The following is a 533,442-nucleotide window of genomic DNA, read 5'->3' as shown; positions in this document are numbered from 1 at the left end:
CTACCATTGCGAGAAGAAAAATACATGTTTTCTAAAGCTAATCAAACAATCTACTCAGATTCCACGATAGCCTCCTAGCCCAAGACATTGCCAGCTGCTGTTGTGGGGCTTGATATAGTGAGATACTAAATTCTCACCATTCTCTCTGGAGAAACATCACCATGTTAAAGTCAAACTACAGTGATTACAGTTTAGAGGCCTGTTGCACTCTTGCTGGCATAGCCATAGGGAAATGTGAATGACACGTTCCTGAGCCAGCCTGGTCTACACAGTACAGGGGGATACATTGAAAGGCTGGCATGGGTTGGGTTGACCACTTGCCTCCATTGGGGTTTCTGCTTTAATTTCCAACAGAACTCTTCCAGTATGCATACAAAACAAGAGCAATGAATCAGCACACACCCTTGCTGCCCTATTTATGCCCTCTGCCTAGCAGCATCACACTTTCTTGGGCAGCAACGCTTTACACTGACAACTGCTGACTAATATCAACACAGCAATTAGCAAGAATTAATAAGCTGATGCTACAAGCTCCAAATGCATTTGCAGCATGAAGCTGAAGGACAAGTGACTTCACTCATAAGGGACACACCTGAACAACTGTCTAATGAACTCCCCGGTGTGACTTTTTGCTTGTAGAGAATGACTCACCAGTTTTGTTTGGGGAACCAGAGATAGAACATTCTTAAGACAATGAAAATCACTTATACAAAGGCGCAGATGAGTCCATGGTCAGGGCACAATGCAAAAATCACATGATGCCAATCTTTTCACAATTACAGAGCAGAAGAAGCTAGTACTCCACATGAACAGAGTAAAAAAACTGTTGGACAGAAGGGAGAAAATTGCAGCTGCCTTCCAGGAAAATGGGTTTGTGTTTGGGTTTTTTTAAACCAGAACTTACTGTTATGTGTTAGAATCCACCTCAAAAGCATGAAATTTCCAGTTGGACTAATGGGAATTTAAGGCTTAAAGGCCAGGTCTATACTAGATCTGGAAGGTCGGCTGAAGGTACGCAACTCCAGCTACATAGAATACATAACTGGAGTTGGCATACCTTAAGTCAGCGTGGTGCTGTCCCCACTACAGGAGGCCGATGAGAGCAAATGTTCCCATCGACTTACCTTACTCCTTATGACTCCTGCAAGGAGTACAAATGCCAGCCAAAACTGCCCTCAGTGTTTGATTTACGGGTCTATGGTAGACCTGCTAACTTGAATACCAGAACGTCGATCTCCGGCTCAGTGTGTGAGGATGTGTCCAAAGAGAGTAGATGGCAGATTCCATTCCAGGAAGGGAAGTTCTTGTCATTATTAACTATGAATTTCATGGCTACTCACTACATCAGGAAGTGCTTGACAAGTTAGAGTACATGCTGGCCTTCATTTTCCCTGCAGACACTCTAGAAAGTGAAAATTGGAGAGAAGAGGGAAGGAAGAGAGTATAATTTTGCACTGCATTTGCAGTGAAGCCTTTTTCTGGGGATTCTAATCGAGAGGGCAACTTTAACTTGCAGCTAGAGGTCTATAGGAACCATGTCAGCAGAAGCTGTTTCAAGGAAACAATGAAGCAGCACATTCCCTAGCCAGCCTAGTCATGGGCTTTACTCAACACTTCTTTCTATAGGTTGTACTTGACAGTTGCAGGCCCTCCCTCACTTCCGCTGCTATGCAGAGCAATGGATGTTAGTATCATGGTTAGACAGCAGGTATAAGAGGCCACAGAAGGATATACCTCCCCACATGCAGACACTACCACCAACTGCCAGATGCCTGGATGATGACAGTCCTGCCAACACTTCCTGTCCCTGCTCCACCCCTTTCCTGTGGCCCCACTCCTCATCACTGCCTGGTGAGTCCCTCCTCTCCTTCACTTCACCTCCCCACACAAGAGGTCCCCATTGTTTCCTGCACCCTTCTTCTGCCACCCTCCCTGCTACTCGTCACATCCTTGTGGGCGGTGGGGACCTTGTAGAGGAAAGGGTTGTGTGGAGGGGAGGAGGGAAATGGAGAACATGAGTGATGGGGCCGCATGGGGAAAGGAGAGGTGGAACGCATCCAGTGGTGGTGGGAAAGCCAAGTAGGTAGGGGGCCGGGTGGAGTGTGGGTGCGGCTGTGGGCGGAATGGATGAGGTGGGAGCTAGCCTTCTCCAGTAGAGGCTTCACCTGACGCCTATGATATCACATATTGCTATCATCCTACTAGAGGTACATTTCTACCATTAGAATCTCCCAGCTCTGAAATGCCTGGAAAAAGCCATTGTTTCCCAAGAGTGAATTTAGTCCATGTTCTCTGTTTTGTTAAAACCAAAGAATAAAAGATTACAAAGTATGGTTAGTGTCACATATTAGTGAGGACAGTGATTGTTTTGAGTTTTATGTTTTATTTTAGAAGATGCCAAGGCCTAGAATGTAAGTTACACTGGAGTCTCTCAAATATTCAGCTGATAGGTTGGGATAATAGTTGTGTTGTGAATCAGACCTGACTTTTCAGAGCAAAAGCCCAACATTTAGTTGTTCTTCTTTGTTCATTTAGTATTAAGCATCTTAAAAGTGGGATTCATCTTCAGTTATTCTTGTCTATGCCTATACAGATGCATACAAAAATCATCCTAAATTTGGTTTGAACAATGAATTTGTGGAATCCCAGAGCAAAAAAAAAAGTTCAGTGGGTTTTGACCATATGGAGAACCTAGCTGAAGCCCATGAAGGAATTTTTGTTTTAAATGAGAACACAAAAAAACAAAAAATAAACCAAATATAATATTTTTAAAAAGCTAATAAGATTCAGGGATATATTAGTAGAAGTGTTATATGTAAGACTCAGGGGGTAATTGCCCTTCCACTTGGCATTGGTGGGGCCCTGGCTGGAGTACTGTGTCCTATTCCAGGTAATACAGTTTAGGAAAAATGTGGACCAATTGTAAAGAGTCCAACAGAGAGCAACAAAAATGATAAGTTTAGAAAACCTGACATGACAAAAGATTGAGTGGTTTTTTTTAAACTGGGCAAGTTTAGTCTTGAGAAAAGAAGGCTGAGGGAGAACCTGATAGTCTTCCAGTGTGTTAAAGATCAGGTGTTCTCCATGGCCAGTGAAGATAGTTGTCATATACACCACTATTTTTCTTGATCTCATTGTGATGGGTTTAGTCACAGAGACCTGAGGACTGTCACTTGAGGTGCTGAAATACCCCTGAGCCTGCCTTCCGGGGTGCCCCTCAACTCCCTCTTGCTGAGCCAGGCCCTCTGGCCTTCTCCAGCACAGACACAGAGATGAGGTCACAGCCCCTTGCAGTATAATATAGACCCATGGTGTCCAACATGCTAGTCACTACCCACATGTGACTATTTGGTCAGTTGAGTGAGGCTACTTGGCTTGAACAATGTGGCTGGTTGAGTGTGGCCAGTTTGCAATAGCAGTAGACAGTATAGAACTGGCTGGACACCATGGCTGCGTCTACACTGGCCCCAAATTCCAGAAAAGTCATGCAAAGCAGGTAAGTCAGAATAGGGAAATCCGCGGGGGATTTAAATATCCCCCGCGGATTTAAATAAACATGTCCGCCGCTTTTTTCAGGTAGGAATAAGAGATCCTCCGGAAAAGGGCTTTATTCCGGAGGATCGCGCCAGTCTAGATGCTTTTTTCCGGCTTTTCCCCAAGCCGGGAAAAAAGCGGCGGACATGTTTATTTAAATCCGCGGGGGATATTTAAATATCCCCCGTGGATTTCCCTATTCTGATTTACCTGCTTTGCATGACTTTTCCGGAATTTGGGGCCAGTGTAGACGTAGCCCATGAATACAGACACTGAGATCAGCTCAGCTCTGGGTAGTCTCAACCAAAGGGACTTTCCTCAGCTGCCAAATGTACAGCCTCAATGGGACTAAAGCCCAGAAAAATCCATCTTATTCTGTATAAAGTTTTATAAAAGGTAAATTCATGTTTGCCCCTTTTCTCAGGGTAAAGAGAGAGATGCACGGACTCCTTGTTCATCCACAAGTAACAATTAATTACACTGGGTTTATTAATAAACAAAAGCAATTTTATTAAGTATAAAAGGTAGGATTTATAAGAGATAGCAGAACAATGTAGGTTACTAAACAAAATAAAACAACACGCAAGCTAAGCTTAATACAATAAGAGACTGGTTACATGTAATATCTTAGGGTACAGCTAGACTTCAAGTTTTTGTCAGGAAAAAGGTACACAAAACCTTTGAACTTTCTGCAATTTTAACATATAAGAAACCAAGGTCATCTGTTCTTTATGAGAATAGTCTGGAGTTGCATCAATAATAATTGATAAGTATTTCTCATGTTGTATCTCTTCAAAAAAATTTTGCACAAATTCCCCACACAGCTCAATAAATTCATATTTTATTCTGGTAGACAGATAATGGACTTACATGCAATTTCCACCCTCTTGTCATTCTTGAACATGCTTAATATGGCCTGATAAAAGTGTCATACTTGCTAAGAAGCTCAAGTATACCAAGAAAGTTTTCGTTTGTAGGGTCACCGATCCAGTTTGTTTGACTGGAACCAAACAAAGCAAATCCCCATTAAGAAAGAAAAAGAATGACATTCAATATACACTCAAGGAGTTTTTTCCAGTTATCAGTTTCTGTGTTTATCTCACTCAAGAGCAAGTTTTCAATTGAACTGTCAGCTAGTGCTGCTCTACTAGCTGATTTCCATGTAACATAGTTCTCTTTATGTGATACTGAAGTTTTATGTGCAGGTATTGGTCTTTCAACTTCCTCCAACTTCTACTGATGCGCCAACCGGATGGATCAGACAATACTGATGCATTTGAAGTATTACTGTTAAAAATGAAACAGGATACACAGTACAGAGCCTGCTTTTCCATACTCCAGCAGAGCCAGTCTCTTGTATAGATCTCTCCATTTGAAGAGTTTTTGTCAGCAGAGGAATGGGAAAAGCATGATTTTCAGCATCTTTTAGTATATTACTTGGAATCTGAAAACAACTAACTTTGAGAAATGACTGCATTTGAGCAACATTGTTCTTATCAAGAAGTCCAATATCATTGTGTCCTATGCTAATCATAAGTTCTTGCTCTTGCTGTCCTCATTTTCTGCCTGCACAGTCTCTAAATCAAGTATAGACTCTGCATCTATTCCTACTGTTGGCATTTCTGTGTCTTGATTTATGATCCCATTTTGAGGCAGTGGCATTGAAATGTCATATGTGGGTACAAAGCCTTCATCATCAGAACTGGGGGTATGGTCACTGTCTAATGGCTAAGGCGTCTTTTCTTTGAGAAATTATGTTTTTGGCTTTAAACTCTTAACTGCTGTTTCACTCTGTTGCTTTTGCTGTCTCTTACTTGCACCACTTTCAAATCTTTGCTTCATTTCTATAAGGGGTTCTTTTAAAACACAGTAACACACAATACATTAATTTGTTAAAGGCTATTGGTTATACAAAATATTAATTTATATATTTTGCAATGATTATTATTTAACAACAGTTTGGGGGTGTTATTTATTACAGCTCTTATAGCCTTAGTCTTGACATTTCATCTGCTAACATGTTCCTATTATTAATTTTCTCTAATAACTGGCGCAGTATTATGGATGTGAACATGGGGCAATTTCCAGATTAGATATAAAGTTTATTAAACAACTAAAATTAAAAGTTTATTGTCACAAAAAAAGCCTTCAAAGGTGAATCTAAAACTGGACAAAGAGCTGGCTTACAGTTGAGCCTGATATGGTTATTGTATATTGTCAGGGCTTGACAAGCAGCGGCGAGCCCCGCCCGCCAGCCGCGCGGTTTGGCACGCTGCACATGCGCAGACCGCACTGTGCATGTGCTGATCGCACTGCGGCACCATTGCAGGCTAAAATCTACCTCGGGCGAGTAGATTGCCCTAATTGTCAAGCCCTGTATATTGTTACCCAGGAACTCAGTAACAAGATTAAATTAAAACTAGGGTCTGGTTGAAGCTTGTTCCTGACACCAGAAGAGCAGGTCTCCCGACACTGTGTCTATCACCAGTGGATAATTGCCCAGTGAAAACTCAACTCAGGTATAAATTTAACAAATCTATTAAAAGAATTTGGAACAGTACACAGCATATAACTATATAAAACCACAATAAATCCCAGCATACCAATCAGAAATCCAGCCCCATGCCCTTAAAAATAGAAATAAAGAAGATAGACTAGTTCCCCTAACAATCAGGTGAGTAAAATACTTTACAGTCTCTGGCCAAGATGTTGACGCAGCAGGTAAGCCGGAGGAGGAGAGGAAGAAGATGATGACAACTTAGGACCTTCTACCCAGGGATTGCAAGCAGCCAAGGGGAGGAACTCTAGGTGATCCAATCCCATAGCAGGTGTTCCTTGATGTTAAAGGTAAGTGAGGATTGATGGTATTGTCCAGAATCAAACTGGGTCTTCACCACGGGTCTGGAACACGTCTAGGTATCTCTTCAAATAGTGGAGGAAATCGATGAACCCCAATGTAGTGTATTCCCAATACCACAATTAAGCCTTTGCTATAAGTGGCATGGAAAAAGCACTCTTGGTACTTCAAATACTCCACAGCACAACTACAGTACAGCTGTTACTGGTCCAGTATACTAGGCTTTAACCTTTGAGCTTCGCTACAAGGCGTGCGAGGGAACCACCAGCAGCTGCAGCAGAACAGATGTCTCTAGGACATGACGAGTCACGGAGACTGGGCCCGCACTCTTGAGTGGGTGATGTTTTTATGTTCTTTGTGGCGGGAAAATGAATGATTAACAGGAACATATGTGCAGGGTTCTGAGGTAAAGCTAACATGATAATTAGTCCAAGGCAGGAAAATCTGGCTGGAATCAGTTCTTGTTTACCTCCACAGCTTCAGAAGACAAGATGGAGTTAGTGATTTCAAAATGGAGTCCTGACAGCACATATTATTAAGTTCTTTTACAGATCACTGCCAACAATATGAAGATACATAAGAAAAAATACATAAGAAAAAGAAGGGAGAAGAAGGAATGAATATTCCCTGCATATTGATAGGAGAATAGACTCCAGTGGAGAATATTAACCTCTAACATGAAGATTTACCATAATTGATTTTGATTTATCTGAAAATGTTAAAAAGGTCTCTAAATATTTTGTTCGGTAATATGGAATTTCCCCATTATTAGTAGACTGAAAGGGGGAAAATGCTTAAAGAAAACTGAAACATCAAGATAAATCAATAAGGTTTCATGTACACTGCACCCATAGTTTGATTTAATTGTGTAGCTTATAGAATCATAGAACACTAGAACTGGAAGGGACCTTGAGAGGTCATCGAGTCCAGTCTTGTGCCCTCATGGCAGAACCAAGCACCATCTAGATGATCCCTGATAGATGTCTATCTAAGCTGCTCTTAAATATCTCCAGAGATGGACATTCCACAACCTCCCTAGGCAACTTATTCCAGTGTTTAACCACCCTGACACTTAGGAAGCTTTTCCTAATTTCCAACCTAAACTGCCCTTGCTGCAGTTTAAGCCCATTGCTGCTTGTCCTATCCTCAGAGGCCAAGGAGAACAATTTGTTTCCATCCTCCTTGTAACACCCTTTTAGGTACTTGAAAACTGCTATCATGTCCACTCTCAGTCTTCTCTTTTTTAACCTCCACCTGGCTCTGCTGCTGGCCCAGCCACCAGTCCAGCTCCCCTCCTGGCCACTGGCTGTTCTCTGCTGCTGGTCTACGGCCACAGCAGATGGATTCCTGCCCCTGGGCAACCGGCCCCAGTTGGGCTCTGTGACCCTGGCCTGGAGCCACTGCCAGTCTGGCTCCACCCCTGGCCACCGAGCTCCACGCTCCCAGCTGGGCATCGCTGCCAGTCTGGTCCTACCCCCAGCCACTAGGCTGGGCATCAATACTGGTCCAGACCCAGCCCCGGTCACTGTGCTCCATATCCCTGGTGCTGGGTGCCACTGCCAGTCCATCCCTAGCCTCAGCTACCAGGCTTTATGCTCCGGCCAGGCTCTGCTGCCAATTATGTAGCTTATTTCAAGTCAATTTCCAAATAGCTTTTTTTGAAATTTGGCACTGTCTACACAGCGTATATTTTGAAATAAATTGCTATTCCAAAATGTCCCTTACGCCTAGTGGAATAATTTCACCATGGAAGACTCTGGAAGAATTTCACCATGATTTCAACAGCTTCCACCCCACCATCAACCTCAGCATGGACCAATCTACACGGGAGGTCCATTTCCTGGACACCACGATACAAATAAGTGACGGTCATATCAATACCACCCTATACAGAAAACCTACCGACCGCTATACTTACCTGCATGCCTCCAGTTTCCATCCCGGACACACCACACGATCCATTGTTTACAGCCAAGCACTGAGGTACAACCGCATATGCTCCAACCCCTCAGACAGAGACCTACACCTACAAGACCTTCAACAAGCATTCTGTAAACTGCGATACCCACACGAGGAAGTGAGGAGACAGATTGACAGAGCCAGACGTGTACCCAGAAGCCTCCTGCTACGGGACAAGCCCAAGAAAGAAACCAACAGAACACCACTGGCCATCACCTATAGTCCCCAGCTAAAACCTCTCCAACGCATCATTAGTGATCTTCAGCCCATCCTGGACAATGATCCCTCGCTCTCACAGGCCTTGGGAGGTAGGCCGGTCCTTGCCCACAGACAACCCGCCAACCTGAAGCATATTCTCACCAGCAACTACACACCGCACCATAATAACTCGAACTCAGGAACCAATCCTTGCAACAAACCTCGGTGCCAACTCTGCCCACATATATACACCAGCAACACCATCACAGGACCTAACCAGATCAGCCATACTGTCACTGGTACATTCTCCTGCACATCCACCAACGTAATATATGCCATCATGTGCCAACAATGCCCCACTGCTATATACATCGGCCAAACAGGACAGTCCCTACGTAAAAGAATCAATGGACACAAATCTGATATTAGGAATGGCAACATACAAAAACCTGTAGGGGAACACTTCAATCTTCCTGGACACACAATTGCAGATCTAAAAGTAGCCATCCTGCAGCAAAAAAACTTCAGGACCAGACTTCAAAGAGAAACTGCTGAGCTACAGTTCATCTTTAAGTTTGACACAATCAACTCTGGATTAAACAAAGACTGTGAATGGCTTGCTAACTACAAAAGCAGCTTCTATTCTCTTGGAATTCACACCTCCAGATCAGCTGCTAGAAGTGGGCCTCATCCTCCTTGATTGGATCCACCTGGTCATCTCCAGCCTGATCCTGGCCTGCATATTTATTCCTGCCTCTGGAAATTTCCACTACATGCATCTGACGAAGTGGGTCTTTGCCCACGAAAGCTTATGCTCCTACACTTCAGTTAGTCTATAAGGTGCCACAGGACTCTTCTTCGCTTTTGCAGATTCAGACTAACACGGCTACCCCTCTGATGCCTAGTGGAATGAGGTTCACAGGGATGTTGGAATAGTGATCCCATTATATTTTGAAATAGTGGGTGCGCTCAAAAGACACAGAATAGCTATTTCAGGATACCTCTGGCAGCAGTGTAGATGTAGCCTAAGAGTTCCACTTCCAGCATCTGAAAGGGTAAATCAGATAAAAATCCCTAGAGCTACTATGCATCTCCAGCACTTAAAATAAAATCTCTGCCTAGGATACGATAAATAAAAAAAGAGTGAAGCAAGCAAGTCATAATTCTGTTGAAGTGCTCTGTTTTGTAGTTTGAAGCCATAGGGTGTAAAAAAGGACAGATGAGGTGACATTGCCAAGAAAATACTTATATCCAGTAAACATGCACCAATTTAACAGCTGGAGAAACAAGAGCAGGTTTTTGTTGATTTTTAAGAAAATATTCTGACCTCCACAACATATTTTACAGACCTGGGCTTACTTCATCAAATAAATCTTGCAGATATCTTGGAGGAATGCATAAAATAGTAAAAATGTTGAGAGCACTTTGTAGGGGAGAGAAGGGAGGAAATGTTATAAGAGGAACCATATGCCAAGACATTATTCACCTTTTATCCCTGAAAGCTTTTTTTTTTTTTTTTTTTTATGATGGAGTCATTCAGAAGGCCTTTTTTCAATAAGAAAAGCCCTTGCAGCTGCTGACCCAAATAAACCTTTTGGGCTCTGCAGTCATGAATGCTTACTTGTGATTTCCAGTGGTGATTTTAAAATGTCCCAGCTTTTCAGTAGTCCTAAAGAATCACATTAAGTATTGACCACCTCCCACCTCTCCAGCATGGAATGTTTGGGCCATATTCTGATCTCAGTTGTAAGTGCCAAGCAACCTCCTTAAAATCAGGAGAATTCCACTGGATTTACACAAGGGTGACAGATATCATAATCTGTATCCTTTATTGTATCCATTTGCCATATATGGTGCTTCATGACATGGAGTTAAAAAGTGAAATTCTGCCTGAAAATGTTACTCAGGAAGGGATAACTTGAAGCATAGAAGGTTGCATTTTCCATTGCTGACTTCAATTTTCTATGTGTATTTTTTTGGAGATACGGAAAAATAGGTAAAATATATAGAGAAATAGCTGGTGTTATGGGAAAAATTTGCAAAGGTTTATATAGAATCATCATTAGATACAGTTAGCCAGCTCTTAATGGCTCAGTAAAGGAACAAAACGTGGACTACCCAACATTTGTACGACATGTTGTCAATCTAGCTACATCTTTTCCACCTTAACAAAGGCAAGATTAAGATAAGATGGCGATCAGCATGCTATGCTAGTGCTTTAAGAGAGACAAGGTGAGATTCACACATAGAGGATATCCTCTATTTGCAGATCAACCTCTTCTTGCTGTGAAAGGTAGAGGGGGTCAGTTTCCTCTCTGGTACCATCACCCTTTCCTGAGGCCCTGGGGGCAGAAAAAGGTAAGGACTAGGTGAGATAGGGGCAGTATGTAAGCTCCATTGCATTGAGTAAAGGAATGGTAACAGCCTAGGCAACACTACCTATTATTATGACTTCTAACCCTGAGAAAGATTCACTCTGATTTCATTTTTAATTAACAGGCTAAATGTTAATATGAGAATGGAACTGTTCCTTAGGAACACAGCCCTGAATATCTGGTAAATGCATAGCTGCCAAATGCATATAAAATACCTACTACAGGTTGGACCTCCCTGGTCCAGCACCCTCGGGATCTGTGCTGTCCCAGACCAGGGGGTTTGCTGGACCACAGGAGGTCAGTGCTCCCCTGCTGGCTGCCCTGCTCCCTTGGGGCTCCCTGCCCTGCCATTGGCACCCCTAACTCTGGCCCAGCATGGCTCTCCACCCTGCTGCCCACCCGCTGCCCCAGGGTCTCCCGGGGTTGTAGGTGGGGACTGCTTGGCCAGATGGGGCCACTCAGCACCACAGGCCCTGGTGCTGCTAGGGGTTCACCAGCTGGGGCGCCCAGCCATCCTGCTCCACTGCTATGGCTGGTCCCGCTGCTGCTGGGGATTCTGGCAAAGGCTGTTCAATCACCCCAACCCCACTGCCACCAGGGGTTTGCCAGGATTGCTAACCAGGGCCTCCGGGCCACAGGCAGCCCTGCTGCAGCCAGGAGTTCCCCAGTGGGGGCTGGGACTCCCTGGTCGCCTGGCCCCACTAACGTGGGAGGTTCTCAGCTGGGTCAGGGGCTCCCCAGATGTCGCCTGGCCCAGCCAGGGCTCTCCAGCCCCTGCATTGTCCACCTCCTCTGGGGCTCTTTGGTCCAACAACATATGTGGCCCTGCTGGACCACAGATGTTGCCAAACCAGAGAATCCCAGATTTGGGAGGTTCAACCTGTATATATATTTGAGGGTATGTCTACACTACCCTCCTAGTTCGAACTAGGAGGGTAATGTATGCATACCGCACTTGCTAATGAAGCCCGGGATTTGAATTTCCCGGGCTTCATTAGCATAAGCGGGGAGCCTCCATTTTTAAATCCCCGCTGCTTCGAACCCCGTGTAGCGCAGCTACACGGGGTTCGAACTAGGTAGTTCGGACTAGGGTGCCTATTCCAACTTCCGGTACACCTCGTTTCACGAGGAGTAACGGTAGTTCGGAATAGGACCCTAGTCCGAACTACCTAGTTCGAGCCCCGTGTAGCCGCGCTACACGGGGTTCGAAGCAGCGGGGATTTAAAAATGGCGGCTCCCCGCTTATGCTAATGAAGCCCGGGAAATTCAAATCCCGGGCTTCATTAGAAAGTGCGGTATGCATACATTACCCCGCTAGTTCGAACTAGTGGGGTAGTGTAGACATACCCTGAGAGAGTTTGTGAGCAAGCAAGCCTGTCTGTCAGTACGGTATGCAGATTCCTCTTACTATAACTTAAAGCAAGGTAAGGGTTTGGTTGTGTGTGGGGGGGGGGGCTGAAGTTTCCCACAATTCATATAGACATAAAAGGAACTCCTCCTAAACAGTAGGAGCTAGGACCACACTTCCCTTTCCTCCCCCATGCATTCAGGGATGCATAAACTATACAGAAAAGAGACAGTCACCAAGTAGGTTAAAGGAGCTGGCTAGTGGCATGCCCCCTTCCATCCATGACTGCTTCTGCCTTGAGCCTCCCACCCCAGTGCCATTTAAGGAGGGGTGGCTGCAACTCTCTCTCCCCCTATTTGTATAGGAACATTGTTGTCACCAGGAAGTGAGGGAAAAGTGCACAGTTTGATGCATTCCCCACTCTGGCTGGGGCACACAGGGGAAAGATGAACCTGGACCTGTCCCAGCCAGGGGACATGCACCCCTTATCTGGTTGTACCTGCTGGAGTTGCTGTGGTGAGAAAGGGCTGGGGTTGTCCTCTCTCCCTGGGGCAGCCTGAATACTGAACCCCTCATCTGCAGCTCCTACCCAGAGCATTGATTTAAATGAAGAAAAACAAACATTAATTGAGTTAACGACCTGAGCAATGACGGGTAAATTTTCTAGTACATTTATGATGATGAAAGATTAAATACTATGCCCCTCCTTTGTACACATGCAGGACCATTGATTATAATGGCACTAGTCAGAGAGAAAGATGATACTCAAGATGAATCACAGACTATAATTTGGTTCCAATGGACACATTTCTTAATTTATATTAATATACAGAGATTTATATGGTGCCCATTAGGACCTGGGTCCTGCAATGAGCTCATTCAGGTGCAATGCAGAGCCTGTGTAGTAAAGGGGACTCTGCACAGAGTTCATTGAAGGACAGGGACCTTAAGTAGTTTCTATGGTTTTCTCTTCTCCTTAGCATGCAGCCAGCAGGCCTTTCATCACAAGATAGAATGCAAATCAAGTTTGCTTAATAGCTGCCCTTTATGACCCTCTGGGTAAGGTAGGCAGAGCTTGTATCTGCATATGAAAAAAAAGAACACTTTGACCTTAAACTTGACATATTTTGTTTATGAATTGAATTAATTGAATTACAATACGGCTTTGTAAAATCAATTCTTTTTTTTTAATACCCCATCTATAATGAAGCCTATACAGGGGAGATATTGCTTATACATTTTCTGAGTCTGTCACTACTACCCCTGCAGCCACTAATCTGCCCATCCTGCTATGACTGCTACTGCTGGATCTGTACTGACAGAAAATGTGCCTTGTGTCAGTCACTGAAAGGAAGAGCTGCTCCCAGCATGAGGCAGTTCATTACATGAAATAAGACAAACAATGGGCACAGCTATAAAATGTAAAATGAAAATTAGACCACACACTATAGCATATCTACACCCCTTGAACTAGAATATGTTCTTTATCAATGACTCCATAATCTGAAGAGGTTAAGAAAACAATAGCACAACTGAAAGCTTCATCTGCACTAAAATGTTTTACCCATCTCCAGTTGCTTTCTGCAGAATTCAAGCTTTCTTTTCAAATAAACTGCCTAACATTTCCTGCAAAAACAAAACAAAAGCCTCCCACAAGTCACTTTTTGCAATGTTGTCTTCCTGAATCTTCACACATGCAATCTTCACACAGTCAGACCTTTCAAAAGTCTTTTTTGAGAGAGAGTAATTAAGTTCTAGCACAGGTAGACTGCTTATATTACAGGTGATTAAGTATGATCTAAAAATGGCTAAGATACATTTACTTAAAACAAGCAGACCATTATTAGATGCTAACAGAGTGCAAATAGACTGCTTTTTGTACAGAGGTCACAGCAACTGGAAAACCTTCCTTTTTTTTGGCTTCATATCTTAGAAAGTCAGTAGGCTGCATTTTGAAATCTTTAGTATGTTCAAAGAATTTACAATAATATTTAGGTGAAATTCACCTCTGTGCAGAGGGACAGCAAAAGGCTTGTGTGCCATTGAAGCCGTGAAAACTGGGTGTTGTGTAGACTTGTGCTGTGCCTCTGAACAAAGATAAATATTACCCCACAGAGCAGTGGACCTATTCAAGGACCTAAGAATCAGTGATGTCCTCATGATACCAGTCATTCCACAGCAAAGGGTAACTTTTTTTTACCTTAGGTTTATAGAGATTTCCTACTCTGCACCCATATAAAATGAAGATGGGACCAGTCCTGAGTTTTCCAATACACTTTCTCTAAGTGCTCAGCAGAGAAGCCAAGTGCATCCTGTAGTTCTGAAAGCAAGGAGTTGGTAATAAATATATAGTAGACAATACAAATTATAATGTGACACAGTAGCTGCAAATATCAAGGTCATTCATGACTAAATGCTCCCAAACTTGGCTTTTCTATTTTGAGCAAAATGGAGCATGCTGTTTCCATGGTTTCACCCAAAATATGTGCTGGGCTTTTATTGTTTAAGAGTCTTGAAATCCAATCTTTTCAATAGAAGACAAAGACAGCAGATTACTATGGGTCATTAATTTGAATCTGAACACTCCTAGGGTATGTCTACACTACCCTCCTAGTTCGAACTAGGAGGGTAATGTATGCATACCGCACTTGCTAATGAAGCCCGGGATTTGAATTTCCCGGGCTTCATTAGCATAAGCGGGGAGCCGCCATTTTTAAATCCCCGCTGCTTCGAACCCCGTGTAGCGCGGCTACACGGGGCTCGAACTAGGTAGTTCGGACTAGGGTGCCTATTCCGAACTACCGGTACTCCTCGTTTCACGAGGAGTAACGGTAGTTCGGAATAGGACCCTAGTCCGAACTACCTAGTTCGAGCCCCGTGTAGCCGCGCTACACGGGGTTCGAAGCAGCGGGGATTTAAAAATGGCGGCTCCCCGCTTATGCTAATGAAGCCCGGGAAATTCAAATCCCGGGCTTCATTAGCAAGTGCAGTATGCATACATTACCCCGCTAGTTCGAACTAGCGGGGTAGTGTAGACATACCCCTACAGACTACATCTTCTCTGAATAGGATTATGAATCTCTACTTTGTGATCCTGACAAAGACAGCTGTTAGGATTATCCATTTGAAGTTTATTTCTGGGCATATAGTTTAGTTGCACCTTTAATTTGTTGTACAGAGTAGACTCCATTTAGTAGAAATATCAAGCTTTTTAGGGTAAAATAACTTTATTGGGAAGACATGGTAGCATTCAGTGACAATGGCAGAGCAACAAAGATCAATAATCTGGAGGGGCAGACTTTCAAGGGCTAACATCTTTCTCAAATTGTGTTTTGATTTAAAATATGGTGGCATTCAACTTTAGACTTAAGAACTTTGGGTCCAAGCAGAATGGAAAAGTCATATATCAAAGCCCTCAATGTTATTGAGGGGAGTTGCCAATTTTATAATAATCTCCTCAGCAGTACTAACAATACAGTACTGCTGTCATGTTATTGGATTGTGAGGGGAGCAGCTGGGTCACTGCTGCAAGAGAGGGTGTTTGCCCCAAAAGTGGTACAATGGGGGCCATGTGAGGGGTCAAACAAAAGCTTATTTCTTCTGATTCTGTATCTGCTCTTCATATATCTGTATGTCTGTGTATGTAGTTAGGAATCTGTATCTGTATGGAGACTGGAAGTCTCTCTGAATGGGGTTGAGCATTGGGCAGAGCCCGGCCTATAGACATGCTAATTATCGAGGCCCTGTGGGACAATAGCACTCCATGGGCCAAGGACACACCTCGGGAATGGTGTCCGACACCTAAGGGCTACCAGTAGGGAACACAATGATAGGTCACTGGCCAGGTGACCTGCTGCAGCCAAGAAGAGACCAGGAAGGATGTATAAAGATGCCATGTGGCTGACTCCATCTTGGTACTCAGCTCAGCACTTCATCCCAGAGGCAGCAGTTCAGGGATCGAAGAGCCAGAAAGAACTGTAGACCCATCCTAACCTAGGATATGCAACAAGAACGTCTAAGCCAGCAGCTATAACATCTCTGCTAGAGCCTGCATCGAGAACTGGGAGATTCGATGCATGTAATGTATTATCCTTTAACAACCTCACTCTCATGCTTTTCTTTCTTGTAGCAATAAACCTTTAGATGTTAAATTCTAAAGGATTGGCTCGCCGTGATTTGTGGGTAAGGTCCAGAGGGTAAATTGACCAGGGATATGTGGCTGGTTTCTTGGAACCAGACAGAACTTGTTCGGGGAAGGTGAGATTGGGTTCTAAGAACCCTAACCTGTGTATGAGGCCCGGGGCCATCTGGGGCATGGATATTGTTGGAGTGTCGGAGGGGTTTTGCTCATGAGGCTTCAGGCTGAAGCGCTCTGTGGGACTGGTTTGTGGCCTGCTTGGAAAGGTCACCAGTCTTGGGGCTGTAAGGAGCCCTGAATTTGAGCAATTCACCCTGAGTGGATGCCCTCAGCTGTGCCCAGACCCGGCCCGGTCCATCACAACAGCATCAAAGAAAATATCTCGGGCTATGCCTACACTACCAGATTATTTCAAAATAAGTTATTTCAAAATAATAACTCTCAAAATAGCTATTTCAAAATAGCACATCCACATTATAAATCCCCATCGAAATAGTGACCGGGAGCGGACACTGCCCTGGGAGTGCAGGTATGAGCCTGTGCCATGTGCAGCACTGCTGTGTTTGTCCATGACCTCATCACCCTTACTGGTGGCTTGTGGTGTCCTGTGTCCCACTAGAGAGTTGGGAGTAAGGCAAGCCTGTGCAGGAACCTTGTGAGCCAGAGTGAAAGGTTCCTTTGTGGCAGACTCATGCAGTTGTCTGCTCTGGACTGTCACACAGGGCCAGCCCAAGGCATTCTGGCGCCCAAGGCACGGGCGTGCGGCGCCGCCCCCGGGTGCAAGGCGCATGCATGGCCCGGCCACGGCCGCTGGCGCGCAGCCCGGGGCCTGCCCCCGGGGCACATGGCGCAAGCGCTGCCCAGTCCGGCCCAGCCGTAGCTGCTCGTGCACACTGGGCCATGTAGGGCCCCGCGGCCATGGAGGAAAGGGCGTTGCTGGCTGGTGCCACTGGGATGCAGGCGGTCCAGCACTGCGTGGCTGGCGCTGCGGGAGCCGGGCACGCGGCGTCTAATGGCAGCTGTAAGGGACACTGCGCATCCCTTGCAGCTGCCATCAGGAGCCCCCCATCGGTTGGTGCCCTGGGCAACTGCCCATGCCTCCATCTGGCCCCGCTGTCAAGCGATGTGCATTCATGTGCACAGACTGTTGTACGATCCCCAGGCTGAGAAGGCTGAGTGAGGAACAAGCAGCTGCCCACCGCCTCTGCCCATGTGTGTTTAGGGAAAGTAATGGAACTCACCTGATGGGCCTTCCCCAGCTTCGTCCAGACCCTGGCTGATATTCTGGGAGGGAGGGTAGCGGCTCCAGGAACAAGATGAGCTCCTGGCTGGCAGGCATGGTGTCCTGGCTGGCCTTGTCTTCCTTCTCCTTGTCCTTCTTGACCACGGGCCCGCCCTCCGGGAGTCTGACAACACACGTCTCCAGGCTGGAGTCAACAATGAGAGTGGGGAAAGGGACTGACCCCCCCCCCCCCAATGCCAGGAAAGCAGTGCAGCTGTTCATAATAGCGGCATGACTGGGGTGCCACCCTTGAGCAGGAACTCTACTTCCTGGCCTTCATGTATGCCTGGCGACGTTCTTTAATCTTCATGCACACCTGCTCCTGGGTGTGCACATGGCCCTTCTGGCTCAGGCTTGTGGCCATCTGGCCATACACATCAGAAGTCCTGCATCTGGTGTGGAGATCCTGGAGGTTAGCCTCCTCTCCCCAGACCACAGTGAGATCAGCGATCGCCACACCAGACCAGGAAGGGGCCCTCTTCTTCTGCCTTTGGTCAGGGGCTTGGGAGCTGCCTGCCAGCTCGCTTGCAGCCATGGGGGACTCAGTGGGAGTGCAGGGGTTGCTCATGACAGCAGGGAAGGCTGTGAAGGCTGCTGGTGTGTGGCACAGGGCTGGCAGGGACTGCTTTGTGCCACAAGCCCTTTCCCTTGTGGCTGCACCTTTAAAGGTTGTAGAGGAAGGGAAATTATAGAGTTCTGAGGGGTGTAAACAGAGTGGCCACCAGGGCAGCTGTAAGAATGCCTGGAGGACAGTTATTTCGAGCTGCCTCGTCCATTCCCAACCTATTTTGAAATAACTATTTCAATATAGGTATTATTTCTCATGAAAAGAGGCTGAAATGAGGGATTATTATTCCTGAATAAGAAGCCTGTTATTTCAAAATTATTTTGAAATAATGGGCTTGCTGTGTAGACACTCACCTTGTAATTTTGAAATAACGTGAGTTTTGAAATAATGCTGCAGTGAAGGCATGTCCTCATAGTCTTCCTCTCTGTTTGTATAGTGCCAAGAACACTGGGGCCCTGACTTGAACATTTGAATACTACTTCAATAGAATGATAAATACATAAAAGACTAATCATATTTTACCCTCTTAAGTCAAGCGTGGCTATTGATACACTCTAGTTAATTGATGCCGTCACAATTCAGCATGAGGTGTTTTTGGTATTTTGGCATTTTCTAAGAATTACAGCTTTTTTAGCAGCTGTAAAAGACACAGGAGCACAAGAAACAATTTAAGTAATATGTAGGCAAGACTGTATTTATCCGAGAGTGAGGGGGAAAAAAGATGTGGGGAGTATTTTCGAATATGTGAGGTCAAATACTTTAAAACCAACACTCCCAAAGTAATTTTAGGACAATGTTTTTGTTATCTTAATTCTGGCCAAGGAGAACAAAGGCAGTTGCTGCCATCTTGATATCATTTTCATGAACTTACATTTTGAACAATGTTATTAGAAATCACTTTTTTCCTCCTGCAGTGGCAAATAGCTTTCTCAGCTCTTTCTTGCTATGTGCATACAGGTACATCATTAGGGAAACGAGTTTTCGCTGGATCTGCAAAAAAAAAACAAAAAAAACATACGTTTGGCATTTTCAGTAGGAACTGTTGGCTACAGCAAAAACTGATTTTTGCTTCACTAATCCTGTCCCACAAGAAAAAGAAATGCTACATGGGTCAGAATTTATATACATAATAGTCCAAAGAAGAAATAAAATACAATATAGTATACACACACACACACAGGAGAAAGATAAGAACATCAAGTACTGTTCAGCCATTCCCTACTTCATATTTCAATATATTGTTTCCTGTGTTCCATGGCACCATTTCAGCAAGTGGTCTCATGAGAACAGATTTATAATCAATGGTACTAAAATTCCCAGCAGCTACTGTTATTGCTTTTATCCTCTAATTTTAAATAAGTCTTTAAGGGTATGTCTACACTTGCCCCCTAGATCAGACTAGGGAGGCAAATGAAGCATACCAAAGTTGCTAATGAAGCACGGGATCTAAATATCCCGCAGGAACGTCCAGGAAGTGGCCACGGTGGTCCACGAGGGCCTGGAGTACGATCGAGCAGTACCCTTTCCTGTTCATAAAATGGGCCGCTTGATGCTCCGGGGCCCAGACAGGGATATGGGTTGCATCCAGGGCTCCCCCGCAGTTGGGGAACCTGAGGGCAGCGAAGCCGGCCACCGTAGCGTCCACGTCGCGCAGGCAGATGACTCTTGGGAGCAGGACGTCGTTGATGGCATGGACGACCTGCAGAAGGGTGCAAAGAAACATAAGGGAACACATCACATAAGGCAGGGTGAGTGTGCACTCCCTTGGGGGCCCCCCCGTGATGCCCTCTGTGCTCACGCACATAAATACACCAGGGCCCCCTCGCCCAACCACCCACCAGCAGGCCTGTGCAAGGGAGGGACGGCCCAAACCCCTGGGTGACCCAGTCTAGAGTCTTGGCTGCCCCTGGGCATGGAGTGCAGCACCCTCCCCCCACACCACTCCCCCTGGGACTTACCTCAATCACGATGACACCGACAGTGGATCTGCCCACCCCGAACTGGTGTGCCCCCAATCGGCAGCTGTCTGGGGTGGCCAGTTTCCAGACTGTTATGGCGACCCTCTTGTCGATGGGGATGGGTGCCCGCAGCCGGGTGGTGGTTCTCTAGAGCACAGGGGTGAGCCAGGCACTCAGCTCCAGGAACATCTGCTTTCACATGAGAAAGTTCCACAGCCATTGCTGGTTGTCCCATTGCCCCAGGACCAGCCGGTCCCACCAGTCCATACTGGTGTCCAGTCTCCACAGTAGCCTCTCCACCCTGTGGTGGGGATGCCACAGGGGATGCCACATGGCCTCCCTCGTGAGGGAGTCCAAAGCGATCTGTGCCTCCAGGTCCTGGAACAGGAGGGCAGCAGCCTGGAGCGCCAGCTGCAGGCACTCCAAAATGGCCGGAAGGGGCCAGAGCAGGCAAATGGCCACCCCTGGCTCCATGGCAGAAAAAACAACGGAGATGAAAAAAAAAAAAAACAGGCAAAGGCACTAAAAGGCAAAAGGCAGTGTCGACCACCAAAACTGCTACAGCTGTCAGTTCCTGTAAGAGGTCCTATAGCATGCAGCAGGAGAGAAACATATGTCCAGGGAGATCCCTTTAAGCAGGTGTCTCAAAGGAGCTCCAGCCCCCACCCCCGGAAAGGGCTGGTGCCCTTTTTCCCTCTTCTAAATGGTTCCGGGTTTCTGCTTTTGCGCAAAAGCGTCCCGCCAATGTAGATGCACTTTTGCGCATAAGCGCATCATTATAATGATAACTCCGGGACCAATCTAGATGTGCTTTTGTGGAAATACTTTTAACGGAAAAACTTTTCCGTTAAAAATATTTCCGGAAAATCATGCCAGTTTAGACGCAGCCTATGACACTTAAATATGTGCTTAAAAGTTAAGTACGTTTACATACTTTGCTGAATCAGAGCCTAAACTTGGCTCCGTATAGATAAAGTCTTGTATTAAAGCTAATGCTTCTGGTCAAGGCATCTGACCCTACAATTTCTTTGCTATGCATCACCTCCATGACAAATAGAACTAAGTTCTACAGAAAAAATAACTAAGCATGCTATGACATTCTGTATCCCATTCGGTATTCTAGCTCCCCCATATTCATCATAGTGATATAGAATCGTAGAACACTAGAACTGGAAGGCACCTTGAGAGGTCATCGAGTTCAGTCTCGTGCCCTCATGGCAGAACCAAGCACCATCTAGATCAGTGGTCCCCCAACCACTGGAGGTTGCTGGGCACCAGGGGGCGTGGCTGTTCACCTGCCGGGCACCAGAGGGCGGGGACACTTGCACGCCCGGGGCCGCCCCCCCCCCAAGTGCCGTGCGCCCAGGGCTGGCATCCCCTCCAAGCGCGGCGCGCCCAGAGCGCAGGCGGCCAATCCGCGGCGCTCCTGGGGCCGGCGCTCACCGTACGCTATGCGCCCGGGGCCGGCTCCGGCACCATGCATGCGACACGTGCCCAGGGCCAGGCCAGCCCCGAGCACTTGGCGGGTGCACATAAATGCCCCCGCGGGCGCCATGGCCCCCACGGGCACCGTGTTGGGGACCACTGATCTAGATGATCCCTGATAGATGTCTATCTAAGCTGCTCTTAAATATCTCCAGAGATGGACATTCCACAACCTCCCTAGGCAACTTATTCCAGTGTTTAACCACCCTGACACTTAGGAAGCTTTTTCTAATGTCCAACCTAAACTGCCCTTGCTGCAGTTTAAGCCCATTTCTGCTTGTCCTATCCTCAGAGGCCAAGGAGAATAATTTGTTTCCCTCCTCCTTGTAACACTCTTTTAGGTACATGAAAACTGCTATCATGTCCACTCTCAGTCTTCTCTTTTATAACCCCCCACCTGGCTCTGCTGCTGGCCCAGCCACCAGTCCAGCTCCCCTCTGGCCACTGGCTGTTCTCTGCTGCTGGCCTACGGCCACAGCAGACGGCTTCCTGCCCCTGGGCAACCGGCCCCAGTTGGGTTCTGTGACCCTGGCCTCGAGCCACTGCCAGTCTGGCTCCACCCCTGGCAACCAGGCTCCACGCTCCCAGCTGGGCATCGCTGCCAGTCTGGTTCTACCCCCAGCTATTAGGCTGGGCATCAATACTGGTCCAGACCCAGCCCTGGTCACTCCATATCACTGGTTGCCGGCTCCATATCACTGGTTGCCGGTGCTGGTTGCCACTGCCAGTCCATCCCTAGCCTCAGCTACCAGGCTTTATGCTCCGGCCAGGCTCTGCTGCCAATCCAGCCCAGTTGCCAGGCTCTGTGCCCCCAGCCAGGCTCTGCTGCTGGTCCAACCCACCCCTGGGCTCCCTGCTCCTAGAGCCAGTCTCCCAGCTCTTCTTCTGGCTGCCAGCCTCCGATCTCTCTTACAGCCACTGAACTCCCAGCACTCTCTAGTCCAGGGGCTCTCCAGTCTGGCAACATGCATGGTCCTTCCAGACCATGGATGTTGCCAGACCAGAGTCCCAAACCAGAGAGGTTCAACCTGTAAGTTGCCTTTCTTATGTGAACAAGGCACATTCAAGCACAATTTCAGATACTGCAGCTGCGCTCTGAAACCTTATGGCCAGATCCTCTACTGGCATAAAATTGTTGCTCTGCCCATGTACACCAGCTGGTGATCTGGGCCAAACTGTATCTAATTATATTCACAAGACAATTAACAAGTCCAAGAAACAAAAGCTCTATGGGAATACTTGGTTCCCTCTGCTGTGGAAGGTTGGTAGCTGAACTAGGCAAGGAAAGAAGGACTGAGAGTGGTTAAAAATAAACTCTAAAGCTTGTTTTCAGGCTGGTGAAAAGACCATTCTGCTTTCTTTCACAGTTCTCCAATGTGCTCTCCTCAGGAAAACCTCTCTGACTGAAGAGAATATCAGCCTGGGACTCATACACCTGCATTTCAAAGCAGCTTGGCAAAGAATTGAAAAGAGAACTTTTTACGAAGAATTTCCTCTCATAAATGAACTTATGACTCTTCTTAATTACTCACACATACAATAGCTGTACTATGGAACTATCCAGCTAGCTTGCCTGCAGCCTCTCGTGTACTGAGTTATAATATGAAAGGCTCAGATAACCAGAGGGCCAAATCCTAAAGTGGTCCTCAACACTCAAGTCAGTAGTAAGAGCAGGCTTGCCATAGTCCTGAGCACTTACATGGGCTCATTTACCCTCACTGCTGTAGCACAGTGACATTTTCCCAAACTGCACTCAAGAAGGAATCTAATTTTTGTTGCCGCTAGACAGTGTGCTGCATAAACAAGAAAGCTATTTTAACTGCTATGGCTTTTTAAAATATATACATTTGAATTTGTATCTGATTTTTTTAAAGCCTGCATGTTTAACAAAAAGGTAAAGCCCCAGCACCTCCTTACTTGAAGTGGATTTATCTTAAGTCCTGGCAGGTTTGCCTGACACATTTTTGCAGAACACATAGGACATTTGGGATTAAAGTTACTATTGTGACTGTCTCATTAGCATCGCCTCAGCATGTAGGAACCGATTATATTCTCTTTGCCCAGCTTCCACACCTCTAATCTCAGAGCTGACCTGATTTATACCACTAGATTTACATGGGCCAATGTAAATTGAAATCCAGAGAAGAGGGAGAGTTGGAGATTCCCTGAAAATAAACTCAGCTGGCAAAGAGATTAACCCATTTAGAAATGCACTTTGCCTGTCACTGAGTGCACAGAGTTTTATCTGTTTAACAAGCACAGGGCTAAATCAGATACAGCCCTCAAAGCAAATACAAGGTAACATTCTAAATCATAAGCACAACAGTTTACATGGATTTTTTAGAGAAACATTTTTGCCATTATTCAAATCAAGGCAATGTTAGACTATCCTTTTCTCTAAGTGGTAAATTACTTTAGGTGAGTCTGAAAAATCCTATGCACTCTTAATGCAATGCAATCCCAAAATAGATTCAGTCAGAGCTGATCTTTTATATTTATCAAAGGCTGAGGCTTATGTAATTTCTCATTTACAGAGAGGGAAACAACTTATGGAAGAACATAAACACCAGACGTGTTGGCCCTAAGGCCTTTGTTAAAAGATTCCCAGAAAATAACTCAGCTGACAATGTGATTAACCCATTTATAAATGTGCTTTGTTGTCACTGGGTATGAAGAGCTTCATCCATTTAATGAACATAGGTCTAAATCCATATTCTTATAAAGTGGAAAACAAAGAAACCCATTTAATCCTATCTAGGGCATTTTCTGCATCTTGGTAAAGGGCTTCTGCTGAAACATCAATAGTTTTTACACACAGGACTAGATTCAAAAGTGGTGCATAGGGAGTTATACAAACACACAGATTCCACTGGCAATAACAAGATTTGTGCGCAAAACTCCCTCTTCAGTATATGTTAATCACAAGGATCTATTCATGCAGTCTCTTTGCACATGGACATCCAAGTGTACAGTGTGCATGCAGATCAGGCAGATGTAGTATCCATATGGAGCTGAGCAAGTCAGTCAAAGCTCAGGTCCAATGCCCACGTCTGGCTCAGCACCTTCCTAAATGAAGGTGAATCAAGGACAAATCCAGTAATGTTTTGTGCCTCATGATGCCAATCACAGGCCAGGCACATCACAGTTACAATAAGCTTTTTAAATGTCAACCTTAGTATGTACTGTGTGATCATTTTACCGTAACAACAATTTCACCAAATCAAAACAAAGTTAGAATTTATATGGGATAAGAAAAGGTTAAAACTGGGCACAACTACATTGTAGAGATCTATTTAATAGGGTGGGCAAGCTGCTCCCAAATGCTACTGCAAAGATCATCCTGAAATTTAGGATCCTGTAATTTTCTAGCTGACATCTAGGAAAACTTGATGACTGGATTATTGCATAATGTTTCTATAAATAAGAGTTCCAAGTTTATTTTTGTATTTGTTACTATCACGTTTCTGCTATATACGTGCTAAGGATGCATTACAATTGTTCATTCTATGGGCATTGGGCATGGGCAGTCAGGTCTAATAGTTAAACCTCTGTAGCTAGGCTCAGAGATAGAGGCCAAGCAAAATGTCAGAGCTGGAGACAAAATCAGGTGCCAACCCAGGGGTCAAAGCTGGAGTCAGCATCAACAGTATGTTGTAGGAGTAGGGACCTGATGAAACATAGGAAAGCAGGAACTGGAAACAGATGGGGTCTGTGATAAGGAGGACAGAAACCAAGAACAGGTTAAGAGGCAGGAACCAGAACTGAGACAGGTAGGCAGGGTCTATAGTAGCACCCCACCAAGGATTCCCCAAGTTTCACTCAGACAACTTCCTGTGCCTCTTTCTGGTTTAAGTAGAGCTTCCCAGCCAATAAGTGGGGCTTGACATTTTCCCCCAATCAGAAGCTCATGGGAAGAGCCCTGTGCAAACAAGAGGTCCATTGGCCTCTTAGATGCAGGTGACCTGCTGGGGGTGGCCGTGGTCTGAGCAGAGCATGGGGATGCCTGTATTTGTGGCCTGTGATCCCTCACACATACTCCCCAAAGAAAAACAGCTGTACCAAAGCACTTGCAATTTTAGATATGACATGGCAAATGGGAATTTCAAACAACAAGGAAGCTGTTGTGGGGAGAAAAAGGTAATGTGGCAGAGTGTGGTCACAGAAGACCCCTTGGGGGTGTTTCCCAGAGTGCTGACAAAGCCACTGACACTTGACTCATTGCTCTCTGGGGCTTCTCACTACCCTGTCCTGCTGGACCAGATCTCCTGGTCTCCCCCAGCCAAGGCAAAGAGCTGAGATCTCACACATCCCTCCCCCCTCCCTTCCACCCCCGAGGAACAATACAAGACACTGAAACTCTTCAGGTCCAAGGAAAATTCAGTTTGGGGCCCAGCTTCCCAGAAAACCATTCCCCAAATAGGATTAGAACCCCAAATGAATCACTCAGGTAAGCCCCCTTTAACCATGAAAGGAGGGTACATGCACTGATTGGTCCCCCAGGTAACAATTATACACACTGGGCTTGATAATAAATAGAAGTAATTTATTAAGTACAAACAATTGGATTTAAGTGGTTGCAAATGAAAACAGGCAGCTCAAAGTAGATTACAAATTGAAAATAACATGCATAGCTAGTTCTCATGATGATTAATAATAGCATACATGAAATATTGTACTCACAGACTTTAATGGGACTTCTGCTGCTGCAGGGGTGCAATATGTGGATGTGGGGTGCAGGAGTCAGGGTTGGTGTGTTTGAGGGGTTCAGGGCAGAGGTCTGGGGTGTGTGAGAAGTGCAGGAGGCAGGGCACTTGGGGTGGAAAATAGGGTATGTACCTGGGCCCTGGGGCTGGATTACTTTACCTGGCTAGAGCTGGGCTGCTGCTCCCAGGCAACAGTGGCTGACTGAGGGATCAGGCTAGGATCACCTCAGCTGCATCGTGGCTTCATTTCCTACCCGTGCTGCAGTAGGAGGGACACCACCATCAGCTTTTCCTGCGGACAGATGGGGGCTGGACCCCTGGGCCTACCCAAGGATCAGGGCTGGGCATTTTTTTTCCTGCAGTGGAAGATGACTCATCAGGAAGCTTCATATGTGGAATGTAAGTGTGAAGTCAAAGAACTGTATTTAGAAGCTTTATTTAAAAGAAAACATATATCCCCCTATTGTCAGGGCTGTTCCTCACTCTGGCACTCCAGCTGCAAAAGGTGTGGGCCTGCAAAAACTTTAAACATTTTGCCTCTTCAGGCTCTGCTAATATACTCCCCCCACACACACAAGCACCCCCCTCCCCCCAGTCACAGTTACACTGGCTTTGAGAAATAAACAAAAAAAGCTGTCATCACCAAGTGAAACAAACACCTTTCTTCTTGAACTCATGAAGAAAGCACTTGGGCTTCCTTCCCCAGGGGTACCCCAAGCTCCTCTGCCACAAGAGAGCTTGAAAGAATAAAGAGAAAAATAAGATGCAGCCTCTGGTAGCCGACCTCATAGTCTGAGGCATGTAGACACAGACAGACAGACCTCCTATATTTTCCAGGACACAAGAATCAAATCACCACCTTAAAAAAGTGATTTGTATTACAAAACAAAAGATATACTTGATAAAGCATACTTGGTTGCTAGATGTTACAGAGCAACTAAGGAAAACAAATTAAAACACAGAGGAAATCTCTGGGAACCATTCTTAGATGGTAAATGGCGAAGGGAGGCATAGAGTCACACGGAGCAGTTCCAACCAAACCACAAAATAAAGAAAAACACCCTGATCATGACCAGATTCGCTTCCCCCCCCTTTATTTACTCACAATCTTCTCTTTGTTCAGTCCACTTCCATGCCCTGAATTCCTTATTATAATAATATAATATATGGAGATATACCTATCTCATAGAACTGGAAGGGATCTTGAGAGGTCATCAAGTCCAGTCCCCTGCTCTCACAGCAGGACCAAGTACCGTCCCTGACAGATTTGCCCCAGATCCCTAAATAGCCCCCTCAAGGATTGAGGCCAATGCTCAAACCACTGAGCTATCCCTCCCCCTTTGGAAGCCTGGTAGTCCTGCCTGGGTTTAAATCATTCTGTGTCTCTCAACTCCTGGTATCACTCTCCCGCACAAAGAAAGCAGGCAAGAAATCTATATCTCATTCAAATGTCAGCCCTGTATCTTGACTGGTTCTCCAGCCTCCCCCCCCGCCCCCAACTCCCTTGCTGAGTTTAACCCCTTAGTCACTGGATGCTAGTCAGCACTCCTCCTATCCATTACACCTATCTTTTGGCACACTTTTCTAGCTGCATCTACACGAAGTGCAAAGACCTACCAGGAAGGAGGTAAGAAGAGATTGCTCGTCCTCTCAGGTGATGACAAGGATGTCGCCAATGCCCAGCCTAAGAATTTCAAGCTGCAGGAGAACAAATGAGGTTATTGTTTCTCCCTCCGTGCAAAGATAAACAGCACAGTTTAGTGAAATATAGCAACAGATATCAAATTAAAAGGAAACCATGGCCCTTGATAACTGTGTCTCTGTTTCAGCACAAAGCTCAGAGCATTATGTTATATAGTCTAGAATCAAGACTAGAGGAAACTGACCATTGTGAAATATATTGTGTATTTTTTTCTAACTTAATTCTATGCCTGTTCACATCTTGTGGTTTCTTACCAGTTCTTTGCAAAGAGATTAGCACATTCAAAGACAAATACTACATTCTAGTTTGATGTGTCTGTCATTGTATCATGCTGTTAAACCTTCCTGATTATGACTGTACATGAAATGAGAATATTCATAGATAACAAATGCTAATTTGGGCAAACTTATTCCTCAAAACTAAAAATTTAAGAGCCCGACAGCATAGGTTTTATTTCGTTAGTTTATGTTGAAAATTAGGACAATGTGAACAAAAGACATAAAACTTATGAACATTAGAATTAGTCACCAATTATGCACGTGCCCATCCTGGCATATAAGTGTACAAAATAACACAAAATGCTTCAGGCAACTTTTGCATTAGAAAAGAATTAAGATTCCCTTTTCGACTCACTCTTGTGGCAGCGCTGCTGATGGCTGGGCAAAATGGCTCCCAAGCCCTTAAACAAATCTAAATGTGTACAAAAAATGTGAGAAACAGAATACAACACACTTCCACCACATACATCCAACACAGAAAATGTGGCCAATTAATTCTTATCATTCTGATAAGCCCTCTGTATAATGGTGAGCTAGAGAAAAAGCAAAAAAAAAAATCCATCCTGAAATGCAGCATCATTTCAACTGACACTGATAATTGCCGACAAAAACTTCCCCGACAGCTGTGTACTATATGAAGAGTGTACAGCTAATGGCAGAACTGGAGGAGTGACCAGTGAATGGGGATAAAAGATAAAAACATCAAATTTTTTTGCTTAATGCTGTATAGTCACAAGATTTTTTAAAAAAATCTCATTTCCTTGACCCCCTTCTGGACTTCCTTAAGAGTGCCCCAAAAAAGGCATTCAGCTTCTCTTATAAGGTCACATATAAGGGCATAGTGATTCATGGCATGAAGATGGTTTTCCCTGCAAATGTACATAAATTGTATTAAGACGAGGGGAAACTAAGTGATCTGGGAGCCATAGAGATGAATCATCTCCAATGTCTACATCCAAACAGATTATTTTTTGTGGTTCTTTAGAGGACATACTGCCTGGGTGAAATCCTGGCCCCATTAAAATGTGTGAGTTTTCTGACGACCACTGTGGGGGCAGGATTTCACCCTACATGTGCTATACTTTACCCATAGCCACTGATGAATGGAAACATAATAGCTTGAATGGCAAGAAAATGAGACTCAGGAATTTTGAAATATTCCTACTCTGGCTTTCATACATCCAAAGACACAACAGATTTCAAACTAGTGAAATAGTTCCCCATTCCACTAACATGCTAAATACTCCCAAGTACTTTATGTAAAACTTATTTGGGTGTTTGGTTTTTAAAAAGAGATTAATTTTCCCAACAAATACTCCATCCCCTTTAAAAAAAAAAAAAAAAAAAAAGGGTGGAGAAACAATTGAACTGGACTGCAGCTATTCTCTCTTGCAGAGGAAGTTGGCTTCCAAAGACCCATTACAACCTATTGAGTTGTGCTATTCTAGGAGCAGAACATTGTTCCTAACTGTTGCCAAGTCTTGTAGCTGATACCTTATTGATCAAATTAAGTCATGATCTCACAGAAGCAGAGAGAATGGCAAACAATTTACCACCAATATGTGGACAAACAGCCAAAAACTAATTGCTGCTGACTAATAATGATATAAATAATGTAAATAGTACATCTTACATTTATAGTAGACTAAAAGTCTTGAATGCCTTCTCTACACTGCAGTGAATTTTCATTCCTCTCTTAGTAAAGCCTCATCCAACCTACCAGAGGCACTTCAGAGTGAGGATTGAGGAGGTATCTGTTGGGACTCCACAGTTGAAGCTAAGTGCTATTTTGCACTTTAGAAAGGGATTCAACCTCTTTCTTTTATATTGATAAGATAGTAGCTGCTCCCTATACTTACCACACTTACTCTGCAAGAACAGAGTGGCTTTCCAGAAAATTGTCAAATCAACTCATTAGTTTATGAATTAAAAATAAATTAAAAACAGGGCCCTTTAGGAAACTTAGTGCATATTTCATCCCAAATGATCTGAGCAAAAAAACAAAGCGGGCACTTCAAACTTTACATAGAGTTAAAATTAATTGAAATCTTATACATGGGCCATAGATGAAGAAATTTGATTGTAATTAAGCTTACTTATTATCTATTGTTGTATCTAATTGCATCTCAGCCTCCACAGTCGGATAGGCAACCCCAGTTCTGGCTTATCCTAGTTGATTAGTGCTTGTTTTGTGACCTTAAGTTTCTTTTAATGCATCTTTTATGTAATTTTCTATATTTTTTTTAAAGCAAAGTGAAAAAGAAATTATATCAGCCTCCCATCAGGGTCATTAGCAGATTTAGGTCCATAGCCCAGTTCTGATCAATGGCACAGTTCTGAGGGAACATTTGAACAAATGAAGTAACTGATTCCACTAGTAGACTGCCATCCTCTTTGTAAACCTTCCATTAGAGATGACTATGCCATATACTTGGTCGGTACATTTCACTCCTATTTCCTGGCTGCAGAGGGATGTTGAGACACAGGAAACACACAGAGTTCAATTCCAGGTTCTGTACAAGAGTGTGCTCTCTGGTTTTAAATCATTCTGATCCCATCCTCTCCTCTGCTCCTTGCCCCACTTCATTTAAGTCAGGTTGCTTCTTCCTTTTTCTCTGTGCTACCTGGACTTGAGCACTGAGAGCACAGGAGAGATTTTCTACTCTCAGTTCTTGTATCTGGAGTCATGAGAGCAGCCGGCAGCCAGGAGGAGCAAAAAGGAAAAGTCCTCATGAGCTCTGGTAGCCCTGCACTCCACCATTCTTTAAATATGGACCATGATCAATCCAGCCAGCCACAAGAGTTGCATGAAGAATCTTCAGATAAAAAAACAAAAACATAACCATAACAATGATTTTAAGAGACCTAAACTGAGCATGTGCAAACTGCAATGTTCACAGGCTTAGAATTTCACAGGCCACATTTCAGTGGAGTGGGGGAATTTACTGGGGAAGCAAAAGCCATATCCCTGACAATATAGCAACTGCTCTGCCACCTGTAAAGTCCCAATTGCAAGCATGGACGTTCTCAACTAAATGATTATAAGAGCATGATCATAAATAAAACATCACATTTTTCTCTAACTTCACTCTGAGAAAAGACTGAATTGTTTTACTTTAAAAAAAAGCAGCCTGGGAAAGAATCTCAGCATATTTCAGTTAAATGGTTAGAAGTCTGACAAAGTTATAAGCAACTAAAACAGGGTCTTAAAATGGAAAGTATAGACAACCTTCTATAGTGTAGCCACCAATGCTGTATATAATTTTATTATATGGAGAAACACACCCAGACAGTCTTACAATTTTCTGGCACAAAAATTAAACAGTCAGGGTATGTCTACACTACCCTCCTAGTTCGAACTAGGAGGGTAATGTATGCATACCGCACTTGCTAATGAAGCCCGGGATTTGAATTTCCCGGGCTTCATTAGCATAAGCGGGGAGCCGCCATTTTTAAATCCCCGCTGCTTCGAACCCCGTGTAGCGCGGCTACACGGGGCTCGAACTAGGTAGTTCGGACTAGGGTGCCTATTCCGAACTACCGGTACACCTCGTTTCACGAGGAGTAACGGTAGTTCGGAATAGGACCCTAATCCGAACTACCTAGTTCGAGCCCCGTGTAGCCGCGCTACACGGGGTTCGAAGCAGCGGGGATTTAAAAATGGTGGCTCCCCGCTTATGCTAATGAAGCCCGGGAAATTCAAATCCCGGGCTTCATTAGCAAGTGCGGTATGCATACATTACCCCGCTAGTTCGAACTAGCGGGGTAGTGTAGACATACCCCCAGATATTTGCAGTGTGATCAGCAATAGAACTTTCTGATACAACAGCACAGGCAATTATGTGTTTGAGAATATAGGGTTAAATTCAGGCCCAAGTTGCATCAAGGATGATTTGGACTACTGTGCTCAAATCCTGGTTCATTTGATTTTAAGAGTGATATTGATGTACTGGAGGATATCCAGAGCAAGATACCTACTAATGAAGAGAGTTTATGCTCCCAGAGCATAATTCAAGTTTACAAAACATGAAGGGCCAAAGTGTCACTTACCCAATGTGTGTGAGTAAGGAGAAAGGGGGCATAAAGCCCCTCCTACTTTCCTGAGCACTCCTGTGATTCCTCAGGGTCACAGTGCAGGAGAGAAGACTTAATTGGCTTGCAGATGGGTAGAGGGATGGACTGGAAGGGCTGAGGAGTCTGGCTGTGTCCCCATATGCACCAGCCAAAACAGCTGTGCCAGCACAGAAGGGAAGCAAACTGGGGCAAATGAGGTAACAAAAATTTGTTGTCTAGACTACACTGATCTACCGGAAAAAGGTACACAATTTGTGCTCCACAATTTGCATACCTTTTTCCAATAGTTTTTTTTTTTTTTTTTTTTTTTTTTGAAGAGCCTTTCTTCCTTGTGGAAGGAGGAAGACAGGGCTTCTAAAAGAGCATGGCTGCTCTTCCACACAAAAAAGCAGAAGAGCAGGTCTCTGGATGTAGCAGAGTTTTTCCAGGATACCTCTGGTATCCCAGAAAAACCCTGTAGTCTAGACATAGCCTGAGTCACCAACTGCCCCTTCCTCACAATATTTCATATGACAACCTACTCCCAAATTTGCTGGATGCAGTATCTATTCCAACTGAAAGAACATAAATATATACAAACACACACACCGATACTCACATACTCCCTCCTCACGCCAGATCTTTCACTTCTGTAATCTGAGATATCTCCAGTGAGCTCTCTGATGCTATGTCACCTTTCACTAGCTGAGGAGCTTGTCCTGGCCTAATTTTTCCAAAACCAATGACAAGAAACCTCTCTGTGTTTGGCAGCTGAACTCTGTATTTATCCCAAAAGAGCCCTACAGCCTTTAATTACTACAGCTGCTGATTTTCACCATTTGATTCAGATTGTTCTGAGTTTTAAAACCATTTATAAGACAGTGAAAATGTTTGCCCACATACACAGGGAATTAAGAACATCCCAGGCATTATTTGTATGAGTGCAGGAGAGTGTGCTAATGCATATTTTCTTGAGGGGGTAAAGTGTTTTTGAGTATTTTTACAGAGGGCAGATTGAGACTAGAAACCCTTTTTTCCCCTAGATAAATATAACAGGCATGACTATGAACCCAAAAGCTTCATATAGTATATTATAGATGAACCACACTTTCTAGGGGAAGGTAATTTAGGTGCAAGAATTCATTAGTCTCAAGTGCTCACTAAACTTGGAGTGACAATCATGGACACGCATGGTTTTATTCTAGACTACCTATTATCTACTAACCTTTGCTTCACCTCCCATTTCCACTACTACCCAGGGAATAGTACAGTAAGTGGTGCTTTCTCAGCCATTATGGTTCTTCAGCCCTTATAGCTGAAGAATTAGATATAATAAAATAAAGTAAAATGCTTCATTTCCTTCCAGCCATAGTATAAAGAAAATAATCCATCATGGCAACTTACTTTATTGAAACCAAATCATGGCAATGCTATATAATCCATCTTTTTAAATTCTAGCATTAAAAAAAATCACCTTTTTCACTGTAATAGGATTGCCACTTACTACTCAGCAATCCTCATGCCTAGTGGTCATTTTACAGGTTCTCTGCACGTTAGCTCCCTCTAGCAGACCCCTTAAGCATGCTACACAGTCTATCTTGTGTTTAGCACTACCCCAATGCTGAACTGATAATATATAAGACTCAGAAAGTCTTCAGAGTCCTTAAAATGGTTCAAACAGTCCTCAGAGAGTCCCCAAATAAAGTCCAAAACCATACCATGAAAGTTCATACTTAGCCCTGCTTCTTCTGCCATGCACAAAATTCTTCCTCTGGCCCCATCTGTAACCAGAGCCAGCCCTTTCTGGCTAGAGCGCAACCCTCTGCCTCCAGCTTCCTTCTCCTTCTGTGTCTCCCATTTTTTTCTTTTCTTTTTTATAGCAAAGCAGATATTACTGAATAGTCTATAGCTGCCACCAACTACTATAATCCCTCAATACTTAGTGGTTTATTTTCTCGCTCTGCCCTGTGTCTTCCAGGTAATGTAACATCACTTTTACATAATTCTCCAGTTCCAAATGTTTCTATTAAATAATATGAAATTTTTGTTACCTTAAGACATTTGAATTCCTCAGAAAGCTTTTCCCTTTCTTTATCAAAGCCCTTACATACACATAGGCTGTGTCTACATTGGCAAGATTTAGTGCAAAGCAGGTGCTTTTGGGCAAAAACTTGCCACCTGTCTACACTGGCGGGGAGTTCTTGCGCAAGAACACTGACGTTCCAATATAAGAAATCAGTGCTTCTTGCGCAAGAACTATGACGCTCCCGCTCAGGAAAAAGCCCTCTTGCGCAAGTGTTCGTTTCACTTTTCATCTGTATACTGGCACGCTTCATTTTTATAGTTTGCCTATCACATTCCCAGCACTCTGCATATAGTCGTTGTATCATATTTTCATCACTGCAGTTCCCATTAACTTTTGCCTTAACTTTTGCCCAGAATATTCAGTCCAGCAATTTCAGTCATAGTGAAACTGGCATTACACTGGAAGCTATATGTAGTTCATATAGGGGTTTAATAAATGCAACACACTCAATTTGTCGTCCCTGGGCTTGCATTAAAGCAATTTTTTAAAGTTCTGATTTTGATGCTGACCCAAAAGCTTGGTAGCCATAATCAATAACTGGTATAATTAAGGCTCTGTATACCATAAGCAGTACTTTCTTTTCCACGCTCCAATTAGTCCTGGCAACATTTTAAAGCAGATTAATCCTTCCTGTACATGTACTTTATCATACTGTAGTGTATATGATCTTTCCGAAGTAATTTAGTACCAAATATTATCCCTGATAATTTTATGTTTAACTATGTCTATTTATTTCCCATACACAAACAATTTACATTTCTTTGTAGCTTTCTTTTTTTTTTAAGATCAATCCTTTGCTTCTAGAAAGGAAGAACCTGAAACCCCATGCATTTTCCCAGTCAGAAGTCTTTCTGCTTTGTTGAGTCTCTGTTCTGCCATCTCAATATTCCTGCTCCTACCTCAATGAGAGCAATCATCTGTGAATAGAGTGACATCTACTTCAGCACTTACTTGTTTGAGAGATCATTTATCATAAATTCCACCAAAAGATTGAGATCCTCTTATTAGTCATAGTTCACCATTAACTTCATTGAAAATGAAAATGAAATTGGGGCCTTTTTTTAAATGGCCCGCCGGTCCAGACGCAACCCGGAGGTCCCGCCCCTCCGGCGACATGGTGGCCTCCCCAGCCACGTCCTGGCTGTCACACCCCACAACGGCCCCTCCCTGAGCCCTCCCGTGGGAGGGGCCGGCAGCCTCCCATTGGCGCAGGCACGGCGGCAGGTTCTAGCCCCACTACCATTCTCTGGCAGCCCCATGGCGCGGGGGGGTTCTGCCCATGGCCCCGCTCGTCTCCCGGCCGCTCTGGCCGTCCAGCATGCGGGCCGTTGGCAGCCCGTCATACTCACCCTTTGCCTCAGCCCCATTCCAGAACCCACACACCCAGGCAGAATCCTTGCCCCCTCCCCAGCCTTCTACCCCAGCTAGCTTTGCCAACTCTCCCAGACCAGACACCATTTGCAGTAAAGGCATCAGGTCCATCTGGTCTGACTGAACTGGCAACCTCTATTCTCACCCCTGAGCCCCTCATCCTCAGCCCTATCCCAGAGCCTGCAGCCTCAACCAGTCCCCTTCTATTCCAAACCTCTGTCCCAGCCCTGAGCTCCTCAACCCCAGCCCCACCTCAGAGCATGTAAACCCAGCCAGAGCCCTCGCACTCCTGTACCCCAGCCCCCTGTCCCAAGCCCCCTCCCACACTCAGAATCCTTTGGCCCCATCCCATGCCACATGAATTTTATGTGCACCAAAGTGTCACATATCACCTCCATATTGGTGCACACAATAAAATTCACCATGCTCAGGGGTGGTAAAAATTAGAGGGAACACCGGTAAAGAAAAACTAAGATTATGCCCATTTCCTGACCCTGTAAACATACTACCTAGCCATCTTCTTGGGAGGGAGAACAGCGGTCCTATAAAGGCTGCTTTCTGCACCACATTGAAACCAACATTGCGGCTGGTTTACACAAAGGAGTAAGGGGATGCCTTAAGGTGCCTCTGTCTACTGCAGGAAAAGGAGAAGCTTTTCCTAAATCACTCTTGTATCCAATAAAGTCCATAGAGCTGCACTGATTTATACCAGCTAAGACTCTGGCCCAAAGTTTGCAATTATATAAAAATCTATATATTATTAATGCTGTGGCACACAGAATGCATTTTTGCTTGATCTGGGGCCTGTATATGATGGCAACTTTGCAGCAGGTCTTGGTCTTCTTTGCAGCTGATAAACAAAAGAAAGATTCATTCATTAGCCAGATCTCTGGGGGAAAAAAGAAACTGAGCCTATTCCTATAGCCTCTAATGGAAGCAGGCTCAAGCCTAAAATGAGCTAAAAGCTCCTAATTTTAGCTGCCAGTCTGCATCATGATGTCTGAGGAGCAGAGGAAACGATCACAAAACACATGCAAATATATTTTAAATTCTACTTTACTTTCTATAGGCCTTAAAGTAAAACAAACAAATAGGAAACATTTACACTTTATATTTTATTTTAAAAAATGTTTTGTGTTTTAATATATAATTGGCAAAAATAGCTTGAAAAGTGGTTTGACATATCATCGCTACAATCTAGCCTGTAAAGTTTTATCTGTCATATTGCAGGACTGATGGAGCTGGACATCATGCACTATAGCCATAAAGAATTAGCCTGAAGTTTTAAATGACCCAATTAAAAAAAAAGAGAGAGAGAAAGAAAGCACACAAATACACATTTGCTCATACAAAATAAATGCAGCTTAAAAGTCTTTGCATTATAAAATGATTGTATTGAGGAAAGTAAAAGACATTTACAATGTTTGGTTTTTGTTTTTGTTTTTTTAATCCTGCAATTTTCAAAAGCCTTCAGTTCAGCAGACAGAACTTTGTTCAATAATTGGGATGTCAAAACATGTCAATTTTGTGTATGTGTACATGTGTGTATAAACTGACATTATAATGAGTAAAATAGCACCAAAATTGTTGTCTCTGGCAACTTTTATGAGGACAAAATCTAAAAGCAGTTTTACAGTGATCAATTAAATTAGAAGTTCAGTTTTTCTTCTGATAAAGGCAATGGAATTCCATAGGCTTGTCTATACTAGAGTTCTGGACATTCCAAGCACCCTTCACACTTGGGACACAGTGTGTGTTTACAAAGAACTTGCTGGAATAGTGCACAAAAGTCAGCAGCACATGCACCTGTACTTGGTTGGAGAAATTATGCTCCAGAAATATAATAGACCATAGTATCATGCATAGAATCACTGTATCCTTGAAGCACTATTGGGGCCATGGTTTACAGCAGCACTTTTCCATATTGCCCAGGCCTTCTTTCTTGTGACTTCTTTCTCTGGTCAAAGATACGATTTTTGTATCCAGTGGATTCCTGCAGACAACTATTGTGGATGTTCCTTACCCCTCGTGCACCACAATCCATATTATCATGCCAGTATCCACTTCTGTATGATGACCATATTCCTGGGCAAGTTATCCAATACACTTGGATCAGTGACCACATCTTCTTTTCAGAAGCTGTCCACAACTTTGTAAACACACAGCTGTGCTAACATGTGGCCACTATCAGATACCAGGGGAAGAGCTGAGGCAATGAGGAGATTCAACACTTAGGTTGACATAGCTGCAGTAGGGATGTAATAGTATAGTTGATTAATCGATTAACCAATAAGCAAATCTTATAGGTTAATGCTATAGATTACACGCATTTCCCTCTCCCCCTTCTCTGCCAGGAAATTTTTTAGCAGGCTGGCCAGCAGCCTGCCTCGGTCTTGGTTTACGATGGATCCAAGACCTGCAGCTCTGCATTTAAAGTGTATTAGGAGCTGGGTGGGCAGGCAGCCCAGCTCAGTTCTGGCTCGTGCCAGGTCCAGGAGTTCAAATCCTCACTTGACAGGGATTGTTGCCACCCTGCACTACTACCTCTTTCTCAGAAGCAGCAGCACAGGGCAACAGGCAGCTGGTTCATGAGGGGAGCTGGTTTTTAAACTGGTTCCCCTCACGGACTAGCTTCCACCTGGCCAGCTTCCACCTGGCCTCTGATACAGTGGCTGCTGGCCCCTCCCCCGGGGACTATAGACTAGTCGACTAACCGATAACATTTCATGAGGTTACGCGACTATTCAATTAACTGACATTTAACATCCTTAAGCTGAAGTGAAAAATACATATTCCTGTCTTCCACCGCTATGCCAACCTTCAGTATAGCTGCAGCTTGACTGACAGAAAAATGCTTCCAGTGACCTAGCTACTATCACCAGAAGAGGCAGAGTTCCTACAGATGGAAAAATCCCGTCCATTGCTCTAATGTGTGTCTACATTACGGGTTTGTGGTGGCACAGCTATTGCACCATGGCTATACTACTAGGCTATGTCTACACTCGCGGCTTCTTGTGCCAGAAATATGCAAATGAGGCTAAGCGTGGAATATTGCCGAGCCTCATTTGCATACTGAATGAGCCACCATTTTTGCAGAAGAGGCTCTTGTTCTAGAAGGAGCTGTCTACACTGCCCCTTCTTGCACAAGAAAACCCCTCTTGCACAATGCCGTTATTCCTGAAAATAATCAACATAACAGCATTGCGCAAGAGGGGTTTTCTTGCACAAGAAGGGGCAGTGTAGCCAGCTCCTTCTGGCACAAGAGCCTCTTCTGCAAAAACAGCGGTATGTAAATGAGGCTCGGCGATATTCCACGCTTAGCCTCATTTGCATATTTCTGGCGCAAGAAGCACTGAGTGTAGACATAGCCCCTGAGTTGCTACTGAATGATGGCATCCAGAAGAGCCTTATGTAGGACTTACATAAGCAAGTCTGGGACTCAAACCACCATTTTGGATCATGAAGAAATAGTTGCCCTTTCTCTGAGGGTTTTGAGAGGCTCCTTGGATTCAGAGAGTCTACTGACCCCAAAATAACTGTGACCATCACCGATGCCATGTTGCTGAGCTGCCAAATGGAGGAAGCTATCCTAAATTAGCACAATGGACAGCAGGATTGAAGCAACTACCAGAGTCTAAGAACAGGCCCTTATAGGTTATCTTTCCTTTGACTTGTTGCTGGATAATGTTTTTGCCATTTGAGGTGTCTCCCATAGTTATTGTAGCAACACTTAAATAGTTTCCTTTTTTCACTACATATAGGCTATCTAGATACATTGTGCAATTCTGGAATTAATAAATACACCCTTACACATGTCTATTTCTATCTCATGTGAAATTTACAGAGGCAATTCCAATGCTTACACCACCACTAAAAGTTATGGCATTTCTCCATTTCCCAAAAGCACACAGTTGCGCACTAGACAACATTATGTGGCTCATGGCAGCTGTTAGGACTCTGGCCACAACACCAGTGCATTGTATTTTCTTTCCCCTACCTGTGGTCTGTTTAGGCTCTGATCCTGCAAAGATATTTGAGCTTAACTTCACACACATGAATAGCTTCACTGAAGTCAGAGGACAGGGATGAACAGAAGTCAATAGGACTATTCAGGTGAAACATACACATTCACCCAGGCAAGTACAGTGTGTTCCTACACATTTGCACATCAAGTGCCCTCTCCAGGCCAATAACAGTAACATCAAAACAGTTTGATTCAATATTGTTGACAATGTTGAAGCCATAACTGTCAAGGCCGAGATAATATTTCTAATAAACATTATATCACAGTAGTATGACACCAAGACCAAAGATGTATTTTCAGGCTAAAACATTGCACACTTCATCTGCGCTTAAGATGGGGATTTTTATTTTAAATTTTTGGCAAGTTTGGGGGGAAATAGATTGGCCTGGAGGAGTTAATATTATAATTTTGTTTACATCTTGTTATAAAATAGGTTGGAATTATTTGCTCCTTGCCAATATTATGTATGAGTGGACCAATTACTTTATATTGTTCATGATAAGTAAAGTTTAAAGTAAGATTAGACTAATGTTTCCCTTCTAAGCATGTAAAAGTTTCCTCCTGTACTGTTTGTCCTCAGTGAGATTTATCAATTATGATTTTAATTTATAACCAATCTGATTGTTATATTTGGCTAATTATTTTAAAGAATAGTTTACACTGCTGATTCATTTGCTGTGGATCCTACTGCACTGAGTTTCAGAAACATGAATGTTTCATCTTTTACATTTCTGTTTTGGGGGGGAAACAAACACACTTATCTACTCTGTTTCAAAAAGCTCTCGTTGCATTTCTCCCCTCTTTTTACAGTGACAAGAAATAGAGATAACCCTCTTTAAATAGATCTTTAAAATGATGCTACTACATTAAAAATATTCTTCCTATCCCAGTCAGCTTCTGTATCTGCATTATATGACAAATAGTTGAATAGTCTGTTACAGAGCAAATGAAAATTAAAGAAATTTAAAAATATATTTGCAAATCAACTTGCTGACTTCATTCTACTGACATTTGTTAGGTCACATTTGTTATTTTCAAATGTTTGGATTACCGCTGGGTACATATAATAGCACTCACAAATCTCAGAAGTTTAACCTAAATACAGCACAAATGATTAGCCATCTCAACATTTGTAACAGAAATATCTCATCCACCATACCTAATTCACTGTCATTATTTTTCTGTTTTAAATGTTGTAATTATCCAATCACAGAGAAAAACCAGTAACATGAATGCTTTTAGAGTGTATTGACATATATAATTAGCTCATGTTGAGCTGAGTTGTGGATCTACACTGCATTAACCTGCCATGGACTAGCTATCTGACTGGAACTTGCTGCCTCACTTTAACAGTTTGTTAATGTGCTTTGATTAGTCCCATTTCAAAGAGGACTAGATCAAAGTTCACTAACAAACTGTTAATACACTTCTTCAGGCTAGGACAGGGTAGCTTCACACTCCAGCTTGCCACAAATTCAATAGTTAAGTAAATAAGCCTAACCAATCAGAAACATGCATAACAAATAAATAACTGTTCCATTTGACTATTACTCTTATTTGTAATATTGTGATATTATTACAAGCCCCAAATGAGATCGTGGCCCCATTGTGATAGTCTATGTACAAACACATAGCAAGAAACAGTCCCTGCACCAGAAATATGCGGTTGGACACTTGTGTCAACATGGAGCCCTCCTCACTTCAGCTGGGCTTGGTGCAGGGGTCTCTCTCTCTCTCTTTCTCTCTCTCTCTCTCTGCAGAGTTCCTTGCAAAACTGAAGCCTTGGGGTTTGATTCTGCAAGCACGCTGCATGCAGAACTCTACCATCATTGATGGGATCGCCATACACGGTGATCTTGCAGGAGCAGGCCTACTAATGTATGAAGCAGTTGAGGGCAAATAACTGAATAGAAGCAATAAACACCCTATCTATAGAAAGGTATAGAAAGGGATGAGATGCAGAGTCCACTCTGATGCTAAAAGCATTTTTTTCTGTTCAGTAGATAAAACTGAACTAAATTTAACAATCAGCTGGATGCAGAGTAGAACCCCAGAGGAGATGAGAGATGGTTGAAAGAATTATGCAATCATGGAAGCCAGGGCCCTAGAAATATTGCAGTGATGTAGTCATACTCTAAGGGTGTGTCTAGACTACAGAGTTTTGTCGACAAAAGTGGACTTTTGTCGACAAAACTATACCTGCGTCCACACTACCACTGAGTTCTGTCGACATAACGTCGACAGAACTCAGCAGTTTTGTCGACGCTGGTAAACCTAATTTTACGAGGCATAACGCCTTCTGTCGACAGAGTTTCTGTCGACAGAAGGTGTTATTGCATGTAAACTGTCCTTTGCGTCTACACTACCATGTCGACAAAGCAGCTTGCTTTGTCGACAGAACTCAATGTAGTCTAGACGCTCTTTGTCAACAGAAGTTTTGTCGACAGTATCTGTCGACAAAACTTCTGTCGACAGAAGCCTGTAGTCTAGACGTACCCTAATATTTGCCAATGGATAGCCAGAAAGGTTTTAAGAAGGCTTGGCTCTACTTCCTGACTACACCTGAAAACTCTGTATGCAGTGTTGTAGCTATGCTGGTCCCAGAATATTGGAGAGACAAGGCAGATGGTGACACAAGAAGAAAAAGTGGGTGCTCAGAACCTGCCAGTAGTCCCACAAATCAGCTCCTCCTTCTCCTCCGTAGGCTCCTAGCCAGATCCTCCCACTGGCAGCCCCACAGATCAGCTCCTCTATCTCCTTCTCACCTGTTACGGATCAGCTGTTCTATAGCATTCAGGAGGCGCTGGTGGAAGGAGGCAAAGCAAGGGTGAGAAGAGACTGGAGGGGGGATGGGACAAGTCAGGGCAGAGGTGGAACTTTGGAGGCATGGAGCTGGGAGTTGGGGCTGAGCAGGATTTGAGCACCGCTGGGGAAATAAGGAATCTAATGTCTCTTTGAGCTCTCGCCCCACAAACCTCCCCATTCCCTGATCAATTATTGGCTCTGAACAGAAACCATTTGCAAGGAAGCAGCCTTGAATAACCTTGATTCAATCCACCTCTGCAGATGAGTGGAGCAAGAAGCACTTGCCTTTTGCCTTGTGCCTCTTGCTCCACTCATCTGAAGAAGTGGGTTGTGCCCACAAAATCTCATGATGCTATCTGTCTTCTTTTGTTAGTTTTTCAGGTGCTACAGGACCACTTGTTTTTTTTAAGTTACAGACTAACACAGGTACCCCTCTGAGACTTGATTCAACCCCCATTCGCTCCTGTGACACACACACACCACTAGCCACTGTCATCAAGTTTTTAATTTGTGAGACTTGCTGTCTATATATAGATTAATATGGGTTTTTATTACACAAACTCCAAAAGTGATCCCCCATTGACAGCTGCAATGAACCCTGCATGTCCATTTGCAGGCTGTTATTAGCAGGGCTGGACAAATAATGCAATCTACTCGCCCGTAGCAAGTAGATTGCAACCCAGAAGAGCCAGGTTCAGGTGATCTGCGCATGCGCAGATCGCCGGACAGCATGGCTGGCAAGCAGGGCTCGCCGCGGTTCGGCGAGCCCTGGTTATTAGTGATATGCAACCAGGACAAAATTACAGCACTCTGGGACCTTAGACTCAACACAACACAGGGGTCGCCTTGGCTCTCCTTCTGCACCCACCTCACTTCTTCGTCTACACTACAAAGAAAAGTCAAAATGGCCGTTTTTCCAACAAAACTTGAGAAATGTCCACACTGCAATTGCATTCTTCTGCAAGAAAATCGAAAGAACAGAGGGTATTTTCTGGCATTGGTAATCCTCTTTCTACAAGGAAAAAGGCTTTTTCTGAAAGCGCTCTTTCACAAAAAGGCATGCGTGGACAGGGAAGAGAGGGCTCTTTTGGAAGCAGAGGAAAGAGGGAAAAGCACAGGTGCCCTGGTGGCCACTCTGTCCACAGCAATCACAGCTTACATGCGAGAGAGCGTTCATTCAGTCTGGATGCTCTCCTTCAAAAAAGCAGTTCACTTTTTCGATGCATCTTTGCAGTGTGGACACTCTCTTTCGGAAGAAGTTTTTTCAGAACATCTCTTCAGAAAAAAGCTTCTTCCAAAAGAAACCTATAGTCTAGACACAGCCTGAGTGACTGGGTTTTTTTAATAAAGCGGACATGGCTGCCAGCTGTGGTGATACTGATATCATTGCGAGACTCATGCCATTTCACTTCATGCACAAAGCCCCAGATCCCAGAAGTGATCAACCTCAGCTTTCCTTTTTAAAAGACTAAGAACTGTCTAGCCCTCAAGCGTGTGAAGAAAAGCCCTAACAACACAGCTTGAGGGAACCCTAAAGGCTCAAAAAACAGAAGGCAAAGAAAAACGACCCACTTTTTTAAATCTCATTTTTAAGCCAGTCTTATGTTTTGAGGGGAAGAGGGTTGACTTGGGATTTTCCTACACTTGGGATAGGTGACTGCACAGATTTGTGTGAGTGATTGCAGGCACACAGGAAAAGAAGCCATGTATTTTCTCTTCTCAGCACTAAAGCCATTCCAGTATTTAGCCAGAAGAGGGCATTAGTACATAACCTAAAATACACAACTTATGGCAGGGGTGGGCAATAATTTTCACAGGTGAGCCACTAAATGTATTTTGGTAGGTGGTCATAGACCTGCTCCACCCCGGAAGGAACAGGGCCTGGGACAGAAGGGGCAGGCCTGGGGACTAGCCTTCCCTCAGAGTTGTCTGAGGCCAGAGGCTTTAAATTAAAAACACAGCAAACAGCTCCAGACTTCCAGCCCTGCTACTACCGGTTTGCCTGGAAACCACCTGGGGTTGCTGCAGCTATTTAAAAGACTCATGTCTCCAGTCCCTGCCAGGGTAGTGCCACAACCTGCAGCCATGAGCCATTTAAATAGGATCCTGCTGCCTGAGCCACGGCCTGGAAATATAGTGGCATGGGCATCAGGGTATATATAGATAGAGAACAAGCAGATGCAGTTTGAGGGCTGAATCAAAGTGTTAGGTGGACCAGATCAGGCCCTCAGGCCACCTCTTTCCCAGCCCTGACTTATGGTCTCTGAAGGGTAGCTGTGTTAGTCTGTAACTTTAAAAACGAGTAGTCCTGTAGCATCTTGGGCTATGTCTACACTACGAGCTTATTTCAAAATAATAACTCCCAAAATAACTATTTCAAAATAAGCTTATTCTTCCTCACAAGAAGGAGTTGTTCTTTCAAAATAACAAACCCATTATTTCAAAACAGGCTTGGTAGCGTGGACACTTTCCTTGTTATTTCGAAATAAGGGGAGTTATTTCAAAATAACTCCCTAGTGTAGACATGCCCTCAGTTACTAACAAATATATATATAGTATCATGAGCTTTCCCTGCTCATCTGGGAAAATGGGTTTTGCCCACAAAATCTCATGAAGCTATGTATATAACTTATGGCATGAATGAAAGAATTAAATCTACAAAGAAAAAGTACAAACGAAATGTAACTATTCTAAATATATTTTTGTCTGTATGTGAGAGTATCCACTTTCAATAACTTCCCTGTCAGTTAGTTGCTCACTGTTCTGTACAAATCTGTGTACTCACCTTGTTAGGGCCCTGCCGACACAGATGATGTAAAGGTTCTAAACCAGCTATACCTAAATAAATCTAAATCCTGTGAGTCATCACCAGTTTTGTATGCTAAGTAAAAGCACAGAGAGATGTAGCTGCATGCAAAGGAAGAGAGGAAGGAGAAAGTCATTTTATGTTAGCCCAAAGTTGGACCAGGACAAGAACCTGGCTGCACAGACAAGCACAGTTCCTTCTTCTCTTAAATTTATATCATAAGTGTGTGCATACACGCACAGAACTGTGCCCATGCACATGTGTATGTCTATTGCTATCCTTATCCCTGCAGTGTGTTCCCACTTTCTGCCTCCCAAGTACTATGAAATTGTGGCCTCTGGTATTCTTGCTGTGCCTCTCTGTGTTTCCCCAGTGCTCTGGATCTCCCTCCCCACCCCATCTCTGACACTCTCCACTTTGGGTCCTGGCTCCCTAGTAGGTTTGTAATCCTCCTTCAAGCAACTGTCTAGGAAGGAGTTCTGCGGAAAGGGCTCTAGGGGTCATAGTGGACCACAAGCTAAATATGAGTCAACAGTGTGATGCTGTGGCAAAAAAAGGAAACATGATTCTAGGATGAATTAACAGGAGTGTTGTAACCAAGACACGAGAAGTCATTCTTCCACTCTACTCTGTGCTGATTAGGCCTCAGTTGGAGTATTGTGTTGAGTTCTGGGCACCACATTTCAAGAAAGATGTGGAGAAATTGGAGATGGTCCAGAGAAGAGCAACAAGAATGATTAAACATCTAGAGAACATGAGCTATGAGGGAAGACTGAAAGAATTGGGCTTATTTAATTTGGAAAGGAGAAGACTGAGAGGGGACATGATAGCAGTTTTCAAGTATCTAAAAGGGTGTCACAAATAGGAGAGAAACAAATTGTTCTTGGCCTCTGAGGATAGGACAAGAAGAAATAGGCTTAAACTGCAGCAAGGGAGGTTTAGGTTGGACATTAGGAAAAACTTCCTAACTGTCAGGGTGGTTAAACACTGGAATAAATTGCATAGGGAGGTTGTGGAATCTCCATTTCTGGAGATATTTAAGAGCAGGTTAGATAGACATCTGTCAGGGATGGTCTACACGGTGCTTGATCCTGCCATGAGGGAAGGGGACTGGACTTGAAGACCTCTCGAGGTCCCTTCCAGTTCTAGTGTTCTATGATATGATTATACGATTCTATGATTAAATCCCAGCTCTTGCAAAAAGTTTCATAGGATCTCCAATTCCCATAAGTGGAGAAAGTCTAAATTTTATTCATCATTTTTAAAAGCAATGTTTGCAGAATCCCAGTGGTCTGTAGCACAAACTAGTTCAATTAATAAAAATAATAAAAATTACAGTTTACATCTTCCAACAATCTCAAAGAGTTTTCCGAATACAGGTTGAAGCTCTCTTAACTGGGACTCTCTGGTTGACAATATCTGTGCTCCATCAGGTCAACAGATGTTCCAGGACCAGAGAGTCTCGGTGGAGGGCTGGTGGCTGGAAGCCCTCCAGTGAGGCTGGGGCCCAGTGGTGACACTGCCCCGCAGGACTGGGAGCCCAGCGCACAGAGGGGCTGGCAGTATGGGTGGAGCCAGCTGGGAGGCTGGCAGCCAGGCTATGGCTGGGGGTGAAGGGGCAATGGCCAAGGGATGAGATAGAAATGACCTCCTCTGGTTCAGAAAATCCCTCATCCAGGACCGATCAGCTCCCAAGAGTGCCGGACCAGGGAGGTCCAACCTGCATTAAGTAAGCACATCAAACCGTTGGTTAATGGGGCTAAGAAATAGTGAGGTGTCACTTCACACAACACTAAAATCCATCTGTGAAATATGCAGCATGAAGCAATGCTACAAAATAGTCTGAGACAGAAAGTGAAGAAGACCATAACCAATTAAAACTGAAAGGAGACTTCACATAGCAAGTATGTAATTACCTGAATTGGAAGTTGGCCAGGAGAGTCTTATAAGAACCTTGGGGAGTTTTAATAATCATAAGTGATTAGGTCCTTGGTTTTACATTTCAGACTGTAATTAGTTGATCAGTAGTGACCTACTAAATCAGCCGCCTTACATCCTACAACAGGGCTGGGCAAGAAGTGGCCCGGGACCCAGATCCAACCCATCTAACAGGCTGTGGACTGCATCTGGCCATTTTCTATTTATAGCCACTGAATTTCCATGCAGAAGCTCAGGCAGCAGGATCCTATTTAAATGGCTCATGGCTCACAGTCGTGGTGGTACCCTGGCAGGTGCCAAAGCTGCAAGCCCTTTGCCGTGGTTTTAATTCAAAGCCTCTGGCCCCAGACAACTCTGAGGTGAGGCTAGTCTCCAGCCCCACCCCTTCCATTCTAAGCTCCACCCTTTCTGGGGGTGGAGCAGGACTATGACCAAGTATCCAAATTCATTAGGTGGCCCCCCTGCAAAAATTATTGCCTACCTGTGACGGGGTATCTGGACCCCGCACTATTGGTGGCAGCAGCATAGTGCTTTGGGGAGGGTTCATGCTGCTGCAACAGTGCTGCAATGCCTGCTCCTGGGCAGCGGAGCCAAATCCGGCGGGTGTCAGGACCCAGGGGGAACACCTCCCACCAGGGAGTCCGGCACAAGATGCTGGCTGGCAAAGACGTATAAAGAGGCCCGGGCCGGAGATGGCAAAGGGGGAGGCGAGAGGGTCAGGTGGGGAGAGCAGAGGATGGGCAGGAGGAGAGGGCTGGCACCATTTGTCTGGCCCGAACCCAGGCACCGGTGGGAGGAGAGGGACAAGGATTCCCCACCCCCAGTCCCAACCCCCTGGTTGATTTGTGGACAGAGCTTCCCCAGCAGGTAGCGCCCGGTGTTGAGCTACAGGAGAGCCCCACCAGGTGCAGCATCTACTCTGAGAGGGAGGCAATGCCGGTACGGAGAGGGCAGAGCCAGAACGAAGATTGGAAAATCTGGTGACACATAGTGCAACTGGGCGACTGGAGCTGCACGACGAAACAGGGGAGCACCTGACAGACTCACACACCCCCTAAGAACCAGGGAAAGATAGGAAGCAACCCAGGACAGGGTCGCTGATGACCTGGAAGGGGTTGGTGTGTTTTGGCTGGGGACCCCACCAATTCCTGGCAGCAAGGGATACTGTTGCCCATAGGGTCCTGGGTCAGGGCCCAGAAGTGAGGGAGGGCCCAGGCCCCCCTACCTCCCTTGTGGACAAGCCTACATGGCGACGGGAACTGGTATAGAGACTTTGGTGATATAAGAGACTGGCCTGTGAACTGTGGGGATAAAGGGAACTGAGCTGGGTGCCCTGGGGCCAGGGGCGGGACTCCCAAAATGGACCCCGTTCTGGGTACCAGACCCTTTCACACTACCCTTGTCCTACAGAGTCCAAACAATCATTCAAGAGCTCAATAGGCCTTATGCTATGAACTTATGAGATTTAAAAAATAGGACAACACAAATAGCAAAGACTGAATCAAGACTGAATATGGATGCAAGCAATAAGGCCTATGTACTATACTTTGTAGAATTTGTTCAATCTTTCATTGTATCAAAAAATAAAACCATACACTATTTTCCCTCCACCCCCTTTTTGCACTGGTGGAGCTACACAAATGTAGCCACACTAGTTCAAACCCTTAGCATATATGCATTGCACCATAAACCAGTACCCCTGCTCCACCCTTTGCCAATGACTCACCCTGCTCACTCTGTGAAGATGGAGTATAGGAGAGGGGGACAGAGTGGCATCAACACCCCCCTGCCTCTGTCTCCCCCACTCTGCACAACAAGCAGGAGGCTCCCTGGGGGCAGCTCTGGGCAGGAGCAGCAGGGCAGTGCAGGAACTTGATAGCCTCCCAGCCAAACCAGTCAGGATCACCTGTCAAAGGGTACGTCTAGACTACAGGCTTTTGTCAACAGAAGTTTTGTCGACAGATACTGTCGACAAAGCTTCTGTCGTCAAAGAGCATCTAGACTACATTCAGTTCTGTCGACAAAGCAAGTTGCTTTGTCGACAAAACCCTGTAGTCTAGACACAACCCTACATGCAATAACACCTTCTGTCAACAGAACTCTGTCGACAGAAGGCGTTATGCCTTGTAAAATGAGGTTTACCAGCATCAACAAAACTGCTGAGTTCTGTCGACATTACGGCGACAGAACTCAGCGGTAGTGTAGACGCAGGTATAGTTTTGTCGACAAAACTCCACTTTTGTCGACAAAACTCTATAGTCTAGACACACCCAAAGGCTCCAAGATCTACTTGTAGATCCCAGTCTACTGACTTGTGACAACTGGTCTAAGAGGCCTAGCCTAGTAGCTTGTGGGAGCCACAAAGGTGCGGATTTTAATCCTATAGCCACTGACCAATGTCTGAATGCAGATCATTTGACCTTCTTGTTCTTCAATCATGCCATCTAGAAACTGTGTAAAATGCAGCACCCCAGCAAAAACAGATTGTATGTGCGAGTGCATGCATTAATGTGTTTTAGCCTACACAGGATACTGCACTTTTCCTTCCCTTTTAGTTTCTGATTTCCTAAAGTGTTATCCAGAATCCTGTGCAAGTGATGTTTTACATTTCCTAAACCTTTTATAGCCTTGAAGTTTGGGAAATTAGGTAGTATTAGCTTTCTCCTCTTGGATTTCTAAAGGCGTTGTAGACTTGTCTTTTACCTAAATCATTTTATGGTCCATTAATTGAATAGATAATGTTTCTCAGTAAAGGCTGAAAAGTCATTTGACATTTTCAATGTGACTACTACATGAACATAATCATATTTTTCAGCCAGAGAGTTGAGAAATATTTGACAGAGATTTAATGAACAAGTGAACCACATTTTGATAACCATCGTACTTAATGAACTAAAAACATTGAGCTAAATTTTAAGCAGAAAAAAAGCTGAAGACAAATTTAGTTCAATATTTTCTCCATGGTCACTTGGAACAGCATTGTCTATGATAAGTGAGTATTCCAAAAACAAGAGCACAAATCTTGGGCTCAATCCAACAAAGACTCAGGCACATATTTAACTTTATGCAATGTGAATAGGCCCATTGAAGTAAGTGGAATTACTCACAATGCATAATGATAAACTCATAATAAGCAAGTCTTTGGAGCCCATACTGTGAGGGTGTTACAATGTTTATAATGTTTCTGTGGTTTATGTTTAAGGTGCTTATGTTTTCAAAATAGCGGTTGTCACCAAAGACTCTGTGGAAAGATCTAGGACTCTGTTTTTCCCACCTAAAGTCCTTTGCACTTGTCACCGAATTGTGCATGTGGCACTCAGAAGTTGTGCACGCAGAAGCTTGCACAAGGCATGGAATGTGCACACCACCCTACGAAGGTTTTCCCGCCAAAGACAATACAAAAGTACTGCACCCTATGAAAGGGTATGGTCAGTCTGTGTAGTCTGTGTGGACAGCGTCTGTCAGGCATCGGAGCGTCTATGTCATTGAGGGTCTGCTGTCCTGTACTTAAGGGCTAGGAACCAGTGTCGTCCACCCATCAGCAGCAACTGCTCCAGCCTGTCATCGCTGAAGCAGGAAAGGCATAGGAGCCTCGCACAACTGTGGTGGGTTCTTACACTGTGCTGTAGCAAGAGCTCAGCTTCAGTGGTTCTGAAATACACCAAACAGGGGTGATTGGTTTCTATCCGCCTTTGGACAACTACATCAATCCCGAATTACTCCTCTGTGGCGAAGGTCCAGTGAGGACTGAGAACTGTGCCATCACCCAACATCTACCTTGACACCTGTGGTGAATGCCTGGGATTCCACCAAGGGCAATCAATTCCATCTGGAAGGGATTACTTGCTGTTCCTCCCTAAGGGCTAATCAAAGCCTAAACATAGTAGATTGCAAGCACCATCACCGTCACCACCATTGGCAGTGTAGAGACTCTGTGAAGTATATGTACCTTGCCTGAATTGGGGATCTTTCTGTCTGTCTTTTCTTCTATTTTGGAGGGGGGGTCGGATTTTATTGGTTGGTTATTCTTGGTATTGTTTCATGCACTTGTCAATTTAAATTCTATAATATATTAGTAAGCTTAATCTGGACTCTGAGTGTTTCTTTGGAATATCCAACTGGTGATTAGATACCTTCTGACAATCAGAGCACATAACATCACTGATCAGATTCTTATTCCAAATTCTAAATGTTCATTCTAAATTTGCTTGTTACTGAGCCTCTGGGGTAACAATATGATGCTTGTCTAACTTAGCAAGCACGTGCAACCTTTTTTTTTACAATTGCCTATTGTGCAAAATTCATTTCAGATAAGCTAGTCTGGAAAAAAAAATTCACCTGTGAATAATTACTTGCATACATTGCTCACCTTGACTCCTTCACAGTGCCGCTAAATAACAACTACCTATACGTATAAAAATTACATAATTGGCTATAATCTAAAAACAATGCAAATTTCAGTGCATTACTTATTAAATTAATTGCACTCACACTCTATTTGCAGGTAACAAGAAATCATGTTAATATTTTAGAATGATTCTTTATACTTTTGATACAAGTAAAATACACAATCAGACTGTGTTCATCAGATACAATTGTTTCTGCTTCTACATACTGTTGTTCCAGTCACTACTTCCAAATACACATCATCAACTTATTAAATAAATTATTATGGGCACGAAACACCTTGCTCAATGCCTGTATCACGTTAAAGAGATACCTGGGTATCTCAGAGACAAAAACATAATGACACCTGTAATGTTATTTTCGCACTTGTGAGCTGCAGGTACTAACATGGGCTTGAAATTTTCTATGAAATTAGAGCAGTAACCAGGGAATTATGCTCTGAAAGAAAATTTCCACAAACTTTTAATGATCTTTTAGGGAACATGGGGGAGTTCAGAGGAGCTTAATGAGCTTCTTAAACCACCTGTGAAACATCCCCAAGCAATTGCTGAAACCTGAACTGAAGAAAGGAGGAGAAGCAATGGGTGAGTGTGATTCCTGTCTCTGCCACAGACTTCCTGTGTGTCTTTGGTCAAGTTACTTATTCTCTGCATTCCCCCCCCTTCTTTTCTTAGCTGTAAAATGATGCTAATTATATTTCTTTTATCTGTGCATTGAGACTATAAGCTCTTTAGATCCTGGACTATCTTTCATGTATACTTGTAGAGCTCCGAGTACAGTGGGTCCCTAACCTTATTAGGGTGCCTAGGTGATGTTGCAATACAAACAATAAATAATAGCTAGAAAAGGCAGTAACACCAAACACTTCTGCTACTTGCCCTGCTTCCCACCCCAGCACACACATTCATAGGGGAACACACAGAGATTCAGTGATTTTGTTTGTGCATGCGCTTCCCTGTATATCAGCCTCCAGAGGGAGAACTCATAAAATAAAGTGATGGGTGGAACCATAGGTGCTGGCTTCCTCCAAGGCTGGAGTAGGAGGGTGCTCAACCCTCCATCCCCCCGATCCACCTCTGGTCCTGTCTTGACCATTCCTCCAAGAGCCACATGCTGTGCAATCTCTTCCTGCCCTCACTCTGTCCAAAGCCCCACATGAACCCCCCCTCTTCCTCCACATCCCTCCCCTCTCCCTACACTATCTTCTCCTCTCCCTGAGAGAGCCACAACCCTGCTCCTTCCCCCTCCCACTTAGCATCTCCTGCACACCATGAAACATGTGACTGCAGTGGGCAGTAGGGGTACATCTACACTGCAGTGTTATTTTGGAATTACTGGTGTTATTCCGAACTAACATAGTGCACATCTACACAGCAAGCCTTTATTCTGAAATAATGTCGAGCTGGAGGACTTTTTACTCTGACTCCTGTAACCCTCATTTCACAAGGAGTAAGGGAAGTCAGAGGAAGAGTGTTCTTCCTTCAACTTTCTGCTGTGTAGACAACGCCAAAAGTCAAGTTAAGCTATTTCGACTTAAGCTACACAATTGACATAGCTGAAGTTGCGTAGCTTAATTTGACTTTAGCCCTACTGCGTAGACGTACCCTAGATGTCCTGAGGGAAGGGGAGGAGTTGATCAGCAGGCCTGCTGGCAGGCAGGAAGTACTACAGGTAGAGGGTGAGGGGAGCTGGCTACCAATGGGTGCTGAGCAGCTGCTAAATGTTTTCCAAGGGTGCTCTAGGGCTGGAGCACCCACGGAGTCAGCTCCTGTTGTTGTTGCTTTCTATGAAAAGAATGACTATGTGTTTTTCAAATGTAGATGTAGAGCTGGATGTGCTTCCCTGGGGAAAATATGCTTTCAGGTTATCTACTCCCTCACTGGTATTTGGATATGGTCTAGGCAAAGAAATCTGCAAGGGCGGGGCACTTGCTTACCATCCAAGATTAGTTTTCACTTTGATAAATAAAACAGGCCTTAATGCACACAACAATTCACCACTGGGTTAGACTTCTGAGTGTTAGGGAAAGGGTTTCAACTACAACCACCTTTGCCACCACCTCCAAATTTCACTAACACCCTTTTCCACATCAGCAGCCACATCCTGGCACCGAAGGGTGCATCTACGCTGCACCGTTATTTCAAGATAACTAGCATTATTTCAAAATAACAATGTGAGCATCTACACAGCCATTCCGTTATTTCAAAACAATGGACAGCTTATTATGAAATCTGTAAACCTCATTCTACGAGGAAAAATGCCTATTCCAAAATAGCTATTTTGAAATAAGCCGTGTGTAGACGCTCACTCCACTGCCGCTATTTTGAAATAGCCCCTCCCCAGGGCCATTTTAAGTTATTCCTCCCCAGTGCCTCCTGGGGCTCTAAATCGAGATAGCACATCCACCTTAGGGAAGCCTGCGTCAGACTAATTATGAGGCTTCCCTGCAGTATAGACATGCTATATCAAAATAAGCTATTTTGGAATAGCTATTCCGGAATAGCTTATTCCGAAATAACTGTGCAGTGTAGACATAGCCCAAAAGAGCAGCTGGTAAGACACAGACACTGTTGAAAGAAGGGTCCACTATTCTCCCCCATGTCATCTTCACTTGAACACTGTGATATCTTCATGTCCTTCCAATAGCGCTGATAAACTGTCAAAACAGAATACAGAAATAGATCATTTGTCTTGCCTGTGAAAGATGTGTCTCTAAGGGTACGTCTACAGTGCAACACTATTTTGAAATAACTAGCGTTATTCCTAAATAATTTCATTCTCGTCTACACAGCAGGCAGTTATTTCGAAATAGCATTGACATACTGTCAGGCTGGAGCACTTCTTACTCCAGCTCCTGTAACCCTCATTGTATGAGGAATAAGGGAAGTCGGAGGAAGAGTGATCTATTTCAAAATAAGTGCTGTGTAGACACACCCAATTTTGAAATAAGATATGCAATTGACGTAGCTCAATTTCTGTATCTTATTTTGAGTTAAGCCTTGCAGTGTAGATGCACCCTAATAGGCAATCTCATTCTGTGATTAGATGGGTGTTAATTTGCATCATGCTAGAAGATGAATGAACAACCAATAGAATCAGAGATTTCAAGTTCTAATCCAGGTTTTGATACAATTCAGTTGTGACCATGGCAGCCCTATGGTCCAAATATACTTGCAAGCTAGGGGAGATGAAGGATGCACCTGATTTGAATAAAAACAGGTCAACAAAAGAGAGACTGACTCAAGTTAAATGGGGGGGGGGGGGAGGAATCTACAAAACAAAACTGAAGCTGCAAACCAGGAAAATAATACTGAACAAATGAAAGATGTGGTTGAGTAATAATGAAAAAGCAATATGCAAAAATATAAGCAACTACCACCTAAACCATAGGACCAAAAAGTCTGCCATCAGAGTAATATTTACAGGGAAGAACACAGTAGTGCAAATACAGCCTTTTTGAATATTGGGAAGCTGTTCAAGTAAGAAAATCTTCTGAGAAGAGATGGGCTCCACCTGACCAAGAAGAAGAAGAGCATCTTTGTGCACCAAGTCACCAACCTAGTGTAGAAACTAGATTCAAAGGAGCAGGTGACACAAACCCACAGGTAAGCATAAAAAGGGCACTTTAACACAGGGCAGGGGAGGGACATGGAATATTATAATAGGGCCATAGCATCAAGAAGAAGGAAATCAGCAAAGGAATCTGCTCATTGGCTTAGCTGTCTATACTAAGGGGCTACGTCTAGACTGGCATGATTTTACGCAAATGCTTTTAACGGAACATTTTTCCGTTAAAAGCATTTGCAGAAAAGAGCATCTAGATTGGCACGGATGCTTTTCTGCAAAAGCACTTTTTGTGGAAAAGCGTCCGTGCCAATCTAGACGCGGTTTTGCGCAAGAAAGCCCCGATCGCCATTTTCGCAATCGGGGTTTTTTTGCACAAAACAATACCGCGTTGTCTACACTGGCCCTCTTGCGCAAATGCTTTTGCGCAAGAGGGCTTTTGCCCAAATGGGAATAGCATAGTATTTCCGCAAGAACACTGACAATCTTACATGAGATCGTCAGTGTTCTTGCGGAAATTCAAGCGGCCAGTGTAGATAGCTGGCAAGTTTTTCCGCAAAAGCAGCTGCTTTTGCAGAAAAACTTGCCAGTCTAGATGCATCCAGGATGTTAAGGACTAGTCGACTAGTCGATTCCTCCACACATACACACATTGCTGCCTCTATCAGATAGAGGCAGCAAAGGAAGGGGAAGAAGAGAGGGTATTTAAAGCATCATCACTGCACAGCTGATCCCGGGATCAGCTGTGTGGCGCTGCCCCTTTGAAATACCACCTCAGCCATAAAAGTAATGATTTGAAGGAGCATCCATTATCCAGGTGTGCAATGTTTTACAAATATCAGTGAATTAGCATATACTGCGATTTGCTTGTTCAGCAAAAGGTGGGATGGAGGAAAATAAATAAAAAGGTTCCTCCATTTTTTCAGTTATACCAACATTTTATTGCCTGTTAGGTGACGCAGTTTGATTGGTGCAAAAATATAAAGCACCAGACCCTGAGATTCTTAGTCCATTTATGCTTCTTCCTTACTTGAGCCCCAGTGAGGGAATGGGTGTAAACTGGACACGGATCTCATGATTTGGCCAGAAAATAATAAAGTTTCAATGTTTAGTCTTATTGGGTTAAGAATGTATATTTCTCATTGTTTGCATGTGTATCGACAGAAAGAGCTGTGTCCTTTTCCTAGCTTAGCTAAAAGCCATTTGACTCATTTCATCTGTACACGCATGCAAAAACACTTCTATACATAGATTCAAAGTATAGGAACTCTGATTTTTTTAAAGTTACATAATACATATATTTTGTGATTGTGTGGCTGGACTACAGCACACAAGCTTTAAAAATGTAAAGAAGCTGCTTTTACTGTCTGTGTGCCTATTTAGATGTCTATATTTACTTAACAAAAGGTTTGGTCAAGGCTTTTCAATCCATATTTACATAGATCCATCAGAGATGGCATAGGGAGATCCAGGATGTACTTGAAACTAGACAATAGCTCAGCAGGGTTAAGGCATTGGGCTGAGGCTACAGTGTTTTGTTAGGAAGATCTGATAAGTGCTTAGGCTCTTTGCCAAAATAAAGACCCCAACAACAGTGGGAACTAAACAGGGTAATCACAGTTAATGCAGGTTGTTTGGAGCAATTAGAGGTGATTGGTGATTTCTTAAAGCCCTTAACCAGAAACAACATATAAAAAGAACTAATGTCAATTGGATTTGAGCTTCATTGCCAACTTCAGACTAACTCATTAGATAACGATCTTTTTAATGTACATAAAATTTAAAGTATTTTTGCTCTTTGGGCAGAGGCTTCCTCTTGCAGAAAAGAATAAAAGTAATAATCTGATAAGTACTTTTATTAACACATTGTGTATATAAAATAATAGATCATACATGCCAGGAAGTACAAATCTATTCTCTAGGATGCCCATAAGATGTTTATCAATGAATGGATCAGCATCACTGGAGGGAAAGGAAAGAGGCAAACCATTCATTAGCAGCATGATTAATTGTATTATACTTTTACGACAAGACCAAGGTTTGGAATGAAATCTCAGTTTTAAATGACTAATGAATAAGAGATGTGTGATAAAAAGCACACCTATTTAAATGTCAAGAATTAGTAATGTGGCAGATCCCTAGCTGGTGGACACTGGTGTAGAGCCACTGAAGTGAATGAAACAATGATGATTTACATCAGCCAAGAATTGTCTGTTTTAAATGTCAAACTTCCTGATTAGTTTAATTCTGCTATACTATGCTTTGTTCACTATGTACAAGGTACACCGCAAGGACTCTGAAATATTTTTGAGGACAGACATGAGAGCTTCACAGGCCCAACTTTAAAATGCAAAACACTCACTGAAGTTAAGACTTTGGCTTTGTCTACACACAGATTTATGTCCTTCAGATGGGAATACAATCCATTAGTATAAGCACCTTTCTACCAAAATAACCGTGCCCACAGTGTGAGGGAGGGGAGAAGCGGAGGAGGGGGGCATGTATAGCTTTAAGATGCTTCTATAGTTAATGTGGTACAACTTTTGTGTTTTGACAAGCCCTAAGAAAAGGCTGCAGGGTCTAGCCATTTACTTGGGCTAATTTAATGTATCATTATTTATTTGTATTGTGATGGTTCCCGGGAAACCCAGTCAGGGTCATCATGCAAGCAGGCTGCTATTGGAAACAATCTATCAGGTCTGCATGTTTGTATCAAGTTTTGCTCCCTAGAATACCCTCAGGACTGAGGCAGACGTCATTAGGATTTCTTCTGCTGCGTGAAGTAGGGAAGCTGCCGTTTGAGCTCATGTACCAGAAGCCAGTCTTTTTATCAGTAAACATTCTACCTAGGGAGTTTTTTACTTTTGTTGGACAAATAATCCCCGTAGCGCAGCCAGAGGTGCCACTGCATGGGGGAGCTCCAATGTAGACAGGCCTCTGGCAGCTTTGGGCATTTTCATCAGGTGTCAAAACAAAAAAGAAAATTAATGCAAAATCTAAGGAACAGGATGTGTGGGAGCGTGGAAAGAATGAAAGTTAAAATTGGATCCTTCGTCTGGCTATTGCTTTGGCATTGCAAAGCTGATCTTGCCTCTCACATCTACTGCCATATAATATTAGACACATCAAAGTGTGTTAAGAAAGGAATTTCAGCTTTTTATTTCAATTTTTGCCTTCATTTTTCTTTGTCACTCCTCCAATCACTATGTGGAATTGCCTAGTAAGAGCAACCACGTTACTATATTACTCCCCCTGTGCTGGGGCTGGCACTTGTGCTCTCCCTATCCAGGCTATCACTTGCCCAGTGCACAGGGCTAACTGAGCCCTGCCTCTCCCCCCCACAAGCTTTCATCTGAGCCCATTCTGCTCAGGGCTGTGGGGCTGGCATTGCTCATTACCCAAGCTCTGCTACCTCCCCTCCCCCATGCAGGGCTGGCAACACCACTTCCTGGATGCCTGCCTGCATGACTGGCATCACTGTTTGCCTGAATCCTTCCTGTCCCCCAAGTGGCTAGTTGTTCCTTGCCTGAACCCTGCCTCCCCGCTGTGTAGGCTTGTAGGAACTTGTAGTAGTTCCTCATTACTTGTAGGAACCCTGGCCCACACAGCCCACGGGGCTAACATTTCCTCTCCTCACACTTGTTCTTTTGCATCCCATTATGAGTGCTGCATGTACCTCTTTTTGGCAGAAATTGGCTCAGCTGGGAAGAATAAATGGGACAAATTCCTGCTTTTACGAAAAACTCAGGAAAGGTCCCCTTTTTATTAAAAGGGGCAGTCCAACTAAAACAGGACACACAATCACTCTCATTATAGTGTAGCTTAGGGTACATCTACACAGCAGGGCTAAACTTGAAATAAGCTACCCAACTTGAGTTGAAATAGCTTATTTTGAATTCAGGCACTTCTACACAGCACTTATTTTGAAATAGAGCACTCTTCCTCTGACTTCCCTTACTCCTCATACAATGAGACTACGTCTACATTGCGCATTCTTGCGCAAGAACATATGTAAATGAGGCGCAGCAATGAATATCGCCACACCTCATTTGCGTACTTAATGAGCTGCCATTTTGCACAACGGGCTTTTGCGCAAAAGCTGTTCTGCTGCCGATCTTCAAGCAGAACGGCTCTTATGCAAGAGGGAGTTTTGCGCAAGAAGGAGCAGTGTAGACTGCAAAAACCCCTTGAGCTAAATGGCAGCTCATTAAGTATGCAAATCAGGTTTGGTGATATTCATTGCCGCACCTCATTTGCATATGTTCTACTGCAAAATTTGCCAGTGTAGGCATAGCCTGAGAATTAAAAAAGTTGGAATAAGAACCCCGAAATTTCAAATTTATTTTGAAATAATGGATTTGCTGTGAAGATACACCCCTAGACAAAATAATGTTTTTTCCCTAATCACATTCTAGGAAATTTCTGAAAATTTTTTTTTCTGAAGCTTTCTAGAAATATTCAGCCTGAGACAGACATGAGGCATGGAAATTTCAGCCCAACACTTGGGCTACGTCTAGACTGTAATGATTTTCTGCAAATGCTTTTAACAGAAAAGTTTTTCCGTTAAAAGCATTTGTGGAAAACAGCGTCCATGCCAATCTAGACGCGGTTTTGCGCAAGAAAGCCCCGATCGCCATTTTCGCCATCGGGGCTTTTTTGCACAAAACAGTTCTCAGCTGTTTACATTGGCCCTCTTGCACAAAAGCATTGTATTTGCATCTTACATTAGCATCTTACATTAGATCATCAGTGTTCTTGCGCAAATTCAAATGGCCAGTGTAGACAGCTGGCAAGTTTTTCCGCAAAAGCAAACGGCGGAAAAACTTGCCAGTCTAGATGCAGCCAACAAGTTTAGCAAAGTTATAATGAAAGAAAACAGGGTCTTTTAATGGGAAGTGTCAGGTAACCTTGGCTATAAATGACATTACCTGTTCTGCCTATAATAACCTTTGAAAAATCTATGCAACATAATAAAACCCACTATTTATTAAATTATATATACACATACATTATAATTACTTTGATATGAGACACAATCAGGAAAAGGTACCCAGGTTTTTTATATATATCCTCGAAGACCAGAAAAAGATTTAAGGCTAGAGCTAACTCTTAAACTGGGGATTTAAAGACATGTTGTAATAGGAGGAAATAATATAATTTTGAGGCTTTATTAGGCTCACTTGTTTTTCCCAGCATTTTGTTTTTACTTCTGTGATTAGCATAAGTTAGTACCAAAAATAACAATGGTAAGTTAACGCACTTTGCTTGCCAGAAGATATCTCAAAAGCAGGAGGTTAATGAGTTTTATTAACTCTCATCATGTCAACAAGGCAATGTTGCATCAAAGTATTGGATCTGTTATTTAGTCACTCCCCAAAGAGCCAGCTCTAGAAGTAAGTGGGTCAATGGCTAATTGGCCATTGCAACAGGGGTCTCTTCCTCGTCACCGGCCTAGCTATTGTACCATTAATACAAACAGGAAAAAGTATTACTACTAGCAATGATCTGGGTGTTTAAGCAGCATGTAGCATAATGAGTTCCTAATCCTGGATGGATCTGTGGGGTACTTCTGTAGTACAGATCACAGCTAAATTATTCAGCTATTCTACGGTCTTCATATTATCTAGTGTTATAGCAAACATGGCGCACAAACTACATTAGTCAAAAGCCATGGAGAGCAGCAAAACGTGCTTGACAAGCGCTGAACTTTTGATTGGGATAAACAGTAACTCTCCTCCCTACTCCTAGACACACCCACACCACAGAGCTCCAAGTGGAGAAGCATGTCTCTTTCCAGCATGCTTCTCTTACTCTGGGTGAATTTCTTATAGAACTGCTAATATCTGCCCCTCAACTTCTGTAAAACCCAACCAAGGGGGATCTCTGCAAAGCTGCCATGGGAGTGAACAGTGCTACTATGGAGGGGAAGAATTCCTGGGAAAAGTGCAGAATGTTTCCAACTTCCTGTAAGTATCCTGAGATCCACAGGAGTCAAAACTGGTAGCAACAAAACCAACCCCTTCCCTCTTGGCATAATGAAACTCAGTAGAAATTCAGATTCCCACACAGCCTCAGAGTAACAAAGATGGATCCGGAGTTTCAAGCAAGAATCTAGACTAACGATAACCATCTTTTGAGATTCAATTAAAATTGGAACAACCATATAAAAAGGAATTCCTGAGACACCTGCATTCTTAACACTGAAGGCATAATTGGAAAGTTAGAACAGGGGTTTTCAAACTCTGGGACGCAGCTTGTAAAGGCAAGCCGCTAGCTGACTGCGAATACTTTGTTTACCTGCACCTCTGCAGGCATGGGCGATAATAGCTCCCATTGGCCACAGATTGCCATTCCCAGCTAATGGGAGCTGCGGGAAGCAGTGTCTGATTGAGATGTTAGCTTGTCTTGATTTCTTGAGTCATTATCCTGATTTTGGCAACATGAACAGAAACATAGTCTGGAAGCTTTGAAACTGAATTCATCTGGCTCGAGCGTTCTCTCCTCTCTCAAGTAATGCCCAATATAGTGGTCAGCCAGGCACACAAACACACACCCCGCCACCCCCACCCCACTCCAATGCTGCTCAGATCAACAGTTCACGCAGTCACTTCTCTCCTTAGCACCTGAGGCTGGCAGAGCCTGTACCATATAGCTCAAGATGTAGGAGGATTTTGTTCTTTAGTTTATTAATCAAGAATGCATCCAGGCAGGGAACACCCTCTCCATCCCAACCCCCTCGCCATCCACACATCAGGGCTTATGTCAGCCCCATCAGCAGGAAACTACATATCAGGCAGGCTGTGTACATTTCAAGAGACGAAGTAAATCCCCCAGAGAAGTTCTATAAGAATATTTTAGGCTAGATAGAGCTGTGGGGATGGCCTTGTTCTGTTAAAATGGATAGAGAAGCAGGTTAGAGGGCATGACAATAAATAATAAATGAGTGACCACTCAGGACCGCAATTAGGCCAAGGTTAGTAAGTATCAATTCCAGAGGGTGAGTGATTTCTTTTTAAAAGTAACCACCATAGAATAAATGTGTCTTACTACAGACTTAACTGATATGTTGCTCAGTGTTGAAGTCAATCATGAAACAAAAATTGATGTTGCATACTGGAAAAACAAAAGCAAAATTACGTCCACAAATTAGCCCTTGATATAATTATGCAGTAAGATTTGTTTACCATCACTTCAGTTTATTAGTAGTACATTCAGTGTGCAACATGTACAGATAGAAAACATCTGGAATCATTACTGCTCTCTCTCTCCCCATTAACACCGGAACAGCATCAGCCCTGCAGTCATATGGATGGCCAAGAGTTCTGAACTGTTTCTCTGCCGGATTCTTTGAATGGAGTGGAGCATGTCACGCAGTTAGGTCGGGCTACATCCCAAAGTATCTTACCCCCAAAGATACCCCCTGATGCTCCAGTTATCCACAGGTGGGTCAACTTTTATTAGCAACACTGCCCCTCAAATACGCAGGGGCTCACCCTCTCAACGGAGGCCTCTATTTACGGTCCTTGCTCAACCAGCCATAGTTCTCCCTCACCAGCCAAGCGCCCCCAGTTCGGTAGTATACTGCCTTCTCGACTCGTGCCCAATACCAGGATCCCCTTTCAAAGGGAAATCTTTCCCCCAGGTTGACTCTGTGCTGGAGGAAGGGGGACCCAGGCCCATCCTCTCTCCAGGTCCCGACCCAGGGCCCTAAAGGCGGGGAAAACCGTCCCCGACCTGGTTGATGGGGTACTCGCCCAAAACTCGTAAACCCGCAGGCTTCCACACAGTCCTGTCCTAGGTCATCTCCTTCCGCCCTGTCCCCCAGGCCGGGGAGCCTCTGACTTCCCGGCTCCTGTCAGGCTAGGAGTTCCCGCAGTGCTCTCCAGCCTCCTGGCCTTGCTGTCCCCCCCCTTTGCACAGCGCACCCTTTCTATGGGCCACCCTGCATCATGTCGGCAGCATCCCCAGCTGTCTGGCATGGAGGCGTCCACCCCGTGCCATGTGGCTCCTCCATGGTGCCTGCCTCACGTTCTGCGCATGCGCAGCTGGCGGAACGCCGTGCCTCCCCCTTTCCTAGCACGTCTCGGGCTGTCCTGAGAGCCCCATCAACAGGGATGCGGGGCTCGGAGGCCCAGTCACAAGCATATATACCTTCTGTACATTAAAGTAACCATAAACTGCACCCTGGTCCTTGGCAGGAAGAGACAGGCTGCAGTTCCATCAGACAGGCTAAAGACAGATTTCCCACTAGAGAGGTCAATAGGAACTTTGCTAAGCTCTCCTCAGTGGGAAGTCACATATATTCAGTACATAGAACCAACTAGATATACTAGTTAGGTCCTCTCTGTGCAATATGAAGCAACCTAGCAAATAATTCCAGAGTGAAAATTGTGAATGACATAGGGACTTTTTTCCCCCTTTACTATTCTCAATATTGTTTTATCATCTTTGCCAGACAAACAGGTTAATGTGGAATCTGTTTCTTTTTAAGTTTATATAGCACAGCCTTTCTTAAGGTTTTCCCACATGGCAGCAGTAGAATGGATGAGAGAGGAAGAAACAGGCATGAAACTAAAAAGGTACCAGAAAACTACCAAAAACATCAATGGAAACTATATCTCTGTACATAATCAATGCAGATTAACCCAGTCCTATGAGAGGTTGCTCTAGTGTTCGGTCAGCTCTAATGGACTGATGCCCTGAAGATTTCTTTGAACTCCCATATGTTATGGTGCTGTATTTGTATGGCTGTGTGACTGAACAGGGTAACTTATAAGGCTCTGAATGATAACTCCAAAAAGTCACACTATTCACTCAACAACTTTAGAACTTCTTAGAGACAAATGAATCTTTTCAAAAGCAGAAATAGCCTTTGTTTAAGACCCTGGCATCATACATATTTCCTATATAATGTGAATGAAGAACAATACTGTCAATGAGGATTGACAAGAAAGACAATTCACATGAATGAGTACAGAGCAATGGCAACACAATTTCCAGAAGATGGAAAAGACCATTCAGTAATATCTAAGGCCTGATCCTGAAACTCCTATGCACATGCATGTGATCAGTAAGTTATTTACTAGGGACAGCTTGAGTCTGTAGAGGTTACAGTATTGGGCACATAGTGTGTTAAATTAAAGAAGCACTCTGTTGAGGAAAATATCATCATTTTGATGCTGTAGCAATCTGGAGTTCAGTGCTTGGTTTTGGCTATGTCTACCCGTGCCCCAGAGAAGCCATCGCCAGGCTACAAACTGTGCTTCCCTAATTGTGCCAAAGTAATGGCTTCCCCTAAACGAGCAGAATCTATTGCATACTGAGCTATGGAAGAGAAAGTTTCTGAGTTAGGTCTTAGTGGTCAATGGACATGGTTCACATAGATTCACGCATGGCCAATTTGCACATTCCCATGACTCTCACTGGCATGAGTAATCAGTGCAGCTGGAGTCACATAGGAGCCAGAATACAAAACAAAGCTGATTTTGTATTATATGTTTCTGCCTAATTAGTGTCCCAAAGGAAAGAGCCAGAATTTGGTCACCGATGCATGAAGACATGTTACAATCAGGTTGAATTGCAGTAATACTTCCTAAGAAGTACACATACATGTGATCAGGAGCCTCACCGTGTTTTTATACTCCTTATTCCCCACTATATCAAGGAGTGAAAAAAACACATGAACATTGCTTTTACTACAAATAATCACCTTCAGAAAACTGCACGTCCTACTTCACCCTAAAAACACAATCATAATTACCTTCCTGAAGTTCACTCCGGCAACAATCAACCTTCATTACACTTACTTCTTCAAATTTTGAAACAATAAATGAGACAGTGACTCAGTTAATAAGCCTCCTTGGGCATTATCTATGGATGTATCCTGATCAGAAAAGTAGTCAGAAGGCTATTCTACTGATGACACACCCAGAGCATGATTGGATGTTATTAAATCATGTAACAATTTGTCACTTGCATGAGTAACTGAATCCCTGCATCTTATTAATAAGAATTTGGTCAGTACTGAATGTACTGAAGACTTAACATTTTAACATTTGAAGTGTGTAAAGTGTGATGTCTTGTTAGGCTTCTAGGTTTTGGTCCTTCTGCACTCCCTGTTCTTCTGAATTATTTTAATAAATATACCACGGCTGGTTGAGAAAGAGAACTGTAGAATTATTGGTGATCTCTACGATTAACTCATTATTGATGATGAGAGGTGTCAGTTTTTACACAATGCTCATGCATCACTTGGATGAAGATACTGCACATTTCAAACACGGATGATTACATTCATGATTTATATATTTTGGTTTATGTCTCCTTTGATTAGCCCATAAAACAATCAACCATTGCTCAGCTTGATTATAAAATTTTGCACATACCTGACTAATGAAAGCACTTGGACAAAATACCAATAATAGTCATATTCATAATGTTTAAGGCTGCCTTAATGCTATATTAATTCTCTTCAGATCCGGGAGGCATGATTTTGCAATATATTGTCTACTCTACTCAATAGATTGGTAAGAATAAATGCAGGCAGCAGCACTCATTTTTATATATTTATAATTAATAACAAGGGCCAATTTCTGAAGTCCTATGCTCAATTTTTAATCAGTCCTTACTCCTGAAAGATTTTCATGGAAGAAAAGGAGATTTTTGCCTCAGTGAGGACCAAGTAAAATCAGGGTGATATTTACTTTAAAAGAGGAATTGATGGGACTATTTAATAGATACCTCCTTTCCCCAAGAGGTATTAGCAAGATACAAATAAATAAAAAGGTAACAGTCTATTTAAAATCTCTTTACTTTTCAGTCTTAGCTTGCAGTCTCTTGACTCTTGTAAAGTCACTTGTTTTTCAGTCACCTGTTTCACTAGCTCTCTATTCACTATAGTCTTCTAGGGCGTATAATGCTATAAAAAAATCACACACAAAAAATCTACAGAAAACAACTTTTTTCAGACCCTGTTTATACATCACAGACAGACAAGAAAAGGCATAAATCCATTTTCCCTCTTTTAATGCTACCTTTATGTGTGCGCAGAAATGATTCTATTCCATTTTATCAAAAGTCTGCATGTAATCTGATTGTTTTTAATTAGGCAACATATGAGGCAATATTTTAAGTGTTAGCATGCAGTATTTTTTCTTTAACAAACCCCATTTGGTCCAGGCTCACAAGTCCAGGCATGAAGCACTGAACAGCTCTTAGCTGGGACTTTTGCTAGCAACTTGTAGTCTTGATTAATGAGTGATATACTATAGGGTAAAACCAAGCAAAACATAAAGTATCTTTGTCCAGCTCAGATACCCAAATATATGGATCTTATTTATTAAGACAATAGGTTTCTCTTCTTCAGTGATCAATCAATCCTATGAATCCAACAAATGTGTTAAGCAGTTTCACAGAGCTCAATGCTTAATGTGATACAAATATTGCCCATCTATTATTTTTTCCTTTCCATTTTAAAAAAATATTGTCCTGTAGACATTCTTAGCTAACTGCCTTTCCTTAATTCACAGAGGACTCACCATGGGATATTTCCATCAATTAAAATACTTGGGGGAGTGGAACAGCTTCTATAAAAGGAAAGATTAAAAAACCTAAGACTGTTCAGTTTTAGAAAAGAGATGACTAAGAAAGGACATGATAGAGATCTATAAAATCACAAAAGGCATGGAGATAGTGAATAAGGAAGCATTATTCAAATCGTCACATAACATAGTAACAACAGGTCCTCCAATAAAAAGACAGCAGGTTTAAAACAAATAAAAGGAAGTGCCTCTTCACATAATGCACATTCAACCTGTGGAACGCATTGCCATGGGATGTTGTGAAAGCTAAAAATATAGCAAGGTTAAAAAAAATAGGTAAGTTCACAGAGGAGGGGTCCATCAATGGTTATTAGCCCAGATGGTCAGGGATACAACCTCATGCTCAGGGTGTCACTAAAACACAGACTTCTAGATAAATTGCCCTATTCTTTTAGTTTCCTCTGATGCACCTGGCAGTGGGCACTGTCAGAGACAGGATACGGGGCTAGATGAACTATTGCTTTGACCCGTTCTTTTCTTCTTCTGAAAAATTGTCATTACAAAACATAGAATTTAACTCCTCCTATGCAGTAATTCTAGCCCTACATCCTGCCTCTTAATGTCTCACCATGAACGTTGCAAGCCATCAGCCAAGTGGTTGTGTGACTTCCTCTCTCAGGAGACTCAGACACCATACTAACTCTGTGAAACTGGGGTTGGCCTTTCCAGCACTGCACTGGAACTCAGTCAGCAGAGCGGCAAATCCCAGGCAAAGTGACACTATACACCACAGTTCTATCTTTGAGAGATTTATCTATTAACTATAATTAAGTTGGGGGGGGGAGCAGAGTTTATAGAACTCTCCTAAGCCTATTAAGTCATAGGCTGCATTGACCGTAGTAACTCCCTCACCAATGCCCCATTTTCTTACTTGGCCTCTAATTGGAGATGGATCATGGCCCTTGTTTCTGAACTCTATGAAACCTTCTCCTACGCACTTCACAAGTCAGTTTAAACTTTGTCAGTTTAAAGTTTGTTCATAATAACCTACCCATAAGGGTGAAAAGGGTGAAGGTATTTGTCCTTGACAGAAGTGTTGAGCTATCTTTCTCTGCATAACTCTAGCAGCTCACCTTTCTTCAGCAGATCATAATTCATTTTCCTGGGTCTCTGTTTTCACTATGCCTTTTGTGAAAAGACTATTTTCTCTGTACTTTTTCTCCTCCATAGTATGGTTCTTGCTTTCACTATTTTTAGCACTTAGATCCCACTACTACCACCATATATGTCACAAAACAGGGCAACTGCACCTTTATTCCCCCTTCATGGCCCATCAAAAACACCCACTTTCAGGCTTCCAGCTCTCAACAATCACCTCTCTTGGGCACAGACCCACATCTCACCTTGGAGGTTCTTTAAGTATGCACAGTTCCCTGCCTTTCCCTGTTATATTCCCAGCAAGCCAGACTGCCTAAATAGCTAACCTTGGTACTTTGCTTTCTTTCTGGATAATACAGCCAATGTAATGCCCACAGTAATACATTATCACAGAATTTTTATAAGCAAGCAAGTTTATTCTTAAAGTGAAATAATTACAGAGGGAAAAAAACTAAAAAAAAAACAACCCTCAGTAGGCATGCTAGCAAACTTACCAGAGGTCCCCCAACTCTAGTCTTGGGCTCTGGTTCTTCAAAAGCCACAGCTGGGTTTTCCCTGTGGTTACAAGTTAACAACGGTCTCATATTCAGAACAGAATCTAGTCTGAGCAGTTCCACCATTTCTTTGTACAGCTCAGGCCTTTAATTGTCCATCTATAAGAACAGACAAGCAGTAGACAGCCACCCTCTCTTCCCAGCATAGCTTGAAAAGTCTGAGGTTTTGCACAACCAGAGAGGGGGCATTTGCATTAATCTCTCCCTAGGTGATCCCAAGGAAATCCATTCTTGTCTGGCACATTTTCAATATAGACCTTTGAACTCCCAGGTCTCACATTTGTCACAGCTTCACCTCCCCTCCTCCACTGAGATTATACACAATCCCATCACATAGTAATACATAAGATGCTCATTCACTACAGTAGACCCACAACTCTGTAAGGTCTCCCAAGACTGTGGCAGGACCTTGCCATATCTGTCACAGCCCCTAGTAGTTATTTCTTCCAGGTGCTTGCCAAGCAGCCAGCCTGCATTACTGCTAATATCACAGCAGTGTGGTCTAACAACCAGAGCATCTATATACTTGTCTATTAATGAAACTAGCAAGTACTTTTTGCAGTACTTATATTTACTTTCAATGTAGTGATTGGGGGAAAAGCAAATGCAATATTTCATCTCCTTCAGTAGACCCACAGTCAAAGTTATGCCTACATATTAACCAATGTATTGTCTTAACAAATAACTTTCTAGATTAGGTTTGTAAGCCACATCCGTCTAGGCTAATCAAACCACCTTGGAGTCACAGCCATAGGGAGCAGTAGTTTGTACTGAAGGTCCTGATTCTGCAAATGTAAATCTATTGCAAACAAACATAGTTTAGTTGACAATTAGTCTGGCTTGACTGAATTCCTTCTGTGAGGTGATTTATAAATTCATCCAACTTAATTTACTGATAGGAAGCTGAGCACTGTACCTTGGCCATTTGGGCTGATTTATCTCAGCAAGGTGCACAAAAGAAAATGGAGGTTCTCTATCTTGTTCTTGTCCTTTTCTAGATGCCTGCTATATAACAGGCATCCTTTCCCTTTAATTACCTTCTTCATGGTTTGAGAGCTTTGATGACTTGATTAAGCCTTGCAATGCAGTTCCAGTCCCTACCCATCTGATTAATTAGCCCAAACCTTATTAACTTCCTAATTCCAATCAATAAAGCACTGATGCTGAACAGTGCAAGGGCAAACTAAGGATAGCAATTTTATTTCAAGACACGGAGATTCTAAGGTTGCTTGCTTTCTTACTTTTACTCACTTTTCCATTAGCAGCAAAGTTAAGAACAAAACCCAAACATTTAGGCTATGTCTACACTTCAGGCTTCTTGCTCAAGAACAGCCATTCTTGCTCAAAAACTTGCGGAGTGTCTATACTGCACGCATGTTCTTGCGCACGTAAATTTACAGTAAAGCATCGGAACAAAGGGCTTCTTGTGCAAGAGTTATTCCTCTCCCCACGAGGAACAAGCCCTCTTGTGCAAGAGCTCTTGCGCCAGAAGGCAGTGTGGACGGGCAACAGGGGTCTCTTGCACAAGAAACCCCTATGGCTAAAATGGCCATCAGAGCTTTCTTGCACAAGAGAGCATCCACACTGCCATGGACTCTCTTGTGCAAAAGCACATGGCCGTGTGGCCACACTCTTGCGCGAGACCTTTTGTGCAAGAACTCTTGCGCAAAACAGTTCTTGTGCAAGAAGCCTGCTGTGTAGACATAGCCTTAATGATATGTTAATCAATCCAGCCCAACACCTGTCACCCTTTAATTGCCACCATTAGAAACCTGCAGCATAGAGACACTCACATGTCATCCGTGCTGCTGTTTCTAGTACCCAAAAGTGTGTTGAGGCTGACCAGTACAGTTTTGCCTTTGTTGATGAAGCATGGTTCTAAAGAGGTCAATGGTTTGTGCAGTGTTCTGGGCAATCCACTGATGAAAGTTTGGAGATTGAGAGGTGGATTAACCCCTCCTTCTCTTCTGTGGTAGTTACCAACATTGTGGGAAGGGGGCTGATCCACAGTCAGTTGAAATCTCGCCATTTAACTGAAGGAGTTGTGGTTTAAACCTAAAGCCATTTGCAAAGGCACCTTGCGTCAGCATAGCTCTGCTCACATTGATGTCAACAGGAGTTTTGCTACTGATTTCAGTACAGTCAGAGATAGGACAATGCTGTGCACTTCCGAAAATCCTACCTGTGGTCCTTGCCTCTGCTGCTCAGGATTCAGTCACTGTACTTGCCCGGGAGGCCTAGATTCTGTTTGAGGCTATGTCTACACTGGCAATTGAACAGCAAAACTTTTGTCTTTCAAAGGTGCAGGGCTGCCAACAGAATTGCTGGGCCCCTGGTGTAAGGGGCAGGGGTTGGGGGCTAGCCTCCCCCTCCAGTCCTTCAGCACTGGCTGGCCTGTGGCTCATGGGGCTGAGGCAGGGGTTGGCGGGTGGAAGAGGGTTTGGGTTGTGGGGTCTCCATGGTTCTTAACGTAGCTTCGAGGAAGCAGCCGCCAGGTTGCTGCAGCCCATAGGTGCAAGGACAGCCAGGGAGGCTCCACGTGCTGTCCTCGCACCACCACCTCTGCAGCTCCCATTGGTCATACTCTGGCCCTGATTGCCCATGCACATAGGGGCTATGTGGCCCTGGCAGCTGCTTCTGGGAGCCATGCAGAGCCAAGGCAGGTAGGGAGCCAGCCTCAGTCCCAGACTCCCACTGCACTGTCAACTGGACTTTTAACTGACAAACAAAGCCACTAAGACCATGTCTTCACTAAGCATAAGAGTAATGCTGCCACGATCGATCTTCCAGAGTTTGATTTAGCGGGTCTAGTTACGACCCACTAAATCAAACTCAGAGGGCGCCCCCGTCAGTGGGCAGTACTCCTGTTCCTGTGATGAATAATGGAAGCTGACAGGAGCCTCCTGCTGTGGGGACAGCAGAGAAACTTGAATTGAGGTAAGTTGACTCCAGATACACAACTCCAGCTATGTTAATTATGTATCTTGATTCGACCTTCCCCTTTAGTGGAGACCTGGCCTAAGGTCTCTTTTCAACCAAGTATTCCAGCAAAAAAACAGACTGCTGGCAACCCTAACTGATGCTGGGAGGTTTGCTCACAGCTGAAGTATCTAGCTATCGATAGTTCACTAGGCTTTCTGTTATTAAAGTTCTCGGTTTTCTAGAAAGATATTTTGAATGCTCTCTGGCTTTCCAGATGATCAGGAGGCCCACATTTACCTCTTCCTTCCTGTTTTCTCAGTTGTTTGATGGCAAGTCACAATTCCCTTAATAATACAATGGCGTGGAGGCTGTGAATAACAGAGATTCTTAATGGTATTGTGGCAGGGATCAATTACTCATCTCTTTGGTGCAACCTTATCCCCCTGGTCTCCTCAGTGATGATGCTTGTTGGCTTGACAGTACAGTATCACTGATGGATAGTGACATTTCTTTTTAGGGACCATTCAACCAGAGCTGCTGCTGCAATAAAATAGGAGTGTGTTTGTACAAAATAAGGCCTGCAAGTGGGACAGATCTTTCCAACATTTTAGCCTGTCAAGCCACTGGTAAAGAATCAGTCATGTTTTCCAAAGAGGGGCATGCACAAAAGGGTGAAGGGGAGCAGGGGGCACACCCACCCATAATCAGTGGGGGCACAGAACTCCTCCATGGGGTCACAGCTGGAGCTGAGAGCTCGTCCAGCCTGAAGGCTTTGGTGGGAGCACAGAATGGACCCCCCCCCAAAAGAATCCAGTTTAAATTTCTGTGCATGCGACTGCGCACAACAAGGCGCTTCATTAGAATTAAAATACTATTATCTCTACAGTTCCTCTGTTCTGTCTCTATGCATTTCTCTATATACCTCCTCCAAGCCCGGCCAAGCTCCTCACACCAGGTTTCCTGCTCCAGATTTAAAAACCAGTCTCAAAACGCCTTATTAAACACTAGCTTTGTTTTGTCTAAAGATTTACCTTAGCAACTGATTGTGACTCAATAGCTTCAAATGCATCTTACTAAAAATGTGCACTGTTTGCAAAGCACATCTTTTTCTCCAGTTTTCTATGGTAGGTGGGTTGTCTTCTCCCTCTTTTGCCTTCTCCATCAAGTGATATAATCTTATAGGCAGAGGTGTGCCAGCTCAAAACTTGTATAGGGGTATGTCTACACTGCCTGCTTATTTTGAAATAAGCTAGTCCAGAACAGGCGTTATTCCTTGTAGAATGATGTTTACAGATTTCAGAATAATGGAATGGCTGTGTAGATGCTTGCAATGTTATTTCGAAATAATACTAGTTATCTCAAAATAACGGTGCAGTGTGGACGCACCTGGGAGAACTCAGGAGTAAAACACAGGTGCTGCAGGCCGCAGTATTCTGAAGCACCACCTGTCCTTCTGAGTCAGGGTTTGACCAGCATCTCAGCATGCTACTAGATAGGGGCACAAAGCGACAAATGGTATATGAAACACAAAACTAGCCAGTTGTCATTTAAGAGGACTTCAGCTGTAAGGAAGCAGGATATTAACTTCAGTGCTCTAGCCACATGCTAACCTCAATAATTATATTCTGTCCATCTGCATTCCCTTAAAGGTTCAGTGCCTATATTCTTCTTAATCACATCCTGTCCTAATGGTTATGTCGTGAGCCTGGGTACTGCACAACTGCTACAAAGGCACCACCTCAGGGTTAGCTGCATTCCAGCGGTGGTTAAAGTGCTCTAGCTTGTCGAGTGCTTTGGATCCTTTTAGATGAAAAACACTGTCTACATATTCAGGGGCGACAACAGGATTGCCAGGCTCCTGAACAATGGGAGGCTCCCAATTGTGCTCCCAGAGGTGGCGGGACCTCGGCCAGAAGGGGCAAGGCTGGAACTGCCAGCCCCCTGTGCTGCCTATATGGCAGGCCTCTCCCCTCCACTGGCCCTCAGAGCTGGTCAGAATATGCTGTGTGGGGTTCTGCAACAGGCCACGCCGCACTCCCATGGCAATTCTGAAAGGCCTGCAGCTCTGGCGACTGCCACAGTAGCAGCTAATCTCCAGGCCCCAGCACCACTGTCCTCTTCCTCTCCCCACCCCCCCGTGGGCCTGTCATTGTGTCATTTCCTGAATGCTGTCATTTTTAATGTACTTTTCATATGCCACAGAAGTTTATGAAGAAGTCACTTAGAATCGGAAAGTAGCTCCTGGATTATCAGTCCCAGCTTTCTTGCCATTTTAGGCAATCATGAAATGCAGTTCTTAAACGTCTCCTGTTCATACATGTATCAAACTCCTTTTTAAAGGAAGTTAGGGTGATGGCCTCATTACTGCTAGAGGTTAGCTGCGCCAGAATCTCACTGGTGAGGAACCTTTGCAAAGCTCCATTATTCACATGGAATGAATAATGAGGGAAGAGTTGGGCAGTGTGGTCCAGTGGCTAAGGCACTAGGAGTGAGGTGGTAAGCAGGCTACTTTTGGTTCTGCCAGTGACTCATAATGTTACAGCTCCCAGTGTCTCAGTCACGTTGTGCCTCAGTTTCCCCCTTTGTGACCAGGAGATGAATGCTAATGCTAACACATCTTGGTAAAGTACTCGGAGTCTACAGAGAGAAAAAAATGTTACATAAGGCTTAGGTATTTATTTCTCTTAACAGTACAACATACACCTATTTATCCATGTAGCCTGGGGGACGGATTTTATTTGGCTATATTAGGAGTCTGGCTAATCAAGAGAGAAGCCTCTTGCACAATCCCCCCCAGTGCTTGCTGTCAGAAAAATCATTAGAAAATCTAGACAAGACTTTGCTATTATCACTAGGCATGAGCAGTAATAGGAGGGCTACAGACTCCAGAGCCCCCCAAGCTTCTCCTGCAGCTGTTCAGTTTGGCGGGCACATGCCCAGTACTGACTCCAGTGGTCACCTGGGGTGCAGTCTGGAATGCACAATGACGAGGGAGTTGGGCACCCAGTGCTGCATCAGAGCTGTGTCACCAAGTCAATGAAGAGAAAGTCTCCAGTAAAGTTGGGAGGCCAGGCGAGAGCAGGAGGGAGCTACATAGGTGGCTAACTCTAATAACTGACATGCATTTCTAATCAGTCTTGTGGCAATTACTGTTTTCTTTAAAGCCCCAGCTCCTGGAGTCAGGTGGATATGTGATTATTTCAGCCTTCATTCTTAAAGAAAAAGTAAGCGTCTAGCCCTCGCGTCTGTGGAGAAAACTTCAACATATGGCCCCCGTTCATCCTAAAGGCTCAAAAAGCAGAAGGCAAATAAAAAGACCAAAGTTATTATGTTGGCATAAACTGATGGTTTTCAAGCTAATCTCATAATTTGTGGTGAATCTGATTTATGATTTTTGAACATGTGGGGTTGGCAGTATGATCCTTAAAAAAAGCATATAGTTTATGTACCTAACAAAGCTGGGTCAATGCTTCACAAGACTCATTTGCTTTACACTGTGTCCCTACCCTTGCCCTCCTTTTATTTTTCATTTGTGTGACTGCCTTTAAATTGTAAGCGCTTTTGGAGCAGAGATTGTCTCTTGTCCGTGTTTGTATAATGCCCAATAGCATGGGGCACTGTCATGATATAAATATTTGCTACCACAAATAATGATAAACAGGAGTGGTTTTTTGAATGAGGTTCCACCAGAGCATCACATTTGGCCAATAGATAATTAAAATGGTTTCACTCCTTATATCAGAAACTTTATGCTACCTAAATAGTTTCCACTGAAAGCCTTTTTTTATGTTCTATGAAACTACCATGAAATGCTGAAACATACCCATATGAATCTCTAGCATTAAAAATCTAAATGAGGCTGCTTACTTAAATAGGAAAACATGTGCATCTTAAAAAGGATAATACATAAAACTCATGCTACATAGTAGCTTGTACATACTCAGATGGTTTTCTTTTTAGAAGCACCTAAAGAAGGAAAATTGAATAATAAATAAGACTGCTTTTTATATGAATGAGAGATTGTCTGCAGATGTTAATGTACAGTAAAGAAGCAAAATATAATAATCTGCATGGCAAACTGATATTTCCTTGCTTGCCTTCTAGATAGCAGTTTCATTCTTTCATCTATTTTTTATTTTGTTTGGTTTTGCTTTACTGTTGGCTTTAATTATTTCATTTTTCCCTGTATTCATTTTGTCAAGAATACAAAAATGTCTTCCTAACTTTTTTTTTTAAATATCCATATAACTGGAAAAGTGAAGAGATATGAAAAACATACATCAAGATAGACAGATCTGATTTACCATAATATCATCCCAAAAAAGAAATTAGCCAACTTCATGTTCTGATCCATCACACTCAGCATATATTTTAACAAATGGATTTCAGTGTCCTTATCATGATCTCCTGAGGGGAATAGGCTGTAGCATTAATTCTGGGACATTAATGGAAGCTTCCTAACCAGACTCAGTTTAGTAAAGCAATGACAACTCAAGGTCACACAGTTCTTAAACTGAGATATGTTCAATAGAATCAGAATCCCCGAAAAGAGCGTATGAACAGCACAGGGACATACTTGTAGATGTCAATCATGTATGTTGTAACAATTTTTTGAAATCTGAAATGTAAAGGGGGGCATTTATGCTAAAAGGCATTAAAAAATCAAGAAATCAATTTCTAGTAAGCTTCCTTTGGTATGGGGAAGAGCACATCTCCCCCCACCACACAGACACTTATAGACATTGCAGGAAAGTGCAGTAGGAGACTTGTACCAGGTTATTGATGAAAAGTAACCAAGGACATTTATACAGTATTAAAACCTTACAAATGAGACAAAATCTGAAGTGAATAAGGCTCACAGAAGGTTCCCGTTGGATTCCCTATAGCATTATTCAAAGGCTGCACTTTCATTCTATTGGGACTTCTTTTACCAGAAAGAAATCATTCAAATGATCCCCTGAAGAAGAAAGTTGGACATGTTAATGAAAACAATATTCCAGGGCAGGAAGAGGGAAAGATATGATTGGCTTCTGCATTTGGAAGCAATAGAACAAATACAATCTATCATGAAAAGCAGGGTAAATGGTTTTGTAGGTACTAAGGCCCTGATCCTACAGTTCATGGTGAAGTCAGTGGAGCTCTGGAAAGGGTCCATCCACCAGTGTTCCCTGTAATCTCTGTGCTTACATAGCTGCCCAGGAGAGATTCAAATGCTTCCCAGCTGATTAGCAGTGCTCTCACAGCTAAGTTTTGTGTTTCTATTGGTGGTGCATGTTCATACATGTTTCAGTGGAGATAACAGAATTTATTCTGCACGTGGATGAAAAAAGTCCGCACCTGAAGGAAAGATTAAAGGGATCATCACCACCAATCCAGATCCAGGTGCAAGATCTGCCCCTAAATATGTCTATTTGTGATCAAGGATTGGGAGTAAACAGTATTGTGGAATCCTCTGGGAAATAAGTTAGATAATCTGATATTTGTACAAGAACTACAACACTTGAAATGGACTTGTTCCAGACTTTTTCAACAATATAATAGGTAGACAAGTGTCCACATCATAAAACCCACCCAAATTTGATCCTTGGTTGTGGAGAAGCCAAAATCTTAATGATTATGGAGACTGACTGCCCTCTTCTCTCTGAATATGGTACTTCTGCGTCAGAGTGCAGATACATTGGTTGGGGCAGTTCAGAGAAGACTGCACTCCCCCAGACAATGCTATTCATATATATGAGCCAAAAATTTGTCATCTTGCTCACATGAATAATTATAGGAGCAGGAATATTCAATCAAAGGTGATCAGGATTGGCAGGATTGGTCAGAGAAGCAGTCTGGCCTTTGACTAAAATATGCAGGGGAATTTTACGCTCCACGATTGGCGCTCTGCAGTTTTCAAAAGCAATACAGTCGCACTAAACCAGCCCCCTAGCTAACTGATCAATATGTACAATCGTGTCATTTAACAAGGACCAATCATGGTGTTTTAATGAGCACTCCTTCATTTTAATGGAGTTTTTAACTGGCAGTAAAAAAATGTGTTGTGCTAAAATTTGCATAAATTGACATGTAACGTTGTCATGTGTGGTTTTGTGCATGTGAATATATACACAAACAAACATGTTCATTTATCAAAACATATCAGGCAGCTAGGCATGTTATAAAATTAACTTAAAAATCTTCAATTAACTTAAAAAGTTTGATGAGTTTATGTAGAGGGTCCACTTTGGCTACCTGATTATCTGCACATAATTCTATTCTTCCATATTAGGGTTCATAAATCAAAAGAAATTTCAAACACAAAGTATTGCAAATGTCACAAAGAAGCTATATGAAACCAACAACAGTCAAATTATCAATAAATTGATAAACAGATCAATTTATGCAAACAATCATGAATAGTGGCACCCATTTTTAATTTAGCGTACTGTTTTCAGTCTCCTCACTTTTGCTTCCAGATGCACACAAATTGGTAGAATGGTGTCATTTTATATAAGGATTGTCCTTTCAGAGACATCCAAGTTTCACTGTAATGGACAGGTTGCAAGAACCATTACAGATTAAATAAAATAATGAGACAAATAGTTTATATACCATTTTTAAGCAAAATTATTTTACGTGTCCTCTGTCCATCTCTGGAGGGGTTTTCCAGTCATCACCTTTGGGGGGTCAACATCTCAAACCATCCACTGGGGTAGACAAGACTAAAGGTTTATTGGAAGCATCTTGTTTATCAGGGAGCAGGCTCTGGGCAAAAAAAGCCCTCGCCTTCTCAGTTTCACTGTGTCCTACCATTTTTTCTACTCTTGTACATCAGAAATACACAAGACAGCAGAGCCCAGGTAGTGACATTGCTTGCTGCAAGTAGACATGGGGTAAGAAAGGTCAAAGGGAAGAGCTCCCTGAGTTTTGTTAACAAAACTTATGTTGACACTCATAGGTCAACCAAACAAAAATTGCCAGTTAACACTCTGTTGACGGATCATGTTCACATTGGGGACACCATCATTGACAGTGTGAGCAATGCACTGTATGCCTGCAGGGCAGCAGAGATCAAAACACTGAGCAGAGTGATCAGGGCAGGCATTGTGGGATACTGGTGGAAGCCCGTTCTATCAACAAAACATAGTCTATACTGGCTTTTTGTCGACAATAAAGGGAAGGGAAAAGACAAAAGGCTCTTGTAGGGGTGGAAGTTTTTTGTTGCCAAAACTGGGTGTTTTTCTTGACAAAAGTCCCATTGCAGTGTGAACACGCTTACTCTTTTGTTGCCAAAAATCAATTTTTGGTGGCAAAACTTGGTAGCATAGACAGATATATAGATCACTCTCTCCTTAATGGCCCACTATACATGAAGACAGTAAACATTTCTAACTGCTGAAAACTGCTTTGGCATGGTATTAACATGCTCTTCTACTTGATACTTTAGTGCAGGGTTGTGGAACCAAAGGCCCGTGGCTGGATGTGCCCCCCGGCTTGCCTGGATCCCACCCCCGAGGCGCAGGGCTTCCCCCAACATTAGGGAGTCATGCTGGCGCTCCAGCTCCCTGCCACTTGTCTCTGATGTGTGAGGGGAATGTGAAGAGTGTCTTTCGGGGCCACGTCAGTGAGGCTTTGGTTTGTTTGTTTGTTTGTTTTGGGGGGCGGTGTTTTGTTTTGGGTTTTTTTGCTGCTCACCTGTGTGTGGCCCCCAACTGATTTTTTCTGTGGGTCAGTGGCCCATAGCCCAAAAAGGGTTCCCTACCCCTGCTTTAGTGCAAGAAGTGGAAGATCAACTGTTAGCACAAGTGCCAGCTTTAATTTTTGGGTGGTGCCCAGAATTATTTTCCTTGGCTGAGTTCACATTCACCTGCAAAGATTAAACAACTCGATGCTCTAGAATATGAAGCAATGGAACATAAATATCACTAGGCAGGCTGCCTGGAGCAAGAATTTTCGTATGTATTGTTGATATGCTCTGGTAAGCAAGCATGAGTTCTCTTCATAAGATAGTATGAAACCCAATATATCCATTGGCAATGCTGTGTGATGCAGACAATGAGCCGATTCCTGCAGGCCCAGCCAAAGCGTTTGTGGGGCCCAAGGCAGCATGCTGACAGCATGGCCCAGATGGTGGATGATCTGGTTTAAGTCAAACCCAGTTGAGGGGTGACAGAGTCCAGCCTGGACAGCACAAATCACTCACTTGATATATTCCACAACACCTCTAGATTTAAGAAAAATTTCAGCTGGCATCTATTTCAATGACATCTGCCATGCTTTTACTGTTTATCACGATATCATTATACAGTACCATAAAACTTCTAATAGAAGCCCCCAGCATGTACAAATCATCTGAGACCCCAGCTTGTATTAGAGACCCAGCCTTTATTTGACAGACCCGGCATCTATTAAAACATCTGGTCAGTACTCCTGGCTTCTAACAGAGCAAAAGACTCGTATTTAAGGTAAATGTTTTCGTTCTGGAGGTTATTGTACAATTTTCTGCAACTTGAGACCATTTTCAATACGGTAGAAGACGATTGCATCAACTCCGTGTTTCAGTAAGCTGGTGTAAGTTTACCCCATGTTGAGACCCAGGGGTCCCTTTTCCCTATTCCTGCCCCTTTAATGGGAGACACCCTCCGCCCCCAACACTTTACAGGATATGGAGAAGCGGGGATTCTTTCAATGGAGCAGGGTTTCTCTTTCCCTCACTCTGACCATGGCATCCCCCTAGGCAGGGATGATCCCAGACTGGGAATCTCTTCTGCCTGGCTAGGGCCTCCCTCCATAGGGTAGACTATGGGTGTCGGCAGGGGTCTGTTGCGAATAGTTTCAGGATGGGCCAGTAGCCGTCTCTGTCTCCTCCCCTTTATGAGGCAGGGGCCAGAGCCCAGTACCTCCTGGAGTACGTGCAGGAGAAAAAGCAGGAGAGGAAAGGGGGGCGAGGGTGGCAAAATTTGTCTCTGTGGTTGGCTGTGCCACATAGCTGGGCGGCTCCCAGCCAGGAAAGCGAGTGAGTGGCCAGGGGCACTGGGCAGCATGGGACCCTAACGGCATGGGGCCCAAGGCAACCACCTAGTCCTAAGGCCGGGCCTGTATTCTTGTTCTCATGGAAACCTAAATAACAAAGACAGAGAAATGGGGTTAGTCGTATCCTGACACACACTAAGATGCCAAACCTCCAAAAGGTTCAAGTATTTTATCCCTCAGTCTGAGTTGAAGCCCATCTCTCAACAAAGAGGAAATGATGTGCAATTATTGACAATCACTTGGCACTGAACTGTATACGGTACTTATTCCACCTTGGCATAGTACCAGCTACTTTAATTCAGTGGTTCTCAACTCACCGGCTGCTTACGGCCCAATCACCACACAGGTGCCACCCACATGATGTCCTCAAGGCTGCACAGGCAGTATATTTAGTGAGTGGATGTGGTCCACATAACAGAGGAAGCGGTGTATGTGTCCCACAATGGTAAATAGGTTGAGAACAGATCTAATTCATAATATGGTGACATTTCTAGCCTTTTAGTTGCCTCCTTTTTGTCATCAGGCAGAGGGAGAGACAGTGAATATGGCATCAGACAGATATTCAGAAGACCTGGATTTTATTCCTGGCTTTGTCTTTGTTTCAGTGTGGCTGTGGGAAAACCATTTAACTAAAGTAATATAGCTCTTTATATAGCCCAGTCCCCTGGTACTCTCTGGCAGTCAGGTGGTACTTACTGCCAGAGTCCCTTTTAAGTAACCTTGAGGGGCCTCTCCCCAGGCAGAAGAAACATTCAATGTAAGGTCACCACGGTATCTCCCACACCACCCTTCTCCAGACGCTAGCATAGGAAGTGTATGGCCGGAGTGCCCCTGCATCCAGCTAAGTCTGGCTCCGGGAGCAGCCCCCTTGGAGGTCATTGGCAGCTAACATGAAAGCCAGCAGGCCTCAGATTGAGAGATCCCTCATCAGGGGCTAGGCCTGCTCCTGCTGCTGCATGACTGGGGAGACACAAATGTGGCTTGAGCACAGTTCAGCCACTCTAGAAGAGTTAGGGCCATTGCGTTTTAAGGAGCCCACTGCACTGAAGCCAGCAGAGATCTTTTAAAAAATATCTTTACATGTCAACTATTTTGCCAGAATGGAGCAGGTCAAGCAGTCTTGACCCTCACAAGAAGTTAAACTCCTGAGGGTGGAGATAATCTCCCAGCAGGAAGGGAGGAAAGTGCTGAGCCTGGGCCAGCCTGCTTTCACACAGCCCCATCATCAGCTTTAGGCTAAGGGGCAAGCCATTATCACAGTCATTGTCATGATTATCTTTAAATCTACTGCCTCTCATTCCAGGCATCTATCAGGAAAAGACCCAAGGCCTTATTAGTGGAGGCAATAATAAGCTCGCAGAAGATGGGGAGGAAACTAGCTCATAGATAAATTAATCTTCCTTCTGGTTACATTCCTATCAGCTAAGTGTCTGAAGGACATTTTTTGATAAGCCAGATTTTACCACTCTCTCTCATCAATCAAGTGGACAAGTCTTCTACCAGAGTTTTGCTCTTGCTTCTCTGGCAATACTTTGCTCTACACAAGCTCTATTAGTCTATAGATCCCATGGGCAGTTGATTAGCCTTCTGTTCCTGTATGAATACAATCCCTACCAACCCAGATGTCAGTGCACCCTGATTCCTTCAGCTATAGCTATTTACCTGCCCTCAAACAACAGCAGATAAAGCCAGAGGGTTTTTATTTTAACAGATATTATATTTGAGGTTGCTAACGTCTATGCAGTAACAATTTGCCCTCTAGAAACTTTGACAATAGCCTAAGGGTGACAGGATGCCTAGACAACAAAATAGTCCATTGTAATCAGCACTTCCAGTTGCAAAAAGGTATGCTACAGACCTGAAAACAGCGGTCAGAAAAATGCACTAATTTGATGCATATGGAAAACAGGCTAGCAAAGCAAAACCAGTTTCTCTCTCATGTTAGCAATTCACAATTCCTGCTCTGTAGAAAAATATTTCCCAAGATCCCCTTTCAAAATCTCCAGTGCTCTTCTAGATTTGTTTTTTAAAAGACAATATTCTTCTAATTGCTTTTATTCTGCTTCAGAGGGTAGCCAAGTTAGTCTGAGACTAGAAAAACTTAAAACATCTGAATATCATCTGAGGACATGGGTTGTACCCACAAAAGCTCCTGATACCATCTACATGTTCTGTTAGTGTTTACGATACTGCTAGACTATTCATTGTTTTTTAAGCTTTTGCTTTTATTCTAACATTGATGACCAATGTAATCTGTTTCCAGGAGTTGTGGAAATACAGAAAGAGAAATCTGTTTTAAACTATCGATTTGGTAAAAATATTTTAATCATGCTGTACTATCTAGGAACCCCAAGAAAAGTATTACTAATGGATTGATACACAGAGAACAAAATCAGTTTGAAACCTACAAAAATTCCATCAGCTCTTTGGAAAACATGCAGTTTATGAATTCTATGCAGAATGAAGTAAAGTAGCCCCTTATGGAACAAAGGATTGTGAGCAGCCCTGTCCTTCAGGTGGCACATATTACTAAAATTCATGTTTAAGCCTAGTTAATTGAGCCAACTCCATTTTTTCAAATTTCAAAATTTTCTCACATGGGGAAAAAATTGAAAATATTTTGACCATTTTTTCCTATTTTTCAACCAACTCCGTTTGTTAATGTAGCTAATGTAGCTATGAATTTTCAGTGCTATGTAATTTCACACACTGGCAGTGGTAGCAGAAAAGAAACTGGGAGCTGGGATGGGAGTGAAGGATCTGGCGTCACTGATAAAGTACATGACTGCAGGAAATTTGACTCATTTCACAGACCTACAGAGCAAGTCAAAAAGTGGGCTGCAGTAGGATTACAGGATAGCACATTCAAATTGTTACAATAGCAGTTTAAGAGCTTTTTTTAAAGGCCTCTGGGAATTGATATGTATATAGGCAACATACAGTGCTTATGGATCCGGCTGAATTGCTAGCTGGGGAAGAGACCTGACTGAATGCAAGAGAAGGGAAACAACGCTCCCCTCCCCCACCAGACCCCTTTTCCAACTTTACATATATAAAGTTTGAAGAGCATCAGGGGATGTTTGTCTGTCCTTGTTAATGGCTTTTTTGTGCTGCCAATTGTGCCTTAACTCCTTCAGGGAAGCCAAACCCTGTTAAAGGTGAATGGTTTTGAAATTACTCCACCAATGAGATACCTGCAGATTAAAGTTCTGATTAGTTCTTAATGACTGTAAACACTCACCTTTGACCTTCAGTTTTATAACAAGTGATACCCCCACCTCCCCACGGCATAAATCTCTGAAAATACAAGACTGTGAGTAGTCAATACTAATCTGGTAAAATTACGCAGATGATGCCGTTAATGAGGCTTTAGTGTGAGAAAAATAGATGGTCAAACCGTCCTTGAGATCTGCTGCCAGGAGAACTTCCTCAGAGACCTTTACTTTCACTTAAACAGACACTGCCACATATTTAGAAACACAGCCAAGATCAAGAAAGGCACAATACAGTTTATGCCAATTCAAAACTGAGGTTAGGAAGTGTGAGTCGGTGGCTGGTGACTGAGCCACTACTCCACAGGGACCAAGAGGGAATGTAATGGTAATGAGCAGCCCCACAAGAAGAGTGCCAACCATCTGCCATTGTTGTAAAGTCATCTGCTCAGCTTCCTTTCAAGTTGTGCTTGGAAAGAAACTGAAGGCTCTGAGTATCTGATTTTAAAGATACAGTATCTCTTGCAAAGACACCACAATGGTGGTGAACTCTATTGCATTCATTAATTTTTTACCACATTAAGCCATCCAAGGCAGAAATAACACCAGTAGGGAAGCAATTATTAGTTCTAGTGTCTTGTTTTCTGTAATAGTCAATATCACCTGGTTTACCACAGGACCAAAAAATATGACTAAAAATGTAACATGTAATAAAGGATTATGAATACAAGTTATAGTACATTGTGGATTAAAACAAGCAAATAGGAGGGTCGTACTTTGAATTATTTCACTTTGATTTTAACACTCCGGTTATAACTTTGTGGCTGCCTATTAGTATCTTGTCTAATCTTAGTATTACATAGCTGAATAGTGGTGTGCTTGGTTTTTTTGTAGAAAAATCATTATGCATCTACAAATCAAAATTTTGTCTTAAATCCAGCATGTTTTGATGCTACTTCAGAACTGGAAATTTATAATTTGTACTAAATGAACAAAATGTCTTGCTTCCAAATGACTGGGCCCAAAATCACAGAGAGAAAATGGGTAAAAAAATCCAGAAGAGAGAAAACAGGAAAAATGTAAAAGACCTTTATAACATTTTTTATTTTCTTGTTGTTGTATTTAGTGAGAAAACACGGGTGGAGTCCATCCACTGAACAGACATAATTAAACTGAAGTGCCATTGATCAACTGCACAGATGGTTTGAGGCAATTTAAAACATTTTAACAGTTATTTTGATTATCCTTACATTCTGAATCTGCTTCAAAAATTAAACAATGCTTCTGCATTAATGAAAAAAACTTTCTGTTCCTTAAGACTCCCATAGAACCCTTTTATCATACTTACATTCCAGCCAAAACTATTCCCTCTAGACTGAGTCAATCAACACAATAAAATCTGTACAGTTGTCATTGAAAGACCACTGCTTGATTCTTACAGTCACAAAAATAAAAAAGGATCAGCTAGACCTCTTAAATAAATATCCATTGTGAAGCTCTCGCTTTAACCAGCACTAAGATACTTGGTAATGGGAATGTCAGCTGTGTAATAAAAAATTAACCCCGTGTGTGCCATACATAGGAAATAAGATACTGAATGTGATAGATGTACAAAAGGAATTTACAAATGTGATGTTTGGAATCTTTCTAGCCTGAGTTTAATCTCACAATCCCGCTTTCTGAGGCTGACAATTTAGGCAGCTTTTTGATAGTGTGAAGCTCAATTTTACTTTGAAAAAATCTTCATTCATGTGCCAGACTCCTTTCTCTTCAATGCCTGACACTCCCCAAAGCATCCTTAAAAGGGTCCTACTGAGCTTTCCCTGGCTGGCACCTGCACTTTGCAAGGACTCCTTCCTTCTTCTGCTGCAAGAAAACTGGGTGCAGTGAGAGAAGTAATATCTTTGATTGGATCAACTTCTGTTGGTGAAAGAATCACACTCCCAAAGAAGAGCTCTATGTAGCTCAAAAGCTTGTGTCTCTCACCAACAGATGTTGGTCCAATAAAAGATACTACTTTGCCCATCTCGCCTGGCTAATATCCCCCATAAAGCAAATGAAACAATGAGAATCTATTTCCTTGGATGTGAAACCCACCCAAGCCTTTTTTAAAAAAAAATATTTAAACCTCCTGCATCAATTGCAGAAGCACCTCTGAGATGTGGGAGTGCAAGTCAATGAGTAAAAATTTCAAAAGTGTATTTCACCCTTCGAGGAAATTTCCCCTTTGAATTCTACCATGTGGGAGGTGCTTTTTCATACCTACATTTCTCTGTGTCCATTTCCCCTAGCTACGTCTACACTGGCATGATCTTCCCGAAATGCTTTTAACAGAAAAGTTTTCCGTTAAAAGCATTTTCGGAAAAGCGCATCTAGATTGGCAGGATGCTTTTCTGCAAGAGCACTTTTTGCGGAAAAACGTCCGTGGTCAATCTAAATGCACTTTTCCACAAAAAAGCCCCGATCGCCATTTTTGCGATCGGGGCTTTTTTGCGGAAAACAAATCTCTGCTGTCTACACTGGCCCTTTTGCGCAAAAGTTTTTCGGAAAAAGACTTCTGCCCAAACGGGAGCAGCATAGTTTTTCTGCAAAAGAACTGACAATCTTACATGAGATCATCAGTGCTTTTGCGGAAATTCAAGCGGCCAGTGTAGACAGCTGGCAAGTTTTTCCGCAAAAGCAGATGATTTTGCAGAAAAACTTGTCAGTCTAGACACAGCCCCTGTGTGTTCTTCAGACAGGTAAGTGAGACACAGTTTTGTTCAGAGGATTCGTACATGTTTTTGAAACTTCCAAGGAAAGGAAAGCTGTTAATGCTTACAGGCACAGAAGGGGACTAAAGGGAAATTCTAGCCCAGACTCCTAGTCTACAGTAGCACAGCTGTTCTCACGCAGTAAGATCAGCACTAGTGTGGCTGCTCTGCAGAAGTGTACTAGCAATTAAAATAGGCCCAGGAAATGGGTTGAGAATGACCCTCCCTATGACGTCACCCTTGTCTTGTCTGGCACGCGGATGCAGAGCCACTCGGAGTGAGGGGCAACAGTGTGCGGACATGATGGCCCACCAGGAAATTCCGGGTATCCCGCCGGGCCAGTCCACCCCTGCTGCTCTGTGCTGACAGGAGAGCTCTCCCATCGGCATAATAAAACCACCTCAATGAGCTGCAATAGCTATGTCAGCAAGAGATGTTCTCCTGCCACCAACATAGTGCTGTGCACACTACACCTTAAGCCAGCAAAACTTATGTCGCTCGGGGGGAGGGATGTTTTTTCCACATCCCAGAACAAGTTATATTTTCACAGTGGGGCTGAGCAAAAGCTCATTGCAGTCAGTGGAAACAGCCCTTGACCTCACTGGGTTTTGGTTCAGGTTCAACATGCACTAGGATCAAAAGCACCCAGCATTGCTCGAAGGGTATGTCTACACTACCCTCCTAGTTCAAACTAGCGCGGTAATGTAGGCATACCGCACTTGCAAATGAAGCCCGGGATATGAATTTCCCGGGCTTCATTTGCATAAGCGGGGAGCCGCCATTTTTAAAACCCCGCTGGTTCGAACCCCGTGCAGCGCGGCTACACGGGGCACGAACTAGGTAGTTCGAACTAGGCTTCCTAGTTCGAACTACCTTTACTCCTCATTTCCTAGTTTGAACTAGGAGGGTAGTGTAGACATACCCTAACTGCTTCAATGACTTCAAAGGGCACAGAATTTGGCCCGCACTGAGCATGTATCTATATTTTTAATGTGGATGCATATTAGAGAAGGATGCAAACCCTTCAGGGTAGAGAGTGTCTTTTTCCTGTATTTGTGCAGTGCCTGGCACAAAGGGGCACTAATCCTGTTGGAGCTTTGGGTGTAACTACAGTAAAAATATTTATTACTACAGCCAATGCTGTTACCTGGCTTTCTTGCCCAGTGCTACTTTTCTAAACTGTAATTATATGTTGACAGAAGTAGCTGCTGAAATCAGCCACAAATCAGCACTAGAAGAAGAATGGATGAGATGCTTTGCTTATTTCCTTGGTGGTTCATGGCCCTGGGGGAAAAAAATCAGCTTTTCATTAAAGGAATCGGTGGAAAATGTTGTTGAAACTGATACTGAAGAAATAAGACTGCTTCGATGCTGTCTTCCCATTTTATAATGGCCCTTGCATTAGGGGGCTTGAAGGGGAGGCTACTGATGTCCATTTACTTTAGCAAAGATTGTTATTGAATGAAACCTTTAATGGGGCGTTTATGATCCCACTCAGCTAAGAGCTCAGTGCTTATCTTAACATAGTCTCTCTCTTTTCACCTTGACAGCTATTAGAGATCAATACAGGTAATATGTCAGATAGTGGTCAGCACTCCTGTAAACAGGAGGGTGGGGCTGAAATGGAAACTGACAGGTAGCCACTTAGAGAGAGTCTATAAGGGTCAAACATGTTGAAAAGCAAAGCGTCTCCAGGGAGAGCCATCCTACCCCAATCAGCATTGGAGGCGGTAAGCCAGACTAAAACCCCACTGTGGAAAGCCCCCTTACCACCATCCCACCAAAAGGCCTGGTGTCTTGTATTCAAATGGGAACAGTGTCTGCTGCTCTGTTCAACAAATCACAGAGCTATACTGGGTCAGTATCACGCTCCGGGCAAGTCCTTTGACTTTACTGGGGTTCCACCCAGGATAAGTTGAGCCCAGCCTCTCATGGAGTTGCTATCTTGAAGTCACCTTAGAGATTACATCTTTCAATTGGATCCATTGCTTGACTAGACTTTGTGGCCATTTCCTGTGTGGCTTACTATTGATTTTAATATTTACAGTGACCCTACTTCTAGATGAGAGATGCTTCCAAGTAGGCTCAGAGTTAGACACAGTTGTGACAGTAACTCTGCTAAGCTGGGGTAGACAGAAGAAAATGTCTCTACTACTGAAAGGCTAATTTAGAAATTAATTTTTTGACCAATGAAATGTGTTTTTCCAGTTCCAGAGTTTCTACTGACTAGTCTGCAAATCTCAAGTCAGTTGAAGGCTAGAGAACAGCTTTCACTCCCAGGCACTTTGCAATGTGATAATGTATTGTGTGTCTCTCTAGCAGCCTTCCCTCCAGAATTCCCAAGTCTTCACGTGCACTAATAATGGTGTCCTACTACTCACTTGCAGAGGAAACAGGATCAGCATGAATATTCAATATTACAGCAATATCCAATGTTGCCATGCATACTAGAGGACCTACTGTACTAAGTGCTGCACAAACCTAAGCAGATACAGTCTCAGTCCCAAGGCTCTGATACCTTAGGTCCTGTCCAGACTGAAGATTTTTTTTCCCCGTGTATGTAGGGGCTGCTGTTCCGACTCCCTCATTAAAGATGGTCTCAGAGGTGTAACCCTGTTAGTTTGTATCTGCAAAAACAACAAGGCGTCCTGTGGCACCTGAGAGGCTAACAGATTTATTAGGGCATAAGATGATGAAGTGGGTTTTACCTACAAAAACGTATACCCTAATAAATCTGTTAGTCTCAGGTATCACAGGACTCCTCATTGACATTGTAGATGGGTTGATCTGGTGCAAGGGATGGGGCTAGCACTTGTGTGATTTGCTCTGGCAAATTACAGAGGTAAACTAGGTGAGTCTGAGGAATGCAGGCCTGTTTCCCACCCAGCTACATTCAGGGCTGGCAGCAGTAATACTAAATTGATGTCACTACCCTAGTGTAAAGCCACTCAGTACAGACAGTGTCTATGTATTATTACTTCACAGTCCTGAGGAACACAAAGGTTAAGGCCAAGAATTTCAAATGATTCTACAGACCTCAAATTGTGAGTGCCCAACCTGACTCACCTCAAGGGAACCCACTTTCCACACAGAGTGTTGGGCACCTACCCTTTGAAGATCAGCTCCTCTGAGATGTCTTACATTGGACATCCAACTTCACCTTTTAAAATCTTGTCCTACGTGGCTTCACTCAAGGTCACACAGCTCAGACTGTGACAGCGCCTCCCTCACCTGAGTTCCTGTCCTGGGTTCTCACTGTTACCAGCTGCTGCCTGGGGCTCCACAGTGGAATGGCTGGTACTGATCCTGCCAGGAGCAGGAAAGGACTGGATCAACAACATTTTCCCTAAGCCAGTGTTTGGGGACCACTAGCAGTGCAGGGAGGGAGGACTGAATGTGTTCTGAATGTGTTTGAAGGATGTTGCCAGTTGAACTAACTCCCAGAGAAAAGCTGGAGATTGCTTTCCTGCAGCCTTATAGCTAATCTAATCCATGTTTCTATCTTGCATCTCTCACAGTGCAATCAGCTACCATGGAATCAGGGGTAGAAGGAATAGAGTAGGTACCTATTTGTTACTGTGGGATTTGGTTGTTTTAAAAGTAATAATTAGGTTTTGAATCAGGCATCAAAATAACACCTAGGATGTGTCCTAGTGGATCTGTATCCTGATTTCTCTTCCTTGGAGAGGGAGGTGTCTACATGAATATGTGCCAGTGAGCTCCTGTCCTACTTCAGTGAGACAAGGTAAGATAATCAAAGGAAAGATATCACCTCACCCAGCCTGTCTCTCTACTTTTCCATGGCCACGGATGAGAGAATTGGGAAAATATCTCCAAAGAAATTGCTTTGTTTTGGTACATGGAAGACAGCTGAATGGAGGACTTGGATAGTTTTTTCAAGTCCCTATGGAAATGCAGATTTGAACTGTCAGCCCTGCCCTGAGGCTGCTCTATTAGCAGAGCAATAGGAAACCAGTTGTGTGTCTCCCACTGTCCCTGTATTTGCTGCTGGGCAGGGTGGGTGAAAGTGTGTGTGAAATTGCATGTATGTGTGTGAGCATGTTTGTGGGAAAGAAAGTGTTCTGAGGGCTAAACAGGAGATGTAGGAATTGCAGAGAGACCTATTTCAGGTGAAGTGAGCACCTCACACTCGGACTCCATTAGCAAAATGGTTTCTCTCATTTAAGGGCGAGTATAGGTTAATTAATATTTGTTTGCTGCATTATCTGTAATTCACTAAGCTGTTTTCCACGGTACTTAACTGCCTACCTCTTTCACTTATTCTCCCCACAAAATACAACAGGACAGAGATGCGAAGAAGAAAAAAGCTTTTGAACATTTGGTAACATGCTGGACACAGCTAAAGGGCAGCAGATGTCACTGGAGTGGCTTTTGTTTTGTTGCACTGATCAGGCAGCGCTTTAAGACCATCCTATTGTTGCAGTTTATTGTCATTCACGTTGGGCCTTTTCAGAGGTTATATACTCCTCTGCCCCTGAAGCCCAAGGAAAGGCCAGAGATTGCCATCACCCTCTGGTTTCTATTTAGAACACCTCCAGTTTCACATTTAAAACACCTTTATGCAGATCAAGCAAAGCACTTACTTCTCAAAGATTAGATTTATCCTGAGGACTTGACTTACCATTCCCATTGTCCCAAGCCCCTCTCTTCTGATCCATGGCCAAAAAAATGGCATAGCATCACAAGCTGTGTGAGATAAGGCATGTCCCATGGTCGGTTTGCCTGAGCTAAACACAGTATTTGAGCCAAATCCTGGAGCCAGAGAATTCCATGCAAACCTTTAGGGGCTGTGTGAATATGTAACACCTCACTTTGGAGGGCTGATAGTTAACCAAAGATTCCTCCTTGTGTCTGGTAAGGCAGATGGATAGAATTGCTGTGTTTTACGTATTACCTCAGATATGGTTTTCATTATTTGGAGCACAGCTGGGATAAGCCCAAGAGAAAGGATCCTGATGCTCTACAGTTAGCTTGGTCATGAATATTCTCCCTTAAATTGGACAGTCTGGCTGCTTTTATGGAAGTGCCTTGGTACATTTACAGCAAGCAATCCTTCTAAGAACATGCCAGATGCATAATGCAGCACCCCCTTTCACAAGCACCCTCCCCCTCCCACCACTCCCATAAGGGGACATGAAATCCCATGCACAGCTGAGCCGTCTGGGGCTATTCATTTGCCAGGTTCTTTGGCAGCATTTCAACAGAAGGGCCAAACATTCTTTTACAATTTAAATCCGAATAGAAGGAAACATTTTGCACATTGGCCAAACAGGACATACATAGTATACAGGGTGGGGGAGAGGAGCATCCTTTAATATAAGGCATCTTTCTCCTGCCGTTCACGGACCCCCCGTGCATGGGCATATGCTTACCATCACAACTGTTGCATTTCCTCTGGCAGACCCCCTAAGAACTGACAGCACTATGCCACCACTGTCTCCACTGTCGTGTAGTGTGCTGGTCAGTTACCACCCTCCATCCCAGAGACAGTAGCATTTCAGGGGAGATGTGGAGGGAGTTGCGGGCAGAACTGTGGTTCTACACACATCTGTTCAGAACACATAATGGTGTGATGTGGCATCAGCACTTTCCTGGCATTAAATCTGAGATCATCACATTCCCAAGTAGGAGTGAGCTGGATCCATGATTCAGTGGCCCAGAACTCCTGCACCTCTATTTAAGTGCTGAGCAGACTCCCCTCCCAGTTAAATCAACTTCCATGGAGCCAGCCATTCCCAGCAGGGAGGAGTTGCTCCAGCTGTATGCAGGGATGTGATTTACACTCAAGATTCATTTCGCTGAGTTTGCCATGATGTCAATTGCTTCATTTTGTGTCGGTACCACGTAGAATGTAAATACAAAAACTCTCCAGCCCTCTGCTGAGTGTCAGACCCTCATATCGTTTATTTACTTTGAGTGCCTGCTGCATTAGTCTCACAGTAGCATTCTTAATAATTAACAGAAAAAAAGACAGATTTACAGGCTCAGATGGCAATATGAGAGGATGAGTACAATCAGAAGCACGCGAGAAACCCCTTGCAGTTTTATAAATACAACTAAAGGAATCCAAACAAAGAGACGCCACATAAATAATCCTCACATATGTGGGATGATGAGTGCTACCTACCCAGAAAGCTTCTGCACGCCTCTTTCACAGCACTTCTAGGTAATTCTTAGTAAGTCAGACATATTTGGTTCATTGTTGAGGTAGCTGATGATTTCATAGAATCCTGAGTTAATTAAGGGCCTGAATCAAGTTTTTTATAAACCAAACTCCCATTTTTGGGAACGGGAGTTCTCTACAAGGGTGTCAATCACCTCTGTGCAGATGGCCAAAAAGTGAGGTCCCACATAGCCCCCTGCCTATACTGCAATATGACCTAACTCATGCATGAGCTCTGTGCTGGCTGGCTGCATGAGAGAGAATTTCATCAATTCAGCACTCAGAAGCTCAAGCCTTTAATGTGTCCTTTCTACGCTACAAGAATCTTTGGTACCAAAATATGTGCAAAAAATTCCAGAACAAACAAAATCTTCATCCACTTTCCCCTACATACTTATACAATATTTATTGCTACCTCTCCAACATACTAGCTAATGCTGAACCTAAATATTTCCTTTACAATTAAATCATTTTATAAATAGTCCTTCCAAGTTCTTTATCCTTGACAATCATGAGTGTGCAATAAACAGAAAAAATAGTGCAAATCAATACGTATTCATTATTTGGCTAGTGAAAGGAAACATGCAAGCAATGTTTTTCTAGTTCTGTGACATATTTCAAGAGACACTGTCAAGGTTTGTAGGCACAAAATGCTATCCTTCTTTCTCCATTATTTGTGTGCAAAGTCCATGTAAATCCTTATAGGGTTGGGAAGAGACCTTTAAACAAATGTTTCAATTCTCTTTTTCTTTAAAAAGAAAAAGATTCTCAACTCCCCAGTAACAGCCAGTCTGTGCCTGAAATTTACAACATGGGTACTATATCAATTAGCAGTCCTGCTTCCCAGCTTTAGCAAAAACATATGCCTTTTACTGAACCTCTATGCCAGACTGGATTTTGTCCTGTGTGTTTAAGGGAGAAACAGAATTCTGCCAGGACTTTGGATGTCACTTTATGTGGCTGCATCATCTGGATTTTGGACTCTCCAAAGTTAGTATCTTTTTGATCAAGGGCGACTGACACACTCACAGAAGGCCAAGATTTTCAAAAATTAGAGCCTGAAGTAAAATATCTTAAATCCATACTTAGCTGCCTAACTACGTGGGCTTTTTAACAGCACCCAACAGCTCCCCTGAAGGTCATTGAGAGTTAGAGAAACAAAGACCTCAATTTTGCTTGAGAAAAAAAATCAATGATGGATTGAAGAAACATCTATTTGCAACATCGATAGGAAATGGCGGATCAAGTCTTCAGGATGGGTAGCTCACTGACTCCAGTGGGAGTTTTGCAAGCAGAGAGTGTGTGGGATTTGACCCTCAGTGCACATATCTCAAGGAAAAATATCAAAACATCAAGGACTCCTGGGCCCATCCTGTTCGTCAGCACTTATATATGCCCATTGTCGTAATTGAGAGAGGGACTCTGCTAACATGTAGCAGAACTGAATTTTTAAAATTCCATTTTATCTGAATTACACTAAAAAAAAAACAAGCATCCAAGAGTGGGCAGCACCACAATAGTAAAGCAGCAGGCACATAAAATGAGAAAGTATAAAAGGACACAGCATTCAGTGCCGGGGTTTAAGTGATGCCTATGCAGAACAGCACAAAAGCAAAAGGATTTCATAGATGTCATCTGACATGACATGCTCCCCTGCAACAGAACATTTCTATGCCATGCAGACAAACAAGGACTAGAAGGAATGTACTGAGGTAAAAGAACTGCAGCCAGAGTGTGCCTGGCCCTTACCTATATATCTCCACAGCAATGAAAAAGTCACAGCTGGCCCAGGAAAGCTGACAGAATTGCCGGCCTCCTGCACAAGGCATGGGGAAAGAGGCTCCCTGCTTCTGGAAGGGGCGTGGCCTGAGGTAGAAGGGGCAGCCAACCTCAGCACTGCCCAAACTGTGTCACAGCCTCCCTCAGCATGCCCTTAGAGCTGCCCAGGGCTCTGGTACCAATTTAAAATAGCAGTGGGCAGGAGCCCCAAGTCCTTTTAAATCACCAAGCCTGGAGGAAATTGCCCTCTTTGCCCTGGTGGGCCTGGCTGGTCCTTGACTCAAGCGTGCAGGGCTCAGGGCACAGGGCTGTCCCATTACTGTTTAGACTTCAAGGCTTGGGCTGGCGTCCAGCTTCAGCACCTTGTGGAGCAGGAGGGTCCCAGAATTCAGGCTCCAACCTGGGCCCAAAAGTACTCAGCAATGAAACAGGCTCAGAGCCTGAGCGAGAATCGTCAGACCCACTGACCAACCACGGCTGTGTAGACATGCCCTGCATGGGTGCACAGAGCAGAGGCTGTATGCAGCCTTCTCCCAGTTATGTGGCTGACTCATGTGAGAGCCTGCAGAACTGCACAGGGCCTGCTTCCACGCTGCTCTCCCGAAGGGATGGAAAGGAGGCAGAACCATCGCTCAATCCCCAACCCACACTGGCCAGCAGCACTGGGTGGCCACAGCGTCATGTTAGTAGCAAATGTGCACATGCCTGGGAGTGGATCTGCAGATACAGCTGCTCACATTTCCCATTGGCCATGGTTCGTCTTCCTGGCCCACTATGAACCATGGCCAACGGGACCTTCAAGCAGCCGTGTGGGTATGCAGGTAAACAAAGCATCTGGCAGCCACTGAGGCTATGTCTGCACAGCAGTGTTGTGTCAGAATAACTGACGTTATTCCGAAATAACATAGTCCGTGCCCACTTTACAAGCAATTGTTTCAAAATAATGTCAAAATAATCTCGAGCTGGAGGACTTCTTACTCTGACTCCTTTATCCCTCATTTTATGAGGAGAAAGGGAAGTCACAGGAAGAGCGCTCTTCCTTTGACTTCCTGTTATGTAGACAGCCCAAAAGCCAAAATAAGCTATTTTGACTCAATCTATGCAATTGACATTGCTCAAGTTGCATAGCTTATTTCGACTTCAGCCCGGGTGTGTAGACGTGTCCTTATTGCCCACCATGACCAAGAGAATGTCCTTAATGTTTTTCTCACCTAATACACCACCAAATGCCTAGAAACACGCGTCCCACTTGCACAGGCAACACACACGAGGGCCAACTCGCTTTCAGTCACAATAAGAGACTTGTGCCTTAAACATGCGTCCGAATGGCCTGAACTACGCATTTCATAAAATAATAACCAGCTAATGAGCTTCACACCTGGGGATGAGCCCCAGAGACAAACATGGGCTACCCAGGTTTTAGCAAACATACTTGGTGACAACACAGCCAGAGGGGTTTCTGTACATGATTCTGGACAGTCCACAGAGACATCTGGGTTCTTCTCTGGCAGCAGGATGAACTTCATTTTCTGAAACACGCCCACATGTCTACAGCCCAACTAATGGCTGCTGGCTAAAGAGCAGCGTGGAACTTCATGTGGAATCGGAATTCCTCCTGCTGCAGGAAGCTCTTGCCACACACGGTGCAAGTGCAGCCTTTGTCCTTCCTGTGGGTGCGCTGCACATGGCTGTCGTGGGCCGCGTGGGAGGCAAAGGCTTTGCCGCAGTGTCTGCACTTGAAGGGCTTCTCTCCCGAGTGCTGGCGAATGTGAGTGCGCAGGATGCTGGAAGCTGTGAATGCCTGAGGAGGTGGCCAAGTTGGAAGCGGGGAGAAAAGAGGTTAAAAGCAGTTATAGAGCTATACAATCTAGAAAATAATCTCCTAAAGGCCCCACCTCTGCCCTGCTCAGAAGACTCACGTAGGACAGTTAGTATAATACTGACACATTGACCAGTCTGTTTCCCATCAGAAAGGCAACGGAATCTCCCTTGATGGGACAGCCCTTAGATTATTCTGCTCATTCAGAAATGAAGCCATTCCGAAGCAGGACAGTCTACGCAGTAGTAGGTACCTCAAAATAAACTACATAATTTGAGCTACACAAATTGCCTGGCTTATTTTGAAATGTGGTGCTGTCTACACAGTGCTAAATTTCAAAATAAATCACTATTCCAGTCTCTTGCTTAATCCTTGTGCAACGAGGTTTACAGGAAGCCAGAATAAGAAGCCCATTATTTTGAATGTATTTCAAAGTAACAGGCTTCCTGTATAGAGAGCGCAGATAACGATTTTGGAATAACAGATGTTATCCCGAAATAGTGCCGCAGTGTAGACGCACCCTTAGGAACTGATTCCCGTATCCGCTACACCAGTGAGCACAGGTTAGCGCTAACACCACCAAAAGTCAATGAACTCCTTACACTTGTATGAGAGAAGAATTAGGTCCACTGGTTATAATGAAGACATTTCTGACCAGATGACACCAGCATATATTTTCCACGTGTCAAAGGAGGCTGGATCAAGTCAATAGTGTATTTCATTAGCTGTGTATTGATTAGCCACTGGGTTTTTTTGACACAAGTTCCCTTGTTCAGTGTTTGTTTTCAGAAACTTCACCCACAAAAGGAATTTGTTTTTATTTCTGTTACAAGTCTCATAAAAGCAAAACAATTATTTTGTTATCGCTGCTAGTGCTGCCTTTTTGGTTCTCAGATATACAGGGTTGAAATTCAGAGGCCAGAACTAAACGGGCTCATATTTCTCCATCCGCATTACCCACAAAACCCTTCTTCATCTAACCACCAATAGCTGTTGCTTTCCAAGCAGAACTACACCTCTAGATCATTTGACTTGAGTGTGAGTGCAAGGGAAACAGTGCAAAGGAACTTGGGGGTACAGATCAATCAGCAAGGGAAAGGAGGAAGAATCTTGTTATTAAGGAACAAGACCTCAATTTTGCATCTGTCTCTGACAGTGTTCCCCTGTTATCCTGAGCTAGTTAGGGTAACAAGAGCAAGAATTTGTCCATGCCCCATGTTCCTCATCTGAAGGCTGCAGCTGCATTGACTGAGCCAGTACAAGCCAGGTTACTTTGGAGCGGTAAGAGAACTTAGTAAATTAGAGGAGGCAAGAGAACTTATGAGCGTTTAGGAAGAGTACTAATGTTCCAAAATGAGAGAATTAAGAATGGAAATTTGCCCAGCCTCAGAGATCTACTGCCAGCTCCCTGGAAGAATAGCATCCTACAGAATGAGGATTAGTTATCTGTAGGCTTTCCCTACAGACCTTCCATGGGCACAGTTGTACCAGTGCAGCTGTAAGATCACCCGTGTAATCATTCTATGCTGACTGCAGAGAGCTCTACCATTGATATAATTAAGCCACCTCCAATGATCAGCAGTAGCTGTCACACCAGCACTCCTCTCGGTATAATTTATGTCCCTGGAGGGTATGTTTTCCATATCCCCAAGAGACGGAAGTTATACTAACAAAAGGGCTAGTGTAGACATCATGAGAGACTCGTTGGGACTCCCTTTGGGACTGCCAGAGCTCAGTGCTGAAAGACATCCAACAGCACCCGGAAGGCTCTGTTCTCTCACTCCGGTTCAAGAGGCAGGGTGCCAATGACTGGGAAAGGAGAACAAGGACAAAGCCCGTTCTAGAGAGCTTCCTCTGAGTTGTGTTGCAGCAGTGGAGGACAGTCAAACCACTGCAGCTGTTTGCAACAATCTGTATACAAAAGTAACTTCTCATTAAAAGTACATCAGGTATTTCAGCTGATGCTTCTGCATCAACTGTAAACCACTGGCAGGACAAACTGTCCCGGCACACCTCAAGTCCTAACCAGTGACATACAACAGCCACCTTTCAACCCAGACCCAATTCTGTACAGAGCAGATCCTTTGTCTGCAGGTGTCCCCACTCTGTGTGGAAGGAGAGATCAGCTGCCTTCACAGCATCATCCTCCTACCCAAAGCCAGTGGGAGACATGTCCTGGGTCCAGGGTGTGTGCTAGAGTAAGGGTAAAAGGAACCATGCAAACTGGGAGGAGGGCAGGGATGAGGAAAGGAGAAGGAGAGGATGTATAATGGCTCCTCTCTCCAGTCCCACAGTTTAGTCAGAAAAGCAATGCAGCCAGGCCATAGCTTTTCTACACAGCTACCCAGAGGTTCTCACTAGGGATGTTAAGGACTAGTCGACTATCCAATAAGCAATTGCTAATCGGACAGTCGATAGACTAGTCGACTAGTTGCTTCCCCCCACTCTTGCTCTCTCTATCAGACAGAGGCAGCAAGGGGGGGGAGGGGAAGGGGAGTACTTCGAAGTGGCAGCACTGCATGGAGCTTTGGGGAGTGCCGGTGCTTCAAAGGGGCAGTGCCACCTTATCGACTTATCGAATAGTCGATGCAACAATGCATCAACTATTAAATTAGTGAATTACACGATACTAAGCTTCCTTAGTTCTCAAGGTTGGCATTGCCAGAACAGAATAAGGGAAGTGGGGCGGGGGAAGGAGGGAAGTTATCATGGGCAGACAAGCTGCAGATGGATGGGCCTGATTTCACATTGATCCCTGAAGACCACTGAATTTGAGTACCACCCTCGTTGCCTATTCCATAGGACACAAACCTCACCCTCGATAGAAAATTAAAGAGAGGAACAGAAATTTCCTCTCTCAAAGCTTCCTTCCAAGGGTTTCTCCACAAAAATGTATTAGCTAAATTCTGATCAGGAAAATCCTGCCTTCTAGCTGCCTCTTTGGGCTTGTCTCCACTTTGGGGTGATCAATTCATCAGAGTCAATTTAGCAGGTCTAGTGAAGACCCGCTAAATCTACAGCCAATCACTTTCCCGTGGACTCCATTATACCACCAGAATGATGAGTAAGGAGTGGATGGGAGAGTTTCTTCTATCGATCCAGCATGGTGTGGATCCGCGTATAGGCAGAGCTAAGAACAGAACTTTAACTGTGTAGCTTAAATCCACCTGTCCCTATAGTATAGACCTTCCCTAAATCATCAAGACATGGACTGAAGAGAGTATTAGCAGTAGCACTATTCGAAGCTGAGCTTTTTAAACAAACCACATAATATGTTTTTCAACCTGCTCTTTCAAAGATGAGCCTGTGGTCAAACAGCACACACAATACTTAAGCACGTGGGTAACTCACATGTAGCCCCACTGACTTCAATGTTGTCATTATTCACATGTATAAGAGTTATAGGGTCAGACCTGTGGGCCAGATTCTGCTCATCTTACTCATCAAGTAGTGTTAATCAGCAAGGCTGCAAGTCTTTCACAGAGGTCACGGATTCCAGGACTTATGCAACAGCCAATACGGCTGACCCCTGGGCCTGTGTTACTGGTTGCTGCTCAGGTGGCCTGGGGCAGCTGGTCCCAGGCTCTGCCCCAGAGCAGCAGTCAGGGCCCTGCAGCAGTGGAGCCCTGTTCCCTGCCCAGAGCAGTAATGGCAGGGCCTGAGGCAACCACCATCCACCCAGAGAAGCAGCAGAAGCAGCAGTGGGGGCCCGGGGTCACCCCCTACCCAGTAGCTCATAGCCTTCCCCCCTCCAGGAGCAACAGCTTCCACCAGAAGCACCCCATACACACGCACTGAGCATCTGTAGACGTGCCCTCCCTCAAGCATCTAGGGTTTAGTTAGGGACACTTTTAGCGAAAGCTGGACAGGTCCTCAAACTTTTTTTCATCCACAAGTGGAATAAATGTTGTTATGTGCACCAAGACACATGCAGATGTGCACCACCAATAGAAACACGTGCTGCCAGCTGTGCTCTGCTAATCAGCTCAGCAGCATTTAAAACTCTCCTGGGTTGCAACCCAAGTGTGCAGCTTACAAGGGACATTGGTCATGGGCTGTGACTTTTTGGTTATTGACTGTGATCTGTCCATGACTTACACTAAAAATACCCCTAATATATCATAGCCTTACAAACAAGAGCAGGGACTACTTGGTTTTGAAAGGGAGCCAATATGGACCCGCAAAGTTTTTCAAACCATGTCCATTTGTTTCTATCTAGGGTATTCACCAAAGTATCTGAGTCCCTCAAAATCATTGATAGATTTCATTCTCCCTCCAGTAAACAACATGACAGCCTCAGCCAATTTGTAGGTGAATTTCTTTGGGTTGTTTGAAAAACCTATAAAAAGAGGCTTCTAGTGCCTGAACTAGGAAAAGCAATGAAAAAGAACTACAAAGAAAAGTGCCTGTTCATACTGTGGAATACTGAAAATCAACAGGTGTGCTAGGGGGAAAAGTGAGCTTAAGAGGATTTAATTTTCCTTTACCTTGTTACAGTACACGCATTTGTAAGGCCGCTCTCCGGAGTGCACCCTCATGTGTTTATTCAGGCTGGAGGACTGAGAAAAGCTCTTCCCACATACTGAACACTGGAAGGAAAACATAAAGTTAAGACAACAACTAAGAATTTCCTATCAGAGTGCAAGCCAAAAACTGGTCAAAAATGTTAGAGAGAAGAGAGGTGTTTGTGTGTGTGTAGCTGCATACAGGCATGTACACACACACACACACAGACACACAGAATACATCTAACTAATACAATCAGTTTACTTAATAAGTGACAAAATGTTTTAATGCATTTTTATAAGAGCTAATAAAAAATGTACTTTTTTTTATTTCCCTTTTTATTTTCCAATTGTGGGGTTCGAGATGGATCCATTTTTCATTTGCCCCAAAATGTGCATGGTATTTTGAAATCAAATTTTAATCAGAAACATTATTGAAAATCATTGGTAATCAAAACGTTTGTTTTGGTTAAGTGAACATTCTTCTGCAGCCCTTTCAGTAGTGGGACAACAGCTATTTTGATTTTTTAAAAGTTAAAAAAATTCCAAATACATTTTTAATTTTTATTAAAAAAAAAACCACTGAATTTATATTTAGAAAATACTGTTTAGATGTTTTGACCACCTCCAATCTTCATAATTAAACTATCCCATGCTTCAATCCTGAGAGCATTCAGTCTTCAGAATTTGTTCCCCCTCCCTCCCAACAATTAAACTGAAAATCACTACCTTCCTTTTAACAAAACAAGCAATAGTGTGATACATATTCTGTAGCCTGAGACTTCAGTGGAATCTGGCCCAAACCAAGAGTTTTTCTGTTACATTTTCCTGGAGCAAAATTCAGCCAGGACTGGGGAATGACAGGAGTAATGTTTCAAAACAAATTGGAAATTTAAACAATATTTGGTCTCAGAATATGGCTCTTTGCGAGAAAAACATGGTCTGACTTAACTGAAGGTAAAGTCTATGCACAATGGATTTTTCTCGTTGCTGTTTTGTCTTAAAATATTTTTTGAAAGAAAGAAAGAAAGAAAGAAAGAAAGAAAGAAAGAAAGAAAGAAAGAAAGAAAGAAAGAAAGAAAGAAAGAAAGAAAGAAAGAAAGAAAGAAAGAAAGAAAGAAAGAAAGAAAGAAAGAAAGAGAAATCCCAAAACTCTTATTTAATAAATTCATGTCAATCTAAATCTCTAATCCCTGTTGCTAAATCAATAGGCTGCTACTATTGTTATTAAATTAAACGTTGCTGAATTAGCTATAACAAGTTTCACTGGGAAGTTATCTTTATTTCAGGAAGAAATTAAATAAAAGATGGCATTTGCTCATATGAAAGTGAGATATCACTCTGTTGTGTGACAAACTTGATCCTGAGTGAGTAGTTATGAATATTTCTTACCACATTTCCAGTGCATCAAACAGAAGCCTCTGGGGGTTCTGGGAGGATATTGATTGGTAGAGACTAGTCAAGTATCACAACATAAATTTGCTCCCATAAAATAATTTTCTAGACATTTAGATTTCCACCTTTGCCACCTTCCTGCTTAAAAGTATCCAGCTGAACGCTGTGGCCGTAGTTTCATTGGATACACATAGAAGAAATTATGGGAGGAGTCAGGAAGAGTAACTGTTGCGAGCTGGGATTTGATACAGATCGGAGCTAGTGTTCCTGCCATCCTGGTAATCCCTGTAATCCTGCGCGCTGCCAGCCTCCAAACAGAACACGTTACAGCCCGGGACAGCAGCGCACACAGCCACGACGGGGGTTTAGGTAGTGGAGGTGAGCTGGCAGACCCTCTGGCTAACCTGAGCCCCCAGCCTCTGGGACAAATATTACCAGCCAGGGGGAAACGCTCAGCCCTTGAGAAACCTGAAGTCCCGCTAACAGCTCCCGATGGGAAACCCAGCTGGGAACTCAGGAAACCAGTATGCAGAGCCCTTCAAGAGAAACCTGGCTGTAAATTAAATACGAGACTCCCCACCCCAGCCCGTCTTCCCCGCACAGAGGCTAGATCAAGTCAGCCTTGCCCTGCCTGTCCTCATCCTCCGCCCATCGGGAGCTTTACACGCTAACGAGTGGGAGATGCATTTACTTACAATACATAGCCATGCCTGAACTCCGGTTTAAACTCGGCTAGCCCTCTCCTAATGCACCTCTCACTTGTGCTCCGGGAAGGCGCGGAGTTGGCTTTCAGATCTTGCCTTTCAAACTACCCCGATTCACGCAAACCTGCCTTGTGCAGCATACAACAGCCGGCTACCGCGGAAAAACAGCGGGTGTTCCCGCAGTGCGCCCACGTGTCCTGGCTTTAAAGGTGGACCTGTTCTTTAAACGCGGACGCTTAAGCATCCTAGCGGGGCTGCAATTTACAACTGTCGTTTGGGATTGAGGGAGTCCACGACAATTAATTGGTTTCGCTACTAGATTTCTGACAGGAACCAGCACCCAGAGCTTGAGAGGAAATCTTGGAGAGGGGTAAAAGAAGGCAGCCGCAACCCCTACCTTGTGAGGTCTGTGTTTCTCATGCACGTGAAGAATGTGGATCCGCAGTCTATCTCGCTTTTCAAACGACCGGTTGCAAAGATGACAGGGGAATTTTCTGTCTCCTTGATCTACACAGCGAGTGTATTTCAGATGTTTGTCTCTGTAGTATTTGTAGGCAAATACCTTGCCGCATCTCTCGCATTTGTAACTCTCGCCAGACTCTGTGCAACACAAGGGGAAGGTGCCTTCACTTAAATACTCCGCGGAACATAGCTGTGCAGTTTCAAATGTCAGGGCTGGAATCCAGCCAAAGAGCATTTTAGCTTTTTATAATTACAATCATTTTAAGCAAGAATCACAATATCACTTAAAAATACAACTGAGAGAACTAGACTGAAGTCTCCTAAGCACGTTACTGAATTTTCTTTTTCTGTTCTTAAATTCTACCTATTTTCTCTCTTACAAGAGAGTGGCTCAGACAAATATTTGTTGAGTGAAATCTTGGCTTCACTGAAATCTCTGGGCGTTTGCCATTAATATTAATGGGGCCAGGATTTCGCCCCTTCTGTCTCTTACCTTCCAACGGAGATCTCCATTTCTTGTCTGAACGCAGACTCCGAAGTATAAAGTAAACATTTCACTTCATATCTGGCAAAGCAAACCTGACTTGCAATATAAAACAGCCCCCTGCTCCTGATAAATACTCGGTATGATCACAGATTTACTAATATTGTAAGTTTCATTTCTCACTTAAAATCAATGTATAGAAGTTGTTTGAAGTATAGAAATAATGTCAGTTATGTGCTATGCAAGTGTGGTGGTGGGGTTGATTGTGTTTGGACTCTCGAAATTCTACTGTATTTTAAACAAATCTTAACATTTTCCTTCGGTTCCCCCCCCCCCCCCCCCCCACCGCCAAAAGTATAGAAATATCAATTCTTCCCTTGCTTACAAATCGAGAAAGGTTCCTTAAAACGGAACCGCCGGTCAGTGTTAATCTTAAAATGACACTTCCTAAATCTCTACTCAGAGGTCCACAGAATCATTTGTTTTGTCATTGCAGCAGTCAGCTGAACCATTCCTCAGTAATTCTGTCTCCCCAACACATTCATATAGAATCATTCTAGCATATGTATGTGTATGGATGCAACGTTTGTTCTACAGAAGACAATGTTGCTGCCTACAACTGATCTCTTATTTATTCGTTTTGGAATCCCGTCTTCCCTACAAAATTACTTCTAACCCCTCCTCTTTCCTGGCACCATCTGGTTACTGTGAAGGACTCCGGACTCCGAACTTCCTTCCCCCTTTATTAAAAGTACGTGAATGTGAAATTACAAGATTAAAAATTATTATGAAAATGTGTAGGGAGAAGTGAGCAAGAATGTTTAAAGCAGGGAAATACAAATCTGACTCAGCCCTCTTTTGCTCCAATTATACCCAGTGGGAGAATTTTGCCATTGATTTAAAAGAGATCAGGATCGGGGCCATATTCATCATTCATGAGTTTCTTGGTTTTCCAAGACTCTTGCATCTTACTGCTAATGCTATATTGCATCTTGTGTTCACAATGCAAATTTCCAGAGTAAATTAAAACCGGGACTTCAACCCCGCCCTTCATGTCATGAAGTCTGGGGAGCAGCTGGTTTATGTCGTATCCTTGTTTTGCAATCTGAGTCGTTCGCAAATCCCTTCATACAGAGAAGTTTTGCACGGAGCTGGTAGCTACCCTGATCATAAATCCCCAGCCTTCTCCACCCCTCCGGGGCCCTTCTGCCTCGGGATTTGAAGATCTCAACGAATAAAGTGAAGGGTTGGAGGGATCGTTGTTCTGGATGTTTAGTTGTTTTAGCAATCGAAAAGCGATGACTAAACTAAATCGTGCAGAAAGTTCCTGCCCTGCAGAGAATGGGAAGCAGAATTACATCCCCTGGAAAGGGCTTGATCTATTTCCTGGAGATAGGAACAGAGATTCTGACACAAATGGCATCTGCCAGTAGTTTGCATTTCGCTTTAAACAGACTTGCTCCAAAGCAAAACGGAACGTTCTGAACACATCAGCTGGGAGATTATAAGCAACGAAATCCCCACCGGGAGCGGCCAGGAATGCCCAGGCAAAGGACAGCCGGGCTTTCCACATGGCACTGACCTTCCGGTTGCTGCTGGGATGACTTTCCCTCAGTCACCCCTTTCAAACTGATGGGGATGCCCAGGAACTGCAGGTAACAGTCTCCGTACCACACCAGCAGCTCCTGGTTGGGCAAGATTTCTTTGCAGCTTTCGTAAAATATCTGGCCTTGGCACTGAATAGCTGTCAAGTTCTGCTCCTCTGGGAACCTGGCGCAGTTCACTAAGGACATCCAGTTTCCCGAGGCTCCTTTCCCGTCTATAAAATGGCTCAGGCGACCATCTTCGAAAATCTGGATAAAACATGGGAAAGAAACCAGTCAGGTTTCCTAGTTAGACACCTTTCCCCGTGTGCACGCCACTGCCTCGGATCCCTGCAGGGATAAAGCCTGGATCTCGGCAGTCAAACACCTCCCTGCTCTTTGGGGCTCCTCTTTCAAGTCAAGGGAAAGTTACAGTGGGGCTGGATCGAAGCTTTGGTTATTGGCTTTCCGCACGCTCCTGCGGGGGTGAGGATACAACCGCCACCCCGTGTAGTTCGGACCAAGGAACCTCCCTCCGTTCCGTGCGATGCCCGGACAAGGGAGATGGGGGGGGGGAGGCATCTACCTCCCACATCAAGGAGTTGTCATCGTAAATCTTGATCTCGCTGGTGTTGACCACTTTGCCTTGGAAGGGGCCGAAGCGGACGCCTCTGGGGATGGGGTCGGTGCAGAAAACCCCCAGCTGCAGAGCCTCCCCGCGCAGCGTCTGCAAGACCGACAGCCCTGCAGGGGAGAGGAACCAGGCATCAGGCAGACCAGCCTGCCAGGGGAGCCGCGGGCGGATGCACCCGAGCCCCGGGCTCCACCTACCTGGGGGTAACTCTCTGTCCAGCGGCGGGCCGTGAGCCTCTGCAGCTCCTGCGAAGAGAACCGGAGCCCTGGTGAGCCCGGGGCTGGGAACAGCCGGGGCCCGCCCAGGATCGGAGCCCGGCAGCCGAGAGGCAACTGGGCAGCGGGGTGGGGCGGGGCCCGGGACGCTCCCCCCCGCCGGGAGCCAATCACAAGGCTCCCGCAGTGAAACTGACCCGGGCCGGGGCTGCCTTACCCGGGCTCACGGCGGGGAGCCGGGGGCCCGCGGCGGCCCCGTATAGCACAGCGCGCAGATCCTCCTGGGTGAAGCGGTACGGGCGGCCCGGCTCGGGCTCGGCGCTGGCCCGGCTGGCGGCCGCTGCTCTGCCCTTCCTGGCGGGGCCGGGGGGCAGCTCCCCCGCCTGGCTGGCAAGTCCCGGGGGGCCCGGGCCCGGCCGCTTGCTGTAGAGGGGCAGGGGGCTGTAGAGAGGCTCCCCCGACGGGCCCAGGAAGGCCGGGAGCCTGGCGAAGCTGCAGGGGGCCAGGGGCGGGGAGCGGGGCACCAGCCCATCCAGGGGGGCAAAAGGGGGGAAGAGCTCGGGAGGGCGCCCCGGGGCCTCCAGGTACGGGGCCGGGGGCAGGAGAGGCGGGTAATAGGCGATGGTCCCCGGGCTGGTCCGGAGGGTCTCTCCCGCGTACGCCTGGTCTTTGGAGGCGGGATCCCCGGCTAGGAACAGGGCCATGGCCGGGCCCCTCAGGAGGGCACCTGCGGGAACGGGAGACACGAGGTTAGAAGGGGCGGCCTGGCCCGTCTCCACCTCCCCGTGGGACCCGGCTCCCTCCTGTGCTGCGCAGAGGGGATCGCGGGTCACGGGCGGCCAAGGAGAGACCCGCCCGTCCCGGCTGATCTACGTGCTTCTTCTCCTGCCCCCGGAGCCTGCTGGGCGCCTCTTCCCGCGGGCGCCGGGCGGCTGCTGTCTGCCCTCCTCCCCCCGGGAGACAGGTGGGGCAGAGAAGGGAAGGGGGTGGGAAAGGAGAGAGGGCAGGGCCCTGCTCTGGGGCGGCCCCAATCTCCCTGATCTCTGCCCTGCGAACTGCCCCGTTGCCCGTGTCAGCCCTCCAGCGGCCCGGGAACCAGCACTGGCCAGGGTCCCCCCCGCTCCCCGGCAGCTCTACAGCCATATCTGGGACAGGAAACTGAAAGGGGGGGGTCTGTGGGGAAGAGCGGCCGGACTGGCAAGTGAGTCTGGTCAGGTCGCGAACGCCATCGCGAGCCGTGCCAGGCAGGGATCCCTCCATACGCAGCCCTCGGGGAGCGGGCATCTCACCCTGGCTGGGAAGCGCCCCAGAGAGCCCGGGGGGCAGAGCCGTCCTGGGGGGGGGGCCCTGCCTTTCCCCAGCAAACTGCCCGGCCAGCCCCCCACTGCCTTCAGTGGCACGTCCCGCTGCCGCCTGCGCGCATGGGCTGCTGGCTTGGAACCGGGCTACTACTCACACCCAAAACCAGCAGGGAGAGCGGCCGGGCCGGCGAGGCCGGACCTGGGGGGCAGGGTGAATGGGGAGCCGTCCCCCCCGGGCTTGGTGTTTAACACACACACGCCAGCGGGGGCGGAGGGCCCGGCAGCGCCGATGGGTCTGACCCAATGGGGCCAAAAAGGGGACCAAGCCAGGGTCGCGCCCCACGATGTCAGGGACACGGGGCCAGGGGGAGAGGCCACCGGCAATGGATGGAGCCCTCCGCCTGTGATCTAAGCCTGCCTAGCGCCGCAGCGCTCCGGGCTAGAAGGCAACCTTGGGACCAGCCCCAGCAGCGCCCAGCTGCAGCGAACATCTGGGGCAGGCCGGGGATTGGCCGGAGGGAGCCAGTGGCTGCGCCTGCAAAACAGCAGCGACTCACCCAGCTGGGTCCCCTCCGCTCTGTCTCTAGCCCAAGGGTCCAGGATGGTCCTGCTTCGCCCCGGTTGGCCGGCCCGCGGGGCGCTCTCCGGCGCGGTGGGAGCAGTGTCGGGAGGGCACGAGAGGCTGGGTCTGCGAGTGGGCAGTTGGAGGCAGATGGTGTTAAAGGACACGGTGGGGGACCCATCTCCCCCCCCCCCCCGGCCCAGCCCAGCCTCTATTGGACAACGCTCAGCGCATCTCATCAGTGCCATCGGGGAGCAGCTCCCTGAGCACATCCCTGCTCCCAGCTACCTGCCTGCCCGAGAAACCCACAGCCCGGCAAGGGGGGGAGCAGTCGGGGGGGGGGACCTCAGTCATCTCCCCGAAAGAGCAGCGCTCCCCACCGCCGAGCCCCCCACCGCTGGGCGCAGATGGGCTGGGGGGTTATTTACAAACCCTGCGGAGGGGGGAGCTGATTGTAGGGGCGCGTTGCCAAGCGCAGGAATAATACAGGCGGGCGGGAATAAAGGCTCGCTTGGGCCGAGCCGTTTCCAGGCGGATTTCGTTGGGTTTGATTATTGGTTTTCCCCACGAAGAGCCGAGCGGACCCCCAGTCCCCGATGCTAAGAATAGTCCAAAGCCACTTTTCTCCGGAGGACTGGAGCGCACAGAAGCCTCGAGCGGTTGGGTTTGGCTCCCAGCAGGTGTTTGTGGCCGGGGAAGTTAGTTACTTGCTTAGCACGAGGTGCTCATTGACTAAATAACGAACAGGAAACGGCCCTTGATGGGGAAACGGGACGAGAGGCCCTGCCGCGAACGGCCGTCTGGCGAGCCGTCTGCCAAGCTAGGAAAGGGCCCTGCCGTCGGGGGCAGGAGCCGAACCCAGCGAAGAGGGAGCAGGGAGAAGCCCGGAGCCCAGCCGGGGACAGCCCCGCCCAGGGCGTTGACGCTGAGCCCAGCACGAAGCGAGCCTAGAAAGGCCTCGCCTGGATCTAAACCTAAGCGGTTGACAAGGAATCGAGCCAACGCCAGAAAAAAGGATCCGGCCCAACCCACGCGGGGATCGAACCCGCGCCGGGACGGGTGGCCCGCGGGGGCCCTGGCGCAGGCTAATAGCGCGGAATCCCAGCTCCTCCCCAGCTGTCCTGCATGCAGAGCGATCGCGGCCAGGGGAAAGCGGTTGGGTTTGTTCTCTCTCACCTGGGCTGGGGCTAGGGGCGGGTGTCGTGTTGGCCACACTAGGCTGCAGGCCAGGAGCTGCTGAGCCCCGGCAGCGGGCAAGGCGGCTGCAGGAACCACTCTGCCCCCGCGCGCTGTGCTGGGTCTTGCAGCTGCCCCGTGCTGGACGCCCGAGCGGGCATTGACAGGCTCCAGCCAGCGCTATCCCACTTGGCCCATTGTCGTTGAGCGCTGCTGTAAATGGCGAGGATGCGGCTGTGGGAGTGGGGGAGGCTGGGATTCAAGGGGGGAGGGGTTGTCTGCAAGGAGTTATCTGTTCTCTTAGTCTCCCTCTGTACAAAAAGCAGGAAAGCGATCGCACTCAGGAAGCTGCCTGGCTGGGGAGAGGTTTCCCTCTGGCATCCCCAGCCCTAGTCCTGGTGCTCCAGAGAGAGCCAGGCAAGGATTTGCCCCAGACACTTCTTCAGGCAACTTTAACTACAACCTGGCTCCCTTCTGACATAAGGGATGCACTGGTAACATTGACATAGAACATTAAAAGACCTATCCCCGCCAATGTTGAAGAAAAAAAATCAGAAACCCCCTCTTACCTTGGGGGGAAGGCAGAGAAAAATCAGTAATTTATACAAACATTGAATCCTGATTGGAAGATCCAGTATCCTCTTTAGAAATCAAGGCCTGTTTCATCAAGGACATTTCCATCACAGCCTAGGAAATCAAAAGCCACAGAACAAGCTAACTCTGACTCCAAGACATGAAAATTCAGTTTTCCAGCCCCTCATTCTTTCTGAAGGTTTCTACCTGTTCAACAGTTACCCTCTTTCAACCTTTGGTATTGGTAAATATACACATGTATTCACTATGCAAGGTAGAATTTTACCACAGGAGTAAGGGATTTATCAGAAGCACAATATGTGTCTGTAAGGAGTTCCTTGCGGCTTCAGTAATTGTGTTTTTAGAATGATCTCCCTACTACATCCATACCTGAACCAGCATAGGTATATACCCCTGACTGAGAACCACTGATCTAGACCATCAGAAAGATCTGGACAAGCCTAATTAGGGTCAAGTTTTGCCCCATGGTAGGACTTGTCTACAGATGGTTTTTGTTCCCCACTCTCTGCATTGCTTTATGTATCAGAGTGGTAGCCATGTTAATCTGAATCTGCATAAACGAGAAATCCTGTGGCACCTTATAGACTAACAGTCTCCCTTTAGAAACAGGAAGTACTCAAGCAGTTACAACCCACTAGAGCAGTGTTTCTTAAACTTAAGACTGAGGAACACCAAACAATTTTTTTCATGGGAACACCAAGGATTTTTTTTTTTGTAGAGCAAAAACAAAAAGCCCCAAGGGAAAATTTGTGGAGCAAAAAACTCCCAAACAAACAAACAAACAAAAAAACCCCCACCACCACCTGTCCTAGGAGACCTCCTGGGGGTCAAAATGTGCCACCCTCCCTCCCCCCCCCAGAAGGATGCCCTTGTACATGGAGTTGAAAATGTAAACCACAAAAAAGTAAGGATAATAACAAACAAATGCTAAATAAGGTCATGTGTCTGGCCAGGAGGGAAGGTGCAGGAGAAGACTTGGGTCAGGGTGTCAGAGCAAGCTGGGAATGCAGGGTCTTGGCAGGGGGAGAGGAGTGAGGGGTTTGGGTGCAGGGTCTGAGCATGAGGGGGTACGCTTACCTGGCTTGGCACCCTGATGCAGCAGGAAAAGCCTCCAGGGAGCATGCTCTTGTTCTTGGCGGGTGGGTGGGGGGTGGAAAGACCTCAGTCCCCCCCCCCCCCTTTGCCCATGAAGGGGAACCTAGTGCAGCTGCAGCACCAGGCCAGGCTTCACACTGGCAGGGCCGGGGGGGGGAGGGGGCGAAGGGAGAGTAGAAACTCTGACCATCCCTGACAGATTAAACTCTGCCACTTCCCCAGCAGGCTGGGGAGGGGTGCAAGGGAGAGAGAGCAGCAGCGCATGGGGAGCAGCAGAGCCCAAGCGTGCCCCGAAGGGGAGCAGCAGGGCTCGAGCGTGCCCCAGGTGGAGGCAGCAGAGTCTGAACCGGGTTCCCTGCAGGCAGCAGTTTTAAAACACCGAGGTCCGGGAGCAGCTCCTTAGCTCCAGCCACCCGTCCCCCTCCCAGCAGCAGCGGTCGCTGTAAAAAGGGCCACCTGCGCACGTGGAGGAGGAGGCTGCGCAGCACTGGAGGTCCTGTGGTACAGGGGCTGTCCTGCAGGCTGGGAGAGAGGGGGGACAGCCACAGCGGGAGCTGTCTACGGGCTCTGCACGGGGTGGGGGAGCAGAATTTGCAGAGCCCACTTTAAGAAACGCTGCCCTCGAGTAGGGTTACCATATTTCCCAAAGGAAAAATGGGACCCCCCCAGGCTTCTCTCCCACCCCTCTCAGGCCTCACCCCCCTTCTGGCCCAACCTACACACCACTTCCCACATGAGGTTGGAGTCACCGGAACACTTCACACACACACACACCCCGCCCACACACACATCCATAGGAGGTTATTACTGGCACCCTGCCTGCCTCCTGCATGAGCCCTGCCTCCTCCATAAGGGGTTGGCATCACAGCTCACTTCCCCCCACGTTCCTCCATACTCTGCTTTTTTTGACAAAATTGAGCAGGTGATCAATTGGCACGAGCATATGGGACAAATACCCAATTTTGCCAAAAAACTTGGAACGGCCAGGACAGGGCTTAAAAAATGGGAATGTCCCAGCCAAAATGGGCTGTAAGGTCACCCCACCTTTGTGTAAATGCAGTTACATCAGGAAAAAAAAGTGCTTTACTTTTATACTGATGTAACTATTCACACAGAATTATTCCTGTCAATGTAATAGGTTTAAAGTGATAAGCATTTCAAATACCAGGGTATTCGCAACTAGGGGAGGGAAAGTTAATGCCTCATTTAGCAGGAGACCTGACCAGTGCTATGCCAAAACAATGCATTGTTATGGGGGCAAGAAAACAAGGAGCTGCCCACATGGGGATGTCTAGACTGGCCTTGGAAAGAATTTAGCCCCCAGCAAGAGCCACTTTCACTGTCTCTCTTATGAAGAGACCAGAGTGGATAGGGATCAGATGCTTGATTTAGTCAGCAACTGATCAGTGATTGGGTCTGTCCGAGATTCCAGTGACCCAAAGTTGTTCTTGAGCATAAGAGCAGCTACCCATACGAAGACAGTTACAGGTAGACACTGAACTTAAGATCTGTCAGTAGGTACCCATATTGGAGCAGAAAGCAATTCATTTCCAGTTTACATTATGGGCAGGATAGAGCATAGCTACAGCAATGTAGCTGTGCTACTGTAGCACCATGGTACAATCATGGAGAGGGTTTTTTTTTACATCTCTGTAGGCAATTCATCTCTCCATGCTGTGGCAGCCAGATAAATGAAGAATTTTTCTGCTGACCTCACCACATCTACACCAGAGGTGAGGTTGGCTTAACTTTGGCCCTCAGAGGTGTGAATTTTTCACACCCCCAAGTGCCATAATGTCATTGGCACTAATTTTTAAGCATAGAACAGGCCTCGCGAGTGTCAAGCTGCATTTACCAGAGGTGTGAACGTAGAGTGCCTGTAGTTAAAATGCATCAAACCCTTGTGTGGACCCTAGCATTCAGAAATTAAGAGGCCTCAGTTCATTTTATCATAATTCATGTGAGCTAGACTGTCCACCCAGAAGTTTATTGCACTTTATTATTTATTTATAGCAGCAGTTAGGAGCCTCAGCCATGGACCAGACCCCATTTTGTTAGGTGCAGTACAAAACAGAATAAGAAACAGCCCATGGCTTGACATTTAAGATTTAATTAATACACTTTAAATTCACTCCTTTAGTTAATTTGGGTTCCTTAAATTTTCCAGGAAGAACTAATTACATGTATTGTTCAGAGAGCCTGGCCATACAGCACTTTTCCTCTAAAAGGGCTTGCAGAAATATCATGTTCCTTCAATATAATAGTTTGGAATCATTATTCGGAATTTTCATTATTCACAACATAAAAAATTCTTAACTTCCTATAGAAACCAAGAGTGCAGAACTGACTAATGATCTCCTTCCAGCCACCTAAAGGCATTCCCAGAAGGCAGATGTTTCCAGGGTATTGAGGACTTTACATAGGCAGAGGTCTGTGTCCACAGCAAACGTACTCAGACAGTTAAAAATAAAGGTGATCTCTGCAGAAACTAGAATAGCCTATTCTATAAGAGTGTTTTAGGCCATTGCTTTAAAGCATGCCCTATGCACAGTAACATTCCTTCTGGCATTATTCATTCAATGCCTCCTTTTACCAGTTGCCACTGGCTTCCTCACAAATAAGTAGGATTTGAAAGCAATCATCACCTTCCACAGGTCAGTCCCTTTCCACTGAAGTCATTGGGAATTTTCCCATTGAATTAAATGGAAAAAGAATAGAGGCAGAGTAGGGCCCTTAGACCGGGCTCCTGATAACACTGAAGAACATGAGTAGATGTTATTTGCACTATGTTCAGTTAAGCTACTTTGAGAGTAAAATGGGCACACTGGGAAGCTAGACTATGTACTGTTTGGGACAATAATTAATCTTTTCTTAGAGCCCAGTCTTATAGCATTTGCTCATCAGAGCTGCTACAGACTTAAGCTTTCATTGTACAGTGTACTGTTGCTGTATTACAAACTAGCTTGAATTCAAAATATGGCCAGTAATAGTACATACACATTATCCAGTTATAAAAGTTCAATATCTAAATTAGAAATGTTAAATTTAGATTAGTTGGCTAATCGAATAGTCAATGCAGTTTGCATCAACTATTCGATTAGTCAATAAGAGCGAGAGACTCCACTTTTGAAGTGTAGCAACTTCAAAGGTGAAAGTGATGTGTGGAGCGCGGGGCCAGCAGGGACCCAAGCATTCCCCCGCTGGTCCCATGCTCCCTACAGCATTTTAAAGGAGCAGCACTGCTTGGAGCCTGAGGTCAGTGGTGGAGTCCTTAGCTGGCCCCAGGCTGCACATGGCATTTCAAAGCAGCAGTGCTGGGTGGAGCCCAGCTTCTGGCCCCGAGATCAACGTGGCGCTGCCGCTTTGAAGCCCTCCCTCCGCTTCCCCCACTTTCTGCCCTTTTCTGATAGAGGCAGCGAGGGGGGGGGGGGGGACTAGTTGACTAGTGGGTCGATTAGTTTTTCACATCCCTAATCTAAATAATTTGATTTTAAAATATTTGCCAATTTAGGTATTTTTAAAAAATTAAGCCAGGTTTTTATATGCAAGTTCAAATACGCATCTCGGATTTGTATTTTATAACAGCTAAATTAATCTGTAAATATTTCCATATAAGCAATTAGAAAGCTTTAAAAAAAAAAAAAACTTTTGAGAGTGTCTCATGGGACCCAATCATACAAATTTTACTTACATGATTCGTTTCTTTTTGTTTGAGTCATCTCATTGATTTCAGAGGGACGAAAGCTGGTCAAAACATTTCTAATTATTTTTTTAGGCAATTATTAGGAAAAATGTTCCATAAATTACTACTCATCTTAAAAAATGAATTTTTATTAAATTGTTCAAAAAAAATGTTATCAGCACTATTACTGAAATACTTCCTTTACCAAAAAAGTTACAGGTGAAGGAGAGTCAAGACACAGGTTGTAGCTAATGTAGAACATTTTAGTCAGAATGTTGTTCAGAGAATACACACCCGGCTTGGCGACACACCCCTTTTCTTTGGCTTTTCTCTTCTTTTTGGGTGCAATGGGTTCACAAGGATGATCACCCAGCCACACCAGACACCCAACTCCTGCATTGTGGACTCCCTTCTTCTTGGGCTGCTCCCCTCTCTGTCTAGCAAGGGGACTATTTCCTCTCTGTCAGAAATAGTGCTACTTCACACTTCTATACTCCCTGCCTTCTGGGAATCTGAGGCCTACTCTACAAAAAAATAGGGATGTTAAGAGGTGGATATTTAACTAATTGAGTAGTCGATTCAAATTCTATAGGCAGCTGGCTCAGTCCCGGCTCGTGATGGGTGAGGGACCAAACCCCTCTGTGGCGCTGCAATTTAAAAGGCAGTAGGATCCAGGCAGCCTGCCCCCAGCTCCTATTGTGTTTTAAATTGCAGAGCCACAGCCGCGTTTGGTCCCACACCTGGAACAAGCAGGGACTGAGCAGGGCTGCCTACCCAGTTGGCAGCAACCCTGTGAGTGGGAGGTCCCAACTTCTGGCTGTGACCCCCCACAAACAGGGACAGGGCAGCGAAGGGAGGGCAGGAGGGGGAAATGCAAGTAGTCGACTTGACTACCTGATAAGCCTAGGCAACTACTGCCTTACATTCCTAGTAAAAATGAGATCAACCTAGGAATGTCACTCAAGCCTGTGGAAACCAAGACACAGAGGGTTTGTGACTATATCACACATGACAGTTGTGACTGAGTTGGGAAGAGACTCCAGGATGCTCTACCTCATTGTGCCTTGGCCACAAGACCATTCCTCCATTTGCACAAAGCTTAGATGAAAAGCAGCTACCTCTAAAGGACAGAAGCAAATAGTTACAGCAATAATGCATTGTATGTGGAATGGCTTTAGAAATCCAGATTAGGGATTTTTCTTTGATAATTGGGATCAGTGATAACCTGCTACAGTTTAATTGTAACCTGCGAGAGCAGATTAGAAACCATTCATGTCTACACTAAATTTTGTCTCTTTGGAGTCATGCAGGTATTTCTTTATATATCTTTTTATAATTGTGTCTACAAGAAATAAATTCATTCTGCAGAGGCAAGAGGCAGGATTATTTTAAAACAAGTAGTCCTGTGACACCTTAGAGACTAACAAAAATATACAGTGTCATGAAATGTTGTGGGCAAAACCCACTTCTTCAGATGAGCTGGGGTTTTGCCCATGAAAGCTCATGATCCTATATATTTTTGTTAGTCTCTAAGGTGCCATAGGACTACTTGTTTTTAACGTTACAGACTAATATGGCTACCCCTGTGAGTCAGGATTATTTTAGATAAGTCATTTGTAGCAGCCATTTCAATGCTGACATGTGAATACATCTCTAGAAAGTCAGACTACTTGTAGAGCCAAGTGTTAATCAGTATGAATAAGAGTGGCAAAATCTGGTTCAAACAAGATGGAAAGTCTGATCTGTGAGACTTGATTTGCAGTTTACACCAATAAGAATAACATGCGAGAGGGTGTATTTTCCTCTTGTCACGTTAGGTTTCACACATTCACATGCATCCGATGTGCATATAAGAATATACCCATTAGTCTCATGAATTCATTTAATTCTTTATTTGCAAAAGAAAAAACTTCTGCTCCTTTATCAGATTTTGTACATTTTAAATTGGTGGTGAGAAGTTGCTGAGACTGCTCAGCTTTCTAAGCAATACTATTGTCAAGAAATCTAATTTCGTCCTCCAACAAGTGAACTATACCTGAACAAACAATGAATCATGTTAATCTCCAAAGTCATGTTCAAATGGAGATGGAGAAAAAGTTCTTTTTATTGATGTACACATGAAGCTGACACACATATTTCTCCCTTCTAAAATTTTCTTCAGAAGTAACACTCCACATCCTGTGATCTCTTGATGTGTAGATATATGGCATAGCTCCTTCTAGAATTGCTATGTCATGACAGAGACAACATAATTTTGTTTTCTTTAGAGGATCTAAACAATTGGAAAACATTTCAGTCAAACAAGAATATTGCAAGGTGTGTCTTGTTCAAAACAAGTACTTTCCTAGGAATAGTGAAAAGATGTCAATGCTTGTTTGTATATTTGGTTCTCCTTTAGCTTTTACAGTCATGTTTTAGTTTAATATTTTTTCTCCTTTCTTTCCTAGAGTCGATAGAACATCCTGACAGTCCAGAACTCTGACTTTTGTGGGATTTTTTTCTCCCTACAGAACAGAGTCTTCCATTAATCTATATCCACAAAATATCTTAGTTTATATATTTGGTAAAGCATGGGAAATGATAAACGTAGCACCCTGCTAGAATGCCTTACCCTTTCCTGAAAAATGCCTTCTCTTGGTTAAAATTGTGCCATTCATCCTTGACCTCTACTTGAACTGCCCAAAAAGGTGCCCTAATTACTGCAAACAGTGGCGTGAAGAAATGTTGATAAGCAACTCATCTCAAACAGGCCACTTAAAAGCAATGATTTTCAGTCAAACCCAAATCTTGGCAGGATTCAGAACATTGTTCTAGGAGTGAAAGGATTTGAATCCCATTGTCAGGTATGAGCCCTCCAATCCCCTTGACCAGTAGTTTGAAATTTAAAAATAAGATTATTAAAATGAAAAAAAAAGTCCTTTTAAAAATTCCATTGATCCATCCTCTTGTGTCATTTCAAATTCAATACACATATCTGAGTAAATGAAGACACAACAGAAACACATTGAAATCTCTAAAGCCATGTAAAACCCGAAGGCATTAAAATTTATTAAATGATGCAATAACAACAGGATTCTTTATTTACAATAGCATTATTTAACATCAAATAAGCAAATAGCATCAGCAAAAGCAATATTAACTTGCATAAATGTATTTAAAATTTCTCTGAATATATCTACCTTTGCATAAACTGCTCACACTAGAAATACAAACATCAATGCAGGTGAACAAGGTGATGTTCAGAGTCAACTCCGCTTTGAAAATAAATCACAACCTGAAACACTGTAAGCTTTCTCCTGAAGAACCATATTTTATATATTGCTTAATTTTACCCTTGTATAATCTTTTCATATACACATATCTCAGATGCAACTTTATGAGGAACTGTACAAATTAAACCCACAACTGACAAAAAAGGGAAAAAAATTAAATGACAGTAAATGTTTGAAGAAATGTGTCCATCTCTATTCAGCAACATAAAGGTAAGTGATGATACACTTATTCCAAAATTGTACACAATTCACTATACAAATATAATACATCAGACAGCTATGTAGGAATATACAAGACTTAAAAACAGATCTAAGGCATTATGCTAGATTTTAGCATTTTGAGGTTCTTGCACATAGCTTTACCTGTAGTAAGAAACTGAAAAGATTTTGTTTTAATCTACAAAGAAACACCAGGGAAAAAATTCTAATTAAAATCAAAGCCACTACAGTAATTTTCTTTTGTGCAGAGAATGCTTTTGCTCTTCGGCAGCATACTACCATACAAATACTAGAAAACTTGAAATTCACACCAACAATTAATGGCTTAAGTTGCATTTCAAAACTGATTGTGTATCTTTGGGTTCTGCAAGTGGAGCTGTGCCACCCATTTCATGTGTTAAGCCCATATGAACTCCATTTTAAAACATAGATTAAAAATGTATTCTATAAACTGCAAAAACATTGCTTTCAATTAATACAGGCCAAAAGGGATATTGGTATGGGACAAAATTTTAAACTTGAAGTACAAATTAATTCATTGTAGCAAAACAGCTCACTTCACTTTTCAAACTTACCACATTACATGAACACTTAAATGGGTCATATGACCAAATTTATGTATGTATACTTTTCACATTATGTGCCTTTCACATTTAGTAATGTAAGTAGAACACTGGTTATTTGTTCTAACAAAATCCAAGTACTTTTTCTAACAAATTTACTGTGTGTAGAATGAGAAATACTGATAACGAAGGGAACTGATTTGGCTATTTATTTCTGTTTCTATAGTGATCAATATGATCTGAAGATTTCTTCACTCTTAGCTATTCAAAAATTCAAAACACCAGAACCTAATTGTGAGCCAAAGTAGTAGGTATAATCTTCCTTTTAAAACAGCAATGGTCAATGAAGTATCATAATCACAAATATAATATAAAGATTTGCAGATCTGTCATGAATAGGGACAAATGTAAACTACTAATTTTGTCCACCCTGAAAAAAAAAAACCAGATTAATCTATTCAAAGAGGCTAGGATCAAGCATTGAAAAGGAATATAATACAAACAAAATTAGTTTAAAACCCATTTACATTTTGTGTTGTGTGAAGTTAAAGTCCCTCTACTGTACACAATTCTTATATAAATAAATTTAAATCAGGTATATAATGTATGTTTAATAAAAATGTCATCATATCAATGAAGATATGGAGCTCAGGCTGACAGCTACTTTAAAGTTTTCCACCAGAGCTAAACATGATGGCTCAGTTGACTAAATATTTTCTTTTCAGTTTGACATACAAAATAGTGGCTGTGGAAAAGTGCTGTTTCCCTGTGTGTTATGAGTCCCTCTGAGTGGGAAACAAATGGATTTGCAGATTTCCTTGGATTTTCAGGAAAATCCTTCCATGGGAAACAACTCTTTCAAATAATCTTTGACATGCTTTCTTCGGCTTTATATAGAGAGCAATAGATACTTTGTACATTTTAACCCCCACCATAAATAAGCAATCAAATTATGAGGAAAGAAACCTCCCACTCCCCAAAGGCATGTCTAATGAGATATTATAAAATGCATTCCGTTTTAAAGGACATCAAAAAAATTGAGTTCAGATAAGAAAGCGTGTGGATTGGGGGTTAGAGGAGAAAAATAGGAGGTCAAAAACGTCATCAATTTCCTGGTATTTCAAGTTCTCAGAAACTGATGCCAGTTTAGTAAAAGATTATTACAACCACAGTGGGCAAGAAAAAAAGCCACCCTAACAGTGGCCTACTTAGTAACAGTTTTTCTAAGATTCATTAAGAAAGAATATAAACATACAAAAAATCAAGAATTGATTCCTACAGTGGCTGCATATAATATAGGTTAGATAAATGACTTTATGAGCAGAATCACAAGTTGAAAAGTCTCAAGCCTACAAATTAGGTCTAATCAAGGCATTGTGATCCTTTACAAAACACTTTTTCAGGAGACACACACGGCTATGAAGATATCTAATTTAATACTGAAGTACCTCATTTGGAATCAACTCCACAACATGTATACCTCACAAAAAATTATACAATTAAAACACTTGTCAACTTAAATTATTGCTTGTTTACATATAAAGTGGATTTTATGTACCTTACAAAACTTCCTCATAGTCCACACTGCTTTAAGAGAATTAAAAACACATGATGGTTAAATCTGTAGTGATATCTGCCATACATTTTAAACAAATCATTTTTTTCCCCAGCTATGGGGAGAGGGAATGGAAATTAACATATTTTAAAGCAGGTGTCTTTAGCTTGTTCTGATATTATGCCCCAATTCTGCCACTACCATCACCAATAAATGCATTCTCATTGGAATTCATTGCTCAATGACTGGTTACATGCAGCCTAAACTGCAAGCAACACATCTGGGAAATGAAGGGCTTACCTGTGGTTTGTTTTTATCCCTATTAGAGGAAGAAGAGGCGGAGGAGGAGGAAGAAAAGAGGGTCAAGAGAGTCAGGCAGGAATTTAATTCCATAAAAAGGTAACAAATTTATATTTTTGGATTCATGATTTGCACTATAATTTAAAAAAAAATTAAAAAAGCCCCTAATGAGTAGCTCTCTCACAGGATGTTGTTAGCCTGCTTTACAACTTTAAACCCATTCAAAATTCATCTGTATAGTTCTCTGCAAAGGTCCAGCTTTTCTATCTTTTCCTAAATCAAACCAATCAATTAGCTGTTTTCCCCCCACACACACTGCCCCTCCACACACTGCCCACACTCCCATTAGCATCCAACCCACGCTCCAATCCCTAAATGCAGGCCTTCGTTCAAAACACTGATTTTCAGATGGAAATGAATCTTTTGTACCAGACCGAGTAGCCAGGGAAAAACAGAGCAAGAAACCAAGTTCTAGAACTAAACAGGAACAGAACAAGAGCATGGTTGTTTTTCCTTAAATACATACATTTAAATACATTCAATCTGACATGGTTTATGAAAATTGCCTGTCAACATTTACTTTGCAGGAGAGATCTAAGTTGCACTAAGGTGAATGCAGTGAACAGACTGAGCAACTGTCTGTACGCTAGCTTCAGACTGTCAGAGAAGAGGCTGCTCTTCCAGCAACAACTGTTTTGACTCCACTCTGGAAGGCAGAGCTGAATCCTGTCTGCAGCGTTTAGCTGAGCTTGCTCCAGTGGAACTGGCTGGCAGGTCAGTTGGGTCAAAACAAATAGACGCAGGTCTTCAAACTGGTAAGTGTTTTGGGCTGGTGAGCCCAGGCAGCTGAAGAAAGGAGCAACCAGCAACCGTCAAGGTCAGCAATATTTCTGGGGAAAAAAAAAAAAAGAGGAAACAGACATCAATGAATTATCTCCAAGTGTTTTGTGGATAGTAAGAAGATAATCAAGAATACAACCTATTGCACACCTATATTGCATTTTAAAATGCCAGCTACCTATACAGAACTCAGTCAAAATATACAAACTACAAGTCAGTTCAAACATCACTGAAGGGACTTTCAAAACTGTTAGCAAAAGTCTTGTGAGCTTTAAGCCCACTTTAGCCTGTTAGCAGACATGTTACGTTAAATGCTAGAACAGGGGTCGGCAACCTTTCTGAAATGGCGTGCCAAGATTTAACTCTCCTGCTCTGGGTTGTGCTGCTCTCCCAGGATGGGGGTCGGGGAGTGGGTGGGAAGAGCTCTCTCTACTGCATGCCCCATGGACCACCTGGGTCAATGCAAACCTTTCCATGGACTACCAGTTGCTAATGGAAACTTACTGTTAATTACATAATTATGCCCAAGCAATTTTGCTAGTGCTGCAGCTGGGGAGAACAGTTTAATTTAAATTATTAAACAGATTAAGCGTTAACTTTCTCATATTTATCCAACTTCATTTTAAATAAAGTAAAATATTATGTCCAACACAAAAGCTTTCAATGTTTTCTTTATTTATGGAAGGATGGGGAACCTTTTTTGGGTTGGAGGTGACTGACGCACAGAAAAATCAGTTGGGGACCACACAAGTGAGAAGCAAAAAAACTCCTCCAAAAACCCCCAACCCTCAGTGATGTGGCCCCCAACTGAGGCACCTCACTCTTCTGGCACTCTAGCCCCCATGGGGTGAGGGGAAGGGACATGGAGGGACTGAGGTTCAAGGGCTCCCATACACCATTTACTTTTCTGGGATTCCAGAGTTAGTGGATTTTGTGGACTCCTTTAGGCTCTGGGGTGGGAACAAAAATAGGGGTTCAATGTGTGGGACAGAGCTGCCAGTGAGTGGGATAGGGTTGCCAGATGGTCTCTTAAAAATACTGAACGCACAGGCTAAAAATTTGTGTAGAAAACAAACAAACAAAAAACCCACCCACACCGAACACACATCCTGTGTGGCTACTACCAAGAGCCATCAAGCTGGGAACAAAGGGGGAGGCAGCAGAGCCTGCTCTGCAAAGCAACCGCCTGCTACCCAAAGCAGAGAGAGGCAGACCCTGGGGCAACACAATGACCGGGGGGGGGGGGGGGAGGAGGGGGAGGGAGAGGGCAACCATGGGTAGGAAGGTGACTCACCCATAGCCAGGTCTTTGGGTGTCCCAGTGGGAAGAAGCGGAAATTCCACCCCAGTCAGTTTTGGCTCTGAGCTCATGGAAGGCACCTAAATGCAACTACAAAGCACCTGTGGGCTTCTCTCCTGGACTAGGGCGCCACAAGGCGCTTGAACAGCGCTCAGGAGTAGGGGCAGAGTTCCTCCTCCCCCTCAAGGCATCACTCCACCTCAGATGCAATTAGCTGAGGGCTCCCAGCACCGATTGCGCCCCACCTCCCAGCCACTCTCCCCACCCCCACCCGGCTTCTGCACGCAACCAGAGGCTCCCAGCACCGATCGCGGCCCCGCCTCCCAGCCTGGGACTCTCTCTGGTTGTGTGCAGAAGCCTGGTGGGGCGGGGGGAGTGGCTGAGACTCCCAGCCAGTCCCCCCACCTGGCTTCTGCACACAACCAGAGAGAGTCCCAGGCTGGGAGGCGGGGCTGCGATCGGTGCTGGGAGCCTCTGGTTGCATGCAGAAGCCGGGCGGGTGGAGTGGCTGGGAGTCCCAGCGCTGATTGCGCCCCACCTCCCAGCCACTCCCTCCACCCCCACCCAGCTTCTGCATGCAACCAAAGGCTCCCAGCGCCGATCCCAGCCCTGCCTCCCAGCCACTCCCCCACCCGCACCAGGCTTCCGTCTGGCGCCCAGCCGAAAAAACAGAAAATACTGGATATTGCACATGCCTGGTATTTTCTGAATTTTTTTACTGGACTGAGGGTGCAAAAACTAGACTGTCCGGTAGAATACCGGACACCTGGCAACCCTAGATAGGGATGGACGGGGTGAGGAGGGCAGGGTCTGGAAGGGAGTTTGGTGGCAGGAGAGGGTGTTGCGTGGGGGTATGAGAGGGAGTTTGAGACGGGAGGGGCTTGGGGGAGTAACGCAGAAAAGGTAAGAGCCAAATAGCTAGCTGGTTGGGAGGGAGGGAGGCAAAGTAGTGGGGAGTAAAAGAAAGTGAAGCTTTTGCAAAGTAAAATTGTATCCTCCCATCACATCTTCCCTCTGCTCCAACTTTGCTCCCCTCAGCCCCATGATCCCCCCCGCCTGATCTCCTGCATCGTCCTGTGCCCCCTCAGTGCAACTGCTGCTCCCTCCTATCCCGCCCCCGCATCCTCCTTCACCCCCCTTCAGCCCTCACTTCTCTGTGCCCCCAGCGCACTCACCAGCAGAGGAACAGTGCTGGAGTGAGGAGAGGTGGGGGAGAGGAAGCAGAGACTCCTCCCTGCCTGTACCTGCCCTTTGCCTGCAGGATGTGGTTCCAGGGCTGGGGACAGGCAGAGCCCAGGGCTGGCTCCAGCCCAGCTGGGTGCAGTGGTGCTGGGGAAGGGGCTCCCTGCCCCCTCACACTGCACGCAGGGAGCAGCCTGGGCCCTGGTACATCATGTGTGCTGGCCACCCAGCCATGGCTCTGCAGAGCAAGCCCAGCCTCATCCCTTCCTGAAGCAAGAAGCCTGGAGCCAGGAGGAGGGGGAGGTTAACCCCTTAACTCTTGGCAGCTGCATGCCCAGGCTGGGCAGGGGCAGCCCAGAGTCATGTGTGCACGTCTCTTGCCCCCCCAGCCCCGGCAGAAAGCCAAAGCTGTTGCTTCAGCTTACAGCTGCGTGGCTGAGGGGAGAAGAAGAGCTGAGCTCCTGCCCCATGTGCCACGGGAAATCGGCTTACATGGCGCTTATGGCACGTGTGCTGGCGGTTGCTGACCCTTGCGCTAGAAGTTCTGTTGGAACCAATGGGAGTTTTCACAGGCTTAAAGTTATGCAAATGCTGAAGAGTTTTGTGGGACAGTGGCTAATTCTCTGTTTACCAGCGCATGCACCCAGGCACAGTGGCAGATGGGAAATCTGTCCCTACAGTTTTGATGTAAATTGGCAAAGCGAGGGATTTCATTTGTGTGTGTTGATACTGTATGGCCTTTGATCTTTCAGGCATGTCAGGCAGAACTGCAAATGAAGTCAGTGGGAATTTTAGTGAGAGTTTTAGTGAGACCGTAGTGAGAGTTTTCTTATCCCTGAAATCTGTGCTTATAATTAGACCCTTCATTCACAATTTTCTTGATGTTTCACTTTTTTAAAAGTGTTATCTCTCTATATATTAAAGAAAGTTTTTCCTGAGGGGTGGTAGAGTGACATCATCACGTCACTCTACGTCGCCCCTCCCTCCTGTCTCAAAAGAGTCCTCGGAAGGGGAAGAGGCTGAGGGTTCTCCCCCTCCCCCTCCGGGGGTGCTCTGGGCTCCCCGCTGGCCCCCAGCTTTCCTGCAGGAGGGCCAAGGGGTGGCAGCAGAGGCTCCTTACTGTGCTGGGGAGCCTGACTCTCTGGGACCTAGCAGGGAACTGCCACCTCCGGCTGCTTGGGCCAGGTGCAGTGGGACCGCCACCTGCCTGGCTCTCCAGCCTGTAACCTTCTCCCCTCCTCCTCCTGCAAGAGTAGCACAAGGGGAGGAGAAAACAGGGGAGCAGGGAGAGGAGAAAACCCTGAGGCTACACGCCCAGCAGCGTGCACGCTTCAAGTCTCCATGCCGGAGGCCCTCAAGTGCAGCAAGGAGCTGCTGCTGCTGCTGGTTCAGCTCTGGCCCTCCTCTGGTGGGTGGAGGGGGGCTGAGAGGCTGGATGGCAGGCAGAGGCTTGCTGTAACCAGGGAGAGGGGTGGGGCACCAAGAGCCAGGAGGAGAATTGAGGGAACAGGACAAGAAGTCAGGAGGGAAATGGGGAAGGGGGGGGGGGGTGAGAAGGTGGAGGCAGGAGGCCAAGGCTGGCTGGAACCAGGGAGGGAGGTGGAGGGGATGAGAGGCCAGGATGGGGATGGGAAAGCAGAGAGGGACAGGCCAGGACTGGCTGGGGGTGGGTGGGAAAGGTGGGGCCGAGGGGGAGGCCAGGGCTGGCTGTGACCAGAGAGGAGGGAATGGGGGGTAAGGAGAGAGAGATGGGGGAGGCCAGGGGCTGACTGTGGGCATGGGCAGGGGCCGAGAGCCCAGGGAGAGGGATCGGAGGGCAAAGAGGCTGGGTCCGGCGTGACCCCCCTTCCCAGTGGCTGGATCTGGCACAGCCCCTGGTCCTCCCCTCCCCAGCTGATGTGGCCCTTGGCCTTCCCCTCCTTGGTGCCCGGGGGGCCGAGAGGCTGGGGTGGCCCCTGCGGGGAGAGTTGGGCTTGCTTACCCCCAAAGAGAGGGGAGTTGGAGAGCATAGCGAGTAGGGGGCACTGTCCCCTAGTAAAATCATAAAATAAATGTAAAAGAAAGAACAAGAGAAAGGAAAGGTTACAACTAGCAAGACACAGAGCTCAGGGCTTCTTCGGACTCAACAGCCTGGCAGAGTAAGCAGGGCTCAAATTGGGACTGGTTGTGCCTGTCAGTGGTCTGCTACCTTGGACCTCAGCTTTCCTTATGTAAAAAGTAACCCAAACCCTTGTTTTGAAGGAAACAATGAAAACATTAAACACATGCAAAGCGATGCCGCAATGTTTGCCCAAACTTGCAGAGAGCTTGAAACAACAGCACTATTTCTCTCCACTGGGTGTTAATACAGTCAGCAACAATAACTTAAATGTCAATGTTGTTAACTATTTCACTGCTGCTCACAGCACATGGAATGAGAAGGCTCGTCGTAAAATGAAGATCTGCACAATCTTCTGAGAATGTCATTTCATTTTCATATCTGAAAACACCCCTTTGCTTTTTCTCCACAATGACTCACTGGAATGATAGGTGAGAATGGAAAAGGGGAACCCTGGGGAATGTATGAGGAGAGCCCAGAGCAAAAAGTTTTGTGCGCAAGAAGCCTGCAGTGTAGATGTAGCCTTAGAGACTAACATACATACATATATACACAGGGCTCGACAAATAATACAATCTACTCGTCTGTGATGAGTAGACTGTAACCCGGAAGAGCTGGGTTTGGGCAATCTGCGTATGTGCAGATCGCCGGATAGCGCGGCTGGCGAGCGGGGCTCGTTGTGGTTCGGCAAGCCCTGTATATACATATATATAGATATATAGTACCATGAACTTTTGTGGGCAAAACCCACTTCCTCAGATGAGCAGAATGGGGTCACTCAGGCTTGAATCACATTTCCAAACTCATCGCAACCATGAGGGCTGGACACAGCATTTTCAAATGTAAGCCTAGATTCTGAAGAGATCATGACTCAGAGAGCCAATATAAGGATCCATGGGGCTAGAACCTGGGTCTCTGCAGCCTGGGACAGCTAACTGCCCTCACAGCAGGACCAAGGACCATCCCTGATAGATTTGCCCTAGATCCCTAAATGGATCCCTTAAGGATTGAACTCACAACCCTGGGTTTAGCAGGCCAATGCTCAATACTCTGGGCTACCACTGAGCTCTAGTCTCTGACCCAAACCTAACTTTGACCCTGACTCCTGCTTATCAATCCCAGTTGTAGTGACTACCCTGATTCCTGCTTACTGCCTTGTGGGCTGTCCTCATCTTGGGGACAGCAGCCCAGCTGCGACGGCTAGACCAGACCTCCTATATCCTCGAATTTTACAGCCAGGGCCCTAGGTTTGTGTCTGTTAATCAATCCAGCTCTGCCTGTGGATATAGCTGAACTTCTCTGAGCAGTCAAGTCTGAGGGCCTTGTATAGTCTAAAAGAGCACAGGGGATCAAACTGTGAACATCCATATAATGTATTGAGTGAAAATATCACAGACTCCTCACCTCTGCCATTCAAGGTCAGGCTATTAGGAATTAACTATGCTTTGGTGAGTTAATCTTAGTACACAATAAAGGCATACATTGACACACTATTAGCACATTGTGGATACAAAAGACAGAAATAAAGTTTCATAAGGAAGCATGTCACTACACTTTTGGTGTAGCCACTTTGCTAAATGAGGATTTAAAAAGATATTGCAAAAAAGTGCACAGCCCACATTGGGCCAAATTTATTCTAATAACCCCAACGGGCTTTTGCACAGAATGAATTTGATTCACTGTGACCTAATAAAAAATTACACCAAGTAAGTAGGAAAAATGTATATACAAAAGGAGAAAAATTATATACATTACATGGATATATATGGCTGTTCAAAATCTTGGGAAATGGAAAAAATGTGTGAAAAAAACCTCGGTTACTTTGTATGATTCAGTTATAAAACTCTAAAAGAGCGTGTTCCTTCGGAAACCTTGAAGATCATTAACTTTAGAAGTACGGTTATTGTGCTATAAATCAGGCTCTGTGTCTTTCAAAAAAATTAAAGCTAAACAATACTAAAAATAAAAAGCTAAAAATAAAGCTAAAGAATAATTAAAGGTCTAGAGAACATGACCTATGAAGGAAGGCTGAAAGAATTGGGTTTGTTTAGTTTAGAAAAGAGAAGACTGAGGGGGGACATGATAGCCGTTTTCAGGTATCTAAAAGGTTGTCATAAGGAGGATGGAGAAAACTTGTTCATATTGGCCTCTGAGGATAGAACAAGAAGCAAAGGGTTTAAACTGCAGCAAGGAAGGTTTAGGTTGGACATTAGGAAAAAGTTCCTAACTGTCAGGGTAGTCAAACACTGGAATAAATTGCCCAGGGATGTTGTGGAATCCCCATCTCTGGAGATATTTAAGAGTAGGTTAGATAAATGTCTATCAGGGACGGTCTAGACAGTATTTGGTCCTACCATGGGGGCAGGGGACTGGACTCAATGATCTCTCGAGGTCCCTTCCAGTCCTAGTATTCTATGATTCTATGAATACCATACACAGAGATGAGAACTGCTTTTATACAGAAGTAGGTTTTGGATGTTTCTTCCTTGCCATCTAAAGTTAGTTAATATACATTCATTGCTCTAATTTTCTAGTCATTTTGAAAACAGAGCTTCATGTTAAATATTTTCTTGCATCTTAAAAGCTTTAAAAATTTTATCTCTTAACGTTAAAAACAAAGTGAAACAGTATTAAGTACAAATCTAACTTCAACTGATAGTTAAGTGAAAGACTGAAGATTTTTAGTATTTATATACTAATACAAAGCATATCCTATTTCTTGATTAATAGTCTCCTAATGGATCCAATCCGGGTTTACAATTCTCATATTATAGGACTATTAAGAACATTTTTGTTAAATTACCCAGTATATAATAAACTGGTTACTGCTCAATCTCCGAGACACTCAAAAGATTACCGATGGAAGTATTCATTTGTATATTTGGCAGTTGATTAAAAGGATGATGGATAGAGGGTTGCACACATATTAAACCTCTCATCTACTGTTACTGAATTACAAAGACTGTGTTTTTAAAAAATACACTGAAGCTAGAATCTTATATAGACGTATGTAAACATGAACATTGTGACCAGAGAAGAAGTCTTCTCAAAGCCTTAATATGGAATTTAGTGGCTATTTCAAAACTACTGCAGTCCAAGTTCATGTTTTAAAGGAAGCATTACTAAAACACCTAACGTGTACTATGAACCTACAAAAAATTCAAAAGTTTTGTATGACTTCCAGAGTTTTAACAGTAGAACAAACACATTTAAAATCTTTACTACATACCTATATTCAGTCAGTCATGTTATTCAGTAATTGGAACTGATTGCAATAAAAGTTTTCAGTTGGTCTGCTCATATTATCTTGATTCTGTATCTCTCACTGGAACTCTTACAATTGCAAATCTAACCTCATCTGATCTTTACCTGAAGATGATCTCTAAATTGTTGGACTCTTGAAAAGATTTTGTTTTCTCTTTTTCTAGTATTTTTCCCACTCTAAAATGGGGAAGTTCCACTTCTAAATTTTGCTATTGTGTTCAATCTTTATTGTAGTTCCTGTGAGGGAAGTATGTTTTCAGGTCTAGTTTTTTTTGCCAGTTTTCTTTATTTCACGATCACTGGTAGTGACAAGAAACCCAGCTTTAAATGGTATGTTTCTAGCACAGGTCACAGATCAGCCTGACAGGCATTTGACATGCTTTTAAGGAAGGAAGTTCTCAAACGTTTGTGTGAACTCTCTCGACCCAGAGGGTCACTTTGAAATCCTTATTCAGAAGACCTGTCGCCATAGACCCCAGTCACAATCCTCAAGGCTGATGGATCTGATGACTCTTCGCCCCCTCCCCGTTTTATCAGTATCATTGGCATAGAGCCAATACTGAAGAGACATTTCTCCATTTCAGAGAATATTTTTAATTGGAAAATTAAAACTGGTCAGAGATCAACAATTTTGGGATCAAAATGTGGGTAGGAAAAACAGAAGCAGAAGGATCAGTGGATCTCAGTTATAATCTTGCCATTGGAGACTCTGTGCAGGCAACTCTATGGTAAGAGTAAACGTCTAAAGGAATGAATACTATTTAATGCACTTTATTTCTATGTGGTAGTTCTGCATAAAGTCTAACAAGTCATTTCTTCGAAGACTCAGGGTATAGAAAATATGGTGGGGTTTGATGAAGATAAAAGGAACACTAGAGGTAAGATATGGTAATTAACACATCAGCCACTAGATGGTGCTTTGGGACCATATTACAGAAGAACAATCCCTGTTTAACATATGGCATTCTGACTGAACATTGAAAGCTTGAAGGGTATCCATATGGATTTAAAATCATTTGAAAACTAAGTACTTTTAACCATTTCTGATTTGAAGCCTCCTAGACAAGGAAATTTCTACCGGTAGTGACCATCTTTTTATATTTGCATGGGTTTCCTCTGATGTGATGTTTCAATCACACAGAGAAATACACTTTACTTCCAATCACACCAGGTCTCAAAATATCACGTGTTGTAAAAGCTTTCTTGGAAGGTTATTCTCTATAAAAAACCTTCCAGTGAGTGTACACTTACAAAATCCACCTCATTTAACGGGGCTCCAGTTTGAGAACTCTATAGTAGTTTCTTGTTAATACTACTACTATCACCTTGAATGTAAATCAGTACTATTCCAAAAAACTGTTAAGTACTTCATCAGCTAGAGATTTGTGCTTACTTTGCTCAGTACCATTACTCTGTAAGGTAACAGCTTAGGGCAACAATTTCAATTATTATTTAAGTACAACACAATGAAAACAGAGTTACACTTGAAACATTAAACTTGAAATGGGGTAAATAAGCAGTGGTGAACATAAAAAACAACAGTGAGGTCTCTCTCCTTTATTTTCTGCAAACACTTGTAACATTGCTCCGTAAAAGCAAATAAGCTATGAATGGAAGTTTGATTAACTTAACTGTCTATTTGTTATATCAATAAATGTTAACAGAAAAACAGAGAATACAGATATAACATACTGTTTGGGATCTAAACTAGGATCCTTAATATAGAAATTGCCACCAGATGAATTAAAAATAAAATTTACCATAAAAAACCTTTAAAAATATTGTCCAGATGGTGAATATGAGATTGTGAGTGTGGTGTTATTTCTTACCCGAGATGCATCTCCCTCCTGCTTTATCATATCCATTCCAGGCAGCTGGTTTGGAAAAAGATTGCCTCCCCTCATAGCAGGATCATTAACCTAGTTATAATGAGATATTGAAGCAGATTAATTCAAAAGTATCCCAGGGAATTTGAAAGGAATGTAGAAAGACAACATTAGCAACCAATCAACCATTATCCAAATGAACATCATTCCCCCTCTGAAGCAAAGGTAGGGTAGAAAAGTGCCTGTGTAAAAATATGTGTGTGTGTGTGTGTGTGTGTGTGAGCGAGTGAGAGAGAGAGAGAGATATTATCTTAAAACAAAGATTTATTTCTTTGTATTGTCATCCTATGTGTTTTCTTAACCTGTTCTATTAAGTGACATTCTCAGAGAAGCTGCCTGCTGGGAAGGGCCTGAAGCTACTTGCTATCTTCTGAATCTCACTGACAGAGGCAGCATTGTTACCCAGCTCCCACCTCACCATGCAGCTTTTGGAAGGAATCACAGTGAGAAATCATGCATGCTGCATCTCATTAATACTGATTATGGGTAAATGGTACATTTCCTCCCCCACTCCTAGGCAAATAGGAGAGGTGTAGCTGAACAAACAATCTGCATGTGATTTGCTGAGCAGAAGTCCCAGAGTTTGTTGGAGCTGTGCATTTCTCCACACCAAACATGATTCACGCGTAGAGATAGCTCTTGATAAACGTACCACACATTTACTAGACCAAAGCTGATATACAAGATGAGGGGTGGCTCTCCAGCAATGTCTAGTGCAGTGGTTCCCAACCTTTTCCAGATGGGGACCCTTTTTGACAATTCAGGAAAACTTGGTGACCCAAGGCAATTCAAAATGGGGGGAGGAAGGGGAGCAGAGCCACCTGGGGAGACACTTGGCAACCCTTTTTAAATGTAATGGCGATCCATCTTTGGGTCCCAACACATAAGTTGGGAAACCCTGGTCTAGCAGTAGGGGATCACTGAGAAGTCCAACGCCAGCTGTTCTAAAGAGGGAGGATGCTGTTCATGAATCCAGATTCGGGCCATTTTCCATACTACGATGCCAGCGTCTGGCTAGAAGGTGTCTGATAAATTTAAGGTCTCTCCTTACTTGGTGGAAGGGAAAATAAGTTTTCTGTGTCCCCTTCCTCCTCTCCAGCTTCTGCTGGGAGGATGAGGTTTTTTCACTACATTACCCTTAACCATAATTTTGACTGCATCAAGGGGAAAAGGGTGACAGGCACCTCTAAGTCCTTAGCCTCTCCTTCAGTGTGGCCTCTGTTGCTTTTCATCGCTTTGCCAAGTACAATAAGGTGATGTGCAGCTATAGGGACAGTGGAATGGTTGTTCTGAAGAATTATGAGTACAATCCTGCACGGTGGATACATAGTTCATCATTTGATACCATCAGTTTAGGATTAAACAAAGACTGTGAATGGTTAGCCAACTACAAAAGCAGTTTCTCCTCTCTTGGTTTTCACACCTCCACATCAGCTGCTAGAAGTGGGCCTCAACCTCCCTGATTGAATTGACCTCGTTATCTCTAGCTTTACTCTTTATTGGTACTCATTTCTTATCCCTGTATATTTATATTTGTCTCTGAAATTTCTACTACATGCATCTGACGAAGTGGGTCTCTTCTCACGAAAGCTTATGCTTGAAAAAATCGGTTAGTCTATAAGGTGCCACAGGACTCCTCATTGCTTTTGCAGATTCAGACTAACATGGCTACCTCTCTGATACTTGACACGTTCATAATGTTATCTTTTTCCACTAAAAGGGTTAGAGTCTTACTTATTTTTAGCATTCAAGTTTAAATTCTGCAGAAATTGATGGTTGAAGCCTCTATGCTTGCTAGGGAAGGTTTTCCCTTCTCAATGACAATCGGAGGAATGGATTTTTCAACCTTTATTGAAAAAAATCAATTCAGAAGATACAGAACTGTGCTCTACAAAGGAAGGGCCTGGAGAAAGAATGCCGCAGCCCAAACTTCTGGTTTTTGGTTAAACAATTGTGTTTGTACATGAAGAGTATTTCCTTTGATTGACAATGGTGCAGTACAAGATTTGTTGTAACATGCAAAGGCTCAGTGCATGTGTTTTCTATTTTGTTCCGAAGTGTGGGGAACGGACTAGAAAACAATTTACATAGCAAAAATCAAATTACATCCAAAATAAGTATCTGTAACAAAGAAAGCAATATGACTTATGCCTGGGTAAGATTTATACTGTCACTCCAGAGGCAGTATAGCTATGGAAAAGCAACCTGGCTCTAGTCTGCCTTGCACAATATCAATACAACCATCACTCATGTTCCACTGAAGAATTATTGTTACTGCTAGTGATGATGCCAGCATTCTAGTTTGCAGTGTTGGCACTTAGTAAAAATACATTTTTAGCTTTGTAAATGAGGCACATCTTATTTGGAAATCAATGAAAGAAAACAAACCACAAACTATAATTTTTATACAGTAACTTTCCCAACTACATCTGCCATTTAATCAGAGACACAAATTAATATAGAAATTAATAATTTTTCCATTTAAGATGAAGGATCTTCCAGAGCATTAGAGGGTATTTTAAAGACGATGCCATAAAAAGACAGGTCTCCTTGTGTTAGTAAGTATTAAACCCAAATCAAATAAAAAGGGGACACATTTGCAATCCTCTTGCTCTGAAGCAAGTTACCATGCCTTCCTGCCAATTGAGTTGAACATTTATTGACTACAGTAAAACTCCACTGGTCCGGCATCCAATGCTCTGGCACTCCTGATGGTCCGGCACCATCAGGAACCCGGAAGTGCTCTGGCTGCCGGACAATTGGAGCTGCTCTGTGCCCAGCTTCCCCGATTCAGCCACTGCTGAAACTGACCAGCAGCTGAATCAGGGAAACCGGGGGCACAGCAGCTGGGGTGCTGCCAGGTTGGTCCCATAGCGCTGCCCCTCGGGGCTGCGGGACCAACCCGGCAGCACCCCAGCTGCTCTTGGAGATGCCTGGGGAAGAGCAGCTGGAGTGCTGCTGGGTTGGTCCCATAGCACTGCCCCTTGGCGCTGCGGGACCAACCTGGCAGCACCCCAGCTGCTCTGCCCCAGGTGTCTCTGATTCAGCCGCTGCTGAAACTGACCAGCAGCGGCTGAATCGGGGACGCATGGGGTAGAGCCCGACTATCAGAAGGGGGGGGGGGCTACGAGGGGTCTGGGGTGGCATCCCCCCACCCCAGACCCGTAATAGCCCCCCCTTCCAATAGTCTGGCGTATTTGATAATCCGGCACCCCTTGGGTCCTAAAGGTGACGGATTATCAGAAGTTTACTCTACTTTGTTTGATTTTATATGCACAATATTCCAGGTATCTTGACACAATATTTTGAAAACAAATTCTTAGCAAACAGCTAGCCAGAGTTGACCTAGGCAGTAATGCATCTGTGCCACAGGAGCTTAGGGGATCACTGGGCTCCTGAGAAATGGGGGAAGCAGGGACGAGCAAAATTGCAACCACTTGCTCTGGCTTCATGGCTTGGAAATCAGACTTTAAAAAGATGCTATAAATAACCTCAAAACTCTTGTTCTGCAGATAATAGGGGAGGGAGGTTTAAATGTTTATTTTGAGTATCATCAACCAGAGGGCTGGTGTGCCACTGATGTTACTAAAGAATATTAAAGCTCTGGCTTGCAGAGATTTCACTCAGATGAAAAAAACAAGAGAAGACCTTCCATTCCACCTTTCTCTCACAGTTGTCTCCTTCAAACCTCTACTACCACCTTCCATTCTTTCACTTAGTTTTACTACACTGAAACTTATTAGACAACACAGACGTTTCAAAGTGAAATTTCAGTCCCTAAATACCATATTATTTGATTTTGGTTACTAAATTATCCACCTGCTTTAGCAACATTACATTAAAAACAGTAAGAATTTTGTGCTTGTAACAGGTGCCAGATCAACAGTCTTTGAGGCTGAACTCCTATTTATCCACAGAGCAGGTACAATAGAGACAGTGACAGCATAATCATTTCCAAAGGTAGTAATATGCCTCACCCTCCCTTGTGAAAAAAAGCTTTGTGGCCTGATATTTGTTCTTGGTGCCATTCCTGAGATGATTAACAAGGAAACCAGTTAAGTGTCACCTGTGCTGAGGAAACCCATCTACTGGGAGCAGAACTAGACCACCAAATTAATTCCACAGAACCTATGGAGCAGCCAAGTGATGCTGACTATTGTGATGCTCTACCTGAATCAGAAATCAAGATGTCAAAGGTGACTTAGTTACCCAGTTCTTTGACCGAAGAGCTAAAACTGAAGGTTTTCTTTTTAACATACCATTTTCAAAATATGACTGTCACCACTAGGTATCTCAACTTCCCAGAAAAACTATAAATCAAGTAAATCCTCCAGCTTAATCCTCACCTGCTCAGGACCCATGGAGGACAACCCTGATGTAGGCACGGAGGTCGCTGAGGTCATGCTGATCTGCCCTGTCATCTGGTTCATGTTGTTCATGCCACTTGTGTTGGTTGCCATGGATACACTGATGTTCATGTTGTTATTGTACATGCTGGTGTTTGCTTGCTGCCCAAAATGTGGAGGGGACTGTTGTGAAAACATGCTACAGCAAAGAATGAAAAAAGCAATGTTAGACTAGTCAGAATGCTGATGCCGCTATCAAATTGTGCTCTCTCCGAATATTTCTCAGACTAATATTTATCCATACAATATACCAAAGACAGCTGTGTTGCAGGCATTAGCATCAGTGGGTTATATTTTCAAACTTGAAGGTCTGATATCTATGCATAAAAATGCATGCCCTTATCCACATGTGGAATTAATGTGTCTGAGTGTACCAATCTGCTGTGCTGCTTGCTATGTATGTCTAAAGCAGCTTGGAACAAGGAATTTTTGGAGGGTGTGTAAAACACCATCCCCTCCAATTCTTATAATCATAGCAGAGGGGAATGAAGTATATTTAGCATCTGGGAGGGTTAGTTTTTATGATAATTTTGCATGGCTATTGTAGGAGGCCATTTGCACACATGAATACCAGATTTGGATGCATGGTTACAGCACGGGGATTCACAAGTGTATGCATGCAACTGCACAGAAATTTTTGCTGACAGACTTCAAGCATAACATTTTGAAAACTTGGCCTGTACAGCATAAAGTCTAGAGCAGACGTCTTTCACATCCATGATCAAGACCTTGGAATAACTGAAGAACCACAAACTGTGGAAGATCCCCTTCTAAGCCTTCTGTAAAATCCAGTGCATGTAGGAAGAGAACTTCTAGTCAAAGTGAAAGTCACACTACATCTTATATGCATTACATCAGCCACTTCTCTGCATAGTTTATAGGCACTGAAGCAGTATAACTAAGGCATCTTCATTAGAAGCAGATTGTTAATACACAGAATAAAACAAATGAGTGAAAGATATCAAGTAAGCAGGGTAAAGACAAAATGTAAATACTTCCTTGTGTGAACACTAACTGGTGTCATACAAAGCAGAATTTAACAATGAAATTATGGCATTTCTATTTTGGTAAATTTACCTGTTTCCACCCATATTCCCTTGTGCCCATCCATTCATTTCTGTAGAGGACTGATAGGCAGGAGTAGCCTGAGACTGCTGTATCATAGGACTCTGAGTATGAGCCATTCTTGGTGACATCAGTGGACTCTGGGGAGCTGTAGCCCCTGTGAAGCCTGGATCAGGTTGCTGACTTATTCCTAAAGAATAAAACATGATTTTTAGTCATTATATTTTGTAAACAAGTACAAACCAAACTCCCGATTTTGTGGCAGTATTTACGTGGACAGAGGATTATTCCTTTGCAGCTTCCCATGGACACCCATTGCAATCCACATGGGTGGACCCTAAGACAGGATCTGAGCTAATATCAGGACATTACCAACAAAATACTACATATATAACCTTTAAAAATATCATTTCACAGCTGTACTTTGGCTAACTGCATTCCCTACTGCAGGTTCATGGGGCTTTATTGCAAAGCAATAAAATTGCAAGGTAAACATTTGGGCTTGGGCTGGAGCCTGGACTCTGACAGCCCAGAAGAGAGTGGGTTTCAGACAGGGCTGCTGATGGTGGGTGGGGGGAAGGCATAGAGGGCAGTTGCCTAGTACCCAGTGATTCAAAGGGGCCTGGAACTCCTGGTCGCTGTTACTGTGGCAGCTGGAGTTTCAGGCCCTTTAAATCACTGTGTTGTACGCTCCGTGCAGCTCTGATGATGGAGAGATGGGGCGGTGCCACAATCCGGGAAGCCCTGAAGGCTACGCCTGCATTTTGTCCTGTTCTGAGAGCTCCAGCCTGAGACTGAATGTGTACAGCCTAAGACCTGTGCGCTGGAGTTAGCTGATCTGAGACTTGGTGCTGAGGGTTTTTTATTGCAGTGCTCATTACATTCTTGTTTCCTTTCTATCAAGGCTTATTTTGGTTTACTTTAAGTCAATCAGTAGCAGATTTAAACTAGACCAAAATAAACCATTCTGAACATGAGAAACGAGAATATTCACACTGGGGTTTCCACTGGCAAAACAAAATATCAATGAAAACTTGAGTTTGGACAAGGCCAATGTACATTACAAAACATGTGAAATGCATCCGTACACCTCACATTAATATTACCAAAGCATTACAAATTAACAGAATGTAACAGAATGTCCTGCTTGCCTTCACAATATAAAACTACTCAGAAGGCTGAATGCAGCATTCACAGCAACATTTGACACTGGAAACAAGTTCACTAAGCATCTCCATTCTTGTAATATTTCCAACAAATAGTCTTTAAAAATAAACTAAAACATTTTGTGATGGAGAGAAGAAATGAATCTCCAACAAATACAAAGATACCCATTCAAACAACTGGGTCCTAATTTTCTCCCTCACCAAACACCTTCATAATTTTTCATCAACATTTTTATGAAAAAAGAAATGTGTTCAAAGTTATCATATGAATCTCTGTCTGGACCAAGCCCGCTGACATGGGTGGGGTAGCAAAGGGGCCAACTGCCATGTGGCCCAGTGATTCTAAAGGGCTTGGAGCTCCCTGCTGCTTTAGAATTGCCACAGGAGTGCTCCAGAGCACGCTCCAGAGCCCTGAGCAGTGCACTCCGACCAGCTTTGAGGGTCAGCGGAGTGTGGGAGGAGCGCTGCATCATCCAAGCAGTGCTGGGGGCTGGCTGACCCAGTCCCAGCCCTTCTGCCTAAGGCCCTGCCCTTCTGGGAGCATAGAACTACCACCCTTCCCCCCCCCCACATTGCTCAGGGGCCCATTGGTTCCCCTGGTCTGGACTGTAATAAAAATGGACTTCTGGCAACTTGTAAGTGTGGCAATCCATAGCTTAAAAGGCACATAGCAAGTCCTATCCATAGTAGGTTACAAAGCCCCCCTCCCCAGTGTATTCTTTCCCCCCAAAAAGGAGCAGAAAGTGTCTCATCAGATTATGCTGTTTGCACAAATAGATACTTTAATGCTCAGAGAGCAGTGATAAGGACTCTGGACTGGGAGTCAGCAGACATGGGTCCTACTCCCAGCTTTTGCATTGACATTGTTCATGACATTGGGCACGCACAGAGGAATCATAAAATGGGGATAGTAATGCTTAGTTACCTTTGTAAAGCAATTTGAAATCAATGACCGAAAGGTCTGATAGACCAGTGTTTCTCAACCAGTGATACAAGTACCCTTAGGGGTACTCAAGAGAAGTCTGGGGGAGGAGGGGAGGGAAATACGTCAACACAACTGAAATTTGAAGAAAACTGATTTTTTTTTAAAAGTTTTACAGCGCTTTATTATTTTTGTACTTTTTCCATCCAAAAATGTCATTGCCCGCCTGCTACGATTAAGTTGTTTAAACAAATGTGTTGCAATGGTAGAAATTGTGTATGTGTGTCTGAAAATCGTAGGTACTGAGAGTACTTACCATTTTTTATTTAAAAAAAGGGAGTACTTTATAAAAAAATGTTGAGAAACACTGTGATCGACTATTCAGTAGAAACTGATGTAAAGAATAACAACAGAAGAGGAGATAGGAAATTTAAAAATTCAGCATAAGGTAAAATGAATTTTTGTTAGTTATATCAGCAGAACATGCACATAATACCTATAACTGTGACATGAAAAGAGGAAAGGTCAAGGCTCTGCATTAGTGATACTCTGCAGCTGAGCTGTCCACCCCCAGAACAAAGCTAAAAACTGCTTAGTTAAACACAAGGGCACAATGACATTGGCTGCTGAATGCATAAAGGTTTGGAGAGGAGGGGGAAATCTTTTCTGATATTAAGGTAAACTCAATTAATTAAATGTCAACAGTTAAGCTGTTAATTTGACACTAATACACACACACAAACTATAAGAAGTTACATACCTACTGTTAACTAAGATTAAAATGTGTAAAACAAATCAATATAATGATCATACAAGGAATCATGAACACAGTTTTGCTTCCAAATGATTTTTAAGCAACTTCATTCTGTCCAAGAATACTGACAACAATTATCATATTTTTATTCATCTCCACTGCTGCAGGATATATTGATTTATTTGCTTTGGTCAGAACCAAAGCCTTTATGTAAATATAATAATATTTATATCTGTGTGTATATACACACACGTCTGACATTCAGCAGAGAAGATCTACCCTCGGAGAAAAGGTGATCCCTGAGCTGAGAAACTGGCAAGTATTTATGGCATTTGGGGACTCAGGGAAGGCCCAAAGTGCCCTCCCGTATTTCCCATCATTCACTCATTAGCTAGATTCACCTAGGAGACATGTGACAGACGAGCTATGTCCCAGGACTGGGGGATACTGGGGAGAAAGAACTGGTGAAAGGTGTTGGGGATTTAGGTCCAGTAAGTACCATAGTTTGGAGGAAATGGAAACTGCTGTGTGTTTGCCTGTGGAATCCGTGGGTTGCTCATAGTTGCCGGTATGCCACCAGAGGCCACCATGCTTGGTGACATATTCAAGCCCTGTCCACGCATCATCAGAGTCCGCTGTTGCACCTGCTGTTGCTGATGCATCTGTCGTTGTCTCAGGTGCTGGCTCAGTATCTCCCTCTGCCTCTGGGCCAGCATCTGTGCATTGATAGGTGCCTATAGAGAGAAGGAGAACTGTAAATCAATACATGACATTAAGTTCAGAGGCATCTCTGTGGGAATGATTGAAAGAATCAAGCTCCTTTCTTCAGTATATGCCTAACTATAAAATTCAATGGCAGGTAAGATTCCTAAGCATTACTTCTGACAGAGGGGTGAAGATTTTCAAAACCGAACAGAGATTAACATAATTTTAGTACTATAAATTTCAGATTACAAATCACTGGAATGAACAGTTCCATTCAAATAACATTCTCCCTATGATGTGAGGAGTCAGGTTAAAATGTAGTTCTGTCAACATTCTTTCTTCACTTCAGGAACCGAGTTACCACAGAGGCTAGTGATGGTAAAGGAGATTAGGAGTGCAAGTTTCACAAGTTGTTTTTGTTTTTTAAATCTGAAAATAAATACTCTAATTTATGGTTGCATTGTTTTGTTTACAATCTCTGCCTTATGATTACAGGCAGTCCCCGACTTACGCGGATCCGACTTATGTCGGATCCACAGTTACGAACGGAGCTCACCCCGGAGGCCACGGACTGCGGGACCTCGCAGTCCTGCCGCCCGTGTACTCCGGGGCTTTCTCTGCATCTCCCTGGTCTGCAGACCAGGAAGACGCGGAGCAAAGCCGCGGAGGGGTTCGGGCAGCGGGGCAGCCCAGGTGCGCCTGGGCTGCCCCGCTGCCCAAGCCCCCCCACGGCTTTGCAAAGCCTGGGGAAGCCGGCAGCGAAGCAGCCCAGGTGCGCCTGGGCTGGCCCACTGCCCGAGCTCTCCCCCCCCCCCCTCGCGGCTTTGCAAAGCCTCGGGGGAAGCCGGCAGCGGGACAGCCCAGACGCCCCGCGGCTGTCCCGCTGCGGGCGTCCTCAGACGCTTTGCTCCCCGTCTCCCTGGTCTGCTGGTCTCCAGCAGACCAGGGAGACTGGGAGCAAAGCCGCGGAGGACCCAGGCGGCGGGACCGCAGTGCGTCTCGGTCTGCCGCCCGCGTCTTCCTGGTCTGCTGGGGTGGTACGCTCCCCCCCCCCAGCAGACTAGCCTTTTCTCCGGACACCTGTGGCAGAGCAGCTGGGGTGCTGCCGGTTGGTCCCGCAGCGCCGCTCTGGGCGCTACTGGACCAACCCAGCAGCACCCCATCTGCTCTGCCCCAGGCGTCCTGATTCAGCCGCTGCTGGTCAGTTTCAGCAGCGGCTGAATCAGGACGCCTGGGCAGCACCCCAGCTGCTCTGCCCCAGGCGTTCCCAAGTCAGCTGCTGCTGAAACTGACCAGCGCTGACTACAGGAAGCCCGAGGCAGAGTTGCTCTGCCCCGGGCTTCCTGGAATCAGCTGCTGATCAGTTTCAGCAGCAGCTGACTTGGGGACGCTTGGGGTTCTTAAGTTGATTCTGTATGTAAGTCGGAACTGGCGGTCATACAGATTCAACTTAAGAACAAACCTACAGTCCCTATCTTGTACGTAACCCGGGGACTTCCTGTACTTGTATTTACTATTTATTACTGATGTATTTAAATTGAAGAATCTACAGTTCAGGAGAAACTAAACATTAGGCAAGTATCAACAGTACCAGCTCCCTCACCTGCGTGGGTACTCCTGGTCTCAGAGACAGGTTCATATTGGAGACGTTGCTGATCTGATTTATCAGTGGCTGGCGATTCTAAATAAACAAAATAAAAAGGTAGAAGAAGAAGACGACTAAATAAAGGTACCTATACACAAAAACAAACAAACATTCTGTATATTTTGCAAGTTCTGGTGGATAGCCTCAGCTAATTATCCATTGTTTCAGCTGCCCAATTGCCATTACAGGCAATCCCCGACTTACGCGGATCCGACTTATGTCGGATCCGCAGTTACGAACGGGGCTTTTCTTGCCCTGGAGGACGTGGGCGGCTGGACCACCCAGACGCTCCGCGGTCCTGCCGCCCACGTCCTCTGGGGTGAGAAAAGCTGCTCCGCGGAGGATGCGGGCGGGACCGCGGCGCGTCTTGGCGGTCCGCAGCCCGCGTCTCCCTAGTCTGCTGGGGGAGCCCCCCCCCCAGCAGACCAGGGAGACTTGGAGCAAAGCAGACAGCGGGACCGCAGAGTTGCTCTGCCCCGGGCTTTCTGGAATCAGCTGCTGGTCAGTTTCAGCAGTGGCTGACTTGGGGACACCTGGGGTAGAGCTGCTGGGGTGCTGCCGGGTTGGTCCCCGCAGCGCTGAGGTGCGGCGCTGCGGGGACCTACCCGGCAGCGCCCCAGCTGCTCTGTCCCAGGCATCCAGATTCCAACTCTGACGCCAGTTCCAACTTACATACAAATTCAACTTAAGAACAAACCTACAGTCCCTATCTTGTACGTAACCCGGGGACTGCCTGTAATGTCAAACAAGCCTTGTGCTTCCAGGAGTATATAATTATACTGTGTAATAGCCTTAGAAATTCCAAATGCAATGCCTTTATAACTCCTCTCTCAGGGTATGTCTACACTACAAAGTTAGTTCGAACTAACGGACGTTAGTTCGAACTAACTTTAATAGGTGCTACACTAGCGCTCCGCTAGTTCGAATTTGAATCGAACTAGCGGAGCGCTTAGTTCGAACTAGGTAAACCTCATTTTACGAGGACTAACGCCTAGTTCGAACTAGCTAGTTCGAACTAAGGGCTGTGTAGCCCTTTAGTTCGAACTAGTGGGAGGCTAGCCCTCCCCAGGTTTCCCTGGTGGCCACTCTGGCCAACACCAGGGAAACTCTATGCCCCCCTCCCGGCCCCGGACCCCTTAAAGGGGCACGGGCTGGCTACGGTGCCCGTGCCAGGTGCAAGCCTGCCAGCACCCAGCCAGCAGACCCTGCACCTGGCACGGCACAGAGCCACCCACCCGATGCCCCCCAGCCCACCCCCTCTTGCCGGGACCAGGCTGGCGGCTCCCGGGAGCTTGCCCTGGACCGCAAGAGGCGGGCACCTTCCTGGGCTAGTGCGGACATCGTGGACCTCGTCCACGATCTCCGCACTAGGCACAGGAAAGTGGCCGTCTAGGGCAGGAGAGCTGCCAGCCTGGCCACCCAGGAGCAGGTGTGCATGAAAATCAAGGGGGTCCACTGAGACCCCCGACACTGAGCCCTGAGCTTACAATGGCCGTACTGGGTCAGACCAAAGGTCCATCTAGCCCAGTAGCCTGTCTGCCGACAGAGGCCAACCCTAGGGACCCTGGAGGGGATGGACCGAAGACAATGACCAAGCCATTTGTCTCGTGCAATCCCTCTCCAGCCTTCCACAAACTTTGGGCAGGGACTCCACTCCTACCCTCTGGCTAATAGGACTCCATGGACCCAACCTCCATCACTTTATCTCACTTCCCTTTAAACTCTGTTCTAGTTGTAGCCTTCACAGCCTCCTGCAGCAAGGAGTTCCACAGGTTAACTATTTGCTTTGTCAAGAACAACAACTTTCTCTTACTAGTTTCAAGCCTGCTACCCATTCCTTTCCTTTGGTGTCCTCTAGTCCTTCTTTATGGGAACTCAGGAAGAACTTTTCTGAATGCACCCTCTCCACCCAACCCCTGCTTTTAGAGACCTCTATCCTGTCCCCCCTCCGTCTCCTCTTTTCTAAGCTGAACAGTCCCAGTCTCTGTAGCCTCTCTTCATCTGGGACCTGTTCCCAACCCCTGATCATGTTAGTTGCCCTCCCCTCTCCCAGCCTTTCTCTTCCCCTCTCCCACCTCCTTTTCCCAGTCTCCCCCAGTTTTTTTTCAATAAAGACAGAGTCAATGTTGGAAGAAACGTTATCTTTATTTTGTACATCAATAAGAAGGGGGGCTAAGGAAGGGTAAGTGGAAGGAGGTGAGGGAGGAATGGGGTACGAGCCCCCGATGGGGAGGACTGGGCTGGCTCTGCGGGCTTCTGGGGGTGGAAGCTCTCCTGCAGCCCCCCAATTGCCCCCTCTCCCCAGATGGCAGCCTGCGGCAAGTGCAGCAGGGCTGATGGCCGAGTGGTGTGATGTGCCCAGTGTGGGCACTCAGGGCACTCCAAGCCAGAACTTCTTTGCAAGCGGGGCACCCCTTAGAGCTGTGTGTCCGGGGTGGGGGTCGGGACCCTTTAAGCGCAGCCCTCAGCTAGCCTGAGACAGCATCTCCATGCTCTAAGTCCTCCTTTTATGCCCTGCCGGCACTGCTTCCGGCCATCCTTAAGCCCTGTTCAGAGTCCACTCAATGTGGACTTGCTAGTTCGAACTAGCAAAACGCTAGTTCGAACTAGTTTTTAGTTCTAGACGCGTTAGTTCGAACTAGCTTAGTTCGAATTAACTAATTCGAACTAAGTTAGTTCGAACTAACTTTGTAGTGTAGACATACCCTCACGTGCTTATAATTAAATTATTAGAATTTTCTCTAAGCTAGAATTAAACTGATGTTTAAGATGGAAATTATCTTAATGTACTGTACAAAACTTTTTTATGTTTATCTAAGACATGAGGGGCAATTATCTTGTTGTACTAAGCAATGGTGGGGCCTCATCTGGAGCACTGTGTCTAGTTCTGGGTGCCATACTTTACGAATATTGTAGAGAAATTTGAGAGAGTTGTAGAGGAAAGCAACAAAAATGATAAAAGCTTTAGAAACCTGACTAATGAGAAAATGTTAAACACTTGGCATGTGTATAAAAAGAAAAGAAGATTGAGGGGTACCTGATAACACTATTCAAATATGTTATGGGCTATTAGAAAAAGGACTGTGATCAGCTAGTCTTCATGTCCTTTGAAGGTAGGACAAGTAGTAATGGGCTAAACCTGAAAGGAGATTTATCTTAGATTTTAGGAAATCTTTCTAAACTATAAGGATAATTAAGCATTGGGTATGCTATCAAGAGAGGCTGAGGAACGCGTCATTTTTAGACTGGTTGGACAAACACATTTTAGGGGTGGTCAAGGTTTACTTGGTCTTGTCTGAATGTAAAGGCTAAACTAGGTGACCACTCAAGGACCCTTCCCCAACATTACAATTCTATTACTATATAATTTTTAAATTCATATCAGTAAACAATATATGGCAAAAGGACCGATGAATTCAGATAGTCACAAACTGGAAACTGACAAAAGAAAGCATTAAGGAATAAGGCGACAAGTCAGAAAACAAGTAACTGCTTAGGGTACTTTGAATAATTGAATAGAAAGACATCATTACAGCACTGCACACAGGGCTAGTGAGATCAGACCTGGCCCCATTTTTGGCACCACATTATTATAGAAAAGACCATGACAAGCCAGTGGAAGTGCAAATGAGAACAACAAGGAAAATGAAGACAATACGTATTATTCCCGTGAAATTCATTATGGCCAATACTCCTATTTCAACTGTGGAATTCAACAGTAATACACCTAATAGCGAATGCACTTTTAAGACTTAGACTATTCAGAGATAGCTAAAGCCAATTTATTTACTTTGTATTAAATTACCATAATATGACGGAACCAGTAGTAGATAACATATAAACATAGAATACCTGCTGTGCTTGGAGTCTATGTTGAAGCTGAAGTCTCAGCTGATTTGGCTGGTTCTGTACTATACCAGTAGGCCTGAGACCAGGCCTAGGTTGCATACGCAGTGTTGCATAACCAGGCCGCTGTCCTATTGGATGGAAATTTGGGTCCTGCATGGGCGTATAACTACTCTGGGCCATTTGAGCCTGAGATGCGTATTGTTGAGTGAAAACCGGTGCCTTTTGTTCTATTAGGATGTTGGATTCCTGACTTGAGAATGGCTCTGGATCTACAGCTTGGCTCTGCAGCAACATACAAACCAAAACATATATAAGAATGTAGCAAAATGTATTTGTGAATAAGATTATTCCAGTCTAAAAAGCCAACTTTCCCACAAAAATATGCCCCTATTAAAGGAACATTTTATAGACAAATTTCCCAGAAAAGACTGGCAAATTGGTTTTTTTTTCCCTCCAAAACTTAACAGTTAATATAACTGTTTCCATGACATGAAACACAAACAAGCAAAAAACCATTCCAATCCCGTCTTTTCAAAGCAAACATTGCAGCATTATGCTAGAGGAGAACTGAAAGTGAAAATGACTAGAAGTTATGACCAGTGAAGACTAGCCTATTTTTATTACTGAAACTAGAAGAAATTCAATGAGTAACAAACACAAATAGAGAAAAACAGATTAAAAAAAATCAGTGTTATTAAGCTATTTGCCATTTGCAATATAAATGCCTCCGTTTTTCAAAGGAGCCAAAGGCAATTAAAAGTCCAGTTCTCATGGGTCTCATTTCAATAAGGAATGAGCACCTAGCTTCCTTAGGATATGTCTTCACAGCAGCTTTTTATCTCAAGTTAACTGACTGCCAGTTAACACAAGGCTGCTGACACATTTCTAAAGGCTATTCTAAATACTCCCCAAACATTTGTTCCAGGTTACAGTCATTTTAAGTTTACCCTGGATGGCTCTGTAGTTTACCTTGGGAATCAATTAACTTGTGGTTAAAGTGAAGATAAAAGATTTTAACCATAAAAGCAAGGACTTAAAGGGAGATGATTCTTTTTACAAAAATTTTAACATCTTAAACTTAATGGTTTCAGTAATAAGAATTTCATAGATCATTTTCATTCAAATACAGTTCTTTTTTACACTTATCCTTTGGTAATGCTCCTGAGGCTACTTATTCTTACATGAGCTCCTTATGAATACAGGATGAAAGTTTCACCTAATGAAACGTTCATTGAAATCTTGTCCCTAATGAAGCACAGTACTCAATATCATATCTGATATCCAGAGGTGTATCTTTCTCATGTTCCATTGAGGATTTTATTGACCCTATTTTACCCTTTGAAGACTCCATGGATAAAGGAGCAGATGCAGAGAAAGACAAAGTTTGTATCTGAAATACAAGGTTATTTCAGAGATACAGTTCCGACAAATGGAAAGAAATGGGCACAGTAGGCTACACAGACGAGCCACAAGCACTAATCCATCTCAGAATGTTAAACATTGATACAGGCAAGCCTTCCTGTTTGAATAATGCAATTTCAATTAAAAATTAAATACAAGACTTATCCAAGTATCAAATAATATTTATTCCTAAATCTTTAATATTATTTCTATTGTTATTACAGTAATTCCTCATTTAACAATATATATATGTATGTTTCAGAAAATGATCATGTTAAGTGAAAACGTGTTATGCGGGGTCAATTTTCCTATTGAAAATAATGGAGAAGGGGAGGTGGGGCGGGGAGAGGGGGAAGGGGGTTGCGTTTCAAGCGGTGGTGTCTGTTGGGACCAGGATATAAGGTTGGGGGAGAAAGGGGACTGGGTTACCGCAGGGAGGGGAGGTGTTTGGCTCTGGGGAAGAGAAGAGGAGGAAAGGGGTATTGGATTGGGAGTATGCCCCTATAACGGGTCTGCCGGGACCCGTACTGCGTCCGGCGAGGGGTGGGTCGCCGGGAAACAGCACGGCGAGCGGCAAACCCTCCACCACTTTGCAGGGAGGCGGGGGAAGCACCACACAGCCGCCGGCAATGGGCTGGCTGGGGAAACCTAGCCGCCTCCCCTGCTTGCAGGCCGGAGGAGAGGGGGCAAGACATCCGGCGAGGGGGAGTCAGCGGGGAATGACGCGGAGAGCAGTGAACTCTCCACCGCTTTGCAAGGAGGCGGGGGAAGCCCCACACAGCTGCTGGCAACGGGTTGGCTGGGGAAACTGTGTTATTCCGGGGACGGTCGTGTAATTCAAAAAACGTTCCCTAAAAAAAAAAAAATCTTGCTATCGTGAAAACGTGTTAAGCGGGCATGTGTTAAATGAGGAATTACTGTATTTTAATCAGCATTGTGCAATATTTTTGTATTTGATGAGAACTAACTGATAGTTAATGAAATCAGTGGTAGGAAAGGAATACAAATAACAGATTAAGGACCCATTACAGCATGACATATAGGAACAATTCTAACATTAAACCTATATTCTTTTAGGAAGTTATACTGAGATCAGGTATTGCAGGTGGAATATAGAGTTTTAATTCAGGTCTTGCACTTAAAAAAAAAAGAAGGCAATAACATACATTAAATTGGTTTTACAATGTAAATATATTGGCAATTTTTTATAGCTACACTTAATTCTTTGTACTGACTAGAATATAATATTTTGTTGTTTTCCAAACTGAGAGAGTCTCTCACACATAATCTTTACCTCTCTTACTTCTCAAGGGATTGCAGCCTTTTAATGTGTACTTTAGAATTTGGTAGTATCAAGTGTACCTGGCTAACCAGTTCTGGTATACCAAGAGCTCTGTCAATTTCTTCTAAACCATCAAAATTCCTTAGTGCCAAGTAAAGCTGATCCAGGAGAGTTCCCTCATCACTTGGTGACTCTGATGAAGGATGCTGGCACAGCAAGTCATCTGGTGAGCTGCCAAACTGTTGCCTGTGAAGACATTAATATAACCTTGGTAAAAAGAAGTTGGAAGATGAGTACTCACTTCCTGTGGATAAATGATTATTTCTCACAAATTGAGCTAATGAGTCTTATACTACAGGTAGCAATTATTTCCATAGCTGACAAATTTTGTTTGCTAACTTCTTCTCACTTCTTTAATTCCAAACAAAAAACCTCAAAAAGAAAAGAAAAACAAAACAAACCCCCATACCCCCACTTATACATCTCCCCCTTAATTTACCAAGAGTTACATGTGTGCATCAGAGGGAAACACAAATACTGCCAGAGTTATTTCTTAGAATTAACTGCAGAGAATGGGATTAACAATGAACATGGAAGTCAAGGTAGAATATACTTTTTGAAGACAGATGCAAATCACTTAGCTAAATTAACAGAAAAGGAATTAAATGCTGTTACTAGTAACACCAAATTACATACACTAAATTAAAGGTACTACCATGAGCAGGAATAAGAGCATAATCCTATAGAAAGCTTCCTTAACACTTACTCTTATTTATTACCCTTGCCTATCAGACTATATAGTCAAAGGATAAAAAATTCATCCCAACTCACCATACCAAACTCAGATTGTTCTCTTTGTTGGCACAGAACTGGACTAAGGAAGACTTCCTCTACTCTATGTCACAGAGGGGCAATAGCACCGCTTAGGTAAGATGGGAGGTAACAACTCCACCCTGCCATGGATCCATCAACACCCACTGCTGTACAGGCTAAAAATTTGCAGGGTGCATGTCGTGATTCGGCAAAGCACGTAAACATATTTCTAACTTTAAACATAAAGCAGGGTTTCTAACCCTTTTTTATAAAGTACCATTTTAAAAAAAATTATAAGTACTCCCAGTACCTACAGTTTTCACACACACAATTTTTTTTCTACCATTGCAACACATTTGTTTAAACAACTTAATCATAGGCAATGAATAGATCGGGCAATGAAAATTTTGTGTGTAAAAAGTACAAAAATAATAAAGCGCTGTAAAACTTAACACAAAAATTCAGTTGTCTCCAAATTTCAGACTTCGAGTGCCCCTGAGCGTACTCGTACAACAGTGTTTCTCAACTAGTGGTAAAGTGTGTTTTTCCCCCTCCCTCAGATGTTTGCAAATGGGAGCAACATGAGGGCAGGACTTTCTGGGGACAGGTTTTAGGTTATTTCTCTGGCCAGAGCTAATGGCATTGGTGCACTTCAGTTATTTTGAAGAGCTATTTCTGATGCAAGTACTTGTAAGGCATGCCAAAGATGCCTTGAGCATACGGAGATTAGCATCAGGAGAAGTACTGAAAAGTAGAAAAAGCATCATGGAAGACTGGAACTAAAGCCATGTAAAAGCTATAAATAATCTTTTATAGCCAATATTCAGCAAGAAAACAAAATGTTTAGGGTGTACACGTCAGACTCAGAAATAGTCACATATGTTCTTTTTTCTGCTTTCAAATCATTCCTCAATATTCACTTCTTTCAATTTATTTCCATACTGTGCTCCTCCCCCATCCTGCCCTACTTCACTCTCAATTTGAAAATGTCTCTCTTGTACCTATCCTGTCCTTTTACTTACATCTGCATGTTCTCTGTTTGTCTAATTTAAACTGTAAACCTTTCGGGGACAGAGAATGTGACTTTTAAAAATCTCTGTGAAGCCCCATGCACAATTATGGCACCAAGTGAAATGTGTAATACCAAATACATGAAAACATCTGAGTTTAATATGTACTGATCAGACTGTAATTGTGTGTCTGGTACTGTTGAAAACAGACTGAGATAGTCTAACTCTTTCTGTCTTGTTTCATTTTTCCTCTACCGCTCTTTACTCTTAATCAGTATTTTAGACTGATTAAAATAAAACACATTAAAACAACCTCCCCAGAAGTTGAAGGGTGATCTACCTTGGAATAGTAGTACTCACATTAGAGCAACAGACAGTAATACTGTAGCTGCATTAATAGTAAGCCACAGAGGCATGTAGTCTAGACATAGCCTAAGTATACTGCATCCACTGGATCCCTCTTGTCCACATGTTTGTTGACCCCCTCAAAGAACTGTAGCACATCAGCAAGACATGATTTCCCTTTAGAGAAACCATGTTGACTTCCCCCAACAAATTATATTCATCCATGTGTCTGACAATTTTATTCTTTACTATAGTTTCAACTAATCTGCTCGGTACTGACATCAGACTTACTGGGTCTGTAATTGCTAGGATCACCTCTAGAGCCCTTTTTAAATATTGGCGTGATGTTAGCAATCTTCCAGTGGAATCTTTAGTTTCACAATTTCCCAATGAGTTTTCAGAACTCTTGGGTGAATGACATCTGGTCCCGGTGACTTGTTACTGCTAAGTTTATCAATTTGTTCCAAAACCTCCTCTAATGACACCTCCATCCAGGACAATTACTCAGATTTGTCACCTAAAAAGAATGGCTCAGGTTTGGGAATCTCCCCAATATCCTCAGCTGTGAAGACCGAAGCAAAGAATTCATTTAGCTTCTCCGCTATGACTATCATCTTTGAGGGCTCCTTTAGAATCTCGATTGTCCAAGGGCCCTACTGGTTGTTTATCTGGCTTCCTGCTTCTGATGTACTTAAAAAACATTTTGCTATTACTTTTTGAGTTTTTGGCTAGCTGTTCTTCAAGCTCCTTTCTGTCTTTTCTTACTATATTTTTACACTTAATTTGACAAAGTTTATGGTCCTTTCTATTTTCCTCACTAGGATTTGACTTCCACTTTTATAAGATATCTTTTTAATCTGTGTCTGTTTCTTCTACCTGGTTGTTAAGCCACGGTGTCACTTTTTGGGTTCCTTCACTGTGTTTTTTAATTTGGGGTATACATTTAAGTTGGGCCTTTATTCTGGTGTCTTTGAAAAGTTTCCATGCAGAGATTTTACTTCTGTCACTGTACCTTTTAATTTCTGTTTAACTAACTTCCTCATTTTTGTGTAGTTTCCCTTTCTGAAATTAAATGTCACAGTGTTGGGCTACTGAGGTGTTTTTTCCACCAAAGGGATGTTAAAGTTTATTACATTATGGTCACTATTTCCAAGTGGTCCAGTTATATTTGGTTCTTGAACCAGATCCTGCGCTCTACTTAGGATTAAATAAAAAATAGCCTCTCTCCTTGTGGGTTCAAGAACCAGCTGCTCCAAGAAGTAGTCATTTAACATATCAAGAAATTTTCTTTCTCCATCCTGTCCTGAGGTGATGTATACCCAGTCAATATGGGGATAGTTGAAATTCCCCCCCTACTATTGAGTTTTTTAATTTGATAGCCTCTCTAATCTCCTTTAGCATTCCACAGTTACTATCACTGTCCTGATCAGGTGGTCAATAATATATTCCTCCTGATATATTCTTATTATTGGAGCATGGAATTAGTATCCATAGAGATTCTATGGAACATTTTGGCTCTTAAGATTTTTACTTCATTTGATTCTACATTTTCTTTCATGTATAGTGCCACTCTTCCACCAGCACAACCTGTTCTGTCCTTCTGATATATTATGTACCCTGGTATGACTGTGTCCCATTGATTGTCCTCATTCTATCAAGTTTCCATGATGCCTATTATATCAATAACCTCCTTTAAACTAGGCACTCTAGTCCACCCATTTTACTATTTAGACTTCTAGCATTTGCGTATAAGCACTTTCATAATTTGTCACTATTTATCTGTCTGCCATTTCCTGATGTGTTAGACACTTTATTTGATAGTGTCTGATCTAATCCGACCCATACTTCCATCCTTTCCTCCTGACTAGAACTTAGAGCATCTCTATTAATAGAAAATACATGCATCTGACGAAGTGGGTCTTTGCCCACGAAAGCTTATGCTCCTACACTTCAGTTAGTCTATAAGGTGCCACAGGACTCCTCGTCGCTTTTGCAGATTCAGACTAACACGGCTACCCCTCTGATATCTATTAATAGAACCTCCCCAATAGATATCTCTGTCTGATCCACGTGCTCCTCCGCATCTGTCGGCTTTCCCCCAGTCCTTAGTTTAAAAACTGCTCTTCAACCATCAATTCTTTCGGTGTACACATGGCCTAACCAGCAGGAGGAGTAATTAGAGGTAATGTTGAGTCATGAATGCATATTGTAGGTATATATATGTGCAAAAAGGATACATTGAAATGCTGTTCCTTGAAAGCATACCTTAAAAAAAAGAGTTTGCTCCTATGAAGCTCATAAAAATGTGGATTTACAAGGTTTTCCTATAGAATACGACTTTTTGATTTGCCAGTATGACTGACCTGTTCTGATTACTGAAAGGTGACTGATCTATAGGCAAAATGCTATCTGGCCATGGTGCAGTCTGATTTGGAGGAGCTTGCTGTTGGCTGTATTGAGGTCCCCCCATATTCATGTCCAGTTCAGATGGCCCTAAACAAGAAAAAACAATCAGAACAACATATGTGACAGTGAAGTGCCACTACCTTACTGTTGGTCCTTTGATATAAGTTTTATTTGCTTTGAGTGAACAAAAAATTGTTTGTAAATATTAATTTAAACATGATTCCAATTTAAGAATTCCTTTCTTCACACTGCACTTTAACAATTCTAAAGCATTGTGAAATGACTGGTCAATAAATCTTCCACTTTTTTTTAAAAGAATACATTAAAAGAACTCTGGAAATACAAATCTATGAGTATGGTACTACATTTAATGTGACATAACAAATGCGAATATGAACAAAGACTAGTGCAAAGGGTATGAGCATTCTACATACAATCTGTATCCAAAGGCACTTGCTTTTGTACTGACATGGAAAGTGTTAAAATACATACTTCCTTTTAGAACCTTATTTCTTCATGAACTAGATAAGCTTCCTACCCTATTGTTTTGGACACACACCTCTGAGTGGTTAAAGAACAAGTCAAATTATCCACATAGTGACAAACATTAAATTCCTTATACAGGCTCTTTCCCTGTTGAATGGGATATTTCCACGGTGCACTGCAGGGAGCATCTAAACTTGCTCAGCACAGTTTTAATCATGTATATACTTGACACTAGAGGTTACCTTCTTCCACCTAATCATATAATGCAGGAACTGCAAAATAACATACTACAATAAGTCACTGGCTTACCCATATTCATGACCTGAGACTGAAGCATCTGTCGTGGGCCTGGCTGGGTGCTGGGTCTCATAGGAATGCTGGCTGTTGGGTTACGTATCATGCCTCCTTGAATTGGCCTGTTCATAGCACTGCTTGTGGGAGCACAGGTTACCCTCACAGCAGGACCTTGGGCACCCCACTCTCCAGATGGCATAGTGGGCCGAGGGGTATTACCACCAACCATTCCTGTATAAAATCCAAATACAGTGAGACCCAGATGCAAGCCTTGAAAACATCTCCAAAAATTCCTGTTGGTCGACTAGCTTAATTTTCCAGAAAAAAAATGTACTAGTCTGTCAGGTTTTATTCAAAGCAACTGCCTGTGCAGACATGTAACTCTGCAGGCTTGTGCATTTTGCCATTCAGTTGGAGGACTGGGGACTACTACAGGCTTTACATGAAGGTGACCCTTTTATCATTTCTGAAAAGCTGTTAAGCATAAGTGTTCCCTTATGTACTCCACAACAGGTGCTGAGGGTGTGTGGATAACCCTGACTTCCTTCCTCAGGAAATGAATCATGTTTGCTGGCATACATGTCAGCAATTTACTTTTCAAAACTTGTGTGAGAATGTGAAGTTCTGGGCAACAAGTTATTAATACACATTTATAAATAACAAAAACGTAAATATTAATTCTTATTTAACAGATATTTGAAAATTCTTGTCACATTCACAACCAGAAGCCTAACTAACTTATCAGATTTACCCGGACAAACTTGACCCAATAAGTGGTGCAGAGAAATTACTCACAGGAACTTTCCGATACTTGGTGTAGTTCATTACGGTTATATTAGGGGAAGTCCTCATACATCTACTGTAAACCACTAATATAATTTATTTACACTTTAAATTTATAGGCTTAGAATACTGTACTACTGTGGTAATAAAATTGAGATAAGTAATTAAAAAGAGACGCTTCATCCGAAAGTTTTTCAGTAACTTTTTCCCCTGAAACGTTTGTAACGTTTAAATGCAACTTAAAGAAGTCAGATTATAGATATGGCACAATCAATAATAAAGTTTAAAAACGGTAAATTCATTATACATTTCTAATGCTTCAAACAAGATTCGTTTTATCGTATTCAAAAATTTAAAAAGTAATAAACCCAGTTTCCTTTACTTAAAGTGAATCTTAATGGCCACGAAAGTAGATAAACTGATAGTACCAGAGACAGAAAATCTGTTTTTAATCATGGAATATGCTTAGTCTAGAGCCCAATAACACCATTATGCCTGAAATTCTATTTTGGAGATGCTATTTCTAGGATGATTTAATTATTGTGGTGATTTAATTATTGGCCAAAAAGGGTGCTCATTTACATTAGATACACCAAACTATTTACAAATGGACAGAGGCCGCCAACTTATTTCACACAGACCACTAAAAAGCCAATTGGATTCTTCTTTGTTCAGTTTCTACCAACTTTGAAGACTTCTGAACTTGGAAAGCTGACATGAAAAGTTCTTATTCTATAACAAATACAATGAGCTCCTAAGAATCTCCACCCATGCCCTTAATTTTCATGGTAAGAGAAAAGCATGTATTTTTGTGCACTATGTAGCCAACAAATATTCTGAAGTAGTCCAGGGAAAAGCTGATGTGCCGCTATGGTTTGCCGTTTTATTGTAACTGGACAAATTCTATAGATATTTGAGGTTTGCTGTTAAGGTTGGAGATTGGGATGTTAACGTGTACCCAAGTACACAGTTAACCGATGAGCCTGTGCTCATCGGTTAACCCTCTAGGTTATATGCAGCTCCCCTGCCCCCCATACTACTGCCTCTGTATCAGAGGCAACGGAGGTGAGGGGTGAGGCAGGAGCCGGTGCAAGCACTGGCTCCCATGGAGCTGCCTGCCTCTGATACAGAGGCAGCAGTGTGGGGGAAGGAGAGCAAAGGGGAGCTAGTACACGTGGTGAACTGGTCCCACCAAGCTGACTGCCCCTCCCCTCACTGCTGCCTTTGTTACAAAAGCAGCATTAGGAAGGGGGGGCAGGCAGGCAGGCAGGATCTGGTACATGCGGTACACACATGCCAGCTCCTGCAGAACTGCCTGCCCCCACCCACATCGCTGCCTCACACAGAGGCAGTAGAATGGAGAAGGGGGGCAGGTGGGAGCCGGTGCTCACCCTGCAAGCACTGGCTCCTGCCCCCCCCCCTCCCCCGCGTGTAAACATGAAAATTTCAGAGGTTACACATTTACAAAAATAAATATGATTTCAACATCCCTGGCTGGTGATAGATTAGGTCTGATGACACAGGATGCATCTATAACTATCACTACTTGCATTTTATTACATCAGGGATGGGGAACCTGCAGGCCGAACCACAGTTTCCCACAGCTCTCATTGGTCGGGAATGTTGAACCACATTAACTGGGAGCTGCAGGAATCTGTGCCTGAAGACACACAGTAAACAAACCATCATGCAGTCCGCCAACAGCTAATCTACACATAAATAACTTATTCAATTAATTGGCCGTAACAAAAAAATTGTATTTGAATCCTTACCTGCACCATTGTTCCCTAAAGTTCCTTGATTTCCTATCATCCCTTGATTGCCCATCATTCCTGGCTGAGGTATCACTGAATATGGACTATTGTTTCTTATAGGTGGGAAAGGTCCTGAACTTGATGGGTTTTGTAATGTGATGTCGAGTGGTAAATTCTGGTTTGGTAATAACCTGCCCAGTTGCCCTGCCCGTGGGTTATTAAAAGCTAGATCAGAGAGAGGAAAAGTGAAAAAAAAAGTTACTAAAATAGAAATGTAACTTATAAAAATACATTCTTCCAACAGAGGGGTTGAGATACATAGTGTTGAATACATATATGACTACGTAGCTATACTGGATATGTCTTATCCAGGCAGCATTACAAAAAAAAAAAAAAAAAATGAGGAATGACAGTGATTTGTTTTTTAAATAGTAAATGGCATAAAGTTAAAATAATGTACTGAAGTACAACTATAGCATACATGTGCTACCAAGTGATGTGTGCTTCACTGCTGAATAACCATATCCCTAAAGGGACTGTGACTGAAAACTGGGTTGCAGATGTCAGGCAAAGTTATTATGAAATTCATAGATTGATAGGCTTCACAACTTTCCCTATAGACACAATATCCCTGAAGGTATCAAAATTAAGAATTAGACTGTCTGTAAGCCGTCATTTGTGGATATGGTTACTATTCGTCCTTACATAGATGCTTCAAAAATTTTGACATGAGTTAACACCTCTACATTCAAGCTTCAGAAGCCATTATTTCAGGCTGAAAACTTACCCCCAGCAACAACAAAGCTGCCAGCAAAATAGTTTTCCTTAAGATCACTTCTATCTACTTTAACAAGTATATCTGAATTTCAAGACATTCCAACATATCCTATTTCTTAAAGAAACTTACTTGCCCATTACCCCATCTTCTTGTGAAGCCATCAAAATAAAGAAGTTGTTTTGTGGAAGATTTATTGCCATCCACAATCAGAAACTATTCCTATGGCAGTTGCTGTAGATGTTTATATTAAAAAAAAATAATTATAGGAAATTCATTGAACATTTTCAACAGTATATGAGAGATGCCTCTTTCTTGTTACCTGCATCTCTCATATACTGTTGAACTTCTTTATTTTCATGGCTCCACAATATAAGACTATTTCAGACTATAATGTAGTCGCTCATGAATCTGAGAATTCAGATGAAGCATTATTTATTTTTTAAAAATCAGAAACATCTTACTATCTGTACCAAAGGTGTCTAACTTGTATTTCCTTTTTGTGGTGTCATATGACAGGAAGCACCTGCGTGAATTATTTTCTTTTTTTTTTAATACATTCTTTGCAGTAAACTGTTTTGTATAAACCTAAGGCAAATCAAAACTTTTCAAACAGTATTTCACTCCTGACCATCAGATCCTGAAAAACCATGCTTAACATCAATACAAGCAAACAACAGATCAAACAAAGAGACACCAATGGACCCATACTGATTTAAGACCACAAAGTCTAACTCAGAACTGAGCCAAAACCTGATTTCAGGAGCAACCCTGGACATGTGCATTTGAGCAAGCAAAGGCTTGAAATAATACAGACATGAATAAAGTTGTTATGATTACAGCCTTATAAGTAGCCAATGATCATAAGAAGGAAATGCTGGCAGCCCAGAAGGGGATCATAGCTGAGGGAACATGATCACATTCAGACATTAGGTCCTAGTATTAGCCAGCGACATGGAAAAGCTCCGGTGGAATTTTCTTCCCCCCAAAAATTTCAGGGATCAGGCAAATTCTAGTGGGCACAGTCCATTTAAATAAAATAAGTATCAATATTTTCTTAAGTATTGCAATAAAAAGCCTCAATAAAATATTACAGAAATTTTCCAGAGTCTGAAAATAACTAAATGTTTTTATTAAAATAAAAACTGCTTTGGAACTGGATATGAGTTAAACCCTAATTCTGTATTAGCTTTGTAGGTGTTAATGGCATGTCAACAAATGGGAATCCACTTACTGTTTCAACTTTCAGTGCACATGTAAGAAAACTTAAATTGCAAAATTAGGCCGATGATTCCATGGGACACTGATGTAAGAGCATACTGGGGAGGAAACTATATTTTATGGTATTATGAAATTATAAAAACAGAGCTGCCTTTTTTACTAAACTATTGTCAAATCTCAGTATGACTTCCAGGCTCACAACTGCTTTGCTGTTGTGCTTCTCGGAGCTCTAGAAACAAACTTAAAAGGAACAGGTATGTTTCCATGGCTCCTTTGTGCAATTTATACACAATTTTATTTCCATTACAAAATAGAATCAAATAATAATTGCATCTAATCTAATATTCTTATAAATGAAACTATTCTTGTACTACATAAAGTTTGAGCATGTCACGTCAAATACATGATTTGGCCCAAATAAAAACTGAACAAAGTAAGGTGTCAAAAGCAGACATTGAGGAGCTAATGTCCTAGTGAAAGGACAGATTAGTGGTCTCGGATTTTGGGTCCTCACCATGAGATATCCTAACAACTGAAAATTTAAATCTTGGCTAGAAGAACCTTTTGGAAACAAGCCACAGCACCTCTCTTAAAAAAAGAGATTAGATAAGAGCAAGTAACGTCAACCAAAACAGACAGATAACTCAGGAAAGCCACTAGGTGTCTGATCTGTCACACCAGGAGGGGACAGTCACACAAGGTTTCTCAAAGAATGATATTAAGATTCTCAAATACTTCTCTTTGAATTATGTACTGCCTAGACCCAGGTCTACACTAAAAGGGAACATAGAATCCAGCTACGTTCATTAATTATGTTAATTAACTACATAGTTGGAGTCCATGTACCACTGTGGAAAGTTGACGGGAGCAAACACTCCCATTGGCTTCCCCCACTCCTCACAGAAGCAGAAGTACCGGTTGGTGTCCGATGGGGTGCCCTCTGAGTTCGATTTAGTGAGTCTTAAGTAGACTGGCTAAATCTAACTCCAAAAGATCTATTACAGCATCATCCACCTTCCATTTAGTGAAGACATGGCTTAAGACACACTTCCTCCACTCACCAAAAAGAGTATATTAAACATACGCAGTTTAAACCACATCTACACGATGACATAAACTGACCCAGGGCAAAGCATTCACAAGTACAAACAAAATGTTGGTCTTATTTAGCTCATGAAAAACAAAATACGGAACATGTAAACTAAGCAATAAATTTGATTTGACTTCTTTAGAGTTTGTCACATAATATATACACAATTTAAATTTTAGAGTCAGTAGTATTAAATATATATCCAGCTTTAAAAAATAATGTAAATAAAGTTTTGAAAGGTTAAAATTGTGAATTTATCTTACAGTGGATACCATTGGTCTTGAACAAATATGCATTTAGAAAGTACACAAAAATCCATAAAATAGTTCAATTTTATTAAACAAATGGGTATTTTAATAATATGTCCAAAAATTATACAGCTAAGAGGTATTTAGAGCATGCCCAGTCTATAAGGATAAATATTTAAGCAGCAATTCAAAAAGCAAAAGAAAACAAAAACCAACTTTACCTCAACTTTTATTTTCGATAACACACTGACCTTACTTGCAGTAATTAATTTTTCACAAACAGATAAACATTTCACTCACAACCTGTAATTTCCCTTATAACTGGTTCAAATTCAGTTTAGATATACTCTTGGCCATAAATTCTGCTGCCACTTTTGTGATTTTAGAAGCACATTTTCCTATTTATTTCCAATAAAAGCTTTTTTCCTCCCTGTTTATTGTGAGAAATAGTAAAAACAACTATACTGAATTGTACAAAGTTAACTGTCTGGAAAAATATATTGTTGTTGTTGATTACTTCTAACAATAGCAAGCCAAATATTTTCAGACAGAAATGTGAATTTTATTTTAAATTGAGTGTCTCCTAACCCTTCAAAAAGACACTGACTTCTAGCACAATACATTTTGGTTCCAACTGATGACAGCAGATGGTGCTGTTGGGTCACAGCAGATCTGAGATAGCTCAACTGTCTACTTCACAGCCTCCCAGCTCCTAGGGCAGTGGTCACCAACCAGTAGATTGGGATCTACTGGTAGATCTTGGAGCCTCTGAGAGGTGATCCTGACTGGTTTGGCCAAGAGTCTATCAAGTGCAGCACTTCAGCTGCCTCCACCCCTACTGCTGCGCATCTCCTGCCCTTTGCTTTGGAGCTGCCTCCTCCCACCCCTGGGAGCCTCCTGCTTGCTGTGCAGGGGAGGGAGAAGAGGGGCGCTGATGTCAAGGTGCTCCCCTCCCACCCTGTATCCTATCCCCACAGAACAGAGGGGAAACAACAGAGCTTGGGATGGAGAGAGTCTGCTGGCTGCTTTGGGGAGTGGTGCAGGGCCAGGGCAGGGGTGAGCCCTAGGAGCCACCTGAGGTAAGCAGTGCCCAGCTGCAGCCTACATCCTGAAATCCTACCACAGTCATGAACACCCTCCTGCACTCCAAGCATCTGCCCTAGTGCCGGGCATCCCTGCATCCAAACACCCTCCTCGAGCCTGCACCTAGAACCCTCTAGTACCCCAACTGCCTGCCCCAAACTCAGCTCAGAACCCCACTCGCACTCCAAATCCCTTAGCCCAAGACCAGAGTCTGCACTCCAACCTGGTGAAAGTAAGGGAAGATGGGGAGGAAGGAAGGACGGAGTGAGCAGGGGTGAAGCCTTGGAAAAGGGGCACAATGGAGGCGGGGCCAGAGTATTTGGGTTTCAGGTAGATCTTGGGTTGCACTTAAATTCAAAAAGTGATCTCATGCTTAAAAAGGTTGGAGACCACTGCCCTAGGGCATCATTACAAAACCTAAATCTGACAACTTCACATATTTGTATGACCAATTATAACACAAACTTACTGCTCTGTGAAATCCTCATTGCTGGTTTCTGGGTTCCAACAGACGCGCCAGGGCTGTTTTCACCTGTGAGCTGCATGAGGTCATTGATGATGGCTTGCTTGTCAACTGATCCAGCTGAAGCACCAGGCCGGGTATCCGGGAAAAGCTGCGGTAACTGACTATTCTGTAGGTCATCCAGAATCTCCTCCAAGTTATCCAGCTCGCTTCCCGGCTGCAATGAAAATATAGCACAGTTTGTTCTCTGTATGAAGAGTAGATAGGGTCCACTCACAGCTCTTAAGAGGCGGTGGAGCATTAAGAAAAGAGTGAATATCTGTAGTGTCTGACAGGCATTAGGTATTAGGTTTGCTGTTATACTTTGTAGGACGAAGACCTTTATGTAACTCTTTGAAGCAGGGATGCAAACTCCGAAGCCATGTATTAAGGGGTAGGGGTTTTAAAAATGTAATGAGCCTACTCTGATTTTTTAAGTTGGTGAAACAGTATGAAACCAGGAAAACTGCCTATTCTACAGGCTCTGTTGCTTTCGCACAATGTGACGATCCCAAACACTCATTTTAAATACAAATAATCAACCACTTGTTTTATTTGCCCTTGTATTTTCAATGTTGTCATTTGTTTGTTTGCAGTTTTTTGCTCTCTGTGTTGCTTTATTATTTATTTTTACTGTTTTCTGTGTGTGAAGTATTTAGTTAATATCACTTAGAAATTGCATAACCCTGAGTGAATGCCTTTTACAGTCCTTTCAGTATGAGAAAATATTGTATGAATATTTTCAATGAGGGCATGATATTTCTAGTTGACTCTCAGATTTGTTTAGCATCTTAAAGCTGAGTGATGTGTGCAGATGACATGCATGGTTTTATGAACTACAAAAGTCCATAGCATGGTAGTATTTTGGTAGATGCTTCATTTTTTGAGAGAAGGTTTCCCTGAAGATTTAGTACTCTATGTATGATAGGAGAAGTAGGTTATTAAATTGGACCTCTGGTGCATATTTTTATGCTTTCACTTAGTGGCCATGCCTTTTTTTTAATATATAACTGTGTTGAGTATACCACATTTTGGTGTAATTACTGACTTGAGTTGTTAGAAAGGAAGATAAAAAATACATGTGCAAAGGCAGTGTTAATTATTTGTATTTGATTTCATATTAAATATTTTAAGCAGTGCCCTTGTTACTTATTCCTTGTTTTAATATTCTTCCTATAGATCTATATACTTTTAAAAATATATATTTTTAGTTTTTTTGTTTGTACTGGTGGTGCATATTGGCACATTATATCGATATTGGTGTACATACCAAAATTCCATCAGCCCATGAATGGAAAAAATTAGAGGGAACACTAGTTGCAGTCAAGAATTAGAAAAATGGTAAGGAAGAGGATTGGGACTTGTAAGCTCTGGCCTCACTTCCTGGCCCTGCCACAGACTTCCTGTGTGATCTCTTCTGGTGTCTTGTGATGATCAAATTGTCAATGTTTCTGAGTTTTCCTAATACTAATACAACACCTACATAAAAATAGACAAACCATTTTAAATGCAAAGCACACTATGCATCTAGAAAAAAAATCTATTGTTACTGAAGGACACTAAGGCTACGGCTACACTGTAGCCTTCTTCCAGAAAAGCTTATGTAAATGAAGCACAGTGTGGAATATCACTGTATGTCATTTGAATAATTAATTAGCAGCCACTTTTGTGCAAGAGGCTTTTGCGCAAAAAGGAGCTGTGTAGACGGCTCCTTTTTGCACAAAAAGCCCCTCTTGCGCAAGAGCCATTTTTCCTGAAAAAATTAGGAAGAACAGCTCTTGAGCAAGAGGGGGGTTTTGCGCAAAAAGGAACCATCTACACAGCTCCTTTTTGCGCAAAAGTCTCTTGCACAAAAGCGACTGCTAATTAATTATGCAAATGAAGCATGGCGATATTCCACGCCATGCTTCATTTGCATAAGCTTTTCTGGAAGAAGGCTACAGTGTAGCCCTAGCCTGAGAGTCTTAGAACAATATTTGAAAATCTGTGCATATTTAGTTACAACAGCAAACAGAAATTATCACCCTATTTTTCATGGGATTATAAAAAAATCTGTAATGAGCAGTTTTAGTCACACACATATAGATGTAATTAGCAACTATCTTAATTTATTAGTAGTATTTCAAACATTGTCCTTAGATTATTTTAAAGACTCAATAGGCTTAATATGAAATAAACACCAACACAGATTTTGAAAAATGTAGTAATAATTCTAATATAAGCAAAATCGCTAATCAAATTGTTTGCTTTTTATCGATTATGGAAATATTGTTCATATACCCAAAGTATAACATTTCTAGTTTCATTCTGTTTTCACTTTCATGGAAAAGTGTTCATATTTTGACATTTGCATAGTTTTAAACCTTAGATCACCTATATGGAGTATATAGCTCTTAGAACTTGCAGGATATTTTCTGTCGACAGTGATCCAGATTTAGACCTTCACTTTGTATGCTGTGTATCTGTTTCTTACCTAATACCAGAAACTACAGAATCATATAAACAGTTATGCTACTCTGTAATAATCATGTCTTATTGAAATTAAAGATTTTTGTTTTATAAAGCAAGTCTTATTTCCCACTCAGCACCCATAATGGCTTAAGCTGGAATTGCAGGCCACTTAATAGCATATGGGTAGGATAATCACCATCAGACTGGGAGGGAAAATGGTATATAGACACTGGAAATATTCTCTGCTATTTGAGAAGCATTTCCTGTCAGTTGCAGGGCTCAGTAAAAGTATATGTTTAAAACACACTACCAGAAGAATGCTATTTTTAGTATGATGGTACACTTCAAAGCATTTCCTGTTCAGAAAGTGTTACACCAAAAATAAAAGGAGAAAACGTAATGGCTCCTTTTGCATCAGAACACAATGCCTCCCCCTTACACAGAATCCACCCCATGATGGGTTTGCTTTAAAACTTCCAGTGACACTGCACACTGAAATGACTAATTATTTAAAAATACAACACCTTTTGGGGGAAAGTCTTAAATAAACCTGCACAGTAGGTAACACAAGCACAAAGCTAGTTTTTATATTAAAGGAGAAGAAGGAGGGGAGGGAAATGACACAGGAGGATGGAAGAATTTAGAACAAGAGTCTGTCCTAGTCTTGTATAAAATAGTTCCAGCTTTGATCTAAATTTAGGTAATGAGCGCTTCCTGTGGGAAACTGTTTTCCAAAGCTGAAAAGTTTTTGATGCTAAAATATTTTCAGTGATTTTGTAATTGGGGTAAAGTGGTTATTTATATAGGGTACTGGCTTTCAGCTAGATAAATGCTTACATTATTCTCTACTCATTACGTCTTCCTTTCCTACTCAATGCTGGATTTCTCTTCGTTATTCTAGTCAAGGTTTCACATCGTCTTCAGTAATTTGAAATAATCTTTTTTTTTTTTTTTAAGTATTTTCAGGTAACTGCTGCCATTTAGGATATTTTTGACATTTCCTTATTTGCCACTTACCTAAACTTTAGTATTGCCAACTCTCATGATTTTTTCCTGAGGCTTGCAACATTTGGTGTTTTTCTTACACCTCCAGCTCTAGTAGTCTTATGACTGAGAATCTCAGCTTTCATTTTAAAAAAAGTTTCTAGCCTCTGTAGTTGTGGAGAATAGTTTGTAAATATAAATACTGTAGGCTGAAAAATCAAAAGGCCAAAAAAAATCCAAAATTTATTATTTTTAAAAGTCACATGAATTTTTGGAGCCTGGGCACATTTTTGAATGCTTGGGATTGGCACCACTGAAAATTAAATGTATTCACTGAAGTTTAGTATAGTTACACTTTTATATTTAGTATATGAATCCCTATCGCAAGTATCTAAACAATTACCTCTGTATAAAATATATGCACTCATCACTGAATAGGAAACTGAAAATTTCAATTACTGGCAAAGAGAGCAACCTAAAACCATGAAAGTAACATTTTAAAGGCATCTGGCATAAACACTCAAATACTTCCAGTGAGTATATTCTTGTGCTATTTAGCTCTTGCTTACATCCCAGTGTATATCTGACAATTCCACTAACCTCAGTGAATAACCCCACATTTCCACTGGGATAACTAAGAACAGAATTTAGTCTGGTACATTTGAAATGGTTTATTGTTGTCAGTTTGGTTTTAACATTCTACACATCCATGATTTTTCTAACCTAATGAAGTATTAAGTTCTCATTTAGAATCCGATTGCTCCCACTCTAGCTATATTTAAGGCATTACAGAATATTAGCTGTATAGAGAACTGTATTAACATCTAGGCCTGAGGATTAATCACTAAAGAAATTAGTATAATTTGGCTCAGTTTCCCTCCTGAAGGGTACGAAGGATTGAAAAATTATAGTCACCCCTCAGGGATGGTAGCAGCTGTCAAGACTTATCCAAGCAAAAGAAATAAAGGCGGCTTAGAAAATGCTTAGTTGTGTGTGCTCTGAACAGTAGGGTGGCGCCCGGCTGTAATAGCATGTTTGGCTGCTGCGTTTCATGATTATTACCTTCGCTCTAGAACTGCCTATTGGTTAGAATCTGTTGACACAGCAGATGGTGTGCAGTGGTTTAGGGCTTAGGACATGCTGTCTATCCCACAACCAGCACCAAAATCAGGAGGGAAAATGGTACAACAAGCAATCCCACACCTAAGAATCAAATTAAAACTGAACTATATAAAAATGGAAGACATGGGTTTCAGAGAGTTATGCTATATAATTTCTTAACTGATCCTGATTTACAGAGTAAGGATTGAGGCACAAAGCACTGCCAAGGGATTAATGACTGCCTGGAAAAGATGATGGCACAGGCTGAAGCTGTGGACCATTAACCCCTACTAGTCATTAATTCCCCAGGAAATACCCTGTGCCAGAACTGTTATTGAGATGATAGACAGATAGAGTTTACTTTTTTGTACAGCATCATCATTTCCGCAGAGTGGAGACAACAAAATGATTCTGACACTGCTGCCACTCTACAGGATATTTCTGGGACATGAATTACATACAGAAGCCAATCAAGTATACTCTTCTGTTTTGTAGAAAACCAGACAATTTATTCCCAGGCATTTTTATTAGGACTGAGGAACACTCAGAAACCCTGATCGGGATCAGCTCCTTGCTCTGCTAGATGTTGTACACATGCAGGAAGATATGGTCACTGCCCTGAGAAACTAACAATCTAAAAAAGAAATAGGATTTTAGAGCTTTTTGAGTTAAAAACTAACAGGGTAGAAAAAGGGAAGTCTTTCTATTTTGTGTCATCTACAGGACACATTCAGAGCAAGCAACTTCAAAGCAAACTCTGAATCAGCCCTGAAAAAGCATTCATTCTAGATGTGCAAAGTATAAAAAAAAGTCCTAGAATCACCCCAACATACTACAAAACTTCCCCCCTTATTCTAAATATATATGAGATTCCTCAAGTGCTCTGTAGGAATAATGACATTGCAATAAAAAGTGTCAGGGCACCTTAGCTATCAGTAAGTGGTAAATGTTTACAAATGCTGAATTTTGAATGGCCACTGCTGTAATTCAGTCTGATTGCCATCCAGCCTTTCCTGAGCAGCTATCATTCACACCCCTGGTCTGTTCTCCCTAGAAGAGTGACAATCACTCATTTGTGTAAATATCACCATTTGGAGCCATGATGGTAATTCAGGGTTAAAAAAGGCTACCAATAGTGTCAAGAGTCACACTCTCAATGGATCTCTGGAGAGTATGGTGAGGGAAGAAATGCTAGATTAGAACATCCAATTTACACAGAAATATCACCTTTGTAAGACATGAAATATCAGATTTATCCAAGGGACTCCTTACCTGTTCATTGGGCTCAAAGTTGATCTCTTCCTTTTCTGTCTTCATAGCTATTAGCTTTGTGCTACTGGAAGTGTCCGTCTTACTGTCCAACCGCTCTAGTTTTGGGGTTATGTCCGGTAAACCAATATCTTTAGTATCATCTTTATCTAGCAAGTAACGAAGTAGTGCATTTTCTTTCTTCTTGGGACTCACTGGTTCCTGTTTAACAGTCACCTCTGAACCAGGAGCTGTGCTACTGGACTCCTGGTTCAGTTCTTTGCCTGTGGCCTCTGCAGTAAGCTTGGCCAAGTCTACAGGAGAACTGCTGTCCTGCAAGAGTCTGTGCAAAATTTTATGCTTCTCCTTGAGCGAGGTTCCATGTGATGACCCAGAACCAGATAAGCCTCCAGTGGAGTCCTTGTTAGCATCTCCCATAGTATTTGACAAAGGCGAAGGCTCCATCTGATCAGATTTGGTGGTCAGCAGCTGTAAGAGCTTTGTCTGGCTTTTGCCATCATGCAGTCTGTTCTGCCCATCAGGCCTCTCACCACTGATAACCTGGGGCACATTGTTATCATTACTGTCTTTCTGTTCTCCTGAATGGCAGCTGCTCTCTGCTTGTCCAGTTGTACCTTCTGACTGATCCCCATAAAGTCCAAAACAGTCTTTAGAGTCCAGGCTTCCCATCTTGCTCAACTGGGGAGGATTCATATTAACAGGGGAATTCTGTAAATTACCCATTTTTAGGTCAGGTGAAGCCAACGATGACCCTAGAGAAACTCCATGACCCTCACTGAGGGCTTGAAGTGCATTTAGGGAACTGTTGGTATAACTATGGCTATTTCCTGTGCTGCTGCAAACTCCCACAGGTGAGTGCAAGCTTCCTGCAGGGGAAAACTGACTGGGTGGAATTCTAGGACTTACTGTCACTCCAGGACTCATGCGATGCCTTGGGGAAAGCATAGAGTTTGGCTGCCCTGGGTTCATGCCAGGGCTGCTTTGTGAGGGGCTATTCATTTTTAGTGCATAGTTACTACCCTGAGGAGTGGATGGTTGTATGCTTGACATATGGTTCATTCCCCCTGAACCACTAAACCTGCTTGCTGGCATGCCCATTTGTTCCTTTGGGCCATTTATGGCAAAATTTATATTGCTACTGATGGTCATATCCTGACCCGGGTTCCCACTGCACATGGCCTGATGGGCAGGGCTGCTGGAGCTAATTGGGTTCAATGTCTTCCCCATTGCTTGTCCAGTCAAATCCTGATTCATTCCACAGACATTTTGTTCTCTGTACCACAAAGGGGGGAAAAACACAACAGTCTATTAGCTAAAATGAAAGAGATCTTACAAGCTGCATTTTAAAATCTCTTTTAAAAATATGAATGCAAACTAGCAATTAAAAACCAAAATAATGCTTCTGACCAAAGCCATCTTCAATTACATGACTACACATGCACTTTTCAACAAACAACTACAGTATTTTTTTCAGTAGCTTATTAGTACACCCGTGGTTTAAAAGAAAAAAGTTACATCTTACTTAGACAGTACATCAAAGTAGACAGATTACATCTACAATCTCTCCCTATACTGAATATATCTTTTCCCTTAATACAGAATGAGTTATCTTTCACAACTGAGTGAGGTTTCACCTTCTTAATTTCACTTCCTTAAACAAATTACCCCAAAAATACATACTTATAGGACTCATAGACTCATAGACTTTAAGGTCAGAAGGGACCATTATGATCATCTAGTCTGACCCCCTGCACAATGCAGGCCACAGAATCTCAACCACCCCTCTTAGAACAACTATGACAGCTGTTCACCAGAATTCTGGAGCTTCCGTGGTGTTTGTCTGCTAGGCTTACAATGAAAAACAAGTTTAAAAAGTCACATCACTGAGCTGCCAGAAATGTCTACGCTGCTCCAAGTATAGGAGCCAAGAAAACTACGGGAAACAAGTTCAGAATGAGATCAGTGTGTCAGCATTCAAGTTCTGGACAGATTTTTCATGTGCAAGGTGACGCTTGTACATCATGGACGAGGGTAGAAAAAAAAACACAGGAGGAGGGAGAAAACTTGGAAAATGTTCTATAAAGAACATTAAGTAAAATGCAGAATTTAATTAGACTCTGTGAGAAAGCAAGGTTTTTTCCTTCTGTTGTAAAAATTAAGCTTGTTAGATTTTTTTCAAGCTTGCAGAGCTTCAAAGGGATACCATCAGGTAGCTTAGATGAAAAATTTAGAGGGGGGGGGGGAAGGTTCATTAAAAACAAAAACAAAAAACAAAAAAAAGGAAAACCCAAAACCAACTGGGTTTTTAAGTGCAAAAATTAATGGAAAAGTGTTGATGAACTTTTTAGTTTAATATATAAGCATCTTTGTTTGGATTTAAACATTTCTTTGCAATATTTGCCATGTGTAAGAACTGCAGCCAAACATTCAAACTTTGCCATGCTACTGCATGAAGAGAAGCTGACTACAAATCAACCTTTAGCTATTTTTATTAACCAAGTAGAAGTAAACACCATAAATAGTAAAAACTAAAATGCTAACCCACAACATATTATTTTTGACCTGACAATTCTTCCTTAATTTACAACTTTGGCAAGCACTCATGAAATACTAATCCAAACGAAATACATTTCAAGTTGTTAAATAGCAGCTTTCAGTGAGGCAAGTGCAATTCCCAAATCCATAATTGCTGTAAAATTGTTTTGGTTTGAATTAGATTTATAGTTGTATTCTTCTTCCCAAACAAATAGTAATATAGAGCTGCAGTGAAACAGCACAGGAATTTTTCCCACCCCTGAGCAGAATTAATTTTGTTATGTGCACCAAAGTGAAGGTGATGTGCAACACATCTCCTCCACACTGGTGCACATAACAAAATTCATGTGGTGGGGGTGGGGCCAAGGTGTTCTGAGTGTGGGAGGGAGTTCAGGGATGGGGCAGAGGGCTGAGATGCAAGGGCTTTGGCTAGGGAAGTGAAGGCATTGGGGTGGGGCTGGAGATGATGCCTTTGGGGTGCAGGAAGGGAGGCTCCACGTTTGAGGGAGGGATTCAGGGCTGGTGGATGGCACGCAGGAAGGAATACAGGCTCTGAGCTCGGGGTGTGGGCTATAGGGTGGGGCTGGGATGAGGGTATTGGGGTGCAGAAAGGTTCTCAGGGCTGGGGGCACTCTAGGTGGGGCAGAAGGTTGGAGCTCAGGCTTACGTGGCTTATCCTCCCGCTGAGGATGGTGGGGGGGACCCTTTCCCCCCAAAGCAGCAGCTCTGTGCTGTGGCTGGTGGGGAGTGGCTTCTCCACACTGACCCCAGCAGCTTCAAGGCATGGGGAGAGATTTCTCCCTGTTGCAACCCTGAGTCCCTGTGCATGGCCATGCAGCGCATGGGGAATTTACCTCTGACATGTTTTTAAGAGATGTGTTTTTATAATCTTCAGTAATACATTAATGAAATTCTTTTAAAGCAAATTTTAAACTAAGGTCCTATAGAATAACACAGTAAATTCTGAAAGTGACAGCATATACCTGGGGTTGGCAATGCTGGTTAAATGGTTTTATTACCACTTAAATGCCTCTTTCATAGTTTCGCTGTCTGCTAAAAGCTCTGGCAGGCTTTCACTTAACTAGATCCTCTCCAGAGGAAGCAGAGCCACACAACAGGGATAAGGAGAGACAGGTAGGTGGGCATTGAGACCCAGAGGTGCCCCAGATTTTGGGGTGCCCTACAAAGCTGCATAGTCTGTGTATGAGTAAGGACAATCCTGCATCTAAAGCATGCTCTAGTATTCACACTACAGTCTCTCACACACAGCTATGCATAGGCCCATGACACACCCTGAACTACTAGAATTTACCTCTGACATTTTTAACCAGTAGTCATATCATAGCAAGGTAAGGCAAGTTTCTGGTTTCTATCACAACAAAATGCACATGGAACTAAAATAATAAAATTAAAATATAAGCTCAATATAGGTTTTGTGATATTTAACAAGAATCCTAGAGGCAAAAATCCAGCATGCTATGTGCCTAGCCTTTGAGTACAGTTTACAATTTCTTGCTATAATAGCTGACCTTAACAACTTTTATTTTGGTTGAATGGCACCAGAGGTAGACCAGCTGAAAAATTAATCAGTCTAGATAATCTATAAAATACAACTCTGTACTGGAGAAGGGAAAAGGCTTGTTAAAATTAACAATTATTACCTGTGAAGCATATGTAAGGATATTACAAGCTGAGGTTCACTAGTAGTCTGAGAACGGATGAGCTTGCTCTTTGTTTGGGCAGCCACTATAGTGCCATCAGACAAAGAAAATCGATAGATAGAACTGTGTGCATATCCATGCCTCAGCACTGTAAGTAAGCAAACAACACAATTAACAAGGAACCATATAATAAATAGATTACACACATGAAACCTAAATCCATCAGTAATGGCTATCTGGGTGCATCCTTATAGCACAACAGGAGTAGCATGGCTCACTTTATACAAAATATAAGGGCTGTTAAAGGAAAAAAATGTTTTGAGGATTTTAAACAGAGAGGTGCATGATGTAAAGCATATACAGTGTAGTGAACAAGCTTGTGCTGAAGAACGGCCACATCAAGAGCGCAGATGAAATAACAAATCTGTAATATACCTGAGAGAGATAATCCACAAAAGCAGCAAAATTAAAACCTGGGAACACAATGCACTTCAATAAAGAGGAGGCCCAGAAGCCAATTCCTCCTTTGAGTTAGCAGATATGCAATATCTTATTTAAATATTTGCCTAATTCCTTTTGCCACTCCTAGAATTTTTTTACATGCATATGACATATGCCACATGAAGACATCTTGTGTAAATGACATTGGTGTCCAGCGATGTTCCCTGTAAACTAAGCGCTTGTGCAGGCACTCATGAGATTCAAATGCCACCCAGTTGATTAGCAGAGCACCCACATGAGCCAGAAGCATGTACTCCTACTGGTGGTGCACATGACAAAAAAGTTTCTGCACGCACTGGTGTCCAGCCCTTTAGTTACTGTAAGTCCAGCTTTTTCTTGTTCCTTTCTTAAATAGTTGTATCAGCTGTCAGCTCTGTTCCCTCAAAAAATGTGTAAACATCTTTAAAAGGGACTCTTATCCAGATAAAAAAAGCAAGTGTTAACCGCTCCCCCCAAAAAAGCACATGATGAAACTTCTTATACAAATTATTAAAATTAGAGATGAGTCTAAGCCAGTGGTAGGCATGCAGCCCACTGGGGCTCAGACTGGGCAATCTGTGGGCCACAGGCCACATGAGGCCCACTGGGGCTCTACCTGTGGCTGATGGTCTCCTTGGCTCCTCCCCTCCCCACGTCTTATGCACCAGCTGTTTGCAGCATTCCAGCTCAGGGAGGGGAAAAGGAGGAGTGGGGATGGAGCATGAATCAGGCAATTCAGGTGCTCTTAAAAGTGCTGGGAGAGAGGGGAAGGAGAAGGTTAGTGCAGGGCTCCAATGACCCAGTGCATGAGAGACTTGTAGGGGGAGCAGACAGGGAGCCCATGGAGCTGCAGATGGAACCACAGTGGGCCACAGGCTGCGGTAGCCCACTGAGGTGAAGGAGCGCTACTCATGAAGACTACCCACCATTCCTGGCTGCCCATCCCTGGTTTAAGCCAAACTTTCCCTAATGTTGGAGTTGTTTAGATTCAGGATTTTGGTTTGATCTATCAGAGATACGCCAAGGCTGTTATGTTTGGATCTAATCTGAATGCCACCAAATCCAGCTTTAAGGCTCCAGGTTATTATTTGTGATCCATTTCTAATCACAACTGAAATGTTTAGCAATACAAATTGAAGCATTTAAACTATTCACTTACAGTCTGGCTTTCAGATAGTGAAACTAGATTTGCATGCACATGCTCAAAGCTGCTATGCTTCACTTGCAAATATCAGGGAATGTTTAAATGCCCTCCCCCAATTGCTTATTTACCCAGATTTTTTTGAAAAGTTTCTATAGCATAAAACTTATTAGCTAAACATCAAGTAGACTAGATTTAAGTACTAAATCCTGATAGCGTGTCTTTAATTTAATCTATCACAACACACACGTAAACGTGAGTTTTCTGTGTTTTTTATTAACAGTATCCCTGATTTTTTTCTTTTTCTAAGTTTTTTAACTTTCTCTATCACACAGAAATGATTAACATCAAGCACGTTTTCCCAAGAGTGACTTTATTACTCCCTTACACAGTGCTAGAAGAGTTTCGTCAAACTTGTAACACTGGTATGATTGGTTTCCTTCCCTGCCCCCACCCTGTTCTTATATAGAGTGCTGCAAGATTTGAAAGTATTATTTTGGCAGTGAGAAAACAGGAAATACAAGTTAAACAACCAGAAGAGCTTTTGCAGGGTAAAAATGTAAAGAAAAACATAAACCTACAACTACGAAACAATGCAAAGCAGAATTTCACTACAAGGTATGTCATTGTTTTAATTTAACCTTTGAACACCACAAGGTCCACAGCTCTCAGCATTAGCAGCACAGGCACATGCCACATGTCAGGAAATTCCAACACTTCATGCCAGCAAGGATAAATGTGAAATAACTACTTAAATCATTTTTCCAACTAATTCTTTAAGCAAACAAGTCCTCTTCCAGAAATGCCTTATTTCTCAATTCAGCCACTAAAAAAGGTACATTTCAACCAAACCAGCCACACTTCTCATTTGTCACTGACAATCAATTTGAAAACTTGCATTTCTGAGTCTATAACCAGAGTTCCTGTTTTCTGACAATGACCCAAGGTGTATCTGATTCTTCAGGTGTATCTATTTTGCTCTGTCCCCAAATTTCAGCACAGCTGTGACCTGATCAAGTCTAAATGGGAAAAGGTGAGATGGAGGAAAAGATTTTCTCAAACTCAAGGAAATGAGGGAAGTATCTGTGTCAGCATTTTTCTCCCTGTCCATATGAGAGAGAGCTGCTTGTGAAGGAGATGCTTCAGCTTTTCTTTTCGTCTACATCTTCACTGCAGTTTTTATTGGATATTATATTCTTCCCTTCCTCTTCTGAATTGTTGCTTAATATTGTTGTGAAGTGTTTAGCAGCTGTTACGTTATAATACAGTATTAGCACCCAAGTCTTATCAACGGTTTGAATTGCTCACACTCTAAAACCACTTACATTTTCATGCTTAGTTATAGAGAAGTTAGCAACTTTTAAAAGGGAATCTGAGTAAAGCTAGTTGAAGGAGCTTTCAATTTTTCTAACATTTGGTGGAAATCAAATATTTATTTATTTAACCATGTATGCAGAGTCTGATCCTAAGATTTCAACTACATTTCCAATGTGCTGTAGATTAGAATATTTTTTTAAATGTACAATTTGCAAATCAGCATGCCTGTTATGTACATGGCTATACTGTCTGTTAAATACAGGCTATATTTAAATTTTGTTCATCAAATTCGGAGTCAAATTCTGATGATCTTAATCAGCTACTCAAGATAAGCAATCAGTATTTGACCCATGGTAAGAGCTAGTGTAGATGGTGTATGAATAAAAAAAATAAAATCACCTCATCGTAAGAAACACATTGGGAGACCTTCCAATACCCCATATCATCTTGCATTTTACCTCTTTTGTTATCCATGTTCTTGACTGTGTAGATGTGCTAGAGGAATGTTCTAGAATACCTACCAATTGGTGGCCTGCCTTCAGCATAGTACACCCAAGCAGGTCACACCCAAACTTTCTTATAGTGAATTTTAATAGTGAAAATTCATTTTTTGTACAGAAGTAGAATTAGGGCTTTGAATTGTACTCGAGGCACTGTAATATGGAAGCTGACAGTATAATGAAATAATGACTTTTCAGTAACCCCGTTTTCTCTAAGACAATAGCAATGATTTGAATGCTTAAGCACGAATGGCTGATAACATACAAGCATATCACAAAACACCCCTTTTGTGTGTCAGACTGGCAGCAAGAATGGTAAGATTGAGACAGAAAAGTGAGGCAAGAACTCCTTAGCGATACATTTTCTTTACCATTCATTAGGAACATTGGTCTAGAGGGAGGAAAGATTTCAACATCGCTTAATTATCCCATGTGGATGTAATGTGAAGAGAGCATGACCCAAACTCAAATCAACACACAAATAGTTTAAATACAGAAAATACTGAAATATAAACCCAACCTTCCTGATGATGCCTCTTGGCAAAAGATATCTCTCCCTCATGCTGTGCATGGAATCTTTGAATGCATCTTCTCACCAAATCCTCCCAGCCAGGTTTCATGGCTGCTCGCATGGTGCTAGTGTCTAGTGAAGTTATCTTGCCTGAGTTAAATAAAATAGTTATTAGTGATTATTTAACCAAAAAACCTAACCAACCAAACAAAACTCCACCTTCCCAAAACTGTTTTCATAATACCTTGCAGATCTTGACGAGTAGAAAAGCTCTCTGATGAAGGAGGAATTGGCCTTTCCTTCATTGGAACTCTTCTTGCCACACAAATCAAGCAAGACTGCAAATCTTAAATGAGACAATGTTACTCCAGTATTTTTTATTTTAAAGGAGGGAAACCAATGCAGGAAAATACATTTCTGATTAAACCTAATAGGTCTGACAGTCATGAATACAAGAGATAAAGAGTATTGATATGGTCTGCATTTTCCTCACCTACACTGAAAGTCACAGATGGGAAGGTTTTCCTAAAAACAAAAACAAACACACCACACGCCTCTGTGAGGATTCTTTGTGGATCTTTACCTACATGAGTCACAGCATTCATATAGATTCCTCTCTTGAATTTTCTTTGTCTTGAGAAAAGCCTAAGGCTAGGTTTACACTGCAAAGATAAACTGGAAAAAGAAACGCAATTCATGGTACGCAAATTGCGTATCTTCTTCCACTTTACTGTCCCCAAAGAAGCTTTTTTGAAATTTGGTGCGTCTGTATGGTGCAAAATTTTGGAAAAAAAGTCCTCTCTCAACACATCCTTTCTTCCTTGTAAAACGAGGTTTACAGTGATGGCGAAAGAGCGCGCTTCGCTTTTTTGAAAATTTTTCCGAAAAAGTGGACATGTGCCTCGGACACTGCAGTCTAGATGTAGCCTAAGTGTAATAACTAATGGCAATAAACTGTTGCATTTATTTACATGTGTATGTTTTTAGTTGTAGCTCCACAAGTTAGAAAACATTTAACAGAAAATAACACATTGCGTATCTAGAGAACACAATTCTTCAACATTTATATAAATGTTTTCAATTCCCAATTGACAGTCCTTCAAAAATGTCTAAGCACTTGTGCTTCTTGCGGAGGAAATTTCAAATTTGGTGTTCAAAATGCACCTGAGAAAATTTAACTGCTGAAGGAGTGAATAATTAAAGAAATGCTGAACCACAGTAGCTTTCACATTCAGATTACTGAAAATTTGCCTAACAAAATTTTGCTGTCCATGGTCCAAATACTTGCCCAAGTTCAGAGCACGAAATACATGAAACTACTCCTAATTTACATTGGTGTATCTGAACAAATTGTGTGCATGCTAATGTATGCAATGCATATTAAGAGGGAAATTACACAATTTAAAGGAAAAGGGAAAGCCTGCATATCGTCTATTTACCATTACAGAGAAATCACTTTATCTTGATTTCACTGTTGCTACTGATCTATGATTTTTTGGGGGTAGGCTTGGAAGGAGAGGTAAAAGATACCATTAAAATAAGCAAATAAAAATATGCACCATTTACCTTCACCATCTTCTTTGATGGACTTTGGTTGAGAAACAGCAAAGCACTGCATAGTTTCATATTTCTGATGTGTTTCCTGGTTGTCCGGGCCTTCTTCAGCATCCGTTAAAGGTTTTACCAGCATCCGACAATTAAAGGTATGACTGTTACGCCTAGGGGCTTCATTGGACCAAGGTCCCCCATTCACTGAACAAAGCAAGTTCATATAACAAGATTAGTCTCAGAAGTAGACATTCCTTCCAGTCATCCAGAGTGCACACATAAAAATAAAATTAATTATGGTGCTTTGTAAACTGGAGGAAAATCTCATTTAATAAAAAAAATACAATTTCAATATTAAAGTTCTATCCTGCTAGTATAAAATAATTTCATCCTTAAGTGGATCACAGTCCCTTGAGTTCAGTGGTTTAGAAACCTTTTTTCCTCATGACCCAGTTGAAGAAAATGGTTGATACCCACAACTCAACATAATCTGACTAAAGTGTAGGCTCCGGGGTAGGGTGGAGGATGAGAGCTTTGAGGTGTAGCTTTGAGGGGGATGGTGGGGAGCTCCTGCTCAGCCGTGCAGCAGGTATGCTAAGGCTGGCTTCCTGCCTCTCCTGGCAGCACAGACCATGCTGTGCCCCAGAAGCAGTGTGCAGCAGGTTCCCAGACAATGGGAATGTGGAGCTAGTGCTCAGGACAAGGGCAGTGCACAAAGCCCTGTGCACTCTCTTCTCCTCCCCCACCACCTAGCAGCCAGGCCTGCTGCCAGCTGCTTCGGTGGCGCAACGTAGTCTGCAGTGCCAGGACAGGTAGGTAGCTTGCCTCAGCACCCTACTGGCCCACAAGATTACCCTGCAGCAAACAAACCCAGTGCCTGACATTCCACGACCCAGTACTGGGTCACGCCCTGTAGTTTGTAAACCACTGTCCTAGTCCGCCTTTCCTTGAAAAGAATAGACAAAAAGGCCATGCAAAGTTCTAAATATCTGCATCCAAAAAAGAAATAGCACACCCAGATCAACTCTCTGACACAGACATCAGTACTGCTCAAAGTATGTTACCTCTATCTGATAAAAGCTTGGAAGAAAGCGTGTGTAGTAAGGTTATGTGTTTACCAGTAAAAATCTGAGAGTGGGTTAGTTAATACAAAAGAGAAAGGCAATATCATTCAAAATGTATTGGACAGAGTAGGGACACTGGAATATAAGGAGCTAACATGCAATCTACAGAAATGTGAGGCAAGGGGGCTAGAGACAATTTAAAACAAGTATCCACAACTACAGCATAGAACTCCGTAGGATGACTGGGTACAATGGGAATAAAACGATAACCTTTTTGAGCATGCTTAAGAGAAGTGAGAAAGCAAACAAAATCTTAGTTTGCATAAATATAGGCACCGAACAAAGTCAGAGCAAATTATTCTAACACTGCATAAAGTATTAAAGAGGTCATACTTAGAATGGCATCATGCAGAGTTCTGCTTAGCTATATGTAAAAAGTAATAAATAAACAAAGAAGATGCAGGAAAGGCTGATAGGAACAAAGTAGGGACTTATGTTTCTGAGGCCATTAAAAATGCTTCATATTTTCCTATTATTTAATATGTATTTTACAAAAGAGATTATGACAACCTCATTGATATATAAATTTTACAATGAACAGAAATTAAACAATAACTGTTCAAACTATTGTGAACAAAATACATGCACATAAAGTAGTGCCAAAAAAGGTAATATTAGAGGTAATATTAGAAGTAAGTAAAAATAAAGCATGAATGAACATAGTGATAGCTGCAACTAATACAAAACATTTTTTAAAAAAAGAATGGGATAATCATTTGGGAAAATAAACACAACAATGAAATAAAATATCTAACACAAGGCAGCTTCTGTCCTCCTATTGTAAAATGTCCTCTCTTTCTTGTAGCTATGAATCATTTCTTAGAATACCAGTTTACATGAGGGAGAGGGGGAGAACTCACACAGATAATGTTATCAGTGCTTGTAAGGATTCATTCTAAGGAACCCGAAGCAATGTCAGTCATACATCTGCCAGTTACTAGAAGCAGCCTTGAACAAAAGATGACTCCTTTCCCTGCCCCGCAAAAAGACAAAAGGAGGCTGGTTTTCAGAAACAATCATTTGGTACACAGCCTGTAGGTAAACTGACAATAAGCACAGTACATCTAACAGGACCTTTAACTTAAGTAACAGAGTGCTATTAAGTGAAGCAATGAAAACAATGACTTAAACTGAAAATAAATATAAATGAACAATGGCAATTTTCTGAGGGAAATGAATATACCTAAAGATTTTGGCAGCAGGTTTCTGACAAATTCATTGTGGTCCCCTACATGCAGGATGCTATATACACTTGTGTTCATCAGCTCTTCTTGGTTGTACCTTAGGTATTGTGTCACATTCTCCGAAACAAACACAATGTTACCTTCTAGGTTCACTACAAAGAAGAACCCATCAAGGGCCTAGAAGAAAAACAAGAAAAAGCGATAATCTGATTAACAAAAGATATACAGGAAACAATAACCTTTTTAGAGGACAGATGTCTCTTCTTTCCCTCAGGCCTCCCCCAGCTAGCTTGTACTGAAATGCTGAAAAGAATATGAAATTCCATGTAGGGGAATCAAATTCTACTCAAGATGTCGTATTAACTGTTAAAAGGGTTAAAAATGTAGATTTCACATCAAGACAGAAAGAAAAACATGTATTTTGAAAGTGTACTGTGACAGTCAAGTTACTGAACCTTTTAAAAAACTATTTGTTGACTACCTTTTCAGCATATTTTAAATATTATATTTTTGTTTCTCCCCTAATCAGGAGAAAACAAAAGTTCAGTCTCTGTAAGAAGTCCTTAAGCAAAGATAAAAACATAGTTTGTTGCCTAGCAATAACTGTTCTTAGAATGTAAGCATGATTGTGCATAAATAGTTAGGAATAACCCAAAGCTCTCTTCTCTGTTTAATTTTATGACATGTAAACAGACCAGGGACACCGATTTAAATTCAAATAATAAAACCCATTGGATTCAAGCATTCAATTATCAGCTTAGCCCATATGAACCTTTTGCCACTTTGCCTGATATATAATATTGACTCTTCAGAAGGCTGCTTTGAAAAAAACTGTTTAACTTCCATTTTTATTTGAAAATGCAAGGAGGTATTTTTGTAGCAATAGTTAGAGGAACAAACTACTGACAGGAAAAGAGATAACCTGTTTTTTTAGAAATAAAAGTTAGTGGACCCACACTACTGATAAGCCTGAATAAGATGACACAAGTAGGAGTCATCACTGCATTGTGTATTGGCACATGATATAAATGGCTAAACCTTTATAGTACACAACCTATAAGATCCTTAATATGTATTTCTAGCAAATCTAGGCTGTGGATGTGTATTTCACCACTGAGCTGTTAGCTGATTCATATTTATATTCAAATAAAAATAAGTCTGGCTGTGGACTCCAAGCATATCAAAAGGAAATTACTTGTTTTATTATTTACATTATATAAATGTCCACAATATGCTTGATGTTGCACAGATATATTGTATACAAAAAACAGGCCTTAAAGAGCATACAATACAATAAAAAAAACCTCATTCACCTCTGCAGTTGGGTGAAAGAGGGCACAACATACAAGTAAAACATTCAAGTAAATGAATGGCAAATGTCTTGCTTGTTCCATTTTAAATTATATTTTATATAATTTGATGTGTACATACGTAAGTAAACACACATTTATCAGCAAAATCAGTTTACTTTCCAGGTAACAGCTAGCCTGTCAAACCAGCTCATTGCATCAAAATATTTAAAACATATTGAGGCTTCTGCTTTGTAATGCTGATTTACTCTCTCTTCAGATGTATTGCACCATGATAAACAGCTGGAACAATAATGTAAACATGTGCCCCTCCCTTCAGGACTCTCGTTCTGAGAGAAGAACCTCTAACGGGAAACAAAATTGTTAGAAAGAATGAGACCACAGAAATTCTTTTAGAGGATGTGTTGGAAAAGGAAACCAAGTTTCGCCCTTTGGGTTGCAGTGAATTAGTCTCTCTCTTCTGCACACACACACTCCCCTGCCTCTGACAGGACATTTGTGAAAATCACATCTAGCAAATTATGATGAATACTATTTACTTCCTTCAACAGGAAACACTTGCAACTATGAGGACACCTCCAATTAAATGGTATAATAGAAAATAGATTTACATTTCTAAATCAGATCACATAACTAGCATGCAGTCAGTTGTCTTTCCTATTGTTTTTCTTACTTCATAGACAAAAAAAGTGGACTCACCAAGCCCATGAGAATTTAAAAAAGATACAAACACTCAATTGCATTTCCTTACACAGATAAAGATACACAGAATATATCTGTAGTGTTTTCACAGAGAATGTATAGCAACTTTGTGATATTTTAAGTATCAATTGCACATATTTGTTATGGTCAATGCAGAATGGCTTCATGATAGAGGAAAAAATAAATTACATAATACATTTGAATAAGAGGGATGCTGCAATAGCTAAACACAATAAGGAACACAGGGGTAATATTTTAGCCTTAAATTAACTTTGTGTCTATGATTAATTCAGATCTTTATGATAAATTAATATATCCACAAAGACTGGAATTACTACACAGCTGTGTATGAGCTAAGAGGTTTAACTTTGCTTCTTAGCAAAAACAGCAACATTCAGTTCAGTGAACAAGTGTAATAAATATTAATTGAAGTTTTCGTCTAATGAACGTAACACACTAATTATTCAGGGAACAACTTTTTCAGGCTGTCTAATCTAACCTATCTAATGTTCTGCCTTGTAGTCTGAGAATTTTTCAGTGCCCTAATTTCATATACAGCTCAGAAAACCATGTCAGATTTCTGTGTTTTTATCTAATGAGTCATGGAAAGTAATTCAAATATTTATCACCGGTATACTTATTAGGGTTTATAGTTGGCTGATGTTCCATTTTTCAAATAATGGGGGGGGGGGGGGTAATTTATATACCTGTCAAACTTGGCTCCTTTAGCTAGACTCAGGGCTTTTTTTTTTTTAAAAAAAAAAAAACATTTTCTCTAAACCAATATTTATCCCTCCTTACAGATGAAGGTCATGTCAGAATGGGTCTTAAATGTTTGTAACAGATCATAAATAGGTAAAATATCAGTGACAGACATATATGGCAGTTGCATAATATGTTAGCATCCTTGGAGACATGCATGGACTACAGATAACAATGATATCAAGGTTGCATTTCAGAATTAAAGTTTGAGCCATGCACCCTCTCACAGCCATGCACATTTTTTTGTTAAGCTAACTAAAAACATTATTGTGTGAAGAATTCTCATAGCTGAATATCTGTATAATCAGGAGGGAAAACAAGCATGGTACCTTTGTTGAAATGGCAAAAATAATTAAAACAATGTGTAACTATGATGAATAATTTTAGATAAATACTTCCTTCCCCCAGTCCATATATATGCATGTTGTAAGTCAATATAATGAACAAATAAATTTATCAAATCCCCATATTTCAGATTGTACAAAAATAGGCATATACAAACACAGAAAATTAGGATATTTCATAAAAATACTGGTGCTCAAGAAATAGCCACAAGTGCAGTGATTAAATATATTATATGTTGCTTTGGTTTTATTCCTGCTTGCTGGGAATCAACATTTTGTCACTGAATTAAATGTAATAGGATCATTAGCATGCTCTGGATTTGTGATATGGCATGGCATCCTAGTAGCAAGGTTTTACAAAAGTGATAACATTACACCATGCCTTTAAAAATTTGATTTTTTCACTTCATGGCATTTATCTTGATACACTATGCAGCAAAATTAACTCCAATGTAAAGAAAACTTTGGGCATTTCACCTCAAGCATCATTGGTCCAAGCGCATCCTTGTCAATGACACTCTGACCTGTAGATGATACATCTGCTTTTTGCACTTCATCTTCATTGGCTGCTGCTGCTTTCTCTGCATTAAAGAAAACAACGTGTTAAATGACAGAACAGAGATCATAAAAAGGTATCAATTTTTTCAAGTTCACAGCAGCTTCTGACATAGCTACCAAGCAGATGCAGTGCAAACCTTTATGGCTGAGATTAAAGAAACCTATGTCATGATATGTGGAAGTAGAACTAGTGGGTTAACTTTTCAACTCAAAAACTGTAGGCTCAAATCATTCTGTAGGATACCAATGAAATAGATTTAGAGATTACATCCACGTCCTGACAAGGTGTCTGATGAAACTATAGAGCACACACATGCCACACAACATGGCAAGACAGGCGCTCTTTGCTTACAAAGAGGTGAAGAGCTTACTGGAAGACCTCGCAAAGCACCTGTCTCACTATCCTGGCACTCTCTCTACATCAGCACTACACTTAAAAAGAAAATGGAACTCATATTAGACTGATCTAGAGTTCATGCATAAATGAAAGAGCCTTTGCACTCCGATTTCCACAGCCCCCAATTTTTACTGTTTATCATTTAAAAAGTAGTATCTTAACACTATGCCATTAGCCTATGGTTGATACACAACTACATACAACACGTTTTAAAGTCATACTATAGTTAATTTTCTCTACTGTCATTTATGCATATTTACCAATATGCATATAAAATACATATAATTTCAAGTGTAGTGCATGAAAATTATAAACAGAAGCAAACAACAACAACTTTTTGGGTGCATAACATCTATAATGGTGTTTCAATTATACACATATGAGCACTTTGCACCCTTCGGTGTGCTCCATGTTGCAGTATTAAACAAACATCCAAAACAGAATTTTGTCCTCAAAATATCTCATAAATCCAATTAATTTAGCAAATCTGTACGGACAGTCATTCAAATCCACATTAAATATTCTGGGTTTTTTTTAGTTTAAAGGGGAACATTAACAAAAAATGTTAAAGTTAATGTTACACCTCATTATTGTATTTTGTTAAGAAACCTGAATCTCAAATACATTTTAGCAAACGGCCAATAACACACAAAATCTAAAAAGTAACCTAGAGTGACAACAGACATCTAAAAGCCTTTGGATTTACTATTCTATAGTAATCGTGTTATACAGGTTGGACCTCCCAAAACCTCCTGTTTCCCTAGGACAGAAACCTGGTGGGGACAATTTTCCCCTGCTGCTTCTGGTGGGGAGGGGGAGTGAGGAGAGTGGGGCCATTTAAAGGCACAGCATCTTTTTTTTTTTTTTTTTTTGCTCAACAACTTTGGTCTCCCCCCTCTTTTCTTCTCAACAGAATTTTTTCCCATGGGTTTTTTTGAGGGGGAGAGGGGTGGAGAGGGTGTTCGGTATCTTTTGTTAAACCATCTGGCAACCCTAGTCCCAAAAATCTATGGATTTCCTTCCCCAAGATCAGTGTGTATCTATTAGCGATAATATGGAACAGAATCCTTGGAATTTTCCCCTTCAAGAATGGGAGAACTAGAACACACCCAATTATCTGCAATGAGTGATTTTACCAATGCATTCCCAAGGTTCTGCCCTGACTTCTGCACCCTGTACACTGCCAGCCCCCTGCTCTGGACAATCCAAGCAATGCCGGGTAAGCCTGCTAGTGAGTGTTATAATTAAGACAATATAATGTCCTTGTAAACTCACACAAACTAATAAGAGATTCTGCTTGGACTGAAGATGGCATAAAGCTTTTTGGGAAAGGGAAAGGGAAAAAGGTGGACAGACTTCCAATCCTTAGCTGAAAAAAAATTGTTGGGAATAAAATCTAGCCATTCTTCATATGCTCCAGGACAGCAGAGTTTGTATCATACTATGTTAATGCTGGAAATATTTACAGAAATGTTTACTGATGCTGAACGCCAGGTCCAGCTCCTAGAAAAGTCTGGGAGTCTGAGTCCCATGATGTAGCTGATATCATAAGCAATCCCTGTTTTCTGTAGCACACTTAAATAATTCCATCTTGCTGTACACATTAATTCCACACAGTAGCCATCAACATTCTCTTGACTCCCCACTACAGCTCAATATTAATAATCTATGTCATTTGAAATATGGGATTACTGTACAGTTTTTTCAAGACAATGTATAAAAATGGCTCTAGTTCCAATTTCCTTTATACAGGGAGCCTAAAAATCATATCAGATGTGCAACAGGTGGGAATAGGGAGGAGAGAGAGGCACAGAGCTAATTAAAACATTATGATGTTAATTTCTTTTGTGAACAATTATGGCTAGATGAAGATTGCAGATCACGGAAAGTATCTGGCACAGCTCTGTTCAAAGCATTGGTGCTTCCTAGTTATTTCTTTACTGGATTTACAAAGACAGGTTAGTAATTTTCACTGTTTATTTCTCACATACTACTGATCTACTGATAGTTGATAAAGATTCTTCATACTTTTATAACTGCAGAATTCACATCACTCAGTAATTCTCTTGGCTTGACCAGTATTTTGCATCTCATTAATATAAACACTTTCTATCTCTGCTGCTTACAAATGAGTTTGAATCAAAAGCAAATGAAGTTTCAGAGGGGTAGCCGTGTCAGTCTGTAACTTAAAAAAACCCTTGAAAAATAACAAATAGTGTTGCAGCACCTTTGAGATTAACAAAATCTGTAGATGGTATCATGAGCTTTTGTGGGCTGTGCCCATGAAAAGTGAGTTGTGCACACAAAAGCTCATCCACATTTTTTTTTGTTTTAAGGTGCTGCAAGACTATTCATTATTTTTTAAAGTTTTTTTCAAGCAAATGAAGGCTATTTTAATGTGTATTACAGTAGTTGTTTTTGAAAATTGTACATGGATACACTTTAAGATTATGCATACTTTATCCATCACTCAATAAAAATAACATACCCTGCACTGTGCCCTATGAGCACATGAAACACCCTCTTTAGTTTAAAGGTTCAGGTGTTCTAAGGGCATTACAAATTAAAAAGGGATGTTCACCTGCCAGATTTTACAACTGGATTTGTGATTTAACTGTAAAGTGTGTAAAAATCTCACTACACCGCTTCCAACTGGCTAACACATCTACGCAGCATTACACACACAAGTTATTTCAGCTAAGAGTCAGCACGGTGACTTATGTTCATGAAATGAACTAAAGATCTGTCTGCTGAGGATCATCATAGCCAATGGTGATCTTCAGGTTTTGCAATAGAATTATCCACTTTTGATTGAACTATAGCCTATTTTTGGAGAATCCATCAACAAACACAGAGAAAGCAAGTGGACCCAGAGATTAGCAATTTTTAAAGGATCCTAGCAGACTGTGTTTTTAAACATGGAGGTTGGGATAAATATTTGAAATAAATAATTTATTTTCTGATACCACACAGTGTCAACTGAGAGCAAAATTCTGTTGTAAGAAAGAATAGAAAACACAAACAGGCCTGATAATTATAGCATTACCTACTCATTATTTTACCATGAATTCCATGATATTTGGTGTTTAACTTAAAGTCCCAGCTTCTGGAGTCATGTGATGATTAGGTGAGACTCAAGGCTTTTCCTAATATGTTAGCCATCATACTGTGGGAAAATTCTTAAAAACATGAACCATAAAGGCTCAAAAACTAGAAAGCAAATAAAACCACAACATTTATTGTTTGGCTTAAATGTATTGTAAATCTCGGTATTTGGGAGCCCCACCTGATGATTTTTCAATACCTGAGCAGGCAAAACTGCAATATAGGAGGGCCCATTACTGAAAATACAGTAATTCCTCATTTAACACGGTAGATACGTTTCAGAAAATGATCATGCTAAGTGAAAACGTGTTATGCGGGGTCAATTTTCCCATTGAAAATAATGGAAAAGGTGGCAGTTGCGTTTCAAGCACACGTGCGCTCGCAGCTCCAGCCTGCACTTGTTAGCAGCTGGGACCGGGACATAAGGTTGGGGGAGAAAGGGGACTGTTTATAGCAGGGAGGGGAGGTGTTTGGCTCTGGAGAAGGGAAGGGAAGGACAGGAGAGGAGGCTTGCAGCAAGAGACTGGGTTTCCCCAGCTGGCCGGTCACCGACAGCTGCGCGGGGCTTACTCTGCCTCCTTACAAAGCGGTGGAGGTTTGCTGCTCACCGCGCAGTTCCCTGGTGACCCCTCCCCCCGGCCAGATGCCTTGTGTCCGGCCAGAGGGGGTCACCGGGGAATGGCACGGTGAGCGGCAAACCTCTGCCACTTTGCAGGGAAGCAGGGGAAGCCTCGCACGGCTGCCGGTCAGCCCTAGGGGAAATCGTGTTATTGCATGATGGGGTCGTGTTGTTTGAAAAATGTTCCCTTAAAAAAAAAATCATGCTATCGCAAAAATGTGTTAAGCAGGCATATGGTAAGTGAGGAATTACTGTACTCTTATGAATAATCTCGAAATCAGTAGGTCTATTTATTTGATTGAAACGGACATTCTTTACCGCAGTCAAATTATGTTTGGAACAGAGAAGAAGGCAAGATACATCAGGGAGCCAGTTGAAAAAAGGGCATAAAGAAGCTTGTACAGGTTGAACCTCTCTTCGTCCAGCACCCTTGAGGCCTAACTAATTCTGAACCAGAGAATTTTATGGACCATGGGAGGTTAATATTGTCTAGAAGCATTACCAACACTTCCACTGCTTACTGGGCTCTTAGACGACATTAGAGCTAAATAACAGCACAGAACACTGAGCGCCAGGACCAGTGGCTAGAAACAAACTTTATGGGACCACAGGAAACTTGCCACATCCATTGAAAGTGCACATCTGGCTAACTAAAATCATGCCGGACCACGGATGTTGCTGGACCAGAGAGTTCTGGACTAGAGAGGTTCAACCTGTATAAATGGTGGATTTGCTAAATGAATCCCACATTAAGTGAGGGGAGAAGAACTGACCTATTTAAGGGTAGGGAATAGGCATCTGGAACTAGCTTTATGCATAGGTTTGCCAGGCATCTGGTTTTCAACTAGAATGCCCAATCAAAAAGGGATCTGGCGGTTTAGGTCATCACTGCTAACAGGGTTGTTAAAAGTTGGGTTGGTGGCAGTGCAGGGCTAAGGCAGGCTCCCACTCTGGCCTGGCTCCCAGAAGCAGATGATATGCTCCTGTGACCCGCAGGCCTGCACCCCAACCTCTTGCCCCAGCCCTGAGTCCCCTCCTTCATCCCAATCCTCTCATCCCTAGTCTCACCTCAGAGCCCAGATAGAGCCCTCACCTCAACCTCCTGCCCCAGCCCAGTGAAAATGAGTAAGCCCATGAGAGTTGGGGAGTGTGAGAGATGGGGTGAGGTGGGATGGAGTTAGCGGGGTGGGGCCTTGGAAAAAGCACGGGACAAGGATGTTTGGCTTTCTGCAATCAGAAAGTTGGCAACCTTATTCATGGCAGTGGAGAGTTTACCTCCATAAAGGGAATTCTCTGCTAGCTGTTTAGGTTCAGAATCCATCTGTAGTGTTGTAATAGTGACAGAGTACAAACCAGAATTTGCACCTATTCATATGAACAGAGTTAACAAGACAGAGACCATACTTGCAAAGTTAAACTGCAAAAGCATTTATGTAATTTGGAATCTACCCATGAAATAATTATCAGCCCTGTTCAACGAAAAGTTTAGCCTACAGACTAGAAAATTTAAAAAAAAACTCCTTTGAGACATACTTTTATGCTAAATAAACACATACACATGAAATGATGTAGCATTTTCGCAATTTAAAATTTAAATTACAGAATTACTGACAGGTTTACAGTTGTGTAAGTATGAATATACATGATATTTTTGTATCCACAAGTAAAAAACAAGCATTTTTACAGTATGCTCAGCACTGGGAAAGTTTGAAGTTTTATCTGAAGCTTATCCTGGATTCAGATACAATCAAACCTTTATTAAAGCACACTAGTTTGGTAGGAATTCTAAAATCAAATGGAGAGAAGCCAAAAAGAAGAATTTAAAGTCTCTTGAAATACTTTTTAAACACAGAACGTTTATTTTAAAAATTTCCCTACCTACACCTACAAAATATATTTTCTACATTATTTTGGTCCCTTAGATGTTTGAAAGATAAATAAAACAGGAAAGGATTTAAATCTTTCTCTCTCTCTCAAACAATACATCCCTGTAGTTACAGTATCACAATTAGATGTGCAATCCAAGCATTCGCTCTTTTGTCTGTTTCTATACTTTACCCCCTTTCCCTCAATGAAACTGCTTTGACAAACAATCCCTTCTTGACCCCTTCGCTGACTTGCAATCCAGAAATCCAATACAAATTAATGAGACTTCCAATTTCAAAACAAAGAACAAAATCTGAGAGTCTCTTTAGGGACTATGTTAAGGTGAGTCAAACTACAAAAGAAACAAAGAGATTTGCATGAATATATTTTATACATTTATTTTTTTCTCATATAGCAACAACCATTATGGTCGTTTTCTACTGGAACAAAAGGAACACGAAAAGTGAGTGAGGAATCATTAGACATATAAGCAATACAAGTGTATTGAAAATGGGAGAAGGGGAGTGATAATAGATTTGAAGAACATCCGGATTATGTTGCTCTACATTATAGGTATTATCACACATACATTTGAAAGTGAAATTTCAGATTTTTCACTGATATGAACAGCAGCATATCACAAAGCATGCCACAAGCAAAAAACAAACAAAACAAAAAACCCGTGGCCAAAGAAAGCAGGTATTTTCTGCAGCACTTCTTTAAAAGAGAGCTTCTCAGCTGACACATACATTTTATTTTCTTCATAATTTTCTACAGTTGCTATTGGAATGTCATGTCCATCCAAAGTCATGTAATCTTATTTATTGAAATAACAGACCAAAAATGCAAACAGAGATTTTTCTCGTCAGTAATACCAGAACATTCATTTCTCTACTGGAAAACAGCCACGACTCAAGAGACATCCTTATAATTTAACCAACTATAGCAGCAGCATCACTAGCACTGATTACTTGAAGGTGACTTAAATATATGCTATACATTTCTGAATCTACAGTTAAAATTAAATTCTACCTCAAATGCTTTTAAAACACCTAATTTTCCTCCATTTTTTTCACATTTGAATATGCATTAGACAGCCATTTGTGGGTAGTCTTATTTCCCGTGTTGTCAGCTAATCTTTCATAAAGCAACAGGGGAGAGACTAAAGAAGTAAAAGATAGGGAAGTGTGATTATGAAAAAGCATACAAATTGGCAGAGGATAGAAATAGATCTAGTACCTAAAGCTACTTTTAACTAATTAAAAAAAACAATTAGGCTTCTACTTGACTCTTTAAATTTCACAGCTTCATATTTATTAATTTTATAGTAAGAAAAAATGTTTTTATTAATTCAATGTGTTCCAATCACAGACCAGCAAAGACAATACAAGGTATGGTGAAGCAAAGCAATTAACATTTTTTAAATTACTCCAGTGCTTGGTTAATCATGCTTTTCCCTCTAGTTAGACTAATCAAAGCATTAGGATCTTATAACTAAAATGATACTATAAATATTTAAACTTATTTGTTAATCAGTTTCCAGGACTTCAACATAAACGGCTCCCTCCAAAAATCTAACAATTTTTCAAAAGACTGTAGTTAAAGAAATTGTAACTATTTCAGTAACAAACTGTAAGATTCAGCAGAAGGTTTGTGTGTCTCCCGCATGAACACACCTACTCGTTATTTAGGGAACTGATTACAAATCGAAGCTGCTGTCACACCTTACAGCATAACTGTGCACAGAGTAAAGACCCCATTAGATTAGCATACTTATTTTCCACTTAAACTATAGATCAAATACTATAGGAAAAGCTATGTAATATCCCAGAAAGATTTTAGGTGGTAAAAGAGGAAAGTATTATACATCTGCACTGAACTAAAATTAGACAAGTTGCCATATGGTTCTATGAAGCCAGCAGCACATTCTTATTCATTAGGAAGCATTCTGCTAACATCAAAACACAAGGCCCTTCCTGTGCTCTTCAAATGTGTTTATCTTTTCAACATTAATGCACTAGAGATTATCAGGTTGCTGAAATCTCCTACAGCACACATTAAAAAAAAAAAGCGCAGATGCATTTTTTCCTCCGCACTTTTACTCACTGTGAGTAGTCTAAAAGCAAAGCTTAAAACTGCCTCACTGCCATCCTCACAAATAAGGTCTTGTCAGAAATCATCGACAGCTTGATGAGCCTATCCCAGCTCAAACTGATATCAAAATCTGGTTCCCCACCCCTGCTTCAGACTTTGTTACACTTTTTAAACACACGTGAAGATTAGAAGATTGGAAGCTGTAAGCTTGCTTATTAACCCAGGAACAGTGATACACTATGTTTAACACTAAGAATATTATATTCTTTTCAGAATTGCCAACATACATTTGGCCTGATTAGCCTTCCTCCTTTCCCCCCTCAAACGGTGATAAGTAACTTCTATAAAATACTAGCACCATTATGAGCCTTCCCTTCCCACAAAGAGGAAAAGTGTAACAAAACCTTGATGCAAACGTTAAAATTTTGGAGAAGAGGAAGTTATTCACCTTGTGCAGTAATGATGCCTCTTCAAGATGTGTGTCCCTGTGGGTGCTCCACTACCCTCCCTCCCACTTTCTACTTTGGAGTCCATTAAAGGATTTCCAGTAGAAAAGGAATGGAGGGGACCCGTGTCATCCACACAGCCAACAGACAAAAACAGAGCAAGACGGCGACTGCGCATGCGTGACATGGGAAGGCACTACTAGGCTAATAATCTCCAATTGCCGGCACGAAGACACATTGACATCTGAGTGGAGCACCCACAGGGACACACATCTCAAAGAGCCATCATTAATGCACAAAGTGAGTAACTTCCTCTTCCCCTTCAAGTGGTGTTCCTGTGGGTGCCAGTGGGTGACTAAAAAGCAGTACCTGTGATGTGTAGAGGACGGTCTTTGGAATCATCTATGAAAAGAGGCAAGGACAGTGTCGTCCTCAGAGGCATTAGGTAATGGTCCTTGCTGTAATGCATAGGGTGTGTCTAGACTACAGGGATTTTTTGAAAAAAGTGGCTTTTCGAAAAATCGTTACTTGCATCTAGACTGAAGCCGCGTTCTTTCAAAAGTAAATTGAAAGAATGCAGCAGTTTTTTTGATCGCAGTAAACCTCGTTTTGTGAGGAAGAACACCTTTTCTTCAAAAGTATTCTCTCAAAAAAAGGTGCTATGTAATGCAAACTGTGCTTTTTCGAAAGAGAGCTTCCAGAGTGCCTGGGTGCTGTCTTTCGAAAAAGCAGCTCGCTTTTCAAAAGAAGTGGTTGCAGTCTAGACACTCTCTTTCGAAAGAGGCTTGTAGTCTAGATGTAGCCATAATGTTACGTGAAGGTATGGGATGAAGAACATGTAGCTGCCCTGCAGATGTCGGCCAGAGAGACATCTAGAAAGTCAGTCTATGCAGCCATTGCTCGTGTGGAATGTGAAGTGACCATCTGTGGTGGTACTTTGTTTTGGAGCCTGTGACAGGTATTTATGTAATTTGATATCCATTTGGGTATGTGTTCGGTGGAGACGGCTGTTCCCTTGTGGGGATCGGACGTAGATATAAAAAGTCTATTGCATTTTCTAAAACATTTAGTCCTGTCTATGTAAAATGCAAGTGCCTATCTTGCATCAAGGGTGTGTAATATCACTTCTCTTGGGGAATCATGTGGTTTATGGTAGTAAGTGGTTAGGTAGGTAGGCTCATTAACATAAAAATCAGAAATGACTTTTGGTAAAAATTTAGGATGGGATCTGAGAATGATCTTGTCCTTGGTTAAGTGCGTATAAGGTGGATCCGCCACGAGGACTGCAATTTCACCTACACGTCAGGCAGATGTGATTGCAACAAGAAAGGACGCTTTTGTGGCCATGTGCTGTAGTGACGCCGTCACTAATGGTTCAAAAGATGGTCTTGTTAGTGAGTCCAGTACAAGGTTAAGGTCCCATGGTGGAACAAGTGGGCATACGTGCAGATATGCTTTGAATAGACCAGCTAAGAACTGTTTGGTGATCGGATGAGTGAACACTGAGACATTATTTACCGGTTCATGAAAGACCATGATGGCAAAGAGATGAATTTTGTGGAGGTGACGGAGAGCTCTTTATCACGGAGGTCCATTAAGTATTCCAGCATGGTAGGTACTAGGGAGATGTGTGCTTGTAGACGGTGCTGATTGCATCATTCTTGAAACTGCTTCCATTTGTTTTGATAGATGTACCTTATAGAAGGACAACAGCTACTGAGGAGGATGTGTTTTATTCTCTGAGAGCAGGTAAGTTTGTCATTCTGGAAACATGAAGAAGCCAGATGGTGATCTTTAGAGCCTGAGGGTTCGGGTGACACGTTCGTCCATTGTGTTGAGTTAGGGATTGGGGACTGATAGAAAGGAGAATGAGGTCGGCAATTGACAGGTAATGGTGGTAAGGAAACCACTGATGTCTTGGCCAATATGGAACTATCAGATTGACCTTCGCTTGGTCTGCTTGAATCCTATGGATTACCCTGGGAACCAGGGGAATTGGAGGGAATGTATATGACAGAGGGGCAGTCCATGATATGGCGAATCATGCTTGCCCTGCCCTGCTCATGAACAGAAGTGATGACATTTGCGATTGACCATTATCGCAAAAAGGTCTATGACCAGAAATCCCTAATGTTGGAATATAGGCAGGATGATTCTGAGACTGAGCTTCTGCTCACTTTGTTCGGAAAAATGCCTGCTCAGTTTGTCTGCCATGTTAATCTGTTGGCCTGGTATGTACATTGCTGTCGGTGTGATGTTGTTCTTCATGCACCAGTCCTAAAATTTGATTGCCTTGGCACATAGTAAGTGTGATCGGGCACCCCCTTGTCTGTTGATGTAATACATACATGATGTGTTGTCCATGAAGACATGAATCATATGATCACAGATGAGTGGCAGGAAATGAAGACAGGCGTTGGCAGACCACCTTGAATTCCAAAATATTCATGTTGAACCTCGCTTCTCATTGCAACCATCTGCCCTGGACCGTGTGGTGTCCTCAGTGAGTGCCCTAGCCCAGAAGGGCTATTACCCGTGAGGGGTCTCAGCAAAGGAAGGGCACTCTAGAAAGGAGGTTGTGTGGGGGAGTCCACCATCGCAGAGTTGTCAGCACCAATGTTGTGCTTGGTGAAGCTGTGTCAGTTGGGAGCATACACTGATGCCAGCCAAGCCTAAAGGCATTGAATATGGAATCCCATAAGAGGTACCATGAAAATAGCAGCTACCATGTGGCCTAGGGCCTGAAGTCATGTGTGAATGGTTGTCACCAGGACATTAAGTATACTATCTTATGTCGCACAGGGTCTCAAAGCAGTGTAGAGGAAGAGATGCCTTGGCCATCATAGAATCTAGTAATACTCCAATGAATTCTATTCTCGGGGTGGGATCCAGAGTAGATTTTTTTGCATATTTATCAGAAGATCCAGACAAGAGAAAATGTCTCAGGTAAGGTCTGTCATGATTAGAGTCTGTTGTCTTGAAGTCCCTTTGATTAGGCAATCGTCTAGGTACGGGAATATGATGATGCCTTGCTTTCTGAGGAAGGCATCACCATGGCCAAAGTCTTGAAAAATACATGTGGTGCTGCCGAGAGTCTAAAGAGAAGGACACGGTACTGGTAGTGTTTATCGCCCACCATAAACTGGAGAAACCTCCTGGGGCAGGGTGTTTTGTTATATGAAAGTATGCGTCTTGGAGATCGAGGGCTGAGAACCAGTCCTCCTTGTGCAGTGCAGGAATGATGGTTCCTAAAGCCACCGTCCTAAATTTGTGGTTGTGGACAAACTTGTTGAGTCTCCTGAGATCTAAGATGGGTCTCCATCTCTTTTTAAAGTAAGCAAATAGTTGGAATAGAATCCTCTTCTGTGAATTCTGGGTGGAACTTGCTCTATGGTCCCTGGCTGAATAGTTTTTGTACCTCTGCTTGTAGAAGGGGCTTGTGAGAGAAGTCCTCAAAGAGGGACAGGGAGGGAGAGTGGGTAGGGGGCATAGACGTAAAAGGGATCATATATCCAGTTCTTATGATCTTGAGAACCCATTGGTCCATAGTGATGAGGGCCCACTGATGGTAAAAGGGCCTCAACCGATGATGGAAAACATGGACTGTGTGCACCAGTGTTCCCTCTAAGCTGTGCAGCAGCACAGCTTCACAGGGGATTAATCAGCTCTACCCAATCAGAGACTCAGGGCTCCATGCACAGAGCTGGGCAAGGCTGATTAATCACTTGTGAAGCTGTGCTACCACACAGCTTATAGAAAACATTTGAGGGACCGGATCAGGCCCTCGACCACACCTTCACATTTGCTGTTTAAATGATGCTGATTGAGGGGTGTTCTGGGCTCTTCTTCTATTGGGCTGTTGTTTTGGACTGTTATCGAATGGTCTCTTAAATTGTCTTTGGTAGGAGGCATCCCCTGATCTCTGCTATGGTGTGCATCTCTTTCTCTTGTTAGGCGGCATGTACTTTTAGGGTTGCAGTTATTCTGGCTGCCATGTCCGCTACGTCCATTGACGCCTGGAGCACTGTTCAAGCAATGGATTGGTCCATCTTCATAATGGACTGTAGTTGTGGTCTCTTTTGTTCAGGGATGTCATTTTGCCAATTAGACCAGGTTGCAGGAGTTGCTTAGTCATAATTAGCGAGGAAAGCCATGTAATTGGAAATTCTAAACTGGAGAGTAGCCAAAGAAAAGACTTTCCTTCCAAAAAGATTGTGTCTTTTATACTCTTTGTCCTGGGATGTCGATTTGAATTCTAGCTGTCTGGAATGATGGCACACAGAATCTACCACCAAAGAAGTTGGCTGAGGGTGGGAAAAGAAGAAATCCATCCCCTAGCCGGGACAAAGTACTTTATTCCAATGACTAATCGAAGGGATGATAGAGAGACTGTCTGTCATATGGCTTCATATGGTTCCAAGATAGCCTCGTCTATTGGCAGTGCTATCTTTGAAGATGTGGTGGGCTGTAGAATTTTAAGCAACTTGTGCTTCTTTACTTGTACTTCCTTTAGGGCTATGTCTTGTGACTGTGCTACCCTCTTAAATAGGTGCTGAAATTGCTTCAGGTCATCAGCATGGGGAAAGGAAAAGGAAGGAGAAACAGCCTTGTTGGGGGACAAAGACGACTGTGGGAGTGGAGACTCAATGTCTGAGTCGGACTGAGGAAGGTTGTCAGCTTCCCCTGCAGGACCTGTCTGAATGATGACCAAAGGTGATGGCGGGGGATGGGTCAGAGACGGAGTATATGGCAGAGGAGACCATGTGTGTGCCGGGGTGGCCACAGTTAGCTCCCGCGATTGATGCCACGGTTCCCAGGGTGACCACTGAGGTTGATGATGTTGTGGTGGATAAGGCCATGGGTAGTGAAACCAAGGGTACTGTAAGTGATGGTATTGTGGTTTATGCATGCTTGAATGCCAGGAAGTGGTTGAGCCAGTTGGCGAGGAGTGCTAGGAGGAGAATCTGCTCCCATGCCCAGTGCCGGGACCAGTACCTGGGGAAGATGTAGTAGGGGACAATGACATATTCTCAGAAGAGTGTCAATGTAGGTTAGTGTCCTCCAGCCTAGGGGAATGCAGAGGTGTGTTATCTCTCAGCACAGTGAAGAAGGCACCAATGGTTGTGTCGCTCGGTGCCGAGGCTCTGTTGTTTTCTGTGCCCTTAGCTTTGGCGCTTGCAGTGTGAGAGTGTGCCTCAGTGCTGGTGTATGCTGAGAATCTGAAGACTGTGGTGGCACTGGTGGATATCTGCCTTTGTTGGTGTTGGAACCAACGGTGTGGAGGAGATGGCCTCCTTCTTATGTTCTGACTCAGAGTCTTTTGTCGGTGCCATTTTCTGCTTTTGCTCTGTGCCAGAGGTAGATGGCACCAGGGAGCACATGGCATGGGATGTCAATGGCATGGCTGGTAAAGACCCTGCCATAGAAACTCAGGACTTACAAGAATCTCACACAGGCAATGAATTGGCCCTTTTCCTCGGAATTAGATTCCGAAGGTTCAGTTATCTTGGCCTCTGGCAGCTGGAGGGATTTCCCACATAGAACATTTTTAAGCCTCATCTCATGGCCCTGGTGATCATACTGTGACTGTGGGCATTTCTGAGCCACATGGCCTTTGCCAAGGCACTGTATACATGGGGGCTGTGTCTACACTGGGCCACTTATTCTGGAAAATCAGCCGCTTTTCCAGTATAAGCTGCGAGCTGTCTACACTGTCCCTTGAATTTCCGGAAAAGCAATGACGCTCTACTGTACAAAATCAGCCGCTATTCCGGAAAAACTATTCTGCTCCCGCTTGGGCATAAGTCCTTATTCCGGAACACTGTTCCGGAAAAGGGCCAGTGTAGACAGCCCAGTAGTCTTTTCCGGAAAAAAGCCCCGATCGCGAAAATGGTGCCAATGTAGACGCTCCTTTTCCGGAAAAACTGAAAACGGAATAGTATTCCGTTTTAAACAGTTCCGGAAATTTATGCCAGTGTAGACACAGCCGGGGCGTGCCTGTCTGAGGTGGGCACAGAGGCTATGTCTAGACTGCACACCTTTTTCGACAGAGGCTAAATTGGAAGTGGAGTATAAGGACATTAAATAAACATTGGCAAGAATGTCCCCAGCAAATGGCCTGCTCAAATCTGTTTCTCCATAAAAGCTCTTTGCTTTCCCCATTTATATAATCTGCTCCTTAAAAACTGTGCTCACACTCTTTGGCCATCACACCTGGGACCTTATGTTTTTCATAGTTCTATGACTGTGGAATTGGCTCCCCAGACTTGTTACAAAAGTTGTTTGCCAAATCTAAGCTTTTAATTAAAAATAAAAAGTTAGCTTTTTGCAAAAACTGCTCCCAATTGTGAAATGACATGACATTACCCTAAATAGACAAATACATTGTTGTAAGGCAGTGTTGCTCAACCTTGGTTGAGCTTAAAAAAAAAAAAAAAAAAAAGGGTGCCGGGAACATTTTGTTGCGGCCCCTTTAATTTAAAGCACCAGTCTGCTCCCCTGCCACTCTACTCGCCTATGCCACGTGTACATCGGGCGCTAAGGCAGGAAAACAAAATGGCGGCCAGACCAGTGCTGCAACCCCCCAGGAAACCAGCCATAGGTTGCACACTACTACTGTAAGGGATATTAACTCTTGGCCTTTTGATGGCAATGTCAACATTATTACTATTTCACTATTGATCATTTTCAGAAATATCTACCTAATCTTTAGGTTTATCCAGTTTTGTTAGCGCGGTGAAGGATGCTACTGAATGGGAGGAGGGGATGTTACAGGACATCTAGTTTCTATCAAAAGTTAGTGAAGCAGTGAATTAGCAATAGGTTTCTTCCAAAATTTTAACTCATTGTCTGCCTCATAATCGGAAGCCAAAGAAGAGATACATTCTCTCTGTGCCCAAAAACCTCAAAGATCAAAACCCAGATTATTTTGTTTTAAAAAAGCAACAAATGTAACAGTCCTATTCTTGTTCAAATCACCTCTAATAACCGATGTGAAAGTGTAACCGGGTAAAGAGTTAACCAATAAGCCTGGGCTATTGATCAACATTCACAGGGTCCTAGTACGTGCGAGGAGCTGGCTTACAAAAAGACCTAGATCTAGAGAGTGGCTGAGAATTTGTGACTCCTACTGGTCATCTGAAGTTGCAGAAACCATCCACAACTCTGGAACAGGCCCCAAATTTGCTTCTGCTAACTCTCAACAGCATTTAAAATTAATGTTCCTCTGATCCATGTTAGCTGTAGGATGCATTTTTAAAGGTTGGACACCCTTGATGGCACATCACATTAGGCAAACAAGGGTGCAACTTTGTATCCATGACTATATATGTCTCCAATATACGCATTTTAGATATTTACATGCTTGTGTTCAGATACAAGTATTTACAAGTCTAATGGACACAACACTACAGATGCATGCAACTATTTCATAGAATCATAGAATAATAGGACTGGAAGGGACCTCGAGAGGTCATCGAGTCCAGCCCCCCGCCCTCAAGGCAGGATCAAGCTCCGTCTACACCATCCCTGACAGATGTCTATCTAACCTGTTCTTAAATATCTCCAGAGAGGGAGATTCCACCACCTCCCTTGGCAATTTATTCCAATATTTGACCACCCTGACAGTTAGGAATTTTTTCCTAATGTCCAATCTAAACCTCCCCTGCTGCACTTTAAGCCCATTACTCCTTGTCCTGTCCTCAGAAACCAAGAGGAACAAATTTTCGCCTTCCTCCTTGTGACACCCTTTTAGATATTTGAAAACCGCTATCATGTCCCCCCTTAATCTTCTTTTTTCCAAACTAAACAAGCCCAGTTCATGAAGCCTGGCTTCATAGGTCATGTTCTCTAAACCTTTAATCATTCTTGTCGCTCTTCTCTGTACCCTTTCCAATTTCTCCACATCTTTCTTGAAATGTGGCGCCCAGAACTGGACACAGTACTCCAGCTGAGGCCTAACTAGTGCAGAGTAGAGTGGCAGAATGACTTCACGAGTTTTGCTTACAACACACCTGTTGATACAACCTAGAATCATATTTGCTTTTTTTGCAACAGCATCACACTGTTGGCTCATATTCAACTTGTGGTCCACTATGACCCCTAGATCCCTTTCCGCCATGCTCTTTCCTAGACAGTCGCTTCCCATCTTGTATGTATGGAACTGATTGTTCCTTCCTAAGTGGAGCACTTTGCATTTCTCTTTATTAAACCTCATCCTGTTTACCTCTGACCATTTCTCTAACTTGCTAAGGTCATTTTGAATTATGTCCCTATCCTCCAAAGAAGTCGCAACCCCACCCAGTTTGGTATCATCTGCAAACTTAATAAGCGTACTCTCTATCCCAATATCTACATCATTGATGAAGATATTGAACAGTACGGGTCCCAAAACAGACCCTTGAGGAACTCCACTTGTTATCCCTTTCCAGCAGGATTTAGAACCATTAACAACAACTCTCTGACTACGGTTATCCAGCCAATTATGCACCCACCTTATCGTGGCCCTATCTAAGTTATATTTGCCTAGTTTATCAATAAGAATATCATGCGAGACCGTATCAAATGCCTTACTAAAGTCTAGGTATATGACATCCACCGCTTCTCCCTTATCCACAAGGCTCGTTATCTTATCAAAGAAAGCATCACACTGTTGACTCATATTCAACTTGTGGTCCACTATGACCCCTAGATCCCTTTCCGCCATGCTCCTTCCTAGACAGTCGCTTCCCATCTTGTATGTATGGAACTGATTGTTCCTTCCTAAGTGGAGCACTTTGCATTTCTCTTTATTAAACCTCATCGTGTTTACCTCTGACCATTTCTCTAACTTGCTAAGGTCATTTTGAATTATGTCCCTATCCTCCAAAGAAGTTGCAACCCCACCCAGTTTGGTATCATCTGCAAACTTAAAACTTTGGTATTTGCACCTGCCATTCTGTGGGTTAAAAAAAAAGCTAGTTGAGGCTAATCGGAAAAATTGGACATCTATGTCTTGCACAATGTTACTTTGAATATGCTCAGTTACTTCTTCTCTATTCTGTACATCAGATTAGAAGCAGCAAATGTTACCATGTAGATTCAGAAGACATTTTACTTTTGGGGGTATTAAAGAAATGCTGAGCTGACACTTCAACAAACTTGCCGTATTAACTGCTTACCTTTATATAATAGATTGCTATACATCTATCATCTGTGACTTAAAAAGACATTATATTTATTTGGCTCTGTGTCAAAACATTCTAATAAGAAGTGCCAAATTAAATTACTTACGTTCTGATATATTAGGTACATATATCTAGACTCCCTCAGCCCAACAATGTAATTATTTTCTTTGGTACACATGGAATTAGTACAAAAAATGTACTTTTTTGGCATCTGCAAATTAGGAAGTGTTAGGTATTTATTTATTTCATGAATAATGTCAGTTGTTTTGATAACTAATCTTTAAAAATAGCATTACTCAATATCTCAGTGATGAGAACCCTTAGCACCACCACAATTTTGGCTCAGATGATGATTTTAAAGATTTGACACATGGCAAAATCTGATCATTTAGTTCAAAGCAAGGCTCCTTCACTGCACAGGAACAATGTGCAGCCTCTGGGAAGTTAATGACTCTCTGATTAAATTCTCTGAAATATAACAATCCATAAGAAAAGAAAGATGTGAAGGCTAATGATCTTTTGAACTAGCCTTCATAAACCTAATTGCCAATTTAATTAAACATATAGGGTTCCTAAACGTGGGTCAAGAGAATGTACTCTGCAGGACTGTCAATCTATCTAGATTCATTTTTTCCATTTTGCTTTTCCAGATGACAGTGAATGTTAGGAGAAAACAGATGATATCCTTTTCCAAACACCTCATCAACATGATTTAAGAATAGCTTCTTTATTTTAGGGCACAGATGACAAATCTGTGTTATACACGGTCATTAACAGTAGCCTGAAAGTTTCTGGCTGTATTTGCATTACCAATGAAAACTTTGACACTACATACTTTTCAACAGGTTTCCTTGGCCTGACCCTGAAAACTGTATACAGGCAGTCCCCGGGTTACATGGATCCGACTTACATCGGATCCCTACTTATAAATGGGGTGAGGCAACCCCACACTAGCTGCGCCGCCCCCCCCAGCAGACCGCCGAGACCCGCTGCGGTCCTGCCGCTCGCGTCCTCCGCAGCGAGAAAAGCTGCTCCACATCTCCCTGGTCTGCAGGACTGAGGGAAGTGAGGTGTGGGAGAATAAAATTGAGCTCTGGAGAAATGTTTGGCTAGAGTTTCCCCTACAATATGTACCAGTTCCGACTTACATACAAATTCAACTTAAGAACAAACCTACAGTCCCTATCTTGTACGTAACCCGGGGACTGCCTGTATGGAGAAATCCAAAATCCATTTTTAAATCTTGGGAGACACAGAGACTGAAGTTTTTTTATTATTTCAAAGATGTCCAAAAGAAACATGAGAGTTAGTAACCTGCTTCTATGAAGGACCATCTCTTATTCTTTTGAATATTATTCAGGTAAGGAGAAATTTTAATGCACAAGCTATATGATGGCCTGCTTAAGAGCATTTTTATGTATAAATCATCATCATTCCTCAAGGAATGTTTAAAGTACAAAGTGACTTGAAAGTCTACAAAGTAGATTACCTGAAATGGAAAACTATCCACTTTCTACTCACACCAGAAAACCTTTGATTACCTGGTTGTTAAGAATGACATGCAGACACAGTAAATCTTCATAGATTCACACGTCTTGTCAGCCTTTAAAAAGCCTGCTACTAGAGATGATGGGTACAAATGCTCTGCAATAATATACTTGCCACTTAGGTGCTATGCATTCCAGCTCTCTAGTTTAAAGTGATGAAGTAGTCTTCTTTAACTTCTGTTCTCACTTGAATGCCTGAATCCTTTAGCACAGCACAAACAGAAAAACAGCTGAATTCAAAGAACTCTGCTTTATCTATTTCCTACGGGTCCTTTATCATTTTTCCTCTGACAGGAAAGCTTGACCTGCCTTGAAAATGAACAGCACACCCACAAACAGTGAACTATGAAAAAGCTCTTTTAATGACTGGTGACTAAGTCCTGATGCTCAAACAGCTAATAAAAAGCTCTGACTTGAGATAGCGGTATATACCCTCATACAGGAGTGTCACAGGGAAAAAACTATATTTTTACAGACATCATAGAAACTTACAACAGAACAAAACGAAAGATATAGAACTGAGTTAGTACCATCAGCTACAAACCTGAGGAAGCCAAACTGACAACTGTATTCTCAGCATCCTTTGTCAGTCAATGAAAGGAAGGTCTCACAGAAACATGGCCTCCACTGTAGCACAGCTATACAACAAGCAAGCAGTCCTCCCAAGGGAAGTTTATTTAGTAACTTTAGGTCTTTCACTGCTCACTGACTATTTCTGAACATCAAATATAATGGCCCAGACTAAGTGCACTATAAAGTTGAATTAAGATTCAATATCCCTAGAAGCTAGACAATAAGGACAAACCTAAATTTTAACATTATTCTTAATATTGATCACAGCTGTATTCCATAGGTCATCTGTATGTGATACCACATTCAACTGAGTTGCTTTATGAAGAGCAGGAAGGCACATAAGAATAGAGAACAAACACAAGGAATTAGAGACACAACAGTGAACGAAGGAAAACTAGCACACAATGTGCAACTGGTCTCAGTGTCAGAGTTAAGCCTGCATTTAAACGAGGGAGACAAATGAGAAAGGTCAGGGTCTCAAATTTATGGCCCACAGGTGATATACAGGCTGGAGCATATTTGCAATCTGGAAGACCTGGTGGCCTGGGGAGGGCATTTGGGGAAAGGGCCTTCCCCTACCCCCCGAGATGTCTGATTGAGTCACCTGATAGAAAGAATATGGGAGGATGACAGAAGGAAGGGTGAGGGAAGGAGAAAAACACCAGAGAAGAAAGAAAGGAGGGAAAGACCTCAACAGGAGAAAGAGACAGTGTAAAGCAGAAGAAAATCCATCCTGCCAGAAATACCATGTCATACAGTTAATGACAGGAAACGTTGTCAAGACTAGCAAGGGGAGATCAGAAATAATAGAGAGAGGATAAGAAGCTCAAATGCCCCCAAGATAAGAAAACAAAGGGGCCAGGGAAAGCAAAAAATGTAATTTCTGTTGACACTACAAATGCTCCTATATAGGATTAATTTTTCTACAATAGCTAGTACAATTCCCTGCCCACCACTTTGAGCAAATCACTATGGCTCAGGTCTAAGTCAATGGAAGTTTGGAGCATAAGTACTTCTATACATCCGACATTTTCCCCTCAGTGCTCAGAAAGTCCTTTTTTTTTTTTTTTTTCAAATAAATTAATTATGAAGTTGGTATGCACTGGTCCTTTAAGGCTAAACAAGAATCAGTCACAGTTTGGCAGAGAACAATGATCTCTGGGAGCTGTATTTCCCAGAAGGATCCTGGAAAAGGTAAACTGCACAAGGGCAGAGATGGGACAGAGGTGGTCTTAAAAGGTGGCTAGCCTTCTAAGCACTGCATCATACCATTGCAACTTGTAAGAAGAACTTGCTGGAGAGCGAGCGAGAGAGACTTTGCCTCACTGAAGGATATATAGGCAGCACCAGGACTCTCAGGGTTGCCAGATGGTTTCAATAAAAATACTGGACACACTTGACTTTACATAACAATCTACATTACAACTTATATGGAAAATACCAGACATTTATATTTTTTCTCAATTTGTTTCTCTAATAGAAAGCTCAACTACTGGACAGTCCGATTCAAAACCAGACACCTGGTAACCCTACTCTCAGTTAAGGCAAGATCAGACTAGAGATCTGGTTTCTGGTACGGATAGTTAATTCAAACTAAGCTAATTCAAACTAATGCATCTAGACCTAAAAACTAGTTCGAATTAGCATTTTGCTAATTCAAACTAGCATGTCCACATTGAGTGGACCCTGAACTGAAGTTAAGACTGGCCGGAAGCAGTGCTGGCAGGGCATCAGGTTAGGACTTAGAGCGTGGAGCTGCTGTCTCAGGCTAGCCGAGTGCTGTGCTTAAAGGGACCCGACCCCCACCCCAGACAGACAGTTCTCAGGGTTCCCTGCTTGCTTGTCTACTTCGATGAGGGACAGCAAAGCAGTCCTGACTTGGAGTGCCCTGAGTGCCCACACTCGGCACATCACAGCACTCGGCCATCAGCTCGGCTGCACTTACCGCAGGCTGCCATCTGGGGGGGGGTGTCAATCGGGGAGCTGCAGGAGAGCTTCCACCCCGAGGAGCCCGCAGAGCAACCCCAGTCCTCCTCATCGGGGGCTTGTACCTCATTCCTCCCTCACCTCCCTCTACTTACCCCTCTCTAGCCCCCCTTCCTGATGTACAAAATAAAGGACACATGTGTTCAAAAATAGAAACTCTCTTTATTTAACAAAACTGGGGGAGGAGGGAATTAACCTCTGGGGAGACTGGGAAAAGGAGGTGGGAGAGGGGAAGAGAGAAGTGAGGGGGAAACCTAGGAGGAGGGAGCTGGAAGGGGGAAGCCAGGGGAAGAAGGAGGAGGGGAAGTATCAAACTATGGTATGCCATATCTTCAGTACTGTGTGCAGATGTGATCTCCTCACCCCAGAAAAGATATTTTGGCCTTGGAAAGGGTTCCGAAAAGGGCAACTAAAATGATCAGGGGTTTGGAACAGGTCCCATATGAAGAGAGGCTAAAGAGACTGGGACTTTTCAGCTTAGAAAAGAGGAGACTGAGGAGGGATGTGATAAGGATCTATAAAATCATGAATGGTGTGGAGAGGGCGGATAAAGAAAAGTTATTTATTAGTTCCCATAATATAAGGACTATAGGACACCAAATGAAATTAATGGGTAGCAGGCTTCAAACTAATAAAAGAAAGTTCTTATTCACGAAGCAAATAGTCAACCTGTGGAACTCCTTGCCACAGGAGGCCGTGAAGGCTAGAACTATGACAGAGTTTAAAGAGAAGTTAGATAAAGTCATGGAGGTTGGGTCCATGGAGTGGTATTAGCCAGGGGGTAGAAATGGTGTCCCTGGCCTCTGTTTGTGGAAGGCTGGAGATGGATGGCACGAGACAAATGGCTTGGTCATTGTCTTAGGTCCATCCCCTCCAGGGTACCTAGTGTTGGCCGCTGTCAGCAGACAGGCTACTGGGCTAGATGGACTTTTGGTCTGACCCAGTATGGCCGTTCTTATGTTTTTATGTTCTAAGCTCAGGGCTCAGGGTCAGGGGTCTCACTGGACCACCTTGATTTTCATGCAAACCTGCTCCTGGGTTTGCATGTGGCCTTTGATGGCCAGGCTGGTTTGAATTAAGTTCGAACTAGCGGTCTGCATGTGTAGCGCCTATGAAAGTTAATTCGAACTAACAGCTGTTAGTTCAAATTAACTTTGTAGTGTAGACATACCCATAGTGGTTACACGTTTATACACGCTGTGGGTGCTGCATTATAAAGCTTAAATAAGCTTTAAGCTGCAGAGCCCACAGCAAAACTGATGGCCCTGCTCTCAGAGGGACTTCGTTGCAGCAGCAAAGCCACCATCCCAGGAGTTTGATTTCAATTTCAACACAGAATACAACGTGTACAGAGCTTACTTTATATTCTTTTTCATTACAAATATTTGCATTATAAAAAACAAGAGAAATAGTATTTTTCAGTTCACCTAATACAAGGACAGTAAAGCAAGGATTTTCAAATTATGAGTCCCGACCCAGTACTGACTCGCAGAATATCAGGCACAGGGTCTTGCCTCGTTGCTGCAGGGTGACCATTGGAGTTGTCAAAGCAGGCTTCCTGCCTGTTCCGGCATTGCAGACTGCGCGGCACCCCAGAAGCGGCCAGCAGTACGCCTGGCTCCTAGGTGAGGGCAGGGGGAAAACGAGGGGAAGGAGAAGGGCTCACAGGGCTCCTTGCACTGCTCCTGCCCTGAACCCTAGGGATACATCTAAACTATATCCGTTTTTCGATAAAGGGATATAAATTAGATGCACCGAAATTGTAAAAAAACCGCGGTCAAGACAGGGATTGTTCGACAGAAATGCCCCATTTCTAAAGATCCTGTAACCTTTTGAAATGGGGCATTTCTGTCGAATGATCCCTGTCTTGACCGCGTTTTTTTTTTTCAAAAAGCGGCTTTCAAAAAAAGAGGCCGTGGTCACCATTATGTAAATGAAGCATGGGAAATTCAAATCCCAGCTTCATTTACAATTTCGATACCTCTAATTTACATTCCTTTATCGAAAAAGGGATGTAGTTTAGATGTAACCTAGCTCTGAACTCCAATTGGCTAGAACCTGCTGCTGGTTGCTTTGGAGGCACAGCATGGTCTGCGGTGCCAGGACAGCCAGGAAGCCTGCCTTAGCAGCACTGCAGCACCACTGTTCAGGAGTTGCTCGAGGTAAGCCCCTCCTGAACCAACCTGACCCCCCCTCGCACCCCAAAGCTAAAGATCTCATCCTCAACTCACATTTTACTCAATTTATGTTGGGTCATGGGCACCAACCATTTTCTTCAACTGGGTCATGAGAAAAAAAAATAAAAGATTGAAAACCACTGCAGTAGAGGAATTTCTAACATAAGAAAATTGAACTTACAAATGTAGAATTATATAAACAAAATAATTGCATTAAAAATAAACACTGTAAAATTTCAGAGCCTACATGTCTAGTCATCAGCCAATCATTCAGTTGGTTACAATTTGCATGCAATAATGCTGCCTGCTTGTTTACATTGTCACTTAAAAGTGAGAATAGGCATTCACACGGCTCAATTGTAACTGACATTACAAATTATTTACATGCCAGCTGCACTAATGATTCATATGCCCCTTTATGCTTCAACCACCATTCCAGAGGGCATGTGCTCCTGCTGGTAACGGGTTCTGCTCGATAACAACCCACAGTAAAGAAGACTGATATATGTTCACTTTCATCATCTGTGTCAGATGCTACAAGCAGATTGATTTTCTTTTTTGGTGGTTCAGGTCCTGTAGTTTCCGTATCAGATTGTTACTCTTTTAAAACTTCTAAAAGCACGTTTCACACCTCATCTCGCTCAGGTTTTGGACCGGACTTCAGATTCCTAAACTTTGGGTCAAGTGATGTAGCTATTTTTAGAAATATCACATGGGTATCTTTTTTTGCATCTGGTCAAAATCTGCTGTGAAAGTATTCTTAAAATGAATATGTGCTGGATCTATATCCGAAAACTGCTATAACATGATCTGTGGGTAAAATAGGACAGGAGACATACAATTCTCTCCCAAGGAGTTCAGTCACAAATTTAATTAATGCATTATTTTTTAACAAGCATTGTCAGCATGGAAGACTGTCATCTGGAATGGTGGCTGAAGCATAAAGGGGCACATGAATGTTTAGGATATCTGGTACATAAATACCTTGCAACACCAGCTACAAAAGTGCCATGTGAACTCCCGTTCTCACTTTCAGGTTATGCTGTAAATAAAAAGCAGGCAGCAGTATCTCCCACAAATGTAAATAAACTTATTTGTCTTGGTGATTGGCTGAACGAGAAGTAGGACTGAGCGGACTTGTAGGCTCTTAAGTTTTACATAGTTTTGTTTTTGAATGCAGTTATGTTACAAAAAATTCTACATTTGAAATTACACTTTCATGATAAAGAGATTGCCTGACAGTCCTTATATGAGGTGAATTGAAAAATACTATCTCTTTTGTTTATCTTTTTCGCAGTGCAAATATCTGTAATAAAATAATATAAAGTGGTCACTATACACTTTGTATTCTATGTTATAACAGAAATCAATATATTTGAAAATGTAGAAAAACATAAAAAATAATAAATTTCAATTGATAGTCCATTGTTTAACAGTGCAATTAATTGTGATTATTATTATTAATGAATTTGAGTTAATGGCATGAGTTAACTACAATTAATCAACAGCCCTATAGATATCATCTCATGTAGGCTATGATGAAGTAACTTCTTAACCTTCAACTGGAAAAATTAAATAGACTAAACTTAAGTCTCTCACTTTCTACTAAGCATTTTATAGTTCTTTTCTGAATGCTTTCCAATTTTTCAACATCCTTTTTAAAGTGTAGACATTATGACCCCTAAGACACTTTCAGAATCACTGCTTTTCAGGATACAGTCTCCTATCCTGTAAGCATGACCTAGATTCCTTGTTCCTAGATATAACACATGCATATTACTTAAAGGAGTGCAGCTTACTAAGTTTGTTCTGTTTAATTAATCTAACCTAGTAATTATTTATTGGTCTCTCAGTTTTTCTGTCTTCTGAAAAATGTAGCAGCAACGATTTCTTTCAGATTACTGATAAAGAGACTGAACACTATGGGGTTAAGAACAAATGCCTGCAGGACCCTACCAGTAACACCCTGTGATGGGGTGGACAAGGCCCTGAAGCCTCATAGTTCTACCATATGCTGCCCCAGAAAAGGGCAGTGGTAAGAAATAGGAATTTAATAGGATAACTACATAGTTAACCAGTAAGCCTGGGCTTATCAGTTAGCATGAACAGTTACACGCAGGCTGCCGCCCTGCTCCCAGGAGCCACAGCTGTATCAGAGGGAGTAGTGCAGGGTGGCAGCCGGCTCCCCAGGAACAGAGCCGACAGGTGGGAGCTGGTATGTGCCAGGAGATGGAACCATACCCACTCCCAGGGAGCTGGCTGCCCTCCTGCAGTGCAAGTGCATGTGCATGTGCATGTGACTGTGTAACCACTGACATTTTCAGCTGTAACATGGATACTCAATTACCTGCTTTTTTAACATTCCTAGTAAGAATTCTCCAAGTTGCCCAAAGGGGCTGCAGAAAGCAGCCAATTTGAACCCAACAGGCCCAAATAAAAGGAACTGCAGTGCAAAGTAGAGATCACTTCCTTGCTAGAGCTAAAGGAGAGTGGACAGTGTATGTAGCTGGCTGAGGGAGACACAGGATCTCAAGACAAAGCAGTGCTGGCAGAGGCTGAAAGGGGGGAAGCGAGGAGTGTGAAGACACTCTGGTCTTGCTTCTGAGATTCAACCAGGACAAGGCTCTGAGGTAAGGGTGGAGACCATGGGAAAATGGTCCAGGGATTCATAGCAGTGAAATAGTTTATTTAAAGAGAACTGGTGGATGTCTGTTATCTATAGGGTCCATGGGCTGACTTGGAGTAGAGGACCAACCCAGGTCCTCACTTGCTCCATCTGCCACTGGGAAAATGGTCTGGACTTTGATACGCTGCAGTAGAGGCCTGAACACTTTTAGCATACCAAGCGATATTAGTCTCCAGGGATAGCACATTGGGGGATGTGGTCCCACAGCAGGGCTGGGACTACTTGAACAGTAGGAGCAATTTGAGAGAGCCCAGAAAGGACTGAGAGAAAGGCCACCCAAAGGGTACTGGGATAGGCCCTCCCATCACACTTTCCCTGGATGGATTTTTGTTTCTCATACAGACTGTGTACAACTTGGCCAGAGGGCTGAGTCACCGTGGAGCCACCATAAACAGAGAGAATGTGCAGGCACTCAGATGGGGAGCTCTCACAAGAGAGCAACCCCATTACACACTCCCATTTAACACTGCTTTTTGAGACCACTCAGTTAGCTAGTTTTCCATATAGCATGGAAACGTCATGCGAGCGTACGTGTGTGTGTGTGTGTGTGTGTGTGTGTGTGTGTGTGTGTGTGTGTGTGTGTGTGATGTACCAATACTAAGGGCTCATCTATACTTGATGGTAGAGTGGCCCAGTTGCACTACTGTAGCACTTCAGTATAGATAATACCTATGCTGATGGCCAAGATTGTCCCATCACCACACATAAATCTATCTTTCTGAGACTCAATAGCGAGGTTGACGAAAGAATTCTTCCATCAACCCAGTGCTGTTACATGGGGACGTAGGTCACCTTAACCGTGCTGCTCAGGGGTGTGGAATCTTCAAACCCGAGTGACATAGTTATGCCAACCTAATTTTCTAGCCTAGACCAAGCCCAGTGAAATACATTAAAGAAATCTGAGTATTTTATATCAACACATTTGGTTGCCTTTATCAACATAATTTTCATAAAACCATTTTGATGGACATCAACTGTGATAACTACTCTCAAGTTATTTTCAGCTTGTACCTCATATCAGCCTTTCTCCGGTTTTGCCTAGGATTGATATCCAGCTAATCAGCCTGTAGCCACCCAACCATATCCTATGACAAGAGGGAAACTACAGACCGGAGGAGAAAGGCAACTCTTGAGATGGGGACTGAGAGGCATGGCCATAACAGATAAGGGAAAGGTACGCACTTATATTGCCAACTAAGTTTTTACCACTATTTGCTCTTGGAGGCTTAAATCAGACTGAAACTTACTTTTTCCCAACCTCTAGAAAACCCATTTTTGTTATGGTCCCCCCCTCCATTCTAAAAACAAAAAGTCACTGTTCTGGATAGATTGTCTTCTGCCTTTCCAGAGCCAGACTACCAAACACCTTAAGCATGAGGGTGCCAAACTGTGGCTTGTTCAGCACACTGTTGTATCAAAAACATATTTAATGTAGCAGAGTGGTATCCCAAACATCTCTGATTATACAGGAACCCTGAATCTCTTGTCTGTTACAATATGCTATATTGGTTGCTACATATCGATAAAAATAAACCTGCATAGGAGTCTGCAGATTGGAGAAAAGAAAGCTTATATCACACTCAGCTGATAACTGGCTGCCTTTGTGTAGAACATTCACATACAAATTTACCAATTCTATATATTGGAGCAACCAAATTACAGAACTCTCCTTCACTTTTTCTAGAGAAGCATTCAATTCTAAGATTTGTCAGTTTATAGATTTGGGGTTTTTCTACACACAAATAGATCAGTACATTGGTTTTAATTCACAGCTTTCATTATTTCAGTGCAAGTCTGGGGCCTGGGCACTTATTTCAAATTAAGAGCATCCACTAGCAGGTGCTGCAACTGTAATGGATACAGGCTGTGAGCTCTGACACAATCCCCAAACATTGTTCCATCCAACCCTCCGAGGGTTGCCAGATGGTTTCAACAAAAATACTGGACACACTTGACATTACATCACAATCTACATTTCATCTTATTTAGAAAATACCGGACAGTTATATTTTCTCATTTATATTTTCTCAATTTGTTTCCCGAACAGAGAAGCTCAAATATTGGACTGTCTAGTTCAAAACCTGACACCTGGCAACGCTAACCCTCAGAAACACTGTGCTTGACTATGGAAACGCACCAAATACCCTCTAGCTCTGCATCTTCCTCTGCAAATTCAAATGCACCCCCCCTCCAAGATCTGCCTTCTCATTTCTATATCCTGATGGAAGACATCAATAGGCAGCTGCAGTTAACAGTTGAAATTCGCACCTTATGGACCACTATGACTGAGATTCAAGAGTTTACTACAAACTCTATCTAGAGAGACTGGTGAACTAGAACATAGTATTTTTAAAGAGGACAATTATTTCAAAGAGAACAAATTACAGGTTATGAAGAATCGTAATCATATCAATACTATTAAAACCAAGCTAATTGCTCTAGAAAGCTCCTCACAATGATGTATCATCAGGACTGTAAGTGTCCCTGAGGGAACAGAGAAAAGTAAATCCTTTGACTTGTTCCTAAATTGCTAATTAAGTTGTTGCATGTGCTGGTAGACCTTTATTTTGACACAGAATGGGCACACTGGGGTTTGACCCCAAGCCAGCTCCAGTGGGTTGGTCTAGAAAATTAATTATGAAGTTCCCGATGTTTACCACTAAAGCTAAGGAGCTTACAATGCAGAAATCCAGAGGGAAAATAGGAGCTCTTATAGGAAGAACAAGTAGTTAAATAGTGCTCTCTCAAGATTATGCCCATGATGTGGTTGCAAAAAGGGCATCTTTTAAGCAAACAAAACAATTTGCCAGGAAGATGGAACAGAAACATTTTATTAAACACCCAACACTGTTGCATATTAAGAATTATGAGACATTGGCATTCATTTTCCCTCAGGAGGCAAAACACAAACAAACAAACAAACAAACAAACAAACAACCCTTCACAAATCTATAAATACTTTCCTTGCAAGAGAAGGCATTTATGGCAGAATTGCAAGCCGTGGTTTGGCCATGACACATGCAACTCTTTTACAGTTAAAGTGTGGCTCTCAGACCCTCCCATTCCTCCCCATTCTCCACCTATCAAACTGGGAGTGGGGAACTCAGGGCTTCTGCCCTGTGGCAGGCTGGTGGGAATAGGGACTTCTGACAGAGATGTTTGGTACCTGCTGAGAATGGGGAAGGGCACAATTTAAAGATTCTCCCCCCCAACAGTCTGAGTCACCCTCCCAAGGCATACCCCCCCTTTTACTCTTGATGGTCCTTCTTTGCAGATCCCAGGTCTTAGCTCCGCATGGAGAGGCAGTGGCAAATAGTTGGGAGCTGCAGAGAAGAGCCAATGCATTTGATCTGGAGGGATAGGCAGCAGTAAAATTAGCAACTCTACCTGTAGCTCCCAGCTATTTGCCACTGCCTCTCTTCACAGCCACAGTTCCCGGTTTGCCAGCTCCAACAGCTGCTGTGCAGGAATGGGGCCCTGCAGCATCATATGACTGAGGTGGGTAAACAAACCCTGCAAAAACATGGGGTAGAACATGCAGTGTACCCCCCGCTTCCATGCATCACTTCTGGCTTCTATCCAGTGTAAATGGAAGAAGGGCGGCATGGGGCTTCAGCCCCAACAGGTGCATTCTTCAGGGCTGAAGCCCTAAACTCCAGCAGGCATATCTTGGTTTCCAAAGATTGCCATATGCAGCTGGAGGGTCAGTAAGCTTGAACACTCCAATCTAGGGAATGATCTGACATGGAATTTGTGTGTTGCTCTCTGATATATGACTGCTCTAAAAAAGTTGATGGGCATGTGTTGATGCACGTTAGTTCCCCTCTTTCACCATGGTTGAAGGGTTACCATCTATTTTTTTCCTGTTGCCTTAATTCATGGGACAGGAGCATCAATATAAAATACATTATTTGATTAGCAATATATCTATATATTCTTGCTTTAGTGCATGGTGCTTCCTTAAGGTCTAATGTTTGATGGCTGCACTGATAATAGGTGATTACTATAGTTGAAATCTTTGGGACTACAGGAGTTGTGAAGGATCTTCAAATTTCACGTGATCTGGGCTGCCCCCTCCACCGATATTGAGCGTGTATCTGTGGACCGTTCAAATCGATTCTCTCTTTGAACCGTATGCTACTAATGTGTACTTCTCTCTCCATTATCTTTTCACTCACCCCCCCACCTTACTTAATTCCTCTTTCTCCCCATTTTCCTGTTATCCTCCCATGCTGAAAATGTCATTTCCATTCCTGTACAATATGTACTGAGAAGTGATATGCTACCCTGGATTATATAACTTTTGCTGATCAGATATGCAAGAATCATGTACTGCTGAAGAAAATCTGCAATTTCTCATTTATTTTCAAAATGACTTTATATTTTACCCAGAATATTTTAACAAGGATGGCTCTCATAATTAACTGTGTCTCTTGGAATAGAAAAGCTTTTAATAACCCTATTAAAAGAAAAAAATATACTCTGTGCTTAAAGAAAATGTTGACATTCCATGCACCATCCTCAGCCCCACTGCAGAGCAATGATTTAAATGAAGCATGTATATTTTCATTTTATTTTCCAAAAAACAATTAATTGATTTAAGGATCCTAGCAATGCCAGGTAAATCTTCTATTAAACACACAAAAAGTGTAATGTTACTATTCTGAGCACAAGGTCTGACAACAAAGGCAGATTTACTATCCTCAAGGCTGAAATAGGGAATTCTGCAATCTTTGCCAGTCTCTACAGGACAACATAGGATGAGTCCAAATGTTTTAATACATTTTCATAAATTCTTGTGAGTGTAAATGACATGGGCCTCCAATCCTATTATCGTAGCTGGAGACATTAAGGAAACTCTAGGCCTGGACTCTGATAAATCTTCTCCACTCTACAAATAAGAACACTAATACTTATCAGATAATCTATACATGCATACTCTGATTTAGGTGCGTGGAGATTAAAATTTGCCAGTTTGCTAAGATTTTAGCAAAAGCGCTTGCTTTGTGACTAGCCAATGTTTGCTCACACATTATGCACATAAATCCTTCATAAGAGACCTGGCTCATATCATTTGTGTCAACTGATTGATATTTGAGAAGGGCATCCTAGAATGCTCAAGGAGCTTACTGAAGAGACATCTGAGCCATTAGCACTTATCTTCAAAAAGTTATGGAAGACAGGAGAGATTTTCCAGGAGATTGGAAGAGGGCCAATATAGGGCCAATCTATAAAAAGGGAAGTAAGGGCAAGCTGGGGAATTACAGACAGTTATCTTAACTTCAGTACCCAGAAAGATAATGGAGCAAATAATTAAGCAATCAATTTGCAAACATTTAAAAGATAGTAAGATGATAAGTAACAATCAGCATGGATTTGTCAAGAACAAATTGTCAAACCCACCTGATAGCTTTTTTTGACAGGGTGATGAGTCTTGTGGATAAGGCAGAAGCAGCAGACTTAGTAGTATATCTCGACTTTAATACATCTTTTGATACTGTTTCGCATGATCTTCTCATGGATCTTCTCATAAATGAACTAGGGAAATGGAACCTAGATGGAGCTACTATCACAGCGGTGGGCAAACTGTTCCTTGGGCTGGATCCAATTTTCCAGGGTTAGCTCCTGGGGGAGGCTGCTAGGAATGGTGATCCGCAGTCAACAGGAGCTGCAAATGCCCATACCTGCAGAGGTGTATATAAATATAGTGGCAGAGGCCTGCTAGAGTTTAACCCTGGTGAACCGCTGCTAGCTTATTGACCACCTCTGTACTATTAGGTGAGTGCAAAATTGGTTGGAAAACCACTCCCAGAGACTAGTTATCAAATTCATAAGACATTATCTTTTGATCATTCAAATATCTTTAGTGCACTGTGAAGCCGCAGGTGTTTTGGGCTCTTGGGCTTTGTCTACATGAGAATGCTCAGGAAAGTTAAGGGAAATCAACTACAGATGTTAAGTAAATGCTGTAACTTAATATTCCTCTAAGGAAGATTCTGGCTTGTTTATAGGAACATATTTTCCCCAGAAAGCTGGGGTGTGAATCTATCCTGCACTAACCTGTCATGCACTAACATCCACTGGGCCCTGGACAGACATTAACAGTTCATTAGCACACTTTGATCAAGTCCTGTTTCAGAGAGCACTCATCAAGGCATACTAATGAAAAGTTAATGCACATCGAGAGGGTCCACACAAATACCCTCACAAATGTAAATTCATTGGGATTTACATGACAGGCTAATGCAGGGTAAATTCACACCCCAGCTTGCTGTGAACCCAGGCCAGACTTACACTAAAAAGTTAGGTCGAACCAACTACATTGCTCAGGGGTGTGAAAAAATTTCCACCCCTGAGCAACTAGTTAAGCTGATGTAACCCTCAGCATGGACAGGACTAAATCAACAGAAGAATTCTTCTGTCAACCTAACTGCTATCTCTCAGGGAGATGGATTAATTACAGCCACAGAAGAAACCCTCTCATTGCTGTAGCAAGTGTCTACAATAAAATACAACTGTGGCAAATCTGAAGTCCTACTGCTGAATCACTGTAGTGGTTTTAGTGTAGACAGAGCCTGAGCCCTGGGGCTTGTCTACTCAACTGATTAAATTGATGTAACCTACATTGCTCAAGGATGTGAAAAAGCCACTTCCCCCAAACAGAGTAAGTTGCATTGACTTTTGCCTTAAATTTCCTAGTGTCTCCATGTAAAGAAGGCCTCAAACACATTAAGTGTAGCATCCTGAACAATTATGGCTTCAGCAACAGTTTTTATATCACTTTCCACTTTCTCAGAATGCATGCATTTTATATCACTCAGACACATCTTTTAAAATAACTGGAAAAAAAATGTCCTGCTACACATTTTACCACTATAGTTTTGTGAAAAAGCCTTTAAACAAGGAAGAAACAGTTTTTACATGGCAGGATAAAACACATCCAGAAACTGAATTACTGTAGTCAAAAGCAACTCACTTTCTAAAAGTGGTTATTTTGGACATGGACCATATTCATTAACATTTTCATCCTCTCATTCCACAATCTTTCATATGACTATAGTGTTAAGATTTTTTTTATAGCTTGTAACAACTTATTCATAAACTCTAAGTCAGTATTCTTATGAAACAAGTCAGATATCCTTTTTTTAAATTGCAACTAAAGCAATGAGGCAACGCATACCTCCCTGATAAAAACCTCGCTGGTCCCCATTTTTTGTAAAGGAATTATAGCATGTTTTAGGGAAATGAACAGCCACTATTCAGGTTGTAATGCTGAGAAAAATTACATAATAGCATATTTTACATTTATGACCCACTAGTCCTGAAAGAAAGAAAGAAAGAAAGAAAGAAAGAAAGAAAGAAAGAAAGAAAGAAAGAAAGAAAGAAAGAAAGAAAGAAAGAAAGAAAGAAAGAAAGAAAGAAAGAAAGAAAGAAAGAAAGAAAGAAAGATGCAGTCACAAATGAGCTAGATTTCCTCTTATGCTCTGCCAATGAAAAATGCCATTTTACAAGAATACAGGTTAATTCAGGTTCTCTTCAAGTTTAATGCAAGGCCACTTTTGATCTAAAGCTGTATATTCATTTGCTAAAAGCACAGTGGCTATCTGATAGTGATAAAGCTGAAATAACTGAGAAGACAGATTTTCCACTTCAAGTATATTGTTTCAGATATTGCATTGCTCAGCCTTTTAAATCTTAAGCTTAACAAAAAACTCCTGATTCTGGTAGTTATACTGGTACACTCTTGAGCTTTCCTGTAGTAATTTACATGCTATACAAGTGACCAACAATACTGAAAAGGTCACCCTACAACACAGTGAGAACCTCTTTAAATGATCTTATTCTCAGTGTTTTAGCCAAAACACCAATACTGAACAATCTCAAAACTCATCAGATTAGGCGACAAGTTAATGTTCCATTCAGATAAAAAAAGAAGGATACATTCATCCTGAAATATCAAGGCCTTTTCTATACTAGAGAGTTTACTGGTACAGCATATTCATTCCCTAAGCAAGATGAGATAGGCCAGCAAAAGGCCTTTTCCTTCCCCAATTATAATTTCATATATGCTAGGACCTTTTGCTCATGATAATATGTCAGTTAAGGTCCTGGTTTCTTTTAAATAACTATGCTAATAAATCTTACCAATGCAGCCCAGTTCTAAATTGGATTAGAACTGTAGTTAAAGAAGCAAAAGTCTACTCAACAATATACTAAAGCCTGGCCTGCATACAGATTTTCTATAGGTATAACTATTTTGGTGAGAGTATGATATTTTTAACTTAAATATCAATGAATACAAGAGGATTCACTTATATAGGAGTAAGTTATACTAGCGTAAGCACCATTACACCAATATAAATGTGTCCATGATGGGAAGTTGTACTACTTTAAATATACAGATGGTTAAAGTGGTACAACTTTTATATGTAGACAAGACTTGTTGCCGAGTTTCCAGGTTGCACAACTCCAGCAACATTAACAAAGACCAATGAAATTTCTCACTTATTGAGTTTGCTGTTTAATGACTACAAAATTTTCATTTAATCAGAACCAAAACAGAAACTGACATTTTATATGATCTAAATGCAGTTTAAATTGTTCAGTGAATCAGTAATTCTCTGGAGGCTAGGAACAGTATTCCAAATTCCAAATGAGCTTCAAGATTAAGCTAGATGGGCTTATGAAGGGGATAGCTTGATGGGATAACATGATCTTGGCAACTAATTGACCTTTCACTATCAGTGGTAAATAGGCCAATAGTGAGATGATAGGAGTTACTATAGAGAACTTTTTCCTGGGTGTCTGGCTGGTGAGTCTTGCCCACATGCTCAGGCTTCAGCTGATCACCATATTTGGGGTCAGGAAGGAATTTTCCTCCAGGGGAGATTGGCAGAGGCCCTGGAGGTTTTTCGCCTTCCTCTGTAGCATGGGGCACAGATCACTTGCTGGACGATTCTCTGCATCTTGGGGTCCTTAAACCGTTTGAGGACTTCAATATCTGAGATATAGGTGAGAGGATTATTCTACGAGAGGGTGGGTGAGATTCTGTGGTCTGCATCGTGCAGGGGGTCAGACTAGATGATCATAATGGTCTCTTCTGACCTTAAAGTCTATGAGTAAAGTCAACCTAGCTGGATAGTTAACCAAAAAGCTTTATTATACAAAACAGAAGATCAAAGCCCCTTTCAATGCTCCACTCTCTGCTGCAGGTAGAGAAGACAGCAAGACTAATAATTCTTTGTAAATTTTACTCACACATAAACTGTTTTACTTCACAGAAAAAATTCCTTTAGCTCTTAACTCAGGATTAAACAAAACCCTATCAATATGAAAATAAGGAGTATATATGGAACAGCAGCCCTACAAAGCTTTTTTAAAAACAATTTACCACTTCCAAATATTAATATGGATAAAACAGTCAATTTTAAATATGTTGAAACTTCATATGTGCCTTAGTTAAATGTATAGATCAAATTCATAGATAAAACTATTTGCATAATTTCTGTCAGCATATTAAGGCTCTGATTTGACAAGGTACTATGTACAAGCGTGACTTTTGAGTACGAGTTGCTCCATTTCATCGGCAATACTTAAAACACTTAATGTTAAGCATGTGCTTAAATATCTTGCTAAATAGGGGCCCAAATATGAAGTCTGGCAGTTTAAAAGTAGTTGTAGTCAACTATTCTGATTCAGTATGGTTTTATGAATATGGTGGTCTTCCACTTCTGGAGAAAGGAAAGAATCTGGATGTGTACTATAGCTGAAGGAGGCACAGGAATATCCACTTGGTTCAAATAGTCATAGAGAGGTAGCCGTGTTAGTCTGATCTTGCTAAAACAAAAGGAAAAACTATGTAGCACTTTAAAGACTAACAAGATGGTTTAATAGGTGATGAGCTTTCGTGAGCTTTCAAAGTGAGAGTCATTAAGGATACAGAAATGTTGATGGAATCAAAAGCAAATTATTTAAAAAAAATCTATATTCAGTCTTTTAATTAATATAAAGGATGGGGGGTTGTTTTTGTATTTTAATTGTATGCAGGTCCTATGTCCCTGTTTTTCCTAACTTCTCTGTTTTTTTGCAGGATGGCACATGCATTTCAGGGTCTGACTTGTGAGGGCTTTTTGAAAATGAAAGCTGACAGTTCTAATGTGGATATTAACAGCTAGATTGATAATCACCATCTTGATATCCATGCAGCTCATTACTGCATTTTTAACATGCTGAGCACGGATCTTCCTCAGTGGACTTTGCACTAGTAATAAAGGCGCAGAGGCTGGCGACAGCTAAAAGTCAGGAGGCAAAGCTGATATGTGAAGGTACATTTAGAGCCAATTTAACCATAAAAGACCAGCATAGGATCTGGAATGAAAAGGTGAAACTGTATACAGAAGTACAGATTTATCAAATAATCTGTGTACTTTCAGTTCTCTTTAAGGTTGTGAAATATGGACATTGTGTAAAGAAGACATCAGGAAGCTGGAGACATTTTATATGAGTTGCCAGAGGTGGCTACTGATATAAAATTACTTGATTTTATCAGTAATAGAGATGTATCATCAGAACTAGCCTCATTGCTGATGAGCTTTTTTTGGTCATATTGCCTGCCTCAGAGAGAATATCCCTGTGCATAATGTCTGCACAATGATTGGGCAGCTTGTCTCAGAGCCCAGGTCCACAGACTTAGACTCATTGGGCTCATGCTACACTGCTAAAAATAGCTGGGCAAAATTTATGCATCAGGATGGATCACAGGCTTTGCAACTCGCACTCTGACCCCTCCCTAGGCTTCAGGGCTTGAGCTCCAACTGGAGCCACAATGTCTACACATCAAGTATCAGAGGGGCAGCCGTGTTAGTCTGGATCTGCAAAAGCGACAAGGAGTCCTATAGCCCCTTATAGACTAACAGATGTATAGGAGCATAAGCTTTTGCAGGAAAAGACCCACTTTTGTAGTGGGAGAAGCTGCTTTTGTAGTTAGCTAGCCATTCACAGTCTTTGTTTAATCCTGAGCTGATGGTGTCAAACTTGCAAATGAACTGTAGCTCAGCAGTTTCTCTTTGAAGTCTGGTCTTGAAGTTTTTTTGCTGCAGGATGGCTACGTTTAGACCTGCCTCCCAAGGCCTGCGAAAGTGAGGGATCATTGTCCAGGATGAGTTGTAGATCACTGATGAAGTCTACACAGCTATTTTTAGCTCCATAATGCAAGCACAGGTCTGTTGATCCAGACTTGGACTTGCTAGATAGACATATCCTTAGGTATTGCAGATGGGACCTCCCTGATCCAGCACCCTCAGGACCTGAGCAATCATGAACCACAGAGTTTGCTGGACCAGGGGAGGCCAAGGTTCGCCTCCCTGCTGTTGGCCCTACTCTCAGGTGCCAGTCCTGGCCACTAGGCTCTGCTCCCAGCCCTAGCCAGGACTGTGCTCTGCACTACCAGCCCACACTGTCTCCTTCCCTGCTTTCTCCCTGTTGCACCAGCCCCAATGCCTCCACCCAGGCTGGGGCTGCATTCCCTGCAGCTAGCCGCCAACGCTGCTAGCCCCGCTACCACTGCACTCCCCATTGCCAGCCCAACTTGGGCAAGGCTCCTGGACCTGTCCAGCAATACCCGGGTTCCGGCCCAGGGAGTCCCAGGTTTAGAGGTTCAACCTCTACTTTGCTCAATCTCTTTCTTACCTACAATCTAACACAATTGTAGTTATGGATGCTCTGTGCATGCAATGGTGTCTGTCCTCAAAGTTCCCGCCCTCAGAAAAGGCCCAATTTTCAAATCAAGAATATGCAAATGTGTACCTAATTTACCTGTGCAAGTACTGCTGCAAGTACTATTCCGGAACCTGAAGGAGCAAATACTTTTTTAGAGTCAGATGCGGATATCCAGGATTCATTTTTTGCAAGCAGAGCAAAGCAAGACAAGCAGTCAGGCCCTGACCATGCTTCTCCGCAGGAGTGCTCCAACCCTGCTTTCCTGTCAGAGCGCCTTGGTGGGGTAAAGCGGAACAAGCACCTCCCTCTTCCTCCCTCCCTCCCTCCTACCCACCCACTCACTCACACACACAGATGCTCCTTCTGAGAGTGAGACACTCAGAGGCCGCTTGCTGCTGCTGAGGTGCAGATGCACAAAAAAGGTGGGGAGCGGATCGAGGATCAGATACACATTGTTTCCATAGGATGCGGATTGGATGAGGATCCACATTTTTATATCCATCTATGTATGACCTACTGATTTTCAATGCAGTTTCATAGTGTAAATGACTTGTAATTGGAACTTAATAAGCATTTCTGTTTATGATGCACAAGGAGGAACAGAATTCAATTCTGTCTCTCAGCTTTATTGGCTCCGGAGACTAAAAAGTAGTAAAAACTTAATTAAAGTAATTAAATCCAACTCTGAATACACACAGGAACCAGTCTGTTGGGTCTAAATGTGTCATTTTTACATTTGTCACCGCTCTCTTTAGGATTCATAGTGTGTGGGGCGGGTGGCGGGGGGGGGAGGGGAGGAGACCAGTAATGTAACAATACGGAAAATGCAGATTATAAGGAAACATCTTTTTAATCTCAGTCTTAGAGCTTGTCTTTCTATGAGTTTGGTACTAGTCAACAAACGCTTATCGGTTAGCACTATTGACTAGTCACATCACCTCACTTACCCCGCTGCAGCTCTTCAATATTAATAGACAGGGCAGCCGGCGCATGAAGATGCCGGCTCAGTCCCTGGTGCTGGGACTCTCAGTCGTCAGCATTAACCCCATTTCCCACACTACAGCTCTGCATTGTAAGGGACTGGGCAGCTGGCACACAAAGACACCGACTCAGTCCCTGCTCCAGCGGGTCGTTGGTCAGCCTGCATAACCTCCCATGCTGTTTCTCCACATAGTAAGAGACGGGGGAGCCAGCCAGGGTTGGCCAGGGGCTCCCTGGTCCCTTACAATGCAGAACAGCAGCAGGGAAAGCAGGGTTAATGCTCACGAATGAGGGTCCCAGGACCAGGGACTGAGCCAGTGTCTTCGCACGCCGGCTTCCCTGTCCCTTATAATGCAGAGCAGCAGCAGGGGAGGTTATGCAAGCCAGATTGAGCGCTATAACTGCCAATCTTTAACAACTAATCAAGTAGTCGATTAAAAAAAATCTATAAACTAATTGATTAGAAAAGTAACTAACAGCACTTTACCATCCTTATTTGGTACCACAAAGTATGCCACTTTTGAAGCAGATGCAGTTACAGTAGTTTAGCTCTTTTTACAGCTGTATTATACTTGTATAAAGACACTCATACAGGAAATAAGTTATACTGGTATAAATACCTTTGTATACAGGTTGAACCTCTCTAGTCTGCCACAAAATTTGCCAGACCATGAGAGTTCAATATTGTTTAGTAGCATTACCAACACTTCCGCTGCTCACTGGGCTCTTTGAAAATACCTGTGGTAAATTAGAGCTAAATAACAGCAGACCACAGAGTCAGGACTGGTGGCGGTAAACAAACTTTATGGGACCATGGGAAACTTGGCCACATCCATGATAAATGTACATCTCTTTAACTAAAATCATGCCAGACCATGGATGTTGCTGGACCAGAGAGGTTCAACCTGTACCTACTGTGACAGGGTCAGGCCAGAGGGTTAGATTAGAAGGGGGAGAGGAAGCACTAGAAAACAGCAAGGCCCTAACTAATTAGCATAGGGTTACTTCAGGGCAGCCAGGGGTAGCTGACCTAGATTTATCAGGGGCAGAGTGGGAGCAGCAGAGACAGGGTGCTATAAATCAATTAGGGCCAGCTGATCTCACTTGAGGCTGCCATGAGGCCTTTCCTACTGGGTAGGGGGAGAGTGGAAGAGGAAGTTGGAGTGGGATAGAGCATATAAACAGAGAAGGCGATAAGGGGAACAGCAGCATTGCCATAGACAGTAGGGGAGGTGAGGAGCTCAGACAAGGAGTGTTTGGGTTCCCTTCCCAGGTTGCCCTTCTAGCCAAGGGACAGAAGCCCAAAACTCGGCAAGGGCAAGTGGGGCCCGTGCCGCAATACCTGAATTACCTGCGAGATACTGAACTGAACAGGCATCTGGTGCCCAGGAGTGGGCCCAACTCTTCCACACAACATAAATGCATCTACACTATGGAGTATACCTTTAAAATATATCACTATAAAATCATACTACTAATCAAAGTGAGCTGAATCAGTACTAAATTCAATGTAGATCAGGCCTCAGAAGTATAGAATCTATTAGTAAGACTTGGAGATATTTAAAACTTACTAGATTTATAAAATGAATGCAACTAGAATTCAGAATTCCCTGTGTGACATGATACAAGTACTTGCCAAAAATATGAAGCATTTAAAGAAAAATTAAAATAATCATTAGTTCTGAAATGTTTGTCTAAATAAGGCCCCTGCTTTCTGTGATATTAGGCAGAGATATATTTGTACTGTATTGCTTGACTGACTTTTATGATTAATTTATGTAACTAGTGTTCGCTAACAAAATGTCCCTTGATAATCCATTGCTGCATTCCAGTCTTTCTTAAAGTGATAAAAAGTAAAAAGTAAACCATTTTCACTGAAGTAACCAGCAAGAAAAATTTGCTTACATCCAGAAATCCTCAAATCAGTGCTGTAGTATCAACAGGCTTAAAAGAATGCTTAGCAAGTTCTTTAATCACTATTTCTAGATCCTGGGACATAGTTAATTATCACCTTGAAGATTTCATTATTTTGCAATACCCCTGAGAAAGGATTAAAGTCTACTTTATAACAACTATGAGTTTTAGGTAAAGGCTCAAATGGCCAACAGACACAGTCTAATTGATCTCAGGTGAAGACTCACATGGAACAAATCAAGTTCATCTAGGATAACTGATTTAATGCATTTCTTTTATTCCCTCAGGGCTGCAAACTATTACCACTTGTTGAAGTAATTATTATTCATAGTGTTCTAGCCTGCATCAGAAACGTTCTCTCAGTTATTTATACATCAAACCTTTGAACTTGGAAAACGAAGTACACAGTGGTCTTCTGTGCTTTGTTCTACTGTTATCTCATGTTGACTAAGTAATGCACATCTGCATACACAAATCAGGAAATTAGATGCCTAATTACCTTATATACACAAATCCATTGATCTGTTAATCTAACTAATCAGGTTTTTGGCAGGGGAAGCAGATTCCCCTAGCATTCCATTGGCTCTAATTTCTCGCCTCTTCTATAGCATAAAAACAAGCTATCACACCATATTAAAGTAGCTTTATGGAGCTACCATTGGACTTGCTCATCTCAAGAAGCATGTTATCTTCTGTTGAGTGGGAATAGGAGGGTGCACCACCAAACAAAATCAAAGTAAGAACCAAAAATAAAATGTTAAAGGAGGAAAAAGTGGCACAGTCATCTGATGTAGTGTGTGATCACTCCAACACACACACACACACACACACACACACACACACACACACACACACACACACACACACACACAAAAAACAACAACAAAAAACCCCCACCCCAAACCTACCACCTAGAAGCAATTAGATAAAACTAATACTCATAGGAATGAACTGACAGCAAGTTATGTTCCCACACAGAACCCACTTATCAAACGTAGGCACCAGTCAGCTCTGAGAAGTCATTGCAATAAATTGTTATGCAAACAAAAAATAAGATGTTTTCTCTGTCATAAAAAAAGAACATTTAGGATTACTATATTCAGAGTATGAGTATGGCAATATTCAAGACGATCAGTCTACGTCTAAACTACATCCCTTTATTGGCAGAGGAATGTAAATGAAGCACTTCGAAAGTGCAAATGAAGCCGGGATTTAAATATCTTCATTTGCATAATCATGTAATGGCGCTCTTTTGAAAAAGCGCTATTTCAAAATTGAAACCTCAGTCTAGATGTGGTTCTTCTGAAAACAGGGCGCGTTTACAGGATCTTTTGAAAACGAGGCACTTTTTCAAAAGACCCTGTAAACGCACCCCATTTTCAAAAGAACCGTGTCTAGATTGCGGTTTCAATTTCAAAATAGCGATTTTTCGAAAGAGCGCCATTACATGATTGTGCAAATGAAGTATGGGATATTTAAATCCCGGCTTCATTTGCACTTTCTAAGTGCTTCATTTACATCCCTCTGCTGACAGAGGGATGTAGTCTAGATGTAGCCTCAGTGGCAAAGCTATACTGTTTACCACATCATATTAAAAAGTAATATCAATTTGTGTATTATTTCATAAAATAGCCATTGACAAAACAAGCTTAACTATTTCATTGGCAATGGAAACACAATGTGCCATTTAGATGCTTTACATAAAAAAGGTAGTGAACAAAGACACAGTCGATTAACACTTTTTGTCAATAATGGAAAATCTGATTAGCCATTTTCGCCTTGCTTAATTTCTTCCTCTGACATTGTTTAATTGCTATACTATAAATTTTTATTTTCTCCCTGCACTATCCACAATCCAGACAACTCTCTCTCAAGCACTGCCTGATTTATGAAATGTGGAAGAAAAAATGAATCTAACAAAAAGTTTTCCAGTATGTCTGATTCAACTTTTTAAATCAAACAAGTGGAAGACTCTGGTGTAATTATAAATGTCTACTTCTGTGATTTGAGAGATGGAGAGAAACACAAAATTAAATTTGGCATGTGATAGTGGGAAATGTGCTCTCTCGAAGTCTTTACAATCTGGCTTTCCACCAATCCAGATGCACTCCTATCAGTCCCTCACATTAAAAAAACGATAAGTTATACCACTCAAAATCATAAGATTGGCTTAAACTCAAGTGATGTAAACTTATTATTTATCCTCCGGCTTCTGAGCCATTGTACTTGGAGTGACATTTTCAAGATATTCTCCACAGCTATGAGGATTTTTTTAAATGAAAGCTGAGATTTTTACATATTCTGATGGATTAAAAAGCCAGAGTTGTAAGAAAAAAAATCACCTAATATTATAAAGACTCATGATAGAATCATAACAATTAGCAACACTAAAGGGCCATTTCTTCTCTCTTACACAGTAAAACTTTTCTGGTGGCACCAATAGAAATATTTTAAAATTGACTGGGACAAAATGTTTCCTGCCACTGGAAAATTGCTGCTATGCAGCAAAAATGTAATTACAACCGAATTGTGGACTCGATGCAACACATATCCTGGAATATCTTACTACTCAGTTAAAACATCTGGTTTCTAGACAACAGACATCAACATTATATTTTCCTGTCACCATAAAGCTAATCTCAAATTGCATCAAACTACATATCATTTTAGCTATTATAAAGGTGATTCCATTGAAATCTCCCTCAGTTAAGTATCCTAGAATTTACAGCTGTGTAATTCTTTATCTGCACATACACTTAATATGGAAGCATTACCTTCTCTAAGAAAATAAAAGTGGTGAAACCTGTCAAATTGATACCATGAAAGATATATATGAAAGAATATGAAATCTTTTAAAAAATGGTCTCCTGAACTAGATTATAAAGAGATAATCTCTCTGAGGTGTAAAAGAAAGCAATATGCACAGAATTAAGGAGTACTAATTGGCCCCAACTAGGGATATTAGGAAGTGTGTAATTTGGTAATTGTGTAGTCAACAACAATTTTGTCAGTTACATGATTAACCGATAAGTGGCTCTGCTTGTAAAGGAGCTTGAGAGCCAGCGCGTAGTCAGACTGGACCAGTCCCAGCTCATACTGGATTTCCCGCCCCCCAACCACTGCAGCTCTGCATTTAAATAAGGGTAGCTGCCGGGACCTGTAGCAAGCCAGAACTGAGCCACTCCCAAAATACTGTACTTTAAATGCAGAGCCACGGCATGGGGAGAAGCATTGTGTGTAGCTGGTAGCATTAACTGATAAGCATCCGCTTATCAGTTAGTTGGTTAACTGGCTACAATCCCTAGCCTCAACCATATAAAATGCTCTTCAAGCTTGTCCAATGTAGATTTTTTGTGATGACAGCTAAACACTTTTAAAAAAGCCAACCCTATTGTTTCTTAAAGTTTTTTTTTTTTTTTAAATACCTGACCTCCTAGAAAAAAACAAAAAGAAAACTGTCATGTTCTCTGGTTTAACATTTACAGTGGTATTCAGACTAGAGATCTGGGTACTTTTAAAGTCATTCTGGATATGATGTTATAAATTTAGGGGACTGAGACAGTTTAGCCGCCTACATCTTTTCATGCACACGAAGGAAAGCAAAAACCGGAACAAAGAAAACTTTTATACTCCACACTTTTGGATAGTTCCTTATACTGAACTAGCTCAGCTTCTGTGTATTACAATTCTTTCACCTGTACAACTTTAAACTCTATGACAAACAAATACCACTGATGAATATACACATCAGTTCGACTTACTTTCACAATCCCCCAAACAGCAGCTGAATTTTATATAAAACCTATTTATAAACACCAACATGATATTTAAAGCTTTTCACACAAATTATATCACTATCTTCTTGACTAATGGTGTAAATAACCACAAATAAATTGAAGAGAATTTGAAGTGAAGACCAGGCTTTTCAAATCCCCAAAATAAACAAAAGAAATTAAATATTCAATGCCAATTAGTCTTCTTACCTTGTTCTTTTATCTGACGAATTTGCTTCACAGTTTCTTTCAAGATTGCACATTTGTCAGGTTTAAAGTTAAAGTTGTCAATATCATTAAAGTTTGCAAAAATCAGCTCTGCAAGCTCTTCTATGTATTTATTCTCCTGCTCACGATTACGTTTCTCAGTGCTTCTTTTAGGGCTGAAAAAGGAGTTCAAAATGTGTTATTTTTAACATCAGTTTGCTCACATTCTGATGACTGACAGTTCAAAGCTGGAATTAGGATTTTGATCAAGGTTTAACAACATCAAAGAAATAATATTTTTTTAAAAATCTCATCAATCTACTGTTTCTGAAGTAGAAATGCTTATGTTAGAACAAATTACAGTAAATACCTCAAAAGCATTTGTTCCCCAACAGCCAGCTTTTGGGAATGGAATTCAACATTTAAAAAATAAGAAACTTTTTTTTGAAGTTTACACAAATGCATTTCCTTGCCATGTTAAGAACTCAAGCAAAACAAAGTTTTGTTAATACATGAGAAAATTAAACTGCTCAGAAATAAGTTAAATCAACCAATCTACTTCCACTGTCTAATCCATGTGAAATGCAGAAGTAAACCACTAACATAAATTCTGAATGTTGTCAGAGTTTTAAAATTCTATCAGTTTTAAAAAATAAAATTATTCCTTTATCACTGTGTGTTAAAAGTCTCTAATATTTCAAGAAAAGACAAAAGGGCAAATCATACATCATAGATTGAAAAAAACCCCAAAGAATTCCCTCTTCATAATGACCAGATAGCAACATGAACTGTACCTCCTTTTCATGAGCTGGGTCTTGAAAATATATTAGCTTTATAACAAGGGTTAACAGCTTAGATTTGTCTGAATGGAACAGTTGTGTATGTTGGATGTGATAATTTAGTAGGGAAGTAAATGGTTAAACTTATTGGGTGATAGCCTGGCCAGGCCCACCGAGCCATGGACCATGAGGCAGGGGGCGGGGAATTCCACCCAGTCTGGGCCCACCACAGCAGGCCCCAGATGGAGCAGCTCTGCTGCCTGCAGCATGGTGGGACCCCGATTAGCTATGCCACCTGTGGCACAGTGGGATCCTGGCTGGCTGCTGCCCACAGAGAGCTGGACTGGGCTATCCAGAACCCAGTTAATCAGTTAAACAAAATTATATAATTTAACTGGTTAACATTTAAAAGGGATATTTACATCCCTACAATTTAGTTGGTCACTATCTAAAGCGTACAGAAGTATGTACACTTTAATTAATCATAAGAAAAAATATATAAAGAATCATTACTTACCTTACAGTAACAGTGTTTATATGTTTTGTCCATGTGGCTCCCACTCTAGATGTGAATGCATGAGACTGGCATCTTTGAACAGAAGCATTTGTAGGGGTTACACCTAAGTTCATTGAGGAAAATGTGGGCATCCTGTCCCCATTTCACTTTGTGATGAATGGGAGGAGTACTGCCCTTTTCTGGACAACCGTCATTCAGTTAACTAAACTGCCTCTGAAGGTTAAACACAGAGACAGTGTACTCTTAAAAGTCTCCAAGAAGTGTGGGCGGGGAGCTAGGAGAGGCAACGAAAAGAGATTGTATTTGGACTTAAAAGCAGTGATCTGCCTGCTGCAGTCTGAGAGACCAGAGGAGAAATACAGACATGAGTTAAGCCAGGAACAAGACATGGGATTTCCAGTGATGTTCATGCCTAGGAAAAGTCTAAACCCTAGAACAGAGCTGTACAACAACCCTTACAACAGAGATGTAAATTGAACAGCGAATGTTTAGATAGATACCGTCAGGTTATTTTCTTTAATTTTGGTGTTGGTTGAACTCCTCTGTGCTGAGCCATGTACCTCCCCTATACATTGTGACTTTTAAACTGAATCTGAGGGAAGCAATTATTTGAGTTAACCTGCCTTTTTTTTTCAGCTGTTCTGTAACACTAAGCAACCAAGTATGTTTTACCAAATATGTCTTCTTTGTTTTGTTAATAAAATCACCTTTTAAAGACTATGATCTGATTCCTGTGTCCTAGAAGGCAGGAGGTTCTATGTGCACATGACAAAGGCTATGTCCAGACTACAATCTATTTTCGAAAGAGGATATGCAAATTCTGTGAAGTGAAAGTAGACTGGATGCGTTTTTTTTCCCCCTGGAAAAAAACCCTTTTTTGAAAATGCCCCCCCCCCCCCAAAACAATCTTCCTTAAAAAAAAAAAAAAAAAAAAGAGGTTTATGCATATTTTGAAAAAAGGGGTCGTCCCCCCCCAAAAAACACACCAGACTACTTTCACTTTCAAAAGCTCCGCTTTTGAAAGTGAGATCAGAAGAAGATATGCAAATTCCCACGAAATATCCTCTTTCGAAAACAGAACATAGTTTAGACATACCCCAAGACTGAAAGGTCAGCTGTTAAGAAATTGCCTCATTTGTTTCCAAGGTCAGGGAATCTGTGACCTTGGAAACTTATTAAGCAGAAGCTTTTAGTGGCAGAGTGTTTTAAAGTTTCGAGAGGCCCCCCACCCCCTTATGCACTTGAAATGCCAGAGTGGGGAACAACCTTGACACACTTTGTTTACACAAATGTTTTGGGGGAACTCCGTGAGCTCAGGGTCCCCCGCCTTTTCCCTCATCTCATCAGCCCTTGGTGCACCTGGATTCATTACTCTCTGAGTATAAAGGGCAAAGCAATTACAACCGTTTCTCTGTTTCCTTGACAATTCAGAATTTCCACAAATGGGTGTCTGAAAGAGCAGGGATGAAGTGGGGGTTATGGGATCCCCATGGACAAACATCATGGAGAACACATTTACTGCAAGGTTTAAGTAACTGTTCTCTCTTTTTCAATGTATTTGACCACGTGGACCCCACTCTAAGTGACTGGCAGTATCTCATCTGAAAGGTGTGTCTGAAGAGTTCAAAGCTGATAGCCGATCTTGCAGCAAACTTAAAGGTGCAGCGCTTAACAAAAGTGAGAGGAAACTACTACAAGTAGCTGCGTTGCAGATCTCAAATATGGAAATATTTCTGAAATGTGTTTGGTGAGAGGAATACGCCAAACATGTGCTAGCAATAGAAGTAAATTTAATAATCTTCTCTCAAATAATTTCTAAAAAGATGAGCTGCCCTTTAGCAGCATTACTTGGTGAAGAAGATAGTGCTGTGGACCAAGGGTGGGGAACCTTTTTTTGAGTCCGGGGCCACACACAAGTGAGAAGGAAAAAAGAAAAAAAAAAAAAAAGACATTCACTCACACAGAGCTTGGGAAGCCCCAACTAGATTTTGTGTGTTCCAGCAGAGGAATGGCAGGGGAGGGGGAGAAGGGAGGGCGGCGCAGGAGCACCAGCACAGGATCTGCAATATGGGGGGAGGAGCCCCAAGCCTTGGGGGCTGGATCCACACAGCTGCCAATCCCTGCTGTGAACCATATTTGGTCCAGGGCTGTAAATCTATTTTGCCTCAGTACAGTACAGGTTGAACTTCTCCAGTCCAGCACTCTCTGGTCCGGCAACATCTGTGGTTTGGCATGATTTTAGTTAGCCGCATGTCCACTTATCATGGGTTTGGCGAAGTTTCCCATGGTCCTATAAAGTTTGTTTACAGCCACCAGTCGTGACTCTCAGTGGCTTGTGCTGTTATTTAGCTCTAATTTACTCCTAAATGTCTTCTAAGAGCTCAGTAAGAAGTGGAAGTGTTGGTAATGTTGCTAGGCAATATTGACCTCCTGTGGTCTGGCAAATTCTGTTTCAGCACCAGTCAGGTCCCAAGGCTGCTCGACTAGAGTGGTTCAACCTATAGTAGTTTTTAGTGCCTGGAAATAGCCTGAGGTGCTAACGTGGTCTTTGGCAGCCATGGCTTTTGATTCATCAGTAGTGCCAGGTCAGACATCTTACTACAATAGCCTTGGGAGCTGGATCCTTGCTGATAGGGATGCTGACAGAAGGTCTCATCTTAAGAAACGGATGCCTGTTCTAGTCAAAATAATCTCTCTCACACTTCCAGTACACATAGTTTCATCAGAATGTCCTTGGATTTTCTTGTTCTTAAGAAGGATCAGTGGACAGAGCACTCGTCAGGAACGCAGCTCTCACTGGATCCAAATTAAGCATGATTATAATGATCTATAAGGAAGGATGAGAGACTGTCACAAGATGGGTAAGTTCTGAAGCCCAAATGCTGCGAATCTGCCATTGAAGTGATTATGGCACAGCATACCAATGGGAAAAATAAGGGCGTTTGGTTTGTTTGTTTTTGGTAAGGAATAAGAAATAGTTTTTAAAGAAAGCCAAAAAAAGGAAAAATTATACTTAACAGGTTAAATTCCTAGAAAATATGCTACAGATAAGAAATAATAGAATAAGAAATATTCATGACAACATGAAACATGAGAAGAGGTAAACTTCCAGGATCCGATGGCTTTCCATGGGAAGTTTACAAAATATATGATATTAGTGGGTCCCACGAGAGGTACATTCAAAGCCATTCTACCAGGGGAAGAAACTTCCACAAGACTTTATCTTATACAGCTCTTATAAGTGCATATCATTGCTGATTCATGCCCCCTCCCAGCCCTCCAAAAAACCAACTTAGCAAAAATACTAGTGAAACAACTGCAGTCCATACTCTCGGTTTATATTAACCCTATTAAAACTGTACTAGTTAAGGATAAATAAATGTCAGACAATATTCAAAGAGTACTGGGAATCATCCACAATGCCATATCAAAATGCCATTTCCTTTGTTATCTCTTGATCCAGAGAAAGATTTTGATAGCCTAGAGTACAGCTTTTTGTTTCAAGTCCTGTCCCAGATGAACATTTGCCCCTTAGTTCCTTAAATGGATAAATGTTCTTTACATCAGTCCAAAAGCAGCTGTGTAACTTAATAGGATTAAATCTGTCCTGTTAAAATTACACAGAGGCAGAAAAGAAAGGATGTACTATTTTTTTTTTTTTTTTTTTTTTGCATTGTCCATGTAAGCTTTTCCCCCTGGAGGAATAAACTAAAAATTCTGCTAATTTTATTTGTCAAAATAACACTACATTTGTAACACCAGTTGCAACTGTTTGGGTAATTTATTTCAAAATGCTTGTCAGCAAGTATGTCTGTATTCTAACAATAGAGAAACACACAAAAATTCTCTCAGGAATAGAGTTAATCCCTGCAACAGTCCAGTTCCTGCTTCTGTGTCGCTATCCACTCAGAGCCCACAAGTGGTTTCCACAGCCAATGCACCCAAACCACCTCCTTCCCAAGCCCAGCCGTGAATCCCCCAACCCAGTGACTTGCACCTCCTCCCCCCAGAGCCCAGATGGAAGTCTCCCCATGCCAGATACCTGCACCCACAGAATCCAGGAGGGAAAGAAAAACTAATGTTCAGCCCCAGATTTGCATGGAGTGTCCTGCGTGCCACCCCCTTCTTCCCTCAGGGTGCATTGGGAGGACTGCAGATGCCAGGAACCTTTTAGCTCTCTCCCCCTCCTCCCAGAAGTGTTTTCTATGTGTAAGGCCTTACCAAATTCACAATCCACTCTGGTCAATTTCATGGCCAGAAGGTTTAAAATTGGGCAGTTTCTCAATTTCAGCTGTTTACACCTGAAATACCATGCTGTTATAGCCGTGGGGCTCCCGATCCAAAATGGAACCATGGGGCCAAACTGCAAAGTTGTTCTGGGAGGGAGGTCCCAAAACTGCCACCCTCCCTTCTCTGAAGGCAGCACCCTTCCAGCTTCCTGCAGTTAGAGGAAGTTTCTGGAGGTGCAGATGGGTAGGGACTGCCTGAGCCCCAGCTGGAGCAGTGGGTGGTGAAGCCCTGAGCGTGGGTTGGTGTGGGTGGAGCAGCTGGGGGCAGGGTGAGGTCGAAATCTCAAGCCTTAGCTGTCCCAAACTCTGGCTGGAGCAGTGGGGGGAAGGGTGGGAGCCCCAAGCCTATGCTGACCCAAACCCCAGCTGGAGTGGTGGTGAGAGCCCTGAGCCTGGACTGCTCCAAGCCCCAGCTGAAGCAGTGGTGGTGTGGGTACTGGGAAAGCAGAAGTCCTGAGCCCCAGCTGACATGGGGGCATGGTAGTGCCCCAAGCCTGGGCTGCCCCAAGGTTGACTGGAGCGCCAGAGGGCAGAATCCCTGATTTCTGGCTGCCCCAGCTGCAGTAGACACAGGGATTTCCCTACCCCCCTGAACTTCCCCAAACCCTCCCCCCCCAGTTTTGTGAACTATGGTGCCATACAGCCCACCTTCACCCTCACAGTGTCACCCCTCATCGGCCCTGACACCTCCCCTTGTAAATTCGAACTCCCCCACAATTTCAATTCATGGGGAGGCTACGGAGCAGACACAAACAAGTCCCCAGCCTCAGGAGAAGCTGTCAAGGGCAAGAATCCCCAAGTTCATTGCCTGGAGCTGTGGCAGGAATTGGGGTAGGGAGGAAACAGAAACCCAGGGTCCAGCTCCTGAGCTGCTGCAGCAGGTGTGCCTGATCTCTCCACAAAGAGCAGCCATGCAAAGGAAAGACAACTCCTGTCCCTCCCGAGTGGGACTACAGTAGCAGTTAGGAGCCCCAGGCTCAGAGGAGCAGGGGAGATCAGATTTCATGGGGGAGAGCTTATGTCATGATCCATGACATGTTTTTCAAAGCTGTTAAATTGCTAAGGCCCTATCTATGTGAGAGTTGAACTCTGCAAGGCTGGGGACTAGTAGCATTGCAGCCCAGTTCTGTGAGGGAATGGAAATACTGCTCAAAAAACACTAACTTCTACAAAATTCTGCATCATGAGGGTGTAGAATTCCCTTAGGAGTATCTTTTGCACAGAGGAGAAGGAAGAATGAATTTATCACAGGAATGTAACTTGAAGAAAGACAATCAGAAAATAGCTTTATATATGTGGATAGATTGTTTTATCTAACCCAAAAGTTTCCCTAAAATTAGTGTGTTAGAAAATCCATGACTTTGGAAAAGCATTTGGATATAAAGCATTTGGATATATGCCAAATCTGAAATGTTAGTTATAAATTTGTCAGATTCTCAGAAGTCATTCCTCTAGAAAACATTTGGATACAAATGGGCAATAAATTTTATAAGAACCCTCAGAATTCAAATCTCAAATAATGTAGAAGAGTGCGATGATTTAAATGTCAAACCGTTACCTCAGCAAATTAACATAATTTCCAGCACTGAGATGGAAGTATATATTTTTTTGCTGGGAAGAACAGCTTTATTCACAAAGAACATTTCAGCAAGGACTTCTTGGTTCAAAATCTTTATATAATCATCCCAGATTAAATCCTAGCAGGAATACAGAGGATGTTGTTAAAATTTATATAAAATCAGAAAAGACCAACTGTATGCAGATATTTTGTACAGAGCCTCTAAACACAATGGATTAACTATTCTAAATATTCTATGGTACTATCAAACCATCCAGCTGAAAGCACTAGTGAAATAGGGTTCTGTAACAGTCAAAAACTGGATTGTTATTGACAAAAAAAAATTGTGGCAGTGTAACTATTGCAACATAGCCATGGATGAATTTTAAAATCACGCTCTCCAGAAATTTATAGGCATCCTTTAGCAAGGTTACTCCATGGGTTAAGGACAGAACTAAAGATAAGATAAACTCTTTTCCCTTACCAATGACATCCACTGCAAATAATCCAGAACATAATCCAAATTGTAAACCACATAATTTTAAAGATTCTGAGATTTGTGGAATGAATATTTTTGGACAATAAAGAAACTTTCAAACATATATAGTGATCAATACTAACTTGATACAGCCCACTTTCCCTTGATACAGTACTTTCAAGTTAGCAATGAGTTGTTTTATATAAAAATATCACTTTATAGAAGCAATGGCAGCTTTTTATTTGGGGAATCTTTTCACACAACTTTCTTAACAAAAAGTGTCCTTATATAATACACTGGGAAGACGACTTGGAGGAACAGAATTTGATCCAGAAAAAAGGATCAGCAACATCAGTCTGTAGCATAATAAAATAATTCTTTAAAATACTGTTTCAATGGTTCTTCATGCCAGTCATATTTTTTAAAATTATGTAGATTGAATGGGGACAAATTTTGGAGAAGCTGTGGTGAAAGAGAAGTTTCTATGTATTGGGTAGACATACTTTCCCAAAGTAAAGGATTTCTTTAGACATAGATATAATCTGTAAGGGTATGTCTACATTTGCAGCCTAATTCAAACTAGGGCTGCAAATGTAGGCATTCGGAATTGCAAATCAAGCCTAGGATTTAAATATCCCATGCCTGATTTGCATCTTCCCAGCTGGGCACCATTTTTTAAATTCACAAGCCCGAAGTAACTGCCCGCGTCTACACGCGGCAGTGAAACGGGCATTCGAAATAAAGCCCTAGTTCGAACTACCTGTTAAACCTCATTGCAGGAGGAATAATAGGTAGTTCAAACTAGGGCTTTATTTCGAACGCCCATTTCACTGCCGCGTGTAGACGTGGGCAGCTACTTCGGGCATGTAAATTTAAAAAAAAAAAAAATGGCACCCGGCCGGTAAGATGCAAATCAAGCGTGGGATATTTAAATCCCGGGCTTAATTTGCAATTCTGAATGCCTACATTTGCAGCTCTAGTTCGAATTAGGCTGCAAGTGTAGACATACCGTAACTAAATATCAACCACTGTTGGATATGATCCTTTGATAATGTTCCTTCCTAGCCACACATGTTACACAAGAGGAATGAAGAATTAAACTCTCATTTTCTGGTACCTGCTATGCTAATGCTAGCCTCTCATTGGAAAACGAAAAATAATCCAATTCTAAAGGAATGGTTCAGAATAATATGAAATGCCATGGAAAAATTAATGCCCCAATTATGTACCCAGCAAGACAAAGTATACTTAGATATTTGGTTGCCTTTTATTCAATACTCAAGACAAAATACATTTCACCCGCAAAAAAAAAACCCAGCCTATTTGTCCAATCTCCTTAGTATTAATATTTGATAGACATGCCTGGTCTCAGTAAATTTAATAAACTCAATTTAATAAAATCATCAGAAATAATATGTTGAGCAGTATAAAGACGCTCACTCTTGTATATGGTATGATTATATTACATTATGATATTTCCCTAAACAAAAAGCTGTAATTATTCTTATTTTGTCACAGCAAGGATTTGTAAACTTCCTAACCAAAAACAAACAAAAAAAAACAGAAAAAAAAACCTCAACAAAAAAGAAAATGCACTAAGGCAGGTGGCAGACATAGCCTGGTTCTGTCTTGCTTCTATGAATGGGAGAGGGAACAGAGGGACAACTGAGGCCATTTTCCCCTTTAGGCACTCAGAAGAGAAGCGTAGGGGGGCACGCAAGGCACAGGTGTGCATTGAGAGACTGGTGTTCGTAGATTCCAATCTTGTGCACATGAAGTGCATGCACATCTAGAGTAGGAGCCACATAGACAGTATCTGAAAATGAGTATTTAGCCTTTACATAGTGATTTATTTTTTCAAAATATTAATAAACCACTTCTTCAAAACATGAGTGATCTAACCTGGGTCCAAGCTGATCTGGGCATTCTTTACGCTTTCTTGACTCTGCCCTGGATGGGTCAGAGGAATTTTCTCCCATCCCACTCATCTTGAATACATATCAGCAACTACAAAAAAGAAAGGTGGGGGGGAAAGGGTTAGGAGTGGATAGACATCTTTTTTCTTATCTATATCTCTTTTTTTTGTCTCTTTATACATTATTTCATTTTTACTTTGCAACTCCATTTAACTCTGTATCGTGGTTTGTGATATAGTTTCCCTGCAAGACGCTATGGAAATATATTATTTGTAGCCTTGAAAATCTACAGAGCAACTTCCCTAGGGTAAATTGTTTGATGGGCAAGTAAAACACAAAATTTCTGTGCGCCTGGGCAGATGATTTTCCATGGTAATTTTACAAGATTGAACCGAGAAAAAAAATACGGTGCCAGAAAATAAGAACGAAACAATCAGAAATGAAACACAACTTACCTATAAAGGGGACACATGTAGATTTAGTTAAAAAGTTAAAATATCTATCTTACACAAGTCTGCATAGAGCATCATGGAATGAGTATTCCGGTAAAAACTATTATAGCCAATTAACATAATATATAATTTTTGGATGTAGCATGATTAAATCTACCTCAGATGGCAGATACCCTGTAAACACATAATATATAACATACACTGGTAGTAATTGTCACAGTAGCATCTAGGAGCCTCACTGAAGGATCAGTACAGCCCTGTGTAAATACAAACATTTGGATCCATATCTGATTCACATCCATAGTACTTAAATTGTATCTGACCCGCAATCCACCTTTTATATGGATCTGCATCTGCACCAACAGCAACATCCTCTCAAGCAGCAGTTCTCCACTTGACATCCATGGCCCCTTGGAGGACCAGTCAATCAGTTTCATAGGTCCCTGGCCCCACAGGTTTGAAGCTCAGTGTGCCCTATAGGGCTTAAGCCTGGCATCCTTTCCCCCCCTCACTGGGCTCCAGATCGGTGCTGGGGGTCCAGCTGTGCAGGGAGCACTGGGCTCCAGTTCTTTGGACAAGCTCCCTGTAATGGGGTGGACTAGGTCCAGATGCCCTCTTCTGGAGGTCCTATGGCCCTGTCACAGACTACCCCCAAAAGGGAAATAGAGAAATTCCCCAAACTGCAGAGAGAGGTTGTGTGGGAAGCAGCCAATCAGGACCCAGCAGGTTAGAACAAGAAGAGTTGCAGGGATAGAGTGAGATCAGTTCCTTGTTGAAGCTGGAGGACAATGGATCAGTTCCTTGTTGAAGCTACAGTTACTCGGACAGAAGAGTGCTGGCAGAGGCTGGGGGAATGCGAAGCAGCTCTGGGCTGGCTGCTGGGACCCAAGCATGACAAGGTCCCAAGGGCAAATAATGAACTTGGGCTGTGGTTAGTTGGCTTCAATTGTATTCAAAGGTACCTGCTATCTATAACAGGGCTACTCAACACACGGCCTATGGGCTGCATGCAGCCCACAGCCCGTTTGTTTATGGCCCGTGGTGCGGTTTGGGTTTACGGTGCGTTTGGGTTGATATGTGTTTTAGTAGTTACATTCCTGGACAGTTGTGAAGCCAAAACAAAAAAATAGTCAATATAATGGTCTTCTGTTGTATATGTTTTAGTAGTTAAATTCCTGAACTATCATTGCTCATTACAAGTGCTGTCATATGGGTGGAAATTGGGTAAATATTGCATTTTATTAATATTAGCAGAACTGATTTAAATGGGACCTGCATGTTGTGTAGTCTTGTATTAATCGTTGTATTCATGCCTGTCAGCATGAAAGAAGCTATATGCATATTTGAATGTATATACAACCACACTTAAGTTGCAGCCCCCGGCATGTGCTGTGAGTATCACTGTGGCCCCTGGGGCTTCCAAAGTTGAGTAGCCTTGATCTATAATGTCCATGGGCTGGGACATGAAGTAGATGGCGGGCCTGGATCACTGCCATCAGGTACTGGGAAAGTAGCCTGAATTTTGCTGCATTCCGGAAGAGAAAATAAACTTGTTTAGTAGCCAGGCTAAAGAGCCAGGGACAGAAAGACCCAGAGAGGTAAAGAGTATCCCTGAGGGAGAAGGGGAGTGGGCACCCAGAGAGATGTGGCCCCATCCCAAGACTGACTGTTTGAAGAACAGGGACAAATTTGAAATATCTCAGAGGAGTCTGTGACACAGACTGAACCAAGGTATTGAACCTTTTACTGTGTATGTACCTGCTGGACTGGTTGAGGAGTGAGGTCAGTGATAAGGCTGCAGATCGATGGACCAAACAGAGTTTTCTGTGACAGGTCCCTCTGTTGGACTCATATCCCAGAAAGAGTTTGAATTTTTATCTCACAAACAGACTGTGAGAGTCTTCTGGAGTCACCAAGGATCCACCACAGGTACATGCACTGAGACAGGAGGCACACATGAGAGAGGAAAGCATCCCATTACACAGACTGAAAATACATCTCTGATTGAGAACTGCTGTTCTACAGCCCTGCATAGATAAAACATTTGGATCTGCATCCAATCCACCATCTGCAAAGATGGTAAACAAAGAACCGCATCTGAAGATACAAAGCAGGTATCTGCCTATTTGCAGTGCTCTAAGGATCGGGACTCCATTGTGGTATGTGATGTACAAACACAGTTAAGGCCATCTTGGATAAATTACAATTTGCAATATCATATCATTGATATCATAGGGGCATGGAAAGAGAATGCAAGAGTAAAATGAAAGCTGAACACATAGAATCATAGGACTGGAAGGGACCTCAAGAGGTCATCGAGTCCAGCCCCCCGCCCTCAAGGCAGGACCAAGCTCCGTCTACACCATCCCTGACAGATGTCTATCTAACCTGTTCTTAAATATCTCCAGAGAGGGAGATTCCACCACCTCCCTTGGCAATTTATTCCAATATTTGACCACCCTGACAGTTAGGAATTTTTTCCTAATGTCCAATCTAAACCTCCCCTGCTGCACTTTAAGCCCATTACTCCTTGTCCTGTCCTCAGAAACCAAGAGGAACACATTTTCTCCTTCCTCCTTGTGACACCCTTTTAGATATTTGAAAACCGCTATCATGTCCCCCCTTAATCTTCTTTTTTCCAAACTAAACAAGCCCAGTTCATGAAGCCTGGCTTCATAGGTCATGTTCTCTAAACCTTTAATCATTCTTGTCGCTCTTCTCTGTACCCTTTCCAATTTCTCCACATCTTTCTTGAAATGTGGCGCCCAGAACTTGACACAGTACTCCAGCTGAGGCCTAACTAGTGCAGAGAGAGCGGCAGAATGACTTCACGAGTTTTGCTTGCAACACACCTGTTGATACAACCTAGAATCATATTTGCTTTTTTTGCAACAGCATCACACTGTTGACTCATATTCAACTTGTGGTCCACTATGACCCCTAGATCCCTTTCCGCCATGCTCCTTCCTAGACAGTCGCTTCCCATCTTGTATGTATGGAACTGATTGTTCCTTCCTAAGTGGAGCACTTTGCATTTCTCTTTATTAAACCTCATCCTGTTTACCTCTGACCATTTCTCTAACTTGCTAAGGTCATTTTGAATTATGTCCCTATCCTCCAAAGAAGTTGCAACCCCACCCAGTTTGGTATCATCTGCAAACTTAATAAGCGTACTCTCTATCCCAATATCTACATCATTGATGAAGATATTGAACAGTACAGGTCCCAAAACAGACCCTTGCGGAACTCCACTTGTTATCCCTTTCCAGCAGGATTTAGCACCGTTAACAACAACTCTCTGACTACGGTTATCCAGCCAATTATGCACCCACCTTATCGTGGCCCTTTCTAAGTTATATTTGCCTAGTTTATCAATAAGAATATCATGCGAGACCGTATCAAATGCCTTACTAAAGTCTAGGTATATGACATCCACCGCTTCTCCCTTATCCACAAGGCTCGTTATCCTATCAAAGAAAGCTATCAGATTAGTTTGGCATGACTTGTTCTTCACAAACCCATGCTGGCTATTCCCTATCACTTTATTACCTTCCAAGTGTTTGCATATGATTTCCTTAATTACCTGCTCCATTATCTTCCCTGGGACAGACGTTAAACTGACCGGTCTGTAGTTTCCTGGGTTGTTCTTATTCCCCTTTTTATAGATGGGCACAATATTTGCCCTTTTCCAGTCTTCTGGAATCTCCCCTGTCTGCCATGATTTTTCAAAGATCATAGCTAAAGGCTCAGATACCTCCTCTATCAGCTCCTTGAGTATCCTGGGCTGCATTTCATCAGGACCTGGTGACTTGCTGACATCTAACTTTCCTAAGTGATTTTTAACTTGTTCTTTGTGTATCCTATCTTCTAAACTTACTCTCTCTCTTTTTGTATTCACTACGTTAGACACACCTCCAGACTTCTCGGTGAAGACCGAAACAAAGAAGTCATTGAGCATCTCTGCCATTTCCAAGTTTCCTGTTACTGCTTCTCCCTCCTCACTAAGCAGTGGGCCTACCCTGTCCTTGGTCTTCCTCTTGCTTTTAATGTATTTATAAAAGGTTTTCTTGTTTCCCTTTATGCCTGTAGCTAGTTTGAGCTCATTTTGTGCCTTTACCTTTCTAATCTTGCCCCTGCATTCCCGTGTTGCTTGCCTATATTCATCTATATATAAAGAGTGTGTCTGTCAGTCCATTTGAACTCCTCCTGAATGGTGCAATGTAGGGCCGTCACATTTCATACGCAGCTTCCTCTTCTCCTAACTTAAAACAAGGTCAGAGTTTGGTTGTGCCAGGACAACCGGAAGCCCTGGTAAAAGGACTGTTTTCCATAACATGCAAAATGAGGGACGTGATATGAAAGTGTTCACTGGGGGGCAGTGTGTGCAGGGGAGAGCTATCCTGAAGAGAGTCCAAGGGAGTGGCCAGGAGGGTTGGGGCTCTGTCATCTTGCCTGTCAGCACACTAGTAAGCTGCTCCTCCTGTCCAAACCCTTTCCCCTTCTCCCGACACTTGGCTGCAGTGCTGGAGGGGGGGGGGTAGGAAAAAGGCCCCTGGTGGTGGTGGTGGTGGTGGGGAAGGGCAGGAGGGCTGGCAAGAGAAAAGACACCCTTGGAGGCCCAAACAGGTTGAGGGAAGAGAAAACACCCCTAGCAGCTGCAGGGCGGGAGTTCTGGGTGTGGGAGAGAAAATGCTCCTAGCAGCCAGGGGATGGGGTTTTAGAGAGGAGAGAAAATGCATCTAAGCAGCCAGAAGGGGTTGAGAGGAGAAAAAAGGCCCATGTCAGATGGACTCCATGTCATGAGCCCCTCCTCACTCTCAATCTTCACTGTCACATCACCCTCGCCCCCAGGCTACATCTATATTGCAGCCTTCTTCCACAAAAGCTCATGCAAATGAAGCATAGAGTAGAATATGGCCACGCTTCATTTGCATAATTAATTAGCAGCTGTTTTTGCTCAAGAGGCTTTTGTGCAAAAAGGAGCTGTGTAGACAGCTCCTTTTTGTGCAAAAAGCCCCTCTTGCCCAAGAGCTGTTCTTCCCGAAAAAATGAGGAAGAACGGCCCTTGTGCAAGAGGGGGGTTCTGTGCAAAAAGGAGCCATCTATACAGCTCCTTTTCGCGCAAAAGCCTCTTGCGCAAAAATGGCTTCTAATTAATTATGCAAATGAAGCAGAGCCATATTCTACTCCACGCTTCATTTGCATAAGCTTTTGCGGAAGAAGGCTGTAGTATAGATGTGGCCCCAGCCTCCTGCACTCCCCCTCCCCCATCCTGGCCTGGCTCCTGTACGCCCCATACCACCAGCCCCTTTGCTCTGAAGAACCTGGGCAACGCCGGGTAAGTCTGCTAGTTATGCATGATGAAGAAGAATTCTATCACACCCATGTGCCTAGCCAGTATTTTGGGTATAACAACAGAGATAAGTGTTACAAGGTGCTAAAAGGATACAAATATGGTACCTTCCTGTTTATTAACCATGTATTGCAGTCTACAGGAATTGTGGATTCAAAAGCAAATCTTACTTCACAGGGGCAACTGGAATGTTTGTATAAGTACCTATCCCAGCAGGAAATCTATCAGTGTTTAAAGGGTCTGCTCAAGGTCTATAAATCACTTAAATCTAATTTTGAGAGATTAAGTGGAATTTAAAAGTGGTATATAAACCTCACAAGGGCTCTCTACATGAGAGTGACATTCACCCCTATACTTTGGGGCTGAAATAACAAAAGACTAAGCCTCATCTAAAGCAGCTTTGCTCTGTCTTAAGACTAGAGTTCTTATGTCTGTCTACTTTGTGAGAAAATACAAGGCAATTTTTCTGTTACCTCATATTCCTGGGCTCAGTTTGCTACCAGAATTTTTTTTTGAGAGAGAGAGACAGGAACTGTTAGTTCTGAAATTTCTTTCCGCAACCTGCATTTAACATGCCACTGTATGAATATCTCAAAAACCCAGAAGGCAGTATATCAATGAACAATTCAAAATTTGTCCTATAGTTAATGTGCCAGTTTGTATACATCATGATAGAACAACAAGCACTAAGTTACACACACTAAAATCCCAACTATATTTTCATCCAGGCAACAAAACTTTTACGATATTATACTAAATCTGTCATTAAATAAGTTGTGTAAATCACTTGAGTAAGTGTTAGCCCACATGCTAGGGATGTTAAAACGGTTAACCATTTTAACTTAGGGCCTGCTGCCTGACTGCACTATGGCCATACGGTCCTGTCACCTGGCACATAGCCCTTCTGCAGGTGGGGCTGCTCCAGTGCAGTTAGGTGCAGCCAGGGTTCTCTGGCAAGGGCTGGTTAACTGGTACGATAACTGGTTAACCATTCGACAGTGTTGCCACAGAAATTGTGTGGAAGTATTAGCAGGATATGCAGTAGACTTTATAGGAAGAAATAAAAATAGTCACTTGTGTTTATTTTTCTTTTTAAAACAGCTATAGAACTGTCATGACCCTGATGTCAAATTATATGTCCTTATAAAAATTAAAATATCTGGTTTGCAACAGCAGAATTTTTATTCATGTTACTATCAAATGCTGATATAAGTTATTACTGATAGAAAAGGAAAGACTACTTGTAATTCCATATCATTTGATCAGATTCTAGTACAAAAGAGGGGGAACGAGCCCCAGAGCAGGATGACCATGGATGCATGCAGTAGAAGCAATTTTCTAACCTAGAGGAGGCTAGTCAGCTGTAGCAGTCAGAGGCTGGGGAAGCACAAACAGTAGAGGATGCGCCTGGTAAGCGGCTTTGATTCCAGGAAGTGCACTAAAGAGAGTTGGGGCTAGGAGGGTTGCAGAAAGCAGGGTTGGGTCTGTGTTGTCCTAGTATTGACACAGGGCTACTCAGAACAGGCTGTTGATGGACTCTCACTTCACTGAAATCAAATTCACAGATCTCATCAAAAGTGTAACACAGATGCTGGGCTATTCGCCTGCACCGGTTCCATGGCAGTGCTACCATGTTCACTGCCCCATTAAAGGGAACATTCCCATGCCACTATGTTGTAAGGGTGGGGGCCATTGCTGCACACAGTCAAGCCTTGCAGAAGACCCTTCCTTGCTTTTCTGCTCACCCTCAGCAGCACCCACATCTTCTAGGATGATCACAACCCGTGGAAAATATGTGGACATGATTGATTATAGAGTCCCCCAGAAGTGTTGGCTCTCCTCAAGGCCCTTCAACAATTAATTCCCCTGCCCCAGTGGTTAATTCACCATTTTGCAGGTCATGTGTCTTATATGCGCTCTCCCTGGGACAGCTAATTAGTGATAGGTATGTGTGTAAAATATTAATTTTTGTCTTCACAGATTTAGCCTTGGAATACCAGCCTTCCTTGTTATCACCAACTGAATGGCTGAGTAGGGCAAGGAAATGGAAAAGAACTTGTTGCATGATGTTATGCTCAGGCTACTGCTGAAAAGAAAGAACTGAAGGAGGGAGAGACAATGAGAAGAGAGGAGAGAAGGGAAGCACCAGAATGCGGAACACCAGAATGAAGCCATAGAGCATCATTTAAACATTATAGGGCAGTGTAGCAGAGTGTTAGTGCAAGGGCACTCAATTAGCTCTTTTACTGTCAGTTCCATTCAAGGGGAAGTGAATGGGGCAGATGAAAAAAGGCCAGATGCTGGCCTGAGGATGGGCAACACTTGCAGCCTGACGAGCGAAGGGTTATATAGGATGGGAAGGAACCACAAATGAGGGCTGGCAGTAAGGGAGAGGTAAGGCAGGCAGGGAGCTGGAGGCCTCTTACTCTCACTGTAAGAGGGGGGAAAACCCTGTAAAGGTTGTATATAGCTTAGCACTGGCGATGGGACAAGTTTGGGTGAATAAAGATACAGGTGTTGCACAATTCTGAGATCCCTCAGCCTGGTTTGAGGGGGCATCCAGCACCCAAAAAGGGGGGGAGGGCTGGTTGTGCGTGTTGTTACACATGCCAACCTGAAACATTCTGGTGCTGCTAGCACTGCAGATGAAGCTGCTCCGGGGCCAACCCCTCCCTTGCACACATACTCCCAAAACTGTTTTCCATACGCCCCTGTCACTGCCAATACATTTTGGCCACCATCCTGTCCCCAGTCAACACCTGCTGCAGTCCACTCCTGCCCCTCCAGCCCTGCAGAATCTGACAGGCAACCAATGCATTCAAACCCTGTCCCTGTGCAATTTAGCTCTGCTGACCTACAGTACCCATTGCACAGCACATCAGGCAGCATATGATACCTGGACATACACATATCTCTAAACATGACAGAGCCTCAACTCCTCCCTTTCCTCCCACAAAGTACAGATATATCATGCCCTCTGTGTGTCTGTTGTTTCTAAGAAATTAAGTTTTGGCTTTGAAAACATTACATGAATTCCATTACATGAAAGCAGAAAAGCAAAGACCAGCAAAGCAACAGGTACTTTTCTAGTCAGTGTATCATATGAATCAATTGTCACTTACTAGCATTGCAGCCACTGCAGTCCTGTGCATGGCAACAAATATGACTGGCTTTCAGCATCAAATTGATAGGTAGGAGAGGTGGTACCAGGGATCTGGTGCTGGGAGGACCCAGCTTGTAAGCCAGCTCCCTGCCCCCGCCCCAGCACTGGTTCCTGCCAGGCCCCCCATCTCTATAAGAGACATCGGGGTGCAGGTCCACGGAGCCAGCACATGTAGGGAGCCTGCTTAAAAGCTGGCTCCCCACATATACTGGCTCCACCTGCCCTCCTCACCCTCTGCGCTGCTGCCTCTGTCAGCCATGGCCACTAGCTCCAACTCCTGCTCCTTGCTGCCTCCAATACAGAGGCAGCGGGGTGTGTGGGGGAGTTAATTGTGTAGCTGTCTACATGATGACATCTCTAATGGCCCTGCACAATTCCATCAACATGAGTCAACAGCTGAGTTTCCCACAACAAACTGATTGGCAACTGATCAGTAGCTATATGGAGTAACCAGGGTCCACAGAGCAGTCGCCACAAGTTTCCCCACCAGCAGGGCAGCTCTCATTCTCGCATCCTTATGCCACAGCGTGGGGGTGAGCTCATCACACAGACCCATGAAAATGGCTTCCCTCATCCGGAAGTTCTGCAGTCGCTGCTCGTCATCCTAGCCTGGCATGACAATGTGATCCCACTACTGAGTGCTTGTTTCCCAAACCCCAAAGCAGCATTTTGCTGTGGTTAGCACCTCCATGAATGCCACAAGACATCTTGTGTCATAGCTACTCAGTATGGCAAGCTCAGTGGCCAATTCCTCATTGTTGCTTTGTAGCTTAAGGAATAATGCGACTGCCATCTGTGACAGATTAGTGAGATCTATCAGCATTTTCTTCAACAGTTCAGGAATCCCTGCAGACCGAGGCAGAGCATGCAGCACAAAAGCTGTGGAAAGATAGCACCAAATGCAGACAGAAGCACAAGGGTTGTTGAGATGTGAAGCAATGCACTATGGGACACTGGGACAGGACCCAGGTTGCCCTGCTTCCCACAAGGCTCAGAAGCAGAAGAGGAAGAGGTGCTCTGTGGGATAACTGTCCAGACTGCCGAAAGTGCTCAAGTGTAGTCAGCGTACTACACTGGTAGCTCACAGGGTGGACACACAACAGTGGTTTCTCTGCTACACCCTGTGAGCAGTGCTGTAACTGCCAGCACTTTACACGTCAGTGTAGACAAAGCCAAAGTTGCTAAAAGTGAGTCAAGGAAAGAGAAAGGTACCTAATACTCCTGAAAGAAAACTGTGACACTAATGAAAGATGATTTGAGGTAGAATTGGTTCCAAATGTGTGTGACAGATCTGGAACCAGTTGCAATGGCTCAATTTAAAAAGAAACCTCCTTTGTTACTCAGGGTTAGAAAAACAAGGAAGCTGAATATTTCAGATAAACTTTTGAAAGCTTAGGGGAGTCCTTGCCTATTTCACACTGTAAGTACAAGCCTCAAGAATAGGGATCAGGTAAATGCCAATTCAGAGAAATTTCTTCACATAAATATAGAAGAACACAGAATAATTTTCAGACTTTCATATGGTATCTGGAAAAGTACAGGTTGAACCTCGCTAGTCCAGCACCCGTGGGATCTGACCAGTGCCGAACCCAAGAATTTGCCGAACCTTGGGAGGTCAGTATTGTCCAGCAACATTATCAATACTTCCACTGCTTACTAGGCTCTTAGAAGACATTTAAAGATAAATCAGAGTTAAAAAAACAGCACAGACCACTGAGCCAGGACTGGTGGGTGTAAAACTTTATGGGGCCATAGGAAACTCAGTCCCACCCATGGTAAGTGGACATCTGGCTAACTAAAATCATGCTGAACCATGGATGTGGCTGGATCAGAGTGTGCTGGACTAGAGAGGTTCAAACCTACTGTAAACATTAAGGACAGAGGTGAGAACTCCTCCAGGAAACATGACACAGCAAATAAGCATATATTACAAGGGGAATCACTACACATAGGGTATTGAGCTTACTTAAAAAAATAACTTAAGCTATTTCTGGTGAACTAATGTTCAGTTTAAGATTACACACACTGCCAAGCCAGATTCTGCTATCAGAGTTATACTGATGTGATTCTAGAGGAATTGGTGTAATTCTAAAGGACTTTGCAGTCAGTTCTTTGAAAAGTGCTATTTAAAAGTACAACTTTTATCTCCCTGAAGAGTTAAGGAAAATGTAGTAACATTTACCAGAAAACTAGCTCCCCTCTGCCTCCTCCCAAGTTAAGTATAGTAATCAGATTTGAACAGACAGTTTGTATTTTACTTGCACCTACTTAGGCTAGGTTTACATATCAGCATTATCAGCTTACTCATGGAATGAGTTATTTGTGTAAAGCTAGATAAGGTTTTTTTTGTTTTTTTTAAATCATCGTGAATTTTTTAAAAAAAGCTGCTCTGGAAATCCACAACTACAAGCATTCCTCCCTCTTCCAGCCCTCAAAAATTAAATTGCTTGTCCAAATTTTTTATTCTTTATGTCCAGCTCCTCCTTTCTGGTTATTATTGTTAATTTTTATAGCATCCACAGTTGTGCTGTGCATTTCACAGAAGACATAGAAAGCCATAGTCCCCAAATGAAAAAATTGTAACCGAAATCAGTTTTTCAGTCTAAATTCTTTAGACACTGATATGGGGGAGGGGAGGAAATCTAGACATTTTAAACGTGTTTTTAAAATGTTCTTCCTCGTCTCTCAAACACAATTGCATATACCAACAAGTACCAGATCAGAAAACTTAATTCAAACATACAAGCCCTAAATCTGCCCTGGATACATAGAAACTCAAACCAAAGCCACTGACAGCAAAACTATTACAAGCTGGAGGTCAAATCTTGCAGTCTTTATTCACACAAAACTCCCATAGAGTCAGTTACAGCACATAATCAAGACAGCAGAAGCAGCACTGTTTGAGCACTGCTCACTACATCCCACTTCCCTCCCCCAGTCTCATAAGTAAAAGTTACCATAAAATAAGTGAAACAAAATACAGGACTATGTAGCACTCACCAGACTAACACGGCTACATTTCTATCACTATTCTTCATAAAATAAGTGGACAGTACAGTTTATTTTTAAAGAAGCAATTAGTATAATGGCTCCTCCTACAGAGCTCCTCTAAAATAGAGGATTGTAACATACAGATTATAATGTAAGACGACATTCACAAGTAGAATTCGTTATAAATAAATGGTCTCTGTAAATTATGCAGTTTGACCTAACCATCTCCAGACAAGCCTTACTCAAAGAAAATCATTACCACATTCTGATTTACACTGATCTTTGTATTATATTTCATTTTAGTTATAACTCCTGTATAGTTCTTAGCAAAATGAACTACCAAAGCAAGTTACAAAGGTAAGCTGAAGAGGTTTAAGTTTATTTTGTTTATTTGGGAATGGGAAGAAGGGCAAACTGAACTAGGAACTAGTGGAAGGAAATTGAGAGAGAGAGGATTAAGAATAGAAATGGCATGGATGGTATTTTTATTAATGATATAAATGCTTCATAATTATGGCAGGAAATTAGAAAAGGAACCCTGTTTGTCAAGCGGTTCATACAGCTGCCTCATGAGAATAAACTACAACACAAGACTAAGGCACCCACTTTTTTAAACTTTGAGCAGTTTGAAGTGATTTACTGTACTCGAAAGCTGGGATTCAATGTCTCTCAAACAGGATCATCAAATAACTTGCCTTTAGTGTTTCTAATGGATTGTATGTCAGCTCAATATTTAGGATTTTTTTACCTTTACCCTACAACTGAAAACAATGTTTAAAATTCAAGTGGGACTTTTCCCATCCAATCTGTTTCAGCATTATGGGCTTGAGCGTTAAAAATTCTTGCTGGTTTTAATTAATTCCTCTGATTGTTAAATATAAATCACAGAAACAGAATGACATGAGTAAAATCTTGGGGAGTGTGTGCTAGTAATTATAGTCATTGAGAGCAATCTAGTTGCTACCAGATGTTGGGAAGTTGTGAAAGGACATAATTGGCAAGAGGTTTCAAGTAACTCTAAAGTCATTCTTTCTTCTTATCAATAACAAAACAATAGTTTCTGCTTTCATTGTGACAGCACATCCTCCTTCATATCCTCTACTAGCAACCACTATAAGTTAGAATGCAAAAAAGTTTTAACCTGATTGTGCAGAGAGCATAAAGTGGTGTTTTAAACACATCCATCTTTCAAGAAAAAACAAAACAAAAACAAAAACAATTAAAAACAAAACAAGGGGGAAGAGGGAGAAAAGAGTTTTCATGGAAAAGGAAGGTAGGAAGCAAAAAACCCAGCACAAATAAGTTACACAAGTCTTCAGTGCCTCCTCCACCCTTACATTTTCATCATTTGTCATCAAGTAATACAGCAAATAGCTTAAAGCTTCCAAGACTGAATCTCAGCACTACTGAATCTAGTTAATCATCCAGAGTCAGTTTAAAAGAAGATAACATGCATGTTATCCCTTATCAGTGCAGGTCATCTTCCAAACAAGGACTGTTAAACTGTCAGGTTTATAATAAGCCTAATAAATGCAGTTAAAGAATAGATGGGAATTACATCTTAAAAACTGCTTCACTGTGGAGAGAAGCAAACAAAAGGCAAAGCACCATTTCAGGGAAGCAGGTAACACAACAGAATCTAACGGAACAGAATCCCACCAGTACACTGACATTAAATACAGATTTAATAGCTAAATACATTATTTATTTATTTATTATAATTATTGGTGTATTCTGCAGTATACTAAGATCTTGGTCTAAGACGCTTACAATTTAAATGCAAGCTCTAGTTAAAATTTTCCAACAGCTTAATTTAACCTATTCCAAGTACCGTTCTCCTAAAAATAATTACATTAGTAGATCTAACAGGTACATCAGTTTTCTTATACTTTTCTGCTGTGGATTTTCACAACATCAGAAGGTTACATTCTTGCCTCAAACTCTAAATATGTTATAAGCTCTTTTGTACAAAGCAGAATAAAGCTGGAATGTAACTTGCTTCTTGTTCCCCTTTTTAAATGTAAGCACCATTATATCAGCTAATTTATCTGAATATGTGTAAAATATAGACAAAAATATTTTTAACATTTGCATACATTGTATACCTCCCAGCTTTTCAAGCAGGTAATATGGGATGCAGAGTTACTCAAGTTTGGCCCATCCAGTCTTCTGTCTCCCTCTACAGAGGGGCAGAAAGGTCAAATATGAATGGTACTGTGACTGTGTAACATCATTTGGATTTGGGGGCCCTCTCAAATGGGAGACTTAGGGCGAGCTGCCCTTCTACTGGAACAGCAAGTTTGGGGGTTCAAAGCAGTGCAGTCCTATGAAAATTGGGACTATTTCCTGAAAAGAGGAAATCAAATGTACCAGTTACTCACTCACAGTATTAGAGAAAGGTTTGAATCAGGTTCCTCTTCACTTCCATGCTTTAACCATGCTGCCTTGCACACAATCATTTAGTCACCACAATCATTCAATTCTTTGAACACAGGGAACTTCTGGCTCCTGTTACATATTCTTTAATTAAGAACATGTTCCAAGTTATAAACAGGAATTTGAGACTGCTGACTTCGTGAATACACTGAATCTATACACACATACACACACACGTATTTTATTGCATTACTCTTACAACAAGAAAGGCATAAACATGGATTTGGGAACCAGTGACAGACATGGATTTGGGAACCAGTGAGCTGCAACAGAAATCAAGGGAAAACAAAACCAAACAAAAAAAGACATCTGAATATTGCCTGTCATAATTAAACTACAGCGACGTTTATTGAAATTAGCTTACTGAATTTAAAATCTCTACTGCAACACTACCAAAAATGTATTAGAAAAATAAAGGTCTGCGTTAACTAAGCACTCCTCCCTCATCTGCACACCCTATCTGCAAACCACATACTCTCCAACTAACTCATTACAGCCATCTATTACCACAGAAAATTTATGGAATTAGGACACACCCAAAACCAAACAATTCTGCCAAAACAAACAAGATGTCTAATTCAAAAGTTGGCTGTGTTATATGTACCAGGAACACAAATTGATCTATTCAACAAACTGATGTATTTTGTGATCCAGAAAACTTTACTATTTTTGCTACAGCTGTAATTACTCAAAACCTTCACGCTTCAAAATTATGACATCTCATATAGGGAAAATATAAAGGTTTTTGCTATGTGTATATACACAGTTTTGCAAGCACACGTAACAGTTAAGTAGTAAAACTTTGTGAACCCACATTTAAAGCATTTATATTGAAAGAGTATAGATGTCCCTGTTAATTCTATACTTAGCGCCTTCTATCTGAAAGTAACATCAATATTTTTACTTAGACAACATAATTTTTTTAAAGGAAAGCAGTAACATTAAAAAAGGTTTAGGGTAACCATTACCAAATGTGACTTTATATATGTACTGTGCAAACAAGGAATAAAGAGAAGAATATTAGTTATCAGCTAATGTAATAGAGTTTATGTATGTGTAAGAACACTCATTCATCCCTCTCTCTGGGAAACTCTTGTGAAAGTTGGCTCTTGCACTGGCCTCATATTTTTGCTCAAAGAGCTATAACAAATGCTTAAGCTAAAGGTTCCTTCTTCAATATGTTTTTCTCTTGCATTTACTTTTGCATAATGCCTTTAAAGTGGTGTATTAGACAGTAACAAGAAGACATATTCCATTTTCAGACTGAAAGCCAATAATGCTCATGAATATTTTAGTTGAGAGACACTTCAAGATGCCACTGGGAAGACTGTGTAATAAACACATTAGGCTGCAAATGGGCAGCAGCAGCTCTTTAACACACACTGTAACAATCAAATAAATGGCTAACGTTCACATTCTGTGTTACAAACAGATATTAAGAGCATTCCACCTTAATCATGAAAGGTAAAACACTTCCTTTCAGTTATCCAAACTTTAATTCTGACAAACCCAAATATCACGATGCAGCTTTAACAATTATTGGAAGCAAGAAAAAAAATATATAATCTAACATCAACAATATAAAATGGCTTCTACTTTCTGTATTCCCATAGGCTAAATCTCTTAATATAGCCAGTCACTGAGCTGCTTACATATGAAACTACGTCAGCCAGCTCTAATATGCCCATGAATATCAAGACTAGGCTTTAATAAGACAACAGAGAGTAACATATCACCAAAAGAAAGTTACATTCTTTTGCATAACATGCAGAATTTTTGTTCTTACTCAGCTTACTCTGTATTAAAGATACAAACCCTTTTTGATCCAAACATTACCTTTTCAATAAGATGATGTTAAAGACTACTAAAAAGGGAGTATATACTCTAATATTACTCAAGATTTTTTGGATCAAAACTTCAAAATCAGAATTCTATGGGGAACCATTTCAGATCTCATTATTCAAATAATAAAAACTGAATCTCAGTTCCATAGAAATAACTGCTGAGATGCCGGGGCAAAAACCAGATTTTTATGTGTACAAAGCACTCTTATACACCCAGTTTATGACAGTTATAACCCTATTTAAAAACCAAATGTATAAGCAAATAAACCCTTCTAGATTGCAGCACACATGGTGAATATCAAGCCATAAATACAGAAACTGTAGTAAGCCTGCAAATATTTTCACTGGAAAGGAAAAAAATCCTTAAACAGATGTCTTAGGAAATTAGGTGTTTTCTTCCCTAAAGTATCACAAATGTTAACATTTTTAATTATTAGATTCACTTAGAAGCACAATATTTAAGAGTTACTAAAATTTGAAATGGGTTTTTATAAACAAAAGCAAATAGATGAGACAAAATTAATACTGTATTATTTAAAAAAAGTGTGTTTAAACAGACGTCCTTCAACTTGAAATGGTTTCAAGTGCGCTAGGCTTACTTAAAATTCTTCAATTGGCCACTGAGAACCCCATGCCAGATTTTATAGGTTTACAGTCACCTTTGCCTGTTTTAATGTTTTTTGTCTCCTCCACAACACAACTACCGGGGAGTCACTAAATGGATTATACAGCAGAAACAGTGGAACTGACCATATGCTAAATGCTATCAAGAAAAATAGCAAAAAAGATAAAAGCAGTTTTCCCAATTTTAACTCACTTGCTGCAGACTGCCCCCAAAATTACTGCATTAGTAGGTTAATAGATTTCAAAAGGTGATTCTCTGCTTATTCGATAGAAATGTATGATTAGTCACTGCATGAGAAAAACAGGGGGATTTCACTTGTGACATAGCTCCCAACAGTATGGTTATGTCTACAGTACACTTTTTTTTTAAACTCAAGTTATTTAAGTGTGAGTTAACTCAAGTTAACTAACTTATGTGTACATACTAGTCTGCAGTTATTCACTTCAGATGAAATCCATTCTACTCTCAGAAAGATACCGAAGATACTACTCTATTTTGATGGAATACTGAAGGGTTAAAGAGAAGAAAACTCTCTTGTTACTCTAGGGCCAGTAAGTGGCGTGGCCCTATAAGATGGACTAGTAGCCACAACCAATGCTCCCTCTAATCTTTTCTATCCACGTGCAAAACAATTTGTTTCTGTGCACCAAAGCATGCGTGAATATGCACCACCACTAGAAAAAAAAAAAACTAGCTATGGGTGCTCTGCTAATCAGGTGGGTGGCATTTTAATCTTTCCCAAGTGGTCTCACAAGCTCACAGAAAACACTGGCCACAACCCTGCTGTGCCATTTGCATGGGATGCCCATGGTTCTATATATCTGTGGATTCTACCCAGCTCCACCCCAATTGTAAATATCTATACCCACTTAGGCAAGTGGTAGGGATGTAAATATCAATCAAAAGTGTTAACGGATTAAACAATTAAAATGATATTGTTTAACCGGTTAAGTGTTGGGGGTAGCGGTGCAGCCAGGGCAGGGGGAGGGGTGTCTCTTACTATTGCCATAGCAGGAATTTCATTCTGGATCCACGGGGGTTCGGGCCACTGCAGTGTAGTTGGGAGCCCGGTCAAGGGCTGTGGTGCAACCAGCAGCCAGGGTGGTTGGGGCTGCCAAGAACTAGGGCCGCAGCCAAGAACTGGGGCTGCGATGTGACCAGGAGCTCAGCTAGCTTGGGCCACGGAGAACTAGGGCCACAACATATCTCAGGAGCTGGAGCAGCTGAGTACCGGGGCCACAGCCGGGAACTGGGACCACAGTGTGGCCAGGACTGCTGGGGCAACTGCGGCACAGCTGGCTCCCACCCGCCGGCTATGCAACCCGCTTGCCACCTTGACCGCCTCAGGCTCCTGCCAGCTGGCTCCAAGTAAGCACTCTTGTAAGCAAAATGTTTACAGGGTAACCAGTTAACCTTTTACATCCCTAGCAAGTAGTAATGCAAAGATGCTTTCTGAAGCTTATAATGGTTGCACAGTTAATTCTGCATAATAATTCTGTTCATGGACTCCGCTGCCAGCTCCTATTCCAGGTTTAAGAGGTGCAGTATGCCTTTCACAAGCCCTCAAGCATGAGAGATTAATTTCTCACTTTCTGTATACCGCTTTTAATAAATTCCAGCATGGCCATGCACTCACACTCCCTAGTCACAATATTAACTATTAAATTTTGTAACAGCTTGTGTGCTTAGCATTCCTTTACTTTACTACATTTATAAAGTAGATAAACTTGATTTAAAAGTAATTGTGCTAATGCAATGTATTGCTAGACCCTAGTGCTATCCTAGTAAGAGGTTTTAGACGCCTTCATTTCAAATTCTGATTACCGAGCAAAAGTTCTAATGTTCAGTACCAACAGGTAATCTAAATAATTCAACATATTTTACCATTTTATCAGAGTTTATAATCCATCAGACAAAATATTCTCTTTCACTCACACACATACACACTTCCTTCCAAAGTATGTATTGAGTTGGCCATTCTCTCACATGATGTCCTCATAGTATTAAAGGCCCAATTCATGAAAGCATCCTTATTCAGGAAGGACACCTTAACATGTTTAAATTTAAGGACATGCTTAAACACCACTGAAATCAATTAAATATTTGCTTTGATTAAAATCCCTTCTTACATACACTTGGCTCTGATGTGGGTGACTCATTTAGACCTCAACTCAGGAAAGTACAGGCAGTCCCCGGGTTACGTACAAGATAGGGACTGTAGGTTTGTTCTTAAGTTGAATCTGTATGTAAGTCAGAACTGGCGTCAGCCGCTGCTGAAACTGATCGGTTTCAGCCGCTGCTGAAACTGATCAGTTTCAACCGCGGCTGAATCTGGACACCAGTTCTGACTTACATACAGATTCAACTTAAGAAACCCAGGCGTCCCCAAGTCAGCTGCTGCTGAAACTGATCAGCGGCTGACTTGCGGACGCCTGGGGCAGAGCAGCTGGGGTGCTGCTGGGTTGCTCCAGTAGCGCGGCTCCTCGGCGCTACTGGAGCAACCCAGCAGCACCCCAGCTGCTCTGACCCAGGCGTCCTGATTCAGCCGCTGCTGAAACTGACCAGCAGCGGCTGAATCAGGACACCTGGGGCAGAGCAGCTGGGGTGCTGCCGGGTTGGTCCGGAGCGGCGCTGCGGGACCAACCCGGCAGCCCCCAGCTGCTCTACCCCAGGGGTAGGCAAGAAAAGCCTGGTCTGCTGGGGGGGGGGGCACTAGCTGCACCCCCCCCCCCCCCCAGAAGACCAGGGAGACGGGGGTGGCGGGACCGCCCAAGTCCTCCACGGCTTTGCTCCGTCTCTCTGGTCTGCTGACCTGGGAGACGCGGAGCAAAGCCGCAGAGCACGCGGGCAGCGGGACAGTCCAGGCGCGCCGCGGCTGTCCCACTGCTGGCGTGCTCCAAGGCTTTGCTCCCCGTCTCCCTGCAGACTAGGGAGACGGGGAGCAGCTTTTCTCACCCCAGAGGACGGGGGCAGCGGACCGCGGTGCATCTGGGCGTCCCGCTGCTCCCGTCCTCCGGGGCGAGAAAAGCCCCGTTCGTAACTGCCTGTTCGTAACTCGGGGACTGCCTGTTCTTAAATTCTTATTTAGGAAAGACACTTAAGTACCTATTTTAAATACAGTTGAAGCCCCAAAAACTTTTGAAGAGTTCAGTTAGCATATGCTTAAATAACCTTCCTGAATAAGAAAGCATTTCCCCATGTGTTTAAGTGGTGTCCTGCATCCAGGCCAAAGTGAGTCATCCACAATCAGTATCATCCATATAGATGGGAGGAGAAACAAAAATCTCAAGAGAACATAAAAATGGTTTATTCAGAATTACACTGTTAAAGAAATAAAAACCCAAGCATTGTGTAAAACAGTGATAGAAATCTATGCAAAATTAAAAACAATTTGGGCACACAATCTGCAACAACCACTCGAATCCATTACAGCATGTATGGCCTGGCGAACAGTACACTGTCTTGGTAAAGTAGAGATAGTAGATGAAGATGGGCTTTGTAGTGAAATAAATAAAAACATATCTATATATGCACATTGTTTGGCCTGTCTCAAAAAAATAATTCGAGCAGTTCCTTCCTAGAGCTCATCTGATCATTTAAAATACAAACTGTATGTATGTCTTCAGTCAATAGCCACTTTTTTAATTAGGAGGCGAAAAAGTCAGCTAAGTCAACATATGAAAACAGTTATTATATTGGGACAAAATATGCATTATGACTTAGCTATAATAGTCACGAACAGTATGAGAGAAAAATAAAATACATTATTGAATTCTGTTTTACCATTATAATTCAATTCTTGTCAAAGGCACCTACAACATTAGATATACTCTTTGTTATTGGCTGTATAAATAAAAATAAACAGCAAAACTTACAGCCAAAATCCCTGTGGCAACTTCTTTTAAGCATTTATGAAGAATCAGGTAAAAAAAAATTAACTCAATAAAAATTAACTGAATTCAGCAGTATGATAGACCCTACTGGAATTTGTGACCAAACTTACTAAAAATGTCGGTTAGTTTATAAAACTGACCGTAAGTACACATGTGTACAAACAAACAAATGATTTCAAGGAGACCTTCAAAATCTGTCATGTCAATCTGTCTTCATATTCTTCAAATCCCAAGAATAGGATTTGCTATATCACAGCAGCACCACTACCACAAGAAAAAGTCAACTACTATTTTTGAAAGATTTAATGGTAAAACTCTGTCATCTGCATTATTTTGTATCAATTAGTAAGAAACACAAACCTGGGCCTATCAGTCTCCTATTTACAGTGATACAGAGCATGAGCAAATGCAATGTTACATAGGATTTACTCCCATTAACACATAAAACCACATTTTAACATGAAAAGCAATAGTCATATCTACAAAAAATTATCAGCATTATCAATATTTGAGGTCTATTTTTAATGTTAAAAATAGTTAAATTAGCAATGGTGGTGGGGAAACACTCTACATTAGTTTTTAAAGGAAGTACTCCACTAAAAATCTGGATTAAACTCCCTGGGAGAGTATAGTATATACATACAATATTTGTGACCAGTCTGAATCACGTCTGAGAAAAGTTTCAGGAGGATACAAAAAACAAAACAAAAAGCAAAACAAAAATACTGCCCTGCTAATGATATCACTTTCTGGTTCTCACAGCAGCTTTTACTAGTCTTGCTTTAGACAGCTCCTTCATCAGAACCACTGTGGACCAACTGTTATTTGAAATGACAAATCCACTGAAGAGCTCAGTCTCTGTTGTCGCATACCTTGTCTCTTTTATGAGGGTGTACAAAGAGGAAATGAAACTGGAATGGTGAGTACAAGGGTGCAGTAAAGCACACACAAGAGATCTATATCCCATAACATAAACTAGGTTTGATTTCACTTTTTTAAAAGATTCATTTCCCTCTGACATTTCCATATGCTTGCTCCCCCTTCGGTTCTTCTGTATATTACCCACGCTGCTATCTGATTGTCTACTAGGTCAATCAATCTCATAAAAGATAAGTGAAGACAATAGCCCATTGCTAGAAATGGAATGCATCCCAGGAAGTTTTTACTTATAACTTTTTCAGGATAAAACGCTCTCTCTCAATAATAGAAAAGTGCAAGAAAATGAAGCCTTCCATCTGGCCTTGGTACAGCTATCCATGAATAAAGACAAAGTAAAGAAGAGTCCCTACAGTAAAAATACTTTGGAGAGATTTCCTGGCAGCTACAGTGACTATCAACTTTCATAAATTGTGGCTTTTCGTAACAGTTTTACCAAATTTCTTTTATTTATTAATGAATTTGGCTCCAACTGTCAATGTTGTTTTTACACTTCTCCTTTTTTCTTCACATGATAAACTGATGCTGCAAATAATCCCCTCAACCTGACATGATCAGACGTGATTATAGCATTTGCTATTAATTATTGCGGTTTGAAACTCTGGGTTGCAGCAGGATTTTCAAACAAGTCATTTAACTTGTTTAGATACTGTAAAAGTTTTGTTTTACAAATTATAAAAGACTGAGTAATTTCTTTCTTCCTCAAATATAAGTAAGAGTATGTCTACACTTGCACCCTAGTTCGAACTAGGGATGAAAATATAGGCATTCGAAATAGTCAGTGAAGCGGGGATTTAAATATCCCGTGCTTCATTAGCATGATCTCGCTGGCGCGTTACTCCGATCAACTGCTGTTTCGAAAGTGAAAGTGCGCGCCAGGATGCGTTAGTTCAAACCAAGGGATTTGGTTTGAACTAACACGTCCCAGCGCGTACTTTCACTTTCGAAACAGCAGTTGATCGGAGTCACGTGCCGGCGAGATCATGCTAATGAAGCGCGGGATATTTAAATCCCCACTTCACTGACTATTTCGAATGCCTATATTTGCATCCTTAGTTCGAACTAGGGTGCAAGTGTAGACATACCCTAACAGACTTATCTACAAGAGACGAAATGGTAAGAAATGGAGGGAAAAAACCATCAAGTCAACATTGTATATTAAATTTCATTTAATTGAACTTATAGTTTGATTTTTGAAGCGTACATCAATAGTGGACAGTTGACTGAATAAGTATTCTGTCTTGGCCGGAAGAATTTCAAAGATTCAAATACTCCACATAAAGTAGTTATTCCTGTAAGAAACAGAAGAGGGTTGCCAACACTCCCATATTATAAAGAACATTCCATATTTAAACAATGTCCCATTGGTCCCATCAGGCACACGTCTACACTGCACTGTGGCTGGAAATAAAATATGCAATTTGAGCTATGCAAATTGAGTCTCTTATTTCAATCTTATTTAGAAATAGCTTATTTAATAATTTGGCGCTGTCTACATAGCGCCAAATTTTGAAAAAATCTGCTATTCCGAAATGTCCCTTACTTCTCATGGAGTAAGGTTTACAGGGACATCAGAATAGCAAGGCCGAAATAACGGGCTTGCTGTGAAGACGTGGGATATTCTGGTATCCCAAAATAGCGTTGCAGTGTAGACGTAGTAGCCATAGTAAATCAGCATAGGACACCTTTTATTCTGAATTTCAATTAGGGTACTGCTGTTTGTTGGCAACTGGATCTGGTGCCCAGGGTCACAATATCACTCAAATTTGATCCAGCCATCCTTCCATCATGCCTAAGTGGCCCTGGGTCTCTGGGTTTTTGAATTACAGTGTTTGCAAACTTACTTATGAAGTCCTATTAAGCAAATACAGCAAACTGATTTTGCCAGCCTCAGAAACACACTGCTTTCCAGGAGACTTATTCTAATGATTTTTGTCTACTATTCCCAAAAGGGCATCACACAATTAAAATAAGAATTGGCCAATTCCAACATGCAAACAATCAAATATACTCATTTATACAAAGTAGATGATAAATCATCAGTATGCACTGAAAAGCTTATACTATATCTTATTGAATCTTCTATAATGAAAGTAAGGAAACACCAAAACAAGTTTTAGCTTTTACATTTGCTTCTGTGAACATGACAGGCTCACCCAGCCCCAGATCAGTCATGCCATGCCACAGGCCTACTTGCCAGAATGTAGGCCCGCTGCAATTAAAACATTCAGGCTTAAACAAAAGAGAACAAGCAAACAAATAATGGTCATTTGATTCCAGTTTCTGTGTCTTGTTAGCATGTAATAAAATATCTTCAAACACACACTATTATTTAAATGAATAAAAATTCCTTGCCTTTCCATCTCCAAGTAGCATTAGTTTTTTAAAAAGTCCTAAATAAAATAAACAAAATCAATTCCTGTGTATATAGTGTGTATATAATTAATTATTTAAAAGATTATGAGCATTACAATGATTACTACCATTTCAATATGCATCTGGGATAGCATGCTTTTAAAACACTACTTACTGATACTGCAGTAATGCCCTGTTACATCTACCTTTGTCATCCTTCCCTTAAAATGAAAAACATATTGCAGAAGTTTAGCTTAGTTTTCCTGGGAGTACGGATCATTAATTTTATTTCATCTTTTTTTTGGGAGGGGGGTGGGGGGGGAAGGAAGAGAAGCAAGGTAAGATTATCACTATTCTTTATTGTTACTTAAACTTCAACAATATGCTCCGTGTTGTACAAGACACAAAAACAGGCAATCTCTGACTCCAAGAACTTTCAGAAAGGAACATTATCTTCACTATCTATTGGTTATATGCTAGCTGTCCCTTTTCAGAGAAAATTTTGAGTGTTCACCCTGCAAGGTTAAGAGAAAGGTAAAACACTACACTGCTGAGATAGTTAATGGCATCAGCATGTACAACACCAGACAAATACAGTACACAGTGAAGATGAACTGAATGTCATTCTGCAAACAGGATCATATAACTACAAAGAAAACAAGGAAGGTTAGAGAACAGAGAAAGTTATATAACATCAGGAACATGAAATTCATTAGTGTTACAGTATGTTTCACCTGTTTTAGGCCTTGGTGAGAAAAAAGTGGCCTTATTATTACAGATTCTCAATCTAATCTTCATTCACCTTTTTTTTTCCCCTGCGATCAGTGCACAGGAATTACCAGGTAGTTTTAAACAATGAATAATAATTACTGCATTGGAAAAATAATAGATTGGTCTTGGGTTCCACCTTCTCCTTGAGAAAAGGCTATACAGCTGGGTTTGTATATTTTTCTGGGCATTAGAAAAATCCCTACAAGGAATATATTCTATATATTGTATATTGTATTTAGCCACATAACCTTATACAATTGTCATAAGACAACTGCAATCACCTGTATAATTAAAAGAAAACACCACAAATCACTGAGAAATCAGTTTATAAAATCACTATTTGCTACAGAGGAAAATTAATTCATCACTGTCATGTTTAAAACCCCGAACAACCCCCATACACCTACCCCTCAAGAATATTAACAAATATGAAGTCACAGCACTTCAGAAACACACCTTGTAATCTTCCACAGCCTCTGCAGCTCAAGGCAAATCTCATCAGTTTTCTCGTGTTTTTAGATAGGGATGTAAATAAAATCCCCATCCATCACACTTGCTTTTTTATTTACCAAAAAAAGACAATTAGCAGTAAATGTATTGCCTTAGAATAACAGCCTTCCATTAACCCAAACGAACATTATGTCTTGATGTAAACCAAAGCACATGCTGAGTGAGGACGAGCACACACAGCAGCTTATCTCCTCTGTCATCTGCTTCTAATGACAGCTGACAAACTAGCCACACTAATCCTTTTCTAGCTGCTGATCAGATAGATCCCCCTTTGACAATCCAGCATGGTGGAGCACTCGAAAATTCCTCCTGCTTCTGTTCTTTCTATTGCTGCTCTAAAAGGCAGTTTCCTTTTCATTGAGATAATAGCCTTTTCTGCAGTCACATGACTCAGAAGCTACATTAGGAGAGCTTTATGATAATAGACTGAATAAGCCCCCTCCTCCATTCTCCTGCTTTGAAGGGTTTGTCTCCAAAAAAAGAAAAGAGAAAAAAAAAAGAAAAAAAAACAAGCAAACAAAAAACCCACTTGAAATAATTTGCATCATTTTATCATAAATTAAACAGCATTCTATCATGATAAAGAGAAATATACACTACTTATACTTTCTGTACTAAAATAATGAAAATATTCCAAAGCACAGTTCTCTCTTTTCACTAAGGAAGACACAATGGTCACAAACACTTCATATGAAAAGAAACTAAGTAACTAAGCAGGATATTTAGCAGGCCCAGTTTATCCTTTTTCCCTTTGTAATTTTCACCCTTAATTTAAATGTAATTGCAACAAATATTTTTCTCATAACTACATTTTACTGATTAACTTACTGTATTATAAAACACACAAAACTACAAGCGGCTAACAAATTGGAGACCATCCCTGATCCCTAATGCTTCCATTTTTTAGACACATCCCTTCCTTTCACTCAAATATCCTCCAAAATTATCGTAAGTATACATAGTACTCGAAATAAGCAATTTAAACTTTTATATATTATACACACACACACACACACACACACGTTATATATATATATATATATACATATATATACACACACACACACACACACACACACACACAAGTTTATATATTTCCCAGTCTTCCTGAAATTACAGGTCCAAATCCTTGGTGTTCAGCACCTCGCCCTGCAACAGTTTCCCCACTTATTAAAGGTATGGTGGTCTGAACAATTCAAAAGTGTGTGTATATTTTGATATCTGCGTGTACACGTGCACAGTCTATTCAAAGCCATATAATTCAGTTGCTAAAATATAATTAGACAAATTGAAAAAATGCTCCCATGAAATTTTAAAAGCAAGAATTCTATCTTTTCTGCATGAAAATCAAATATCACTTCAAACATGACACTTGTAAAGAGATGAGAGCTCTACAACCTTGTGCTGGTCCCCCCCAAAAAATTAGAGTGCAGTACCACACAGTGTATTGGTTAGTGGCTACCTTCAAGAAATGGCTGCATTTCAGTGCTGGTGAAGATATATAGAGTTTGGTCTAAAGCAGCCCTACATAAAATATTACTGGAGTTTTGCAGCATACAGTTGGATTAGGGATATTAAATACATGTATTCATGTAAATGTGTAACCGCTGACATTTTTAGTGATTACACGTTTCCCCTTGGGGGGTGGAGAGCAGGAGCAGGTGCTTGAAGGGAGCGGTTTTTAAGCTAACTCCCTGCGGACACCGGTTTGATTTGGAAAAAAGGCTGTTTTTCTGAAAAAACTTCACTCACGTCCACACTGCAAATCACATTCTTTCAGAAAAAAATCGAAAGAACAAACGGATTTTTATGACATTGGTAAACCTCTTTCTACGAGGAAGAAGCCTTTCTTCAAAGTAGGAATAAGAGATCCTCCGGAAAAGGGCTTTATTCCGGAGGATGGCGCCAGTCTAGACGCTTTTTTCCGGCTTTTCCCCAAGCCGGAAAAAAAGCGGCTGCCATGTTTATTTAAATCCCGCTGGGGATATTTAAATTCCCCGCAGATTTCCCTATTCTGAAGTTGAAATTAACATGCCTCTTCCAGAGTCGGGGCCAATGTAGACGTAGCCAAGAAGTTTTTTTCGGAAGATCTCTTCTGGAAAAGCTTCTTCCAAAAGAAACCTGCAGTCTAGACATAGCTACCTGCCTCCCCTCCATAGTGCCTTTGTAGGAGGCAGCAGGAAAGGGGGTAAGGGCAGCTCTGTGGGAACCAGCATGCTCAAGGAGCCAGCTTAAAAACCATTTCCCCATGCACGCTGGCTTCTACCTGCTGCCTCTGATACCAAGGCAGCAGGGTGTGTGCGCGTGCATGTAACCGGGCAGATTAACCAATAAACCCAGGTTTATTGGTTATCTGTGTATATAAATTCACGTCAACATCCCTAAGTGGGCAATTTTATGATTTACAACTACTCTTTTGAAATTCTTAGTGGGAGGGGACACCAAGATATATTTTCCCCTTTTCCTCAGCCTATGTGTCACATCATTCCAAATTATCCTCCTTAGATAGGCACATGTGTCAGAATTAGAGCTATGGCCAGAAGGGAGCACTAGCTCATTTAGTCTAACCAGTATACCACATGACACCAGCATTGCCCACATATTAAACCCAGTGACTGAAATTTGACCAAAGTATTATAGCCACGGGAAATGAAACTTTTATGTGCCACAGACTGAGAGGAGAAGGGAGCCTGGTGCACCAGGGCTTGATTCTCCTCCACCTCCATCTCCCCTTTCCCCCCGTTCAGTGGCAGGGAAAGAATTAAGGGAGATATACACAGATAATCCTGGCACACGCTGCAAAGGAAGGTGAAAAAAACCCGCGAGGTCATTGCCAATATGACCTGGAAGAAAAGCTTTTCTGTACCCCACATATGCCATTCAACTAGACACTCAGCACATGAGCAACAACCAGCCCACTACCCACCTGAGAGAGAAAAATCTCTTTACCACTTCTGAGTCTTGACCCACCTCATCCAATGTCCAGTCTTTAGCTATGGCCATTCCTGGTGCTTCATGGGAAGGAAATAAGAACAAAATACACGGAGGAAGGAGGAAAAGACCCTTCATACCACTACAGGCAACCAGCTGAAACAGCTTTTACAGACATAAGACACAAATTGGAAGTGAGCCCTAGGGCTGCTAAGCCCTGACCTTCATTGCACTCAAATTTGTCCGTCTCTCTCTTGAAACTAAATTATTTGTCCCTCACAACTCCTACTGGAGGCAGCTCTAGACAAAGAGGTTTTAGACACTGCCACAACATCATTCTCCAGCTACTGTAAATGGGGATCTGCACAAGAAGACAGGATGGAAACTGCATGGATCTGGTCAATATGTAGGTAGGGCAGCATATATTGTCTCCATCCAGCCTTGCAGTTGCTGGGCCCACTTTTCTGGTTGTATCTCCACTTTCTGAGGGACTCTGCAGCAAGAGAATATCCTGTTAGTGGAGCGCCACTGCAGCCATATGTTGGACACAATGCTTCACAGGAAGACTAGTACTAGAGCACTGGTACATGCTTCCTTGAAATCTGCCAATTTGGGGAATTTGCAGGAAAACAAATCTCTCACACCCTTTCCCCTCCAAAAGGATGATTTAGAGAATCTACTGCAGGAGATTTTAATATGGGAGAGGACATTCTGGCCTACTGAGAGAAGAAAATAATTGTAAGATCTTCAATTAACCAGACAAATGACAAATGCCTAGATTAATTTTTTCATTTCCTCCTTAACATTATATTTAACTATAGCCGTATATATGATATGTAAAATCACCAACACTTCTGAGATGACTGAGACATTACTTAGTAATCTTAACTCTGCAAATTAATAACTTAACATTATTCTCCCATATTTATGCCCCATCATGAGAAAAAGGTGTCAAAGCACTCTGATTAAATTTGCTAATGATATAAATATGGGAGGAATAGTGAATATTGCAGAAGGCCAATCTAATATTCAAGAACACAAAGAAAGATTAGAAAAAATGGGCACTAGAAATAAAATGAGTTTCCACAAGGGCTAATGCAAAATAGTTCCTGCTAGAAGAAAAAATAAAAGGAACAAGCATAAAATGGGAGCACACTGGCTAGACAGTAATACTGTACTGCAGACTGTGTCTTACAGGCAAAAGCATATGACAATTTCAGAAAAAACAATGCAATGCGGCAATAAAGGCAATATTTAGATATACAATGTAAGGATTTACATGTAAATAAAAAAAAGTTCAATCAGCACTACCCTAATGATAAGAGGCCTATAAGGATTAAAAGAATTGAAACCGTACAGCCTTTAAAAAGACAGCTCAAGGAATGACAGATAGAGGACTAAAGAAATGGGTGAGGGGGAATATACGATTGCAGTACACAGAAGGATGAAAAACAAAGAGAAATTGGTTTAAAATAAGATATCCTAGACTAAAAATACCCTACTTGGAATTGAAATAAGGAGCTCTTTTCCATTATACACTAGGAAACACTTGATCAAGCAAGTAAATAATCACTCCCTTAGGAAGTGTTGGAATCAATGTCATTGGAAATCCTTAACTTATGACCTTTTAAGTAGAGTTTAATAGGAATCTTACTACTGCTTAGGGATGACTAGATGACCCTCAAACCTACACAATTTTGAGACCATATATGTTCACAATGCACTGAAGACTGGCATGTCAAATACTATTAAAAGGCTGCCTAATTTTCTTAATGAACCACATTTTATTATTATCTCATTATATAGCATCTGAAAAGAGGTAGGCACTTTCCAGCAGACAGAAAAACAGCTCCCACCTCAAAGAGCTTACAAATTATAATTTCTCATATGATAAAATGAGTGAAGGTGTCAAACAGGGAGGAAAGGAAAAACAAAATCACATCAATACAAATACAGATTTATTTAATTAAATTATATGGACATTTTAAGTGGGTCAGTTAACACTATGTTTTCCTTATTTAAAAAATGTTTCTAACTTTACAAAGAATGGCAAACAAGCAAAGAAAGCAGTTTTGGAGAATTTGACTGGAAAGGAAAATAATTGTTTTTGGAACAATATACAAAGAGATAGAAACAAATTGTGGAACACAAAAAGGGATGTAAATGAATCCAAAAGGAAGCTGTTCTATCCTATCATTACAATTTAAAATTTGTATCTTAATCCCAAATTGCAACCTCAACTCCTAGAGAGCATCCAGAGCTACTCCCCACTTAGGATATGGGGAATCAGGGCAACCACATCAGGCTCCATGCTTTGAGAGGGCCTGTGGGTCGGTGTGGAACTACAAGAAGAGACATATTTGTCACTTCTGCCTCAGCCCTGCACCCCCCCGAGGGATGTCGCTAAGGCCACCTGACACATTAGCAGTCTGAACAAGCCTGATAAAAGATCTGATTCCCATATAAAGAGCAGTAGGGAAGTTTGGGAAATTGTAGGAAGTGAGAAAGGCTTCTGTAGGGAAGATCCTAACATTAGAGAAGTCAAAGCCAGGAAGCTGAACTCCAGCCATATAAAGATTGGGAGTGGTGGAAAGAAAGTACTGAAGAGAGACACACACAAACACTGGAGCTGGGAGCCAGTGTATGCCCAAAAAACTGAATAAACTGACCCTCAGAAACAGGAGTTTTTTAGCTTGTTTTAACTTGAGGCTTTATTTTTTAATCTACGTTTATGTAGAACTAACAGGGAGATACAAAGTGACCTCTGACTATGAGGAAATGCTCAAGATGACCCTGCTACAGGTTCACTCACCTGCATGTAAGCACAAAGAATTGAAAAATAGAGCTCTACATTATGCAGTATAAAAAGCATGGGAAAAAATAAAAACCTACTAGGATGTAGCTCTGAACAGCTTGATACCATAGAAATCTAAGACTGAAGAAGACTATGCTGCCTACCTGATGCTTGGACAGCGATACCTGGCCACATGGACATTGGCGCTGCAGGTGCAATGACCACACTGCCTGGGGCATGGGAGCCAGCATACAGGGAATGGGGCACAGCCAGCGCATTGGGGCTAGAGCCGCATGCCATGGCTGCTTGGCTCTGGGGCCATTGTGGGGGAGGGGAGAAGGAGAAAGGTAGGGGGGCAGAAAGTGAGGGGAACTGGAGGGGCCTCTGGCACAAGGGGAGTGGCATGGGGCTATCTTTCTCCAATGTACAGGTCACCTGCCACCAGTTGATAGGTACTATAATTTGCCCCTTTCCTTTCCTCTTGGATTTTCCCCATCCTCCATGAGTTCTCAAAAAAATAAATACTTGCTAATGGCTCAGAGGTATTTTCAGGTCCTTAACTATTCTATGGTGTATTTTGCCAGTTCCTGCTAATCTGAAGAGTCTAAGTAAATTGTATCTTATTTTTGCCCTATTTTAGCCTCAGATCTTATCCCCCATTTACAGCCATATTTAATAGATAGTTGTCAAATCAGTTCTTATTGAAAACAAATAAAAACGGCACTTAAAACTTGGCTTGTTAAGTATTCTCTTACTGTCTCTCCCTCCTCATTCAGTAATACATTCTTAATATGCAAAATCTCATTATGGAATAGTAACTCAGTGCATACCTACTTTCAAGATATTGCAGTAAGCTATCTAGATATTGCTGCTTGGCGAATACAACCATTACAGAGAAATCCAACATCAAAACTGGAAAGCTCTTCTCTGTCAGTAACATTATGTCTTATTGGGTAAGCAAAAGTTAAGTTCCCTTTAACATCTGTCAATAAGAAGATGACAAAGAAGGAATACAGCACCAATTCTGAACTCCTTGTTGTTACTGTTAACTTACATTTGAACAGGGAGATATTTGTACTTCATTACCAAAACCAAAGGGGTCAGGAACCAACTCCACAAAGTCACTTGGTCATTCTGTTACAACTTGCATATTTTTACACCATCTAAACGATTTATAGAATTGTCATTTCTAGAGAATTTATCACTATAGTATCTGAGTGCCAGGCACAGTAATTAAGATCTGCACCCAGACATATCCATATTGGACTCTGCTCTTTGTTTCTTCTCACTTTGGTAGTACTTACTGTGCTTTTGAATATGGATTTTATTCCTTAACATCTCCCCATACACCAAAACCATCACTGTAGTAATAGTAATATACAAACCTCTGTTATGTCAGGAAGGCTTTAGAAAAAACTCAAGATTCTTGCAGTGTATTTTGAAAACAGATGGATTTAGCTTTATGGCCTCTTGCATATTTTACTATTGGAGGCTGTCAGCTGAGAACATCTAATTTCTGGCTCTCAAGTGATTTGCTCTGAGTACTTGCCAGAGGTCTTAAAAGGGTCATTAAAAGAGGAGCGATGGGCTCTGTAGCTGGGTTCCAACCCAATGAGGGAGGGCCTTAAACTTTAAGACCAAGACTTTGCATCAACACTAAAATATACTGGGAAAGGATGTATAAGCCAGGGGGATATTGGATAGAAGTAGGGGAAGTTGTATTACAACTTTGTATGGTGCTAATGAGCCCATTACCAGAATACTGTCACAATTTCTGGTATCTATATTTTGAAAAGAACACTGAGAAACTGGAAAGGCCGAAAAAGAGCTTATAGGATTTATCTGAGGTCTGGACAATCTTTCTTACTGGAATAGATTTAATTTCTTAAATCTATTGAGCTTAACATGTATGCATGTATACTGTACATACATATATGTATGCACATATGCATATAATATGGGAAAACGCAGAAGGCTAGATAATCAAATAATAAGATCCAATAGCTACAAGCTGAAACTAGAGGGGAAAAAAGTCAAACTAGAAATAAAGGGATCATTTTAAAAATGAGGGTAATTAACTAAGAATATGACTTATATTCCCTCTAATTTTTCCATTCATGTGTGGAATAAATTTTCTTATCTACAGTGAGGCATGCATGGCTGTGCACCATCAGCAGAAACACATGCTGCTGCTGTGGGTTCTCTGCTAACCAGCTGGGCAGCATCTGAATCTCTCCCAGCTGGCCACCCAAGTGCTCAGCTTACAGGGAACACTGGATGTAGTGGATTCTCCATCACTTGCATCAAAACTAGATGTCTTTCCAAAAGATATTTTGTAGCTCAACTAAAAGATATGGATTTGATGCAGAAATCATTTGGTGAAATTTAATGGCCTGTTTATTCAAGAAGTCAGATGATAACTGCACCCTTTCTGGACTTAAAATCTATGCCAATAGGAGGACACAGAAAAATTACTTTGATGTATTGTCTGATTTTGCCAAAAAATGATTCAGGTTGCTGTATCTGGTAAATTTGGAGTCACTGTGTTGTCTCCAGCTTTTACTCTAGAATACACTGAATTTAGCTGACGCTGGAGGTGATAAATAGATGGGCCACTGCATCTTGATCCTCATCACTAAGGGGATTAAATATGTAATTTCCAGGCAAACTGAAGTCTTCAGTCTTGCCTAGGTTCAGTTTGTGAGTCAGCTGCTCTACTTCCAAATACTTCTCTCACAGGCATTGAAATGAGGCAGGAACAATCCAAACCAAACCATGCGAAATACATAATAAGCATTCACTGACTGAAGGATATTTCTGAATGTTTCAAACAATGACATCCCACTTTTTGCAAATATAAATGATCCTTTGTAAAAATTACAAACTACACATAGAACAGGGATTGTTTCATATTCCTCAGAAATGCAGCCTTTCTATTGGTAACAGCAATGTTGAATGGCAGCTTTAAAAACTGGGAAGTGAATACTTTACCCAATTAAGGTGACAGTAAAATTTAGGTAGGTAGGTAATTATGCATATTGAAAATGAGGCAGTCTGGCCAATGCCTCTTACCTCCATAGAAATGCCATGGCATCTTTAAGAATTCAAAGTACAGGCAGTCCACGGGTTACATGGATCCGACTTACATCGAATCCCTACTTACAAACGGGGTGAGGCAACCCCGCACTAGCTGCTTCCCCCCAGCAGACCAGGTAGACGTGAAGCTAGCGCCTCCCCCCAGCAGACCAGGGAGACGCGGAGCGGCTTTTCTCAGCAGACACCTCAGCTTGAGAATAAAGGACTGAGGGAAGTGAGGTGTGGGATAATAAAACTGAACTCTGGAGAAATGTTTGGCTAGAGTTTCCCCTACAATATGTACCAGTTCCGACTTACATACAAATTCAACTTAAGAACAAACCTACAGTCCCTATCTTGTACGTAACCCGGGAACTGCCTGTATTGAGGGTCTCAGCTTTAAATCTATGATTAGAATGAACAGCTCCTTAAAGTCATGTTATGATACTGCATCAATACTGACTCAAAGGACAAATTCAACCCACTGAACTCCAAAATAGAACTACGGCCAAACTAATTTTTTTTCTGAATTTCTCCCAAATTCAATAGCAGAATATTATTTGTGCAACTATAGCCAAAAGCTGGGAAGCCATGTGCAGCTTAACATTAAATATTCCAAACATGCAGAGATTGCACATATCTTGAAAGATTTTATAATTAGTGTTGTAATACATCGTTCATGCAAAGTAAGTTAAGCCATTGATAGCCTGATATAATCTTTGAACATACAAAAAGTGTACAGGTTACAATGTATCATTCAGGTAGAATTGATTGGCATGCAGGCTTCCCTCAGTGCAAAAAGGAATGGCATTTACTATCCTTCCCCTTCTTACACCAGTTTACAGCATTCCCATCATTACCTTAGACTAAGATAATCATATTTTTGAACTTTCAGGGATTTAGCGTATCAAATTAGAGAATATGATGATACAAGGTCAGTGAAATGGAGAGAAAAGACAAGTATTGAAGACCCAGACCACTATTTATTTACTGTGCATATCATTGAAACTACCCCTTTCCCTTTTAGATGTATGGTTGTTTTGCCTTTGTTACTTCGAGGTTGGAGTATTGCAATACACACTACATAGGGCTATACTTAAAAAAAAATTAATAGAGTATAGCTAGTGCAGAATTTATTTATTTAGATTTATAAAAAATGTGAGATATTGAACATAAGGAATGGTCCCTTTCAAAAATTAAAATTAACAATTGAATAATAAATATAATTTAAAGTAATTTCAGTTGATTGCAATTGTCCTCTCAAGCACAGTTCAGTCCACCCCCAAAATACTCCTGACAAAAAACTGTCTCACCTTACCCTCATTCCTGCCCAAGCACCTTGCAGGCATAGATGCAGGATTCCACAAGAATGAGCCGTGGATATAGATGCAGGTGCAGTATAAATTTGTAGATATCTGCAAATTTATATCCATGGATGTGGATATTCATGGATATTTTTACAGATATAGGTGCAGATACAATTTTTGATACTTGTACAGGGTTCTAAAAGTAACTAAGAGGTATAGGGGAGAAGAGGAAATAAGCCTGGTTTTGTTACAGGTGGGGAGAGTTTGCCACACAAGTAGAGATCACTGACGGCCTTTTTGCTGCCAGCCTCGGACTCTCCCCAAGCCACTAGGCTCCCCTGCTGGCCACTGAGCTTGCCCTTGCTCCCAAGCTCCCCTCCTAACTTCTGGCCCCCATGAGGCTGGCCGCTCAGGGCTCGCAACCCAATCAAGTCTCCCAGCACCTGGCCCCACTGTTATTCACCCAACAGGGCTCCCAGCCACAAACTTCATTGCTGCCAAACCAGCAGGGATCCTGCCCAGCAGCCCTCCCGCTACTGGACTCCTAGCCTCCAGAGCTCTCTGGTCCAGGAACGCTTGTGGTCCTGTCAGACTATGGCTATTGCTGGGCCAGAGTGTCCCAGTTTAGAGAGGTTCAACCTGTTCTTACATGGCTCTCATTCCTATTGCATGACTATCAAAGCAACTCACAATCACTAATCTATATATATGTGTGTCCGTCTGCAAGCCCATTTGTTCAAGAACTTCTCCTAATTGATAAGAGCTAAGACCACCACATTTGGCATGCAGCTTCCTCTTACCCTAACTTAAAGCAAGTTTAGGGTTTGGTTGTGCCAGGAAACAGGAAATGCCAGGTGTGGGATCACTTTCCATACCATGGAAAGGGAGGGGCACAGAGAGAAGTGATGCAATACTGAGAATGGCCACTGGGGAAAGTGCCTCCCAGGAGATATCACTGCCTGGGGAGCACAGCTCCAGCCTACTCCTAAAGGAATAGTTTCAGTACAGATTCATAAGAACATAAGAAGGATGATACTGGGACAGACCAAAGGTCCATCTAGCCCAGTATCCCATCTGCCGACAGTGGCCAATACCAGATGCCCCACAGGAAGGAATCACAACAGGTAATCCTCACATGATCCTTCCCCTGTCAGCCACCTCCAGAGAAACAAAGGCTAGAGACAACATTCCTACCCATCCTGGTCAACAGCCATTGATGGACCTAACCTCCATGAATCTAGCTAGCTCTTTTTTGAACCCTGTTAAAGTTTTAGCCTTCATCACATCCTCTGGCAAGGAGTTCCACAGGTTGACTGTGCAGTGAGTAAACAAAAACTTCCTTTTCTTTGTTTTAAACTTGCTGCCTATTAATTGCATTTGGTGACCCCTAGTTCTTTTATTGTGGGAATAAGTAAATAACTTTTCCTTATTTACTTTTTCCATACCAGTCATGATTTTTATAGACCTCTATCATATCCTCCCTTAGTCTCTTCTTTTCTAAGATGAAAAGTCCAAGTTTTTTAATCTCTCCTTCATATGGAAATATGAAATATGATTCTAGGTTGTATCAACAGGTGTGTTGTAAGCAAAACTCGTGAAGTCATTCTGCCGCTCTACTCTGCACTAGTTAGGCCTCAGCTGGAGTACTGTGTCCAGTTCTGGGCGCCACATTTCAAGAAAGATGTGGAGAAATTGGAAAGGGTACAGAGAAGAGCGACAAGAATGATTAAAGGTTTAGAGAACATGACCTATGAAGCCAGGCTTCATGAACTGGGCTTGTTTAGTTTGGAAAAAAGAAGATTAAGGGGGGACATGATAGCGGTTTTCAAATATCTAAAAGGGTGTCACAAGGAGGAAGGAGAAAATTTGTTCCTCTTGGTTTCTGAGGACAGGACAAGGAGTAATGGGCTTAAAGTGCAGCAAGGGAGGTTTAGATTGGACATTAGGAAAAAATTCCTAACTGTCAGGGTGGTCAAATATTGGAATAAATTGCCAAGGGAGGTGGTGGAATCTCCCTCTCTGGAGATATTTAAGAACAGGTTAGATAGACATCTGTCAGGGATGGTGTAGGTGGAGCTTGGTCCTGCCTTGAGGGCGGGGGGCTGGACTCGATGACCTCTTGAGGTCCCTTCCAGTCCTATTATTCTATGATTCTATGATATGGGAACCATTCCAAACCCCTAATCATTTTTGTTGCCCTTTTCTGAATCTTTTCCAATGTCAATATATCTTTTGTGAGATGAGGCGACCACATCTGTACACAGTATTCAAGATGTGGGCGTACCATAGTTTTATATAGAGGCAATATGATATTTTCTGTTTTATTCTCTATCCCTTTTTTAAGGGCTCCTAACATTCTACAGTAAAACTCCATTAGTCCGGCATCTAATGCTCCGGGACTCCTGATGGTCCGGCACCATCAGGAACCCGGAAGTGCTGGGGGAGCCGGACAGGCTTCCCCCATTCAGCTGCTGCTGAAACTGACCAGCAGCTGAATTGGGGAAGCCGGGAGCAGAGCATCTGGAGTGCTGCCGGGTTGGTCTCGTAGCGCTGCCCCTTGGTGCTGCGGGACCAACCCGGCAGAACCCCAGCTGCTCTGCCCCTGGCTTCCCAGAATCAGCCGCCGATCTGTTTCAGCAGCGGCTGACTTGGGGACCCCTGGGGCAGAGCAGCTGGGGTTCTGCCGGGTTGGTCCCGCAGCACCAAGGGGCAGCGCTACGAGACCAAACCGGCAGCACCCCAGCTGTTTTGCCCCAGGCGTCGGGATTCAGCCGCTGCTGAAACTGACCAGCAGCATCAGTTTCACCAGCAGGCTGAATCTGGACGCCTGGGGCAGAACAGCTGGGGTGCTGCGGGGTTGGTCTGGTAGTGCCGCCCCTCAGCGCTGCGGGACCAACCCGGCAGGACCCCAGCTGCTCTATTGCAGGCATCCCCGATTCAGCTGTTGCTGAAACTGACCAGCAGCAGCTGAATCAGGGATGCCTGGGGCAGAGCTGGACTATCGTAAGGGGGGGCTATGAGGAGTCTGGGGTGGCATCCCCACCCACCCCACTCCAGACCCCTCATAGCCCCCCCTTCTGATAATCTGGCATATCTGATAATCCGGCACCCCCTGGGTCCTAAAGGTGCCGGATTATCGGACGTTTACTGTACTTGCTTTTTTCACTACCACTGCACACCGAGTGGATGTTTTCAGAAAACTATCCACCATGACTCCAAGATCTCTCTCTACTCTGCCACATACCCTTCTCTTTTCAAATGGATATTGGTAAAGGTGAAAAACTGGATTTTGCTTGATAATAATAATACTCTGTGAATTAAGAAGTTGCAGTAAGAAAGCAATGGACAATAAAAATCATCTAAAACAATCAGGTGTGTTTATAATTTGTACAAGAATTATTTTATAATCTCAGAGGGGTAGCTGTGTTAGTCTGTTATTGTAAAAACAATTAACAGTCCTGTGGCACTTCAGCAGATCTAAGGTGCCACATGATTGCTCGTTTTTATCTCTATACTTAAGAATAGTCTAAGGTTTCCTAATCTAAGTGGCTACAGGCTCAATGTGGTAATAAGAAGTTGGGCCTGCAACAAAAAGTCTAGATTGCACAGAAAAAGAATTTGCTTTTAAATTCCAATGCAGATATTTCAAGTATTAGATAGCAGGTAATGGCCCAAAGACATTAGCAGTTATGATAACCTTTCACTAAGTTTGATTCACTATACTATGTAAACACATATTTTGGGATCCTGAAACAAAAACTATTTAAATTCAAGCCTTATTAACTTCCCTATCTTCCAATATTTTAAAATCTATTATGTTCACTCTTTATTCTTAAAATGTGATCATTTTGCAAACTGCATTTGTTCCTGATCACATTAAGCTAGTTATTAAAAACCTGAACAAAAATTCCCCCGTGACAAAGCAGTTTCCCTATTACATGCTTATATCTAGGTGAAATGTAAAGTGTTCTTAAAAAATGCCTTCCCCTCCTTAAAAAAAAAAAAAGAGTCCTGTAAGCAGGTCTTCAATACACTAAAACCACATAGTATGCATTCTGTAGGTGCTATGCCCCAAAATATGATTCATTTTGTTAAGAGGCATGCCTACACAGCAAAGAAAAATCTGCAGCTGACTTGTATGATGCTGTGGGATGAGACTGTCCCAGCCTAAGCCTGGTTGTCTGCATAGCCTGTGTCCTCCCTCCCACCAGCAGTGACTGGTTAACTGGAACTAGTAAGCATCATGTGTTAAGGTGATGCTTATTGGTTAACTGGTTAACTTTTCACATACCTATTACTAACATACCCTTATTTCACTCAAGGAATTCCAATTTGAGCTCTAACTAGTCTCATCAAAAAACTTAACATGTTTTATACCTAATACATCTAAAATATCACTGGACAACAGAGGAGGAAAATTTACTGAAGTGTAGGAATGTGCCAGTTCAGGCCAGCATAGATGTAGATCCTTGGGGCAGATGTCTCAGATTAACCTTGTTCAATGAACTGCCACTAACTCAACGGACAGAACTGTCAGGATCTGTTGAATAAGTATCTACAGAACTGTCTCTCTCCAGCTCTCTGTGGGATCAGCTATCATCCACTAAGATTCAGAGTCAGTTTGACAAAAGAAGAGTGATAAAGGTATCTTTTATATGAAGTGTAAGAGAGCGCTACTTTTTGCAGGTTATTTTCTGGTATAAATTTTATGATTCCTTGTGCATAGTGCAACTTGAATACTAATGTCACATTAGAAAGACTGATTTTTCCCTTTCAAAATAATTACTGCAGTAAACATAAAATAAAAATGCAAGATTACAAGAAATATCAATTTAGATAAGAAATTAGGCCTAATAAAAAAAAGTTACAGCATACTAAAGGTATTCCTCAATATTTCTTCCAGGCCTAATGAAAGTATTAACAAGTGGTAACAGATGCTTTCCCCACCATCTTTGAAAGACATTTTAAACTGAAAGCACAAATCCCACTATCAGAGATGTACCTCTTGTCGCTATAGGCCACCAAGAGGAGACTATAATGAAAACAGGAATCAAAAGAATCCAGGAAACCATTTAATCACAAAAAGAATCTGATATATAAATACTACAGAATCTTCATATAATCAGGAGAAGAAAATGGGAAAAGATGTAACAACAGTATTTTAGATAGCAATATAATAATGGTTTGCATTTGTGGCTCAATCTTGCAAGGTGTTGAACATCCTGATCCCACTGAAGTAAAGCAACTATTCATGTTTGAAGTTTAGCATGTTCTTAAATTTAGCACATTTTTGTGGATCAGGGTCAGAATTCTCAGCACCTTGCATGATTGAGCCCCTAGGCAGTTTCACTCCTTTAAGAAATTCAAAGTGCTTTGCATATACTCACAACATCCCTGTTGAGCAGGTGTCGGATAGGTGAGTATCTCCATATATTACACACGCACACTCACTCATACACACAAATGGCTACAAAGACATAAAGGCACTAAATCTATCTTTCTAATCACAAAAGGAAGAAAACAGACACTAATCTGCTGCAAAGGGAAAACAATTATCAGCAAAAATCCAAACGATATATACATATTTTACTAAAATAAAACAAACATGACCACCACCTGCTTTCCAAAGGTGAACGTTAGTGGGAGAGAAAACAGTATATTTCATGAAAGGTCATCACTTCAACGCTAATCATAGCTGAGTCTACCCCTTGATCTTTTTCTTTACTGAAAATGAATTGTAAAAGACCAAAAACTCACATATATCTGTGCTGGAATGGAGTAGACACAAAAAATAGCAAATGGTCAAATCACTATATTCAGGTATGTGATGACACAAAAAGCTCTTATCTATATTGTCAAAATAAAGTGCACTTTAAAACCTAACATTATTATGCATTAGAAAAAAAGACAAAATTCACAAGGCTTCTGTGGTAAATTAAAGAAACCTCCAAGGTTTCATGTAACACACATAAAGGAGAAACATGCTTTAAAAATACTTTTCAATACTCACTTTTAAGTAAATGTTGCAAGATAGATAGTGAATGCATATGCTGTTGTAAAAACAACCCACCTCCAACTAAGCATTTTATACTAGTTTTAATAATGATTTCAAAAATGAACTTTTAAGCATTCAAAATATAATTCTGAACATTGATACATTCTTCTGTGCAAAGAGTCTTCCAGACAGTAAAACGAAAATAAAATTCCCTTCAATTGGTTCACATGAAGCTATATTAATGTTCATTTGAAAAAAATTTTAATGTAACAGAAGTAGTAATGCTTCTCAGTAGGCTCAATCTTTGATTCCCATATGATTGAAGTGTAAACAGTGATAGCGGCATCAAGGACAAAACTGAACACAGGGGACTTGCAGTTCATTGTGCATGGCTTGTTGTTACTATTAAACATGGAATGCATTTCACGAGTATTCTTCACATACCATTAGAGTATTTAAGCTCCTTACAATTTTTTTTTTTTTGCTACTACTGTACTTTCACCACCTGTGCTGGAGATACTATGTAAATTATTATAATCTTATTAGCTTTAAGTGGTCACGTCTCCAAACATGGGAACTGCTGCTGCTTTAGCCAATCAGCTTTCACTAATCAGCACACTAATAGTTGCTCTTGCTGTGCTTTGAGATTGACTGTCATGAGGTCAAAACAGTGATCTAAGCTAAAACAGATAAAGAAAAACATTCCTCCCCAGCTTCCCCCTGAGTAAAAACTAGCAGCAATCTAATTCTGATGGATATAGAAAATGTGTCAAATTTCTGCTTTTATTTTACATTTTAAAGTAGTAATTTGTGTGTGTACGTTTTCCATTGTTTGCAATATCCTCTTTTAAGTTTTAAAGTAAAATGTCTCTCAAATAATAGACAAATCAACACTATAGAGATGGAGTCTAAGTACAGGCAGTCCCCGGGTTACGTACAAGATAGGGACTGTAGGTTTGTTCTTAAGTTGAATCTGTATGTAAGTCGGAACTGGCATCCAGATTCAGCTGCTGCTGAAACTGATCAGTTTCAACAGCGGCTGAATCTGGACACCAGTTCCGACTTACATACAGATTCAACTTAAGAACCCCAGGCATCCCCAAGTCAGCTGCTGCTGAAACTGATCAGCAGCTGATTCCAGGAAGCCCGGGGCAGAGCAACTCTGTCTCGGGCTTCCTGTAGTCAGCCGCTGGTCAGTTTCAGCAGCGGCTGACTTGGGGACGCCTGGGGCAGAGCAGCTCGGGTGCTGCTGGGTTGGTCCAGTAGCGCCAAGGAGCGGTGCTGCGGGACCAACTGGCAGCGCCCCACCTGCTCTACCACAGGCCCCGGGCTTTGCTCCACGTCTCCCTGGTCTGCTGGGGGGGGGGGCACTAGCTGCGTCCCCCCCCCCCAGCAGACCAGGGAGACGCTGAGCAAAGCGGCGGAAGACCTGGGCTGGACCCGCGGCACTTCCAGATCAGCACCGCGGGTCCGGCCCGGGTCCTCCGCCGCTTTGCTCCCCGTCTCCCTGGTCTTCTGGCTCCCCCAGCAGACCAGGGAGACGGGGAGCAGCTTTTCTCGCCCCGGAGAAGGCGGGCGGCAGGACCAGGCGTCCCGCCGCTCCAGTCCTTCGGGGCGAGAAAATCCCCGTTCGTAACTGCGGATCCGACATAAGTCGGATCCGCGTAACTCGGGGACTGCCTGTACCTAGATTACAAATGAACAGGAGCTAAAATTAACAGAGTTGCTTTCTTTTAACAATTATTGCAACTTTATTTTAGTGTCTTTCGTGAAAATATCTGTATCTTTACTATCCAAATCTGGTGGCATTTAAAGTTCTAGGAAGGTGTTCATTTACAGCCTGAATTCATCACTTGTAAATGTTTTAAAATCCTGAAATGGCAGCAGTGTATACATGCAAGAGATCACTATTAACTTCCGCTACAGAGTAAATATGATAGCGACTGCTTTTGTGGGTGGCACAAAATAGCAGCAAGTATTTATTTATTAATTATGTGGGAATGGAGCAATTAGAAATATTTGTTTTCTACTTAAAATCCATCTGAATATTCAGCACAAATCACATTTTTTCTGATATTAATTATGACTTCGGTTCTGTCCACAGATTAATATTTGCACATAACATATAACAGATTAATTAAAAGTGGTGAACTTTAATTACAGCAACAAATGGGTTAATGTCACATTCTTCAGCAAGATTTCCAATTGAATCAGTGAAATCTTGGGAATAAAATTATTTTAAATATATTTTCACAATTTAAGAGCTCCGACAGGTAGACAAGATAAACAGAGTATCTCACATCCCTTTACAATAGTGGTTTTCAAAGTGTGGTCCGTGAACCATTAGCAGGTGGACCATGAGCTTAGGCCTCGACACTCCTTCCCAAACAGCAGGAAGGCTGCACTGGCTTTCTAGCCCTGTCACCCCCCACAAGGTTGCAGTGCCAGTGCTAGCTTCCCGCTGTTTGGGGGAGAGGGGACCTTGCAGGCTGGATCCAGCTGAGGGAATGGCAGCTCAGGAAACTCCTTGCCTGGAGACTTTCCCCGTCATTCCCATTGGCCAGACCCCAACCCTCAGCCTGTTCCTGCACCCCCCCACATACACTCCTATCACCCCTCCTGCACTCTCTCCCCCAGATCCACCCACCACCCCATCAGACCACTCCTGCACCCAAAACCTCCCAACCAGACCCCAGATTTTTGTCATCATGGGTCATTGGCTGGTGAGCCACAGAAAAGTATGCATTGAGCGAGGTGGGCCATGAGTAAAAAGATTGAGAACCACTGCTTTAAAAGAGTGAAATCTGTTTCCTAACTAAATTTCCCCTTCATTGTACACACTGAAAAAATATTAATATTATATATTTTTTTTCAAATCTTCAAAGCATTGCACCAACTACCAAAATAATCCCAATTATCTCCGTGAGAGGCAGGCAATTATCATCCCTATTTTACAGATAGAGAAGTTGAGATAATTAGGTGATTAACCCAAAATCATAAAATCATACAGCAAGTCAGTGACTGAGTGAGACTACACCTTGATTCTTAATATCATGTTTATTTCTCTAGACTATTTTAAGAACACTTATCAAGCTGGAAGTTAGGTTATGTTTCAGGTTTTTAGTTACAAAAGGTTTTTTGTTTTGTTGGGTGTTTGAGAACTTGCACAGGAAGATTTCTAGAGATTTGCAAACAAAGCTGTGATACTAGTGCGCACAGGATTCTCTTTGAGCATCTACCTATCTAACAGAAATGGTTTATATTCTTTAGTATTTGAAAGCTGAAGTTTTCATTTTAATCTATTTTAGTTAGAGAAAATTTCAAAATCTGCAGCTGAATTCATTGTGCTTTTGTGGAAGTCACTGAACAATGTAAGTGCCTGAAAGCTTTCATCATAAGCTCTCTTCTGCAGGTACAGACATGGCTAAAATGCATTGATTTTGTCTCAGGCAGAGAGATGTTTACTGGAATTAAACCAGCTCAGTCAAAGCACAACACAAGTTTCAGCATGAACTTAAAAAAAAAAAAAAAAAAACTTTTCTATTAGTGGTTGAAACTTCTCCCTTCCCCTGTTGATCTTATCATCATATACTTCTAATTTCTTGTCTCAGAAAAATCATCCTATAAAACTCAAGAAAATATGAATCACAGATATAATAAACTAACCTCGCTCAATGGAGGGATCTAGAAGCCTTGATTACCACCTATGCTTGACCTCCCAACACTTGTATTAGTATTGTAATTTACAGGAGTAAGTTTATTAGCCACCTGAAAAATCTCAAAGAGGTAAGGGAGTGAGAAAGATATGCTTAGGTCACAAATAAAAGCAAACTTGCTGTGTACAATTCCTACTTGATGGCAGTATGTCAACTTGTGATGAATGCAGCTCCTCATGAAACAAGAAGTCTGCATAAACCCACCTGCATAAACCCTTCCTTCTTCAATCAGTTCTCTGAAAGCCAGTTACATGGAAAATGTTTGGACGGCATGACAGCTGTAATCATGTGGCCAAAATATAATTTTTATTTATAATTTTATTTATAATTTTTGTTTATTGAGCTTCCGATTTTGTTGTGATCAAACTTCACAGAGAGAAGACTATTTTTATTCTCATGTTCACAAAACTCTTTGTTCAGAAGCCACAAGTCTAACGTGTCAAATATTTCACAGGTAAAAAACCCACCAGATATTGAATGTGCTAGTCGAAAGGCTCTAGATACTTTCCAGAAAATAACCATAACTTTTTTGTTTAGGCTTTACACACTTAAGATTGTTCACCAAGTTAAACAGTTATTTTTTGGTTTAATAAATTAATAGGTTAATGCTGAGCGTTATTGTCTCAGATCCCTTGCTAAATTTGCCTGTTTTACTTACACACACACACACACACACACACACACACACACACACACTCACTCACTCTCTAAAACTTTCACATCATTTCTGTGAAGTCCAAATGACTTTCACTTCAAAACAATTTTCTGTTAAGAAAAGCTAGCTTGGAAAAGTAGTCAGGAAACTATCACGTCAATTTAACTATAACACAAGTTAAATTATTTTTGCTAAACTACTTGATGATTGTACAATAATGAAACATCCAATTGCAAATTCAAAACCTTCAAAAGCACACTGTAATACACAGTTACAGAACTGACTCCCCCACGCAACTGGCGTAATATGATCATAATTGCTGTGGAAAAAACAGAGCCCAACTATATATTTAGTCCTGCCACATCTAGGTGCTTCACACAGTTCCATCTGGTACTGCTCAATCAAAAATGTACAATATTTTCATTTGTTCAGAAACAATCACAGAACCCTTTGCTCTATATAATCTTTGAGTCAAACAATTTATGTATTACAGTCATGTGATTTCCTGGGAAAATGGGGAGACATACATTTTATTGAGAATACACTTCTTATGGGTTACCATAATAATAATAATGATTTCCATAGTCAGTAGACTCAACTTGCATTGTTCTTCCCAGTTAGCTCTTCTGGAATGTAGCAACTTCACCTCATTCTCTTCTTAAATTGCAGTAGCAGCACAGGCTGTTTGCAATTCCCAGCCTCATGCAAAATGTGGTGGGAAGCATTCACCATTCCTGAAGTGGGGAAATTCATAAACTTACCTGGCTAACTGGTAGGCTGGAGCACCCCAGCCTGCATCAGGTGGGGGGAGGAGGGGAGGCTGCTCCAGCCCAGCCAGGCCACTGGTTAACCGCTTACTAGGTAACTACTTAACCCTTTACACCTGTAATTTTAAAAGTGGGTGGACTCAGCAGTTCTCTTTATGCAAACAGTCAAGATGCTTGCTCAGTGCTCACTTGCTGCAGTTATTCAAAGTGCTCACAATGAAAACACTGAAGCACTCCATATTCTTGCCATGAGAATTAATGACTTCAGGGGGTATCAAGAGTAAATTATATCATTATATGGCATAGCAGGATCATATACTATTTTTAAACTACGTAAAAATCTCGAGCAGAAACACTGAATGGTTGAGCTGTGTTTTTAATAAAAATAAAGGAAGTTTGCAGTTGCTGTAAATGAAGGTACTGCTAATTAGATGCTAAATAGATAGCTGGGCTTACAACCAAGTTCCTCCCTTTGATGGGCTAATCAACTACAGACAATCTGAGTAGTTGGTGCTCACTTGATCCCCTCCAGACCACCTTTTACTCACCCGATCCTCATTATCTTAGTAAGTAGTGGGTAAACAAATAGTAATAATATATATATGGCTGCTCCAATACAGAGCAAAAACAAAGTGAGTCTAGAAAGGAATTTAACTGCAGGAAAAAGGTAAGATCTGAATTAGTGTATCTGTTTTAATTTTTTTTTTTTTTGGCCAATAATGGCAAACTGTAAAAAAAAAAATAAAAAAAAATCAGAATTCTAGATAAAAACACACAAATCACATATCCTCTCATGCCAGAAAAGGGTGAGAATAGAGATACACTTTTATGAAAATTCATTTGAATAGAAGTAGTGAACTCACATTGATGATATCTGTAACATCTTTCTTCAAGCATTTATACTAGACATTTTGTTTGCAAGAAGGTACACTACATGCAAAAGCCATATGAAGAATTATATAGATCTCTGTTCATGTAAAGGTTTAAACCAAAAGTTCCTTGCTCAAGCACACATATTTATCCAAGTTTTACAAATCCAATCAGAAAACAAAAAAACCTATATGGTGCAACTATGGTTATCAACCAACCAGTCAATAGTGAAATGACTAATAGTTGTAAATAATTTGAAAACAATTCATAAACTAAAATAAGCTCCTGTACAAAACTCAGTTAATTGTGAACACAACACACATTTGTCAGCACAATTTGCAGAAATATTAATAGATTTTAAGGAATTATTAGGATCATCTTGTCTGGCATCCTGCAAAATACAGGTCATCAAGTTTCACCTAGTAGTTCCTGAATCAAGTTTGACTCTGGGCCTGCACAAGATAAAATATCTATCTATTTTCAGGAATCAATACTCTGTTACAAATGGTTTTCCTATTTCAGGAATGTCTGCATAAAAAAACCCCACACCCACACACCACCACCTTATGTTCAAAGGCCGCACATGCAAAAGTTAATATATCCAAACCAACATTCCGTGGTTAGAGATGTGGGAAAGCTTCCAAGCACCCATTCTGCAAACTACACAGTAGATGCATTTTCTTGTTCCCTCCCCAGGACGCCATCATTCTTGTCCAAAGACCTTTAATAATTTTGAGTCAATATAAACCTTAGACCAGCAGTTCTCAAACTTTTTGGGCTCTGGAGCCCTTTACATGCGTAAAAATGTATGCGGCGCCCCAGAGATGTGTGTTATTTGAGTCAGTTCGAGGTGATTCTCAATTATGCTTTTGAAGGCTTCCTAGTTTGTCAACCTCGTGGAGCCCCTGGAGATGTCTCGCGGAGCCCCGGGGCTCCGCGGAGCACAGTTTGAGAAACACTGCCTTAGACCATCTGTGCCTCCATAGTACATGCAATTTTTCATGCTCTTAGAGAGGCTCTGGAAGCTTTCTTCCACATTCTGGAACCCTTTAATATCTGTATTAGGAATGTGAAAACAGTTAACCCAATTAAACGATAGCACTTAACTGGCTAATCATTTTAAGCAATGTGGGGTCCTGCTGCTCATCTTGTCAGCCGCTTCGTGGTCAAAGCTGCTCAGGCCCAGCACAGATGGCCACTGCCAGAGTTCACCAGCAATGGTCAGTTACCCAGTAAGCATACTGTAAGTCTCATGTTTACCAGTATGGTTACTGGTTAATCGTTTAACATCCATTCTGTATAATTGTTCAAGTTTTTATTTTCTCCTAACACAATTTGACAATGTCTGAAACATCCCACAATCCCTTCCATGGGAAAAAAAGGAAAAGGAACTTAGACCAATGGCAGATGATAAGATTTAAATGAAATAAAGAATAGATTTGGGGAATTAAATTTGGGACAGAGCCCAGAACAACCCTGTCGTTATGAAAGAAAAGAAAAGTGATCTTGGAAGAAAAGGAAAATCTCCCCCATCTTCCTAGAGGAGGGGACTGCTACAAGGAATATTACCTTTAAACAAGTTTACAGTAACTGATGCAATACTGAACGACAATATTAAACTTGTAAGAAGGACAGGCCAATCAATGTGATTCTGATTAGTTTTAACCTTTTAACTGGCTCTTTGGAAACACTGTAAAATAACCAATGGAAACATGGGAGGGGGTACTTAATTTTGATTTAAAAAAGCTCTAGATAAAGGATACTGACATTTAAAAGTGCTGAGACAGACTTTTATCCAAGGCCCTCTGGGGAAAATTAATTTTAATAGAAGAGAATACTTTCACGGGGTGACAGTTTGAAAAATCTATGTAAAACTTATGAATTTTGTTTGATTTTATAAAATCACTATATCATCGAATGCCTCACTGCACACTGAATAAGGCATTTTCTACCAAGCCTGGTGTCATACATGACTCAGACTAGGAACAACTGACAGTCATAATGTTCATTAAAATGGAAGTATTGTATAACTATATGATGGTCACAACCTAGAGGTTTGGAAAACCAGGTCTTCCTGGGCTGACTGCAGGAGGAAGGATTGGAGTAATGGAAAAAGCTCAGCAGAAAATAAGGAATGAAGGAACAAGGTGTTAGAACTGGCTTTTAAAGAACACAGACTCTGGAGCAGGCCTGGGCAAAATACGGCCTGAGTCCTGCCAAACCACTGGATCCAGCCCGTGAAAGCTGCAGGGAGCCCCAGGCAGGCTCCCCCTTAACTCGCCCCGCCTGCACTCCGCTCAGAAACGTGGCTGCGGAATGGTTTTTCTTTAAAAACTGAGAGACTGGAGGGAAGGGGGGGAATCCTTTAGGAGTTGCTTCTGCCCCCAGCACAATTCCATTGGCTGGTTTCTGGTCAGAAACTAGCCCATGGGAGCTGCCTGTTTCAATAATAGGCAGCCATGAAGCACAAGGGGCTCCAGAGCACATGGCTGCAGCCTGTACAGGGGCGGGGCAGCACAGCTTCAAGGTGATTAATCAGCCCCACCTAGTCAGAGGCTGGCAGGGAGGCTGATTCAGCAACAGGCTGCTGGCAGGTAAGTCTCCTGGCCAGAACCTGCCTCTGGCACCCCCCTTCCCTTCCCCAATTCTCTGCCCCCACTCCTCCCCCTACTCCACATACCAAAATCCTCTGCTCCCCTCCTGCACCCATATCCCTTCCCAGATGTGGCACCCTAACCTCCTGCCCTAGCTCACAACTCAAATCTCTGCACCCTCTGCTGCACCCCAATTCCCTACCCTAGGTCACAATCCAACCCCCTGCATCTCAGTTCAGTGCCCCAGGTCATAACTACCTTCTTCACTCAAACTCCCTCCTGTACTCCAAGCTCCCTTCTACACTCAACCTCCATCCCAGACCCCTTCACTTTCTCCATTAATATCATGGAAGAGTGCGGCCCTCAACCACTTTCCAAAATCATGGAGTGCCCCCCCCCCATCAAAAATTATTGCCCAACCCTGCTCTGGAGGTTCACAGAACACAGAGGGACATACTGTTGAAGTGAAAGGAACCTTTTGACCTCAATAAGCTGCAAGGAACTCATTGTAGAAGTTGAAGTAGATTCCATGACCAAGAACAGAACAGTGAGTCAGATGAATGCGGTCCAGAAGCCCTCGAGTTCCTGAAAGAATGATCGTGAGTGGGTGAGGACACTGGAGAAAGAGGTTTTGCATGAGTTAATCAATGAATAAAGTGTGATTGTTTCAGATTCAGAAGTCTGTATGTCACTTGCTTCACCTGTCGTGTGTTCCTGATGGATTAAACCAGGAAGAATCAATACGTGGACTATTGACCAAATGTGGGCCACCAGATGCTTTTTAATGGATTGTGAAATCTTTTAATTATCATTACTGTTATTGCAATGTGAAAAATGTTTCTCTGGAGTCTGAACCTTGACAATATACAACCACCCATGGTTTAAAACTATGAACTAGAGTGCACAAGAGAGAGTGGAGTTCTTGGGAGGGTGTAACTGAGTGTTTGTGCCGGTAGGTTCAGCTCTGGCCTCAGACCTAGGGCAGTTGGACGATAAGGCCCTATTCCCTAAAAGAAGTACCAGACCCTCTATGGTAAGGAACAGGGATGCTAAATATCAGTTAATTAAATAGTCCATTAACCTCGTGAATTTTTATTGGTTAGTATATTATTCTATAGTTCCCAGAGGCAGGGCTGGCAACCAGTGCGCTCCAGCCCCACTCCCGAGGAGGCCGCTGCCATCCTGCACTGCTGCCTCTTTATCAGAGGCAGCAGCACAGAGTTCCAGGTGGGAGCTGATCCACAAGGGGGGGGTCAGTATAATAACCAGCTCCCCTTGCGGATCAGCTGCCTGTCTGATAAAGAGGCAGCAGTGCGGGGTGGCAGCAGCCCTTGTCTAGGTGGGGGTCTGAGCTCAAGTTCAACTAGAAAAAAAGCCCAACTTTGCAATACAACTTAGGGGCCAACACAGGACAGTTGTAGAATCCTTTATAACAACCCCTTGGTTCTTATGTTAAAATTCCAACCCTTTACAGTGTTTATTTCACATAAAGCTGTTACTTCTGTGGTAATGGCTCCAGTGAAAGGGAGAGGTGATTTTGAGAACGCCTGCCTAAAATCAGATATTTATAAGCTTGTGGTCATTTTGTTGTTGTTTCCTTATATGTCCCACATTCAATACTTATTGTACAGTGAAGAAAAAAAAAAAAACAGTGCCAGATTTTTCTCATCTATTTGAAAATAAAAGACAAATACACTTAATCTTTATTTTTATAATTGGAAAAATAATATATTCACTATTATAGTTTCAGTTAGTTTTCCAAAGGAAATAGAGAAACAGGAGAAGACACTAACTTTGATGGTTAAGAAACAGAGTACAACTATTGTTGTGTCTATGAATCGCTAAGGCCAATTCCCTGCCCTTTCATTTGATTTTTAAACATGAAAAATAATAGAATGGGAAATCTAACTTCTGATGGATTATGTTGAATAGCCCTATGGAATATATAGAACAGTCCACCAACTAAACTGGCCTGCTGTCATTAAATACCCACAGAATTCATACATTCCTGTGCATACCAGGATTCTTTCAAGACAAACTCCAAGTTCTTTCCCGAAGATTCATCCGAGAAATATCTGGCAATGTCTGATTTGAACACCACAATTTAAAATAAGGATGTTAAGTAGGTGCAATTCACTAATCAAATAGTTAATGCATTTTTGCAGCGACTGTTTGATTAGTTGCTACAGTGGTGCTGCCTCTTTGAAATGCCGTGGAGATGTTTCAAAGGTGTAATGCCTCATGGAGCCATGGGAGTCCCCAGCTGATCCCAGGCTCTGTGCGCACTGCCTCTTTGAAACACTGCAGTGGAGTTTCAAAGGGGCAGCACTACACATCTGATCCTGGGCTCTGTGCAGCACTGCCCCTTTGAAACACTGCCACGGTGTTTCAAAACAGCAGCGCCACCCAGAGACCCGGGCTCCGTTTGGCGCTGCCACTTTGAAGTGCCCTCCTTGCTGCCTCTATCTGACAGAGGCAGCGGGGTGGGGGTGGGAGCAACTAGTCAACTATCTGATAAGCATTTGCTTATCGGATAGTCGACTAGTCCTTAACATCTCTAATTAAATAAATCACATAACGACCAAGGGACAGTGAATAACCTTGAGAAGTTGACAATCCTCTTCTTTTCCAATCAATTCTAGTTCCTTGCCATTATAAAACGTACAAAATGATATGTCATCTGATCCTCCAACAATCTACTGTGGTTGTTTTTCAGACATATTGTAACCAGGGCGCTCACTTTAGAAAGGCAGCTGAAATTACCTATTACAGTAGACTTCTGATAATCCAGCACCCTTGGGACCCAGGGGGTACCACAGTATCGGATATGCTGGAGTATCGGGAGGTACTCCAGCGGGGTGCTGTGATGGGTCTCGCGGGACCCGCACTGCGTGGGGAGGTGAGGGGGAGTCAGCGAGGAATGGCGCGGGGAGGGGCGAACCCTCTGCCGTGTTGCAGGGAGGGGGCGCATGCCATGTGCAGCCGGCTTGCAAGCAGCAGCGGAGAGGAAACGAGAAGCAGGCAGCTGTTTTAGGAGGGTGGAGGTCGGCGGGAAATGCTGCCTACCTCTCGCCCCCCTCCACCGCTGCCGCTTACAAGCCGGTGGCTGAGTTTACCCACTTGCAAGCTTCCACCGCCTCCCCGCAACACGGCAGAGGGTTCGCCCTCACCCCCCGCCCCCACCTGCCTTAAACAGCTGCCTGCCCCCTCTGGGCAGCTCCAAATGTCCGGATGGCCGAAGCACTTCCGGGTTCCAGTTGGTGCCAGACTATCAGGAGTGCCGGACCACTGGATGCCGGACAATTGGAGTTTTACTGTATATGTGTTAGGCATTTACCATTTTAGGTACTGTATTACATTCCCAGTCTTATGAGCATTCTTGAGGCTACTGGGACTGGAGAAAAGTAACTGGAAGAGAGACTATGGAGAGAACAGTGTCCACAGAGGAGGAAAAAAAAATATCAGTGTTGGATGATGCTGCATATTATGAAAAGACATCACCCCTCTCCCTCTCCCACACATGCACGAATTTAAGTAACATGAAAGCCAAGGAAGTGTAAACTGTTGCAGAACATTACTATGAGTCTACCTTAGAAATTTAGGAAAGCATTTCTTGTTCATACCAAGGAAAACAGCTAATTCAGATATAATATTCAAATGCATTTAAATTGTTTTTCATTTCTAAATTAAACAAGACTCACAAGTATCAGTAAAAGTGGCGAGGAGTCCTATGGCACCTTATAGGCTAACCGAAGTCTTGGAGCATAAGCTTTCGTGGGCAAAGACTCACTTAGTCAGACATGCATCTGACGAAGTTGGTCTTTGGCCACGAAAGCTTATGCTCCAACACTTCAGTTAGTCTATAAGGTGCCACAGGACTCCTCACGGCTTTTGCAGATTCAGACTAACACGGCTACCCCTCTAATATAAGTATCAGCATGTTTGTTTTAATTCTTCTGGGAAAAACAAGTCTTCAGACACTACTGCCAGAGGGTGGAGAGACAGCATTCTGAGGGGGAGGGATAGCTCAGTGGTTTGGCCTGCTAAACCCAGGGTTGTGAGTTAAATCCTTGAGGGGGCCATTTAGAGATCTGGGGCAAATTTGTCAGGGATGGTACCTAGTCCTGCTGTGAAGGCAGGGGGACTGGACTTGATGACCGTTCAAGATCCCTTCTAATTCTACAAGATAGGTGTATCTCCATATATAATTGTTCCATATATAATCATTAAACAACAGATGGATGAGAGACTGGGCAAGAGAAAATACTTCAAAGTAGGGATGTTAAAATAAGTTTTATTTAGGTGTTAAAATAAGTTTTATTTAAACATGTAACTGCAGCAACACAGGAGAGGGGCATGTGGCTCAGTGAGAGCTCCTGCCTGCTCTCCCATGCTACTGCCTCTGATACAGATACAGCAAACAGGGAAGGGGGCCTGTGTGTAACATGAAGGTTAAGCAATGAGACCAAGCATATTGGCTAACAGTGTTCACATTTACACCTTTACACCTCTGGTTCAAAGAAAATAATTGTGGGTCTAATATCTGAAAACCATATCGCTACTCGATTTCCATGTTACATGGATAAGGAAGAAACACGCAAACCACTAGCACAGTAAACAAATAAACAAACCAAACAGAAAACCTAATATAGGATTTCTTTTTGGCGTTCCTCTTTTGTCCAACATGATAGGTTTCCTCCCCCAAAATTTATCATACACTATAGTTACACTAGTTAGCATAATTCTATTTTATTCATAGATCTAAAAAATGTTCTCCAAAAGTTATCAAGCATAATGACCTACTGTATATAATGTCTACTTTTATCAGAAGAGTCATAAACATGACTTTTCTTTCATGAAAGATCTTATGGAAATTTTCATAAGTTCTGAAAAATCTGTCTTACAGAGAGTCTTAAGAAGAAGCACAATCTATTTTAAAGAGGTTTTTGATTGAGGTCTGAACATTCCTACATGGGGAGAAGATTTCTTATAGTAAATGCGGCTTTTTTATGTAGACAAGGCATAACAAGATCCAATGGCTGGAAGATGAAACTAGGCAGATTCAGTTAGGAAATAAGGCACAATTTAAATGAGGGTAATTAACCACTGGAAGAAATTACTGTGGGTTACGGATTTGCTATCTGTTGGAGTCTTGATTTAAATGCGGGATATGTTTCTAAGAGACATGCTCCAAGCTCAATCAAAAGTTACAGGCTTGATGCAAGTAACTTTTCTGTTATGCAGGAAATCAGACTAGGTGATTATAATGGTCCCTTCCGATCTGACTTTACAAATCCTCTAAAAGTTTAAAAGGAAGTACAAGGCTTCCTATCCTAAGGTCCTATATAATATTGCTCTTCACTTTTAAATAGTTGATGCCTTTCTCTCCAGAAGTGGCAAAATTTAAATGATGGGTAAAGTGATCCAAATTTTAAATTATGGATATAAAGACATACACCTCAGAGCAATTACTGAAGAACTTTCTTTATCCATGTGAATCTAAAGAACAAATATGATAAATGCTTTTCATTTTCTGTTGTTGTTCTACTCAACTATGCTTTGTCTGTTAATCCATTTCCACCAGGATCTACTTCTATCATTCCAACCTTCTTAGCTGTTTTTTAAGAGCCAACATTTTAAAAATAAACAATATGACAAATGTTTCCAAATATAACTTAACTGTAGAATATGTGACACAAAATCACACAAAACACAAGACAACTCTTGTACTGGAGTTGTTCTGGATAACTTGCCTTGCTTACTTTTATATTCACAGCTCATGTGTAATGCCACCCTTCAATGTTTAAAAAACCATTATACCCTATCACTACTCCACTGGCCATAATACACATACAGGGTAGTACTATTTTATATATAAAATAATGTATCTATAAAATACTCAGATAAAAGGTAAGATGGAAATAGAAACAAAATCCTTTAGCTCAGTGATTTACACAATACACTTTTATTGAAGAAAATATTGGGAAACAAATTTCACAATGTCAACCATTATATCTCTAACTTATACATGTGCTTAAGTAAGGAATCAGGCTCTGGAGATAATAGAGGAATATGGCAATAAACAAGGAAATATACGATTAACGATGATAAGTAACTAAGATAAGTTTGAATGCTTGGAGATACTTTAATTTTGTTATAACCTACATAATTAAATAGCAGCACAAACTATGTATTGTACCATTTCTCTCAGAGCAGCAGCTCTGACTTCCTTTAAAACAATTAAATCACTAGAGCAGGATGGGAGGGAAGGAGTTTGGCTCCTTTTGTAAAAATGGATCAAATTAGGCAGATAAACCACTGCTGTAGTTCAATATTTACAATCTTCACTTGGAATGTAAAACATTTAGCATGACAAACAATGCATTCACAGGACAGAGTCAAAGCAGTTTTCATAATCTTTTCTCCCTAATTATAGCGGTCACCTCCTTGGAAGAGAAATCTGTTCTCTTTATAAAGTGTTTTTCTCCATGATATGATACACACTGGTTTATTATCACGAAGCTGCTGTCATTTATGTAACTTCTTATATTCTTCTTAGAAAAATAGGATCCTGGCCATTGCTATTGCTACTCCAGTGGTGCAAAAGGCCTTAAAGATGGCTTAACTTGCCAGCTGAGAATTTTTCTAGTGTGAGTGAATCCTGGGTAGTATGGAGCGGAGTAATCCTGATGCAAGTCTCTTCCCCAATAATTTTAAGGATTAAAGCATACGAAATAGATTGGCCATGAAGAATTTTTCTACAGAGACAGGGCTCATAGCTCAATCTGCCAGATGAGTGCTGCTGCTTCAGTGTCAGAGGAGAGCTTTCTTATATCTTCCTTTTGACAGTATCACCCTGGCTCCTCCAAACACATAGCAGAAGCAAGGTTCACAGAAAGATTCCAGGTAGTTGCTGTTTAAGTGGATGTAGGATTGCCAGATAGCTTCAACAAAAGTACCGGACACACTTGACCTTACATCTTATTTAGAAAATACCGGACATTTATATTTTCTCAATTTGTTTCCTGAACAGAAAGCTCAAATACTGGACTCTCCAGTTCAAAACCGGACACCTGGCAACCCAAAGTGTATGTATGTCAGCAGTGACAGAGCAGAGATAAAGGTAGGCATTAGGCCCCATTTGGCTAAAGATGCAGAGCTCTCTTCAAGGGCAAAGCAGCATAGGATGTCTTTGATACAATATGGAACTGGACAAGAGCAGGAGAGGCACTCTCTTATTCTCTTCTTGCTCTGCTTTTCTGCAACATTAAATGCCTCTGTTGCAATAGGAAAGTGGAATGGGTAAAATACTTCACAAAAAGACTTCAAAAACAACTGGACAATCAAGCCCCAGAAAACAGTGACAAGAGATTCTGAATCAAGCCAATTTGTAATGGAATGTAAAAAGTGAGGTCCCCAAAGAAATAGAAATTGTCCACCAGCTCTGAAGCAGGTTTTGCTGCCCCATGCAGTTTACAGTGGCAGGAAGCCAACTGGCAAGCTTCTCTAGGAGGAGTTTGGAACCAAGCCAGTCAAGCTCACAAGTCTGTTTGCTGCTGCCAAGCTGAAGTAAAGACTGAAAACTGTTCTGCGTGGATCTGCGGACCTCGTTGTGAACATGAATATTCATTTTTAAAAATGCTCTTAAGCAAATCATGTACACTCTGTTTACGAAGTGACTGAACATATAAAACAATATACTTAACCCAGATAGGGAGAATGAACCACAGATTTTTAATTACAATGCTATTTGCACTCTGACTAGAAAAGGAAGTATGCTGGTTCTGCTACATTGGGCTCTACTCCTGCCACTGCACTGAAACCACATTTATGATGACTGAAACTATGCAATTTACATAACCATACGTACTTCCTGTTTTGAATAGTGTTCCACTACTGTTTAGTTAGCTAAATATTAACATTTCTGATATCATGTGTTTATTAAATTTACATTTTGGAAAATATATATTCTCCAAATTATTTTATCTTAGTAACTGTTTTCAGAAATTCGTTGCTAAATCTTGCTACAGTGAAATTTGTTGTTAAATCTCTCTTTTTCCAAGGCTCAAACATATTTCTTAGGTGTCAGGAAGCACACAGGTTGAGCCTGTGTCACTTCTGTCCAACAGGGCATACAGAATCTGTGGTGACATCATCAGCCACACAGACTATTGGGCACACACATGCAATTGCATTCCACAGGGGCAAGAAATATCACATTCTATGCCGACAGTTGTGTCCTTTTGCATTCAGTATACTCTATTAATCACAAACTATTCCTAATAGCAGTTTTGCTACTTTAAACAATATCTCACTAATTCTTAATTATAGCAATTTGCAAAGTTGATGTATGTTCAGCTTTATGGGCAATCCTTGTTCTTTAGGCTGAACACACACAAGTGAGTGTGGCACACACATAGGAAGATGAATCAAAACCATTTTAGGGTAAGACAATTTGTGAATATGTAACAAGAAACTGATGTAAATTTCCTTTTGCTTTTTTTTTAAACTTCCCTTCATCATATTAACTGGACTCTCAAACTATTTTTTTCAATAAATATAATTACACAAAATCAGTGCTGTGCTATTCTGACACAGTATTTTCCTAATAGACTGACAAAGAATGCACATTACACCCATTGATTTATTACATCATTCGATTAGGGCTGAATGGATTGTGATACAGAAAACTTGTTCTCTCTTAATATCTAAAAATTCCTCATAATAAAGCTTGATGATAATCCCTCACTATGAACAAAAAGACTATTTTACATTACTTCAGATTTTGTTTTGTGAAACACTTTTCTTGAGCTCTAAGGCTATGTCTACATTTATATTAGCTGGCCCATTCCAGCTGTCACAGAGTCTTGTAGCTTAGGCCATGGGGCCGTTTAATTGCAATGTAGACATTCATGCTTGGGCAGGGCCTTGGGATGCAAGGTCCAGGAAGAGGGTTGAGAGCAGGAGAGGATTCTGGCTTGGAGTAAGGGTGTAGGAGGAGGGTACAGGGTATGGGAGGGAGGTGTGACCTGTAGAGGAGAGGGGGTATGCAGAAGATGATGATTTGGAACAGAGAATTGGGGAGAGAGAGTTGGGCTGGGTAGCCAGAGGCAGGCTATGGCTGGAAGGCGCTTACCTAGGCGGCTCCCAGCCAGTAGCCCTGAAGGACCCTAAGCCAGACTCCCTGCCTGCTGCAGCCCCAGGTTGCTCAAAATGTCTGGCTGCTCCTTGTGGCTCTCTGCTCTGGGTGCTGGTGGAAGGGGGCAGCTTAGTGCACTGTCCCAGCCCCCAGGAAAATCTCTCAGCTGCTATTGGATGGTTTCCACAAGTCCTTCCATCCCCCCAGCGCCTGGAGCATAGAGCCACAGAGAGCATCCAGATGCTTAAAGAGCTGTGGGGCTGCTCTGAAGTGGCTGGCTGCTCTGTGCCAGAAGGTCCCAGCAGGACAGCCCATGGATCAGGTGACCTGTGAGTTGGATCCAGCAGTTTAGCAGGCTGGAGCCATCCCCCAGGTCACATCTTGCCCACCTCTGATCTGGGAGAAAACCTGCTGTTCAAGATTTATGCCGATGCTATGCCATGATGGAGGAAATAAAATGCTTCTTCAACTGTAGCATAAACAACTAGCATAAATCTTCACAATTCTTAAAGTCACAATCAGACTTGGCATAGAACTTCAGCCACAGGACTTTCCTCTCTCTGTTTCATGCACATCATCTGTAAGCCTCAGCAATCTTTGGGGACAAAGTTAATGAAAAGAATGTTTGGGGGCATCATACCAATAGCCAAGGATAGCCTCACATCTAATCACTCCTAAGCGTGGGGCAGGATGGGCTGCAAGCTCCCAGTTCCAGCTTCACACAGGGCTGGGAGGGCTCCAGGCTCCATACCCAATCTTGTGTGGGGCAGGTTACCAGCAGGGGGGCCAGAAGAGCTGGAGCAACCCTTCGCCTATGGCAGGCCACAGGTGGAGGGCTGCTCCCGGGGAACCTGCGATGCTTACTAGGTAACAATTAACTGGGTTCCCATTCACATCCCTATTCCTATAATCCGTTCCAGTTGTTCATTTGATTATGAGGAACTGGATACGTGTATTACAGCTAGTTATATGTAGCAATTTAAGGTTTTTAGTTGAGGATTTTGAGTGTGTATTTGGAGTTGGTGCTAAGGCATATGGAGCTGGGTTTTGTCTAAATCTTAATGGTACATTTACTTGACACTTGGTGATTATGTTGATACAAATGTTCTTGAGTAACCATAACTCTATAGTCATGAAGTTCTGTGCACAAGATTATATTAAAGAGCTCCTGATGCATCACAAAAGCAATTTAAATACATACATTTTCTGTGATTTTCTTCTCTTTCAGAGGCTGCCTCATTATTGCTTATGAATGTCTTCGCTTTTGGCATCAGAAGTAATAATCCTATTTTTGACATTAAAATACTCTCTTCACAGCAACTAATTGTGATGTCACAGAGGATAATTACTGAAAATAAGGAAACAACAGCAGGAGTGTCTGAACTCTTAAAGTACAAAGGTTGTTGACATGCAAACTTCCCTAGCAGTGGAAGTACAACAAAGGAAATGAAGCAGAAATATAGAAAAGAGAATATACTAGTAGAATTACCACTAAATATATATTTTCTTACATTTTTCTAAGGAATCAGTGAGAAATCAACAAATAGGACTTCTAGCTCCGTGACTTCATGCAAATATTATTATCTATAAATATTACAGAAATAGAACAAAAGAAACACTTTAATTAAGGGGAACCTTGATGCGGTAGAAATATTAGCCACAACACCCTTATACTAGTGGAAAAACATGCACAACTCCAAAAGCATCTCATTTAAAGAAAAAAAGAAGTCATGGGCAATGAACTACAGATTTCACTGGGTTCATAAGATCACAATCTACTGTTTAGTATTAACAACAGACTCCATGAAACTGAACCAACTTGTCCAACAGATGGTGAATTAACCCAAAAGAATTTTACTTCTATATTGTAGAAATGAGAGTTATGAATAATTCCAGTATGATTAATAGTTTTCAAAATATTAACCTAAAATTAGCTTCCATTTCCATTACTTCCCTCATACTTTAAAAAATATACATTTCAGAAACCATTTTCCATACTGTATTAAAACTGCTACTGAAATAAAAGAGTAGGAACACTGATAAAACAACCTTTTTTCTGTTTTACAGAATGTACAGAAATGGAATGGTTTTATTTTTCTTGGCAATCCTTTCTCCACATTAGCCCATAATCTTCCACACACTGCTCTGCCAATGCATTGCCCTCTAGGCCCACAACACCCTTACTGTTCCAATCTTTCGCTTTTCTTAAGCAAAGCCTGAGAATTGTGTGCTTTTATGTATTATGTACTACTGCATCAGTCTAATTGCAACACAATTTTCATGCTTTAGGTAGAGGAAAGAGTTTTCTTTTTAACTTCCGCTCATGAAATTTAGGAACATGTTTGAAAACCAAAACCTGGGAATTTAAAGAAAAAAAACCCCACACATTCTAGGGCAGTACTCAAACAAATATAGCTCTGGTTTTCTTAGAAAGCAGCATTGACAAATACCGTACTTTGGCCTAAAGCACTACTGCAGCCTTTCATAGAGCCACATTAGATCCTCTAAGAGCGGATTGAAGTGGAATGTGTATTCTTATTCTGTGTATTTAATATCACATTTAGCTATTATTAATGCTTCATAGTTTTCTCTCTCATCATTCTGCATTGTAAATTGTTTGGCTATATAACAAAAACATTTCCCTTTAGGTCCTAAAGAAAAAAAACCTTGATTCATTCACAAAATTAGGATGATGTCTAAGTAATTAATACAAAAATAGGTTTAAATTTAATGGTCAAAATTATGTTAGTGCAACTTTACGATCACTTGGTTATAAATCACCCTCTTGCCAAATGCTAAGTTGAGCAAAACGCAAACTTCTGAAACCCAGTAAATGATTTTCAGACCAAACTTGCTTATGCAGCCTTAACTCTGCCCTCTTGCAGCAATACCCCATATGCCTTGTGAACACACACCCCAACCTTTATTCTGCCTACCAAATAGTAAAAAAAAATAAATATAAGATCTACAATTCCTTTTACAAAAACTTACCTACACACACATATCCCCATTGCACCCTGTGACATAATGGGGGTGCCTTGCTAGGGCTGTGGCGACCTCTGCTGTCTGGTCATTATGCAAAGGGGGCTCCAAACCGGTCTGACCAGCTACCCCCCATGGGGAGAAACAAAGGAAGGTGGAATGCCGCCCCTGGCTGGGGGGCAGTGCTGGAGGAGAGTTAGTTCAGTTTCTGTCTGGGAGCATGGAGGAAGCAGCCTCAGCAACAGGCTGGGGGGTTTAGAAGCTGAGACCCCCTTCCACATATCAAGGGGGGCTGAGGCATCCTAGGCCTGCCCTGTAACCTGATGACATCTGTGCTGTGCTGTATCCTGGAGAAGCAATAAACCACCTCTATTCTACTGGCTGGCGGAGTCTGTTCGTGCCATTTTGGGGGTGCAGGAGGTGGGGGACCACCAACGCGCCGTCACACACCCCACCAGCTCTACTTCTCGCACCCCCATGCAATAGATATACCCCATATCCAAGAAACATTCAGATTTTACACTGGTGCGATGCGATATAGCACACATTTTTCCATGAACCCTCCAGTTTCCAGATTAATATTCTTCCAATACTTATTAATAACTTACATGTGTTGGAGTACAGTAGCTAGAGTACAGATGACTGGTGGTATAGGAGGGTTGGGCTTATATGGCTTAGCTGGGGGTTCACGGTGATTAGTCTGGAAGGGCAGAGCTAGATGTACAGGAATTTGGGGTGCTCTGGAAGGTCTGTGGAAGGTAGGAAGATCGGATTGCACTGGCAGAGCTGTCAAATGTATGAAGATCGATACACTGCCAAAGCTGGGTGGCCTTGGCAAAGCTAGTGGTGCCACACCTCCCTCACCTGTGCCTCCAATCTTTCCCCTCCCCTTGCTGCAGCCCGAAACCCTTCTCCTCCTATTCCCCCACTCCTGTGCCCCCTAACATTCTCTCCTCCACATATCTGATTTCCCCTCCTCCAAGTCTTTGTTTTTACATTCCCACAAAATACAACTATCACCACGACTAATGGCTGGTCTGCTCTGTGAAGTTAAGTCATTCTAACTATAGAGGACAAGGCTGTGAGGAAAAAATCATGCTCTATGCAATGTAATTAAGCTGTTTTAAGTCCCAGTTTAGAAGCCACAAAGTTACCACAAGAATCCATCTGCAGACCCATCTGCTGTTTCTTAAATAGGTGCATTTACTGCAGTGATGGAAGAACCCTCCATGTAGTGTAGTTTCTACACTGCAGTGGTGCTGCTGCAGTGGTGTTAGTGTAGACATACCCTAATTGCAATGGGCTCCTGCCCTGCAGTCCAGAACACATATTGCCTTAGGCTGGGGGAGTCTAATTAACTTCTTCTTAGTTATGTTAACTGCTGAGTGAGAGAGCTATTCATGCCATTGGCAGACAGGGGGAATAAAGTTTCTGTAGGGCTTAAAATATCCCATGGAAGATATTTTTAGATTTGGGTTACTCTGGTTAACTCAAAATTTTTAAAAAAAATGGTCTTCATATGTACACAAATATAAAGCATCCTTGTTAGGGATAGTTCAGCAATATAGAGACGAGGAAAAAACTTCCACTAGAGACAGGAAGCCTTTTCCCAAAAATCCAATTTACAAGCTTTGCTAGCTTCCAAATTCCTGAAGATTTTGATATTGAAAGACACTGAAAATTTCCAGCTCAGAATTCTTGTAAACTTCAACAAAATACTAGCTCACAAGAACACAAGGGTAGAACACAGACAAAATGTCAGATTCATATGTGCAAACTCCTACAGCTGTGTCTATGCCACAACCACTACAATGGCACAGTTATGGTGCTGAAGCCATGCCACAGTAGTGTTGTAGCCTAGATGCATCCAACAAGTATTGTACAATTTTCTGATCACGAGTAACATTTGTAGATAAAGTGGAGAATTTGGCCCAGTTGTCCTAGTCAACTGTGTTTCACCAATGTTTTATCAGCAAGTTTTCAAAAGGATACTTGCTCTTTATTATCAACCAACCTATATGTTTATTTTAAATTAAAACAATTACTCAGAGGCCAAAACACTATAATCAAGTTGTAATAAATAGCCAAGTTTCACACACAAATGCACGGAAAACTGAACACCACAAATGCTTGAAATGACATGATCTTGAAAATAATGGTGCCTCACTAAGCCTATATGTGATTATGCTGAATTCATACATATATCTGAAGACTGCTAATCATATATTTAAAAAATGAGGTCTGCTTATAGTACGGTGTGGTCAACCAATCATTCAAAAAATAAGCAAGGACAAAAAAAAGGTACATTTTTTATTGGGTTTAAAGCAACTGGCAGAAACTCAGGAAACCTATCCGAAGTCAATAAAGCATTATAAAAGAGCATTTTAAAATTATTTCAGTTTTATAACTGCTCTCCATGTTACTGAACTAATGTGTAAACAACTACTTTCATTCCGTAGAAACTTTCAGCAGTCCATATTCTCTTAATGTATTGTACAGTATGCCTTATTGCTACATTTTAAAACAAGTGAAAAAACTAAATACTATTACATTTATTTTTAAAAGCTGCTCCTTAATATTGCACAAAAGACATAATTTCCTGTATCACCAAATACATTTGGGTAGTAGATAATCCAGAAGAGACCACTGCTATATCAATGGGAGAAGCCCTCGCCCATAATGCGATTGACAGTGGGGCTTCTGTGTGGATTTTTCTAGACCCTGGAGTGATGTAGTAATACTGATGTAAGTGTGCGGTGTAGACTGACCTGTATCTACAGGATATATTTCTTGAAATAATTTCTAAATTCAATTAGAAATTTGATTCTCTTAAGAAAATTTTGCTAGATGTCAAGCTGTTCTAAAAATCAGACTATTTCATTAAATTTATTAAGAATGAAATAAAAATCTAGTTTAAGAATTTACTCCAATTAGTTCAAAATCATATCAAAATAGTGTGCAAGGCACAGGAAACAAAGCCTAAATAGAAAAGTATTCAACTAAGCAAATTCTGAGCTAAGATACTGCTTTGTGTTCAGCTTTCCCTTTAAAACATAGTACTGCATGCAAACACAGAAAGGTAAATTAAAAAGTACTGGTAGTTTTTATTTGTATTACTTTGATTTTGTTGGTGATTGAAAACAGTGCCCATAATCTCCCCTTGCAATGACATTGTGTCCATATTCTCCATGGATGCAACATCATATTAATTTAACCATTTCGTGTCCAAGGTCAGCAGTATATTACTACTGTGCTACACAAAGGGAACACACATTTATAGTTTCTGTATCCTTACATACTAAGGATCACATTTTGTCCTAAAAACTATGGTGAGGTCTAGGTATGAAATTTGGCTTTACATGTTTTCAGGGCTGACTGCAGCTTCATTTCTTTACTTAAGCATTTGCAGGAATTTTGGGGCATAACTTCAACTCTTGTAAACTACCATAGTTTAATTGTCTTCAATGCACCTATAAAAGTTTACACCACACAAGGCTCTGCGCATTGGCCTCCACAGTTTCATTCCATAATAGTTTATCCAAGCCAACATTTAGGCAGGTGACACCTTGTAGGGCTAGTTCTATTCTTTAGGCTATGAATGAGAGCGCCAGGGAGAATGTGTGTGTGCATGTGTTCAGCAGCTTCCATAAAGAATCCTCTTTGTGTTTACTACATTAGAGCCATGTCTCCATTCCATCTCAAGGGACACTGTATAGTTATTCTTCAAAAAGTTCAGATCAAAAGATATGAAAGCTTTTGACAGCCTCCTCCTCAAGTGGTTACAGAATTAGGAAAAGGAGCATTGGTAACATGCTGTTCAGATGCTATTAACTGAAACCAGTTTCATTAGCTTAAATTCTTTAATGGGAATAATTCATTTGAGCCTCAGCTTTGTAGAGAACAGAAAGTTGTCTGGCTTTGTGTGATTTTACAAACCTTTTATTAAATCAGAGAGCGCGCCAGACAAATGCAAAAACCTAGCAATATGGATCCTGTGTAGATTTAAGAATATTGTGGACAGAAATCAGAACAGAAAAAGCTTATGCTGAATGTAAGAAGAGCTGTAGTATTCCGTGACCTTTATGTCATGTATAAAGCTCACTCTTGGCACATCGCCCCTCTCAAATGATTACGTGGCAATGCAGATTCAACAGCATTTAGAGTTAAACCAATGCCAGCTACCATTGTATTTCTGATGCATTCTAATTTATTCACTTTGTTAAAGGAAAGGCATAGTATAGCAATTTTATATGCAAATCATTTTTCATTATGCCCACAACTTTTTCCTTTGACATGCCACTGTTTTGTTTTGGTGTGTGTGTGTGCGGGGGGGAAATGATGTTAAATGACTCATCATTATTTCCAGACTACTATATTTACGTTTGGTTTTTCAAATAGATAATTTTTAGAAGCTTAAAATAGAAGATAATCAGTTCTCTTGTTAAACTATAGTTCCCACACTGAGGACATATCACAAGGGGTTTAGGATTAGGAATAGGAATTACACTTAAAAAAACAAAAACAAGAAAATCCTATATTACTGCTTCCAAATGCATTAAGTAAAATACCTGCCACCTTCTAGTTTATTTTAAGGACATGCTGTACCATCCATATCAAAATAATGTTATGTGCCCTGCTTCTAAGATTCCTGCACTAAAATCTCCATTTTTCAATACCATCTAATACTTTGCAATATAAAAATGGGTTTCACATGGTGGATTTTCAATAATGGGCCTCAACCAGACACATATGCACATTAACTCTTAGTGACTGCTCAATTGGGTCTTATTAGACCTAATTTTTTACTGCTAATTTGGCCACTGGCTCCCTATGTGACCTTGTCCAAGAAATGGAATCTTACTACTTCAGAATTTTCCACGTCTGTAAAATAGTTTTAATAGTTACCTATGTAAGTAAACTACTTAGAGATTCTCAAATGGAAGATGCAATGAAAGAAGTCTTATTAATTAATCCTCTAAATTTCAACACAAACTCAATTTTAAAAAAAGAGCTTATTTCTGTCAACTTACCATAAAACCTGGTTGTGTGTTAGCTATATATGTGTATATATCTTTAACATTCATTTCACCATAGGAAAAACCCGCTAAAGAAAGAAATGTTGTTATGCAATGCTTTTAACAATTAGAACGGCTGTAGTTTTAGACTCCACTACATTTCTAGGATGTTACCCTCAAGCTTCCTACCATCAAGAAGGACAGGAAAATCTTGTGTTACCCCAGAAAAAGGGACCAAGATACATCTCTCCAGTGCTTTTAAAATATATATATATATATATATATATATATATATATATATATATATATATATATATATATATATATACACACACACACACATACACAAAAAAAGTGCCGGTACTAGGTTGCCAGATGGTTTTGTCAAGCAAAAAAAAGCGCCGGGGGAAAGTTTGTGCTGGAGGAAAGCAGAGAGTGCTCCCCAAAAAAAGGTGACGGTATGCTGTACTGGTGCGTACTGTCACAACCCTCCCCCCCGCCCCCAAAAAAAACCCAACACACCACTGCATGTCTCAGTAGAATGCTCAAAGGAATTTTAATTAAGTGCTTCTCGTAGGGTTGCCAGGTGTCTGGTTTGTAAATTGAATGCCCAGTTGAAAAGGGACTCTGGCAGCTCCAGTCAGAACTTGCTGACCCAGCCTTTAAAAGTCCAGTCAGTATGGCAAAGGCAGGCTCTCTGCATGCCTTGGCTCTACATGGCTCCCAGAAGTAGAGGCATGTTGCCCTATGGCTTCTATGCACACTTCCCTATTCTGAGAGCCAACTCTGCAGCTCTCACTGCCCAGGAACCGGTCACTTTAGGTGGGTGGTTACCACTGACATACATAAGGTAAATACCTGAGGGGCTATGGCAAGACCAAACAGAACTACTAGCTGCTAGTGGTGTGTTCCCACCATGAACCACGGGAAGTGTCTGTACCCCTTGAATATTCCAATCTGGAAATATGCATCCTTGAGATCTAGAGCAGCATACCCATCTCCTGGATCCAGGGAAAGGATTATGGAGGCTAAAGAAAACATATGGAACTTGAGCCTCCTCAGAGAGCAGTTTAGCCCATGAAGGTCGAGAATGGGTCAGAACTCTCCCTTTGCTTTGGGAATCAAAAAGTAGTGGGCAGGGGCAGATGACCGTTTTGCGGGGCCCCAGGCAGCATAATTCCGTGGGACCCCCCCTTTGCCACGGCGCATGCGCGGGGCTTTCTGAAGCGCGGGGCCCGGGGCGGCCGCCCCGTTCGCCCTGCCCTATATCCGCCCCTGATAATGGGAATAAAACCCTTGGTTCCAATAACAATGCAGAAGTTCCTCCGTGGCCCAATCTGGAGAAAGTACAAGGGTTGCTCCAGAAGGAGTGTCTTGTGAGAAGGGTCCCTGAAGAGGGATGGGGAGGGGTCTGTGGGGAGTGGAGAAGAGCTGGAGAATATAAACCTATCATACAATGCTGAAGACCCAGCCGTCCATAGTTACAGAGCACAATGCTGCGGAAAGGGTGCAAACTAAGGATGTTAACTAACGAATAATTTACTAGTCGAGTAGTCAATGGAATTTCCATTGACTACTCGACTAGTAGATAGGCACTTCCGTATTTCAGATATGGGCTCCATGCAACATTGCCACTTTGAAGTACCCTCTCTTTGCCTCCCCTTTGCTACCTCTATCTGAGCATTTGCTTATAGGATAGTCAACTAATCCTTAACATCCTTTGTGCAGACGTGGGAGAAGAATCCAGAGAAAGGAACCGGCTATCTGAGAGATACATTGTGTTTGATTGTACTCTGAGAAAGGGGCACTTGGAGGCCCTGGGGACAGGAGGAGCTGGGTTGGGCAGAATAGTGAAGCTTAAACTGTATCTTCCAGAACCGCTTATATTTGTCCTGCTGGGATTGGGAAGCCTGAACAGGTGGAGTTTGGGACTTAAATTTCTTTTACACAGGCCCTAGGACGTGCAGCCCAAGCACGCGGAGAGTGGTGCGGGATTCCTTTAAACCATGCAGCTTAGTGTTCATCTGCTCTGCAAACAGGAAAGCCCCAAAGAAGGGGAGATCCTGTAGGAATTGTTGTGCCTGAGGAGAGAGAGGCTGGAGAGAAGCAGCCAAGATGCCCTACGCAGGAAAGGGCCGAAGCCATAAAACAAGCTGCTGTGTCCACCACATCAGAGGTCACCTGGAGTGCCGTTTGAGTGGCCGAAGCCCCCACTTCTGCAAGAGCCCAAAACATCTTCTTTGAGTCCTCTTCAAGGCTTTGTGTCCCTTTTCATGTTCGGCATTAGAGACACACAAATGTCATCCAGTTCTGCATAACCCTTGGAAGCTCAACCTACATGTTTACTTTAAATGGAGGGGAGAGGGGGACAATGCGTTTGTCCAAAATAATAACATGAACAAAAGGAAAGGTCTAAAAGAGCTTTCAATCAATATGACTAAATTTTGAGAGGCACTTAGTAATGTAACATAATACCTGAATGCTAAATCACGGTCCAGTTTTCTAAAGTTCTCATCACCATCGTACTCAAAAAAGAGAAATGCAGATGTTTTCAAGGTTTCAAATAATATGAAAGAATAACAAAAGAACACATGAAATTGTCTTTATGTGTTCCACTAATTAGTACTGCTTTCATTTTACAGGGTGAGAAAAATTACAAAAAAATTCTAAATTGGCAGGGAAAAGCCAATTCAGTAAGCTGCGTTTTTGTTTCCTGTGACAGGCAACGGAAAAATCTCTTTCACTTATGAGGTCTACAGAGACCAAAACTGGCTGGGTATCAAACCTGCTTTGTAAAAAAACCAAATCTATTCATCCTTGTGTAGATAGATCATGCTGCAATTCTTTACAACCTGTTACCAGTATCAAAGTAACAAAAGATAAACCTGTGGTGTCTTCCAAACAGTGTTACTGCAATGGTAATCTTCTAAAAGAGTTACAAACTGAACTGATCATTCAGTGCACACAAAAAACCTCCTGGGACTCTGCCAAGTCACATTAGAAACCCTACTGATATTTGTTCAGGTTATTAACATGAAGATGCAAAACTAAGATCAAGTACACATGATGTATCAGCAAAATGGAGAATGGATATACATTTTAATCAAACTGACTGCTGGCAGTCACATGGTGAATAGCAATAATTTCTATGAAGGACAAGTTTCACAATCCCATTCATGATCTGGAGTGTGCAGCAGTGTCAAGGGAAGGGATAGGGTGGAGTACTCCATGGGAAGACAGCTGTCCAGAGGTATGGAGGGACTTGGGGGGAAAAAAATCCTTTTATAGGAAGGCAGATCTGAGGAAGGAAGGGAAGCAATCTGAGCTGTTTGGCTGGTTATGCTGTTGGTGAGACTCAGTATGCTATATGAAGTTCGTTAACTAAGTAAGACGCATTGTCCTAATGGTGGTCAAAACTCTGTCAGTTATGAGAGAGGAGGGGGTCAACTTACAAGATCATAATATGGCTTAATTAGATTCAAATTTCACAAAAGATTATGAAAATGGCCAAGATCACTCTCTAGAATGATCCGATATTCATTTTATAGTTTAAATAATATCAACAAAATGTATTATCTAGTACTCTGCTAATATTCCAAAACATATTAACTCAGTAGGTGCACAAAGTCAAAATGCCACTTTTAAAAATAAAATATTAAAAATTTTTATACTCTGCCCCCTCAAAAAACTTCTCTCCTGATCTAACAAATTCACTCATTTTATTTCAATTGAATAGATAATATATTGGAAAAATATTAAAAACTTTGATCTTTCCAGGAAATCATAGAAAAAATATAGCTAAGACAACATTCTAGTCATTTGTACTTTTCTATAACAAAAATTTACTATTTTTCACATTCATTATTTATTTATTTAAGATTTAAAATTCATAGGGATGAAACATACATATTATTTCTTAAACTAACAAATTCTTCTCATCATTAAAATGAATTCAGACAAAATGTTTTTACTTATATTCATAAGAAAATTCAGATATCATACCCTTAGTTTTTTGTTTCCTGCATTCATGGTAAAGACGCTATTTACAATGACTTTTCTTGAACTGTCCCATTTTTCTTATAAGTCACTACATTACATTGTGTCTTTTAAAGACTATCTTCCCTGGAATCCATACCAGGTTAAAGATCTAAGCAGTGTCACAGTTCCAGATTTAGAAGAAGAGTAGGAAGAAACAGAGAACACTGTAAGGCTGACTCTTTTATACACATCACGTAGAATACCCTGATGTTCTGTTTAATTTTTAAAAATTCCCCGAGCAAAGCCATGGGAACAAATATATTGTACAAAAACATAACATGGTGTGGCAGCATGATGGACCATATGACCCAACAAATCTCTCCCATCTCGCATGTCTAGGGTTACTTTCATTCAGTATATTACAAGTTTAAAATCCAAAAACAAGCTTTAAAAACTATATAACTCATGGGAGAAAACTATCTTTCCTTTCTTTAAATTATAGAAAGTGACAGCATGCTCTGGTTAAGAGCTCATACTATAATTAACGACGAACAATATAATGGGAGGTTTTTCTATAAATATGTAAAACTAGATAGTTTGAAAACTAAATCACAAGCAATTCCTGCATTAAGGACTATAACTAGTGATTTTACTATAAAAAAAATCAAACAGTTGCTGCTAAATGTTTACCATCATTTGCATAGAATGAAAATATGAACGTGTCTGCTTTCACACATATATTTTACATTAATGTAAAAATCAAAACAATGACCACCTCCCTCCACTATTTTCAACAGTTAAGCCTAAAATAAATTTTAAAGAAGAGTTAATAAAATCTATAAGATTCTGTTTGGCTCCTGAGTGTAGGTGTGATTTTTACCACCACCACATAAATAATCCTCCTTAATACTAAGTACACCATAAATCACAGAACACAGAGACTCTCTGATCCAGTTTTATTTGTACAAGAACAGAGGAAACATCACATGAGGCCAACTTTTGTATAGGGGGAAGGGAAACTGTAATCCTCTCAAATAGTTTTGCCAGAGTTGAAATTTAGATAATGATTTGTTGGTATTTGCAAGGTAACTAGCTAGAGTTTTAAAAAGCCACTGAATACAAATTAGAAGCTATTTACCTCCATTTTAGGATGAGAATGTACATAGCTGGCTTATCTGCTACTCTTTAGAAAACTGCTGTAGAATGTTAAAACTCTTCTAATCTGTGACTCTAGTTTGAAGCAAAACAGCTTTGTGTAGCCTCTAAAAATAGGAAGAGAGTAATGTGGGGGGAGGAGAGGAGTGAGAGGATAAGTGGGAGTGAGAACAGTTATACCATGTTGACATGAATTCATAAGAATGCCAATGAATTGTACTCCTAGCATATGGCTACCCTAAATGAGACAGTCTCCATTATCAAGCAAAAATTATGATCCTAACATTTTTTGTACATGTGAAGAAAAAAAGAAAAAAGTTCTCTTTTATCTGCCACCAAGACCGTCATTCTGCAGTCACATTTGTAATGAAATGCAGGCCAAAGGATTAGTCAGAGATAGTTCATGGAAAAAACAAAGGAAATCTGTATGCAAATACAAGACTATGGCAGTAACTAAAAAAAGAATGAATCCTACCCAAGCACAGTGAATGTTGTCCAACAGGATTCTGTATAATAGCTTTCACTCAACCCACTCCCTACAGCACACAGTAACCATTTTATTAAACGCCTCTACCCTAAAGTAGAACAGCAACATCAACATCATGATTAAGGAAATAGGGATGCACAAAATAAAATGTCCTGAATGGCACAAATATCAACCATATTCATTAACTAGGATCTTGCTGAGGAACGGTGCTGTAGCGTCAGGGGGTTCCTCTCTTCTCCCTGAACTACCCAAAGCCTGAGGGAAAAAAGAGGCAGCTTTTGCAGACCAGTTTCCCAGGCAAAGAATAAAAATGAGTGAACAGACTTATTCATGTTCAAAAGTTCAAATATTAAATAGAGACCATCAAATGAATTAGGCAAATCAGCTGTTTGTTGTTATAACACCACAAGAAAACTAGGCAGCCATGAGGAGTCAGAGTTATCTCATCCAAAAGCACTGGATTTCTAAGTGATATGAGTGTGGGCGGGGATTCGAAGAGGGGGCTGATTCTTTCCATTTTACCTCATTAGGCAGAACTTGCGTGTATGGGATTTTTTTTGGTGACACCATACAAGACTGTAATAGTTCTTGTAGGAGGGTAATGTTTAAACAACTGACCCTGTGAGCTTTCTTGGCATAGGAAAAGAAAAATATGAGCAACCTCAACATATTTAAACTAATACTTGTTCACCCAAAAGCTTATGATACTATCTACATGTTTTGTTAGTTTTCAGGGTGCTGTTAAACTATTCATTGTTTTTTAAGTTTCTCCAGTTTCAGACTAACTCGGCTACCCCTGTGATACTTGTTGACCCTCATGTTATTTTATTTTTAAAGTTTGCAGCACTGGTCTTGGATCAAAAGGGGCATATTCTGTGATGCAGCAATCTAGGGCAGTGTTTCTTAACTTTTTTTTTTTATAAAGGACCCCTTTAAAAAATTGTAGGTACGCCCAGTACCTACAGTTTTAAGACACCATTTTTTTTCTACCATTGCAATACACTTGTTTCAACAACTTAATCGTAGCTGGGCGGGCAATGAATTTTTTGGGTGTAAAAAGTACAAAAATAATAAAGCACTGTAAAACATAAAACAAAAATTCAGTTCTCCAAATTTCAGTTGTGTTGACGTACCCTCCCAGACTTCTCTCGAGTACCCATAAGGGTACTCATACCGCTGGTTGAGAAACACTGATGTAGGGTTTCTAAATCTGATCATTTAAAAGGTTCCCTTACAAACTGAAAGAAAAACATTACTTCATAGAGTAGCTGCTTTGTTTTGACTCCTTATGCAAATAAGTGCCCACACCAATCTGATCTAAATGAGAAAAGATCAAAGAGCAAGGAGAATAGTAATGAATTCACAAACAAAAGCATGTTGCTGTACACAGTGCAATTAGCAGCAAGATCAACAAGTAGGGATTGGAGATTTGAGGCCATGCTTTCTAGATGGTATTTTCTCATCTAAGTAAAGTAAATTTAATGCCAACAAAACACTGCTCAGTGTTTTCTGTGTTTCTACTCTAAAAGATAGAAACAAAGAATTCCAGTTCTATATAAATCATCTTTAGATATTTAATAGTTGTTAAGATAAGATATGATGACAGTATCATAAGGAAACAAAGATGAAGGAAGAGAGCAAATATCTAATGCTTATAGATGCACTTTTGGCATACGATATTAGCATTAATATACTGAAGGGCATTTATATAATTTATTTATATGGCTATGGACAACTAGATTTGAGCAGTATCTTTTAATATACTTCTATTTATATTTTATAGCACTTCATAAAGTTACAAAATGTAATTCCTGGAAATATGTCATAAATCCTTGTTTATCTAGAAAGCATATTTTCGCATGAAGTGGAAGGGAAAAGGGCAGGGCTACGTACATCAACTGAAACACAATCCATAGTTTTCCTTTGCCTGCATGATTTATATTTGGCTACAGACAACCATATCTGCTGAAATTTGCACAACTCTAGAAATAGTGCTTGTTAATTTACCAACTGACTGATATTCTGACAAAATGATTATATTTGTCAAACAAAAATTGTGGTTATTTAAAAAAATATAGGTGATAGACAATGGAATGACAGAATTTAAATACTGTTATTGTATGTATTATTATAGCATCGCTGTATGTAATGTTAATGATAATTTCAATAAATTGCATTTATATACTTTACTTATTACTGGGACCCTACCAAATTCATGGCTATACAAAATGCATCACAAACCATGAAATCTGGTCCCCCTGTGAAATTTGGACTCCTCCCTGTGAAATGTCATCTTTTGCATTGTTTTACTCTACACTATGCAGATTTCAAGAGGAAGACCAGTGTTTCTGGAGGTCCTGACTGGAAAAGCAGATGGGGGAGTTACAGTATTGCCACCCTTACCTCTGCACTGCCTTCAGAGCTGGGTGGCCAGAGAGTGGTGACTATTTGCCCAGGCACCCAGCTCTGAAGGCAGCATACTACCAGTAGCAGCACAAATGAAAGTGTGGCAATAGTATGCCAGGTCACCCTTACTCTTGTACTGCGACCTTCAAATATGGATGATCAAAGTGTGAAGCGCAGAAGTAACGGTGGCAAAACCATACCATGCCATCCTTACTTCTGCACTGCTGATGACAGTGGTTCTCTTCCAGAGCTGGACTCCTGACCACCAGCTACAGCTCAGTGGACCATGAATTTGGTAGGTCCCACTTATCAGTTTTCCCTCAGTTAACTCTACTACTGCAACATCTGAGCAGCTTCTAACCATCATTCTTAAGAAGTGTGTACATAAACACACCACAAAAATATTTCTTTTTTCCTCACAAGTACAGAATGTCATTCCAAAACTACATCTTCTGGGGGCTCCGGATAGGCAGTACAGGCAGTCCCCGGGTTACGTACAAGACAGGGACTGTAGGTTTGTTCTTAAGTTGAATCTGTATGTAAGTTGGAACTAGCGTCCAGATTCAGCCGCTGCTGAAACTGACCGCCAGTTCTGACTTACATACAGATTCAACTTAAGAACCCCAAGTCAGCTGCTGCTGAAACTGATCAGCAGCTGATTCCAGGAAGCCCGGGGCAGAACAACTGTGCCTCGGGCTTCCTGTAGTCAGCGCTGGTCAGTTTCAGCAACGGCGGACTTGGGGACGTCTGGGGCAGAGCATCTGGGGTGCTGCTGGGTTGCTCCAGTAGCACCGCTCCTCGGCGCTACTGGACCAACCCAGCAGCACCCCAGCTGCTCTGCCCCAGGAGTCCTGATTCAGCCGCTGCTGAAACTGACCAGCAGCAGCTGAATCAGGACGTCTGGGGCAGAGCAGTTGGGGTGCTGCCGGGTTGGTCCAGTAGTGCCCAGACCGGCGCTGCGGGACCAACCGGCAGCACCCCAGCTGCTCTGCCCCAGGGTCCACAACAAAAGCCTGGTCTGCTGGGGGGGGCACACTAGCTGCGCCCCCCCCCCTCCCCAGCAGACCAGGGACACAGGGAGCAAAGCGGCAGCGGCGGTGTGCCTCGCCTCTGAGGCTTTGCTCTGGTACCGGACCGCTTTGCTCCCGGTGCCCCTGGTTTGCTGGAGACGGTCCCCAGCAGACCAGGGGCACCGGGAGCAAACCCGCAGCCGCGGCGGGGTCCCCCCGTCTCCAGCAGACCAGGGACACCACGAGCGAACCCGCCGCGGCTGCAGGTTTGCTTGCGGTGCCCCTGGTCTGCTGGGGACCATCTCCAGCAGACCAGGGACACCACGAGCAAACCCGCAGCAACGGCGGGGTCCCCCGCTTCTGAGGCTTTGCTCTAGCAAAGCCTCAGAAGCGCGGGAACCCGCCGCTGCTGCGGGTTTGCTCCCAATGCCCCATGTCTGCTGGAGACGTTCCCCAGCAGACCAGGGGCACCGGGAGCAGCTTTTCTCGCCACGGAGCTCGAGGTGGCTGACCGCTGCCTGTGAGCTCCGGGGCGAGAAAGCCCCGTTCGTAAGTGCGGATCCGACATAAGTCGGATCCGCGTAAGTCGGGGACTGCCTGTATTTTCTTCTGGACTATGGATAGGTTAAACTATCTAATAACTCACACCCAATATGGTAACTTATTTGAAAATGATACATCTGTATTTCTTCTAGCTCTGGAAAGTCCTGAGAAATTGGATTTAAAGTCATGACACGAATAGGAGAGTTATACTAGGTAACTTTACAGGTTTAATTAAATAAAAATAATGGTTTAAACAGCAACACTCCTGATACTAGAGAGCCTGGCTTTATAGGCAGAGGCATAGTAAAAAACAGTCCTAAGACATTTTAAAATATTTATCAAATAGTTGGTTTTCTTCTCTTACAGACAAGGCATATACAGAATAGATCGTATTAGCATTAATTTACGATGACCTTATAATTCACTTGTGGCTTTCACCATGCATGAGTAATATGGCTCTTTCCAGCTCAGGATAATAGAAGCTTTATATACACCATATCACATTATCATTTATATTTATTCTATTTCATGTATAAAGTGATCATGCTTAAAAAGTCTTTTAGAATTTGAGACACATTACTATGGTATTTCCCATTTTAAGTATACAGAATCTCTGTAGAATTCTTCAAAACTGATGCAAGATATTACATTTTGTGTGTGCGTGTGTGTACACACATACACACACAGACAAAATTGAATTAGATTATCCAGATCCAGAGAACAATTTTCCATATCAGCAACATTAATACAAGGTAAATTTTGAGCCTAAACTATGTATTACTTTGTTTTCTGACTTGTTTGTTTATCCAGTATTAGCATGTAGCTGCAATTAATAATGAATTTAGCAAAGGTAATAAGAGTGAGTAACTCTGTGATTATTTGGGCAGTCTGTCTATGCACAAGCTCTGAATTCTGGTTAATATTATGAAGCTTGTTATTATAAAACTTCTGTGTCGTGGAATGCTTCTGTATGGATGTGCAATCCACCAATTGCTGACAGGCTACAGCAAAACCAGGTAAAATGGAGGTTATTAACTACTCCAAGCAAACAATAGATATGCTAAGAAGGTTGCCTGAATGGGAAACCATTTCTACCAAGTTATTTTTGTAGGGGCTGGTAAAGTAGAAAAATCACAAACAGCAGAACAAAGAAAGCAGGTTGTGGGAGAGGGACTCTCACAACAAGACATAGGAAGCTTTGGGTCAAGAGAGAGGATGATATGGACATGTTTTCATAAAAGGAGAGCAAATTTAACTCCGGGACTAGCCTAGGGCAGATAATGCTAGCAGTCCTAGAAAAGATTCCAGGATTCTGAAGAGAAACCATGAGTTGGCCAGAGAAGGGTCTTAGACATCCCAGATGTCTGTGCTCACGGCCAAAGAATTTTCCAGAGAGGTGAGAGATCCAAAGTAGCTGAGAGATCTGTGTGTGTTTATTATTTGTACAGACTGTGTATTTCTTTGCTAAGTAAAGAGCAATGATGTTTTAGAATCCCATGCACATTTTTTTGTACATGGAGGGCGGGGGACTTTCAGTATTACATGTTCCTAAAGAGTTAAACCTAGAGTTTCCATATTTCAAGATCCCAAAAAGAGGACACTGCCAGAGACTAGCTGTCAGAACAGTTTCAGAAAAACATTTGGAGTGGGGAAGGGATAATATGGAGCTCATCCATGACCACTCCCCACTCCATCAGCAAGCTTGGATCTAGAACTGTTCACTACCACAACCACTGAAAAAAGAAGGGATTTAAAATAACCAAAGCACACAAAAAATTCAGATCCAATGCAACATTAGTTATGATCACATTAATCACTAAATATTAGCTGCCACCCCATTCTTCACCTTGCATATTACACACAAAAATTATGTTAACAGAACATTAATAAAGTTGCAAAATCAGCCACTCAGAAATTAGGAAAGGCCAGATTTAAGGTTTCCTTTGTATTTTTTCCTTGGGGCAAAGATTCTTTCTTATTGTATGTTTGTACATACACTATTTGTATAATTCTATATCTATTTAATTTCAGTTAAAATTAAATAGATATAGAATTATATTTAAAAGACAACTCCAGTAATGGTTGTTTGCAATCATATTTATTGCTAACTTATTCATGAATGGATTATGTGCATGAGTTTGAATACAAATGCCTTGAAGAGATTCACAGGCAACCTTAATAAAAAAGAGCCACATCAGAAGGTGTCAGCGAACTAAAAATAAATTCATTCAACTCTGCTGAGAAGAACCAGATGCTAATCATACTGGGGGGGATACTGGATTTCAGATGCCAAAGTTTCCAATCTGCCTTTTTTAGAAGAGGACACGCATCATTATTATGGGTTGTGGACAATCGCCAGATCACAAAATCTGCTCTTAATAATGTGATTTTGGCTGGACCCTGAACTTTCTGAATAATGCTCCACGAGATGATGAAGAGGAAGCTTATGCATGTACTACAACAGTCAGAATTCAATTTCTTCTTCTAAAATGAGTATATTAGTAGTTCTCAGATTCTTCATGAGCAAAAATACTCTCCTTTTCCTAGGGATTTTGCTCACTGGTATGAAAAGTAAAAAGGATCCTTGTACTTTAGAAAAGAGAGACAGAGTCATGGATTTAAAAAAAAAAAAAAAAACCCACCACACAAAAAAGTCAAGATGGGCCCTACAGCACAAAACCAAAACCAACACCACAGTCCTTTAGTGTGGCATTAGGGAGTAATTTATTAGTGACAGCAGGACCCCTGTAATATTGGATCTGTGGGCAGCCCGGCACTAGCAAACGGCATTCTACACTCACTACTACACACAGTTAGCACTTTATGAAAGAATATGCTCTGCCATTTTAAAGGAAGTTTAGAAAAAAGACTTCATCCTTGTTGAACCCAATACATTTCATGTGCCCTCTGTCTGTTTCCAATTTCGGCTGCATATGCAAAGCTTCTCAAAAGAGACAGAATTTCTAAATACTGCTCTTCCCCATTAAGCTACACTTTAGCTTTCTTCTCTGTTGCCATTAATTCAGAAGTGATCTCTAAGACCAAGAATCAAAAAGAACTTGAGATAAAAATCTCTAACTAGCATTGCTTTCTCAAGTATTGTAGATCAATCAACAACTTTAACTAAATTAACATATACAAAGATGAAACCAGTTTAGGTATATCTATATTAGGTATTTACACTTAGTTAATTTGTCCACTCTTCTGTCACAGATGAGGCCTAAGGAGTGTTTATAATTTTATTTGCAATATTTTAGTACCCTAGACCAGGGGTTTGCATTTTGGAGGCTGTGGCCCACTGAGTCCACCACAAGCATTTGCCAAGAAGTCAGTACTCTTGAAAATCCTGGGCTTAGTTCTAGGCAGTAGCCTAGAAACATATCCAATCAGCTGAGATTGTGTGCTGAGGAAAGCACACACTACCGCCCCATCTCCATTATACTGGAAAGAGAAGGGGAATATGTGGGATCGGGATAGGCTGAAGCACCCTCCCATAAACACACATGCACTCACACTCCTGCCAATAAAGAGAAGAGAGGGGCAGAAATGGGGACCACTTTAATATCCTGCTGCAAAGCAAGCTTACACACATGCTTCTCATTTGCACAGATGGTGGCACAGGGGATAACCCAACCAAGATGACCGTGCTGTGGATGTTCTATAAAGTGTATTTTAATTGTGTGCACAGATATTATATAATCCATCTATGTGGTTACCATTTTAAGAGGAGATGCACAGAGTTAACAAACAAGGCATTCTGGTCTCCAGATATCAGTTTTGGACAAAGGACATTGATCTGCAAATTAGAACAGTCCCTCAGATTATCAGGCATTTGGAAATTCTGCACCTGTTCAAGACCGTGAATGCATTTACTACTCTTTTCTGACTGAGGGATCATTTGTGGCTTTTAACCTCTGGCTGCAATAGAGACATTCAGTGCCCCAAGGGGCAATGCAAGAGGTACTTTGCCCAACTCCACAGGAAGTTGCTCAGCAGTATCACAGCTGATGACAGGGAATTTGTAAATTCAGCATCCATTCTACACCACACAGAGAATGAACAATTGTAGTGCAAGGTACTGTTACCTGAAATAGTGGATATGGAGCAGTAGCCAAGAAGTTCCACTGCCAAGAGAGCATTTGTCTCACCCCAGTTAATATGCACCTTGGCTACTTGTGATGTACAGAGGCCAACAGTTCCCTTTCAATGTAACCAGTTCGGTTAGGGGCATCTCTGGAGCACAACATTTCTTTCATTTTTTTTCAAATTTTATCTTTTTATTAAGAAATGTATAAAACAATAATTCACCAATAACACTAATTAGTGCTGTCCCACCAGTTATGTGCCTTCCAAAGCTCTGGATTGCATCAAGCCATTAATATACAATATTTATAGGACAATGTGTATAGTGCCAATAACATTAGAATGCAGGAATGTAAACAAGGAACTATAGCAGTTTTTCATTCATTAAGTACACAAGAGGAAAAAAAACCCAGAGTTTGCATACTAGAAAAAGGACAAAATCATCAGCAAATGGTATTTTATTTTGAAGTTCCTAAGATACTATCAAAAAGAAGAGATTAAAAAAAAAATCTATCAAAATATTTAACAATATTAACTGAAAGCATCCTGTGTCAGTGTGAAATGCAACAGTGCTAAACTATGTGCTTCAGATGAACAGGCAATGTTTAGAATACGATAGCATCAGAAAACAGTCTCACACAGCACTATAGCAATGAAAAAAATGTTGAATTGTCCTGTAAAATGCTTTTGATTTCAAAATGAGTCTAAATTGACATCAGGAACAAACTGCAGCAACCCTGCCAAAATATCTGCTAGATATTTTAACTCCAGGCAGTTTCAAACTTACCTTTGGTCTTCCATGTTGACTCTGTGAAAAGTACGTTTGATATATCTAAAAATTTCAAGTAAAAAAAAAATGTACACACACAAGAACAAATTGTAGACTTACTTCCAAGACCATCTTAGTCTGACAGAGACTGCTTAAAGAGAAACCTACCTATTAAATGCCACCATAATTGCAAAAATCAGCAGTATTCCCTGTAAGCTGTGCAACTGTGTAGCTGCTTAGGACAGATTCCAATGCCGCAGAACTGCTTAGGCGAGTTCCCACAGCTAGGTTTGGTGGTGCACATTCGCACTTGTCTCCGTGCACATAACATTTATTCCCCACATGGATGGGAAAGATTAAGAGGGAACATTGGTCCTTAGTAAGGAAAAGTTTGAGAATGCCCTACTTTAGAACAATGCTAAACTTGTCACAGTAAAGTCCAGGCTGACTCCAAGGGCTGTGCTACTCTGCAGTTATGTGAGCTTAGTTGCATCACTCAGGGCTGTGAAAAAATTTACCCTACGTGCAATGTATTTAAACCAACCTAGGCTCCTGTGCAGACACCACTAGTTGGATGGAAGAAATCTTCTGTAAACCTAGTGACTGTTATCTGAGAGGTGGAGTCACAAGAGCAACAAAAGAAAAAAGTGTTGTTGTAGTACGGATCTATAAGACTGCTATAGAGGCACAGGAGCATTTCTAATGTAGATATATCCCAAAACTTTAACTTAGTCACCTGAGCATGCTCTAAAATACAATTGCTTTTACTCAACTAGATAACTGTATCGAGCCTGATCCAATACAACTTCATACCTTTAAATCCTGAACTAGACAAGGGCTAACACGAAGGAAATTTAGTTTACAAATTTTTACCATAACATAATCATCCAATATGTTCATAGGTGCTGATTCTGTTGGAATAACATTGAGCGGGTTCTGCAAACTAAAGGTTTGTCTTTATTAAGGCCTGATCTGCGTTAGAAAATTAGGTTAATGTAACTACATCCACCAGAGGTGTGAAAAAAATCTATATCACTGAATGGCACAGTTAGACCAACCTAAGGCTCAATACCGATAGCACTAGACTGTCGGAAGAATTCTTCCATTGACCTAACTACTGCCTCTCAGGGAAGTGGATTACCTATGCTGACAGGAGACTTTCTCCCATTAGCATAGATAGCATCTGAGCCACTGTAGTGTTTTAAGTGTTTAAGAAAAATGGTTCAGCCTACATCAGGCTTAATTAACATGTGCTCGCTAAGCCTAACATAGAGTTGGACCTCTTTCATAGTGTGGCTGCAAAGAAAAACCTTGCAATTCAATTTAGCTGATTGAGTTCAAACCTAAACACCACCAGATAAAAATCAAGGTAAAAATGTTACCCTGCATCCACTCCAGAAAAAAAGATACAGGATTAGGTAGGTTATCTAGCATCTAAACTCAACCACTTTTTTTTTGAAGACAAACCCTAACAAAAGCATTGGTTCATTACACCACCTGGATAGTGGGTGTAAAAGGATCAAGGATGTGAGCTAACTAGATGGAATCACAGATCACCTAGGAACAGCCAAGCCTAGGGAGAAGGTGTGAACTGAACTGAATGTTAACAGTTACCTCATTATTAGTGTTTTTGTCATTGAACCCATACCCCAAAATGGGAGTCGTTTGGCTATACAGCATATGGATTATATTAAAGCACATTGGGAGAAGCAACTGGTTGAAATCTTTACAAGAAACTTGAAGGTAGAAAAATACCTTACCAGATTCTTTTCTACACTATGTACTTGTATAGTCTCTGGAGTTTTCTGGAGCTGGTCAGCAGCATCCTGTTGATTTGTTTGAAGTTATCATATTCCTGGATTTATTCAATCCTGCTGACACTAAAACTCACAAAACCCTTACCCTTGATGCCTTTCTAAAACTATCCTGTTAGAAATGTAGGCCTTAGATTTAGGGATGTTAGAATGCAACTGAGTAATTATTTTAAACCGATAAGCTGATGCTTATAGGTTAATGGTGTCGGTTACACTCAGCTGGCTCCTCGCTGCTCCATTCCCAGGGAGGAGGCTTCACTGCAGCAGGGAAATCACCTCCCCAGGAGTGGTCTCAACAGGGACTGGCTGCCCTGCTCTCATCACAAGCTGCAAAAATTTCACCATATTTAAAAATAGCAGAGTTCTGAACTAAGGAGTAATAAGGAGTACCAAGCCTGAGGCCAGGTCTACGCTAAAAGGGGAAGGTCAAATTACGATACACATTAATTACACAGTTACGTTAATTATGTAGTTGGAGTCGACGTACTTTAAGTCGAGTTTCCACGCAGTCTCCACAGCGAGAAGCTAAACAGGAGCAAAAGCTCTGTTGGCTTCCCTTATTCTTCCTTCACTAAATCGAATTCCAGAAGATCGATCGCGGCAGTGTCAATCTTCTGCTTGGTGAAGACATGGTCTAACAGAGCCACTTCTACAATATAGGTACTCACACGTTGGTATGTAGACTCCAAATACACCTTATCCCCATTTCCCTACAATGTTAGAACCCATCAAAGTACTGATCCCAATATTTGTAATACATAAAAATCATAACTAAGTTTTTAATTTTGCTAAAAATGAAAATGATAAAAGGCACCAGGGTGAAAAGCTATAAAAAAACCCACAAAACCAATGACACCCAAATGTCGGAGGCATTCATTATCACAGCTGAAATTATTCTGATTTTTTCCCCATCCACAGAGCTAGTTAAACTAATCACAGTAAAACCCCACACAATCATCTTCCTCAAATCACACAATAGTGCTCTGTAAATCTTCAGACCAAACTAATTTTTGTCATGTATTCTAGAAGCAGACAACAAAAATGGCTCTGGTCTGTTATCAATGCTTTGCAAAAGAATGTTTCCATTCCATGTCATTCACTTTATCTTCAGGAAGGACAGAGAGGATAAACAGTACAATGGGCTGTGACTAGTCTCTTAGAAAAATTTCTCTTGCTGTAATGTCATGAACATAAACCTTCATGAAAACCAAAAAATATAAGACTTCCTTTATTAGCAGTTTATTCACCTAAGCAGGGGAATTTTCTAGGGCAAGAACAAAGGCACTCTAAGCGATCCATTAATCCCAGGTACACCAAAATGGTATGAATATTCAGGTACTCTTCGAAGCCTTAGACCAAGGTGGCCAACCTACACCTGAGAAGGAGCCAGAATTTACCAATGCACATTGCCAAAGAGCAACAGTTCTATATCACCAGCCCTGATCATCTGCCAATCACCACTCAGCACATCCCACCCACTGGCAGCCCCCCTGGTCAGTGCTACCTTCTCCTTTTCCTCCTGCCTACTGTGGTCAGCTCTGTCTCAGTGGGAGACACTGAATGGGGGAAGCATGAGTGTGACAGGATCAGTGGAGAGGGTAGGAAGTGGCAGGCAGGTACGGCCGTGACTATAGGCCGATTCGGCTGTCGCCTAGGGCGCCGCCTTCAGCGGGGCACCCAATGATGACATCACTCCATTGACGGCCATGCAGGCAGGGGCGCTGATTGCGTGTTCCACGTGGGGCGCCAGCTGCCACAGCCCACCTCAGGCTGCTCCTGGTGGCAGGATCCTAGGGGGACAGGGTGGAGGGGGCGAGCGCCTAGGGCAGAGCTAGGGGTCGAACGGTGAGCACCCTCTGGCCCAGTGGAAAGTTGGCATCTGTAGCTCCAAACCTGGATTTGGTAACTATGTAAGGAGCCGCATATTAACTTCTGAAGAGCTGCATGTGGCTCTGGAGCTACAGGTTGGCCACCCCGCCTTAGACACTACTTAGCATCTTTGACACTTCGAAATAGACTCCTCTTACCACAGGACACAATTTAGCATATACCAATACAAATCAGCTTCTATAACACAAAATACATAAAGAAGTGGATTTTGGAAAGAGGGGATTAAGGTACCATTCCTACCAAGCGAACAGATCTACTAATGTTATTAAATACCTTTATTTCCCCTCTAGCAATAAGAGCTGAATATTAAATGATCCTTTGTGGAGGTGGGTAGGGGATTGATCTATAATGCTTTACAAATGAAAATTCAGTGAAACACTTTTCTCAACAAGTTAATATATTTTACATTTCAGAAGAAGTAAGCAAGCATGATTTGAAATGCAGAAAAATTTCAACTGTTACAATAACTTAATTTTAACTTGCAACTCCATTTTACTTGTGCTTAATATTTGCAAAGATCTCAGAGCACTGGCCAGTTTTATACCCAGCATTTAACTACACTACAACAGTACAGAGCGACTACAAATTGGTTTAAGGTAGGGCCAGTTTAAAAAATGTGGGGGGGGGGGGAGGGGGAAAAGAGTAAAATTTGAAAATCCAATGACACCAGCAAGTGCCCTGCAGAGCTGTCAATGAAGCACCTTTCATGAACTTAAGATTTACTAAATAATTTGATAAAGAGGAGACACCTACATAACTTAGTAGCTAACTGTTCCTTTCACTGAACAAAATTAAATGTAATAAAAGTTAAATTTATAATCAATACAAGGGCTCAGTATTTCAATTAAATAAGCCTCAAAATATATAAATCCTTCTCCAGTTCCCAATGCCAATTCCATTCTACTGAATACCTCAATACTTCACTGAATAGTTTAGAAAAATGAAGCTTGAAAGTTTCATAGCTTCCTCTGGCTTCCACAATAAGTGATTTTTGAGGCTTGGCATAGAATATTTGTCATAAAGAGAACTTAATGTATTATGTTAACATTTATGAATAATTTCTTTTTATACAAACTGAGAATTTCAAACGGATATATACATTTATACACCACAAGAGCAGTTTACATCGGTATAATCAAGTTAACTCCAGTTAAATCTCAGCCTATTAACCATTCAGAGTCTGTTTGTTCAATACATTTGGAATAAATTTGCAATCCATCAGAATTGTTTCAAGTGAGTCATGAAACAACCTAAATGAAATGGGGAGTAATCTTACTACAGAAAAACTTTCAGATGCAGAAAACATTAAATGCTTGCCTCAACCAAAAAAAAAAAAAGGACATTGAGCTGAAACTCAAACCATAGACACACAATCAGCAGTGCTACATACCAAGCTGTTCAACAATATCTTGTCGTTCAGGATGTAACATTTTCACGCACCAGCCATACAAATCCCAGAGAGTAAACCCACATTTCCTGATTTTTCTACCACAAAGATTGTCATTAAGCTACCTACATCATCAGGAATGCAGTACTACTGTAACCATACTTAAATTAACCTTTCATCTACTTTGAGCAAAACAAAAACACTGTAAGACTGGTATGGCAAGTTAGTCAGCTTCCAAGCTATTATCCATAAGTTTCAAATGAGACAGCAGAACTATTAAGACCACAAAGCTTTTCATATATGAAACTTGCCCTGAACTCCACTCAAGATAAAATGAACCCTGTTCTCCTTAGCCGGATTATTGTAATTTTCTGCTTTCTTCTGCTTGCTTTTGGTTTATAGATCACATAATGCAGTTTTATAAATACTGTCCTAGCTGCAGAATCCTAAGAGCAAGCTTTCCTTGCCATGCTGCACTCGTACTGGTTCTTTATTAATCAGACAGACTTGAAAATTACTTTGCTAATACTGTGCTGTTATTCAGATATCAACCAATGTTTTTGGGTTACAGTTATGACTTTTCTAGGTTATCTTTTTTTCTTGTGTGCTCTGCATGACTCTTGATTTTCAAGAAAGAAATAATGCAGTAAAATTCTTTTCCATACTTAGTCTCTTTAGAACTCTTAATAATCTTATGCCTTTCAGCTCCTTACATTCCCCATGGCCACAGTCAATCTTCCACAGATACTGCAGATATGAGCCAGATCTCTCCATGCAGATTCTTTGGTTATACCTCTCATGTGCAAAACCCCTTGTCATTTCAAGATAGATCTGTTAAATTAGTAATAGTGCTTAAACCAACATCTGAAAAATATTTTTACTGTACACTTGTTCCTGCACTCCCAGAGCACAAAGCCAGAAAATGTGCATGAAGGGCACTTCATTGAATGTGAAAGAAGCTTGTATTCTCCTCTCTCATGCACAAATACACAAAAAAGAAAACAAGAATTAAATTAAAAAAATACAGCTGTTGAGGAGCTCCATTACTCTTGCTGTAAATTGGTGGATTCAGGAAAAACCCTGGCCCAATCCCTGATCACAGATACAGTCAGCATCATGGAGCAAAGTTCCCCCTCCACACTCCTCCCAAGCAAAGTTCACCTCTAGTAAGGTAGTTGGGCTGGCTGAAATGCTGCAACACTCTGGATATAGCTCCCAGGACAGATTAAGCTGATCCAATCAGCCTGGAATATTTTATCCTCCCCATTGAGCATTATGTGGACACTACTGAATTGAGGGAATCTATCTGAATATTATATTTGAAAGAGTCTATTCAGCTGTCTGTCTGACTCCATTTGTTCAAGAACTCCTCTTAAGTGGTAAGAGCTAGGGCTACCAAATTTGGTATGTAGCTTTCTCTTATCATAACTTAAAGCAAGAACAGAGTTTAGTGGTGTCAGAAAAATGGGAGTGCCTGGAATGGGAATGTTTTCCAGAATATGGAAAGGGAGGGGTAACAAAGGAGAAACACTAAACTGCAAAGTAACTACTGGGGGCAGCCACAAGAGTGGCCAGCTGGGGAGAGGGCTCCACATAGCCAGATACCAGTAAGTGATCCCTGTCCCACAAACAGTAACAATGCTCCCCGCCCAGCCTGATACAAACAGGATCAGATGCTTCCCCCCCCCCCCCCACCTTAGACCATCCAGAACCAATCCAACTTCCAGGAAATACAGCCCACCCCCACCCAAAAAAAGGCTGGAAACCAGGTCTGACCCCCACCCAGACAAGAAGGCTGGGGCTGGGAACTATGGTTTGGCCCTGGATAAGCTGGAAGCCAGGGGAAAGGGCAGCTGTAGGCCAGGGCCAGCACCTGGGGCCTCTTTCCCCTCCAGACTAGGTACAGCCAGGGAGTGGGAGGGGAGCTAAGCATCGCCCCTCCTGGGTCAGCTGCAGGCTGGGGGGGGGGGGCACTGGCCACTGGAACCCAGGCTGAGGCAAGTGCCAGCCCACAGAGCCTGGCCTTCCCTTCACAGGACAAGATGGAGGTGGGGGTCGACCTGTGCAACACTGGTCCCCTAGGAGGAGATGCCAGCCGGAGAATGCAGTCTCTGGCTCCCAGGAAGTGCCGCCAGTGCAGCAGCTCCACCCCAGTTAGCTCCTGCCCAATCCTCCTAGCCTCCTGTCCTGAGCTCTAGTCTAGTCCCTGAATACATTGGGCCAAAATTCCCAGCCTTGGCTTAAGTGAGTGCATTTCTCAATAACTTCAGTGCCGTTCCGATGGCAGAGCTGAGGTTGGCGCTATGTGGATGAGGCCATTAAGATGTAAATACTGGATAAAATGAAAAGTTACCAGTTCACAGTAGCCTTCCTACAACTGGAAGAATATCATGTGTCCTGAACAGCTACACTAAAAATGACAGAATAAAAAGTCCTATTGAGTTCAATGGGATTTTTCATATTAGCAGTTAAACAGAGAGAACCTTGTCTTTAGGCTGCCTAACACCTTCCCTTATAAAGGGATCTTGCAACCTTCTCTTTGAGAAGCTCATATGCCTCCATTATTTGCAGCAGACCTTGGGGATTCCCTGTGTGGAATACCAATGGGCTACTGAAGTGGTCCCATGAAATTCCATTCAGATTTTGGCTGAGATATAAAATGTTAAAAACTGCCATTTCCCTTCTCTCTCGTGCGTTCCTCAGTAAAACACTGGCAGCACACACAAAAACCACGACTGTGAGGCAAAGCTTGCACCACCACAAACAACTCCACTGGAACACCAGGAAACTGCTGGAGTAGCTGAGTTGTAGGGGGGTAGGGAGAGGAAGGACTCTAGCTCCCAGATCCTCTCTCTGCCCCCCACTTTCAGGACTCTGAGGTATGTATGGAGCAGGATGGTAGACACAGACACAGGCAAGGCTTTCCAAAATCACCACCACTCCCAGACTCCACTCCAGCAGCCAACCCCCAATCTGGGGCCGATAGAAGAGGAAGATCCCCCTCCACCCGCTAAACACTGGTAAAGAAAGAGCAAAGCTAGCTTGGGCAAAGCTAGCTTGCTGATCACCTACTGGAACTGCAACTCATTCCACCCCTCCCCTGGGAAATCTGCACTCTCCTGTTGCCAACTAATGTTGTTAGTCTTGTTGCTCACGTGACAGCAGTTTGTGCTGCAATGCTGTAGGCTCAAGGTTCAAACCTCACTGATGATTCATGATTGCGGCTGAGGGGAATTGTTACAGTTGCACATCAGGTTTTTTAAAAATCATTTTTCATTTAAATAAAAGCCTAGGAAACTACACTCCAAAATACTAAAACAGCATTATTAGGTTGCAAATTCAAGCACTTGAAAGTTGGGATATGGCAGTTATACACTTGACTGTACAGTTTTAATCAACTCCCTTGTGCATATATGCATTATGATACATAGTACTTAGCTAAATAATATCATACCATTATTTTCACAGAACCCTATGCACAGGAGATGCGCAAATGTGGAGAATTAAGGTTGCATAGGCTACTGTAGATTGGACATTTCCTAATTTTTGAGTATTTAATTTTTGCAAACCATATAATATTCTTTTAACATAGTTTGTGTGTAATCAGTGCTTTTCTCTCTCTTTTTTTTTTTTTTTTTTGCAAAGAGACAGTACAGGCAGTCCCCGGGTTACGTACAAGATAGGGACTGTAGGTTTGTTCTTAAGTTGAATCTGTATGTAAGTCGGAACTGGCGTCCAGATTCAGACACTGCTGAAACTGACCACCAGTTCTGACTTACATACAGAATCAACTTAAGAACCCCAGGCGTCCCCAAGTCAGCTGCTGCTGAAACTGATCAGCAGCTGATTCCAGGAAGCCCGGGGCAGAGCAACTCTGCCTGGGGCTTCCTGTAGTCAGCGCTGGTCAGTTTCAGCAGAAGCTGACTTGGGGACGCCTGGGGCAGAGCAGCTGGGGTGCTACTGGACCAACCCAGCAGCACCCCATCTGCTCTGCCCCCGACGTCCTGATTCAGCCGCTGCTGAAACTGACCAGCAGCGGCTGAATCAGGACCTGGGGCAGAGCAGCTGGGGTGCTGCCGGGTTGGTCCAGTAGTGCCCACGGGCGCTGCAGGACCAATCGGAAGCGCCCAAGCTGCTCTGCCCCAGAGTCCAAAACAAAAGCCTGGTCTGCTGGGGGGGGAGGAGCACACTAGCTGCGCCCCCCCCCCCCAGCAGACCAGGGACACGGGGAGCAGAGCCGCAGCGGCAGCGGGGTGCCGCGCCTCTGAGGCTTTGCTCTGGCAAAGCCTCAGAGGCGAGGGACCCCGCCACGGCTGCCGCTCCAGTTTGGGTGCCTGTGGTCTGCTGGGGACGGTCCCCAGCAGACCACAGGCACCCGGACTGAAGCCGCAGCCGCGGGGGGGTCCCGCGCCTCTGAGGCTTTGCCAGAGCAAAGCCTCAGAGGCGCGGGGAACCGCCGCTGCTGCCGCTCCAGTCTGGGTGCCTGTGGTCTGCTGGGGACGGTCCCCAGCAGACCACAGGCACCCGGACTGAAGCCGCAGCCGCGGGGGGGTCCCGCGCCTCTGAGGCTTTGCCAGAGCAAAGCCTCAGAGGCGCGGGGAACCGCCGCTGCTGCCGCTCCAGTCTGGGTGCCTGTGGTCTGCTGGGGACGGTCCCCAGCAGACCACAGGCACCCGGACTGAAGCCGCAGCCGCGGGGGGGTCCCGCGCCTCTGAGGCTTTGCCAGAGCAAAGCCTCAGAGGCGCGGGGAACCGCCGCTGCTGCCGCTTTGACTGAAGCGGCAGCAGCGGCGGTTCCCCGCGCCTCTGAGGCTTTGCTCTGGCAAAGCCTCAGAGGCGCGGGACCCCCCCGCGGCTGCGGCTTCAGTCCGGGTGCCTGTGGTCTGCTGGGGACCGTCCCCAGCAGACCACAGGCACCGAGTCTCAAGGGGCAGCAGCAGCGGTTCCCGCGCTTCTGAGGCTTTGCTCTGGCAAAGCCTCAGAAGTGCGGGAACCCGCCCGGTGCCCCTAGTCTGCTGGAGACGGTCTCCAGCAGACCAGGGGCACCGGAGCAGCTTACGAACGGGGCTTTCTCGCCCCGACTTCCGGGGCGAGAAAGCTCCGTTCGTAAGTGCGGATCCGACATAAGTCGGATCCGCGTAAGTCGGGGACTGCCTGTAAGTCGGAACTGGCGTCCAGATTCAGCCGCTGCTGAAACTGATCAGTTTCAACAGCGGCTGAATCTGGATGCCAGTTCTGACTTACATACAGATTCAACTTAAGAACCCCAGGCATCCCCAAGTCAGCTGCTGCTGAAACTGATCAGCGGCTGATTCCAGGAAGCCCGGGGCAGGGGCTTCCTGTAGTCAGCCACTGGTCAGTTTCAGCAGCGGCTGACTTGGGGATGCCTGGGGCAGAGCAGCTGGGGTGCTGCTGGGTTGGTCCAACCCAGCAGCACCCAAGCTGCTCTGCCCCAGGCGTCCTGATTCAGCCGCTGCTGAAACTGACCAGCAGTGGCTGAATCAGGACGCCTGGGGCAGAGCAGCTGTGGTGCTGCCGGGTTGGTCCAGTAGCGCCACTCTGGGCGCTACAAGACCAACCGGCATCGCCCCAGCTGCTGTACCACAGGCGTCTGGAGCAAAGCCGCGGAGCACGGGGGCAGCGGGACAGCCCAGACGCGCCGTGGCTGTCCTGCTGCCCTCGGGCTCCGCGGCTTTGCTCTGCTTTGCTCCCCGTCCCCCTGGTCTGCAGACCAGGGGGACGGGGAGCAAAGCAGAGCAAAGCGGCGGAACACGCGGGCAGCCCAGACGCGTCTGGGCTGTCCCGCTGCCTGCGTGTTCCGCCGCTTTGCTTCCTCTCCCTGGTCTGCTGGGATACTTTTCAATTACTGTTTGCAATCTGATAACTGTACAGTTTCACTTTTTAAAGATCAAATGCCATGCCCACACACGCTTTGCTAAAACATGATGACTGAGTCAAAGATAAAAAATATTACAAGTGAAAATAGCATAACTCACTAGCTCAAAAATCTGAGTCCCATAACAACTTAGGGTCTCTACTCAGAAAAGCATTTAAGTACATGCATAAAGCCCATTAAAGTCAATAGAATGTACACGTACTTAAGTCCTATCCTGAAAGAGAGATGTGACGAGTCCATCTAGATATGCTAGTTATTTGTTAAATCAACTTGCATTACACTTCATTGATTCCATGCTTGGTAAATACAATTATTTTATTTATTACAGAAACAACAAAGAGTCCTGTGGCACCTTAAAGACAAACAATTATTCGAGCATAAGCTTTCGTGTGTCTATATCCTGTCAGATTCATGAATCCACGCATCTCATTAAGTTGTTTTTACCCACAAAAGCCTATGCCCCAAGAAATCTATTAGTCTCTAAGGCTGTGTCTAGACTACATGGCTCCATCGATGGAGCCATGTAGATTAGGGTTGTAGGCAAAGGCAAATGAAGCCGCGATTTAAATGATCGCGGCTTCATTTAAATTTACATGGCTGCCGCGCTGAGCCGACAAACAGCTGATCAGCTGTTTGTCCGCTCAGCGCGCTAGTCTGGACGCTCCCCTGCCGACATCAAAGTCCTTTGTCGGCAGCCCCGTTATTCCTCGTGAGATGAGGTTTACCGGGGCTGCCGACAAAGGACTTTGATGTCGGCAGGGGAGCGTCCAGACTGGCGTGCTGAGCAGACAAACAGCTGATCAGCTGTTTGTCGGCTCAGTGCGGCAGCCATGTAAATTTAAATGATCATTTAAATCGCGGCTTCATTTGCCTTTGCCAAAAAAACAAATCTACATGGCTCCATTGACGGAGCCATGTAGTCTAGACATACCCTAAGGTGCCACAGGACTTCTCATTTTTGCAGATGCAGACTAACACAGCTACCCTTCTGGGACGTGTACATTTAGTACAGCCTGTGCTAACAGCAAATTAAATGTAGAACTATATAAATAGAAAGTAATAGTGAAGGATTTACATACAGACATACATTATAAATTGCACGCACATGTTAAGAAAAAAAGTTATTTTATAAAGTAACAAAAATACATATGTGCAAGAAAGCAGATTTTAAAACTGAGGTCTCAATCAAATTTTAATGTCCTTATTTGTGTGTGTGACAAATACATTTAATTTCTGTACAGTACAAAATCCCTAGAGGTTTTCTAGTGTCTCTCCATCAAACTTACATGAATAATTATTTTAAAAGATTTTTCAAATATGCCCACAGTATTTTATACAAATTAGTGACCTTGGAACTATGTTCATGATAGCTCTCAAAAATCAGAATAACTTTGTTTGCTCATATTAATCACTGATGCAACTTTTTTTCAGCTCTTGAAAAGTCTTAAGAGTATACATTAATTTTTTAAGAGCTAAAGCCTCCCACTAATTAGCTTTCTAGGCCAAGTAAAAGCCATTTGGCACTCTACTCTAAGCAATTTTATAGTTTGTTTATTATACAATATTTAAGTTTACATTCTGGAAGCCTTCATTTTAGTCCTGTAACAGGTCTTAATATAGTTAATCATGTCAATAGTTTTAGTGTCTTCTTTCTCCTCATTCAAAAATCCTTATCCATGGATTTCAAATCAGAAAATAATGAGACACACGTGTCTGAATGCGGACCTTATGAAAAGCCAAACCAATCAGGAAGTTCTTACTAATTTCACCCAAATTCAAATGCACAGGAAACCTGTACCACTGCAGGAATTTTGAAGTTGTCTTAACCTATATCATGCCACAACGTAAATTTTTTCACTTGAATCTGGCATTTAAGATTGCCAGCCATCCTGGTTTTACCCCGGAGTCTCCCAGAATTAGGCTCTCTCTTCTGAAGGCTACTGATGCCAAACCTGGAGATTTTAGGCTGCCAAAAATTCAGCAGCACAGTAAGAAGGCGACAGGCTGCCTCCATGCCCTACCTCTGTGCACTCCAGGAATCAGCTGGCATGTCCCTGCAACCAATGGGACCTGTAGAGGCAGTGCCTTAAGATAGAAATAATCCAATGAAGCACCCATCCCCTAGGGTAGTAGGAACATGCCATCCTCTTTAAGGAGCAAGCCTGCCTTAGCAATACTGTGCCAAAACCAGAGAGTAGCCCAAGCTTAGTGCCACCTGGCCAGAGCAAGCACCTAACACCCCTCCAACAATCCAACCTTGTGTCCCAGCCCTGAGCCCCCTCCTGATTCCAAACTCCCTCCCTGGACCTGCACTCCTCACCCCCTCCCACATCCCAAACCCCAGGCACAGCCCCAGAGACTCCTCACACTCCAAACCCTATGGCCCCAGCCTAGTGCCCACATCCCCTCCCACACCACAAGCCATTGCCCCAGCCCAGTGGAAGTGAGGGAATGTGGGAAGAGCAACAATAGAGAGAATGGGGATGGAGTGGGTAGTGCCTCAGAGAAGGGGCAAGGCAAAGGTGCTTGCATTTGTGTGATTACACAGTTGGCAACCCTATGGCACATTGGTCCCTCAGTAGGCACAAACCCCATTCACTGATAGTGGCATGAGCTTGCTCTGCAAAAACGAGTAGATTCAAGCCCCATCAGACTATATGTTTTAAAAGGTCACAGGATCAAGTGATGCCAAAGAGACAGATGCTCCTTTGAACCATGCTACATTGAAAAGAATGAATCACCCGTGCATAAAAAAATGAATATCCAGGGTGCTCCATGAGTATAGTAATATGTAATATCTCCTGAGGCCCTATGTTAGCAATAAGCCAATTCTTAGGAAACACATATGAAGAACTGAGTTAGGGTGGAAATTTTGACAAATTTCTTCCTAACCACAAAGACAGATGGTCTGTACAGCCCACATGTCCTTGATGCTGATACAAATAAAAGTTTTTTCCCCACAGCATGCCCATCATAACCAGCAGGAGTTAAAAAAATTACAAAAAAAGTATAAGATAGCACAATACATGGAAAAGTAGGAAACAAAACTGGATCCTTTTACACCTAAGGCACAAGCAGCAGGGAAGAGTCCTGTTGCTGCTGGCAAGGCTCCTTATACATTCCACCCAGAAAAGCAGGGTAGCACAGCCAGAGGCCTGGTCACTATCCAATCCAGCTGGCTGGTTGTCAGATGGCAGTAAATCTAATTAGGACATATAACCCCTGACACACTGTCAACTGAAATCCTGACTGTCACACGGACCCAAACCTAATTGCTCTCCTTGAGGTGAAACATCCAATGATAGCTAGCAATCTGCAATTCACATGTCAGCAAGAACTGCATTGTTTTAGAGATGCTAGTCTTATTTTTAATACCCCAAACAGCTCTCCTCAGCAAACCCGCAGCCCAGGTTGACAGACTTGAGTCAATGGAGCTCCCACTAGCCCTCTAAAAATAGCTATGCAAACAATGCGCTGAAGTTGCAGTGTGGCACCACTAATCTATATCTGTTGACCCATGTTGAGGAGGCTCATTGCTGCTGGTTGCAGACATACCCAAAGTCTGAGATTCCCTCTTCTATATGCAGGATATTTAACATAAGAATGGCCATATTGGGTCAGACCAAAGATCCATCTAGCCCAGTATCCCTTTTTCTAACAGTGGCCAATACCAGGTGCTCCAGAGAGAACGAACAGAACAGATATTCATTAAGTGATCCATTCTCTGTCATCCATTCCCAGCCCTGACAAACATGGTAGGGACACCATCCCTGCCCATTCTGGGTAGCAGCCATTGATGGACCTATGCTCCATGAATTTTTCTAGTTCTTTTTTGAACCTTGTTAAAGTCTTGGCCTTCAGAACATCCTCCGTCAGGGAGTTCCACAGGCTGACTGGGCATTGTGTGAAAAAAATGCTTTCTTTTGTTTTAAACCTGCTACCTATTAATTTCATTTGATGACCCCTAGTTCTTGTGTTATGAGAAGGCATAAACAACACTTACTTAGCTTCTCCATACCAGTCATGATTATATAGAACTCTACTATACCCCCTAGATGTCTCTTTTCCAAGATGAAAAGTTCCAGTCTTATTAAATTCTCTTCAGATGGTGCCTATGCCATACTACCAGTAATTTTTGTTGACCTTTTCTGATCCTTTTCCAATTCCAACATGTCTTTTTTGAGATGAGGCAACCACATCTGCACACAGTATAAGATATGGGCATACCATGGCCCTAAACAGAGGCAGTAATATATTTTCTGTCTTACTATGTATCCCTTTTTCAATGATTCCTAATATTGTTTGCTTTTTTGAGACTGCTGCTGAACAATGAGTGACTATTTTCAGAGAGCTATCTACAGTGACTCCAAGATCTCTCTGAGTGGTAAAAACTAATTTAGGTCCCATAATTTATGTATAATTGGGATTATGCTTTCCAATATGCATTATTTTGCATTTAACAACATTAAAATTGATCTGCCATTTTGTTGCCCAGTGACTCAGTTTTGAGAGATACTTTTGAAGCTCTTCACAATCTGCTTTGGACTTAACTATTTTGAGCAGAGACAGATGTGGCCCCCCGCTTGCCTGGATCCAGCACGGGGGAACCAGTGTTGGTGCTCCAGCCCTGAGCCCTCCCCATCCTGCCCAGTCCCCCGACTCCTGCACCCTACCTCCCAGACAGTCCCCTAACTCCCACCCAACCCCTGCACTCAACTTCCTGCCCAGAGCCTGCAGTCTACTCTGATCCTGGCACCCTACTATCCTCCCAGACCTACCAACCCTCAACCCATCCCTGCACCCTCCCTTCCACCCAGCTCCCACACCTCAAATCTGCTTCCTGGCAGTCCCCTCCCATTCACTGAACCCCTCATTACTGACCCTACCCAAAAACATGGGGGGGGGGGGAATCTACTATCTTGGGCCTCCCTAGGAATTGGTGCGTGATGGGAATGCGGGGAGTGTTTTTCTGCTTCCCAGCTGAGGGCCCATCAGCAAGGTGCTGGGTTTGTGCAGCCCGACTGATTTTCCTGTGAGTCAGGGGCCACTGAATATATTTAAAAAAAAAAAAAAAAAAGTCCCCACCCCTGGATTACCCCTTTCTCCAGATAATTTATAAATATGTTTATTGGGATCAGTCCCAGCACAGACCACTGAGGGACACTACTAGTTATTTCTTTCCATTCTGGAAACTGACTATTTATTCATACCCTTTTGCTAGGTCTAGAATACACAAATTTAGTCAGAAAAACGGCCGTTTTTCCAAACAACTTAAGTCCATACTGCAAGCGTGTTCTTTCAACAGTAAATCGAAAGAACAGAGGGCTTTTTGTGCAAGAGTTCTTTCGCAAAAAGGGGTGTGTGGACGGGGAAGAGGGAGTTTTTTTGGAAGAAGAGGAAAAATCAGGTGCCCTGGTGGTCATTCTGTCCATAGCAATCACTGCTTATGTGCAAGATCTTTCAAAAAGCGCATCACTTTTTTAATGTGTTTTTGCAGTGTGGATGCTCATACGCAAGAAGTTTTTTCGGAAGACCTCTTCTGGAAAAAGCTTCTTCCCTGTCCACACACCCCTTTTTGCGAAAGAGGTCTTGCGCAAAAAGCCCTCTGTTCTTTCGATTTACTGTTGAAAGAACACGCTTGCAGTATGGACTTAAGTTGTTTGGAAAAACGGCCGTTTTTCTGACTAAATTGTGTATTCTAGACATAGCAAAAGGGTATGAATAAATAGTCAGTTTCCAGAATGAAAGAAATAACTAGACATAGCCTTTGTTTCCTATCTTTTAACCAATTATCAGTCCATGAGAGGGCTCTCTATCGTATCTCATGACAGCTTCCTTTACGTAGGAGCCTTTGACGAGGGATCTTTCAAAGGCTTTCTGGAAATCTAAGAATGCTATTTCCACTGGATCCTCCCTGTCCACATCCCTGTTATCCCCTCAAAGAATTCTAGTAAATTAGCGAGGCATGATTTCTCCTCACAAAAGCCATGTTAATTATTTCCCCAACAAATTATATTCATATGTGTGTCTGACAATTCTGTTCTTTACTACTGTTTCAACTTGGGGTGATAAAAATGTGTGTACTTAAGTAACCATGAAACTGCTAAAAATATCAGAGGCAGCAAAGTGGGGTGGCTCCTCAGAAGCTGATGTGCACTAGAAGCCAGTTTTTAAGACAGCTCCCCATGCATACTGGGAGCCTGTGTGAAACTGTGAACATTTGAGCCCAGAGTCATCGGTTAACTGTTTACACTATTGCACTTTCACATCTCTTGTTTCAATCAGTTTGGCCAGTACTGAAGTTAGGACTTGCCATCCTGTAATTGCCAGGATCATGTCTAGAACCCTTTTAAAATTAGGCATCACATGAGCTATTCTCCAGTCATTTGGTACAGAAGCTGATTTTAAAGTATAGGTTACAATTCAGAGTTAGTAATTTTACAATTTTACATTTCAGTTCCTTGAGAACTTGAGTGAATGCAGGGTGTATTGATTTAAATCACTGGTTTAAATAATAACTCATATCACCATGAAAAATAATTTATTTAAATCAAGTTTTCCACTGATACTTCTTCACATACTTCTTAAGCAATGGTGTAAATCTGATCACTAAAACATGTTAATTTACAACTCAGTAAAACATTTTGCAACAATTAAGATTATATGTTGTGAGTAATTTTTGTAGATAACTTATTTTTATTATGTATTATTTCCTAAATTAATATTCTTTATCTGTTTCTAGCTGCAGATGCAGCAGCAGTACATTAAGAATGCAGCAGCAGTACATTAAGAATGGTAATGGATAAATCACACACACAAACACAACAGTACTTTCATTAAACTAAATCTTAAATGTTGTATAAATGTTTCACATTTGCAACAGCAGTAGGCTCCTGAGTTGTTGGCTTATGGCTGTTTTTAATTTTTTTTTAATTTCAAGTTTTAACAACTCTAACAGACAAGTCTTCAGAACACTAAACGTACGAAGTCCTTAAAACTTCTACAACTAGCTCTCACCTTCCCTACTCCCACCATCGTTTTGATTCATAGACTGAAACAGAAATACGAGTTTTTCTGCTTTTTCAACTCCCGGTCAATTTCTTAGATTTGTGTAAATAATACCAAATGATGACAATATTCTGCGCCTGCAGAGGAAGCTGCTGCTGTGAAAAGTTGGCTCAGCAACTGAAGGAACTCTGTTTCAAGGTGCCTGGCTAATGATTTACAATCAGGAGAGTGACTGTGTTCAAAATATCATCAGTAAACATGTACTGATTTTATGGTTTTGCTACAGCCCTGAAATTTATGATGACTGGCATAACTGAGGTGTGAATTTGAAATGCCCATGGCATGGCAGCATTATCTTCTTCGGAAGTTAGGTATCTGGGCACTTAATTTTGGAGTAAGTCCCGCTGAATTCACTGACACTCCTGTTTTTTGTGAAAACAAGCGTAGAATGGGATTCCCTTGGAAAAGCTGAGTTATGCTTAAGTAAAATAAGGAACAGACTTATGGCATCCCCATTATGGTCTGTAGCCATGATGTTCCAAAATAAGGGACATGTATTATGCAGTATAAAATAAGAAAATGACTTTCAGTGGTAACTGGCAACTCTAGATTGCTCTTACTGCAACTTTCTTTGCTGTATACTTTGGTGACAGATACTGTATACCTTGGTGATAGATACTGTATACTTTGGTGATAGATTCTAACCTAGTTAACTAAACATGCCATTAGGATTAGTTAAGCTAAAGCATCAAGCATAGCAGTTTGGGAATTTGTGTGTTAAATCATACTTAAAGGCATAGGAGAGAAGAAAGATGCATTGCAAAGTGAATTATTTAAGTTACTACCCAATTTATCCACATTGTTCTGAAGACATATACACTAGGAATGTCAATGTGTAGTCGACTACATATTAACTCATAAGCCTGTATCAGAGGCAGCAAAGGGGGAAGAGGGGGAAGGGAGGCTAGAGCCAGTGCCCTCCCTTGCACTGCTGCTTCTGATAGAGAGGCAGCAGTTCAGAGGGTAAGGGGGTCAGGCAGGATCCAATACACACAGGGAGCTGGATTTCAAGCCAGCTCCCTGCGCATATCAGCTCACAGCAGTTTGTCTCTCCCTTGCCACCCCCTCCCCCATGCTGCTGCCTATCAAGGGAGGGAGGCCAGGCAGGAGCCAATACATGCAGGGAGCAGGCATTCAAGACTGCTATCTGAATGTGCTGGTTCCACAGAGCCACCTGCCCCCCTTGCTGCTGCCCACAGGGGAGGGCAGGGGAGGCTTGCCACAGACAGAGGCTGCTCCATGGGTTGCTGTTGCAACTTCTGTCTGCATGCTCTCGTGCGCCCCCCTCCCCCCCCACTGACGGACAGGGCTGCTGCCTTCTTGAGCTGCGGAGGCAGCAGTGCGAGGTGGCAGGTGGGAGTCAGTCTATGCAGGGAGCCAGTTTTAAAACAGAGGCAGCAGCGCAATGTTGCAGTGGGCAGGGGCTCCCCAGGGCTATGTCTAGACTGCAGGCTTCTTTCGAAAGAGCCTCTTTCGAAAGATCGCGTCTAGACTGCAGGCGGATCTTTCGATAGAGGAAATCCGCTTTTTCGAAAGAGAGCACCCAGCGAGTCTGGATGCTCTCTTTCGAAGACGGCCTCTTTACATTGTAGAACGCCTTCTTTCGAAAGAGGAACTTTCGAAAGAAGGCGTTCTTCCTCGTGAAACGAGGTTTACCACCATCGAAAGAAAAGCCGCGTTCTTTCGAAATAATTTCGAAAGAACGCGGCTTGAGTCTGGACGCAGGGGAAGTTTTTTTGGGAAAAGGCTACTTTTCCCGAAAAAACCCCTGAGTCTGGACACGGCCAGCTGCCGTCCCCAGGGACAATCAAATAATCATGTGCAGTTACACAATTATTCAATTAATTGCTAACATCCCTAATAATCACATTATCTTCTCACAACAAACAGTTTTCTTTGTGATATTTCACTCTTGCAGCTAGGCCCTGCATCTCTTTCTTACACTTGGCACATTTTCCATTTTTCACCTGGGGAACAAATTTCTTTAAAATATCCCCAAATAGCATCCCTCTTACATCAGTGTAGTATAGACATAGCCTGGGTGTATCAGAAAAAAGTATGCAAATTGCACACCTTTATCTGATAGTTTTTTCAGAAATGCCTTCTTTTTCTGAAGAGCTCTTCTTCCTCATGGAAGGAGGAAGACAGGGCTTCTGAAAGAGTGCACCTGCTCTTCCGCAAAAAAAGCAGAAGAGCAGATGCATTTCCTGGATGCGGCAGAGTTTTCTGGATACCTCCGATATCCCAGAAAAACCTGTAGTGTAGACAGCCCCAGAAGCTATGATGATTTTTCTGTGGCAAAATTAGGAGACAGGCCCATACGCAGGAGTAGGAGTGGTGGTGTGTAAGAGGTGAGATTGTACCTCTCCATGGTTTCCCATGGTCCCCACATGGGGCCGATTCCAGCTGGGCTGGAGAAGGCGGGGGGGGGGGAGGGGAAGAGCGTCGGTGTGTATTTCACAGTCACTACCACCATCCTGGTCAGGTGGTAAGCAATATACCTCATCTGCTATATTCTTATTATTACAGGATGGAATTACTATCCATAAAGATTCTATAGAACAGTTTTGTTCATTTAAGTTTTTTACTTCATTTGATTCTATGCTTTCTTTCACATATAGTGCCACCCCGCACCAGCACAACCTGTTCTATCTTTCCAATATATTTTGTATTCTGGTATCACTGTCACATTGACTATCTTCATTACACCAAGTTTCTGTAAAGCCCATTATATCAATATCCTCCTTTAAGACAAGGGACTCTAGTTCACCCATTTTATTATTTAGACTTCTAGCATTTGTATATAATCACTTTAAAAATTTGCCACCATTTAGCTGTCTACCACTGCATGATGTTATTGAAAGGGATTCTTTTTCATTTGACTGTTTCTCATCAGATCTTACCCATATTTTATCATCTTTCATCCACTCCTTACTAGCAAATTCAAAATCTCCATAGATCCTCTAAGATTAGTCTGTCCATTCCACATGCTCCTGCACACCAGTCTGCCTTCCCCCAGCCCTCAGTTTAAAAACTGCTTCTATGACTTTTTAAATTTTAAATGCCAGCAATCTAGTTCCATTTTAGTTTAGGTGGAGTCCACGCTTCCTACATAGGCTCCCCTTTTCCCAGAAGTTTCCCTAGTTCTCATAAATCTAAAGCCCTCCTCCCCTAGTCCATCATCTCATCCACACATTGAGACCCGCCCCACACACAGTTCTGCCTCTCTAATTGGCCCTGCACACAGATCTGGAAGCATTTCAAATAATGCTACCATGGATGTCCTGGACTTCAGTCTCTTACATAGCAGCCTAAATTTGGCTTCCAGAATGTCTCTCCTATCCTTCCCTACGTCACTGGTACCTACATGTACCATAACGGCCAACTTTTCCCCAGAAGTACACAAGTTAATCTAAAATGGCTTGAGAGTTCTGTAACCTTCACTATAGGCAGGTGAGTCACCATGTGGTTCTCCTGGTCACCGCAAATCCAGCTATGTTTCTAATGACTGAATCCCCCATTACTAATACCTGTGTCTTCCTAAGGGAACTGGAGTTCCCTTACCTGGAGAGGTACCCTCAGTGAGAGAATACCATGATGTCATCTACAAGGAGGTCTCAACTATGGAATCATTTCCCTCTACTCCAGTTGGATGCTCTCCTTCCCTGAGACTTTGACCATCCTGTACAGCACAGAAACCGTCTGACCAGAAGTGAGACCATTCTACTGTGTCCCAGAAAGTCTCATCTATGTACCTCCATCTCACTTAACTCATCCAATTCAGCCATTCTGGTCTCAAAAGCCCATACATGGTCTCTAAGGGCCAAGAGCAACGTGCACTGAATGCACACATATACCACCTGCCCATAGGGCACGTAATCATACATGCAACACTGGGTGCAATAAACTGGATGGCTCTCACTCTGTTGCTGGGCTTCTGCTTGCATTTTTTTTTTAAACTCCTGGAGCTTGTTACTTTCTTGGTGGATTTTTTTTTAAAACAGGTGATTTTGGTTTTAAGTTTAAAAACTTTAAAGCCAGGGTGTCCAACACGCTAGCCACTAGCCACATGTGGCTATTTGTCTGGTTGTGCGTGACTAGTTTGCTATGAAATAGTTGGACACCACATCTTTTAAAAATGTTAAGCGCATCTATCTCCCCTCTTAACTCCCTCGCAAAACTCCCTTGGATGCTCAGAAGCAAGCTTTTTAAAGCCCTGGTCCTCCTGAGTAGCCCTGCCCGCTGATTAAGGGCTGATAGTGCTAAAGGGATTAGAGGTCCAAGTCTTGTTAGACAAGCTGTCAACCTTGCCAATTAGGCTGCTAGCCTCAGCACTCAGTCCTCCAAACAGACCACAGAGTATCTTTCAGTCAAACAGCAAGCACCACACACACACCCCCACATATTTGCTGGCCCCAGTAAGGATACATTTGCCCATTCCTTAACCAACTGTGTAAGCTTACTGGTATGCATGGACACTTTTGTCAGGACAAACAACCCCCATTCTACTAAACCTACACAACTTCACAGGAACATAAGTGATGTTAATGCAAGCCCTACCTTTCTATGAAGCTACTGTGCCCTCACAAATAACTTTTCACCTCAGAGATACACTTCTAGACCTACTGCTACAGAAAGAGTTCATTTTTCATTCTGTTACTCTGACAAGTCAATACTTGCTTTTCAAAGACAGACACAGAGTTAGTGACAATCTTGTATATTCCAAGTTGCTTTTGCATAGGGAAAAACCAGTATTTACAGGATAAAATCATGAACATATTTGCTTACTTGATGCAGCTCTATTTCTGTTATAACATTTTACTGCACTTCTGAACATGTTCAGCACATATAAATTTGTACAGGATGAAGCTCTCTAATCCGGCATCTTTAGGACCTGAGTGGTGTCAAGCCAGAAAATTTGCCCAACCTCAGGCGATCAATAAAGTCTAGCAACATTACCAATGCTTCTACTGCTTACCGGGCTCTTAGAAGACATTTGAGGTAAATCAGAGATAAAATAACAGCACTGAACATTGAGAGCCAGGCCTGGGAGGTGTAAACAAACTTTAAGGGACCACATGAAACTTGGCCACACCCACATAAATATCTGGCTAACTAAAATCATGCAAGACTATGGATGTTGCTGGACCAGAGTGTGCCAGACGCAAAAAGTTCAATCTGTTACCTATTAACCTGTGAGACCTCTTGATGAATTATTGCACCAAATATTCTGATAAATATATCTGTATAAAATCTTGTGTTTAGATCTGAAATAAAACCATATATTATTAAAAGAAACATTTTTGTTTAAACTACATACAAAATATCAGAAAATGTTTTATTTCAGCAAAGCAATTATTTTCTTCCACTAGTAACTTTTTCAGTTTCTTTAGTTAAAATATTTATAATTATAATGGCTACAGGTTAGTAAACATTTTCAAGGTACAAAGTTACAAGCTATGTGTAATCCTGTTCAGCACACTCTACTATTACCAGTGTATCTGCTCCAGCAGCTCACACATTGTCTAAAAAACACAGTAAACAGCTCAAAAGTTACATTTTGTCCTGTGATGTAACTAACATTTTGTTAGCAGATAACAGAGCTAGTTACACTTTTACCATGATGATCATCCTTTTTCCGGGTATCCTGTGCCTAAAGCACGTAAAAGTCCTTCCCTTCCCAATCACTGAAGATTCAAGCATGATTCAGAAATTGTAGAGAATTGAATGAGAGCTAGCAGATAAGAAATATAAGAGCCGAGTGTATTTCTTACATCCTGACATGCAGAATCAGATTGTAAACACTATTTCTACTTTAGAATTGACCAATTTTATACGCATGGCAAACCAGAAAAGAGGTTTCAAAATACGTATCAAAATAGAAGTTAATATCACTCAAAAAGACCATACAAAAATGCACACTTTTACATGGTGATACTTTTCACAGGATAAGAATAGTACATATTTAAATGCAGGAATCAATAATAGACCATGTACAAAGTAACATTTAGTCTATCAGGGGCTATTTGTAGAACTAAAGTTTTGTAGTATTTAATGGTGGTTGTTGTGATTTACGAACTATTTTGTATCCAAGATTTTCAATGCCACATGGAAATATTTGTTTGCCATGCCATATATGTTAATATTAAGAAAATGAGACCCTCAAATAAGCACATGTGCAAAATTCATGTGCTTAAAAAAATGTAATAAGAAAGGCAAAAAAAGATTGAGGAACAGCTAGCCAAAAACTCAAAAAGAAATAACAAAACGTTTTTTAAGTACATTAGAAGTAGGAAGCCTGCTAAAAAGCCTGTGGGTCCCCTAGATGATTGAGATATAAAAGGAGCAATCAAGGACGATAAAGCCATTGCGGAGAAACTAAATGATTTCTTTGCTTCAGTCTTCACGGCTGAGGATGTTAAGGAGATTCCCAAATCTGCACTGTCCTTTGTGAGTGATGAATCTGAGGAACTGTCCCGGATTGAAGTGTCATTGGAGGAGGTTTTGGAACAAATAGAAAAACTTAATGTTAACAAATCTCCAGGACCAGATGGCATTCATCCAAGGGTTCTAAAAGAACTCAAATGGGAAATTGCTGAACTATTATCTGTGGTTTGTAACCTATCCTTTAAATCGGCTTCCGTACCTGATGACTGGAAGGTAGTCAATGTGACACCAATATTTAAAAGGGGCTCTAGAGACAATCCTGGCAATTACAGACCGGTAAGTCTAACTTCAGTACCGGGAAAATTAGTCGAAACGACAGTAAAGAATAAAATTGTGAGGCATGTAGAAGAACGTAATTTGCTGGACAAAAGTCAACATGGTTTCTGTTTCGGTCCACCCTCTCTGGAGCACCTGGTGCTGGCCACTGTCAGCAGACAGGCTACTGGGCTAGATGGACCTTTGGTCTGACCCAGTACGGCCGTTCTTATGTTCAGAACATAAAAAAAATTCCCAAACAACAGAATACAGAGCAAAGAAGCTACAGTCTTCCAAAGGAAGCACTTTCCAAAGAGATACATGAAACGTGGTGGTATCTGGAATTCACATAGGGAAATGGCAGGAGTTGCTAAGTACTTGCAAGATCAAAAAGCCTGCAGAGGTTGCATACTGTAGGGCAGTAGTCACCAGCCAGTAGACTGGGATCTACTGGTAGATCCTGGACCCTGTGATAGGTGATCCTGACTGCTTTGGCCAAGATGCTATCAAGCACAGCATTTCAGCTGCCCCTCTCTGTGCTGCGGTGCATCTCCTGCCCTTTGCCTTGGAACTACCCATCCCCAGGAGCATCCTGCTTACGGCACAGAACAGGGAAGGGAAAAGGAGAGGGTGCTGATATCAGGGTGCCCCCTCTCCCACTCTCTATTCTATCTCCACAGAATGAGAGGGGGGGCACAACAGAGCTTGGGATGAAGGGAGTTTGCTGGCTGCTTTTGAGAGTGGTGCAGGGCCACAGGGCACGGGTGAGCCTGCCTTAGCCCCACTGCACCACCCCCCAGGATCCACCTGGGGTAAGCAGTGTCCAGTTAGAGCCAGCTCTGATCCCCTGCCCCGGTCATGAACCCCCTCCTGCATCCCAAGTCAGCTCAGAGCCCCCCTCACACTCCAAATCCCTTAGCCCAAGACCAGAGCCTGTGCCCCAACCCACTGCTCCTGCCAGAGGGAGGGAGGAAGGATGGAGTGAGCAGGGGCACGGCCTTGGAGAAGGGGCACAAAGGAGGCGGGGCAAGGGTATTTGGGTTTGAGGTAGATCCTGGATTGCACTTAAATTCAAAAAGTGATCTCGTGCTTAAAAAGTTTGGAGACCACTGTTGTAGGGGATGGTGAACTGAACCAACATCTAGCAATTCTTGAATTCTAATCCTGGTTGAAAAACTGACCTCTGTCTCACGCGTTTCTCATCTGTAAAACTGGGATAGAAATTGCCTGTTGTTACTCTGTTTTATAATAATGAGATTTGTAAAGGACGTTAAAAGTATGTTATAAGTATAGACAGTGATGGGCTCCATAACAGCCCAGAAGCAACGAAGACAAGGAGAAAAGTTCAGTTAGTGTGGTAGGCCACACATAAGGGGATTGGACTGAAGGAGCAACCCTTGATCCAAGGATAAAAGCATCTAAGCTGCAGTGGACTGAGACAATATAAAGCCAGGATATTGGCAACAGAAATTGTGGCAGTGAGGAAGCCCTTAGTGCATTAGAGAGGGAAGGAAGGAACCCAGGGAGAGAGGAGGATGCTGGCCCTGAAGGAAGGGGGCACCCAGAAGAGAGGGCAGGGGCAAGAGGAGAAGGAAGCCTGTAGGAGAGGAGTAGAAAGCAGCCCAGGAACACAGCAGCAAAATCGAGGACTGAACAGATATTGTCTGTATTATTGTGGGGTCACCTGGCTGGACCCTGGAGTAATGGGTGGGCTCGAGTTTCCCTACTAGCCACTGACAAAATGGCACTGTCCAAACAGCAGGTTCAGTGTGACTGTCTATTCCAGAAGGGTAGAAAGCTGCAGCTCTTGGAGTGAGAGAAAGGCTACAGAGTGAGAAAGAGGATGATGGGGGAGAGAGACCACAAGAGGAGGTCTTAGACCTGAGAGAGCATCCAGTAGGAGGTGTGGCCATCATTGCATGAGCACCTCGTTATGGGTAAAAAATTTTCCACAAGTAATTAAGAATACCGGAGGAGATTGTTTATTAGCTTTGGCAGTGGAAAGCAGTTATATTGAAACCTAAAACTGTGTTTGAGAAAGAAGCAAATAAGAGTAAAAAGATCTTTCACTTTATTAAGGAGCTCTTTTCAGGAGAGAATAAAAGGGTAATTTCATAGAACACTAGAACTGGAAAGGACCTCGAAAGGTCGAGTCCAGTCTCCTGCCCTCATGGCAGGACTAAGCACTGTCTAGATCTTCCCTGACAGGTGTCTATCTAACCTGCTCTTAAATATCTCCAGTGATGGAGATTTCACAACCCCCCTCTTAATTTCCTCTGAAGACTGTACAAGTCAGCAAACAGAAACAAACGAGGGATTGACATCATGACAGACAAGTATTTACATAATTTTGCATGCTAAAAACCTATGTGATATCTGGAGCCATTCCCAGTGCACCTTAAGTCTTGGCTTCTAGTAGTAGTCATTCCAACGTTGACAATGATGCTGACAATCACAGTTTATACTCCTATTAAAAACAATGAGCTCGCCATAACTTGATTTTGCATTACCTCTTTACAGACAAATTCTAAAATAGGGTTTTCAAGCTGGTTCTCTCTTTAGGTGCTAACTTGAAATGGGTGTACAATCCACATTGAGAGGTAAGATTACACCTAGAATCATAGAACTGAAAGTAACTTCTAGAGGCCATCGAATCTAGTTCCCTGGACTCACTGCAGGACTAAATATTATCTAGACAAGTGGTTTTCAAACTGTGCCTTCCACGTGGTCCACGGCTTGAGCTCAGCTCCCCCGCCCTCCTTCTCCACAGCAGGGAGCCTGCGCTGGCACTCCAGCCTTGAGCTTTCCCTTTACAAAGCTGGAGCACCAGCTCTGCCTTCCCCCAGGGAGGAGGGGGCGGGGGAGAGAGGCAAGCTCACGGGGAAGAAGAGGAGCCAGAAGTGGCTCTATGCACTGCTGCTAACTGTGCCCCTCCCCCTTACTGGAAAAACAGCAGTGCATGGACATACTGCCTGGAAGCTTTCTCCTCTGCTCCCCACTGGCCAGAATCCGGCCAATGGGAGCAGAGGGAGACCATGCCTGGGACACAATGCCTGGGAGCAGCATGGGGTGAAAGCAAATAAGTGCCCCTCCCCCCCATGCCCAGACTCTGCACCTCCAGCCCATTCTTGCGCCCTCTGCCCTGGCCAGACACCTTACCCCCACCCTGCTCCTGTACCCTTCCTCCTGGCCACACACTGCACCTTCCCTTGTACTGCACCACCCTTCCCCCGGCCAGATACCCTACTCGCAAACTGCTACCTACCTCCCCCCAGACCTCACCCCCTTTTACACCCCACCTCATGCAGTATATGGATCCTGCACCCCCATCCATATCCCACTTGCTGGCAGCCCTCTCCTGCACACTGAACCCCTAATTTTTGTCCCCACCCCTGAACTCCTGAACAGTAAATCTAGCCCGTGGGAAGCGCTGAACCTCAGGCTTCCCTCTTCTCAGTCCCCCTTGGCCCATGTGGCTAGAGCGCCAGAGAAGTGAGCCCCCGATCCAAGAAAGGTTCCCCACCCCTGCCATAAATAAAGAAAACATTGAAACCTTTTACATTGGACATAAATTAATATTTGATTTAAAATGAAGTTTGACAAAGTAACATGAGAAAGTCTCCCTAGCTGCAGCACTAGCAAAATGGCACATTATGTAATTAATGGCAAGTTTCCATTAGCAACTGGTGGTTCACAGAAAGGTTTGCATTGAGCCATGTGGGCCTGGGCCAAAAAGTTTGTGAACCACTGATCTAGACCAATCCTGACAGGTGCTTGTTTCACCTGCTTTTAAAAGTCTCCAGATAGAGATTCCACAACCTCCCTAGGCAATGTACTCTAGTGCTTAAATACCCTTACAGTTTTTCCTAATGTCTAACCTAAACCTCCCTTGTTGCAATTTAAACCCATTGCTTCTTGTCCTATCCTCAGTGGTTAAGGAGAATAATTTTTCACCCTCCTCCCTATAACAATCTTAGAAGAGATTGTCCTGTCACACTGATTCAGAATCCACAAATCTCAGATTATGCTTGTAAAATTATATAAAGAAATTATTCTGAAATCTGTGCTTAAAAAAAAAAAATCACCAGCAAGCTGGCATTTAGAATTTCTCATTTTTTTCTTAAGAGAGAGTGGCTATATGTTCTCAATATGGATGAAGAGTCATGACTGGCTAGCAAGAAGGTTCTTTTTTTTTTTTTTTTTTTTTTTTTTTTTAAAGAAAAATATTTTGTTACGCTAATTTCATCAATTTTAAAAAACTACATATCATGATACCAATTTAACTCAAAATACCATAGTTGGTATTTTCAAATAAAATGCACCATTACATGCATGTTAATAATTAAGAAACACATTCTGCCCACAGCCTTAGTCCCAAATTACAATTTTAATAAGCCAACCAACTCAGATACCTACTGGGTAGATGAGCCAAGCTGCAGAGAGGCAATGCAAAACAACCCTGCAATGGAGTGTGCAGAATTGTGTTTCATAAAGGTTCTCTGCATGGGAATGCAGAAAGATGAGCGGGAGAGACCAGAACAGAAGCAGCAGCTTGCGCACTCCATCTAGCCACAGGAGATGGACCAGTCCAACACCTGATTAGGGATGTCAATGGATAACTGGTTAACTAGTAGGTCTTACCTTTAACGGGTGAGGCTTACCGATTCTAGTAAAGCAGTGAGGACTGGAGCAGCTCCCTGCCCACCATACACAGGGGGTTGCTCCTGCCCCATAGGGCCCGCCACAGAGTGCGAGTGCTCCAGCCCAGCTGGAGCAGCCCCTGTCCCCAGTAAAGGGAAGGCAGCCCCAACCGGACAGAGGATGGGAGAGCCGCTCCAGCCCAGCTGGGTTGAAATGCTTCCCCTTTAATCAGTTAACTGGTTAAAAATTACATTTAACGGCTTAACCGAGTAAATGAGATTTGACATCCCTACATCTGATGCAATGGGACTGCAAAGAGCCAGAGCCACCATTGCAGCCCAGTGATGTAGTAATAATCCTCGTGTGACTGAGGATGCACCTTTAATCCATCTCACCAGGTTAAAGAGAAGATTGTCACACAGCCCCTCACATGATATAATTCTTTCAAGCATTGCCTATAAAAGAGATAGCAACCTGCACCAAACTGCTTATACACTGAAACTGGTTAAAGACTGACATCAGAGTTCAGAATTATTGACCTCTCACAAATATTGATCAAACTTAATGATTCAACACATGGCTGTTTTCAATTGATCAAAAACAAGGATTTTTCCTAAGTATATCATGAAAAAAGAGTGAGTGCACGATACAGAATTCACAGGTATGTTACTATAGCCAGTATTCTCTGAAATCTCTTACTTGCTTTTAGTTTAATATTCTGGTGCTTCTAGTCATTCAAAAAAAATCAAAGAAAGCTAGGTAAGCCTATTACATACACAAGGTATCAAAACAAAGCAAATAGGGAAGAAAAAGAAGTTACTAAAGCCTGTTCCAGTATATTTAGAATCTGACTTGTGTTAATTAGTCTAACCACTGAAAACCTGTGTATTAGTAAGTACCAGAATTTCCACACCATAAAACAGAGTGGAAACTCTTTAAAATATGTTTTTTGCAGCTTTAAAGAAACACCAGAGTGCTAAAGACAGAGATTTAATCTTTTATCCAATACATAAAGAACTTGAGAATTTTCCTTGAATTCAAAACCAAGTGCATCAGACATGCAGAAAATATTGGAAGTCTTAACAAAACATTTTGTTTGATAAAGCCGACACAGCAAATTATTGAAATTATGGCCAAATTTTAATGTTTTGTCAAATTAATTGACTTTTACAGTAAATGATTTTGTATGAAAAAAATCATTTGCATGGAGTCTTTTAGCATTTGCAGAGCTCTAGAATGTTGTTACAAAGAAAAGAAATCCCAACTAAAACATAATTTTAGCTGAAAACAAGCAATGAATATGTATAGTTTTTATCCAAAAAAATGCTCCTCAGAATCCATAAGTACAAGAAAAATGAAAGAACCAACCAACTTTACAACCAAAATTGAAAGTGATAAAATTGGTATCAGAATTTTATTGCACGTATTTGCTGCATTAACATTTTCATTGGCTCTTCAGATTTACCTCCTGTAAGGATCATTTAAACAGACTACAGAGCTTACAGCAGCAAAATAATTAATCTATCACAGTCTGCACTGATATTCAAACACAGCACACAGTCAACTTATTTCATTAAGATAAAAATAAATTCAGAGCGTAAGTCTCATCATTACACAGATGTTTGGCTACACAAGATTTTATTCTGACTTTGATTTCACTACTTGACCACCAAGCAGTGTTGCTGATATCAGTCCTGAGTATTAAGGCCATATTTATGCTATAGAGACTATAGCAGCATAACTACAATGCCATAGTTATGGTGGCATAACTCCAAAGCAACACTACTTACAGGGAAAGAAGGAGTTCCACTCTCCCTCCTCACACACACACTTTAGGAACTTCACCTCCCCAAGTCAACAGGAGTATTCTTTGGTTGATCTAGTTGTGTTTTACAGTAGAGGCTAAATTGACACAGTTATGGTACTCAGAGGGGCAGGGAACAGAGTTTGTCAACTTAAATTTTAAAGATGTACTAGGCTCTAGGACTGACAGAATAAAAGCCATGTTCCATGCCATATAAGGTCCAAAATTCTTTTGTTATTTGCAACAGTCTCAAAGCATTGAATTCTGATAAAACTCTAACTGATCGTTACATTGTTCAGTGTTGCTTTTAGTTTGTTTTAAAATGGAAGTACAATATATATTTGATAAAAAACTAATGCAGGAAATAAGTTCTTACTCCACGACCTATACAGATTTGTAATTTTACTTACTTTTGAAAGGAGGAAAAACTAGTCTAAGCCAGTAATAGTTTGATTAGTTTTCCAGGCTTCTGAAACCAGTACCTTATTCCTGTCCAGACATTCATGTATTTGGTACCAGCTGTTTTAGTGGTATATTTCTCCTATCTAGTATTCTATTTAATGGGGCAGTCTAACATATATGGCCAACAGCTACGTAAAAGAATGAGATTAGTATTTGAAAGCAATCAAACCCTTCATCGCTGTCTCATGGAGTAATTAAATTATTGTACCATCATTCATTGACAGGCTTGCTATCAACTCCTGACATCACTAATATAGTGTATGAGAACGAGAACTGAGCTTTAAAAATCAGTTGTTCTGCTAATGGGGCTGTGACTGTTGTGAGACGTGACCAGGAGAGCTGATGAGGTGTAACTGAGTACTTACTGAACTGAAAGTAATAGAGCAATACCTTCACAAGAGCATTTAAAATCTAGTGTGCAAGTGACGTAATGTAGGTAGACAGAAAATGGACATGGTAACAAAATACACTGGCATAGACTAAATGAATTTATGTTGACTATGAAAGCAGTTATGTTAATTATTTCTTTATTCTACTCAACCTTTTTCCCAGCCAGAACCATGTCTATTTTATTAGCATTCACTATTGTCTTTTAAGAGATAACTAAACATTTGGGTAATGGTGGAACTCTGTTGAATATAAAGTACAGCATTAAAGGTACACTGTTCTTGAGTCTACTGAAGTCTATAGCAACAATTTTGTTTACTTATATAGGGACAAAATTAGGCCTTTATCCTGAGCTCCTACTGCTGCCAAATGCTGAAAATTTCAACATGTAGTATAAACACTTACTGTAGACTCAGTTATTTTGAAATAATAGGGATGTGAAATTGTGATTAATCAGCTAATCAAGTAGTCGATGGAATTTACATAGAGGCAGCAAGGGGGAGGGAAATGCGAGTAGTCAACTCAACTACCTGATAAGCCTAGGCTTATCAGGGAGTCGACTATTTGACTCCTCTTTTACATCCCTATGAAATAATGCACAATATTTGGTTTAAACTAAACTAAAGCTAGGAAATTCAGGGCTAAATCCAGATCTGACTGAAATCAATGGGAGTTTGCCCAAGAATTCCATGGGATCAGGATTTGAGCTTCAATCTTTAAAACACATGTGCATGAAAAAATAAGAGTAACACCTTAATTCTGAATTTTCTAGCTCTTATTGATTTAAACCAAATCATGAAAAAAATTCTGTTACATTTTAATACTTTAAAAGAAAAATCTTGGGTTACAAAATATGCTGTGATATTTATTCAGCCAAATACATGAGTTATTATGTGTACAACTTAATCAATAAGCTATAACAACTCCTTTGCCAAACTCAGTTGTCATCTGTATTGAGCAAACATGCATCTTAAGCAGTCAACTTTTATAGATTCTCAGTTCAAGTTTCTTTTTTTATTTTTTTCATATCAGTAAAATTTCTTAAATTTATCTACATAACTATGTTAGGTTAAAATTAATCCAGAACTCTGAATTGGTCAATATGGGATTGGAAAAATTTCCCATTCATTACAGTATTGAAAAGCATTTGGACTTTTTAAAATTTATACATACATTGTTACCAATTCTGGAATGTTTGCAGAAACAAGACCCTACAGAATTTTTATAAAATTGCCTGAGGGAGAGCAAGGAACGTAACGGAGCTAAAAAACAACAGCACTGCATTTGCACTTTAAACAATGAAAACCAAATAAATTTCAAAGTACATTACAAACTAGTATGCACAGATTAAAAGAGAAAAAGTATTTCTCAAAAATCGCTACAGACTTTGAAGACCTTCTATCACTTTTTGAAACAAGAACTCTGAAGGGAGAGGTCAGAAGGAAGGACAGGATTACAGAAGTAAAATTACATGGACTCACCGCACAGTTCTGAACACAGCATGGTGGAGCAAAAATGCATGTGTGGAGGGGAGGAAGCGCATTAAGTAAAAGGAAATACATAAATGAGTCAACAATTATATTTATTGCTTAAAAAACACCCACAAATTTTTGCTTCATCAAGTGGTACACAAGCCTTTGTTGAATATCCACATAATCTTTCTACTTCATCTGCCAGTTTTCCTCTGTGACTTTTTGTTACAAATACACACAGTCCTTTGCCTTCACCACTGAGTCATAACTAAAATGAGATGGTAAACTGGTTAGAGGAGACAGCATGGCTCTCAGTTCCACTGCACCTCTTTAGGCAGTGCAGAGGCAAAGCTGACTTTAAGGCACCTTTGCAGCTCCTGATATGCCCACAACACCCAAGGCTAAAGCTGGGCTGGCACAGAATCATTTCAACAGCACTGTGCCAGCTTCTGAAGAGAACCCTGTTCTGCTCGAGTATTTCCTGGGGTCTGATTCCACCAGAACTTCAAAAGGGTTAAGGCAGAGGAGCGAACCAGGGTTCGGACCTTTTCCCATTTGCACCATTGGACAGGAGCATACTACTTCTACGATCTTGCTACAAAATAAAAACCAATAACTCCAGAATCACTAAAAGAGTCTGTGCAAAGTTTAAAATGACAAAAACATTTTAACAGAGAATACATTTCTCCTTTATCTGCAAAGTATAGAGTTCATTATTCTGTTTACTCCTTAGTGATGCATTAAATGGAGAAGCAGCTGAGGCACCACAATAGGGCCAAATGACATCCTTGTACTTTTACATGAAAGAAAATAAGCTCTGTGTGTGCTCAAAATGCCGCTTTATTCTCACTACTGGACTCATTCAGCACCACTCAAGTGTGTGGGATTTTACTGACCTCGCTTGCAGTCATTCTTTTAGGCAATATTTTAGTTTCTATCTAGCAATTTAAATTCCAAGTGAATTTTCTGAGGGAGCTATAATCAACTAAACATAGGGGATATAAAAGAAAGGTAGACAGGCCTTTATCTCCAGCAGCATTCAAAATGTCAATGTAATACATGTATTTATGGACAAAAGTTAAGCTTATCAAAACATAATAATTAAAGGTGTCTGGCCAGATGTCAGTCTTTGCATGTTTCCTTTGTCAGTTGTCAAATTATGTTAGTATGTGATGTAACAGGCATGTTTGGCAGCAATAGCTCCAGCATTTTAAAAGAAATCCTAAACAGCATCCAATCATCAGAAAAAAATGTGCACTGTTACTAAATTAGTAAAGTTGCTGATTTGTATAAAAAATAAAAATGCCCAAAACGAAGAGCCCAGCCCTGCAAGCAAATCCGTGCGGTATGACTTCTGCATTCAATTGTAGAGTGCTTTGCATAATCAGGTGCCACATTATTACTTTTGTGCACAAACCTTTCAAAATAAGTTACATAGACTTCTGAATAACGGTGACAGGATAGGTCTTCATGTATTTTTCTTTATATGTACAAGTGCTTCTGCCCCGTAAACAATATAATTAAGGTTGAGAAGTACCTTCCAGTCTATTCCTGTCTTCAGAAGGAATTTCCTATTGGGGAAAAAAAACTCTCCTGAAAAATTCCATGCTTGCGTTCAGCCCAAAGATGAATTATTTTGAAACAAGTTATGAAAACATGAAATAAATTTTTCTTACTGTAAAACACATTTCAATTGGAGTTTGTACATGTGAATCTTGTGGAAAAGGCTAGGAATATTAGAAGCCTAAAATCTGGCACTCTCATCCTCACAAAGTACTAGTTAGATGAAAAAGAATGCAAGCAGAAGTGAAGTTATGAAAGTTTTAGCTTTACATTAATGTGAGATTTTGCATTTAAATTTCAACTCAGTAAATTATTGAGCACTGAGCACCAATGGACAAATAGCAAAACAGATTGATATCATTCTATATGCGCCAAGATTTTACACACAGCATTATAGTAATGAACTCCTGAAAACCAAGGGATCAGTAGTAGTAAGAGTGAGATTGCAGCTTGGTTTCCTGTTAAATATATAATCATACTGCAATGAAAACTCATTCCTTTAAAATATCTGCTCTTTAAAAAGTACACCTATATTTTCCTTTGCTATAGTCAGGAAGCTAATGTGTTCTTAGGTTTATTCTTGTAGCAGGAACACGGTTATTTTAATCTTGAAGAGAGTGAAAGAGGTTTTGGTACAAGATAAGTTCATTTCTGTCTGTTTTTGTTTCTTTACAAAACAACCCTCTGATTTCAGTTCTGGGGAGTCAAAACAGCAACATTATTGTGATTTTTGGGCCTAATTCATGCTGATTAGTGGAGGTAGGAGAAGCAGAGAGGACAGGGCCAAGGAAAGAACTGTGGCTAGCAGACAAATGAGTGACATGGGAGCTTTGGATGACTGCATGCTAGATTTGATCATTTTATTATAAGTTCCTTCAGGAAACTTATTTTAAAAAGGTTTTATACAAACACAGTGGGTTTATTAGAAGAACCAGTTATAAAAAATAATTAAATTAAGCTCTAAATTTTGTTTTTCAAAATGCATTGAACATAAGCCTTCAGTCACCTGAATCCTGTTTTTTTTTTTTTTTTTTTTAAGGAATTAAAAAACAAAATTAGAAGTCAGAGATTAAACCTAAATTGGGATGGGTACTCCCAGGCTAAGAGGGCATTCAGTACTGAAAAAAATAAAACATTTCATTTTTAAGTTTTCCTGAAGTAATAATGCTGGCCAGCCCTCTTTGCACTGACTTTGTTCATCATCATGATGAGTAAATCAGTCTGTAGTATCACAGCTACCAAGAAATCCAAGAGTATAAAACTGGGCAATAAAGATTCAAGTAAATTGTATTTGTTTATCATACCATATTTAGTGTTCATAGGGTTTTTTATTTGGTATCATTTACATATAAAGTAACTTTTTTAAAAGCCTTGATTCATCTATGTCTATCACAGGGGTCTCCCTGGCCAGAGCAATTGCACAATCCGGACCAAGACTCCCAGCGGGCACGAGAGAGGAAGTTGTCCATTACCAGCCTCCAAGCCCCGCCCTGCCCTCTCCAACACCATGGCATCCCATCCCCTGAACACATACCTTTGTGGATCAACAGAGGGCCTCGCATTGCGTGGCAGCAACAATCACGCCAAACTGCTCTACGTTTCCCCTCAAGGAGTGCGGAATGGTATGACTGTTGCCACCACACAGTACCAGGTCCCCCTCCCCGTGATCCCAAAGCTAAGTGCTCAAGGGATGGAGTGGCATGTGGGAGAGAGCGGGAGGAAATGGTGGGAAGGGGCAGGGCTAGGAGAACTAGTAAGAGACAGCCTCTGCCACTTGGGAGTCCCGGGCTGGATAGTGTGCAATCGTTCCAACTGGCACTGGCCTGAGGGCTGGAAGTCTGAGACCTCCTACTCTACAGTCTCTTCCACTGAAGGGTATATAATCCCATTACTTTCAGTGAGCTTTTAAAAAAAAAATTATAAGAATGAAGTTTTCCACATGTCCAGAAGCTCAGTGAAATATGTCCATCATTTCAAATAAATAAGTTTTTTCCATAATAATAAATACTGACAAGTTGCTTGGTCATATCAATTATTTGAGGCTGAAAAAGATCAAACACAGCACTGCATGCTAAGACCTTTGTGACAAAGATGGGGGATGAGGCATAGCCCTCAGAGTGGAGCCCATCATATGTCCATGTATTTATTTTCCTTCTACCTTAGCCTTCAATATCAAAGAGCACTGCCAAGAAATAATGAAATTCATATACTAACAAACATGTAAACAGAAATACAACCTAACAAACTGATTACTTCACTTAAGCAGAATTTTAGTCCCCCTTATAATCTGAATGTTCAGACTATACTGATGCTAGTCTGTGCAATATACAAAATATAGGGACATAAAATAAAAAGGAGCTTTTATTACCAATGGCAAATTATTCCTGACTAGAGAACCTCTGAATGGAAAGTTAAAATGTGTAATGTTAACCCATCAACAGATCTAAAAGCATAGCACAAATATTAATGCTAAACCTCGCCCCACTTGATTGAAAAAAGTGACAGAGATTTAACCACCCCTTTGCTCCATCACCCTGACCTTCCTCTTTCAAACTAGAAGAGCTATATTAACATATTAAGATAAACAAAAATATGTATAACAAAACAGGATGCATATAAAAACACCTCTCACATTCACTCTTGCAACCTCTTCTTTCCCCTACTCACCTCCCATACAACCTATGTTTGTCATCCTTTACTGTACTATATTTAACTTAGATTCTGATTCTGCAAGGGTAAATTTTGGGGGAAACTTCTTCATCCACATAGCTTGCAGCCTTAAACTGTAAGTTCCTTGAAGCAGGAATCTGGTATTTTGCTTTTAATTTTTTCATCTGTAGAGTACATTACACCACCTACAGCACTACTGGATAATTAATAATGCCTCTCAGAAAATTTTTGGCAGAACTGATAATAGACCTCAGCTGTCCAAACGTGCAGCTCTCCTGACCAGTGGTTGCTAACTTTTGGGGCTCAGGTTCCATTTGTAAATATTTATGGCTTGTCATAACCCAATCAGAGTCTTGGGGTGGAGGACCCTGGGGCAGAACTTTAACTAGGCATCTTAGCATCACACAAAATCAGAGGTGATGCAGGGAGAGAGTGGCAGGCATGGTCACATGTGCCCCCCCTCCTCCCCCCCAGACTCAGAGAGCTGGGTGGGTAGCTCAGATAAGTCAGGAAGTGGAGGTGGCTCTCCCTCTCAAAGCAGTGCCGCATATCAACAACTCCTCCCCCGCCCCGACTCAGAGAGCTGGGTGGGTAGCTCAGATAAGTCAGGAAGTGGAGGTGGCTCTCCCTCTCAAAGCAGTGCCGCATATCAACAACCCAGCCAAGCCACCCCAGTGGCTGTGTCTCCAGGGTGGCTGCCCCACTCACCCTGCCCTGGTTACAGTCCTGTGGGGGCTAGGTTCTGCCTTGCACTCACCGCACAGTGGCAGCTCCTCCAGTTCCTGTACTGAGGGGCTGGCTGAGCTTCACTCTCTGCTTTGGACCAAATGTACGTGAGTAGCATTGTAACCTAGCTCATGGGGTTGCAGTGCCACTCACTCAAATTTGGCCTACCTAAACTCATGTCATCACGATGACTGGACTAAACCAGTGTGGCACTTGGATCTCAGAGGCTGCAGAGCCTGAAGCAGGGAGGCAAGTCCAGCCATACCCATGGGACCTGAGCCAGAGGATTCTTAGCCCTCCTCCTGCACAGGGCTGAAGCCCCAAGCGCTGCTCCTTCCTCTCCCTACCACCTGGCAAGGCTGGAGCACCAGCAGCACCCCCTTTGGTGTCCCATATTTGGCACAGGGAAATATGGTCACCCTATTGTACTGGAGCTAATTTGGTACGACCTTTGTCTCGAATTTTGCACCATTATACTTTACCAAGTTTTAGCCCCAGATATGTCTGAAAAAATACATCAGTGCTGATACTTGGAGTGGCAGAGATTTCAACAAGCTACTGCACATGTTGAAAGGCAACATTTTTATAATGGTTCTGTGATAAATGCCCATTAAAAATAATTAGGCAGAATACAATACACGTCAGCACGAGTTATTGGCCACAGGTTGGTCAGTCTTTTTACATCAAGGTAGAGAACTGCATTTTGGGTACAGAAGTCTTTGTCTGACGAAAGTCACATTAAAGATTAGGGATTGTTGCCTAATAAATGTCAAGATTAGTCCTCCATCTCCTAACATGTCACCAATGCGTTCTTCTCCCCCAGACTTGGATTTCCAAGATTTCTTTGGAGCCCAAAAGAGCAGAAGATGCAATAAAGTTGAGAAACTGAATATTTAAAGAAAAGGAACAGAAAATGATGTTTGGAAAGTTCCAAATATTAATACAGGAAAATATTTCCAGTTTTGACAATCAGTGTAATCATGGAATAAAACACTTCCATCTTCAGTAGCTGCTAAAATAATCACTTTTACAGGGCTTTGACAGAGAACAGAATTCATTTCCCCTTTACAGCTGCACAGTTTCAAAGTCAGTTAAACATCAAAGTGACAACCTGACTTTCTAGAGCTTAGACATTTACTAGATTATTTCAGTGGCACCTGACCAGAAAGCAAAGATCATGGAAGTTGGATGGACAGGGGAAGAAAATTCAGGTCTGTTTTTCTTATGAAGCATTTATTTTAGCTGGTGCCACAGAGTAATTTGTCGCATTCATTTGTAGTGTTTCTTAATTCCTGCTTGGCACAAACACAACTGCATTGGAAGTAATAAATTCAGTGGATTTCAGCCCATTTACAGAAGTAATTAATTGGCAACGAGATTCTACTCTTAATTACAATGTAGCTCTAAAAAGAAGCTCACCTGATTTAAATTACATAAAATACGTTCATTATATATTAGATGTTTATGTCTACTCCCTTTGCCAGTAGTTATCACCTTCTGCCTTCTGGACACAAGACAAGCCTAGGAGTTAGGCAATGTGGGTGCTAGTCCCACCTCTGCCACAGTCTTTCCTGTGTAATCTTGGTCAAGTCATTTAAAAGCAAGTATATTTCCCTACCTCAAAGGGTTGTAGTGAGGTTAATTCATATTTCTCAGGTATTTATGTACATATATAATTTTGAGCAATTATAAGCTAAAGTAACAGTGAAAGTTTCTACAGGCTACTAAAAATGGTAAGATCCTTGGGGGGGGGGGGAGATGTCAAAAATGATTATAATCATGGGTTCCTAAACTGTGATCCATGGATCATCTACTGATATTGTGGGGAAAATTATTGGTCACATAATGGTGACTCTCCTTATTTGCAAAATTGTATTGAAAATAAAATGAAAAAGAATACATAAAAAACACTTTCCTATTACTATTTCCCTATGTAAGCAGGTGCTGTAGTTGTCATAGGGACATTATAAGTAAGGCTGTTAAGAGGGGCTACTCCGCTGCGGCTCTGTAGTTTAAATGTAGTAAAAGCTGGGCACACAGGCTGCCCAGCTCCTACTACATTTAAACTGCACAGCCGCAGTGAGCATAGCTCCTGAACCCAGCACAAGCAGGGACTAAGTCAGGCTTGCTCGATCCCAACTCGCACCGGGTCCAGCAGCCCCTGTCTGTAGAGGGTGAGGCAGGTGGCAACACAGAGATGGTGCTGGGGGGAACCAGCTTTTAACCCAGCTCCCCCCAAAAGCACCTTCCCCCTGCTTGCTGCCTCTGATATAAAGGCAGCAAGGGAGAGAGAAATGACAGTCGAGTCAACACTACGCTTATCGGGCAGTCAGCTAATCACTACTCTTTTACCTCCCTAATTATAAGAACATGAAGAATAGGAGTTAGCCCTGTAAGACAACTGACATGTCCATGTTACCATACAACCAGAGTTCGACTGAGCCATTCCTCTCATTATGTCTAACTACCAGCTTTAAAAACCATAATGAACTGTACTGTAGAGCTTTCAATTTGTACTTCGATATATTCCTTATTTTCTCCTATGAACACTATATCAGAACTTGAAATTGCTGAACTGTTTCTGGAGAGAAAACTTTATGTTCTATTAGGTGACTATGTGTGTACTCATTCATTTAAATGTATCTGTATAAATATAGGCCAAGAAACTTACCAGAGTACTGACTGTGCTACTAAACTATTATCCACTGCTTTAGAAACAGCAGCTAGCAAAATCAAAGTGTGGGTGTGTGAACAAACTGGGTAGATTAGAGTATTTAAGTGCTCATTTTTTTCTGACTTCAAACCTTGCACTGAGCCAAAACAAAGAAAGTCTGGAGGTTTATAGTCACATAATTTGGCACAACTATCAAGTCTTTATTCAGAAAAGCTCCCAGTCTCAGCCAACACTGAGAATGACCCACCTTTCAGCTAAAAGGGATGCTTCAGGGATATGGATACTTTGGCATGAAGGACAGATCAATCATCAAGACACAATCCATCAATGAATAATAATAATGAAATTACTCTTCACCATACTCCTGGAGTAGTTTTGATCTGAGGATTTCTAAGGGTTTCATAATTGCAATGAAGTTAGCCTCAGAACACTCCTGTGTAGTAAGTACTAGAGAGAGCCCTACCAAAATTAATAGTTGTGAAGAATACGTAACAGAATGAAATCTAGTCTCTCATGTGCAATCTGGCTATTGTAGGGGAGGGTTGAAGATTCGTCACCCCTTACTTTTATGCTGCTTCTGGTGGCAGCAGTAGAGATGTGAAAGTGTAACCGTGTAGACGGTTAACCAATGAGCTTGGGCTCATCGGTTAATGTTCATGGTTACACATGGGGGGCCAACTTAAAAGCCAACCCCAGGCAAGCACAAGCTCCTAGGGCAGGGGTGGCCAACCTGTGGCTCCAGAGCCACATGCAGCTCTTCAGAGGTTAAAATGTGGCTCCTCGCATGGGTACCAAATCTAGGGCTGGACTACAGGTTTACACTGGGCCGGAGGGTGCTCACTGCTCAACCCCCAGCTCTGCCCTATGTGCTGTCCCCCGAGAATCCTGCCACTTCCTGCCCTTTCTACTGAGCCTGTCACACCCATGCTTCCCCCCCTCCAGTGTCTCCCACTGAGAAAGAGCTGACCACAGTGAGCGCTGACCACAGTGGGCAGGAGGAAAAGGAGAAGGTGGCACTGACCAGAGGGGCTGCCAGTGAGCAGGATGTGCTGAGAGTGATGATGGGGAGATGATCAGGGCTGCTGACAATGTGCATTGGTGAATTCTGGTTCATTCTCTGGTGTAGGTTGAACACCCCTGTCCTAGGGAGTGCTGGCCATCCTGTGCTGCTGCCTGTGCCTAATACGGAGTCAGCAACACAGGGCTGGCAGGTGGGAGTCAGTACATGCAGTGAGCCAGTTTAAAAGCCAGCTCCTCACTACCTTCTGAGGAGCCAACTCCCACCCCGTGTGTAACTGCTGAAAATTTCATCAGTCACATGGTTACAGAATTACACACATTTTAACATCCCTAGTCTGCAATCTCTGTCCAGGCCCTTCACAGACAGGGACTGCTTTGGTGAGGGCTAGGAGAGAAGAGCCAGCAGCCAGCCTGAGCCCCAGCATGGGGGTTAGGGGCTGCTCCAGCTGGGTTCAACCTAAAGCTTAACTGGTTAACTGATTAACTGGAATTTTACATTCCTAAGAGAGTGGAATGGAATATATACTACTGTGGTATTTCCTGGTTAGAAAGTATGCTGCCACACTACTCTTACTCTGGCACCAATATTTTCAGTAAATAATGAATGACATCTCCAGCAAAAGCAAGATGCCTAGTTTGAAAAATTGGACTGCTTTTAATTTCAGCACCAGAAATAATTCAAATATAAGCTCATGAGCCTGCTTACTTCTGCTACAACTGACTAATCTTTACTTCAGCAGCCACATGAAAAAAGTAAAAAATAAGATTTTTAAATTCTCCAGGAAACTGATGACTGTACTTTATTTCATCTTGTTCCCCTCTCTCTCTCGTCAGTCCTCTAACTTTCACAGCTATCACCAATTACATAAAACAAACCAAGCTAAATCCATCAATTATACATTTAATTTTTAAAAATGAATTGTTTAGGTATTATTTTTGAATAATAGTCAATACCTGTACATTTTTGTAAATTATTTAGAAACAGCAGTATATCATAGTTAGAAGATTAATTAAAGACATTAACTAAAGTTATTAACTTGAATTTTATCTGAAATAATGCATTTCATAGGGAATGAAATGAGAATGTAATTACTGAAAGAAAACACAGGACTATGTAGCACTTTAAAGACTAACAAGATGGTTTAATAGGTGATGAGCTTTCGTGGGCCAGTCCCACTTCCTCAGATCAAATAGTGGAAGAAAATTGTCACAACCACTATTTTCTTCCACTATTTGATCTGAGGAAGTGGGTCTAGCCCACGAAAGCTCATCACCTATTAAACCATCTTGTTAGTCTTTAAGGTGCTACATAGTCCTGTTTTTTGTTTCAGCTATACCAGACTAACACGGCTACATTTCTATCACTAATTACTGAAAGATGAGCTATGCTGGAGTTCAGCTTACAATTCATTCCAAAAGTTATATTAAAAAAAGGTTCTTATATTTCTTAACCTCTGCAATGGACAGCACACAGCTTGTCTCCACTAAATAATTCTAAAGAGATCCTAAATGCAGTTAAAATGATTTATTCAACTAAGTTTTTCATTGTATTAATTTAGACTTTAGGACATCACAAACCATAGATATTCAAAAATGTAATTTAATGTGTAACAAAGATAAACAGTGCGCTAAAACATAGCAACGTGTGTTATTTATTTTTTAAATGTGATCTGCAATAGAACTGTTCCTCCCGTCCCACCAAAAAAGGCCCCAAAACAGTTTTATGGGCTGAACAACCAACATAAAGAAATAGTAGAGTGAGTTCACTGGTGAAGTGGGGAGTTAGGTTTAAAGTTGCAAGCTCAAGATATTAATGGGAGCTGAATGCTCCTCTTGCTTTGTTCATGTGGGATTTGGAGCATAATAAAAATTTTGCACATTGTTTACATTAGGAGATTAAGTTTAATGTTTACGCAGCTTAAACACTGGGTATGTAACTGTAAAGAAGCCTGATTTCCTTCTTTTTATTGTCACAATGCAGAACTTAGATGTGTTCCATAATCTTATCATACAATAATTTATGAGTTTAAGGTATGCTATTAATTTTAATCTATTTTAAAAAGTTAAAATCAGTTGTGAGTCTCGCTGTCAATTTATGCAATTTAATAATCATTTTCTTTTTTAAAAAGTTTAATTTTTTGAAACCTGAAGGATACACACAAACAAGAGTAAGGTAGCTTACTACACACACACAGACAAAGAAAGCAGTGAAAAAGAACATACACAACCAAAACCCTGATATACAAACAAACAGCTACCCTATTGCCATTTTCCCAGTAGAATTCAGAAACTGAGGCATAACAAATAAGTAAATAAAAACCCCAAGCCCTTGCTGTGTTTTTTAAACTGAAAGTATCTCTTAAAAAATAAGCCCCATTTATGAAAATGCTTACTCATCAATCAAGGAGCAATCTTATTTTAAAATAACATTCCCTACATAGGAATGTTACTAAAAGATTAGTTATGTAGGCTGGGAAAGATTAGACTTTTATTGGTTAATATCAGTAAACATCAGTTTAACTATCAACACACTAACCAATGAAAAAATGTTTCCATTAATGGTAATCAAAATTTACATATAAGCAACAGAAGAATATATTGACAAATTTTTAGAGTTTGATTTAAAGATATTTACTTTGTATATTTTGACAGGTGACACTGACCATTTATGTTAACAGTTATCAAGGTTTAACTTTTTGAATATCAACAGCTGGGTCATTAAATAATTGTTTAACCATCCCTCCCAAGTTTCCACAACTGTAGAAATTTAAATAAAAACTGAAAAACAGTTAACACATAACTTTGCACAACTGAAAATTTAAAATTGATATTTAAGCTTTTTTTCAGCTTTATCCATCCTTTTTAAAAAATACAGAATCCAATTCTGCCAAACCTATAGATTATATAATACCTATCTGTTGTCACCCTGCAGCAGTCGTCCCTCCCTCTCCCTCCCCCCCCCCCCCCCCGTAATCCCCGAAGCCATGTTCTTGAGGGACAGGGTACCATGGGGTGGGGGGGGGGGGGGGGAGAGAAATGGAGTGATGGCTGGCCAGGGCAGGACTTGGGGAACAGGAACAGACAGGCCCCCACCTGGCCTGCTGGGACTCCTGTGCCAGACTGCACAACTCCTCCGGCCATGGATGGGCTGTAGGCCAAGAGTTTGAGATTCCTGAACTAAATGTATATTCCAAATTAAAAACAAAAATGAACAAAACAGAAAGAGGACCAAAAATGCCACCATAACTTTATTTTTTTGTTGTTTAAAGAGGCTGCTAGAGGCAAATGGCTTCAACTGAAAACCTGGAAATCTAATCGGAAGAAAATAAAATGTATAAATTCTGGCAAGCTGAGTTTAATGAAGCAGGCCAAAAGAGAATTTGAAGAGCAACTAGCAAAAGACACAAAACACTAACAGCAAATTTTGTTTTTAGTACCTCAAAATTAGGAAGCTTGCCAAATAATCAGTGTGACCACTGGATGATCAAGGTGCTAAAGGAGCACTTAAAGTTGACAAGGATGCTGTGGAGAAGATAAAATGAATTCTCGGCATCAATCTTCACTGCAGAGGAGGTGAGGAAGATTCCCAAACCCGAAACATTAAGATAACAAATATGACAAACTATCCCTGATGGACGTGTCAAAGATGATTTTAGAACACACTGATGAATTAGCATAATAAATCACTAAAACCAGAATGTATTCACCCAAGAGTTCTGAAACTCAAGTATGAAATTGCAGTACTGCTAACTGTAGTATGTGACCTACTGCTTAAATTAGCCTCTGTACATTTGATTGTAGAATAGATATTATAACACTAATTTTTATAAAATGCTTCAGATGCAACCCTGAGAATTACCAGCCAATAAACCTAATTTTAGTATCAAGCAAATTGGCTGAAACAAGAGTAAAGAAAAAAAATTATCAGGCACATAGATGAACCCAGTTTGCAGGGAAAGAAGCTACACTGCATTTGTAAAGGGAAATCATGTTCCACCAATCTATTAGAATTCTTTGAGGGGAGGTCAATGAACATACAGACAGGATTATCCAGTGGCAAGGTACCTCAAGAAAGGCTCTTAAGCAAAGTAAGCTGTCATGGGATAAGAGGAAAGGTCATCTCATAGATCAACAACTGCTTAAAAAGACAAGAAACAGAGTAGGACTAATGGTCAATTTTCACAGTAGAGAGAGGTAAATAGCAAACTCTCTCTGGGATCCGCACTGGGACTGTTCAACATATTCATAAATGATCTGGGAAGTGGGATAAATTGTGAGGTGACAAGGTTTGAAGACAATAGTAAATTACTCAAGATCATTAAGTCTAAAGTTGACTGCAAAGTTGCACAGGGATCTCATAAAACTGGATGATGGGGCAACAAAATGGCAGATGAACTCTGATGTTGATATATGGAAAATAATTTGCATCTGAAAACATAATCCCAGCTCTACATACACAATTATGGGATCTAAATTAGCTCTTGCCACTCAAGAAAGATCTTCGAGTCTTTGTGGCTTGTTCTCTGAAAACACCTGCTCAATGTGCAGGAACAGTCAGAAAGACTGAACAGAATGACAGAATGTTAGAATCATTAGGAAGAAGATAAACGAGACAGTAAATATTATAATTCCACAATAAATCCACAGTACCTGCACATCTTGAATACAGAATGCAGTTCTAGTAGCCCCATCTCAAGAAAAGATACATTAGAACTGGGAAAAATACAGAGAAGGGCAACATGAAACAGCTTTTGCACAAGGAGAAATAAAAAGACTGTTTATCTTAGAAACTAGACAATGCAGGAAAGAGAGGAAATATGGTGGAGTTCAATAGAATTATTAATGGTGTGGAAAAGATGAATTGGGAATTGTTGTTTACTCCTTCACATAACACAAGAACCAGGGGTCATACAGTGAAACTAACTCACAGCAGATTTAAAACAACAACATAAGGAAGCACTTCATACAATGCACAGTTAACCTGTAGAACTCGTTTCCAGGGGATGTTATGAAGGTCAAAAGTATAACTGGCTTAAAAAAAGAATTTGATATGTTCATGGAGGATAGGTCCATCAATGACCATTAACCAAAATAGTCAAGGATGAAATCCCATGCTTTGGGTGTGCCAAAATCTCTGACTATCATATGCTTGGATTGAACAACAAGGAATGGATCACTCAATATTTTCCCTATTTTGGTCATTACCTTTGAAACACGTCAACTACTGAGAGACACAGGATACTGGGCTGGATGGACCATTGGTCAAATGGCCCATTAACTATTCTTAGTTTTAAGTGATAATAATCAACAACGAAAAATAAGCCAAAAAAGTTCAGCTACAGGCTAAATTCAAAGACTTCCTATTAAAAAAATCGTTATAAAAAGGAATCAAACAAAAGGCAAACAGAAAATGAATTAACCCCATGTGAAATTTCACACCCATTGACCACTTTCTTTTAGGAAAAAAAACCCCAAGTAGTTATGCATTTCAAATCCATTTAGAATGCCTCATGACAGGGTTACCACCAGGTACTTCTCTAATATGGTCCCTGCCATACAATACTTACTCTTTTTGGCCCATCTCTCTTTGCTTATTGAAAAGGTATTAAATCATCCTCCTTTTACTGATGTGAGAAAGTGATTTGCCTACACAGAAAACCTGCGGCAGATGAAGAAATTTAACCTAGACTCCCTAAATCCAAGCTCAATGCTTTAAATTTTGATTCAGTGACCCAAAGGTTAAGTGCATCTTCTGGAGCACTAATATATCACTAGGAAGAGAGCCAACTGGTCATCACTGTAGTTTCTAAGCACAAAATAAAAAGGCCAAACAGTACCTTACTGCGGTAAAATAACCAAACAATATAAAGAGAGACAGAATATGGCCCATAATAATAAGCCTAGAATAATGTTGTCCAAAATGTGACTTCAGAATGAATTCTTCCTCTTTTCTACCCCATCCCATGCACGGGATACTGCAGGCTTTTTAATGCCTATTGATAATATACATAATCTATACTTTGTGTGTATGAATATCACTCTTCCTACCATAAACAAATATGAGGAATACTAGATCATGCTCTTGTAAAATGGGTTTTAGCACCGTTTGTCCAGCCCAGAACATCAGAGAAAGTTTATCATCTTCTAATCAAAGTCATATTTAAAACCACTTTCAACACAGCCATAGACAGAAATGGAAGTTACCAATCAACCACAGCTTGTACAATTGTGTAATACAGTTGTAGCCAATCATTTAAATAATTTGAAAGGAGACATAATTCAGCAATTTCACCTCCAAAAAAAAAAAAAATCAGTAAATGAACAGGATCCCTTATATTTGTAAAGTCCTGTTAGAGGTGAGTATCTTGATTTTTTTTAACTAAAGATTAAACAGGAATTAAATTTATATTGTAGAAGTGTTTACCTCCCTTCCTTCAGATACAATTCATGGAACTCTATGCTAATTTGATAGCACATTTGAAAGGGGAGGGGAAAGGATGGGAAGAGGACTCACTAAATGTTTGAAAAGAGGAACTTCTAAATGTGTACACTAAAATCTGGTATTTGTCATTTGAGCAACATTCTAGTCACGGATGGCTATAGAAACACTCAACACACTTTGAAATACACTCGTGTTCAGCTTCCTTATAACCCCAATGAGGAATTATTTTGGTCAAGAATGTGGGATCCTAAAAAAAATGTTTAAATGATTATGGTATAATCAAGCTCTTTTTAAAGCCCTGATCCAGGGGCAGGCAATTTTTGATGGAGGGTGCCACTCTCAGATTTTGGAAAGTAGACAAGGGCCAGACTTTTTGTAGAAGAGATGCGGGGTCTAGGATGGAGGCTGGGTGCAGAAGAGAGGGTGTGAGGTCTAGGATGGAGGCTGGGTGCAGAAGAGAGGGTGTGAGATCTAGGATGGAGGCTGGGTGCAGAAGAGAGGGTGTGAGGTCTGAGAGGGAGTTTTGAGTGAAAGAGGGAGTTGTGACCTGGGTTAGAGGATTGGAGTGTAGAGTCAGGGAAGGAGTTGGAGTGCAGGAGAGGATTCTGGCCTAGGTGAGGAGTTTAGAAGGGGGTGCAGGGTATAGGAGGGAGTTATGACCTGGGGCAAGGGGGTGCAGAGGGTTTGGAAGGTGACTTGGGGGAGGGAGTTCTGGTGCGGGAGGGGCAGGGGTGGCAGAGCAGGCTTTGGCTGGGAGGTGCTTACCTAAGCATCTCAGCCAACAGCACCCAAAGGCAGGCTGAGCTCCCTGTCTTCTGCAGCCACAGAGCATTGATAATGCAGCCTGCTCCCCTCACGAGGCTCTCAACTCTGGGAGTGGGATGGAGTGGGGTGGGGGAAGAGGCTTGCACTGCCCCCAACCACCAGGCCAATCTCTCAGCTCCTATTGGCCGGCTCTTTTCTGGCCAATAGGAGATGCGATACGGTTGTTTCCGATCAATAGGAGCTGAGGATTGGGCTTGGGTTGGGGAGATCACCTGAAGCCTTCCCTTATCTCCAGAGTCAAACGGAGCAGCCCTGCATTTAAAACAGCGCCTGCTGCGTGCCCGAGGGTCCCTGGAGAAGCATCCATGGGCCAGAGAGCTATCTTTCACACCTCTGCCCTGGTTTAAAGAACGAATTTATGTTGGTATTAATACATCACTCAGGGGTATGGAAAATCCTCATCCCTGAGTGATGCACTTATACCAACTGAATGCCTGGTATAGACAGTGACATCCCAATGGGAGAGCATCAACTGTCAATATGCCACTGTCTCTCATGTAGATAGAGTACCTATAAGTAGCGGGGAGCTAACCCTGCTGTGGCTCTGCCTACCATCTCTTAATACATTTAAGAGTCTGAAGCACAGTAGAGAGGACCCTGCACAAGCTGGGACAGCCAATTCCCAGCTCACGCCGGGTCCCCCCCAGCTGAGCACCAGCCTTTTAAGTGTATAAAAAGCAGAGGCACAGGGTCTGTACTGGGAGTGAGCCAGGAATCAGCTGATTCCTAGCTGGCACCCAGTCCCTGCCCCCTGCGGAGACGGTGCTGGGGGGAACAGCTTTTAAGCTGGCTCACTCCAGCACCGGCTCTTGCTCCCTATCCGTCCTCCCCCACTGCCTCTGATAGACAAAGAGGGGGAGAAGCAACTAGTTGAGGGACTAGTCAACTATCCGATGAGCTTTGATTATTGGATAGTTGACTAGTCACTTACATCCCTACCTCTAACAGCATAGGTAGCATCTTCGCTAACCACTGCAGCTCTGCAAGTGCAGACAAGCCTAAAGCCTATAAGATGTTGGCAAATGAAATGGGACACTCAATGAAGCTGAAGTTTACTTTAAAAGGAGTTATATAACTTTTCACAATACATATTTCATATAAAAGTAATGAAGTTACAATGGCATTTTGCCAGACATTAGCCCAAAAAACTTGAAGTTCACTTGGTACTTTAGCCAGTAAAATTATTTTTCTATTTGAGTATTTGCTGGTTTAATGCCTGGGCATTGTGGCACCAGTACAAAAATTAGGAGTTCAACCACATTAACATACAGACATGTCTGTGGATCTTTAATTCACTATACTGAAAAGCTGCCAGATAAACAGATCAGTGGAATTCAATTTTCAGAAAACTGAGGCAAAATCTACTGGCCTTGATCCAAGTTATCAGTGTCACTGTCAAGCCCTATATTTAATTAATACTATTTACTGTCAAGATCTGAGTTGGGTAGATCTTTCACCAGCCTCAATTTGGAAACTAAAGCAGGCACTGAGGAATATTTGCCTGAGTAAATGTATGTCATCTTTCTTGATGATGCAAGTGCTCAGTTGTCCTGTTCTTGACCCCTGTAGCATTCCCAAGCACCAACATTGAGGACACAGTGCAATCAATCTAAATTTTAATATGTGCATGTGTGCGCACACACATGCATGCACACTTTGCTCTGATGAGGATACCTTTCTTCTACAAATGTGTATATGCTGTACATTTGTTGATATAAAAAAGGTTGTGACCAAAATAACAAATATCATAAAAAGCCTAGTTCAAAGTACTTTGTTCACCCCTAAATTGTATTCATCTTTTAAATACTGATTAAATTAGTTGTTTTCAAGAGAGGTTTATAAGATTTAACGGAATATCAGATTATAAAACTTTCATTTAATGTTTCTGAATTAGGAATTCATTTGATAAAGCACTAAAATAAAAAAAGAGGTAACAATGCCAGTTAGTCTTTGCACGTCTTAGTTTTAGTGGTATTTTCATTTATTGGTGACAAAGTGGAGGTTTTTTGTTGTTTTTATTCTTAAGAAAAATTCTTTTTTGCTTTCCAAAATTTGCTTATGATAAAAAATGAAAAGCCACCTACCTAACACAGATAAACATATTTTAGCCTGTATTTTTTCAGCCTTTTGCAAACTGCTAAACATATGCATCTTTCATGGACCCTGTTACTTAGCGTATCAACTTATCTGCATACTTCACATGTGCAAGTCTCAAAAATGCATATTTATAATTAGTCTTCAGTAAGTCATTTTATAACACATTAAAGGAAATATTCTGAAATTGGTCTTTCACAAAAAAAAAAAAAAAAAAAAAAAAAAAAAGAAGATACTTGTGGATTTTATACAGAATCTTATAAATTATTATTGAGTACCCTCCTTACATTACACAAGCCTAAAATAAAATATAGTATTTCTCTTCTGCTTCTATGTGTTGTTAAAATACAAAAAAGTATTATCAGTTTAAAACAAACTATGGAAAGTCTCTTTACTCACACAGAGATCTTATCCTTCTCATAAGTGCATCCAGAGAGTTGTATCATTGGCTGATGAAGCCATCATCAGATTTTCATTCGTGAGCAAATGGGTATTTGATTGCCATTATATTTGTTTCAGTCACAATGTAAATAGTTTGTGATGGTAGAAGGAAAGAGTTCTATTACCGCATCCGAGACTTTGCTATAAGAAAGGCCACACATTTGTGAAAAAAGTCCATTAGCTAGATGATGAAGTACTTATTTGGTTTAATCTTAACATGTACTATTCCTGAGTAGCTTCAAACATATATTTGCTTACTTTCTTTCCCAACACAAAATCTCTTCCCGGATCTTATGCTCTTGTGACTAGTCCTTTAACTTTACTTGCCTGAGTCATCAGTCCAAAAGTTTTCCCACAAAATAAGCCTTTGAAATTTATTTTCCCACTCACATTTTATTAATAAAACAGTTTGTTATCCATGACAGGTTGTTTTTATGTCTGCACCCTACACATTCAGATCAAAATTTGCTTTGTCATCAGATTCTCTCTACTTAAGGAGCTAGAACTCTAAACATATAGTATATAGTTTATAGATAACTCACCAAGACTCAGTGAGGCTGTCAAATCAGTTCTGTATGTCGTGTGTATGGGTGAGCTTCAGTACTCAAATACATCTCAAGTATGCTATAAACAAAAGTAAAAGAGGAATATTAGTCTTTTTGAATAGAGAAACTGAAAATACATTAATATTACTGTATGTTTAACATAATGTACTGATCATTAACTGAGCAAGTGAGCACTATAAACTTTGCTGTGTGGTTTCTGGTTCAGAGATCACTGTGTAATTCTGTGCAGCTGCATGAATTACTCCATATACACACCATTCCCTTTACAGGAATTACAGCTGACTGCATGCAAATCAATCTGAACTCTAGGAATACTTTATTTTCACAGCAAATAAGTCTGGGATGAACAAGATTTTCAACTAGCTATTCTTCAGATATATTAGAACTCTAATCCTTTCTTAAAAGTCAGAAACTGAAGCAGAGTTTGTCAAATGAGTGTAGAAAATCTTTATGACAGCTATTTCTTCCTGTATATGTTGATCTGATTTCTTTTTAAACAAAATTAGTATCTAAATCTCCAAAAAAAATTGGAATGGCTATTATAAAAAAGCCTTTGAGTCAATATTAAAACATTACACTTCATGAAAATTATATGAACATTCAGTAAATACAATTATTCTCTGCTCTTCAAATTCTACTTTAAAACAAACATTTTTGACCTGAGTGATGGGAGCGTAAGCTAGCCAACGAATGAAAAACTTTCAGAGTAGCATTTAGATCAGTGGTCCCCAACCTTTTGGGGCTGCCGGGCGCCTGGAGTCGGGACCTCATATGGGCCGTGCATGCGCCAGGCGCCTGGGGTGCAAGAATGGCTCGGGCTGGCCCTGGTCACTAGGCAGGTGCACATAAATGCCCCAGCAGGCTTTAGATCCCAGGAGAACAAAGAACAAGCATTTCTGTACCAAAGCAGTGCCCATTCTTTCAGAGAAGGAGTAGATGCAATATTTTTCTTTGAGTTCTTGATCACACCCATTTTATTGCAGGTGTGTGTGCTCATGGCTGTTTCAGAAGTTTTTCCCTCAGTGGTATCTGTAGGGGACTAGTTTTGATGTCCTCTCAAGAGGCGTGCATACACTCCAGTATAAAGGGCACTGCTGATTCTCCCTTCCCACAGTTCCTTCTTATTGCCAGGGATAGTGATGGACTGTTTCCTTGCTTTGGCAAGCTTTCCTGTCTCTATTTGGTCTAGTAGCAAAATTTGTTGTACAAGTTGAACCTCTCTAGTCTGGCACCCCTCACCAGTGCTGAACCAGAGACTGTGTCAAGCAATGAGAGATCAATATTTCTAGCAGCATTACCAACACTTCCATGGCTTACTGGGGACTTCAAAGGGAAAATAACAGAATGCCACTGGTCATCACCTGCTTAAATCCCTCGGCTGTGTCTAGACTGGCAAGTTTTTCCGCAAAATCATCTGCTTTTGCGGAAAAACTTGCCAGCTGTCCACACTGGCCGCTTGAATTTCCGCAAGAACACGGACGATCTCATGTAAGATCTTCAGTGTTCTTGTGGAAATACTGTGCTTCCCCCTTTCGGGCAAAAGCCCTCGTGCGTAAATCATTTGCTCAAGAGCGCCAGTGTAGATAGCACAGTACTGTTTTGTGCAAAAAAGCCCCGATGGCTAAAATGGCAATCAGGGATTTTTTGCTCAAAAGCGCATCTAGATTGGCATGGCCGCTTTTCCGCAAAAAGTGCTTTTGCGGAAAAGCATCCATGCCAATCTAGATGCTCTTTTCCAAACATGCTTTTAACGGAAAACTTTTCCATTAAAAGCATTTCCGGAAAATCATGCAAGTGTAGACGTAGCCCTCCAGCGCATCACTGACACTCTTCAACCTATCTTGGAAAATGGTATCTCACTCTCATGGGCCTTGGGAGACAAGTCAGTCCTTACCTACAGACAGCCCCCAAACCTGAAGCAAATTCTTTCTAGAAGCCACACATCACACCATAAACTTACCCAAGAACCTACCCCTAACAACCATTGTTGCCAACTCTGTCCACACATCTATACAAGTGACACCATGATGGGACCTAATCACACAAGACACAACATCAGGGACTAATGCCTCTAATGTGATATATGCCATCAAGTGTCAGCAGTGACCCTCTTGCCAGGTACACTGGCCAAACAGGACAGTCTCTGCAGCAAAGGATAAATCAACACAAATCAGACATCAGAAACCATAACACACATAAATCTGTAGGGGAACCTGAATAAAGACATGAACTGGTTAAGGCATTACAAAAATCAATTTCCCCTGCCTTTGATATCTCCATTTCCACTTCCACATCAAAAGTTATGAATTGAATACAACCAGCCCACTTAAATAGCTTAATTAACATGGGTCCTACAATTGACAAGAACTTCTTTTGCAGAGATTTTGTCTATACTACATCTTGGATTCTATTATTGCTACTCCAACTCATTTGATGAAGTGGGTCTTACCCATGAATGCTTATGATAGTATATATTTTGTTAGTATGTTAGGTGTCACAGAACAACTTGTTTTTAAAGTTACAGACTAACCAGGCTCCCCCTCTGAGGGTATGTCTACCCTACAAAGTTAATTCGAACTAACAGCCGTTAGTTCAAATTAACTTTGATAGGCGCTACACATACAAACCGCTAGTTCAAACTTAATTCGAACTAGTGGAGCGCTTAATTCGAACTAGGTAAACCTCATTCTACGAGGACTAACGCCTAGTTCGAATTAAGCAGTTCGAATTAAGGGCTGTGTGCCACTTAATTCGAACTAGTGGGAGGCTAGCCTTCCCCAGCTTTCCCTGGTGGAAACTCATCTGCCCCCCTCCCAGCCCCGGAGCCCTTAAAGGGGCATGGGCTGGCTACGGTGCCCGTGCCAGGTGCAAGCCTGCCAGCACCCAGCCAGCAGACCCTGCACCTGGCACGGCACGAACCAGCTACCCGCTGCCACCCAGCCCTCCGCCTCTTCCTAGGACCAGGCTGGCGGCTCCTGGGAGCCTGCCCGGGTCCGCAAGAGGCGGGCGCCCACCTGGTCTAGTGCGGAGATCGTGGACCTCATCCACGACCTCCGCACTAGGCACAGGAAAGTGGCCGTCTAGGGCAGGATAGCTGCCAGCCTGGCCACCCAGGAGCAGGTTTGCATGAAAATCAAGGTGGTCCACTGAGACCCCCGATCCTGAGCCCTGAGCTTAGAATGTCCGTACTGGGTCAGACCAAAGGTCCATCTAGCCCAGTAGCCTGTCTGCCGACAGCAGCCAATACTAGGGACCCTGGAGGGGATAGACCGAAACAATGACCAAGCCATTTGTCTCGTGCCATCCATCTCCAGCCTTCCACAGACAGAGGCCAGGGACACCATTTCTAACCCCTGGCTAATACCACTCCATGGACCCAACCTCCATGACTTTATCTAACTTCTCTTTAAACTCTGTTATAGTTCTAGCCTGCACAGCTTCCTGCAGCAAGGAGTTCCACAGGTTGACTATTTGCTTTGTGAAGAACAACTTTCTGTTATTAGTTTGAAGCCTGCTACGCATTCATTTCATTTGGTGTCCTCCAGTCCTTCCATTATGGGAACTAATGAAGAACTTTTCTTTATGCACCCTCTCCACACCACTCATGCTTTTATAGACCTCTATCATATCCCCCTCAGTCTCCTCTTTTCTAAGCTGAGAAATCCCAGTCTCTTTAGCCTTTCTTCATATGGGACTTGTTCCAAACCCCTGATAATTTTAGTTGCCCTCCCCTCTCCCACCCTCTCTCTTCCCCCTCCCACCTCCTTTTCCCAGTTTCCCCGAGTTTTGTTCAATAAAGAGAGTTTCTATTTTTGAACACACGTGTCCTTTATTTTGTACATCAGGAAGGGGGGCTAGGGAGGGGTAAGTGGAAGGAGGTGAGGGAGGAATGGGGTACAAGCCCCCGATGGGGAGGACTGGGGTGGCTCTGTGGGCTTCTCAGGGTGGAAGCTCTCCTGAAGCCCCTTGATTGACCCCCCCCCCCGGATGGCAGCCTGCGGCAAGTACAGCCGGGCTGATGGCTGAGTGCTGTGATGTGCCGAGTGTGGGCACTCAGGGCACTCCAAGCCAGGACTGCTTTGCAAGCGAGGAACCCCTGAGAACTGTCTGTCCGGGGTGGGGGTCAGGTCCCTTTAAGCACAGCCCTCGGCTAGCCTGAGACAGCAGCTCCACGCTCTAAGTCCTAACCTGATGCCCTGCCGGCACTGCTTCCGGCCATCCTTAATCTCGGTTCAGGGTCCACTCAATGTGGACATGCTAGTTCGAATTAGCAAAATGCTAATTCGAACTAGTTTTTAGGTCTAGGTGCACTAATTTGAATTAGCTTAGTTCGAATTAACTAATTTGAATTAAGTTAGTTCGAATTAGTGCTGTAGTGTAGACATACCCTGAGACATTAAGGGGTAAATTAGAGCTAAACAGCAGCACAGAACACTGAGAGCCAGAACTGGGGGCTGTAAACAAACTTCGCTGGAACGTGAGAAACCTGGCTCCACCCATGATAAGTGGACATCCAACTAAAACCATGCTGGACCACGGATGTTGTGGGAACAAAGAGTGTCGAACTAGAGAGATTCAACCTATATATAGCTGTTAAAGTGTCACCCATTTTATTTCCCCCAAGGCCTCAGCAGAGGTTCATTATCAGATGCCTTTCTCCTGTCTTGGTTAGGAGACCTGAGGTACGCCTTCTCACCAATTCCACTCATTATCAAAGTCCCCTTGAAAAATCAAGGGTGACAAGACATAATATCATTATGATAGCCTTGAGATGACCTTAACAGCATTTGTTCGGCATGCTGTTGCAGCCCTGTGGCCACTTCCTAGCCCACACAGACCTCTTCTCATAGGATCACGGTCGACTCCTGCACTTAAACCTTGTGTCGCTCCAACTCACAGCTTGGTTGCTGTGTGGCTGACTATGGAGGAACAAGCCTGTTGTAGTCAGGTACAGCAGGTTCTCTCGTAGAGCAGGAAGATCTCCATCAGAGCAACTTAACAGGTGAAGCAGCAGCATTTCTCTTGCCTGGCGTCAGGGCAGAGTATCTCTCTGACCCAGTCGTCTCTGCAGTCCATCCTGAATTATCTGCTCCACTTAAAGCATCATTGTCTTGTCTTTTCTTTTCTTTTCTTTGATCAAGGTGCACCTGGCAGCCACATCAGCTTTCCATTCTCAACCAGGTTCCTGAAAAGCCTTAGAAGACTCCACTGATCCCAGACCTGGCTCTCTAATCAGATAGTAACCTGGTCTTCTGCAGGCTTGTGGGTTCACACTTGAAACCTATGTCTTTTTATTTCCTTTCCCATTTGTCATAGAAGAGTGCATTCCTTGTAGCTATTATCTTGGCAAGATGTGTCTCCAAAGTTAAACCCTGCTTCTGAATCCACGTCCATGGTGTTCTACATGGACAAGATCCAACTGTGGTCCCATCTGGCCTCCTTGGCAAAGGTGGGGTTGACTCTCAGACATCTGCAGGGCTGTAACGTAGTCTTTCATACACACATTCACAATGCACTATGCCATTATCCATCAAGCCAAAGGTAACGCTGAGTTTGGCAGAGTTGTATTGCAATCAACATACCAATGAATTCCTACCTACCTCTCACCTACAATTGGAGGGGACATGAACAAGCACTCAAATAAGAAAAGACTGTTACCTTTCGTAACTGCTGACCCGTGGTGCCCTTATACTGGCGCATATGTGCATCATTCCAAATAGTACTAGACCCAATCCCCTACAGATATTACTCAGGGAAAAAGCTTCCATCACCAGTGCACATGGCAAGCACACACACCTACAATGGAATATGAGCAACACATCTCCAAAGACAGCAGTTACAACTTACGAAAGTAACTTCCTTCTGCCATTCACATAACCTTTATAAACAGATTTTGAGGGCCAGATGTCATTTGTACAAACTACCAAAGAAGCATTTACACCAATATTAGCTTCATATCTCATTCTCACTGACAAGGAAAACAGAGTATGAATTGAAGCTGCTTACCTATCTTCTAACACTTTTGTAAAGCTCCCTCTCCAAAAAGCAGCCAACAACAACAAAAAAGTGCTTTGAGGAAAATAGTTTAGAGCTTAAGAATAATTATATTCTTCAGAATGGTTTTATTCACTTATATGCCTTTTAAATATAAATTCTGTTTAAACTTCTTACATTTGTAAGTGGCATCTCACTTAGTAACTGGCCATTCTTAGTAGCGATCACCAAGGAATAGATGACAATCTGAACAATATGTTTACATGCACTTGCAGTTAATTTGGTATATGTTCTGGATACATACAAATCCACTACAGCATTTAAAAAAGCATGTCGGCACTAAAAAAACAAATATGTGGTACTTTAACTTAGTCTTCATTCCTGCTTGAGTAACAAATTTGGTTTGATTTAATTATCTGTAACCCTGTTTTATAGTGACAACTAATACAACTAAGAAGATAGAGGGTTCACAAAATTGTTGAAGATAAGACAACTGTAATCTTGAATAGTTTTCAAGTGCCGATCAGACATATACAATCCAGAGGAAGACAGCAAAGTTTAGTCAGTCCCGAATAAGGGCTGTCTAGGGCCACTACTACAGCTCCAATCAAGTAGCACTCCAGTCCTCAACCACTAAGACAACAGAAGAGAATGCTGAATGCACCTAGTTGGGAACTTCATTTTTCATAGAAATGTTTCATCTGAAGGTTTTCCTCTGTAGAGCAAAGGATGATGTAGGTAGAAAAGGCTATCTTCCTTTGAACACTACCACCAGTCTCCTGACTTTCATAGGGATAGGAATGCAAAGGGTGACCTGGTTACCTGGTAAGCATGTGCCTTACTGACATGCTTACTGAGGCAACTGGTTAACTGGCAAGGGGCTGGGCAGGCCACCTGCAGCGGTTGCATCCCAGCCTGACCAGAGCAGCCCAAGGCACGATAGGTCAGGCCGGGCTGGAGCAGCCCTCCACCCATGGTGAAGTGTGGCAGATTCTGCCTGGCCTGGCCAGAGAAGCCCCAGACCACAGTGGGTGGCGAGTGCTCCAGCACAGCCGGGCTAACCACCTTGAAAGGGGGGAGGAGGAGGGAAGAAGGTTCTTCCTCAAATTTGTTTTGTTTTTCTTCACTCAAATCATTGTTCGAGGGTAGGGCTGCCCTTTCCCGCAACAGCAGCTTGGGGGCAGGTGAGAAGTGTCTGTTCATGGTTGCTGCAGCTCCAGCAGGCACAGCCGGGGGGGAGACACACAGAAAAACTCTGAAATATATATACATAGTAGATAGCGGTCCCTTTCTCCACCCTTGCCCCCTGCTGGCCTAATGGGCTTATAGCTTTCCCAGTCCCCCATATCTGGCTAAGGATGCTAAATTTAGATCAAGTAATCAAATAGTCGATACAAATTCAATTAGTCGATAAGGGCACCTCCGCCTTTGAAATGTTGTAAGAGCCCTGCCGGCTCTTGCTACATTTCAAAAGTGGAAGTGCCACGTGGAGCACAAGGCCAGCAGGGGAATTGCAGTCCCCCACTGGCCCTGTGCTCTCCACAGGTAGCTTTGCTTCTGAAATGTAGCAAGAGTTCAGCTCTTGCTACATTTCAAAAGCAGAAGTGCTGCCACTTCTGTGCTGCGCCACTGCCCCTCCTCCATGGAGACGGTGCTGGGGGGGAGGGAAAACCAGCATTTAAGCCGGCTCCCACTTCCGACACTGCCTCCTAATCCTTCCCTTGCTGCCTCTCCCTGATAGAGACAGCAAGGGGGGGGGGAGGAAATAATCAAGTCACCTATCCGATAAGCATATCCGACTAGTCGCTTACATCCCTATCTCTGGCTCCTTGCTGTCCCCGCTGGTCATTCTGTAGGATAACTATCCCTCCTGCCAGACCCTTTCCTTTCAATTTTATGATAAACAATCAAATTTCACGCACATCCCATTATTCTGGCACAACCAAACCCTGACCTTGCTTTAAGTTATGATAAGAGGAAGCTGTATAACAAATCTGGTGGTCCTAGTTCTTATAGTTTAGAAGGCGTTCTTGAACAGACTCACAGATGGACAGACAGATGCACATTTCTAAAATATATATAGTAGTAGGAGTAGAAGTAGGAGAAAAAGAAGAAATATCCCAGGTGTAGACAATATTATGTATTTATTATTTTGAACAACTCTTCCACACAAGCGGCAATATTCCTTCCATATCCACGGCAAACACAACAGAACATCATTACCTACCAAATACATATGGCAGTGCTGAAGGTGCATTTTTCTCCTATGTTTATAGTACGTGAACCACAAGTTCAACAATGAACATCAAACTTCTATGTACTGCTACTTAACTGAGAAAGACAGTGAATGACAACCCCTGTCAGAGCTGCATGCAGAAAAGACTGTCATCATGATTGGGCAAGTAAAGCAATTATTTCTGTCTTTGACCATATACATTTAGTCTTCAGAGTCTTGCAACACACTTTGGCTGTGCCTTCCAGATGTATGCAAAGATGAGAAATCATACAGTGGAACTAAAAGCAAGGTACAGTAAAATGAGTATTTCAGCTTCAATTACAAATTCTCCACCTCTTTACATCAAAGCAACCCTCTACTATACAGATTTTTAAAAACAGCAAAACATGCAGGAACATGTTTGCATTATAAATGCCAGCACACATATGCAAAGCAACTAAAAACCTTTTAAAACAAAACTATAATTCAAGTTACAGTATCACTACAGTATTAAAGATACAATAGGTCAGCCTAAAAAAAAAATCCTAACATTTTGGCACTAAAAAATTAAAATATTATAATCCTTACGTTAATAGTTACAAGCAAAAAAAAAAAAAAAGCATTTCCATAAACTTTTCCTTGCCAGAGAATCTGTGCTGAAGACTTGGATATGAAAAGAACAGGTGAGCTAGACTTTCATTTTCAAAGACATACGTCCCATTCTGTGTATCAAGTGTAACAAGTAAAATTATGTTTACGGTCTACATGCACATATTTGTGAACATGTCTTATAACGTAAATAGTCAGCATCTTTTGAAATTTCTGTTGTGGTCCTAAGACAGGAATAATAAATGTGTTTCAGGGCAAAAATGAACTATTTATGTAGAGTTGAGTAGACAAGCTTGCAGGTTTCTCCCTATAAACTAGCCAGTATTGTTAGTCTCTCACTTCCATAAGTACTAAGAATACATCCTTTTGAAACATTTTTAAAAAAAAGAGTTTCTCTCTTCACAGGCCAGCTTTTACCTCATCATGCCATTGTCATAATGAAGAAACCATAAATTTGAGAGAACATCCATAACAAAATGTTAGTGGAAAAATAGTGGAAAAAAACCCAAAAAAGTTAGTGAAAAAATTAAACTTAGCTGCAACGATTCTCTCTGAGAACATCTGACTTAAAAACAAGTACTTCCAATATCAGTAGCAGGTTATAGGTAACTGACACACTAAACTGCTTTTTGTGGGAGTGTTTAAAATTAATATAGTGCACATGAAAGGTGACATATGACAGCACTAAAAAACTAAGTATATTTTCACATACATGCACACTACCATATGTGCCTTAATTAAGAGACAAAAAATTATTTCAGTCTCCATAAACATTCTTCAATACTTGACTTCCCCAATGAACTAGTTGCTAAGAGTATCAGCTGTGATATTCCCACTAGAAAATCCCACCAAGAGCTTTTACACTCAAAATAATGAGTGTAATGAATTTCAAAATAATTAATTTCAGTCACTGCCACATAGGGATTTATTCTATCCAGCAACTTAAAGGTGAAAAGGTGTAGTACCTTTAAATTTTCAGTTTGATGCACAGCATACTTTTTTTCCCCCTTCAGGGTTCATATTGTTCTTTGTCCAACCACATGCATCTAAATATTGTAACCCTAAGAATGTGCAATTCCATAGTTCCTATACCATCGAGCCTGAACTTGCTTGGCTTGATGAATATGCAAATGCTAAATAAATTGCAGCTCATAAGATATGTAAATTTACACTATGTTCTAAGGCTCCCTAACAGAGGATCATGTCATCTGTACTAGGCCTTATGAATAAGTCAGCATCTTTTATACTAATTTTTTCCTTTGATTTATTATCTTTAAACTCTTTTGCTCACATTTACATATCAATATAGATTTACTATTTGGGGATATTATTTTAGCACAATATCTATTCCAGAAAATAAATTTAATAATATACAAAAATATAATTAGACATTGCAGAGATTATATTTTAACCTAAAATACATATAAAAAGGCTCTTCAGAATAAAAATTGTCTGAGTGCATTTAATAGTAACATTTTTTGTCACTAATAACTGTCAAAATGAGAACAAAGCAAAAATAAGATCAGCTAGTGACTATACTAATAAAAGATTATGTTACAAAAGTCATTTAAGGAAATGCAAGACTGTCATGCAATTGTATCATTTTACAGTATTTCTAAAGGAAAAGAACTGGTGTAATGTTTGTATGTTATGTGGCTTTAAACATTTAAATTAATTTATTTTAAGGCTTTTAAAATAATAATTGTGCATTTTTCAAAGGACTCTGTGCCAAAATGACTAACATAATACTCTTGAAAATAAGATTTTTTAAAGTTTTAATTCTAATGGCACATTCCAAAGAAACTCAAAAAAAAATCATAGAAGTTAACAAAAATTATACAAGCTAGCATCTATACATTTCAGTAGCTATTTTTTCAAACTCTCCACTATCTTATAGCAATATAATAACCAACAAAATGACTTCAGGAAGAATACTCATGGGTGTAACATTGGATAGGAAGTATTTGCAAGAATCCGGCTCTAGTTCCATAAAGGATTAATTTCCTCCTATTAATTCTTTCTTGATCTTGCAAAAATAGCTCAAAACTGCCTGAAAATGGACACAGCAGTTAAATATCTGCATTTATAACCCCACACCCCAAATTTATCAAACTATACAAGATGTCATTTTACATATCACATTTCTGCCTAATGCGACTGTAAACAGCTAAGCTACTGAATCATTAAATATATGGTGTGTATGTGTAATGGAAATAGTGCTGACAAACCATTAACAGTAGTGAAATGAGCAGACAGCTATAAAACACAGCTACTGAATAAACAAATATGAAATATCTTTTATCCACACTGTACTCCATTTTATCATTTGCTAAGATGTAAATATCTGCTAAAATATTTTTAATGCACAGCAAGCGTGCTGATAATTGTTTTATCCTCTGTTAAATATGCAAGCTATTTACTACCCCAAATATCATTATCTTGATATCTAAAAGTCAAAGAATTCTTCTGTAACACTGAAATTCACAGGAAGAGAAAAGCTCAGATCATGTCTGCAAGCTCACAATGGAATCACAGCTGACGATGCACGTCTTTTTCTGGATGTCTCCATATGCTCAAGAGTTTTCTCCCTCCCTCCACCCCCATCCATGCATTAAGGACTTACTACTATCCGCCATCAGGAGTATTGGAAATAGCATAGTGAGGAGAAAAATGCACAGATTTTTGCAATTACTACATTCAGACTTCATTATTTTTTATTAATTTTGAGAAGCCAATGACAGTAAAGGCATTAAGTAAAAAAGAACACGACACACAAAGAGTTTGAGCCAGCCACCCTTTTCATTATTCAAATGCACAATATTTTCCTAAAAAAACAAAGAGAATTTGGTTTTTATTTTAATTTAGCAAGAACTGATAAAAAAAAAGAGAGCGAGAGAGAGAAGAGTTTCCTCACAGCAGTTTGAGCAACCCCACTAGTCTCCAGTATTCTAAGCTAGGATTCTTGTTTGAGCTCCAGTTTAGTAAGCTTCTGTCAATATGCCAGTGACATCATCAACAAAGGAAAAGAGCAGAAGACAATGGGCATTGTAGTAGCAGCTGTCATTCTAAATGACTTTGTTATTCCTGCAGAGTAGCCAGCAGAGCCTCCTCCCTTTTATTTTAGTTAGATTAAAAGTTGTGAATATCAGAACTATAGACAATTTAAATCTACCTTTCTCCACAGTACTTCACAATCTGTTTATAAATCACACTCTGAATCACAAGTAGTGATAAAAACCATAAATACTATTCTTTAATAACTCCATTTTGAGTCTATAGCATTAGGGTAATTAGTATGCTAATTAGATATGGAAATCCTGTCATTTTTCTGTGGGCTAATGATATTTGACCACTTTCTTCTTCTATATCATGGCTCTGTGTTTAACTGCTTAAGCTTCCAACTACATTCTCTTATCCATGAGCACCACACTTACAAAAGAATACCAATCACTCCTTCCTCAAATACCTGAATTTCATGCATAGCATGGACGACAGAAGCACAGTGCACTAACAAACCCAAAGGAATGTAAAAGCAGTCATGCAAAATTAGGACTATATAGATTTCTTTCTTTGTAAAATAAAGCACAATCAAATCTAAAGCTTCAGAAAATAGGAAGTTGAGGGTTCTTCAAGGTTTTTACTTAAAGTGAACATGCAACCACAATACTGAATAGTGTAATCTACAAGATGATTAGGCCATGCTTCAGCCCACATTAAAAAATAACTCACTTATTTAAATATTTATGATGAGACTGGAGAAAAGATACTTATTTTGTTCAAATAAAAAGTTCTGTTCTAAACATTTCTGCGATTTGAGTCCTGTTACAAGAGCTTGTGAATAAGACTTAAAGTCACCAAGACTGGCTTCATGGACATTAAAGACACCATGACACTCTTCATAAACAATAATTTGCCACAGTATCTTTAGCCAAGTTTCCTCTTTTCTCTACTCACACACTAACATAAGGTAAAATGTAGAATTAACTTCCACAATCCACTCCATCGAAAAAGAAGGGGGGGGGGTGTCAGTACAGGCAGTCCCCGGGTTAGGTACAAGATAGGGACTGTAGGTTTGTTCTTAAGTTAAATTTGTATGTAAGTCAGAACTGGCGTCCAGATTCAGCCGCTGCTGAAACTGACCAGCGGCTGACTACAGGAAGCCCGAGGCAGAGTTGCTCTGCCCTGGGCTTCCTGGAATCAGCCGCTGGTCAGTTTCAGCAGCGTCTGACTTGGGGACGCCTGGGGCAGAGCAGCTGGGGTGCTGCCGGGTTAGTCCAGTAGCGCCGAGGAGCGGCGCTGCGGGACCAACCTGGCAGCGCCCCAGCTGCTCTGCCCCAGGCATCGTCAGCGAGAAAGCCTGGTCTGCTGGGGGGGGCGCACTAGCTGCGCCCCCCCCCCCCCCCCGCCCAGCAGACCAGGAAGATGCGGAGCAAAGACACAGAGCATGCGGGCAGCATGACAGCCCGCCGACCGCGTCCTCCGGGGCGAGAAAAGCTGCTCCGCGTCTCCCTGGTCTGCTGGGGGGGGAAGCCCCCCCCAGCAGACCAGGGAGACGCGGAGCAAAGCCTCGGAGGATGCCGGCAGCGGGACAGCCGCGGCGCGTCTGGGCTGTCACGCTGCCCGCATGCTTCGCGTCTTTGCGCCGCATCTTCCTGGTCTGCTGGGGGGGGCTCCCCCCCCTGCAGACCAGGGAGACGCGGAGCAGCTTTTCTTGCCCCGGAGGACGCGGTCGGCGGGACCGCGGCGCATCTGGGCATCCCGCCGCTCCCGTCCTCCGGGGCGAGAAAAGCCCCGTTCGTAACTGCGGATCCCACGTAAGTCGGATCCGCGTAACTCGGGGACTGCCTGTACACAGTAAATATACATATGCACTTCACACATCATTGTAATCCAACAGCCAAAACCTGTGCAAGTAGGGGCAATAGTTTTTACTGGTCAGATTGGTCATTAAATCTAAACAGGCTGTGTGTACAGAAAAAGACAACAGAACATCACTGAGGATAAAAGGGTCAATCTAGGATTGCCAGCCCTCCAGGAACACAGATTAAATGGAAGTTCAACAATATGATGCAGCTGTGAAAAAGCCTTACATTCTCAGGTGTATTTACAGGAATGTTATAAGGCATGGGAAGTAATTGTCCCGCTCTCTACTGGTGAGGCCCCATCTAGAATTCTATGTCCAATTCTTGACACCACACTATAGGAAAATTCGAGTCCAAAGGAGGGCAATGAAAATAAAAGTTTTTTTTAAAATGATCTATGCGGAAAGGTTAAAAACTGGGCAGTTACGTCTAGATTGCATCCCTTTTTCGGAAAAGGGATGCAAATTAGACGTATCGCAATTGCTAATGAAGCGGGGATTTAAATCTCCCCCGCTTCATTAGCATAAAAATGGCTGCCGCTTTTTTTTCGGCACGGAGCTTTGCCAGAAAAAAGCGCCAGTCTAGACGTTGAACTTTCGGAAAATAAAGCCTTTTCCGAAAGATCCCTTATCCCTTCTAAAATAAGGGATAAGGGATCTTTCGGAAAAGGCTTTATTTTCCGAAAGATCGGCGTCTAAACTGGCGCTTTTTTCCGGCAAAGCTCCATGCTTTTTTTGCTAATGAAGCGGGGGAGATTTAAATCCCCGCTTCATTAGCAATTGCGATACGTCTAATTTGCATCCCTTTTCTGAAAAAGGGATGCAATCTAAACGTAGCCGGCATGTTTAGTCTTGAGAAAAGAAGACTGAAGTGCAACCTGTTAACAGTTTTCAAATGTGATTAGGGCTTTTATTAAAGAAGACCGTGAACAACTGTTCTCCACATCCACTGAAGATTGGACAAGAAATAAGGAGCTTAACCCGCAGCAAGGGAGATTTAGGTTAGTTATTAAGAAAAACTAACTTTAAGGGTCGTTAAGATTCGGAAAAGGCTTCTAAGGGACAGTGAGGCATCTCCATCTCTGGAAGTTTTTACGAGGTTGGAAAAACACTATCGAAGATGCTTTAGGTTTACTTCCTACTGTCCCTGCATAAAGGGCTGAATTTGAGGACTTCTTGAGCTCCTTTCCACCCCCAAATTGTATTATTCTGTGATTCTATAATGTGGTCATAATATACAACATACATGCCCAGATTCTTCAGATCTTCATAAAAGTGTCAGCATCCTCTTTTTTCAAAATCTCTCTCTGTTGTCAACAAAACCATCCCTCACAGTGCACTGATCAGCCACTGATGTCACAGGGCTGTCATCGGCGGATGTATTTATAACATTTCTCCATGTTGAGATCTGATTACCTCAGATATCAGGTAGGGATGTAAATTAGGGATATGAAAGGGTGATGCTTACCAATCCCGGTTAACCAGTGGGGTCTGGAGCAGCTCCCTACCTATGGCTCCAACTGGAGCAGCCCCTGCCTGTGGGGGAGGGCATCTCCAGCCCAGCCTCAGGCAAGGCTGCAACTCCAGCCCAGTGAGGAGAGAGCAGCTCCCCTACTCCATTTGTGACCTCTTTAAGTTAAACATTATGTTTAACTGGTTAACCAATTAAATTGGCTTTTACATCCCTAAATCTGGAGGTTTAAAAAATTAACCAATTAAGCACTATGTTCAACTAGTTAATCATAGAGCAGCCCAGTTCTCCCTCCCCCCCCCCCCCACACACACAAAGTGCATTGTGGCGGGATTGACCAGAGCAGCCCCCACCCAGGGCATGCAACAGGGTGGGCCCAGCCAGGCTGCAGCAGCTCTGAGGCAGAGGGCTGATCCAGCTCAGCTGGGCCACCATGTGGCAGGATGCTGAAGCCAGGCCAGGCCAAGCCCACTGTGCTGCGGTCAGGGCCTGCTCCAGTCAGGCCAGGGATTAACCAGTTAGCGGTAAGCATTACCTGATAAACATCACCCTTACCAGGTAACCAATTACCTCTTTAAACCCTACTATCAGATGAACAAACAGGGAGTGACCTGCTAAGTAGCTTTCCTATAATGAAAACATACTATACTGCTTCACAAAGAATTAAAAAAGGAGTCTAGCAATTGCCACTCCCTATTTAGGGATGTTTCTGGGTCAGGTGATCAGCCCTGCACAACACAAGTATACCGAAACACAACATCACAATGCTCTAAATGAGCCGAAAATACTTCTGTTGCATAGTATGGCACAATTTTGTGGGTATTGCAACAATCAACTGATTAATACAACAAACAAGATGCAAGAAGGAAGTTAACACAACAAATACCAAGTTTATAAATAAAGTACATGCATAGCACAAGACTGGGTTTATAATACGTATGGTCAGAAAGCAGATATAGCCTGTGATCAAAGAGGAATCTTTACAGTTAAAGCACCAAATCCATAGCTCAATAGGTTAATTCTAATGGGACTTTGTATGAATTGCTCATAGCAAGAATCAATGTACAGATAGGTCAATACCCTATGTGTGCACAGCAGGATCTACCAAGATAGTATGGGACCATCAATCTCTTGCTTATGAAAGATCTCCTGAAGGGGTTGCCAATTTTCTAAATACACAAAACCAAACACTCCTGCCCCACACCTTACCCAAGATCCCACCCCTTCTCTAATGCACAGCCTCCATTCATTCCATCTCCCTTCCCTCTACCCCTCACTTAGCCCCACCCTCAGGGGGTTGGTGTGTGGGAGGGAGGTAAAGGATTCAACTGGAGGTGGGGCTGTGCAGGAGAGGGTTCCAGGCTTAGTTAAGGAGACTGGGGTGCAGGAAAGTGCTCAGGGAAGGGGGCTGAGCATGTGTACCGGCAGTGTGGGCTCTGGAAGGAAGTTTGGATGCAGAAGGGTAATCCAGGCTGGGGCAGGGGATTTGAAGTGCAGGATCCAGGCAGCATTTACTGCAGTAACCAGGAAGTGGCCACCAGGTCAATGCAGTCCCAAGGTGCATGATGAGCAGCCAGGAAGGTTCCACATGCTGCCTTGGCACTCATGGCACTGCCCCTACAGCTCCCATTGGTTGTAGTTTCCAGCCAACATGAGCTGCAGTGAGAATGATGCCTAAGGATGAAAGGATTGCATACAGAGCCTCCTTGGCCACCTGAGCCTAGGGGCTACAGGGGACTGGCAGCCAGTTTCAGGAGCCACATAGAGCCAGAGCAGGAAGGAGCCTGGCTTAGCCCCATGCACCCCTGACTGGGCTTTTAACAGCCCATTCAGTAATGCCAACTGGAGCCACTAGGGTCACTTTTCCACTTGGCATTCCAGTTGAAAACTGGATGCCTGGAATCCTTTATGTCCTGACCAGTGCAGGACAAAAAGAAAGCAAGATTATCTAAAAATTTAACCTTAAGCCATTTATTGAAATGTTGTCAGGCCAAAAGTAATAAGAGGCCATTTTCCGCTCTCAATTTCCTTTAATTCCTTTAGTTTAAAATGCTTTAACTGTTTTTCCATAATATCCATTCAGATGAGGAGCTGCAGACATTCAGGTACCTATACATCATATGGCAAAGGAGCAGTGCTAGCCACATAATGAATATCAGAGATGTCAAGCTATAAATAATAATAGTTAATTTAACATCTGAGTTAGCACTACAGTGTGCAAACTCAGTCTTAAGAAAATGTACATTTTTGCCATGCATTAGCTATCCCCGTACAAAAATATAGTGGGAGACAAGGCAGTTTAGTTTATCCAACAAACAACAACGCCTGATTTTAAAGGTATTTAGGCAACAAGTGAGATTTTCAAAAGCATCGAAATGCTTCCAACCTGTAAAAAATCTGGCCTCCAGCAACTAAGAACCAAGTTCAACAAAAAATGATGAAAAGTGAAAGAGAAAAAAAAGTACTGAATAACCAGGCAAAATAACGTTGATAAAAGCAATACCCATTGTTAGATTAAAGGAAACTGAAGCAGTTTTGACATCAACACAGGAAATCAGTAAGCACTGATGTCATACGACCCAAAGAATTAACTTGTGTATTAAAAAAACCCAACCATTTAGAATTAAGAACTAATGTCACAATACAAACAGGAAGTTTGACAGTAGAAACACTGAAATATGGTTGGCAAAGCCACTAGCAACTATCAATACTTCAAATGGTTGTTATTGAAAATATGAATTAATTAGCATAAAGACACCTATCTGCACACAGTTAAGGAATGAAAATGATTAAATGCCAAGAAAAAATTAAAAACTCCTTTAAAAAGCAGAACACATAAAAGAGTGAAATTCCATTTACAGTGGGTTTCAAGAAAAAAAAAAGTAGCCCTGTTCAGGAAATCAGAACAGTAGATAAATCAAACTTGTGAATTGACACAAAGCTTTATTTAGCCATACAAACTGATAAGGGAAATCTTTTGAACACTAAAATGACAATTATAATTTGTAAGTGGGTGGAGCTGGATTAATATAAACGAATTAATTGGATCAAGTCTCTTTTACTTCAGACAAAATAGGGAAGTGCTGCCCTGTGGGAGAATTAGACACGACGTGCCCCCTTAGAAGCACAACCTTGGGCAGTAGGAGCCTAGCTGGAAAATGCCTCCCCACCGCTCTTTTTTGCAGCCATTGCACGTGGTACCTGTCATCCCTTCTCCCCCTCCCCGCAGCCCAGGGGGCTCCCCTGCGCCATCAGCCGTACCCCTGTCTCAGCTTCACATCCCTGCTCCATCCCCTCAGTCCCTCCCCTGCCTCCAGCTGTCTGACCGGCCTGCGCATTCAATTGGGCCCCCAGCACAGACTCCGCCCCACGCAGTAAGGGTAGCGTCAAGCCAGCGACTTCAGCAGCTGTTACTGCGCATGCTCATTGGACATGCGCATGCTCAGGACCGGCAGCGCAGCGACTCCAACGGGGCAGCAGTTTGTAACATGACACCGCCGCCCCGCGCGCACCCCGGGGTCCCGGGAAGCGGTGGGAGGAAGCGACGCTGCTGTCACCTTCCCCCCACGGCTCGGCCGGCCCGCGGGACAGCCCCCTCCCCGCCGCGGCACGCCGGGTCTGCGGACGCCGCCAGCGCCGCCTCCCCCCCCCCATCGCCACCCCCACCCCCCGGCGAGCGCCCCGCCCCGCGATCGGCACCAGCCAAGCCCCGGCCCCGCGGTCCCCCCGGCGGGCGGCGCCGCACACAGCACTGCGGCGGCCGGCGGTCCCGGGGCGTAGGCGGCCGCAGGGGCCCGGCCGCGGGGAGGGGCCGCCCGGCTCCACGCGCCCCCGCGCAGAAAGTTAGAGAAGTTGCCCGTGGCCGGAGCGCTGGGACCCTGCGGATGCGGAGGGGACGGGGCGGCGAGTCGCTGCTCCGGCCCCGCTACCCTGCCGGGGTCACCGTCAGCTTCCCTGCTGCTCCCGCCCCCCCGGGAACGGCCCCCCCCCCCCGCCGCCTTACCCCAAGGCAGCCTCTGCCGCACGGGAAGCAACAGCCGCCGTCCGCCCAGCTCCGCCAGGGAAGGGGACAAACCCCTCCCGTCCTCAGCCCTAGCGCGAGCAGCTCCCAGCGCACCCCGCAGCTTCAGCACGCAGGGAGTAATCGCCCCATTTCCACGGAGAGTGCGACCCGCCCCCCGGCTTGGCCAGTCCTCACCGCACCCCGCTGGCTGCAACCGGAGCTAACCCCGCCGTGACACGCACTGCCCGCCAGCGGGACCCGCTGCCCGCCAGCTCCTCTCCCTCCGCCGTGCAGGGGGAGCAGCAGCCGCCTCCTCCCCCTGCCGCCAGCTGCCTTTCTGTGCCTCCCCCGCCGCCACCACCATTGCCCGAGCCACGGCGGGTCCCCGAGCTTACACAACCCGGCTGCGAGGCAGCAGCGGGCAGCCCCCCCCGCGCTCTGCCACAGCCCAGCCGAGGGGCGGCAAGCGGGCGCGTTTACCGGGGTCAGTCATGTCTCCGGCTGCTACTGCTGCGGCTGCTGCCAGCGCTGACCTTCGCTTTACGAGATAAAGCTGTGGCTGGGGCTGCGGCCGCCATGTTCCCGTTTTAATAACTGGCTGCTTGTTTATTTCAATGGAGAGAGACCCTCCCACAACTCCCCCTCCGCTCCCCGGAGAGGAGGAGGAGGAGGAGCGGGGAGCGCCGCGGCGAGGCTAGGCGCAGTCGCTCCCTCCTTCCCCGGCGCGGCGGCGGCGGCGCTCCTAGCCAAGGCTCGCTGGCCGCCAGTGAGGAGGAAACTTCCTCCCCGCGCTGATGCTTTGGCGGAGACACCCCAGGCTCCCTGCTCTGGAGGGGCCGGGGTTGCCACGCGCCTAGGTGAGGCCCATTGAAACCTATGCAGCCCGAGCAAAAGCCTTCCACTCGCCTGGCGTGGGGCTGGGCATGCGGCCCTTTACCAGCCGTCCTCCAAGGAGTCGCCTTCCCCAGTCGCCGAGACTTGAGAAAGCGGCTCCGCGCTGGTTTGTACGGCCGCTGTTCACCACAAGGAGCAGCCTTTGCCCTGTCTCTGCAACAAACAAAAACAAAGCGGCTGGGGGGAGGGGAGATGGAAATAGTGTCCCGAGCTCTGTCGTATTCGCAACATGGTCACGAGAGTTTCGCAAAAGAAACCAAGCACCTTTTGCTGGCTCTGGGGAAGGAAATGTAGCAGTTCTATGCAAATAGGGCATACGCTGTAGTGGGAAAGCACAAAGCCAGCTCAGTTCCGACGCAAAGAATTGTCTCCTTGTCTTAAGGAACTGTTATTTTATGCAGATCTTTTGTAATCAACGATCAAACTATATTATCATTCTACCCACTCTACTTTTCGTCATATTTCTATAAATATAATACTATATTTTTCTGCTAGACTCCTTCCCCCAAAAGATATTGCTGTAATGTAGGTGATACAGGTACCAAATGCTTATTGTTAAGTTTGTCCGATAGTTTTCTAATACTAAATTGCTTACTCGTTGGTATTTGACTGGCCTGGCTAGGGGGTTTTTTTGTAATGGATTTGCCAGTTGCCAGAAAAAATCTGCTGAGAGACTTTTTTTTACATGACACCAAAGATTTGCATTCTTATCACAATAAGCCACTATGATATCTGTTAAAAGTGCTAATGTCCAACTAAAGATGTTAGTGTTTCTACTTCCACAGTTTAAATAAGAAAATTGTCATCAGACTTATCTAAAAGTGTTCTCTCTCTAGATGCCATCAGTGGGTGTTTGGGAGGGGAAAGTAGTGAGATTGCTTTGTGGGTGGAGGATGGAGTAACAAGGGGTGGGGGGTTGTATTTCAATGGTGGTAACCCTACTCCAGTGCCATGGTGCTGTATTTTTCTGCTATACCCCATATGAAATTACTGTAAGTAATTTACAGGTACTAACCCCTATCATTAAGTGTACCCAACACTTTGCTGTTTAATACTTCATTTTTAGTCCTATGTGCCATTGTTAAAAGTTAACTGTCTTGGTTGAAACCTGCCATGCTGCATGTTTGCTGAACACTGAATTTTAAGATTCAGCAAAAATTATTCAACTATTTTTCAGAACAAGATTAAGGAAAATTATGCTGTTTTGTTCATGTTTAAAAATAATTTTACAGCACTTTCACTGAGAAGCTCTAGCACCTTTTGCAGCCAGAAGTTCGGGGACACAGTCACCTTTATCATGGCAAAAAATGCCAATTTTTGAACAAGTTGCTCATACTCAATAAAGACTTGTTAGAATTTGGCAGTTACATTTTCGAAATATTGTGCCAGCATTGACTAAGCTCCACCTTTTCTTAACTCCTGTCTTTCATTGGACTGCTATTTGCCATCCTCACAAAACACTTCATCCCAGGCTGCAAGAAGGGAACAGAATACTTTTCTTAGAATTACTCCTCCTGTCAAGTTGGCCAGGCACAGACACCTGACAGAGAAATACTCCTGTGCTCTTGCTAGTAGCCTGGTAGAGAAGTGTTAAAGAAGAAGACTGGAACAAAAAGCCAGAATGGAAAGGAAAGGGGAAGGTGAAAGTTTGAGGGAGGTGACTAATAGGGATGTAAAATCCCATTCATTAATTAAATTGGTTAAACATTACATTTAACTGATTAAATGAGGACAGGCAGGCTGCTTCTGGCCTTGCCCTGGCCCTCTGCTACTGGGTAACAGTTAACCATTAATTGGTGAGAAATTAGAGAACAAGTTGGCAGGGCCATGGACCAAAAACCAAACCAAAACAATACTAGGTTTGGTGGCAGATAGAGAAGAGCCTCCACCTCAAAACCTGGAATATAGCCAATGATTCTGGTGTCTCATTTTCCTGGCCCTCATTTTGAATTAGCTGTGAAGCCTATAGGCAAAATGTGTTTGTCATCTCCCTCTAGTGGCTGACCCACTTAAAGAATGACAGTCCACTACTGCTACTAGTTACAATAATAGATCATGTGGCAGAGAGCCATAGAGTAGGCATGGGAATCATCAGCTTGAAAATTGTGTTCAGTTTCCCTTTTTAGAAAGATAGGCAATCTAAAAACTACATTAAAACATTACAGTTGCAGTGTTTAGGGATGTAACAGTGTAGTAAGCAAAAGCTTATAGGTTAATGCTATAGACTAAATGCATTTCTCACCCCTTCTTGCCAATAGTAGATTAACTATTCTAGACTGGCTAGCAGCCCAGCTCAGTCCTGGCTTGTGCCGAGTCCGAGACCTAACCCCGCTGTGGCTCTGCATTTAAAGTGTATTAGACCCAGGTGTGGAGGCTCAGGGTGACAGGCAGTCAGTCCATGAAGGGAGCTGTTTTTTTAAACTGGCTCCTGCCTGGCACCCTGTGCTGCTGCCTCTTATACAGAGGCAGCAGCATGGAGTGGCAGGAGGCTCCTCAGGAGTGGGGCCAGAGTGCACTGGCTGCCAGCCCCACCCCTGGGGACTATAGAATAGTTGAGTAAGTGGTAAGAATTCATGAAGTTAATCTACTATTAAATTAACCGATATTTAATTGAGTTGAAAGCAGAGTCTAGAGTTCAAAATTAGGAAATATCATGGCCTTCATGCACATACATTAAGATGCAATTTTTCATTTCCTGATTACATACTATTTTCTCTACAGGCCCATAGTCTCATTCAGTGATATGAATTTAAAGCATTATACAGGTATAATTCCTCATGTGGATACTCTTATTCTGGTATAAGAGGATCTTCTTCTCATTTATTTTATGCTGCTGTGGAAGCAGTTTAAGCTAAGGCCACGTCTACACTACTGCTTATCTTGGCAAAACGTAATTAAGAGCTGTGAAAAAACCCACATCCCTGAGCAACATAAATTTTGTTGACATAAGTGATTGTGTGCACAGCACTATGTCAGCGGGAGAGCTTCTCCTGCCAACCCAGCTACTGTCATTCAGTGAGGGGATTTTACTATATCAACAAGAGAGCTCTTACCCCTCAACATAGAGCAGCTACACAAGCAATCTTACAGTGGTGCAGCTACATTGATACAGCTATGCGGTTGTTGTATGCTCACTAATGAAGACTTGGCCTAAGTAAAAAATCCACTCTAATTCTGTAATAAGTGTTGGCATGGGAGAGTATTTTAACTTTACTGACATAATTATTATATACAATTATACCAGTATAACTGAAAAAATCTGCCATTTAAATGAAATCTTTAGAGTGGATTTTCAGAGATGCATAAGTGATTTAGAAGCAAAAGTCTTAATAATATGTCAATATTACTAACTCCCATGTGGACACTCTTTTTCTGGAATAAGAATGCCTTTTTATAATTTAATTTGTCACTTTGGCAGCAATTTAAATTAAGCCAGAAAAGTCACTTTTATTCTGGAAGAACAGTGTTTACATAGGGGAATAATTTAACATTTTTGGTATAATTATGATATATAAATATACCACTTGAATTGAATAAAATAAACTCAAAAGTATATATACATTAAAATTGAAATACGTGTGAGAACCATTCTTTTCTTCATTAAAGTTGATATACATAGCAAGAGTAAAATCCTTTGTGAGTTCTGATAGCACCACTGAACTACTATTATAAAATGATTCTGCACTTCACATTATACTATCGAAAAAAAGATTGTTGGCTTTTCTTTGCTGCACACTTAATATAATTTGTTCCACAGTATCTCTGATGCTTCTCCCCACTCCCCTTTATTTTCCTGTTACTGTTTTCTTTAAAAATCTCTTCTCCTCTTAATTTTCCCATTCATCTATGTTCTTCTATTTTCAATTAGACCTGGCCTACACTAAACCTTAGCTCAACCTAACTATGTAACTGGAGGTTGTGAAAAATTTCATGCCCTGAGCACTGTAGTTAGGTTGATGTAACCCCCAGTGTAAATGCTGCTAGGTGGACAGATGAATTCTAGCTAACTTTTCTTGTAGTAATAACTAAATCAACAAGAAAACCCTCTTCTGACTAAGGCACTATAGCAGCACAGTTGCAGTGCTGTAACTATGCTGCAGTGAGAGAGCGAGAGCGCGCGTGCTACTCTTCTTTCCTTCACACACACACAGGCTATGTCTAGACTGCAGGCTTCTTTCGAAAGAAAAATCCGCTTTTTCGAAAGAGAGCACCCAGCGAGTCTGGATGCTCTCTTTCAAAGACGGCCTCTTTACATTGAAGAACGCCTTCCTTCGAAAGAGGAACTTTCGAAGGAAGGCGTTCTTCCTCGTGAAACGAGGTTTACCGCCATCGAAAGAAAAGCCGCGTTCTTTCGAAATAATTTCAAAAGAACGCGGCTTGAGTCTGGACGCAGGGGAAATTTTTTCGGGAAAAGGCTACTTTTCCCAAAAAAAACCCTGAGTCTGGACACGGCCACAGTCTGCAACAGTTCCCCAACAACAGTTACATGGGCAAGTTTTATACATCCATGTGGTCCATGTAAGAGAGATCACCTCTTTTGCTACTCTAGAGTAGCCTTGTTCAGGGAGGTGGTTGTAGCTCTAGTTGTTGTTGAAGCTCTCCCATCCCACAGTGAAAGGCATAATTCAGTTACAGAATAATCAAATTAAGTTGGAAAGGTTTTTCTTTAAGTTTCTGCCTCTCACCAAACAAGGTTCTTTCACCCTTGTAATTTCAAGTTTTGTAAGCATCCACTCACCTAATGTGTGAGAATAAGAAGCACTGTTTTTTCCTCTGTGATATTTATATGACACCCATGATTATAGTATTCAAGTACTCTTTTCTTCTCTTAAGTTTGAATAGCCATTATTTGGAAGTTTTAATGCAAGTGGATTCTTCCATTCAATCAACAGGCAGAGTAGCATTCATTTTATTCTTCAACTGATCGAGCCAGTTAACTTATCCACAATAAATGACTAGTATACCACTTTATAAAATATATCACCAGCTTCAATGCTCACGCTCCAAACAAAATATTTGTTTAACTATCTATGAATGTTGTATTAAACAAACATGCATTTACAATATTTATTTTCAGATAAAAATAACATAAAGAGAACATAACAGTAAAAGACAGAAAGCCCTACAAAGTAGTAATAGAAAGCTTCAGAAATTAAAGAAAGCTATAGTTAAAATTGCACTTAAATCCAAAATTTGAAAGCACAAGGATGCTCTTAGCAAGTCCAGAACCCCACCTTAGTTTTGCTCCTATTATGGTGTCTTCAGAAAATGACTCCTAGACAACTTTATCCATCTTTAACAAGCAACTTCATCTCAGAGAACAAGCATTTGAATGTTTACTCCTAAATCAAAGGTTATGAAAAGTCCAGTCTGCAGATATGGATGTATTTTATAAAATTTCCATTAGATTATATTGCACCTTAGAAGCCATCATTCTATATTCTTAATTTAGACTTCTTGTGCTATCACTTTTCAGTAAATCTATCTCTATACACAAATATAGTTTTTTTAATCTATGGGACCCATTCCAAACTCCTAATCATTTTTGTTGCCCTTTTCTGAACCTTTTCCAATTCCAATATATCTTTTTTGAGATGAGACATCCACATGTGAAAGCAATATTCAAGATGTGGGTCTAACATGGTTTTATAGAGAGGCAGAAAGATATTCTCTGTCTTATTCTCTATCCCATTTTTAAATGATTCCTAACATTCTTTGTTAGGCTTTTTTGACTGCCGCTGCACACTGAGTGAATGTTTTCAGAGAACTATCCACAATGACTCCAAGATCTCTCTCTTGAGTAGTTGTAGCTAAATTAGTCCCCATGTATATTTAGAATGATTTTTTCCAATGTGCATTACTTTACATTTCTCAACATTAAATTTCATTTCCCATTTTGCTGCCCAATTGCTTAGTTTGGTGAAATCTTTTTGAGCTCTTCACAGTCTGCTTTGGTCTTAACTATCTTGAGCAGTTTGGTATCATCTGCAAATTTTACCCCCTCCCTGTTTACCCCTTTCTCTAAATCATTTATAAATAAGGATGGGTCCCAGGACAGACCCTTGGGAGACCCCACTAGTTACCTATCTCCACTTGCAAAACTTAACATTAATTCCTACCCTTTGTTTCCTGTCTTTTAAGCAGTTATCAGTCCATGAAAGGACCTTCCTTTTTATCCCATGATAACTTACTTTACTTAAGAGCCTTTGGTGAGGGACCTTGTCAAAGGCTTTCTGGAAATCTACATATACTATACTCACTGGATCCCCCTTTGTCTGCCTGTTTCTTGACCCCCCGTTCAAGAACTCTAGTAGATTAGTAAGGCATGATTTCCCTTTACAGAAACAATGTTGACTTTCCTCCAACAAATTATATTCATCTATGTATCTGACAATTTTATTCATTACCATAGTTTAATGAATAAGAGTTTAATTTAACCAGTAAGAAAGGAAATATTAATATGCGCTTTATCTTTTTCATGTTATTTTTTCAAACTTAATTTTAAATAAAATAAAATGTTAATTTACAGCCAATACAAAAGATTCCCATGTTTTCTTTATTTATGGCAGGAGTAGGGAACCTTTTTTGGGTTGGGGGGCCATACAAGTGAGGAAAAACAATCCCCCAAAAGCTCCAACTGAAACACTTCACCCCTCTGGCACTCCAGCCCCACCGGAGGAGGTGGAGAGACAGGGAGAACTAAGGATCATGCTTCCATAGGCCAGATTTACTCTTCTGGGGTTCCAGGGTTAGTGGATTTTGTGGATTCACCCCCAGGCTCAGGGGTTGGGAGAAAAGGGGGGGTTCAGTGTGCAGGATAGGGCTGCCAGTGAGAGGAATGGGGGTGCAGGATCTGGGCAAGAGCTGGGATGTAGGAGGGGGTGAGGGTTCAGGAGCAGGCTGGGAATAGGGTGTCTGTGTAGGAGGAGGGGCAAGAGCAAGGGGAAGGTGCAGTGTGTGGCCAGGGAGAAGGGTGTCTGGTATGGGGAGAGAGTCCAGGAGCAGACTGAGGATCCGGGGTTTTGGCAGGGAGTGCGGATGTGTGGGAGGGCTGGGTGTGCATGAGGAGATAGGGGGGCACTTACTTGTCTTTGTACCCCATACTGCTCCCAGGCATGGCTTTCTGCTGCTCCCATTGGCCAATCAGAGAACTGGGGAAAGCCTCCAGGCAGCACGCCCAGGCGCTACTGTTCCCCCGTTGTGGGAGAGTGGAGCGCGTCTTCCCTGTGAGCTGGATTGTGCAGCGAGGCTTGGGGCTTTTTTCCTCCCTCCCTTTCTCCTCTGTCCCCCCAAGTGGGAAGCTGACACTGGTGCTCCAACTTCGCAGGCAGGGGAGCGAGGAAGAGGCTGGAGTGCTAGCGTGGGCTCCTCACTGCAGGGGAAGACGGGGGGTTGAGCTCAAGCCTGAGCCACCTGGCAGCCATGGGCCACTAGTGGTCTGCGGACTGCAGTTTGAAAACCACTGTTCTAAAGTGTCAAGAAACTTTACCTCTGCATTCCACACAGAGGTGACATATGCCCATATTGACTGGGTACAGTTGAACTCTTCCATTATTGTTGAGGTTGTTTTTTTTATATAGCCTCTCTAATCTCCCTGAGCATTTCACAGTCACTATCACTATAGAGATGATAGGCCTCCAGGTGTGGCTGATGACTTGAGAGGGCATTTTAGGTGCACCTTAACTGAACTAAGGGACAGTTTCCTCTGTTTTAGTTTCATTAGTAGTTTAGTATTTGAGGGATGGAGGAACGATATGCTACTAAGAATGTAAAATACCGTTTAAAAAGTTAACCAGTTGAATGGGATACAGAGGTGCTTACTATAGGGCTGAAATCAACCACAAGGAAAATTGCATCTACTGATGCATTCAGGTCTGCATGGATGCTGAGTTTTTGTACAGTGCCATAAAATGATGTAGCCTTGGACTTTTCTTGGGGTACTATCACAATTGCTCTTATAAGATTAATTGTAATTTAGGGTCTATTTTTATGTACTAATATTTATTGTTATTGGTAATTTATTTCTCTGTTATCTATTTCCTGATATAAAGAGTTCAACATTTAATTTGGTTTCTAAAATGAAAACTACTTTGTAATAAATTGTATTTATCTACTTTCAGAACTGAGCACAAAATAAATCTACAGTTCAAAGGACCATAACAGATTGAAATGTCCATAACAAATCCCCAAATTCTCAATTATCCATTATTTGAATGATCAAATATTAGTCTGCAGATCACTGGTGAATAGTTTGTTGTGACTGTTTGCTAGTTAGTTACATAAGTCATATAGTGTTGTTCCTATCCATCCACTGGGTGGATTTATGTTATTTACTAACAGAGTTTAAATGGTAATATGGTAGGTTATGTGAAGAACACCACTGCATTTAATATTCAGGGTAAATGGTAGTGAATAACAGAGGGTAATGGAGGACAGTCCAAATATAAACATTAAGGCTACGTCTACACTGGCCCCTTTTCCGGAAGGGGCATGTAAATTTCACCAGTCGTCGAAGGGAAATCCGCGGGGGATTTAAATATCCCCCGCGGCATTTAAATAAAAATGTCCGCCGCTTTTTTCCGGCTTTTAAAAAAGCCGGAAAAGAGCGTCTACACTGGCCCCGATCCTCCGGAAAAAGTGCCCTTTTCCGGAGGGTCTTATTCCTACTTCAAAGTAAGGGCACTTTTTCCGGAGGATCGGGGCCAGTGTAGACGCTCTTTTCCGGCTTTTTTAAAACCCGGAAAAAAGCGGCGGACATTTTTATTTAAATGCCGCGGGGGATATTTAAATCCCCCGCGGATTTCCCTACGACGACTGGTGAAATTTACATGCCCCTTCCGGAAAAGGGGCCAGTGTAGACGTAGCCTAATATTAGGAACTACTTTCCAGAATTGACATGAGTGTAGTTCCATAAACTGTTTCTTATCAAAACTATTTTGTCAAGAAGTAGAAAGAGCAAACAATAACTAGGATGCAAAAAAGACAGCAGAAGCAGGGACTGGTAAAAATCCTTGAGTCAAATAAGCCTTCCTAGCCCACAGAATTGAATCAGGAAAAATCAAGGAAACTGTCAAATCCCAAACAATAGAGTGAAAAAACACTTCCAAGAACTCTAGTTAATTGTCAAAAAGTAGGAGTATTTTATGTTATTTTAAAACATTTTCCATTTCAGATGAGTGACTATTCAGAACACATTGCTTTTATGAATATCAGTGATCTATATCTAAAATGATGCACAGCTTCTAAAGATCTACGTATAAACAGCACCAACCACAATTACTTTCATTCATTACAAGGAAATGTGTTTAAGTCAAAACAGGAAGACACAATTATCAAAGCTGAAAGATAAGGGTAAAACTACATAACTTGTACCAAAGAAAAATTTTAAAATCATACTTTCAGGACTTCTTTATGTTTTCATTAAAATGCTTGCACAGTAAAGGGGTTAAAGAATTCTGGAAATTTAACGAAAATGGGGTGCAAATGGAATGAAGGATATTTTTAGAAAGCTTTTCATAGCAATTTTTTGTTGCACACTTAATTTCCCAAATCTGACCCATTTTGGAGTCTATGTAAAACTCAGATACTCAGTGATAAATATGCAGCTAAGTAATCAAAGGGAGGACAGCCACATCACTTGAACAACTGAAGGGGTTATAAAACAGTAAATGACTGCACCATCACAGAAAAGCTTCAAGGCCAGGACTATCTCCATGTCTTTATATAGAAGTACAATGGGGTCCTAATCTTGAAAGAGTCCCCTAGGTGTTGCTGTAACACAAATAAAAAATACTCAAAAGTTCCATTGGATTTCATGTTCACCACCCAAGTAATCAGATATAAATCAAGTATTAGAAAATACTGTAGGGACTTGAATAGGATCTTCCACATTACAGAAATGGTTGCCTTTAAAAACATTAAACTATATAGTATTTGGTAAACATAAGTATTACTCGTTCTATGAGCTCAACAGAAGAGAGATAAGCAGCAGGAAGGAAACTGGCCATGCCTCAACTCTTGGTGTCTGCAGTGTGTCTTGAAATTGCTGCTCACAAAAGCATTTCTTAGTATTTCTGGTGTGATGAGTTCACCTGCAGGAAGACAGAACTGTTGCATCAAAAACCAGCCCTGCACATCAGACTCCCTTTTGTAATAATATGTCTTCATATGTGCGACAAAATTATGTAATACTAGAAGATCTACACAATGTTGCTCGCGTCCTTCAGACAGGGGGCTGGGAATGTGGGGGTGAAGGAGCCAGGGCAGGGATTTGGGGATGTGGAGGACTCAGGGGAGAGGTCTGGGGAGTCAGTGTTGGGGGGTGAGGAGGGACTTAAGGCAGGCAGCTGAAGGGGGGGGAGGGTGCAGGAGTGAGAGCCAGGGGTTGGGAGGGATAAGGGCTCAGGAGGGGGTGAGGGCTGGTGACTCATGCGCTCTGGGGCCGACCCCAGGCAGCGGGTGGTGGGAACCTCTCTCCCAAGGCTGTGCTGCCCAGCTGGTGGTCGCTCCATGGTTTTCCAGGGCTGTTAGGGTGGTAGGGGTGTGCTTGCTTGCTGTCTCCCTGTGATTATTCTGGAGTATAAGTGTGTCTGGTATCACAGCCCTCCCTTTCTGTTTGATGAGAAACAATAGCATCCCGTAGTTCTGGGATAACCAAACCGTTACCTTGCTTCAAATTATGGTAGGAGGAAGCTGCATACCACATTTGTTAGCCTTACTCCTTACCATTTGGGAGGAGTAGTTGAACAAACAGACTCACAGACAGACAGCCATTCAAACCTCTCAAATATATGGTAGATATATTATATACATATCACACATCTGAACCTATTTTTGGTCTGCCTTCTTTCCAAGCTATACACTACGGCATGGACAAAGCCTGCTTTTCATTGCATTGTGTAGCCCCTACCTGCTGATGCAAGTGTAGACAAGGCCTGAGAGATGTTAGGAAAATGAATGAGGGATGTAGAGTGAGTTTCTTGGACACCTGGACACAGGAAGAGGCACTATGGGTGACAGCAGCAGCTCTTATGAGGCAGATACAGTGGTGAATGCCTGTGGCTACCCTTCTGTGTCTCATGCATGACTAGTGTTGGAGGGTGCCATCTGCAACAACAGTTTGTAGAGCTCCAAGACCAGGTCTGAGTCTTGTATACAAAACTGCCAACTTATTGGCAGTGTCTGCTTAGATGGGGACCATGACTGGAATCGTAGGAGCATCATAATTTGGAGTTTTAATTTCACTGCTCAAGGCATAGCTATTCTCAAACTTTTTGACTTTATGCCCCTATTTTGGGAGTTGATTCCTACATATCTACGTCACTAGACTCGCTGTTGGAGATTGAACCAGATAGAGCACTTCTGCAGGCCCTCAACAGAAATACATGCTTTGCAAAGTAGCACCCAGCAGAAAGTGTGACGTCTCACCTACAGTGAATAAGCAGTCATAGTTAGTGGAGGACTCCGTTTTGAAGAGCAGGCCTGGTCATGTTTGGACTTGGGTTTGTATATTCATTTGGGATTGTGGCCCTATACACTAATGATGCAACTCCACTTGGAGATCATAGCCAATACGCCACCATATAAGAAATGATATGTCTTGTCTCCCCATTAGCAGGCTGGACAAGGAGATCAAGGGAGGAATGGGCATAGAAACTGAACTACCCATTCACCATTAGTGGTGGTTTATTGATGAAATACTTATGGCACAGGCCATAAGAAGCTATTTGCAGTGACACAATCCTTGTCATTTCTCAGTAGATGTTAATCTGGTGCCTTCCTTGAAATTAATTTTACTTAAAGTTATTTGCAGAGGTTGCAGCACCTTTAAAAATTAGGTCCCTAATGTTTTTAGGTTTATAAACTACTAATTTTGTTTGCAGCAATGATTCTTCCATAATACAATAACTATTTCCTCTGGATCGTAATTCCTTAGCTAATCTGATTGTGTGGATTAAGACTCAGAAATTTAGTCAACAATAAAAGCCTAAAACTCTTCAGTTTTTGTAAAGGGTAACAAAAACACACATTTATATAATTTTGCTTGGAAACCTAACATTTACATTTACTCAGATAAATGATAAAGTGATTATATTCAATGTTACCAAAAGAAAAGGACAGAGAGGCTCATGCAATAGTTTTATTTATGCAAATCCAAGTTTTAGACACTAGACTGCAATATGTAGTTTTACCCAGTAGTATCCCAATTTCCTCCCTGAGACAAGCTGCAAATTGAATTTATAGTTTAATATTTCCTGCCATCAAATTATATGGATAAGTAATCCTCTATACTTGTGCCATAATCCCATTTTCCATAAAGAGAAGGATATGCAAGCTTGTAGTATAGTATTGCCTTGCAAACTACTCTGTCTCTTCATATCTTAGACCACTCAGAGTTCAAAATAGTTCAAAATAAACAACTTATTTTCCTGCGGTTATCTGGAGAAGGTATGTAGGAACCTTAAATGGAAAACAGATATCTTTCAAAATAAACAAAACAATAAAAAACACCATGTAGCATGAGTTTGCTTTTGCTTATGATTCCAGCAAGAAACGAAGAACAGTTCTCCAATAGCAGTGAAATACCTGTACTGCAATATAATAAGAGACAAAAAACAGATCTTTATGTTTAATTGTGAGTGGGGTTTGGTCACATATGTATTTTACTTCTCTAGAGCGTTAAACAAGAATCCATGTCTCAGAATATATTTAAATCTTTTTGAAAAGAATAAGGAAATACTTAATACTCTGCATACACAATGTAGTCTAGGAGAGCAAAATCAACAAAAATACAATTGATTTTTGAGAGACTTTTCAGTATATTCCTATTTGCTAATCAAATCTAAGTTAATATGAATAAATGTAAACAAAATAATTTTAGTTTTTCAACCCTAAACAATAGGAATTCATGAAAAATTTAAGGAAAGAGAAAAAGCAATTGTGAGTTTAAGTTAAATAGGCAAAATCATTGTATGAAGAGGTTTTAAAAATTAATTTATTTTAATTTAGCTGAGATTTTAATTGCTCTACAACAAGAAAATACATGAATTATTCACCAATTAAAGTTCCTTAAAAGTTTCACTTCCAGAGCAAATATACAGCAACAAGAAAATTAGCTTATTTTGCATTAAATAGTATTAGGGCTACAAAAGAACAGTATATGATGTGTAACAGTTACACATTTGGTTGAATGTTTCACAGTAGGGACTGTGGTGAAGATGCTCAACTGGAGAATCCGCAAAGGAGGCTGATTTTTCCCAGTGATGGTTTACAGTACGTCCTAAAAATCAAGCCCTCTTTAAAATGCTGCCAAGTAGGCACCTCAAAAAAACAAAACAAAAAACCAAAAAACAGGCACACAAAATCACTAGTCACTTTTTAAAATCGTGGCCTCTAACTACCATTAGTAAAATAGGTACATAAGATTTGAATTCACTGAAAATTTTGGGTGCACAAGGAACACTGTCCAAAATGAGCATTAAAAGATGATCAAATCTTCTAAATAAAGAAACTCAGCAAGTATAACTGAAAAGTTGGTAATGGAATGGTGCATTTAATAAAACTCCTACGAAGAAGAGCCAAACTCTACCGAACTACACATAAAAATAATTTACACTAATTGGTTGCAGAATCACTGTCAAGGAAGACAACACCATACCCACTGGTATTTGGGGTGCATATGGGTTTGGGAGCCAGGAACTGCTAAATGCTAATCCTGACTACACCTCTGGTATGTGGTTTTGGGAACATGAGCTTTCTCTCCACTTTACCACCTAAGAGAAGAGGCTATTAATATTAGTAGTACCATTGTGATTAATTATTGTATATCACTTTATATTTTCAAAGTATTAATACTTTTGCTATTATTACTTTCAGCCATTAAAATGCATAGCTGATTATGTAGAATATATCTAACAATTTCAAGCATGTTATTTCCCTGAAACCATGTATACATGATGATTTTTTTTAACATATACTGGAGGAGATGCAATCAAAGGCTCCCTAGAATATACAGGACCAGTTCTTAGCTGCCCATCCCAATCCCTACATCTGGCTTCTCAGACTTCTTCTCACTATTCAACCCCCTTGATTCTACACTCCCCATTCCACCTCAAAGGCTTTAACTGTGCTTTAGGACTCTGCACAGTCATGAATCTTAGCCTCCCCCATTTCAAAATGTCCCTATACAGATTGAACCTCTCCAGTCTGGAATCCTCGGGACCTAACCAGTACCGAACCAGAGAATTTGCCAAACCATGGGAGGTCAATATTATCTAGCAGTATTACCAACACTTCAATTACTTCCTGGGCTTTTAGAAGACATGTAAGGTTAAATTAGAGCTAAATAACAGCACAGAACTCTGAGAGCCAGGACCGGTGGCTGTAAACAAAGTTTATGAGCCCATGAGAAAGTTAGTCACACCCACGATAAGTGCATGTGCAGCTAACTAAAATCAAGCTATATCACAGATGTTGCTGGACAAGTGAGTGCCGGACTAGAGAGGTTTGGCCTGTATCAATAGCATTCACCTCACTTCCCATGCCCTTGCTTTAAGTGTCACTTTTGTAATTGTTACCAGATTTTCCCAATACCCTGGTGTATGCTCATTTATCAGGGTCACTCTTATGGCACTGGGGAAAGGTTAACCATTCTATCAGTGTGCTGTTTGTGCTTACTTGTGCTCTCATATGGAGCTGAATTCTCCCTGCTGCCAATTCCCTCTCCCACTGGAGCTCTCCTGCAGAAACTAGGTTCCTCAGGATGGGGTTCTTCCCACCTTAGTAACACTCACAGACACTCACACCCACTAACAGAGCACGTCTGAGAGGACTGGGCAATCAGCACTCACAAGCTGACCCCCTCATATGTCCCTGGACTCAGCTGGCTGGGTTTCACAGCACTTTAAGCTGCCATCCTCATATGCCCCCAGGTTCAGCGTCCCCTATCTCCACTTTCACACCACAATCATTCACTGATAAACCACACAATGAGCAAACCCCCACAGGATTTTGGGCACTACAGGGATCTTTAGCTTGGGTACAAGAAGCATTGTTGCAGAGCAAATGGGGAAGCCAAAACAACACCCCTTAAGGAAGAGTGAGCAAAAGAGAAAGAAAGAGAAGCAATCAGCTTAACAATGAAAGTTATTTATTTCTGAGTAGTGAATAGATATCAAAAAGTTACAATATTAAATCTAACAGCTACAATATTAAATCTAAATTGAAACTGATTACAAATGTTAGGTAACCATATAACAGTTTATATAGGGCAGGGTCAGGAGGCTATGCTTAGAGAGATAGTGGATGGGAGAGAGAGAGAGACCTCACCACTCCATTGAGCCGGCACTGATCAGGGTTCCCAGATGATGATGGTAGTCAGGGGTCCAGAGGGCAGGAGACAAGCAGAGCAGAGCCCCCAGCACGATCAGACAGGAGATGAAAAAGTCTCAATGGAACTGATGCAGTTTAAATCCAGGTATTTCTTGGGGCAAGGATGGCATTTTTATAGGGATAGTTCAAAGAGAAAGAGGAGTGACAATAGAGACTGATCACCCCTGGTTATGGGTGATGTTCCTTGAACAAGCTCACAATGCAACTAGGCAGTTTCAGTATTTTAGATGTCAATAGGATTGTTACTAGAATTGGTCTGATGATGACTAATTTGGGTATGAGCCGGCTTAGGTTCATTAGCATCTGGAGTAGAGATTTCCCATCATGCAGTGCTTCTCTGCTTTCGGTGTCCCATAGTTCACTGTGGTTCCTGCCTTGGAAGAGCTGCTCTCCATTCTGTATGCTAATGAGATGTCCCTCTGATCCATCTTTAATGCAAATGAGGCTGGGGGTGTTTCCTTAATTGTATCTCCCTTGTCTGAAGCAGTTTAGGTGTGTCTTCCCCGGCCTTTTCATTGCTTTGTCTTTGATTCTAGCAGAGGCCTGAGGGAGGGGGATGGTTTTACATGAATGTCATTCCCTGGCTCCCGAAGAGCACAAGGCTGACAGGTGACCATGTTCTGGTTCCCCAAGAATCACAGAGCTGTGGGTAACATAATACTGGTAGGAAAAAAGTTATGTGGACAAAAAACTAGCAAAATCTGGCCACCCTGTGTGTAGGTAACAGTAAGCAAAATACTTCGTGAACTGCATATAGAACCCCCACAGAGCTGCATGTGGCTGTTGGGCTGCAGGCTTCCCACCACTGATCCAGCCTGACCTCTTGCACACTGCAGGCCACCAAACCTCACTCCCCCACTATGACTATGTCTACACTACAGAGTTTTTCCCGGGGTAAAAACTCTGCCACATCCAGAGAACGCATCTGCTCTTCCAAAATTTTTCTGGCATCCCTGTGAACCTTGTTTAACAAGGAAGAAGGGATGTTCCGAAAAAGGGTTTTTACCCCAACCTTTGGCCCAGTGTAGACGGGTCAAATGTCGGAAAAGCCTTTTCTGGAAAAAGCTAAGCAAATTGCGGTTTGCAATTCACGTAGCTTTTTCTGGTTCTTTTTTCGGCAGAGCAGTGTAGTGTAGAACTAGCCTATTGTAACTGGCTCATACCCTCTAGCTGAGTTATGGATGTTCTCAAATCATGATTATAAAGACTTAAGAATCCACCATTTACTGTAGTTCAAATTGTCAAGTGACCTCATCCCCACTCTACACTGTCATTCTTAAAGAGCTTAAAATATTGATAAAGAATCAGGCATAGCAAGTCCACGTTTGTTAATAAACATGCTCTTGGGTTTGTTTGTGATCAGAAAATTAACTCAGGAAAGTAACACCTTCGTGTGACAGATCCATTTCGCATCAATGGTATCCATAGCAAATTTATTCTAGTTTACAAACCAAAACAAGATGGTTTTCCTAACTGCTGATGCTGCAAGTGCATCTCTATAGCTTCCAATCAGGATGTGTCATTTCTGCTTTATGCATCACCTCCAGAATATTCTGAAATCAGAGTGTCACTGAAAGCTCCTTTATGATGCAGAAATCAGTCAGCTGCATTGAATTTGCACTGTAGATTTGAAGTCAAAATTTTGTTTGTTTGGGGTTCTTTTTTTGTCACTAAGCTAAGCATATGATTAAGAAAGCACATGATGAATAACAGAAAGGTAATAATTTTACAGCCTGTAACATTTTGTATATACCTGTGGGTACATCCTATGCTTGCTGTGCTCGCCAACCCCTTTTATGATGATGTTATTCTGTTACCCGGCAGAAAAAAACTGTTTAAATTCTCTCTCTCTATACAGGCAGTCCCCGGGTTACGTACAAGATAGGGACTGTAGGTTTGTTCTTAAGTTGAATTCGTATGTAAGTCAGAACTGGTACATATTGTAGGGGAAACTCTAGCCAAACATTTCTCCAGAGCTCAGTTTTATTCTCCAACACCTCACTTCCCTCAGTCCTTTATTCTCAAGCTGAGGTATCTGCTGAGAAAAGCCGCTCCGCGTCTCCCTAGTCTGCTGGGGGGGGGCGGAGGGTGCTAGCTTCGCATCTTCCTGGTCTGCTGGGGGGAAGCAGCTATTGTGGGGTTGCCTCACTCCATTTGTAAGTAGGGATCCGATGTAAGTCGGATCCATATAACCCGGGGACTGCCTGTATATAGATATAGATATAGATATAGATATAGATATAGATATAGATATAGATATAGATTATAACTAGCAGAAAAACTTTAGAGAAATTAGATAAGTCACTGTATTGGTTAATGGTATTTACTTTTCTTCCAAGTCTTCCTTGACATTGGCCCAGCCAATACACTGAATGTCCCTGATCACATGGCTGCAATTCTGAATGAGACCAAATGACGCAGAAAACTAAATTTGAACTTTTACCTCCTCCCAACCCCCCAATTATTCTCCATTCCTCCTCCCACTGTGGCAGCAAAGATTTCCAAAACATTAGGTAAAAGTGGCTATTCCCCCATTCCATTTTGAAAATACCACAAGTATGCTACATTTTATTTGAGAAGAACAGTTTTCTTTTTGCACACTGCTGCTGCCTCGTATGTTATCTGCAACTAAAAGTAGATCATTTAGAATGAGGAGCAGACATTGAAATGGAGGAGTAGGGATTGCTTGCTCAGAAGAGCCTTTTGTCTGGTGACTAAAGATAATCTTTGTTTATCTTGTATGTTTAACTGTTTTTTTCTTATATGTTTAACTTGTGGCTGGCATATCCAGAGTGTTGAAAAAATGTGGAATTACAGGAGAATTAGTGAACAAACCCATAATAGAGGGTATAATTTCAAGGCACAGTAAAGGTAGGAAAAACAATCTCAGCAGTTATTATAGCATATATTTTCTCTGTAATTGTTCCAAGACTTCTGGTATGATAATTTCACAATTAAAGCATACTTTGACTAACGATTTTATAGCAGAAAGAAACAAAATTATGTTACATTACTCATGCAGGCAACCACACTTGAAAGGCATTCTTGTTACTGGATTTCCTACATAGTTTAATGTTAAAACTTCAGGGGGGGGGAAGAGTTATTCAATTCTAGGTTGCAGAAAACAGAGAAAGATTTAATTATTTAGTGTCACCCAATCAGCGAAATACAATTAATGAGGCTTGGTGAGTACACGGCTGTTTAGTCTACAAAGTGGAGTAGGCATGGAGGAAACATATTTTGACTTTTTAATCATAAAAGACATAGCAAAATTCTGCTCAACTAAAACTACCTGTTATATCACAGTTGCTTATTTCTCCTCAGTGTGATTAGAACCTCCCATTTCCCTCATTACAGGTTTGATCTTATTGAAGCAAAGCCAACAGCAAGTTAGCAAGCCAGCAGGGGAGCAAACTGATTATACAGTTAGCTGTGGAAAAACTGAAATTCTTTATTAAAGGGAAATGAAATACAGTTAATTTATGCTTCAGCTGAACTCCTCCCACACTGCACTTACCCTGCTAGTACTTTGACTTCTCCCTGAAGCTGTAGACAGCCAAGAAATTACAGAAGCTTTACTGATTTAAAAATAAGGCAGACTTTAAGGTTTTATTTTGGGGTGGGGGGGGGGGGGGAGATTAAACAGGAAGATCTTTTCCATTAACAATTATTGTAACTCACTCATAATACGACATAATGGCAGAAAGAGGCAAGAAATAAGTGAGAAACATTTCACTAGATGTAAAATGACAGATTGTCATCTATTTTAAAAGGTAATTTACAGAGGCACCAGTTGCATAATTGAGGCTGAGCTAAGTTTTGTATTTAAAGAAGGGATTCAGCTCCTCTGTGTGTAAAAATGCAGCCAGTATATTGTCCCCCAAATTAAAGGACTTACTCATTGAGCACCAAATTTATTTTCTGAAAGTTCAAAAGTTAATCAGATTAGTGTCCAAGTTAAAATTATTTTTTCAAATGACTCCTAGTGAATTTAGTACCTTGCATCAGGCTTCCCCCCACAATAATCTGAACACAATAATACAGACTTGTCAAACTTCCCAAAATTAAAAACCCCAGACATTTTGTGCATACATTATACATGAGGACCACACCACCTTATAAACATTTTCCTCCCATTATTCTTCAAAAGTAAAATTTTCTTCTTTAGCTCATACTCTTATTATTATGATGATGATATTCTTTTATAGAGAATGCCCTAAAGAACTGAGCTCATTCAAAATGGCTGTCATCAGGGTTAGATTAAGCTCTTTGTAGGCCCTAGGCACTCATAATTTAGGCCCTTAAATTAGACTATATAGAAATATATAAGGGAGAAATATATAAAGAAGAAATTCCCTATCACCAATACACCTAATATGATAAGAACAGCCATACTGGGTCAAACCAAAGGTCCATCTAGCCCAGTATCCTGTCTGCCAACAGTGGCCAATACCAGATGCCCCAGAGGGAGGGATCACAAAAGGTCATCTTCACGTGATCCCTCCCCTGTCATCCACTTCCAGAGAAACAGAGGTTAGGGACGCCATTCCTACCCATCCTGGTTATAGCCATTGATGGACCTAACCTCCATTAATTAGCTAGCTCTTTTTTGGACCCTGTTAAAGTTCTAGCCTTCACCGCATCTTCTGGCAAGGAGTTCCACAGGTTGACTGTGCACTGAGTGAAGAAAAACTTCCTTTTGTTTGATTTAAACCTGCTGCCTTTTAATTTCATTTGGTGACCCCTAGTTCTTTTGAGGGAATAAGTAAATAACTTTTCCTTATTCACTTTTTCCATACCAGTCATGATTTCACAGACCTTTACCATATCCCCCCTTACTCTCCTCTTTTCTAAAATGAAGAGTTCAAGTCTTTTTAATCTTTCTCTTCATATGGGACTTGTTCCAAACCCCTAATCATCTTTGTTGCCCTTTTCTGAATCTTTTCCAATCCCGATATACCTTTTTTGAGATGAGGCGACCACATCTGTATGCAGTTTTCAAGATGTGGGCGTACAGTGGTTTTATATAGAGGCAGAAAGATATTATATAAAGAAGAAATTCCCTATTCTTATTCTCTATCTCTTTCTTAATGACCCCTAACATTCTATTTGCTTTTTTGAGTGCCGCTGCACACCAAATGGATGTTTTCAGAGAACTATCCACAAAGACTCCAAAATCTCTCTCTCGAGTAGCTGTAGCCAAATTAGTCCCCATCATATTGTATATATAGTTGGGATTATGTTTCCCAATGTGCATTACTTTACATTTATCAATATTAAATTTCATTTGTCGTTTTGTTGCCCAGTCATTTAGTTTGGTGAGGTCTTTTTGAAGCTCTTCACAGTCTGCTTTGGTCTTAACTATCTTGAGCAGTTTGGTATAATTTGCAAATTTTGCCACCTCACAGTTTACCTCTTTCTCTAGATCTTTTATAAATAAGTTGAATAGAATGGGTCCCAGGACAGACCCTTGGGGGATCCCACTAGTTACCTCTCTCCACGCCGAAAACCTACCATTTATTTCTACCTTTTGTTTCCTGTCTTTTACCCAGTTACCAATCCACAAAAGAACCTTCCCTCTTACCCCATGACAACTTATTTTACTTAAGAGCCTTTGGTAAGGGACCCTGTCAAAGGCTTTCTGGAAATCTAAGTATACTACATCCACTGGATCCCCCTTGTCCACATGTTTGTTAACCCCCTCAAAGAACTCTAGCAGATTAATAAAGCATGATTTCCCTTTAGAGAAACCATGTTGATTTCCCCCAACAAATTATATTCATCCACGTGTCTGACAATTTTATTCTTTACTATAGGGCACCCACTTTAATTGTCACTCTTGAAAGTGGCGCACCATATGAGAAATTCATGCTACTTCATTCTAAAATAACAGCCACTTTGTTGTATACTACAATTATACTTAGGATTCTCCTGATAGTTAATAGGCTAATAAAGATAAAAATAAAGCTATGTTGCCACTGCTACAGTTGTAAAATCCAAAGAGCAATGCATTGCGCTGCAGAGCTGATAACTTGGCAACATTGTGTCAAGATTGTTCAATGTCATTTACAAAATAACAGTACATTGGTGGAAATGTACCTCCAGCATCAGCCAGAAACAATGTTTGGTAGTAGCCTAGCATTTCTGAAACGCACCTGTGAAATGCAAATGTAGTTATAAGCAGTGTTCCCTCTAATGTTTTCCATCCTTGGGTGGGTTGAATTTTCTTATGTGCAGCACCACTACAAACAAACAAAAACCCCTAGATATAAATATATATTTAACCAGCTTATAGGGATGGAAGACAAAAAAATTTAAACAAAGGATAATTAGCAAGGAGCAATGCTTGAACATTAACACTACCTTGGGACTACATGTTTTTTATCATCCTAACAACTCAAGCTAGTAAACACACCAAAATGCATATTATCCACATGTAACTCAGCTTTAAGATGCTAAAGCAATCTATGAATCCAGTGGAAACAGTCATGCTCTCTTTGCAAATATTACACAATATTTACTTATGTTGGAAAGGAGGAAAAATGGCATGCACTCAGGCTTATACAGTTTCTCCGAGATGTCAACTCTTAATCTGATTAATAGCACACAAACATAGAACAGAAAAATAAGTAATAAAGCAACACAGAAAGCAAATAAAGTCACAAATGTGAAAATAGGAAAAGAAGTAAAACATCAAGTGGTTGGTGATGGGTATTTAAATGAATGTTTAGGATCACTATGCAAGTAAAACAGAGACCTCTTAACACAGATAAAAGTTATCCTTGTTTGAAACTTTCACATTGTGTGTCACCAATTCAAAGAGTGGAAGCTCCAGAGCAGCACTTTAACATAAGGCTTCACAGTCTGTAGACAGATCCATTTTTAAAAGAGCTTACAAATACAGTCTTCATCCTACCAAACACCTAAGTATCACACCCAGTATGCCCATTGACTCATAAGGGCCAGGACTGTACCATATAGACAAGATCTGCCTTAATGCCCCTCCCCAAACAAATTCTAAAATTTATTGGAAATCACTTGTCTGGAATCCAACTCTAATTGAAAGGCCAAACAAATAAACTGGTTGCATGGCAAAGTTCTTCCAGTTTTAACAATTGACCATGTATTAATTAGTAACAGTATATTTTAAAAAAATAAAGATCAGAGTCTTCAGATATCTACAACACTCCCAAAAATCTGTTACAAGAATGCTTTTCCCCCCTACCTTAAGCCATTAACACCTATGTAAACTTTCTTTGAAATGTAATCCTGCAAACGTCATGAGCTAGGCCTGTCCACATAATCTTTATCTACAAAAGCAACCTAACTGCTTTACAATAGAAAAACGCCAATACAAGTTAAGTCAGATTCTGCAGTAAGATCTGCTAATGCAGAATCTCTCTACCCTCTTTATTTGTCTGCTCTGGATCTGTCTCCCTACAAACAAACTAATTTTTAGCTCAGACTAACATCTCCCAGGCAGATTGTTTCCTATTAACAAACTCAACATAGATGAGTGCTACATTATTCTTTCCCACACCATATTTTCCTGGCATATTTAAGATCTTGCAGTTATGTCATTAATCAACTGGTAATTAATTCCAACTCCTCCTCACTCCAGCCTCAACAACAACAAAAAAGAGGAAGAGGTACTTGACTAAGCTTCCTCTGATGCATTAATGAGACAATTAAGTTTCCACAGCAGCATCCCCATCTCCCATATAACCACATGCCCCCATATCCCAGCATATAAGCATACTACCCCCACATACAGCCTGCTTTTCCACCCCTCCCCAAGCCCAGGAGAGAGTCCTATGTCTCTTCCTTGCACCAACAGTAGCATCCCAGACAGGAATGAGTCAGAACACCCAACAAACTCCCTCTACCTCACCAAACAGATCCTAGCACCCACCTACCCCATGCACTCTGCTCCTCCTCTCTTCTCCTCCCCTCCCAGCCCAGCAAGCTGGAGAGTGCTGGGTTTGTCACATGAAACTCAGCCAAACTCAGATGCTTTAATCACACCAATCCTCTCCTCTCCCAGCCTAGCCAGGATGCCCCAGACTTCCCCCTTCTACTCTCCTTCCCACCCCACAGTCACTTATTGCACCCATCTTCCTCATGTCCCCTCCCTACCATCTGGAAAAGGCAAACTCTGTCTCCAGCATGGAACTGCTGGGGCTGCTGAGAGAGAAGTTCCCCTCCCTCAGTAAGGCAGCTCCCTGCAAAGCAGCCCTTGATCTCCTGGGCAGGGCTCATTAAGTAACCATGAGGCCATGCTGCTGCCCAGTTTACAGGGAACCTAGGTGATTAGGTAGTGAAAAGTTTGTTTATTTAGATCTGATAATAAAGTGATAAAATAATACTTGGCAAGGACTGCTTTTGAAGAGGTACAGATATTAAAAACAGGTAAGATATAATTTGCATGTGTATTCTAATAAAAATAGTATTGAGTATGATTTAGCAACTTTCTTTTCTTATCTTTGAGTCAATTATGAATTTTTTGTAGGCCTTACATTTTTCATTGGACCTACGCACTGTGCCTACCAGATAATCTGGCCCTGGCTGCCATCTCTCTTTATTCTCCATAGGACTGAGGCCACAGATGGTCACTGGGGCTTTGCAAAGATGGTCACTGTTTCTGTTCCTCTATTTCACAGTGGGTTTTTTTTCATACCCTACCCCCAATGGAGGACACCATCTTCCCCAAAGACACCTTGGCTTCTCTCCCATTACAAATAGGAGGTCATAGCCTTTCTGAAAAACAGCATCTAAATATGGTCTTTTAAGATTTGAACTGTGGAGCCAGTAATACTGAGAGCAATTCTAAATGATTTAGCTGTGCAGTGACATGAAGAAAAATGGTATTAAAAATTAGTGTAATCTACTCCAGTCTGGGACCATAAACACTAAAATGCCTTCATCTGTTTCAAATGGTTATTGAATAATATAATTACAGAGTTTGAGTGACTTAACTGTGCATTCCCTGCCATAACACATTTAAGATTTAACAAACCTGAATTTGTTGGATTTATGGTGCTTGTTTTGAGGATACAGACCCTCTAGTCATCTAGGCTGTGTCTAGACTGAAAAGTTTTTCTGCAAAAGCAGCTGCTTTTGCAGAAAAACTTGTCAGCTGTCTACACTGGCCGCTTGAATTTCTGCAAGAACACTGACTTCCTACTGTACTATGCTGCTCCCGTTCGGACAAAAGTCCTTTTGCGCAAAGCTTTTGCGCAAAAGGGCCAGCGTAGACAGCTCAGATTTGTTTTGCGCAAAAAAGCCCCGATCGCGAAAATAGCGATCAGGGCTTTTTTGCGGAAAAGCGCGTCTAGATTGGCACAGACGCTTTTCCGCCAAAGGTGCTTTTGCGGAAAAGCGTCCGTACCAATCTAGACGCTCTTTTCTGCAAATGCTTTTAACGGAAAACTTTTCAGTTAAAAGCATTTGCGGAAAATCATGCCAGTCTAGACGTAGTCCTAGTGTATTGTCCCCTAAATTATTCCTTACATTTTAACAAAGTTTTTGTCTAGGTTTTATTGAGCACCTACACTATTCTGTGTCTGACAGAGAGCCCTAAGTACATTGAATGAAAGTATTAGCATAAAAAGCAATGGAGCCTACTATGTCCAAACAACTGAGCAAAGTAAGCAATGTAGATACAATTAACAACAGAAAGGTATAGACTGTGAGGACAGTTGTATTTTTTCTAGTTTTGGAAGTGGAACATGTTCACTTCTTCACACAGTGTGATTGATCCATGGAAAGAAGAGAAAAAAGAGTGGGATATGTTTGTATTTTGAAATATGGTATTATTTCAGTGAAGACTGGTTAAAAAAAGATGAGTTCTAAAGTGACACTGTGCCTGCATGATGGATTCATTTTAAAATACCATTTAATAATCTGAGTCAGATATGAAACTTTTTAAAGGACACTGGCAGATCTACAGTTTGCCACACAGTGACATCAGGCCTATTTAAAAGTTTTGGGGTCACATTAACCTCTGGTATAAGTCAGTGCAACTCCACTGACTGCAATAGTGGTGCCTCTTTATATCAGCCATGCATTTGGCCAAGTCAGATGAAGTCAACAGACATATGCCTCATTATAATCTGTCGTGAATTTGGCCTCTTGAAGAACCCAGGGGGAGTTATTTGTTTATGGGGAAGAGGGTGGTGAAATTTTCTTGAATTACATTTTATTTGCATGCCTATTGCAAAGACCAACAGTAATCAAAGAGCAATAGTGTAATCAACCTGTGGAACTCCTTGCCAGAGGAGGCTGTGAAGGCTAGGACTATAACAGAGTTTAAAGAGAAGCTAGATAATTTCATGGAGGTTAGGTCCATAAAAGGCTATTAGCCAGGGGATAGAAGTGGTGTCCCTGGCCTCTGTTTGTCAGGCTGGAGAAGGTTGGCAGGAGACAAATCGCTTGATCATTGTCTTTGGTTCACCCCTTCTGGGGCACCTGGTCCTGGCCATTGTCGGCAGACAGGCTACTGGGCTAGATGGACCTTTGGTCTGACCCAGTACGGCTGTTCTTATGGTATACATTCCCATGCATGCTTGAAATTAGAGAATTGGTTTCTGTTGGGGGGGAAGTGGAGAAAACAATGAAGCTGGCAGCCGGAATTTTAATCTTCAACTGTTCCATCAAAACTGACACTCTGATGACTATGCCTGTTGCAAAGTTGCATCAGGTGCCCTAGAGGATCTGTTTGTCTGGAACCTGCATCTCTTCCTGGGATTTTCTTTACAATCCAAAGAATCTTAGAGGGTGGGATCTTTGAGCCCTTTGCAATATGCTGAACTTCGATTAGTTTGCAGGAGTGTGATATAATCTTGGAATCTGTAAGGGTTATGTAGTGACTCTTCAGTGTTCTTTGGAAACTACTTCAGTTCATCAAATGGTAGATCTTTGATGACATGTTTGGGAAGCCAGAAAATTGCAGTCAGAAAGCCCTATAGCTCACCACTGGAATGGAGCAGCATCTTGCAGGATCAGTCTATCTGAAATGATGTTCTCGCCAGCAACTGATCCTCAGTAATAGTGGCCTGGAATCATTGCCTTTGATCTGGAGGAATGTATTCAATAACAATCCAAATCTCACATAGGCTACGTCTAAACTACAATCCTCTTCCACAAGCAAATGGAGCACTCATTTGCATTTCCTCTTCCTTTCCCTTTTGCACAAGAGGTTTTTGTACAAAAAAGTGCTGTGTAGATAGCACCTTTTTGCACAAAATCCCTCTTTTGCGCAAGAGCTGTTCTTCCTCATTTTTGAGTGCTCCATTTGCATTTCCTTTTGTGGAAAGGATCGTAGTTTGCACGTAGCCATAGTGTTGAAGTTGTATTTTGCTCTAAGTGTTTCGTAATTTATAACACAGAATTGCAGCATAACCAATGAATAGGGTTATGGTCTCTGTTGCATGGGATGGGTTTATAACTATGTTGTTTGTCTTATTGTTCACTGCATCAATTAACGAAGAATTTGGAGATAGATCAATGAAAAAAGGAATTCAAAGTCCTTGGTGGAGACATAATATTTTCTGTTGACCATCTTTAAGTAGGTTCACTGTAGCTAGGGTTTTCCAGATGTTTCCAGTGCAGCCTCTTTAACAAGGAAGACAGCTCTCTAGATGTTGCAAAATGTTCAACACCTTGTGTTGGGGTTCTCTGACTCCTCAAGAGGTATCTTCTTCAGAGAGTCTTCCATCCATATAATGAACCTGCCAAAAATCATCCACCATTGATGGAAGAAGTGGCCAGAGCCTGCCTCAACTAGTGAAAGGGAAGAGATTCTTTGTCCACCCTGGTCTCCTGTTCCTCCTATTTAGATTAAATCTCAGAAAATGTTTCCTAAGAGTTAGAACCGTAGGACAATGAAACACTCTGCCTTCGTAGGCCCGTGGAAGTTCCTTCACTGGAGGTTTTCAAAAGGAGGCTGGACAGTTCTGTCCTGGATGGCTTAGACAACAAATCCTGCATTTTGGCAGGGGGTTAGACTAGAGTTACACCCTCTTCTAACCTAATAATTGTATGAAATGTTTCCTCTTTTTGCTGGGGAAGAGAAGCTTCCTGACAGAATACGGTCAGAGACCTAGAGAACTGCCTATGATAGGCTGCCCAGAGATCTCAGCAGAGCTATTGTGATCTATACAGGAGAAGGGATGGCATCCCAGGTTGTTCCCACCATGAGTGATAAAGTCCCAGAGCATCTTTCCTGCCCTTCAATTCGAGGGAGTTAGTGTAAGGGTGTATTGGAGAACCCTGCATTGAAATGGTTCTTCTATTACAGGAGCTCCCACTTAACAGGGAGGTGACAGTACTGGGGATGTAAAAGGATTTTAAGCAATGGAGACAGGAACTCTTTTTGGTTTCTAAAATCCTTTGGTACCAAATGGTGCTGCAGCACTGACATATATAGTGGTATTAGGTGTTTTCCCTTGTCTCACAGCACTGGAAGTTTAAGGCACTTAGTAGAAGGTACCAATAAGGTTGAAGGCATACATGCTACTGTGACATTTTGTGAGGTCAGCGTGGAGTCATGTTCAACAGTACCTATCTTTTATGCTTAGTGCCCCCCCAGAACCCTAGTTACCTTTAGAACCATGGTGATTTCTTACCTCACCCGTAGTGGAGAGTCTTTTGCCTCCACTCATGCCTCAAGGAAGACCAATCTGAGGTCAAAGGTGTGGCTGGAGATCAGGGTCTTTCCCTGGGAATATCCCTGGGAAGGGAAATAGATCTCCTCTTCTGAGAAGAGTTGGAAGAGAACTCTGAGGATTTCTCATACCTAGGAGAATGTTGTGCCAAGTTGGAAACTCCTGGAGACTTATGTGGCACAAAGGAAAGGCTTCGTCTTAAGGAGTGGTAGTTGACGTCTTGCTTCTTCCAAACCTAAATTTCAGGCTTACAACTAGTTTGGTATTTGTGACTTCCCCAGGCAGCAAATGCACTTGGAGTGCCCATCACTGACTGAAATGAGAGAGGCAGTGTTTAAATCCTGGTGAACTGAGCATTCCTTTCATGGGGAAGATTTCCCTGGAGAGACTAGAACAAGTGTCTATAACAAAACAAAAAAAAAGTAAAAAGAGACAAACAAACCAAATACTAGACTGATAATCTAGCTAGGTAACTAATTAAAGGGAAGCTCCAATAATTGCTGGGGTAGGCAAGACGCAGAAGTGCTAGCTCTAAGCTGAGACAATTGAGAAGGAACTGAGGGAGCGGTTCATCCACACAGCCTGAAGCCTCAGAGCAAAGTACAAGGATGCCAACTGAGCGTGTGCAGGCTGAACGGACACTGCTAATGAATCTCTCTACTCAAGAACACTTCGGGTGACTGCACACCAAGACGGGAGCACCACTAGGGAGTCTGCTTAAAGAAACCGCTTGTTCTCAGGATTAAAAGTATAGAGCTGGGTTCCTTTCCCAGATCTATATTAGGCAAGTGACATCTTCTGTGTGGCTGTCCCTCCACATGTGAAATGGAGAGAAACGAGTTGCAGGAGGGACCTTGAGGGAAGAGGTGGAGCAGGGGCAGGACCTCGAGGAAAGAGGCAGGGTAGGGTGGGGCCTCAGGGGGAAAAGGCAAGTCAGAGGATGTGGATTTTAGAAATTAGAAAGTTGGCAAATCTATGTTATGGTGATAAGGTGATCGTAAACGTTAATGAATGTAAGGGGAACTATAAGAGAGCCTGTGAAAAATGGGGCATCCCAAAAGAAGTGGGGTGAACACTAGTGAGTATAATTAGTGTTATATTACGCTGATAAACGCTGTATTCAGGTCTGTGTGCTGTGGTTCGGGGAGATGTCAGGATGACACCCATTGCCGATGACGATAATGATGGAGAGGATGAGGACTAACCCTTGGGTTTTCCACATGGCATGATGTGAGTAACGCAAATATGCTGCATTCTGTATTGGTCTCTCTACCCTTTACCAGACTCTAGTGTGTATATTGTGTGGTTGCTTAATAAAAGTAATTACTGAAAGAGCACTATGTAATCTGCCACACACTATGGATTCTATTGATAACCACTCTACTGTATCAGTCTTGGGGGCCCTGAATTCTCAGACTAAAGTAGCTTTAAACCCTAACCTTGGGGTGGCTAATTGGTTAACCAGAGCTACAGATTTGGTGCCTGAACAGCAACCCCGAAAGGGAACACAGTGAAAGTACCCCATTTGTAAAAGGTTGATGTGAAAATTAACCTGGATGGGAAATTTAGAGTTAAAATCATTTTGAGCTTTTGCTCTTAAAGAACCAGACTGCTACAAGCACTGTGATTATTTAGAGCACAGTACAGTACTTCCCTTTTTAGTTTGTTCCTCATTTGTATTCCTTGCTCATCTGATCTACTTCCTCGTTGTATCTCAAACTTTTGGAGCATATAATTTAAAAGGAAATTATTTTTGTTTTAAATGCACAAATACTAATGGGGAAATATTGTGATATGTAAATAAGTGGCACCACAGTAATTGAATAAGCAATAATGCTGGGACCTAGCAATCCTTATGGACCAGAGGGAGTTAATACACAATTCAGCTTATCAGTAGGTTGAAAGGCTCAAAAGAGCCTTTCCCATGAGCTCCTCTGGACTGCAACACTGACAAAGGATGGAATCCGTTGGTCACTGGCCCTCCTTTTCAATGGGTAACCAATTGTATATGGTTGAAGGAGGGAGAGGCATCGTAAGGTACAACTTTCGGTATGGATCTCTTAAAAGGTCAAAGAGGGAGAGACCACTACACACTTGCTATAGAGGAATTAAGAAAATTGTGTGTTGAACCTAGTTAACAGGAAAACTGTGGAAGGAATACCTTCCACTCAAGCAGAGTGTTAAGAGTGATGGGGACTACATTAAATAGTAATACAAAGTAATGGTCAAATGAGTACATCTCAAAGAGCCAAACAAATAAACTTCCATTAATCAGAATATAAAGGCACCTTAGTTACTCACAGGTCTTTGAGGTCTTGTAACCAAATATTTTATAACCCCTGGGAGACTTTCTAGAATCTGCTAGGCCAACCATCACTCATGGGTCCTCTTACCTACCTCTGTGTGTGAAATAAATGCTCTTATAAAGGGATTCTGCAAAAAACCTGTTTGCTTTAATGATTAAATTGGAAGTCATTTAAAATCAAGACTACTAAGACAGTAATCGTTCTCTGTGCCTTTAAACTGTAGTGTCTGTGCCTAAGTGATTTCTTTTTCTGTAAGTCAAAGTTGACAGGAACCAGTCAAGATAAAGCTCAATGTGGTGCTGTACAAAAAGGGGAAGCGACTTCCCAGATTGTTTGTTTCTTTGAAGGAAAAAGGAACAAAGCAATGGTTTTCTAACCTAAATTTAATATAGGATTAAGAATTGCTGTACATAAACCAGTATTAAAACCTTTATTTTAAATGTATTTTAAACAAAGCCAGTTAGCACTGTGTTTTGTGTAGGGGCATCTAACTTAATACCCTTTAAGTATATTAGTAATTTATAATATTCAGCATTGGCTCCCAGAATTTTGCCTGATGTAAATGTAAAAGATAACTTACTAAGAAGAGGTAGGTTAAAGGAAAGTCTTCTCATTACTCCTCTAATCTGCAAGGCATGGCAGAGGGAAGAAAGTAGAAAAGGGAGCAAAGGTAAAAACCCTTAGCCCTTAGAATATTAATATTTAAGTAATTTTTGTTGCAAACTTGCATTGGCTGGAATGCGAGCCACAAAACTTGTTTTAAGTTCTTGGTTGCTAATAAATGTATTTTTAGTTTAACAAATTGGTTATTGTATATCATTATCCCAAAGATAAGTATCAAGTCTGTTATAATTATGGACAGTTCTGCCATGGTTGTGATAAAATAAACCAGCAATGTATGCTTTATACAGGATTTTTTTTTAAGGAAGTACTAAAGCCACTAATAAAAATTAAAAATGTAGCAACCTCTCTGCTACACATAGTGTAACAGTCATGATTATTATGATTTACTAAAATGGTAGATTTTAGATCAAAGTGTCTAATAGTTATTCCTTTTTTTAAAACATTCCCCTTTATTTTATCTAGGTAAACATATGCTAATATTTTGTTAAATTGTTTTTAAAAATAGGACAGGAATACTTAGGGAAGATGACTTTTTATAAGCTAGCAAAAAAGATTTTTCATGTAAGCAGTTTTTTAAAAAATGATATATTTCCAGTACTTCTCTGCCTTATTGGTGAATGTTGGTGTCAACTAAATACTTAAGCGTCGAGGAGTCCTGTGGCACCTTATAGACTAACCGAAGTGTTGGAGCATGAGCTTTCGTGGGCAAAAACCCACTTTGTCAGATGCATGACGAAGTGGGTCTTTGCCCACGAAAGCTTACGCTCCAACACTTCAGTTAGTCTATAAGGTGCCACAGGACTCCTCACCGCTTTTGCAGATTCAGACTAACACGGCTACCCCTCGGAAACTAAATACTTAGTTGAATAATAAATAAATAATAGATTTCTTAAACCTTCTCTAAGCAGCAATATCTAATTTTGTTGTTTCATTGATTTTTTTAATGTATTTAAACTTTTGCTTTTTAAAGTATTTTCTATCAAATGTTCATATATACCAGTGTAGGGATTATTAGTCCTTTGTTTATATGTTTTACATTATGTGATCAAGGTATTGCCTTTTGTAATTTGAAGGGTTTTTTTTGTTGCAACAAAACTTCCTCAAACAAAGCATGGAAGAATATTAATAAAATAATTTGTGATATCATATTATTTCAATATTATAATAATACGATAGCCACCATTGGTATGTTATAATACACTAATGGCAATTCAAATACTTTGCAAGTGTCAGATATAAATATAGGTATGTTTTTCTCAATTTAAAAATAAAAAAAAGTACATTGATTGAGTTTTTCTTTAATCTAATGTTAATTTTGATTTGGAGTTTGTTAAGCAATGTAACCAGTTTGGCATAACCTGGGCATAAAATTCATATGTTTATTAAAAACAAACCAACATTAATGTAGGATTGATAGCTATATTATCACTGTTCTATAAAGTAGTAATATTTTGTTTAATTATCTGTGTAAAATTGTTAAAACAAATCAAATTAATTCAAATATAAAAATACATCAGTTTGCAGCAAAGTAAATGGTGTTGAGGTAATTATCACTCATGTAAGGGGATGACAGAGTTTGAACCCTCACCTTGGATCAACCTATGCTTGATATGGTCGTCATCCTGTGCTTGTTGTTTATAGGTTGCTTCGGCACTTGCAGAAAGCCCACATTCTGCACAGTATTTTTGGCACAACACATTAAAATGAACTTATGTGTTAATATTTTGACCCTGTACTTTTTCTTTGTTCAATTATTTTGGGGGTATGAAGTGCCCTTAAACATTTATGTTTCTCTGATATTTTTGAGGTGTTAACCTGCTCAAATAACTTACCCTCAAGTATGTTATTTTAGTGTTCTAACCTCTTGCCCTAGCAAACCCCTTTATGTTCACAAGGTAAATGGACCTTTTGTATGTCCAAACAATTAAGCTAATTTATCCTCCAAAAAGGGATCTAAGAACTAATGTAAATAGTCTGTTGCATGTTTGTGAGCCAGCCTGTCGCTCCTGTTCAACTTATTTGATTAAGGGAAATCAAAAGATCTTAGTCCCTAATTTGTAAGCCCTATACAAGGAAAAAATAAAAGTATTATAAAAACCATTTTGGTGGTTAAAAAAATCTGTGTCAATGTACCCTTTGAAAAACATCAGGGAACTGAATAACTCCTCCAAGTTGATTTTATAGGACCACTATCACATAAAAGGTGGCTGGTAGTGGATCTGTTTTACAAAGTGATTAAAGGCTTTTCTCCAAAAGGTTAACAACTGCCATGGCTAAGGCGCTGTTAGAACAGATCCCCCTTTCCCCCCACTGGATGTTCTAATTAAAAAATCACCTCATTTTATTGGTTATGTATTTCAAAACTCTTTATAACAAAATTTAACAGAACTTCCAACTTTATCATCCATAGGTTTGGGGAATAGTGGAATGAACCAATTAAATGACCACATTAAAAACTGGTAAATCCTGATGGCAATTTGGGATATATTAATTCCTATAATTTAAATGGCTTTTAGAATAACTTTTGCTGCCTCAACCATCTGTTTATCTTTTGAGATGATGACCAAAAGGGAAATGGAATTTGAGCAATCCAAGTGACACCCATATTAAGAAAAAAATAAAATGAATACATTCAGACCTGCCATCCTTGCACAACCATATACACAAAGTGCATTGGTGTATACAGGGATCAATAAAACAAAAAATAAAAATCGGAGTGTTAGTAACCAAGTCATGCTCTTTTCTTATAATGTACTAGGAGATTTACCCAGAGTTGCTTGGGTCCTTAATTCAATTACATTTTTTAAATAAAAGGAAAATGTACATGCTTTATTTAATTGATTGTATTTTTCAAAAACACAGTGTTATTTTGATGAAGTTAATCTTTATTTAAGGCTTCTTTAAAAATTGTTATAATTTTATAGAATACTAGAACTGGATGACTGCTCAAGGTCCCGTCAAGTCCAGTCTCCTGCCCTCAGAGCAGGACTAACCACTGTCTAGATCGGGGTGGGCAATAATTTTTAATGGGGGATATTACGGTTTCCCCCAATCCTGCACCCTCATAGCAGCCAGAACAGTCTCCACCAGCCAGCAGAGTAGAGAGGGGTTTATTGAGTTTCCAGAATACAGCACAGCATAGACGTGATGTGGCAATAGGAGGGGGGCTAGGATACCCCAGAACTCTTAAGGCGGGGTGCCTCAGCCCCTAGTCTCCAAGCCCCCTCCCTAGGCCATCTCCATCATGTTTCCAGCCCAAGACTGACCCTTCCCCCGAACACTCACTTCCCTAGTTCCCTTGCTGCCCCAACTCGTCTGACCCCTTGGGTCTTTGTCTACATGACTTAGGCAGCCCACCTGCTGGGTAGTGCTCACAGGCAGAGGCCAGTAGGGGTCGTTCAACCCCAGCACAGCCCACAACCCCAGCACAGCAACCAGCAAGGTACTGACACTACATCACAACATGTGGGTGAGTCAGTGGTAATCACACATCACAGCGCAGGGGGACACACCCCCACTACGCCACAAGGGGCCACTCCAAGAGTTTGGTAAGTGATCAAGAACCACGTTTCTGTGGAGGGAGCACAGGGGTCTGGGATGGAGAGTGGGATTGCAGAAAGGAGCTTGGGATAGAGGACTGGGGTACAGGAGGGAGTGTGTGGTCTGAGGGAGTTTGGGTGATGGATGGGGTTATGATCTGGGGCTTGAGGTGCAGGGTCCAGGAGGGGTTATGGGTGCAGGAGAGGATTCTGGCCTGGGGGAGGGGTATAGGAGGATGTGCAGTGTCTGGGAGGTAGTTGTGACCTGGGGGGAAAGAGGATGCAAAGGGTTTGAGTGGTGACATGAGGCAGAGGAATGGGGTGCAGAGTCAAGGAGGGATGTGTGTTCAGGAAAGTATTCTGGCCTGGGGGCAGGGTATAAGAGGAGGTGCAGAGTCTGGGTGGGAGTTGTGACCTGGAGAGGATGTGGGGAGAGGGGATACAGAGGATTTGGGTGGTGACCTGGGGCAGCTACTGGGGGAGAGGGAGTGGAAGGGGGAGGAATGCAAATGGCTTGTCAAATATCAAACAAAATAGAGATGAAACCAGTGCTCTAAAACTAAGTTTAAAAGTAATAGAATAAGCGAGACAACTGGTAATCCTCCTAACTGAATAGAAAAATTCTGCCCTTGTTTACATTCCTGTACAATCTTGCTGAAATCACTGAGGTTTCACAGATGTAACAGAGCTGAATTAGATCAATTTATAAGACATTTTAATAAGGAATTAGGTAAAATGCAGAAGCCAGTTTGGCAAATCTTTCTGTTGAGACACCCCCTGGTTATCTTACTCTTTAAAAATCAAATTTGTGATTCCTTATTTATGGGTGAAAACAGAACACCTCGCCCATTACAGAATATACTGCTCATTTAATGGAATGGCCAGTAGTACAGATCAGTTCTACAATTTATAATCAACATGAGATGCAAAAGTGACCCAACTAAGGCTCAATGCTGTGTACATTTTCTCTTTGGATACAAGTAGTTCACGTCAAAGTTCAGGTAAAGTGTATAGACTCACCCATTTTATAACATGTGAGTCTGTCTGTCTGTCTCTCTCTCTCTCACATGCACACACAATTTAAATGTATATATCATTTTGGGAGAGTCCAAGAATATTGGTATACTCACCCCAGACTGAGGTCCTGGAACTGACCAGACATTCTGGCTACGTCTACATTGGCAAGATTTTGCACAAATACTCCTTAACGCAAGAGTTTTTGTGTTAGAGTATTTGCGCAACAGAGCGTCTACACTGGCATGTGCTTTTGCACAAGAGATGTGCTTTTGCGCAAAAGCATCTGTGCCACTGTAGATGCTCTCCTGCGCAAGAAAGCTCCGATGGCCATTTTAACCATCGGGCTTTCTTGCGCAAGAAATTCATGTTGCGTGTCTACACTGGCCCCTTGCTCAAGAACACTTGCATTAGAACGTCAGTGTTCTTGTGCAAGAACTCGCAGCCAGTGTAGACAGACAGCAAATTTTTGTTTTGCGCAAAATCTTGCCAATGTAGACACAGCCTGATAGTATTTTAAAATTCAACCCAGTGATCCTTAAAGTTCAGAAAATTGACCTCCTGTTCCAAGACATTCAGGCTACTATAAAGATGTGATGGGACTCAGATGACCTAGAACTGATAGCCAGACCAGGGACTTAGTAAGTCATCTAGCACTGAACAATGACAAGCTGGGTTAGATAAAACACTGTGTGCAGACAGGGAGGCACGCAGACAGGAAAACAGAGGAATCTACCACAGGTACAGAAAAGAGGTTGAATCGATAGGTGACCAGGACTGAGGAGAAACAAAAATGAAAGCTCATTTTTTGGTGCCTATTTATCTTGGCTATGGGCATGTTCTTTCTGCAAATTGATTTCTCCCACTCAAAATACCGATGGGAATGTGTGCTCTGACAGAACACTGTGCTGTCTGCTAGGTTTGTAAGTTTCCTGAGGTGGAACTGGAAGGAACATCAAATGACACAAAGTTTTTTTAAAGAGCCCCATCCTTTAAGGATGTGATCAAATGGCTTATTAGCAACACTGTGAGCAAACATGCTACTGCACAGCTGTTGAATGGCAGCTTGACAAGAAGCTTTGTCAGACAAGTGATCAGTCACCCAATGTGGAGTTATACCAAATTATTGTTCAATAGAAGTGTATGTGGGGCCTACTAATGGGAAGGTGGATGTCAACAGCAACTCCAAAAAAAATTAAAATGCCTTACTACTATCAACCAGGAAATTCTAGTATAAAAAACATGTACTAAGAGTGCATTTGTGAGCCAAATTGAGCAGCAAACAAAAGCTGGGCCTTTCTTTAGATTTGCACATCCATGGTGATTTAAACCCAACATTCCTGTTTTACATGCATATCCAAATGGGAGGCATGATCTATGGGTAAAGCAGAGGACTTAGGAGTCAAGAAATGTCAGTTCCCCATTTAGTTCTGCTGCAGACATTCTCCAACACTGGGCAAGAGGCAATCTGTTTCAGAAATGGGACTCGATCCCACACATGTGCTTTGTGGATCAATTCACAAACCCATTGAAACAGACAAAGGATAGTTCTCTATAATTAGCCAAGGTTATTGCAATGGCTTATTACAATAGATTGACTGTAGTCAGAGAGGTAGTCGTATTAATCAGTTTCAGCAGAAACAGTCAGGAATCTGGTGGTACCTTGAAGATTTATAACAGTATATGCTTTCATGAGATACAACTCATCCATTTCTTAGTCTATTTAAAAAAAGAATCCAGTGGCCCGTTAAAAACGGTCTGATTCCATATCAATTATGCTAACATGTTCTGTGCTGTTGCTGAGGTTTTTTTTCCGTATTTATTCCTGAGCAGAGGTAAAGAAAGATGGAGTGGTGAAAAACACTTCTGACCTTGGGGAAAAAAATCTTAGAAACTTTTATAGTCAAGTAGTTCCACTCTGCTGAAGATAAATTTTTAACTCCCTCTTGTGGTTAAAAATATAACTCCATTACCAAAACCGCTATTTCAAAGATTTTGATATAAAGCTTGTTTTAAAAAAACAAGTTCCTCACCTAAATCTGCATCTGAATGTTAAAATATTTTAATTTTCAGGGGCATAGGCGGTTGTTTTTATAGACGCATAAGAAAATCCTCCTTTCCTTTGCTTGTGCAAGGTGTTTGCAGCCTTTGGCTTTTGAGCCATACTTGCTTCCTTTGTTTCTTCCCAATAAATTGTAGAACAGAAAATGGGTAACATCTGTGATTGGTACAGAATCAAATCAGCTGTTTAACCAATCTTACGCAGTTCAGTTTCTACACTTATCCACAACAAATGAATATGTTAAAGTGTAATTCAAGTAGGGAGTAAAATAAAGTGTTAAATGTGATGTCGATACTGGATACCACCACTTGGAGTTTCATGCACAGGTACAACGGAAGGTCATACAAGTACGTCTCAATCTAAAAAACTTTCATTCCTTAGTGGGACCAGAAATTCTACTAGAATAGTTACTGAGACTATGTATAGGCTAAGCACAGATTAAGTTTACTAACGACTATATACAATCAATCCTAGAAGTAAGTTTATGGGAATTTTTTCTATATAAAAGCTGGTTGAATGCTTTTCTATCAGCTTCCTGACAGTGCTGAATTAATGTAGATTCAGTACTAAAATCAAAATCAAAATTTTGTGTTATTGCTTGCTTCCAGACTGGTGGGACCACTCCATAAAACCCATTAAATACTGCAAAATATTTTCTAGGATGCACAGTTTTATGCAAAACTTTCACTGGCCTCTTCAGGATGTGGCTGCTTCACTTGTTCCCAGGTCCTGGACAATAAGAGAACTTCCTTGAATGACCTTTATAAAATATAACATGATTGAAATGTATGTAGCACCTTATTATGCCTTGGCATATTACAGATGCATTATTAATGCTATTCAATACTTTAATATAGTCTGCAAGCCCATGCTAATAGCTTGAAAGCAAAAGAACAAGTGTTCTACTTAATTTGAATGGCAAATGAACAGAAATCTCTCACTCTATGCAAACAAAGTGGTGGACCACCTGTGATAAGATCTGTGTTAATAATCTTCATTCACTATTCTATAGGAAAAGGCAAACCAAGAATAAGAGGAAGCAATACCATTTTAAGGCAGACTGCAATTTAATCACTAGAGACAATGAACTTGTGTACATTCCCATCATGCAGCAACATGGCAGGGTATGGAAAAGCTAACTTATGCTCTTTATTGTAAATTGATAGTACATTATTAGAATAAGAGCAATATTAGGATCTGACTAGCACTGTTACACAGAAGTATTTCACACCACAGATGTTACTACTGACTTTGGGAATTCAGATTTGTTAAAGGCACATAGCTACTGTTATCTGCTGCAATAAATTCTTAAAGACCCAAGAATTAAAGTAACTTACACACTGGCAAGCAGGATGGCAAAGGATCAAAATAACATATCACACAACACAAAACCAAAGTAGATTTGGTGGTGTCTAGGAATACAATGTAGGTGTCTCCCTAAATCTTTATCATAATGTCCTTTCCACGAAAGATATAAAAGATAGAAAGAGCTGAAAACTGATATGAGCAGAGTTGATATTGAGTTACTCCATTTCTATACTTTTCAAATGTCCCCGCCCACCTCTTCTCACAAGCAATTTTAACTTTTTTTCCCAGGCCAACGGGTGTTCTTAAAAAAAACTCCACTATAGTATTTGCTTCAGAGATTTCACCATAATTTATTGATAAATATAGCTCAAGCTTAAAGATTTTGCAAAAGAATTTGTTTTATGTGCATCATCTGTGTGTCACACCAGGGCAATCTAATTTTTTATCAGTCAGACAATATACAGGATCCTATTGTGTTGTAGTATATTTCTAGATGCAGTTGGAAATATAGTCCACCTGCTATAAAATGGTCCAATTGCCCTTTCCTTTTGGGTGGAAGTAATTAAACATTTGGATGGAGAAGAGATATTTATGTGTTAGCTATTTTTTTTATTTCTAGACACCACCATAAACCTCTGTGATCTGAACTAAGATGCACCTCTTTATTGACTCACTTGCTCCCAAAAACTGTGTAGTTACTGAGACTTTGGAAACCCCCCAAGTCACGCCAAATTATAGCCTACAATATAAATGTTGCTAGAAACTACAACCATGGCAAAGTAATCCTGTACCACAGCGGGAAAAACTAAAAAGTGTTTATTCCTCTGGGAGCCCAGTTTGAACCAGTATACATGAATATACAGCACTTAGCCTACATTTAAATGCAGCAGCTCCTTCCTGGACATATTACTTTCTAAATTAAGTATCTTTTTTGTAATCATCTGCAAACTCATCTAAAATGCAACATTCCTACCCCAAGGCTCAATTACCTTTGTGTGTTCTTTGATCAGCTTTGTTTGAGGCAGTAGTGAATAATTTTGTCCTCATGCATGTTGTTAGTGACTGCTTGAACGAATTGAGACAAATTGATTGTAGGGCTTTTTCCAGTGTTGTTTAGTTTGCTGTTTTTGAACATCATAGATTGTTCCATCTTCTGGGCTCATTCAAAGTGAACTCCTGGGTCTGTTTTTAGTCTTTCGATTCTCTTGATGTAGATTTTCATTAGGTTGTCTTGCCTACTTTGGAAATGATCATTTTGTGTTCTTGTAACACCTCAGACAAGTCCTTCAGTTCAATCAGCACATCCAACATTAAAGAAAGGTTTCTGATAAAATTTACAGAACGGAACTTGAGTGCAGTCCTTGAAATTTAGCATGTTTGCTTCCAACTCTCTACTGGTCTTGTGAGGCCTCCTCCAAGTGTTTTATCAAAGCAGGCTATGTTTGCCAGACTGTACTGACTGTGCTGCATGTGACGGCACCAGCCTTAAACACTTTGCCAGATTTTTTTTTTTTTTTTTTTAAGTATAATGTGTAATTCACTGGCATGAACTCTCAGTTCATGAGAGTTTTTGGCAATTGACCATACAATGAATATAATGCATCCAAAAAAGCCTTAAAGTCATTGATACCTCCACTGACTTCTAAAGCTTCACCAGCAGCTAGTTCCAATCTATGGTTAAGGCAGTGCCATAATATCACATTAGAAAAGTCAATTTTCAGTAGGTTTTCAAACACCAGCTTTTGATTCCTAACATCACATTAGTGCCATTACTACAAAAACAGATCAACCTTCCATTAATAGTTTTTTAGTGAACCCGGAATGCAGCATTTTAAAATGTTCCATTTAGTGGCTTTTGCTGTTACACTTTGCAGCTCAAGTCCAGAGAAAACGTAACTGGTCTCATAATTCCATCTATACTGGCTTTCAAATAAATGATGATAATTAAGTTTCCAGTGGAAGTAGTTGATTCATTGACAAGTATAGTAATTTTTTACTTATTCTTGCTGATACTTTGGACAATTTTCTTTTTCATTTCCGTGGATATATGATTATATCTACAGAAACTGTTCTGCTATGCTATAAATGCCCCATTTCAATTCCGTTGATTTGTTGTAGCTCAGTGAGGCCCTCGTGGTCACTGAGTGGTCGATTTGTTTCGGCAATGTAGTATGCGGTATGGAGTACACAAGCAGTACTTTCAGATGCCAGTTGTTCACTTTTAGCAGTCAGATTGTTTCTTTTTTTTAAGCCAGGCTTGAATTTTCTCAGCATCCATGTGAATTGCAGATCTCGTTTACTTTTTTTTTTTTTTTTTTTTTTTTTACACAAACAGATTTTTGTTGTGTCTTTTTATTCTTTCCATATGAGGATATTTCACAAGAGGCCCCGTTTAGAGAGATGTTAACCCCTCTTGCAAAATGCAGCTTCAAATTGGAAAGGTCACAACATACTGTGCACCCAAGTTTATCACCTGAAGCAAAAAGCTAGCTTTTATTTTTGAACTCCTCAAATTGCATTTTTGATCTCACACCATGGTGCAGCTGAGTCTCAATTTGCTTACCCAGCAGCAATTCAACAGCTTCATTTGTCTCCATTCTTTGAGACAGCTCACATGAAAAACATGTAAAAGTGTCAGCATTTTTTCCTTGTGAATGACTTTATTTCATATGTTGCCCTTCTTATTGACTGACAAGCCCCTATTTCCTTATGTTTAAACATACCTGATAGGATCTGTTGAACCTGTATATTCTTAGAAGGCTTTTCCCCCCCCCATAGTTTTTACTGTAAATTGTGCACCTGACACAACAGACTAATCTAACAAGGGTGAAGGAGGTGGTCCCAATCCATTTATACATGGAATATAGAACTGCTTTATTCCAGCAAGGGGATTCACTTTTACTGCCTGTTTGAGTGAGGCCCAGACAGAGTACTGCTACGTCACATCAGACCAAACAGGAACATTCCACCTGACGAGGTGCAAAAACTGAAACCAAAAGAGGATTTATGATATAAAATATTGTGAATGTAAAACATGTAATTAAAGCAATAACACTGATTGATATTAATGCAGTTTCATTCCCACTGGAGGGGGACAGAGGGAGGTATGGGGAGATTTAAGGCAGGTGGCTAGTAGTGAGGGGAGCTGCAGATCATGGCTATAGGTGGGGGTGAGTTGGTATGGGGAGGATCCTGGGGCCAGGTTACCTACTGCAAAAGAGCTGTGGGTCATCTGTATGGAGCATTACTTCAGGGAAACCAGCAGCAGTGAGAACCCCCGCCCCCCCCTACATACTTGTTTTTTTCCCCCCCTCAGGGGCCGCTGGCAACAGCGTATGCCAGGAACTGCATGTACATTACCCAGCACGTGGCTCCCCTACAGTGTGCTTCCAGAAGCCAGGAGACAGCTTGGTGTTGAGGAGAGGAGCTCGCCTTGCAGGCCCGGGAGCTGGGCTGGTGCTTTTTCAGGCCTTCTTTATGAGGTGCCAACATGTCCTGCACTATAGCAGGTGCACATGGAGGCTTGTGCACTGAAGATGGCAACAGGTCTGGCAGCTGGGGTCAAAGAGACAACTCCACAGACAAAGGTTCAAGCACAGATCTTACTTTTAGTCCAAGGCTTGAAACTCCGGCAAGTACTTCACTCAGCTAAGTGTCTTTCACCTAAGCCAGAGGAGGGCAATAATTTTTGATGGGGGAGGGGGGACCAGTCCAAGAATTTGGGAAATGCTCAAGGGTTGCACTCTTCCATGATATAAATGGAGGAGATGCAGGGTCTGGGATGGAGGTTGGGTGCAGAAGGGAGAATGGAGTCTGGGAGAGAGTTTGGGTGAAGGAGGCATTTGTGACATAGGACAGGAGACTAAAGTGCAAGAGTTTGGGATGTGACTTAGGGTAGGAGGGGATTGTGATCTGGGCCAGGAGATTGGGGTGCCAGATCTGGAATCAGGTATGGGTGCAAGAGGGGGACAAAAGGTTTGGGTATGTTGATAGAGGAGGGCAGAGGACTGGGGTAGGGAGAAGCTGGGGTGCAAAAGGCAGGCTCTAGTCAGGACACTTACCACCCAGCAGCCAAACTAGCCTGCCTGCCTACAGAGCAAAGGCTTGCAGAGCTTAAAACAATTCCCAGCTAGCCAGCCTGCCTGCCTGGCCGGCCATGTGCTTGTGTGAATAACTGAGCCAAGGAGAGAATCATAGAATACTAGGACTGGAAAGGACCTCAAGAGGTCATCGAGTTGAGTCCCCTGCCCTCAAGGCAGGACCAAATACTGTCTAGACCATCCCTGATAGACATTTATCTAACCTATTCTTAAATATTTCCAGAGATGGAGATTCCACAACCTCCCTGGGCAATTTATTCCAGTGTTTGACCACCCTGACAGTTAGGAACTTTTTCCTAATGTCCAACCTAAACCTCCCTTGCTGCAGTTTAAGCCCATTTCTTCTTGTTCTATCCTCAGAGGCCAATATGAACAAGTTTTCTCCCTCCTCCTCATGACACCCTTTTAGATATCTGAAAACTGCTATCCCGTCCCCCCTCAGTCTTCTCTTTTCTAAACTAAACAAATCCAATTTTTTCAGCCTTCCTTCATAGGTCATATTCTCTAGACTGTTAATCATTCTTGTTGCTCTTCTCTGGACCCTTTCCAATTTCTCCACATCTTTCTTGAAATGCAGTACCCAGAACTGGACCCAATACTCCAGGGCTACGTCTACATTGGCAAGATTTTACGCAAATACTCTTTAATGCAAGAGTTTGTGTGTTAAGAGTATTTGCGCAAGAGCACGTCTACACTGGCATGTGCCTTTGTGCAAAAGATATGCTTTTGCGCAAGAGCATCCGTGCCAGTGTAGATGCTCTCTTGCTCAAGAAAGCTCCGATGGCCATTTTAACCATCAGACTTTCTTGCGCAAGAAATTCATGTAGCCCGTCTACACTGGCCTCTTGCACAAGAACAGTTGCGCAAGAGGGCTTATTCCTGAGCAGGAGCATCATAGTTCTTGAGCAAGAAGCCCTGATTTCACATTAGAACATCAGTGTTCTTGCGCAAGAACCCCTCGCCAGTGTAGACAGGCAGCAAGTTTTTGCGCAAAATCATGCCAATGTAGACACAGCCCAACTGAGGCCTAACGAGCGCAGAGTAGAGTGGAAGAAAGACTTCTCATGTCTTGCTCACAACACACCTGTTAATACATCCCAGAATCATGTTTGCTTTTTTTTTTTTTGCAACAGCATCACACTGCTGACTCATATTCAGCTTGTGGTCCACTATAACCCCTAGATCCCTTTCTGCCGTACTCCTTCCTAGACACGAAGTGTGGTTCTTCTTGGCTGCTTGTTATTCAATGAGGCAGCACCCACTGGCCAGTTTCTGGGATTGTGCTGGGGGTGAGAGCAGCTCCTGAAGCTTCCCCCCATCCTCTCTAGTTTTGAAACCGAAACAGGGCCTAACAGCCATGTTTCTGAGAGGTGTGCAGGGCAAGCAGAGAAGCCTACCTAGGGTTCCCCACTGCTTCCACGGGCCTGATCTAGTCTGCAGGACATATTTTGCCCAGGCCTGACTTAAGCACTTGAGGCAAACCCTATGCACATCCCCTCTGGGCACAGGCTTGCCACAAGTGATACTGTTCTTAAACCCCTGCTGCATGCCCTGCAGGGAAGGAACTCTTAACAAGAAACAAAAAATGAACAAAAGGTGATGTGGGAGAGACCAATAGCTATCAATTAATTGCAAACAAGTAATAGGCAAGGGAAAAAAACCCACCACAGCTAGGATGGTCTTGCAGAACAAGAGAACAGACACTCCAACAACCATCACTAGCATTAAGGAGGAACTGAAGAAGTTCCCAGCTGCACCCTATTACTATACTATGCAGACACCATTCCAGGGGGCTCTACAGCTGGCCTGACAGGTACCATGAGGGGAAAAATCCATCATGCATTTAGCACATGCACGCCTACTGGAATGCACATGAGCAATTACTAGAAGAACCTACAAAGGGAGATGGGTTGGTGTATCTTATACTGGTCATGAGAGCACAAAATAGGCTTAGTGATTTTGAAAGTTTGGTGTTCATATACAATTCATATAGGACAAGTTACTCTTTGAGTTGGACAAGCAGTAGGAAGTCTACAGGAAGATCCAGTTCAGCATCCTTAGGTAGACTTCTTGTTTGCCCTCAAACTACTGAACATTTCTTATATGATAAAAATTCCAGGTACATTTGCTTTTAAAATAGACATACAAATAAGTAAAGAATTAGAAAGCTTGTGGAATGAGCCTTTAGCTCTTCCGGAGTGTGAAATACATATATTGCACCATACAGTTTGAAGAGTGAGGCCTTTTTCTGCAGCCAGATGTGAGTAACAGTCAAGAGCTAAGAAGCAGAAAGTCAGATTCCTCATGTTCTATCTAGATTCTATCACTAACCAACTCTCTACTTCTCTATTGTTTTGCCTTTATGGTATCTGATTTTTCGATTAGTTATACAACAAATAGTTTTGCAAGACTTAAATCTTGTAAGATGGTAGTGTGTGATTGGATAAAAATTCACAGTACGTTAGGACTGAGCAAATCATTACTTTGTAATATCTTAGTAAAATGATTGTTTAAGATATAGATAAGCAGGATTCGAGCTTTACTATATAAACTGAGGTACAAGAAAGACTGGCTTGAGAACAGAGCTGCCAGAATCCTATGCATGCATGGCCATGACATGTAGCAACCAGAAACCAGATGAAACTACCTTGCCTGACCAACAGGGGAAGTCAGCCTGCCTGATCTGGACTGGTGAACATGTCATTGCATGTTTAACATGTGTATTCTGCTTGGTGATTGTTACTAGATTAAGAATATTACTGTGTAAGGCTCTTTCACTGGTAAACGGTCCTGCAAACCTGCAGGCTATGTGAGAGCCAATGGAAACAACTGAGACAGATTAGCTAAACTCCACTGGGACACAAACCCTATGACTTTAGGTGCCATTCATGACTGCTCAGTATCCACCTTACATTCCTATTTTCTGTATAAACAAAACATTTTAAATCCAGCTATAGAGAAGATCTGGCTTTCAAGGCAGCATACTGGCCAGGGAACAAATTGGCAAGAATGTATTTAAGGAGGTATCCAAATCCCTATTAGATAAAACAAAAAACTCAGGCTGGAAATGGGTACAATTTTCTCTTTATGGGATATATGGAAATTTACAGGATGTTATGTGTTTCAGCATAGGAACAAAGTTGTGTTACTAGGGCTAGGAACAGACTAGATGATCTCATACATCTTGCCTATCTCTAACATCTATGATTCCATATCTATTAAAAGAACAGACACCCAGATCTCTCTACACCCTAATTCTTCACATACATCCCCCCCATCGTGTTAGCCATTTGTTCAGACTCACAGCTGTAGCCCAACTTCATAAATCACAGAGGACCCTATATTTTCTCTGCCCCGTACACTGTGGTGTACCTGTTCAGACCTGCAGGAACCAAGCAGGCTAAAAGTAGGTAACTTCTTGCACCTGATTTAGGTAGAAACTAGAACAGAACAAGAGAAAAAGTTATAAATGCCAGCCATTCCTTGCAGGGTGAACTGCTGAAGCAACTAGAGATGTAAGCGACTAGTTAACTATTCAATAAGCTTATACCTATCGGATAGTGATGCGACAAGTCGCTTCTCCCCCTTGCTGCCTCTACCAGAGAGGGAGGCAGCAAGGGGGAGAGGGGAAGCAGAAGCCAGTGGAGGAGGGAGCCAGCTTAAAAGCTGGTTCTCCTCAGCTCCGTCTCTGCAGGGGGGAGAGGGGACGATGACACAGGGGAGGTAGAGGCACAGCAGGAAACGGTGCAAGCAGGGACTGAAGCAGTCTCCACTCACGCTGCTTGTGTTGCAATTAGGCTCTTGTACATTTCAAAAGCTGAGGCACTGCAGGGAGTGCAGGGCCAGCAGTGCTCTTGCTACAATTCAAAGGCAGAGGCACTCTTATAGACTAATTGAATAGTTGATGGAAATCCCATCGACTATTCGATTAGCTAACTAATCTAAATTTAACATTCCCTAGAAAGAACTGCATCAAGAATTGAGAGTCAAGTTACACAACATTTACAATAATTCATATCAAAATAGCTACACATTATTTAAGAGTGGATAATTAAGTACAGCCCAAATTTTGTATCAGTACACAAAACAAAAAACTGTAAACAATTAAATGGGAAAAAGATAGCAAATACAGTTTTTATTGTTATTTTGTTGGGTCTCACAGTTTAATACACTCACAATTTATAATTGTAGGTATTCTAATCTGCTTGGCTCAATATATTTCTCATAAGGGCTCCTATTTATCAATAAGCAGTCCTAACAGTTGTTAGAAACTGAAAAGCTATCTAATAAGCAATTTCACTTAAGCTATTAAGTAGGCTCTTCTGGAATGAAACAATCTGGGTGCATACATATTACAGACTAAAAAGATATGAATGCAAATACTGATTTCAGTTTAAACTGAAAATGTAATTATTTGGCCAAACCTTTGCACTTCAAACTATGAAAAACAGGCAAAAATGAAAACTTACAATTGTCCTAATGGGAGCAAAGGTCACCCATAGTTCAATTTTTGATACCTGTATATATATTTTCACCCAAAAACATATATGTAGTATATTAACTGTTTCCCAATAAGAGATAAACAAGAGAAAGAGAAAAAAAAGCAAGGAATGTTTGCCACAACTTGATTCAATTGTCTAAAACTCCCTCCTTACAAAGTATTTAAATATTTCCTAAATTAAAAATCTGACCCATTTGAAAAAAAAAAATCAGACTCAAAATGAGTTTTCAAAACAGGGCTGTCATACTAGTACTCTGCTCACAGTTGTGAGCTACTTAATTTTAAATAGTGCTATGCAAATCACCCTTCTCTGTACAACATATTATTTCCCACTTTTCAAGTGGTAAAGCGCTATCAGAAAGATTTTCTTCTTTGTAAGTATTTATACAAGAGATTTCCAGCCAACATAGAGAATAAGACACTGCAATGTTTCCCATTAGTTAGATTTTGTTTTAATGGACACGGGCATTTCTTGAAACGAACGTACCTATTACCTACAAAATAATGCACATTAATTTTGATGGTCTTACAAAACCAGTACTGAGCTGCAAATCTGATTCAAAGTAATATACTGAACGTTCAAGAATATCTAAAAACAGATATTAAATTTTCTTCAATTTTTTCAATACTTCTTGCAGAACTTGAAAAATGTGATGGTGCTGTAACAAGACATTACCAAGATTATAAAAACTCGAAGGAATAATAATACACTGTATCACTGATCCTCAGTAAGTGGAATTCTGATTAATATTAATCACAGTGTTTAAAAAAGTGTTCAAGGTTATTTTAAAAGTATTGTGGCCCCCTAAACAGTTGAAAACAGATAACCTTTCCACTCTTTATTTAAAGTCAAAATGTTCTTTTTAAAAAAAGTCTCACAAAACAATAGCAAAGAATCAAAAAGCATGAACTGTAATTTTGTATCAGTAAGATCTCTAGTGCTGAAGGGCTTTTCATAGTAAAAAGCAGATTCTTTGGGGACATTAGTCAGTTAACTTAATAAAATTCAGTTTTATGATGATTTCTCCTTCCTGCTACGAGGCGAGTCTGCTCCATTTGAGGTTACTGTTCCATTTACTCCATTTTCTAGGAACATGAAAAAAACAAAAACAATGAGTTTCAAAGCAGAAAAAAATTAGAAATTGCTTAAAGATAATCAAATATAAGTCAGCATACAGCCTTTGTATATTTTATTCTAAGTACTACTCTGCTAAATTTTTTCAAGAGATTTTCATGATGTAATAATTTAAATAAACCAGATTTTTTTTGTTTTTACACAGACAACTTTTGTTTTAATTTGCTGAAGAGATTTTAAAATATATACTAATTTTGAGTTCTGGACAACTGAATTTCCTATTAGAGTGTCAATTTTCCAAATGAAATGTCCTTGAGTGTATCATGTGCAGTTTGTAAATGTATATTTGTATTTAGTGATCTCTTCTCCTGCCTCCCTTCTCTGTAAGCTTTCCTTCCACATGAAGTGCTAATGAAAAGTTGCCAGACTGTTCGTTTATTGTAAAACAAAAGCCAGATGAATACATCTAAGTGCCTTTTAAAATGCATTATATATTAATTACACAGATTATTTGTTTTTACCAATACACAAAGGTGGAAAATTGTCATAACCTTTGTTACTGGAATACTTATTAAGCTGTTCAAGAGATCAGTGTTGAATTTTCTTTTCTTTGTTAAATCAATCATGACAAGAGTACAGGTAGTCCCCGAGTTACGCGGATCCGACTTATGTCGGATCCGCAGTTACGAACGGGGCCCTTCCTCTCCCTGGTCTCCAGCAGACCAGGGAGAGGAAGCAAAGTGGCGGAACACACGGCCAGGCGCGTCTGGGCTGTCAGCTGGCCGCGTGCTCCGCGGCTTTGCTCTCCTTCCCCTCCCCCTGGTCTGCAGACCAGGCGCTACAGGACCAACCGGCAGCGCCCCAGCTGCTGTACCACAGGCGTCCGGAGCAAAGCCGCGGAGCACGGGGGCAGCGGGGCAGCCCAGACGCGCCGTGGCTATCCTGCTGTCCTCGGGCTCCGAGGCTTTGCTCTGCTCTGCTCCCCCTCTCCCTGGTCTGCAGACCAGGGGGACGGGGAGCAGAGCAGAGCAAAGCCGTGGAGCCCGAGGGCAGCAGGATAGCCACGGCGCGTCTGGGCTGTCCCGCTGCCCGCGTGTTCCGCCGCTTTGCTCCCCGGCCCCCTGGTCTGCAGACCAGGGGGACGGGGAGCAAAGCAGAGAAAAGCCACGGAGCCCGAGGGCAGCAGGATAGCCACGGCGCGTCTGGGCTGCCCCGCTGCTCCCGTGCTCCGCGGCTTTGCTCCGGACACCTGTGGTACAGCAGCTGGGGCGCTGCCGGTTGGTCCCGTAGCGCCGCTCTGGGCACCACTGGACCAACCCAGCAGCACCCCAGCTGCTCTGCCCCAGGTGTCCCCAAGTCAGCAGCTGCTGAAAATGACCAGTGGCTGACTACAGGAAGCCCCTGCCCCAGGCTTCCTGGAATCAGTCGCTGATCAGTTTCAGCAGCAGCTGACTTGGGGATGCCTGGGGTTCTTAAGTTGAATCAGTTTCAACAGTGGCTGAATCTGGACGCCAGTTCTGACTTACATACAGATTCAACTTAAGAACAAACCTACAGTCCCTATCTTGTACGTAACCCGGGGACTGCCTGTACAGGCAGTCCCCGGGTTACATGGATCCAACTTACCCCGTTTGTAAGTAGGGATCCGATGTGAGGGAACCCGCACTAGCTGCTTCCCCCCAGCAGACCAGGGAGACGCAGAGCAGCTTTTCTCAGCAGACACCTCAGCTTGAGAATAAAGGACTGAGGGAAGTGAGGTGTGGGAGAATAAAACTGAGCTCTGGAGAAATGTTTGGCTAGAGTTTCCCCTACAATATGTACCAGTTCTGACTTACATACAAATTCAATTTAAGAACAAACCTACAGTCCCTATCTTGTATGTAACCCGGGGACTGCCTGTAGTTCTTCATTCTGGTTTGGTTTTTTTTGAAAATGCCGAAAATACCAGCTCAGACAGGCACTTATGCAACCTTAAATTCAGAAAAGATAGCTCCTGAAAAGAAACCCAAGATCCATCCAGCTCCCAAACCATCTCTACTATGCTTCCATAACAAGATTTGGAAATTAAGCCTTTTTAACCCTTGACTATCCAATAGTGTGTCCTTAGGCTGTGGATTTCTTAAAACCGCTGTACCCTTGCAATTAAGTTGGGTATATTCTGAAATAAACCATGGTAGACAACATCTGAAGAATCTACAGATTCAGGCAAAGTGCCATAGGGGCTTTAAATTTAGTTTTCCTTGCCAAACCACTTTCCACATCACTACCATCTGGCACTCTCCCACACTAACTCTGGCACGATGAATGCTAAAAACCCACCACTCATAACTGAAGTGACACTTCATTGTTGCATCCTAGAATCCCCAGCAGAACGGAGCAACAGCAACATCACAGAACTGGGAATTCCTGTAGTTTGTCTAACTAAAGGCTGCCACCCACCAATATGACCACAAGAACACCCACGAGCAGACAACAGTTTGGTCCTAATAATCACATCCATACGTTTGACAGTACAGCAGTCACCTGCAATAACTCAAGCTTCTGCTGACCTTGAATGCAAACCACCCATCAACATTCCAATTTCATATTAAAGACTCAGTTCTGCCTGAATCATGGGTAAGTAACTAAATTAGTCTGTCTTACTGGTCCCCTGTTGGCTTGCTTCTGGGCTTTATCTGAAACAAGTAAAGCCAGGAAGAAAAAAAGGGACGCAAGTCAAATACTCTCGCACTGGGAGAAAAAAGTTGGGACCAAATCTCTGTACTACCAGGACCTGTCACACCATTTTATATTCTCTTCCTAGAGAAAGGGTAGCATATACGTATAAATCCATCTAGCTCCAACCCCACACAATCACCAAAGTCTCAATCTCATTATGTATACATTTTAATTCTACAGCTACCTCTGACACAACCTTATGTTGGCATGTGAAGGGCTTGCTGCACTCAATTACATGAACTTAACACATATCCCTGCCAGGATTGAGCAGCTTTAAGTCTTCACAATGGAAATAAAGTTGTATATAATATTAAAGGGAAGAAAAGACACTTTTGGAAGAATTCTAAGGCACTTTTTCCTTTAATTTTTCCCCCTCTCCCATGGTTTTTCACAGAGGAACAAAACAGACAAAAATTAAATGGGAAAAGTAGTTATAAATCCTCAAAAGCTATCAGAAGGCTCCAAGGGTAGTTACAACATCTAAAATTATGTAGTTTGTTAAAATACAACAATTCAAGTTAAGTGTCTTTTGGTGTTTTCATATGTGATGTACCAATATCCAACCTGAAGTTTGTGTCCTGGACACCTCTGTACTCACCTACATCACACAGAGAGGATGTTACAGCTTAACTTAATGATTTTTATTATGATTTTTAATATCACATGATTTTTTAAAAAGTGATTAAAATTGAAGCTGAATCATTGTAAAACTAATTAGATTACAATGTAAATAAACTCAGGTTTTCTGTTTGATTTTTAAAAAATAATAGTGAGAATAATAGAAATGTGATGAATAAATATAAATTTTCAACTCTAGGAGCTTGAAGTTGAGTCTTAAGTGGCTTGGAAGCACAAATCCAGTTTACTTTAACCTGCAAACCCAGCGGGAAGAGCCTGTTATTTACTTGAACAAATAGAGAGCCTAAAGTCTTACATCACACTGTAACTCCAAAAATGGCCAATTGTTCTCTTAGGCAAACTGCCTACATGTTGCCCGAGAACCAGAGAGGTGTAAATGTCAACCTACACACTAACTGTCCTATTGTGGACCTTACTGGGATATACTAGACCTTATCTTGTGCCTCTTACATTGTATTGCTTCAGGACTACAGTAACAGGCACCAGTGAATTGCTAGTGCACACCAGCAAGAGTCCAAGAAGGACAGTTTATTCACACTAGCTTATTGGTTACTAACGTTTACACCTCTCTGGTGCCAACTAAAGCATAAGCCCCACAGCCAATTTTAAAAGAAATTTTAAAAAAGGATTACTCATATGTCTTTGCGGCCTGAGAGTTAAAAAACAAAATGCAATTCAGAGATGACCTGCGAAGTCTTAAAACAGTTACAGATTTTTAAGATATCCCTTTAATTTGGCAAACTGGTCAGGTGAGTATTTGAGAGCAACCCTTCGTATTTTTATCTGGATTATAAATAGCCAGTGAGAACAAAGTTATCCCTCCTTGCCATCAACCACCAATACTAATTTCTATCCAGTATGAATTCAAGTGGCAAAACCAAAAATCTCTCGTCACACAGCAGACAACAGCACTTTAATCTCTGTCCTCAGAAAGAAAAATCTTGCAACACAAACCTCTCTCTTTTTTGGATGGCCTGCCTTTAGTTGTTACAAATTTCTTCTTCAGTGATTGAGGCTGAGAAGAATGTTCTCTCCACCTTCTAAGCTGGAAATTAATGAACTTCCACATCATAAAGGCTTGAGTTCCACAGATTGATGACAGTACAATGATTCTATAAACAGATTTAAGACACAGCAGAGGTAGACATGTAAACAATTAGCAGATGAAAGCATGTCACTAAGTTTGTCAAGTTTACCAAACACCTAACCCTCAAGCTTTGTATTTGTCAAGAGAAGCCACTGATTTGCTCTGACATGTATATAATTTCCTCAGACATGAAAGCCAGAAAACAATGATTCTTTGCAAAAGACAAGTTAAAAACTCTTCCCAGTATGCAAATACTCATTTTTATCGTGTGTTTTTATGAGACACAAATCAGTCTGGTTCTGACTACTTCCTGTAGCATGCTCTCTCCTTTCCCATGTTTGTCAGAAAAGCTCTTCAGATTACCAGCAGGCAATGGTTATGCGAAAAGCATAGATTTGTATTTTATGTCCCATGAAACTATGAAGTTATTCCATAAGATAACACGGACACCAGCAGTATTTTCATACACAAATTAAAACCTTGAAAGGCAGAGTGAGCATAGTACCCTACAGGATATGACAATAGCATGGCTCCTAACTGTATCATGTTACCACGGATAACCAAAACGCTGCATGGAGCAGCTGGGATTGGGTCAGATGGCACCCAGAAAGCTCCCTGACTGCAGGAAGTTCTATACTGGGAGGAGTGGTGTGTCTGGGTGCAGTAGTTGAAGTCAGTGGGGTAGCAGTTCCAGTGGGGTTTGGCTGCAAGGTGGGGAAGTGAGGCTTGGCAGAAAAGTATGAGTGCAGGAGTTGGGTGGTCAAAGGGAACAGCTCCCTGTACACAGGGATGCCCTCCCCCAATTTCCTTGGTCCGTCACTCCTCAGTCACTGGGGGAGAGATCTCTGTACAGGGATCCACTCCCTCTGACCATCTAACACCTGTGCATCTAGATCCCACCACTTACCAGCACCCATCCCTGCACGCCTGAAACCCCCCCCCACCAATGTCCATCTGTACCAGGAGCCCCTCACACCCAGTACCTGCTCATCGAGCCCCCACCCCGCAGATCTCAGCCTCTTCATAAACAGTTGCCCCTCCCCCCAATTCCCACGCTACAGAGCCCCAGCCAGCTGCACCCTGACCACCCCACCCCCTTCGCACTCAGTCTCCCCAGTGCTGAGGTCTAACCACCAACACCTGGCTTTCCTGACAGAGTCCCAATTCCTCCTGCACCCTGAATCCCTCCCCCAATGAACTAGGATTGTTAGCATGTACTCATTTACATGATTAACAGATAAACCTGGGCTTATTCCTTAATCTTAACAGTTAACCCCCCCACTCCCTCTTGCTGCTTCCCACAGAGGCAGCAGTGCAAGGGTAGAGGAGGCAGGAGCTGATGCTCGGGGGGGGGGGAGTCATTTTATAATCTGGCTCCGAACAAGCACGGGCTCCCAAAGAGCCGCCTGCCCTCATCACAGCCAAGCACAGGGTGTGTGCGTTTACTTGTGTGTGGAGATGCAGGAGCCAGTGCTCGCCTGCCCACCGTGCGTAAACGCTCAAATGTCACTGGTTGCATGTTTACACAAATGTACAATTAACATCCCTACCACAAACTCCGTGCATCCAGTTACTCCTCCCCCCCAACCTAGACGCCCTACAGAGCTGCTCATACCCAGATTGTACCGTGCAAAATTCCCTTAAAAATACCAGGTTTCTACGTCAAAAAAATTTTTTTTTAAATTAAAATTCTGCAAAGTTCTGCATATTTTGTCAAAACAACACAGTAACAATATGATATTTTCAATTATTTTGGTAATTTCAAAATACTTATCAGAAATAATTAAAAACGGGCAAGATTATAGTATGTTATTTTGACAAAAATATATAAAAATATATAGTATGTTATTTTGACAAAAATCTTGTGCACAAATCTCTCCAAATATGGAATTTACCATACCTGATAGCCAGCATGTTAAAATTTCCAGTATTTAAATTCAGGCCCTGATTCTCTGCGCTCGCCAGACCAAAGCCAACAGTAAGAACAGAAAGAATCAAAGTCAGAAGCCTTCCGAAAACAAAAAGAGCCGCCCACATTGAAAACCTACAAAGAAAATGCCACAAGTCAATAAAAATGCATATTCATTACTTGGATTACATCAGAAAACCATTAATCTTACTATTTATTTCCATTATGAGGGGCTATATAACATCTGTAAGTAAGGAAATTGCTGCAATAATTGAGGTTTTTTTTAATTACAAAAAAGAAATGGCAATAGACTATCACCACATTTAAGATACATAAAGTTATGTCATAAACAGCACTCTCATTTATGCCTAATTTTAAGGATAAGCATAAGCAAACACTAGATACTATCCAATTTCAAAATGTTATTTTTCAGGGGTACAATAAAGTTGTTAATTGACAGCTAATAATTTTGATGGTAAGCTAAAAGCTTAATAGGAAAAAAAAAAAACCTCTCAGTGGAGCCTTTAACTTCCATTTTCCACCAAATACAAGAAGGTTGTAAAATCAATGACTGTGCTCTCTATTACTGGGGAAACAATGAAACAGATACTTTTTAGCAGCTATGAATTTGAAGAATTTAATTTGGAATTATGTCAATGTTGGTGACATAGTAAGTATACTATTACAATTTTCTTGCATGTCTGAACATAAATTATAAAATAAGGAACAAAATTTTGCTTTATCTACAACTGTTTGAGTGGGTAAACAGGGTAAGATGAAATTACTTGTTTTATAGCACACTCTAAATTAGAAATAGAAGCCGCACTTCTGAAGGCAAAGCAAATTCTAACTGAACTTTTTTATTGTGGGCATTGTGCAACAGAAATACCAACTTCTTGATGATGAACTGCAGAAAACCTGTCAGCCACAAACTTTCTTTTGCTGAAGTTATGATAAATACTTACCCTTTCTGATACTTTTCATCACTGAAGTAAAAAAGGCGGGAGATGTGAAAGAGAAATTCAACGAAGTAATGCAACACCAGAAGAACAAGTCCAAGACGGGTGAGGCTATCAAAACAAGAGCACACCAAGTATTCAAACATTTTATGAAATATTTATGGTAGAAAATAAATCCAATGAAATTTAGTTTAAAACCAACTTACTTCAAAAGATAAGCTCCAGCAATGTGAAAAAGATAAAGTCCAATGTAGACAAGCTGGCGAGGGATATCTTCCTATTGGACAGAAGACTGAATTAGTCTACAGGACACAATGTTTTCATGGTCACAAACTGTGTAAATTTAATTTAGGTTGCTCAGACTAGGGATGTGAATGGGTAAATCGGTTAACTGGTTACATGGTAAACATCACCAACTGGCAGTCTCCTGCGCCTGCCAGCAGCGGTCCCCCGCCACCTTTCCAAAGATTAAACTGGGTTAACTGATTAAATGTGAGTTTACATCTCTAGCTCAGACACATTAATGCTTCCTTTTATAATAGTATAGTATATTTTATTACTAGAAATAGCAATTATACCCGTATATGTGCCAACACTTCAAGTTAGGATTAACTGATTCCATTTGGATCACACCACATGGAAGCTAAAAGAGTAGAGAGAGGATGAGATTGAAAAGGCAGGAGGAAAAGATAAGAATAGAGTAGGGCCAGAGAAAGTGAAAGGAGACACAGTGATTTAAGATTAATTATAAAGCACTTACAAATATTAAAGAGTCACCCATACGATCCTACACTACACGCCATATGTTGCTATGGCATCTGTGCAAATAATCAAGGTAAAAGAGGGCACAAAAAGACTGTTTGCTGTTGCTTTCAAGTGGGGAGGGGGAGGAGAAGTGGAAAACAATTGCATTATGGGACGCTGATGACCTACCCAGAACCACCCACTGCACAGTTTTGGTCCCAGCTTGAACTAGGAACATAACCCAGAATGCAAAGAGGCACTGGCACTGCTGGATAACTCTCTCTCAAAGTTGACAGCCATCCTACTAAGGATGCCCTACTTCAAACTACGTCAAATTTTTATACACAATGGGGACACACTGACTTCACAAAATCAGGTGCTAAAAAGTCAACCTTCTCATAGCATAGACATGGCTTAAGTCTTTTCTACTTCTCTTCGTGAAAAATAACTTCTGAAACTAGTTAGTTTTTTGGAAAAAAATATACACTTTTGAAGTCGTCAAATTATGCTACTGAACTCACATCTATTCACAACCCAAGATAAGGTACACTGGGTTGTATACAATATTTTATTTTACTCTAACTCCCTTTACTAAATTAAACAAAAATGTGCTTCTTAAAATTTCTTGAGCTGACCATGTGGGTTAAAGATATCACAGAACCATAGAATATTAGGACTAGAAGGGACCTCGAGAGGTCATCAAGTCCAGTACCCTACCCCCATGGCATAATAGATAGGATTATCTATCTATTTAGGATTCCCTGAAGTTGGCAAATAAGATAATATTTGTTACCAACGCAGTAATAAACATCAGTCATGGAAAAAAATATTTTAGTGAAAGCTTAGACTACTAATTAAACAAAAGTTTGAAATGGAAACTTCAAGGAAAAACTCAAACATTTGTCTTTACTAAATCAGAAGACCACAGTTAACTTTGTTTACATAAAACATAATAGTATATAGAGAAAATATTTGGCCTAAATGATATTGTGTTGTCAAGAAATTAGCAGGATTAAAAAAATTAGACACTTGGAAGGAAAATGGAATAGCCATGCTTACTTACAAAAATTGAAGGGATTATAAACTCATTCCTCAAGGCATAAACCAATCTTATGTAGACCCAACTTACAGCTTTGTACGTCTAACACTTTCCTCTGAAGCATCTGATCATAGAATCATAGGACTGGAAGGGGCCTCAAGAGGTCATCGAGTCCAGCCCCCGGCCCTCAAGGCAGGACCAAGCTCTGTCTACTCCATCCCTGACAGATGTCTATCTAACCTGTTCTTAAATATCTCCAGAGAGGGAGATTCCACCACCTCCCTTGGCAATTTATTCCAATATTTGACCACCCAGACAGTTAGGAATGTCCAATCTAAACCTCCCTTGCTGCACTCCTTGTCCTGTCCTCAGAAACCAAGAGGAACAAATTTTCTCCTTCCTCCTTGTGACACCCTTTTAGATATTTGAAAACCGCTATCATGTCCCCCCTTAATCTTTCTTTTTTCCAAACTAAACAAGCCCAGTTCATGAAGCCTGGCTTCATAGGTCATGTTCTCTAGACCTTTAATCATTCTTGTCGCTCTTCTCTGTACCCTTTCCAATTTCTCCACATCTTTCTTGAAATCTGGCGCCCAGAACTGGACACAGTACTCCAGCTGAGGCCTAACTAGTGCAGAGTAGAGCGGCAGAATGACTTCACGAGTTTTGCTTACAACACACCTGTTGATACAACCTAAAATCATATTTGCTTTTTTTGCAGCAGCATCACACTGTTGACTCATATTCAACTTGTGGTCCACTATGACCCCATGATCCCTTTCCGCCATGCTCCTTCCTAGACAGGCGCTTCCCATCTTGTATGTAATGTACCTGATTGTTCCTTCCTAAGTGGAGCACTTTGCATTTCTCTTTATTAAACTTCATCCTGTTTACCTCTGACCATTTCTCTAACTTGCTAAGGTCATTTTGAATTATGTCCCTATCCTCCAAAGAAGTTGCAACCCCACCCAGTTTGGTATCCTCTGCAAACTTAATAAGCGTACTCTCTATCCCAATATCTACATCGTTGATGAAGATATTGAACAGTACGGGTCCCAAAACAGACTCTTGCGGAACTCCACTTGTTATCCCTTTCCAGCAGGATTTAGCACCGTTAACAACAACTCTCTGACTACGGTTATCCAGCCAATTATGCACCCACCTTATCGTGGCCCTATCTAAGTTATATTTGCCTAGTTTATCAATAAGAATATCATGCGAGACCGTATCAAATGCCTTACTAAAGTCTAGGTATATGACATCTGCCGCTTCTCCCTTATCCACAAGGCTCGTTATCCTATCAAAGAAAGCTATCAGATTAGTTTGGCATGACTTGTTAGTTTGGCATGAGGTGCAGCGCTGCGGGACCAACCCGGCAGCGCCCCAGCTGCTCTATCCCAGGCGTCGTCGGTGAGAAAAGCCTGGTCTGCTTGGGGGGGGGGGGGGGGGGGGGCGCACTAGCTGCATCCCCCCCTCCCCCCAGCAGACCAGGGAGACACGGGTGGCGGGACCGCCGAGAATCGCCACGGTCCCACCCACATCCTCCACGGCTTTGCTCCGTGTCTCCTTGGTCTGCTGGAGGGGAGAAGAGAAGGGCAGTTACGAACGGGGCTTTTCTCGCCCCAGAGGATGCGAGCGGCAGGACACCCAGATGCACCACGGTCCCGCCGCCTGCGTCCTCCGGGGCGAGAAAAGCTGCTCCGCGTCTCTCTGGTCTGCTGGGGGGGGGGGGGGGGGGGAGGGCTCACCTCCGTAGACCAGGGAGACATTGGTGGTCTGGGCTGTCATCTCCCTGGTCTGGGCTGTCTCCCTGCCCACGTCTTCCGCATCTTTGCTCCGCGTCTCCCTGGTCTGCTGGGGGGGAGGGGGGGTCCCCAGCAGACCAGGGAGACGCGGAGCAGCTTTTCTCGCCCCGGAGGACGGGGGCGGCGGGACCACGGCGCATCTGGGCATCCCGCCGCTCACGTCCTCTGGGGCAAGAAAAGCCCCGTTCGTAACTGCGGATCCAACGTAAGTCAGATCCGCGAAACTCGGGGACTGCCTGTACTTTGATTTTGCCATATTGGACTAACCGTTTCAATTCAACTTTCACCCAAAGGGTGAAAATTATGAATAACATTGTTATAAAAATGTTAACAGTTGAACAGTTAAAATGGAGAGTTTTTCTTGTAAATTAATTTTTGATTTGCAGTTCTTTAAAGTGTGTGTTAGAAGGACAATCTTATTTGCAAATACAGATTGCAGGGAAGCAGTATTACAATGATAGTTTCCACTGTGAAAAACAGCTCTATTGACAAAGGAGATATTGAAACAATTACAGGTATTTCAAGTAGCTACTTAGAAAAATGCTTCAACACATTCTTCAATAAATATGCAGCTATCTAATCAGCTTTTTGATACAGAAAATCAAAAGCATATTCAGATATTGTTCTACAAAAAAAAGATACTGGCTAAAACAAACATTTAAATTTTATAATCATGCTGAAACCCTCATTCTGGACTTATGAAAGCACAGCAATATTTTCACCATTAAGATAAGAAATTCTCAACTTACTTTTTTGGTTTTCTGGAAGTACAACTCTGGAAAAGCATGAAACCAGTATGCCAACTGTGAGATGTAGAAAAACTTCATTTGAAACCTGCACAGTACAGCAATAAAATAAAAATATTTTTAACTATAGTCCAAAGAGACACTTCTCAAAAGTTTTCTACACAGTTGTTTAAACTTAGTTACAATAAAACAAATACAGCATTTTCTCAATACTATTTCCAGAAATAAGGTTTTCAGATAGCAATAATGATCCAAAAAAAGATATTAAAAGAACTGGCTAACAGCTTACTGCAAAACAATGAAATTGCTAATATTGCCCTAAAGAAATACGATTTTTTGGTAATTTCATTAAAGTAGTGAGGCATCAAGTTCTAAGAAGAGATTTTAACCACTTCCATCACTCCACCCATTAGTGTAAACCAAGTATCTAGTCCACGCTATAAAACTTGAAGAATTAATACTACTTTCAAACACTGAAGAAGGAATAAAGCTTACGGAATCATCATGTGTGGGTAGTCCTTCCACAGAGACATTGGATCTGATACATAGTTCTCCTGAAAATACATAACACTATTGGTTACCTTTCAATCACAGCACAGACAATAAATACAGAAGCCTGTGATGAAAGTCTGCCACATTTCTCATTTACAGTACATTTGGAAGCAGTACAAGTGAAACTAGAAAATGCACTCTTACTATGTTCTTCTTCTATTCATACATGGAGTTAGTTCCAGCAGATCTATAATGATAACTATACTAGTAAAGTTACTCAACACTTGCTGATGCAACTGTTACCGGGGACAAGAAAAAAAAAAAAGACATCTGCTTCTAGAAACTAGGGAGCTCTGCCTTCTGCTCGCTGTGCTCCCCACCTCTCCCCCAGTGGCGGGTATGCAACCCTGGCTCTCCCCCAGCCACTGGGGAGGACTGGGCTATGGCCACGCTAGTCCAGACCCCTTTTCCCCATAAGCCAGGGTCCCTTCTCCCTCCCCTACCATGCCAGCCTGGGCCCTCTTCTCTGTCCTCCCCTCTTCTCCCACCCCTGCCACGCCAACCCAGGTCTCCCTTCCCTTACCCCCCCAGTTGCAGCACACACAGGGGTGCCTGCCTGCCCTACGTGGAGCGCAGCGAGGCCCAAGTACCATGTGCACGCAGTGGTCTGGGGCACTGCAACCTGCTGAGGTGGGGAAAGCAGAAGCACAGGGGGCACTGTCCCAACCTCCCACCCGTGCAGTCCTGCCTCTGCTGCTCACTGTCCAAACCCTGCCCGCAGAGGCCAGAGCAATCCGTCATGAGCAGATGGGAAGGAGCAGACAAGTCGGTGTGGTGGCTCCCTTGGGCAGCTTGGGGTGCTCTGGTTGCCGTGTTAAATGCAGCCATTGTGGAGGGGCAACTCTGCAAGAGGTCAGCTGGACTCCGGGCGGTTGGGCACTGTGCTCCAGCTCCCCAAGAACCTAGTGGTGCAGGAGCACCCACCAGCCCACTGCTGGCATGTAAGCCAGGCTCAGAGCCCTGTCCCTAGCACCTGTCCCCAGCACCATACCCCACAGCTGTCATGTGGGGTCTGCTGGCTACTGTGCCATGTCTCTTGGTGTAGAAAGCCCTGTGGGGTGGAGGAAAGGGAGTAGGGGCTTGATTTAAAATAGCTATTCTAGGTGTTGAGGGGAAGCAGCAAGGTTAGACTTGAGCTTGGAGAGGGGGATGAGGCAGGCAGGACGCAGAGTGACGTGATGATATCACTCTGTTATCCTGTAGGAAAATCTTTCCTTTTATGTATATATTAGATAGCTAGATATAGATAGATATAAATAAAAGTAAAGGAAAGATATATTCAATTTTAGAGGCAAGTAATGAGAAGTACGGTCACTTGTGTATAGTCATAGAACAAAGATAAGGAATCCTGACTCTGTCCAATACTCAGAAATTGATTTGTTTGAAAGGCAGAAACTCTAAAATCTACAATCACAAGCACTGGCTGTGACAGAGCTCTAAACACAACATCATGCAAAAGACTTCTATTATCTAATACTAAAATACATGGCAGTAATACACTTAACGTAAAAATCGCGAGTATAATGCACACCTATGTTTAATACGCACCCTGCTTTTTCAATGTCAGAATCAGGGAAAAAACTGAACTCCTATATATAATGCGCACCTATATATCTACACTCCTGCCAACAGGTCCGCCAGCACCAAGCCCAGTCTCATCCACTTCCTGGAGCTGGCCCTGGGCGCTGCGCCTAGCTCATGCCTGCCGCGGGGGCCCCTGGGTGCAGCTACCTCCTCCAAGAGCCTCTTCAAGTGGAGGCTCCGCAAGACCCACAGCCTGGACCCGGCCATCATCGGCAGCTGCAGCCAAGAGTAGGGGGGACGGCCCTGGCCAGGACACCCCAGGGCAGTTGGCGGCCCCTCGGCAGAGTGTCTCGCCGCCTTCTCCTCCCGTGGCCTGCTGCATCCAGGGGGCGGCACGCTCTGTGGCTCGCTCTCCATTCCCAGCCTGCCATGGGCCTCCCCGGGCGCAGCCTGAAGGAGCCAAGGTGCTGCAGCCTGGTGGTGCCGCCAGCTCCTCGCCTTGTCCGGGAGCCAAAATAAAACTTTAAAAAATAACTGCTATGTATAATGTGTACCGACTGACCCAGAAAAAAATCGGAAAGAAGTGCGCATTATACTCGAGATTTTACAGTACTGTAATGTTCATAGCACAAAAGTTACAAACAAGCTTTTGAGATCTGACAATGTAAAAGAAAGATAAAAATTATACTCACAGAGATAAGAATACTTGTGCCCCAAACACACGAGAAGAGGTAAAATGCACTAAGTTGTCCAGATTCATTGAACTTGCTGTGTTTTGTTTTGGAAAAGTGCATTCTCCTGTTAATTTTCTAAAACAAAAGATATTTATATTATTGATACACCTGTTGACCCATTTGTTTTAGGGGGAAAATGGTTAGATGTTTCATATGTACTATTTCCACGAAATACCTAAAATTCAATGCAATGTAGCTGTGCATTCTAATTAAATCTTACAACAGTAATTCATACAATATTTATCTTAACTGAAGAAATGCATATTTTGTACTTACATCCAGCACATACTCCTGAATAATTGCATGGATGATTATTGCTACCAACATGTAGAAGAAAACTGTAGCCAAGTCCTTGATACCATAATGATAGAGAGAGATTGTTTCTGTAGACTGCTCTTCTGAAAAACAAAACCAAAGTTTATCTTTAGAAAGCTATTATAAACATCCTGTTTACTCCAATCATTTACAAGTTTGTCTATTGCTCAAAGCAGTATTGAAATATTCCTCTGGATACAAATTGAAATCAAGTTAATAATTTAATCACTGGATAACACACTAGTTTAGTGGGAGGGAATTGGTGATTGTTATTATAAACTAAGTCTAAATTTGTCTGTAGAGATACACAATGGAAAAGATGACTAATGTATTTAAACTCCACATTTCAACTCTTGCAGTTCCTTCTTGATTATTTTAAATTATTTTGTTCCCTCTGTCTAGCATAGAATATCATGTAATAGTGGAGACTGCTAAACAAAAAGATATTAAGAGGATTCATGGGCATCTCTGCATCAGGCAATATTTTAATATAATCAATAGGGATATCAACGTGTAAACAACTACATGATTAACTGATAAACCTGGGCAAATAGAGGCACAACAGCATGGAGGAAAAGGGGAGCAGGAAGGAGCCGATGTGTAGGGTGCTAGCTTTTAAGCTGGTTCTCCATGTGTGTCAGCTCTGTGGACCCACCAGCCCGCCTCCACACAGCCTCCTACAGAACGCAGGAACCAGTGCCAGCTGCCTCTCTCCCCGTGCTGCTTCCTCTGTCAGAGGCAACAGCCTAGGGGAGGGGGATTGGGGAGGCTGCTCCGCAATAGCAGCCTCATCCATGGGGGACCCAAGTTCCCCACAGACACAGGCTGCTCCAGCATTCAATGGAGCAGCCCATCCATAGCAGGGTCTAAGGAGCCTGTCTGCAGGGAGCTCAGATCCCTCATTGACAGGGGCTGTGCCACCTTGCGCTGCTGCCTCTGCCTCTGGTCTTTGTGGGGAAACTTTTTTAAATCAGCTCCCCTAGCAGACCAGCTCCCGCCTGCCACTCCGTGCTGCTGCCTGACACTGGCTGCTGGCCTTGACTCCGGACATTCTCGAAGTCGGGCAAGTGCTACATTTTGATGCAGTTACACAACTATTCAATTACTGTATCTAACATCCCTAATTATAAACACAACAAGACACTCTCAAATTATATACTTTAAGAATTAAGAGTAGATCAGTAAGAATGACTTGTCCTGCATCTAGAGTTACACATAACTAACCTTACAATAAATACAGTAAACTTCCGATAATCCGGCACCTTTAGGACCCAGGGGGTGCCGGATTATCAGATATGACGGACTATCAGAAGGGGGGGGCTATGAGAGGTCTGGAGTGGGGTGGGAGGGGATGCCACCCCAGACCCCTCATAGCCCCCCGTTACAATAGTCCGGCTCTGCTGGTCAGTTTCAGCAGCAGCTGAATCGGGGATGCCTGCAATAGAGCAGCTGGGGTGCTGCCGGGTTGGTCCTGCAGCCCTGAGGGGCAGCGCTACGAGACCAACCCGGCAGCATCCCAGCTGCTCTGCTCCCGGCTTTCCCGATTTAGCTGCTGGTCAGTTTCAGCAGCATCTGAATGGGGGAAGCCTGTCCGGCTGCCCCAGCACTTCCGGGTTCCTGATGGTGCCGGACCATCAGGAGTCCCGGAGCATTGGCTGCCGACTAATGGAGTTTTACTGTACTCAGTTTTAGGACAGTACAGCCTACCAACAATTTATGAAAATTCTGTCTACACCATGGGACTAGCATGTAATTACTCAAAAGCACATACCTGTAGTAGAAATGGTAACATTGTACTGAAGGGTAACAAAAATGACAGCTGCTTTTGCTGTAATCTGAAAGAACAAGACAAAGTGAGTGCTATAAAAGCTAAATTAAAGTAAACCAACGTTCACTGATCATAAAACACATTGAGCATGGCTGGAACAGAAGAAGCATGGAGGCAGCCTGCTTGGCAAAGTTAGCTGATCTGGCGGGTATTCTCCTAGATGAAAGTCAACCTAGGGAAACAAACTCCCACAATGCAGAGATTGAGCATTGCCAGAATTCTTTAACAAGTCTTTCTGAAAAGTCTTTCCTAATCTGCCTATTTATCAGTTAATTCCCTTCCACCACATTTAACAAACAACACAAGCCACAATTCCCTTTCCAACATGCTCCATTCTATTATATCTACATATTACAAATACAAGACATCTATTTTTAACTACCTTTGATCTTTGGTCGTAGCCTTGTTTCCAACTCGATTTTAACATTGCAACTAAAAATAATGAAATAATCACACACAAACAGGAGGGTAGGAATGGCTGAAAGAATATAAAGCTGATGCTGATACACCCTTTCAAAAAAGTTAACTGCATATCAGACTCAAGAGAATTAGAAACCTCTCAATAGACAAAAATATAATCACACAAAAAAATGAACACAATGAACAGACTGCAACTAGAGTAGTGATGCCATTGTTTAATATATTTTTCAGTACAGTCCAGAATAAAGTCAGCCAGCCAATGCTGCTCCTAGACAGCTCGTAGGGATGTTATTTAGATTAACTGGCTAATTGAATAGTCAATGCAATTTGCATCAACTATTCGATTAGTCGATAACAGTGCTTCTGCCTTGGAAGTATACTCAAAGCAGTCATCCGCTGTCCCATGCTCCCAGTGGCATTTCAAAGTGGCAGTGTCACATGGAGCCTGGGGTCAGCTGAGGAGTCCCCAGCTAGCCCTAGGCTTCATGCAGCATTTCACAGCAGCAGACCCCCAACCTCCACATGACGCTGCTTCTTTGAAGCATGTCCCCTCCCGGCCTCTTTCCGATGGAGGCAGCAAGTGCGGGGGGAGGAAGGGGAGTGACTAGTCTATCAGATAAGCATTTGCTTATCAGATAGTTGACTAGCTGTTCACATCGCTACACTGATCTACACTACACCCCTAATGTTTGGGAAAGTATTACAAAGCTCAAAATAGCAAAAGACCATAAAATCCCATTTCCTGTACAAAGAAAATTTCCAGTTGACATTCTTTGTTCTTTGCTTCCAGCACTACTACTGTCATGTCACAGAATACATACTCGCATTTAAGCACAATCCTCGGTAGACTTTTGTTGGTACTGAACATAAAGACTAAATATTCGTAGAGGCTTAACATTTTCATAGTAAAAACAAATGCCCTTGTAACTACAGAATAGCATGTAGTGAAAAGACAGAATTCAAAACTTTCACTCCAGCATACAAGAGTCTTTTCCACATTAATTGTAGTAACTGATCTTGCTAAACAATTAAATATTACCATTTTGTTTTTGAAAACAATCACAGGTATACATAAAAAGGAAAAAAATTCAAATCCATCTGTCTCCTTACAAAAACAGTGTACAGATTGCCTTCACGACCAAAAACATCTGGGAAGACAGACATGTCTGGCTGTCAGACCCAAGCCTTAGAAAGCATAGGAGATATATTTTCTTAAACTCCTAATCTCCAATCTGTTGATTCTGATATAGAATATTCAAGTTGGGAAAATATGATGTCAAAATGCTTATAAATCTTTAGACTGCTCAAACAAATAAGGTATTGATCATGTTCTTAATCATGGTAACGCTGACACTAGTAGCACATTGAATTGAGGCTAAAAATCAGAATCGCTTATCTGGCTCAAAATAAATCACTATTATTCTGAAGGGAGTATGTGTGTGCATATATCTCCAGTCTTTGTGCACTTTCTTCAATAAGCTGCTGAAGAGACACAAAAGAAACATTTTGCAAAATAGGATTGGGTGGGCAAGTTTGTCCTTTTTCCTTCAGCAACTTAAAATTCAGAAGACTAGTTTTAATTTTCTCCCTCATCAGATGAGCTAATCAGTAAGTGCACTTTTGCTTTTAACCACTGTCTCAGAAACAGTCAGAAAATAACTGGATTTCAGTTATCCTAAACATATTTTTATTGCCCCTAGCAACTGCATAAGACTTTTCTGGTCTGTTGTCATAAGAACTCAGTTGAGAGCGTACGCAAACAGGTGCATCTTTAAATTGGGATACTAAATCTTCACTAATGCGAAACTGATTTTTGCAAGGCAAGGTCATCCATCTTCCCAATAATTACTATTCAAACAGGTGGTATAAGCCACTGAATTGCAAGGGCAGGAAAACAGAATGCATCTGCCCACTAACAACTGTCTTCTCAGTGGCTGCTCCCTCCGGGAACCCACACACAGGGAGCCATGGGCAGGAAATGGCTTATCACTGACTCTTTTGAGGTGGTGAAGAAGCAGCGGAGGGACCCTGACACCAACCAGAAGAGCCTACAAGCAGATGCCATGCTGGATCTAGCTGATATTCCCCCAGGCAGCACCCTGCAGATGCTCAGTTAGACCTCAGCTGGGAGTATGGATCCTGAAATGGGATCACCCGGCTACAGCAGTATGAGAAGGCTGAGTCCCTTCATTGTGGTGCTGGAGACACTGCTGAAACATGAGGATTGACCCCACCTTCATGCACTACCTCTGGCATGCCTTCCCACTCTGAGGGGGCACAACTGCTCCCCATACAGAGAGGAAAAGGGAATTATGCTGCCATCCAGACCCCAGAGCATTTGCTCTGGTTTCTGATTGGACAATGGCTCTACACTCCATTAAGAACAGGCGGAGGTGGGGAGTTTCCCTGGTGATTGGGGTATAGGGTGCTCAGGGCCCACACTGGTTAAGCCCCAACCCTAGACCAAGCTGTGCTTTGTCCCATTAGCTGTTGCGGTCCGTATTTCAGATTAAATGCTTGTTTGAGAAGACAGGGTTTTTTTTCCTCCTTTGGGTGCTGCCTGGAGATGCAAAGCGCACCTCCAGGTGTCACTATTATTGGTGCTCAGTGACTAGCACTAGCACTGTTGTTGTTTCTTACACGTGTTTGCGAAAGGGGGTGTAAATCAAGCAGCGAGTAAGTAGCTGCTCATGACGCCTCAGTCGAGGGGCGGCAGATCACGGCAATGGCTGTAAGCCAGGGCAAGTCTTGGACACGTCACCGTTTGCTCCCCGTTCCCGTGAGCTAGCTGGGGGCAGGGCCACCATCCCGCCCCACGGGGCGTCTCACTGCCTGGTCCCGGCCACCGCACAGCGGGCAGGAAACGCGCTTCCCAAGACAGCTCTACAGCCTCTCTCCCCGCCAAGCCACAGACCATCCCCTTTGGGCCCCAGCCGCCGCCCCGCCTCCCTCAGCGCTAAGCACTAGACGCCTGCCCTTCCCCTCCCCCGCCCGGCAGCCGCTCCGCTCCGACTGCCACGTAACCCCGCCGAGGGCAGGAACCGCAGCCGGCGCTCCTGAAACTACTGCCCGGAGGAGAGGCAGCCCCTGTAGCCCAGCCCGGGCCGGTGCTGGCACAAGGGGGCCAGGATAGCGGGGAGGGGGGATTGCGGGCGGCAAGCCAGCGAACGGAGCCTAAAGCTGCTCCAACAGCGCCTTCCCCAACACGCCCCCTGGCCGCCCGCCCCTCGTACAACGTGTCGGTCTCTCCCCGCCGGCAGCCCTCTCGGTGAACGCCGGCAGGGGGTGGGGGGCGATACAGGGGGCGACAGGAGCTCTGAGGCGTGGGGGGCCCGCGGTCCCTGAGGGGTGGGGGCCGCTGAGGTGTGTTCCGCGTCCTCCCCTCCCCCGCACCGCCGGAGGAGGGGCCTGAGCAGCCCAATCCCCGACCGGCTGGGCCAGCTCAGCGTATCAGCTACACACACATCCACCAGCGGGGCAGCGCCGCCCGCCTCCGGCCCCGCGCGCCCCTCGCCCACGGACAGGGCACTGGGGGGGGGGGGGGCAGGGCACTGGGGGGGGGGGGGGGGCAGGGTCGCGCGGGGGCGGCTCACCTCGAACATGAGGCCCAGCAGGAAGACCATGGCCACGCAGGACACGATGTCCGCGTGGTTCTGCACGATGAACTCGTGGCTCAGCACCGGCGGGTTCTTGCTGCTCTTCTTGCGGATCGCCATGGTAGCGGGCAAGGGGCTGGGAGCCGCCGCGGCCGGGAAGGGGCAGCCCGCCTAGCAGGGCAGCACTTCCGCCCCGCCCAGCTCCTCCGGCACGAGAGCAACCTGGCTCTTCCGTCCTGGCTGCGCGCGCCGCCTGCGGCCAGAGAGCGACCCCACGGCCGGCCCTTGGGAAGCCGCAGCGCCACCTGCTGGCTGGCGGAGGCGACGCCTCTAACCCTTTCCTCTGCCGGGCGAACGGGAGGCGAGGCGAGGCGAGGCGAGGCGGGGGGCGGGGGGGGGGGGGGGGGGTGGCGCTCGGGAGGTCAAGGACGGCGGATGGCTCCCGTTGGTGCATGTGCCGCTGAGCTGACGTTCAAACTGACCAGTCAAAGCCCAGCCTCTGTGTTGCACACTGGTCAGATTTTGCTACCAGTTTCAGTTACCAGCGTGTAAGGGGCCTTGCCACAATGAGCTCCCCCCTCCCGGCTTCTCACGGGTCCAGGTGGTGCATCAGCTATTCCTCATGGCTGGCCAGCCAGGGCCAGAGTATGACAAAGGGGGAAAACAGCAACCTATAGAATCAGAACACTAGAACTGGAAAGGACCTGGAGGGATCATCAAGTCCAGTCCTGTGCCCTCAGGGCAGGACCAAGTGTCTAGAGCATCCCTGAAGGGCATCTATCCAATCTGCTCTCAAATATCTCTAGAATGCCAGCTAGGAAGAGGCAGGTGTTAGTAGTGGGTGATTCGATCGTTACAAACATAGATAGTTGGGTTTGTGATGACCGGGAGAACTGTATGGTCACTTGCCTGCCTGCGAAGGTTGAGGATCTCTCGAGGCATCTAGATGGACTTATGTGTAGTGCTGGGGAGGAGCTGGTGGTCGTGGTACATGTAGGTACCAATGACATAGGGAAGGGTAGGAGAGATGTCCTGGAGGTCAAATTTAGGCTGCTAGGAAAGAGACTGAAATCCAGGACCTCTATGGTGGCATTCTCGGAAATGCTTCCAGTTCCACGCGCAGGGCCAGGTAGGCAGGCAGAGCTTCAGAGTCTCAATGCGTGGATGAGACGATGGCGTAGGGAAGAGGGGTTTAGATTTATTAGGAACTGGGGACACTTTTGGGAGAGGGGGAGCCTATACAGGAAGGATGGGCTCCACCTAAACCAGGGTGGAACCAGACTGCTGGCACTAAACATTAAAAAGGCCGTAGAGCAGTTTTTAAACTAAGAGATGGGGGAAAGCCGATTGGTGCGGAGATGCACATAAATCGGAGGGAGACTTCTCTTAGAGGAGAATCCATTGATAGAGATTCTCTAAGCTGTAGTCAGACAGAGAGGAGGGGAGAGGGCAAACCATGGGCCAGAGCAGACAAACAACCGCATACAAATCAAATGCATCAGGGAAGGGCAGACAAATAACCAGTGGCAAATTTTTAAATTGCTTGTACACAAATGCTAGGAGTCTGACTAATAAGATGGGTAAACTAGAGTACCTTCTATTAAATGAGAAGATTGACATAATAGGCATCACTGAAACCTGGTGGAATGAGGAAAATCTGTGGGACACAATCATACCGGGATATAAAATATATAGAAAGGATAGAGCAGGCCGGATGGGTGGCGGAGTGGCACTGTATGTGAAAGATAATGTAGAATCAAATGAAATAAAAATATTAAGTGAATCAACATGTTCAATAGAATCGCTATGGATAGTAATTCCATGCTCCAATAATAAGAAATTAGCAGTAGGGATATATTACCGACCACCTGACCAGGACAGCGATACTGACATTGAAATGCTAAGGGAGATTAGAGAGGCTACCAAAATAAAGAACTCTATAATAATGGGGGATTTTAAGTACCCCCATATTGACTGGATACATGTCACCTCAGGAAGAGAAGCGGAGATAAAATTTCTCAATGGCTTAAATGACTGCTTCTTGGAGCAGCTGTGCAGGAACCCACAAGGGGAGAGGCAATTCTCGATTTAGTCCTGAGTGGAATGCAGGATCAGGTCCAGGATATAACCGTTACAGGACCATTTGGGAATAGTGACCATAATATAATAACATTCAACATTCCTGTGGTTGGAAGAACACCTCAGCAGTCCAGCACCCTGGCATTTAATTTAAAAAAGGGGAATTACACAAAAATGAGGAGGTTAGTTAACCAGAACTTAAAAGGCACAGTGACTAGAGCCAAATCCCTGAAAGCTGCATGGAAACTTTTTAAAGACAGCATAATAGAGGTCCAACTTAAATGTATACCCCAAATTAAAAAACATAGCAAGAAACCTAAAAAAGAGTCACCGTGGCTTAACCACCATGTAAAAGAAGCAGTGAGGGACAAAAAGGTATCTTTTAAGAAGTGGAAGTCCAATCCTAGGGTGTGTCTAGACTACATGCCTCCTTCGACGGAGGCATGTAGATTAGCCAGATCGGAAGAGGGAAATGAAGCCGCGATTAAAATAATCGCGGCTTCATTTAAATTTAAATGGCTGCCCCGATCTGCCGATCAGCTGTTTGTCGGCAGATCGGGGGAGTCTGGACGCGATGCCCCGACAAAGAAGCCTTTCTTCATCGACACAGGTAAGCCTCGTGAAACCAGGTTTACCTGTGTCGATGAAGAAAGGCTTCTTTGTCGGGGCATCGCGTCCAGACTCCCCCGATCTGCCGACAAACAGCTGATCGGCAGATCGGGGCAGCCATTTAAATTTAAATGAAGCCGCGATTATTTTAATCACGGCTTCATTTCCCTCTTCCGATCTGGCTAATCTACATGCCTCCGTCGAAGGAGGCATGTAGTCTAGACACACCCCTAGTGAGATAAATAGAAAGGAACATAAACACTGTCAAATCAAGTGTAAAAATGTAATAAGAAAAGCAAAAAAAGATTTTGAGGAACAGCTAGCCAAAAACTCAAAAAGAAATAACAAAATGTTTTTTAAGTACATTAGAAGCAGGAAGCCTGCTAAAAAACCTGTGGGTCCCCTAGATGGTCGAGCTATAAAAGGAGCAATCAAGGACGATAAAGCCATTGCAGAGAAACTAAATGATTTCTTTGCTTCAGTCTTCACGGCTGAGGATGTTGGGGAGATTCCTGAATCTGCACCGTCCTTTGTGGGTGATGAATCTGAGGAACTGTCCCGGATTGAAGTTTCATTAGAGGAGGTTTTGGAACAAATAGAAAAACTTAACATTAACAAATCTCCGGGACCGGATGGCATTCATCCAAGGGTTCTAAAAGAACTCAAATGGGAAATTGCTGAGCTATTATCTGTGGTTTGTAACTTATCCTTTAAATTGGCTTCCGTACCTAATGACTGGAAGGTAGCCAACGTGACACCAATATTTGAAAAGGGCTCTAGAGGCGATCCTGGCAATTACAGACCGGTAAGTCTAACTTCAGTACCGGGCAAATTAGTCGAAACAATAGTAAAGAATAAAATTGTGAGGCATGTAGAAGAACATAATTTGTTGGACAAAAGTCAACATGGTTTCTGTAAAGGGAAATCCTGTTTTACTAATCTGTTAGAGTTCTTTGAAGGGGTTGACAAACATGCGGACAAGGGGGATCCAGTAGATATAGTATACTTTGATTTTCAGAAAGCCTTTGACAAGGTCCCTCACCAAACGCTCTTGTGTAAATTACATGGCCATGGGATAAGAGGGAAGATCCTTTCTTGGATTGAGAACTGGTTAAAAGACAGGAAACAAAGGGTAGGAATAAATGGTAAATTTTCAGATTGGAGAGGGGTAACTAGTGGTGTCCCGCAAGGGTCAGTCCTGGGAGCAATCCTTTTCAACTTATTCATAAATGATCTGGAGAAAGGGGTAAGCAGTGAGGTAGTAAAGTTTGCAGATGATACAAAACTGTTTAGGATAGTCAAGACAGAAGCAGACTGTGAGGGACTCCAAGAAGATCTCACCAAACTGAGTGATTGGGCAACAAAATGGCAAATGAAATTTAATGTGGATAAGTGTAAAGTAATGCACATCAAGGAAAAATAACCCCAACTATACGTACAGTATGATGGGGGCTAATTTGGCTATGACAAATCAGAAAAGAGATCTTGGAGTTATCGTGGACAGTTCTCTGAAAACTTGCACGCAGTGTGCAGCGGCGGTCAAAAAGGCAATTAGGATGCTAGGAATTATCAGGAAAGGGATAGAAAATAAGACCCAGAATATCTTACTGCCCCTGTATAAAACTATGGTACGCCCACATCTTGAATACTGTGTACAGATGTGGACTCCTCACCTCAAAAAAGATATTTTGGCCTTGGACAGGGTTCAGAAAAGGGCAACTAAAATGATTAGGGGTTTGAAACGGGTCCCATGTGAGGAGGAATTAAAGCGACTGGGACTTTTCAGTTTAGAAAAGAGGAGACTGAGGGGGGATATGATAGAGGTCTATAAAATCATGAGTGGTGTGGAGATGGCCGATAAAGAAAAGTTATTTATTAGTTCCCTAAATAGAAGAACTAGAGGACACCAAATGAAATAATGGGGAGCAGGTTTAAAACTAATAAGCGAAAGATCTTCTTCACACAGCGTGTAGTCAACCTGTGGAACTCCTTGCCAGAGGAGGCTGTGAAGGCTAGGACTATAATAAAGTTTAAAGAGAAGCTAGATAATTTCATGGAGGTTAGGTCCATAAAAGGCTATTAGCCAGGGGATAAAATGGTGTCCTTGGCCTCTGTTTGTCAGAGGCTGGAGAGGGATGGCAGGAGACAAATTGCTTGATCAGTGTCTTCGGTCCACCCTCTCTGGGGCACCTGGTGATGGCCACTGTTGGTAGACAGGATACTGGGCTAGATGGACCTTTGGTCTGACCCATACGGCCGTTCTTACGTTCTTATGTTCTTAACACCCTGATCGTTTCCAACCTGGGGTCCGGGAGGTAGGCCCTCCCCATCGTGGCATCCAGTCTTGCTCCCACGAACTCGATGACCTGCTTGGGGGTTAAGGTCGACTTCGCCCCATTTACCCAGAACCCTAATCGGTCCAAAGTCTCTCTGGTCAAAAGTATGGACCGCTGAACCTGCTCCCTGGACCGCCCCCGGAGGAGCTAGTCATCCAGATAAGGGTAGACATGAATCCCTTCCTTCCTTAGCATGGCTGTCACTACCGCCATGCATTTTGTAAACACCCTGGGGCCTGTGGAGAGGCCAAAGGGGAGCACCACGAACTGGTAATAGTCCCCCCCTACCGTGAATCTCAGGAATCTCCTGTGATGAGGGGAAATGGAAATATGGAAATAGGCATCTTGAAGGTCGAGGGCAGCAAACCAGTCTCCCTGATCAAGAGATGGGATAATGGAGGCTAGCGTCACCAACTTTTCCTTCCTTATGAAGACCTTCCACCTCCTGAGATACAATATGAGGTGAAGGCCCCCCTTCGCCTTGAGAATGAGGAAGTAGTGGAAGTAGAAACCCTTCCCCCTGAAGGCCACAGGAACCTCTTCAACTGTCTCCAGCGAGAGGAGCGTGGCCACCTCCTGCCAGAGGAGGTGCTCGTGAGAGGGGTCCCTGAAAAGGGACAGGGAAGGGGGGACTGGGGTAGGGAGGGAAAGGAATGGAATAGAATATCCCCTTGCCACCACCTCGAGGACCCACTGGTCCAACGAAATAGCCGTCCAAGCCTGGTAGAAAGGGAATAGCCTGTCTGCAAAGGGTCGATTTAGGGCCATGACTGGATTGCCGTCCTCGTTTGCACCATCAAACATCCGACCTGGGCCCCTGGGGCTTGTGCGATGGCCCCTGGTTGTTATCAGAGCCCAACCTGGAACGCCTCCTGGCGTTCCTGTTATTACCACCCCGGGGCCTACGCCTGTTGTCAAACCTGGCCCCCTGACTAAGCCCCCTCTGTCCTCAAGGGCCAGGAGCCATCTCTGCGGGGCCGGGGTATGAAGGCCCGAGGACATCAGAGTCGCTCGAGAATCCTTCAGACTACGGAGCCGACTGTCTGTCTGCTCCGAGAAGAGGTTCGGGCCCTCAAATAGCAAGTCTTGCTGGGTAGTCTGCACCTCCGTAGGGATGCCCGAGACTTGGAGCCAGGAGCTTTGGTGCATGATTATACCTGTAGCCATAGCCTGAGCCACTGCATCAGCCGCATCAAGGGCAGTTTGTAGGGCCGACCTGGAGACTATCCTGCGCTCCTCAGTGAGGGCTGTGAACTCCTGCTGGGCGTCCAGAGGCAAGCGCGCCTTAAACTTATCTGCTGCCACCCAAGAGTTATAGGCAGGGCTCGACAAATTGTACAATCTACTCGCCCCTGGTGAGTAGATTGTAACCCAGAAGAGCCGGGTTCCAGCGATCTGTGCATGCGCAGATCGCCGGACAGTGCGGCTGGCGATTGGGGCTCGCCGTGGTTCGGCAAGCCCTGGTTATAGGCATACCTGCTAAGCTTGACCTGTTGATTGGCAATTCTCAATTGCAGGCTTGCATTAGCGTACGCCTTTATGCCCAATAGATCTAGCTTGTTGGGCTCCTTACTCTTCGGCGTGGGGCCTAGCTGTCCTTGCCTCTCCTTGTTACAGGCTGCCTGCACGACTGCTGAGCCCGGCGGCGGGTGGGAAAACAGATGTTCATGGCCAGCCTGAGGCACAAAGTACCGCCTCTCGACCCCTTTCTGTGTAGACGGTATGGAAGCTGGGGTTTGCTAGAGAGTCTTGGTGATTCTGGCCACCGTTTTGTTTAGGGGGAGGGTGACTTTAGTCGGGCCATCGGCCATGATAATGTCCATGACAGGGTCCTGCTCCTCCTTGACCTCCTCTGCCTGGACCCCCAAATTCTGGGCCATTTGCTTCAGGAGGTCTTGGTGGGCTCTTGCGTCCATGGCTGTGGTTATGTTATGTTATAAAAATTAGATTGTTTCTTCATCATAAGATTTTATAAAGTTATTTAATTAAATTAATTTCCTTAGTCTCTTTTGGTACTTGAATGTGGGGAGGTGACACTGCTATCCTGGATAAAATTCCTTAGACTGAGCTCCAGGTCTCCAGTTACTTTCTATGGGAGTTGAGGGATTTTATTTTAGACACAGGAGAAGGGCAGTGAAGTCTAGCCCACCCAAAGAATTTAGAAAATGTAGGAAGACGGATAGGATGTATGCTAGAGATTTTGTGTAAAGTGGTGTAGCTCATTATTTTCATGACCTAACTTCACATGGTAGCTAACTAGTAAATGGGTAAGCTAGCAATCAATACAGAAAGCTGAAAATTACAACTCATAAAGAATTTAATAATTTAATATTGACATTCCTAAATGTTAAAGTATTAAATGAATGACTAACATGACTGAAGTAATGAAAGATGACTCCCTTAAGACAAAACTGTAAGACAATGCATTCTTGAATTATCCTGCTACACTTGAAACTACAATTAAAACTAGACTTTTAAACATATTCCTTAAGACAACCACATGGAGAAACATCTCAGAGCTCCTTTATGATAAATTATAGGAACAGTCTTTTTGGATATGACAGTTACAAAGCTGATTTGATAATACTCAGTAAAAGGATGTCATTTTACTATATAAAAAAAACTTCTTAGAGGACATCATAATCCAGCTAAAATAAAAAAGTGCCAAGCATTATTATTCACCCCTCTCAGTTATAACTATTAACCTACAGATGTGTCTGATCATGCACCAATTCCTTTCATTTGTAGGAAACAAATGTAGCCCTTTTGTTTTATCATAACTGTTTTCTTTACACCTTAAAAACCAAACACATGCTTTAAAAGTAATATAATTCTCAAAAAATTGAATTACCTCTGGCCTGGGCTATTTCAACTCATGACACTGGGTATGAACTTTTCAAAAATGCTTTTTATTCCAGAATGCCAGAGCTCGCCACTGTGGCAACGAAAGTTACGGAGAGTATATCATGTTGTTTTGCTCACTACATTGCTCTTCATAGACTAGTGAACCACAGTCTAAATATTAATATTAATCTTCATGGTTCTTCATGAAATTGGCTCACACAATACCTCATTTTACATGTTAAGTTCTCTTGACAGATGTGCTCAAGAACTAAAACAGTTGTCCACCTTAGCAGGCTATAAAGCTTTTCGGGCAACTGACATAGTTATGTGTGAATAGAAATGTGTGTCTGCATGTGATCTGCGATCTGCAAACATGGCCCGCAGATGTAATTTTAGAACAAGATGGGCACGCATAACATTTCTGCATACTATACTTGATTCTGTGGACCACAGATGTTTTAGTTTCTGAGACTGTCAATGTGGTACTGTCAATGCGGCACTTTTCACAATCACCGCATTCAATTTCACCTATAATTTAATATTATTTTTCTGTTGCAGGTATGTATCTGTGTGATGTTGGCAAACCATGTCATCCTAGAGTGCATTCAGGTCAATTCACTTGTGTATTAATACTGAACAAGGTAATGGTCAGTTGAATAAGAATGTACTGGGTGTTTAAGCTAGGGATGTTAAAACTGTTAGCCATTAAGCATACCAATAAGCAGACGGCTTACCAGTATGCTTTAGGGATGTTAGATGTAGTGTAAATAGTCATGTAACTGCATGAAATCGTATCAGTTACATGACTATTCGATAGGTGCCAGGGACAAGGCCAGCAGCCAATGCTCTCTCAGTCCCACTCCAGAGGAGCGCCCATGACCACGCACTGTTGCCTCTGACCCCCTGCGGACATGGGCAGCTGTGGGAGCAGCCTCTGTCTGCAGTGAACCTGGGCTCGTTACAGACAGAAGCTGCTCCACGGCAGGTGGAGCAGCCTCTCTGTCTGTGGGGAATTCAGACCTCCTCACTGAAGAGCTGCTGCCATGGACTAGCCTCTGTCCATGGCAAGCCTGGGCCACCGCAGACAGAGTCTGCTTTATGGCAGCCTCCCTGCCTCCCCAGCTTCTGCCCTGGCAGCATCGCAAAGCAAGTGCCAGGGGAAACTGGAGGCAACAAGGGAAGGCAAGTGGGTCTGAGGAGCCAGCATGCGCAGAGAGCCAAAATACCGGCTATCCACATGTATTTGTTATGCTAATAAACTTATCGTTTCCTAAAGAAGTGGCTGCTGCCATTGTCTCTGGTATAAAATCTAGATTGCCAATTGTTCTAGGGTAACAGGATAGTGTGACGGGGTGGAGCAACCCCGTCACTCGCCGACACCACAGGAAGCTCCTGGCGGCGAGGGAGCAGGCGATACGGGCCGCTCGGCCTCGGGGCGTGCGAGCGGTGAGGAGGTAGCGCGTCATCACCAGGCACCCGGTCGGGCTGGTGATGCCACGGACGCGACGCCGGGCGTGGGGGAGGAACCCGGAAGTGCGGGGGTGAGGGGAACGAATGTGGCAGAGGCAGCATAAAGGGTGTTGGGGCACCCGGGGAAGGGGGTCCGAGCCCAGAGGGGGACGGGTGACACGGACAAGAAGGCCAAAGGGAGCGCGAATGAGGGAGGGACGCGGAAGGCGGAGGCACGGCGGGAGTGGAGGGTAACTACACCGGCTGATAGCCGGCGGCGGAGTGGACCAGACCCAGGGCGGAACGTGAACCCCGGGAGCAGGTGTGTTTGGGGTTTGTAACCCCCCTGCTACCACTGAGAGTCCCACTCTTAGTGTTAGGGCCCTGGGTCGGGGTCCGGAGAGAGGGTGGGCCCGGACCCCCCACTCCGCCCGGGAGGCACCGGATCGGGCAGTAATCCGCGTAGCACAAAGCAACAGTGGGGGCGGGGCGCCCGGCCACAACCGCACCCCTTGACAGATAGGCTATTCTCTTGGGATGCTGTGTGACTTTTGGACTTAACCTTTTATCACAAAGTTCAGTTTGTCTGGGTGGCACTATAACATGGAATCCCAGACAGTTCCTTTAGACTTTCCAATCTAGGACTGCTACAGTGATCCAGGAGTTTACATTTGTTACAGGCGTGGTAAAATTTAATTATAGAACACACCACCGATTTGTCATGTCTGCCCTGTTTTGTGGCTGGCTGCTCTGAGACAGGCGCTCACAGTTGCAAGCCACTCCAGACAGCACAGCAAAAGGTTCCACAAAACTGGTCATTCACAAGAATGACAAGCCTCAAATGGTGTTTTGGTGTTATTTTTCCTTTGCCTTTCTGACTCCTCTTACGAAACTTCCACAAAATTCAAATAAAGAGAAGTGCTAGACATCCTTAAAGACTAAATCAAATCAGTTACAGATAATGCTCATCTCTCAATACATTGTGGAAACTGGACTTTAAGATACAATAATGACATAACAGTTGGTGTGCAACAAGGAATTATTGTTCATAATATTGATAAAAAATTACACTTCTGCAATACCAATATGGAACTCCTGAAATTGAATGAGCTATTTAGTAACACTGGGGGTGTGGGATATCTTAGAGACCACTATGACCAAATATCATGGCTTCAGACAAGAGCATTAATCCTCTCATACCTAAGGAAAGAAGTAAGGTAGACTGTAGCTTCATATTTTCCAGCAAGGATTGGGGAGGGCAGAAAGGCAGAATGAGTTAATGCTAGCTTGATAAGGTTGAAATTTTACAAATCTAAGATCTGAGAAAAATAAGCTATAATAAGCAGGTTGGTTGTTTAATAAATGGAGATGAAATTGATGCAAATGGCTAATACTAAGTAAAAGTAATGAAAAAGGAAAATATAAAACACTGATTAAATAGGAAAGAAAACCTTGTTATTGATAAAAAGAGATAGGGAAATATTTACACCATTTGATCATATACAAATTGGCTACTTTGAAAAATATGGATACTACAAAATATTAACAAAATTAGCTAATGGCTTACTCTATGTATCACTGACCATTATTTTCTGAAATGAAATTCAAATAACTGGCTCTGGAACGTTCCAAAAGATTAGGAAAAAACAAAGTTTTAAAAAAATAAAAAGGAAAAAAGTGATCACAAAATATTGAAGTTCTATTTTTAGCAATGGAACAAATGAGAATAAATGCACGAAATAGCTACAGAATAATAGGACTATAATGGTAAGTAGAAATTCACCTATGGTAAACTGAGAAAATCCAAATACCAGAAAGAGGAAAGAAAGAAATCAAAAGGACCTAGACAAAGTAGAAACATGGGTAGAAAAAATAATTCAATTCAATGCACAAACATACAGGACTGGAAACTATGAAAGCAGTAATGTCGAAGACTTCAGAATGACAACAGGCCAGGTTAGACTTGAACAGGCAAGTATGATTTGAGTTCAATGGTTTGCCTTCACAAAAAGCATCATTCCAAGGAGTGTGGAGGTAGGTCTATAGTACTCTGGTGAGACTTTATGTAATATGTTCAGTTTTGGCAATTAATTCCTAGAGGAATCTAAAGTTAGATATCAGTGAGAAGAACAGAGCAACAAGAATGACCTTCTGCTGTCTTCTCTATAATCCATATTATATTATATTTGTTGTTAACAATGCAACTTCTAAAACCTATATAGAAAAACCTATCTGACCAAATGTGCACATGTCATGTATGAAAACATAGGGTGGAACAATTTTAAAGGATTTTTCAAGAACATTTCCAGACAAGATTTGTGCCAGGATTAAAAAATACATTTTAAACAATACAAATATTATACACTTTTTGCATACACAGAACAGTGCAAATATTTACAGATTCAATTACTTGAAAAGTTTAAGCCACACAGAAAACTAGAATTCAGATCCAACATTATTTTCCGTTAAAACACTCTAGTGTAATTGTTAATCAGAGACAGTATAAAAATCCTTAGAGTCAATTTTTGCCTTATTACACCTTTGTGATTTATATCACATTGATTGGTAACTGAGGGCAGAATTGATAGATCAGTATTAAAACTGGCAAACTGCTGGGACCTCAACTACTTAGAGATCAATACATCTCTAATCATCTTTATATGATTTAAAAAAAAATTGTGATTATGTGCACCAATGAAATAATGTCAGATTACACAAAGTTTTCTGTTTGCATTACTTTTTCTATGATTTTATTTTATTTAATATTTGTCTCAACTGGAATGAATAATTAAACTTAATAGGAGCTTCTTACCCTGAATCTATTAGGAAAGGTTTTTCCTCGGAAATTACAAAAAACTGGACATCTTTTTTTGCTCACTTAGCTCTTGCTTTGAATATTTCTAGATTAAATAGCAACAGTTCACGTAGGGGCCAAAAATTTCAATTTAGGGTGCCTAAAATTAGGCTCCAAAAATCAATACTTACACACCTTAATAAAACTGGCTGGATTTTCAGAAGGGTTGAGCACCTACAAATCTCAAAGTTATTTTTACACTACTATGAACAAGTGAAAATAAATCATGAAGGTTGGCTTTGCAACCTTCACAATCAGCTTTTGCACTACAGTTGTAATCAACAATTATACTTTTGTACTTTTAGTAGCTGTTTTCTGTCACTGGTGACAGAACATCAACAATTTTACAAAAAAAGAGAACATACAATTCATAGTAACTACATTTGACTAATCCCCATCAGACTATGACAATCATTAGTTATCTGAGTACTTTGTAACAACAGAATACATAATATTGATTTAAAACAGCAGAATTACATAGTTTATTTTTTTCTGACAAAATAGTTGTTCTGATTTTACTTATCAGCTGAGTGCATTTGGATTCCTTTAATTCTCCATCAGTGTTCTGCACATACAAGTTAATTTATCTGTATAAAGAAGTTGTGTGTAGGTATTTGAGAATATTCTTAATCTTGTTTCTTTTTTTTTGCCACATTTACAAATTACTTTTCCACTTGAAGTTGAGAGGTTCTTCATTTACTGGTAATGGAAAAAAAGTAAAACTGGCCAAATTAGTCATTGAAAACTACCATTTAAATGCTGGGTCTAAATACACATTTTTTGGGGGATGGAAATGAAAATATTAGCAATATGAAGTAATTCAAGAAGCTTAATTCTAACCACAGACACATGAAGTTATCACACCATATATTTCCTAATATGCATATTTTAAAGTCACAATGCTGTTCACTTGAATTCTGAAAGTTAAGGTAAAGTGTTCATTTTATTTATTTTAGCCAATTTGTGAATGTTTAACTATAACAAAACCAGATTTCAAGGATATAAACCATGTTATGAACAAATTTTAATGAATATAAATTATAAAACTTAAGGAAAACACAATGGAACTTCTGAATATTAAGAAAATTTGGGCAACAGAACATGCAGTGTTTGTACAGTTTGTACTCAGTTTGAAAGTAACTCAAGACTGTAGGAAAGTCTCAGAGGGGTAGTTATGTGAATCTGTAACTTTAAAAACAATGAGTAGTCCTGGGTATCTTAGATACTAATAAATACAGCACCAGTGATATTCCTCCAGGGGCAGGGAGGCAAGTGGTGAGCGGGGAGCTCATGCAATGCCGGAGCTCTGGTGGTTCAGTCAGGAGTATGGGAGAGGCTTAGGCACTGCAGGGAGCTCTGTGGCGAGGCTAGCAGCCCTGTGGCAAGGGGCTCAGGAGGCACAGCTGGTAGTCCCAGGGCTGAGGGGTCCAGCCAGGTCTGGCAGCACAGATGGCTGAAAGCAGTGAGGGCCAGCTGGGGCTCATGGGGAACTTCCCTCCCTACTCCTGAAGGAACAGCCCAGCAACAGCGCGGGGTAAGTAAGGCTTGCTTGGCCCTGTGTGCCCAGCAGGAGCGTGTGCCTGTGGGCAGAGAGAGGTGGCCACGCAATGGACTTCCAGGCAGGCAGGGCACTCAACTGCTATCCCTTGCCATTGCCCCAGCCTTACCACGCAGGCCCCTACTACATGCGTGGCAGTTCGTGGGACATGGGGGTGGGGGGAAGCACAGGCGAGAGGGTGTCAAACTCCCTGGAGAAGCATCAATCAAGAGGCTCTGCTCCCAAAGAAGCGGGGAGAGGGAGATGGAGGTGTAGGCAGAGGAAAGGAAAAAGTTACATTGCAGCAGGGCCTGCTGCTGCTGCCTGTTTGTGCTCCGTCTGTCTCTTCTGAGGGGAGGCTTCTTCCCAGTGGCTAGGTAAACAGAGGGATAGAGGAGTCCAAGCCAGCCGCAGAGAGTAGGAAAAGATTGGAGAGGGATGCAGGCTGGTTGTTTAGCAGGCTTCCTGCTTCTGATTTACTTAAGAACCATTTTGCTATTACTTTTTGAGTTTTTGGCTAGCTGTTCTTCAAACTCCTTTTTTGTCTTTTCTGTATTTACACTTAATTTGATAGCATTTATGCTCCTTTCTATTTTCCTCACTAGGATTTAAATGATGCCTTATCTCTCATTGCTTCTTTTACTTGGTAGCTAAGCCACAGTGCCACTTTTTTTGGTTCTCTTACGTGTTTTTTAATTTGGGGTATACATTTAAGTTGGGCCTGCATTATGGTGTCTAGGAAAAGTTTTTATGCAGCTTGCAAGGGATTTTACTTAGGCACTGAACCTTTTAATTTCTGTTTAATCTCATTTTTCTGTAGTCCCCCTTTCTAAATTAAATGCCACAGTGTTGGGCTGCTGGGGTGTTTTTTCCACCACAGGGATGTTACATGTTATTACATTATGGTCACTATTTCCAAGCAGTCCAGTTATATTTACCTCTTAGACCAGATCCTGAACTCCATTTAGAGAACTAAATTAAGAATTGCCTCTTTCCTTGTGGGTTCCAGAATCAGCTGCTCCAAGAAGCAGCCATCTAAAGTATCAAGAAATTTTATCTCTGCATCCCGTCCTGAGGTAATGGGTACCCCATAAATATAAGGATAGTTGAAATCCCACACTATTATTTAGTTTTTTATTTTGATAGCATCTCTAATCTCCCTTAGCATTTCATAGTCACTTTCACTATCCTGGTCAGGTGGTCGATAATAAGAATATAGCAGTAGGGATATATTATTAGAGCATGGAATTACTATCCATAAAGATTCTAAGGAACATTTTGGTTCATTTAAGATTTTTACTTCATTAGATTCTACATTTTCTTTCACATATAGTGCCACTCCTGCACCAGCACTACTCGTTCTGTCCTTCCGATATATTTTGTATCCTGGTATGACTGTGTCCCATTGATGGTCCTCATTCCACCAAGTTTCTGTGATGCCTATTTACCAATATTCTCCTTTAATACGGAGAACTCTAGTTCACCCATCCTATTATTTAGACTTCTAGCGTTTCCATATAAGTCATTTAAAAATTTGTCACTAATTTATCTGTCTGCCATTTTCTGATGTGTGAAGACTCTTTTTCATTTGATTGTTTCTCATCTGATTTTATGCATATTTTATCATCTTCTATCCCTGAGACTCTGATCTTAGCCAAAAACTATCCATGTGTAATTCCCATAAATCAATTTACTAAAATACTGTAAGAAATATTTTATAAAAAGAAAAACTTACACACTTTTCCTTCTTTTTCTAATTTCCTTAAGTGAAGGGTGAGATTATTTTCTGCTGCTTTAAGTAAATTTTCAGGAGTATCCTAAATAGAAATACAATGAATATATGGTAATCCACTTGAATATCTGCTAATAATTTCTCTATTTTCCTCAATAAACAAAAGGAAACTCTTCTATGTTCAGCTACCTACCGGTAGTAACAAAGAATTGAAGTCATACTTAAATCTCCAGTTTAAATGATACATTTTAATTTTTTTACATTTTTGCATTATGTCTTAATTCAGAATAGCACATTTCATGAACTGAGCCTATACTGGAATGTTGGTGTGCTTAGAAAAGTTTTTTTAGATTTTACTGATAATTTCTTAGATGTGATTCCCTCCCTTTGGCCTCCCACCAGATAACTTACTTTTCCAAGATGATTACTCATATTCTGGGATAATGTTTGAAAAAATATTGAAAAAGTCAAACAACTTAAAAATAGTTAATTCTTTTAGTGAAAGTTATATAAACTCAAATTTCACAAGAGTTTCAGAACGACAGAGTATCTCAGGCAACTTCCCAGTGTTCCCTATCACAACTTATGCCAAATTTAACAATGTGTCCCAAAAAATGTCTTATTTTAGTATTTGGCCAAATATGAAGCTCAACAGTGGGCAGTTGTATTCCTTTTCTACTCCTCAAGGTTTTTCCCACAATTGCCAGCATTTTTTAAAATTTGAGGGGAATTTTTCCAAATATGCTATGGATCTGGCAGTTGGGGAGCTTGTGTGATCTAAATGGCTGGCTTGGTAAACCGTCCTTGTAAAACTAAATAATAGTAGTAAAACAGTTATCTCCATATTAAAAACAAAGTGCTATTGTAAAAATTAGTATAAATTAGTGACGGGAGAACTGATGAATGTTTGTGTTAAGCATCACAACTTCTGGGTACTTTCCTGAAGTACTGCCTCTCCTCGAGTTATGAATGAGTTACGGACCAAACACCTGGCAGTAACTCAAAATGTTCATAATTCGGACCCCATTGAGTTACATTGCAACTGCGCTGTTCTTAAGGGAGTTTTGATTGTAAATGCAAACTGTCGTAAATCGACTTTTCGCAACTCGGTGACCAGTTGTAATGGAACGTCTCCTTGAAAGCCGCGCGGCACGGAGTCCGCACTACCGGACATTTAAAAATGGCGGCGCCCGGGCTTTATGCAAATGAAGCCTGGGAAATTCAAATCCTGGGCTTCATTTGCAACTCCGGTTGCCTACATTACAACCCTAGTTTGAATTAGGGTGGTAGTGTAGACATACCCTGTGAGAGAGAGGGAGCTACTGGCTCCCTTCTCTGCTCTGAGTTGATTTTCACTCTACAGCTCTTCAGCCTAGACTAGCTATTCAGATAGACCATAAGTACCTGTCTTCCTGATCTGTACTAGAGGCTACCATTACAGAAAAACCATTCCTAGGCTGCAGTAGATCCCAGTCTGCAGGAAGCAGACTAGAGCTTCAAACACCTGAGATAGTTTACAAAACTCTTTGTAAACCTGTCTTGGATGTTTATAGCCCTGATCACATTAGGAGTGTTCACAGCTATCATTTCCCCTCATAGCATCTTGTACTTTCCCTTCAGTCTAACCCAGTAAGTTTTTCCTGCAAGGAGCATCAGTAAAGAGTTCTCTAGTAGGGATGTGACCATGTACTTGAAAACAGAGTTAACTAAGGAGCCTGGGTTCATTGGTTAACACTTTCGGTTACATTCAACAATCTCCTCCCCCCACCCCGCCACTGCCTTTCAGGGCTAGCCCGAGGCATTCTGGTGCCCTGGGCATGGGTGTGCGGTGCCACCCCTGGGTGCACGCGTGGGCCCACCCGTGGGGAGCAGGCCCGACCCCCTAGGGTGCGCAGGCCTGGCCCCGGGGCTGCTGGTGCACGCGCCGGGCCGTGTAGGACCCCGCGGCCATGGGGGAAAGGGCATTGCGGGCCGGCACCGTGGGGATGCGGGCGGGCCAGCGCTGCGGCAGCTGGGCGCACAGCGCCTGATGGCAGCTGTAAGGGACGCCATGCGCCCCGTACAGCTGCCATCAGGCGCCCCCCATTGGTTGGTGCCCTGGGAAGCTGCCCGGCTCGCCCATGCCTCCGTCCAGCCCTGCTGCCTTTGTATCAGAGGCAGCGGGGGGAGATGGTAGGTGGGAGTTATTGTGTTTGGGGAGCAGGTTTAAAAGCCGGTTTCCCCTGACCACCTGCTTTTGCGGAGCAACCTCTTTCCACCCCTGTGCTACTTCCAAAGGCAGCAAGGTGGGGGGGGGGGGGTAGGCAGGAGCCAGTACACGTGGAGAGACAGCTTTGAAGTACTGGCTCCTGCTGAGCTGACCCCCACCTCCTGCCTCTGATACAGAGGCAGGTGTATGTGTGTGTGTGTGTGTGTGCGCGCGTGCACACTCTGGTTTAAAAGGTGCCCCACTGCGTAAACATGTATCTGCTGAAAATTTCAGCAGATACACGTTTACACAAATAAATGCATTTTAATATCCCTAATCTCTAGGTCTCTCTCTGACAATCAATAAAGAGGTTCCTGAGAGCACAGGCTGCTTATCATCAAGTCATAGGACCCAGCTCCCACTGCAAGCAGTCAGAGAACAAGGTTTTTAGCACAGGTGGCCTACACCTTCTTGAAGTCTGTGGGAGTCTGCATCTACACACTCTAAAATACTTTGTGGGAAATTCCAAATAATCCTGGACATAAACATATTTAGTTATTATCTAACATTGTTCACTCTGATCTATTTTATAACTACAGACTTTCTTGATCCTCATAAGGAATGTGTGATTAAAAAGGTAACAAAATAGTTATCATGAAAGTGAAAGCTAGAAGATAATAAAATCATTTAAGTCTAGATACAGTGAAGCACTTAAGTTATGGGACTACTTACATGCTTACAGTCATGTGCACTTGTCTATATTAGGCCTTTACTGAACATGAAAGGAATAGAAAGAGTGACAAATATGGCTCTGATTAACTCTGAAACCTCCTAAAAGCCCGCACACAAATGCATACCACATTGAATTTACTTCAGTCAAAATTAAGATTTTGCTCTTCGATTTAATGTAATAATATTTTAATTATAATTACCTTGTATACAATATTTATAAGCTCCATTGATGTAAATGATTTTCCAGCATTCTCCTGCAAAACATTTAGGATTTGTTGTTCACGTGCATTTCTGTGAGAAATGTATCCTTGAATTTTAGCATTTGCATCATGTACTACTGGACCATGTCCTAAATTCAAACACAGTTACAAATTTTTAACATAAGAAACTTATTTAGTAATTTGTTCACAAACAACCTCTCACCTTGGTAAAAAAGCTCTGATAAGTCTAGAAATCCTATGGAAGTAGCAGCATCCCTGTACTTACAACTCTGCCAGTTAGGGTGGCTGACTTGAACATATTTAAAACCAGCACTCCAGCAGGAGTGTTGGAACCACTTCTCTCCTACCTTTTTCCTCCTCCAAAAACCCCATCCCTACTTTTCCCCTGAGGCTTCACTCCTGAGTAGGGATTGGAATAGGTGATGACCCAGCACCTCACCAGCTCAGTGACCAGACTTTGGGTGTCCAGTCAGCAGATCTGATCAGACTTGTCAGGTCCCCTTTACAAGTCCGACCAGACTTTCTGTTTGAAAACCGGGGACCTAGCCACCCTACAGCTATTATATCTTTGATTCTCCATTACAGTGTGTTTTATACACCCTATCACAAAAATTATCAGTAGAATCATTGTCAAGTTCTACTTTACAGGCAATAGTGTAAGTACACAAGTTAAAAGTCTAGAACATGGGAAAGAAAAGAAAGCAGAGGGCATTACAGACCTGGAAAGATCTGAGGGGAAAGGACAGTGCAATAGGAAAAAAAGTGGATACTGCTTGTAGTAAGAGGCACCTTCGATCCTTATCTGATTTTGTGGTCATTGGTGGGGTCTCTTGGAGTCTGCTCTGTTGACTACATGCGCAAAGTCAACACAACAGAGAAGACTCTGAGGGGTAACCGTGTTAGTCTGTAACTTTAAAAAAACAACTAATAGTCCTGAGGCACCTGAGAGACTAATGAAAATACATATAGGCTGTACCTCCCTTAATTGGGACTCTCTAGTCTGGCAACCTCTGTCGTCTAGCAGAACCAGGGATTATTCATGGACCACAGAGCCCAGGTATAAGGAGGTCAGGTCACTGGGCAAGAGCATGGTGGAGGGACCGGCCACTCAACTAGGAGCCCCATGTGGGGGAGGGGACACACCAGGGTTGCAGAGCTTGGGATCCGGCAGTGGCTAAGGAGCTCCAGCCCCAGCTGTGGAGCTCGGGGTGCAGCCACAGAGCTCGGGGGTCCAGCAACAGCAACTTGGGAGCTCCAGCCTGGGAAGTCATGCCAGGCAATCAGCAGTGGTGCTGGGCTGGAGCCCTAGCAGGGGGCAGGAGTTCAGCATGGGCCATGATGGGAGGTACCTCCCTTTGTCCAGCAAGTCCCTTCAATCGGGACTGGTCAGGACCCCAGGGTGCCAGACAAAGGAGGTTTAACCTGAATATAGTATCATGAGCTTTCGTGGGTAAAATCCACTTCCTCTCTCATCTTAGTTAGCCTCTAAGATGCTATAGGACCACTCATTTTTTTACAACACAGAAGAGGAGCACACATACACGGAGCCTAATCATTATCATCATTGATGGTGTAGGAGACCCGTCAGGACACTACAATGGTGACTTCTGACTACTACATGGCGCTTTTTTTTTTTTCCACAGAATATTTTTCAGGGACTTGATAAAAAGAACTCTATGAAAAACTGGAATTTGATAGAGGAAGAATAAAGAACTGTCAAGAATGGTTACATATTGTCCATGTGAAATTTGATCAAATTTGGCATATGATGTATTTTTTGGTCACATTCAGATAAACTGAAAATCCTACAATTATAAAACTGCTTTGAAACCAAACTAGCAAAAGAGATAATCATTTTTATCTATGAAGCAGCAATCTGTTATATTACCCTGATATAAAATACTAAGAAAGTATAATTGTTTTGGTTTGTACAATATACTCATGAACAGGAGTGGGCAAAATCCGCCCCGCCACGCACGTGGATCTGACCCACGGAGGCCCTGCTGCTCCCCTGTCCGCAGGTCATAATTGGCCTGGGGGAGCACATGAAGCACTTGTAGGGCAGGGGGCAGAGTGGAGAAGGCTTCATGCTCTCCTCCGCCCCCAGGCCTGGGCACGGGGGAGCTGTATGAAGCTTCCTTCGCCCTGCGGCACTTCAAAGCATCATGTGCTCCTGGCAGGGTGGGAGGAGGCTTCATGCGCTCCTCCGCCCCCAGGCCAATTAAGGCCGGGGGGCGGGGGAGTGCACGAAGCCTTCTCTGCTCTGCCCCCACCATGCGAGCAGCATGCAGCGCTTCAAAGAGCCATGTGCTCCTGGCAGGGTGGAAGGAGGTGTCGCGTGCTTCCCCGCCCCCCAGGCCAATTATGGTCTGGGGGTGGGGTAGCTCCACCCTTTCCATTTAGGCCCCACCCCTTCAGGGGTGGCCCCAGACTACTTCAAAATTTTTTGAAGTGGCCCCTGGGGAAAGCTTATTGCCCACGACTGCTCATGTATATATGTAAACATAATTTGAATGATGCCTTATTTCTGGAGAAATCAATAGTCAACATATTAGGAAATTCTTCGTTTTTTGTGTCAAGATGCAGAAAAATGATATACAGTATAGTGTACAGAAGTAAGAAAGGCACATACATAACAGTTGCTAACAGTTAAGGCTGCAGCTAGGGGTCTTTCATAAGATTAAAATTATTGGGATGTTCAGAAGTAAACAGTTTTGAAGTTCTTTTGAGCTCCTTTTTCAGAATTTTTTTCAAACCACACTTGTGTTTCTGAGACAGTATAGTAAATTAATCAAACCAGGTTTTAGTTCTAGGACCTTTAAAACAAAGAAACTTTTTTGAAATTCTGACCACCATGACTTTTCAGCTCCTTAGTATTTCTCCCAAAACCTTCTGAAATCACGATGTCCTAGGAAGGAATGGGGCTGATGTTACACAAAGTCTTTACAATTCAAAGACTAGTGGCCTAATTCTTCACTATCTTTCATTCTGTGTAGTAACTAACATCTGTATGAAGTGGATGGAAAACACTGCCATATCAAAATGGTAACATTTATATTTGGTGGTCCATAGGTCTAGGGTGAACATGTTTCCCTACGCAGAATACAGGACAAATTCCAACTGGTTGCCTGTTTGTCTTAAAATTTCCCCATGCCTCTACAGGACTTACTATTTTAGGGACTGTGGGAGCTTGGGGCTTTAGGTCCGCAGGGCAGCTGCTGGCACTCAGGGCTTCAGCCCTGCAGGAAGGGGAGGGGAGGACCACCATCGGCATGCAGGGCTTCACCCTGCAAAGGGCATGGGGGAGCCACTAGAGCTCAGGGCTTCAGCCCTACAGGAGCTTCCCTTCTCTACAATAGGAAGGGAGGAAAAGGGAGCCCTCAGAGCTTCAGCCCTGCAGGAGAAAGAGGGGAGAAGGGCTATCGGCACTCAGGGCTTTAGCCCTACAGGGGGCGGGGGAAGAGCCACTAGTGCATAGGACTCCAGCGTCTGGAGCTCTGAGTGCTGGCGGCTCCCCACCCACCCTGCCCCTCTGCAGGGATGAAGTTCATCCCGGCAGCAGGCAGAGTGGGGGAGGGGAGCTGCCAGTGCTTGGGGCTTCAGTGGCTGAAGCCCTCAGAGCTGGCAGCTCATCCCCCGCCCCTGCAGGGGAAATATAGGACAATGTGTCCATTTTTTTTTAAAGTTGGGATGCTGGGAGGAGGCGTTAAATAAGGGACTGTCCTGTAAAAACGGGACGGATGGTCATCCTACATAGGTCCCAGACTCTATTTTGTCTCAGAAGAGGCATTTTGGAACAAAAGAACTCGCCCTCTTCAGTGCCTGAAGGCATACATGACAAAGACTACTATCAAAATAGTCCAGGCTAACATAGTAAGTCCTGTAGAGGCATGGTGAAATTTTAAGCCAAACAGGCAACCAGTTGGAATTTGTACCTTTGACATAAGTTCATCAAGTCTTTTCTGCACAAAAAGTTTATACAGCTTAAACTACATACTGACTTCAGCACACAGAGATATATGCATTTAATATTATGCACTGAAGCCTATTTTATGCACGTAAGACTTATTGTTGAAATGTGTGTGCTTTTAGTATAATACTTTTAAAGAAAAAATCTCAGACAAAAAGTATCTTTTTATCAAAGCTCTTTTTCCTTAACAAAATAACTGTTCGAAATGAAACATAACAATGATATTACTATTAATCAAAGATAGCAAAATTTAAGATGTGGTGAATACCTGTTGTAATATAGTAACAGTTCATTTGGTCAAAGTCTATAAAATCTTAGTTCTCAATCACAAGATATAGCTATCAACAAACCTGTCCCTTTAATGTAAAAAAAACAACAACCCCATACTCCACCTACAAAATAGACTTGAGGCCAATGTTTGAATAGGAAAACTGAACCAAAATTTGCAAATATCAGTGTTCATATCCCATATGCCAGCTCAGCTCCAACAGCCATGTACATGTACTCATACACATACTTGTGATACTGGTCCAAAATTGAGACATTTGGAACCAATTTGGATATGAACCTGTCCAAACTTTTGGGCACACACAAATCTATGGTTTTGGTTTGAACTCTTTTCCATTTCAACATAAAAACTCTATCAATAAATCTAATAACCAATTTGCAGAAAACTATAAATACATTTAGAGATCTATTCTACATATATATTTTAATGAAAGTGTCTTAGCTTTTTAATAGTTTAGACCTTATGCAAACACTTGTCTGTAGGACCCTACATATCCATATGCCTCCCATCATAGCATCTTAATGTTAATTCCTTAACCATAAAGGAATCTATTTTCATAACACCCCTAATAAAGTGGTATCATTACCTACACATTACAGGCAGAGAGATATAAAAGTGACATTCAAGCTACATACAAAGTTTTTACAAGGTGCAGGAACTGACCACAAATCCTACCCCCAAAGGATTAACCATAAGATCATTAATTTAATACTATTAAGAAATTAAGATATTTGTCAACTTTTACTACACAACAGGAAAAATTATGTTCTTTACATGTGACACTTATCTATTTAGTAATGTGGGATACTATCATGATTTCTGAATATATGTTGAAGCTGTCCAAGACTATATGGATTATATGAATTAAGGTTTTTTTTTAAAATTACAAAATGTGATATTATACCTTTATACATTTATTTAAAAGACTGCAATAACTGAGAGTGGATTAATATATAACTTTCTTCGGTAATGATTAATTTTCATCATTTTAAATGCTTCATTTTAGGGAGTTCAAGTTCAAATATTCTCTGAAACATTAACTTTAATGGCATTTAGATCTTAAAGCTAAAAAGTTTGTCTGTTAATAACAGACAATCAATTTTTCAAGTACTCACATTTCTTAGTAGGAAGGTGGTATCAATAAAAAAGCATGAGAGCCCTCTTGTGGCTGAAGTACCTTTCAGTTCCCAGGGAATGTTATAAAATGCTAACAGTAGATAGTTCTATTGTATGTTCAATTCAAAACAATATTAAATATAAAAAAGTTACATGGAAAAAATAAAAAGTTCATCCATATAAAGACATTCATGCTAGGCAAATTGCCATATTGGTACAATGAGTCATGGCCTTCTCCTGTATCTAATTCTGATGGAAAAAGGGAAACCTTAAGGTCTGTGTGTGTTAGAGGAGGCAGGGAGCTGGGTTGCATAAAAGAGAGGACGAGGAAAAATAGAGAATAAGGCAGTCAGAGAGGATTCCCAGCATGAATAAAACTGGACACAAATTTAAAAAGTTACTATAATACATTTATCAATCTTAATATAGTAAATAGTGGTGACAGAACATAATATAGAGAATATTTTTATGGAGATTAGGGATGCTAAATTTAGTTTAATCAACTAATCGTCTAGTTGATGGATTTTCCCTAGTCTATTAGTTGATAAGTGGGGGATCAGCAGCACGGTTAGCTCCTGGCCCCAGGAACTAACCCTGCTGCAGTTCTGCCTTTTAAATGTATTAAGACACAGCAGGCTGTTAATACATTTAAAAGGCAGGAGTGCAAGCTGGGCCAGCTGATTCCCAGTTCGTGACAGATCCTCCAGCTATGTACCAGCCTTAAATGTAAAAAGGCTGGTGTGCAGCAGGAGGATCTGGTGTGAGCTGGGAATCAGCTGTCCCAGAGCCAAGTCCCCCCTGCTGCGGTTCTGCTTTTTAAATTTATTAAAAGCCAGCAGCGTCTGGGACTGGGTGCGAACCAGATATCAGCTGATTCCCAGGTCATGTCCCGTCTCTGCCGCCCCCTGCCTCCACTGACCCCCACGGAGATGGTCCTGGGGTTGACTGGCTTTTAAGCCAGCTCCCCCCAGCATCAGTTCCTGCTCCCTGCCTTGCTTTCTCTATTAGAGGCAGCAAGGGATGGGGGAAGCGACTAGTCAAGGGGCTAGTCCACTAGTCACTTACATCCCTAATGGTGATGTGCAAATATTTTACTAAACATGGTGAAGGAAACAAAATATTGATCCACAATGCAGTACGAAGATACCAACGTCCATTGGTCACTGAAAATGCACCATATGCTATTGCTTTTTTATAATCTTAATTAGCGCATGTACTTGTCCATTGCCAACTGTATTTGAAGTACTTTACAAACAAGCAGAAGGATAAGTTCTCTGCCTTTAAGAGTTTATAATCAAGATAAATAAAGACACAGACAGGGGGATGACAAATAGAACTGTAATAAAAAAAGTGGAATTTAACACAAAGTTTGGCATGAGTAAAGCTAATAAAAAAGAAACAGTCTTTGTAGACCTCGCAAAGAAGGCAATGTGGACTAATGAATAAGGTATTAGACTCAGGGCACCTGGGACCTATTTTGGTCTGACCTAGTATTTTTTGGTCTGACCTAGTATGGCTATTCATATTACTCCTGGGGGGGGGGGGGGGGGGGGGGGTGAGGGGGGGGGGACATTCTGCATCAAAAAATTAAAAATTCTGTGCCAAAAAATTAAAAATTCTGCAAAAGTTATGTGTCAAAATAACACTACATAATGTCTCATAATCAAAATAAATTATTCTGGTAATTTATTTCAAAATACCTTGTCAGCGAGTACAGTAATTCCTCTTTTAACACTATAGATATGTTTCAGAAAAAGATTGTGTTAAGTGAAAACCTGTTATGCGGGGTCAATTTTCCCATTGAAAATAATGGAGAAGGTGGGGGTTGCGTTTCAAGCGGAGGTGTCTGTTGGGACCGGGACATAAGGTTGGGGGAGAAAGGGGACTGGGTTACAGCAGGGAGGGAAGGTGTTTGGCTCTGGGGAAGGGAAGAAGAGGAGAGGGGAGGGGAGGGGGATTGGGTTGGGAGTATGCCCCTGTGATGGGTCTGCCGGGACCTGCATTGCGTCCGGCGAAGGGGATGGGGTCGCCGGGGAACGGCGCAGTGAGCGGGGGAACTCTCCGCCACTTTGCAGGGAGGCGGAGGAAGTCCTGCACAGCTGCTGGCGACAGGCCAGCTGGGAAAACCCAGCCACCGGCCTGCAAGCGGGGGCGGAGGAGAGGGGGGCAAGGTGTCCAGCGAGGGGGAGTCAGCGGGGAATGGCGCGGCAAGCGGCGAACCCTCCGCCACTTTGCAGGGAGGCAGGAGAAGCCCCGCACAGCCACTGGCAATGGGACGGCTGGGGAAATCATGTTATTCTGGGGACGGTCGTGTAATTTAAAAAACGTTCCCTAAAAAAAAATCGTGCTATCACGAAAACGTGTTAAGCGGGCACGTGTTAAATGAGGAATTACTGTATGTCTGTAACAATACATACACAAAAATTTCCCCAGAGTAGAGTTAAAGAAACCTCTATGAAAACCCAGTTCCTGTTTCTCTGACCCCCATCTTTTTCCACCCCTCAAAGCCCAGCTAAGGGGGGCAGACATGCACAACCCTTACTCCTTAAAGCCCAATTGCACACCCCCAGCCAATACAGCCTAACCGCTTCCTCCCCAGAGCCCAACTACTGGGTCCCCAGATCAGATAAATACCAGCCCCCGTGTCTCCTTCCCCACATTGCAGAGCACAGCCAGGGACCTCCTCGGTACAGACACCTCATGCCCCCTCACAGCTCAGCTGCAGCTCCTCAGACATCCATCCCCTTCCTCCAGAGATCCAGATGGGGAAACAGACTGATGCTCAATCCCAAGTTTGCATGGAGTTTCCTGCATGCAACCAGGAACCCTCCAGTTTCTTCTCCCTCTGCTCATTCCAGTGGTCCTAGTGGTGGCTAGAAGCACTGCAGCTCATGTTTCAGGGAGAAAGGAAATTCTGCACACAAAATGTTAATTTCTGCAAAATTCTGCATTGTGCAATGGCCCAGAATTCCTCCAGGAGTACCTTAAGAAGGCAGAAGCAAGAGTATAGTAATTTAATCATGCAAAATATGGGCTATACGGAAGGGAATCAAAAGAGAAGATGACAAAGGTAGGCAGGAGCCAGATATGTTATCTTAAAGAACACAAGAAACTTAAATCCTATCATACAATAAGTTTTTAAACTCAGTATTGACAAAGAGGAGGCACATTTTATATGAGAATTAAATATTTTCTTAGATTAAAAAAAGGAAAGTCAGGGAGACTGAATAAATCAGAGGATAATTAAAATGACCATAACTGGCATTCTTAATCATAGCCTGAGTAGAGAAGCCAGGTACTCAAGGACTACAACCTACTGAACTGACCCTCCCCACAATGTTATAAGTGGTCTCTTTAGTTCAGTTTTAGATCTAGTGGCAGGATGGCATGAAGCAGCTTGCACTGATGTTGCCTCTGCTACATGTATTCAGTTACAGAAGATTCGGTTTTCTGGAATATCAATGCTGCACTTTTCACAACCACAAGTTTCATTCTCAAATACAAAAATACTTATGAGAGAAACGGATAGCATTATGGCAGGCACACAAGCAGTATCTTAAATAGAACTGAATGCCCTTTAAGTAATTATAACACGTGAATATTGGATAAGATACTCTAAGTATTATCAAAATATTTCATACTACTAGACTGTAGTATAAGTTTTTGCTTTCTTAGAGGAGATATTCCATATAGATCAGTAGATCTAATTAAGAAAATGTAAACTACCAACCAGGGTATATTAGGTCAGCTTTCATTTGCAACAGAATGTCCAGTGATTTCATGTAGTCATACAAGTCTTCAAATACTGCTGTTCCTTCTCCTAGAATACAGTCACCCGAAAATATAGCATTTTCTTCTACAAGATGCAAGGCCATATGATCATCAGTGTGCCCAGGTGTATATAAAACTCTATTAAATGAAAGGAACAAATGATATTATATGGAACAATCACATATAAACCATTTATATGTGACAAAAAAATGCTGATAAAACCATGACTCAACATGACTGTCTAGAACAAATCTTTGTAGAGTCTTTATTAGGGTAAAAACAGAGGTGAAAGTAGGCTGGTACAATGTATCAGCAAGAAGTGGACACCAGTATCAGCCCATACATACCCAGGGCCTGGGGCAGATGCCCTTTTTATCCCTCTCCCCCCCATTGGCAGTGGCGCTGCCAGACCTTACTAGCAGGCCACTGATGGGGAGAGAGGTGAGCAAAAGTAGCAGCTGCCCCTTGACCTGGTGATTTAATAAGACCTGGGGCTCCATGAAGGGTTGACTGAAAGAGTCTGGTTCCAAGCCCTGCCCCTTCCAGGAAGGCCAGAGCCATTTTCCCCACTGTGGCCAGGATTCAAGCTGCATGCCAATAAGTCCCAGTACTTAACTTCACTCTTGGGTAAGAGGGTTAATTAGAGATTATGTGATTTGGACTAACCTAGTCCACATTCTTATGCTTCATAAACATGTATGGAAACTGGCAAACATAATTAGCTCTATTCTATTCTATTCTATTCTATTCTATTCTATTCTATTCTATTCTATTCTATAACATAGGTCCTTTTCACACTTGCCACTAAACAGCTTCCATTAGTGCATTATATATGTAACGAGGTGTTTATTCTCTCCACAGAAGTCAGTTTTGTGATTTTGTTTCCAAATTAAAAAAAAAAAAACAACCACGTGCATATGCATTTATGTTGGGGAAAACAAAGAAAAAACGTGCCTTGCACTTGGAGGTGAAGGTGGTGAGGTTTGTGAATTTCCCTTAGTTCTCAGGACAGCTCATTCAGAATGTAAGGCCAGTCCTTTAGAAAGCTGCCACCCACCTCTATTGTAGAAAGTTCCACTGTGCCAGGGGAAGAAATCTGTCTTCATCCTGGATCTTTGGGCAATCTTTTAGACTTCCGAGTCCAGGTCATTGAGCACTTTGAAGACAAGGACCAAGACCTTGAATTTGATTCAATAGTCTATGAGGAACCAGTTTAGGAAGCGGAGACCAGGTTCATTATAGCTCATGTTGCTAAGGAGACATACTGTAATATTCTTGTATTAGTTGGATTTTCTTCAGAACTGAAGGCTTTATGCCCACTGCTGTAGCTAAGAACTGATGAGACATGAACAAGTGAGACCAGATCATTGTTTACCAGGATGGGACAGAATCTCCAAGCCAACCAGAAATGGTTTAAAGCCTTACTTATGGATGCTGCTATGTAAAAGCTTAGCATCAGCAAGGAATCCAAGAGCACTCCTAAATGATAGACTTGACCCAGTAATGGGTGCATGCCTTCAACTGAAGGGGACAGTACCTGGCTGCAAATTGTTCAAAATGTTCTTCTTTGCCCTTATAACCTCTACCTTTCTCTGCTTCATCTTCAACCTGCTGTTCTTCATTCTTTATCTGATCTTGTCCAGGCACTGGGAAGGCCATTTTAGGAGAAATGGTATGTTTTCAGTAATGTAAGTATTTAAACAGCAAGCCCTTTATTACCCTTCACATGACTGATTTTTTTTTCTCTTCAAAATTTATTTTTAACATATGAAATGCTTTCCAACAGATATTCTTTTACTACCTGCAATCAATCTTGCAGCCAACTTACTGCTGTGTTCTACAACATTTAAGTGGTTTAATTTACCACTGACTTGAAAGGCACTATCTCTAAGTAAGGAAAGGAAGCAGGAAGTTTCTTTAAAATTGAAAGGAGCAGGGCAATATTGATGGGAGAATTCTGGAGAGAAAAGGGTAAAGGAATTTTTAATTTAAGAAGGAATTTCCAGGAAAAGCAATCTGCTGCTAATATTTCTTGTACAGTGTTTATCACAACTTCTAAGAACACAATATATTTCCGTTTGAAACTGTTCAATTATTCAGTAATTTTATTGCTTCCCAACTACAGTGAACAATTGTGAACAGGGTGGTTTAAGAAATACTGTTTAATTACAAGTGTAATAATCCCCCTATGTAGATTTTTTCAAAAGATTAACAGCACATGCATCCTCTTTGAAGAAATCTTTTCACCATAAGAATGACACCCACAAAGAGTCATCTCACCACCAAAAAAAACCCCTCTACCAACAAAAAATTGTTACCCTTAAAATGTAACCTCAAATATACAGTAGATGAGAGGAAAACATTCTTAGTCTTAAAAGCTGACTTAACCAACTAAGGCCTTGTTTACACTGGAAGGTTTTATTGATAAAAATCTGCCTTTTGGCAATAACAAAGAGCGTTTACATTACAATTCACATTTTGTTGGAAAAAAACATCCAGTTCTGGCGACAAAAAACTTCTACCCCCACGAGAGACTTTAGTTCCCCCCCCCACCACTTATTGTCAACAAAGAGCCAGTGTGGACTCTGCTGCTTGTTTTGTCAAGAGAACTAGCTTCTGCCAATATCCCACATCTGCCCTGATGGCTATGCACAGTGTTTTGTGATCCTAGTTGCCCTGCAGCCATGTGCCCCTCCCCTTTCAAAGCTCCAGGAAGTATGTGACAACTGAGTGAGTTGCTCTGTTTGTGGGGGGAAAAAGAGCAAGTCATTGGAATTCTTCTACATGTTCTGCCCTGCTAGGAACACAGCGGCAGGCAGACTGCTGCTGCTGCAGGGAAAAAGCTGGAGAGACTACTGTGCTGCGTTGATATTCCTCAGCATGGAGAGCAGCTCTGCCTTCCCAAAATACTGCATTGTGGGATGCTTACCCACAGTGCTTTGCTCTGTCAACAGGGGAGCTAGCAATGTAACCATGAAATGTCAACAATGAGAGGCAGAAAAACTGACCAGTTTTCACTTTTAGCAACTTTTGCATGTCGACAGCACTTTAGTTGCCAAACCATCTTAGTGTGGATGTAGCCTAGTACAGAACTGACATTTACCTGAGAGTGGCTCCCTCAGTCTTTAACACATCTCCATCTTTCAGGTATGAATACTTTAACTTTTCTCCTTCTATTATTTCCTCATGATGAGGAGTGCGTGGAAGCTTACTTATGCAATATTCAGAACCTATTTTAAAAAGCAAATAATATTTTAGATCATTCATAGTTAAGCCCTAAATAAATGTGAGGTCACTAGCATGGACACACCATAAAATTACGAAATGTCAGTAAATGTACTTTTATGCATGTCTATTTCACTGAAAAGTTAAAAAAATAAAAACCAGCTTACTGCCATAACTACTAAAATTTGTACCTCCCTTAACTGGGACTACATGGTCCGGCATGGACCATGGATGTTTCTGGACCAGAGCACAGGAACAGGGAGGTCTGGCAATGGGTCAGGAGTGCTGTGGGGGCACCAGCGACTCAGCCAGGAGCCCAGTGTCTGCGGATGGGGGTTGGGTGGATGGGCAGCGGATGGGGGTGTGTGCGTGGTGGAGAGCTCTAGTTCCACAGCAGCTGTGGAGTTCCAACTAAGGATGTTAAGTATCAACTAATTGACTAATCGAATAGTCATTGGTAAACTATTTCCCTCTCATCACTTATGGACAAAAGAGTATTAACAATGTGAAGCTTTTCCCTTCCAAATATATAAATACTTATTTATATATTGACATCAAGAAACATTTTGGAGTGCATCTGAATCAAACATGTCTTACTATTTACCATACTCATACCATGATCTGTCAGAGCACTGTGCGTTTAAATACATTGTGCAGCTCACATGAAGATCTTAAGTGAACTGTCCAGCTAACAGTGCACCAGAACAGTCTAATTGTATTTTTCCTATCCACATAGCTAACAAGTCATATCTCTTCAATATCTGTCATATTAAACTTCTGCTTACCCTTGTGGATGCTTCTACAAATATCAGATATGCCTCCAGTATGATCATGGTGCCAGTGTGTTACTAAAATTTCTTGGATCGAGATGCTGAACTCCGTCAGTGCTTGTTTTAAACAGCCAATATATTCAGGTATACCTGGCTCTCCTGTGTCAATAAGGATCCTTCTACATTTAAAGAGAAAAAATTCAGTAGAAATGCTCATTTACAAAAGTCATATTAGAGCATTAAGAGACTCTCTGAACGATGAAATCCTAAATACTCAGGGACTTCCCTGAGAGACCATCTTTTCTTGTGATATACTGCTGCAATGCTATCAGCAGAAGTGCTTGAGCTTCATTTTCACGTCATAGGATAGGGGACTCCTGGCAACATATTCTTTGTCAGAGCCCCTAGAACTGCTTTGGACTGAATAGCTTAAGTTCAGTGACATTTTGGCATGCTGCTGAAGCCATGTATTTGACAGGATTTTTGGAGAGGATTATTAAGGATGTTTTTCCAGAAAGACCAGAGGAGATTTTTTTTGGGGGGAGGGGCTGGATGAGATATAGGGATGTTTGCTTTTGGAATATTGCTGGGTTGTGCTGTAACCTAAAAAATGAAAATAAAAAACGTGTGATCTTATAGGACCTTACAGTCTGACCAAAATTTTTTTTATGTAGTACCATTGTGTTGTAACATGTAATTGTCAGGGCACCTGCAGACAGACTAAAAGGATCTTTATTTATTTTGATTCATGCTCGAAACATTGGAACTGGGCACAAGCATTTAACAAGACTGTCTGTAAATCGCTGTGGCAAGCATAGAGAAAGCTGCTGCCCTCACGAGGAAACGCAGTGCCAATCCCACCACCCCTTCAGGTAACCAACCACTGGCTACGCTCGACCACGGAGCATCGCGCTGAACTCGGGACCAAGAGCAAAGGAAGGGAAGAGCCCGAGGGACCCAGCAACCCAGCCTACAAAGGGACAATGTTGCGTGCCAGACGGGAAACCGATCCTGCCCCCCAGCCGGCTCTGGCCCCCCAGCCCCACTCGCTAGGTTCCCAGGGTCCCTTAGACAGAGCAAGGCGCGAGAGCCCGGTCCCGTGCCCAGGCTTCGGGGGAAATAAGCCCCGGCTCGGGCCTGGGTGTGCGGAGCAGGGTCAGAGCCGCCGGCCCCGTGGTGCGAGGCCGTTACCTGGGCCCGGTGCCCACCAGGTAGGTGTTGGTCCCCTGCAGGGTCATGGGGCCCGGGTTACAGCCCAGCACGCGCACCACCCGCGCGGAGAGCTGCTCAATGCGCGGCAGCAGAGACGCCATCTTCCCCAACGGCCCCGCCGCGGCGCGCGCCCGATAAAGGAAAGCGGAACGCAGCGCCTCCCCCACGCTCGCGGCGGGGAGCTCAGCGGAGCGCGCGCGCCTGAAGCTCGGTTCCCACGGGGGCGGGCAGCTTCTGCGCGGAGGAAGTGAGAAGCGGTGCTGCGTGCCCGTGGACCAGTCGCCTCCTTCCCCGGAGAAGGAGCCAAGGGCTCGCTCAGCTACCCGCTTTAGTTCCCCTCAGCGGGTCACCGCCGCGCGTGGGAAACAGGGCGCGTAGGAATCTGAGCAATCGCGGCACCCCCAATGCCACCCGCCCACGGCAGCTACTCCCCTGGAACGCTCCTCTGTGCTCCAGCTTAGCTGGGCTGGAGCCCCCACATCGGCCCCCTGCTGCCAAGGGGCCAAGTGTGGTCACAGCTACACCCCCCCGCCTCGTGACGTCCTATCACAGCTGTTAGCTTTGGTGGATGACGTCTGTAAAGTGATTTCCACTGCGTTCTCCTCCCCGAACCTGCCATGTGTTCCATCTTCAAAACTTCCCCACATACATTTCAGCCCAAAAGCAAGTTAGGTTGCTTGATCTCAGTCCAATAGTGACTTTCTTTAGAGTAGCACTAATTAGCCAAATTTTGAGGCCTAGATGTGAAGAAAAATGATTAGTGGAAGGTTAGGAAATAATCTCTGTATGACACCAATAAACAGAAACTTAGAAATTACTAAATGATAAGGTCCTTACTTTCCTCCATAGCCAAGAGCCACAGACAGAGCAGAACCAGTGTAGTTAGAATGTAACAGTTTGTGCAGGGGATGATTTGTGGCCAAGTGGAGGAAAAAAGTCTTAAAGCAACATTGCAAATAATATTTTTCTTATTACACTCTTTAACATAGATATTGCACCATGAGTGGGTTATGATTCAGTTCTGTGTTTACTCCAACAGATCCTTATATGGCTTGAGGGGAGGTGTGCCCAAAATTCCTTTATATCACTGTTGGAGCTACCCTCCAGATTCTGTGAAATGCTCCACACACTGGCTTGCAGTGTTGTAGTTATGTTAACTAGGGTAATGGATAGAGTGGGCCAGGTGAACAGGCAGTTGGGGGAGGGAGGGTGATCCCCACTCCCATCCCCCCCAATCCCTTTCCTCTGCCCTCCCCTCCCCTTCCTCCTGAGTCCCCTTCCCCTCTGTCACCTGCTGGAGCCCAGAACTCTACCACCCCTTATTACCAGGCTACGTCTAGACTGGCCCCTTCTCCGGAAGAGGCATGCAAAGCAGGCAACTCAGAATAGGGAAATCTGCGGGGGATTTAAATATCCCCCGCGGGATTTAAATAAACATGGCCACCGCTTTTTCCCGGCTTGGGGAAAAGCTGGAAAAGAGCATCTAGACTGGCGCGATCCTCCGGAATAAAGCCCTTTTCCGGAGGATCTCTTATTCCTACTTGCAAGTAGGGATATTTAAATCCCCCGCGGATTTCCCTATTCTGACTTGCCTGCTTTTCATGCCTCTTCCGGAGAAGGGGCCAGTCTAGACGTAGCCCCAGACTCTCTGCTCCAGGCTAATGCCTACCCTGACACTAGCCCCAGAGTCCCAGGCGGGCAGCACTGCTGCATCACCCCCAACTCCAACCCTAGAGTGCAGAATGGGCACCACTGCCGAAGTGTCCCTGACCCCAGTCCTGGAGCATAGGGCAGATGGTCCTGGCACAGCACCGAAGGTTGACAGGTGTCTGGTATTGACCCAGACAGTCCGGTATTTTCGCCTCCTGTCCATTAAAAAAAATTCAGAAAATACCAGACACCTAAAATGTCTGGTATTTTCTGATTTTTTCCCGGCCAGGAGATGAAAATACCGGGTGCTTACCTGGTTCTGCAGGGGAGCAGTCTGGCCTGGAGCAGGGAGACAAGACTGTGGACAGCCATCAGCAGCTTGTTAGGGCCAAATAGCCTCAAAAGCATTTCTTAAAGGGGCCATGCTTTTTTTCCCCTCAACAACTTTGGTTTCCCCTGTTTTTTTTTCTCAATAGAATTTTTTCCCTGGTGGTTTTTTTTTGGGGGGGGGGGGGGGGAGTGGTGTTTGGTATTTTTGGTTAAACCATTTGGCAACCCTAACAGCATTCCTAACTGGAGCACCAGCCCTAGCTTCTTCAAGTCCCAGTGGCAGGCTGTGCAGCCTCAGCCCAGCCCAGGCCTGTCTTACTGGACCATAAAAAAGCAGGAACTAGGGAGGTTAGAGTTTAACTTGAGAACTATTTAACTGATAGAGTTTGATAACTTAAACTCCGCCACACTGGGGATTGCTCCTGCCTAACATGAGGCCCACCAAGAACAGAGGCTGATTTTGTCTGGAGAAGCCTCTGTGCACAACAGACCCAAGCTGGCAGTGCGGGGCTGTGTGTGGGAGCCCTGTGAGCTGGAGCAGTTTCCCACCCGGATCCCACTTAATCAGTTAACTGGTTAAATGTTAGGTTAACCTAATGTTTACTCAGTTAACTAATTGATCAGGATTTTATATCTCTAGTGGGATGATCCATGGCGCTTTTCGTATATAGCTGTTTTAGGGTTCCATTGTTGAAGTCGATAGTGGTATCTAGGAAGTTGATGCTAGTGTGGGGCTGTTTCAGTGAGAGTTTAATGGTGGTGGTTGTTAAAGTTGTAGTGGAAATCTCTTTGGATATTGTGATCCAATTCAACAATGGAACCTGACAAAACTAAAAAAAAATCTCAGCTCACCAAACAAACTTTACGGATCCAGTGAAGGTAACTATCCCAAAAAGTGGGAGGCTGGATGAGGGAGGGACACAATTAGGATTATGTGTTATCTTTACAAGCAAAATTTTTGAGAGGGATACTAAAGTCTAGATCTGACTGTTATGATGTTGGTCTGGAAAGTATTATTTCTGTTGATCTTTCATGTGGTTATTAAAAATCTATCTGTGGGACCAAATTTTGGCTGGAGCAGTTTATAGATGCACAGCGGAAATTCCAGACAGCAGTTAGACAACACGACACTTACTGGATATCCCTGTTCTGGTACCTTCAAAATTTTGCCAAGCCAGTTCTTTTAGTCTAATTGAACAGCTATTTATATCACACTTATCACATTAGTTTATCACTTTCCAGGATCTTCAGCTAGAAGAGGGGCAATTACAGTATGTTGCTTGGAGTCAGAGAGGCTAAGGGTGCTTGTTATGTATGTGTATGCAATGATTCAGCAGTGGCCTTTACACACAAACTTTCCTCACCCTTCTAGATTACTCTGTCTATATTAGAGTGAGGGTTTGGAGAATAGAATTGGCCTCTGCCAAACCAGGTGCCTTATAATGCTGCTTTTTACTGAGCACATGTTCATATGATTGGGGCTTCATTTTCAGCTACCAGGTAAAATTTAGCTCTTGGATTAGGCATATCTGTGATGTCATATATAAAAATAATGGGACCTAAAGATACCTTCGCAATTTGTGTATTTTGGTAGCTGACACTTTCCCACATAAATTCAATTTTTCTGCATAATCCTGAAAGCATGAGAGGGAAAACCTCTTCAATTTTGGTATAAATCTCCCGCAAACTGTTATTTTTTTTTCTCCTTGATTGCTTTGAATGGTAGGATTACTTATAAAATTAACCAAGTTGGTTTTTTAAGTATTAGTGTAAATTTATTCTAATTGTAGATTTATTGAGTCTCTTTCTTGAAATAATCTATTTCTGTATCAGCAAATAATACCCTTTTTAACTTTATGTAGGAGCTATGAAGCCATGTGGTCTGTAGATGGCAGCAGTAATAGCCTTTGAGGAATTAATCACAGGTCATTTCTGCCACAAGAAAGCAGTTAGCCCTCATTTCCAGGACCTGAGTGCTAAATACAAAACTTTGATATCACCCCTCTTACAATATAGGGGTAAGTTTGTACTGACTAAATTGGCTGCTGCTAAGATGTTTTTACAACTCTACTGGATCTTCTAGAATGAACAGTGGTTTTCTTCAGCTTCTCCAACTCCAAAAGCAGATTTGCACTTTTAGTAAAAGAATTCCAAAGATTATTTATTTGGGAAAAATAGTCTGAACAGGGAATGTGAACATTATAAATAAAACAAAAACTAAATAAAAAACAAGTTTTAAAATGTGACATTACATAAGCACATAAGAATGGCCATACTGGCTCAGACCAAAGGTACATGTAGCCCAGTATCCTGTCTGCCAACAGTGGCTAATACTAGATGCCCCAAAGGGAGGGATCACAACAGGTTATCTTCACGTGATCCCTCCCCTGTCTCCTATTTCCAGAGAAACAGAGGCTAGGGACACCTTTCTTACCTATCCTAACTAATAGCCATTGATGGACCTAACCTCCATGAATCTATCTAGCTCTTTTTTGAACACTGTTAGGCTACGTCTAGACTGGCAAGATTTAGCGCAAATACTCTAAACACAAGGAGTTTTTGCGTTAGAGTATTTGAGTAAGAGGGCGCCTATACTGGCATGTGCCTTTGCGCAAAAGATTTGCCTTTGCACAAAAGCATCCATGCCAGTGTAGACACTCTTCTGCGCAAGAAAGCTCCGATGACCATTTTAGCCATCAGGCTTTCTTGCGCACGAAATTGATGTTACCTGTCTACACTGGCCTCTTGCTCAAGAACACTTGCGCAAGAGGACTTATCCCTGAGCGGGAGCGTCAGAGTATTTGCACAAGAAGCACTGATTTCATACAGTAGAATGTCAGTGTTCTTGCGCAAATAGTCGCAGCCAGTGTAGACAGGCGGCAATCTTGCCAATGTAGACACAGCCACAAAGTTCTAGCCTTCACTGCATCCTCTGGCAAGGAGTTCCACAGGTTGCTTGTGCTCTGAGTGAAGAAAAACTTCCTTTTGTTTGTTTTAAAACTGCTGTCTATTAATTTCATTTGGTGACCCCAAGTTCTTATATTGTGGGAATAAGTAAATAACTTTTCCTTATTCACTTTTTCCATACCAGTCATGATTTTATAGACCTCTATCATATCCCCCCTTAGTCTCCTCTTTTCTAAGATGAAAAGTCCTAGTCTTTTAAATCTCTCTTCATATGGGACCTGTTCCAAACCCCTATTAATTTTTATTACCTTTTTCTAAACCTTTTCCAATGCCAATATATCTTTTTTGAGATGAGGCAGCCATATTTGTACGCAGTGTTCAAGATGTGGGAGTACCATGGCTTTATATATCAGAGGAGTAGTCATGTTATTCTGAATCTGCAAAAGTGGCGAGGAGTCCTGTGGCACCTTACAGACTAACCGAAGTGTAGGAGCATAAGCTTTCGTGGGCAAAGACCCACTTCGTCAGATGCATCTGACGAAGTGGGTCTTTGCCCACGAAAGCTTATGCTCCTACACTTCAGTTAATCTATAAGGTGCCACAGGACTCCTCGCCGCTTTCATGGTTTTATATAGAGGCAATAAGATATTTTCTTTCTTATTCTCTATCGCTGTTTAAATTATTCCTAGCATTCTATTTGCTTTTTTCATTGTTGCTGCTTACTGAGTGGATGTTTTCAGAGAACTATCCACAATGACTCCAAGATTTCTCTCTTGAGTAGTTGTAGCCAAATTAGTCCCCATCATATTGTATATATAGTTGGGATTATGTTTTCCAATGCGCATTACTTTACATTTATCAACATTAAATTTAATTTGCCATTTTATTGCCTGATCACTTAGTTTGATGAGATCTTTTTGAAGCTCTTCACAGTCTGCTGTGGTCTTAACTATCTTAAGCAGTCTGGTATCAGTTGCAAATTTTGCCACCTTAGTGTTTACCACTTTCTCTAGATCATTGATAAATAAGTTGAATAGGATAGGTCATAGGACAGACCCTTGGAGGACCCCACTAGTTACCTCTCTCCACTTGGAAAACTTACCATTTATTCCTACCTTTTGTTTCCTGTCTTTTAAGCAGTTATCAGACCACTAATCAGACACTTATCACATGACAGCTTACTTTACTTAAGAGCTTTTGGTGAAGGACCTTGTCAAAGGCTTTCTGGAAATCTAAGTATACTGCATCCCCCTTGTCCACATATTTGTTGACCCCACCCTCAAAGAACTGTAGCAGATTAGTAAGGCTTGATTTCCCTTTACAGAGACCATGTTGACTTCCCCCAACAAATTATATTCATCCATGTGTCTGACAATTTTATTCTTTACTATAGTTTCAACTAATTTCCCCAGTACTGACGTTAGACTTACTGGTCTGTAATTGCCAGGATCACCTCTGTGAAAGGGATGTGTTGAGGCCTACCCAGAATATGTCAAATGAGCGCCAGTTTAATTGCAAGTAGAAAGGAAAGGCAGCATTCTCAGATACAGGAGATAAAAATAAAAACAAAATTTGATTAGTTGACCAACAATAACCCCGCTTTTAGGGAAGTAAGTAACTTAGACAGCAGTATGCAACAAAGTGCTGATTATCCCAAATGGAGCAGACGAAAGTGTTTTGTAAGGGCAGAATGAGACAACAAAAATCTAACGTCAGCAATTGTCAGGCGAGTGGAGGAGTACCAAAATACCAAAAAAGGGTATATAAGGTTAGGTGAAACAGACCAAGAGTGGACGGGTTGCGAATCCGAAAAGCCAGGTCTGATCAACCAGGGCTCCCTCCCCGGCGCTGAATCTCGCTGCCGTACATAAGCTCCGAAAGGGGAACAAATAAGCTCTGAAAAGGGAACGAATACCGGTCGTAAGTTGCAACGAAAAATCCAAAGAAAGCAAAAACATAAAGAAAAGAATATCTCCTGAATCTAAGCAATGCTTCTATCTTTCTTAACGTGAGTATTATATAATTGTTAACTCCATAAATTGTTTAAAGGTAAATCAGGAGGGTATATCTGTAGGAGAAGTTATTATTTCTTGTTTTTTTTACTGTACGGTTTTTCTACTTTTTCTTTGTATATTATATTGTCTTAAAATAATCAAAAATAGTGAATTAATTTAAATAGAAAATTAATTATAAAGTACATAGAAAAAATAAATAATCTTTGTTTGACCCTAAAAAGAAGTATTCCTCTGTCTGTGGTTTCAAATCCTTTAAAGAACCAAACCCGGTTACCGAAAACCTCTAGACCCATTTTTAAATATTGGTGTCATGTTAGTTATCTTCTAATCATTAGGCACAGAAGCTGATTTACAGGATAGGTTACAAAACACAGTAATAGTTCCACAATTTCCCATTTAAGTTATTTCAGAACTCTTGGGTGAATGCCAGCTGGTCCTGGTGACTTGTTACTGTTACGTTTATCAATTTGTCCCAAAACCTCTTCTAAGGACACCTTAATCTGTGACAATTCCTCAGATTTGTCAGCTAAAAAGAATGGCTCAGGTTTGGGAATCTCTCCCAATATCCTCAGCTGTGAAGACCGAAGCAAAGAATTCATTTAGCTTTCGGCTATGACTTTATCATCTTTGAGTGCCTCTTTAGCATCTCAATTGTCCAAGGGCTCTACTGGTTGTTTATCTGGCTTCCTGCTTCTGATGTACTTAAACATTTTACTATTACTTTTCGAGTTTTTGGCTAGCTGTTTTTCAAACTCCTTTTTGGCTTTGCTTACTATATTTTTACACTTAATTTAACAAAGTTTATGGTCCTTTCTATTTTCCTCACTAGGATTTGACTTCCAGTTTTATAAGATTTTTTTTATCTGTCAATGCTTCTTTTACCTGCTTAAACCAAGCCATGGCAGCACTCTTTAGGTTCTCTCTATTAACTCATGGCCAGATTTAAAAAAAAATATTTTGGTGCAGATAGGCACATAAACATCTCTAAAATCTGGCGCTCAGTTTTTATCTTTTCCAACAATATGTATAATTGCTGAGAGTAAAAACTTTTCATTGAGGCTAAATAATAGCATTTCTATTGCCTAAATATTGAAATACAATTTTGCGTTTATTATACAAACTTTGCTTATAGAGTATTGTAGAAGACTCCACAAAATAAATCATCCCCACATAAAGACACTGCTAGTTAGGATTTTTTGTTGAGGTTTTGTTTGTTAATTTTATACCTTTCCAGGTATTTTTAAGTACTTTTAAAAAAAGACATATATGATTTTCTGGCTGTCAGCAGAAATTCCCTTTTAAATGTGTTGAATCCTCATGCTTTTCATGTATTGCATTTTTGCCAGAGAGACTTTTTGTATACTTAAGAAAGCAGTATTTTTTTAACTTATAATGTTCACATTTCCTCTTCAGATTCTTTTCCCCAAAATAAATAATTGTTGGCATGCTTTTACTAAAAATGTAAACCTGCTATTGAATTTGGGGAAACTGAAGCAAATTGCTGTCCAACCATCAAAACACATTCACCTGCCATCTGTTCATCTCATTGCATGAAAAAACAAACTCCTCACCTTTTGTATACATTTATAATGTATCTTTTTGCAAAGACAACTGTTGAACAATTCTTTATTTATTATTAAGTCAAATGTATTCATAGGCTTTGCTAAATCTACATATCTATGTCTATATCTTTTTTGGTCAACAAAATCTTAAGAAACCAGTATTATTTCAACCAGTGAATGTACTTTCCTAGAGGGAATGATGTGAAATGAGACTTAGTTACTAACCTCTATTTTAGAGATCTATATTAAAAACTCATTGGTAAAAGTTTTTTTAAGAGTTATTATTAGAATAATGTGTACAATCATAAGGATTGACAGTTCCAGATAGCTAGCAATTTATTAACTGTATCACATGGTCAGCAGCTGATTTAAGTTTCAGTTTGCATTCTACCACATAACCTTTCACTTTTCCTGATTGCAAACTTTGGAGACAGACATTGAAAGTATGAGAAATGTCCAGACCTTCAAAACTGTTGATTGGTCCGTGACAGGTATTAAGGTAAGTTTGCATTTTATAATAGTGTTTTAAATATTCTCTAAACAGTAAAGGTCTACTTTTTTAGTATTTTATAGTTTCTGTTTCATCTCAGAATGAGTGAAAAGTTATGTTGGGTTTCAGACTGGGTATATATTTCAGCACAGGATACTTACTTACCTGTAGACTCAGGGTACATCTACACAGCAACATTATTTCAAAATAATTAGCGTTATTTCAAAAAAACTTAGTCCGTGTCTACACAGCAGGTTGTTATTTTGAAATAATGTTGAAATACTGTCAATCTGGAGGACTTCTTACTCCGTCCGACTCCTGTAATTTTCATTGTACGAGGAATAAGGAAAGACAGAGGAAGCGTGCTCTATTTCAAAATAAGTGCTGTGTAAATGTTCCCAATTTCGAAATAATTGCAATTGACGTAGCTCAATTTGTGTAGGTTATTTCGAGTTAAGCCCTGCTATGTAGATGCACCCTCACTGTACTTCTTCTGGATGGTCTCAGCAGATCTTGTATGGTAAGCAAGTTTTGAGCCCAGAGTTCTTGGATCAGGGACTAGAAGATTCCAGGTGCTACAGGGCATAGGAGACAACACTCTTCTCCAAGTTGGCATTGAACTTGTACCTCACATAGCAGAAGATGACACCTTAACTATTGGAAGATGATATAGATCAGTGGTCCCCAATCTTTTGAGGTTGTCGGGCGCCAGGGGGCGTGGCCGTTTGCCCGCCAGGCGCCAGGGGGTGGGGACACTTGCGCGCCCGGGGGCGGCCCTCCCCCCATAGCCGCATGCCCGGGGCCCCCCCATAGCCACGAGCCCGGGGCCGGCGCTTCCCCCCCCGCAAACGCCGTGTGCCCGGGGCTGACGCTCCCCGCAAATGCCGCGCCACGCCATGTGCCCGGGGCCAGGCCAGCCCCGAGCACCTGGCAGGCGCATGCAAATGCCCCGTGTTGGGGCACCGTGTTGGGGACCACAGATATAGATCAATATTTCTCTAAGTGGTCTGCAGATCAACTCTGAGAAACATGCTAACTGGCCGCTCTGTTTTGTTTTTTACTGGCTCTGCAACCACAGAGTCTCACAGCTCCCATTAGCTCTGGTTCGCCGTTTGCAGCCAAGGGGAGACATGGGAAGCCGTCGTCTGGCCCGTACCGCTTCCCATGACTCCCAACAGTGAACCGGAGCCACGAGGAGTAACGGTAGTTTGAACTAGGAAGCCTAGTTCGAACTACCTAGTTCGTGCCCCGTGTAGCCGCGCGGCACAGGGTTCGAATGAGCGGGGATTTAAAAATGGCGGAGCCCCGCTTATGCAAATGAAGCCCGGGAAATTCAAATCCCAGGCTTCATTTGCAATTGCGGTATGCCTACATTACCCTCCTATTTCGAATTAGGAGGGTAGTGTAGACATACCCCCAGAGAGGGTGGACCAAAGACAATGATCAGCGATTTGTCTCCTGCCATCCTTCTCCAGCCTCTGACAAACAGAGGCCAGGGACACTATTTCTATCCCCTGGCTAATAACCTTTTATGGACCAAACCTCCATGAAATTATCTAGCTTCTCTTTAAACTGTTATAGTCCTAGCCTTCACAGCCTCCTCTGGCAAGGAGTTCCACAGGTTCATCAAGTCTTCTTCTGCCTCCGGTAGTGGCCAATAGCTACATTCTTCTTGTATATTCAAATAGTGATAATATTCTTCATCCTCCATAATAAAAACTGTGCTAGTTAGTGTCCATTACAATGATAGTTAAATCTCAAGAGTGAGTAAAGTGATCCTTCTGTATTGAGGGCTGTATATTCAGATTTTTTTTTTCCTGAAGAAACATATCCATCAGGCTGCTAATTTAAAATCTTTCATTATGTAATGCTATTAGGTTATTAAATATGTGTAAGCTCAAAGTTCAGTTTAACTCATGCTATATTATATACACACACACACACCCAAGTTAATTCCCCTAACTTCCCCTGATCTTTTCAATTTGCACTTGATGTTTGGAAGAAGTTAGTGATGATTTTTTTTATCAGATGAAAGGACTCCAGGTGAGTTCTATGAGTACCTTACTCTACTGACTACAACCAAGCCAGGACTTGAGATAGAAGTAGGATGTAGACAGAACAGGAAACTTGCAATAGCTGGGTCACAACTCAATATTTGGTTTAGTCAATATCACTTAAGAACTGTCACCATCTTTCTGGCGGTCTGTCATATTAGCTGTCTTAGTTCACTTCTTAGTGAATGGGTGTCCAAAAAATCCAAAACAAGCCCAGCCCAACTCCCTTCTTCCCAGTCCCTCCAGCTGTGGCTATGCTGGCAGCCCTCAGGTGTTCCTTATGAAGTATCTATATGTTACTGCTTTGGTTGTGGTATGAGCTTGATATTTTGGAATGTCCATATGGCTCTTTTGGTATACTGCCAACTTTTTCCTGAAATATGCACATTAGTGACTAGAAGGGAACTAGTGATTTTGAACAGTTTATAATTAATCAAAAACTGAATGGCATTTAATGAGACAAAGAAAATGCAATTCCACAGCTCCTAGACTCATAGGCTACATCTACACTGGCATGATTTTCCAAAAATGCTTTTAACGGAAAAGTTTTCTGTTAAAAGCATTTTCGGAAAAGCATGTCTAGATTGGCAGGATGCTTTTCCGCAAATGCACTTTTTGCGGAAAAGCGTCCGTGACCAATCTAGACGCGGTTTTCCGCAAAAAAGCCCCGATCGCCATTTTCGTGATCGGGGCCTTTTTGCGGAAAACAAATCTCTGCTGTCTACACTGGCCCTTTTGTGCAAAAGTCTTTCGGAAAAATACTTTTGCCCGAATGGGAGCAGCATAGTTTTTCCGGAAAAGCACTGACAATCTTACATGAGATCATCAGTGCTTTTGTGGAAATTCAAGCGGCCAATATAGACAGCTGACAAGTTTTTCCAGAAAAGCGGCTGATTTTCCGGAAAAACTTGCCAGTCTAGACACAGCCTTAAACTTTAAGGCTAGAAGGAGCCATTTGTTACCAGATTTGCCCAATACTCTGGGGTATGCTCATTTATCAGGGTTACCCTTATGGGACTGGGGGAAGGTTAACAGTTCTATCAGTGTGCTGTTGGTGCTTACTTGGGCTCTCATATGGAGCTGAATTCTCCCTGCTGCCAATTCCCCCTCCCACTAGAGCTCTCCTGCAGGAATTAGGTTCCTCAGGATGGGGTTCTTACCACCTTGGCAACACACACAGACACTCACACCCACTAACAGAGCACGTCTGAGAGGACTGGGTACTCAGCACTCACAAGCTGACCCCCCTCATATGTCCCTGGACTCAGCTGGCTGGGTTTCACAGCAATGCCACACTGCACCCTCATGTGCCTTTGGACTCCGTGGTCTGGATTAAACAGCACTTTAAGCTGCTATCCTCATAAGCCCCCAGGTTCAGCACCCCCTATCCCCACTTTCACACCACAGTCATTCACTGGTAAACCACACGATGAGCAAACCCCACAGGATTTTAGGCACTACAGGGAACTTTTGCGTGGGTACAAGAAGTGTTGTTGCAGAGCGAATGGGGAAGCCAAAACAACACCCCTTAAGGAAAAGTGAGCAAAAGAGAAAGAAAGAGAGAGAAGCAACCAGCTTAACAATGAAAGTGATTTTATTTCTGAGTAGTGAATCGATATAAAAAAGTTACAATATTAAATCTAACAATTACAATATTAAATCTAAATTGAAACTGATTACAAACATCAGGTAACCATATAACAGTTTACACAGGGCAGGGTCAGGAGGCTATGCTTAGAGAGATAGTTGATGAGAGAGAGAAAGAGAGAGACCTCACCACTCCACGGAGCTAGCACTGATCGGGGTTCCCAGATGATGATGGTAGCCGGGGGTCCAGAGGGCAGGAGAAAAGCAGGACAGAGCCCCCAGCACGATCAGACAGGAGATGAAGAAGTCTCAATGGAACTGATGCAGTTTAAGTCCAGGTATCAGAACAGTTTTCTTGGGGCAAGGATAGGAGTTTTTATAGGGTTAGTTCAAAGAGAAAGAGGAGTGACAATAGAGACTGATCACCCCTGGTTATGGGTGATGTTCCTTGAACGAGCTCACAATGCAACTAGGCAGTTTCAGTATTTTAGATGTCAATAGGATTGTTACTAGAATTGGTCTGATAATGACTAATTTGGGTGTGAGCAGGCCTGGGTTCATTAGCATCTGGAGCAGGGATTTCCCATCAGGCAGTGCTTCTCTGCTTTTGGTGTCCCATAGTTCACTGCGGTTTCTGCCTTGGAAGAGCTGCTCTCCATTCTGTATGCTAATGAGATGTCCCTCTGTTCCATCTTTAATGCAAATGAGGCTGGGGTGTTTCCTTAATTGTATCACCTTTGTCTGAAGCAGTTTAGGTGTGTCTTCCCCAGCCTTTTCATTGCTTTGTCTGATTCCAGCAAAGGCTAAGAGGAGGGGTGGGGATGGTTTTTCATGAATGTCACTCCCTGGCTCCCAAAAGCACAGGGCTGGTAGGTAACACATTGTAATCATGTAGTCTGACATCCTGAATATCACAGGTCACAGAACCACCCCGTTCCCTCCTGCAATAAACTCCTAACCTTTGACTGACTTACTGAATCCTCAAATCATGATTTAAAGACTTCAAATTATAGAAAGCCCACCATTTACACTAGTTTAAATCTATAAGGGTGTATCTACACAGCAGGGCTTAACTTGAAATAATCTATGAAAACTGAGCTATGTCAATCACGTAGCTTATTTCAAAATAGGGAGCAGCTACACAGTACTTATTTAGAAATAGAGCACTCTTCCTCTGTCTTTCCTTATTCCTCATACAATGAGGGTTACTGGAGTCAAAGTAAGAAGTCCTCCACCTTGACAGTATTTTGACACTATTTTGTAATAGCTGCCTGAAGTGTAGATGTGTACTAAGTTATTTTGGAATAGTGCTAGCTATTTTGAAATAGTGTTGCAGTGTCGACATACCCTAAGGTGACCTGTACACCATGCTGCAGAGGAAAGAAAAAAACCAACCAACCAAACAAAAACACCCCCCCCCCCCATAATCTCTGCCAATCTGACCTGGGAGAAAATTCCTGCCTGACACAAAATATGGCAATCAGCTCAACCGTAGGTATGTCAACAGGACCCACCAGCAAGACACCTGGAAAAGACTTCTCTATAATAAAAACTCAGCACCTTCTTTATTTAGCTCCCCATCTCCAGCCATTGAAGATTTTTGCTACCAGCTATTGCAAATGGGTATGGTTGCCAATTTTGTTTGGACACATTCCTGGAGGTTTCATCACATGATATAAGCTTTTAAAAATTATTCTTCCTGCATACTCCAGGACAATCCTGGAGAGTTGGCAACCTTTTGATGTGCCATGTGCCATTTTTTTTGGTCCCCACTGTTCCCCTTGGAAGGCTGTTCCATAACTTCACTCCTTTAATGGTTAGAAGCCTTTAGGTTTGAAGTTAGACAAACTTGTTTGTCAGTTTATATTTGTTTGTTCTTGTGTAAACATCTTTGCTTAACTTAAATAACTCCTCTCCCTCCCCAATATTTATCCTCTGATGTATTTATTGAGCACGATATCTCCTTTCAGCCTTTGTTTGGTTAGGCTAAACAAGCCAAGCTTTTTTATGTCTGCTCTCATTTGATAGTTTTCCATGCCTCTGATCATTCTCATAGCCCTTCTGTGCACCTACTCCAGTTTGAATTGGTCTTTTGTAAACATAGGAGATCAAAATTGCACACTATATTCCAGGAGGTCGTCTAACTAGTTCTTGGTGACATTGCAATAACAACTCTCTTTACTGGAAATATTTTGCCTGCTGCACACCTGCATTACATTGGTAGCTTATAGTCATCCTGTGACGAACCAATACACGCCCCAGCTTTCTCCTTCTGTTGCCTCCAACTAATAAGTCTTCAGCTTACAGCAAAAATTCTTGTTAGTCCCTAAGTGCATGACTTCATGCTATTAAATTTCATCCCATTTCTATTTCTCCAGTTAAGGTCCTTCAGATCCTGTTTCATAGTCTGGCCCTCCTCTGTATTGGCAATATCTCTCAGCTTTGTGTCATCTGCAAATTTTATTAGCACATTTCCACTTTTTTTGTCAAGGTCATGAATGAGAATATTAAGTAAGATAGGTTCCAAAACTATTCCCATTAGGACATTCCCTCTGCTGAATATCAAAGGGCTATTGAAAAATAACAGAAGTGTGAGAGAGTCTCAAAGAAAAAAGTCACAAGAATCCTTACAATGGCTCATTAGGCATAAATGTAAGGGCTGTAATCTGCTTCCCCTGATAATAAGGATACATACTCTACAGTAAGGCAGGGTCTGGCTAGTGATTTCTGTACAGGAATCATCTTTCATGTGATCAACCTTGATCCTGTTCAGTAGCCTCAAAAAAGTGTTCCTTAGTCACAGAATATGGGCAAACATGAATAATAAAACTAATAAAATGTGAAAAGGCTTCCCATCGCACCATGCATGTAGCTGTATAACAATCTGTTCAATGTATTATTGTTTTCACTTTGTGGGCCCTCAATGGCAGAAGGGTAGCATATTGAAACAAGCCCAGGCTCTCAAGAATTAGCTGTTCACTGTGGGAGATGGAACTGCTGACGGGGTTGTTGTAGCCATGTAAGCTTCAGAACATTTGAGAGACAAGGTGGGAAGAGATAAAATGGTCTGAAGAAGAGCTGTGTGTAAAATCAAAAGCTTGTGTCTGTCACCAACAGAAACTGGTCCAGTAAAAAATACTGCTTCACCCACTTTGTTTCTCCAATATCTTTTAAGAGACCAGAAAGGCTGGCTTTAAAGAATATTCTGGCTGAGTGAAAGTTTTGGGAAGGAGTCACCATCTTTACCCAATGATGGAGGTTAAAAAACTCACGATTATGCTTGTTTCTTAGCATCTCTTAATTCTACACTTAGGGTATGTCTAGACTACAGGGTTTTGTTGACAGAAATTTTGTCGACAGGTACTGTCGACAAAGCTTCTGTTGACAAAGAGCGTCTAGACTACATTCAGTTCTGTTGACAAAGCAAGCTGCTTTGTCGACATAACAGTGTGGACGCAAAGGACAGTTTAGATGCAATAATGCCTTCTGTCGACAAAAGGCGTTATTCCTCATAAAATGAGGTTTCCCAGCGTCGACAAAACTGCTGAGTTCTGTCGACGTTATGTCGACAGAACTCAGCGGTAGTGTAGATGCAGGTTTAGTTTTGTCGACAAAAGTCCACTTTTGTCGACAAAACCCTGTAGTCTAGACACACCCTTAGAAATGTCTACTGACAAGAAAGTTCCACTGGTACTGGGATACATACATTCAGAATCACTGATGTCAGGAGAGCAATTTCAACTAATCAGAAGTTTATCTTCTTCCATGATTGTTCATGAGCTTCCCCCATACACTCTTCTTTTTCCTTTTAAATTATGTAAATTGCTGGGGGCTTAATGTTTTTTTGAATTATTGCTCGTATTCCTGGTGACCCTTCATTTATTTTTCTTTTCAGGATCCAGCAACCAGGAAGAATGAATATTTACCATCATAATTAAAAAGATGTTTATATGTATACTTTCCAAAATGGATAATTGGCAATGGAATTAGTTTCGTATTCTAGCAGGAGCATTCACATTGAAATCTCTTTATTTTTATTCAATTTTCCATACTGAAAATATACACTGCAACTTTCCTTTATAGAAAACATTATGAGAAGGTTGTATCACCAGGCGTAAGAATGTATTTAGATATGTTCTGAATTCTTCTACTTATGAGGTGTTAGCAGAATGACAATAATGAAAATCAACCCAAGGAAATTTACTAAGTGGAATTTTACTATGTCCGTTCTTGGAATTGTAATCTATATAGCTGATATTGCAGCAGATCTCTGGGTTGCTAGTAACTATTTCTGTGAGAGGCAATATTATTTAGTTATCTTGACATTAGCTTTTAGATTGCTGGCATCAGTAATAGTACAGACTTTTAGTTATGCATGGCTTAAGGAAGACTGTAACATCCCTGATTCTGAGAAGTTCAACTGGATTTTTCTACTTCATTTCTTGCATGGTGGAATTTTTACAAGGTAATATGCCAGTTTTCAAGTATTAAAAAGAAATAATATTTCTTCTAGTTGGTTTGCTTTGAACTTTGTGTCAGCTAATTTTGCAGGGCTTCTGAGTAGGTTTTAACTGATAAACAGCAATAAAATCCCCCAAGTTCAATCAGTCAATCTAAATTCGAGTTTATCCTATAAATTCTGGAAAAAACCTGAAATGCTTGTTTGTATCAAAAGCCTTGTCTATATAGAGCATTATTTGATGAACACAGGGCATGATTTCTAAACCACAATAATATGTTCTGCATTAATTGATCTGTGTAGACTATGTTGGAGCGTAGTTATGGTTCCTTATTGTGCTGTTTGAAATAGTACAGGTTAAAACGCATTAGGTAATGTTACAAAGAGATTAGCCATTATATATAGTATACATTACTCATTGCAGTATGTGCAAAGAAAAAGCCCTGAAAAACTCTAGTTTTTGGACATGTATCTAAAATTCAAACTAAAAATATCCTCCTCCCAAATGAAATTACCCATTGAACCAGAAACCCTATTGTTATATTAATATAGATTCCAGGTCAAATCCACAGCTCTCAGCAACCAAAACTCTACGTAAGTCAACAGAATTGTGTTCCCTTATGCTCATGGTAAATTTGGCTTTCAATTTTTTGAGGTAAATACAAGCCTTACTTATTATTTCATTTTCCTTATCAATAATTACTTTAGCGGTAACTGTTACAATCTAATTTCATTTGACACCACATTCTTTATGCAGGATATATTAATAAAAATGTGGAACAGAGAAAGTTAGTTGTGTAACTGGTAAAGAAAAAAGTGATACTTAGGGGAGAATTGCCTCAGAGTAATTGAGGTGAAAGAAACTAAACCGGGAAAGTCCAGTGGCTACAAAGAAGGTTGAGTCTGGAGGACAGGAATGAGCAGTTACTTGTGGCATTAAACACCGAGCTCTGTAGTATTTGCAGGATTATGCCTATGGTAACTAGAATGCTATGTGCTAACTGGTGCACGTTCAGTAAATTTAATTTTTTTCCTTTAGCTCTACTTGTGGCTTTGAAAAACAATTTTCATTTTAGTTTGCATCTATGTTGGGTGTTCACATCACTTCCCTTTTAAAAGTGATGTGAAAACACTTTATTGAGAAATTCAGAGGTTCTGGACCTTAATCTTTATGGAACGGATTGTTGTGAGTAATAGGTTTCTTGCCAGGAAAGTGTATTCTTGCCAAAGACACTATGAATATGTGATTTACCATGTCCTTCATAGAAGAAAACTTAATTTAAATGCTCCTTAAAATACTCTAATAAACTGTGGATAGTATCCTAAAAAGGTACATTTATGTCAATTGAAAAATTTCAAACTTTCTTTACCCATAAACTTACACCTTGATTACTAAGAGTGAAATAATTATTAAGATCTGATTTTCTTATCAGTGTTTACCTTATTTCTTTACTTTTACCTCTCATATGTGTTCAATAAGATTTGCTTTTGTTTACAGTCAGTTTGACATTCATCTTTCTTTGGCAATGGTAATATTTCAGACATGACAGCGCAGTGGTGGAATATTCATTTGTTTTGAAATGACGGTTTTCATTTTGAAAACTGATGTTAGGTTTTACAAAAAGCTTTGTACAAGATTTAATTTAGGCTAGAAATGCCCGTTATCGGTCTGGCTAAGTTTTTATCCACTTATAACAAAGTTGACTCCCAACTTCACTCTCACATGAGAAACATCTGATTCTCCATTTTTCCAACAAGAACTAAAACACTCTATTCTGTAACAGCAGCCATACTGGGTCAGGGAAAAGGTCCATAAAGCCCCGTATCCTTCTGACAGCGGCCAGTGCCAGGTGCCTCAGAGGGAATCAACAGGACAGATAATCATAAAGTGACCCCCATCCCCATCGTGCATTCCCAGCTTCTGAAAAACAGAACCTAGGGACACCATTCCTGCCCATCCTGGCCAATAGCCATTGATGGACCTAATCTCCATGGATTTATCTAGCTCTTTTTCAAACCCTCTTAAAGTCCTGGTCTTTGTAACATCTCTGGCAAGGAGTTCCACAGGTTGAATGTTCATGTGTGAATAAATACTACCTTTTGTTTAAACCCTGCTACCTATTAATTTCAGTTGGTGAACCATAGTTCTTGTGTTACCAGAACAAATAAATAACTCTTTTCTTTAATTTCTCCACACTGGTCATGATTTTATAGACTATCACATCTACCCTTAGTCATCTTTTCCAATAAGTCCAACTCTTATTAATCTCTCTCACTGTGACAGCCATTCCATACCCTGAATAATTTTTGTTGCGCTTTTCTGAACTTTTTCCACTGTCAAGGTATCTTTTTTTTTTTTTTTTTTTTTTTTTGAGATAAGGCCTCACAGTATTCAAGATGTGGGCATACCATGGATTTATATAGAGCAGGGGTGGGGAACCTCAGGCCCCTGGCTTGCCTGGATTTGGCCCCTGAGGTTCAGCATTGGGGAGCCTGTGTTGGCACTCCAGCCCCCCAGCCACCCACCCACAGGGCTGGAACACTCAAAATCTACTAGGCAGGGCCCCCTAGGCTCTGGTGTGCAAGGCGAACATGGGGAGAGTCTTTCTCCTTCTCATTTAGGGACTTGTAACTTTGCTTCTCACTTGTGTACAGTCCTCAACTGATTTTTCTGTGGGTCAGCAATCCTCTGACTTATTCTCTTATTCTCTATCCCATTCTTCGTGATTCCTAGCATTCTGTTTTCTTTTTGACTGATGTTGCACAGCAAATGGATGTTTTCAAAGAACTAACCACAATGTCGCTAAGATCTCTCTCAAGTGGTAACAGCTAATTTAGTCCCCATCATTTTATATGTATGGTTGGAATTATGTTTTCCCAATATGCATTACTTTGCATTAAATATCATCTGCCATTCTGTTGCCCAGTGACCTAATTTTGAGAGATCTATTTGAAGCTATCCACAGTCTGCTTTGGACTTAACGATCTTGAGCAGTTTAGGATCATCTGCAAATTTTTCCACCTCACTTTTCACCCCTTTTTTCAGATCAGTTTTGAACAGGTTGAATAAAGATTGGTCCCAGTATGGACCCTGCAGGACACCACTAGTTACCTCTTTCCAATCTGAAAACAGACCATTTATTCCTACCCTTTGTTTCCTATCTTTTAACCAGGTATCAGTCCATGAGAGGACCTTCACTCTTACTCCATGACAACTCATATTGCTTAAGAGCTTTTGGTGAGGGACTTTGTCAAAGGCTTTCTGGAAATCTAAGTACATTGTATCCACTGGATCCCCCTTGTTCTCATGCGTGTTGACCCCTTCAAAGAATTCTAGTAGATTGGTTAGGCATGATTTCCCTTTACAGAAACCATGTTGACTTTTCTCTAACAAATTATGTTCATTTATGTGTCTGACAATTCTGTTCTTTACTAGGGTTTCAGCCAATTTGCCTAGTACTGAAGTTAGGCCTGTAGTTGCCAGGATCGATTTTAGAGCCCTTTTTAAAGATTAGTGCCACATAAACCATCCTTTAGTCATTTGGTACAAGATGATTTAAAGCAGGGGCCTCAAATGCAATTTATCTTAGAGCCAGTGCCAGTCTTCAAACCCTCTTACTGGGTCAGTGGACACTCCCCAAGTTCAATAACTACAAAGAGATAGATTTTGAGTACAAGTAATGAGGCATAAAAGTCAGAAATGGCTGCAACTAATGCACTGTAGTGTCTAATAAACTATATTGATTCAAGCAAAATGTCTTACCTCATGCTTCCAAAAAGTTTACTGACCAACCTTTACAGGTCAGGACCCCTTCCTCAGAGTCCAATGGCTGCTCAAATGCAGAGAATGCCATAGTCTGAGAGATACAGAGAGAGGGTTCCTTTGGCATGTTAGCTTCTCTTACATTGTTTCATTGCCCTCTTTAAAAACATTTCCAGCTGAGAAACAGGAGATAATCCATGTGGAAGGATGTTCCATTCTTGATGATTTTATCTTTTTTAACTTCTTTAATTTTCCCTTCCTGCTTGATGATCCTGTTTACTACTTAGTATGCATTTCTTTGTTTAAGACAGATGGGTGTACTGTAGAGTTGTCAACTTTCTGGACTGGATGCCATTTGTAGCAATGGCACCTCGTCTGTCTGGTCCAGGAGACTTGGTAACCCAAGTTTGCTGACTTCTGCTCGGGCAGGCTGCAGGGTTTGGAACATGTGTTAATAACTTCACATATAACATTTTATCAGGACAATACTGACCAATTTTCATTTCAATTATGAGTTTTCAAATGATACCTTAAAATTCCTCCCTTATACAAAGATTACTACAATACAGTGTGGGGTATGAATATGGGGTATATTCTGTCACTTATATATTTAGAAATCCTTGTTTATTTTGCTAGTAAGAGCTTAGATTATTAAAATTGAAAGAATTGTTAACCTTTAGTTCCTTAAAAATGTTTTCCTTAACAGTTTTTTTAACAGAACTAAGTTATTACTGTTATTGGTGCTTGAACAAGAGCTGACATAACCTATTTAGTAGGAGCCTGATCGAAAGCCCATGTAAAGTCAAGCGAAAGGCTCTCAAAGATGTTGGTGGAATTCAGATCAGACAATAGCACAGTGATCAACTCAAATAGGACAAAGTTCTTAATAGTGGATACTGGAGGAAAGGGGTGATTAGTTTCTGCAGGGTTACTCATGGGCAATGTTCCCTATATTTTTTCCATCCATCTTACTCGGTTTACATGAGCAGTGTTCCCTCTAAGCTGTGCAGCAGCAGCACAGCTTCACAGGTGATTAATCAGCCCCGCCCAGTCAGTCAGCTCCATACAGGGAGCCCTGAGTCTCTTAATGGGCTGGGCTGATTAATCACCTGTGAAGTTATGCTGACTCACAGCTTGGAAACACAGCTCATGGGTGTAGAGCACCTGTTTAGAGCAGTTTGCGGGATCAGGGTTTAGGTGAGTTTAAGGATACTTGAGAGACTGAACTTCTGCAGTTAGTTGGGTTACAACACAGGCCTATGGTGGCAGCTGCTATCATGACTTAATATGTAAAATAAAGGACAAGAAACACTTGTCTCTAAACAAAAGCACACACACCTAGAAAACAATTTTCTACATATTAATGAAGCTGAATTTTAAGTCCAGGATAAATTGGAATAAGTTTGTGTTTTTGTGAAACCCTAGACTATGTCAAGATATTTTACAAAAAACTGATGGAAGAATTTCAGAGTAAAACTTCAAAAGTTGCTACAAGTATGGAATTTAGTACAAAGCAACACAAATGTAGAATATAAGTGGCTAGAATAGAAAATAGCACTATTATGTTTAACACTATAGGAAAGACATGGCCAAGTGAAATTTGTCCCGGAAATTAGTTTGTGTGTGAACACTTCTCCCCTATAAATTTAAGATCAACATATATTTTAATTGATATATTTTCATGGATATATTCATAAGTTGGGCTCTATCAAATTCACAGTCATGAAAAATACATAACAGACTGTGAAATCTGGTTTTCCCCATGATATCTGTTCTTTTGTGTACTTTTACCCTATACTATGCAGATTTTACAGGGGAGACCAGGGTTTCTCAAACTGGAGATCCCAACCTAAAAGGGGCTTATGGGAAGGTTGCAAGGTTATTGCAGGGGGGTGGGTCACTGTATTGCCACCCTTATTCTGCTCTGCTACCTTCAAAGCTGGGTGGTTGGGGAGTGGCAGCTGTGGCCAAGAGCCCAGCTCTGAATGCAGAAGAATATTTATAGTGGCAATATCTTACCATTCAGCCTTACTTCTGTGCTGCTGCTAGAAGCAGTGATACCTTGAGTGCTGGCCGGGAGACCAGCTCTGAAGTCAGTGCTACTGTCATGAGAATGCAGAAATAATTATGGAAATTCTGCAACTCCCCTACAATAAACTGGTAGCCTCCACCATAACCCCCTTTTGGGTCAGGAACTCTATAGTTATAACACTTGACATTTTAAATTTAATATCTGAAATAATGAAAAATGCCACTTTTAAAATACGATGACCATGAAATTGACGAACACGAACCATGAATTTGGTAGGGCTCTATTCATAAGGAAATATTTTATTAAAGAAACAAACATTTTTGCCTCCCAGATATTGCAATCTTGAAGTAATATACAAGAAACGGAAAGCAAAATTGATTGAAACTAACTTTAAAAAAGTGAAACCAATAATCTTTGTTCACTATCTAAAATGAGGGAGTACAGAATACAGAACAGCATTAAGAGTGAATATTTAAAAAAAATTGACTTTTAGTAAAGCAAGGTATCATTTGCAACATAGTTCGTGAACTGTGTTATTTTAAAATATATTAAACTGCCAAGATCCCTGAGAGTTATGGTTGCTCTTCTGTAATGAGCAACATTTTTCACACCTGCTCATATGCAAATCTACAGATGCTACATGAAATGGTGGGTTGCTTCAAAAATTATATGTATAAGTTTAATTTCAAATTATCTGCCTGAATGGCCAGAATACTTGCTAAAATATTTATAATTGATGAACATTCTAACAAGAGAATAGATGATTGGGATCCACCACACACCTTATACTTGATCAATGGTCACCAACCAGTAGATTAAGAGGAGTAGTGTCCATTATAAATCTCTCATTATTTAAATTATAACTTTTGCAACATTTTTGTGCACAAAGTATTGTGTTTGGGCTAAATTAAGAAACTTGCATCAAAATATGAATATTTTGAGCTTTAGAAAGTTGATGGCATTTTGGCATTTTTGGAAACAGGCTATTTTTTTAGTGTTATTTCAGGCACAGATAGAGTCAAAAGGTCTCCTCTCCCCACTCCAATGTGTGTTCCAGTTTGATTTGAAAAACAAAGAACTTTGAACATGTCAAATAGGTATCTAAACTGTTGGATGATGCTACTTTGAGCCTAACCTGAAATTCTACCATTTGTAGAATAGTGAGCAAATCTACTATATTTTTGAGCTGGAACCAGCCATCTTAGCTATGGAAGACCCTAAACAATGGGACAGAATGCGCCCTCCCCATTTAAAAAAAAGGCAAAACAAAGTTCAATTTGTAGGGGAATGGCTGTTCTCCCCCTCTCCACTGCTGCTGTTTTGTCAGAACAGGGCAAGGCTATTGGAAGTCCCAGGGTTTGAACCAACTATAATTGAATGTTCTCTCTTCAGCTGAAAATTTGCACACCAGGTGCTTATGAATCTCTTAAAAGCAAAGATTGGGCAAGCACCCTATGGAAAAGACTTTTGCCTTGAAAGATGATAGGGGTGAGACTTACATAGTTACTTATTAAGGGATTTTCTTTCTTGTATGTTCATTGCTAACAGTTCTGAAAGGTTCTTTGCCTATTGCTAAACAATTCAATGGGAAATAAATGAGGTAATTAGCCCTGAGAGACAGTGCTTTTAGAATAAGACCAGCATACCACCTATTTCCCCACCTTATAAACCTCCACTTGGCAGGCAACGGGCCAGATACCCTGCTAATACAGGTGTAACTCTTCATGTCAAATGATCTACAGTGGTTTACATCAGGTAGGAATCTGGTTCAATATCTATTTGCAGCCATCATTCCCCCCCCCCCCCCCCAAGGAGGACTGAATAGATTTCTGTGAGCAGATCTTTTGACTAGAGTTTAGTATTCCCTTCCCTCAAGAGGCGAGGCTAAGCACTCTATTTTCACAGCCTTGTCAACTCCTCTAGGACTGAAAAACAAATGACTTGGTGTTGGCCATTAAATCTAGGTCTCCCACATGGCGGTACAGATATCTTGAACAGAAAAAGTACTTCACAAGGCAGGAAATAAATCTATCATGATTCACTAGCTCAAGTATAATTAATCATTCCATTTAGTTTTCTTTCAAAGGAAATGATTATATAGCCTTAAGTACAAAATAGAACTGTTTTGAGAGGTCATTTATATGCACTCAGTGTATGACAAAAAATATGATTTATCATATGACACCATCCAGGTTATGAAGTCTGCCATTGTATAAACTATGCATGTCCTGAGAGTTATTTTCTGTATTGAAAGTCTCTATGGATGTTTAGAAAAGAGAGTGCTTAAAAAAATAGGGCTAGATTTAAAAAAAAATGCACCTGCAAAAGAATGTGCAGATTTTGAGGTGGGTATGTAAATCATCCAACGTGCATGGTATGGGATGCGTGCATAGTTTCATGTGTGCACAATCTCCAGTTTGCATGTGTATATCTAGGGATTTTGGTGCATGAAAAATGAATGTGAGTGTCATTATAAAGAGAAGGGTACAAGAAGGCAGCCAAGGAAAAATTCAGAAATATATTCTGTTTACAGAAATTAAAGTTAATTAATTCAATCCTGTAGTCTTTACTCAAAACAATCTCATTCCATTCAATTTAAGTTCTTAGACTGCACCCATCACTAACATTACCTCAGTGTAAGTTTTGCATTAGTGAGCATGCAAAGAGAATTAAAACAAATAATAATAATTTGAACTGAAAACAAACTGGCTAAAATCTTAATTGGCGTTCACTATTTTCTAGAACAATGCTTTTAAAACAAAATCTAACCAAGTTTATACATATATATTTCTCTTTGTAGGTACTGGTTTGCATTGAAAGATGGCTACCAGGCTGCATTTAAACACAACAGCTCAGGAAATAAACTTACTGAGAGCACTCCCGATGACATTCATAAATGTGCCATTGATGCTGTGACTGATATTAGTATGCTCAGGGTATTTAAGACTTTCTTGGAGACTACACCCCAGCTCATTCTCCAGATTTATATCCTGATGGAGCATGACAAGGTTGCCTTCAGTCAGTGTAAGTCTCCTCTATATGAAAGTTGAATAGTTAAATCTGTATTAAGAAAGCAATGCTGAGCATTATATGACACTTTAAAGCAGAGTTTCTTAAACTTTTTAAGACTGAAGAACACCAAACAATTTATTTTTATGGGGTACACCAAGAATTTTTTTGTTGAGTGCAAAAAAAAAAAAAAAAAAAAAAAAATAGGCAAGCAGCCCCCATGGAAAAATTGTTGAACAAAACCAACCAAACAAAAAAGGACAGGGAAAAGAAGTTGTTAAGCAAAATAACCAAAACAGTTTGCCCTTTTATTGGGAAAGCAGGCTTTGCCCTTTTAAGGGCGGCCATTTTTAACTCTGTTCTCTGTGGCACACCAACTGCCTTGCAGCACACAAGTGTGCTGCAGAACACACTTTAAGAAACGCTGCTCTAAAGCAAGCCTGCGCAAAATACTCTCTGCAGGCTGGATCTGGCCCACCAAGTTGCAAGATCGGGCCCATGGATCCAGCGGGCAGCTTCAGGTAGATCCCAGCCTGCCCCTCTCTGAGAAAAACTGCTGAGAGACCGTTTGAACACATGTGAGGTCGGGTGAGGGAAGAGATGCTTCACGCACTGCTCCTGCTCCCTGCAGAATTGCATTGGCCAGTTTCCAGCCAATGGGAGCTGCCTGTGTTCAACAGGCAGCTTGCAAAGCACCTCCCCCCCCCTTCAAAAGCCACATGGCCCCTGTGGCCATTGTGGTGGCAGGGCAGGCAGGGAGTCTAGAGAAGGCTGCTGTCTGGGAGTCAGGCAGGTAAGTCTCCCAGCCAGAGCCTGCTTCTGGCACCCCGAGCCCTCTGTTCCACCCCCCACATATAACCCAAACTCTCTGTCCCCCTCCTGCCTCCATATCCTCTCCCTGATCCTGCGCCCCAATCCCCTCCCTAGGTCACAGCCCCCTCCTGTCTGAGGTCACAACCCAAATCCTCTTGCCCCCTCCTATACCCCTACCCCACATAACCCAAACCCCTGAATCCTCTCCCAAATCCTGTACCCAAATCCCCTGCCCCAGGTCACAACCCAAACCCTTCCTCCCTCTCCTGCACCCTAGTCCTCTAACCCAGGTCACAACTGCCTCCTTCACCTAAACTCCCTCCCAGATCCTGCACTTCCTCCATTAATATGGAAAAGTATAGCCCTTGACTACTTTCCAAATTCTTGAAGTATCCCCCATCAAAACTTATTGCCCATCTCTGCTCTAAAGTATTCCTATTGCATCTGAGTACAATTTTATTTAATGTTTAGTTAAAAACCTCCTCTGTTGGATTATACATTTTACTAAGCTGTGGGAAAAGTTTTATTTACTGTAATATGTGATAGTAATATTTAACAATAACCTTGTATTGTGTTTGATAAATGAAAGCTAATGCATGTAACCAATTGAATTATTACAGAGTAGTCTACTTTGTTTTCACTTATTGAATAGGTAGATACCTAAGATCAGGGGTGGACAATAATTTTTGCAGTGGGGTCACTTGGCCAATTTTGGTAGTGGTCACAATCAGGGCCTCAGGTGGAAGGGGTGGTTCCCTCTAGACCATCAGTGGGCGATAATTTTTTCAGGGGGGCCACTTTGCCAATTTTGGTAGTGGTCATAGGCTGGTCTTAGCCTTCCCATGGAAGGGGTAGGGCCTCAGATGGAGGAGTGGTTCCCTCTAGATTCTGCGTGTCCCTAGTGGGGGAGCAGACTTTGCATGCTTCCCCACCCCCAGGCCAGTCGGGACCTGGGGACAGGGTAGTGCGCAGTTTCCTTGCCAGGGATGCCTAGAGTTAACTGCCACCCATTTTGAACAGCTGGCAGTTTCCTCTGTGTGCTGCGTGCCCCTGGCAAGGGGAGACTTCATGCAGTCACTCCCCTGCCCCAGGCTAATGGGGCCTGCAGGTGGGGGAGTGTGTGAAGACATTCACTATTCAAAATGGCTGGTGGCTCCCTCTTGGCGCTGTGAGTCTCTAGCAGGGAGAGGGAGCTGCCAGTCACTTTGAACAGTGAATGACTTTGTGCACTCCTCCACCAACAGGTCTTGATTGGACTGGGGACTGTGGTGCGGCAGGGTGGGCTGGATCAAATGACGTGTTGGACCAAATCCAGCCCGTGGGCTATCTTGCCTACCCCTCCCTACGGTACATCTGTGACTTCCATTACTGAGCATCTCCTGGTCTTTAATATATTTCTCCTCACAATGCTTCTGTGACGTAGGGCAGTGCTTCCACCCCCTTTTTACAAATGAGGAACTAAGGCCCAGAAAGGCTCAGTGACTTGCCCAGGGCCACACAGAATACGTCTACACTTGCTCCCTAATTTGAACTAGGGACGCAAATGTAGCCAACCGAAATTGCTAATGAAGCAGGGATTTAAATATTCCACCCTTCATTAGCATAATCTTGCCTGCACGCTATTCCACTCGCCAGCTGATTCGAACCAGGAAGTGCTCTCCGGGATGCGCTAGTTTGAATCAAACTCCCTTGAAGAGTAACGTTAGCTCGAACCAAGGGTTTTGATTTAAACTAATGCATCCCGGAGCGCGCTTCCTGGTTCAAATCAGCTGGCGAGCGGAATAGTACACGGGCAAGATTATGCTAATGAAGCATGGAATATTTAAATCCCCGCTTCATTAGCAATTTCGGTCAGCTATATTTGCATCCCTAGTTCGAATTAGGGAGCAAGTGTAGACGTACCCACAGAAATTAGTAGTGGAGCAAGGAATTGAACCTGGGTCTCTCAAGTGCCTAACAACTGGACTATTCTTCCTCTCATCCATAAAGACTGTTTAAGTAAAATATATGAAGCTTTTCCATGGCACTAATATCTATCCTTGTATTTTATTTAGATGCTTCTATCATCACTTCTTTCTGCAGCATTTCCTGGTCTACTCTTGACTATCAGATATCATTACGAAAATCTCTGCTTGACAAAAATCAATTTGCAGGGGTGCAGCCTAGGTTAATGTACCTCTTATATAAACTGTTTACACTGACTTCTTGGATACTGAGTATTGCACTGACCACCATATTAAGTATTGTAAGTAGTTTAATTCTGTTAATATCTCTTTGGACCTTGGGCTTCAGTTGGACTTTGAAGCAGCATACTACATTTTGCAAATCTAAGAGGATGGAATTTTTATACAGGACTGTTGTTGGAGTCATTCTTATTTTTACATTTTTTAATGTAAAGGGGGAAAAAACAAAAATGTATATTGTTAGTTATTATACCACTCATGTACTTGTAACTTTAGCTGTAATGTGCGGGTGTTTGTTCTGGAAGACTTCAGTTACTGAGCAATTCTATTTTCCATTTGTGAGCATCACAATTGTTCTCACTCTAGGGGCAGGTATTATTTGTCTTATTATTTATTATTCATTTTTCCACCCCACTATTTATTTCAAACAAGATAGTGCTTCAGACACAGTTGATGGACTAGCAAGAGAAAGAGAGAAAGAAGGGATCAGTAGAATAAGAAACTTTATAATGCAATAAACAGCATCGAATTATGTAAATTTTGAAATGTGTGCAAATCAAAGCACATACTACCTGGAGTGTTAGTTACTATGTCTTTACTTGTTTGCAATGCCCATTTCAGGTAAAATAGTTGCTCATGGAAATGGTAGTAGGTATCAGCTCTGAATACTTAGTTCTGCTTTGCTATGCTGCAAAGCAAAGACTTTATAAAATAAACTTAGTGTTTCTTTCATATTGGTGTTTTTCCATCACTTGTGAAATAAATAAAATAAAAATAGCCCCTGAAAAGGCAAAACAATTATACTCTACCCTCTCACCCAGGCCCAATTAAAAATAAAACCAAATCTAATTACTGTGGATATTGTCTTCGCTTCTGAAATGTACTTCTCTTCAAAATAAAGTTCACATCTTCTTACTTGACAGTAAAAAAGGCCCGAGCTTCATCTGAAGAAAAAAGCAAGGACTCTGCTAGGTTAACTGTACCTGAACCCAGGGAAGACTGGCTTTACCTGCTTAGTATAAGGAGTTAGCTATAAACACACAGCTTTCTCCAGGGAGTCCATCAGGGAAGAGTAACTTTAATTTGTGGTTGCAGTGCAATAGGAAACCTGGCCAGAAAAAGCTTTTGGGGAGATGGGCTTACTCAGTATATTTTACAGATATTCTAGTCACATGCCCCTGTTTCACCCCTGTACTCTGATCCTCCCACTCACCCTGTGTGGATTTTTAAATGCCAGTAGCTTGCAGACCTGGGTTATACCAGCACTGTAGTCTAAATACCTGGCCGCAGGATTCTGACATAAGGGAAGAAATTCCTCCCTTGAAACTTTTCCCCAAGGGCTTCTAGGCCATATGCTTTAAGTGTTAGTAGTAGACTAGGGAAGGCTGAAGTCCTGGAGTACAGCTGCAAGGCCTTGGATGATGCAGATTTGCCTCTTCCATTGGAGAAAGAATCGTTCTTCTAATGTACTGATGCTACAGGGATCTCTCCAAGAGGTGATGTGAAATCACAAACAACACATTTTTCTAGAGAAGTGCTTGCAGATATTTCCATGAAACCAGATAACCTTTCAATACAGTATTTATTGCACATGGAAAGTAAATGAATAGCTGGAGGAACAGACGAGAGCTGCTAGCTTTTAATTCATTTATAATGAGTGAGTCATCGGCTCAGTCCTCACTTTCTTGCCCTCCCATATTTCCTCCATGAAGACTTACATATACAATGAGTATGTAGCACTTTAAAGACTAACAAGATGGTTTATTAGGTAATGAGCTTTCATGGGTCAGACCCACTTCCTCAGATCAAATACTGGAAGAAAATAGTCACAACCATATATACCAAAGGATACAATTAAAAAAAAGAACACATATGAAAAGGACAAATCAAATTTCAGAACAGAAGGGAGATGTGGGGAGGAGGGGAGGAGAAGGTAAATGTCTGTGAGCTAATGGTATTAGAGGTGGGGAAAGGTAAATGTCTGTGAGCTAATGGTATTAGAGGTGATAATTGGGGAAGCTATCTTTGTAATGGGTAAGATAACTGGGGTCTTTGTTGAGACCCACGCGTAGAGTGTCGAATTTTAGCATGAATGACAGTTCAGAGGATTCCCTTTCAAGTGCAGATTTAAAAGGCTTCTGAAGCAGGATGCAGGTAATTAAGTCGTTGAGACAGTGTCCTTTCTGGTTGAAATGGCAAGAAACTGTTTTTTCTTTGTGATCCTGTCTAATATCTGTTTTGTGGGCATTGATCCTTTGGCGAAGTGTCTGAGACGTTTGTCCAATGTACAAAGCAGACGGACACTTTCTGTGCTGAACACCATGCCATCCAGAGTCTCAAAAACAACCTGGACATTATAATCAAACCAGCTGACAAAGGTGGTGCTGTGGTCATTATGAATAAGGCCGACTATAACCAGGAGGCAACCAGACAACTCTCCAATACCACATTTTACAAACCTCTCTCCTCTGATCCCACCTCAGAATACCAAAAGAAACTACACTGTCTCCTCAAAAGCCTCCCTACAGCTACTTGGGAACAAATCCACACAGAAACACCTTCTGACCCCCGACCAGAATTGTTCTATCTGCTTCCCAAGATCCATAAACCTGGACACCCCGGACGTCCGATCATCTCTGGTATTGGCACGCTCACTACTGGTCTATCCAGCTATGTAGACTGTCTCCTCAAACCCTATGCAACCAACACCCCCAGCTATCTCCAAGACACTACTGAATTCCTAAGGAAACTACAAAACATCGATAACCTCCCCAATAACACCATCCTTGCCACCATGGATGTAGAAGCTCTATACACCAACATCCCACATGAAGACGGATTACAAGCAATTAGAAACACTATCCCAAAGGACACCACTGCCAACCTGATAGCAGACCTATGTAACTTTGTTCTCACCCACAATTATTTCCAGTTTGAGAACAACTTATACCTCCAGATCAGCGGCACAGCCATGGGTACATGCATGGCCCCACAGTATGGCTGACCTAGAGCAATGTTTCCTCAACTCCCGTCCCCTTTTACTCCTTCTCTACTTACGCTACATCGATGACATCTTTATGATCTGGACGCATGGCCAAGAGACACTGGAGACATTCCACAGAGATTTCAACAACCTACACCCCACCATCAACCTCAGCCTGGACCATTCTACACGAGAGATCCATTTCCTGGACAGCACAGTACAAATCAACAATGGAATATTAGACACCACCCTCTACAGAAAACCCACTGACTCATACAGTTACCTACATGCTTCCAGTTCCCATCCAGCACACACCATAGGATCCATCATCTATAGCCAAGCCCTTCGATACAACCGCATCTGCTCTAATCCCACTGACAGAGACCAGAAACTTCAGGATCTCTACCAAGCATTTATAAACCTCAACTACCCACCCAGAGAAATAAAAAAGCAAATTGAAAGAGCCAGATGAATACCTAGAAACCATCTACTTCAAGACAGACCCAAGAAAACCAACAATAGAACACCACTTGTCATCACCTACAGCCCCCAACTTAAACCTGTCCAACACATTATCAATAAACTACAGCCTATACTGGAACAGGATACTAAACTCCAAGAGGCTCTGGGAGACAGACCCATAGTCTCCTAGGCTATGTCTAGACTGCAAGCCTCTTTCAAAAGACGCTTTTTTGAAAGATACTTTCGAAAAAGCCTCTTTCGAAAAAGAGCGTCTAGACTGCAAGCGGAACTTTCGAAAAAGCAAGCCGCTTTTTCGAAAGGCAGTCTGGATGCTCTCTTTTGAAAAACCCCTGTTTGCATTCAAGAACGCCTTTTTTCGAAAGAGCACTTTCGAAAAAAGGCATTCTTCCTCGTAAAATGAGGTTTACCACCGTCGAAAGAAAAGCCACGTTCTTTCGATTTAATTTCGAAAGAACGCGGCTGCAGTCTAGACGCAGGTGAAATTTTTTCGGAAAAAGGCTACTTTTCCCCAAAAAAACCCTGAGTCTGGACACAGCCCTATAGACAACCACCTAACCTCAAGATGATTCTTACCAACAACCACAGGACATACCACACTAATATCAACCCTGGCACCTTCCCTTGCAACAAACCCCATTGCCAGCTTTGTCCACATATTCACTCTGCTGATACCATTATTGGACCTAACCAAGTGAGTTATAAGATCAAGAATACATATTCCTGCACATCCAGAAATATAATTGATGCTATCATGTGCCGAAAGTGTCCATCTGCTTTGTACATAACATAAGAACATAAGAACGGCCGTACTGGGTCAGACCAAAGGTCCATCTAGCCCAGTATCCTCTCTACCGACAGTGGCCAGCACCAGGTGCCCAGAGAGGGTGGACTGAAGACAATGATCAAGCGATTTGTCTCCTGCCATCCCTCTCCAGCCTCTGACAAACAGAGGCCAAGGACACCATTTTATCCCCTGGCTAATAGCCTTTTATGGACCTAACCTCCATGAAATTATCTAGCTTCTCTTTGAACTCTATTATAGTCCTAGCCTTCACAGCCTCCTCTGGCAAGGAGTTCCACAGGTTGACTACACGCTGTGTGAAGAAGAACTTTCTTTTATTAGTTTTAAACCCGCTCCCCATTAATTTCATTTAGTGTCCTCTAGTTCTTCCATTTAGGGAACTAATAAATAACTTTTCTTTATTGGCCCTCTCCACACCATTCATGATTTTATAGACCTCTATCATATCCCCCCTCAGTCTCCTCTTTTCTAAACTGAAAAGTCCCAGTCGCTTTAACCTCTCCTCATATGGGACCCGTTCCAAACCCCTAATCATTTTAGTTGCCCTTTTCTGAACCCTTTCCAAGGCCAAAATATCTTTTTTGAGGTGAGGAGACCACATCTGTACACAGTATTCAAGATGTACATTGGACAAATGTCTCAGACACTTTGCCAAAGGATCAATGCCCACAAAACAGATATTAGACAGGATCACAAAGAAAAAACAGTTTCTTGCCATTTCAACCAGAAAGGACACTGTCTCAATGACTTAATTACCTGCATCCTGCTTCAGAAGCCTTTTAAATCTGCACTTGAAAGGGAATCCTCTGAACTGTCATTCATGCTAAAATTCGACACTCTACGCGTGGGTCTCAACAAAGACCCCAGTTATCTTACCCATTACAAAGATAGCTTCCCCAATTATCACCTCTAATACCATTAGCTCACAGACATTTATCTTCCCCCCCGGATCTCCCTTCTGTTCTGAAATTTGATTTGTCCTTTTCATATGTGTTCTTTTTTTTAATTGTATCCTTTGGTATATATGGTTGTGACTATTTTCTTCCGCTATTTGATCTGAGAAAGTGGGTCTGGCCCACAAAAGCTCATCACCTAATAAACCATCTTGTTAGTCTTTAAAGTGCTACATAGTCCTGTATTTTGTTTCAGCTACACCAGACTAACACGGCTATATTTCTATCAATACAGGCAGTCCCCGGGTTACATCAATCTGACTTACGTCGGATCCCTAGTTACAAATGGGGGGGAAAGGGGGGCAACTAGTGCGGGGTGCCTCCCCCACTGTCGCCGCCTCTGTCGGCGCGGGGGGCGCTTCCCCCCAGCAGACCAGGGAGACGCGGAGCGGCTTTTCTCGCCGCGGAGGACGCGGGTCTGCTGGGGGGAACAAGACACCAGCCAAAAGGGGGCACCCCCGAGCGGAAAAATTAATTTCCTAGGGAACAGCAGGAGCAGCAGGCAGTGAGACCCATTGTGTTACAGTCCCCACCTTGGGAGCAACAGCTCTTTCCCTCTTCAGCACTAGAGCTGCAAGTATCTTGTTAGTGTCACGTGAAATTAACAAGTCCTTTTCAGCTTGGCAGAGGTGAAGCTGAAAAATTACCCAGTGGTGTGGGTGGGCAAGAATGGGGAGGAGCAGGGCAGAAGGGAAGAGGGGATAAGCCCCAACCCCACACCCTGGCTGGAGCGGAGCAGGGTAAGCCCCGAGGGGATGGGTCTGGTTGCAAAGTGGGTGAGTGGACAATGAGGACCCACCTGTGGCTAAACTCCTGTTCCCAACACAGAATTTTTCTTTAAAATTAATCCTGTGGATAAATTCACACACACACTTCACAGGAAGGGATTTCCATTTTCTGCTCAGCAGAATACAACAACAGCTTTGATTGTATCAATATTTCACTGTGCTCTCCAATGACTATTGATTACACTAAATACCCATTTCACTGAACCATCTGTAGCAAATTCTATTTGGAACAGTAATATGCATTGAATAAACTTTTTTTAGTTATAAAAACCAAAGATTCTGACTATTAAATGAATAACTGGGATCTTTCAGGTACCCCAAAAGGAAGATTTGGATATAGCATGAAACACTGAAACTTACGATCAATTTTTAATTAAAATATCAACCAAAAAAACCTTCATATCAAAACAGTATGTGTTTTTCTTAGAATAAGGAAGTTGTATGAGAATCAGGGTCTTTTCCACCTAACTCCAGCTCCCCGTCTCCCCCCAAAATATGTACCAGTTCTGACTTACATACAAATTCAGCTTAAGAACAAACCTACAATCCCTATCTTGTACGTAACCCAGGGACTGCCTGTATACAATGAGTGTCATCATTGGAGCAGGGAAAATGGGGTCGGGAGAAAGCTGAGGTTGAAAAAGAGGAATCAGATTATACCAGGAAAATGTCTGTTCGAACAAGTGTCCCTTAAACTTTGGGGGAAGGCCCTTAAAGTGCAGCAGAGCTATTTTCTGTGTGTATTGTGTCGTGTGTTTACTGAATTGACCACAATAAGCTTTTACTCTATATTATTCTTATAAGCTCTGCAGAACCAACACACTTAAGAGATACAGAGCTGAATTATTTTCCTTCTGTTGTCTCATCAACCACATTTTTCCTCAATTCTACTTACAAGGCCAGCCAGTTATATCTGCTTCAAAGGCAATAGATTTCCATAAATGTCACTGAAGGTATATTTTGGATTGCAGATTCTTCATTATTGATGATATGCAGGAAAGAAAGAAGGCAGCAAGAGGCATTTAGATGGCTGGCAAAGAACATTTCCACCTACTAGCAACTGTACAGTGGGACTTTTTCTTGAAACTGTGACTAAACAGGACAATCAATGATACGCAAACGGCACTTACTGTCATAAAAATAACTATATGCAAATGGCCTCCTTATTTCCTCAGTGTATTGAAAGCCATGTCTACTTTTATGGTACTAGTTATGAGAAGGTACTAGATTCCACTCCAGTGTGCACATCATCAACATAATTGTTAATTGTGTCCGGATTGCTGAGCTAAATTCTTCCTTCATCTAAAGCTAACATTGAACATATGGAGGCACAGATATAACTGGGGACTGGAGTTAGTCCACAGAATCTTTATTGCCAGTGATGATGATCTGTATCAAGCAGAAAGATTACAGCTTGACTTCTGGATCCCAGACTGTGTTTACTGTTAGTGTTTTTAAGCAAAAATAGACAGCAGAAACTAAACTGTTCTGATCCTTACTCTTTGCTTTTTCAGGTAGGTTGATCATTCCAATTCCCAATAAGGCATTCAGCTCCTCAGCTCCCTTCTAGCTTGTGCGCACTGTCTTGCTGTGTGCTGCCCTCCCATCACTTTTCCTTATCCTTTTTGTTCCTGTGCTCTGGAATATCCACTTTTTATATTTCAGTTAATTACGTGGGAAAGCGGTCACTTATAATCACCTTACATAGTACTAATTGGAAACTGGTCCCATTCAATGTTTATCTCCATAAAGTTATTGTGGACATGAATTTAGCTCATATCTTGCATTAGTATTAACTGTTAGGCAGATGTACATATTTACTGTAAAGCTTATCTTAATCTTGTGTCCCCGACTGGTGATAAGTGTGGATTGCCAGAATACTCTTCATCAGAGAAATGTCTGCCTCTTTTAAACTGTAAACAGGAAAGACGACAACAAGGTATTAAAGTCTATACAGTAAGGGTACATCTACACAGCTGGGCTAAGTTGTAATAAAATACGCAATTTCAGGTACATCTATTGTGTAGCTGTGGTTGAAATAGCTTATTTCGGCTTTTAGTGCTGTCTACACAGCAGAAAGTAAAAAAAAACTCTCTTTCTTTGATTTCCCTTACTCCTTGTGAGATGAGGGTTACAGGAGTCAGAGTAAGAAGTCTTCCAGCTCGATGTTATTTCAAAATAAAGGTTGTAGTGTAGACACGCACAAAGTTATTTCAGAATAACATCAGCAATGACTGCTGATGTTAATAACGTGTGCTCCCAGTCTTTCAGATTTGCTTTTAGTTTGAAAGTTTCATTGGCATAAAGGAATTTGTGAATTCTGAGCCTATTGCTAATGCTAAAATCAGAATGAACATAGCTGAGGACACCAAAATATGAAGAAATGTGTATATGAATGATAAACACATTTTAAAGAAGCAATGGCCACTTTCAAAATCTCTCCAAAATCTCTCCTATGGATAAAGTTCAAACATCTCTCTCCCTCTCTGTCTTTCTCCTTCCCTCCCTTCTCTGCTGGGCTGCCCTTAAAATTCATTTGTCAGTCAGCTTGTGCAGTCATTTTAATCTCACTGAAAATTGAAAACAAATGTTTTTTTTTCTGTTAAAGTATGGCCATGACATCTTGCAACAAGTATTTTAATAAGTTAAATCAAAGATAAACAATTTCTTCCTGTTTTGACTACTGTCAGACCTAGGGAACAGGGACAGAGTGCCATGAAATTGTTTTATTTACCCTACTGGTATCCAGTGTGACATCTGGTGGCACTGGTGAGCTCACCTGATGCACCATAGATAGCACTGATTTACGAAGCCATAATTGGGTTTCCAATAAACATTTGTCAAAATAATGTATTCATTCAAACCAAAGCCTTCTTTATTTATTCATATAAAAGAGCACTTAACTTTCAACAAAGAATTGCCTGCCATCAAAAACACTCTATAAACAGAGAAAATTTATGGTTGCACAGTACCAGAGGGTGATCACTGTAAGACTAAAGTTCACTTTAACCCTTTGGAGTTCCCTTTTTTGCTTGTTTCTAGTACCTTATATTTTCTTTTTAAAACCCCTACTTACATATTTTTTTATATTCAGACATTAAAGCAGTAGCTCACTCTCTCTTAGCACAAAGTCTTACAATCGCAGAAATGGGGGCAAGATCAAGATCTGTAGTATTGGTCATTCAGTCTGGGGGCTTGTACAACATGGTAATAGTCAAAAGTCTTTCCTATACTCCTCCCAGCCCTTTCACCTTTCATATGGTCTTTTATAAACTATTTGTAAAAGGTGGCCTTTTCACAGAATAATGCAGTTTGACTGAACCTTGGCAAATGCATACAGCCATTTTTTCATTCATTTTATGTATTCATTTGATTCTATTATTCCTGGCAATTTATTTATATATTACAGATTTCTACTCTGTTGACAGGAATGTCAAAGTAGCCCAAAGCAGGTGGACAGTATAGTCAACATTTGAATGTGACAGCAGATGGACACCAATGGTGGGTCTTCACTAGCAAAAAAGATTTGCTCTTACTACATATTAGCTCTCATGGGGTACGTCTACATGGCAGGGTTATTTTGGAATAATTGATGTTATTCTGAAATTACATAGGTTATGTCTATACTTGCACCCTAGTTCGAACTACGGATGCAAATGCAGACATTCAAAATAGTCAATGAAGTGGGCATTTAAATATTCTGCGCTTCATTAGCATGATCTCGCTGATGCGCTAGTTCTAATAAAAAAATTAGGAGTAATGTTAGTTTGAACCAAGGGGTTTGGTTCGAACTAACATGTCCTGGTGCGCACTTCCTGGTTTGAATCAGCTGTGATTTGAACTAGCGCGCCGGCGAGATCATACTAATTAAGCGTGGGAAATTTAAATCCCCGCTTCCTTGACTATTTTGAATGCCTGCATTTGCATCCCTAGTTCAAACTAGGGTTCAAGTGTAGACATACCCATAATGTGTGTCTATACTACAAGCCTTTATTTTGAAATAATGTTGAGCTGAAGGACTTCTTATTCCCACTCATTATAACCCTCATTTCACGAGGAGTAAGGGAAACTGAAAGAAGAGTGTTCTCCCTTCAACTTCCTGCTGTGTAGATAGCGCCAAAAGCTGAATTAAGCTATTTCGAGTTCAGCTTCGCAATTGATGTAGCTGAAGTTGTGTAGCTTAATTCGACTCTAGCCCTGTTATGTAGACGTACCCATGGAACTAACACATAATAAAATCCTAGTGAAGACAAGCCAGTCTGTAGTTTTCACAAGATTGAGATAACACAAGGGGGAAGGGAAGCCCAGGGTTTATCTTCATCTGCTAACTCAAGGAAAAATTACAAACTACCTTGTCTTCACTAGGATTTGTCAGTTACCATGTGGAAAGAATACACCTTTTTTTCCTACAGAAGACAAAGCCTTAGATGAGCAAAGCAGAATAAGAGGAGTGAGAGAAGGAGTTAGAATGTCAAATTTCCTTTCTTAGAAATTCTAACTTTATAATTTTGGAAAATCTAAGTACAAGATCTTGACTTTTAGTATTATTAGCTGTTATTGATTTACATAGTACTAACGGTATGTTGGGTACCTAACAAGTGAGTAAGAAAACAACAAATACAGAAAGGATTGAACTGGGATACAACAACAACAACAACAAACTCATCGTAAAAGATTTTAAGGTGAAGTTTATGGTGTATCTTATTTCCACAGAAGTTTTAAATTATGATAATT

General features: G+C 42.1%; 5 protein-coding genes and 2 pseudogenes across 20 annotated transcripts; 2 read left to right on the top strand and 5 right to left on the bottom strand.

The window, feature by feature from the left end:
* Positions 1-92,494: 92,494 nt before the first annotated feature.
* On the bottom strand, positions 92,495-120,611 carry PRDM14 (PR/SET domain 14). The gene is made up of 7 exons (XM_075919742.2): positions 120,578-120,611; positions 106,340-106,474; positions 106,095-106,252; positions 105,508-105,778; positions 103,377-103,579; positions 100,863-100,964; positions 92,495-96,357 (listed from the first exon to the last, which is right to left on the bottom strand). Exons 1-7 carry the CDS (start codon positions 120,609-120,611, stop codon positions 96,130-96,132), a joined length of 1,131 nt encoding a protein of 376 aa, XP_075775857.1. The 3' UTR covers positions 92,495-96,129.
* NCOA2 (nuclear receptor coactivator 2) lies at positions 117,786-391,884 on the bottom strand. 14 transcript variants are annotated; one of them, XM_075920545.2, is made up of 24 exons: positions 391,725-391,884; positions 371,642-371,723; positions 371,058-371,240; positions 237,509-237,613; positions 227,989-228,161; positions 182,652-182,755; positions 179,056-179,233; positions 176,767-176,952; positions 175,445-175,546; positions 175,210-175,350; positions 171,252-171,399; positions 167,059-168,328; positions 161,218-161,428; positions 156,350-156,556; positions 153,810-154,025; positions 152,972-153,101; positions 148,521-148,686; positions 145,761-146,039; positions 141,867-141,944; positions 140,058-140,292; positions 136,729-136,906; positions 135,592-135,790; positions 131,189-131,278; positions 117,786-121,566 (listed from the first exon to the last, which is right to left on the bottom strand). In XM_075920545.2, exons 4-24 carry the CDS (start codon positions 237,592-237,594, stop codon positions 121,555-121,557), a joined length of 4,389 nt encoding a protein of 1,462 aa, XP_075776660.1. In that variant the 5' UTR covers positions 237,595-237,613; positions 371,058-371,240; positions 371,642-371,723; positions 391,725-391,884; the 3' UTR covers positions 117,786-121,554. The 14 variants fall into 14 exon arrangements, with proteins under 14 accessions (XP_075776660.1, XP_075776662.1, XP_075776657.1 ...); XM_075920547.2 differs by lacking the exon at positions 371,058-371,240 and adding an exon at positions 354,182-354,215; XM_075920542.2 differs by lacking the exon at positions 391,725-391,884 and adding an exon at positions 391,299-391,704.
* Positions 391,885-429,176: 37,292 nt separating this feature from the next.
* LOC149525264 (E3 SUMO-protein ligase KIAA1586-like) lies at positions 429,177-433,940 on the bottom strand (annotated as a pseudogene).
* Positions 433,941-439,650: 5,710 nt separating this feature from the next.
* Positions 439,651-461,176, bottom strand: TRAM1 (translocation associated membrane protein 1). The gene is made up of 11 exons (XM_075920538.2): positions 460,909-461,176; positions 456,839-456,902; positions 455,029-455,150; positions 454,711-454,827; positions 452,438-452,496; positions 451,946-452,030; positions 447,815-447,885; positions 447,615-447,719; positions 446,641-446,784; positions 444,608-444,765; positions 439,651-440,307 (listed from the first exon to the last, which is right to left on the bottom strand). Exons 1-11 carry the CDS (start codon positions 461,029-461,031, stop codon positions 440,234-440,236), a joined length of 1,122 nt encoding a protein of 373 aa, XP_075776653.1. The 5' UTR covers positions 461,032-461,176; the 3' UTR covers positions 439,651-440,233.
* On the top strand, positions 459,283-459,586 carry LOC149525263 (DNA polymerase delta subunit 4 pseudogene; annotated as a pseudogene).
* Positions 461,177-468,234: 7,058 nt separating the features above from the next.
* On the bottom strand, positions 468,235-494,253 carry LACTB2 (lactamase beta 2). Its single transcript, XM_006131509.5, has 7 exons — positions 493,825-494,253; positions 492,649-492,812; positions 491,742-491,868; positions 488,598-488,776; positions 479,472-479,620; positions 476,355-476,436; positions 468,235-473,781 (listed from the first exon to the last, which is right to left on the bottom strand). Exons 1-7 carry the CDS (start codon positions 493,944-493,946, stop codon positions 473,738-473,740), a joined length of 867 nt encoding a protein of 288 aa, XP_006131571.1. The 5' UTR covers positions 493,947-494,253; the 3' UTR covers positions 468,235-473,737.
* A 5,108-nt stretch (positions 494,254-499,361) lies between these two features.
* On the top strand, positions 499,362-527,900 carry XKR9 (XK related 9). 3 transcript variants are annotated; one of them, XM_014577762.4, is made up of 5 exons: positions 499,362-500,740; positions 502,744-502,808; positions 510,336-510,905; positions 519,495-519,718; positions 522,571-527,900. In XM_014577762.4, exons 3-5 carry the CDS (start codon positions 510,610-510,612, stop codon positions 523,215-523,217), a joined length of 1,167 nt encoding a protein of 388 aa, XP_014433248.3. In that variant the 5' UTR covers positions 499,362-500,740; positions 502,744-502,808; positions 510,336-510,609; the 3' UTR covers positions 523,218-527,900. The 3 variants fall into 3 exon arrangements, with proteins under 3 accessions (XP_014433248.3, XP_075776652.2, XP_075776651.2); XM_075920537.2 differs by lacking the exon at positions 502,744-502,808; XM_075920536.2 differs by lacking the exon at positions 499,362-500,740 and having other exon boundaries at positions 500,802-502,808.
* Positions 527,901-533,442: the final 5,542 nt, after the last annotated feature.

The sequence above is a fragment of the Pelodiscus sinensis genome, chromosome 2 (genome assembly GCF_052426305.1).
Source record: "Pelodiscus sinensis isolate ZL-2025 chromosome 2, ASM5242630v1, whole genome shotgun sequence".
Lineage (NCBI taxonomy): Eukaryota > Metazoa > Chordata > Testudines > Trionychidae > Pelodiscus > Pelodiscus sinensis.
The sequence above is the reverse complement of the archived record's forward strand: the minus strand, read 5'-3'. Positions and strand labels throughout refer to the sequence as shown.

What these genes read in the sequence shown, in the direction of transcription:
- PRDM14 (XM_075919742.2), bottom strand. Translation starts at nt 120,611, where the DNA reads ATGAATTCCAATGAGAATGCATTTATTGGTGATG. An exon ending in ATCCCAGCAGCAACCGGAAG is followed by an intron (nt 103,580 to 105,507) that starts GTCAGTGCCATG and finishes TGTGTTGCACAG; the next exon opens with AGTCTGGCGAGAGTTACAAA. An exon ending in AATGCGTGTACTGTAACAAG is followed by an intron (nt 96,358 to 100,862) that starts GTAAAGGAAAAT and finishes CCACCTCCTCAG; the next exon opens with GCATTCACAGCTTCCAGCAT.
- NCOA2 (XM_075920545.2), bottom strand. Translation starts at nt 237,594, where the DNA reads ATGAGTGGGATGGGAGAAAATTCCTCTGACCCATCCAGGGCAGAGTCA. An exon ending in TTGGACCAATGATGCTTGAG is followed by an intron (nt 179,234 to 182,651) that starts GTGAAATGCCCA and finishes TTTTTCTTCTAG; the next exon opens with GCCCTTGATGGGTTCTTCTT. An exon ending in CCTGCTGCCAAAATCTTTAG is followed by an intron (nt 176,953 to 179,055) that starts GTATATTCATTT and finishes TGCTTTGTTCAG; the next exon opens with TGAATGGGGGACCTTGGTCC.
- TRAM1 (XM_075920538.2), bottom strand. Translation starts at nt 461,031, where the DNA reads ATGGCGATCCGCAAGAAGAGCAGCAAGAACCCGCCGGTGCTGAGCCAC. An exon ending in GCTGGAGCTTATCTTTTGAA is followed by an intron (nt 447,720 to 447,814) that starts GTAAGTTGGTTT and finishes TTGTTTTGATAG; the next exon opens with CCTCACCCGTCTTGGACTTG. An exon ending in GATGAAAAGTATCAGAAAGG is followed by an intron (nt 446,785 to 447,614) that starts GTAAGTATTTAT and finishes TTTTCTTTGTAG; the next exon opens with GTTTTCAATGTGGGCGGCTC.
- LACTB2 (XM_006131509.5), bottom strand. Translation starts at nt 493,946, where the DNA reads ATGGCGTCTCTGCTGCCGCGCATTGAGCAGCTCTCCGCGCGGGTGGTG. An exon ending in AGCTGACCTAATATACCCTG is followed by an intron (nt 479,621 to 488,597) that starts GTTGGTAGTTTA and finishes GTTTGAATTTAG; the next exon opens with GACATGGTCCAGTAGTACAT. An exon ending in AGAAAAAGAAGGAAAAGTGT is followed by an intron (nt 473,782 to 476,354) that starts GTAAGTTTTTCT and finishes TTCCATTACCAG; the next exon opens with TAAATGAAGAACCTCTCAAC.
- XKR9 (XM_075920537.2), top strand. Translation starts at nt 510,610, where the DNA reads ATGACAATAATGAAAATCAACCCAAGGAAATTTACTAAGTGGAATTTT. An exon ending in CATGGTGGAATTTTTACAAG is followed by an intron (nt 510,906 to 519,494) that starts GTAATATGCCAG and finishes TTCTCTTTGTAG; the next exon opens with GTACTGGTTTGCATTGAAAG. An exon ending in CAAGGTTGCCTTCAGTCAGT is followed by an intron (nt 519,719 to 522,570) that starts GTAAGTCTCCTC and finishes TATTTTATTTAG; the next exon opens with ATGCTTCTATCATCACTTCT.